The sequence below is a fragment of the Eptesicus fuscus genome, chromosome 22 (assembly GCF_027574615.1).
Source record: "Eptesicus fuscus isolate TK198812 chromosome 22, DD_ASM_mEF_20220401, whole genome shotgun sequence".
NCBI lineage: Eukaryota > Metazoa > Chordata > Mammalia > Chiroptera > Vespertilionidae > Eptesicus > Eptesicus fuscus.
Window position 1 is genome coordinate 15,672,491 of NC_072494.1, and position 543,298 is coordinate 16,215,788.

Genomic DNA, 543,298 nt, shown 5'->3' on the forward strand with positions numbered 1-543,298 from the left:
CGTCGGGGGAAGAATATCCGGAGATGGACAGCCGCCGGGACTGCGTAGGGATGCCCAGCATGCTCTCCCCAGAGGACCACGGCTTCCTTCCGCTGATTTCCAAACACAAAGCAAAACAAGGCCACGGAGTCTGATGTCCTTGGCCCTGGCCTGCCGCTCCGCCACACGCCACGTCCCTACACGGTGCATCCCACACCACGTCATGGCACAGGCCATGCCAGAGGGCACTTGGCTCAGGGACGAGTTTCACAATCCTTCCAGCAACAAGGCCAGAGTTATCCACACATCAAAGCCAGCAGCACTTCGGAAATTTCTAGGAGCTACCAAACTTGCTTGTCTGAAGACCCCTGTCTTTGTCATCATGTTTAGGACTCAGAAAGCAGGTCCCTACCCCACGGTCCCCAAGTCCGTTTCCATGGTGGTGCCGCGACTGGGGACCATCGCTCTCCAGGACCGTAAACCCGGGCAGATCCCACGTGGGCCCGGCCGGCAGAGGCCTGCGGGGTCAGCCCCGGCCCCCGCCCACCAGCCGCCGCCGCCGCCTGGGCTCGGAGTCCAGTCTCGCACACTGAGTCTGAAGCACGTTGCAATGCCACCGTGCGCCCCTGGGTGGCCCGGGCCCTCCTGGGCTCCACGAGGACACTGACTTCAGCCGTGGGGCGTCCCTGTGAGGGCTACCGTGACAGGCCGTCGAACGCTCCTACGTGCCTGGTGCTCATACAGTGGCTGCCGGTACTAATAAGTAAAAGGGGTGCGTCCCCTGACGTCACACCAGTGCCCCAGTCCTGAAGGGCTGCCGGAGTGCAGGGGGTGGAGCTGCTACTCGGTTGAGAAGGAAGTAGATGTTGGCATCGAGCTGTCAGATAAACCACAGCTCCCAGTTGAATTGGACTTTCAGATAAACTGTGACAGAAGACCGGAGAAGAACCAAGCAACGCTTAGGGAGATGGAGTTACACTTTATTATTACGGGCGGGCCGAGAGAAACTGTATTTCAAATTCCGGCCCCAGCATGGAGCAACGGTCCCTATGTATATGTTTTTACCTTCTTTGTCTCCCAAATATGGGGTGTTTCCGGGCCCCTTTGCGAGTTCTTAAAGAGCCCCTATGTGCTGGGGCTTTGAGACCTCAACCAAAGGCCTGGCCTGGCGCCAGCACCGATAACTTCGTCCGGGGAAGGTTTACTGGCCTCTCTGAAGTGGGAGTAGTCTCATTTTCCTTACTATTTAAGCAAGCAAGCATTTACAGAAGCCAAATAGCAGGGTTAACATTTCAAACAGCAGTTTTTATACAAGACGGATGCTTCACAACAACAGCTCCTTTTCTGTAGCAGTATGCCCCAGGTATTGCATAGGAGGTACTCAGACCCAAAACGTAGCCATTGTGCATCTGAAATTCAAACTCCGCGGAGCACGGCCTGTTTGCATTTGCCGAACCCAGGGAGCCTCAGCTGGAAGGAAGGGTGACACACACGGGCGGGGAGGAGAGGGTGGGGGAGCGTCCCAGGCCACGTGGGAGGACGAACACGCTTACATCTGCCAGATGCCATGGTACTTACAAGCGTACCATGGCCCCTGACACTTTACAGAGGAGGGAACTCGGCCTCGAGACCACGGCGGGCTGGTACCTAAACCCCTGGTCTGCCTCGCTCCTCAGCACCTGTGTCTTCCCCGGCACCCCACCCTGCTTGGGGCACAGGGAGGCGGAGGAAAGGGTATGAGAACCCAACTTCATGGGAGAGCCCACCCCAGGCTCGGCGCCAACACAGCCTCCCTATTTCATGCCAAGGATCTTTAATTTTGTGTGTGTGTGTAATCTTTCTTTCTTTCTTTCTTTTTTTTTTTTAAGAGAGAAAGGAAGGGAGAGGGAGAGGGAGAGAAACATTGCTTGGCTGCCTCCTGCATGCCGCCTACCGGGGGTCGAGCTCACAACCTGGGCAGGTGCCTGGACCGGGAATTGAAGCAGCCACCTTTCTTGAACAGGACGACGCCCAGCCGAGTCACACGGGCCAGGGAGTGTGTGCTTTCCTTTTGAGAGCTTGTTTATCTGAACACAACAGCTAGCCTCTCAGATCGCCACTCCCTTGAACATTTCCATTATTGCGGGCTGCATTTTGGACGCCTTTGAATTATTCATAAGAATCCAGTGTTCCTTCCATGCTCAGCTCTGAGTTCCACAACATCCACCCCAGAAACCACCACAGGGAGGAGTGCCCGGCTCCTGGAGTATCACCGCCCCCCCATCACCCAGGTGCCGGGAATTTCCATAAGAAAGACCAATTTCCCACAGACCACCTCGCCCCCTGAAAAACGCTATTCCCCAAACAAAGGACTTCCTAGCCAGATAGACATTAGGTCTATCATGTATGTATCAGAACTGCAATGAAATCGAACCACATGTTCTTCAAATTATATTTTCAACTTCGTTCATTCTAAACCCAGTGCAATTGCGTCTAGACTCTGAGGCAAAGTTCAAAAACTATAAAATAAAAAGAATATCTTGAGTGTGTGATGACTTTTACCAAACAAGGCCCCAGTGCAGGGTCTTTATTGTCTGCAAATCAATCCTCTTAAAAAAAGAAAAAAAAGAAAAAAGTTTAATTCAACAAATATTGACCGGGAACGGAGCTGCGGGGCAGACACGGACCGCCAGGACGCAGCCCTCCAAGGGCGCGTGGCAGGGAACGGACACATATTCAGCCACATTTCAGGAGAGAAGGCGCACGGTAAACACCGTTAAAGACAAAATGTCAGGAGGGCCCAGAAGAGGGGGTGAGTCATTCGCGCTGCGGGAGGTGGTACCGAGCCAGCCAGAACGGATGACGAGGATTTCGACAGCTGGTGAAGGCCTCCCGGCAGAGCGAACAGCTTACGCGAAGGGAGAGAGCCAGGATGTGCGGGAGGACTAATCACCACCGTCTCATTCAGCGGCGTGGCCAGTGCGCTATTCTCGTGACCACATGTTGTCCAAGATCCGCACACCGACTCGCTTCAAAAGTAAAAATCCCATACCTGCGTTACGGCCCCCAGAGGCCTTTAACCGGTGATTTATAAGTGCAGTGCTGGTTTTTTTTAAAAGATGCTAATATCCCAGACCACACCACCCTCCCACGTCCTGGGCCCTTTACACACATTCCAGCCCTGGAACACACGCCCTGAGCAACAACAGACTCCTTTTCTTGCCCCCGATGCTCGCCGGCTCCTCGGCATCGCGGCCTCTAAACTCCCTCATTAACGCACGCTCGAGGCCACACAGGCACACGTATTACCAGCTCCCCATTCACGGTGCCAGACAGGAAACACATTTGCAGGATTTTAAACAATTTTAAAATGTGCCTTCAAATTTCACAACTTGCTTTACTCGCCCGAGGGAGGAACCAAGCTCCTTGTATAAACACCCCCCCCAAACAGGCCTGCTTCACATCCCACCCAGCGCTGGAGCCTGGCTTTTCTGACGGAGGCCCGGGGTGAGTTTGGGGGGTTTTGTTTATTTTGATTTTTTTTTTTTTTTTCATTTCATCTGTGTCTTCTGCGGGCCCTGGGTTTTCCCGTCGTGTTTATGTTACACGCACTCCCAGTAGCCCGGGAGAGGAGGAGCGAGCGCTCCTTGCTGCTCAGAACACCAGCCTCCCGGGCAGCAAAGGACAAAACCAGGGACCGGGCTCCGGGGGCACCGACGAGGAAACATCTCCCGGAAACCGTTTCCTGGCCCCGAGTCCAACAGCTCCTAGAACCAGAGCAGCTGTGGGCAAGGGAAAGGGCTTCTCTTCGCAGCAGGGCACGGGGCCCCCCTGGGCGCTGAGGGAGAGGGACGCATCTCCCTGCCTCCGCCGTGTCCCAGCGCCTCTGTCTGGAGGGGGCCTTACGGGGGTCTCTCAGAAGGAAGTAGAGAGAGTTGTCCTGAAACGGGAGCCCGGGCCCCAGCTGGTTTGGCTCCGTGGACAGACCGTCGGCCTGCAGACTGAAGGGTCCCGGTCAAGGGCACATGCCCGGGTTGCGGGCTCAATCCACAGTAGGGGGTGTGCAGGAAGCAGCCGATCAATGATTCTCTCTCATCATTGATGTTTCTATCTCTCCCTCTCCCTTCCTCTCTGAAATAAAAAATATATATTTAAAAAAAAAAAAAAAGAAACAGGAGCCCTAACCGGTTTGGCTCAGTGGATAGAGCGTCGGCCTTCGGACTCAAGGGTCCCAGGTTCGATTCCGGTCAAGGGCATGTACCTTGGTCACGAGCACATCCCCAGTAGGGGGTGTGCAAGAGGCAGCTGATCGATGTTTATCTCTCATCGATGTTTCTAACTCTCTATCCCTCTCCCTTCCTCTCTGTAAAAAATCAATAAAATATGTATTTTTTTTTAATTAAAAAAAAAAAAAAGAAACGGGAGCCCGGGAAGAGATGGGAACAGGCGGAGAGAGGGCTTGGGTGCCTCCAGGGCAGTTATCTGGGGCAGAAGCCCGACAACTGGCTTTGATGAGGGTCCTGGGCCTCAGGGCCTGATTCTGGGCCGTGGTGGCTGAGGGCAGCCCCACCTGCTGGGGTGGGGATGGGGTGACGCTCCGAGAGTGCTGGCGTGTGGCGGCTGTGTCCCCGGCCACCCCACCGTTACCCCGGCTGCCCTCGCCTGGGGCAGGGCTGGTCTCGCTTTGCCCGAGCTTTCCGCACAGGGACTGGCTGGCTGCTGACCCAGGAAGGGCTGTGGCAGGGCATTTCCCCAGAGCCCGGTGACTTCCATGGACGCTCGGGCTGAAAATCACCAAGCGGCCAGGGAGGGACACCTCACAGACTGTCCCTGCTGGAGGGCTGAGGAACTCCCAACGGCCCCGCGGCCGAGTCCTCGCCCTCAGAGAGCACTGGAAATCCCGCCATGGCACAGAAGGTGCCCACGGGCAGATCTACGCCCCATGCAGCCCTGAGGAAGCCTGTGGCCTCGCAGAGAGAAGCAGCAGCGAATGGAAACTGAGGAGCTGAGCCCTGGCCGGTGTGGCTCAGTGGATAGAGCGCCGGCCTGCAGACTGAAGGGTCCCGGGTTCTATTCCAGTCAAGGGCACATGCCCGGGTTGTGGGCTCGATCCTCAGTGGGGGGCGTGCAGGAGGCAGCCGATCAATGCTTCTCTCTCATCATTGATGTTTCTATCTCTCCCTCTCCCTTCCTCTTTGAAATCAATAAAAATATTTTTAAAAAAAAAACAAAAAAACTGAAGAGCTGAAACACCAAACCACAACATGTGGGAACACAGGTGGCTTGACTGGGAACCCCAACAATGGAGACAGGAGGCGAGAGGGAGATTCCGCTGCCACGCCCCCGCCGGCGAACAGCTGCGCTCGGTGCCACACCCTGATGAGTCCACTGAGTCACCCCAGAGCCCAGACCATCAGCAATATTGGGGGGAATTTTGCAGGGGACTGGGGGCCCTCTGTCAGCAGGTAGGAGCAGGAGCCAGTTGAATTGGGATTCATTCCTGCCACGGTGAGCCCTCTGAGACAAAAATCATAATAATTACCATTATAACAGCTAGTCCACGGCCTCTCCGGTGCCAGACACAGCTTCTCTAAGTGACTTACACACGTTCTCTCATTTTCCCGCACCACGATCCTGTGGGTGGGTACTGTTATTGTCATCCTCCTTTCATAAACTAGAAAACCGAGCCCTGGCCAGGTAGCTCAGTTGGTTAGAGTGTCATCCCCACACACCAAGGTGGTGGGTTCGATCCCCAGTCAGGGCACATACAAGAATCAGCCAATGCCGCCGAAACCGGTTTGGCTCAGTGGAGAGAGCGTCGGCCTGCGGACTGAAAGGTCCCAGGTTCAATTCCGGTCAAGGGCATGTACCTTGGTTGCGGGCACGTCCCTAGTGGGGGGTGTGCAGGAGTCAGCTGATCGATGGTCCTCTATCATCGATGTTTCTAACTCTCTATCCCTCTCTCTTCCTCTCTGTAAAAAAATCAGTAAAATATATTTAAAAAAAAAAAAAAGAAGAAGAATCAGCCAATGCCGAAACCGGTTTGGCTCAGTGGATAGAACGTCGGCCTGCGGACTGAAGGGTCCCAGGTTCAATTCCAGTCAAGGGCATGTACCTTGGTTGCGGGCACATCCCCAGTAGGGGTGTGTGCAAGAGGCAGCTGATCGATGTTTCTCTCTCATCAATGTTTCTAACTCTCTATCCCTCTCTCTTCCTCTCTGTAAAAAATCAATAAAATATATTTAAAAAAAAAAAGAATCAGCCAATGAATGTGTAAATAAGTGGAACAACAAATCTATGTTCTCTCTCTCTCTGTCCCCTCTTCCTCTCTCTCAAATTAATTTTTTAAAATCAAAGAAATAAGCCCTGGCTGGTGTGGCTCAGCTGGTTGAGCATCGTTCCAGGCACCGAGAGATCGCTGGTTCGATTAGAGTCGGGGTACACACCCAGGTTTCGGGTTCGATCCTCGGTCGGGGTGTGTATGGGAGGCAACGGATCAAAGTTTCTCTCTCCCTCCCTCTCCCTTCCTTTCTCTCAAATTAATAAAAACTATATTTTTAATTTTAACAAAGACAATAAATGAGGAAACGGAGGCCCAGCATCACAACCTGGTCAGCGACGGGGCTGGGATTTCAGCCCTGCAGTCTGTTTGCAAGTCCAGGCCCTCGGGCGGGGCGGGCGGGGCGGGCGGGGCGGGGCCTGCAGCAGCAGGCGACCAGGAACAGGCTCCTGTGACTGCCTTTCAATGCCTCTCAGCCCTCCCACCTTCTTCCCTGAACCCCACCCCCACATCTTCCTTGGGGGGCCTAGTCCTCAGTTTCCCCATGCATCCCCAGCCTTTCTCCAGGGGAACCTCCTCTTTATCCACAGCGAGGCCCGGATTTTGCCATTCAGAGGAAGTCTCCCTCCATTCCGAAACCTTCTCAAGTGTCAGCCTCTCGTAGCGGCACCTGCTCGTTTGCTTACCCATCTTCCGTGCCCCGTTCTGGGACAAAAACCCAGTTTCCCCTGGGAAACCCTCATCCTCAGTCCCCCTCCCGGGTCCAGCAGCGAGCCAGTGTCCTGAGCCGGGCTGACGCCGGCACAGCAGCCCTGGCACAGGGATTGCTTTGGGAATGGGCATGTGGCCCTCGGCAGGACAATGAGAGCCCTCAGAATCCTGCTGAGGCAGCGGAGGGATTCTCCTTCTTCTGTGATGGCTACAGCCTGAAGCCTATGTGTGTTCCGCCTTCCTGACAAACAGCAACATGAAAAACATCCAAGCCCTGACCGGTGTGGCTCAGTGGATAGAGCGTCGGCCTGTGGACTCAAGGGTCCCGGGTTCGATTCCGGTCAAGAGCATGTACCTTGGTTGCGGGCACATCCCCAGTGGGGTGTGTGCAGGAGGCAGCTGAGTGATGTTTCTCTCTCATCGATGTTTCTAACTCTCTATCCCTCTCCCTTCCTCTCTGTAAAAAAATCAATAAAATAATATTTTTTTAAAAAACAAAAACATCCGCCAAAACCAGTTTGGCTCAATGGATAGAGCGTCGGCCTGCAGACTGAAAGGTCCCAGGTTCGATTCCGGTCAAGGGCATGTACCTTGGTTGCGGGCACGTCCCCAGTGGGGGGTGTGCAGGAGTCAGCTGATTGATGTTTCTCTCTCATCGATGTTTCTAGCTCTCTATCCCTCTACCTTCCTCTCTGTAAAAAATCAATTAAAAAATATATTAAAAAACAAAAATATCCAAACCTGTAGATAAATTGTTTTAATCCTCACTCGAAGATATGTTTATTTGTTTTTTATTGATTTTGGAGAGAGAGAGGGGGGAGAAGGGAGGAGAGAGAGAGAAACATCAATCAGTTGCCTCCTATATGCATCCAACACAGGATTGAGCCCACAACCCCAGCATGTGTCCTGACCGGGAATGGAACTGGCAACCTTGCGGTGCACGGGAAGACGCCCAACCAACTGAGCCACCCCAGCTAGGGCTATAGGTAATTTTTATAGGAGTTTATTTGAGCCAACTGATGACATGCTCAGAAGATCTCAATGCTCCGGAGAATAATAGTTCTGTAGCTCCTTTTATACCCTTGAAATTAAGGAGGTGACAAAGGAAGACTGCATGGAGGTGGGAGAAAGCAGGGTAGGGACTGGATTACAGGATAGTTTACAAGATTAAGCGCTTTCTTCGGGGTTAATACTCACTTGCAGGAGTATTAGTTCTGGTATTTCCAAGGTGTGCAAACCTGATGCACAAGAACAATGGACAGGGCTGGCTTAAAACCTTCCCCTAAAGAAGTAACAGGCCTGGGACGTGACGACCCACCATGACCTGTCCAGTTAGGAATGTATGATCAAAACACCCTGTGAGGTTACTTTCTATAGAACCCCTTCTTTTCTGTCCACACAAATATACCTGGTCCCCTCACTCCTGTGATTCCTGCCCGGCTCCGTGCAGGCTCTCTGACGGCAAACCAGCTCTCACGTCACCCCAAGGCCTCAGGTCCAGTTCTCCGTTCCATCTCTGCACCTTTCACTCAGAGCTCGGTCCCCAAGCCCAGCCCCTACAGTGCAACTTCTTGACCCATTCTCCAGGTAACCCCAAGCACTTTAACCTGCAAAAACAGAACTCCCTGTCCTCCCCCAAAAACACACACTGCAATTGATTGTAGAAAATAATACAAATGGCCCTGGCTGGTTTGGCTCAGTGGCTAGAGCATCGAGGCCTGGGGACTGAAGGGTCCCAGGTTCAATTCCGGTCAAGGCACAAGCCCGGGTTGTGGGCTCGTTCCCCAGTTGGGGGGCGTGCAGGAGGCAGACAATCAATGATTCTCTCTCATCATTGATGTTTCTTTCTCTCTCTCCCTTCCTCTCTGAAATCAATAAAAATATGTTTTAGAAAAGAATACAAATGGAGCCACTTTAACACGGCCGCCGGCTCAGAGGAACTGCCTTGTATGTCTTACTCCTCAAACCTTTGGAATGTTAAATGGGGCGAAATAATCTTCGCACTGGGCCTAAAGCAGCGCTCTATCCCAAACAACTGTTTGCAAAGATAACAAGAAAGCAGATAGAATGATTACAGGCCTGAAGATTAAACGCATTTTTTTAGAATTACAATCACCATGTTAGTTTGTATACAGGAATTAATCTCACGGGTGATCTGATCATAAATTCCTAGCTGGGCAGGTCATGGTGGGTAGTCACGTCCCAGGCCTATTACTTCTGTAGTGAAAGGTTTTAAGGCCGTCCTGATTTTTGGAGAGAGGGAGGGAGAGGGAGAGGGAGAAACATCTATGTGAGGGCAAAGCATGAGTCACCTGCCACGGCACTGCCCCCAACAGGGGCAATAGAACCTCAACCTCCTGGTGCACGGGACGATGCCCAACCTACTGAGCCACACCAGCCAGGGTGGCCTATAGCTTCCTTATTGTAAAAGGTTCTTCTTGCCTTCAGCAAGCCCTGTCCTTTGTTTCTGTGCATCTAGGTTAACACACCTTTGAAATGCCACCTTTCAGCCTGGGCGGTGTGGCTCAGTGGTTGAGTGTCGACCCAGGAACCAAGAGGTCACCAGGTCACCAGGTTGTGGGCTCTATCCCCAGTAGGGGGCATGCAGGAGTCAGCAGATCGATGATATTCCTTTCTCATCGACATTTCTCTCTATTCCTCTCCCTTCCTCTCTCTCTCTGAAAACCCATAAAAACATATTTGGGGGTGGGGGGAGAAATGCCACCTAGTACATAATCTTAACTATCCTGTAATCCATTTTCCACCTTGCTTTCTCCCACCTTCGTGTAATCTTTCCGCCTTAATCTCAAATGAATAAAAGAAACTGTAAAAGTATTATTATCTGGAGCATTTGAGACCTCCCTCCCCGGCATATATCCTCAGTTTATAAACTCTTATAAAAAACTAGTGACCCAGTGCACGGATTTGTGCACATTGAAAGGAAATTAATTAGAAGGTGGCCAGCGAGGTGGGACTGGGCTAGATGGGTCCGACACGCCTTGGAGCCAACCTCCTGCAGTCCCTCCCCAGTGTCTGTGGGGCTCCCTCCAACAGGTGGGGTCCCTCAGCCTGGCCTGCAGGAATCGGGCCAAAACCAGCTCTCTGACATCCCCCGAGGGGTCCCGGAGTGCGAGAGGGCACTCTGCAAAGTTGCTGTTGTGCAGGGTGTGGAACGCAAACGCAAGTGTGCAGTAAACCAGATTTGAGGCCAACGGCAACAACATAACCCACGGCCGAAGGTGGAATTGGACTGCCCCTTGAGGAATCGGGCTCCCTCCTCTCTGGTTTCGGGGTGCATCACCTGAGAACTGCAACTGCCAAGTCACAGCAACTCCTGCATTGAACGTCTGCCCCCTGGTGGTCAGTGCACATCATAGCGACCAGTGGGAGAGTCGGACACTTAGCATATTAGCCTTTTATATATATAGATACCTACAGGTTTGAACCTTCCTTTTTTTAAAGCAAATCTCTTTTTTATTTAGTTTTTTGTTTGTTTGTTTTTAGAGAGAGAGGAAGGGAGGAGAGACCCAACCGGCAACAGTCGATGCCCGACCTCGAGCACACCAACCTGGCTGGACGTTTCTTACATCAGCACTTCTGCTGATGTCAGTGCTCCCCTTTCCTTTCTCAGAAACACCCCTGCCTTTAACTCCCAATCAGGACTCTATTGGCTTTCTGCCCGCGTCCGTGCTTCCTGAGTAGCTACTCTCTGGGATCTCAGATAAATGCTTGTTGCCTCTCACTCTGGCCTTCATTTCTAAGCTCACATGCTCTTCCCCGTCTCCCAGGCTTTGCTCTCGGCACCATCACCGACTCGCTCTGCACCAGTTCAGGTTCCGTCCTGCCCGTGACAGACACTCACTCGAGGTCACTTAAGGCGGAGAAAGGATTTGCTGGAAGGGAGCCCAGGAGTTCACACAAGGGATGGGAAAACTGGGACCCTCCCTTGGGAGATGGGCAGGGACCCAGGTAGGGGGCAGCCAGAGCCAGGGCCACGGGAATCGTCTGCCGGGAATGGACGCTGACACCCCACAGCTGAGTCCTCCCTGTGCCTTGGAGCCCTGAGTGGAAGCATCTGACCGACTGGGCGCCAGCAGAAAGGCCTGGAGAGCAAGTTAAAAAAAGAAGGAAAAAAAGATGACCTTTTGGCTAACGCCTCAGCGGTCCCGGGTGTGTCTCTTGCTTCAACAGAGTTTGGACGGAACAGACCCAGGGACGCCCCTTCTTTTAGCCTCCGACCGCCCTCCGCCCTCTTTTCCAGTCACCACCTTCAGCACCACCTGTTTTTTCTGCCTTAACTCCTATCGCCGAACAACACACCGTAACTCTTATTGCCGAACAACACACCGTAACTCCCATTGCCAAACAACCAGGATCTCCCAAATTCGTCAGAATTACTCCACCGAGCTGGAGGCTGCGTCCACCGCCTGGCCAGCCTGCATCTGCGGGCGCCCACACCTACCTCTGGACGATGTGGCTCTGGAGGGCGGGGGCCGCTTCTTCCTCGAGTTGGCGGAGAAGCACGAGGGCGCTGAGCGTCTCTTAAAGATGCAAACCCAGCGCGGTGGCCGCCTTCTCCTCCAGGACGAGCAGAAGCCTCCCGAGATGAGTGGGCACAACTCAGGGCGCCATGCCAGCCGCCCTGGCCTGGGAGAGGAGCCTGACCCGGGCCCTTCTGGGCCCGCAGACCTTCAGCTCTGACTCCTGGAGAACCACTTCCGGGTGAGGGGTGAAACTCATCAAGAAGATGGGCCACACCTGCCTGCCCTCCGCAGGCTGCGGCCCCAGGCTGGGCGGGGCGAGTGTCTCTTCCAAAGGCTCCCCCTCAAGCACCACTAGGAGCCCCTGGAGCCCGGAGGCCTTTGAGGGGCCCCTCTGCACCCCCTGGTGTCTGGCTTTTGCCTGAGCCTCTCCCCGAAACCCCAGCCATTCTTTCAACCACCCTGAAGCCCTCTCCCATGCATTGGACCAAATGGAACAATAAAGCTTTTTGCAGAAAAAAAAAATCTTAAAAAATAAAGATTACCTTTTGTTTTTAATATGTTTTAATTTATTTCAGAGAGAGGAAGGGAGAGGGAGATAGAAACATCATTAATTGGCTGCCTCCTGCACACCCTCAACTGGGGACCCAACCGGCAACCGTGGATGCTCAACCACTGAGCACACCAACCCGGCTGGACGTTTCTTACATCAGCACTTCTGCTGATGTCATTGCTCCCCTTTCCTTTCCCAGAAACACCCCTGCCTTTAACTCCCAATCAGGACTCTATTGGCTTTGTGCCTGCGTCCGTGCTTCCTGAGTAGCTACTCTCTGGGATCTCAGATAAATGCTTGTTGCCTCTCACTCTGGCCTTCATTTCTAAGCTCACATGCTCTTCCCCGTCTCCCAGGCTTTCGCTCTCGGCACCATCACCGACTCGCTCTGCACCAGTTCAGGTTCCGTCCTGCCCGTGACAGACACTCACTTGAGGTCACTTAAGGCGGAGAAAGGATTTGCTGGAAGGGAGCCCAGGAGTTCACACAAGAGATGGGAAAACTGGGACCCTCCCTTGGAAGATGGGCAGGGACCCAGGTAGGGGGCAGCCAGAGCCAGAGCCAGGGTCACGGGAATCGTCTGCCAGGAATGGACGCTGACGCCCCACAGCTGAGTCCTCCCTGTGCCTTGGAGCCCTGAGTGGAAGCATCTGACCGACTGGGCGCCAGCAGAAAGGCCTGGAGAGCAAGTTCAAAAAGAAGGAAAAAAAGATGACCTTTTGGCTAACGCCTCAGCGGTCCCGGGTGTGTCTCTTGCTTCAACAGTGTTTGGACGGAACAGACCCAGGGACGCCCCTTCTTTCAGCCTCTGACCGCCCTCCGCCCTCTCTTCCAGTCACCACCTTCGGCACCACCTCTGTTTTTTCTGCCTTAACTCCTATCGCCGAACAACACACCGTAACTCCCATTGCCGAACAACACACCGTAACTCCTATTGCCGAACAACACACCGTAACTCCTACTGCCGAACAACACACCGTAACTCCTACTGCCGAACAACACACCGTAACTCCTACTGCCGAACAACACACCGTAACTCCTACTGCCGAACAACACACCGTAACTCCTACTGCCGAACAACACACATTAACTCCCATTGCCAAACAACCATGAGCTCCCAAATTGGTCAGAATTACTCCACCGAGGTGGAGGCTGCGTCAGCCGCCTGGCCAGCCTGCATCTGCGGGCGCCCACACCTACCTCTGGACGATGTGGCTCTGGAGGGCGGGGGCCGCTTCTTCCTCGAGTTGGCGGAGAAGCACGAGGGCGCTGAGCGTCTCTTAAAGATGCAAACCCAGCGCGGTGGCCGCCTTCTCCTCCAGGACGAGCAGAAGCCTCCCGAGATGAGTGGGCACAACTCAGGGCGCCATGCCAGCCGCCCTGGCCTGGGAGAGGAGCCTGACCCGGGCCCTTCTGGGCCTGCAGACCTTCAGCTCTGACTCCTGGAGAACCACTTCCGGGTGAGGGGTGAAACTCATCAAGAAGATGGGCCACACCTGCCTGCCCTCCGAAGGCCGTGGCCCCAGGCTGGGCGGGGCGAGTGTCTCTTCCAAAGGCTCCCCCTCAAGCACGACTAGGAGCCCCTGGAGCCCGGAGGCCTTTGAGGGGCCCCTCTGCACCCCCTGGTGTCTGGCTTTTGCCTGAGCCTCTCCCCGAAACCCCAGGCATTCTTTAACCACCCTGAAGCCCTCTGCCATGAATTGGACCAAATGGAACAATAAAGCTTTTTGCAGAAAAAAAAAATCTCTTAAAAAATGAAGATTACCTTTTGTTTTTAATATGTTTTAATTTATTTCAGAGAGAGGAAGGGAGGGGAGATAGAAACATCAATGATGAGAGAGAATCATTGATGGCTGCCTCCTGCACGCCCCCTCCTGGGGATCAAGCCCGAAACCCGGGCATGTGTCCTGACCAGGAATCGGACTGTGACCTCCCGGTACATAGGTTGACCCTCACCCACTGAGCCACCCGGCCGGGCCGGAAAGCAAGTCTTTGAAATGTAGGCTTTCATGGTCCTGCTTCCCACCTGGGCTCCTGATGCCGACACAGATAACCCCACCTGCCCCCAAACAGCGGCTGCACCTGCAGAGACTGTTTCATACTGTCTGTGTCTCTCTGCGTTCCCAGTGACCTTCACCCCAGACTAGCACTCACCCCACGCTAGGAACAGCTGCCAGAACGCTGGGTAGTATGGTGCAGTGGTTAGATCAGGACTCTCAAGCCAAATTGCCTTGTTTCAGGCCACTAGCTGTGTGACCTCCGGAAAGTTATTGACTTCTCTGTGCTTTCCGCTCGCTCATCTATAAAATAAGGACAACAACGCTGTCTACCTCTTATGCTGATTGTGACGATAAGTGCATTCTTGTCTGCAAAGTGCTTCCCACGAGCCTGCAGCGGTGACCGGGTTCTATACCGTGAGCTGTCATTATTCCCAGGGCGCCGTGCCCGTTACTACTCTTGTGTCTACAAAACTTTTCTCTCTCTGCCTCCCCTCAGCTCTCTGATGAAGTACAGCCCCTTGGCGTGCTTCTAAGCCACGCTGGGTTGGCCTGGCCTTCTCTGGCCCAGTCTGGAGCGTCCTCAGCCCATGAAAACCAGTCTCCCTGGGAGCCTCCAGGAGGTCTGTCCCCAAGGGGAGCTCTTTCTGCTGGGTCCCACCGGCCGCAGGTTCGATCCCCAGCCCCAATCTGAGCGAGTGCGGGAGGCAACCAATGGATGTGTCTCTCTCACATTGATGTGTCTCTCTCCCTCTTTCTCTCTCTTTTTTTCTCTCTCCCTCTCCCTCCCGCTCTCCCTAAAAATCAATGGAAAAATATCCTCGGGTGAGGATTAACAACAACAACAAAATTCCTCACTAAAGGCGGGTCACGGTTGGTTGTCAAGTCCTCCGCCGATCTTTAACCTTGAGTAACCTTGAGGTTGTCTATTGTCTTTGTAAGATAGCAGACCTTGCAAATGCCAGACTAGCTTTCTTTTCCAAAACCCTCAAAGGCACAGCCGCAGGCACCAGAGCGTGAGGCCACACGGTTATCTTGCTGCCACATACCATCTCCATGTGCTGTCCACATGCACTGCCCTGTGCCTACCGATGAAGAGACTGATTGCGTGTCTCTCTTTTACTCTTTTTCTGTTGTTTTTGTTTTACTCTTTATCCAGTCTCAGAGATTTCCCTGCTCTGCTTCCTCCCACCTGCCTAGCCTACCCCATGGTGGGTTTTATCTAACCCCCCTTTCAGCTCCTCCTTTGATTCTAGTGTATAAAGTAATCTGCAAAACCGCCATCCTCCGGAGCAGGTTCTCAATCCGTTCAGGTTTTGCTTCCTGGCAATTGTCCTCAGTTTGGCTCACATGAGCTCTAGAGTGGACGTTCTTTTGACAGCCGCCACGAGAAAGAGCGGGAGCTGATAGGGTGAGGGAGGGGCTACATGGACCTGGGGGAGGGGCGGGTAAGGAACTTGGAGGAAGGACATGTGAGGGGCAGATTTTCTCCCCACCTCCCTCATTCACCCCTGCAGGCCGGGGGGTGTGGCCCACACCATCCCTCCGGGCGTAAAGCGCCCTCGCTGGCCATTCCCACCTGGAAGAGCCTCCAGAGCAGGCGTCCTCAAACTACGGCCCACGGGCCACATGCGGGTGTTTTTGCCGTTTTGTTTTTTTTACTTCAAAATAAGATATGTGCAGTGTGCATAGGAATTTGTTCATAGTTTTTTTTTAAACTATAGTCCGGCCCTCCAACGGTCTGAGGGACAGTGAACTGGCCCCCTGTTTAAAAAGTTTGAGAAAAAAAAAAAAAAAGTTTGAGGACCCCTGCCCCAGAGTGTTTCCTCCGCCAGCTCTGACCCCGTGGAACCTCAGCGCCCTTGACCGCCATGCCCCGGGCAGTTATCAAGGGCTCCTCAGCAGAAGACATATTTGTGTTCCCGGGCTCCTCCTCCCTGCCCCCCACTATGTCCTGGTCTTCCCCTATCACCCCAGGATCAGCACAGTGACCCCGGCCAGCCCAGGAGGGCCAGGCCACATGGAGAGAAAGGCACACCAGCGCTCAATGGCAGCCAACTCCCCGCCTCCCCAGGCCTCCAGCTGTGGGTTCCCTGGGTCCCTAGGATAAAGCCCTGGAGTCAGCGTGCCTCCGTCTCACAGGCGGGGATGAAAAGGAGGGAGGAGGCTCAGAGAGGTTACAGAACTTGCTCAGGTCCCACAGCGGGGACTCGAACCCAGCTCTCTCCCGGTTCTCTCCAGAGGCCCGCTCCGGCACGCCCCGCAGTGCCCAGTGCTTAACACGCAGGCTGACCTCAGCGAGCATCTGGGGAAGCGGGAAGTAAGCCATTTTCTGGATCTCCTGCCCACAGGGACAGGCCAGAGCAGGCTCCTGCCCGCCAGGGAGGACTGTCCCACCAAGGCCCTTGGGTCCCTCCTAGGGCCCACACCTCCCTGTCCCCTCGCCTTCCCCCACTCACGGGCCCTGGTGCTGGAAGGAGCGCCCGCCCACCCCCCACATGCCTTCCTGGCCCTTCTCTGGACGCCCTCCCTCTGCTCGCCTTCCTTTCTTCCCAGGGCAGCTGGGCCCCAACCCCGATCACACCACCCCCTTTCTGAGCCTCGGTCTCCCCATCTAGTGGGGGGAGCGGAGGGAGGAGTCATTCCTGCCTTTGCCCACATCGCCGGGTACAGGAGTCTGTAAAGATGAAATAGTCCATGATAAAACACACAGCTGGAAAAGCGGGAAGATCATAAAATGTTACACCACGGCTCGGGATTCCGGGCTGGCCGTAACCGGGCATTAAACTGGCCTCCCAGAGACACGCCCCATAAAAAGGCACAGGGCCCGGGCGGGGTGTGAGAAGCGTGCTTGCTCCGGGGGTGACTTTTTTTCTTCATTTGTGCGTCTTCTAGTTTTCTGATCATTGATTTCTTCTGTAATCAGGGAAAAGGTTATATAGATGGAATGCTTCTGCAACAGAAGCATCTAAACTCCTGCTCTGGCCCTGACCGGTTTGGCTCAGTGGGTAGAGCGTCGGCCTGAGGACTGAAAGGTCCCAGGTTCGATTCCAGTTAAGGGCATGTACCTTGGTTGCGGGCACATCTCCAGTGGGGGGTGTGCAGGAGGCAGCTGATCAATGTTTCTCTCTCATTGATGTTTCTAGCTCTCTATCCCTCTCCCTTCTTCTCTGTAAAAAAATCAATAAAATACATTTATAAAAAAATAAAATAAATAAAAATAAAACATTTAAACTCCTGCTCTGATGCTATGTCACGGGAAGTCTAGCCGGTGATGGAAGAGGTCTACCAGCTGCCCTGAAGGTGGAGGTGCCGGCCCACCTCACGCACCCTGCCCCCTGCCCCCTGCCCCCCAGTGCAGCTGGGAAGCCGGAGGAGGGGTTTCTCCCCAGTAAAAACCACAGGGAAGGGGTTCCTGGCCCTGTACCCACCACACGCTTCTTCCCTGCCTGGCGCGCAGCCTGGGGCCCTGAGCTTCACCATGAGGTCCCAAAGGGACACGTGTCCCGAGCTTCCCACCCTCCTGACCTCCAGACCCCCATCTCCAGCTGCCCTGGGACACCCCCTCCCGGAGCTCTGCTGGCCCCTCAACGCAGCATGTCTGCGGCCGGCACTATCAGGGCTCACCCCGCTTCCAGGCTAGCAGACACCCGTTCTCAGGGGAGCAGCACAGGTTGTGTTGGGGGATGATGGGCCTCAGCCCCACTCAGAACCAGTCCCTCCTCCTTCACAGACGTGGGTACAGCAATGGACACCGAGCCGGTTCGGTCCCCTGAGGATAAGTCGGCTGGGGAGCTGCTAGGAAAGGTTTTCCTGCCCTGGCCGGTTTGGCTCAGTGGATAGAGCGTCGGCCTGCGGACTGAAAGGTCCCAGGCTCGATTCCGGTCAAGGGCATGTACCTTGGTTGCGGGCACATCCCCAGTAAGGGGTGTGCAGGAGGCAGCTGATCGATGTTTCTCTCTCATCGATGTTTCTAACTGTCTATCCCTCTCCCTTTCTCTCTGTAAAAAATTAATAAAATATATTTTTTTTAAAAAGAAAAGATTTTCCTTACCAGATTAAAAAAAAAGTCTTGCCTGGCGGGTGTGGCTCAGTGGTTGAGTGTCAACCTATGAACCAGGAGGTCACTGTTCCATTCCCAGTCAGGGCACATGCCCGGGTTGCAGGCTCCATCCCCCGTGGGGGGCGTGCAGGAGGCAGCTGATCAGTGATTCTCTCTCATCATTGATGTTTCTCTCTCTCTCTCTCTCTCTCCCTCTCTCCCCCCCCCTCCCTTCCTCTCTGAAATCAGCGTTTTTAAAAACACACTTAACGGAGCCTTATGAGGAGACCTTGTGCCTCCACCCCTTCTCTCTGTGACTCCATTAGCCGAGAGGCTGACAGAGGCACTGGGTCTTTGACAACAGGTGGAGCCGCTGTCCCGCTTCCGGAATGCTTTGCTGGGGGGTAGGTGGAGGGGGGGGAATAGAACCTTGTTTAAACTGCTGGCCGTTGGGTATTCTGCTACTTGCAGCCAAAATCATTTCAATTTGACACAGTGACCAACATGACACTCTTCATTTCTCCTTCCCAGGCCTGCTCCTCCATTTCCTGCCTGTAAGGGCCACTCTGCCCACCAAGCCTCCCACGCCCTCCCCTCCTCCTGGCCCCGGCTCAGGTCCCAGGCAGCTCCGGTTCACATCTCCTCTGCTCTCCCTGCCTCTGCCACTCCTCAGCTGCAGGCCCTCCTCCCTCCTCCCTCCTCCCTCCCACCAGAGCTCCTGCAGCTCAGGCCCCAAGTCCCTCTACCTCTGAGCTCCCTCCTCTACCCACACGCTGTTACCCACAGTGACTTTTCTAAAATACAAATCTGATCATGTTTCTCATTTAAGCATCTATGGCAGGGGTCCTCAAACTTTTTAAACAGGGGGCCAGTTCACTGTCCCTCAGACGATTGGAGGGCCGGACTATAGTTTAAAAAAAAAACTATGAACAAATTCCTATGCACACTGCACATATCTTATTTTGAAATAAAAAAACAAAACAGCAAAAACACCCGCATGTGGCCCGCGGGCCGTAGTTTGAGGACGCCTGCTCTATGGGCTACAGCCTAATATTCAAAATCCTGCGCGTGGCATTCAAGCCCCTTGGCAGCATGGCCCCAAACCACCTTCTGCTCTCCTCGGCGGCCACTCCTACCCGGACCTATTCTGTAAGTTTAGCTGCTTCAGAGTGTTCACTGCACAGACTCTCACCCCTGTAGCTTTGTTCTCTGCTCCCTCATCCTTGGATGTGAATGCCTCCTTATCCCCGAATGTTTCCTCTTCTGCGAAGCCCTCCTCACCACAAATAAACATCCCTTCCTCCCTGAGCCCACAGCCTGTTGTTCCACTTACACCACTATTACAATTCTTATCTGATACCCTAATGATATATTTGCCAGTAAACTAGATTCCTTCAGGGCAAGGATCTATTTCAGAGTCCCCAGTGCCTCCCAGTACAGTGTTTAACCTGAGCAATTAATTTTATTTATTTATTTTTTATTTTAGAGAGAGAGAGGAAGGGAGAAGGATAGAAGAGAGAGAAACACTGATGAGAGAGAAACATCATCGATCGGCTGCCTCCTGCAAGTCTCCTTCTGGGGATTGAGCCCAAAACCCAGGCATGTGCCCTGACTGGGAATTGAACTTCGATCTCTGGGTTCCTGGGTTGATGCTCAACCACTGGGCCACACCAACCGAGCAATGAGTCCATTTTTGGTGGAAGAGGCAGCAGTACAAACCGCCCCCCCCCCCCCCCCGGAACACAGCCTCATCCTCCTTCCCACGGCCTCTCCCTTCTCCTCCCACTTCCCAGCCCGTCCAAACTCCTCTTCCCTGCGTGGACTCCCAGGGGAGGAATCCCACCCTCTTCCATGGAATCATGAGTTGCATGTGTGTGAGCGGGAACAGATCCATGAGGTTCTGGTCACTTCGGGCCTCCGTAAAAGAGCTGGACGAGTTAGTAGCCAACAGAATCTGGCTTTAGCTTGGCAACATCCAAAGCACTTTCCCACATTGTGAAATTCTCCAGAATCTAGACAAGCCCGTGCCCGGATTTCATCTAAAACGTAAGCTCCATGACAGCTGGGACCTCTCCTAGTGTCCTCCTCGAAGCCCCAGCCCCAGTTCGGAGTCCAGTCCAGACTGCGTGCTCCATGAATACTTGTTGAATGAAAGTCAACCTCAGGTTTATTTCTAGGTTCTAAGTCAACTCAAGTGTTCAGCAACTGAAGATAGCCTGAGGGTGTGTGTGGCTGCGTGTATTTATATCTACCCTGCCGCATTACAATGGCAAAGTCCGCAACACTCAATGGAACGTTATGCTGCCATTGAAGATATTGTTTAGCCCGGCCTGCATGGCTCAGTGGTCGAGCACTGAACTATGAACCGGGTGGTCACTGGTTCAATTCCCGGTTAGGGCACATGCCAGGTTACTGGCTCCATCCCCAGTGGAGGGCATGCAGAAGACAGCCAATCCATAATGATGCTGTCTCATCATTGATGTTTCTATCTCCCTCTCTCTTCCTCTCTGAAATCAATAAAAATATTTTTAAATATTGTTTGTAAATATATATAAATTTTTTAATAATATATTTTTATTGATTTCAGAGAGGAAGGGAGAAGGAAAGAGAGATAGAAACATCAATGATGAGAGAGAATCATTGATCAGCTGCCTCCTGCACACTCCCCACTGGGGATCGATCCCGAAACCCAGGCATGTGCCCCTGACCAGAATGGAACCTGGGACCTTTCAGTCCACAGGCCAACGCTCTATGCACTGAACCAAGCTGGCTAGGGCTATAAATATATGTAAATTATTTAAGGTTTTGGACTGGGCACCTATGGAAGGTAACTGATCAATGTTTCTCTCTCACATCAATGTTTCTCTCTCCCTTCCTCTCTCTCTAAAAATCAATAAAAACGTATCCTCAGGCGAGGATTTAAAATAAAATTACTAAAAACAATGTTGTTTACAAAGAGTTTGCAACATGAAAAATGTCTTCTGTCATAAAGTTAAAAGAGAAAAAAAAAACTACACGATAGAAATGTGTGATATTTATCACACTGTGTAAAAACAAGCAACCCCCCACCCCACCCCCAAATCTCACAAGCAAAAAGCTGGCTGGAAAGGGATGATGATGTTAACAGTGGCTGATGGCTCCTCCTCCCCTTTATTCTCCTGTTCTCTTTTTTCCTTTTTTTTGTTTTGTTTTGTTTTGTTTTGTTAATCCTCATCCAAAGATATTTTTCCCATTGATTTTTAGACATAGTGGAAGGGAGGGGGAACATAGAGAGAAACAGCAATGTGAGAGAGACACATCGATAGATTACCTCCCCAACTCGCCCCGCCTGCCGTGCCTTTGACCAGAATGGAACCTGGGACCCTTCAGTCCAAGGGCCAGAGCTCCAACCACTGGGCCAAACCAGCTAGCCAGCTAGGGCTCCTGTTCTCTCTCTCTCTTTTTAATTTTATTTATTTATTTTTTAGAGAAAGGAGAGAGAGAGAGAGAGAGAGAGAGAGAGAGAGAGAGAGACTGATTTGTTGTTCTGGTCATTCATGCATTTGTTGATTGCCTCTTGTATGTGCCTGACTGGGGACCAAACCCACAACCTTGGCATATCAGGATGATACTCTAACCAACTGAGCCAGGGCTCCTGCTCTCTCTTGTCCGACTTTACACACATCCTATGTAATAAAAAGGCTAATATGCAAATTGTCCCCTTCACCGGAAGTTCGACCAGGGGGCAGGCGGGCCAGCCAACCTCCCACCCCCACCCTGCCCTATAGGCCTGATGGGGCGGCCGGCCGGACCCCACCTGTGCCCGAATTCCTGCACCAGGCCTCTAGTTATTAATACAGTGGGAAATATACACACTTAACCAACAAAGTGGGAGACATACACTTTATTTTTCAAAATGACATTGAGGGAATGGCACAGAGGCTCAGGCCTCCCACCCCTACGCCACTGTCTAAAGATACCCTCAGGGGCTGGGCCAGGTTAGCAGGCGCCCCAGGAAGCTGTGGCTCTGCCACCCCAACCACAGGGCGCTCAGGAAAGGAGCAGCAATCAAGTAGCTCTGCCAGGTCCAGACTGGACAGGGCACCTCCAGGCGGGCAGTGCCCCCAGAGGTGGACAGTGTGTCCCTCCAGAGGTCGGGCCTCCGGAGGTCAGGCCTCCTGCCAGACACTCAGAGGGTTAATCCTGTCTCAGAAATTCACAGAGAGGCCCAGGAGGGGAATTTCCCAGACAGGCAGACAGACAGACACCTCAGACCGCTCCCGCCACTAAGCACAGATGTTTGCCTGGGGGTGGTGAGAGCCTTCACAAGCGCACCAGTTTGCGGTGAGAGGGAGCCCAAAGCCAGAGAGGAGACCCGCCTGGGCAGGCCGGGGGCTGCGGTGGGGGAGGGAACGGGATGGGTTGGTCTTCAGGTCGAGTCTCTGGGCATCTCTCCTGTGGTCTGTCTGGGTCACGCAGTGCCTGCAACTCTCCTCTGCGTCCAGCAGGCGTCGCAGCGGCTCTGGAGTGTGGCTCTGCAGTCGGTGCTGTGACACTTCGGGCAAGTTTGTTGTATAAATAGTGGTTTGTCTGTTTCCCCTACCGGTCCCGAGGCTCCCCAAGGGCAGGGATTTCATCTTAGTCGCCGCCTCACCTTCGCTGCTAATGACAACACCCGGCCCCTCATGGGTGCCCCATTAGGTCTGAAAAACGACCCCCCAACACAAAAATATATGCATAGAAGAGTAATGAGATCAAAGCCCGAAGTGAGAATGTTGGGGAAAGCGCCAAGCCGGGGAAGGAGGCTCCGTGTTCCGTTCGTGCTTCCAGTTCCCCCACACACACCTTTTTTCCACCGGCTTGCCCCAGCCCTAGACGCAGGCAGGGCGGGGAACGGACGTGGCCCCGGCGGCTGGGGCGGAGCGAGCCCGAACCTGCCCGACCTAGCAGCGCAGCCCAGGGACCCGACGCGTTCCCGCCCTGCAGTCCCAGCAATCAGAGAAAAGGGGGGATGTGCCCCAAACCATCTCCTCCAGGGGGCACCCTGGGCTACCCTCTCCTTAGGGCTACCACCACTCCTCTCCCCTCCTGAACCCCCCTCCCGAGTCTTTTCAGAGCACCGAGTGGGTAGAAGTGCCTTAACCAAACAGTGATGTCACCCACTCAACAGCCATTTATTGACCAGCTACTATGTGCTAAGTGCTGGGCCCGGCGTTGGCCACGCAGCAGAGAACCCAATCACCCTGCCCTCGTGGAGCCTGGATTCCGTGCGACACAGACGAAGGGCCGGGACAGTCTCTCGTTGGGCACGTGGGAGGCCGACACCCAGGTGACCTCCCAGGTGAGTAAAAAGCGCGTGAGGCGCCGCCCTGGAGATGGTCCGCCGGTAGACTTCGGCCCCGGCCGGAGGGGCGGGCTTCGGGTCGGGTAGAACGTCGGGCTGGGCACGTCTCCTGGGGCCGGAGCCAGCCCGGGGGTGGAGGCGGGGGGAGGGGGAGAAGGCGCGCGAAGCTCGGTCTAGACCTTAGTAGGCAATGGGTAAATATTTACGGTCCGCACGGCACGTCGTACCGCACGCAACTTGCGCCCCGAGGGTGGGGGCGGGGAGCCAGCCTGGGCCCTCCTCCGCCCCAGGCCCCGCCCCACGGGGTCAGTGCCGGACCAGCCTTGGCGTCCCGGCCCCGAGTAATTACAGGGGCTGTCGCCAGGCCTGGCCGTAAAAGAGAAGGATGAGACGGCTTGGGAACCGGGGAAGAGGGGCCCGCGCCGGCCTGGGGGGGGGGGGGGGGGGAGGGAGGGCCGGAGCCTGCGGCTTCCCGCGCTGCGCAGCTGCGTGGAGGGCTGGCCCGGGGTGCGCACACGCTCCCACACCTACCGGGGGCGCGCGCACAAGCCGCCTGGCACACCGCACCCGACCCTTCCACGCCAGACACTCCAGCCCAAACACCTGCCCGTCCGTTCCTCCCCGCGGGCTGGGAGGCACTCCCCCCACCCGCCAGGAGCTCCCCTCCGTACCACAGTAGACCCTTGCGAGGAGCGCCCCCACCCCCACCCCCAGCGAATTCCAGTGCGTTTGTTTACAGGGCGCGGGGAAGGGGGGGGCCGAGCTGGGTTCTGGAGCCTGATGATTAGGGGACCCAACTGCCCAGCCCGGGGACGCCACGTAAACACTCCTGCCCGCGACCCTGCCCCACATACCCTGCTGGCCTGTGCACTTTCCCTTCCTCTTCATACAACATTAGCAAACACACATCCAAGTTTCACACGCTTCCCCACCCCAGACGCAGCTGGGACAGATTCAAATGCTTTCACACTTGCACAACATCACAGGGAGCTGACATGCCAGATGCACATGTGTGGTTAGTCACTCTTCATGCTCAGATTCTCACAGTCCATGTTCAAAGCCCATTCGCGCGGTGCACACGTATGTGCACACACACACACACACACACGCTGTTAGCGTCCTTGGGCGCACTAGGAACACAAGCAAACCCTGTCGCGGGCCCAGGCTGCGTCTGTCCCTCTCACAGGCACCGAGGTGCGCCCTAAACCCCGGCCACACACGTTACACACTTGGTCACTCAGGGTCACACTTTATTCCCGGCATCTAGGCGATGACACAATCTCCCGAACAAAGACAACATTGACAAACCCAACAAAAACAAACAGCCGCGTATTTGAGGAGGGGCAGCTGAGCGCAGGCTGGGACTGGGGGGGGGGGGGGGGGGCGGGGAGAGTGTGGGAACGCAGGGAGCCTGGGAGTGGGCGCTCGGGAATGGTGCGGGACCTATCAACAACCTTGCCCCCGGCAAAAAACCGGGTCTCGCCCCCGCGTGTTTGCAGAGCTGCTGGTCCCCCTCTCCCGCACGCGGCTCTGCCGGGGGACACAGACCCACCACCCCGAGCAGGCCCACAAAGCGGCCCACAGACCCACAAGTGAGCGAACACGCAGCTCGTGGCGGATCTGCCCAGGCGGAGTCGCGCGCTCCGCTCCCCTCGCCGGCGCTCCCCTCCTCCACCTCCCCAGTCCCCGAGCCCCAGGGCAGCAGCGCGCCGGGCGGGGCGGGGGGCGGGGCGGGGTGTCGGGCGGCGCTGGCCCAAAAGGCGGAGTCCGGAGGCGCTGGAGCCAAATCTGGGAGCCCTGTGCCGACTGCGAAATCTGTGGAGTGCTGTGCCGACTGCGCCGGGGAGAAAGCCAGCGGGAACCCGGAGCCTGACGAGCCCCTCGCCCCCGCCCGGCCTGGACAGGCCCCGCGATATGGAGTTCCTCTGGGCCCCTCTCTTGGGTCTCTGCTACAGTCTGGCCGCTGCCGACCGCCACACCGTCTTCTGGAACAGTTCAAACCCCAAGTAAGCCCCGAGTCCCCGGCCCACAAGGGCGTCCGGTTGGCACTGCCCCTGCACCCCGGTCTAACTGTTCCAGCCAGCCCCCGACTGGAGTCTTGGGGTGGCGACCGAGGCGGGTGGGATTCCTTTAATGTTATTCCCCTCACTTCTCCCCCAGAACTGGAAGGAGGCCACCCCAGGGTAGGAACCTGCCTGTGTCTGCTTTCTATTTCTATGTCTGCCCCTCCTGTCCTTCCCTGTGGCACCCCTACTTCTCCGAAGGGAGGCACCCATGCTGAGCAGACCCTGCCTCCCTCCCGCACGGACCACCCTCCCTGGCCACCGGGGCCCTTGTGGTCGGTCCCTCCACCACCCAAGCCTGGATCCCTCTCCTGGTCTGTGCTTGGGCATCTGCCCACACTGACAGGCACCTGGTATGACATCAGGAGGAAGCAGAATGCTCGCTGTAACCCTAGAAGGACCTCTCAGGAGGGGCCTGGGCTGCGGCCATGGACGGTCATTCTGTGTCTCAGGTGATGGTGGGAGTTCCCCACCGAGGGATCTTTAGGGATGACAGGAGCGGGGCACGCGCTGTGGGTGAGCAGGCTAAGGTAGTCATCTGTTTATGAGGCTCCAGTAGTAAAACGAGAGAGATGGGGGAGGGAGGTCATGGGAAAGGGTCAGAAGGGGTGGAAGGGGTTAAGAGGTTGCCGAGGGCTCTGGGCAGAAAGGAGTTAATTCCTCCGGGGCAGTTTTAGGGCTGCGAGGCAAATGGTACTGGACTGAAGACGCTGCCTGGGACCCTTTGTTCTTGCCCTTGAGTTTTCTGAAGTTCTGGGAACAATATCTGTGGAGGAACAGGAGAGGCGGGGTAGGGAGGAGAATGGAGAGGAGGGCTGAGCAGCTCGGGGTCAGGAAAAGCACTACACTCAGCTGGGCCCCCCTAGCCCTAGTGCGCCTGCCCCCCAGCCCCTCATAAAGATACTGTGCCAGCTTCCTCTGGCCCCGCAGCGGCATTGCTTGGTGAGAGGGTCTGTGTCTGTGGCCTGTTGGGTGAGAGCAGCTAGCTGCCAACCCCAGAGGGCAGTACCCTCTTGCCCCTGGTTTAAAAGGGGCAGCCCCGTCAGCCCTCCCCCACCCCGCTCCTTGCTGTCTGCGCTTTGCTGTCTGCTCTTTGCTTCCTTGACCAAATCTTGTCCTAGTGGGAGAGAGCAAAGTCCCTGTTTATGCCCATGCCAGGTGTTGGCTGGAGGAGGAGGAGGGGACAGGAAGCTGTGAGTAGGGAGGGGGTGACCCTGGCCTTTTCCGTTCCCAAGCTCCCAGGTTTCCTCTCTTTCAGGAAGGAGCCTCTTCCTTGCCCCTTTCCCCGCCTTCCCTGACGCCACTGCCCCCCTTTCCCAGATGGGAGAGCAAGAGTCAAAAGGGTCCTAAGTGGTGCAGACTGTACCCCAGGAAGGGGGTGGTGGGTGCCCCCACTAAGCAGAGTTCTGCCCTGTCCCATCTGGCCACATGCACACCTACCATACCCGGGACTAAAGAGAAGCCAGCCCAGATGGGAGTGCACAGGCAGCCAAGCGAGGCCCAGCTGAGGCCAAAGATGAGGTGGCAGGGAGCTAGGCGGGTGCGAGCCTGGCACAGTGACTCAGGGGAGTGAGCATCCATCGGCCCTGGGACCTTGGAGGGGGCAGCGTGGGATGAAGGGTGGTGCTCCTGCGAGCTGGGCACTGGCCTCCTTGGTACCGGAGGGGCAGGTACCCGGCCCATTCAGACCCGCCGGCTCCCTTTGCCCGGGGGAGGGTGCCGTCCTGGGGTCCACATGGGACAGGGTAAATTTTCACAGACTCTCGTGAATGCTGGGGAGGGTGGCAGAGGTGGATGAGGAATGAGTCAGTGCCCTTCACTGGAATGGGGGAAGGATGCCAGGCCCAGAGCTGAAATACCTGTTCTGAAATGGCTTCTATGTTTATCTCTCCAGAGAGGAATTTTAAAAGCCTCTCTCTCTCTCTCTCCCTGCCTCCCTCCCAGCCTCTCTCACTCTCCTCCTCTCCAGGGTGGGGGAGGGGCCCTGCTAAGCCTAGCTTGAGAACTGACACAGCCACCCGCAAGGCCAGGCCTCTTCGGGGTCATGCTGACTGGGCAGTGGGTGCCCACCTCCAAGGCCTTGGCCTAATTCCCGACACTCCTCCCACCACCCATACCCAGGGCTTTGGTTTGTAGCAAGTTGGCAGCCAGCTCTGCTGAGTGTCTCGCTGACAGTGCTTAGGGGAATTCAGAGAAGCTGACCAGCTTGGAGAGGGAGGTGAGAGGCACTTTCCCCCCTTACAGGACCCCACCCAGGCTGGAGCCAGGTGTCTGGAGCTGGGGGGAGGGACTGGTGGGCAGTCAGGCTGGAGCCTGTGGAGCCTGGAGGGAGTGGGCTGGGGGAGGGGAGCTGGCTCCACCTTGGGAGGAGAGGCAACCTCAGATCTGAGAACTCCGGCATTTCTGGAGCTCACCTCGCAGCTGATTGTGTGGCTTTTGCAGATAAAGGGACAATGGTGGTGTGGGTGCTTTGAGAAAAGTGGACAAGGAGACCTGAGCATCATTTTAAGTAGCTAGAAGGAGGGATTCGAGGGGAATGAATGAATTGATGAAAGTGACTGAACTTAAAGGATTCGGGCATTATCTGTGGGCCTGGTGTACTGGAGGTTTGGGGGAAATGAAGGTGAGAAATAGGAGATATATGCAGTGGGTCCGGGCGGGAAATGAAAGGAGTAAGAGAAATGAAGACATACATGTGTTGGGCTGGTGCTAGCCTAAAGAGGAAGGGTTACTTGGATCCTGAGGATAGAATGGGCCGGTGGGGTCTCAGACTGGGTCCAATAGCATTTAAAGGAACACACACCTGGTATAAATTTGGGGAAATATTTATGGGTAGAAGAGAATGATGGGTGAGCTAAGGAAATATTTAGCAGCCCATCCTTGGGTATAGGTCAGGGGGTAATGGGAAGTGCTTTGTTGCCTAAAAGACACTAAGTGGATGCTATTGGTTGGGTTATAGGACACAAGGATGGTGGAGGGATGTTTGGAAATGGTGGAAAGATATTTAAGAGACCAAGATCAGTAAATATTGGGAGTTGAGATTGTCAAAACATCTGTGTGGGGGGTCCAGTGTGAAATGTGAGGGGTTCGTGTAAACATTCGGAGACTCAAGGCTCCGGTCTGGCTTCTGAGTGACTGCTTGCTTCCTTCCCCCTCCGCGCATGCCCAGGTTCCGGAATGAGGACTACACTGTACATGTGCAGCTGAATGACTACCTGGACATCATCTGTCCGCATTATGAGGATGACTCTGTGGCAGCCACTGCCATGGAGCAGTATACACTCTACCTGGTGGAGCTCGAGCAGTACCAGCTGTGCCAACCCCAATCCAAGGAGCAGGTCCGCTGGCAGTGCAACCACCCCAGTGCCAGGCATGGCCCAGAGAAACTGTCCGAGAAGTTCCTGCGCTTCACCCCCTTTACCCTGGGCAAGGAGTTCAAAGAGGGACACAGCTACTACTACATCTGTGAGTGCCTGGGCGGCGTGTGAAGGTGCACATACCGGGCACGCAGCTGGCGCGGTGCAGGTGCCCAAGTGCCCGCTTAGTGGGGAGTCAAGCCGCAGAGGGCCTCTCCAGTCCTGGATTCTGTTGTCATTCATTCACATTACAATGTGGAGTGAGCTTCTCCTGAGCTCGGCACCATGGTCACAAAGATAAACACTACAGGGTCCCTGTCCTCCAGGACGCTGGGAAGAGACACACACAGGGTAACAGGCCATTAGAACAGCATGCCATGGTAGACATGAACACAGGGGCCCTGGAGGAATGAGCTGGGTTACCAGGTTAGCGGGGCTCAGAGAAGGGTTCCTGGTTTCCCAGAGCTTGGGACAAGCAGAGGAGCTGGCCATGCATGAGGGGACACGTGCAAAGGGAACATGACATCTTCAGGGAACTCCGTATGGCTGGAGTAGGAGGGACACTTTCAAGTGGGGAAATGCGAGCTTGGAGAGATGGACGGGCCGATCACAGGGACCTAAAAGGCTAAGGCGTTTATCCTGAGGGCACTGGGAGATTTTAAGAGTGATGAGGTCAGCTTTGTGTAGAATGCGAGCAGGCCTCACCCTTTCAGTGGGGCCTAGGCCGGGGGAGTACAGAATATCCGTGTTAAGGGGGACTAGACGGCGCAGGCCTCGCCCAACTTCCAGCTGGGAGGAGGGGAGGATGGACTGTGGGGAGGGGACAGTGGCATGTTCTTTTCACCACCATCTCCAAAGCCAAGGGTTAGTCCAAAGAAAGGAGGTTGGGCTGAACATGGGGCAGGAAGTGGGCAAAACCTAAGGAAGGTAAGAATCAAAGCTGAGAGGGAGGAAAGGGACTCAGATGAGCAGGGACGGAGAAAGGAGGGCCAGAGAGGCACTTGCACTTCTGTTCCCTTCCCCTTCCTTAATCCTGTGTGGGTTTATCTTGCAGCCAAACCCATCCACCACGCAGAAGACCGGTGCTTGAGGTTGAAGGTGACTGTCAATGGCAAAACCAGTGAGTGTCAGGGGCCTGTGAACCTCCTTCCTCCCTCCCTAATTCTGGGCCTGGCCTAACGACCTGGGATGGTGGGGCGTTCCACTGCCCGGCCCACCCAGCACCCCCACTCCTATCTCCCTGGTACGGTACCTGATCTGTGGCCACCTCTGTGTTTTAGCTCACAGTCCTCAGGCCCATGACAATCCACAGGAAAAGAGGCTTGCAGCTGGTAGGTCGCTGGGGCCAACAAGGGGGTCTGCTTGAGGAGGTTGGGGACAGGAGGTAGCTCCTTTGCTAGGCAGGGACTGGGGGGACCTTGCTGGGCAGAGGGCTAGTGGCAGAAGGTGGGACTGCTCACCTGAGAGCCTTTGCCCTCCCACCTTGCAGATGACCCAGAGGTGCAGGTTCTCCATAGCATCGGTCACAGCGCTGCCCCCCGCCTCTTCCCGTTGGCCTGGGCTGTGCTGCTCGTGCCGCTCCTGCTGCTGCAAACCCTGTGACGTTGGATGCCACATCCAGCCTAAGGACTGGAACAGGGCTGGGAAGGCAGAGGCGGGCACCCCTCACCTATCCTGAGGCACAGCCCCAGTGCTGGGAACCACTCCCACCAAATGCACAAGCTGCCACCCAGCAGCCTCAAAACGGGTCAGTATTAAGGGTTTCAACCCACGGGAGGTCGGCAAGCCTGGTGGTGCCATCCCTGCCTCCACCTCAGAAGGACGGACAAAGCGGGACAGTTCTCACCCTGCCATTCCAGCCCTTAAACCGGAACAAAAACGAAGCTGTGCAGCTATGGACTCTTAAGAAGCGCGCGGTGGGAGCTGAGCTGGAAGGGATCCGGGGTCGTGTGGGAGGACACTGAACTTGGCAAAGATGCCCCTTCCACAGAGAGCCAGGATGCCAGGATGGACTGAAGGAAGAGCAGGAGCGTGCTGCCTGCGGGCCGGGACAGGAGAGGCAGAATGCTTGGGCGGCCCCAGCCGCTGCCACGGAGAGATTTGTAGCCAGCCCTGCACCCTCTATCCGGGGGCAGCACCCCAAAGCTGTGCCAGCAGGGGGCTGTGCCCACCTTTTCCTGGAGTGTAGCTGAGAGGGCAGGGCCCACTTGTACATATGCTGTGTCTGATTTGTAAAACTGGAATTTTTTTATACATTCTTTGTCTAAAAATAAAATGTGTGTGTTTTTGGACTTGCTTCTCTGCCCCTCCATACCAGCTTATAACCATGGGGTCCCTGCCATGGAGGATACCAGTAGCAACCGGGCTTGAATGTATTTCCCCCTCTAGAAGAGTGCATACCCCTCACCAAAGTGGGGTATTTCCTCCTCAGGGTTGTTGGGGACGGGAGTGTTCCCCACACAGCCTCCCGGGTTCTAGGCTGCCCGCACTCTGGAAGTTCTTCCTGTCAAACCTCTGCCCACCCCCGCCTGGCAGTGCGGGCTGTGGGCTGTGGCATGCCGGGCAGGTACTCATGCAGCGGAGTGAGTCAGGGCAGCCTCCCTCCGGGAACCCAGCGGAGGCCGGCGCCCCGCCCGCAGCCCCACCGACCGAGATTTGTGGGAACCTGGGAGGGAGCGTTCCCAGCAGCAAGTCAGGGTTGGACTAGGGGGGTCAACATATGGGTCCTAGGGGACCGGCCAGGTCGGTGGTGTGGCCGACGGGAGAGGGCACCCGACAGGACCCGTGATTCCTGGCAACCCCTGATGTTTAGGGCAGAGACGGGGAAGGCTCCAGCCAACGGGAAGCCGCCCGAACCCTGGGCCGCGGAGGTTCCGATCCGGAGCTCTGGGTGGGAAGCGCGCTGAAGTCCGGTTGGGTCCAGCCAGCTTTGGTTGTGCGGTTACCACGCGGGCCCGGGTGACCGAGGGGTGCGCGGAGGGTGGGCAGCGCCGGGGGCCGGGGACGCGGGCCGACCGAGACCGGGAGGGCGGACGTCAGGACCGGGAACCTCGCGAGCGGGCGACCGGCCAGGGGGCGGGGCCTGAGTTCCCGCCCTCCGTCCGAGGCCGGGTTCCGGTTCAGTTTCCGGGGGACGGGGAGGGGCGGAGCCCCGCGTCCACGCCCGGCGCCCGGTGCCCAGAGGCCTGCCCTCCGCGCGCGCCGCAGCCGACTCCGGGAGGGATGGAGGCGGGCGCCGCGGACACGCTCCTCTCCGGGGTCTGCGTGGTCTTCACCCTCGGCATGTTCTCCACCGGCCTGTGAGCGCGGCGGGGCGGGCGAGGGCAGGACCAGGAAGCCAGGAAAGGAGCGAGAGGGGACGGAGACGTGGCTGCAGCCCCGCGCTGCGTCCGGAACCTGGGGTCAAAGTGGAAACGGGTCGAGGGGACCGGGGTACCAGGGCGAGGCAGGTCGTTTGACTCGAAGGCCAGGGAGCTGAGGGCGGAAGCGGGGGTCTGCCGCTGTCCGGGGAGGATGGCAGGCTTTGGGGATCTCCCTCCCCCTCTCACCCCTGCCTTCGGGGCGCTATTACAGCTCGGACCTCAGGCACATGTGGATGACCCGGAGAGTGGACAATGTCCAGTTCCTGCCCTTTCTCACCACGGATGTCAAGTGAGAGGGGTGACGGCTGCGGCGGGAAAGACTGGGGGGGGGGGGGACCCTTAAGAGGCCCACATTCAACCCCTCGGCGAATGTCCCTCCCCTCCATCCTGCAGCAACCTGAGCTGGCTGAGCTATGGCACCTTGAAGGGAGATGGGACCCTAATCGTCGTCAACGCGGTGGGCGCTGTGCTGCAGACCCTGTACATCCTGGTGTACCTGCACTACTGCCCTCGGAAGGTAGAGGCCTCCCTGCACCCACCTCCCTGCTGCCCGCCTCGCTGGCAGGACAGACGGTGCTTCCTGGAAGACTGGACAAGCTGGCAGTGCCACCTTTTCCTAGAAGGCCCCTCCAGCTTGCAGCCCTCCTTCCTCCACGGAGCCAGCCTCCCGAGCCTCACACATCGCCCCTCATGCTGGAAGGCTGGTAGCTCTGCCCGCCCCGATGGTGCCTTGCGGCTCCACAAACTGAGGGAAAGGGCTTTTGTCTCCCATAGTTCCTTCAGAACCAGGGCCAGTGGCTGAGAATGAGATGATTAGCTGTTGCCCCATTCAGTCACACAAGCATTTATTCAGCTCCTCTTGTGCATACCAAACTCACACAAAAAGATCTTTCCCTCCCCTAGCAATCGGCAATGTTGTGGGTGGCTCAGGTCACTGGTGGGAAAAAGGCTGTGACCAGTGCAATCCCGGAGGCCCAGACAAAGGCTGGCTCCCCCGCGGGAGCATGGGAAAGGCAGGAGGGATTAATTCTGGTGGGGGGAGTCAGCGAGGCCCCTGGCACATCCAGGAGCCAGGCTGTTCTCTCCCCTGCAGGGGGCCGAGCTCCTGCAGACTGCAGCCCTGCTGGGGGTCCTTCTCTTGGGTTTTGGCTACTTTTGGCTCCTGGTGCCCAACATGGAGGCCAGGCTTCAGCAGCTGGGCCTCTTCTGCAGTGTCTTCACCATCAGTATGTACCTCTCACCACTGACTGACTTGGTGAGTGGGAGTGGGAGTGTCCCGGGAGGTGGGGGGAGATAAGAAGGGTCAGGCTCCCATAGCCAGAGACTGTAGCTTACCCTCCAGAGGAAAGGAAGATTCCAGGCCTGGAAGGAGACAGGGCCATAGAGGTGGGTGAGGGGGAGGCAGGAGGGGAAGGTTGGGCAGCGGGAGGCCGGGGAGGATATTTGCCCTATTCTCTGAGGAAATTATTAGGCAAGGTGGGAGCCTTCCTGTGTATCTGGACAAGGAGCGTCTTTCCTCCTTTCCCACAGGCCAGAGTGATTCAGACCAAATCAACCCAACGTCTCTCCTTCTCACTGACCATTGCCACCCTCCTCACCTCCGCCTCCTGGACTCTCTATGGGTTCCGACTCAGAGACCCCTACATCATGGTAAGCAGCAGCGCAGGGAGTGGGTGCTGGGTGTGCACGGCGGAAAACCACCTCCTCTCCTCACCGCGGCCCTGGTGATTTCAGGTGCCCAACATTCCGGGAATCCTCACTAGCTTCATTCGCCTCTGGCTTTTCTGGAAGTACCCTCAGGAGCAAGACAGGAACTACCAACTCCTACAAACCTGAGGCAGTTCACCTGACCACCTTCATGCCAACCTGTGACCAAAGAGGTTCAGACCAACCTGTTTCAACTGTTCCTGCTGTAACTGCACGGGTGCCAGGGGTTATGGGAAAAAGAGACAACTTTGAGAATCTGGGGACCAAAGAAAGAGCTTTACTTAGAAGAGTGGGGTGGGACCTGGGAGATGAAGCACTTATTTTTTAGAGATTATATTTTTTAATTTGGGGGTTGTGGTGAAATCTTTAGAGTGTGCCTTAAAATAAACTGTTCCCTATCCCTGCCCATCAAGGCTCATTCTCTATGCAGTGATTCTCAGCCTGCCGGGTTTGGTGAAGGGTAGAGGTGTACTGTCTGAGTGATGCTTGGGCTGGTAGGCTTAGCTCAGAAAAGGTATCTAAAAGAACCAGAGCATGTGTGAGGGAAAATAATAATAAATAAAAGAACCAGAGCAACCTAGAAAAGACCTAGGAAGGCCTTAAAAAGGACAGAGCTTGGATGTTATGAAGAAGAATGTAAGGTAGACTTCAAGAAGTACTTCCTGACAGAGTTAAAAAGACCAGAAAAGTAAAACATTTCCATCCTGAGAGATCTTGAGAAGGGGTCTTTGCTTCCTGTGGAGCAAAAGGGAGGAACACCAGCAGATGCAAAGGTAAAAGCTTGGATGACCTCACTTATGGTGGCTTGTCTGCCTCTCACTTGGTACACAATTCCCATTCTCCATGCTACACAGAAAGTAAACGTGCTCTTTAATGGGGGATGGGAGGGAGGGGCTGCCGGGTTGTAAAAGGGGTTCGAGGAGTGTCAGAAGCGCATCCCCCTGCGGGACAGGTCGGCTCTGGCCTCCTGGATCTGGCTCTGCAGCTCGCGGGCGGCGTCCTCGCAGTCGTGAAAAGTGGCCACGCGATAACCCACAGTGGCCAGGGCAAAGCAGCCGGCGGACACCAGCAAGTAGGCGGGCAGTGGCCACAGAACCTCCCGGCAGGAAGAAGGCAGATCCAGGGCCCCCAGGGTCAGGGCCGCCCAGGCGGAGCCCAGGAGCGCCAGTGCCCAGAGCCACTGTGCTAACTTCGTCATGGTCGCTGCAGGAAGAGCAAGCAGAGCTCGACAGCTTTCCACCTCGCGACCCCCGCTCCATCTGAGTCCCATCTGTCCTTCTCCCTCAGCAGGCCCCTCCATCTCACCTCCCTCTCACCCTCCTCGCCCTTTCCATTCAGCCCGCACCCCACACGTACCTCTCGGCCGGCTCTTCCCAGTTCCATGCGGGTCTGACGTCAGCGTACGGAACCCACCCCGCGCTCGCGCTCCGCCTTTTGCGCTGCCTTCTGGGAGTTGTAGTCCTCGTGGCGGCGCCTGGAAGGCTTATGGCCAATGTCTTTCCCTCCTCTGAGTTAAAGCTGGCTGCTCCCGAAACTGTGACTTGGGTCCCCAGGGCTTCGATGCTGCTTCTCTCCCTCAGGGCCCCGCTCCAAGCTGGCGTGGGCCTTGCAGAAAGCCTGAGGCCATTGTACGCCTGAAATCTGTATAATTTTATTAACCAGTGTCACCCCAATAAATTCAATAAAAAGGAAAAAAGAAAGAAAAAAACGCCTGAGGCCACCCTTAAACCTTGCAATATCATTCTTAAACTTCACCTATACATACAAATTCCATTCTTTCATTCATTTATCCATTCATTCGAACGTTTCTTGAGCGCCATGATAAACTTTGGAGAAATAGAGAAATCAGGACATACGGCCCCTCCTGGGGTGGAAGGGGCGGGCAAGGAGAGTCAGGCAAAATGGATGCATTGACAAGTAATCATGATGCTTTGAGATAGGTGTTAGAACAAAGGTTGTCTTTTTTTTTTTTTTTTTTGAGAGAGATATTTTTTTCATTCCACTTATTTATGCATTCACTGGTTGCTTCCTGTATGTGCCCTGACCAGAGATGAACCCACAACCTTGGCATATGGGGATCATGCTCTAACCAACTGAGATACCAGGCCAGGGCAGGGTTGTCATATTTTAAAAAAGAAACGCAGGGGAGAAACCAGTATAGCTCGGAGCCAGGGAAGAAGTGTCCGGGAAGGTGTCTTTAAGGGAAAAAAGAGAGGGACAGAGGAATTATGAGAGAAGGTGTATACATCTTTCAGAGAGTATGGGGGATGAATTCCTAATAGGTATATTGAAACCCAAGTAAAAGAAAAGGTCAGGCAGTTATCAACTTTAGGGAAAATAAAGAGCTATAAAAGGAAGGAAAGAGAATTGATACAAGGCCTGCTTGATAAAAAGCAGTAGGAACAGAACTGTGTGTTGGACAGAGTTAGGTTTATTGCTGCTGCAAGAAAGAACACACATCAGAAGAACTATGTGGACCGATTCATCAAAGGAAAAAACAGGGTCATTACACAGGACATGGCAAAGGTGGAGCTTAAGTAATATTTAAGTAAGGCAGTGTTTTGATAGGTTCAAGGTAAGCACAGATATAACTGAGGGAATCAACAGCAAGCCTGGGCTGAGGGTCCACTTGGAAACTACAAAATTAAGACAGTTAATATTAGACCATTATGTAATAGATAACTGCATAATTAAGATACATCTACTGTTGTGTCTAAAACCCCATTACCTGAAGCTTTGCATCTAGGTTGGAATTCAAGGCTGCTTCTTTTTTTTCTTCTTTTTTATTGTCTAAAGTTTTACGTAAGTCTCCTTTTTCCCAATTGACCCCCCACCCAGCCATTCCCACCCCGGGCAAGCCCCCACCGCCCCAGTGTCTGTGTCCATTGGTTATGCCAGTGGTCGGCAAACTCATTAGTCAACAGAGCTAAATATCAACAGTACAATGATTGAAATTTCTTTTGAGAGCCAATTTTTTAAAATATATTTTATTGATTTTTTACAGAGAGGAAGAGAGAGGGATAGAGAGTTAGAAACATCAATGAGAGAGAAACATCGATCAGCTGCCTCTTGCACACCCCCTACTGGGGATGTGCCCACAACCAAGGTACATGCCCTTGACCGGAATCGAACCTGGGACCCTTGAGTCCACAGGCCGACGCTCTATCCACTGAGCCAAACCGGTTTCGGCAAGAGAGCAAAATTTTTTAAACTTAAACTTCTTCTAACGCCACTTCTTCAAAATAGACTCACCCAGGCCGTGGTATTTTGTGGAAGAGCCACACTCAAGGGGCCAGAGAGCCGCATGTGGCTCTCGAGCCGCAGTTTGCCGACCAATGGCTAATATGCATGCATACAAGTCCTTTAGTTGCTCTCTAAACCCCCCTCTCTCCTGCCATTTGTCTCTGGATCTATTCCTGTTCATCAAATTATGTTGATCATTATATCCCACATATGAGTGAGATCATGTGATATTTATCTTTCTCTGACTGGTTTATTTCACTTAGTATAATGCTCTCCAGTTCCATCCATGCTGTTGCAAATGGTAAAAGTTCCTTCTTTTTTATAGTGGCGTAGTATATATCAACGTATTCCACATGGCTCAGACCTCCAGGCAAAAGTGGGATGCTCCATTCTCACTGATTGAAGTGGCAAAGCTTGTGACTATGATTTTAGAGAAGGAAGTTTCTCAGCCCCTTGTCCTTCATATCAATGAATAAAAGCAGGTTTAGTACAAACACTACATTTGTGCAGAATATCTTCACAGCACAATACTGTAAACACTGAATGAGGACTGATTTAACTAAATGTTGGAATATATTTTAATTGAGAGGGTGGGAATAGGGAACATATTAGGAGAGTCAGGAATAGAGAGAACTGTATGCTCATCTTTCAGCACAGACAGTATATTGATTATATCTAAAATATAAAAAAGAGCTGAAACCGGTTTGGCTCAGTGGATAGAGCATCGGCCTGCGGACTGAAAGGGTCCCAGGTTCGATTCCGGTCAAGGGCATGTACCTTGGTTGCGGGCACATCCCCAGTGGGGAGTGTGCAGGAGGCAGCTGATCGATGTTTCTCTCTCATTGATGTTTCTAACTCTCTATCCCTCTCCCTTCCTCTCTGTAAAAAACCAATAAAATATAACAAAAAATAAAAATAATAAAATATAAAAAGGAAATAATAATATGAGCATGTTATTTAGAAATATAGAGGCAAGTGCCACGTGAAGCAGCCAGTGGACTTGAGAGTGGTTATGGAGGAGTGTGGACAGGGGTGGGAGAGTGGAGCAGGGAAGTTATTTTTCATTCAATGCCTTGTAGAACTTGGTGGCTTCTTAAACTCTGCACATTTTCTTTGTTCAGGAAGCATTAAGACAGAATAAGAACATGTTTTGTTTTTTTTTTTTTTGTTTGTTTGTTTTAATATATTTTATTGATTTTTTTTTTTTTTTTTAAATATTTTTATTGATTTTTTACAGAGAGGAAGGGAGAGGGATAGAGAGCTAGAAACATCGATGAGAGAGAATCATCGACCAGCTGCCTCCTGCACACCCCCTACCAGGGATGTGCCCGCAGCCAATGTACATGCCCTTGACCGGAATCGAACCTGGGACCCTTCAGTCCGCAGACCGACGCTCTATCCATTGAGCCAAACCGGTTTTGGCACGGTGTGGAGTATTGATTTTTTACAGAGAGGAAGAGAGAGGGATAGAGAGTTAGAAACATCGATGAGAGAGAAACATCGATCAGCTGCCTCTTGCACACCCCATACTGGGGATGTGCCCGCAACCAAGGTACATGCCCTTGACCGGAATCGAACCTAGGACCCTTGAGTCCGCAGGCCGACGCTCTATCCACTGAGCCAAACCGGTTTTGGCAAGAACATGTTTTTAAACCTGCTGTATGAATTTCAAAGTCCCACCCCACCCCCAGCCCCTTCCCCATCCCTGCCTCCCCACCCCAAATCCTACTCCTTCCTCACTCAAGACCTCCCTGATCACAATGACCTTCAGCGCAGGTCAAGGGCTAGGCATCAACGTTGCAGATGCAGAAATTCTATTCTGTTCACCCACAGTAGACCTGGCGGAGCATGTTTGCCACTCCCCATAAAGTTTTGGGGGGAAACACAATGAGAAGGGGCTACAACACCTAAAGACAGATAATAAACTACAACGTTGCAATAATAATCAGCAGAAGGAAAAGCATTCATTGAGGGGTCATGCTTAATGTTCACAACATGCTGCCGTAGATGCTTTCACATCCCCATTCGGAGTGAGGAAGCAGAACAGGGAGACAGTACAGGGTAAGTACCTGCCTGCGGTTATGCACACCGTCAGCAGCAGGGCGTTCCATCAGCTCAAAGCTCTGCGCTTAGTAATTTCACCTCCGGGGTTAGCCCGGGAACAGGCAGATAGGGATCACAGCAGCGGCTGATGTGCACTGATGGCCGCTCCGGGCCAGGCACTGTAATGAGCACTTTGTGTGCATTATCTCCTCCCACCTCCACAGCCACGGCATGAAGTAGGTGTTCGTATCACCTACATCCACAAGTGAGGGAACTGAGGCACTCCCCAAACAATCCGACTTCAGAGCCTGCAAAGTTTGCCGCCACAATATAGTCCCTCCCTCCCAAGACCAATGGAACAGAATAAAAAGTGAAAAAATAGATCAAACATACGCCAGTTTATCAGATGATAGATATGGCATCGCATGTAAGTGAGGAAAGAGGAATTGCTTAAAAACCATTTGCAACTAGCTTACCATTTGAAAAAGCAAATTAAGTTAGAACTCAACCTCACACCTTATACCAAAATTAATTCCCAGTGCGTTAAAAAAAATTAATGTGAAAATTGAAACCCTGTATCTGCCACAAGAAAATGTGGAGACACATTTCTCTAATGTTTAGCTCCAGCATCTGTCTTGTGGGGTGGTCACCATCTTTCTCCTCTGAGCACCCATTACCTCTCTTATAGATGTTGAGCTATAGGGTGTGTGTGTGTGTGTGTGTGTGTGTGTGTGTGTGTGTTGAAGTATATATTTTTATTGATTTCAGAGAGGAAAGGAGAGGGATAGAGAGACAGAGAGAGAATCATGGATCAGCTGCCTTTTGCACACCCCACACTGGGGATCAAGCCCACAACCCGGGCATGTGCCCTGACTGGGAATCAAACTGTGACCTCCTGGTTCATATGTCGACGCTCAACCACTGAGCCAGGTCAGCCGGGCAAGTTGTAGGTTTTTTGTTTCCCTGCTCGGTCTACCCAAGACCATTTATCTCCAGGAACAAGCACAGTGCGGGGAACCCAGCAAGCCTGCTGTAAATGTACGACGAGGGACAGAGGGAAGGACAGGTCAGCATTTGATGGTCTCCAGGGAAACTGACCCAGCTTTCCTGGTCCCAGGAAATGTATCTACTCCAGAAACTACCATCTGCCAGACACTTGGATAGCACTGCACAAAAGCCAGCAGATCCTGATGGCCTAACTCCCTGTCGGTCTTTTTGCAGACTATCACCCTTCTGCTGCCACAGCGGACACAATACGTGTGGTAGTTATAGCAGGAGAGGTGGTACAGCTTGGGGGTTAAAATTGGGGGCTTTTAGAGCCCAGCTGTCCAGAGCTTGGGTCCGGGCTCTTTCCTTTACTTAGCTATGTGATCTTGGGCAAGTCACTTAACTTCTCTAAGCCTCAGTTTTCTCAGCTGTACAATGGAATAATTAATTGATCCTCCCTCATGGGGTTGCTCTAAGATGAAAGGAGATCATGGAGGGCGGGTACCGACACCAACTTGTGGCATTTGGAAAGCACATAGTGGGTGTTAGTTACTTCTTGTGGTTGTGGATAGCTGTCAGTAGTTACAGGTCAGGGCTGAGGACCCACCTTAGCCCCCGGCCTCCCTCCCATCATTCCCAAACCATCTTCTGAGCTAAGTTACTTCTGCAGACGGATAAGCTATTTGTTGGGCTTTTCTGTTCTTGCAAGCTTTGGTTTCAGAGGGAGGCAACTTCCATTCTAAAGTGCATGGAAGATGGGGAACGTGCAAAATGACACACGAAACAGAGGACAGGGCTGCCTGGAGGGAAGGCTTCACAGGGGCCCTGACACCGGAGTTGTACGGGAAGATGAGTAAGAGTTGTTCAGGTGGGGGCATGAGGCATGTGACGCCAAGAGGAAGTCTGAACAAAGGTACAGAGGCTGGGAATCCATGGCGAATAATCCTCTGTGGCTGTTTCTGGGACGAAGGCAACTTCCTGGGGGAGTGGCAGGAGGAGAGGCTGGAAAAGCTGGCCAGGCTATGAAAGACCCCTTAAAAGTATTTGTGTGGGCCCAACCAGTGTGGCTCAGTGGTTGAGCATCGACCTCTGAACCCAGAGGTCACGGTTCAATTCCCGGTCAGAAAACATGGCTGGGTTATGGGCTCAATCCCCAGTGCGGGGCATGCAGGAGGCAGCCTACCAGTGATTCTCTCTCGTCGTGGATGTTTCTCTCTCTCTCCCTGTCCATTCCTTTCTAAAATCAATAAAACTATTTTTTAATTTTTTTTAAAAAGCATTGTGTTGGGGGGTAGGTTGGTCCCTCGGGTCAGCGGCTCACACCTTAGAGGAGTGGGTGACCCACATGTGCCTGTGTGTACCAATGTCAGGCAGTAGAGCTTTCTGTGTGCCCACAGGTGCCAAGGTGATTACGGGTTCTTGGCCAAGCTTCCCAGGGATCAGATTGTGTTGACTCCATCCCTGGCCTTAGGGCACCCACAGTTCCACTGGGGAGACAAGAAGAACACACACATGATCAACAAGAACACGTACAAAATTACACAGGCTTTCGGAGGAAGCAGGAGGTCAGAGGTCCTGCTGCTGATTGGAGAAGCTGCTGGGTGAGTCAGGGTTCCTAGGCAAGGTGAGCTAGAGGCCTCTGGGACAAGAAGATGGCCTGAGGCCGTGGTCGGCAAACTCATTAGTCAACAGAGCCAAATATCAACAGGACAACGATTGAAATTTCTTTTGAGAGCCAAATTTTTTAAACTTAAACTTCTTCTAACGCCACTTCTTCAAAACAGACTCGCCCAGGCCGTGGTATTTTGTGGAAGAGCCACACTCGAGGGGCCAAAGAGCCGCATGAAGCTCGTGAGCCAGTTTGCCGACCACAGGCCTAAGGGAAGAAGAATGAGGAACAGCCAGCAGCTGAGAGGAACATTTGGATGATTCTGGCGAGTGAGCAATTTGGAACTGAGGCAGGAGGGAAGTAGGCAGGAGGGAACTGAGGCAGGAGGGAAGTAGGCAGGAGGGAAGTGGTTTCAGCAAAGAGCCCAGAGTGTGACACTGGTGTGTGGCTAATGGGGTTCCTGTTGCTTCTTTTACCAAATACGTACTGAGCACCCACCAGACATCCAGCAGCGTTCTAGTGAACAACGCGGACCAATCCCTGCTTTCAGTGAAGCGGTGGGAGACAGGCAAGAAACGATCCAACAGCCCAGCCCGCAGGCCAGCGAGACTCAGTTGTTGGGCTTCGACCTATGAACCAGGAGGTCATGGTTTGATTTCCGGTCAGAGCACAGGCCTGGAGTGCGTGCTTGATCCCCAGGAGGCAGCCGATCCATGATTCTCTCTCATCATTGATGTTTCTTTTTTTTTTTTTTAAAATATATTTTATTGATTTTTTTACAGAGAGGAAGAGAGAGGGATAGAGTTAGAAACATCGATCAGCTGCCTCCTGCACATCCCCCACTGGGGATGTGCCCGCAACCAAGGTACATGCCCTTGACCGGAATCGAACCTGGGACCCTTGAGTCCGCAGGCTGACGCTCTATCCACTGAGCCAAACCGGTTTCGGCTCATCATTGATGTTTCTATCTCTCTCTCCCTCTCTCTTCCTCTGTGAAATCAATAAATTATATATTTTTAAAAGAAAAAGAAACAATCAAGTAAATAGTTAATATAAAAAGAAATGAGAAGTATTATGAAGAAAAATATAGCCAGGCAAAAGATTTAATAGGATGACATAGTACGCTATATAACATACTCTACAGGGAGTATATAACATAGCACAGAGTATATAACATAGCACAGAGTATATAACATAGCACAGTCCCGAAGGCCCCACTGAGAAGGAGACATTTGCAGGAAAATCTGAATGAAGTGAAGGGGGGAGAAGTGGTGCAGTTCAAGTCCAAAGGCTTCCTGCTGCTGAATTTCCTCTTGCTCTGGGGTCAGTCTTTTGTTCAATGTAGGCCTTCAATGGATTCAATAAGGCCCAGTCGCGTGGTGGAGGGCAATTTGTTTTGCTCACTAAAAACGTCCTCACAGAAACAGCCAGAATAATATTTGACCAAATATCTGGGCACCATGGCCCAGCCAGGTTGAGACATAAAATTAACCATCACATGGAGTATGAAGAGCAATAAGATCGATGTGAGTGTTGGAACTGAGAATATCGGTGAAGCACTAAGTGCACTGACTGACAAGTGGTAAATGCTCAGTTAAAGGTGTCGTTGTTGTCATCACACAGGGACACATAACGTTTGTCGCCCTGGCTGGTGTGGCTCAGTTGGTTGAGCACTGTCCCATGCACCAAGAGGCTGCAGGTTCAGTCCCCCGTCAGGTCACATACAAGAAACAACCAATGAATGCATAAATAAGGGGAACAGCGAATTGATGTTTCTCTCTCTCGCTCAAAAAATCAATCAATAAAAAATATAAAAATAAAATAACGTGTATCTGGAGCCTCAGTAGTTGAGGGGAGCTGGACCTCTCTGGGTCTTTGGGGGCCTGTATCAGGGAGCAGTTGCTGAGAACTGTGGGCCCAGGTAGGAGAGTTAGAAGGAAGGGTGCCAGCCTCCCCCTTCGCCCACATCCCAGGCAGGGACTCTCCCCCCACCCCGCACAGGGGAAGCTCTCCATTGGGCCACAGGGCAGGCCTGCAGCAGGGGATGGGGTGCCTAATTCCAGGGCCAACGAGGGGCTCTCTCCCTGCCTCTGCAGGAACTCAGCCGAACAGCATTGCAGGGCAGCCTCTGTTTGGCCACTTGCTGTCTGCTGTCAGCTGTCCGGTGGTATTTGGGACCTTGGCGCTGCCCCCTGAGGAACTTCCAGGCTGCCGGGAGGGGGGCAAAGAAATGTATCTGAAGTGGAGCAATTAAAGTGCCACCAACCTCCTGCATAATGGTTTGTTTGTTTAGGAGGCAGCTCTGTGGGTGACCCTAAGTCAAGACGGATTGTGCACAGGGCGGGCCAGCCTGGAGTTCCCCGGGGGCAGGGCCTCCCGGTTCCCACAGTGCCCAGGGCCTGCTGGGCTCACAATGAACCTCAGTGCTCCTTTTGACGGAACCTTCCCCCTTTGTATCTGTCTCTGCGTCTCTCAGCATCTCTGTCTCTAATAGTCTCTGGCTCGCTTGTTTCCCGACATCCTTCCCAATCTCCCGGGAGCAGAGCTGGGGGGACGGGAGGAGGGCAGTGGGAACGAGACTGCGTCCTGTTCTCACCAAGGACAATAAGGGCCGGAAAGGGCTGGCCTGAGTCTTAGCGCCACTGCTCTGCCCTGACCCTCTGGCGTGCCCTCCATGCCAGGGGTTCCCTCGTGCCAGTGCCAGTCCAAGGGGAGCCAGCCCCTGTGGGGTGGGAGCCTTCTTGCCCTGTCTCGCATCCACACTGCCTTCTTCGTGGTGGTATCGCCTCCGGTCGCAAGGAGCGCCCTATTGGGCCGGTCTCCCCTTCACACCCCTCCCCCTGTATATTTACTCCTGTTTCCGGGACCAGGCGCGGGTGTCGGGGCCACATGTGAGGGAGCAGGAGGCAGGAGGAAACATCTGGCTTCCCTCTGCCCTCCAGGGGCGGGACCACCGCCCCTCTCCCTCCCAGGCCTGCAGCCTCAGCGGGGAGCAGAGGCCCGGGAGTCCAGGGGCCAGAGGTTAGCACCTTTGCCCTTCTCACCTGCAGGTCTCCTGAAGCCGGAGGCCTCCCGCCCCCTTACTTAATGATGGTGATGGGTGGCTAGCATACCCTTGCCAGGGTTAATTGGCAGGTCAGGTACAGGCAGCCTGCAACTAGGACACCCGGAGATAGCTGGGTGGAGGGCTGAGGTTGGCGCCAACCTGCCTTGTAAATGCATTCCCCGAGGAAGGGGTTATTATTTCTGGGCCACCTGCTGTCCCTGGGGCCTACGCAGTGGGTGCCCTGGCACCTGCTCTCCAGCCCCTCCCCTCCTCCCCTAGCCTGGCCCCTCCCAAGCTCTCATCTTGGGAGGCAAGGTGCCCTCAGGCGGCCGGATACTCCCAGCTGTGTCTACGCTCACCTGGCCTGGGACCTGGCCCTCTGCCCACTGCCCCCACCCCAGGGCAGGACAAAATCAGTGTTTGACAGAGTGAGACCCAGATGCAACCCAGCCACCTCGTAGGTGCAGGGACCACACTGCAACCCCCAACCATCTCCAGGTAAGCTGCAGCCTAGAGACGCCATTCCCTCAGGGAGGCTCTCGGAGGTTCTCATCTCCATTGAAGTCTCCGCCTTGGCTTCCAGCCTTGGGAGCAAGGACTCCATCCAGGCTCCAGCCCTCCTAAGTGAGCTAGCCTTCTGGGTCCTCCACGGGAGGCCCAGCAGCAACCCTCCCAGCCCTCAGGGTGGGCTCGCAAGGGGGTTGTTGCTAGTCTCCTGGAGACGTGAGCTCATGGCGCCCTCTGCAGGCATTCTGGGTGAACTGCATAGCACTCCCTCAGCCGAGGGACTGGAGAAAGGGTTGGGGATTCCAGCCACAAATGGGAGTAGGTGGGTTGGGTGGGCCTCTAATTGGAGGAGGAGGGAGGGTGGGGGGGTGGCTCTAATCCCTGACCAGTTCTGACTCACTTCTTCATCTTCACTGGGTCTTCCTCCCTCATGCACATCCCGTGTACAGGGTTTTATGTTCTAGAAGGGCAGGTTCTGTCACCAACCCGCTAGGTTTTATTGCCCATTATCAGGCACCGCGGAGAACACAATACTGGCCAAGGCACTGTGTGCACCTAAAGCCCACAGCACCCGGAGGGAGCGCGCCTCCCGCCCCACGGACAGGCACTCTGGACAAGGCGTAGAACCCGAGAAGCCACACCTTTCATTTCTATCCCCGGGGCTCCGAGGTGGACGGCCTTGCCCCTATCGTTCTGCACACTCCGCTAAAAATTAGGAAGTTCCTAATCTCTTGGCTACTAAACAGAGAAGAACGAAGGCACCAGAACCACGGTTTTTTTGTTAATCCTCACCCGAGGATATTTTTCCATTGATTTTTAGAGAGTGGAAGGAAGAGGGAGAGAAAGATCCATGTGAGAGACACATCGATGGGTTGCCTCCTGCACACACCCCGCCCAGGGCCGGGGAACCTGCAACCAAGGTACGTGCCCTTGACCAGAATCGAACCCGCGACCCTGCAGTCGGCGGGCCCGTGCTCTATCCACTGAGCCAAACCGGCCAGGGCTATTCCAGTTCTGACAGGCCTCCCTGCACTGCAGCCTTTACCCCTTCTCTCAGAGGTCGAGCCTGCAGATCACTGGTGCACTTTTCCTCCACGACGAGACACAAGCATATGCCACTCCAGTGCCTGGCAAAGTACCTGGCCACTGACGGCACTCTATAAAATCTGATAAAAATGCACCTTCGTGGAAGAAAAACCTCACCATCCTTCAGGTCTGAGACAGCAGGTACCCATGTGTCCTCACGTCCTGTACGCCCACGCAGGCATTGGCAAGAGAGGGCCGCAGCTTACCACAACTCACAGAGCTACAAACAATCAACTTTATTGGGATTCAGGGTCAGTTTCTCTTTTTGCTCTTGCCAGTGACCTTGGCTGGTGTGAGGACTGGAGTTGTTGCCTGATACAGAGTGGAGGAGATCTTGTTGATGTAGTACAGACCAACCATGGAGAAGATGAAGCTACAGGGCGAAGACACAGAGGTCCCCGCATCAATGGGCCTGCTGCCAGCCTGTGCCTCCCAGGACAGAACCAGCATCAGGAAAATAACCCAGGCTCAGGTTTAAGAAAACGGGGAAGGGGAAAAAGGGAGAAGAGAGGGGGAGGGGGGAGGCGGAAGGATGGAACCATCAAAGGAGGGTCCAGGCCCAAAGGACAGGATACTGTACCCCTTACCCAGCGGTCAGGCACTTACCAGGTGGTGACACAGACTCGATGGATGAGGCCAGATGCAAAAAGAGCCAACAGGAGGCAGAAGAGAACTGGGAGGCAAGAGAGCACACGGGGGTAGAGGTCAGAACGGAAATACCAGCATTCGTATGTCTAGGGGAAGTCTGGGGACTTCCGAATCTGGGGGACCTGCGTAGAGGGATATGGCACGACCATAGCAGGAAAATCCTGAAGCCCAGGACACGGAGGCAGATGCACGCTCAGCACCTGCTCTGCCCCAGCTATCACCTAACGTCCCGACTATCCTGGCTCCCTTCCAGGGAAAAGGAACAGTGATAACAGAGTCTGAAGGTCAAGGCCTTTCAACAGAAGCCAGCCAATGGGGATCAACTCACTAAACTAGCCAGTGGTGGCCGCTGAGGGCCTCACTCCCTGGACATGGGATGGAGGGCAGTGTTTGGACACACACCCATGAGGGCAGGGAGGGTCTGAGGCTATCTAGAGAAGGACTGGAGAGAGTGTGGGGGGTGGGGCAGAAAGCAAGGGCAAACCCCACCTGCCTGGTGGGAAGGGCAGGGCAGGCAAAGAGGGGCAAGAACCCTGCCCCACAACAAGGTTTCTCTCAAGTAAATGAAGGCAATTCACATGGAAACAAAATCTAACAGGGAGAAGTCCTGGGGCTGCTGGCCGGAAGGAGCTCTCGCTTGCAACCGGGCTCGGTGGACGCAAGACCTGGAGGAGGCTTCACACAGGATAGCATTTGCTGTCAACCTTTCAAAAACACTTATAAGATGTATTACTTTTCTGACCACATTACAGTGGCTTTTAAATCTCCTGAAATAAATCTGCTTATCCCTGGCGGGGTAGCTGTTGATAAGAGCATCCTCCAGATTTGCCAAGGTTTCAGGTTTGGGCATGGTCAGGGCACATACCAGAATCAACCAGTGAATGCATAAGTAAGTGGAGCAACAAATCAATAGTTTCTCTCTCTCCTTCCCTCTCTAAAACCAATAAATAAATTTAAATTTTAAGTAAAATGAATCTGCCTTCCCATCTATGGTCTTGTTCCAACTTTGAAGGTTGTCTTGATTTCTTGGAAACCCATCAATCAAGGATTTATTCTTCTGAGCACTGGCAGGCATTGTCTGATCCATTTCCCTCGTTAAAACACTGATGGTTAGCCCGGCCAGGTGTGGCTCAGTGCTTGAGCATCCATCCGTGAACCAGGAGGTCACGGTTCCAGCACAGTGGGGGGCACGCAGCGGGCAGCCCATGGATAATTCTCTCTCATCGTTATTTCTCTCTCTCCCTTCCTCTCTCTGAAATCAATAAAAACATTTTTTTTAAGTTGAAGTTCCTTTTTTATTTTTTTAAATTAATTTCAGAGAGGAAGGGAGAGGGAGAGATAGAGACATCACTGATGAGAATCATTGATCAGCTGCTTCCTGCACGACCTGTATTGGGGATCAAGCTGGCAACCTGGGCATGTGCCCTGATGGGGTATCGAACCTCAATGCTGAGCCACACTGGCCAGGCAACTTGGAGTTCTTTTACAAAGAACTGGCACAATCTTTTCATCTTTAATGTACTTTTCGAAGAGTTCACCAAACTATGAACCTGGGGTTTTCCTTTCATCAAGTTCTCCTGCAGAAAGGTGTGAGTAGCCATATTTCTCCACCACTAGGACCGCCGGGACCACTGAGGACCAACACAACCCGTGGACAAGCAGCCGGCAGCCGGCCCCAGCGAAGGCATCAGGGAGGGGTGGTGAGAGGGGAACCCCCCTTCTCACCCCTACCCCTGCCCCACTGCCTTGGCTGCCCCAGGAAGGAGCAAGGCCCCTGTGGGCAATTTCTGAGCGTGCGGCATTCTTGGTGTGATCTGGCCTTGACACCTCATTTGCTTTATGAACTTAATTCTCCATAAAAAACTAAATCACATCAAATCTCCACTTCATGAGCAGTAACAAGGATCATTTCAAACAGGGAACCATCTGAAAGTTATTCCAATTTGGTCAGGATTCCTGCTCACATAGAAACTTGGTGTGTGTAATACTTAGGCTCTTCACAATCATCTCAAATGGAATTCACGAACATTGGGTCCATTTCACATCAGAGCCTCTCAATGAACTCGGTCTTTCCCGCTGCTGCTTGTGGTGGGAACAAGGAACGCCCCCTCCCTCCCCGCCGTGGATGGATGCAAAACGGGCGCAAACTTGCCTGTTCCCCTCAAACATTCCCTGGGAACTGGCCAGAAGGCAACTGAGTTTCTCGCTTTCAGAGGCCTTCTATTCCAGCTCCAATCCCAGGAGCTCAAGTGCTGGATCCAAAGGTGTGATCTGTCTCCACACAGCCTTATTCACCTACTTCCTTCTCCTAAACAACCATTACCTTCTAAGCACCTGGAAATTCGGGGGTGGGGGTTGAAGAGAGGGTTCCAGTTCTCAAGCCCCAATTTTTACTTACTCTCAGGGAAGATCTTTGCCTGGAATCCTTTGCCAAAGACAAGATTCTCCAGATTATTAAAGGCCTGGGTTGAGGGAATTAAGGAGCAGGGCAGAGCCGTGTGAGAAATGGGGGTGGCACAAGCCTGCGTGGCCCGCCCCCCTTCCTCCCCTCACACCCCGCGCCCCCCGCTCCACCGCGGGAGGATACAGTGAGAGAGAAGACGAAAAGGCCGGAGCCAAGCAGGCCCCCCTGGATGGTGAGCCACTCGGTGGAGGCCAGCTGGCGGCTGTACATCTGCATCCCAGCGAAGAGCAGCAGGGACAGGAGGGAGGACAGCGCCAGCGACGTGCCGGTCCCCACCACTGCGGGGCGGGAGAGAAGAGACGCGGAGTCCGGCCCGGCCCTCCCTCCAGGAGCCGCAGGCCCACGTGGCAGGTCCCGGAGTTCGGGGGCCCGACCACTTGCACGCCCTCCCCGGCTTGCAGCCATGCTCCCCAACGCCCCCTCACTGCACCACGACCCCCAGGAATATCTCAGCCCCGGGCGCCCGGCACCCTCCGGTCCCGTGCAAACTGGCCCGCCCCCTGGAACACGGGACACGTCAGCTCTGCGGGGAGAGGGCCAGGAGAGCTGGTCCACCCCAACTCCGACCCCAACTAGCTTGTCCGGGGTACCCCGCCGCCCCAATTACCCATCACGCCCTCCGGTGGGTCCAATAGATGCCTCTGGCCAAAAAAGACGGGAGAGGAACGGGCGCTGCTGCCTGTGCGCATGCGTCAGCCCCCAGCGCGAACTAGCTTTCCCCAAGTCTTCCTCTTGGTCGCTCTCGGCGCCGTACGTGGCGCCCTCTCGCGGCAGGGAGGACATATTGCGTCAAAGAGCATCTGGCCACCGCCCTAGTCCCCCGCCCTCGCCCGCAACCCGGGCAACTGCTGCCTCGAACGCCAGCTGCACTGAACTCTCTAAGTCACCGTGACTACGGCCCAGACCCTGCCCACCTCTGTCTTCTTTGCCGTGTATGTCACCTCTAATGCCTGTCCCTCCAACCCCCCTCCTCCATGATCATTGGCCTCGACATCTCGGTAGACTCTTCTTAAAAAATTTATTGGGGTCACATGGGTTAATATGACCATACGGGTTTCAAGTGTACATTTCTTTTTCTTTTCTCATTTTAAAAAAAACAACACATGTTTTCATTGATTTCTTAAAAGGAAGATAGAGGAAGGGAGAGGGAGCTACACGGAGAAGCATCGATTGGTTGCCTGCCGCACGCACTGCCGACTGAGAATCGAATCTTCAACCTGGGTGTGTGCACTGACCGGGAATGGAACCAGGGGCCCTTGGGTGCGTGGGAGGACGCTCAGCCAACTGTGCCACCCCGGCCAGGGCGAGAGTGTACGTTTCTAGGATACAAAATCTGCGTATTGCACTGTGTGCCCACCACCCAGTCAAGCCATCTCCCGCCACCTCCCCTAGACTCTTGGCCAAACCAAAACCTAGTCCTGCCGTCCTGGAGCCCAGCTTTCCCCACACCGATCCTTCTTCCCTTTATGTGAGTGTGATTAGGAGCCAGTGGAGAATGCGAACCTGAGAAATGGTTCTCTCTTCAAATACCACTCCGTGCTACCCCGCCGCCTCCTGAGAACCACGTGGGGGAAACCACTTCCCACCTCCCACCCCGACTGGCGCTGGCTGAGGCTTGTCCCCGGAGCATGCGCAGTGATCTTTTACCCCCTCCCCTCCCCACACCCCCACCGGGCTCCTGCATTAAGCCCGGGGTTCTCAGCCGCTGCCGGCCGGGATCGGGCACCCGGGGGCGGGCGGGCAAGGTAGGACCATGGCCGAGGCTGAGGATATGCAGACCTTCACCTCCATCATGGATGCGCTGGTCCGCATCAGTGTGAGTTAAGGTGGGGTCGAGGGGGACGGGAGGGGGAGTCCAGGGGTTCGGGACAGGCCGGGACCTCGAACAGGTGGGGATCCGGCAAGACGCTGGGATGCAGGGGGCGCGGGGGCGGAGAGGGCTGGTGATGGCAGGAAGGACTGGCAGGGTGGGCATGCAGGTGTGAGGTGGCGATCCGGGGCAGCCCGGAGGTGGGTGCCGTGAAGGTGTCCATCTGCGGGGCGTGAGGAGCCAGGAGCTGCGGGGGGCCGCGGGGGGGCTGGGGTAGCGGCCCGCTGTGCACCGGGGCTGGGCTGCCGGGCCGTGGGGCTGCACCGTTGAGGACGGGGCGAGGGTGAGCTTGGAAAATGTCCAAGAAAACTGAGGGCAGGCAGGGGCGATGAAGGAGCCACCCCAGGGTGCGGTTCCCAATTTGGACAGCTCCACGAGACCCCACCCCACCGCACCCCCACTCCCGGCTGCCTCCCAGCCTCCTGCGGTTGTCATGGCAACTCATGCCCGGCTCTCCCAGGGGCGGTGCCAACCTTGCTCCCCCCACCATCACTTCCTTCCCCCTCCCTCCCTGTCCCTCCCTCCTTTGTGTCAGCTGCGCCCCTGACCGGGATGGCTGCGAAGAGGGGGACCAAGGTGAGGTGAGGGGGTGGGGCATAGCGAGGACCCCCGCCACTAAGAAAGGGAGGGGTACTTCCGGTGGGGAGGGGGCGAGCAGGGAGGCTGTTTCTCCCTTGCTGGGGCGGGGGTTTGCGGGTAGCCCAGTAGCGCTGGGGGAAGGAGCGGGAGGTCCGGATGGTGGGGGGCAGAGGAGACTGGTTAGTATCGGGGGACCGGAGGAGATGACTGGGGAAGCGAGGATGGTGGATGCAGGCTGGGGAGGCCGCAGGCCAGAGCCGCAGCAGGAATACGGCCGCGGTGAGCAGGAGGATGGAGAGAGCTGCGCCTGCCGACAGGGAGGAGTCACGCGTGGGAGGGGGCGTGGGGTGTGCCAGAGAGGGGGGCAGGGGTCCGCACCTGGGTGTGGTGTCCTTGAGAGACGTGCCGGGGGCAGGAGCAGAGATGGGGGCGGGGAGCCGGGGGCCATGGCCAGGTGCAGCGGCTGCAGATCTGGCTGGGCAGGGGGAGTGGAGGGGGAGGAGCTGAGGCTGGCGGAGGTCGGATCTCCAAGCACCCCTCCTCCTGCGTAGGCCTTTAGCTCTGCCTCAGAGAAACAGAGGCGAGAGACAGAGCCGGGCAGGTCTGTGGGCCAGGCCTGGGCCGGGACTGGGGGAAAGCCATACGTCGCTTGTCTTGCCCCTGCCTGAGACCCCTTGGGTCTGAGGGCGGCTGAGGGGCCTGTCAGGATCGCCCGTGTCCAAGCTCTGCCCTAACCTCCTGGTCCCTCCACAGACGAGCATGAAGAACATGGAGAAGGAGCTGCTGTGTCCAGTGTGCCAGGAGATGTACAAGCAGCCCCTGGTGCTGCCCTGCACCCACAACGTGTGCCAGGCCTGTGCCCGCGAGGTGCTGGGCCAGCAGGGCTATGTAGGCCATGGTGGGGACCCCAGCTCTGAGCCCACGTCTCCTGCCTCCACCCCCTCCACCCGCAGTCCCCGCCTGTCCCGCAGGACTCTCCCTAAGCCTGAACGCTTGGACCGGCTGCTTAAGTCAGGTGGGCTGGAGCCTGTGGGGTGGGGGTGAGGATGCCGGGATGTCCGTCAGGAAGAGGGAAGGGGCCATCCTTGGTCAGGGGCATCTGTCTGTCTTCCAGGGGGTGGGGAGGTTCCTCAGTGAGGCTCAGCTGAGCTGAGACACAATAAAACATTAATTCTTTAGCCGAACAGACTTCCCCCACCTCCAGCCAGCTGTAACTGTGACCTCCTACTTCCCCGGCCCCTCCACAGGCTTTGGGACGTACCCCGGGCGGAAGCGAGGTGCCCTGCACCCCCAGGTGATCATGTTCCCGTGCCCAGCCTGCCAGGGCGATGTGGAGCTGGGGGAGCGGGGCCTGGCGGGCCTGTTCCGGAACCTGACCCTGGAGCGCGTGGTGGAGCGGTACCGGCAGAGCGTGAGTGTGGGTGGCTCCATCCTGTGCCAGCTGTGCAAGCCCCCACCGCTAGAGGCCACCAAGGGCTGCACCGAGTGCCGTGCCACCTTTTGCAACGAGTGCTTCAAGCTCTTCCACCCCTGGGGCACCCAGAAGGCCCAGCACGAGCCCACCCTGCCCACCCTCTCCTTCCGCCCCAAGGTGAGCAGCCCCTGCAGAGCCTGGGAGGGGAGGGGCATGGTAGAACTGGATGGGTGGGGGTGCCCGGCATTGTGAGCCTCCAAACGGAGGTGGGCAAGGGGTTTGCCATCGCCAAGCTCCTTTTTCTGTAACAACGACAACAAAGGCACTGGACAAATCTTTGGACATCTTGGAGCCTTCATCTTACCTCCTGGAGGAGGCTGATATGTGTCCTGCAATACCCACACCCGCAGGGCTGTTCAGAGGATCACATGAGATAATGTTTGTGAAAGTTATCTGTTCACTAGAGGTCTGTATGCATTTGTTCATTGGACAAATATGTATCAAGCATCTATGTGCCTAGCCCTATGCTAGGCATTGGGATATGACAGAGAACAAGATGGACAAGGTTAATTAGTAACCACAAGGCTAAGATTGCCATCGTTATATTGTTATTACCACACCTCTCCTGAGGTAGATGAAGGGAGGAGGATGCTGATGCCTGGAGGGGGCAGGAAAGCCTCTTTCTGATGCTAGTAGGTACCACCAGGTGGCGCTGTGGAGTACCGCCAGCTGAGCTCCTCTTCACCCCCATCTAGCCAATGGAGGGAGGGCACACCCTTACGCAGACCATTGGCGACTATGCCATTGCCCTTTCTGTCCCTAGGGCCTAATGTGCCCAGACCACAAGGAAGAGGTGACCCACTACTGCAAGACATGCCAACGCCTGGTATGCCAACTCTGCCGAGTGAGGCGCACGCACAGCGGGCACAAGATCACGCCGGTGCTCAGCGCCTACCAGGCCCTCAAGGTGAGCTAACCCGCTCACATCCTCTCACACCTCCTCTTACTGCTAGCTTCTGCCGAGCCGGGTGTGATCCCCACCTCTTTCTTCCCTCTTAGGACAAACTGACAAAGAGCCTGACATACATCCTGGGAAACCAGGACACAGTCCAGACCCAGATCTGTGAGCTGGAGGAGACCTTGAGGCACACTGAGGTGAGGGCGGGCAGAGAGGTGGCCCTGGGCCCTCCCCGGGCCCGGACACAGCAGGAGGGTTGGAGAGGCAGGGCCCAATCACCTGGTGGCAAGCTCAGGAAGTGTGGGGTCCATGCATGCCCAGGTTCTGATGAAACCAGGCCAAGCGGGAGCATCAGTGCCCTCGGCCAGGCTATCGCTGGAACCACAGTGGGGACAGGACAGGGAGAGCTTGAAAAGTCCCAGGAAAGCAGTTCAGATGCCCTCGGGCTCAGAAACCTGCTGAGGATGGCACGTGTCCCTGGAGCTAGGCTAAGGCGATGGCTCTGACGCCTTCGCCCAGATGGCACACATCAGCTGGCGGGGGGTGGGCCACAGGACGGCACAGACGCCACTGGGTGTTAGCACAGCCCAGGCAGGGATGGCTTTTGTTTGGGGGAGTCCTTAGGGACTGTGGTGTGGGCACCAGGAAGGTTAGCACGAATGGTCAGGAGCGGAGGCCAGGTGGGTGTGAGGTGCCTTGGGAGCCATACGCCTGGCCCCGTTGAAGTGGGTGGCATTTCCCCCAGATTCTTTGGGATCCTAGCCTTGGTGCGGGGCCCAGGAGGCTGGCACAGGCACCACCTTCAGGGAGATAGTAAGTGTTGCTCTCTGGGCAGGTGAGTGGTCAGCAGGCCAAGGAGGAGGTGTCCCAGCTGGTGCGGGGGCTGGGGGCCGTGCTGGAGGAGAAGAGGGCGTCGCTGCTCCAGGCCATAGAGGAATGCCAGCAGGAGCGGCTGGCCCGCCTCAGCGCCCAGCTCCAGGAGCACCGGAGCCTCCTCGATGGCTCGGGTCTGGTGGGCTACGCCCAGGAGGTCCTTAAGGAGACAGACCAGCCTTGCTTTGTGCAAGCAGCCAAGCAGTTACATAACAGGTACCTCAGGGCACAGCTCAGGGACATGGGCTCCCGGGGAGGGAGGGGGCGGGGGGGGGATCACGGGTGTAGTCGGTGTCCAAGACAGAGTCTCAAGTGCCGTCCGATGGAGAGCTGGGCCCTGAGGGTTTTCACCACGAGGCCAAACCAATACCCAGCGTGCGTGAGGGGACGAGGAAGAGACCCAAAGCAGACGCCAGGGCTCAGGGGCAGGCAGGCAGAATCCAGGAGAAGGGTGGCTGCCCAGATGGCAGTGCCTGACCCTTGGGTGCCCCCATCCCAGGATCGCTCGAGCTACAGAGGCCCTCCAGATGTTCCGGCCAGCTGCCAACTCCTCCTTCCGCCATTGCCAGCTGGACGTGGGGCGAGAGATGAAGCTGCTGACGGAGCTTAACTTCCTTCGAGGTAAGGAGACGGCCAGGCCCCATTCCAATTAGAGCCTTCCTCCCTTCTCCCCCAGCAGCGGGCCCGGGGGGCAGTGCCCACCGGGGACCTCCCAGCCTACTGCCCGGCCTGGCCAGCCACCCCGCCCACCCAGCCCACCGGCCACGCCGGCCCACCGCGCTCAGCGCTGCTTCTCCCTCTCTTTGTTTGTAGGCTGTGGCCACCGCGGACTCTGCTCCGGAGCACCCCAGGCAAGTCAGCGGCCCGGGCCCCTGCTCCACCCCGCAGCCCCCATGAGGCTTGGCCACCACTCTTTGCTTCCTTCTCTGTCCTGCCTTCACCAGATCCCGTCCTCCCCAGCCCCCCCAGCCCAGTGGCCTCTCTCCTGCCTTCCTTAGGTGCTTGTCCAAACCTTGCCCTTTGTCCTTGTGACCCTTGCCCTCTGGACTTTTCTTCTCTTTTCCTTGACCTTTGTCTCCTGCCATCGAGCTTTTGCTTGCCCTCCGTGGTCCCCCACGTTCTGTCTTGCTGACTCTTCCCTCCCTCCCTCCCCCTCTGTCCCCTCCTTCCTGTTCAGTGCCCTCTTGCCCGGGCCCAGTGGCCTTGCCCTGGGGCTCCTCTTTATTCCTAGAATGAAAGGGTCAGAGAAAGAAGGGTCTCCATCGGGTCTGATGCCCTCGTTAGACAGGGAGGAAACGGAGGCCCGAAAGGGGAGGTAGCTGACCTAAGGCCGGTGCGCAGACCAGACTAGCACCCAGGCCTCCTGCCTGCCCGGCGGGCACCTGCCTCTCTCCTTCCCCCTGGGGCTCTGCCTGCCCACCCCGGCCCAGTGCCCAGACGGGTGTCCCCCAGGTCCCCCTCACCCACACTCACCCCCCGGCTCCCGCTGCTGTCCCTCTTCCTGCCTCCCTCCATGCCCTCCACGCCCGGCCGGCGGCCAGCCCGACTGACCCAGCCGTCTCTCCCGACAGTGCCCGAGGCTCCGGTCATCGACACCCAGCGCACCTTTGCCTACGACCAGATCTTCCTGTGCTGGCGGCTGCCCCCGCACTCGCCGCCTGCCTGGCACTACACCATAGAGTTCCGGCGCACCGACGTGCCTGCCCAGCCGGGCCCCGCCCACTGGCAGCGGCGGGAGGAGGTGAGGGGCACCAGTGCCCTGCTGGAGAACCCCGACACGGGCTCTGTGTACGTGCTGCGTGTCCGGGGCTGCAACAAGGCTGGCTACGGCGAGTACAGTGAGGATGTGCACCTGCACACCCCCCCGGCGCCCGGTGAGTGGGCAGAGGGGTGGGCACTGGCCGGGGGGGGGCAGGGTGAGCACCGAGAGACGGTGTGATGCCGTGGGTCACACTCACTAACTCTGGAGCCAGATTTGCTGGGTTCAAATCCCAGCTCTGCCTCTTGCCAACTGTGTGGCTTTGGGCAAGTTGCTCACCCTCTCTGAACTTCAAGTTCCTCCTCTGCCGGGGTGTTCACAGTACTTACCTCAGAGCGTTGTTGTGAGAATTAATTGCATTGATACATGTAAAGCCTTAGCGTTTCCACCTCAAGTCAGGGCTAATAAATGACAGTAAAATGACTGTCCAGGAAACAGTGTGGGCCTGGGACAGAGGTATCACGGAGGAGCATCACCCCCCGGGCGCAGACGAGGGCGGGGCTGGCTGTCAGGACCAGAGTGAGCACCAGAGTGTGGGCCGGAAGGTGCAGGCAGATGGGGGAGTGTCCCCACATGGAACGAGCAGCCGGGGACGGGCCGAGAGGCAGCACTGGCCGTCAGCTGGGCCTGGGGACTGGTTTCTGCGCCCACTAGTCGTCACTCGACCCTCCGGGGCTCCCGTGCCCACTTGGCATCTCCCCTTCTCTCTTTCCTGTGCCCCTCGTGCCAGTGCTCCAGGCCCTGCTCCCAAAGCCCTTGGCAGCGCGTCCCACGTTCCGAAACCTCCCAGTGTGTGTGCTAACGCCTCCCAGTCCGTTTGTCCCTGAAGTCCTTCCTTTTGCCTCGCCCGCCCCCCCCTCCAGTCCTTCACTTCTTCCTCGACGGCCGCTGGGGCGCCAGCCGCGAGAGGCTGGCCATCAGCAAGGACCAGCGCGCGGTGCGGAGCGTGCCGGGGCTGCCCCTGCTCCTGGCTGCCGAGCGGCTGCTCACCGGCTGCCACCTGAGCGTGGACGTGGTCCTGGGCGACGTGGCCGTGACCCAGGGCCGCAGCTACTGGGCCTGCGCCGTCGACCCCGCCTCCTACCTGGTCAAGGTGGGCGTCGGGCTGGAGAGCAAGCTCCAGGAGAGCTTCCAGGGTGCCGCCGACGTGATCAGCCCCAGGTCAGGCCGCTCTGGCAGGGATGGGGTGGGGGACCCGGGTGGGGGAGCGGGGGACAGGATGGGGGGGCAAGAGGAGCACAGACTTGCTGGGGTGGAGCTGGAGGAGACTTAGGAGGACGCGGTGAAGTAACGGCAGCCAGGCCGGGGGGCCCTGTGGCCGGGGGACGTGTGGGAGGGGTCAGGGGAGGGCTCTGAGGACTGGGTTTTGGAGTGTGTGGCTGGGGAAGGAGAGGAAAGAAGAGGGAACCACCTCCACTTCCTTCCATCTGTCCCTCAAGACTAAGAGACCGTCTCTCCACGCCTCCACGCCATTCTCCCCGATATCCCATTTCCAACACCCTTTCCCCACACACGCCTTGCTCTTGCATACCTTTTTCAACCATATCTTGTAACACCCTGAAATCCTCTCCTTCAACTTTCCATCTCCTAACCCTCTCATCCCTAACACCCTACTTCACACCCTCCCACGCGTGCCTTCCTCCCTGACCCCTTCCTCCCGGCGCTCTCCCCCAGGCCCCGGTGTCTTCAGAATGCTCTCTGCCCACTCGCAGCTCGGTCCCCAATCCCACATCCTTCTGACATCTCCCATCGGGGACACCGGTCTACCCTCATCACTCTGCCAACATCCTTTCTCTGCGCTTCCTCTCACCCAGGACTTGCTCACAAACTCCTCATTCCTCCAGCTTCCCTAACCCTCAGAGCCCTCTCCCAGCGGGATGTCCCCAAACCCTTATTTCTCCCCGCCTTCCTCCCTGAATCGGCTGCGCTCGTCAGCGTGCTTTACCAACGCCTGTCTTTCTCTTGCCCAGTGCCTCTCTCGCCAGTGTGGTTTCCTTTCCGTGCCCCTTTCCTGCCAAACCACACCCCAACCCTACATTCCAACCCCTGTCTCTGCAACATGGTTTCTCCTCAATGTTCCAAACCCATCCTTTCAACCAACGTTCCACACTTCCAACGTCTCAGCCCTCTGGTACCCACCCCCCACTCCCTGTCCCACCCCAACATCCTCCTACCCAGTGCCCTCTCCTGCAGGTACGACCCAGACAGTGGGCACGACAGCGGGGCCGAGGATGCCGCGGTGGAGGCGTTGCCACCCTTTGCTTTCCTCACCATCGGCATGGGCAAGATCCTGCTGGGGTCCGGGGCCAGCTCCGGTGCAGGGCTGACTGGGAGGGACGGCCCGGCCGCCGGCTGCACCGTGCCCCTGCCACCCCGCCTGGGCATCTGCCTGGACTACGAGCAGGGCCGGGTTTCCTTCCTGGACGCCGTGTCCTTCCGTGGGCTCCTGGAGTGCCCCCTGGACTGCTCGGGGCCCGTGTGCCCTGCCTTCTGCTTCATTGGGGGGGGTGCTGTACAGCTCCAGGAGCCCGTGGGCACCAGGCCTGAGAGGAAGGTCACCATTGGGGGCTTCGCCAAGCTGGACTGACGGTCTCAGGCCTCCGCAGGCCCTGGCCCTCTAAGCTCCCTGGAGCCGGGTTATTCCTCCGGCAGCTTTCCCCTCAACTCTTCCTCCCACGTGGTCCCGTCCTTCACCCCGTGTCTGCGTCTCCCCAGGGCCTTCTCTTGACCAAGGGACACTCCCCTGCTCACCTCTCTAGCTGACCGCCATTTCTCCATTGCCTGTTAATCCAGACCCCATCCCACCCAGTTCCTGCTCCATCCTCTGCCCGTGGCATCCAACCAAGTCATGGAGAGAGCCCTCCCCCCACCCCTGCCCTTTCTCCCCAGCACTCAGGCCAAGTGGCAGGGCGGCTCCTGGAACACAGGGCATGAGCCCCAGCTCTGCCCTCTGCCCTGCCCAGCTGCCTGCCCCGCCGATGCTGACCTACGGCTTTAGAGCGGGCAGGCTCTTTGGCTGACACTGCCTAGCATTCCCTGGGAGGGAAGAGGACCCTGTCCTGTGTTTATGTGGGTCCCCGTGCCCTGCAGCCGCATGCCTCGTACGCCCCTCTCCCTCCTGCATGCTCTCCTTGTCCCGCACCCATGCCGATGTGCCGAGGCTCCCTGTGGGGCCACGCGGAGGTTGGATGTCCCCATTGGGTTGGACCGGGCAAGACCTGGGGCCCACTGCTGCCCCCTGCGGTAGGGACTGCTAGGCCTGTGCCGAGCAACAGCTGTCATTTCCATGGTTTCTAAACAATAAACTGTGAGGCCAGGCACCTCTCTGCCTTTCCTGAGCCCTGCCATCCCTCTTAGCTTCTGTGCGGGTGTGGCTGCCGGAGGGATCCGGGCGCTCAGCTACTGCTCAGCAGGGCTGCCGGAGGGATATGGCCCTAAGGGAAGGAGGTCCCCAAGCCAGGCGCTCCCAAGACTCCTGCCCACACAGGTGCCCGGCCCAGGCCTGAGCCCACCATGGCCGCCAGGGGGCGCCTGGCTCTGGTGACCTCCTGTGTCCCCTGATGAGGCATGGGACACCAGCTCCCAGACCCTGAGGGAATGTGGTTGAGCTCAAAGGGGCAGGGAACCAGAACCACTTCCCCATTCCCAGGGCGCGGGGAGCAGACCCCAGAGCCAGTGGGCGGATGGGGGGGCCCATGGCCAGGGAGGGGACTGGGCTTGGCGCCAGCCCCGGATCTAACACTTATCATGGCCATGTTGACTTTGTAGCTGTGACCCCGTGTTGACTTTGTGGCTGTTATCGCTGCCTGAGGATTTACTTCACACCCGAGCAGCTCAGAATAGAACCGCCTGAGGGCATCGTGCCAAGGGGAGAAGAGGGTGCAGGCCTGCCAGCCCCCAGCCAGGCTGAAACCAGGGGCGAGCCATGGGTGCGCAGGCCAGAGCCCAGCCACTTAGGTTTCGTTTCCTCCTTCCTCTTGTGCCGCCAGCAATGGGGGAGAGGTGACTCAAATTCTTCCACCGGCCACTCCCGACCCAATGTCATCTCTCCACACCCCCTGCTGCCCAAACGAACCCTGCTCCTTGCCTTCCTTCCTCCCTGCCTCCTCCCCCAAAGTCCCCTCCAGACCCCCGCACACATACATCCTGATCTCCCCTCCTGTCTGCGGGTCACAGGTGACAGATCAGAAGTTAGAGCCAGCGCGGAGGAGGCCCACGTTTTATTCAGCCGCGTACAGGTTCCCACTCCCCCTTGGGGGCTTGGGGCCAGTCCTGGAGCCACTGCCCCAGGCACATCCCCAGGAGCCAGGATGGGCTTCCCCAGGGCTGAGACGGGTTAGGGACGCAGGAGGCTGCGAGCAGCCCACTGGAACTCCCAGCTCCCCAGTCCAGGAAAAGGGGGCGGGGGCGCTGGTGGCGAAGACCAAGACCATGACAGAGGCCGCCGGCTGGATGCTCAGCGGACAACGCGCCCCTACAAGTTGGCAGAAGTGGCTGCTGGGTTCGTGTAAGAGAGGCTGCTGCCACCATTGCCTGCAGAAACCTGGGTGAGGGGGGAAGGGGTCCAGGCTGAGGGGCAGAGGCTTCCCTGGGAGAAGCTGCCACCCCAGGGCCCCCGGATGGCCCCCAGGCTGGGGCAGTGGTCTGGGAGCCTGCCTAGCTCCCGAAGGGTTAATTTGGAGAGAGCACCTGCCGGGCACCACCGGCAGCCAGGTGACTGTAAACAGGGCCTTCCTCCTCCCGCTGCTCCCTGCACTCCCTCCCCGTGGTTCTAGTCAGCCCCCTCGCAGTCCCCTCGTGCCCCGCCACACATCTCCCTCCATTCTCTGCTCTTCCAGCCCAAGAAGGTGTGTGTGCTCATCTGTGTAAAACTGGGAGAAGGAAGTCCCCGGAGTGGGAAAATGGGGTCAAGAAAAGAAAAGTCCCCCTCCCCCACCTGGAGTTCCAGCCCCAGGTGACCAAGTAATTATTTACTAGGTGCTGCGGAGCAGGGCCAGGAGAGGGGAGGGGGGGGGGGCGGGGGGGTGCTGGTCCTTGCTTCCCTGAGACTCCCAAGAACCCCACCCAGGCTCACCTGGCTTGGTGAGACTTCAGCCTTGGAATCGGAGACTGCCCCCCCCCCCAACATTCCTCAACCCCTACCCTCCATTCTTAGGAGAAGAGTGGGGGACAGGTGCTCACTCCTTGTAAGTCCTGTGTGAAGGGTGCCCACCCATTTCACCTCTGGGCATCCCAGCCACAGCCGAGCCCACAGTCCGGCTGACCAGCGAACGCTCTCCTGGAGATGCTGGTTGTGGGGACACCCCCTCCTGAGGTCCCCTTCCCTCCATGGTCCCCCCAGGCCTTTCCCCTCGAACTCTCCTGACCTCCACCCACCTCCTCGCCAGGCCCTCCACTGCTCACTTCATGTCACTCCTCACCTTTTCTAAGGTCGTTGGATTTTCCAAGTGACCCCTGCGGGCCCCCTTCCCAGCCAAAGCCTCTTCTCCCTCCACCGTGGGGCCGCCCCGGCTCACCTCCTCGTAAGGGCTCCGTTTGGAACTGCCAGGGGGCACGTAGCGCCCGTGGGTGTGGTAGGTGGGGTACTCGCTCATGGGATGGTAGGCATCGCGGGTTGGGAAGATGTCCAGCTGCCCACAGTTCTTCCGGCGGCACTGACACACCGCCTGGGGGAGACAGCAGGTCAGGGGGCGCCGCGGAGTTCCTTCTAGCGGGGGCACTCTGGTTAGGGCTGAAGACTGAGCACTTACCAGGGCAACGAGATAGATGATGGCCAGCGCCACCAGAACACAGACCAGCACCAGCAGGGCAATGCCCCAGCCGGGCACCCCGGCCCCAGGCCGGGAGGAGGAAGGGAATGACACATCGTCCACTGAAAGGAAAAGCAGTCATCAGGGCAGTTTCCCCAAGGAGGCGACCCTCCCCCGCTACACCCCGGGGAGAAGCGGGAACCCGGGTGCTGGAGAGTGAGCGGCCCCGGACGCATAGTGCTGGCCTGAGGCAAGGACAGTGGCCTCACCACTAACTCTTGAGATGACCCAGTTGTGTGTGTCTGCTGCTGGTTCACGTTGAACAAACTGTGCCTTGACGTTGTTGGCATTGGTGGCGCCCTCTCGGAAAGCCAGGATTGATTCCACCATCACAGATCCTGGCCTGCTCACAGGGAAATGAGCAATTCAGGTGCAGGTCCCAGCTTCTGGTACTTCCCCCAACCATGAGAGTACCAGTCCTTCCCCAGTCACGACAACATGTACCCACCCCACACAGAGTCCACACCCAGGACTGTACCTGAACTTGACGTCAGAGGAGCCCAGAAAACTCTCCTGTTTGTAAATCTGCAAAAGCTGGGGGGGGGGGGGAGAGTAGGTACTAAGTTTGGTGCGTGGGTTCGAGCAGTTCTGAAGCTGCTGCGAAGGAGCGCGTGGAGGAAGGGCAGTTACTCACCAATTCAGTAACGTTTCTCTGCAGCACCTGGTAATAGTGAGTGCTGGGATCGTCCAGGGAGGAGTTAAACGGGAGGTTCAAAATATGAAAGAGCAGGAAGAAGAAGGACAGCCTCTGGTTGGGAGAGGTGAAGGGCACTATGCTACCATCAGTGCTCCTGGCTGGAGTCCTGGTTCTGTGGCTGGCAGGGGTGGTCGGAGTATCAGAGTGGTGGCTGGGGACTGAGGATGGAGTGCCCTTGCCAACTGGGGAGGTGGTAGCCTTGGCAGAAGTGCCCTTGTGTGCGAGAGTGGTGGCTGAGCTTGAGGCAGGGCTGGTGGTTGGGGAAGAAGTGGCACCGTGGACTGGAACTGTGGCTGAGCTTGAGGAGCTGGTGGTCGGGGAAGAGGTGGCACCGTGGACTGGAGTGGTGGCCGAGCTTGAGGCAGGGCTGGTGGTCGGGGAAGAGGTGGCACCGTGGACTGGAGTGGTGGCCGAGCTTGAGGCAGGGCTGGTGGTCGGGGAAGAGGTGGCACCGTGGACTGGAGTGGTGGCTGAGCTTGAGGCAGGGCTGGTGGTCGGGGAAGAGGTGGCACCGTGGACTGGAGTGGTGGCCGAGCTTGAGGCAGGGCTGGTGGCTGGGGAAGAGGTGGCACCGTGGACTGGAGTGGTGGCTGAGCTTGAGGCAGGGCTGGTGGTCGGGGAAGAGGTGGCACCGTGGACTGGAGTGGTGGCCGAGCTTGAGGGTCTGGTGGTCAGGGAAGAGGTGGCACCATGGACTGGACTTGTGGCTGAGCTTGAGGAGCTGGTGGTCGGGGAAGAGGTGGCACTGTGGACTGGACTTGTGGCTGAGCTTGAGGCAGGGCTGGTGGTCAGGGAAGAGGTGGCACCGTGGACTGGAGTGGTGGCTGAGCTTGAGGCAGGGATGGTGGTCGGGGAAGAGGTGGCACCGTGGACTGGAGTGGTGGCCGAGCTTGAGGGGCTGGTGGTCGGGGAAGAGGTGGCACCGTGGACTGGAGTGGTGGCCGAGCTTGAGGCAGGGATGGTGGTCGGGGAAGAGGTGGCACCGTGGACTGGAGTGGTGGCCGAGCTTGAGGGGCTGGTGGTCGGGGAAGAGGTGGCACCGTGGACTGGAGTGGTGGCCGAGCTTGAGGCAGGGATGGTGGTCGGGGAAGAGGTGGCATCATGGACTGGAGTGGTGGCTGAGCTTGAGGCAGGGCTGGTGGTCAGGGAAGAGATGGCACCGTGGACTGGACTTGTGGCTGAGCTTGAGGCAGGGCTGGTGGTCGGGGAAGAGATGGCATCGTGGACTGGAGTGGTGGCCGAGCTTGAGGCAGGGCTGGTGGTCGGGGAAGAGATGGCACCGTGGACTGGAGTGGTGGCCGAGCTTGAGGCAGGGCTGGTGGTCGGGGAAGAGATGGCACCGTAGCCTGGAGTGGTGGCCGAGCTTGAGGCAGGGCTGTGAGTGGGGAGTGAGCTGCTGGTTGTGCTCACAGAACTTCTGTCAGTGAACCTGGTCATTGGGCTGCTTTGGGCAGTCACAGTCTGTGTACTTCCCGTGTGGCTTGTGTGGCCAGAGGTTGTAGAAACTGTATGGGGGGGAGTGAGGGGAGGAGCTGTAAGAAATTGAGAATGAGGTTCAGGGGTAAATCAGAACAAGGAGAAAATATGTCCTCTAGCATTTGGAGAAATAATGCTAGGAGGATTTGGGGAGCAGGCCGGAGTCAGCCCTCCTCCTCCTTCCCAGCTGCAGCCCCCTCTCTTCCCACACCCCTCTGCTCCCGGTTTAGCCATTCTCCACGCCTAAGATTTACCTCTCCTGCCGCTCCCACTCCCACCCCCACCCTGGACTTCTCTTCAGGAAATTCACCTGCCCTGGCACCCATTCTCCTGGGGGGTCGTCTCTGAGCCTGTCTCCTTTATTCTGGCACAGACTAGGCCACCTGTCTGCAATTCCTGCCTGGTGGGGTGCCACCTGCCAGGAGACAAAACCCACAGGAAGGCTGTGCGGGCAGCCCCTCCCCACCTGGCGCCCCTCACCTGTAAGCACTGGGACTAGCAGCAGCAGGAAGCAGAAAGGGGCCTGGATGCCTGGTGTCATGGTGGTGGTGGCCCGGGTGGGGAGGGGGCAGAACAGATCCGGGCAGGCACTGCGTGTGAGGTGGAGCAGCACAGGTGCCGGCTGCTTTATACTGGGCCTCCCCCCACCCGCCAGAGCAGGTGACAGGTGACAAAACCCCGCCCCTCCTCCGTTCCCTACCTCCTATCTCTTCCTCCTCCTCCCCAACCATTCCTGTCCCCTCAGGTAGGGCACATGGGCTCCAATCATTCAACTCTCTGACAACCTGTTTGTTCTCGAGTTGGCCTCCCCTTTTCACCAACCACTCCCTGGCTCCAGAAGGCGGGTGTGTGTGTGTGTGTGTGTGTGTGTGTGTGTGTGTGTGTGTGTGAAAGTGGGGGAGCCTGGGACCTGGGTCCCCAAGGCCTTAGTTTTAGCTCCAGAGCAACAGCCAAGGTTAGAAAGGCAATAGGGAAAGTGGGCCAGGTTAAGGCTGGGAAGTTCACCCTCAGTCCCCCACTCCACTTCTCCCCGGGGCCCTTGAAGCCCCACTCTGGGGGCTGAGAAGAAAAGGGGGGGGGGGTGGTAAGGAGTGGACTAGGTGTTGGCTTTGGACCCCCTCCCCCCACCACTTCCCGGAACAGCCCCACCTTGCGAACCGCTCCCTGTCCCGTTCTGCAGTTCTACCCCGAAACACACAGCCCCGCCCCTGCCGGACTTTCCAGCCGACTGAGTCCCTTCCTTGGCTTTCTCCCGAGAAGGAAGCGGGGGAAGAAATTTCCACTTAAAGAAGGACGAAACCGCCGAACTCGAGGGTCTTTCCTTCCCAGCCCTCCCCCCGGTAGCGGCAGGCCGCCCTCTAGTGGCCACGCGGAGCCCCTCGACGCCTGCCCGGGCGGGTTGGGAGGCTGCCCGGGCGGGGGGAGGTCGGACGCCGGCGCTGCCTAACTGGGGGCCGAGAGGCTAGGGAGGGCGGCGCCCCAGGGAGAAGTGTCGGCGGCTGGGACCGAGAAGGGGAGGAATGCAATGTGCCATCGACGGAGGCTGGGACCTTTAGGAGGGGGCTCGGGCGCGGGGGGCGTTCTGAAGGAAATGGCGCTAAGTGGGTGTGATCCTGAGGTACATGGAAAAGTGGGCGAGGTGTGTAAGAAAGTACATCGGAAAAGTGGGGGGCGGTGGGACGGGTTACGTATTTAGGAGTCAGCTAATAGGTAGGACACAGAATGGTATTGGGGGGCCGTGAACTATCTTTTGGGGAGCAGAGTGGTATTTGGAGCAGGTAAGCACATGGTAAAAGTGTCTGAGGTTGCATAACTTTGGAGAACCGAGATAGATTAAAGGACAGAAATATCTGGGGCCAGAGAGGAATTCACAGCGGTACATGGGATTTAGGGTCTCTGGCCTCGGCCGGAGGTGCTGGGTTGCGGTCTCGGCCAACGGAAGCAGCTACATCCGCGTTAGGAAAACAATTCCTAGCCCCAACGAGTACAGATTGAAAAGTTAACTTTAAACAGACCGGTGCGGCGGGAAACGTGGGACAACAGCTCTCCACCTGGTTGGCGCGGCTTTGTGCGGCGCCCGGCGGGACGTCAGCGCCCGGCGCGGGTGGGAGGGGCGGGGAAGCCCCGCACCCGCCTTCTAGAGAACGCGCGAGTATCTAGGTGGGCGGCCTCAAAACTTCAACCCTGGAGTTGCTAGGCAACAGCCTTTAGTTCAGTTGCTGGGATACGCGTTACCATGGTGACAGCTCCGCGCCGTGCAGTCGGAGTATTTAAAGAGCAAGCGCGCACAACGCCGGCGTCAGAAAGCGGCCTTCCGGGATACCAAAGTCGTCCCTTCGGCCTTCTCCCTCTCCCCCCACCTCCCCTTACCGTCCCCTTCACCCTCTTCCGGGCGCCAAGTCTCTCTGGCCTCCCAGGTGAACTCAACTTCCCAGAGCGCTCCGGGTCCTTGGGCTGGTCCCGCTTTAAGCGGTGGGGAGCGGGATCCCGGGCGGGCGGGAGGGACGGGACGCGGTGCAGTGTTGTTCTTTCCCCCGCCAATATTGCACTCGTCCCGGCCTCCGGCCCCTCCGGCCCCCCGGCCCCCCGCTTACCCCGAGCGGGGCAGCCCCAGCCCTCCTGGCTCTCGATCCTGACCCATCTATTGACTGGAGTGTCGCTGCTGCCATCGTAAGTAAGTGGGGCTGGGAGGACTTTAACCACCCTCTGACCAGCACCTCATCCTTCACCTACCCCAGCCCCATCCTTCACCTAACCCTCATCCAGCACCTGCCTCACCGTGCCCCAAACTCAGCCAAACTTCCTCTAACTTCCATCCTACCAGCCCTCTCCCTTACCCTTCTCAGGATCCTTTTTCATTGGTCACTACCCCGGAAAATCCCTAAAATAAGCAACTGCACTGGCTTAGAAAACAACTGGAACTTTATGGTAATATGCTATTATCTTTCCTGGGGTTAGCGCCTGAGAAATGCCCCTTGAAAACTTCCCATCTCCTCAACAGTCACCACTCCTCTGGGGCTGAACTCCTGATTGGTGCCAGAGGAGGGTGTGCATTCGGCTGAGGGGCTGTAGATTAGACCTGGGGGCCTTGGGGATGGATCCCAAGGCCAAAGGGTCTAAAATCAGGATTTTGACTCTGGTAGCCACCTCTTCACACTCTTCCAAGGAGCAGCTGCCTCCGGAATGGCTCAAAGTCCTCGGGAACTGTGTCTGAGGAAGGAGAAACGATTAAAGTCAAGGATGTGACTCTCCCATGAGGGCAAGAGAGGTCAGGCTGATATGGGTATAGAGCCTCACCATTGCATCGATACTGGAGATTGGACCAAATGATGTTTTCTTGGGAGAAGCAGAATACACCAAGACGCCCCCCTCGCATGGATGTGTCAATGATCACCCCAGAATCCGCCACTAGCTGGGGACCCTCATAGAGCTTCACTCTGTCCAGGATAGGGGTTTCCGTTGGTGCCAGGGTACCAGTGGGCACTGTGCCACTATGCTGGGGCCCTGCTCATCCCCAACCCCCCTTAGCTCACCAGGCCTGAGAGAAGGAAGGAAAGGGGAGGGAAGGGGGTGCTTTTCTCAGGCCTGGGGCCCCTGGCTCTTTGTCCAGCCCCCTTTGCATCTCAAAGCACCAGCCGCATTCCAAGCGAGGATTGGGTTGCCATGACGATGAACACAATGGGCTGGGGGGTGAAGTCACCCGCTTCCCAGGCTCTGGTCTACCCCTCCCTTATCCCTTGCCCTGGCGCCCCACAGCCCCAGGAACCTTAAAGGGAAACCAACCCAAGTGTCTGGACTCTGGGCTCTTGGCCATTTCCTCTCCCTTCCCTGTCATCCCCACCAACTAGGAAATGCAGTGGGACAAAGTGCTGAACTGAGAGGCCCCAGCTCTGCTTTGAAGAGCTGTGAAGTCTGGGGCTTGGTTTGCACGTCTGTAACTGAGGTCAGACGCCCTGAGGAGGCAGGTTCCGGGCTGTCCCAGTGAAAGGGCTGGATGTGATGTGCCTCTCCACAGGCTGGCCTGGGCTTTGGAGGCTCCCAGAGATGCCCTTGTTTTACTGAGGGCAAATGGAGCACAGAACAGGAAGGACTCGCCCAACATTGCCAATAGTCAGCGGCACTAGAGCCCAGGCTGCCTGATGCTAGGAAGCAAGCAGGGCTGAGGCAGCGTGTCTGTGGTGAGAGAGGAGATGGAGAGAAGTGGTCCCAATCTGGGCCCATGGCACCAAGGCACTGAGTAGAGGGGTCACTGGTGAGTCCCAGCTAAAAGGGAAGGAAAGGCTGAGCCTGGGGTCCCTCAGGAGGGCTCAGCCTGTCCCCTCACCGAATGTAGCCAACTTGAGGCCGGTGCAGCAGCTGCCAGCGGTAGGAGGTCTTGTCACGCCAGCCCACATTTCGTGGGTCAGTCCACAGCAGTCGTACCTGATCAGGGGTGTGGCCAGTATGCCACAAGGCATTCCGGAGGTGCTCACCTGGGCCAGACACTGATGTCACTGCCTGAAGGGCATTGGCAAAGACAGGGGGTCAACCACAGGAACCAAATGAGGGCAGAGACAACAGGTTGGTAAGTACAGGTGGGAAAGGAAGTCCGGGTGGTCAGGAGAATGTTCTGAAGCCCCGGGGAGCCCACCTCCAGACCCAGTGTCTGAGTAAGAGGGTTCCCACTCAGGTAGGGGGAGAGGTTTGGGGAAAGGGTCCTGGATTGGGGAGTCTGGGCAGCTGTGGGACCTTGAGCTGCAGCCCAGGCTGGGCAACAGCCCGGAAAGGTGTGGCCTGCCAGTAGGTCTGCTCCGTCTGCTTCCACATGACCACGTAGAAGCGGCCACTGTCCTGGTAGCTGAAGAGGAAGCCTGCGTAGTCGTCATCGGTCACTGTGTTCACATGGAAGGTGCCTTCAAAGTCCACACCGTTGAAGGCTGTATATCCTAGGGGTGGGTGGGGGGTGGGATCAAGATCAGGGCAGCAAAGCTACTAGTGGCCCATTGTGCACTGGGGGTGGGAAGGGATGCCTGCTGTATGTGGCCAGCTTGTCCCCACCCTCTGCCCCTGTCAGATTCCTCTATTTGGAGGGCATTGAACTGGGTATCCCTCACATACCAACTGCCAGGCCAGGGTCACTGTTCATGGTCTGAACGATTTCCATGCCCTGGTGATGGGCAATAAAGAAGAAAGACCTGATCCAGGTGCGCTACCCACCTGGGCCCTGCCTGGGAGTTTGGTCTGACAGCACCCACCCAGCCCACTGCCCTAGTACCTGGTTGAGCACGACCCAGTTTGGGTCAATCTGAGCATCCCCTTCAGGGTCCAAGACGACGGTCTGATAGGCCCGAAAATCTGTGAGTGTTACCTCTGCACTTTCAGGGCACACATCCAGGGGGTCGACCACCGCATCATTGTCAAAGTCATCCTCACACACATCGCCAATGCCATTGCCTGGGAAGAGTGGAGCTAGGCACTCAGGAATGCCGTGGCCACTGCCACCAGCTAACACTACCACCTGAAACTTCAGTGATGAGAGAATCACTGATCGGCTGCCTCCTTCATGCCCTGCACTGGGGATCAAGCCCGCAGCCTAGGCATGTGCCCTTGACTGGGATTGAACCTGGGACCCTTCAGTTCTCAGGCCGACGCTCTATCCACTGAGCCAAACCAGCTAGGGTAGGTCTTGCATTCTTGACCTCTCTCCCCACCCTGCCCTTTCTAACTCCCCAGCAAGTCTACCACCTCTCCATGGGCAAAGCCCACACCAGTCCAATCCTCTGGGACCCTAGCCTTACCATCCGAGTCCTTCTGATTGGGATTGGGTACCAGGCGACAGTTATCAGGACCAGGAGGCACATAATCTGGGACACCATCATTGTCATCGTCCCCATCACACTCATCTCCAAGCCCGTCATTGTCTGAGTCCAGCTGGGAACTATTGGGTAGCTGTGGGCAGTTGTCTTTGGTGTCCTGATGTCCATCTCCATCACTGCCAGGAGAAGAGGCAACAAATACAAGCTTTAAAGGTACCACAACCTTCCCTTGTCTCCTGCTTAGGAGTCTCTGAGGTAGGAGGTGTACCCTCTGTTCAGCCAGACCCCTTACAGTCAGCCAGGTGAGGTGAAGGTCCAGAAGTAGAAATGGAGGACAGACCACAGGAATAACTTCCTGTTCAACAGCAGTGGAGAATTAGGGCTAAACCACAGAATTCAGAATACGCTGGAGAAAAGTTAAGTATCCCCTGTAAGATTTTTCATCTCTTGGCCAAAACCCTACCTGTCTTCATTGGTGTCACAGACATCCCCCACCAGGTCACTGTCTGCATCTGTCTGAGAGAGAGGGAACTGCTCTCACCATCTCCTCTTGATACCTGAAGAGGGTGACCTGACCACTTTCCATTACCCACTGGTCCCCCCACCCCTTCCCTGCCCTCTCCATTCCCCTGTACCTGGGTAGGATTGCTCATTTCAGGGCAGCTGTCACAAGCATCTCCCACGCCATCCTCATCCCTATCTGTCTGTAGGGGGTTGGGGACTTTGGGGCAATTGTCCAGTCCATTGGGGATGCCTAGAAGACATGGGGATAGCAAAGGGTGTCACACTCTCCTAGGCTGGTGAAAGCCCTGAGCTTTGTCTCCCATCCAGAGGATAGCTATTCAGGAAATCTGCCTGTATCTTGTCTGACCCTCTTGCCTGCTCTCTCCCTGCCTGACCCTACACCCTGCCTTACATTCCCATTGACATCTGCCGTAGGAAGTCACCAGGCTGACTTTCATAAGAACACCCTCCCCCAATTCTCAGACTTCCTAGTCTCTCTGTTTATTCCCACTGTATCCAAATTCTTACAGGCCTCCCACCCCCTCAGCCCAGGCCTGCACCATCCCCATCCACGTCGTTGTCACAGGCATCCCCTTCCCCATTGCCATCTGTGTCCTTCTGGTCATTGTTGGGGACGTTGGGGCAGTTGTCACAGGCGTCACCAAAGGAATCTGTATCTGAGTTTTGCTGGTCCTTGTTGGGGAACAGCCGGCAATTGTCCTGGGGTGGGAAGGAAAGAGTCAGGCCTCCCTCAAACCACTGGCCACCGAGCACCCACCATGTCCCTGTACCCTTGTCTACGATCACCAATCCTGTGATGGTCCACCTGCTTGGTGCAGTCCCACCCACCCAACCTCTAGGTAGTCCACCTTGTCCTGGGCACCAGGCTATGCCTCCCTAATTGGGAGTACTAGAGCCCTTCCTGCAGAGCTGCCAGGGGCCAGAGGTAGGGGGAGCAGGGTTATGGGACCAGGCAACAGAGACAGGGAGGAAAGTATAGGACTCGGAGGAACAGAATGTCTGGGCGCCACCTCAACGTTCTTGATCCCGTCCCCATCAGCATCATCATCACACTGGTCCCCCACGCCATCATTATCAGCATCTTCCTGCCCAGAGTTAGGTGTCAAAAGGCAGTTGTCCTAAAGGCCAGGGAGGAGATGGATGGACGAGTGCTGGCCTGCCCAGCCTGGGGCGCCCACCCTGCTCACGCGCCCGCCGGCAGCTGCCGCTGCACCTGTTTGCAGTGCTTGTTGTTGTCCATGCAGGGCAGCGCCTGATCTGGGTAGCCATCGATGTCAGTGTCAGGCCCACACACGTTCCCGTTCCCGGCCCAGCCCACGTTACACTGGGGCAACACAAAGGGTGGGAGTTAGCAGTCGGCTGGCTCCCCCAAGCCCACCCTTTCCCCTGCTTCAAGCTCTATCCTCATCACCCAGTTCCTGGGCCCAGGCCCACTTCCCTTTCCCATGAACGTCCTCATCCCAACCCCTAAACACGTTCACTAGCCCTATCCCATCCCCAGACTCCGCCTTTTCCTTCTAAGCCTCAGGCCCAGCTCACCGAGCAGGACACTGCACCATTGCGTTCAAAGAGGCAGTGCGCATGGACATGGCAGGGGCTGTGGGCCGGGCTGTGGCAGGTCCGAGCTGGAAAGCAGCCCTGGCTTTGGTTGCCCAGGAAGCCCAGGCGACAGGGACCACACTTGAAAGAGCCCTAAGAGGAGGGAAACAGTCTCAGGAAAGAGGGCAGCCTACCAGGCACCCAGCACCAGCACTATGCCACCTGAGGGCTGTAGGATGGGCACGCAGCTACATGTCAGGTCTATCGATGATCTCAGGTTCTCCTGACAACCTTCCTAAGTAGATAATAGCCCCACTTTTCAAGCAAGGAACGTGAGGCTCAGAAAAGGTAAATAACTTGCTAAAGGTCACAGCTAGGAAGGGGCAAAACCAGGTCCATGAAGAACACCAACGATGTGTGGTGCCCCGGGGAAAGAGGAGGGGAAGCAGGAAGTCTGAAGAGGGGGTTGCACACTCCCACCACCCCAGACACACTCGGGGTGATCAGCTCACCACTGTATTGGTGCAGATGGAGTTTGGGTCGCAGCCACCGTTGTTCCCGTCGTTGCATTCATCAACGTCGTTGCAGACCTGAAGGGGCAGACTTTGGGTAGAACCAGACCTGTGGTAGGTCTCCTCAGACACGGGAGAGGGCACTGGTGTGGCCTTAACTGTGAGCACTGACCTGAAGCCCAGACCCAAAACCGATGCAAAGCCGGCAGATGAGTCAGTAGCCTCGCCCATTTATCACAAGAGCCCCAAGGCCAACCCAGAAACCCCTGGCCCCTGCAAGGCCGAGCTCTCTTGTTCACACACTCTACCCAACCTGACCTGTTTGCTGGCTCGGGCATAGTCGATGCCCACACCAGACACCCGTGTGCCTTTGTAGCCTTGAGGACAGGCCTCGCAGTGGAAACCAGGCATAGTGTTGATGCAGCTTGAGCCCGGGAAACAAGGGTCAGCATGAGCACACTGGGGACAGATGAGAAGGAAGAAGAAGTCAGGCCCCTCCTATGATCCTGGGACCACTGCTCCTGGTGTCCCATCTGCAGCCCTTCCCACCCAACATCACTGTGCTCTGAGCCCCACGTCCAGCCTCCCTCTGGGTTCCCTGCCAACTACCCATCTCACACTCCCACTCCCCCAACACCTTCCCTGTGTGGTCCTTCAGTCTTTGCCTCAGGCCTTCTACCTTCCTTCTCACACTTCTTTTCTGGTCTCCAGCCTCTCCTAAACCCCAGGTAACTCTGCTTCCGACCAACATTTCCCTCCTAACGTCCTCCCCCCGGCTGTCTGTGCCCTTCCAGATTCCGCCCTTCCCCACCTCATTGATGTCAGTGCAGTGGGTGCCATTGCCCTGCAGGCCAGGGGGGCAGGGCCCACAGCGGTAGCCAGGGTACTCGTACACTTCCATGCAGTCCACGCCGCGGAAGCAGGGGTTGGGGCTGCAGTGGGAACGCTGCTCGTGGAAGCCTGCAGGGAGGGCACAGTCAGAGCCGCCAAGAGGTCACCATTCAAATCACCGCAACTGGCGGCCCACGCCATGGGGTGGGATGCACAGTGATTCCACCCGGAGCCCTCCCCTGCTCTCCCACTCACCGCACACCTGACACTCCATGATGGTGTTTCGGATCAGGGACATTTCCTTTACCTGGCAGACACAAGGATGGGAAGTCAGCTCTCAGCCTTTGCCACCCACCTCAGAGTCTGCCCCCCTTCGCTGACCCGCTCCAACCTGGTCTCGGATATCATCCCGCAGCTCCACCAGGATCTGGTTGAAGAGGGTGAGTTGGGTGACCAGTGCCTTGGTTTGCTCCCCTGTCAGGGCCCAGGATGCAGAGAGGCTCAGAACTGGGACACCAGCCCTGGTCCCTCTTTGGGTAATAAGCCAGCTCCTGCTACTGCTACCCCCACCACCTTTAAATTCCACCCTATTCCTGACTGAAGAGGACTTAGTCTCAGGCAGCTGCCAAAGCCTAGGACCTCCTCCGGACGCTCATGCCCTGCCACCTCCTCATGGCCTACTCACCGAGGATGGAGTGCAGAGCGTTGGCCACTAGAGAGAAGAAAACACGATCAGAGGGTAGAGTTGTAAAGAGGGGCCTGGCTGGTGAAGAGGAAGAAGGAAAAGGACGGAAACAAAGGTCTGGAGCCTTGGAATAAGGATATGGGGTGTTAGATGGTGGAGGTCAGAGGTGACAGGCAAGCAACACCAGCTTTTTACACAGGTGAGGGACCCTCTAAGGGAGTTGCCTCAGACAGTCAAAACCCAAATCTGGTTCCCAGGCATGGTAGTGGCAGAAGGGATCCGAGTGAGGTAACCCAAAGCAGGGCCAGGGCCACAATATATTCCATTTCCTCCCTCCCAAGCTTCTACCTCAAGAGCACTGTCTTTGAAATATGTGGGAGATGTGGGTGTTTTCTCTAGGTAAGAGCCCCTGAACATCCCTGTCAGGGAGACCAGGCAGATGAGCCATGCTCAGAGAAACTGCTGGTCGGTGACAGCACCAATGGGAGCTAAAAAGAGACCCAAGACCCTTATCTCAGTCAAAACCAAGACCAAGCAATTAGCATCCTCTGAGTTCTATTCTTCTATTGGATCGTTTTATTTTTCTGACCTGAATAGGGCGATTTCTTTTCTGGTCTTTTTATCAGAACAGGGAGATTTTTTAACCCACACCTTTTGGTATGGCTTTATTGTTTGGAGATCAGTCAGAGGTGAAGGAGATTTGGGGTAACAGTGCCAGAGCCCCATAAATAGGTGAACCAAAGGAATGAATGTTAAGGGGGAGGTGAGTCACCAAAGACGACAGAATGTGATCTGGGGTCCAGGATGTCAGCTGATGGAAGTCACTGTGTTACCTGCACTGTGGATGGACTCGTCCCCCTGGAACGGACACTCACTCAAGGCTCCGACCCGGGCCATGGACCCGCCCAGAATCATCTTCATAGATTCCACGAAGCCCTGGGGGGATAGGAGAACAGGGTGGGAGGACCTACCACCTCCTCGCGACTGCTACAAACTGTTTCCACAGAAACTCCAGGGTCCTCCCTTCCCCCTTACCTGCATCCTCAAATAAGCCTTCTGTCCAGTCCTAATCTCCAGCCCATTGACCTCCGCTGGAGGAATGGGGGCCAATGCCGGAAGACCAGCATGCTGATCGCCTAGTCTGCAGTCCACATAGAGCTGCAGAGCAGGGCTGGGGCGGGATGGGCCTCGGAGTCGCAGGAGAGCTGTGTGTGTGCGCCCGTCGGCCAGGCCTGCTTGCTGTAGGTTCACTGCGTGGACTTTGCCATCCTCCCGCTGGTACCGCACCAGCACTGCCCAGGACGGGAGGTCAGTATGGGCACTGTCCCCCATCCCCTGTCTCCCAGTTGAGCCTTGGATCAACTCTTCTGGATGCCACATCTCTAGTCTCTGTTATCCCTTCCTCAGCTATGAAGTTGGTTCAAAGACTAGGAGTTGCTTAGTCTTCAGTGGCATCAGATCACTCTATCCCCTGCAAGGTGACAGCTGGTTCTGTACCCACTAAACTATCCCAAGAATGTGAGGAACCGCTCCATGCCCCTGCCTAGGGGACCCCTCCCCGCAAGCATCCCAAGTACAACATTCCATCCCGACAAAGACCAGCCCTTACCCTATTGTTTGGGTACCTGGCATTCTGGGGTATCTCCTAAGTACCCCATACCAGGTGGCCCTGGTGCCTGGGCACGGCCGGATAGTCCAAGGTCCCCAGTGGAACCAAATTAAAAAGAAGAGGGATATGGGATATGGGAGTGGGGATAAGGGAGAGTGCTCAGGGGGTCATTGCTGCAGGAAAGGAGATGCCCACCAGTCACCTTTGTTGATCTTGCCCACAACAGAGGCCTCCAGCCATCGTGTGTTGTCTTGGCGAGAATAGAGGCCAAAGAGGACACCACCCTGTTTAGGAGGCAGGCGGAAGGTGGATAGGAGGTAGATGTCCCCAGCAGTGAGCAGGGCTGTCCGGATCTTCTCTGCCACAGCTACCATCTGCCGGGACTCGCCCACAGTCAGCAGGTCAATCACTGGCCAGGCAGGGATTATCAAGGTCAGAGAATGGGGTTAGATGCTAAATCCTGCCCAAGTCCCTGAGCCCTCAGGGGTGGGGCATCCTTCATCCCTCCGCCTACCCCCGCCCCCTGACAGTGTTAGTCACCTCAAAATGCAACCCTTGCTGTTATCAGAGGACAAGATATTATTCCTTCCTTCCCTTCAACACTGCCTACTGCCACGCTCTGGGAATCCACAGGCCTGAGGCTCATTTGGAAACAAGAAACAGTGTCCCACAAATCTGAGACCTCTCCACCAGGTGGCGCAAGGGAGTCACTGCTGATTCCAGGCAGGAGTAGCACCTGGTGCCCATAGCACAAAAATTGGAAGGCAGTTTCTCTTACACAGCAGGCTTTGGCTCCTTCTACACCCCAATGCCCCTCCTCCCACCCTGGGGGCTCAGCACACTCGCTCTGGATGAGAACAGCTGCCCACTGAGGGATCTGACCCTCCCACTGTCTGGCTCTCTCCCTGGAGAATGTAGGACCCAGCTCCTTTGCCTCCTGTGTTCCGGCCAATCTGTGGTTTCCCTTCCAGCCAGTGAAGAATCTGTGCCTGTGTCATCTGCCTCAGCTACCTCTCCCACACCCACAGGCCCATCCCACCCCAGACCTCCGCGAGAGCCCAGACCACTTGGTCCCAACCCCCACCCGGTCCTTGGGCAGCCAGCAGCCTAGGGGACGAAGAAGCCTAGGGGACCACAGTGCACCCACTTTCACACTGCTCTCCTAGATCCTGGGGTGCCTGGGGATGCTCAGACACCAATCCAGCCAGGCAGCCCTCGCATCCTGCTCCTGAGTCCTCTGCCCTGGCTTCATGCTGACTCTGGCCAGTTCCCACTCCCTCACCTACCACCCTCTGGTGTTCACTCCTTCCCACGGGGCCAAAATGCACCATTTCTTCCCTCTGGCTCCATTTCAGGACTCTCCCCTTCTCCCCTTGCCCACATGTCCCCTGCTACTAGACTGAGGGCAAATGGGGAGGAGGCAGAAGATGGACGAGGATGGAGACAGGCTTACCCTGCAGGTCCTGACTGGCAGATGCGAAAGTGCAAAGGAGAAGAAGAGCCAGGGCCCCCCGAAGTTCCTGTGTCTCCATGCCGCTCAGCCGGCTCACTATCCCTGGCGGGCCGGCGGCTGGGAGGGGAAAAGGCTAGGCGGAGAGCGCAGGAGGGGGGGTGGGGGGCGGAGGGACTGGAAGGGGGAGTTGCAGGGGGGGCAGCAGGCGGGTGAGGGGGGGGGCTGAAACAAAGAGCTGCCAATCACCCTGGAGACATCCCCAGCTCCAGGAACCAGGGCCCTGGAGGCCTCCCCATCTACTGCCACTCCTTCCCGGTCCTCTCATCTCGCTCGCTGCCTCCCTCTCTCCTGGCACCGCCTTGTTGGGGGCCACTACCAAATGCTACTGTTTTCTGGAAATCACAGTTAGGGAAGGCAGAAACCCCTGGCAGGGCAGTGCCCGACGGTGGGCATTCCTCCACAGCTGGCATGCAAGGAAGCCAAGGGAGCGGTGGAAACTAGCTCTGGCGCCCAGGGAATGCCCACAGGGCATGAAGGGTGCTGCTTCGACACGGCAAGTGCCCTTTACTGGAGTGACGGTCCCCTGACACGTGCCTGTTCCTCCCTGTTCCCTCATTCCTGGGAAAACCTGGGAGCTTCCAGCAGGAACTGGAGGGGAAATCTAAAAACAGCGGTCAGTGAGGTCGGAGTGAGGAAATCAGGAAAGAGGGAAGGGAGCTCAGAGACAGCGTAGACCAGGGAAAGAGGGGCCAGACTGGGAACACCGAGGGTCCTGGCTGACAGGCCATGACCCGGATGAAGCGAAGGGGCGCCACAGTTCTGTCACCAAGGCAACAGCCCGCGAGCCCCACCTCCCCTCCCCCACCCAGGCCCTAGCTCGGCCTCGTTCCGGCGGCCGCCACCGCCCCTGTTTTGTTTCCATGGCGACAGGCGGCGCGGGGCCGGCTCCAAGCATAACGCGCAGTGGAAAACATGCGCCTCGGGGGATCCCCCCCGCAGCCCCGGCTCAGGGCCGAGGCCTGAGGGGCCCTAGAGCCGTCCAGGTCACGTGGAGATCTGCGAGATTCCCCCCCCCAGGGCCGGCCCAGGCGCTCGAGACCCCTTTCTCCCGGGCCTGCCACTCCTTCGGGGGCTCGGGGATCCCCTCCGCCGAGGCTTCCCGACTCTCCGAGGGGCGCCAGGTCGGGAGCCCTTCCCCCAACTTTGGGAGCCGCCTTCCCCAGAGGCCCTCAGCTCCGCCCCCGCCGCCCGGGCCACGGGAAGCCGCACCTCCCGCGGAGCCTCCCTCAGCCCTCGGCCTCCAGCGACCCGAGCGGCGGCGGCGGCGGCGGCGGGGGGCGGGCCGAAGCGCGGGGGGAGGTGCTTCCGGGACAGAGGGCGGGCAAGATGGCGGCGCCCATGGAGCTGTTCTGCTGGTCGGGGGGCTGGGGGCTGCCTTCAGTGGACCTGGACAGCCTGGCGGTACTGGTGAGGGGTGGTGCTGGCGCCCTGGAGGACTAGGGAGGGGGCCCTAACTAGCCGATCACCCGAATTTTGCCAGGGCTCCTCATCACGAGCGAAGTGGGAGAAACTGAGGCAATCGAAGGGCGTGCCGGTCCGGTATGGGCTCAGTGCCCTGTGCCTGAGCAGCCTGGGTTTTGTGTAGCCATAAAGAGAGGCCTGGCCGAGGGCTCAGGAAATGGGTTTTAGTCCTCGCTCATCCACCTGCCGGCTGTGTGACCTTGGGGCGATCACTTCCCTCTGGGCGGTTTCTTCATAGCCATCCTGACTGAAGCTGAGCAGTCTCCGGGTTCTCAGGCTCGGCATTCCTACCTTCTCAGCCTCTCCTCTTCCTCCCTTTCCTCCTCCTCCTCCTCCCCCTCCTCACCAAACAGCACTGATTGCGCTTATTGTTTATTGAACGAAAAGGCCCACAGCCAGGCTCTGTAGAAAGAGCTTTGGAGTCAGACTAGTTCATTTCACTCATTCACTCCTTCATTTAATAAGCATGTATGAGGCCTCTTCCGAGTACCAAACATTGGCATGCAAAATAAATAAGACTTGGTCCCCCGCCTTGGGGTTGTTTGTAGAAAGGCAGACATGTCAGCAAATAAGTGTAATAAAATGTTCAGGTGCTAAGGTATAAGTAAGAACAGGCCACAGAGGTTGCCTAAAAGGGGCATGGTCGGCCCTAGCCGGTTTGGCTCAGTAGTTAGAGCGTGGACCTGCGGACTGAAGGGTCTCGGGTTCAGTTGGGGAGGCAACCAGTCGATGTCTCGCTCCCATCGATGTTTCTCTCTCTCTCCCCCTCCCTTCCACTCTCTCTAAAAATTAATGGGGGGAAATATCCTTGGATGAGAATTAACAACAAAAAAGTGCATGGTCAGTTTTTCCAAGAAAAGGGATATACTAGTTAGAACACACTTCTGAGGATACATGTTCCCCGGGTAGATTGTAGGAGAGGAGATGAAAGGATTTTCCTAGCTGACTGGTAATCATGGATATGATATATCCATCATCTCTGAGCCCCGTTGCCCATTGTGAAGTAATGTCCTCCTGTGTGTGTGTGTGTGTGTGTGTGTGTGTGTGTGCATGTGTGTGTGAAGTACTAAACATAGATCATAGCATAAAAGGTATTCAATACATGTTTTCTCTTCTTGATTCCCCTGTGGGGGCCATGTCCCTGGCCTCTCTGCCTTCTGCTTCCTTCCCTGCAGACCTATGCCAGATTTACTGGTGCCCCACTCAAGGTGCACAAGATCACCAACCCCTGGCGGAGCCCTTCAGGTACCCAGTGTCCCTGGGCGGAGAGGGGGGGGGGGGGGGAGGGTTGGTGAGGAAGGGTGTGTCCAAGGGGAGAAGCAGGAGACAGACAGGAATGTGGTCCAAATACGGATGGATGGGCAGCTAAAGGTCTGGTGGGCGTACTTCTTTCTCACTGTCAGGAACTCTGCCTGCCCTTCGGACCAGTCACGGAGAGGTCATCTCAGCACCACACAAGATCATCACCCACCTTCGAAAAGAGGTAGGCGGCTGGGCGAGGGGAACTGCTAGTGAGAAACGTTCAGTCAATTCAGTGCAACACGCATTTATTGAGCCCCAGGTATATGCCAGGCTAGATGCAGGGGACCCAGAGCTTCAAGGAACAGTGTGATTGGGGGTCGGGGCGGGGAGGGGGGGACACAGTGTTGGTATGAGGCAGTAAGTAGGCCAGAGATTACGCTGGGGCACTTTGGGGGCATCTGGAGGCACAGTGCCCTCTGCCTGCTGGGCGGAGAGAGAGATGAACAGGCTGATGACACAAGGACGGGAAAGGAGACTGGAAGAGAGCAGCTGGCTCAGGTGAGACCCTCGAAAGTGAGACCAGAGAGGGACTTCCAAGGGCCATCGCCGTTTTTCAGGGAGTAGGTCAGGCGGGATATGGGACTCAGGATGGACAAGGGTTAGAGCCAGGGCGGGAAGCTGGAAGAGTATTACAAGAATGGGGAGGCCCAAGCTATGTTCCTCACGCTCTCCTGGACCAAGGGACCTGTGGCAAGTCGCTTAATGTGTCAGGGCCCTAAGCTCCTTATTTGTTTTTTTATCTTTATTGTTGAAAGGATTACATATGTCCCCTTTTTCTCCCATTGACCCCCTATAGCCTGCCCTGCCCCAGGCCTCCACCACCCTATTGTCTGTGTCCATGGGTTATGCACATATACATACATGTTCTTTGGTTAATCTCTTCCCACCCACCTCCGCCTTCCCTCTGAGACTCGACAGTCTGTTCCATGCTAAGCTCCTTATTTGTAAAACCAGGGGGCAAAGCCAGGATGCTTTCCAAGGGTTCTTTTAGTTGTCATGGTCTGATTAAAAAAGGGAGCACACGCCCTAGCCCGTTTGGCTCAGTGGATAGAGCGTCGGCCTATGGACTGAAAGGTCCCAGGTTCAATTCCAGTCAAGGGCACATGCCCGGGTTGTGGGCTCTTTCCCGGGTTGTGGGCTCATTCCCCAGTGGTGGGCATGCAGGAGGCAGCCGATCAGTGATTCTCTCATCATTGATGTTTCTCTCTCTCCCCCTCTCCCTTCCTCTCTGAAATCAATAAAAATATATTTAAAAAAGGCGGTGGGGGGAGGAATACAGAAGTGGGACCCTCTTCTCCATTTCTACTTTCCCAAATACTAAGGAGCTGGGGAATTAGTGGAGGCTTGAGAAGCATGTAGAGAGGAGATCCAGATAAAAGCCAAAGTTCCTGGCAGGGACTGGGCCACAGCCATGTTGCCTTATGTGTGAGCACACCTTTTCCAGCTCTCAGAGTTTTCTCATAATAGCCACATTGAGAGAAAGAGATCAGTACCCCCATTCCACAGGGAAGAAAGTGAGGCTCAGAGAGATTGAAGGATCATGCTCAAAAGGTTATTCGGGGACAGAGTTTACTCAAAATGTGGAGGGGGTTGCTAAGCAACAGACACTGGAGCCTAGGAAGATGAGGCAGCCTGAGACCTGGGGGTACGGTTGGAATGTGTGTGTGGTGGTGGCGGCGCCTGGGCCATGGAATGAAATAGAGGAAATAGCCAAGAGCTGGGCATTGAGAGAAGCAGCCAGGGGGCCCTGGGCCCATGGGCCCAGGAGCATGAGGATGGCGTTCCCTAGTTCCTGAGGCATGGATGGAGGCCCAGCCTGCCTCTGAGCTCACTCTGTTAGCTTTGCGGTGCCTGGACTGGAGAAGTTACTGTTAGAGAGTTGCTGTCAGCAGGCATGTTGCCACCTTTCCGTGGAAACGCTGGGAGCTGCTCCTGGTTTGCGGCTGGGCCTTCTTTCCTTCCCCAATGGGCACGAGATCTTGACGGCCAGCGGGCTCCAAGGCCCAGGCTGTCCGCCAACAGTAACAGGCTCCTGGCTGGGCCCAGGCCACGGGGCCTCAGCAGGAAAAACTCCTTGCTCTCCCTCGGCTACCCTCAGAGGCCAGTGAGGGTGGTACCAGACAGGATGCTCCTGAGAAGCGCCCTGCAGTCCCCCAGCACCAACTCATGGTAGGCCTTTCCTCCACAGAAGTACAACGCTGATTATGATCTGTCTGCCCGGCAAGGGGCAGACACCTTAGCCTTCATGTCTCTGCTGGAGGAGAAGCTGCTCCCCGTGCTGGTGAGTGTGCCCAGACCTCCCAGGGTGTATGGCCAGCGGGGGAGGGGCCAGGGACACACACCCAAACCCCTCAACCCCACCCCTCCAGCCTTGGAGCAGCATGGGGATCGGAGCCCACCCTGAGTCAGGCAGGTGCACTGGCTCAGACCCACCTCGTCCTTCCTATGTACCCATCCAGATCCATACTTTTTGGATAGACGCCAAGAACTATGTGGAGGTGACTCGGAAGTGGTATGCGGAGGCTATGCCCTTTCCCCTCAACTTCTTCCTGCCTGGCCGCATGCAGCGGCAGCACATAGAGCGGCTCCAGCTGCTGTGTGGGGAGCATAGGCCTGAGAACGAGGAAGAACTGGAGAAGGAGGTACCTCTGGGAGAGGGTGCTGTTGTGTGAGAGAAGCCCCCAGGGTAATGGCCAGGCGTGGGACTGCCTAGGAGGGGAGGTGGAGCAGTGCCCGCAGCCTCAAGCCTCCCTGTGTCCTCCCTGCAGCTGTACCAAGAGGCTCGGGAATGCCTGACCCTCCTCTCTCAGCGCCTGGGCTCTCAGAAATTCTTCTTTGGAGATGCGTGAGTCTGACTCCGGGGGAGTAAGAGGTGGCTTGGAAGAAGATGCGGGTTTTGATGTCGCTGCAGGGGCTTGGGTGGGCTCAGCTTTGGACGAAAGGTCCTCGGGACAGACACTGGGTCTGGTGACAGTGGGGCTTGGAGTTGCCTCAGTGGTACAGGAGGGTGGGAGGGCCGCCAGGCACAGGCGGAGCCTGCAGGGCTGTGGGGCACTCAATGTGCCCTTTATGCAGCCCTGGGCTAGAGTCCCATTCGGGGCCAGGCTGGCGCCACCTAGGGGCCGTCGCCACACGAGACCCAGAAAGGTGCGTCCTCTCCTGCCCTAGTGGTCCCTGCTGTCCAGAGCCACCTCCCAGGGCAAACTCTTCCTCTGACTCCATCTCTACCCCCTCTGCCAAAGCCGTCCTCCTCCCTCACACCCCCCTCTCTCTGCTCCAGCCCTGCCTCCCTGGACGCCTTTGTCTTTAGCTACCTGGCCCTGCTGCTGCAGGTAAAGCTGCCCAGTGGGAAACTGCAGGCCCACCTTCGGGGCCTGCATAACCTCTGTGCCTACTGCACCCACATCCTCAGCCTCTACTTCCCCTGGGATGGAGGTAAGGGGCAGATGGATGCGGGGTGGTTGCTGGCCCTGGGGAGAGTGGGCAGGGATCCAGGAACGAGCCTCCCTGCCCACCTTCCTTCCTTATCCCTCAGCTGAGGTGCCACCTCCGCGCCAGACACCAGTGGGCCCAGAGACGGAGGAGGAGCCGTACCGGCGCCGGACCCAGATCCTGTCCGTGTTGGCGGGGCTGGCAGCCATGGTGGGCTATGCCTTGCTCAGTGGCATTGTCTCTATCCAGCGGGCAACACCTGCCCGGACCCCGGGCACTGGGGCCCTGGGCATGGCTGAGGAAGATGAGGAGGAGTGATTTGTTCTCATGCTCCCAGGACTGATTTTTCTACTCTCATGCATTCCAGAGGTCCCTGTGTCTCCCCGTTGTCGGTACAGCCAGAAATGGGGTGTCCCCTGAAAATAAACCTGCTCACACTTACTGGGATCGGACATTCTGTCCTGTAAGGGCCGTCTGGGTCCTTGCCTTCACTGGTGCTTGGCCCTGATGCTGACATTGCTCCCGCAAGGACCCAGTTCTGCAGCTCCAGGAAAGACAGACAGTCCTCAGTTCTGGGCCCAGCCTTCCTAGTCGCTTCCTTTTCTTGCCCTCCCTCCCCCCATCTTGTGTTTGTACAGACAGTGAGCTCACCCTGGGCCTGGGCCCAGTTTCCACCGGCAACCAGCACAGAGAACACACTCACACGAGCTTGTGGGGGGAGCACTGGGGCTTCCCAATCCTTTCCTGAGGAGCCTCCAGCCCCTGGCACCAGCTCGAGGGGAGAGTGAGTTACCCAAACCACTGCTCCTGGGCTTACGTCACTTACACTCACCCAGGCCCTTGCTGTACCCTGTTAGCCACAGACAGCATGTGAGCTGACTCGGTCCCTTTAATGCCCATGTGGAGCCCAAGCCTCTGCTTGGGTATCTGCTCATCACTGGCGACGCCACAAGTAGGTGTGAATGGAGTAGGCCGGTGAGACGGTCTCCAGGAAGCCCAGAGCAGGGTCCTTGATGGTGAGAGGCACATCCTTAGAGGAGCTGCGGAGGGAGGAGGAGAGCTGAGGTCTGATCCTGCCAAACCCCCGTCTGCCCTCAGCCCCGTGCCGGGCCCCGCTGCCGCTCTCACCGGTTTAGCACCACCACCACTGCAGAGCCGTCGGGACGCGTCAGTGCCACTGTTTCCAAGTCGGTCTTCTCACTAGCCACCAGCCCCACTCTCTGCGAGCCCTCAGGAATGAACTTGCTGAAGTGGGAACAGGCAGCGTCAGGGACCCCCGCCCAGCCCCTCTGGCCCTGAGGGTAGCTCCCAGCAACTCGTAACCCAAGGATTCACCCCCCACATCCCTTGCTAAGGCTCTGCCCCAATTCTCCGGGTCTTGAGCCATGCTGCTGGCATGCCCTCCTTCCTGCCTCCCAGCTCCAGCATCGGCAGCTGGGGTGCCTGTGTCTGATGCTGGCAAGTCACTTCCTGCCCAGATGGTGCAAGAGGGACAGGTGTGCCTCTCCCCAGGTTCCCACCCTAAACACCTTCCTGCTCCTCATGTGGGGTGATGTAAGCCAGGACAGGAAATACGAGGCCTGGTGTGGAGTGGGGGTGCCTGCCCGCCACTCACCTGAAGTGGCCAAGGTGGTAGAACATGGGCTGTTTGTAAAACGTGTCCTTGGCGATGTCCACGATGATGGGACTGTCCACAAAGTTGCGCACCCAATTGGGTCCCCCTTCAGGGTTCAGGGCGAGGTTCCAGTCAGTCCAGCCAACCACATGGTAGAGGAGGTTCTAGGGCAGGAACAGGGCGGAGACAAAGGCTCGACACGGTCCCCAGATGATGTAGTTAGTGCGGTAGGTGGGCTCTGTGCCTCAGCCCTGTGGGAGGTGAGCTCTATGGCCTTGACATCTAAGGAGAGAGCCTGAGGATGACTTCACAAGAGAAGCTCTAACTGCTCAAGGCCCAAGCATTTGGAAGAAGGGTGATGGGATGTACAGATCTGAAGGGGATCATGATATCCCAAAATGTGCCCCCAAGAGCAAGCCAGCTGGGGAAAAGCTGGAGCGGAGGGCCGATCATCAGCCTCGGTGAGAGGAGGAAGGGGCCGGGGGGCTGCTGTGTGAAAAGGGAGTCGGCGGCTCACCGTGATGATGCTGTGGCTGTACTGCATCCCGCGATCCCAGGAGCCCAGCCGCACACTCTGCTCCCAGAACTTGGAGCCCACACAGGCCTCCGAGGCAAAGAGCATGGTGTCAGGGAACAGGCGGTGTGTCTCCCCCAGGGTGGCTTTTGCTGGAGCCAGAAAGTCCAGGTACCAATGAACAGCGATGCCGTGAACATACTTAGCTGCCTCTGGGTCTGCCAGCACCTGGACAGGGAAGGGGAGGAATGCTGGGGAAAGGGAGCCATGAACCTGGCCCTGCCTGTTCGGAGGGTTCTGGGAGACACTAGGGACCAGAGAAATGGGCCGTGGGATGAACACACTAGAGGGGGTTGCAGTAACAACCATGGGGTCCTGGGGACCCAAAGGGGGGCACTACCACCCCAGCACTCCAGGGGTATACCACCTGGGCACCTGGCTCCAGCCCAGGGTGCTCTAAGAATCAAAAGTTGGGACAGGCCCGGCTAGCATGGCTCAGTGGTTAAGCGTCAACCTATGAACCAGGAGGTCACGGTTCTATTCCCGGTCAGGGCACATGCCCGGGTTGCGGACTCAATCCCCAGTGTGGGGCGTGCAGGAGGCAGCCAAGCAGTGATTCTCTCTCACCATTGATGTTTCTATCTGTCTCTTCCTCTCTGGAATCAGTAAAAATATCTTTAAAAAAAAAGAGTTGGGCTGAAACCGGTTTGGCTCAGTGGATAGAGCGTCGGCCTGTGGACTGAAGGGTCCCGGGTTCGATTCCGGTCAGGGTCAAGTACCTTGGTTGCGGGCACATCCCCGGTGTGGGGTGTGCAGGAGGCGGCTGGTCGATGTTTCTCTCTCATCGATGTTTCTGGCTTTCTATCCCTCTCTCTTCCTCTCCGTAAGAAATCAATAAAATATATTTAAAAAAAAAAAAGAGTTGGGGCAGGGAAGGCACTCTATTTGAGAGCTAGTCACTTAGATCCTGGATTTGAGGGTCCCTGGGGTACCCAATGGAGGTCCTGAGCCTTACCACCTGGGCCCAGTGGGGCAACAGCAAGCGCTGGTCATCCAGCATGAGCAGGCGGACACCTCGGTGAGTACTGTTGGCCAGGGTGGGGCCCAGGTCACGGGCAATGAAGTCTCGCTGGTGTTCAGGGGTGAAGCCCAGGCACTGGAAGGGGTACCCGCTGAAGAGCCCTGCAGAAGGCTCGTTTTCCGCTGTCACTGCCCAGAACTGTAACTTGTGCTCCGCATAGGCATCCAGGAACCTGGCAGAGGAAGGGTATGTGTGACTGTGACCAAGAGCCTGAGGACCAGGAGGCTGATGAGGTGGGGAAAACGGGGGGCCCAAGTCAGAAAGGCCCAGAAGACAGGAAGGTGAGGTGAAGAGAGTCATATGTAGGTGAAACCAGGCTGGGACATAGCCCAGGCTGCTCCCTTACTTGACAAAGTATCTGGCCCAAGTCTGGTGGTAGAGGTCCCCCGGCTGACCCTTGAGTGACCCCCTCCCATTCACTGCCCCGTTGGTCTTGAGCCAAGTGGGTGATGTCCAAGGACTGGCGAAGAGCGAGACAGGGCGCTGGGACATCTCTAGGGCTTGGTGGATCAGGGGTATCTAGGAACAAAGGTAGTGAGGAGAGAGACAACCAGCGTTAGAACAGACTGGCCCAACCAGTGCATCAGGCCTGGCCATTAGCCCCCGCCCTCCCACCCCCAGGACCAAACAGAGAGAATAGGGGCCAGGTTTTCTGTCTCTATACTTCTTAGCCTGAAGCTTTTCAGATCCCGGGCATCAGTGCTACCAGGGCCTGAGGAAGCCAGAGTGCCCACCTTGAGCTTGACATCTTCCTCTGGGAGGCTGAAGTTGTGCAACTGGAAGTCATCAGGGGTGTCGGCATAGGTATAGATGCGGATGGAGAAGTCACAACTGGCCATGGGTACCCGAATGATGTTGTATTCGATTCCTGCAGTAAAAGACCAAGATCTGGGGGTCTGAGTCAACAGGAGAATGCAGGGCCTGGCCCATCACTTGCCAGTCCTAAAGCAGGTCTGGGCTCCTGGGGGAGGGCCTGTGGAGCCTGAGAATCCCCAAGCTCGCGGGGGAAGACGGGTAGGACAACCTTGTTTATTGGGGCATTAAGAGAAGGCCCAAATATGGATGGAAGTCAGGGTCAAAGGAAATGTCAAGGTCAGTTGCACTGTCATCTTGCCCCCCTCCTCCTCACCTTCTTCAGAGAAGTATGATTTGAGTAGCAAATTCCGGGCAGGGGGTGACAGGGCAAGGATATTGAGAGCAGCAGCATCCGTCATGGCCCCTCCAAATCCCTTTATTTTCTGGAACTTCTGCTCCGGCTGCAGGGTCAGTAACAGCCCTGAGAACACATGCAGGGAATCAAGGGTGTCAGTGCACAGGGAGAAACCCCAGGAGGACCCCCAGCCTGGCGTAGGGGTTACCTGTGCCTGTCTGGTTGGCCTGGATGGTCCCCAGACTCAGCTCCATTCGGCGCCCGCTGCGTGTGCTCTCACAGCGGGTGAAGGTGCCAGGGGCAGGCAGGGTCAGGGGATCCAGAGAGTCACAGTACGTGGCATTGCAGACACAGACCACCGAGCTGTAGCCAAAGTTTTTGGGGTTGCAGGGGCGGGCACCTGGGAGGGAGAGAGAGGCAAGGGCTGAAGGATGAAGCTGGGAGAAGCCACACTGTTCCGGAGAGACTGAACACGGGTTCCTAAAATCCTCTCGCACCCTGGCCGGCATGGCTCAACAGTTAGAGCATCGGCCCCTGCATGGAAGGGTCTCAGGTTCTACTCCTGGTCAAGGGCACACACCTGGGTTACGGGTTCGATCCCTGACCAAGTTGGGATGCGAGAGGAAGGCAACCCATCGATGTGTTTCACACGGATGTTTCTCTTCCTCCCTCCCTCTCTCTCCCTTCCACTCTCTTAAAAAAATTTAAATTAAATTAAAAAAATAAAAATCAATGGAAAAAATAATCCTTGGGTGAGGATTAAAATCCCCTTGCTGTACCTCCACCCAAAAGTATTTGTTGAGCATCTACTGAAGTCCACCACCAGTTTGCCAGAAAATTACCAAAGAAGAGAGTGTCGGGGCTACCTCCCTCCTCCTTGATTTACTCACCTGATGCCCAAGAAACTGCCTGAAGTAGAAGCAATCCCGTGAGTCCGGCAGCCATGATGCCTACCCTGCCCAGGGCCTTGGGACATTCCTGAGAACAGAATGAGGAGTGGCTGGAAGGCAAGCCCCTCTTCACCCCTCAACTACTCTCCTGGGCAGTGCTCAGCTCCCCATGGGCACCCTCAGACTAGTCTCCCACCTCTGAGAGGGATGGAATGGGCCCTCTGCTGGTGCCAGCCCTCCCTCCAAGCCCTCTGCTAGTGAGTCTCTGCCCGCCCCGACCAGGACCCTCCTCCTCCCCTCTTTCCACCCATCTCTCCCTCGTCCTGTCCCTCCATGGAGATGCCATGATGGCCTGAGTTCGAGGAGAGTCTGTCATTCATTGAATTCCTGAACCTGACAGCCAGGATTCCAGAAGCAGACAAGATCAATTGGGAGCCCTGGCCCACTCACCTCTCGGGAAGGACTGGCACGCTCCATCGCCGGGTGAGAAGACTGCGGGCTTCACGGCCTCGGAGGGGACAGGAAGTCCACTAGATAAAAGTGGAGCTGCAGGTACTTGGTTACAGACCCGGGCTTAGCCTTGGGGATTAATTCCGGCATCATGGAGTGGATGGGTCATGTGATGACTACGGGGAGAGTCACATGACACCGGAAGTGAGGCAACTTCAACCATACTTGTGAAGGGCGGCCGGTTTCCTCCAGGTTGTTGGTGATGACACACCCCTTGACGTTCTAGAAGGCATGTGTGGATGACAGCTTAGGGAAGAATCTAAACCAAAGGTCTGCGAGGATTGGGCAGAGGCTCCAGAATCCCAGAGGATGGGAACCATAGTAGTCACATTGCTTTTCTTGAGAAAAAATGTTAAAGGGATACCAATAAAGTTGATACTAAGGAAAGAGGTCCACTGTGCAAGACGGTGTGGCCAAGATACGGAGAGACGGTGAAGGCAGCCTTTGTCCCGTAGAGGCTGGGAAGCAGGGAGCCAGACACTCACACAGACAGTTACACTGAAGACAAACCAGGAACAAGGGACACTCCATGGTGAGGAGTTATCCTGGAAGGCTTCCCGGAGGAGGAAGGGCAGGGATCATTAACCAGAGAGGAGCAGGGAGGGTGGGCTCTGGGCAGAGGAACGGCATGACTGAAGGGAGGGAGTCCTCCACACGGCGCCTGGTTGCATCAGCAGGTACGGGTTGTATGATCGGCTTTTCCTTTCTCACAGGACAGGGAGGTTGTGTAACGTAGTCCAGAAACTGGAAAGTGCTGTACAAGCTATATCCTTAGTGGACATGAGAAGGGGGTTGTCTGTGATGCTGCAACCGCATCGCACCTGGACCTCAGTGATTTAGGTCAGGTCATACGCACACAATCATGACCTGCCAGACGCCAGCCTCCGAGCCTCTTTCCTAACTGAAGTGGAGGCCACCGCACCGTCTCTCAGGGCCATCACTGGAATCAGTGGAATAAGCCTGTGCCTCGCGCACAGGAGATGCTCGCTAAGCGCTTGTTTGCTGTGTCTTTTTAAAATGATCTCAGGGAAGTCTTTCCAGACACACCAGGCAAAACGGGTCTTTTCTTGTCCTGGGTCCTATAGCACTTCAGTCTAGTTTCAGTGAGACCAGCTGGGTGTGAAACTTGGCTCCACCGTTTACTGGCTGTTTGATCTTCAATACATGACATGAGCCTCTGTTTCTCATCCATAAAAGGGGAGTGACAGCTCCTACCTCATAAAAGTGTTGTGAGGTTTCAGTACCTAATGCATGTGTACAGTACGCTGCTGGGCACCAAGTATTGTAATAAGTTAAGTCCTTGGAGGGGTCAGTAAGGGAATGTCTTACTCCTTCCTTTACTGACTCAGAATGGGTACCTGCCAAATGGCTGAACCAAAATGAACCATCATCATGATGTCAATAGTTGCCCCATCCAGACTTCCTGTTTTTCCAGGAAATGTGTGTAGGGCTCATTCTTGGGAAGAAGACAGGTGATACCTGCACCTTTCTTCCCTCTAGTTCATTCATTCCACAAATATTGGTCACACATACTATATTTGCCCCTGTCTGCTCCCGTTTCACTCTGTAGTAACAGTGTTTATGAGGCTTTTATTTCTTCTTTTTAGCCTTCAGTTTTAAAATCTTCCAGAATTGATACCACCTTATTTTTTTTCTTAATTTTATTCATTGATTTTGTGTGTGTGTGTGTGTGTGTGTGAGAGAGAGAGAGAGAGAGAGAGAGAGAGAGAGAGAAATCGATGTGGGAGCAACAAGAGACACAAGACATGACACACTGGTTGGTTGGTTGCCTCCCAAACGTGCCCCAGTCGGGGCCAGGATTTGAACCTGCAACCTAGGTCCCTGCCCTTGACTGGAAATCAAACCTGAGACCCTTCGGGTGCAAAGGCTGATGCACTAAGCCTTGAGCCACACTGGCCAGGGCTTCCCTTGGACTTTTATATTTTATTTTCTAAATAAAATTGGTTACAATAAGGGCTAATGTTTACTGAGTACTTATTCTTTGGTACGTTGTGTGCATTAGACCTTTACCTCACTCACTTCATTCTTGCAAGACAGATATTATTATTTTTCCCATTTTAAAGGTAAGAAACCTAAAACTCTAAAAGGTCATTAAATTGCCCAAAATCCCTTAGTTACCCAGTGACAGAAACTGGATTCATATCCAGAGTCCTATGGCACACATCACACATTTCAAGAGTGCCTCTGGTATGCCAAATGCTATGCTAGGTGCTGGTCATTTTCGAAAGCTGTTGGTCTGCAGTGTTTGCTTTGTATTGTTTTAAAATCGTCCTTGCCCTAACCGGTTTAGCTCAGTGGATAGAGCATCGGCCTGCGAACTGAAGGGTCCCAGGTTCGATTCTGGTAAAGGGCACATACCTTGGTTGTGGGCACATCCCCAGTAGGGGGTGTGCAGGAGACAGCTGATCGATGTTTCTCTCTCATCGATGTTTCCAACTCTCTATCCCTCTCCCTTCCTCTCTGTAAAAAATCAATAAAATATATTTAAAAAATAAAAATAAATAAAATCATCCTTTATTTTTTAAAATACATTTTTATTGATTTCAGAGAGAAAGGAGAGGGAGAGATAGAAACACCAATGATGAGAGAGAATCATTGATTGGCCGCCTCCTGCACACCCCCCCACTGGGGATCGAACCCGCAACCCGGGCATGTGCCCTTGACCAGAATCGAACCCAGGACCCTTCAGGTTGCAGGCCAACGCTCCATCCACTGAGCCAAACCAGCTAGGGCTGTCCCTTATTTTTACAGAGGATTCTACCTGTCCAAGATGAAGACCAAATTGGCTTCTGACTGGCTCCGTGTTCTCCAAAGGCATCAGTCAAGGGATACCACTTCAATAACGAAACAAAATCCAGAACTCCCAAGTTGGTCAGGAATGATTGATTTCAGCTGGGCAGGGGCAACTCTGCCTCTGTCTCAGCTCCACTCTCCCCTTCCTGGAGATCTCAGCCCAACAGCCCAAGCACCCCCTTTTCATAAGTATTTTCTAATATACTCTTTTCTATCTTGAAATAAACATATCAAGCCCTAACCGGTTTGGCTCAGTGGCTAGAACGTCGGCCTGTGGACTGAAAGGTCCCAGGTTCGATTCCGGTCAAGGGCATGTACCTTGGTTGCGGGCACATCCCCGGTAGGGGGTGTGCAGGAGGCAGCTGAATCGGTGTCTCTCTCATCGATGTTTCTAACTCTATCCCTCTCCCTTGCTCTCTGTAAAAAAATCAATAAAAAAAACAACCGCCGGAGCCGGTTTGGCTCAGTGGATAGAGGTCGGTCTGCGGACTGGATGGTCCCAGGTTCGATTCTCAAGGGCATGTACATTGGTTGCGGGTACATCCCCCGGTGTGGGGTGTGCAGGAGGCAGCTGGTCGATGTCTCTCTCTCATCGATGTTTCTAACTAAATCCCTCTCCCTTCCTCTCTGTAAAAAAATCAATAAAAAAAACACCTAAAAAAACCAACATATCAATAATATGACTTAACCTACCCTACACACATAATTTAAAAGAATCAATATAATTGCCTTAATTGGAATATAAAGGAAAAATATTGGGACTTTTAAAAATATGTTTTTCTTTATTTCAGAGAGAGGAAGGGAGAGGGAGAAAGAGATAGAAACATCTGAGAGATAAGCTGCCTCCTGCACACCCCTTACTGGGGATCGAGCCCGAAACCTGGGCATGTACCCTAATGAGGAACTGAACTGTTGAACTCCTGGTGCATGGGATGATGCTCAACCAACTGAGCATCCAGCCAGATGGGACTATTTTTTATAATATGTTTCAATAAGTAAATGCTTTCACTTTTACCTTGGAGACATACTATAGTCAGATCTTGCACTAATCTAAATAAAATAGAACTTAATAGAAGCAAAACTAGTCCGTGAATTAATAATTTTGATATGTAATTTTTGCTGTAAGTCATTTTCATGATATGAAATTATCAGTGTGCTGCAAAAACATAAAATATATGACAAATACCGTGGCCAGTACTTCAGTTGGTTTAGAGCCGTGGTCGGCAAACTGCGGCTTGCGAGCCACATGCGGCTCGCGAGCCACATGCGGCTCTTTGGCCCCTTGAGTGTGGCTCTTCCACAAAATACCATGGCCTGGGCGAGTCTATTTTGAAGAAGTGGCGTTAGAAGAAGTTTAAGTTTAAAAAATTTGGTTCTCAAAAGAAATTTCAATCGTTGTACTGTTGATATTTGGCTCTGTTGACTAATGAGTTTGCCGACCACTGGTTTAGAGCATCGTCCCAATACACTAAGGTTGAGGGTATTATCCCTGGTCAGGGCACATACAGGAAGCAACCAATGAATGCATGAATAAATGGAACAACAAATCGATGTTTCTCTCTCTCTCTCTCCCTTTTTCTCTCTCTGCCTAAAATCAATAAATAGAAATTGAATAAAAAATATATGACAAATAGAAATGCTTAAAAGTCAGTCTTTGTGAATAAGATTTAGTGCATTCCACATTTCCACAAACTTAATACTTGATTCTAAGCCTTGGCAAATTTAATAAGGAAAAGAATAGTGTTTTTAACAGATGATGCTGAGACAACTGGATATCCACATGCAAAAAGATAAACTTAGAATCTTACCTTACTCCATGATAAAAAATTAAAGCAAAATAGATCATACACCTACGTGTGAGAGCTAAAACTATAAACTCCTGGAAGAAAGCATAGAAATAAATTTTTGTGGCTTTGGATAGGCACTAGTTTCTTTTTTCATTTTTTAAAGCAATCATAAACATTTATTATCTCACACAGTTTTTGTAGGTCAGGAATTCAGGAGTGGCAATTCAGATGTAGCTGGACAGTGCAGATTTGAGATTTCTCGTGAGAATTTAGCCAAGATGTTGGCCAGGGCTGAAGTCATCACCAGGAACATGGACTGGGGCTCTGCTCCCAAGTGGAGCCACTAACTAACACAGGTGGAGAACTGGGGCTGGCTGTGGCAGGAGGCCTCAGCTCCTCCCCATGTGGACTTACCCATAAGGCTGCTTGAGTGTCCTCGCAACATGACAACTGGACTCCTCCAGAGTAACTGATCTAAGAGAGAGAGAGAGAGGCAGAAACCACAATGTCCTCGCCTCAGGAGCCACATCATCATTTCTATTGATTATGCAGGTCTGCCCCATACATGTGGTGGGGGGACTAAACAAACGTGGGAACACTTAGGAGGTGGGGATCACTTCGGGCCAGCTAGAAGGCAATCTACCACAGTCACCCTCTGGCCCTCAATAAGTCATGTCCCTCCCACATGTAAATAATCTTACTGTCTCCCAACATTCCACAAAAGTCTCATCTTATTGTAGAGAAAGTCCAGAATCGCATAGGCCATACTGCTTTCTTTTTAAAATTTTTTTTATTTATTGATTTGAGAGAGAGAGAGAGAGGAAGAGAGTGAGAGAAACATTGATTGTCACTCCACTTATTTATGCACTCATTGGTTGATTCTTGTGTGTGCTCTGACAGTGGATCGAACCCATAACTCTGGGGTATCGGAATGACACTCTAACCATCTGAGCTACCCAGCCAGGGCCAGCAATGGTTTCTTACATATGATTCCAAAACACAAGTGACATAAGAAAAGAAGATAAGTTGGACTTCATCAAAACAAAAAGTGTTTGTGCTTCAAAGGATGCCATCAAAAAAAGTGAAAAGACAACCCCCAGAATGGGAGAAAATATTTGCAAATCATACCTCTGATAAGGGCCTGGTATCCAAAATATATAAAGAACTCTTATAACCCCATATAAAAAGATAACCCAATTAAAAATGGGCAGGTGATTTGATAGACATTTTTTCAAAGACAATACACAAATGTCAACAAGCACATGAAAAGACGCTCCACAACATTAGTCATTAAGGAAATGCAAACCAAAACCACTAAGAGATGCCACTTCATATGCACTAGGATGGCGATAATTAAAAAATGGACACTAACAAGTGTGAACAGGGATGTGGAGAAATGGGAACACTCAGATGTTGCTGGTGGAAATGTAAAATGGTGCAGCCACTATGAAAAACAGCTGGGGAGTTCCTCAAAATGTTAAACAGAGGTACCATATGACACAGCAATTCCACTTCTAGGTATCTACATAAAAGAAATGAAAAGATGTCCACACAACGACTTGCTTGTGGATGTAACAGCATTATTCCTGGAAACAACCTAAATGTTCATCAGCTGGTGAATAAACACAGTGTGGTATGTCCATACAATGGAATACTATTCAGCAACAAACAGGGATAACATACTGATACATGCTAGGACTTGAGTAAACCTCAAAAATATTATGCTAAATGAAAGAAGCCAGACACAGAAGATCACATATTGTATGATTCTATTAATATGAAATTTTAGAATAGGTGAAGCTATAGAGACAGAAAATAGATTAGTAGTTGCCTGGAGCTGTGGTGGGAATAGAGATTAGCTGTTGCACAACTCAGTAAATTTACTAAAAATGATTGAACTGTACACTTAAAAGGAGAGACTTTTATAGTATATAAATTATACCTCAATTAAGCTATCAAAATTTTATTATATATTTGCAGTTAGTTCATTGCTTCTTCAGGAACTGTACTACTGCACAGAAATTCTTTTCAACTAAAAACATTACATAGTTGAAATTATTTTATTTAAGCTTCCTTCTCTACAATTTTCTACGTTATTATATAAGAAAGTCCTGCTGATTTGTTTTTTATTTTATATTTGCATATGTTGTTGAGTGGAAATTTCCAAAGTCAAGTAGAATGAGAGAACTCTTCTTTGTGAATGTAGTGTGTCTACCTTTCCGGTCCTCCATCCATGTAATCCTCCAAGTGCCTCCAGGGTCTCCACTAAAGACACAAGTTTCCAAAATGTCCCCTAGGGGGCGACTGAGAACCACTCCCCTAGGGAGTCACCTCCAACACCTAGGCCTCGCGGCAGTGGCCACTAGGGGTGTGTTAGGTGGCACATATGTATTCCTAGGTCCCGTTGCACACTTTGAAAAGACGTAGCTAAACACCAAGGGAGGACAACTGGGAAAGAGAAGCAAAAGCAGAAGTACAAAAATAGTTCGGCTGACTCAGCAGCAGAGTTCTGGTCCCACTTCTGCTAGCCCTCTGCAGGGCTGTCGGCTCGGCTCAGAGAGCAAACTCCTGCCCTGGAGACTGGCAAGTATTACGTCACAGGCTCCTTGCTCTTTAGGCCTCAGTCCAAGTCCCCAGGGAGGTCGCCCCCTCCCAGTCCCACTGTTACATCCACGGTCAAGTCAAAGAGAGACACTTTCTCATTCCACACACAGCAGAGAGTAGGTGCTCAAGGAATACCAGATGAAAGAATGAATACACCTTATCAATCAACCTAGAACCTGTCCTTTCAGCTCTGGTTTCTGACCTGAAGATATGACACTCCTCCTTATTACTGACACCAAAAAGGACTTCTTTCTCCAGCGAGAATAGACCCCTTCTGTCCCTTACGAGAGTGTGGCTTCATCCTTGAATTCATCTGATTCAACAACTCTTTTAACTTTATTGAGATATAATTGAAATGTAATATTGTGTAAGTTTATTTGTGATAATACTGTGATAATTTGATACATGTATATACTACTAAATAATGACCACTATAAAGTTAGTTTGATTAACCAACTCTTACTAGCCACAGCATTCACTGAAAAGCCCAGTGCAAATGGAAAGTACTTGTACCTCATGGGCCATTCTATATTTTTACTCAAGATAACAGACAATCTTTCATTAGTGCTTATTACATGCATTAGCCTGACAACTCCCTGTTACAGATGAGAAGACTGAGACTTAGAGAAACTGAGTAAGTGGCAGAGCCAAGCCTAAGTTCAGATCTGTCCTACTCTGAAGCCCTAGCAGCTTAGTCATCACGTCCTACAGCCTCCCAGATATTTCAGTAAGCGTGTTTTTAGTCTTCCTTACGGTTATAAACCTGCAGAGCACATTGCATGGTTTCTATTTCTTTTTTTAAAAATTTTTTTTTTCCAAATATATTTTTATCGATTTCAGAGAGAAAGGGAGAGGGAGAGAGAGAAACATCAATGATGAGAGAGAATCAATGATCAGCAGCCTCCTGCACACCCGCTACTGGGAATCAAGCCAGAAACCAGGACATGGGCCCTGACCAAGAATTGAACTGTGACCTCCTGAGCCACACCAGCCGGGCTCATGGTTTCTATTCTCTGAAACCTCAGAACTCTTCACTCAGAGGTAAGCACAGACTCAGGGCTCACTGTGACTGAATGAAGGAATAGGTTAAGTTACCACCCACACCCTGCTAATTCAAGGCCCTGCTTGCTTGTCAAGTGTTTCAGAGTGTGGTTTGAACTTCAGGAAGAATGAGGCTAACTCTGAACATAATTATTAGAGTTAAAGTAAGACCAAATCAGGGGGACTTGGTTGAGGCTATAGAAGTATGGATTTCAATACTGAACACCTGGAACCTGCTGGCACAATCCTTACTTTTCTGACCCTCCCACGTAGGACTATAATGAGGCCTGCAGACAAGAATAATATCCGTGGCCCGGCCGGCGTGGCTCAGCGGTTGAGCATCAACCTATGAACCGGGAGGTCAAAGGTTTGATTCCCGGTCAGGGCACATGCCTGGGCTGCAACTTGGCAGCCAATCAATGATTCTCTCTCAACTTTTATGTTTCTATCTCTCTCTCCCTTTCCCTTCCTCTCTGAAATCAATTTTTTAAAAATATATATTTTATTGATTTTTTTTTTTACAGAGAGGAAGGGAGAGGGATAGAGCGTTAGAAACATCGATGAGATAGAAACATCCATCAGCTGCCTCCTGCACACTCCCTACTGGGGATGTGCCTGCAACCAAGGTACATGCCCTTGACCGGAATCGAACCTGGGACCCTTCAGTCCGCAGGCCAATGCTCTAGCCACTGAGCCAAACCGGTCAGGGCTGAAATCAATTTTTTTTAAAAAAAGAATAATGTCTGTGAAGGTACATCTTGTGAACTGTTATAGATATAGATGCCAGGAAGTATTATTGCTATTGTTATTCAGCCTTTATTTCTTCCCTCCAGGTAGTTGACTGAGTTATCTGTCTAAGACCTCCACCTCCTACCTTGCTTCCTCTAACTGCCACCGTTTCTCTCGTCCCCTTAAGGCCGGGGTGGGGAACATCAGGCCTACAGGCTGTATAAGGCCCGTGAAATCATTTGATCCCTGCCAAGGCATGAGGGGTGAGTTAATGAAATGTTTGGCCAAATACAGCAGGCTACCTTTTAATTTAATCATTTTGTATGGCCCTCGAATGATGTTATAAACATCCAGATGGCTCTTGGCAGAAAAAAGGTTCCCACCCCTGCCTTAAGGAGAGGCCACCTGAGCAGGTGCTTTAGCATGGACACGAGTGACGACACAGGATTTAAATCCTTGCTCGTTACTCACCGGATCTGCGGTTTTGGGAGGTTACTTGACTCTTTCCAGCTGAAGTTTCCTCATCTCCAAAGCTCCTGCCTTGACCCCTCCCTTCTGGAAGTAATCTCCTTTGTTCCCGTGACTCCACATCTTGCTGGTTGGAAGTCCTCCCACTTTTCTGACGGCTGCTCCTCCTCGGCGGGTTTCACCTTTCTGTCTGCGGGTGTTCCTCAGGCTTTTGTCCTAGGCCTTTCCTTACACGTCATCTTTCCAAAGAGTCACCCATGGCTTTGAGTACCTTCTAGTTGCCTTTGGTGTCAAAAAACCCACCTCCAATCCCAACCTTCCTCCTGGGGTTGACTCTGTGACCTGACTCTGACCTCAGCTCTTTCCTCTGGGTGCCTCACAGACACCTCACAGGCCCATCATGAGGTCACCTCCCCCGGCCAAACCTGTTCTTCCCGTGCTCTTTCCCCAGACAGGGAACCCCTTCCCCCAGGACCTGGGGCTCTTTTTTTTTTTTTACTTGACAAACTTATTTTATTTTAACCTTACATCCTCTCCTTGTACCTTTCTCCACATTATTTCTCTCCTAGACTACAGAAACATCTCTCTCTTCGTCTTGTAACCACCACTTTTCTCCTCCAACCCATTCTCTAAGAACTGGATGGCCTAACTAAAATATAAGTTCCGAAGTTACCGCTCTCCCTCCTCAAATCCTTTAATGGCACCACACTACCTTTAAGAGGGCTTACAGGATCTTTGTCCCACCCTCTTTTCTCACCTCTCCAACCCCATTTCCCCTGATAGGCTGCGTTCCATATTGCCTCTATTGTCCTCCCTGCCGTAGTACTTTCTTCTCTTCTCTTGAAGAAAATGAATAATTCTTTTTCTTTTTTAATCATTAAGGCCTCAGCCTTCATATCCCTGCCATCAGTACCATTTTCCTGATACCCCCTGACTGGGTTAGGCACCCTTGCTAAGTGCTCCCCAATTCACACATCCAACAAGAAATAATTGGGCATCTACTATATGCCAGGCACTGTTCTAAATCCTGGGGATACAATAAATAAGATGATAAAGTTCCTGTCTTAGTGGCTGATAGGTAAAAAAAAAAAAAGAGAGAGAGAGAGATAATTTCACATGGTCATGAGAACTATGAAGGAAAATAAAGGGGTAGGGAGTGCTGGATAGAGCCAGTGATGGGGATAATTATAAGAAGTGAGTTTAGAAAGGAAAGTTTGGAGCCAAACTCTGTAGGCCTTGGTGGCCATAATAAGGAGTCTGAATTTTGTTCTAAGATGGAAATTCACTGGAGAGTTTAGTGCAGGGAAGTGATAGGATCAGATTTATATTTTCATTTTGGCTGCTGTGTAGAAATTCGATGGTAGCGGGGGAGGATGCCAAGACAGGGAGACTAGCTGCCAATTACAGCCTGCCATGGACTTGTCCCTCGTTCTACATCCATTGTACCTCAGAGTCCTTGAAAAGGCTCTTCTTCAGTATATATCACCCTTCACCTCCATGCAGCCTAGTGAATGCCTATTCATCTTTCAGAACTCACCTGAGATGTCGTTTTCTCCAAAAATTCTCTCCCTCCACACACAGCCCTCGTGGAACACAAGTTGATAGCCCTTACATCTCCTTTGTAGCCCTTACCCCAATTAACTGTACAGTGGCTTAATGTCAGTTAGAGTGTCCAGTGGCTGCTAACTCCTTGGCCGGCTGATCCGTCAGTGGGTAAGCCCAGTAGGACATGGATGGGTCTGTCCACGCCCCCTTCCTAGGCCCATGGCCATACCCTAATGTGTAGCATAGCGCCGGGCACTAGTCCGGTGCTCAGTAAATGTTTGTGGAACGACTGAAGAACAGATTAACAGATAAATTACACAGACCTTATACCCACTCCACCCCTCAAAAAACAAGGTGGGCCCTAGCTGGTTTGGCTCAGTAGATAGAGCGTCAGCCTGAAGGGTCCCAGGTTGGAGTCTGGTCAAGGGCACATGCCTAGGTGGCGGGCTTGATCCCCAGTAGGGGACGTGCAGGAGGCAGCCAATCAGTGATTCTCTCTCAACACTGATGTTTCTCTCTCTCTTTCCCTCTCCCTTCCTCTCTGAAATCAATAAAGATATATATTTTTTAAATGTTTAAAAAAACACAGGGTGGAGAGAGGAGAATCTGAAGATTTATCCTCTCTTCTTCATTAGGAAAGTACGACCAACCCTACAAATAGCAATGATTAAAAAGTGAAGTGCAAGAGCCGGGAGGGAGAGTTAAGATCCAAATGGTGCCACACCCATGACGCCTACCGTGGGCGAAGTAAAGGAGCAGCCCCAACCGCGGGGGGTGAAGGAAAACCCCACCGCAGCCAGCACAGCGGGGCGGGCGGGGCTGGAGGAGCGGGCTCCGCAGCGTCCGCGTCCCAGCGAGGATGCGCGCCACCAAGCGCCGCCGCCGCCGGACGCTCGGGGTCCGTGGGGCGGGGCCCTGGGGAGGCGGGGCTTAGCTCAGGAAGGTGTACCTCTAATGGCCAGAAGGCGGGACGCAGGCCCTTTCCGCACGCCTATTGGTCCTCCGAGGGACAAGCGGCTCTCCCTGACCAGTGGCAACCCAGATGGGGCGCAAGCGTATTTGGGGGTCTACGGGAAAGGGAGCGGGATTCACGAAGCGCGCATGCGCCTCGGCCTACACGAGCCGGCCCCCCACTGTAAAGTAAGGGGGTGTGGTGGGGAAAGGACATTGAATTCCCTCAGTGACTCCAGGCCAAACAAGATTCTTGAGCTTCCTCCTCCAGGAGCCTCAGGATAGCAACCATCCGGTGCCCAGAAACTGCCCCGTTGGGAATCCCAATCTCCCTTCTTTTGTTGTCCTGGCCGCACCCCAGCCCTCCCCGAGGCGGGGTTGTTATGATGGTGAATTATTCAAGAAGTCTTGCAGCCTGACGCCATCTGTGGACAGTCCCCCTTCCTCCTCCCTTCCTTCCCAGGAGGGCAGGCACCGCGGCTATCCCCAAAATCATAGGCTCCCAAAGCTGCTTTAAAGGCCCCACTCTGCCACTCAAGTAACGAGCTTGTTGAGGACCTACTAAGTGTGAGGCCCAGTGCAATGCGCAAGTCCCTGCTCTCCAGAGCTTACACTTTATGGGACAACAGACAAAAACAAGACCATTTTAGACAGTGATAAGCGCTCAAAACAACATGACAGTGTGATCAAATGCCTGGATGTTGCTCAGTGAGAAGGTGAATTAGGCTTAAGTGAAGGCAACAGCCACAGGGCCCAGCGTTTAATGCTTGGGAAAAAGCAGGTGAAGAGGCCCTGTGCAAAGCAGACCAGGTTTTACCTGTCTATAGCCTGGGAAGAAGTTTGGAGATTATTCTAAATACAATGGGAAGACATCAGATTTGGGTGGAATCTTGATGTGACAGGATTTCTTATTTTGCTGAGTGGAGGATGGAGTGTTAGGAAGAAAGGAGATGATAAATCAATTCCGATGCTGGCAGAAACTGGGGACTTGAGCTGGGTAGCTGCTGAGACATGGATGAGTTCAGAATAGGACTGGGTGTGATGGATGAGGGAAAAGAAGAAATCAGGTTGAGTCCCAAGCTTCTGGAATATGCAACGGGGTGGTGGTGCCACTTGTTGAGATGGAACAGTGCAGGCGGGCAGGTGCTAGAGGTGGGAATCGGGCGTTCGGTTGTGGCCATGCTGAGGCTGGGACACCCACTGACATCCAAGCAGAGATGTCCGGTTGGAGGTTTGAGCCCATGGAGAGGGCGAGGTGGGAGTTATCCATGAACATACAGATGGTGTTTAAGCTATAGGTCTTGGAAGAGCCCTCTACCAACAGTTAAAGTAGAAAAGGGCTGAGGGGAGAGCCCTGGGGCCTTCCTGTTAATCAGCCCAGCAGAGGTGTAAACGCTTCAAAGGATACCAGAGGGTCAAGTAGGAGGAAAAAATAGGAAAACATGGTATCTTCAAAGACAAGAAAGGGAAAAAGCCAAGAAGAAAGATGCTGATTTTCTGGGTAAACGCCTGTTAGAGTTTGAGCTGCAGGCGGAGAAATGGCCACTTTTTTGGTTGCTGAAAACTTGATCAAGAGCCCGGCCTGGGAATAGGCAGTGGAGTGCAGGGAAGGAAGAGAAAACATTCTGCTATGAAAAGGAGCAGAGATACCGTGTGCAGCTGAAAGCAATGTAAATCTTGAGAGAGTTTTATCTGTAAGAGACACTAGAACAGATTTCATTGATGATAAAAAATAATCCAGACGAGAAGGGGGGGAATTGAAATTTATTGAAGGCTTACATAGTGTGTTAAGAGTTTTACAAACATTTGTCCTCGCCATGTTTTACAGGTCAGGAAATTGAGGTTAAATAACTCGCCCAAGATCATGCAGCTAGAGGTGGCAGAGCTGAGAGGCCACCCAGGTTGTTATGACTCTCCATGCTTCACCACCCAGCTGTCTAGGCACACAGCCCCTCATGCTGAAACACCCTGGCCAAGCCTTGCCCTGGCCATAGTGCCCCTGACACATCAGAGAGAGTTACTCTCATGCTGGGGGGTTGGGGGTGGGGCAGGACTCGATTATTTTCTTCCTCCAGTGCTGTAAGCAGGGCATCTTCCCGCCTGAATACCCATGCGGACAGGACAGAAGCTCTCCCAGGCCAGAGGAGCAGAGGCAAGCAGCAGGAGCCCCAGAGGTAGGAGAGAAAGGAATAACAGAGGGGTATACAGCGAGTTTCTTTTAGTGTCAGCCAGTGCAAGGGAATGCTGGAGGCTGCTGGTCCCAACCAGCTGGGGTCTGTGGCCCCAGCATTCACCTGGATCTGTTCAATGTAGCAAGAAGCCCACATCAGAGCCCTGTCTCCCGGGTGCCCCCATTGAGGCTGAGGCTGTGGGGGCGGGTGCCGCGCTCAAGCCTGCGGCCAGAGAGGAGGCGCCGCAGGGAGGAGCCAGAGCTCAGATCCCCGCAGCTTCTAAGATGGAGACTCTCTCGGCCTGGCCGTCCCCACCGGCTCCGGGGCACCTGAAGGGGGACACAGGAGAGGACATCCATGTGGCCCAACCTGAAGCTCCAGGCTTTCCTGGGCATCTTCCCAGGCTCCCCTCATGCCTACCTGCTTATGCCCGTGGGCTCCGTTCCCACTGGGGTCCGGGGTCTTCCTGGACATGTGGAGGAAACGCGTGACCAAGGCCCGGCCTGGCCAGCTGCCCTTCAGGTCCCCCAGGGAGTGGGCAGGTGTAGGGCCCGAGGGCAAGGGAACCTTCTGGTAGGTGGGAACAGGGCGCCGTTTCTCGGCTGAATGAGCACGCAGCAACTTGGGGGAAGGGCAGCGGGCTAGATGGAAGAGGCAAGCTTCAGAGCAGAGCCCTGCAGAGAGAGAGAGAGAGAGAGAGAGAGAGAGAGAGAGAGAGAGAGAGAGAGGATGGGTGGAATGGGAGGAGCAGAGAGGGCCAGGCAGCACCCCCCCAGCCCCCAACCCCTGGGCACTAACCACACGCCTGACCTGTATCTGCAGAGGAAATAGAAGCAGCTTCTTCCTCAAACACTTTGGTATAAAGGTCCCTGAAGTCAGCTGGGGGCGGGGGGGGGGAGGGGGGAAGGGGAGAGAGAGGCAAACAGGGCCTTGCTCAGTGGACACACCTGCCCAGCCTACCACCCTCCTGTGAGAATTCAAGCCCAGAGGAGCTCCCGCACCCCATCCCAACCAAGGGGACCTCATCTCTGCCCACAGGTGGCACAATTCAAGGCAGGGACCAAGGCGGTGTGGTTCACAGCCACATCCTCCCCGTGCCCGGGGCATGACGGTGATCGTGAGCCCTGAGCGTGCTAAGCATTTCACTTGCATCGCCTCCCTCCTCCGTAACTCTGAAGCTCCCATGCTGGAGGCGCTATTGCTCCGCCTGGTTTATAGCTAAGAAACAGGCTTGGTGACTGGTCCAAGCTGGGAGCTGTGGATGTGGGTTTCAAAAACAAATCCCCTTTTCGCCACCAAGCTACGGATGCGGTGTTCCTAGGAGGCGAGCACGCGGGAGCTGTCTCCCTCGCTCTTCCATCCCCTGCAGGGACCTCACCAGTTCCCGATCCTGGTGGCCATCGCTGGTCCTTCAACTCCCAGCGCCTACCTTTTCCTGAACCTTAGGGTGGGGGGGCGGGGGGGGTACTCACCGGTGTTGCTGGAGGAGGCGATGCCTGGGTCACTGTGTGACCGTGGCAGCAGCAGCGGTGGCGCGGGCGCCGGGTGATGAGGAGGCCGGTGCCCGGGCGGGGTGAGGGAACCTGAGCTGTCGCTGAAGCGGCGAGGGGGGGCTCTTGTGGGAGGGGCTGCAGCTGGGCGGCCGCCTCCCCGGGGGACCCGCCGCCTGAGCTCGGGGAAGCAGGGTGCCACCCAGGGCGGCCAGCCCTCCAGCCGGTGGCAGCTGCGGGCGGCGGTGGGGGCCCCCAGCGGAGGCGGGGCCTCCGGGGCGGAGCAGGAATAGGAGCGCGCGGCCCGCGGGGGCCGCCGGGGCAGCGGGCTGTCCTCGAAGGGGCCGCGCAGGCCGCAGTCCAGGCTGAGGCAGTAGCCGGCGCGGCTGCGCTGAATGGAGCGGAAGAGCACGTAGTCCACGGAGCGGACGGAGCCCTGCAGCTCCAGCAGGCAGGAGTCCTCCGACGGGCTGGAGCCCCCCGGCAGGTCGCCGATGGCCGACAACACCAGGGACCCGCTGTCCATGGACACTGTGGGCGGCAGGGGGCGCTGGGTAGCACCGGCCCGGCCCGGCCCAGGCCGTTTCTCTCGGCTCAGGCCCGGCCTCTGGGGGGCCGCTCCGCCTCGCTTTATCGCCAAGGGGACCGTGAAGTCCAGGATTCCAGGAAGCCACCGCCCTCGCTGGTCCACACACCACCAGCTCGGCCTTGTCTCCCCCTTTTCCGCTCCCACCCAGCTCTGCTATCCCAGGCAGCCGGCCCTGGTCCATCCTCCCCACGTTCTGCTCACCATCCACAATGGAGGCCACTCGCTCGCAGATGCAGGAGCCATCATGAAGCTGAGGGTCAAACAGAGTGGCCTGAAGAAGACACAAGGGTCAGAGGTCTAGGTCTGCACCCCGACAGGGCCACCCCCACGTGCGGGACAGAACTGGGGACGTTCCGGATTCCAGTCCCGCCGCCGTGCCACTTTGTACAAGTCGCTTAGGGGGGCCTCTGTTTTACGGAAACAATGGCTCCTACCCCACCCACCTCACCGGGCTCTAGGGAAGAGCAAAGAGGGCGGTGGATGTGTTCGTGCTATCAGGTCCTGGGAACCATTGTGATCTGCATCCAATGACTGCAGCGCACTCGGCTCTCATGCTCTAGCCCTGGCTCCCTGGCCCACACCAAGCCTTGCTCTCACCTGGCTGTCTCCTCGGAGCCCCATAACGGCCTCATAAGAAGGGGGGCAATCAGTAGGGTACAAGGGCACGGGGCTGTCCATGGAGCCATTATAGGTGATGCTGGTGGGAAGAGGGAGAGGGGTCAAAGCCTGGGGAACTATTCCACCAAGATCCTCCCCACCAATCCAGGCTGCAGCCAAAGCCCCCCCTCCCCCTGCCTTAGCTTCCCCAGCAGGAGCCCGCCAGGCCTCACCTCTGGGCATCTGTTTCCGAGCTGCAGGTGTACTCTGGGGGATAGTAGGGAGGTGGGGGCACAGGTGGTACAAATTCCTCCAAGTCCAACATGGTGTGCAGGAGAGCGGCCGGGGGCGAGGAGGTACAAGCCAGAGGCCCCAGGGGACCTGAGACCGAGCGCTCAGGGGCCAGCTGCTGGGGAGCAAGCAAGAACCCTGGTTTCTGGTTATCGGGCTCCCAAACTCCTGGCCTCATCTACATTTTCTGGCCCCGCCCCTCGAAGCGGCTCCGCTTGGCCCCTCCCTCAGCCAGAAACAGCCCCTCCTCTAACCCTGCCTCCACCCAGGACCTCCAGCTCTGGCCCTGCCCATCTAAAATAATGCCTCCTCTTTATGACCCCAACTACATCCAGAATCACCACCTGCTGTGTCCTCACCAGCACATCAACCCTTCATCCCCACCCCCACCCAGGATCTTCTCGACTCCGCCCCCTCTCCTGGCCCCAGGCTGGCATCACATACTTTCTTACTCCCTGTCATTCCTTCTCCTCACCACCCTCCCCCCCCTCAGGCCCCCTTAACATCCCTACAATAATAGACGTTCCTGATGGGTGATCTACAGCCCCTGGTGCTTAGAAGAATCACTGTAGTCACCACCCCCTCAACCCCAGTCCCAGCACATACACCCCTGCCACCCCTCCATTACATCTGCTTGGCCTTGACCCCGCTCCCCCCTCACCGTGTGCATGAGGTCAAGGGAGAATATTTGGATGCAGCAGATAATTGCTGAGAGGGTACAGATTATGGTGGCACAAACGGTAAGTCCGCAGACGCTGAAGAGCAGGTTCTGGGAAAAGAAAGAGAGAGAAAGAGGGATGTATGAGGGGAATGGGTAAATCCCACATATCCTGGGCCCGTGAGGACCCCAGGAGGGGAGGCGTGGTGGGGGAGAAAGGAATGGGAGAGCTGGGGGGTGCATGCTCACCTTGAGGGCCCCTCGGGCTTCATCACAGGTGGAGTTAGGGGCAACTTTGAGTTCCTGCCCTGACTCTGGACAGGGCCGGAGGAGGGGAACAGAGGGGCAGCACACACAGACCTTTCCTTCCTGAGTGGAGTGGGGAGGGCGAGACAGACTGAGTCAGGTGTCCCTCACATCTCCCCCAACCAGTTCTCTCCGGCTCGCCCTCCTCAAATCTCACCATGGAGCAGTGTCGGAAGTCTCGGGCCAGCTGAGCATTCTTACAGGAGAGAACAGAGCCAGCCATACTGAGCATGACACACAGCACCGAGAGCAAGGAGAAGAAGGAGATCTGGGGGACACAGGGTGCAGATCAGGGCTGGGATGCTCAGGAGTGGGGGCTACCAAGGAGGGAGCCACCCTCCTTCACACTCATTCGTGCCTGGGTGACAGGAACGGGAGAGCCAGTTCCCTTCTTGAGGGCATAAATGGGCATCCCCTCGGGTGCTGGGCACCTGCCTCCCAGTGGACACCAGACCCTGGCACCTACCACTAAAGTGAATGGCCGCTTCCAGGACACAATGCCAACTACCCCGGAGAACGCCAGCTGGGGACAGAGTGGGCACAGGCTCAGCCTGGCAGGGGAGGCACCTGAGTGAGCCCCTCACCACAGGGTGCACCCAGCCCTTTCAGGAGGGAGAGGGCCAGGAGAGGGAGGAGAGGCCAGGCTTTGAACTGGCAGCTGGTGTGGAGGGGTGGGGCCCAAGGAGCCGCCCCCACCCAACAACTGTGCACCCAACTCACCGAGAATCCAGCCCAAGACGGGCAGGACCTCTTGATGCTCTCGGTGGTGGTGACAGAGGAGGCCACCATGCTGAAGGTGACCACCAGGATGCCCAGGAGCACCTGGGCCAGCCCCAGCGTGAGCAGGGCCTGCAGCCAGGGTCGGTGGAGGCGGAGGTGGGTAAGGCCCCGGGTACTAGGACGACTGGTAAGCGAGCGGCTGGAGTCACTAGGCGAGGGCATCATGCCTGCCGCCCGGTTGCCTGCGCCTCGCTCGGCCCCCCCTGGCACTTGGGAGCATCTCAGAGGAGCCCAGGGCCCCGTCCTTCCTCCTCTCCACCCCACTCGCTCTAGAGCCCACCCCCTGGCTGGGTCCCCTGGGGCATGGCTCAGGGACTCCAGCTGGAGGGGGGGTCAAGGCAGGGAAGGCACAGAGGGGCCGCGGAGTGCTCCCTCCCCACCACGGGCACTGGATGGGCACCGTGCCCAGGATGGCGATGAGGGCGCTGGGACACAGGCTCATCGCATCTCCCTAGGGAAGAGGGGCGCCGAGAAGGGCAGGTCCGGGAGTGAGGAGAGGGAGTGAGGAGAGGACGGAGGTCGGGAGCCCAGGAAAGGATGGGGAAGGTGAAGTCCAGAGGATGGGAAAGAAGTCTGGGGAGGAGGGGAGGGGTCGGCGTAGGTGACTCTAGCGGGGCGGCGGACGTGCCTCCGGAGTGTCCGGTGGGATCCAAGGCTGGTTGGTGGGATAGGCCAAGGTACCGCTGCCTCCAGTCGCCAGCCCTGCTCCCCTCCCCGCCACGCTCCGCTCCCCCACCTCCGGCTGCAGTGGGTTTGGAGGCAGGGGGTGGGGATGGGATGGTGCGAGAGGAGGAGCGTGGCTGCGCGGTGCACCCCGGGAGTTGTAGTCAGCATGGAAGACCCCGGAGCGGGGGATGGCAGGAGCTGGCCACAGAGCAGGCAGGCAGGTCTGCGGGTAAGGTAAGTGCTCTCCAGTCCCTGCCTCTACCGGGACCCAGGCCCCAGCCAACAACCCTTTGGGCGCTCGCTTGAGCCCCACCCAGCCTCTCAGTCCTCCCACCCCCCACCCCCCGCCCCACGGCGTTCTCAGTAGAGGCAGCGGCTCTTTCCGGGTCATTAATGGAAGGGTGGGGAGCAGGGCTCCCTGGTGAATCTGTGATTCCACGCCCAACCGTGGACTTCCCTCCTTCTGTCTGCACCAGCCAGCCTGCCACCCAGCTCTGCTGCCCCACCCTGACAGCTGGCAGTTCACACTACAGCCAGGCCTGACCTTCCCTCTGGAATTCACACTCTGCCTTCACTCGTTCCCTCCTTTTTTTTTTTTTTTTTTTTTTTAATCCTCACCAGGATATTTCTCCATTGATTTCTTAGAGAGAGTGGACCATGTGAGAGAAACACATTGACTGGTTGCCTCCTGCATTCGCCCTGACCGAAGCTGTATCCACTGAGCCAAACCTACTAGGGCACTCTTTCTGTCCTCGTTCCCAAAAACCCCAGAAACAGGAATTTGAGTTCCAGTTCCACTTTCTTTTTATTTAAATAATCGAAGCAACAGCCTTGGCACAGCAGAGGGAAGCTGGGTTGGGGTGTGTAAGGGGTGGCAGCGGTGTGGCCTGATTGGGCAGTGGGGTGTAGGCAGAGCAGTGACTGGGTCACCGTGGGTTCCCCGACCCCTAAATCAGGTTCAGCAGTCACAGCTGCGGGGTTGGGGGCATTATACAGGAGACATCAAATAGTTATGTCTCACAAGTCCCAGAGACCTCAGGGAGAGGGGCCAAGTCAGCCCCCTCAAGTGGCAGGGCCAGGGCATCCGTCAGGGGTCACGGGGCCCGGAAGGCATTTTCAGCAGCCCCAGCGGCTGCATTGGCAGCTGCGGTTCGCACCGCAGGATTGGAGAAAACACCAGCCGCAAATTCTTGCTGGGCCTTCTGGAAGCTGGCACCTGTGCGGCGGTACAAGGAGTGGATCTGCAAGTAGAGGACAGAGATATCATAGCACATTCCAGCCACTGCTACTCTACTCCGGCCTAACACCACCGCCACCACTCCCCAGCCTGCTGCTCTCGATTTCCCTTCTTGGATCCCCTCCAACACACACACACACACACACACCATAAGCACTCCCCCTACCTCAGAGGTCCATTAGCTCAGAACCCGCCCATCAGCCTGGCCCTCCCCGGTTCCTCCTGAATGTTCCACCCAGGCCCCTAGGGACACATGATCTCACTCTCCTGGCCCCACCTTCCACACAGCCCCTCACCCGCTTTAGCATCACAATTCCCAGCACGGCGATGCCAGTGAAGAACAGGGCGACCAGGAGCATGAGCACAGCGACAGCCGTGTTGGTCTTCAGCACCACCAGGGCGGAGATCCAGCCACTGGAAGGAGGGACAGGGATGTGGCAGTGAAGAGGGCCTGCTCATAGCTGGGTTTCTGTCTTCCCCACTTCTCCACTGGTTATGTCCCAAACAAGCCCTATTTCCACCCTTCCTATCGACAGTCACGCCTATTTGTCTGGTAGCTTTCTATGCACCACATTCCCAAACTACATCCACTCTCTTCATAGTTTAGACCCACTTTCTGAACTACTTCCCAGCTCTCCAAGCTCTTCCAGACATCCTCACTCTAAACAGACTCTTCTGGCCCTGGCTGGTTAGAGCATCAAGGCTGTGAGTTCGATCCCCAGTGAGGACACATACAAGAACCAACCAATGAATGCATAAATATGTAGAACAACAAATCTCTCTCTCTAAAAGTAAATAAATTAAAATACAATAAAATAAATAGACCCTTCTGTTGAAGATTCTCCCTCTGCTCTTCAACTGTGATTACATACACCTCCTCCAGGAAGTCTTCTCAGATTGACCTTCTTCCCCTCAACCTGTGTCTGTCTAGAGTTCTGTCTGGGCTCTCTCTATCCTGGAAGTATGTCCTGTCTCTCTCCGTAAACCAGCACCTCCCAAGGACAAAAACCACATTTCCTTTTGCTGAACAACTCCCACCCAGTACCCTGACTTGGTCTAGAGGACTCAGGGGAAGGGTTGAGGGTAGACAGCAGCCTCACAGACCTGAACCCCCAACCTGGGATGCCAATGGCCTGGAGGACAAAAAGCACATCCTGGGCGAAGAAAATGAAGAAGAAAATGAAGAAATTGAATGAACTATCGCTCCTGCAAGGAGAAAAAATGGGGAGAGTGGGAGAATTAGTGCTGGAGGAGCAGATAGTAGGGGGTCCATTCCAACTTCCCCATCACCCCAGCCCCCAACTTACCGGAAAGCCTTATACATGGGGCGGTACCAGCAGACGAAGGAGCAGGGAGTAAAAAGGATGATCCAGAGGATGGAGAGCCCAAAGCCGGCGCCATTGTTGGTCTCCACACAGAAGCTGGCCAGGCAGGCGAGGAAATTCAGGAGAAGAGCCAGCGTGCTGCCTAACAGATGGAGGGACAGGACGACGGCTCTTTCCGACCGCAATGAAAGCTCCTTCCCGTGTGAGCCCACCCGATGGCCCTCACCAAATGTGGCAGAGAAGGAAACGCAGACCACATCTGCCTTTACACAATCCTCCACAGGGGACACAGAACGAGCAAATCTCAATCATGTGTAATCAACCCCCTTTGAGAAGACAGTTAAAGGATTCAGAATACATTTATGCACGAGGACAAGGGAAGGTAATCGGGCAAAAACACACATTTGCTAGAAGGCTGGAGAATAAGTTCTAACTTGTATAAAAGGACTAACCCAGGAAGATCCTAGAGAAATTAGTCTTAAATATTAAAGAGAGGTAAAGTGTGTAGTTCTAGTTGAGTGGGCTCCGGGGCAAGAAAGATGTACAAGTTACTACTTATACTCTTTCTCCAAATGGGCTTCTTACTACTCACACATCCAGAGATAGTACATGGTGGATACTGTCTTCTGAAATTCTTGTGGGATCTCCATGGAGATGTCCTGGAAAAAGCAGGGCTGAACTGGGCAAAAAGAAGGCAGAGGGGGCCAATTGTTCTGTCGAGCTGCAAGGCACAAAGAGAGCAGAAGTGAGGCCGAGACCAGTGAAGGAATCACTCCCGCTTCCACGCTAGGTCCTCTATTCTATCTCTAATCTGGGGTCCAAGGAGATGGAGAGAAATAAAAACAATGAGGATTACTATTTACAACTTTTAAGCACTGTGCCAAGCACTTTGTATAGATGATCTTGTTTAACTCCCACAACAATCCTGTCAAACAGGTACAAAAACTATTTTCATTTTACAAGTATGGAAACTGAGGCACTCAACATTAAGTAACTTGCCTAGGAGCTCACTATTGTTAATAAGCGATAGCGCCCAAATTCAGACTCACAATTTGGCTCTGGTGCCCAAGCTCGTAGGTGTTTTGCTCCTTAGAAACTGTCAGACCCTATCAAGGACCCACTTACTAGCTTTGCCCCCCAGGGCAGCATGCTGCAGCTCTCGCTCTCTCCGGTCCAGCTCCTCTGCCTTCCTGTTGAGCTCCTCTTGCTTCTTGAGCAGCTCTGCTGTGGCTGCTGCAGCTGAAGCCTGCCCAGGACGAGCAGAGAGAGTTGAGTCCTGGGCCCCAGGGCTGGCCCGGCTTCCCAACCACCATCCACACACCTCCTTTACCTGGGTGCTGTAGGAACCATAGTTCTTGGGTTCTGAGGGGCTGAGCTTTCTCGAGGACTGCGAGGGAGCTGAGGGTGGAGGCAATGGAGCTGGAGCAGGGGCAGGAGGCTCATAGGTTGATGGTGGCTGTTGGGTTTAAAAAGACCTTACAGATCATCTGGTCCCTCACAACAGAGGAATCTAGGGTCAGCCCGAATACCTTTTGACCCAGAACTCATTCCCTAAGTAGCAGCCCCTCCCACAGTTGTTAGAAAGCTAGTTTTTATGTTTGTCAGAGAACTCCTTTACAATCAGCAGCAGCCCTCATCACCCCTCACATCAAATTCCTTAGCCAGAACTCAAAGCACTCATCTACATCTACTTCCGTAACTTTTAAAAACTCTATTTCCTGTTCCAGTGAGACACTTATGTCTAGTTCTTGCCTTCTAATTGCACACCTAAGCAGAGTGTTTTCTCACCTCTAACCAGCTGCATACTTTATTTTTTCAAAGAAGCCTCCCCAGACAGAGCCTTGGTTATGGCCCCGCCAGGCTCCAATTGGACGGGTCGTTAGCCCTGGTGTCTCCAGAAGAATTTAGCATCCCATGGCCGCTCTGTCAGGGAGCTAAGGTCATGGTGCTTGCTTCTTCCTTTGCTTGCAGAAAAGGCCCCTGTACCCCGACAGAGTGGGCTTATTGGCACACCCTCCCCTTCCTTGCAGTCCTGTGCTCTTCAGAATCTCACCTCTCGGGTCTCAAAAGGGTTGTAGACGTCAAGCGTGGCATACTGCGGGCTCGGTCGGTGCTGGATCACAGCTGGGTCCTGCGGGCAGAGACCAGAGGCTCAGCTGGCACCTGATACCTCACAGGGGCCTCTTCAAATTGCCTGTGGCTCCAAGGACTGCACCTAGGAGGCCACGCTGTTGTCCCAACATTTTCTCCAAATCCTTCACCCCTCACTGCCAGTACCAGTTTCTCACAGGGACGGGGCCCGCCCCCCAGGGTGCTCAGTGGTCTGGAGTCACCGTCACCCTCACGTGGCGGCCCTTCCAAAGATCAAATGTCAAGAATGGGAATACAAGTTAGCCCCATCCTCCGGAACCGGGAAGTCAATCCTGTTGCCCAAAGGAGGCCGGCGCAAGTCACCTGAAAAGGGTTGTCAAGTTCGCCGGGCTCGGCGAAGGGGTTTCCACCGTCTGTGTTTTGAGCCATAGTTGCAACCACGGACTAGGCCGCCCCCTGCCCTCCACGCCCCTGGGGCGGCACTGGGGGCAGCAGCGACTCTCAGCGTTCCCTCCGCTCACTCCGTCCGCCCCGCTTCGCTGTGCACGGATTGGCTGTACCGACCGGAAGTCTCAAGGATCCCGCAGCAGTAGCGGGTTACGCCTGCGTCCTGGCTAAAGGAAAGGCCGGAAGTACCCCACGTGACAGCGCTAATCCAGTGTCTCTAACCAGTGCCACCCCTTACCCCACGTGACGCAGCCCCACCAACGAACTACACCCCCCAAGAGGCTTTGCGTGACAATCCTGCTCAGTCCGTCTCTCGAGATGTATGATGGGAGCCTTTCCCCGGTGGTGGGAGCCTCTCACAAGCCCAGTTGTGCAAGTTTTTATCCTGGTTTCTGGCTGGACGGTAGGGGTCCAGTCTAATGGCCCTAGTAGTTGGACCCCCTTCGCAACCCTCATTATTCCTGATCAAAGAAGTGCCACCTTATGATCCCTCTCCATTCTAACGTGCAGGAAATGTTATCACTCATCATTACCCTTCTCTGAAACAAACCAGATAAACTGGTCGCCTGATTAGTTAATTTTAGAGGGTAAGATGAGACTCCCTGCTTACCCAAACTCAGAAAGGTTGCCAATCTTCTCATCCCTCCACCCCAGCATCGCCAAACCTCAAACTCCGGGGATGGAGGTCAGATGAAGCACTTCATTTTATTTCACAAAGACTATACAAAATTCTTTATAAAATATGGGCTGGATGCCACCTGGTTACCTCATTCTGCCCCCATCCAACTCAACTGTCAAGGGGCAAGTGAGGGTGGGAAGAGTGTAGAATGGAATAGCATTATGTACAAGGCAGGGTACAAGCTCTTTCATATTTACACTATTTCACATATTCACAGGTATATAGGGAGCCAGGAGGAAGGAGTGGGCTCCGGTTCTGTTCTCTTGTATAAAAAAGCACCAGTGTCCTGGACTGGACACCCACTGCTGCTAGAGATGCAGGGGGGCCCAGGGTCTGATCGTCACCGACTGATATCCCGACTGGAGTCCCACAACTTGGCACTGAGTGGTTCAGCCCGGAGGCGGGTGAAGAAAGGATGCTGAAGAGCTTCACCCAAGGTCAGACGCTTAGCAGGTTCATACTCTAGCATGCTTTCAATCAGATCGAAGAGCTGGTGGTGTTCCTCGGCCTCTGAGGTCAGATACCGCTGGTGGTGGAGGGCAGGAAAAAGGTGAGGACGATGCCTTACAAACCCTGCCTTCTACAAGGCCCTAGCTTCAGTCTTGGAAGACCAAGGCTCTGCTTACGACCATTATGAATACTACCTTCACACGACCACATTGGGACCGACTCTGATATTACAGCTTAACCTACCTTCGAACTAGGTACTGCTTCATACTCTGAAAGTTCTACTTGTATATTCTTGTCAACTTCGTAAATCTTCTTTAGCTCCACATTAAAATTTAAGCTCTTCAAAGGTAACTTATTCTTTTTTTTTTTTTTTTGACCCAAGGAATCCAGGACATTGCTTTGATCTCTAATTGGCTCAAGAAAGACATGGCTGTCTAACCTCCTTCCCTCCAAAAAACCACTCCCTCTTATCTCTCTTCAATTAACCAAAAATGTCCTCAGTATTCCTCCCCTTCTGTCCCAACTCTGTGCTTGTGAAATGCTTTCCAGAGGCAAAACACCCTAAGAAAGAAGGGACCTCTGGGTGGTGGGCACTGCTGATCCCCAGCCTGGCTCACCCGCAGTGGTTTGCAGTTTTCTCGAACGTAGCGCCCAGCTGATGTGTTCTCATCCCAATCCAGGCGACCCCGATAAAAATATTTCTGCTTCCTAGAGGGGAAGGGGAGGTTGAGGAATCAGGAGGTTCCTCTTACTGTGGGATAATTCCCTTATTCCCCCATCTGAGCAGCTGGGGGAGGGAAGGTGTCAAAGAAAAAAGAAAATGTGATATTGACCATTTGTTGAGAGAAAAGGAAAAGGGTTAAGTCCCTCCCACTCAAAGTTCACCTTGTTTTTCGGGTCATCCGGGAAGGGATTGGACCCAAAATCCTTTCCATCATGGCTAGATGCTCTCTGTTGTCATGGGTCTAGGAAAGGAAGCCAGAACTGAGCATGGGACTGGGAAGGGGATGCTGAGGACCAGCTGCCAGGAAAATAAGCAATGTGGACGAGTAAGCAGGCAGGTCCTCGGCAGACAGGGCAATCGGGGGTGAGAGTCCCAGGTGGTCACGTAGTTACTTACTTGGAAGAGGGTGAAGCCAACATAGTACTCAAAGATGATGCAGCCGATGCTCCACACATCACAGGGCTGAGACCAGCCCAACTCTGGGTAGGAATATTGGAGGGAAAAGGTGTCATGAGGCTTAGGGGGTGCCACCCTCACCACCACACCTGCTCACACACTTGGACATCCTTGTCCTTCCCCCTTACCAAGGATGACCTCTGGTGCTCGGTAGTGGCGAGTGGAGACAATAGTACTATGGTGTTCATGGTCAAAGGTGGCACTGCCAAAGTCTACCACCCGCACAGCTGTGCTCTTCACGCTTCGCTCATCTCGCTTCTAGGAACCAAGCAGGAAAAGAATGAAGCTCCGCACTACAGCCTGAGATGCCATTACTATCCTCTGAAGTGGTTCTGAGCGTTAAAAAAGTAACTCTGACCTGCTTCTCTGCCCCCCACCACACGCCAATCTCTTGCCTTACAGTCTCCCCATATCTAGCAGAGTACTTTAGGAGTTGAGGAGGAAGAGGATTACGGAATAATTATGGGATAGCATGCAAGTCTCTATGCATCAGAAGGCTATACCCAAGTGACTGGTGTTTTTCTGAAAATATATAACATGTTGCAAAGAGAGGGAGAGTTTCCTTTGGAGATCTCCATGAACTCTAGAGTTACGCAGGGAACTGAGCTTTCTTTACAAAGAAGAGAAAGAAGTCCAGAGCAAGAACCTTAAAAGCATTTCCACTAGATTGGAAAGTTATCTGAGGTTCTTTTTCCAAATTCTCTTCCAATTGAAGTCTTCTTAAATCTCTCCCTTTCAATCTCTTCTGGTACTCTGGTTTTACTCAGTCAAGAGCCAGACCAAGAGAAAATGTGGGAGCAAGAAGTAAAAGGAGGCCACACAGGGTTAAGAGAAAGGCAAACTGACACAGCTGCCTGCCCTCACTGGCCAAGGGGAAACCCTATCCATCTTACCTTCTCAAGATTGTAAGTGAGCTCGTAGTCTGAATTCACAAACAAAATATTTTCAGGCTTGAGGTCCGTATGTGTCAGCTTGTTATCGTGGAGGACTGCAGGGGAAAAGGCCAGGTCACGGTTGGTCCTGGCAGCCAGGGCTAACTGGCACCAGCTAACCCTAGGCTTGGTCACCTAGCTCCAAGCTGGTGAGGAGGCAGGTTCAGAGTTCCTAGGTTGCTTTCTGTTTTACATCCAAATGAAATGCCTGGTCTAAGATGCTCTATGCTTATTAACGTAAGATATGTAAATAATTCTCAATTGAAGCGTAAGGATAGTTTTCTATAGCTTGTATTTTTGTACTGGTTCTGACATAGGTATATCAACTCTGCAAAACTGTGTTGTTATGAACACTCAAGAGGAACTATGTACTAGTCTGGATTCCCTACGTGGCTCCTTGGCTGTGCTACTCTCTGCTTCCACCTGCTTGGCTGGGAATGAAGAGCATCTCAGATTATACACATGTAAACCTCTAGCTTGAGTCGACCTTTTGTCTTTGTGCTTGCTGCCTGACTTACACTTCCCAAGGAAAAGAGGTATTTAAGTGCTTTGATTTCAAAGGCTTTGTCTTCCAGCTCCTGCTTGGTTAGATGTGGAGTAAGCCAATCAGTGATGGTGAGGACATCAGTCAAGGAGTTAAGTCAGAAGAGGAGATGTCAACATGACAGTGAATAATAGAAGTGCAGATAATCAAGTTGACTGCTTAGGGGCTTCACCAGTGCACAACTGAGATAGAAGAGGTCCAATGGAGGCAGGGGCTGTCCCAGAGTCCACCTCGGCCCACCCCACTCACACTTGACAGCCTGGCACAGCTGGAAGGCCATGTGGCGCACTTGGTGGATGGGGTAGGGCAGGTAGTTGTTGTCTTTGAGGAAATCGAAGGTGCTAAGGCCCAGAAGCTCAAAGGAGATACACATGTGGCCATGGTAGTCAAACCAGTCAAACATCTGGACACAGAGGCTGGGAAGAGAGATGGGGAAGGGGAATGTCTGATGAGCTCCCATCTGCTCACCACCCCTCCAACAAGGTGGGATGCATAGCTGTTGATTCCACACACTTGTATTACCAACAAAATTCAGTTCCTTTAGGAAATGGTCTTTCTGGTGGACTCAAGAAGAGAGGTACTACCTGGCAAGATTCAAATCATTTTCAAAAATTTTACATAGTTAAAAAAACTCTAGTTGCTGAAGTGTTGTTGAGTGCCAGGCTCTCGTGTTGACCTTGAATTGTCAAACTGTCATTCCTAAATCCAGACCCCACCTCCCATTCCTGAAATATCACTATTAGCCACCACTGGGCCATGTTTATACCTATTATATTTTTATGTGTTCACTTAACACCCTTATTACATATTTGGCTTACAGAACGTGTGTGGACAGAAATACTACATATAAATGTCGGTGGCCTCATCAGCATAGTTCTAAGTATTAAAAGCTCAATTAGCTTTTTTGACAAAATGTTAATTCTCAGTCTCAGGGTCATTTCCAGGGCAGATCCCTACAGAGGCCACCCTGGGGTGGAGACAAACTGCAGAGCAATTTAACTGCCCTGAAAACAAGGGAAATGAATTGGAGACTATTGCAGACCCTCCCTTCCTACTCTAACGTTCTACTCTAAGATGATGAACAAAAGATGAATGGATGAGAAGGTCTGACTCCCCCGCCTGCCTAACCTAGGTTGGGGAGGTTTTCCTGTATGGGGTGGAGCCTCAGACTCCCCACACACTCCTTTGCTTGCTTACTTCTTGTTGTCAGGGTCCTTCTCATTGATTTTCTCCAGGACATTGATTTCAAGTCGAGCAGCTTCCTTGTACTTTTCCACATTCTTTATGATCTTCAAGGCAACTCGAGCCCCGCCCCTGTAGGTTGGCAGAAGAGGCTTTTGCTGGGTTCTTGAGAACATCTCAAATTGAATGGGGCTGTCGGGGCATAAAGAACTCCTACCTTTTGCTCATCAGTACATAGGCCCCAGATAACCCTCGCTACCTCTTTATGCCTAGCAGGTATGGGGGTAGGGTGGCTGACAGTTACCTGCGATGGTCGACACATTGTACAACTCTGCCAAAGGTCCCCTCTCCCAACGTGCTTACAATTTCATCTGAAATGAAAAAGAGCAGGGTCGGGGAGAGGGAGGGAGAGAAGGTGGGGAATGAGCTGAGTTGGAAGGAAAAAGGGACAGCAATCTGGGGTGAAATGAAGGATGGGGGAACAGATACAGATGGTCACAGGGGAAGAAAACCCCTGTGTGATTCCCACCACCTTTAACCCAGGGGCCATGAGAGCTGGGAGTGGACAGCAGAGGTCAATTCTCAACAGCAACTCAAACCACCCAGATAAACAACACCACTGAGAAAAGGCAAAAGAGACTGTGACTTGGGTTGGCTTGGGACGTTAGAATGGCTATGGGACCATTACAGGCTATAGGATTGTTACGATTTGGCTTGTACATCGCTCTTGTAGCCAGTCCCCGACGTGGTAGATGAGGTGGCCCTCAGCGTCGTCCTCTACACTCTTGGCTCTCCGGCTGCTGTGCTGCTGTCGGGGGGCGGGGGGGATCGGAGCAAGCCAGGTGTCGGAGCGGGGGCCGGAGGGAGGCGGGGTGGGTGGTGGAGGGGCCACCGGTCACAGGCGCCCAGCCAGGGGGGACAGACGATGATGGGGGACAGTGGAAGGGAACACGTCAGATGCAGTAAGGCGGATCGGGGTGAGAAGAGAGAGCGGCGCATAACCCCAAGTCCCAAACCCAAAACGGGAACAAGGAGAGGCACGGGCAGAGCAGAGAAGTGGTGTCGTTGTGCCAATGTCACCCACAACCCCATGCTCTACACAATGCCCTTCCAGGCAGGCACCAATCTCCCCTTTCCCCCACCCAAGCCCACCTCCTGAGGGGGCCATGGAGCCCAGGGCTTGGGGGAGAAAGGCAGTCCACAAGCAAGGTCCCCATTACAGAGTGCAGGCCTCCGGGGCAGAGAAGCGGCTCCCTGCACAGCAAGGCCAGCATGCCAGAGAGGCACTGGGGCTCACAGATGCTCTGTGCCCAGGCACCTCTAAAGCAGATGCTGGGGCCCTCCGAGAGTCGAAGAGCTTCCAAGAGAGACGGACTCAGTGCCCACCTCAGAGTTCATGCCCCACGAACCAGCTGAGCACAGGATACTTCTCACTTACCAGGGTCCCAGAGGGCTGAAGGGGAGGGGGAGGGCCTGGGCTGCACTCACCGAAGATGAGCGGCTGAAGGTCCGACTGCGCCGCCTCCGCCGTCTGTGCTTCCTGCGGCTGCTGCGCTGGCTGCGGTAACTGCTGTTCTCCCGATGATACTCGTAGGAATGCCGGTAGTCCGTGTCATAGTAGGCATCTCCCCGATCCCTGCTGTAGTCATTGCGCCTGTAGCTGCCACAGTATCGCCGGTCATACGCTCTCCGGTCAGAGGAACGGTCATCATAGCTGCTGTTGGACAATAAACACCCATTAGGTGCATCTGTTCAGGCCACATTCCTTGCCACACCCGTGACAAGGTCCTCCCTCCGTGAGGAAAGAGTACTGCTGGAAAAATGGCTCCCAGACACCCATCAAGTCTCTGAGAGTACTGAGGGCCAGAGAACTGAAGTAACTAAGTGCAGAGGAGGAATCACCACCTGCATGTCCCCAAGACATCTCAAAAGACATCTGCAGAACCACATCCTCTGGGGGCCATCTCCTTCCCTCCAGTGATTTAATGGAACAAAGCCATAAGCCTTCCCTACATCCAGCTTTGCTCCAAACTATCCCTAACCCATCCCTCCACCGAATACGCCGCTAAGTTATTAAAACCAGGCAAACCTAACTCTGTCTTGTCTATTAGCTCACTAGCAGCTACTTCCAGCCGCTAGTCTTCCGCATTTGCTTTCCCTTCATCTGGGACACGTCATCCTTATATTTCAGATGAGTTTAGATGTCACACACTCTGGGAAATTTTCCTTGAACTACACATCCTGTCCTAGTCCAACCAAACCTGCTCGGTGCTTCCTCAGCCCTTTCCCATACTGCCTCTATGATAACACTCTTGACATCACAGTGCAAATGCCTTACTTTGTCATTCATCTTGAGCATCACCTTCACCCAGGTGCTCAGCACGTAACCAATAAATCTTTCTTAAATGAATGAATGAGGGAGTGATATTGAGTACAAGGTCTCACCTCCGGGAACGAACGTGGTAGCTGTCTTCCCGTCGATGCCTTCGTGTCCGGTCACTGCTACTTGACCAGGATCGGCTTCTTCGTCTCTTATGCTTCCGGCTTCGATAGTGTTCATGGTAACTCCCCCGGCTGCCTCGTTCTGAGGAGTGGTACCTTCGGGGATGAGGCATCTGGAAGAGAAGGCAAAGCAGAAATAGTGGGGAAGTCCCCTTCAACGACTGGAGGTTGCAGAGGTGCCTAGCTGCTTTCTTCTCTTTGATTTCTCTCTTTTGACCACCCACTGTGCTTGAAACTCCTCCTCCATGAAGTGTAACAGCAGTCACTTACTAACTCTGGTTGAAAACTCTAGGAAGCCTTCCCGAACTCTCCCAGTCCCTGAAACACGCCCCCCTCGGCACACTGCTCTCCTCTGATTTTCCACAAACATGGCTCCATGGAGACCTTCAGGTCTGGGCCACAGCTCACTACAGGTGAGATGGTGTCACTGACGGGAGGCTGCCAGAGCGGCTCCTGGGCTGAGGGCTAAGACAGATCTGTGTCATGCTGAGTCCCTCACAGCGCAGCAGAGGAAAGCTTTAGTACACTCTATCATGGCAAACGCTGACAGTTATGCCGAGTGTCCACCATCTGTGTTGAGGGCAGGAGGCCCACTGGCCGGGTCTCTACACACAGCAATGCATACGAAATATAAACAAGTTCTAGGGACCTGGTCTAGCTCCTTGACCTGCCTTAACTCTTGCACCTCTGGCCCAACACCCCATGAGAGGTTTTAATACAGGAGGCCCCAAGCTGCAGTCAGCGTCCCATCTGGCTTCTCCCCTTTTGGCTTAGGAAGTACGGAATAACTGTTTTTTAATTAACATCAGCACTGCTTGTCTAAGAGCCAGTTCCCTTCCAGTTATTGGAACTGGAATGGCATGGTGCACAAATCCTTTTCCCCTTCAGGGAAAGAATCAGAAATCACGGTCACAATCCAGGAAGAGGAGGCTAGGAGGGCATAATGAAATGAAATAGGCCTAAGGGCAGAAGTCTTGGTGGGGGTAAGGATTAGGTGTGCAAAGGCCAATGACTCCAAAATCTGGCTCCCACTGGAGGCTCTCTCTGCCCCATGTCTTCAGATTCAGAAGGGGGGGAGTTCATTCGTTCCAGGCTTAACAGGGCTCATAGAGCGCCAAGAAGATACAAGCGCAGTATACTTGCAGGTGACCCAACATTGCTCAGACACGCAAATGTCACCCCACCGCCCGGAGACCGCCACCGAAGTCCCCAACAGGCCTCTCCAACAAAGCATCTCCGGCCTACAGCCTTCATCAACTTGTACAGCTTTATTTCCCCTTTCTCACTCGGATGATCCAGAACGAACTTCTGGAGTCAAAGGCTTTCCGTAGCCTCCCAGTGACACGGCGGTGCCTTTCCTCTCTCCAGCCTTGGTGCAACTCTGACATCTCGCCTCGGGAACCACTCCCATCCCTGCTCCATCACCTTCCACTTGGGTCGTTCCCAAGTTTCCTACAGGTCTCCCCAGACGCACCCCAGGCAGGCTCCCTTCCACCTCCACTCTGCACGCCTCCCCTCCGCCACTTCGCAGGTCGTGACCCTCTTCCTCCCCGCACCTCGCCCCGGGTCCCTCGCCCCCGATACACCCCTACCCCGCCCGCCCCGCGGTCGCCATCTTCCCGCGCGGCCCCGCGGCCCGCCAGCCCGCGCGCTCACCGTTCTGGCGGCGAGGCCCGTGCGCTTGTCCCACAGGAAGTCCGTGATGGCGGCAGCACTGCGGCCGGGAGTCCCGGCACCCCCGCGGCGACGAAGTGCGGCTCCACCCCCCCACCCCGAGACCCTGGGACCTCCCGCCTGGTTCCCGGGCTCTGCTCCAGTCCCGCCCGCCCCGGCTCCGTCCCCGCCCCGAGGATCCGCTGGGGGGCCGCTCGCACCGCCCCCGCCCGGGGCCCGGTCCCAGCTGGGTCTCCGGCTCTGGCCTCTCCGATCCGCCGCTGCCACCGGGAGCGAGCACGTACGCACGCACGTTCGGCGTCGCTTCCCAGTTACCCCCGGGCTCCGCCCCCAGGGCCGCGCACGCCGCCGCGTCCTCGTCCCGCTCGCGGGCGTCCGCCAGTCCGAGTGCAGGATGCGCCGGGCCGGCTCCTCTGCGCCTCGCGTCCTTCCCCATCCCTCCTCCATCTTTTGCCCCTTTTAGGAGACCTCGCTGACTTAGGTTTGGAGGTTTAAAAGAAAGGGCTGTTATTGAGGGAGTGTCGCCGCTCCGCAAACCTTTTTAGGCTTGGTGGTGAGGTCTGCTTCTCCAACATAGCCTGAAAATAGCCAGTTCTTAAAGCAGCTCGGCTACCTAACCCCAGCAAAGAGAGACCCCCAACACACCTTTTGTCCTAAACACAAACTATGCACGTGTGGATTCAGCCATTCGGGAGCATGGCTGTGAGGGTAAGGTTTGAGCAATGCGGGGATGGAGAATCGGGTGCCGAAAAAAGGCGCAATCACTCTGGACCTGTATATTATGTACCTACACATAATATGAGGAGTGTACGTTTACTGAATTGAAAAGAGGAAAGCGAAGGGGACCTTGAGACAAACTGGGCAGTTACAGACGCTATAGAAGGAATTGAGGAATAGAAAGGGAAGTGAGAAAGAAGCTGAGGATAACCACATTAAAGTCGGAATATCAGAGGGGAGCTGGGATGGAGGACTGTCAGATGGAGATTAGATCAGTTAGCCAGAAATGGTTTAGGAAAAGTTCCCTAAAATAGAAGAGGAAGGGTCATGAGGGGCTAAGAAGGCAGAATGGCAAGTTCACTTCCTCCTCCAAGAACATTTTCCCAGATCATCGTTCACTCAACAAGCATTTACTGCGTGTCCGCTATGTGTCCAGCACTGTGCCAGATTCTTCAGAGCCTCACAGTCTAATGGGAGAAAAAGACCTGTAAAGAGATAATGAGCGGAAACCGGTTTGGCTCAGTGTATAGAGCGTCGGTCTGCGGACTGAAAGGTCCCAGGTTCGATTCCGGTCAAGGGCATGTACATTGGAGGTGTGCAAGAGGCAGCTGGTTTCTCACTGATGTTTCTAGCTCTCTATCCCTCTCTCTTCCTCTCTGTAAAAAATCAATAAAAAAAATTTTTTTAAAAAAAGAGATAATGGCAGCCTTGTGACGAGAATGGTTATGAACAGTGGTGGCCTGGACACTGTCGGAAAGTTCTAGACTAGACCCGACCTGGGGAAAGGAGATTTGGAAATGTGTCTCTAGGTTTCCTAGAGGAGATGGGATCTGAACCAACTCCTGCATCCTCAGCATCCATTCAGGGATGGGCAGAGTCGCATGTGGTGAAGGTTGGCAGAAAAAAATCAGAAAGTTAAATACCAGGGTGAGCAGTGGGGAGAACAGAAGAAAGGAATATGCCTAGAGAGTGCTGAGAGAAAGGAAGTGGAATACAGGAAGTTCATGAGCAAGAGTGGGGAAGACGAATATCAAAAGCCTTTCCCCACCTCTTCCATTGGTCCCCAATTCCTCGCCCTCCTCGGTCACATCAGCTACAACTCCCGTCCGGTTTTCCCGCCACTGGCAGGCGGCTCCACCTCCCTGGCGCTCCGTGAATAAAAGCCCAACTGGAGGCCACGCCCGCTCCGTGGCTCCGGCTGCGTTTTCCGTTTTCCCTTCTCCTCCTCCACTTGAAGGACCGCCCCTATTCGCCAAGCCACGCCCATCTCGGAGTCCCTCCGGGATACCGGCACTGTTGGCTCCGCCCCCTCCGGGGATGGCGCTCGGACGGCCCCGCCCACGCCTGCCCTGCCCAGCTTTCTCGCGGACCTCGCCAGGGGGCGCAGCGCACCCGGCCCGCCGCTGGCGGGAGAGTGTCCCCCACACCCCTTCTGCCCCGGGCGCCGGCAATTCCCAGCCCACTACGCCTCTGCTCGGAGCCTGCGGGGCTGCGCCGGCCCGACTCCGGGAGGGGCCGGGGGGTCCCCAATGGCCGCGGCAGGGTCTCGGAGACCAAGTGTGTAAGCCGTGGGGCGCCATGGAGGCGGAGCCGCGGCCGACGACGGGGCCCGGCGACCGGGCGACCCCCGGGCTGGAGGCGACGCCTCCAGCTGCCCCGGCGCCTGCGACCGCCACCTCGGGTCAGATCCCCGGGTCCACGTTCGGACCCGAGCCCAAGAGGAGGCAGTTCGGGACGCTGCTCCAGCCCACGGTCAACAAGTTCTCCCTTCGCGTGTTCGGCAGCCACAAAGCTGTGGAAATCGAGCAGGAGCGGGTCAAGTCCGCGGGGGCCTGGATCATCCACCCCTACAGCGACTTCCGGTACTGGGGGCCCGGCAGGAGGGCGGGGGACCCACATCCCATTTCCACTGCGGAGATGAGGGGATTGGACCCGCCCCACTCTCCACGGTCATTTCATTTCCAGCCCAGGGATCCCCGGGTGGGGCGAGAGAGTCACTTCCACCAGCCTAGCCTGGAATTCTCAGTGACTTCTCAGGTTGGGGCCGCCGGAAGAGAAGCAGACACGAGAGACGTGGATTTCCCGTTTCAGGACCCCAGCACCCCACCTGGACCACATGGACTCCTGGAGTTAGGGATCCTTGCCTCCGCCAGTACTGCTTGCTGGTGATCTGGGAAATTATGTCATATTCCAAGACTCAGGGTCAGCCTGAGAGAAAAACCAGGCTCCGCTATCTTTCCCCCGCCCCCCACTCCCACCCCCAGCACCTGCTTAGTTCGGCAGGGCAGGCTACCAGGGAAAATGGGGATTCTGGGGGGTTGGTGGCGGGGCTGGGGGGGTTGGGGGGGGGCGGTCTGACAGCAGCCGGGTAGCTGTCCCTGGTGCTGAAGGCGGGATGCGGCGGAGCAGGGCTGGGACTCACGGCGTCTGAGGCTGCAACACAAGGGCAAGGCTACCACCAGAGAGAAAGGACGAAGGGTGGGGCGGAGCCATTTCGTAGTCCCCATCTGGCTGTACCTTTACATCAAGGGCGCTAGGGGAGGACAGCTGCCCTGTCCTTGAGGGAAATGAAGGACAGCGGTTGGATGAGGTGAGGATGTATGCAAAACATACCGAACCTAGGGAGTGAAATGAGTTGAAGGGATGAGGTGTGCATCAGGAGTCTGGAAACACAATTGGAGTTTTGGACATCATCTTGAGTGCACATTCATATACACTCCCTAAATGTTCCTTTCTCCCATTGTTCCTGCTACTCCCATCTTCTTTACTACCTCATTCCCACCCACCATGCACCTTTCCTAGTCTCCTAGTTTGCTAGATCTGTGGATCTCCCTCACTTCCCCCATTTCACCCTCAACTGTATCCCCAGAAGCCTTGTCTCCCCCTTATTATTGTGCTTCTCTGTCCTCTCTACTGTATCACCCGTCAGGCTTGTGACTGCCTGTGAGTCGGGCAGTGAGGTTGCTCTATGGCTAGGAAAACCCTCTTTCTCTCTCCTCTCCCACTTCACGGTATAGGATTTCTCTTGTGGCCCAGGAGGGAGAGGAAGAGGATTTGTTGTTGATGGACCGAAGGTTCGCAGGTTCAGTTGGATTCCCATCAAAGGCACATACCTCAGTTGCAGGCTCCCTACCCCCGCATGTGCGGGAGGCAACCAATTGATGTGTCTCTCTGTCTCTCCCTGTCCATTCTCTCTAAAAACTCAATGGAAAAAATATCCTTGGGTGAGGATTAAATAAATAAATAAATACATAATTTTTTGGGGGTGTGAGAGTCATTCATATTGCAGAAAGTGGCTGCAGTTGGATGAGTCCACAGTTGAATAGCATTACAGGGCATAACTATATTCTATTTTTCTACTGATGGACATCCAGGTTGTTTCCAAACTTAAAGCTGATATATATATATATATATATATATATAGTCTTAAGTGTCTTTATGGTATTGCTGGGAATGCAAATATTTGACTTTACTAGGTAATGGCAAATTATTTTCCTAAATGGTGATCCCAATTTACACTCCCATGAGCTGTAAATAGTTATCCCTTTTTCCGTATCCTTGTCCACCCTTGGCCGGGTCAGATTACCTGCTGTTAATCTAGATGGCTGATGAAATATCATTGTGGCCCTACACCCTATCCCACCCCACCCCCCTTAGGTTTTACTGGGACCTGGTCATGCTCCTGCTGATGGTGGGGAACCTCATTGTGCTGCCCGTGGGCATCACCTTCTTCAAGGAGGAGAACTCCCCGCCTTGGATCGTCTTCAATGTCCTCTCTGACACTTTTTTCCTGCTGGATCTGGCGCTCAACTTCCGCACGGGCATCGTGGTAGAGGAAGGCGCCGAGATCCTGCTGGCTCCGCAGGCCATCCGCTCACGCTACCTGCGCACCTGGTTCCTGGTTGACCTCATCTCCTCTATCCCTGTGGATTACATCTTCCTGGTGGTGGAGTTGGAGCCACGACTGGACGCTGAGGTCTACAAAACAGCGCGGGCCCTACGCATCGTGCGCTTCACCAAGATCCTCAGCCTCCTGCGGCTGCTCCGCCTCTCCCGCCTCATCCGCTACATACACCAGTGGGAGGAGGTGGGGCGGGGAGGTGGGCAGGGGGGTCACAGACTTCTCCGAGACAGTGCTGTGGAGGGGGGGACTCCTGGTGACTTTATGGGGTGGGCAGATGTGTGGAGCTTCCGAGGTTGGCTATCTCCAAACTTGGTGAGGGAAAAGCAAGTTTGGGGATTGAGGGTTCAGGGGATGAGGACCCGAGATGAGGATGGTGGTACAGCTGCCGGACAAATACCTGAGGGCTATTTGGACTCTGGGAGGAAGATGTGCGAGGAGAGCTAGTAATGACAGGGTGGGAAGAGGCTGGAGTGTCAGCTTCAGGGCAGCAGAATTTAGTGGTTCTTTCCGAGTGTGGACTGTGCAATCTCATGGCCTGAGGTCAGATACCAGTTTTACTATTGACTATAGATGAGGCTTGGTTTTCTCTCCTATAAAATGAGAATGTTAAATATACTTACGTGTGATAAGGTTATAGGATTAAAGAGTTAACACCTGTAAAGCACTTAGAATGGTGCTGGCACGTAGTACGTTCTTAGCAAATTACCTATTATTATTGGAGAGGGAGAGGGCTGCTGGAATTCATTCTTATACACATGCCCTGGTGGCATTACACTATGAAATGCCCTCTCTCCTCTTTCCCAGGCTACACCGAGGTAGCTTGTGCGGCACACCTCTGCTGTGACACTGTGTGATTCTGGGCACATGATTGGCAGCAGTTTTCCCATCTATAAGATGAGAGTAGTAACACAGCCTACTTTGCATTCGCTAGGTCTGTGTGCTGTAAAGCTCTGTACAAATAATGACCACATTTTTTAAATTCACGGGGCTGGGGCTAGAGAGAGAAGTTCAAAGAGAGAATTTGCAAGGCTGGGGATGGAGGAGACGGTCAGGAAGGGTTCCAGTCCACAGTGGCCCCTCCTCGGAATCCTCAGATCTTTCACATGACCTATGACCTGGCCAGTGCTGTGGTTCGCATCTTCAACCTCATCGGGATGATGCTGCTGCTCTGTCACTGGGACGGCTGTCTGCAGTTCCTGGTCCCCATGCTGCAGGACTTTCCTCCCGACTGCTGGGTCTTCATCAACCACATGGTGGTGAGATCTCCCCACAGCTCTCCTCTCCTGGGCATCTAAGGGCTCTCGTGTCTGAGTAGTGGGTGACCACAGGGGACAAGAGATGATGGAGAGGTGACCAAGAGAGAAGCCAGGAGTGAGGAGGTGGGGGAGTGAGATGAGGCGGGCAGAGACCCAGAGGAAGTGTTTGTGTGTTGGAGGGAGAAGACAGGGAAGGAAACATAGGCAGAAACTGAAGTCCCTAAACTGCAAAAGAGGCCCCTTCTACCTCGGGGCTCCCCAGGACCAAACTTAAGTGCCTCCTAGGAGACAGATATGAAATGAATGGGGTAGGCCAAAGGACTAAAAGAGAGAGGAAAGGGGTCAGGAGGAGAATGAGGCTCGGAGGGCCCTCTGCCCATCTGTGCAATACTTTGTTCTCCAGAACCACTCGTGGGGCCGCCAGTATTCCCACGCCCTGTTCAAGGCCATGAGCCACATGCTGTGCATTGGCTATGGGCAGCAGGCACCAGTAGGCATGCCTGATGTCTGGCTCACCATGCTCAGCATGATTGTGGGCGCCACCTGCTATGCTATGTTCATCGGCCACGCCACCGCCCTCATCCAGTCCCTGGATTCCTCCCGGCGTCAGTACCAGGAGAAGGTCAGCAGGGACAGGAGAAGGAAGGGGTGGGCATGAAGGGGTGCTGGAGGCTGGGTAGCTGAACTGGGGGCCCGTTTTGACACATACTCCTGTGGTTCTCTGTGTCCATGTCCATGTGTCTCACGCCCCTGTGTGTACCTTTTCCTTGTGTGCTCCTATACCCCTGACCTTGGACGCCTCCCCTGCCTGTGTCTGATTCTCTGACTGTGCTTTGTGTCCTCCCTGTATCCACCATTATCCATACGTCCCGCTGTGGCCTTGTGGGTCCCCTTCTACCTCCTTGCTTCACTTCCCTGGATTTGGTCCATGTTTGTGACCTTCCTCCCCACACACCTGCCTCCACTGTTCTGGCCCCACGTCGGTCTCTGTCCTCTTTCCTGTGGCCATTGGCTGGCCCCCCAGTACAAGCAGGTGGAGCAGTACATGTCCTTCCACAAGCTGCCAGCTGACACGCGGCAGCGCATCCATGAGTACTACGAGCACCGCTACCAGGGCAAGATGTTTGATGAGGAGAACATCCTCGGCGAGCTGAGCGAGCCACTTCGGGAGGTAGGCCTGGGCACGGCCCTGGGAGGGGCTCGTCAAGGACCTGGGCTTCGAGCCTGGCATCTGGGGTAAGGGCTGTTGTTTAGCAGAGGGCCCCATGGGGAGCCAGGCCTTTGGGGGGGGTGCTTTCAGGGGCTAAGGTCTTTCTTGAAGCTCATATGGGGGTGAAGTGTACATGGGGAGGGAGGGCAGGGATCTCTGTTTGGGAGGATGGTCCTTTGAGGGCTCATGGGAGAGCTCTGAGGGCAGGAGCTTAGGGATGGCCCCAGGCCCACGGAAGCATCCTCATTCTTGCAGATCATGACCCAGGGGTGGGGCCTCTGGAGACAGATGAGCTGGATGGGGGCACCTTGGGACAGGGGGCACAGAGTGCCTGACAGCCCCCTCCCCTTCCCAGGAGATCATTAACTTCACCTGCAGGGGCCTGGTGGCCCACATGCCGCTGTTCACCCATGCGGACCCCAGCTTCGTCACAGCGGTGCTCACCAAGCTGCGCTTCGAGGTCTTCCAGCCGGGGGACCTCGTGGTGCGTGAGGGCTCCGTGGGCAGGAAGATGTACTTCATCCAGCACGGGCTGCTCAGTGTGCTGGCACGTGGCGCCCAGGACACCCGCCTCACTGATGGATCCTACTTTGGGGGTCAGCAGGCCTCAGGGAGGGTGGGGGGAGTAGAGCAGAGAATGGAGGGCACCTGCTCCCCTGGATCCAAATCCCTGCTGGCCATGCTGCAGAATCACGGCGTCCAGCCCCTCCCCAGCCGGCCTACTTAGAGTCAAAATCTCTGGGCCTGGAACTCTGTATTTTTAAGAAGCTTTTGGAGAGATTCTGATGCAATGCCAGGTCGAACATTTCGAGGCCTTTTAGAACCCATAAGTGGTGAGATCCGAGGATCCTCTGAGATGAGGGACAGCGAGGAAAAAGCAGTGCTGTCCGCGGGGCTTCTCTGGTGGCTCCCTGCCGGTGTGCCCCGGGGGCCCAGCCTGTGGCAATGCAGGTAGTCCTGCCAGCTGGTGCCCACAGTGACTTAAAGCTCATATAACCTCTCAGTCTGCAAACCACCCGCCAGCATTTCTAGCGTGTTGCCCTTTGCCCTTTGGCACTGTTCCTCTCCGCCTGGGCTCTCCTGGGTGTTCATATAAAGCAGTGGAGGGGGTAAGAATTTAAGGGGAGTGGAATAACTACAGGTGGGGGCCAGCAAGACCTGCCTGAGTGTCAGCTTTAGTTTGGAGAGAGTGAGGACGATAATTGTGTAGGTGTGAAGAGTGACAGTGCTTGAGCATGTAGGGACCCGGGGGTGGGTGAGCAAGCATTAGTTTCTCCCAACTGGGAGGAGCCTGAGGCAGCGGGGTCAGCTGCTGCAGGCCCGTGAGAATGAGCTCTGGGGACTGGTTCTGAAGGCCTCCTCCCAAATTCGCAGAGATCTGTCTGCTGACCCGGGGCCGGCGCACAGCCAGCGTGCGGGCCGACACCTACTGCCGCCTCTACTCCCTCAGCGTGGACCATTTCAATGCTGTGCTCGAGGAGTTCCCCATGATGCGCCGGGCCTTTGAGACCGTGGCCATGGACCGGCTGTGCCGCATTGGTGAGGCCTGTCCACCGAGTCTTCTCTCGGTCCAGCCTGGGCCCTTACCCATCTGCATAGTAAGAAGTCCCCTTGTCCCAGGGCCCAGCCTTTAGTGCTCCAGTGTCACACCCCAAACTCCTGCCCTCCCCCCCCCCCCCCAATCCCAGAAAATGCCCCCATAGGCCTTTCAACACCGTGGCTCACTGTCCTGGTCACTCAGCCTCTCCTGCCCTTGGAGATACTGCCCTAAGTTCCCATCCCGGGGCCTCCTTCCTGAGTCCCTGACCCTCACCGTCTCTGATTCATACTCTCACCGCTTGACCCTTCTCTCCACTCTGACATTCAGCCTTTATCTTGGATTCCCGCCCTCCCCTCACTCCTCTCTCTGGGACAACCTCTAGGTAAGAATTCCGTACTGCGGCGGAAGCGCTCCGAGCCAAGTCCGGGCAGCAGTGGGGGCATCATGGAGCAGCACTTGGTGCAACATGACAGGGACATGGCGCGGGGTGTTCAAGGCCTGGCCCCGGGCACAGGAGCTCAGCTCAGCGGAAAACCAGTGCTGTGGGAGCCATTGGTGCATGCGCCTCTGCAGGCCGCCGCCGTGACCTCCACTGTGGCCATTGCCCTGACTCACCAGCGGCAACCCCTGCTCCTCTCCCCCGACTCTCCAGCCACCCTCCTCGCTCGCTCATCGGGCTCCCCAGCCTCCCCGCTGGTGCCTGTGCGAGCTGGCCCTCTGCTGGCCCGGGGGCCATGGGCATCCACCTCCCGCCTGCCTGCCCCACCTGCCCGAACCCTCCAAACCAGCCTATCCCAGGCTGGGCGCTCCCAGGTGTCCCTGCTGGGCCCTCCCCCAGGAGGAGGTGGACGGCGACTAGGACCTTGGGGCCGCCCGCTCTCAGCATCCCAACCCTCCCTGCCTCAGCGGGCAGCAGGTGATGGCTCTCCTGGGCGGAAGGGCTCAGGAAGTGAACGCCTGGCCCCCTCAGGGCTCCTGGCCAAGCCTCCAGGGATAGTCCAGCTCCCCAGGCCCCCAGCGCCTGAGCCAGCCACCCCTAGGGGCCCCCAGCTCTCTGCCAACATGTGAAACCCCTAGGTAAGCTCTCAGGAGCAGTAGTGAGTACCTGAAGGCAGACACCTCTTGGGGAAGGCCAAGAGGACCTGAAACACTGCCCTATGGGAATATCTCCCCTTACTGCCAAAAAGATAGTTTCTGTCCTCAGCTCAGGCACCCTGCAGCCTCATAATCCATTCGCCCATTCAGCAAACGTACTGAGCGCCGACCATGTTCACGGCACTGTGTCTCCACTGCCAAGTAGAAGTGACTCCAAGCCCTCGGCGAAGGTATCCCCACCCCCCCACCCCGCCATGGTCCTGCCAGGTGCAGGCCAGGCCCATGATCCCACCTTATTAAGCACAAGTACTTGCCATGGCCATCACTGCCAAGTAACCAGATGTCTGTCTCTCTGTCCGTGACCCTGCAGGGCCTGCCTGGAGGGGTTATCTTCCTGTCCTCCTAGCATAGCTGGCCTCATGCTGCCAACAAACGTTTAGGGTCACCAGTGTGGCCATCCACCTTCACTGCCATGTGCAGGACCCCCTCCCCCCCCATCTATACCCCTGGGTGGGAGCCACCCCCTCCCTGTGTCCCTGCCCCACTGGTGTCCCCCTTGAAGCTAAGGGAAGTTCGGCACCTCCTTATTTAGTGTACCAGCCTAGATCCCCAGGTGAGGGGGAAGTGGCTGAATCCTTAGGTGGCACTTTTTCTTTCCTTCTTCCCTTATTTATTCAATTATTTAATAATTATATTTATTCATTTGCTAATTTTATTTATTATCAATTCCTTTTATTCACCCATTTCTTTGTCCATCCCTCCCCCTCCTCCTGGGAGGAAACAGGAAGGGACAACCCCCACCCCCCCAGGTCCTGTGGTCCTTGTCCAGCTCCCTCGGCAGCAATACCGAACACCCTCCCTATCTAGGTAGGGGCACAAGGGCCATCTGAAGTGGAGGGAGGGGGCTGTTCTTTTTAGTTTTAGGTTTTTTGTTTTTGTTTTTTATCCCTACTGAGTTTGCTGTTGGGACAAGAGTAAGGGGAGGACCCGAGGGATCTGAGCCTGGGGAAGGGCAGCCTAGCCAGCACCTCTGCCTTCTCAGGGACAAGAGAAATCCCTTACCCCACCCGTGTCTCCATCCTACTCTACAGCATCGAAGAATGTGGGACCAGGGCCCCAATTGTCTCTCCTGCGTAGGGAGTTCTGGGCTTCTGGGTATGTGGGAGTTTTATAATTGCTTCAAAACAGCTGGGTTTAAAAAAGAAAATAGAGACACTCGCTTTGGCTCCTAGTTTGTGTGTGGAAACAAAGTGGGCATGAAGGAATTTCTGGGTGCAGAAGGGAACTCACCCAGCAAGGCGTGAGATGGCCCTGAGAGCAGCCAGGGAGTGGTCTGCAATCCCAGAGAGGTGCTGAAGACGGTGGTGGATGTGCTCCCCAGCATCCATCTATCCAGGCTTCCCCCAAGAGTGGGGCTTTGATATTACTGTTAGTTACAATGAAGGAAGAGGTGGCACTCTCCTCAGGAGATAATCAGATGACCATAAAGGCCACATATGAGAATATCAGTCTGCATGGATATGAAATATTTCTAAAATGGACGTGATTGCTCTGTTCCCCTCTCCTCTACCTCCAGGTGTGAGAAGCCTGGGGAAATACAATTAACCGGTTAAGCTGGGATTAAAGTCTCCGAGCATCTTAGGGTCCAGCTCAGAGCACTGGGTGCAGGCATTGTGTGATTGGTGCTACCGGATGGCCAGTGATTAATTGGACAGATTTTTAGGGCCTTCGTGAAATGGGGAGGAGGGAAGGGCATCCTGGAATGGGGCAGATGGCAGATGTGGCCTTAGGTAGGGAGGACGGGAGTAGAGAAGACAGACGAAGAGTGTGGGGGGCATGGAGTGGGGGAAACTGGGAGGAGGGATAGGGTCCAGAGCTGGCTGGGTCAGAAGGGGAGGGGCATCTCAGGATACGTTTAGCACTCGCATGATGTTGGTATAGCCAGACCCAGGTCGCCAGCCTGTCACCACAATCACCAGGTCCCCAACATGGAGGAAGCCACGGAGCTTTCCTGGGGGAAGGGAAGATGACAATCAGCCACTGAGGGACCCAGGTCAGCCCTGTCATGAGAACCAGACACCACCTTCTCCCTCAAGGCCAGCCGGTAGGAATGAGAGGCCTGAGGCTAAACTACAATGCGCGCCTCAGGTAGCACCACAGAGATGAGACCACTGCGGTGTATCAGAATTGCAGGTGTGTCTGTGGGTGGTATGGGGTGTGTTGCTAAGCAGCAAGTCTATCCACCCGTGTTGCTATGCCAATGGGAAGAGGTGGGGAGTGATCATAGCCAGTTTAAAATTAGATTTCCAGTTGCGGGGGACTGGGTCCCCTTTCTCCTGTCACATCCTGCTTCTTATATCACACCAGGCTCTACCACCTGATGCAGGCAACAGCGGGGTTGACTTGTTGGGTAAGGCCCTGATCTCTCTCCTTCTGCCTCCTCCCCCAGCATGTCCATGGAGGCCAAAACATCTCTGAGTCTTAGTGAACCCCGCAGAGTAAATATAGGCCCTTTGGGTGGGTGTGGGAAGTGGGGTTGGGGGGGGCTCACGATACAAATCCAGGGGTGGGTGGGGAGGAAGTCTAGATGACTCACCGCTTTCAATGCCAAATTGAACCCGGCGATCCACATCCTCTGCCCAGACGGCCTCTGGTGGTTCATGGTACAGCAAGGGGAAGACTCCTCGGCATAGGTGGGCCTGGCGGGCAGCCTGGGCAGAGCGGGTGACAGCAATGACCGCTGCCCGAGGTCGGTACCGAGACAGAAGCTGGGCTGAGCTGAAGGAGGCAGAGAGGGTAGGTCAGCCCAGAACAGTGAGAGTGCTAAGTCAGAAACTAGAGTTTGGGTTCTGTTCCAGGTGTCACCAACAAGCTGGGTGACTCAAGCTGGGTAAGTCCTATTTCTCTGGGTCTTGGTTTTTCCCATCTGTAAAGTGTATCAGAATGCCTGCCCTTCTTACCACACAAAGAAGATATGAAATAATAAAGGCTACCTCAAATGAAATAGTTCAGGAAAAACCTCTTTGAGAAACAAAACCCTTCTGAGAAGATACCTTTATAATATACTAGTAGTACTTAACTTACAAATGTCTCTAAAGAAACAGAGGCTTATATGGTAGAGCCTGGGTGACTTACCCAAGGTGGCATGTCAGAGCAAAGACTTGAACTCAGACCTGGGCCCAGCAGTGTAAGACTGTGGGCTAAACGCGAAACACTTGTTCCCAGCAAGTGTGGCTCAGCGGTTGAGCATCAACCCATGAACCAGGAGGTCACGGTTTGATTCTAGGTCAGGGCATATGCCCGGATTGTAGGCTCGATCCCCAGTAGGGGGCATGCAGGAGGCAACCAATCAATGATTCTCTCTCATCATTGATGTTCCTATCTCTTCCTTTCCCTCCCTCTCTGAATCAATAAAAATATATTTTAAAAATTATTTAAATGCAAAGGACTCGCTTCTGAGCCCGAGGAGCCCGAAGGGTCTGGAAACCAGTGCTCCAGTGATGCCACCACCCCTCAGTCCCCTGGGGGAGCTCACTGGCACCTATCCTGGTGAGCTCCAAGATCCTCTCCTGGCCGCCAGATCTCACAGCTACCCCTCCTCTTGCCCCAGCATGATACTCCTCACCTCTGATGACAAGACAAAACCCACGCCTGTGGCCCCTGGCCCAAAGGCTTGTGTTGGTATTGCCGTGTCCCCCTCACCGGCCGGTTTTGGTCAGCACGATGATGGCAGCAGCACAGCACTTGAAGGAAGCCTCCACAGCACCAACGGCAGTGACTTCAGTGGGGTCACGGGTCAGTGGTGCGGCCCGGCGCAGCTCCTCGAACAGCTGCCGGTGGTACACTGCCGCTTCTGCCTCCCTGGCAATCTGCAGGCACCAGGAGGTCAGGCTGGACAGGGGCACTGGGCCTGGCAGGCATTTGGCTGTCCGGCCCACCCCCTGGCATCACCAGCTCCTACCGCGTGCTGCATCTTCACGGCCTCCACCGGAAAGCTGCCCTTGGCCGTCTCCCCCGACAGCATGATGCAGTCTGCGCCGTCCAGCACGGCATTGGCCACGTCGCTCGTCTCTGCCCGAGTTGGCCGGGGCTTACTAATCATGCTCTCCAGCATCTGGGGGACATCTGGATGTCAGAGCTGTAGGAGTCACACTCTGATCAGGGAAGCTACTTCTCTGACATCCACATTCTCAGCGTGCCCTGAAGGCCAGGGTCACCGTCACAGACAGTGGCATCCTGGCAGTTCAGTTTCCTTATCTGAGAAGGGAGGTCACGGTATCTCTTCCTGACTTCATTGTCTGAGGATCAAACACTGGACAGCAAACCGCACTATAGACCTAAGGTGCAGGCACTCACCCTCAGGCGTCCCCAAACCCAGCGTGCCCAGCCCTCTCCCGGCCCACCCCAGACCTGTGTGGCACAGACAACTGGTTTGCCCGCCAAGTTGCAACGTCCAATCATCATCTTCTGAGCCAGGAAAACCTTCTCAGCTGGGATCTCGATGCCCAGGTCACCCCGCGCCACCATGATGCCATCGCTCACTTCCAGGATTTCATCGAACCTGGGCGGTTGGGGGAGTCAGGGCTGGGGAAGAGCCAGGAGATGCCAGGGAGAGGAGGTGGGAGAGGAGGAGCTACGGGCTGGTGAAGGGCCAGTTAGGGGCAAAGGCCAAGCCTCACTTCTTCACGCCTTCGTGGTTCTCGATTTTGCTAATGATCTTGATGGCCTGTCCTTCAGGCCCCAGAGCAGCGCGCACCGCAGCCACATCGCTGGCTTTCCGCACAAAGGAGGCAAAGACGATGTCTACGCCATGCTCCACCCCGAAGCGCAGGTCCCGGAAGTCTTGCTCGGACAGCCCGGGCAGGTCCACCTGGGTGCCCGGCAGGTTCACGCCCTTGCGGCTGCCCAGGACGCCCCCGTTCTCCACCTCGGTCTCCAGCCCCGCCGGGCCTGTGGGCAGGGAAAGGGCCAGCCTCGGTCAGGGCGAGGCCGGGGCAGCGTCACGGACTAGGGAACAGGGGGCTGGCCCCCCAGGAGATTAGGATCCACGTCCTGTTCTGTCTGTCTGTCCGCCCTCGGCCTGGGCTCCGCACAGAGCAGGCCTCGGGTGGAGAAACGACTGCCCGCCAGTCCAGCCCCAAGCGGGGAGCCGGGAGTCTGGGTGCGGGGGCTCCTGGGACAGGGGGTCAGGACGCCGGCCTGGGGAGGTGGTGGGCGTGCGGGGCGGGGGCGGGGGCGGGAGCCGGAGGGGAGGTGCGCCCAGCTCCGCGCGGCCCGGGCGGGAGGCGCGTCCGCACCGATGTTCTTGACCGTCAGGGAGATGAGCCCGTCGTCGATGTAGATGCGGCCCCCCACCGGCAGGACCCTGACGATGTTGGGGTAGTCCACCCACACGGTGTGCGCGTCCCCCCGCGTCCGGAACGCCGGGTCCACGGTCACCAGCACCTGCGAGCCCTTCACCAGCTCCACCTCCGCCTCGGGGCCCTGGGGGCGGAGCCAGCGTCTGAGTGCGGCCCCGCCCCGCGCCCGCCCCGGCTCTGCCCGTGCGCCCCTCCGCCCGGCCCCGCCCGCCCGCCTCTCACCCCCTGCAGGATCCCGGTGCGGATCTCTGGGCCTTTGGTGTCCAGAGCGATGGCCACCGGTCGGTAGCTGAGCGGGGAGGCTGCAAAGCTCTCCACCGCCTCCCGGACGTTGGCGATGGACTCAGCGTGGTACTGGGGACAGAACCGAACCGAGTGGGGATTTCAGGGGAAGGTGGCCGCGACCCGGAGGCATCCTCTAGCCCCGCCGCCTCCCTCCTCATTTACCCCATCCCGGACCTCGTGGGAGCCGTGGGAGAAGTTGAGTCGCGCAATGTTCATGCCGGCCTTGATCATCTCCTTGAGGCGCTCTACGGAGCGCGATGCCGGCCCTGGAACCAGAGACCCCGCTCAGGCCACTTTCTCCCCAAACCCGAGAGACGAGTCAGCCCCAGGCCGCCACCCTCAGAGATGCCGCGTCTTGTTACCGGACCTTTAGTCCCTGACCAACCCTGCTCATAAGTCAGAAACCCTTTCCCTCTCCAGCCAACAACACGGGGAGGCATCCCTGCGGGGGCGTGCAGGGGAGGGTCCCAGGTCTGAGGCAACCGTGTCTGCAGTGATGTAAGTGCTGCAGTGTGGGTGTCACCCCAGCGGATGAGGGGGACAGTCCGCAAGGGATGGGTGCCAGGTGAGGGCATTTGGGGCTGTAGAGCTGATAGGCCTCATTTTGATTGAGGAGAGTTGAATTCTATCCCATTTCTGCTCTCTGACAGGGCAGCTAGCTGTGTAACTGAGAGCCAGTTGGCCAAGCTCTCTGGCCCTACCTACTTGTGCATTAGGTCTCCTGATCACCTGTTCAAAGACTTAGCCATCCTACAATCCTCTCTGTCATCAGTGTTTTCCTTTTAATTGTCTCATTCTCATCAGCATGTAAACCTGCTGTTATTTCTTTCATCATAAAAATTTATCTCCCCCCCACTCATGTAGCTCAGTGGTTGAGTGTGAACCAGGAGGTCAGGGTTCAATTGCAGGTTAGGCCACATGGGTGGGGGGCTGGCCCCCAATAGGGGGCGTGCAGGAGGCAGCGGATCAGTGGTTCTTTTCATTCTCTCTCATAATTGTGGGGCATGCAGGAGGTTGGAGCCGGAAACCCACGCATGTGCCCTGACTGGGAATTGAACCGTGACCTCCTGATTCATAAGTTGATGCTCATCCACTGAGCCATGTCGCTGGGCTTCTCTCATTATTGATGTTTCTATCTCTCCCTCTCATTTCCTCCCTGAAATCAATAAAAATATACTTTAAAAATATATATTCCCAGTTCTCCCTCCAGCTACAGTCTTATTTATTTTCTATATATTTTTATTGAATCAGAGAGGAAAGGAAAGGGAGGGAGAGATAGAAACATCAATGATGACAGAATCATTGATTGGCTGCTGCCTGCACACCCCACACTGGGGATGGGGCCTGCAACCCAGGCATGTGCCCTGACTGGGAATCAAACCATGACCTCCTGGTTCAAAGGTTGACGCTCAACCGCTGGGCTACGTGGGCCAGGCTACAGTCCTGTTTCTTTGCTCTCCTCTGCAGCAGAACTCGTTGTAAGAGTTATCTGTACTTGCTGCCTCCAGTTCCCACCCCCTATACTTTGTACCCACACCAGTCAGTTGTTCGCCTCCATCTCTCCACTGCATCTGTTCTTGTGAAGGTCACCAAGAAGCTCCGTGTTTTTGCTAAATCTAATAGTCAGTTCTCATCCTAGCTGGCCCATCGGCAGCATTGGCTACATTCCTTGATGTACCTTCTTCACTAGGCCTCTGGGACACCACGCTCTCTTGATTCACTCCCACCTCACTGGCTCTCCTCAGCCTCACTTGCTGCTGCTTCCCCTTAACATTAGATGTCCCATTCTCTTCTTTGCCATTTCACCTTCACTCCCTTGGTGGTCTCAACTAGTTTTGCGGCTTTAAATACCATCTATATGCTGACAATTTATATCTCCAATTCAGACCTCTCTCCTGAACCCAGAGTTGCGTGTATCTGATTGCCTACTCTGGATCACACTTGAATGTCTAATATGCATCTCAAACTCAACTTTCCCCCGACCGAACACCTGATCTCCTCCCCCACACCTCTCCACCAGTCTTTCAGTTGATAATGGATGCATCCTTCTAGTTCCCACACCCAAACAGTTGGAGATATCTTTGACTACTTTTTCATCCTCATCACACCCCACATCCAATCCATTGAGAAATCCTTCAAAATGCATTCAGAATCTGATCACTTTGTTGTTGTTTTTTAATTTAAATCTTTTTCTCTCTTCTCTCTCTCTTTCTTTCTCTCTCTCTCTCTCTCTCTCTCTCTCTCTCTCTCTCTCTGTTAATCCTCACCTGAGGATATTTTTCCATGGACCCTTTTAGAGAGAGTGTGAAGGCAGGGAGGTGGGGAAAACAGAGAGAAACACCCTCAGGAGAGACACATGGATTGGTCTCCTGGAGGAAGGCGCCCTTGACTGGGAATCGAACCCTGGCCCCTTGGGTCCCTGGGCTGACTCTCTAACCACTGAGAAATCTGGCCAGGGCTTATTTTTCAATCACAGTTTACATTCAGTAGACTCTGATCACTTCTCACCACCTCCATTATCACCACCTGGTTTGAGCCAGAAATGCTGCAGGAGCAGCCCCCACCCGCCTCCCATCTACTTCCAGTCCAGCAGCCAGGGTGGTTCTATTAAAACATAAGTGAGAGCATATCATTTTCCCGCTCAAAATTAGGCAGTAGCTTCCCATTTTACTTGAAGGAAACAACTCAAATTCTAAAAATTCTATTAAGCTCTACATGATCTTCCCTCCACAAAAAATCCCTTTATTTCGATACTCTTCCCCCTTAATAGTTTCTACCCATCCCAGCCTCCTTGACTTGGGATTTGTGCTGACCATTCCCTCTGCCTGGAACTCTTCTTCCTATTCACCTACATTCTCTCATCTCCTTCAAGTGTTTGCTCAGTGTCTAATTTTCAGAGTAATGTCTCCTCAGACTCTCTCTTCAGGACTGCAGCCTTCTCCCGCCCTGGCATCCCTGGCGCCCCTCACCATGCTCTCCTGTTCTTTTTTCCATAGTATTGATAACTTTCTAACATCCTAAGTAATTGGTTGTATTTATCACTTACTGTCTCACCCAGCTAGATTGTCAGCCCCCCAAGGGTAGTGATCTTTGTTTATTTCACTGGTCAACTCCCAAGGCCCCAAACCTTATCTACCAAGGGCTCAACAAGTATTTGCTGAATGAAGGACTCTGTCAAACATGGAGAAGTCTCAAAGGAGACAAAAGATGGAGAAGCACCTTAAGAAACACCCAAGAAGCCCTGTGACACCGCGGGGGCTGGAGGGTGCTTACCAATGGTGGCAATGATGCTGGTACTGCGAGCAGCCACGGGCTCCGAGTCGATGTCCAGCAGGCAGAGGTGTTCCAGGAAGGTGTCTGCCATCGCAGCGGACAGCTGCTGCCTCTGGAAGAAGGCGGTGCCCAGCTCCTGGGTCAGCTGGGCCACACTGGCCCGCCGTAGGTACCCTGCTGGCCCTGCGGAGAAGGAGGCTGCCTGGGCACCTGCCTCTCCTCCCCTTCAGCGCAGCACACCCTCCACTCCTTCCCTCGGCTCTCAGTCCCTCTTGTGAGCTGGGCAATACACACGCATTATCTTACACAGTCACAAGGGTCCTACCAAGCAGGTGGGATTACTTGCTCTACAATGATCCCCATTTTACTGATAAGGAAACAGAGGCCGAGAAAGATTAAATAAATTGCCCAGTATCATATAGCTTCTAAGGAACAGAGTTGGGATTCACATCCAGGTCTGACGAACTCCAGGCCCAAGTCCAGCTCTCTGACACTCACAACTCAGGACTTCTTGGACTTCTTACCCTTCAGCCGCTGACTTCCTTCAGTGCCTCCCTGCCCCCCCCTGCCTGCCCCCCGCTATCTAATCCACAGTAACCCCTCATTATCCAGGCCCAGTATCACCCAGTTCCCTTTTCTAAGGTCCCTGCTGTCTTCCTTCCAACTGCTGGCTTCTCCATCCCCTCCTCTGAGTTTCCTCAGCCCCTCCCGCTAATCCAGGTCTTGAGGTCCCTGTAGCTTGACTCAGGCCAGCGGTACCCTCCATGCCGCTGCACGCCTGCCAGTCTCTGGTGGTCGGCTCCACACCGTCAGGCTGTCAGAGGCACAAGGCCCGGCTGGGCTGGGGATCACTTCTGGCTACTGGTTAAAGTGTCACCAATGCCTCCCCTGTCACTGGAGGCCCCGTGCACCAGGGGTCAGAGTCCAAGAACCCCGTGGCTCCCATGCTGCAGGCTCCGCTCTGCCTTCCTTCTGGGAGCTGGAGAAGAGGCCCAGACCAGGGTCCATAGCGTAATGCAGGGGACACCCTGATAGACACTGACCCTCCCCAAACCCCTACTAGAGAGCAGCAGATGTGCATCTTTTGTGCCCTCCACCCCTATTCCTGATTTCTACCCTCATCTTCCCCCTCTTTTCACAGGCTTCTGTTGATCCTCTTACCTCCTGGAGCCCCAATCAGGATGGACTTGGCGAAGTCCCTTTGGGACTTAGAGATACATGACCAAAACTGCCGGGGTCCCGTGTTCTCGTTCTCTTGTACTGACATGCTTCCAAAGTGTGGGCTGGGGCTGCGGGACTGTGCAGAGCGAGGGGGAGAGGATAACAAAACTGCTGGTCTTATCGAAGGGAGCCAGAGAGAAGAAAAGGGACACACCCAGTAGGCTGCCCCTGTCCCCACACAGAGCCCCTCCCCCAGACCTACTGGCTCTCTTCCCTTGTCTTCTGGCATTCCCCCTCTCTCATCCATATTTCCTGATATTTCCTGATAAATTGCAATCCATTCACTTGCCATCAACATGAATAGAGATTTTTTTTTTTTTTTGCCAGCGATATGGCCCCTGGGAAACAGGGGGTTTAGAGTAAGGGCTGGAGCCTGAGGAAAGGGGATGGGAAGCATGTGGTAGTGTGGTGGGACTCTCTGGAAGGGCTCTGATAGCATGCTGACCCTGGCTACCATGTGCTCATTGACCACTCTCCAATGTTTACTGAGCACCTACTCTGTGCCAGGGACTGAGGATGCAGTGGTGAGCAAAACAGACAGGGCCTTTGTCTTTCTATGGAATCTACAATATGATGGGAAGACAGACTATAAACAAACATCAAACAAATAAAGCTATAACCACACACTGTGTAAGTGCTATATGGAATCGATCAGCGTGCTGGGACAAAGACAGTGGGAGCAGGGAGGGGAATGAGCTTGGGATCTGAGGCTTTGCCTACAGAAAACAGAACACATAAAGATGGACACAAGTTGTAGCTAAGGGACCATGATAGCCTTCAGGGACTGGGACTCAGGTCTTGTGCTTGGAGGTCGGGAGGGACAAGGGATGTTTAAGGTTGGCCTGGCAATTTTGTACTGATTCTAGGACAGTTGGGAGGACAAGAATCCCTGAGATTCAAGTCCTAAGTTGCCAACAGGAAATAGGGGTTGGTGCCCCAAAGCATCCCTTATCCTATCCAGCCGAGGGACAGAAGCTTTGACTGAAATCGAGTCAAACAGGAGAAGCAGTCTGGCTGACCCTGGGTCCACAAGTGACCACGTGAGATAATCTGCACTTTGTCACAGGGTCAGGCAGCCCTGCACAGGAGGCGTGTGGGTGAGAAAACAGGGAGAAAGACAACAGGCTCCAAACAGAACCAGTGAATTCAGCTTTTCGGATAAGATCTCCACCCCCCCCCCCCATATGTACATCCTGACACGTACACATGTGACTGCCCACATGACATCAAACACACATCGACATAGACACAAGCATGGAACAAGCCCCCACCACATGCCCTGCACCATAGCAGACTCTGAGGATATGAGGTCACCAAGGCCAGGCCCCTGCCCAGACGGGAGAGACAGGAATGCCAGCAGTTACAGTATTACAGATGTCTCCCCTTCCCCCGCTTTCCCCTTTCCCCAGCTCCTAACCGCCCCTCCCCCCCCCCGCCCCAGGCCTTCACCATCCTATTGTCCATGTCCATGTCCATATAAGTATATAAGTTCTTTGGTTTCTCTCTCCTCGTCCCCCACCCCCACATCAAGGTATGTCAGTCTGTTCCATGCCTCCCTGCTTCGGGCCTTATTTGGTTGGTCAATTCATTTTGTCCATTAGGTTCCACAGTAGTTAGGGTTCATGAAGTATGTCCCATGGGTGATGGAGCTGTGTTCAGGACACAAAGGAGCACTAGGAAAAACTGTGCCTTGTGGGCGAAGGGGAGATCAGGGTGGCTTCACAGAGGAGGTGACACCAGAGCCCAGCAAAGTCAAGGAAAGACATGCCCAGTGCTGGGACACCTGCACATGCATATATGCGCATGCGCGTGCGCACACACACACACACACACACACACACACACACACACACGCACACACGTGCGCACACTGAAAACCCCATTCCATTCATGCACACACTCCATCTAACAGTAACACACACACAGTCTACACACCACAAGCACACGCTCATACAACACACTCACACAATTACACATGACCCTCCTACACTTTTTCTCACAGAGACATACACATGCATGCACACGCATGCTCCTGCTCTCACACAGACACACAAAGTCCAGACTAAGGCAACTTTATTCTACAAACCATCCAATACCGGCCCAGCCTCCCTCGGGGAAAGGCCCGCCGGCCGGCCCGCCCGCAAGGGGCGCCCGAGAGCCACGGCTGGCAGGAGGGCGAGGCCGGGGCTCCTGGGCAGGAGAGGCGACGAGGCAGAGGCCGAGGCCGAGGCCCGAGGCCTGTGGGACGCGGGTCTGGGTGGAGAGACTGAGCGTCACGTCGTCATCTGCAAACGGAGATAAGACACCTTTGGGACGTGCAGAGGTTGTTCCCTGTGCACATGTGGTGACGCTTCTCCCACCTCAGTAATCAGAACATGGCCTGTGGGGCCCTGCATCTGTATTTCCAAAAGTTCCATAGAATTTGTTCAATGTGGTTACACTTATTCGAATAGACTTTTGTACAATATACACAGTTCAGACGTAGGGGTACAGGCCAAGCGTTTCTCCCTTCCCAACTTCATCCCCCTTCCCAGGAGCCACTCAGTCCCCCTCAGCAAGTTATCAGATTTCTGCAGGAAAGTATTCTCCCAGAAATAGACAATGCAGGAATAAACAATATACATCTTCCCCTTTTTAATGCAAATGGCAGCAAGGAACTATACACTCCAGTCTATGCCTTTTCCCTCACTTAGATCCCAGACTCCTTGCTTGTGAAGAGAGGACCTAATTTTGCTCACAGTTTTTATTATTATTTTTAAAAATATATTTTATTGATTTTTCTTTCCTTTTTTTTTTATTTTTTTTTTTTTACAGAGAGGAAGAGACAGGGATAGAGAGTTAGAAACATTGATCAGCTGCCTCCTGCACACCTCCTAATGGGGATGTGCCCGTAACCAAGGTACATGCCCTTGATCGGAATCAAACCTGGGACCTTTCAGTTCGCAGGCCGACGCTCTATCCACTGAGCCAAACCGGTTAGGGCTTGCTCACAGCTTTTATAATGTACTCCCTGAACTCCATCTGTGGAATCCTAACTTGCATGGGGAAACTAGCCGGAGAGGAGCTAGAGGCAGAGGCCAGCCTGGGTCCTGGTCTCTTTTATTTTTTGTTTAAAAAAAATTGTGGTCACCCTGGCTGGTTTTGCTCAGTGGATAGAGCGTTGGCCTGCGGACTGAAGGGTCCCAGGTTCGATTCCGGTCCAGGGCACATGCCTGGGTTGTGGGCTTCATCCCCATAGGGGTGAGGGTGTGTGTGCAGGAGGCAACAGATCGATGATTCTCTCTTATCATTGATGTTTCTATCTCTCTCTCCCTCTCCCTTTCTCTCTGAAATCATCATAAAAATATAAAAAACAAATTGTGGTCAAATAGCTGTGGCTGGTGTGGCTCAGTGGTTGAGTGTCAACACAGGAACCAAGAGGTACTTGGTTTATTCCCAGTCAGGGCACATGCTGGGGTTGCAAGCTCAATCCCCGGTGGGGGGCATGCAGAAGGCAGCTGATCGATGTGTTCCTCTCTCATTGATGTTTCTATCTCACTATCTTCTTCCTTCCTCTCTCTCTCTAAAAATCAATAAAAGCACATTAAAAAAAAAGAATTCCTAAAAAAACTTGTGGTAAAATATAAACAAGATAACATTTACCATTTTAACCATTTTTAGGTGTACAGTTCAGTGGCACCAAGTACATTCACACTGCTGCACAACCATCACCACTATCAATTTCTAAAACGTTTTCATCAACCCCCATTCTCTACTCTCCACCCTCAGCCCCTGGTAACCTCCATCTTACTTCTTGTCTCTATGAATTTGTCTGCTCTAGGTACCTCATATAAGTGGAATCATACAGCATTGTCTCTTTGTGACTGGCTTATTTCACTTAGCACAATGTTTTCAAGGTTCTGTTGTAGCATGTATCGGAATTTCTGTGGAGAGTGCTACAGCGTTCGGATAGGTTCAAGCCTCGGAATGACTTGTGGCAAAGCCACATACAAGTCCCAGCTTGGAGGGCAAAGCCCTCCCAGCACAATTATAGCCAAAAGGCTATGGTTGTAAGCTTGACTTTATAGTCTGACCCTGCAGTCCTAGGTAGCTAAGGGATGTGGGCTGCAGGGGGGCAGGGTGCAGCAAGTGCTGCCTAAACAAAGCTTGATAGAGATCGGAGAATGGCAACAACAGTAAAGAAGCAGATTTGAAATTCGCAAGAACATTGTAAACATCTTGCCCTTGTTTTGCTTTGTGTGATCTGACTATAAAATAAAGCTTCGGCTTACAGGCTGTGTCACTGTTTCTGCATCCAGGCACAGTGATCCACCTGGCCCCAACCATATTCTCTTGTCTGTCTTCTTTAATCCTTCACTGCCCCTCCTCAAGTTCACCCCTGGCTGTGCTGGAAGCAGTTCAATTTCCTTCCTGAATAATATACCATTGTATGTATATATCACACTCTGTTGATGGACACTTGGGCTGTCTCTGCCTTTTGGCCATTGTGGATGATGCTACTGTGAAGGTTGATCTATGATTCCAGGTCTCTGGCTCCTCCTGGAGCGTTTTGTGAAGGCGTATTACATTTTGCCCATCTTTTAAATTGCTTGTGGGGCAAGGCAGAGGGCTCAACTTTGATGAGAGGAGGGGCAAGTAGAGAGCCAAACATTGTGAGGGGTTGGGAGAGGAGGTGGAGGGTGAGAATGTGGAGAACACAGCACTCCATTTATACCCACTAATGTTCCCCATCACACTAGGAGTAAGAGCCAAAGTCCTTACAAGGCCCTGACACTTTTCAAGCCTCCTCTTCTTGTCTCTTTAAAGCCGCTTGTCCAGTCATACTGACCTCTTCACGGTTTCTCAGACAAGGAGAGGGCAGCTGCATTCCTTGTTCCCTCCCTCTGTGTATGTGGAATGCCTTCCCCTAGATGGCCATATACTTTATTACTTCCTTCTAATTTCTTTTCAGGTATTACCTTGTCAGTGAGGCCTTCTCTGACCACTCCATCCAACACTGCAGTCTTCCCACCATGCTTTGCTTTGCTTTCCTTACTTGCTCAACTTTCATACATTTGACTTGTTAAACGTGTTCTTACTACACCTAGAAAGTCAGTTGTAGGAGGACAAGGATTTTGTCCATTTTGTCCACTGCTATATTCCTAGTACCTAGTAAGTGCTCAATAAATAACTGAATGATGAATGAATGGTTAGGGGCCCAGCTCTCAATGTGATTCAACAAGATCCAGCCCACTCCAGCCTCTCTCCTGGGCTGCAGACCCTCATATCCAATGGCCCACCTCGCACCCCTGTGGTGGGGTCATGCTCCACTGTTCAGCACCTCCCCGTCTTGTACACCTTCTACTAAGCCAAGTCACCTTTTTTTCATTTCCTTACCCTCACCCCATCCCTGTTTGCCTCCTCAACTCTCTCTGCATCTTAGTGAAACTATGAACCTTTCACCACCCACATCTAACATCACTCAACAAAACATGTAGGTTCCCAACATTTTCCAAACCCACCTCCTCTCCATCCTCACTGACACAGACTGTGCCTTGCCTCTTCTTATCAGTTTCTCAGACTTTTCCTGTCCGGGGTCTCCACTGTGGAGGTTCCCCACCTGCAGGGGATCCTCCCACTGCAGCCCAAGATGTCTATAAATCATGTCTGATCAGCCCGCTCTGATTGAAGACATTGCTGACTCATCAGGGCATGCTGAGACCTTTACTATCTGAATCCAGATCACTTCTGCAGCCACATCTCCTCTTTCTCCATGCTTCAGCCCACGCCAAAACCCTGACACTTCCAAAACATGACTTGATCTCTCTCAGTGTGGGACTTTGCACACATTGTTTCCTGCAGCTGTGTGTTCTTCCCTTTCTTCTCCGCTAAACAAAATTCCTATTTAACCATTTCAATTTCACCCCCTCTCTGGCATAATTTCCTTTTTTTATTTAAAAATATTTTTAAATGTTTTTATTTATTTTAAAATATATTTTTATTGATTTCAGAGAGGAAGAGAAAGGAGAGAGAGAGAGAAGAAACATCAATGATGAGAGAATCATTGATCTGCTGCCTCCTGCACGCCCCCTACTGGGGACTGACTCCACAACCTGGGCGTATGCCCTTGACTGGAATAGAACCCGGGACCCTTCAGGCCACAGGCCAATGCTCTACACACTGAGCCAAACCAGTTAAGGCTGGCATCTTAATGTGGGAGTTTTCCATTTGTTTAGGTCTTTAATTTTTTTCAGCAATGTTTTCTAGTTTTCAGTGTACAAGTCTTTCACCTCCTGGTTAAATTTTATTTTTAGGTATTTTATTATTTTAGTTGCTATTGTAAATAGTATTGCTTCCTTCATTTCCTTTTTGAGATTGTAGGAACACAACTGATTTTTTCATGTTTTTTTTTTTTTTTTGTACCCTGCAACTTTGCTGAACTTGTTTACTAGCTTTAGTAGCTTTCTTGAGAAATTTCTATATTCAGAATCATATTGTCTGTGCAATACATATATCTTTACTTATTTTTTCAATTTTACTGTGTTTTATTTCTTTTTCTTGTCTAGTAGCCCTGATTAGAATTCCCAGTACAGTGTTGAAATAGCAGTGGTGAAATCGGGTATCCTTGCACAATAAAATTTTTCTTGCACAATTACTTTTGTTCCATAATGACAAAATCCATTTACATCCTAGGTGGTTTGGCATTTCAGACTTTTTTTAAAATTGATTTTTAGAAGAGGAAAGGGGAGGGAGAGAAACATCCATGTGCGAATGAAGCAATCCATCAGCCACCTCCTGCACATCCCCTACCTACTGGGGATCAGCCCACAACCCCGACAAGTGCTCAGACCAGGAAACAACTGGCAACCTTATCGTGCAAGGGAGGATGCCCAACCAACTGAGCCATACAGGCCAGGGCTTAGGCATCATGACCTGATGGGTCAAGTTATTGAGTTTTGGAAGAAAGACAACAGGATCCAGCCATAGTGTGGGTAGAGAGGAAGAGAGAGAGGGATAGAGAGTTAGAAACATCGATGAGAGAGAAACATCGATCAGCTGCCTCCTGCACACCCCCTACTGGGGATGTGCCCGCAACCAAGGTACATGCCCTTGACCGGAATCGAACCTGGGACCCTTGAGTCTGCAGGCCGACGCTCTATCCACTGAGCCAAACCGGCTTCGGCTTAAAGCACTTTATACATTACCTCCTGGTAAGTATATAGCCAAGGAAGTTAACTGTGGATCAGAGAGTTAAATGACTTGCCTACATTAGAGAATCAGTAAGTGACAAAGCTGGTCGGCTGGGTTGTACTAACATGCCACTTAGCTGCATAGAAAGATAATAAAAATTTGTGTGTAGTAAAGGTGAGGGCATTCCCAGCCGCCTCCCATCCCATCCCAGCACATCGCATCCCATCCCACTCCCTCAGTCCCGCTCCTTTAAGGCTTTGCCCTGGGCGCAGCCCTTCCATTGGCTCTCATTTCAGGGCCCCATGCTCATACGAGGGGAAGCGGCCAATCAGCGCGACTCGTTCCCGCCCAGCCAGCCAGCGCTAGATCGCGTGGTGTCTGTCCCTCCCGCAGCATGCCGGGAATTGTAGTCTAACCAGGCATTTCTGTCCATAGTGAAAGAGGATCGAGAACTACTAACCCCAGAGAGCTGAGCGCGGAGGGGGGTTAGTTTTAATACCCCGCCAACAATCTGGGCCCGAAACCGGCATCCTGGAACAGGTGAGAGTGGTAGCGGACTGGGACCGAGGGCAGGGGTTAGAGACTCGGCCTTACCTTTGGGACGATGCTTTGAGGCACAGGCGGCCCAGTCAGTTGCGTCTGATTCCCCGATGTTGGGGGGGGGGGGGGTACGGGGGGAGGAGAAGGAGGGTCGGTGGACCTGACTGGCTTACCCATTTGGAGGTGCGGAAACTCCCGAGCTCTTATGTGGCTTTCCTGGCATCTCCCTAATATACCCGAACCAGGTTTGCTCCTCTGCGAACCCTCCTCACTCCCAGTGTTGCTCCGAGGCTGTCTCCGCAGCCCCAGCGCTCCCTGTGGGGATCGGGACTCTTAGTTTCAGAGCTCCAGACCACTTGGCCACAATACCAGGGATTCCGGCTCCTCTTCTTGGAGCATCTCAGGAAATCCACACCCTCCTCCCCGCCTACCAGGGGAGATCTAGGTTCTAGATTTGGCGCTGCCACTGCCTAAGTATCTTCCTACCTTCTAGAACCTCACTTTTGATCTCTGTGAAATAGGGTGATTTAGGGATCCGACAGTCCGTAGTCGTGAGGAACTTTACTCTGGACCCTTCTAACTGTACTCAGGATTTCGGGGAAGCCAAGAGCGTAGCAATTCCAGAGGTTTCCTGGAGGAGGATAAAGTTAGGTGACATTAAGTACTTGCCATCTTATTTTAAGTATGATCACTTGAGTCTCAGCAACCAGCCATACTTTTTATCACCTGCATTCCCTTTTTTCTCTAAATGCCCAAGTTCTGTCCAGAAGAGGGTGGGCCCAGAGCCTTTAGGTAAAAGGTTGGAGGTGGTAGGGGTGACCTGGGGACCTGCCACCATGCATCTGCCTTTGGTGCTTGTCCCTGCAGGGAGTGCTCGGTGCCTCCTCCCTATGCCAGCCCCTGTCCCCTTGATGCCTCTGTCCCGCTGGCTGAGATCTGTGGGGGTCTTCTTGCTGCCAGCCCCCTGCTGGGTGCCACAGGAAAGGTGGCTGGGTTCCCTACAGCGGCCCTCCCTGGTGCACCGGGGCTCAGTCCTGGGGGCATGGCACAGTGTCCGCTGCTGGTGCCAAGTGTGGACAGAGGAGCCTCGGTGAGTGTTGGGGGGCGAAGGTCTTTGGGGAGGGGAGCAGCTGATCAGGTTTCTGACTTGTCCTCTCTTTCCTCAGAGTACTTTATTCCTCCCTCAGAATGAATGGAGACCAGAAATTGGATGTTTATGACCAAAACAAGCAGGATTTCATCCAGCACTTCTCCCAGATTGTCAAGGTGCTGACTGAGGATGACCTGGGGCACCCAGAAACAGGAGATGCTATTGCCCGGCTTAAGGAGGTGAGGGATTTGCGACTTGAGGGAGTGAATTTTTGGTCACTCTGTGTGTGTGGGATCCAGCTATGGTTTTGGGGGACTTTTGACAGGTGTGGGGACAGGCTTTCATCTGAGGGATGCCAGGTCAGCTCTGGAGGGGCCTGTGCCTGACAGGTGTACTTCCTCAGCACATCAATTCCACCCTGTAGATCTGGTAGGCCATCCAAACTGCTTTGCGTGGGTGTAGGCCCTTGATGTGAGAACAGGAGGGATGGGCCTGGAACATTTGCTAAGAATTTGTGAAGGTCTTGAACCTGGTAAGTCTTAGATTTTGTTGAGGAAGGAGATTAGGGGTCCAGAAATCATAAGGTGCTACCTTGGCAGGGATCCCCGAGGAAGGCAGTCTGAGGTGGGCCTGAGTGAAGCTAGCCTATCATCAGAAACCTCTGCTTGGGACAGGAACTATTGCTGAGATACTTAAGTTACCTAATTCTTTTATTCTTTTGGAGTTTCTAGTAATTCTTTTATAAATGCTGTCTCATTGGTCTGAGGGGAACCAAGGAAAAGGAGGAGGTTTGTCTACACTGGGATGGACATTAAAAGGGAAGTCTTTCCATTGAATTAGATCTGGTTGCCAGCAGGATACAGAAGGCAAAATGAGCAGGAAGAGACACCATTGCAAGAGTGGGGGATGGCTCCCCAACCTGGGTCCTCTCCAACTCTCCTCTGACCAACTTTGAGGGGTGGGAGCTTGTCTTCGGTACAGCGAGAGGCTCTTCATTTGCGGATAGGTTGAGTTGTGGGTAGGAGAAAGTGGCTGGGAAAGGAGGGATGGGTTGTGAGGGGCAGTTAGGAGAGGTGGGGATGGAACTTGGGAAGTTGAGACCCGGGCATGCCAGCCAGGGTTAAGGAGGATTTTAAAGTTAGGTCATGGTTGGAAGTAGGAGAGGGCGAGAAGAAATCTCAGAGTAGCTGCTCCGCGGATCCTGATACCTGGTCCCTCTGTTGCCCCCCAGGTCCTGGAGTACAATGTCGTTGGAGGGAAGTACCAACGGGGTATGACGGTGCTGGTAACTTTCCAGGATCTGGTGGAACCAAGCAAGCAGGATGCTGAGAGTCTCCAGCGGGCCATGACTGTGGGCTGGTGTGTGGAACTGGTGAGAAGGGTGGGGGAAGGGTAGGAGAAGAGGTTTACTAGATGTGGGGGTGCCTTGGGTGAGAACAGGAGGGATGGGCCTGGAACTCGTTTCTTGGCTCTTTGTGTTTCTGTGCCTCTAGTGTGCCACAGCCAAATTCAGACAGTGAATTAGACAGTGAATCACCCCACAGATGAACAAATGTGGGAACTTCTTTTGTCAGTAGGTACATATTTCACTTGAAGACCACCTGTGGGCCAGGGCCTTCGAACTGGGCATAGGGGTATCAGTGCTCTGAGTAAAGTGCCCTGGTTCTTCCAGAAGGTTATTCTAAAGCAGAGATTGAAAACTGGCAGCCCACTGATAGTTTTTGAAGATGCTTTAGAAATAAGTGCCCTAAATTTAACAAAGAAGAAGATTCACGTAAGAACCCAAATTTCTAGTCCTAGTCCATTCCCTTAATGGTGAGAGCATTGGCCCATGGACTGAAGGGTCTCGGGTTCGATTCTGGTCAAGGGCATATACCTGGGTTGCCAGCTTGATCCCTGGCCCCGGTTTGGGGGTGTGGGGGGTGTGGGGGGTGTGGGAGGAAGTTGTTTGGTAGAGTGGCTCACAATCTAGTCTGGATTTGTCTGATTATTTCATCATGATTACAATCAGGCTAAACATTTGCTAAGAATGCTACATAGGTAATGTGGTATATTTCCCATTACTTCCCACTATAAGCACATACCTGGGAAGACTATTTAAAAATAAATAAACCCAATGCTGAGGTACTATTCCTATAGATTTCTTATTTAATTGATCTGGGGTAGGGCTCTGGCATTGCTGTTGTTTTTTTTAAAGTAATTTTTAAAATTGATTTTTAGAGAGAGAGGAAGAGAGAAACATCATGTGAAATCGAAACATCGATTGGCTGCCTCCTGCATGCCCCCTACTGGGGATCTAGGCCAACACCCTATCAGGGCGTGTGCCCTGACTGGGACTCCAACCAGCAACCTTTTGGTTCATGGGATAAAGCCCAACTAACTGAGCCACACCAGCTAGCGCTGGCACTGGTATTTTTGTTGTTAATCCTCACCTGAGGATATTTTTCCATTGGTTTTTAGAGACAGTGGAAGGGAGGGAGGGAGAGAGAAAAAAAGAGAGATGTGAGAGAGACATATCGATTGGTTGCCTCCTGAACTTGCCCCAACCAGACCGGGGATCGAACCTGCAACCTAGGTACATGACTTGATCACCCTTCAGTATGCGGACTGACACTCTAACCACGAGCCACACTGGTTAGGGCTGGCGCTGGTATTTTTTAAAGTTCCCCTGATAAAGAGGAAGTGCAGTTAGTTCAGAATCATTGCTGCGGGGCAGAGGTGATTGAGGGAGGCCACACTGTAAATGGCCTTTGTAGACAACCCTGGTTGAATGCTACTGGTTGAAACCAGATGGCCCTGCAATCGTGCTTGGGAGAGGCAGTAGACTGGTGGCCTCAGGGGAACCATGCCACTCTAAATACACACAATGTAAATAATAAAATGTGTGCCTCCGATGTGGGAAGCCCAGACCCACCCCTGGGTGAGGTCAGAGGTGAAGGTGCAGATTGATGCCTCTTTCCCCAAGGACTTGGCCTGGAACAAGAGCAGCGATCGCCATGGCCTTTTTGCACTGCCTACACCTAAGCCGGTGGACAGTGATATCCACTAGAGCACACACACAGATGAGTATGACGTGAAGATTTAAAAGCCATGCCTTGGAAAGCTGTTTTAAGGAACTAGAATGTGTAGCCTGACCCCATAGAACAGAACATGTCCTGGGCCTCCCCATCCTGACTTTCCTTCTCAGCTCATAGTGACTCGCAATGGCAGCTCTGTTGCTGGTGGAAGGGACAGTAATAAGGAGCCCTGGGGGTCTTATTCCACTCTTCCCTCTTCTCCTAGCTCCAAGCTTTCTTCCTGGTGTCAGACGACATTATGGATGCATCCCTCACCCGACGGGGGCAGCCCTGCTGGTATCAGAAGGTGAAGTAAACCTTGGAAACCCAGTGGGCATGGAAACAGGCCACAGGGAGGAGGTTACATAGAGCCTATTGAGGTGTTCAGAGTGACAGGTTCTCGGTATGAGTCTAGGCCAGAGACTGATTGCTTGTTTTTCTGTTCCCCGACAGCCAGGCATTGGTTTGGATGCCGTGAATGATTCTCTTCTCCTGGAAGCGTGTATCTACCGACTGCTGAAGCTCTACTGCCGGGAGCAGCCCTATTACCTGAACCTGATGGAACTCTTCCTGCAGGTGTGCTGCAGACCAGGTCCACTGCCCAGAGGCTGCTGCAGTGGCTTGGCCTCCACAGGACATTTTCATCTGGCTGGTTTCAGGGCATAGGAAAGACTAGGTTTCATGGAAGAGGAAGAAAGTGAGGGAGTTGGGAAGGATGGTATTATGGCAAGGAGGATTCTCTGTCCCTGTGTGATGGGAAGGAGGGATCAAGGACAGTGTGTGTGGTGTGTGTGAGAATAGGGTCTTGAGATCTGGTACCCTCCCTCCCTCTTGCTGCCTTTCTGACTCTGCCTAGGTGGTAGCTGGTATGGGATGTGGGGCCCAGGATTTCTGGGTTCCCCAGTCCTGGAGAAAGCCCAGCTCATGGGCCATCTTCTGCCTTAGACTTCCTATCAGACTGAGATTGGACAGACCCTGGACCTCATCACAGCCCCGCAGGGCAACGTGGATCTTGGCAGATTCACTGAAAAGAGGTGAGGGACAGTGGGAACCAGACCTGAACAGTGAGGGAGGGCTCCAGGTGGGCATTCTTTTTTTTTTTTTTTTTTTTTTGGCATTCCCTTTTTGAGGAATTGATCTTCTCTCCCTACTTAGGTACAAATCTATTGTCAAGTATAAGACAGCTTTCTACTCCTTCTACCTTCCTGTAGCTGCTGCTATGTATATGGTGAGTGAGCCTCCGCACACACCCCTGCTACCCACTAATGTTAGCTTTTATACAATCTGGTGCCCCCACTTGAGCAAGTTACATATTCTCTCTGATTCTGTTTCTTCAGCTGTAAGATAAAGGATAAAATCCCCTCCTCACAGGATTGCTGTAGAAATTAGGTGAGGCAAGTGAAAGTGGTTAGTCCGTCATAGAGGAATGAGAAATCCTCCATCTGAGTATGGATAGGAGTGGGGAGGAGATGATCAGGCTGAAAAGACTGGATTTACAGGCAGTGAGTGGGATTGACTGGCTACCCCGAACTTGCTTCTCCAAGTTTCCTTTTCATCCTGAATGAAGTTGGAAATGACAAAAGGATTATGAAGAAGAGCCCTAGCTGGTTTGGCTCAGTGGATAGAGCATCGGCCTGCGGACTACAGGGTCCTGGGTTCGATTCCGGTCAAGGGCACATGCTCAGGTTGCGGGCTTGATCCCCAGTAGGGGGTGTGCAAGAGGCAGCCGATCAATGATTCTCTCTCATTATTGATGTTTCTCTCTCCCTCTTCCTTCCTCTCTGAAATAAAATATATATATTTATATATATATATATACATAATATTTTTATATATATATAAAAAGATTATGAAGAAGAATCAGTGACTCCTGGACTGAGCCTCATGAAAAACGAGATGGTCTGAGGGCCTCCAGAATGGATTAATTTTTGCCTGCAGGAAGGCCTAGCTAAAATTAAGTGGGATAGAGGTTGGACCACCAGCCAGGACTTCCTAGACCAGGGAAGCCAGGGATGTCTGAAAGGAGAGCAGAGAAGATTTAGGGGCTAACCTTGGGCAAGAACCTATGGGAGGAAGCAGTCAGGAAGATGAAGGCGCCCCTGATGTCTCGCCTATCAATCCCCTTTTCACTATAGGCAGGCATTGACGGGGAGAAGGAACACGCCAATGCCAAGAAGATCCTGCTGGAGTTGGGAGAGCTCTTTCAGATCCAGGTAGGAAGGCAGGAGGCCCTGGCAGAGAACAGGCTCCAACTGCCCTCCTTCCCCGCCTTGGAGCATCTTCATTCTCCTTTTCTGCTCCCCTGCCCAGGATGATTACCTTGATCTCTTTGGGGACTCCAGTGTGACGGGCAAGATTGGCACCGACATCCAGGACAACAAATGCAGCTGGCTGGTGGTACAGTGTCTACAACGGGCCTCTCCAGAACAGCGCCAGATCCTGCAGGTGCCCAGGAGAGGGTTGTGGATCCCTGAGCTGATAAGAAAGGGGATAAAGCAGTGGTTCTTAAGTGGGGGCAGTTTTGTACCCCAGGGGATATTTGGCAATAGCAGCAGACATTTTTTGTTGTCATGACTTGGTGTGTGTGCATGTGCTAAGGTCTCTCTAATGGGTAGAGGCCAGGAATGCTTCCATACATCTTACAATGCACGCAACAGTTTCCATAACAAAGTTATGTGGCCCCAAATTTCAACAGTGCTAAAGCTGAGAAACCCTGTGGCAGAGGAAGCTGCGGGCTGAGTTGATATCTGAGCATTTGGAGTGGGGAGGGGAAAATTGAACATGTTAGACCCGTGGTCGGCAAACTGCGGCTCGCGAGCCACATGCGGCTCTTTGGCCCCTTGAGTGTGGCTCTTCCACAAAATACCACGGCCTGGGCGAGTCTATTTTGAAGAAGTGGCATTAGAAGAAGATTAAATTTAAAAAATTTGGCTCTCAAAAGAAATTTCCATCGTTGTACTGTTGATATTTGGCTCTGTTGACTAATGAGTTTGCCGACCACTGTATTAGACAATCTTAGACACTCAAAGACACTTGAATTGGAGGCAGGAATCAAGTTAATGGCATTGGAGATGTTCTGAATATATGGATGAGGGGTGTGGAGGGGGCATGAAAGCACTAGGGGAAGAGTAAGCCTGTTTTCCTGCCTCCACCCCCTTCTAGGAGAATTATGGGCACAAAGAGGCTGAGAAGGTGGCCCGGGTGAAGGCACTCTACGAGGAGCTGAATCTGCAGGCCGTGTTTACGCAATATGAGGAAGACCGTTACAGCCACCTTCTGGGTCTCATCGAGCAGTACTCTTCGCCCCTGCCCCCCGCCATCTTCCTGAGGCTAGCACAGAAGATCTACAGGCGGAAAAAGTGACCTAGAGACTGCCAGGGCGGGGAGGGGAGGCTTTCAATAAATTATCCTCATTTTATGTCAGCCATGGATTCTTGGATACTGTGATAAAATTTTGCCATATGTTAATTGATATAGACAAGAGTTATATTTTGTGTTATTTCTGGTCACAAAAATATCACCAGTCTGGGTGGGTGTGGCTTGGTCGGTTGGAGCATTATCCTGTGCACTGGAAGGTTGCAGGTTAGATTCCCGGTCAGGGCACATATCTAGGTTGCTGGTTTGACCCCAGTTGGGGCATGTATGGGAAGCAACCAATTGATGTGTCTCACACTGATGTTTCCCTTTATCCCTCTCTAAAAAAAAAACCCAAGTAAAAAATACCCATCAAATACTTCTAATATTAAACACTGAAATGAGCTATACACACATTTAAGGAATGAATAAAAGCAGTTAAGGGCTGTGTGTGATAGGAGCCTATCTGGGCAGCTCAAAGCGGAAGCCAACGCTGGACAGGAGGCCCTTCCATTGCAGGGCCCACTAATCCCACAATCACTCAGGCAATTAGACACCAATTCCCCTCACCTGCATGTCGGCTGTGGGAGGAGAACCAGGAGAAAACCCAAAGGGAAGAACTTGCAAGCTCCACACAGTGGACCTGCCCGGATCAGTGTTCTCAACCCTATAAAACACGGAGGAGTGAGACGATTACACCAGAACCTGCCGTACTGTTTAACCTTGTGGTTCTGTTCTTGCGCGGACCAGCCAGGGGTGCAGCTCTGTCCAGAATACGTAGGTGCTTCCATAGAAACCAGGACTGTGGGTCATGACTTCCGGACCTCTAACAAACTTAGAACATATCAAAGAGACAGGCCGCCCTGACCGGTTTGGCTCAGTGGATAGAGTGTCCGCCTGCAGATTGAAGGGTCTCAGGTTTAATTCCGGTCAAGGACATGTACCTTGGTTGCGGACACATCCCCAGTAGGGGGTGTGCAGGAGGCAGCTGATTGATGTTTCACTCATCATGTTTCTAACTCCCTCTCGGTAAAAAAATCAATAAAATATATTTTAAAAAAACCACACAAAACAGACAGGCCTAGGTGGGTGACACAGGCGAGACGTCAAGCGCAGGGGGCTGGGTCTGAGCCACGCCACGCCCATGCGTGAAGGGGCGCGGCTGCGCAGCGTGGGCGGGTTGTCCTACAGCCGCACCCCTTCCCTCCAGTCAGTGCGGGGACTGGGTGAGCCGCAGAGGAGCTCAACGCCTGGAGCAGTTGCAGAACCGTGGTGAGGAGGGCTCGGTCTGGGGGTGTGGATGAATGGCTCTGCATGAGGGGTGGGGCAGGAGAGGGAGCAGTAAAAATGAATAGGGGTGGGGTGGTGGCTGATAGACAAGTACGGAGAATGGACAGAAACCCCGGGTTTCTAGCCCGGTTTCTGTCGGGGCTGCACACTGAAGCCCTGTGCGGACCGTGCGGGCCGGCTTGACATGCAGACTCCTGCTCCATCCCCATCCCCCATGCCCGCCCCTTTCCTGCATTAACCAGCCAGACGCGCTCCCCTCCTCCCCCATTTCAGAGCATTTGGGCAGGGCCGCTCTTGGCCCCTGACTCTGGGAGTGACTGCAGCCAAGAGGACCGAGGGTCCATTCTGGACCGCATCCTTTTTCAAGGCCCCTCCACCCCCCACCTCCATGGGGATCCAAAGCGCAGCCGCATTCTCTGATGCCACTCGCCTAGCCCACCCCCCGCCCCAGCCCCCGCCGCCCCACTCCCGGGGGGTTACATTCGATTCCACCTGCAAACACTGCAGAGGAAACAAGGCTAGTGGATGGCCATTTGCATCTCATTTGAATATGGTCTAAAGCAGCCGGCGCCTTCCCAGGCCTGCTCCCGCTGTCAGTCACCTCTGTGTCCTAGCGGTCCGCGCCCTCACTGGCTGGGTTTCACCATCCCTGTCTTCTAGGTCAGAACCTGCGGTTGCCAGGTAGGCGGATGTGAGAGGCCCGGTCTTCCTGGTTCTCCAGAGGCCCTCCCGTCGCCGCTGGCACGATGCTGTCCCCTCAGAGGGCTTTACTCTGCAACCTCAACCACATCCACCTCCAGCATGTCTCTCTGGGCCTGCATTTGTCTCGCCGCCCTGAGCTAAGGGAGGGGCCCCTGAGCACATCCTTTCCCCCAGGGGACGCAGGGGGCAAGGAGAGCCAGGGCTCCTGCAGCGGGACGCTGGTGGATGCCAATTCCAACAGCCCAGCGGTGCCCTGCCGCTGCTGCCAGGAGCACGGGCCAGGCCTAGAAACCCGGCAGGACCCAGCACAGGAGGAAGAGGGGGCTGCCTCTCCCTCGGACCCGGGTTGCTCCTCCTCTCTCAGCTCCTGCTCAGATCTTAGCCCTGATGAGTCCCCCATTTCAGTCTACTCGCGGGACCTCCCTGGTGACCAAAACGTCCACCCTCAGCCTAGCATCATCCCCCTGGAGCAGGGCTCCCCTCTGGTCTCCACCGGCCCTGGCGCCTGCTCTCCCGACAGCTTCTGCTGTTCTCCTGACTCCTGCTCCGGAGCTTCCTCCCCACCCGGCCCTGGCCTGGACTCCAACTGCAATGCCCTGACCACCTGCCAGGACCTCTCTTACCCAGGGCTGGAGGAGGAGGAGGAGGGTGGGGAGCAGGACCTCCTTACCTCCGAGCTCTCGGAGGCCGAGGACGGGAAGAGCCACACTGGGAAAACGGAACCCAGTTGGAAAATCAACCCCATTTGGAAAATTGACACAGAGAAGACTGAAGCCGGCTGGAAAATCACCGAGAACAATAACTCTGGTTGGAAAATCAATGGGAATACTAACTCTAGTTGGAAAGCTGAACCTGGAAAATCTGACACCGGTTGGAAAACCAATACAGGAATAACCGATCCTGGCTTGAAAACAGACGCCGAGAAGAGTGATGGAGGACGGAGAAGTGACGTCAGCGAGGAGCCGGTGCCCCACCGGACAATCACGTCCTTCCATGAGCTGGCCCAGAAGCGCAAGCGGGGCCCGGGGCTGACCCTCGTGACGCAGGCCAAGAAAGACCGCAGTGACTGGCTCATAGTCTTCTCGCCCGACAGCGAGCAGCCCCCCACCGGGTCGCTGGGCGGCTCCCCGGCGGCTCCCCGGGAAGTCACCACCTTCAAGGAACTCAGGTCCCGGAGCCGGGCCCCGCCCCCGCCAGTCCCGCCCCGAGACCCCCCAGCTGGCTGGGCCTTGGTCCCGCCCCGGCCCCCACCCCCACCTGTTCCTCCCCGGAGGAAGAAGAACCGACCGGGGCTGCAGCCTATAGCCGAGGGGCAGCCCGGGGAGGGCAGGGAGGTCAGGCCTGGCGAGAAGGCCCCAGCCCCGGAGGAGCCGGAGGAGCCCGGTGCGCAGGCGGGCCTTGAGGGTAAGAGGCCGCGGGAGGAGGGCGGGGCTCCGGCCTTGCCCAAGCCTCCGAAGCTTACAGCCCGTCTCCCTGTGTCCCCCACCCCCTTTCTGTCACCCATCCTCCCGGTCCCCTTCTACCAGGGAGCGCTCCGGGAAAGGGAAGCTGGGTGGGTCGTTGGGTTACGGGACTAACTCTTTGCTCCCTCTTTCTCCCGCCCTTCCTCGCCTGGCTGCCCATCCGCTGCCCTCCTTTCCCTTCGCACCTGCCCCGCCAATCCCGCCTGCAGCCCGTCCCCTCCTGGTCCCTCGGCCCCTGGTTTTCCGGTTCTCGGCCGACGGGCGCCCCCTGTTGGAGGGTGGGGGCGCGGGCACAGCTGGGTCTCTGCTCCTGGCGCCTCTGGCGGGTTGGCCCGGCGCGGGGCTGCGGCTGCTGGGGGCGCCCAGCCCCCCAGAGGAGCAGCTGCTGCCTGTCCGCCTGTCCCCTGTGGGAGCCTACTCGCCCCCGGCGCGGGGGGCCCTGTCCTGCCTGGCCAGCCCCGAGCTGGCCCTGCTGCTGTCCCCGCTCTTTCCCAGAAGCAGCACCTTCCCTGCCGCGGCTCCCCCACCCCGCCAGGTACCCGCCCCCCCGCTGCCACCGCCACCTCGTCCGCCGAAGGCCCCTCGCTGGACCAGGAGCCCACCGACTCCTCTCAGGCTACGTAAGACGGCCCCGGGCGGCCCCGTAGGCCACGCCCCCGGCGGGCCGCCCCGCCCCGCCCCGCCCCCTCCTCAGCCCGGCTCCCTCCTCGGCTGTGGTTCCATCCGGGTTACCGGCTCCGCCCCGCCCCGCCCTTCGGCCGGGCCGGTTCCTAGCGAGTTCATTGGCTCTGGGCGTCTGGCTCCGCTCCTGAGCCGGCGGGCGCAGTGGACGCGGGCCTGTTCGGCTTCAAACTCAGTTTAAGGGCCTCCACAAGCCCACGGATAGGGACCTGGGGGTGCCCCGCGGTGGAATTCCCTGGCCAGTGCCGTCGGGCCTGACCGCCACCTTGCTAGGGGGAAGCGCCCCAACTCTCTCGGCTGAAGAGGTCCTGGCCACGCCTTCCGACCAGACCAGCCTCCCGCGGGCTGCGGGGGCGCCCTCCGCAGCTATGCCGGAGTAGGCCCTGGGTTTCCCCTCTCTGGTGCCTCCTAGCCTCCCAGCCCTTGGATCTCCGCTCCCTCCCTCTCCTTTCCATTCTCGTTTGTCTGTCTTTTCATTGGTCCGGGCTCCCCACGTGCTCTTCCGTTCTCGGGGGCCGGACGCAGGCCCGGGGCGGGCCAAGGCGCCCCTCCCTTCCCTCGCCCTGTCATCTCCCGCCCTATCGGCCCCCGCGGGCGGGCGGGCGGGCGGGAGGTGAGCGCGGCTGTCCCTGCGCCTGGACTTCCGGGATCGCGGAGGTGGGAGCTGGGCCCTGAAGAAGGTCATGGAAACGGGGGGTTGGGGTGGACAGGGGCGGCGAGTGCTGAGATCCGAGCAGAATTTCACTCCGGGGTCCCGGGTCGCGTTGCCCCGTGCAGGACCCAGCATTGTGTCCCCTCTCCCAAGCCTTCAGGGGCTGGGTGTGGTGGACCCGCAGGAGGTGACCTGAGCTGGAGCTTGGGGGCCTGGAATAACCTGGGTAAGGGTCACGCGTTCTGCTTTCCTCCCCGCAGTCCGCAGTTCCTGGTCCTTCGCCGGTGTCCCCGGGGCCCAGCGACTGTGGATGGCAGAAGCCCAGAGTGGGACCGGCCAGCTGCAGGAGCAGAAGAAAGGTAGGACACCCCAACCCTGGCTTCAGAGTCAACTGCCCCTCACGGTGGCCCTCCCCTCACAGGGTCAGACTGCGTAAACCGGTGTCTCCTAGTCCCTTGGGTATTCCTGGGAGACAGGGGCTTTGATGCTTCTCTCCCCTCCCCCTTCCCAGGTCTCTTGATAGCCGTCAGCGCCTCAGTGGATAAAATCATCTCGCACTTTGGGGCGGCCCGAAACTTGGTTCAGAAGGTGAAGTTGTCTGTGGGAGGGTATTGGGGTTGAGGAGATGAATGTAGCTCTGGGGGCGCAGAACTTCGGACAGGAAGCGCGCTGTTGGTATCTCTGGACCCATGCCCACTGCGCTGCCTCCAGGCCCAGTTGGGGGACAGCCGGCTGAGCCCAGATGTGGGGCACCTGGTGCTGACCACCCTCTGTCCGGCTCTCCATGCCCTGGTGGCTGACGGGCTGAAGCCTTTCCGAAAGGACCTCATCACTGGGCAGCGCAGGAGCAACCCCTGGAGCGTGGTGGAGGCATCGGTGAAGCCAGGTGAAGTGTGGGACTCGGCCCAGGGCTGGGACCGGATGGAGGCAGGGCTGGGGCTGGGGCTGGGCTCACAGCTCGGGTTGTCCTCAGGCTCCAGCACCCGGTCCTTTGGAACCCTGTATAGCCAGGTCAGCCGGCTAGCCCCACTGAGCAGCAGCAGAAGCCGCTTCCACGCCTTCATCCTGGGCCTCCTCAAGTGAGTGGCATTCTTGCCCGTGCCCCTCCCATGGCCCCGGGACTGCAGGGGTATCTCAGGTGGGATTCTACACGTTCCTAGAGCAAACCTCTCCTGTTCCCAATCTCATCTCCCACCCCCTACCTAGAGGGCGCTGGCGTCCTCCACCTCCCTGAGCTTCTGTTCCCTTTCCTCCCCCAGCACTAAGCAGTTGGAGCTGTGGTTTTCCAGTCTTCAGGAAGATGCAGGTCAGAGGTTCAAATGGGAGAGGATGGGGTTGCTAGGCTGTGAGGGAAGGAGGAAAAGGGATCTGTTCTGCTGGTTCCCACGAATGCCAGAATGATCTTAACCTGCTCTGCGATCTTATTACTCTGGTGCTTAAAACTTTTTCAAGGAGTCCCTTAGTCCACAGGGGGAAAGACCCAAATCTTCACTATCACCTCCAGTCTTGATTATTGGCCTCTGCCTTCTTCTCTTGCCTCTAAGCCTGGGGTTTTCCCTGGCTCTTTGACAGCCTTCCTTTCTGATTCTTTCCTCCACCTGGAATAGGACTTCCGGCCCCTCCTCATTAACGTTCATTCATCCTTTAGATTCTATATAGTGAGGCTTCACTTTGCCCTCAGACTAGGCAAACCCTCACCCCCTCTTTTGCTCCCACGGCCCGGTTCTCCTTTCTGTTAGTCAGTTTCTTATCACCACTTGTTCTATATGTGCTTCCCGCTCTAGGCAGTGGTTTTACACGGGCAGGGATGTATCAGCCCTGTTCCCCACCATGTTCTTCTCTGTCCCAGTGCCCGGCATAGAATGAGGCATGAGGGCATGTTTGTTGATGGGTGGGCTGATGCAGGGAGCCCTCTGGGACTATGCTGAGGGCAGGGACTGATGTTAGCCTGCTTTTTCCCCAGGCCTGCTGTCCCTCCTGTACCTGCCCACTGGATTCTTCTCTTTGGCCCGGGGTGGCTGCCCCTCCCTGTCCACAGAGCTGCTGCTCCTGCTGCAGCCGTTGTCGGTGCTCACCTTCCACTTGGACCTGCTCTTTGAGCATCACCACCACCTGCCCCTGGGCCCGCCTCAGACTCCTGCCCCGCCGGGCTCACCGCCAGCCTTGCAGCAGACTGTGCAAGCCATGCTGCACTGGGGGGGTCGGCTGGCCCAGAGCCTTCGTGGGGCTTCTGAGGAGACCCCTCCAGGCCCTTCAGCCCCCTCAAGCCCTCCCAAACCAGGCAGCTGGTGGGAGCAGCTGACCCAGGCCTCCCGGGTCTATGCCTCTGGGGGCACGGAGGGCTTCTCCCTTCGTCGGTGGGGATCCAGGTGTCACGGGGCTGCGGCTGAGGAAGCACAGGAGAGAGCGCTGCCCACAGAGGACGCGGCACCAGGCAGAGGCGTGTGGCTGGGGAGACTGTTTGGCGTGCCTGGGGGCCTCACAGAAACTGAAAGCGGAACTCTGAAGTCCAGGTACTGGGGCACCTGGTCCCCTCCATGACCTCTGACTCCATCCCACATCACCCAGTTACCCAAGTATGAAACTAGAGTGATCTCTAGGTCGGAAGTTGGCAGTCTGTTTTCTCGTGATGTTACATTTTAATGGTGACATAAGCACCGATATGATGTTCTCCATTTTGCCTCTTGGCCCTCAAAGCCAAAAATAGTTATTATTTAGCTCTTTAGAAAAAAGAAGACATTTGCTGAGCTCTGGCTTCAGGTCCTCTCTAGTGATCCTCGGTCTCTCTGAGTGTACTGGTTCCGAGGTCCTTCAGTGACTTTTGTGTTGTAGAGCTGTTTTCACCCCCCTAATCACCCTAACAAACTGTCTCTCTGCCCCCAGCAGTGGCCAACTCCTGATCTCTTTTGAAACACAGGCTGCTCAGCCTTTTTCTCCCTCCAGAGCCCTGGGTTTGTTGATGTTTTCTGGAGGTGGGGTCAACTCGGTGGGTGACCCTGTATCCGCTCCTCCAGGAGACCATCCAGCTGGCTGCCTCCTACAGTGAACGTGTTGGCTCTGGTGAAGAGGGTGGCACCTTCTGAGCCTCCCAGTTCACCCGAGGAGCTTGAGGCCTCAGCACCCAGCATGGTGCAGACCCAACGGTAAGGAGGATTGGGAAGAATGCATTGGTGTGCACATGTGTGTTGCGTGCGTGTGCGTGCGTGTGCATTTCTGTCTTCAGAGTGGAGGGGAGGTAGTTTAAAAGGCTGTGGGGCTGTAAAGTCAGACAGTGCTTAGTTTGCATTACATTTCTGCTATTATTGGTGTGAACTCATTTCTCTGAGCCTTGGTTTTTCTCCTTAAAGAGAGGATAATTTATACCTTGATTGTGGTTGTTATAGAGACTAAACATAATTTTATAAGAGCATCTGGCCCAGAGGAGGTGCCCAGTTAACAATAACTATGTATTTGGATGCGCCCAGGTGCATACCCTGAGGGATTGTGCTTCCCTTCAGTGGGGTCTTCTAATTTGGCACCAGAGATTGCTTCTGCTTTAGGGTCTGGCTTCCTTTGGTTTCTTAATCCATTGAATTAGGTTTCCTCGTTTTTCATTCATTAATACTTCTCAAGTACTTACTATGTGCCAAGCATTATGCTAGGGGAGGGAATACAAAGATAACCATATTGGAGTCCCTGCCTACAAGGAGCTTATAGTCCAGTGGAGATACCAATGAATAAACATGCGGTTAAAATTCTGTATGGAGCCCGGCTGGTGTGGGCCGGTTGGTTGAGTGTTGTTCTATGCACCAAGAGGTCACTGGTTTGATTCCTGGTCATGGCACATGCCTGGGTTGCAGGTTCGATCCCTAATAGGGACCGTGCAGGAGGCAGCCAATTGGTGTTTCTCTCTCATTGAGGTTTGTCTCTCTCTCTCTCTCTGTGTGTCTCCATTCCTTTCCCTCTAAAACAAGAAAATAAATAAAAACATATTTTAAAAATTCTGTATGGAAAAGATTGTAGGAAAGGGGCTACATAGAAGGGCTTTTCCCAAGATTGCAGACTCAGGGAAGGCCCAGTGATGGTGTAGGGTGTGTCAGAAGGATAGGATGCAAAGGTGGAGGCCCAAGTGCAGTGAGGAGCCATGGGCACATGACTGGTTGTGCCCAGAGCGGAGGCTGTGGGCGCAGTGACGGGAAGCTATAGGCTTCAGTAGGCCTAGACTCATTGTGAGGTAGGGGGAGCTATTGAAGGGTCATCAGCTGGGGATGATGTGCTTGCTTGTTTTTGAAGCATCTCTGTCTGCTGTGTGGAAAATGGAGCTGGGGAGGAGGTCATGAGAGGTGAAGGGATACCAGTTAGATTATATGTAGTGGTTGAGAAGATAGAGAGCTAAACTAGAATGAAGGCAGTGGAGTTGATGAGAAAGACAGGTGGAGTAGTGGGAGATACAAACACCAAGCTAGTTTTGGTAATTGATTGGATATGAGGAATGAGAGACGCTGGTTTTTTCTGGGAGCAACTGGGTAGAAGGTGGTGCTATTTACCCGTATAGGGGACACAAGAGGAGGGACTGGTGTGTAGGGTTATTTAATTTGCAGATGTTGAATTTGAAGTACGAGAGAAGTGCAAATCATGTCAAATAAGTAGCTGAAGAGTGGGTTTGGAGCTCAGGAGAGGGCTGGGGCCCCACAGGAATCCACATGTTGCTAGACACGATCCCAGTGTTCCCTGAGCTGAACTAAAGTGACGTTCCACACAGTAGGAAGATGAGACCTGGGACAGCTGGGGACCCCCACCTCACTTCATCCCAGCATCTGGCTCCCCACAGGGCAGTCCGTGCTCTCTGTGACCACACCGCTGCAGGACCTGACCAGCTGAGCTTCCAGCGTGGGGAAGTGCTGCGTGTCATCGCCACGGTGGATGAGGATTGGCTCCGCTGTGGGCGGGATGGAATGGAGGGGCTGGTACCTGTGGGGTACACCTCTCTTGTTCTCTAGGCCCAGGACCTTTTTCCTTCCCTGCATATGTCTCTCCCTCCTGTCACTTGGGAATGGAATGGCCTGTGAACACGAACCCTTGTAAACTGATTTTCCCAGAAGCATTTTCCCTGTCTGTAAAATGATACTTTCCTCCCACATCCCTCTCTGCTAACATGTGAAATAAAATTTCCTACTTCTCTCCCATACCCACCTGTAAGTTGAAATCTGCTCTTCTTCCAAATATATACAAAGCACTTTTCCTCCCTGCAGTTTCTTTCCCACGTCCCCACCTGCATAAGGGAACATCTCCCTTTCTACCTGCAAAATAGAAATCTAGTCCCCATCTACCTTCCTGTGTAAGTACTCTGCTAGTGCAGTATATGCCTCAGTTCCCAAGACTTGAGGGTCTCTAGTCTCCTTCACGTGTATGAATCTTCTCCCACTTTCCCCACCCCATGTTGCCAATATTTATTATGTACTCATGTTGTCCTAGGTGTTCAAGTCTGGATACCCCTGGTGGGTGGGCCTATGGTGTTGGATATGTCTCCTTCCTCCTTTGTCCCAATAAAGTGTGGGAGTTGGATGTGTGTGTGTGTGTCACTGTGGGTTTGAGGACCTAGGCTGTGGGAGGCCCTCTTATAGGAAGCTCAAGGGAGATGCTTCCTTCCAAGCCCAGGTTTAGTTCTTACTGTTCCCTGAGGAATGAAAAGTGCCCCTCAATTGTGCCTGAATCTCAGAAGTGCCTCTCTAGTCCGAGACTTCATTGCTTTGTTTTGTGAGACTGATAGGTAGGAGCCTGAGTAAATAATGGGAGAATGGGGAAGACATAGCCCTTGAAACTATACTCGTTAGGTTTGTATCTGAGGTGATGAAGGATTAAAGGGTTGCAAAAAGTAACAGATTTTTTTCTATTTAACATTACCATTCTGTGGTAATACAATTTCAGAAAGCACAATAACTTGACATTTATAACTTTGTTAGGAGTTAATGAGTTTCGGTCTTCTGAAATGAGAATAGTTAAGGTGCTCTGGAGCTTTGAGGATGGGGTAGGCAATCATTATAAATTGCCTAGAGGAAAATCACTAAAAGGTTAGAAGAATAGAAAGCTATAATTATAACCAGGCAACAGAAAAGTTAGGGGGAAGGTGAAAACTATGAAGTGAAATACAGGGGAAAGATATCTGGAAGTTTTTCTTCGTCTAGGAGAACTTGGTTGGAGAGGACAATGGGCAGGTAATAATAGGAGAGGGGAAATAAAAACAGATCAAAACTTTGTAAATACTCGGGAGCAGGCTTTGAATAGCCTCAAGTGTCTCATACTTTTGTCATTTTTGAAGACTTATTCTTAAACTCCATTCCTGGCCAATTCATATTCATCTGCTCCTTGCTTTAAATTTGCATTTGTGTTTAGCTGCCCTCTCAATTTTGACCTCAGTTTGCATTTCAGATGTTTTCTAGGGTGATGTTTCACCAACTAGATTCTGAGAGCCTCTGGGGATTCCTAGTTATATTAGTAGTACTCAAGTTACCACTGCAAAAGAAGTTTTATTTTTATAATGTTTGAAGTTATAAAACAGTAGATATGGAAGACTACTTTGATTTTTTTTTTTTTTGGGGGGGGGGCATGATTTCTAAAGTTCCAGAGAGAGAGAGAGAGAGAGAGAGAGAGAGAGAGAGAGAGAGACATAGATCAGCTGCCTCCTGTACACGCCCTGACCAGGGATTGAACTCGAAACCTTAGATATGTGTCCTTACCGGGAATTGAACCCTCAACCTTTTTGGTGTACAGGACAATGCTCCAACCAACTGAGCAACCCAGTTAGTCAGGGCCTGATGATATGGTTTTAAAAAGATCTCTTTGGAAACAGGATGGAGAAGATCCTGGAAGATAAATGGAGGATAGGAAAGAGGAAAAAACAGCAAGCTCACCACTCTGTAGTTAGGAAAAGTTTTTTCCATTTAATACTAGACTTTTAAGGATTTGAGATGCAAGCTTTTTATGCAATTACATCCAATGTTAAAATTGGTAATACATAATTTACAAAGATTAACATCAAAACAATCATCTATTTAGATATGCTTTTGTAAAAAGGAAATATATTAGCAGCATTTATATTTTCCGCAATCACACAGCCTACAGACATGCAGACTAACTGTATCTATTTGCAGTGATGTAGTGCTTTGCCCCGCATTTCAAACACCAAAACCCGCCTGGCAGCTAGGGGGATCTTTTTATTTCGTTATTATAAAATAACTGAAAAATAAAAAAAGGCATTAATCTCTACACAAGTAAGAAAAAACAAGTTTTTGCACTTACCTAACATTTGATTGTCTAAAAAACATTTCAGTTTTTAGTCTTTCAACAAAAGAAAGATAAAATGACAGAGCGTAGTGTCTTTTGCTTCTGTTCACACATATTACAAAGGTTTTTCTTTTTTTGTCTTTTTTAAAATTTTAGTGTTTAACACTATTAAAGGAAATATTGAATTTTAAACTCTTTCTTGTAACTTTCCTGCTTTTGACTAAAAGGAGACTCCCAAAGTGCCCCTATCCCCACCTCCCCCCCACCCCCTCCCCGGCTCCCTGAAATGAAAACCAAAAAAGAAACCACTCAAATGGGCTTGGACATGCGATTTTTCCAGCTCCACACATGAGTATCTTATACCCAGGTCTCTCAGTAATGTACAGTGCTTCTCTACAGTAAGAAAATACTCCAAATTATTTTCTTAATTCTCTTTTTTCTTTAATAAAATATTTATTCTGCTTTTTCTCTGCTCAAGGGGATCTTTGGCATCCCCGGTCTCTTTTGTTTATTCCTCAAGATTGACACAGAAAGAAGAAAAAGGAAAAAAGATTCAATGGAATGGAAGGTGGTCAATGTTTCTACCTAAACAAGTCAGAGTGTCGTCATCATAAGGGAAAATGTACAATTAGGACAGCATTGGTCCAATATTAGAAAAAAGTAATGGGGACTGGTTTACTATTGTATTGCTTGCTAATCACGCAGCATATATATATATACACACACACACATATATACACACACACACACACATATGTATATATATACACACACACACATATATATGTACACATACAACTTGGCACATTTAAAAAACATCTTTTCTCTTATAAGAACATCTAAAACTTATATGCATATGTATGTCTGAGAAGACAACAAAGCAAAGCTTTTTAAATTTTAAAGAGACATTATTGTCTGGTAGCTTCTGGCCCAGAGAATGGGAAGGAAGGAAACACCCTGGATATCCCTCCTGATGATCAGGAGGGTGGAGGAAAGATGGAACTAGGGGTAGGGAGAACACATTGTCTCTTTAAGAGATAAAAATTGAAAACTGTACAATTAAGAAAACAAGAGTAGTGTTTTGAATTGATAATCTACACTCACAAATACTCTGATAGGTGAATACTGTTCAACAGTTTATGTAGTGATTTTTGTTTGGTGGGGGTTAGAGTTCATTTTTATATAGGTTTTAAAATGATTTTATTTTGAAATGAATCTTCATTCGCACAGCACAGCAGACACACACAAACCACAGTGCATAAACTGTACATGTGCTGGGGGGAGGCCTGGCCTCGTTAGAAAAAAATATGTTCGGCAGGTTAAAACCAAGGTAATTTTAAGTACTGTGCCCTCTGACCCCATGGGGGCCTTCCCTATTCCATGATTCTATTTTGGGTAGTAGAGGTAGGGAGAGGAGCAGCAGTTACAAGTGCTTTGAGTTATCAGCTCATGTTTCACTTTGACATCGTTGGGCAAGAAAGGAGAAACTTTCCTAATCGGGGATCTGGAAAGAGGCCCCCGCTGCTGTTTCTGTCTCAGGTCTCTGGGATAGCTCTTGGAGCCTACAGAAAGCAGATGGGGTAGGTGGTGGGGTTCCTGGCCCTACCCCTTTGGATTCTGAGTTATACCTGGGTATAGGAAGCAGCTTCTTAGCAGTGCTTGTGGGATCAGAGGATGACAGAAAAACCCAAGCTGGGAGAGGGGCAAGTGTTACAAAGTACCAAAAAGTTTTGGTCATCCTCAATGTGCTCTGCCTTCCCCCCTACATTATTATTAACCTTCTGCATGAAGCAACGGAGAGGAAAACAGGTTAAATTGAACTGGTTAGACAGATCCCCTTCCTCTTCCTCTCTACTAGCTCCAAGGTTTATTAAGTACCTAATGTTAACGTCATGGCCCCATTCCCCTTGCTGGATGGACCCTTCCCACTCCTGTCTACACTCAGAGAACAGGAGGCAGGACTGTTAGCTCCACTGGATCTCAGATGCTTGAGGTTCTCATTCTTTTGAGGTTCACTTTCGAAAGCTGCTTTCTGGGATAAACAGAGTACGCCTTCGCAGTTTCCTGCCTGATCCTTCCTCCAGCAAGTATGTCACATCGATGGCTGAAAACAGAACCAAGGAGGCTGATCAAATACCACTGGCCTACTCCTTACTCCAGATCTGAGTTCTCAGATCAGAGGACTTCAATGATTGCTTTTCTGACCTATAAGCAATTTAGGCTTTCCTCCAGCTAGGTATAAAAGCTGGTCTCTAGGAAGGAGAGCTTCTCACCTCCCAGTTTCATTCCCAATATATAACTAAAAGCAGGCCCATTAAAGAACTATACCATTTTCTTAGAATACATTCTATTCCGGACCAGTAATTAGAAGTTGTTCTTTTTCATTCCATCTCCCTAATTTTCTATTTACCTTAAATCCTAGATATTAGCCTGATTCTTCTTACCATTTTTTCCAGGGATTTTGTCAAGGAGATTGAGCAAGATCTGGTTGAGTCGTTCCCGCTGGTTATGCCGTCGTTCCTCAGGGGTACAGGCTGACTGAGCTTCTTGAGTACTTTCTTCTGTTTTTTCCCCGCCCTCACTGACTTCAGCAGTGGCCCCTTCCTGTTCTGGCTCCTCCAGGCTGGGCATCTCGTTGGCTGCTTGCTCCTGACTGGCCAGAACCTCTTCAATCAAGGGCAGAGCATCGTCCTCCTGGCCCAAGTCTTTTAGGGGTGGCTTTGAGCGCTCAGACTTCCAGGATGATCTGCCAGAAGGATGTGTGAACTTAGAGTAAGGCTGAGAAGGGCACTTGGGGTTGGATGGGGCATGAAGGGAAGAGACCTCAGGGTGGCTTGAGACCCTGAAGCCTAGCTGTTAACAGCCTTGGCTCAATAGGTAAGGAACTTGGCTCTGGTCTTCACTATTATTATTTGAACAAACCATTACTTTTCTCTGAAACTTAATTTCGATTTGTGAAGTTCAATTTTTCTTCTTTCTTTCAGAAATCCAACAAATTCATAAAATATACCAGAGTTGGTTAAATTGCTTAGCTAGTTCTGAATGCTTCATGAGTACAGAGAAGTATGGTACAACTTTGTAGTCCAACTACAGTAAGTATTTAAATGAAGTTTTTACTTTTCCTAAATCTCTTTTCATATCTATTATTCAATATTTTTTCCCTTATGGTAAGCGAGTGAAGTAGGTAAAGCAGTTGTTATGCCACCATTCAACAGAAAAAGAAGACAAAACTTTTGTGCTCTTTTTCCAAGAATACCCATTATATACAAAGCAAACATAAATAAAAATTACAAACTCAAACTGCTCAGCTAAAACTGTGCCTTGACAAAGGTCTTAACAGTTGATCAACTTTGGAGTAATGGGCAAAGCTTGTAGAAATCTAAAAAAGAGACTTTTCTTAATCTGTATGGAGTTCTGTTCCAAATTCTCTTCTACTCTATCTGTAACCCTTGCAAAATCTCCCTCTCTGCCCTGCTATTGGCACAACATTGGGCTACTCTGTCAGAGAATCCCCAGTCTTAGGGGTTGTTGGTAAACCCCTTAGGCTCTTCACACCCCCATGGGACTCACCGCCCTCCGTTCCTCTTGTAGTTGTCTGGTACATAATGAGGCTGCAGAGAAGAAAAGGAAGCAGTGAGTGTACAGTAGAAGCTGACAAAGCTGGATCATATGATCTGGGGCTAACTCATGGTAGAGGGCTGGGGAGGTAAAGAAAGAAGAAAATAGGGCTGAAGCCCTTACAAGCTGAGTGACTGTGTTTTAAAGTCAGAAGTTCAGTACGTCTATTAATCTGTAGGCCAATAGGCTCACAGTTCTTTTTGCCCCATCCCAACTTTTAAGTAGTTAAGGTTGGGGTTTCAAAGCTAATCAGTGAGCTGTTGACTGAGCAAGTAGGACCAGAGAAATCTAGATGAGAGGCAGGGCTTGGTTGTGGGTAGAAAGAATATAAAATAAATACTGTTTAGAGAAATCTGAAAATAATAATGGGAAAAACAGGGACATAAAGGTTTGCTTTCTGGTTAGATAATTTCTAAGCATTCCAGGATTACAGCTATGAATTTTGACAGGCTCACTTACAAGAAGACAGGATGAGAAGAGCTAATCCAGGGTTTCATTATAGCAAATAGATGAATGGGTGACCAAAATCTTTACGGGATGATGAATGGCATAAAATAATCAGAGGAGTATGTTCACAACAATTTATAAAATATTAAAAAATGGTACACCTGTACAGTGTACTTACAATGAATAGAGGCTGCAGGACTGGCAGTTGCTCTGGGTGAGTTAGTAACTAGTGGGGAGTGAATGTGAAGGCCTAGAGCAGTGATGGGCAACCTTTTGAGCTTGGTGTGTCAAACTTCACCAAAAAACTGAGCATAACTCGGGTAGTGTGTCACTTTGAGGAAAAAACATTATGTCGCAAATGTTTCATCCTCGGCATGTGGCCGCCTCAGCGGCCGCGTGTCATCAGAAATGGCTACGCGTGTCAGTGCTGACGCGCGTGTCATAGGTTCACCATCACTGGCTAGAACATTATTGTAAACTATTGTTTTATAAACACTGCACTTTACACTTTACACTTAGGCTATACCAAGCTTATAAAACAACACAAAGTTTAAATCAAGCATGAGAAAATGATGCAATAAAAAAAATGTAAACATGAGATGTGTGAGGCTGCTGCTGGTGTAACATGGGATACTGTTTACAGCAATTTTTTAAAAAAATAAGCAGAAATAGTACACTTTAAAATAACCATAAAAGTGTAGTAAACACATAAACCAGTAACAGTCATCTATCATTATCAAGTAGTATTATGTACTGTATACAATTGTATGTGCTATACTTTTACATGCATGGCAGCACAGTAGGTTTGTTTACACCAGCATCACCACAAACATCTGAGCAATGCATTGAGCTATGATGCTCCAGTGTCATTAGGTGACAGAAACTTTTCGCTCCATTATAATCTTATGGGACCACCACTGTTATATAGTGCATGGCTATATTTTTAAAATGTATTGATTGACTTTAGAGACAGAAAGGTGGGGAGAGAAGGAGAGGTAGAAGAGAAGAAAGAGAGGGAGACGGAGAGAGAAAGGGAGGGAGAGAGATTTGTTGTTCCACTTATCTACGGATTCATCGGTTGCTTCTTCTTTTTTTTTTGTTACTCCTCACCCCAGGATATTTTGCCATTGATTTTTACGGAGAGTGGAAGAGAAAGGGAAAGACAGACAACACATTGATTGGTTGCCTTCTGCACGAGCCCTGACCAAGGCCCAGGCTGGGGAGGAGCCTGCATCATTGGTTGTTTCTTGTGTGTGCCCTGACCGGAGATTGAACTGGCAAACTCAGGGTATTGGGATGACCCTGTAACCAACTGAGCTACTGGCCAGGGCTTATACTTTTTCTTCTGAATACTTTGTACTTTAAAATTTTTATATAATGATGCCTTACATTTTAAATACAGAGACAAAAAGAAAAAACACTGAATAATTTTCACAAAAGGTTTCTCAGGGTTCTTGATTCTACCTGCTTCTTAAAAAATTATGGGTGTGAAAATAAAACAAAAAACTACAATACGGGGCTCAAGGGCAAAGATTAAAGAGGTAAGAGAGATAAAAAGAGAAAAAACCAACTAAAGTTTAGTCAGGAAATAAAAAATTTCCTGAGACACAGCTCATGCCAGGAAATGCAGAATAAATGCATTTATGCGGCTCAAACATCCCAAACAGAAATAAAGATTTCCAGAGTTTGGGATGGAAACAGGATGCCACTTGAGAATTCTTACTCTGAATTCCATGTATGAACTACATTGTCCTGACATGTACAATTAGGAGAGAAAGGAGACTTACAGAGAAATCTCTTTTGGGAGTGAGCTTCTTGGGGAAGTGATCAAAGGCATAGGGTTTGGTGCAGACAGGATAGCGGTTCCGGTGGATCTTGTAAAACAGGTGTGCCGACTTGTCAAGCCGATAATCACAGATGTACACATCTTGCTCCTTCACTCCTTTGGGTCTTCCTATGGGTCCAAACACTGTTAAATGAGCCTATTTTCCCTTCTCTCCCCGAGCTGCCCAGAGACTACCCCACACCACTGGGAGTGCAGTTAGATTCTTTAAGAGGGAAACATTGCAGCTATTACTAAGCACTTGGTGACTGCAGGAGAAAGGAGAATTCTCAGACACTAGCAACCAAAAAGGAAAAAGGGTATAGCAAGTTGGGGATAATATAGGACGGAAAGAAACCATAAATGTAGATAAAGTGCTGCAGGGATTTTTGAAGAAAGATTTAGAGGAAAAACAGAGCAGAATATGGGGAAGTTATGGGAAAAGAAAGGCAGATAAATAAGGAAGGCACATTTGGAAATGAACACTTAATCCCACAAATACTAACAGAGTGCTAACTATACAGTATTACAGATAAAAAATATAAAAAAGAGAGAATTAACATTATTCAGTAGCAAGCACTAGGTAAAAGAAAGAAAATAATATAGCATAGCTCTCTGACTAGCCTTGGACAATCTTTTATGAAACAGAGACAATAAAAATGCAGCAGGCAATTTTAGCTCAATGACTAGGGGATAGGAGGTCATTTCTTAAGTTGCCCAGATCACTTACCTTTACAATATGTATAAAGGTCCAGCACACAGCAGGTCCCCACTACAGCCTCCAAGGGAATGATCTCATAGAGCGGCACTCGGAATAGTTCATTGTGATAGAACCGACGGGACGGAGAATGGTGGGTTTCATGGGGGCGGAAGTAATGGTGGCCAAAGGCAAACCGTTCCTCTCTGAAAAAAGATAAAGGGAAGGGAGAGGTTTAGCTGGTTAGCAAGATCCTAGTGCTTATTCAGCTCTGTGCAGACAGGGCAGAGCTGGAAGATAAGAGATAAGTCCTCCACACATACTTTTCATTCTTCCAAAGCTTCTCAATTCGGAAGATGTCAAGTTTATCTCTGTTAATGTGGGATAACAGTCTATAGGACTGACGGACTGGGTGGCCATCAGGCGTGCGCCGACTATCCCTCATCAGATATACACAGTCACCTAGGAAGGCAGAGAACACAGGAGAAGGTTAAAATCATTCCTGCATCAATTCTGTTAGGCATCCATTGGTCTGGCCCCAGGTCTACATAAAAAGAAGTTAAAATCTAAAACAATAAATTCAACCAGCAATCTAATGGTGATAATCAACTCTAGACTATGAGAATGACCTGAGGGAGGTCTTCCATCTTTTAGAATCCTACATGTCCTTCCTAGACTTATAATTAGCTTTATAAGACCCTGTTCTCGCCACATTAGTTTTATTTGGTGGAGGGGAAGTGCATGTAAGCCTAAGGACTGAAAGATATAAAAACCTTTATTCTATTGCTACTAATGGTCATATGCAGACAATGACTATTATGCAGACAGCTGACACCTCCTACTAATCAGAAAGGTCTGTTTTGACAAGTAGGGTCAGCTCCTGTGTACGCACCTTGACGAAGAAGCAAGTCATCTCGGAGCAAACAGATGAAGTAGACACATCCAGGTTGGGCATAGTGGGGCCGAGGGATCATGGGTACCTCCTGATAAGAGCACAAAGCCAATGGATAAGGGCTGGGACTACTACATCCAGCCTGCTGATCTCTATTCAAGAGGAAGATACTAAAACCAAGAATTCCCAACCAAGTAAAACTTACTGTTTAGTCATTTCAATACATCACAGATATATAATAAAAGATGAAAGCAACTGGGAAAATGAAGGTAGAAGATAAAGCGGACAGGCTAAGTATCCTAAACTATATGCTATGAAGCACTAATTGTGTGGTTGCTCTGTGCCACCTAGAGAGCATCTGAAAATGTGTGAAGGGAAACTCGGTCACAACAACTGGGGGAGTTTACTACAGTATTTAGTGCCCAAGGGCCATGGAAGCCAAATATTCTTTTAAAAAAAATATATATTTTATTGATTTTTCACAGAGAGAAAGGGAGAGGGATAGAGAGCCAGAAACATCGAAGAGAGAGATACATCGACCAGCTGCCTGCCTCCTGCACCCCCCCCACCGGGGATGTGCCCGCAACCAATGTACATGCCCTTGACCGGAATCGAACCTGGGACCTTTCAGTCTGCAGACCGACGCTCTATCCACTGAGCCAAACCGGTTTCGGCAGGAAGCCAAATATTCTGCAATGCATCCCTCACAACAAAGAACTGTCTACTCAAAATAACACCAGCACCAGTTAAAAAAAAAAAAATTCACAGACATAAATATGGCAGAGCTAAGATCAAAAGCCCATATAATAACTTGGGCAAATTATCTAATCTATAGTTTCTCCTGGAGTGTATGGCTAAGGCTAACCTTTGCTGACTCTGAGTCCAGTGCTTTTTTCATTTAAACACTGCTTAACGTAAGTGGTATTTAGAGTACTCAAGTTCTGGGCTTTACAAGCTACTTCTTTTATAAATAGCTGAGTGTTGATAAAAACCATAGTTTTGCCTGGCCGGTGTGACTCAGTGGTTGAGCATCAACCCATGCACTAAGAGATCCCAGGTTCGATTCTGGATCAGGGCACATGCCCCGGTTGCAGGCTCGAACCCCAGTAGGGGGCGTGCAAAAGGCAGCCTATCGATGTTTCTCTCTCATTGATGTTTCTACCTCTCTCTAAAAATCAATAAAAACAAACAAATGCACACACACAAAACCCACCATAGTTTCATAGAGTACCATTCCTTCCATATATTTCTAGGTATTTTATTTTCCCTTTGACCCCACTCCTAAGAAAGGAAGGGCAGAATTATTACTCTCAATGTAAAGTATAAGAAACTGAGGCCCAGAGAGGTTGAGTGATTTTCAAAGGAAATTCAGTATATCAGGAGCAGGGTTGATAAAATATCAGATACTACATCTCCTACTTTTAGATCAGAGTATTATCAGAGGGCAGCTTACTCTGTCCACAGGCCTTGGGTCACACTGCTCACAGAGGTAGTGCTCCACATCTGAGTTCAATCCCATGCAATCACAGTGTTGCCACACCTGTAGGAAAAAAAGTGCGTGGGGGGGACAGGGGTGTCTTAAGACTTACTGAGAGAAGTCCTGGGTGCTAAGAATAAAAATATGTAACAAATAGGAGAGGGTAAAGTAAAACAGGAATGAACTAAGGGATAAGTGGGTATGTAAAACATTAGAGATAAATGATAAAATAGGGGAAAAAGAGTAAGGACTTGTCTGAACACAAGTATACAGATTGGTTCACAATATATAGATCTGGGCAAATAAAAAGGGAAGATGGATAGAGAATGGGGGAATGAACACAGTACCCAACTATTACTTACTAAATAACATATATCAATGACATAATTACTGTGAAAGGCTTTACAGTTACAAAATATTTTTACTTATCTTTATCTAATTATATTCTCCCAACAATCCTATGTGTTACTCATAGCTCCATTTTCCATGTAAGATAACAAGTTCAGTAAATTGGGATACTAAGGTTCAAATCCAGGCCTTCACTTTTCATCAGGAGCTCTATAAACTACATTCCATCTGTGTTAATGTTATACAGAGTGTACCTCTAACGTTTTGCAGGGTAAAGCACTATCCTAAATACCATAATTCTTCTTGATCCATATTATGTAAGACATGTATAGTGGGAGGTGGGCAGAAAAAATGGGAGGTAGGAAAAGAAGGGAAGGATAAAATGAAAGAGACAGATATAAAAAAGGAGAAAGACAATATGGTGAACAGTGGGGGATAACAGAAACCAAGACAAAGTTAAAGTTCATAAAAAGCCGTCAAACCAAGCCAAAAGAGGCATGAGCTGCTTCTCTGAGGACGGTCACTATGTCCATCGGGACTAGGTTCTGCTTCACCCCCTGACCCTCACCATGCACTTGTCACACTGGATCATGAGGCCTTCGTCCTTGAAGAGGCCACAGACACAGCGGATAACATCATCATCCTTCTCGTGCCCGTTCTCCTTTTCAGAGACTGAGGTCTCACTGCTGTCGGCCTCACTTGCTGTTTCTCCCACAATCTCATCAATTTGGGCTGATGCCTCATGCCGAGCGTTATAATAGGCCTTTCGTAGGCGGCACACATCTCTTCCAATTGGGGATTTACGCCCGTAGTACTTCTGAAGAAAGCAGAAGAAAGAAATCATGTTTGATCTTCTCAATATGGCTTAAAACTATACTTGAAGAGGTAGCAGGATTTTCTTTATCCTCCCATTTTGGTTAACAGACTTTCAATACCATCAAATATAGTGCCAGGCATTTGAAAACAACTTAAACTGAACTAAAATGAATTAACATTAGAATCTGCATGGTAATTTTTCCATTTTTTCTATTGCTCTGTCATTCAACTCCTTTCACAGGTCTTACTGTTCACTTGATAAACTACACAGTGACCATGAAATATGAATTAATGTCACAAGAATAATGTTGTGGAGAAGCTCTTCATTTACCTTTGTCTTGCAGATATTAGGGACACAGCTACAAGCTTTAAATATATATGAAAGCTGGGTTTCAGTAAAAAGCATGTTATAATTCAGGATTGCCCTAATTCTTCTCCCACTTGTCTGTTTTTCTCTCTCAATTCTTCCTTCATCTAGTAGCCTTTTTAAAAAAGTTTCATTAAGTGTAAATGTATTATTTTTTAAAATTTTATTTTATTGTTTAAAGTATTACAAATAGCAGTACATCATCTAGTAGCCTTTTATCCTTCAAATACCTCTCCAAGGTATTTCAAAATCACAGAATAATTTCCTCTTCTATGTACCATACAGTATTCCATCCTCTCCTTTAAATCAGTTCAAAATCGCATTTTCTCTAATAAGCTTCACCTAGTCTTTTTTTCTTAATTGTTTTTTTTTAATTGTTGACAGTATTACAGATGTCCTCCATTTTCCTTTACCTCCTCACCCAGCCCCAAAGCTTCACCTATTCTAAAACGTATTCACATAGTACCCCTCAATTCCATTCTTAAGATACAGTTACAACCATTTACCTATAATACTTCTGTGTATTTCACATATACTTATTGTTTAGAGGAAAGAAACTGCGGATATGATTTAAATGTAGTAAAATGTCTATATTATGTAAATATAAAGGTTTAATACTTAAATTAGGTTTTTATAAAAACTGTTTTTTGCAAGTATGACTTAACTTCTATTTTAGTCATATCAATGTCTTTATAATACAAGATTCTATAATATTTAGTACAATGTAATCTTTACCCTAAGGGTACTCAAAAATATTACTGCCTTTCTTAACAAGAAATATGAAGGTTCTAGAAGAGGGTAAAAATCTTAAAATTCCCCGAATAGTTCTTCAGAACAAAATTCTTAAATCTGTGAGAAATACCTCAGCATTCCGAAAGACCTTGAGCATGTCAGCATCAAAAGCCTCCACTGTTTTATAATAACCAATGAGGATCTGCTTCTCTATGGTAGAAAGATCGAGGGGATCAGAGATCTTCTCATAATAATCAGCATTCCTGGAACATAGAGCCAGGTGTCAGTCTGGTACACTCGGTACTTTAAAGGGAAATTCAGAGGATGCCCACATACGTGAACTTACTTCTTCTTCGGGGGGAGGTTCAACAGTGGTGCTGCCAATGCTGGTCGGGAAGAATCTGCAGAAGATACAGGGTTAGTAGAAGGGCTAAATGACACAAGGGAACGAGTATTAACTCGTAAAGGAACAAGTAGAAACCTCAAAATAACAGTTAGAAAAAAATACCCAAGTTCTTTTTAAGGGCTATGACAAAATGCAAATATTTTTTAGAAATGGGGGTAAAGGCAGGGATCAGAAGATACTTTCAGAATTACTTGGAATATAAAAGATATAGCATTTATGCTTGAAATGTAACACAATGTTAGATGGGTATTGAGAAAAATTTTCAATGAAGAATGAGAGATGGGAACTTATTTAGGTAGGCTGCTTAGTGTAAATTTCAGCTCAATAAATTATATTACAGCAAAGATCATCTCATTCAAAAATGTCTTCTAGTTCTCACTAATATTACTCTGTTGGTTTGAATTCAATTAAATTCTAGATAATGGATAATTTAGTACTGTAAATATTTTCTGGAATCCTTTTGTTCATAATAGTTACTTTGTATTATAAAAACAGAAGTCATGCGGTAGGGCTACTTCTCATTGCTACCTTATTTCCTTTCTAGCAACTTACTATATACGGTATAGAAAAAAGCCTATTGTTTCATACTCAGAATGTAGTGGACATTAGATGTACTACAGTTTCACATTAGACCACATGGGGCTGGTTGAAAATGCAGACTGTGACCTTTTGGGAACGGAAAGGGTGTAGGTGCCACAAAACTTGACATTTTAGGACAGATTGGTCCCCCTTCCTTCTCTATTATCTTAGGTTAACAAAACTGTAAAAAGCTACTCAAATACGAAGAAAAGTACAGAAAGAAAAGAGAAAAAAAATTCTCCAGAATTTATTTGTTTATCCTCAATTGAGAATATTTTTCGATTCATTTTTAGAAAGAGTGGAAGGAAGGGGAAGAGACACAGAGAGAGAAACATCGATGTGAGAGACACACACTGATTGGTTGCTAGGACCAGGAATCGAGCCTGCAACCAAGCAAGGTATGTGCCCTTGACCGGAATCGAACCCGCAGGCCGATGCTCTATCCACTGAGCAAAACAGGCCAGGAGCAGAATTTAGGGAAGAGAAGACCAGCCAAAATTGATAGTAAAAGCTGCAATTATTTGTTAAAATCCTTTATTTTAAATATCTCCAAATTTTCTGGTTATAAAAAGTCATGTACATTACCAAACTACCTACCCAAAATTAAAACCTCTCTCCTTCCCCACCCTTACCCCCAACACATATCCAAAAGATGTGTCTTGAAAGAGAAATGTGGTAGGGTAAAACTATTTGCATGAAAACACTTTAAAAAAATATTTTTGTTGATTTCAGAGAGGAATGGAGAGGGAGAGATAGAAATATCTATTATGAGAAAGAATCATTGATTGGCTACCTCCTGCATGCCCCACATTGAAGATTGAGCCCACAACCTGGGCATGTGCCATGACCAGGATTTGAACCGTGACCTCCTGGTTCATAGGTTGATGCTCAACCACTGAGCCACGCCGGCCTGGCTGAAAACTCTTGAAGTAATTTTTTTGCAACTTTAGGTCTTTTTTTTTAAATGCAGGGCCTGCAATCCCTCCAAAATATATACAAAATTATGTACATGCATTTTTTTCTAGGGAAAGAGTGCATAGCTTTTCTGAGATTCTCAAAAATATCTGTCAAAACAAAAAAGGTTAAGAACCACTGATGCCATATGTTCATAATACTTTTTTCTTATATTAATACTAGAGGCCAGGTGCACAAAATTCATGCTCAGGGGTTGGGGGCGGAGGGGGGGAAGGCCCGGCCTGCACCCTCTCACAATCTGGGATCCCTCGGGGGATGTCCAACTTCTGGTTTAGGCCCAATCCTGAAGGGATCCCTGCGGGATCGGGCCTAAACCGGAAGTTGGACATCCCTCTTGCAATCCGGGACTGCTGGCTCCTAACCACTCGCCTGACTGCCTGCCCGATTGCCCCTAACCACTCTGCCTGCCTGCCTGATCACCCCAACCACCTCTGCCTCAGCCCCCGCCACAGCTTCATCCTGAAGGTCGTTCGGCTGCCTGGTCTAATTAGCATATTATGCTTTTATTATTATAGATTATTATAGATTTCACTGCTTCATTCAGGAAAATTTTATCCAAAACAGAGACCTGCTTCTATGCCATCGCTAAAAAAAAAAATGTGATTTCTAAATATAGTACTTATGGTAAATCTAATAAATACAAAAAAATTGACTTATAAGATGTAGGGATTTAAAAACAATTCCCAAAGACTATAATCAGTCCTGTAATTCTATACTCTGACAAAAGGAAGAGCTAAATATACCTCCTAATTTCCTAATCCTAAATTGTCACTTGTTCTTGGTCTTGGATGTTTCAAGTGAGGATAAGTGGTATGACTTTTAGAAAAAGCTAAGAATGAATTTGGGGTGGATATGGTCACCTTTATAAGAGATGATACCATCACAGATCTCTTTGAAGATCTGGGCGAGGCGGGCTGCTCGAGCCACTTCAATGTTTTCCTCTGCAGCTGCCAGCCGTCTTGTTCGAACAGATCGGGCTGTCTGCAGGGCAGAGAACTGGGTCATGAAGACGTCTGGAAGAATAAAGTGAAAATTAGCTTCAGGAAGAGGAGATGTAAGTGGCTTTCTCTTCCCCAATAACTTTCTGCCCTTTGCTCAATTTTTGTTGAAGTGATTAATTGAAGTCATAGAGTTCTTTCTCTCCTCCAATACAGGAAAATCAGAAAACAATGGAGTTTACCAGAGAGACAGATGCTGCAAGTTAGAGGGAGCTTATTTTAGTAGCCAAATGCTACATAGTGGAGTAGTTGAAAGTCGGAGCTTCAAAATGAGTCTGTGTTTTTACTGTGGCTTCCCTACTTATTAGATTTTGATCTTGGGCAAGTTACTTAAACGCTCTGTATCTCAGTTTCTTAACTGTAAAATGGGAATAGTGGTAGTATTTTCCTCATGAGGTAATTATGCAGGTGAAATAAACACCTTTTTAATGTGTCTAGCTCAGTGCCTGACCTATGAAAGACTCAGGAAATTATTATTACCAGAAGATTTGAACTAACTGAATTGTAAACTTAGAGAATTTATGCCAATCAAATCACTGAGAGGATAGAAGATTTTGGGCAAATTTCTATCTAGTCCCTAGCTCAGCAATATCCCTCATGCACAATGCAGAATGCCGGTACTTTCTGAGGGAAATAAAATAATAAGAGCATGAACTTTTGAACACTATTTTCAGTTAGAAAGAGTATTTAGACATGCTAATTTCTCTTCTTTGAATCTGCTCTGGATAATAAATCTGCATCAGGAGTGCTATTACATTATTCACTCAGAAAGTTAGACAAAGGAAATCTGATGGTTTGTGTATATAATGGATCTAAATGGGGGGAGGGGCGCAAAAAGTCTTCCGATGAACACTGGTGTCATTTTCCTCTGCATCTGTCATCACCATTGACCCTGTCTGCAGGGTATTTCCCAGGTAGGAAAGAAGACCAAGGGCCCACTACCTCTCCCATGTTTAGTGACGTTCAGGCTGTGGGTGATGTCGGGGAGGTGGTGGAAGGGGGTTTCCTCCTATCTCCCATAGTAGAAACAGGAAGGTGGAGAGCTGGAGGGACAGGTTATTGTTGACTGGTGTTAATATGCTTGGATCTTAACTTTTTTGGAACAGACTAAAAGGAATGTTTGAATAGACTGTTTGTTTGAAAGTAACAAGTATAATCACTTTGAGATAACCTTTTGGAATTAGCAGAAACTTTTCCAGTCCTTACCAGACTTGATGTTCCCATCGTCTCGGCAGATGCCATTCCAGCGGGTATATAATGATGCTGAGTGAATATTATCACTGGTGTGCTTTACTTCCTCCTGTTTCTGCCGAATCTTCTCCCAGTTTCGGACCAAGAACACATGATGCTTTAATACAAAGTTCCTGCGAGGAAAGAAAAAAGTAGTCCTTTTATTCATTAATTCAATAAGCATTTATTACATGTCTGTTCTATGTAAGCCACTGTTAAGATGTTATAAATGAATACTTATCAGTGAATTCAGCCGTTATAAAGAGAATTATATATGGGAAAACATTATTCAGTTTTGCATCCTAAATTTTTTTCACATAACATTTTTCTATATTATTTATTGATAATCCTGAGGACTTAAAGTCTACAAAAGTTTTGGCAATGGAAACAACCTGATTTGAAGGCAGAACTTTATGGAGTATTTGTACAAATTCTAAAGAAAGTTGTCCAGATAAAGTACAGGCTTAGGATTAGCTATGAGAAGAACTGGCAGATATAGGCAAAAATATTTAGGATGGATATGCACTGGGCAAATGATGCTAGAAGCAATGCCTCCAAGTGGATCTCTAAATGTAAATGAGTTACATGTATCTTGATTGACCCTACACATGATTTTGATGATTCCATTATTTGATTTTTACCCTAGTATACATATAATACAATGTTACCTTGAATAAATCTCAAATATGGGTCTCTGTAATGGAGATTAGGCCAATTTTATAGTTCCTGACTTTGGCTGCACATTGAAATCACTTGGGAGCTTTATAAATTACTCATGTCTGGATTTCATGTCTGAAAATTCTGGTTTAAATGGTCCTGGGGGTGGCCTGGGCACCAAAAGCGTTTTTTGTTTTTTTTTAATAGATTTTAGAAAGGGAGGGAGGAAGGGAAAAAGAGAGAGGGGGAGAGAGAGACACACACAATAATTAGCTGCCTCCAGAAAGAGCCCCCCAAACAGGGATAGAACCTGCAACCCAGGTATGTGCCCTTGACCTTCCAGTGCAGGAGATGATGCTCCTACCAACTGAGTTACACTGACTAGGGCCATCAGAAGTTTTTAAAGCCCCTAGGCTAACATGCAGCTCAAGTAGAGAACCACTGGATTAGATCATCTGTTTCAATGAAGTTTAAAATTTCTATGACAAAGTGAAATAGAATAAAAGAGGCTAAAATTATAGTAAAATTGTAAGTAAGGATAAACTTTCTAAAATATTAAAGTGTGTAGTGAGGGGAAGAATATCTTGAGAAATACTACATATTTACATTGTTCATCTCTGACATGAACAAATGCTTGAATACAAGGAAGAGTAAAAATGACCACTAAATATCCTTTTAACTGCTGTTAATATATCAACTAAGTATGGATTCCTCTGGCAGACTGATGAAGCCCATATAACCCTTCTCTGAACAATGTTTTAAAAGCATTTTAAAAATTAATTAAAAAATTTAAGTAATTTTAATACATAGGATTAAAAGGAAACTAAATATACTGCAATACAGTTTTCAGAATATTTTAAACATTAATTTTTAACACATGACAAGATCTAGTTGTAGGTTTAACAACTACAGTAATTTTAAGGCAGAGATAAACCTAAGTGATATTTTGAGATATTTGTAACACCTATAACATAATTTGAAAATGAATATTGGTGGCAAAACTCATGGAAACTGCAAATACTACACAAACACACACACACATTTTTTGTTGTTGTTGCCTAAAGTCATATTTAAAGGTCATGCTAAATTTCAGTTAGAAAGTAGGGAAAATAAAGACACAATCCCCCCCCCCCCACACACACACCCAAGTTCACAGACCCCTTGAATACTTATTCAAATATACAGCTGCTCAATAATCGAACAAGCAAATCACATAATTTAGAGAGCTCAGGTAAGAAAATCTACTTTTTACCTCTCTCGATTGGACATTGGCTTCATTTGTAATTGGGGGGCCAATCTTGTTGGAGTGTTCATGTTTTCACTGGGTTCCTCTGAGAGGTGGCCTCTCTGAAAAAGAGATGGATCAGAATGCAGAGGGGAAAAAAGGTCAATCAGAAATCACCTCAAAGAATATTAAAACCACTCTGAAGATGCCACCCTTTGGTATTTCCCTTGTTTCAATAATTGGCTCTGAGGAAAGCCATGAGATCATTATTTACCCTTTTTTTCAGCTTGTGCTTAGATTTCCTCTTTTCTTTTGACCGTCCAGACTTTTTATGTGTGGCTATAGGCTGGCTGCTTTTGCTGCTGGTGAGTCCATTCATACGTTGACTCTTGCCACCGATGATTCCTCGACATTTCTCAAAGCCACACTTACACAGTTGCTTTGAAAGGAAAGAGAATAATGCTTTTAGGCTATAGTATAAGTTCAAATAGGATGCCAGAGCATCTGGACACCCAACAATAAGTTTGAATGAAGAAATTTTCACACAGAGGAAAACAACTAATTGAGAATGAAGTGGACTTGCACAATATTTGAAAGAAAAGATTAAATATTGGAAAAAACTTCACCAGAATAGTTAAGAACTGACTGGAGACAAAAAATGATTGGGCAATCTCTTCCTAAGGAGTTCTGAAAGAATAACATAGACCTGTGTATCCTAGATAAGTGGAGTTAAGAGGGAAAAACTGCTTTCTCCACTGTACTTCTCAATGGCTACAACTCAGTAATGTTTACTGAAGGCCTATGTTATACGGAGCACTGTGACAAAGTTCAACCTCCCTCTTGGATTTACTATTCTTACCTGTTTTTTAAAAAAATATTTGTATTGATTTCAGAGAGGAAGGGAGAGGGATAGATAGAAACATCAATGATGAGAGAGAATCACTGATCAGTTGCCTCCTGCACAGCCCCCACTGGGGATCGAGCCCACAACCTCAGCATGTGCCCTGACTGGGAATCGAACCGTGACCTCCTGGTTCGTAGTTCGATGCTCAACCACTGAACCACACTGGCTGGGCATATTCTTACCTGTTTTTCAACATTAAAGGAATGAAAGTTGTAATCATAAGTGAGTTCTGTACCAGCTGGCATATCTTTAAGAGCATATAGTCCAATCCGGTATACTCCATTAACAGACCTATAGAGAAAGGACAAAAGTTAAAGGTAGAGATTCACTTGTTTTTATATCTCATGGTGACAAATTCAGTGGGCATATGCTGAATGAGCTGTTATGAGACATACCATGTAACAGTACGTAGGACAAAGCAAGCAGTAAATAAATACTAGATGTTTTATATTTATGACATTTTCTACCAACTGGGGCCGGGTATCGAACCTGCAACTCATACATGCCCTTCACTGGGAATCAAACCCGAGGCTCCTCGGAGCATAGGCCGACTGAATAGTTAGGATGAAGTGAAGAAATAGCAGAGGTGTACTCTTTGCCTGAAGGCTCTGGTAAAATAGGGAAATCTGCTTTGTGTAAGCTGACTGACATTGTGGAAAGATCAATCTCTGGATATCCTCAATGCCTTCTGTTCTGTGGGATTCTTGGTTTCACCATCCCCTGCTTCCTTACCATTTCTGCATTTCACAGTTTGGGTCACAGCTGTGGTTGATGAATCGAGCCTCATTTCCCATGCGATAACTGTCAATCACCATTCCACTATCCAGGTTCAGACAATAGTGGTCACTATGATTATGATACTGCTCAATCATCCTGTTTCTGAAAAGGAGAAAGATTATTGAAAGCCACTTAATGATTAAATTGAAAGTAAATTTCAAATCTTCCATTTTCCATTCTAATCAGATACCTTTACCATTTTACTGACTATATCCATTACCTGAATTCCTGTTCACTGACAACTTCTCCTAGGTATTCAATGATGAACTGCCCAGCTTTCAGGGGTTCTTTGGTTCTGATTCCCCAACCTTTTTCCTCAGCTCGAAATCGTTCTAGACATTGCACCCACTCATGCCTCTGTATCCTCTGGTTACAGCACTGCTCACCACAGGGGCAAGTGTTGGGGGAACACTCAGCAAAGATCATTCTAGAAAGAAAAGTAATAATTATATTCAATTAACATTACATGCCTATATAAACCCATTTTATGTTTTATAGGAATTCTTAAAATGAATATACCAAATTATTTTAACAAGGTTAGATAGGCTAACAAGGTTAACAAGTAATAATCTAGAACTTAAAAAGTAATAACACTTTATTTTATTATTATTTTTTTTAAGTAATAACACTTTAAATTTTCAAATCAAGTTGTAAACCCCAAATGCTCCTTGTAAATTATTAAGCTAATTGTCCACTTAGCATCCTGGGTAAAAGTTCCTATTTAGCTCTGTGCTAAGAGTAAATGAACTGCAACCCACAGAGAAATTAATAGTTTCATGATTATACTGCAATCTTGTTTTCAAGTAGCTCATGGCCATTTATAGATTTTTTAAAAACTGTAGTAAAATACACACAAAATTTACCATCATAACCACTTTTAAGTGTACTAGTAAACGTCAGTATATTCACATTGTTTTTTAAAAAATAAGAATCCACATTTCATTACTGTAAATGACATTTCCATATTGGAAATAACATTAGCAGTCCATATAACTAGCTAAACCTATAATTTGGAGTGAATAAACAAGTAAAAAATTTTGAACACAGTAGGTGAACATGGTTAGGCAAACGTCCTCTCAGTGTTTTCCTTTTTAAATTTCTAGGATCTTTAATAGAAGCCTTTTAGCTGTTTTATTGTTTGGAATCCCAGAATGGCTATTTAGCATGAACAAGGGAGGACCAAGAATATATTGGTAAATCAAAATATATTATGTTTATAATCATAACTTATAAATCTTGCACAGAAAGTATTTAATACTTTACAATTTAAAGTATTTTCAGCTCTCCGGGTAAAGATGGCGTAGCGTGTTTACAGCTTTTCGTTGACTACTTTCAGCCCACCTGGTAAGCTTGTTCAGATTGAATATGCTTTGGCTGCAGTAACAGGAGGAGCCCCTTCAGTGGGAATTAAAGCTTCCAATGGTGTGGTATTAGCAACAGAGAAGAAACAGAAATCCATTCTGTATGATGAGTGAAGTGAACACAAAGTGGAGCCAATTACCAAACACATAGGCTTGGTATATAGTGGCATGGGCCCAGATTACAGAGTGCTTGTGCACAGAGCTCGAAAACTAGCTCAGCAATATTATCTTGTTTACTAAGAACACATTCCCACAGCTCAGCTGGTACAGAGAGTAGCTTCTGTAATGCAAGAATATACCCAATCAGGTGGTGTTTGTCCATTTGGAGTTTCTTTACTAATTTGTGGTTGGAATGAGGGGCGACCATATTTATTTCAGTCAGATCCATCAGGAGCTTACTTTGCCTGGAAAGCCACAGCGATGGGAAAGAACTATGTGAATGGAAAAACTTTTCTTGAGAAAAGATATAATGAAGATCTAGAACTTGAAGATGCCATTCATACAGCCATATTAACCCTAAAGGAAAGCTTTGAAGGGCAGATGACAGAAGATAACATAGAAGTTGGAATCTGCAATGAAGCTGGATTTAGGAGGCTTACTCCAACTGAAGTTAAGGATTACTTGGCTGCCATAGCATAATGAAGTGACTGAAAATCTGGAATTGCAGATAATCTATACTTAAACATGTTTAAAGTATGTTTTGTTTTGCAAACTTTTTGCATACTTATTTCTACATGATTTAATGGATCAGTGTTTTTAAAATGATACTTATAACTCATAATAAACTGTTAAATCCAACTTTCAGATTTTTAGGAGTTAGTAAAATTTTAAAATAGTTAAAAAAAAGTATTTTCAGAGTAATTTCATTTATTCTTCCAAAAAATATTATCCTTAATCTAAAGGGCAATTAGTACAGTGTCAAATCACATAAATGAGCAGTAAGCAGAGACAGTATCCATTGGACTATTCTTCAACTTAAGACAATCAACTTAACTTGTGAAAAAGACACTGCCTTACGGTCAAATTCATCACCTTTATTCTTTCTTTTGCTGACTTCTTCGCTGTAAGAATATTGTTGAACACCTCTCCTGAAAATGCCCTCTTTTTGTGGGCTGTTGATAATTTATGATAATGGATTTCCCACCTCTCTTATTTTTTGTTCATCTTTTCTTTAGAAGGCTCGTTTATTTCTGTGGTTTCAATTATAACCCCCTGTTCGTAATATCCTACACCTATATTTTCATATTTCATAACACACAAAACAATACAGTTTAGGTGGACAAAATAACTAAAATATAAATATAACATAGTGTTGAGAGGAAAGAGACTTCAATTTAAAAAATTTCTGCCAAAGAACAATCATTCAGAGGTTGCTAAAAATCTGTGTTTTCTAGAGTTGAAGGCACTGAAATATATTGTTTGTTTTTATAAATAACCAAGATAAGCCCTTTAATTATATAAAAAGTAAAACATGTTTCTATACATTGTGACTGAAAACAAAACTGTAAATTTACCAAAATCTGAAAGTAGATGCTGTATATTAAGATGTGAAGATTTTGAAATTTACAGTGATGTATGTGAGGTACAATTTCACAACTGGTATGTTGACGCAGGAGGTAGGTAGGTAATAAAACACTGATTCCCCCAGCCGTGAGAACAATTGACTAGAGACCAGTTCCTGGGCAGTTGCCTTTGCCCAGGAAAATGATATAGAACAGAAAATATTGGTCTGAATTTCAATGGTTCTTTGTTTTGCTATAAATTTGCTTATGTTACCAAAACCAACAAATCTATTTTCACCCTTTTGCCTCTATTAGACATTTCCATTTTGAAATCTCATTGTCATTTTAAAATCAATGGTCTAAAATGAAAATAATAATTTGTATCTCCAAACAAGTCAAATTCCATACTTTCTATCTCTGACAATAGTGTTACTATTTCTTGTTGCTATCATTGACTCAATTCTCATGTGTATCTGCTATATACTAATGGTTTATTAACTCATGGTTTATTAACCCACTCTCCCCACCAAATATATCATGCCTTTCTTATTTCTCACTGCCACCATACTACTTTAATCCCTCATTATGGCTACCATATATAGAGATCTACGAAGGTTTCCAGAACTATGCTTAAAACTTTATAAACATTGATTCATACATTCCTCACAAACTCCTCATAAAAGGTATTATTGATATTAGAGGGGTTAAATAATGTTCTTCGGGTCTAATAAATAACAAGAAGATTTAAACCTGGGTATGTAAGACTCTAAATATCATTTTTTTTCTGTTACTGTATTCATCTCACATTTGAGCTGAATGTTTATGTGCCCCCCAAAATTCATAGTTGAAGACCTAGCCCCAATGTGATGGTATTTAGAAGTAGTGCCTTTGAGAGGAAAACAGGTTTATATTAGGTAATGAGGGTGGGAACTTCATGATGGGATTAGTGCCCCTGTTAAAAAGGCACTGTCTATGAGCATGCACTGAGGAAAGGCCATGTAAGTATGCAAGGAGAAGGCAGCTGTCTATAAGCCAGGAAGTGGATTCTCACCAGACATCGAATCTACTGGCATCTTGACAGTGTACTTCACAGCCTCCTAAACTGTGGGGAATAAATTTCTGTTGTTTAAGCTACCCAATCTATGGTATTTTGGTATAATAGCCCCAGCTGACTAAAACATCCCTTTAATTATATTTTATATACCAATGTGCAATTTCTTTAGGCAAAATCAAGAGCATATTTAACTTTCCCTCCAACTGAAGTATCTTATAGATCTTAAAGCCTATGTTTTTAAAGGAATCTGTTTAGTATAGTACCTATTGAGGCAGTCATCCACACAGCCCTTCCTGGTGTCATCATCTGGCTTCTTACAGTTACAGGTGGTAGCCTCATAACCAGAAAGGGGTTTGACATCAACGTAGACATCTTGAAAGAAGAAAGTAAAGAACAGTTTGTGCACATACAGGATAATTTAAAGTGTCAGACCAAGAGGAACACTGATGATATGGAGAGAGAAAAAGTAATTCCCAAATTACTCACTTGAACGAATTTTTTTATATAATGGGACATCTGGCTTTTTGTATAGCTAGAAGAAAAAAGAAAAATCTTAATATAGCATTTAACTTCAAATGCCAGACAGTAGCATTAATCACTAAAAATACAGGAAGTTATCCATGTGCTCTGCCTATACGGAAATAGTTACAAGACTTTCTGGGCTGGATACATATAAGGGAAACTCTTGATGTGATCACTTTTTACCCCAAATTAAAAGGTGACGTACTAGATCATTGTGAGAGAACTAGGTTCAATAGAAGAAATATAAATATAAAATGGATTAAAAAAACTGCATTTTGAACAATGTTTTTTTTTTTCTTTGTTAATTCTCACTCAAGGATATTTTTTCCACTGATTTTTTTTAGAGAGAGTAGAAGGGAGGGAGGAAGAGGGGGAGAGAGAGAAACATCAATGTGAGACAGATGGAGCCCGGCCAGTGTGGCTCAGTGGTTGAGCATCGACCTATGAGTTAGGAGGGCACATACCCGGGTTGTGGGCATGATTCCCAGTGGGAGCATGCAGGAGGCAGCTGATCAATGATTCTCTCTCATCGTTGATGTTTCTGTCTCTCTCTCCCTCTTCCTTCCTCTCTGAAATCAATAAAAAAAGAGACATAGCGATTGGTTGCCTCCACCATGTGCCCCAACCAGGGATGGGGAACAAACCAGAAACCCAGGTATATGCCCTTCACTGGGAATCAAACCTGAGACCCTTCAGTGCATGGGCCAACACACTAATCACTGAGCTACACTGCCCAGGGCTGACCTATATATTTCTTCTTCTTTTTCTAAATATTTTTATTGATTTCAGAGAGGAAGGGAGAGGGAGACATAGAAACATCAATGATGAGAGAATCACTGATTGGCTGCCTCCTGCACGCCCCCCACTGGAGATCGAGCCTGCAACCTGGGCATGTGCCCTGGACTGTAACTGAACCTGGGACCCCGCAGTCCGCAGGCGGATGCTCTATCCACTGAGTCAAACCGCCTAGAGCACTAATATGTTTCTTTAGCATGTTGTTGGATTAACTTAAATGAAAATCACACATTGTAAATCAAAGCTATTCATTTGGATAAATTAAGATTCTATTTGCCCCTATGAAAAAAGAGGAAAACTTGCCTAGGGATTGCTTATATGAACTGGATATGTATATGAAATTTTAAGAAATGAGTACCCTGGCTTTTTCAGGGTGGGTATTGTTGCAAAACACATTTCACATTTTAATTAAGGCAATTAATTTAGTGAATAAAGAGGATAGGGCAAGCAGGAAAATGGAGCTCTCACACTGTAATTAAGAATGCATCAGCCCAGCTGGTGTAGCTCTAGTTGAACATCAACCCATGAACCAAGAGGGATAAATTCCCAGTCAGGGCACATGCCTGGGTTGCAGGCTTGATCCCCAGTAGGGGTCATGCAGTAGATAGCCAATCAATGATGTTTCTCATTGATATTTCTATATCTTTCCCTCTCACTTCCTCTGCTTAAAAACCAATAAAAACATATATTAAAAAAAAAAGTCTGGCCACTGTGGCTCAGTAGTTGAGCATCAACCCATGCATGAACCAACAGGTCACTGGTTCAACTCCTGGTCAGGGCACATGCCCAGGTTGGGGGCTCAATCCCCAGTAGAGGACGTGCAGGAGGCAGTCGATTGATGATTCTCTCTAATCATTGATGTTTCTTTCTCTTCCTCTCTAAAAATCAATAAAAACATATTTAAAAAAAAAGAACGCATCAGAAAAAGAAACAACAGCAATGCATTAGAATAGAGGCAGTCAGCTGGTTATTGTTTTACCATAGAGGACAATACAAAAGAACAGCAACGTGGTCTAAGATAGAGTGTATAATTACCATCATTTTTCAGTGGGTATAGTCAAAGCACTGTTATCTCCTTCAATGTTATAAACTCTCTGAGACAAATACCTAACATATTGATTCTCTCAGAATTCAAGAAAGGCCACCAGAGAAGAGAATGCGGAGAAAACATCCATTGCCTTTTGGCTTTCCAAAATTAAACTTTGGTGGAATTTTGGCAAAACTCAAGAGCTTATTCACCTCGCTTGCATGACTATTTTTATTTCAAACTAGAGGCGCACGAAATATGTGCATGGGTATGGTCAGTAGGCCTGGCCTGTGATCAGGGCCATCTTCCCCAGCTGCCCGCAGCCGGCTCTACCTCCCCCCCCCACCTACCCCTGGTTTCCCATTTGTCATCGGGTGATCGATGCCTGACGGCTGGGGGAAGGGACTGAGAGGTCGGCTGTTCCTGCCTGCTCGCTGGCCCTGCCCCCACCATGGGTGGCCATCAGGTGATGGAGCCTGCCAGCCAGGAAAAGGGACCGAGAGGTGGTCAGTGTGCCTCATAGTGACTGGTCCAGCGGTCGTTCTGGTTGTTCTGCCGTTAGGGTCAATTTGCACATTACTCTTTTATTATAGGATAGAGGCCTGGTGCATGGGTGGGGACCGGCTGGCTTGCCCTGATGGGGTGGGCGGGTCCCTGCTGGGGGACAGGGACGACCTGGGCGAGGGGCCGCCGGGGGTTTGCAGGCCAACCACACCCCCGATCGGGGTGGGGGGTCCCTGTAGGGGAGCAGGGCCGGCCTGGGCAAGAGGCTGCAGGGGTTTGCAGGATGGCCACACTCCCGATCAGGCTGGGTTCGCTGGCCGCAGTGGGCATCATAGCGACCAGTCATTCTGGTCGCTGGCTTTTTATATATATAGATGGTTGTTCTCAGTATGGGGTTTGGGGCCTATAGCTTAATACAAAAATTATTGGGGACTGCCCTGGCCAGGTGACTTATTTGGTAAGAGCATCATCCTGATACACCAAGGCTGTGGATTCAATCCCTGGTCAGGGCACATACAAGTATCAACCAATGAATGCATAAATAAGTGGGACAACAAATCGATGTTTCTTTCTCTCTCTCAAATCAATAAAAAAAATATTCAAAAATTTATTGGGGTTAATATTTCAATTAGGGAAGCAAGAGAGAAAAATAGTATCTTCCTATTTTTAGTTCCCAATATATTTAAAGATCTTTTAAAAGCATAAGAGTGTTAAACATTTCCCCTGTTTTCTTTGTATGTGAAAAATTCCAAACTGATGGGAAGGAGCCAAAAAAATAAAGCCTGAAATTTCTTCATGCTGCTCGCAGTACATCTAAATTCTCTGGAGACCTGCATCAAACAGGATTCTTACAGAACAGAATCTATGCTACCAAAATAAAAGTCCAGAATAATAACAGAAGATTGCCCAGGAAAGTAGAAACTCACTGCTATTTTGAATTACGAGTAAAGGCAAATAGGTCACATTAAATATGAATGCAAATTCTTTTTTTTTTTTTTTAGTCTCTAACCTTCACAGGGACACTTTCTATTTCCTAAAATGAGAGCATAACAAGGAGGCGGAGAAGATCTGTATTCCCTTCCTGCCATGCCTTAAGAATGAAACCTGGTAAGGTAGGTTCATTGTACCTGATGATGTTTCCACTGCCAAAGGATGTCATAAGGAAGCTGGAAGTCAATTCTTTTTTGCCTTAGATACTTTCCTGAAACAAAAACAACAATAACAAAAAACTATCAATTTAAACATCTATTCATACACAAGATCTAATATGCACTGACTAGAAAAATAAAAATCTAATTTTTAGCTTTATGGATTTTCCCATCACTAATCTTTAATTTTTACCTATTTTTTTCATGCTAAAGACATATTTTAATCATCTATATAAAACAACTAGCATAGCAAAGTTACTACCAAAAATACAGGACATTATAAAGCAAACAAAACACTAAGAATTTTTGATTATTATTATTTTTTAAACTTTTTATTGATTTTTAGAGAGAGGAAGGGAATAGATAGATAGAAACACTGATGAGAATGAAACATCATCAGCTGCCTCCTGCACGCCCCTCCCAAACCCAAGGATCAAGCCCCCAATCACAGCATATTCCCTAACCAGAGATTGAACCAGTGATCTCCTGGTTCATGGGTCAACACTCAACCACTGAGCCATACCGGCTGGGCAAGAATTGTTTATGAAAATTACTACCTAGAGCATCTAGCACCTATTCTCCTTCATTATTATGCATAATATAAAGCTGATTATAAAAAGGAGAAGAATAGCCCTAGCTGATTTGGTTCTGTGGATAGAGCGTCAGCCTGCGGACTGAAGGGTCCCAGGCTCGATTCCAGTCAAGGGCACATGCCCAGGTTTCTGGCTCAATCCCCAGTAGGGGGAGTGCAGGAGGCAGCAGATCAATGATTCTCTCTCATCTCTGATGTTTCTATTTCTCTCTCTCCCTCTTTCTGAAATCAATAAAAATGTATTTTAGCCGAAACCGGTTTGGCTCAGTGGATAGAGCGTCGGCCTGCGGACTGAAAGGTCCCAGGTTCGATTCCAGTTAAGGGCATGTACCTTGGTTGCGGGCACATCCCCAGTAGGGGGTGTGCAGGAGGCAGCTGATCGATGTTTCTCTCTCATCGATGTTTCTAACTCTCTATCCCTCTCCCTTCCTCTCTGTAAAAAATCAATAAAATATATATTTTTTTTTTTTTTTTTTTTTTTTTTTTTTTTTTAAAATATGTTTTATTGATTTTTTTACAGAGAGGAAGGAAGAGGGATAGAGAGCTAGAAACATCGATGAGAGAGAAACATCAATCAGCTGCCTCCTGCACACCCCCTACCGGGAACATGCCCGCAACCAAGGTACATGCCCTTGACCGGAATCGAACCTGGGACCTTTCAGTCCGCAGGCTGACGCTCCATCCACTGAGCCAAACCGGTTTCGGCAATAAAATATATTTTAAAAAAATGTATTTTAAATAAAGGGGGGAAGTATAAGTTTTTAATAATAGGATTCCCTGAAACTCAATAGTGTTTAAATGGATATTCATAATTAACTTCTTAAATATTAAAATACTACTATTTAAAGCCAATTTCAAAGCCCCCTTTCTACCTTAAAGAGGCTTCTTCAATTTCCTTACTCTATATCACCCTTCTGCATTTTTTTAAGGAATATTGTTCAATTTTTATTGCTCAATTGAGAATAGATGTTAAAGATTTATATAATACATGTTTATGATTTGAAAACAATTACTCAAAAATATAACAAACCTATATATAGAGAAAATTTAAAAATCATATCTATCATTCACTTGTATAAAATCAATTTCCTATACTGAGTAGAGAAAAAACAATGAAAGAGTAACAACTATTTAAAGTTAAAAATATATATAATGTTTAAGTTAATAGTTAAAATACGTTTAAATATTTTTAAAAGTGTGACAAGAGTACATTGCTGTTTTTCAATAAAGATGTTTGCAAGATCTTTCTATGTTAATAAAGTAGTTGATAGTTTCACTAAAATGTTCTCTCTTTCTCTCCCCTATTCTTCCCCTCTCTCTAAAAATCAATGGAAAAATATACTCAGGTAAGGATTAACAACAAAAAAATTGAAAGCAGAGTCCTCAACAGAGAACAGTAAACTAATGTTCATAGCAGCATTATTCAGAATTGTAAAAAGGTGGAAACAACAGAAATGTCCACTGACGAATGAATGAATAAACGAAATGCAGGGTCCTGGCCAGTTTGGCTCAGTGGTTGGAGCTTTGGCCCATGGACTGAAGGGTTGTGGGTTTGATTCCAGTCAAGGGCTTGTACCTGTGTACAAATCAAATAAAAACAGAAAAGTGGCTCTATTTCTGGGCTATGTATGCTGTTCCATATATGAATGTCAATACCATAGTTTTGATTAAAGTGCTTTATAGTAACTCTTGAAGTCTGATATCTTTCAATATTTTTATTTAAACATCATGTTGAAGATTCTAGGTCTTTTGCATTTCCATCTAAATTTTAGAACCAGTTTATCAGTTTTTACAGAAAAGCCTACTGGTAATATAATTTAGATCGTACCAAATATTTCCAATCTCTGAATGTGGCATATTTCTCCATTTATCTAGGTCTTTCTCAGATAATTGTTTTCATTTTTAGGGTAAAGACCTTGCCAATTTTTAGATATATTTATTTAAAAAAATTTTTATTCATTGACTTTAGAGAGAGAGAAAGGAAGAGAGAAACTGTGTATGGGGGGAAATGAAGCAGGAATTCAATTTATTTAAATAATATAGGCTATTCAGATTTTCTATTTCATCTTGCATCAGTTTTAAGTTGTATTTTTAAAGGAATTTATCCATTTCATATACATTGTTCAATGTCCTGACCTAAGGTTATTAAGAATAATCCCTTATTAGCTTCTTAATGACAGTAGGACCTATTGCATGGATACCAGTAATTTGTGTTATCTCTTACTTTTTTCTTGATCAGTGCAGCTAGAGGTTGTAAATTTTGTTGCTCTTTTCAAACCTCTAATATTTTATTGATTTCTACTCTTTATTATTTCCTTATTTCTACTTATACCCCAGTTTTATAGAAATGATTGGGATGGCTTTGCTCTTCTCACTGACATTGAGTATTTGGTTATAGTAAGTCAAGGGGAAGGGGTAGTCACTCTGTGTTAAGTACAAAATAAGCTCACAAAATCCTCACTATTCAGGATGAAAGCAGTTTCAATATGTAGATGAAAATGCTAAGATGTAGAGTAGATAAGTAAATTGTTCAAGGTCAAACAGCTACAAGAGTATGGAATGGGAAGAGGAGTTCATATGTGCTTGATTCTAAGGTGTGTCAAGGATCCCCAAGATCACCCTTAGGTTTGGTGATTCACAGGACTCAGCACATAGTTATACTTATGGTCATTATAGCAAAAGGACACAAAGCAAAATCAGTAAAGATAAAAAGGCAACTGGGCAAAATCTGGAGGAAACCAGGCACAAATTTAAAAAGTTCTCTCCCAGTGGAGTCACATAAGATGAAATCTTTAGCAAGGCTTTGTGACAATATTTGTGAAACATTGTCTATCAAGGAAGATCATCAAAAATTCATTACTCAAGGTTTTAATTGGTGGGGCTGGTCATATAGGTACCCTCTGCCTAGAATGTACCAAAATTCCAGACTTGTAGAATGAAAGCAGGTGTTCAGTGGAAACCATAGAATTTATACACAGTGAACACAGTAAAACACTGTTATTACCATCTAGGGAGTTTTATCTCAATAGAGGAAACTGTGTATGGTTTTCAAGTTCCCTGATGCCAGGTCCCCTGAGTATCCACCCTCTCTATCCTATATAATCCTATATAATAAAGAGGGTAATGGCCAACCTAGCAAGAAGGCGGTTGTAAGAATAAAAGTATTAAGTCTGCTAGTTAATTCTTTACTGCACATAGGCCTATGTTCTTTCCACTATATTAGGTAAAGCAGTCAAGGTTTGGCATAAGTCTGAATGACTTACAGTGAATGGCAACCTAGGTTGAGGGTTTGATCTCTGGTTGGGGTGCATATAGGAGATAACCAATTGATGTTTCTTAGCTCAATGTTTCTCTCTCTTAAAAATAAATAAAAGCATATCCTTGGGTGAGGATTAAAATTTATTTCTCTAAGATAAATAAACTTGATTTTATTAAACGTTTAAAAATGAGTATTACTTTACATTTATTGAATGTGACTCCAATGGTAAGATGCATTTAATTTTGTTTATATATCTATTTTATTCATATAACTAATATGGCAAAGACAGAGATAAACCCAGGTCTGGCTGACTCTGTCATGCCCTTTGTTTACATGATATTGGAAGTGACCAGTTTAAAACAGCTGAGTATCCACCCTCTCTATCCTATATAATCCTATATAATAAAGAGGTAATATGCAAATTGACCCTCAGGCTGTCACACAAGATGGCCGCCCCCATGTGGTCAAAGATGGCCGCCACAAGATGGCCAGCAGGGGAAGGTAGTTGTGGGTTATCAGACCTGCAGGGGAGGGAGTTGAAGGAGACCAGGCCTGCAGGGGAGGGCAGTTGGAGGGGACCAGGCCTGCAGGGGAGGGCAGTTAGGGGCAACCAGGCCTGCAGGGGAGGGCAGTTGGGGGGGACCAGGCCAGAAGGGGAGGGCAGTTGGGGGTGACTGGGCTGGCAGGGGAGGGCAGTTAGGGGCAACCAGGCCTGCAGGGGAGGGCAGTTGGGGGTGATTGGGTCAGCATGGGAGCAGTTAGGCGTCGATCAGGCTGGCAGGGGAGTGGTTAGGGGGTGATCAGGCTGGTAGGCAGGCGAGCGGTTGGGAGCCAGCAGTCCTAGATTGTGAGAGGGATATCTGGCTGCCGGGCCTAAACCAGCAGTTGGACAGCACCCAAGATTGGAGAGGGTGCAGGCTGGGTTGAGGGACAACTCCCCCCACCCCTGTGCACGAATTTTGTGCACCGGGCCTCTAGTCCTATCATAAATGATTATTTGAAAAACAAAATAGCACGTCCAGAAAAAAAATATATTGTGCAACACTCTGATTTAAAGTCCTGTTTCAGCCTTGGCCAGGCGGCTCAGTTGGTTGGAGTGTAGTCCATACACCAAAAGGTAGCATGTTTGATTCCCGGCAGGGGTGCATACAGAAAGAAGGCTCTCACATCGATGGTCCTCTCTCTCTCAAATCAATAAAAACATATCCTTGGAGGAGGATTTAAAGAAAAGATAAAGTCCTGATTCACCAGAGAAAAGAGCCACTACTTAGATAAGTTTTTCTATTTTTTATTTACTGAGTACAAATTAGTCTTAGTAGAACTAAAGTGGGGATGCAGAGATAAAATCTTTATTTAAATAAAGGAATTTCCATTCTAGACTTGTTAAGCACTAATTCATGCCAGAGACATGACAGAAAATATTAGTATACTCATTATTCCCCCTTTTTTCCTTGGAATTAACTGATTCCTTCATTCCCTTGCATAGTTAAGAGCTTCATCCAAGATCTAAGTTAATTTCCCAAACAGGACAAAACCAGTGAGACCAAAATGGCTGTGTTTTCCTTTAAACAGGACTTGTAAATTACTTCTTATTTTCAAAGCTATTTATCACTAGCAGGTTCTAGGAAATAGCACGATCTGCTAAGAAGCTGCTTCCACTGCTACGGCATCACTAATAAAAACAAAAGGTTCTTTTAAGAGAACTTTGGCATTATGCCTAGAGAATATGGAGCTGAACTCTTACCTTCATTAAGTAAGTACTAGCATAGTTACCACGCTGAGAATTAAGCCTTGCAATTCTATGTTGTAGTTACACCATTCTCCAGCCACTCAATACACAATAACTCATCTTTATTACAAAACTTGTCTAAACCTGCTACTTTAAATACCTTATGGTGTTGGGCCCTCTAGGGAGAAAAAGAAGATTCGATACTCATAAACCAGAGAAAAGCCCCTAGTCAAAAGGGTCAAGAGAGTCATAGTTTAAGAGAACATTATAGTGCATAGGATCAACATCTACACAATAAGTTGTTCCTGAGAAAAAATTATCATCTACATTCAGCAATTTATCCTAATTTCTCTTTCTTTACTTTCATTTATACAACAAAAAATTAGGCACTGGGAAATCAAAGGAGAATAAGAAAGACAAATGATCCTTTACTCCTGGACTTAATAACATAACTAGAATTTCATGCACTGGTAGGGTCCCTAGCGGCTCCCTTCCCCCGGCCGGCCCCGCCCCCTAGTCATACTCCCCATCTAGGGGACAATTTGCATATTATGCTTTTATTATATAGGATAGGGGAGTCATATAAAAATTAATAAACAAGTACAGTAATTATCCTATAGTATAAAAGCCTAGTATGCTAAATATCCAGTCATCTGGTCAGCTGTTCAATCAAAGCGTAATATGTTAATGATATGCTAAGGCTGCTCAACCGCTTGCTATGACATACACTGACCACCAGGGGATAGATAGTCAACTGGTCGACCAGTAGCTATGACGTGCACTGACCACCAGAGGACAGATGCTCTGATCGGTAGGTTAGCTTGCTGCTGGGGTACGGCCCATCAGGACTGAGCGAGACAGGCCTGACAATCTCCCGCGTCTCTCCCCAGCCCCAATCGTGCTCCGGTGGGTTCTCTCGGCCTGGCCTGCGCCCTCTCACAATCTGGGACCCCTCGGGGGATATTGGAGAACTGGTTTTAGCCTGATCCCACAGGCCAGGCCGAGGGATCCCACTGGTGCACGAATTCATGCACCAGGCCTCTAGTAGATTATAAAAAGAAAAACTGGGTTCTGTGATGTAGAATAAAGGAAGAACCCTCCATGGTGGGACAATCATGAGAACAATTTTATTGTATTTATTTATTTATTATTATTTTAAAGATTTTTAAAAATTGATTTTTGGACAGAGAAGAAGGGAGAAAGAGAGAAAGAACATTGATGTGAGATCAAGAGCTTGTATGCATATATATGCAAAAGAGGTCAGGTGCACGAAATTCATGCATGGGTAGGGTCCCTAGGCCTGGCTGGCGATCAGGGTCAATCTATGGGGCGACTGGAGGGGCGATTGGGGGACCTCCGCTGGCAACCGCCTTGGTTGGCCTGGTGCCCCCCGCCTCCCGTTGGGACCTGCAGGCAGCTCCTGCGTTCAGCGTCTGCCTCCTGGTGGTCAGTGCGTGTCATAGTGACTGGTCGTTCCACTGTTCAGTCGATTTGCATATTAGGCTTTCATTATATAGGATAACCCATGGACAAAGACAATAGTGTGGTGAAGGTCTGGGGCGGAGGTTGGGAAAGAGCGGGGGCGGACGAGAAGGGGTCAATGGGGAAAAAAAGAGGACATATGTAATATTTTCAATAAAGATTAAAAATAAAGACATTGATGGGCTGCCTCCTCCAAGCCCCTACCAGAGATAGAGCCTGAAACATGGACATGGGCCCCGATAGGGAATTGAACTCGAAACCTTTTAATGTATGGGATGACGCCCAACTGAGCCACACTGACCAGGGCCATGAATGCAATTTTAAAGAAAATGATATATAAGCTGATACTGTCAGCTGATCCTTAAAGATGAGAGGAAACCAGTCATGAGGAGTTTGAAGGGATTTTCAGGCAATGGGAATAATAAGTATAGCAATCCTCTTGTGGGAAAGAGCTTGGTATATTCTAGGATTTGAAAGAAGACCAGCATGGCCTAATCCAGTGAATAAGGGAAAGATAGGAATAGATATATGGGAATAATGGGGTAGTCAGGGGCCATATCATTCTTAAAAGTCAGAATAAGAGGTGCGTCAATTTCTCCAATGGTAAGCCACTGAAAGGTTTTAAGTACGATCTGTTCAAGTTAAGAAATCATTTCTCTTTTTATTGTGTGGAGAGTGGATTGGAAGATTGGAAGGGAACAATGGAAGCGGACAGATCTATTAGAAGCTATGGCATAGTGGCATGGGCTTGAATGATGGCAATGGAACTTGGAGGGTAGGATATATTTTAAGAATGGAAATAAAAAAACTTGGAGATGGACTGGATAAGGTGTTGAAAAAATGGGAAGAATTTAGGATGACTTCTAGGTACTTTTTATTTATTTGGTAGGCTTCATAGTAGGACCCTAGGAGGTACTATTACCGAAATGCTAAACAAAGCCTTGACATTTTCTCTAAAATCAATCAATCAATCAATCTTGCTCAATTTTCAAGCAGATAAAGATCAGGAAAAGCATGGGGCCTATTTCCTTTATTACATATCCATAAATAATCACACTCCTTTTGAAATATGAAAGTGGATTGATGAATAGTTGGGTTTTTCTAGATGACATACTTAGGGAATCAAATGCTACAGGTATAGTGTTGTTTACTGAAACTCCAGTGAGTAAGATTTATGTCATTTTGACTCCTAGACAGTAAAGAGTTTGCAGAATTCTTTAGACTTAAGTATAAATTAAATAGTAAAAAAAAAAAAAAGAGCTTCACCCCACTGGATATAAATAAATAACAAGAATGCAGAAACATTTCACCCAAACTCAAGAAATAACCCATTTTTTCTGACAATATATTGTGTATACTCACCAACATGAATGGGTGCTGGAAATAATCCATATTCATGCTCTCCTGGAGAGTATTCCAGCTTTTCTTTCTTTAATTGAATCAATCGGCTCTTTGGACTATGATTAAAAAAAAAAAAAAGAGGCAATAACATTTTCTCATTCTATCAAGACTATTTTCTTTAATAGTACCTTAAATATTTATTTATTTTTTTAAAATATATTTTATTGATTTTTTTACAGAGAGGAAGAGAGAGGGATAGAGAGTTAGAAACATCGATGAGAGAGAAACATCGATCAGCTGCCTCTTGCACACCCACTACTGGGGATGTGCCCGCAACCAAGGTACATGCCCTTGACCGGAATCGAACCTGGGACCTTTCAGTCCGCAGGCTGACGCTCTATCCACTGAGCCAAACCGGTTTCGGCGTACCTTAAATATTTTTGTTTGATTTTAGAGAGAGAGAGGAAGGTGGGGGTGGGGGGGTAGAGAGACAAGAAAACATTGAAAAAAGAAAAAAAAAAGAGAGAAAAAAAGAAAACATCGATTTGTTGTTCTACTTATTTATACATTCATTGGTTGACCCTTGTATGTGCCATTACTTTGGACTGAACCTGCAATCTTGGTGTATCGGGTCAATGACTTACCTGGCCCTGGATTTAGTCTTAGAGGGACAGATACCAAGTACCTTCATATATTTTTAAAATACACATTTTTGGAATAGCCTTTTAGGAATTACACATAAGGAAAAGCATCATTAGCATTCTCCAATAGTTTTGCAGAAGAAACCTCAATTTCAGATCTGATCCTAATGATTACCATACATTTCACTAACGATTTATCCTATCTAATAAAGAGGGAATATGCTAATTGACCCTCACACCATTGCAAAGACGGCAGCACCCACAGCCAATAAGGAGGGAATACGCTAATTGACTGTCACGCCCTCAAAGATGGTGGCGCCCACAGCCACAAGATGGCAGTGCCCAGTCCCCTCAGCCCCCAGCTGCCCAGGGCTGGCCCGAGGCGCAGGCAAGCCTCAGATGGCGGTTGCCCAGCCGCCCAGGGCCGCCCGAGGCTTGCGCTGCCGGCAGTGGCAGCAGCAGAGGTGTGATGGGGCGTCGCCTTCCCCTGAATGCTGGGTCGCTTCCCACCCCTGAGGGATCCTAAACTGTGAGAGGGGAGAGCATAGAGAGAGAAATATCAATATGAGAGAGACACATTGATTGATTGCCACCTGCATGCGTCCCAACTTGGGGCCAGGGATTGAGCCTGCAACTGAGGTATGTGCTCTTGACCAGAATTGAACCCGGGACCCTTCAAGTTCACGGGCTGACACTCTATCCACTGAGCCAAATCAGGTAGGGCTTAACTTTATTTTTATTGATGACATTATTACAAATGTCCCCATATTCCCCCCGCCCTGCCAGCCCACCTCCACCCAGCCCCTGGCCTCCAGTGCTCTCTGGCCATCACCTCATTGACACCTGTTGTCTATGGGTTATACAGATATGTTCTTTGGCTAATCTCTTAGAAGGTGAAGAGATTAGCCAAATATTGTGATTTGAATCTCTTAACCCTTTACACTCGCTTGCTTTTTTCTCGATTTCTTTATTCTACTCGGGATTTAATTTTTTAAATACCCCAGATTTTACAAAGCGCGGCAGTAGAATAAAAAACTGGAATTTCTTTTCATACAAACTTATTTATTTGGATTTTTTAATATTTCAAATTATTGATACATTCAAAGAGTATAAAAAGAGCTGCTACCGATGCTAACCATGTCGAGTCACACTCAACATCCGAGTGCAAAAGGTTAAGAGTTTAGGACTGTAACATTGATGCTCTTAAATATAACATAACTGACAAATGAGAATGTATGTAAAAGCTGTTTGTAAATGTCAAGGGAGCATATAAACAAATTGCAGTGTAATAATAGTTGATCACAGAAACAGGTTTATATACACACAAATACACACTACAAAATTTTCAATTCAAAATATGTCATTTACTACATTTTGCAATGTCTTTCTTTGGTGACTGGTTACCAAGAGGATAGGTAGATGCTACTCCTTAGTGTGTGAGTATGTGTATGTATGTGTGTGTGGGTGTATAAAATCTCCTCTAATAAAGAGGAAATATGCTAATTGACCCTCACACCGTTGCAAAGATGGAGGTGCCCAGACAATAAGGGAATATGCTAATTGACTGCCACGCCCTCAAACATGGCAGCGCACACAGCAACAAGATGGTGGCGCCCAGTCCCCTAAGCCCCGCTGCAGCGGCAGGCTCGCGGCAAGGCTGGGCCCATCCCCAGGCAGGCCCAGCCGCTCCGCGTGCCTGCTTCCGGAGTCCCCCAGTCTCCTCAGCCTCCCAGCCACCCAGGGCTGGCCCTAGGCACCCTTGGATGGCGGCTGCCCAGACGCCAAGGGCCACCCGAGACTCAGGTAACCAGGGTTGGCTGAGGCTTGCACTCCAGCAGTGGGAGCAGCAGAGGTGTGATGGGGACGTCGCCTTCCCCTGATTACCAGGTCGCCTCCCGCCTGAGAGCTCCCAGACTGTGAAAGGGGTCAGGCCAGGCTGAGGGATCCCCCTCCAGTACATGAATTTTCATGCACTGGGTCTCTTGTGTGTGTGTGTGTGTGTGTGTGTGTGTGTGTGTGTGTGTGTACTGTACACATGTATAGGTATATGTATATATACATACACACATATATACTGGTATATATATATATATATTTTTTTCCCCTGTTAATTTTTTAATTTTATTTTTTCTTTATTGATTAAGGCATTATCCCCCCCCATTGCCCTCCCTCACCCCCCAATCGTGCCCTCACCCCCGCTAGTGTCTGTGTCCATTGGTTATGCTTATATGCATGCATACAAGTCCTTTGGTTGATCTCTCCCCCTTCCCCCACCCTCCCCTGCCTTCCTTCTGAGGTTTGACGGTCTGATCGATGCTTCTCTGTCTCTGGATCTGTTTTTGTTCATCAGTTTATGTTGATCATTATATTCCACAAATGAGTGAGATCATGTGATATTTATATTTCTCTAACTTATTTTGCTTAGCTTAATGCTCTCCATGTCCATCCATGCTATTGCAAATGGTAGTTCCTTCCTTTTTACAGCAGCATAGTATTCCATTGTGTAGATGTATTACAGTTTTTTAATCCACTCATTTGCTGATGGGCACTCAGGCTGTTTCCAAATCTTAGCTATTGTAAATTGTGCTGCTATGAACATAGGGGTGCATATATCCTTTCTGTTTGGTGTTTCTGGTTCCTTGGGATATTAGGGAGGCTGAGCCACTGGGCCCTATATGACACCTGGCACACAAAGCCACTCCATCAACACAGAGAAGTAGCCAAAATGCGGAGACAAAGAAACAGGTCACAAATGAAAGAAATGAAGGGAAAGCAAACTACTGGATATAGAGTTCAAAACCACGGTTATAAGGTTACTCAAGAATCTTCTAGAAACCTCTGAGAAATTTAGTGAGACCCTCAAGGATATGAAAAAGGACCAACTAGAAATTAAGCACACAATGACTGAAATAAAGAATAATATACAGAGATCCAATAGCAGAGTAGAGGATCCCAAGAATCAAGTCAAAGATTTGAAATACAAAGAAGCAAAAAACACCCAACCGGAAAAGGAAAAGCAAAAAGAATCCAAAAATATGAAGATAGTGTAAGAAGCCTCTTCAAGCATACCAACATCCGAATTATGGGAGTGCCAGAAGGAGAGAGAAAGCAAGATACTGAAAACCTATTTGAAGAAATAATGACAGAAAACTTCCCCTACCTGGTGAAAGAAATAGACTTACAAGTCCAGGAAGTGAAGAGAACCAAAAAAAAAAAGGGATCCAAAGAGGACCACACCAAGACACATCATAATTAAAATGCCAAGGGCAAAAGACAAAGAGAGAATATTAAAAGCAGCAAGAGAAAAACAGTGAGTTACCTACCAGGGAGTACCCATATGATTGTCAGCTGATTTCTCAACAGAAACTATTCAGGCCAGAAGGGAGTGGCAAGAAATATTCAAAGTGATGAATAGCAAGAACCTACAACCAAGATTACTCTACCCAGCAAAGCTATCATTTAGAATTGAAGGTCAGATAAAGAGCTTCACAGATAAGAAAAAGCTAAAGGAGTCCATCACCGCCAAACCAGTATTATATGAAATGCTGAAGGGTATTCTTTAAGAAGAGGAAGAAGAAGAAAAAGGTAAAGATAAAAATTATGAACAACAAAGTGACAACAAATAGATATCTATCAACAAGTGAATCTAAAAATCAAGTGAATAAAAAATCTGATGAACAGAATAAACTGGTAAATATAATAGAATCAGGGCCATAGAAAGGGAGTGGACTGACAATGCTTGGGGGGGAGGGGGTGTGGGGAGTGCGGGAAGAGACTGGGCAAAAATCGTACACCTATGGATGAGGACAGTGAGGGGGGGGGGAGTAAAGGCAGAGGATAATAATCTGAACAATAAAGATTTATTAAAAAAAAAAGAAAAGAAACAAGTCCCAATTGAAAGAACTGTCCAGAAAAATAACTAAAAAAAAACACAACAAAGTACTAAATACAGAGTTCAAAACAATGGTTGTAAGGATGCTTAAAGAACTAGTGAGAACTTCAACAACATAAAAAAGGACATAGAAACCATACAAAAAAACAAGTTAGAAATAAAGAATACCGTAATTGAAATGAATAAAATAGAAGGAATCAGCAGATCAGATAGGCAGAGAATCAAATCAGTGATTTCCAAGACAAGGTAGCAGAAAACATTCAATAAGGACAGCAAAATGAAAAGAGAGAGAGAGAGAGAGAGAGAGAGAGAGAGAGAGAGAGAGGATAGTTTCAGGGACCTCTGGGTAAACATCAAGCATAACATCATCTGCATCATAGGGGTATCAGAAGGAGGAGAGAGAAAACAAAGGATTAAGAGCCTATTTGAGAAAATAGACATATAAGTAAAGGAAGCCCAGAGTCCCAAACAAGATGAACCCAAAGAGGCCCAGACCAAGAAATATCTATATAATATAAAAAGCCAGTGTCCATGAAAACCGTGACAACCAAACAACCGATCACCATGAGGTTCCTTGAGCACCTCTCGGTCCCTGCCCTCTCTCCCCCACGGCCTGCGAGGAGGGCGGGGCAGGGCGTGACTGGGGACTGGCAAGTGGGCTGAACGGCTGACTTCTTGGTCCCTGCCCCTAGGCTCCGATGGATCAGCTATGGTGAAAGGGGGAATCGGGGTGGGTGGTGGGAGGACAGGGCTGGCTGTCAGGCCATTGGGATCATTAGCTCATCCCTGGCTGCTCAGGGGCTCAGGCCTGCAGGAAAGCAGGCACTGGTGACTTCACCTCTATGCATGTGCGCCGGGCTGGCCGCTGCTGGAACATGCTGCCCGCTCGGGGCCGCTGCTGCAGCCGCCACTGTTTCTGCTGCTGGGGTTTGAGGCACTGATGGAAGCTACAGGGTGTGCCTACCCGCCCTGGTGTGAGTGGCCCTGAGTGGACAGTATGTTCCATCAGCGGCTGGCCAGGCACACGCGCATGGAGGTGAAGTCACCAGTGCCTGCTTTCCCGCAGGCCTGTGCCTCTGAGCAGCCAGGGATGAGCTGGTGATCCCAATGGCCTGACAACCCGGCGGTAGAGGTGGCGTTTGGCCTGGGGATTGGCAAACAGGCAGAAGATGGCCCTGATCGCAGGAGGCTAGGCCCTAGGGATCCTACCCACACGATTTTGTGCGCTGGGCTTCTAGTCTCTCTCTATATATATAAAAGGCTAATATGCAAAGTGTCTGACCCTCCGACCGGTTGCTATGATGGGCACTGACCACCAGGGGGGAGATGCTCAATGCAGGAGCTGCCGAGACTCACGCTGGCCATTGGTACAGAGAAAAGGCACCGCGGACCTGGCGCCCACAAATCAAAACTTGGCTTCTTCCCAGTGGGACACAGGCCCCACCACCACCCAAGAGCGACACCCCACCAAATCACAGCCGACGCTGCCAAGACCCCATGAGCAAAATGTGGCCCACAGCCCAGCCCAGCCAGGAAACGGTTGCTGTGGGCACCGGATAATGATGTCACGTAGCAATGCCTGGCTTCCTCTCCCTAGCAACTCGCCTACTTGGAGTTTCTTCAACCCAGGAACATGACTTACTTTATAGCCAGGTGGAAACATTTTACACTTTAACCAAATGTCTGTGAAGCATTTTCCCGTGCCTTATCTCATTTGATCCTCACAGAAGTCCTGGAGTAGGTAGATAGGAGACTTGGTGGAATCCTATTTTCTTTTCATTAGCCAGATAATGGAGATTTAGAAAGCTTACCTTGTCTTGGAAATCACTGATTTGATTCTCTGCCTATCTAATCTGACTGAAAAGAAGAAATGGTGGACCTTGAAAATGACTTCAGGTTTTCTCACTGTGCAGAATATAGTCAAACACTGCTGCAGTTAAATATTTTACCCTTTGTTCTCCCTGTGTGATCTACAATAATAATCTGCTTTGTGTTGATCTTTACTGCTGTGTTGCTGACAATTACCTGAAAGAGAAGTTGGGGTGCTTCACTGGGCTAGAAAAAGTTTATCTAAATCATAAAGCAGGTAAAATTAAGCAAGTTTATTCTTTATATATAAAAGGCTAAGTTGACTCGTGCATGCATGATACATATAAAGCTCTTGCTGGCGCCAATCGCACGTGTGTGTTTCGATCTGTCATTGTTGATGGTGAATTTGGTTGACACTTTTATTAAAAAGGGCGAATAGCAATATTAAAATATTTCTTCTAATTAATTTTCTTTCAATGTGCATGAATCTGTGCACACTGGGCCTCTAGTCATAAATAAAATGCCAAAGGTTAAAAACAAAGAGAGAATCTTAAAAGCAGCAAGAGAAAAGCAGTTAGTTACAAGGGAGCTCCCTAAAACTGTCAGCTGATTTCTCAACAGAAACTTTGCAAGCCAGAATGACTGGCATGAAATATTCAAAGTGATGAAAAACAAGAACCTACAGGACAACCAAGATTACTCTACCCAGCAAAGCTATCATTCAGAATCAAAGGACAGATAAAGAGCTTCCTAGATATGAAGAAACTAAAGGAGTTAACACCACATCAGTATTACAAGAAATGTTAAAAGGTCTTTTTTAAGAAGAAGAAAAAAGATAAAAAATATGAATAATAAAATGGCAACAGCTATATACCTATTAACAATTAATACTTTAAATGCAAATGGATAAAATGCCCAAAAGACATATGGTGGCTGAATGGATAACAAAACAAGACCCTTACATATGCTATTTATAAGAGACTCACTTCAGATCAAAAGACACACACACAGACTTAAAGTAAAGAAATGAAAAAAAATATTTCATGAAACTAGAAATGAAAAGGAAAAAGAAAAAAGAAAAGATGGGTTAGCAATACTTATACCAGACAAAAATAGACTCTAAAGCTAAGGCTAAAATAAGACACACAGAAAGAATCAGCAATTCCACTTTTGTTTATCTGAAGAAACCCAAAACACTAAGTGCAAAAGACATATATATCCATATGTTCATTGCAGTATTATTTACAATAGCAAAGATATAGAAATAATAGCAAAGATATAGAAATAACCTAAGTGCCCATCAATAGGTGAATGGATAAAGAAGTGGTAGTGCATATATATGGTGGAATATGACTCAACCATAAAAAGGAATAAAATCTTGCCATTTGCAACATGAATGGACCTAGAGGGTATTATTGTGCTGAATTAAATGAGTCAGAGAAGGACAAATGCCATATAATTTCACTTGCATGTGGAATCTAAAACAAAATAAACAAACAAGAAGAATACAAACAGCCCTAGTCAGTTTTGCTCGGTGGTTAGAGCATCTGCCCTCAGACTGAAGGTTCTTGGGTTTGATTTCAGTCAAGGGCACGTACTTTGGTTGCAGGCTCAATTCCCAGCCTGGTTGGGCCGCATGTGGGAGACAACCAATCGATGTTTCTCTCTCTTTTCTCACCTCCCTTCTACTCTCTCTAAAAAAAAAAAAAATCAATGGAAAATATATCCTTGGATAAGGATTAACAACAACAACAAAAGAATATAAACAGAGACACAAAGAACATTTTGATGGTTGCCAGATGGGTGGGGGGTTGGGAGAATGGGTGACAAATGTGAAGGGATTAAGAAGTACCAATTAGCCGAAACAGGTTTGGCTCAGTGGGTGGAGCTTCAGCCTGCGGACTCGATTCCGGTCAGGGGCATGTACCTTGGTTGCAGGCACATCCCCAGTGGGGGGTGTGCAGGAGGCAGCTGATAGATGTTTCTCTCTCATCGATGTTTCTAGCTATCTCTCTCCCTTCCTCTCTGTAAAAAATCAATAAAAATAAAAATAAAAAAAGAAAAGTACAAAATGATAGTTACAGAATAGTCATGGGCATATAAAGTATATATAACATAAGAAATATAGTCAGTAATACTGTGCTATGTAGTATGGTGTCAGATAAGTACAAGATTTATTGTGATCATAAGTTATCTAAATGTCTAATTAATATAGGGTTATACACCTGAAACTAATATAATATTGTCAATTGTAATTGAAAAATAAAAACATTCAAAACATTTTACTATCACTAGAGGGGGCTAGAGCAACACAGCTGCTCCCTATTCAATGCTAGCTACTACACATTTTCCTTAGACATAAAACTAGAGAGAGCCAAGCCTCTATAAAAAATAGAACAGAATAAATGTGATCATGGACTCCCACTCAACCCTTTTCCATCCCTATATGGCAGACTGAGCTCCCATAACTAATTATTTATAACTAGAGGCCTGGTGCACAAATTTGTGCACGAGTGGGGTCCCTCAGCCTGGCTGAGGATCGGGGCCAATCAGGGCCGGCCAGCTGGGGGTCAGTGCACGTCATAGCGACCAGTCTACAGGTCATTTGGTCACTTAGGCTTTTATTATATAGATTCCTGAGAACATAAACAGTGATGTTGTAGTATGTTCTATGCCACATTAGAAGTCAAATCACATTTTCAGATCTTGACTACTGTAAAGGCTACTAGTGCATATATTCTTTCTGATTGGTGTTTTGGGATTCTTACGATATATTCCTAGAAGTGGTATCTCTGGGTCAAAAGGCAAGTTCCATTTTTAATCATTTTAGTAAATTCCATACTGTTTTCCATGGTGGCTGCACCAATCTGCAATCCCACCAGAACTGTACTAGCATTCCTTTTTCTCCAAATCCTTGCCACACTTATTGCTTATTGATTTATTGATGGTAGCCATTCTGGCAGATATGAGGTGATATCTTATTGTGGCTTTAATTTGCATTTCTGTGATAATTAGTGATGTTGAGCATTTTTTTTCATATGTCTATTGGCTATCTGTATGAGCTCTTTGGAGAAGTGTCTATTCAGGTCCTTTGCCCATTTTTAATTGGGTTGTCTTTCAGTCCCATCATCCTTGATTAATTTCTTCCAAATGTCCTTGATGAACATAGATGTGCAAATCCTTAACAAAATATTAGCAAACCAGATTCAGCAATACAATAAAAAGATCATATACCATGACAAAGAAGAACCTATTAATCTATTGATGATACTTGGGTTAATATATGTTTTTCCTTCTTAATTCCCTTTTAACATTATTTTTTTTGTTTTCATTCACTTCTAGGTATTTTCCAATATGCCTTATGACTTCTTTTTTAAAAATATATTTTTATTGATTTCAGAGAGAAAAGGAGAGGTAGATAGAAACATCAATGATGACAGAGAATCATTGATCAGCTGCCTCCTGCATGCCCCCTACTGGGGATCGAGCCCACGATCCAAGCATGTGCCCTTGACCGGAACTGAACCTGGGACCCTTCAGTACACAGGCTGACGCTCTATCCACTGAGCCAAACCAACTAGGGGATGATTTCTTATTTAATCTATCATTTAAGAGTATGTTGTTTTCCACACATTTGTCAATTTTCTAGTTTTCCTTGTGATTCTGTATGATTTCAGTCTTTTTAAATTAAGACATTTGGCCTAACACATGGTCTGTCCTGGAGAATTTTCCATGTGCACTTGACTAAACTATGTAATCTGTTTTGGGGTATTCTTTATATTTCGTTATTGAAATTGTTATATTGAAGTCTTCAACTATTACTGTACTACTGTCTAATTCTCCCTTCAATTCTGTCATTGTTTCCTTCACATATTTTAGGGGTCCTATTTGGTGAATATGTTTATTATTGTTATAGTTTCTTGTTGAATGGATTCTTGTCAATATTTAATGTTCTTTGTCTCTTGTGACATTTTATAATTTAAAGTCTCTTTGTCTGTTATTAGTATAACCTCCTGACCTTTTTTTTGGTTACTATTTCCATGGAATAATAACCAAAGATAACCTGTTTGTGTCTTTGGATCTATAGTAAGTCTCTTGTAAATAGCATAGCTGAATCATGTTTTTATCCATTTTTCTCCTCTTTGCCTTTTGTTTGGAGAATTTGATCCATTTACATTTAAAGTAATTATCAATAAAGAAGGACTTATACTTGCTACTTTGTTATTTGTTTTCCATTTCTTAGAGGTTTTTGTTCCTCATTTCCCCCATTACTGCCATCTTCTGTGCTTAGTTTTCATAGTGACATTTTGATTCCCTTTTCATTTTTTGTATATATTATGTACTTATTTTCTCTGTGGTTACCATGGAGATTATATAACTTCCTAAAGATACAACTATGTAATTTGAATTGATACCAACTTCAATCACATACAAAAACTACTTCTATAAAGCTATATATCTCTTTTATGTTATAGATGTTATAAACTACATCTTTATTTGAATACATATCTATACTAATAAAAGAGAAACATGGAAATTGACCATCCCTCTGCTACTCCCACCATCCAATGAGGAGTGAGTATGCAAATTAACCCAACAAAGATGGCGGCAGCCACAGAGCTGGAGCGAGCAGGAGGCTTGGGTTGCCCCTGGTGACGGAGGAAGCCAAGCTTCCAGTTGGCCCTGGCCTCCGCTCAAGGAGGGGCTGGAGAAAAAAAAAAAGGAGGGGCTGGGAGCCTGGGTCGCTGGGGTCGTGGCCAGCCTGAAAAGGGCCCTCAGCCCCTTACCCAGGCTGGCCACGCCCTCATGGAGTAAGAGTCCCTGCTGGGGGGCCTGGCCAGCCTGCAAACGGCCATCAGCCCCTCACCCAGGCTGGCCAGGCACCCCAGCAGGAACCCCCATTCTGAAGGGGGTGTGGCCAGCTTGAAAACAGCCCTCAGCCCCTCACCCAGGCTGGCCATGCCCCCCCAGCTGGGACCCTTACCCCATGGGTGCGTGGCTGGCCTGCAAACCACCACAGGCCTCTTGCCCAGGCCGCCCCACGTCCCAAGAGAACCCCCACCCTGATCCGGGACACACTTCAGGGCAAACCAGCCGCCCCCACCCGTGCACCAGGCCTCTATCTATACTAATAAAAGGGTAATATGCTAATTAGACTGGGAGACCTTCCAGACATTCTTCCTGACAAAGCCATGGTGGTGGGGCCGAGGCAGAGGTGGTTAGAGGCCAAGAGGGGAGGGCAGTTGTGGGTGATCAGGCCAGGATGGGACGGCAGTTGTGGGTGATCAGGCTGGTGGGGGGAGGGTACAGGCTGGCGGGGGTGGGGGCAGTTGGGGGCGAGCAGACCAGCAGGGGGGCCAGTTGGGGGCGAGCAGGCCATCCGTGGGGGTCAGTTGGGGGTGATCAGGACAGCGGGGGGGGGAGGGGCAATTTGGAGTGAGCAGGCCAGCAGGGGGGGCAGTTGGGGCAAGGAGGCCAGCAGGGGGTGCAATTGAGGGTGATCACACTGGCACAGGGTAAGTTGCGGGTGATCAGGCTGGCGGGGGGGACATTTGGGGCCGAGCAGGCCGGCAGCGGGGGGCAGCTGGAGGCGAGTAGGCCGGCAGGCAGAGTGGTTAGGGGCAATCAGGCAGGCAGGTAAGTGGTTAGGAACCAGCAGTCCCGGATTGCGAGAGGGATGTCCGACTGCCGGTTTAGGCCCATTCCCTGTAAACCGGCAGTAGGACATCCTTCGAGGGGTCCCAGATTGGAGAGGGTGCAGGCCAGGCTGAGGGACACCCCGCCCCCATGCACGAATTTCGTGCACTGGGCCACTAGTATATATATAATTGCCTTTTAAATCCTGTTTTCTCTTCTCTGCCCTCACCATCACTCTTAAAATATTAAGAGCCTCTTTTCTCGTCTTTTTTCCTGGGGGAAAAAATCATTTTTGACAATTATAAATAATATATGTAGATTTTTTTTTTTAATATATTTCTTTATTGATTTCAGAGAGGAAGGGAGAGGGAGAGAGAGATAGAAACATCCATGATGAGAGAGAATCACTGATCGCTCCTGCACGCCCCCTACTGGGGATGGAGCCCGCAACCCGGGCATGTGCCCTTGGCCGGAATCGAACCTGGGACCTTTTAGTCCGCAGGCCGATGTTCTATCCACTGAGCCAAGCCGGCCAGGGCAATATATGTAGATTTTAATCCTACTGTAACCATTAGATTATCTGTAAGAAAGAAATTTTAATCCACTCCCCTCTGAACCTCAATCTTTGAAAGCAGCACAAGCCAGTGGTAAAACAATAAGTGGTAGGACCTCTAAGTGCTCAAGATTCTAGTACAATTTTAATGAAAAATTCTGTAAACTTAGGTAAATTGCTTAATCTTTTTGTGTCAGTTTCTTTCTCCTTTCTTTGATTAATCCTCACCCAAGGGTATTTTTCCACTGATTTTTAGGGATAGTACAAGAGAGAGGGAAATCAGAGAAACATCAATGTGAGAGAAACAAATCGATTAGTTGCCTCCTGCACAAGTTCTGACCAGGGCCTAGGCCAGGGAGAAGCCTGCAACCAAGGTATGTGACCTTGACCAGAATTGAACCTGGGACTCTTTGGTATGCAGGCCGACGCTCTATCCACTGAATCAAACCGGCTAGCGCTGTGTCAGTTTCTTAAGAAGCAGACAGTAACTATGTGCATTACCATTTCCTACAGATTTATTCTGAAATTTTAAATATCTCAAATGTAAGATGGTACCACGTTTTTATTTACAGCAATATGCATCATTTTGAGGAAATGATAGCTAAGTGCAAAAATTATTTAATGCATATAAATAATATATTATAAAGAACATGTATATTATATATATGATTCCCGTAAAAATATTCTGTAAGCATTAAAATTAATGTTATCCCTTTTTCTATAATAGCTTTAATACTAAAAAACCTAGCCTATAAATCAAATAAAATGTATGAGGAGAGTTTATTATTTTATAAAACTTAAAAGTCACAGTATTTGAGAGGTAGGATCATCTTAAGATATGAACTCTAGTTCAACAGATTCATTTTATACATTAAGTTCATTTTTATGACTCCCAGAGAAGCTAAGTAATTTGCCCAAAATATTGACAGTGGCATAACTAAAAGTAGAACCACAGGCTCCTGTCAAAGTAGTGTTAATTTTTCTATACTATGCTGTTTCACCATAATATATATCCTACGTCTAAAGCTCATTCTCTAATTCATTTGATATATGTCTGATATTTCATATTCTCTTAAACTCCATTTAAGTAATTAAATTTAAATTCTAAAATATAGCATTTTTATAACTTCAAGCAATAAACACAAATATAAAATAAGAAGTCAAAACCCTACTTCCCCATTCCAAATCCTTATAACCTAGAAGGGTATAGTAGGCACAATAATATCCACTCTCCTCTCCCATCTCATCGTAATCCCGACAACCTAGGAATATGGAGGTGAAATTAAATTTTTGAATCTGTTGATTTTCAGATAGAGAGATTATTCTGGATTATTTGGTTGGCCCAATGTAATAAGTAGAACAGGTATGTGAAAGAGGCAGTGAAATAAAAAGTAAAAATAGAACTGAGGTTGAAGTGATACAATGTGAAGACTCAACCTGTCATTGCTGGTTTTCAAGACAGGAGAGCCCTAAGCCAAGGAATGTGGGTAGCCTCTTCAGACTGGAAAGGCAAGTAAAAGGTGTACCCTCGAGCCTCCAGAAGGAACGCAGACTTGCCAGCACCTTGATCTTAGCCTGGAGACTCATCTTGAACTCCTGACCCCAGGAACTGTAAGGTAAGTTTGTGTTGCTTTAAGAAATTTAAGTAATTTATTTCAGTAGACATAAAAAACTAATCACAGGCTTTTTTTGTCGCCTCCTCCGGCTGAGGAAGCTCCCCGAGTCGGGGGAGTGGGGAGGAGGGGAGTCGGCCCCCACAGCCATGGAAGCCAACTGGACCACATTCCTGTTCCAGACTAATGAAGGCTCTCATCACCAACAGCAGACAGCACAAAACAGCTTGCTGCCCCTGTGAGCTCTGCTGTGGAGCCCCCTGATCAGAAACCATTACTTCCAATACCAATAACTCAGAAACCTCAGGCTGCACCGGAAACATTAAAGAATGCCATTGGAATTAAAAAAGAAAACCCCAAAACTTCATTTGTGTGCACTTACTGCAGTAAGGCTTTCAGGGACAGCTATCACCTGAGGCGCCACGAGTCCTGCCATACAGGAATCAAGTTGGTGTCCCGGCAAAGAAAACCCCCACTACAGTGGTTAAATAAAACCCCCACTACAGTGGTTAAAAAACTAATCACAGGTTAACTTCTTTATTCTGGTGCCTACATAAGTGCACATTAATAGAGGTTTTCTTAAACTGGCTGCACCACTTTTATCTGTAGCTTAGCTAATGAAACTTTTATCTGTAGCTTAGCTAATGACATCATTATTAAAACAAAAAACAAATTTTAACACTGGAATCGTCATTGATTCTAGCCCTGTCCTTTATTCCCTACTATCCAATAAGTCTTTTAATTCCTTTCAATTTTATTGTCAAAAAATTTTAAGAGTCCATGCTTTCCAACATCCAGTCACTACTATCACTTTAGTTCATGACATTACTTATATCCTGGAAAACCTCAAAGGTGTCCTGCTTTCTAACTTCTGATATTTCCTCATCTAATTCACCTTCCATACCAATAATGTTGTTTCATCTTGATCCAATTCTGATTGAATCAGTCTCCTCTCATAGCTGTTTTTCGCCCTATGTGTCAGGACATGAACCAGGCACAGGCGTAGACCAAAAGCCAAGCTAGGATAAACAGGAGTTCTTTTGTCCCTGCCTGATATGAGACAAGCACCACCAAACCAGGTGCAACTCTGCCCAGTCAGAGACATCCCTCCTAGTTTTTTAAGACCTTTTATGATTTATATACAAAACAGTAACCTTGCTAATATGTGCAATCTAAAGAACAAAATAAACAAACAAAATAGAAAGAGACGCATAGATACTGAAGCAAACATCGTGCCAGAGGGGAGGGGATTTGGAGGGCTGGGTAAAAAAGGTGAAGGGATTAAGAAATACAAACTGGTAATCACAAAATAGTCTCGGGCATATAAAGTACAGCATAAGGAATATAGTCAATAATATTGTAATAACTATACATGGGGTCAGGTGAGTACTTGAAATATCGGGGGACCATGTAAAGTACAAGACTGTCTAACCACTGGACTGTATCTCTGAAACTAATACAGAATAATGAAAGTAAACTGTAATTGAAAAAAAAAGTAATCTTGCAATTTACTTGTAACATTTTGTGGACCAAAAAACAAACTGGCAGAGCACAGGATTTTTAGGACAGTAAAACTATTCTGCATGATACTCCAGTGGTGAATTCATGTCATACATTTATCAAAACCTATAGAATGTACAACACCAAGAGTGAATCCTAATTTCAACTACATGATTATATAAATGTCTAACCACTGGGTTGTATACCTGAAACTAATATAATACTACAGAAAGAGAGATTTGTTGTTACACTTATTTATGTATTCCCTGGTTGATTCGTATCAACTGAAAAATAAAATATTTAATTTTTTTAAAAAGGCAAAAAAATATACTAATGTAGTTGATGATATTGACCTTTGGATGGACAGTCTGATTTTATTATTCTTCTCTCATTTTTAGGGTTTAATTCAGAAAAAGCACATAAGAAAAAACAGAAAACTTGAATCATATTTTTTTTAGCAAAAACTTGATAAATATATTTTTGCTTTCTCCATTCAGAAAAAATATTGCTTTAAAATGATAACTGTATTAGATCTTCCCAAAATGCATTACTATTTTCTCATCTGTAGTGACAGAATGCTAATTTTTTTTCACATATTACTATCTATATATATATATATAAAAAAGCCTAAGTGACCATCCAACTGGTAGCTAAGATGCACACTGACCACCAGGGGGCAGACGCCCAACACAGGAGCTGCTGAGCTGTGGTGACTTGGCAGTTGCAGTTCTTGGGTGATGCACCCAAAACCAGAGAGGAGGGAGCCCTATTTCGGGGTGCGTCACCCGAGAACCGCCCTCTCAGTGGTTAAAAAATCCGGGACCCCTTGGGGGATGTCGGAGAGTCGGTTATAGCCCGATCCCCGCAGGCCAGGCCGAGGGACTCCACTGGTGTATGAATCCATGCACCGGGCCTCTAGTATAGAATAATGACCATTATTTCCCAGCCTTCCTTGAGGCTGAAGTGTGGTTACATGACTATGTTCTGGCCAGTGGCTACAAATTAGGTTTTGAATTTTCCTTTCTTAGTCATTTTGGGCTATAACAAATCACCACAGATTAGGTGGCTTAAACAACGAACATTTATTTCTCACTTTTCTGGAGGCTGGCAAGTCCAAGATCAGGGTTGGGTTTTGGTGAGAGCCCTCTTCCTAGTTTGCAGATACTGCCTTCTTGTTGTATTCTCACATAGCAGAGAAAAATTCTCTCTCTCATTGCTCTTCTTTTTTTAAAAAAAAATATTTTATTTACTTTTTACAGAGAGGAAGGGAGAGGGATAGAGAGCTAGAAACATCAATGAGAGAGAAACATCGACCAGCTGCCTCCTGCACACCCCCTACCGCGGATGTGCCCGCAACCAAGGTACGTGCCCTTGACCGGAATTGAACCTGGGACCCTTCAGTCCGCAGGCTGACGCTCTATCCACTGAGCCAAACCGGTTTCGGCTCATTGTCTCTTCTTATAACAATAATAATCTTATTCAGGAGAACGCCACCTGCATGACCTAATTACTTCCCAAAGGCCTTAACTGTCAAATACCAACACAATGGGGATTAGGGATTCAGTATAAGAATTTTGAGAGGGGGCATATTCAGCATATTTGAGGGGGAGTTTCCTTACAAAAAACGTACATGATTTTTACTCCCTTTTCTCTTTTTCTGCTCTCTTATGAAGACCTTATGACTGGACTCTAACAGCTATATTGAAATAAGAGGACAAGAAGTAACCATAGGAATGCAAGCCTGGTGCTAAAATGGAAGAAAGAAAAATAGGAGTGTAGTTTCCTAAAGACACCATGAAGATACCATATTAACCTTGACCTGTGTACTTCACAACTTCTTTTAAATGAGAGGAAAATAAATGTCTATCATTTAAGTCTTGGTTATTTGAAGATTTCCTATTATTGGAAGCTGAAACTAAGCTTAATAAAACATTTTTATGACCAAGAAGGAATAGAGTTCATGTGCTATCTACTTCAGTGGTGAGTTAATGAAAAATCTTTTCAATGCAAAATAAAGTGCTGTAATTTACATACTGATCACTCAAACCACAAGTTAAATGTATTTCTAAAATCTAAACTCTCATCTTTCAATTTCACACTTTCTTGCCTAAATTCAGACCCTCATGACCTTTTGATGGATAGTAGTTTCTGCCATTATTAACTCTCATTCAATTCACTTTCTACTCTGTTGCCAGAATTATCTTAAAATACAAACTTGCATTTTCACTTCCTTTCCTAAAAATATCATTTTAAAATTTCCTGTAGCTTAATGGGATAAATAAATATCAGTCAGTAAAGTCTATGGTTTTGTGGTTTCTCAGTATTCAATTCATTTTGGTAGGCAGTTACTTGTAGATCAGCTTGGATTCTGGGAAGCAATGCTCATTTTCCACAACACCCACTGCATTTTAAAAACATAACTTCTGAGTTGTAATACATGAAAAATCTTTACAACCTAATGTTGTCTTTGCACATTTTATTCTCTCTAAATGAAATACCCTTCTCCACCTTGGAAACTACTATTGAATCTCTAACCCAACTATATTCTATTTTTTAAAAATTTTATTGACTTTAGAGCAAGAGGAAAGGAGAGAAAGGGAGGGGGGGGAGAAAGAAAGAGAGAGAGAGAGAGAGAGAGAGAGAGAGAGAGAGAGAGAGAGAGAGAGAGAGACATTTGTTGTTCCACTTATTTATGTATTCATTGGTTGATTCTTGTATGTGCCCTGAATGGAGATCAGACCCGCAAACTGCGTATCGGGACGACACTCGAACCAATAGAGCTATCTGGCCAGTGCTATAAAAACACTTCTTATTCAATGATACAGTTAGTTGATATCCCTTTAGGGGCTTTAAAACTTCTCAATTAGACTGCTTATCATGCTATATTTTCCCAAGGAAATATGAAGTTTTTTTAAGTAAGGTATATTTTACAGAGTACTTAGAACATAGAAAACATTCAACCAATGAGGAATGAATGTAGAATAATCATCAAGATTATTTTAGGTACATGCACAATGCCATTATTTTTAATTAACCAAAAAACCCAAACACCATTAGAATCCAAACTATAGAAATGTCATCTGGAAAGACAGAGAGCAGGGAAAGATCAGAGAAGATATATTAGCCCCGAACAACATAGTGTGGTGGTATTACAGTGAATATTTAGGTGTTTGTGATGAGATTCACATTTGTGTATTTTACATTTGTATTGTCCTTTATGACTGTCAAAGTGTTTTTTAAACATGGAAGAATAAAAGATCTTTAAAGGATGTCAGCTGATAGATACTATTACTTACTCTGTAGTTTTGTAAACATCAGAATACAGCCCTGCTTTCTGATACTTCTTCTTTGGGGGACGTGGGACCTTCTTTTCTCTTGGGATGAGAGAAAGCACGGGTTGCAAGGTGCTTTCAGGTTCAAGAGGTTTGGCTGGGGTTTCAGGAGGACTGGGAATCTCAACTGCTGCTTCAGTAAAGCTATAAAAAGAAGTTTAAAGATAATTTTATGGTGAAAAAATATTTTCCTACAAATGATTTTTTATTTAAAAAAAAAACATAACAGCAATTTAAAAAAGGAGATATGGAGTCTTTCTCATCTGGCCATGCTGGAATAATAGATATCACACTTGTTCTCCTGACAGAAACTAATAGAAATAAAGTAAAGTACTATAAACCTGGATAATGTTTATGAAACAACCATTAGACATCAGAAAACAGTTAGTGCAGCACTGTGATCCCTGAGAAAAATTGGAAACACTCACATATAATAAACAAAATAAAAAATGAGAGGGAGAGAGGGAGGAAGAGAGAAAGACAGGGAGGGGAGAGAGAGAAAGAGAGAGAGAGAGAGAGAGAGAGAGAGAGAGAGAGAGAGAGAGAGAGAGAGAGGTCCTATAACCACTTTCCCTTTATGAGAACTTTGGTAGAGGAAGTAGAACCAGTTGAAAAGAGAGCGGTCAGAGTATTGAGAGGCTGAGGTAGCTGGAAATCATGGGGCAGAATATTAAAGTGAAAAAAGTTACAGAGAAAAATAACTCTATAAATCTGTGTATGGATCTCCTTTAGTATACTGCTGAATACTAAGTTGTGCATGTGCAGGGTGAAATTCTATAAGGCTAGTCAAAGAACTACCAGAGTACTATAACCTGGATAATTCCCAGAGCTCACACATGATGGTAGATACTCAGATTTCACTAGGCAGAGTAGAAAGACATTGCCCAATACCAGGGACATTCAATAGTGATCCCAGAGGGTAATATTACCCATTTTTGTAGGGCTTAACTATCTCTGGACTAAAGCCAGGCCCCAATAGAGCTTAAAAACAATCTTCAAAAGAATCCAAGTTGATCTACAAGTCACTTAATTGCCTATCAAAATAAATTAAATACTATGAAAAGAACAAAAACCAGACACAATAATGTGATATTCACAAAGTAAAAAATTTCATAATGAAAAAAAAATTTTTTTTAAAGTACTGGTCAAAATTTTTTCCAATTTGATAAAAATTATAAACTCAAAGTTCCAAGACACTAAACCATAAGAAATATAAACTCAAATAAAACAAGTAAAGCATAATAAACTTGCTGAAAATTATTGAAGAAAATAAAAAGGGGCCAGAGGAAAAAAATACATGATATATACATGAGTACAAAAATAAGAATGAGTGCAGCTTTCATGTATGAAACAATGCAAATCAGAAGGCAATGAAATAACATCTATAGGGCTAAAAAGGAGGGGGGGGGGGAAATGCCTCTGAATTCATTAAAAATTCTAAAGAAATAGAAAAAAACTTTAAAAATTAAGGTGATTCCAGTTCCAGGCAAAGATGGAACAGACACTTCTAACAATCCTTCCTCTAAGTACAATTAAAAATCCTGGAAATTTCATATCAAATAAACATAAGCAAACAGATTGCCTAGAGACTGTGGGACCTAAAGCAATAACATGGCAGGGAATTTCCTAGATTTCTTTTTTGCTTTGTATTTAATAGTGAAAGACAATACAATTTACCTAATATCAAGGACAAGGCAAATGCCTAGTTTCACCACTTATATTCAACATCATAATAAAGGTCACAGCCTGTGCAAAAATGGGAGAAAACGAAAAAAAAACTCTTGAAGTGGGAGTCCTCCAAATTTATTCTTTTTCAATATTGTTTTGGCTATTTGGGATCCCTTGAAATTCCTTATGAATTTTAGAATGGATTTTTCTATTCCTGCAAAATACATCATTGGAATTTTGATAGGGATTGCACTGAATCTGCAGATGGTCCTGATATTTTAAAAACATTAAATTTTCTAACCCATGAACACAGGCTATCTTTCCATTTATTTCTTTCTTTAACTTTGTTCAACAGTGTTTTGTAAATTTTCAGTTAAAGTCTTTTGCCTTCCTGGGTAAGTTCATTCTTAACTATTATACTCTTCTTTTATGTTACTGTAAATGGAACTGTTTTTTCCCCCCTTTAAAATAAAAAATACAGAACACTTCACAAATTTGCATGTCATCTTTGCACAGGGGCCATGCTAATCTTCTTTGTATTGTTCCAATTTTAGTATACATGCTGCCGAAGCGAGCACTTGAACTGTTTTAATTTCCTCTTTGGAAAGGAGTCTATAAAAATGCAATAGATTTTTGTATGGTGATTTTGCATTCTGAACTTTACTTAGTTTAGTAAGCTTGAACACATGTTGTGTGTATGTTTATGTGTGTGAGTGTGTGTGTGTGTGTGTGATCCTTAGGATTTTCCAAATATAAGACATGGCATCTGGGACCTAGGTGGGTGACTCGGTTGGAACGTAGCAAGGTTCCAGGTTAGATTTCCAGTCAGGGCACATATGGTAGGCAACCAATCGATGTTTCTCTCTCTTTCTCTTTCCTAAAAATAAGTAAATAAATCTATACATATAAAAGGCTAAGTGACTGACCGTACGTCCCGCCAGCACATAAGACAGTCACTGGCAATTTAAAAATAAACTTTGACTCGTGCATGCGTGATACATATAAAGCTCTCACTGGTGCCAATCGCACCCGTATGTTTCTTGAAGCTGAAGTATTAACAGGATCTGTGGAAGGAGAAGTTGTTCTGATTCCAAGAATTGATTTGTCCCCGTCTGACACTGGCCTCCCATTTAAATTAATTCGAAGATAGTTTCCCGTGATGCCAGCATTTGCGATGACTAATAATTAATCACAAGGACAAACTCTAGACAGAGTAGAAATATTCCTACATGAACCCGTTTTCAGACATGGTCAGTTATATGTTGCTTTCTCTCGAGTATATAATACTTCATCATAAGAGAAATTAGTTAAGCACTCTGAAAGTGTTTTTATTCTTAATGTGGTATACAGGGAGATATTAGAATAAGTTTAATCAATCAGTCATTCTTTTTATCAATGTTTTTATATCATGTTTTTTGTTATTTTTATATCATGTCTTTGTTGTTTTATCATATTGTTATTGTTTATTAATAAATTTCTATATTATTTTCATCTACATTTTACTAATTTTCTTTCATCTCTGACACTTCTATTATAGAGAAAGGGCGAATAGCGATATTAAAATAGTTCTTCTAATTAATTTCCTTTCAATGTGCATGAATCTGTCACTGGGCCACTAGAAAATAAAATAAAAAAATGAAATGAAATGAAATAAAATAAAACATATCCTTGGGTGAAGGATAAAGTTAAAGTTGCAAATACTTCATCATAATTTGTTAGCCTATTGATGTACTGGATTGCATGAATTGATTTTTATTTGTTAGCCTACTGATGTACTGGATTGCATGAATTACAAAAATAAAAAAAAAGACATGGCTTCTGGGAACAGACCTAATTTTACCTTTTCCTTCAAAATTTAAATGCCTTTTACTTCTTTTTCTTGCCTAATTGCTCTGGTTAGGAATTTCAATACTATGTTGAACTGAAGTGGCAAAAGTGGGCAACCTTGCTTCATCCCTGATGTTAGGGAGAAGCTTTCAGTCTTTTACCATTGAGGTTAGCCATGAGGTTTTATATATGGTCTTTATTAAGTTGAGGTAGTTTCTTTCTATTCCTAGATTGCTCAGAGTTTTTATCATGACTTTGTGAAATTCATTTTCTACATTTATTGACAGTATCATAAGATTTTTATTTGTTAGCCTATTGATGTACTGGATTGCATGAATTGATTTCTACATATTGAACAAGTCTTACATAACTTACTTGATCACATAATCTATTTACTATTTATTTACTTAATAATTTTATTTTCTGTTCTGACCCAATTCACTTCTACTTCTGTGCCTTATTTATGTTTCTTTCTCCTGCAATAAAAATTTTTTTTTCTACTTTTCTGCTTATCTCCTACAGATATAAATTCACCAATGGCCATGTTTTTTCCAAGTACCACCTGTAGATCATATACATCAGAATCACCTTGGCGGCTTATAAGAAAAACAAATGCCCACTCACAGAATTTTAAAAATTTATATTGAGGTCTGGGATAAACACCTTTCTAACCTTGCTGGTCCCTGACTCTCCAAAGTAGGCACTCTCAATAAGATCATCCATTTAAAAACAGACAAATAACAGCACCCTTTTCATCCTACTCAGGCGCTGACTTTCTAGGGCCTGGACCAATACTCTTTCCCCCTCAGGCCCTCACCCACCCAACTCCCTCACTCTTTTAAGGCTCCAAAACTCAGCTCAGGGTCACCTTGCCATACCCCAGAAGGCCATCTACCTAATGGCTTAAAGACTAAATTTTTCAGGAAAGAAAAGAGAGAGGAAGAGGTATGGCATTTTAATAGATGGTTTATGATGTAATTACCTACACCAATATAATACCTTTATTTTGTTTTTAAAAATAAAAATAGTATTAACTACTATATCTTTTTTAGGGATTTGTTTCTTTCATTTAATATTATGTTTCCAAGACCCATCTGTAATTATTGCAGCTGTAATTCATGAATTTTTACTATCATATCACATTCCAACTGTGTAAAAATTAATATACTATTTCCTTTTCTGTTAATTTGGGATATTTCTATTTTATTATACATTATAACCAATCTTGCTACTACGTTTTCAAAGTGTTTTCTAGTGCCTATTGTGCAAGAGTTTGTTTTTTCCCCCAATTATCTAAAAGGGAATTGCTAGATTATATAGGTTGATTTGTAACTATTATTTTTTGTTATATATTCTGGATACAAAAGAGGTATACATTACATGTGTTATAAATTTCCTCTCCCAGTTTGCAGCAAGTCTTTATATGTTTGTCATGCTATTTGATGAAAAGAAATTCTTAGTTATAATATAATCCAGTTTATCAATTTTTACCTGTATGTTACTGTTATTGCTTTTGATATCCTGTTTATGAAATCCTTTCTGAGGTCATGAAGTTTTTCTCTTTCCATATTAGCCTTTAAAAGTTTAAAGTTTTGCTTTTAGATTTATGTATTTAGTCAACTGGTAATTAATTTTTCTAATTTCATTTAAGACAAAAATCTAATTTCATTTCCATTCTTACACAATACCAGCTTTTGGGACACAATGTATTGAATATTTTTTTTTTCCCCACTGTGTCAACTCTGTCATATAGCAAGCTTGCATACATGAATGGATTTGTTTCTCTTACCCACTCAGTTCCATCCTATCTTAATATACCATATCTTGAAATCAAGTCTTGGGACACATCCATCACTTTATTCAGTTAATTCCATCCCTAAGTATATACCTTGGAGAAATTAGTGCCCAAATCCGAAAGTGGACATTAGAGTAATATTAAGAGCAGCAGTTTTAGATAATAGCCTCAAACTGGAAATAACCCAACAGTAAAGTGGAAAACTATCCTCTTATATATAATAAAAGTCTAATATGCAAATAGAAAGAACGGCAGAACAACTGGAACAACCGAACAACCAATCGCTATGAAGTGCACTGACCACCAGGGGGCATATGCGAAACATGGCGGGCATTGGCTGTGGCGGGATGGTGGAGGTGAGCAGGGGCGCCATACCAAGGCAGGTCACTGGTCGCTGTCATTGGGGTGAGCCTCTGGTGGTTACTGAAAATTCTTTGCTTTGTGCGCACTGCGATCCTGCCTGGTGCTTGCACCTGCTGCTGGCGCCCGCCCTGCTCGCACCCGCAGCCAGTGCCGGAGCTGCCACTCACACCTGCTGCTGGTGCTTGGTGCCAGCCCTGATCGCTCCTGAGGGCTTCTCCACCACCCCTGCTCCTGAGGGGCGATCGGGGCAGCAGCCGCGGCTCACACCCACTGATGGAGCGGGCCCCAATCGCTCTGTGCCGTCAGCAGGTGTGAGGAGCGGGAGTGGGGCTGCCGGCAGACAGGGGACCGGGGAGCAGCAGCAGGAGGGGCAGGGCGGGGGTGTGGCCGAGACCCGTCCCTGTGCCTACTGCAGACTCGCGGCCCACAGTTCAAGGTGCACGAATTTGTGCACTGGACCTAGTCTATAATAATAAAAGCGCAATATGCTAATTAGACTGGATAGCCGAATGACCTTCCAGACGGAAACCAGGGCTGTGCGGCTGCGAGGGCCAAGCCCCTTGAACGAATTTTGTGCATCGGGCCTCTAGTATTACATACAATGATTGCTACACAGTAACAAAACAAAGGTAACTACAGCAACATGCAGCAATAAAGATGGTTTAACATGTATATGTAGAGCAAAATAAGGTGAGACACAAAAGCATATGCCTTGTAAATTCCATTTCAATGACATTCAGGAAGGAGAAACTAAACTATACTATCTATGGTTACATACCTCAATGTTATAAAATAAGATAAAGATGTGGTTACCTTAAAAGTTAGGAGACTGATTATAGTTACTGGTAAGGAAGCAGTTTATGATTGCGAAGGAACATAGAGTGGTAGCAATGATCTATATAGACATCCATCTTATATCTACTCTAGAGGCCCGGTGCATGAAAATTCATGCACTGGACGGGGCGTCCCTCAGCCCAGCCTGACCCTTCTCACAGTACAGGAGCCCTCAGGGGCGGGAGGCGACCCGGGAATCAGACGAAGGCGATGCCCCATCACACCTCTGCTGCTGCCAGTGCCGGCAGCGCAAGCCTCGGCTGGCCCTGGTTACCTGCTTGCCTGTGCCTCGGGCCGGCTCTGGACGGCTGGGGGGCTGAGGGGACTGGGTGCCGATATCTTGTGGCTGTGGGTGCCGCCATCTTTGAGGATGTGGCAGTCAATTAGCATATTCCTTTTTTAAAATATATTTGATTGATTTTTTTACAGAGAGGAAGGAAAAGGGATAGAGAGTTAGAAACATCGATGAGAGAGAAACATCTATCAGCTACCTCCTGCACATTCTCTACTGGGGATGTGCCCACAACCAAGGTACATGCCCTTGACCAGAATCAAACTTGGGTTCTTGAGTCGCAGGCCGCCGCTCTATCCACTGAGCCAAATCTGTCAGGGCAGCATATTTCCTCCTTATTGGCTGTGGGCACTGCCATCTTTGAAGTCATGGCAATTAGCATATTCTCTCCTTATTAGCTGTGGGCACTGCCATCTTTGAGGGCAGGGCAGTCAATTAGCATATTGCCTCCTTATTGGCCGCATTCACTCCTTATTGGCTGTAGGCACCGCCATCATTGCGATAGCGTGAAGGTCAATTAGCATATTCCCTCTTTATTAGATAGGCTGGGTGTTAACTTTCTAAAAATTTTTTAGAACTGATGACTTGCCCTGGCTGAGTAGCTCAGGTGGTTAGAGTTTCGAGCGGATATATCAAGGTTGTGGGTTTGATTTCTGGCCAGTGCACGTATAAGACCAGTGGGTGCAAAAATAAGTGGAACAACAAGTCAAAATTTTTCTCTCTCTCCCACTAAAATCAATCAATGAATAAAAGAACCACAAAGCTGATTACTTTACATTTATATACTTTCTGTATATTTTTTCACTCCCCTAATATTGTCTAAAGTATATTAATCAGACTTGAATATTTTTCTTTTGAGTGTGGTAGAACTCTTACCTGGCCGGTGTGGCTTAGTGGTTGAGCATCAACCCATGAACCAAAAGGACACAGTTCGATTCCCAGTCAGGGCACATGTCTGGGTTTAGGGCTCGATCCCCAATGGGGTGTGTGTGTGTGTGTGTGTGTGTGTGTGTGTGTGTGCAGAGGCAGCTGATCAATGATTCTCCCTCATCATTGATGTTTCTTTTTTTTTAAATATATTTTATTGATTTTTTACAGAGAGGAAGGGAGAAGGATAGAATTAGAAACATCGATCAGCTGCCTCTTGCATACCCCCTACTGGGGATGTGCCTGCAACCAAGGTACATGCCTTTGACTGGAATTGAACCTGGAACCCTTTGGTCCGCAGGCCAACGCTCTATCCACTGAGCCAAACCGGTCAGGGCAGATGTTTCTATCTCTCCCTCTCTCTTCCTCTCTGAAATCAAAATATATTAAAAATTTGAAAACATCAAATGTTTTTTAAAATTAAATCCTTCTTTTGCCTTTCCAAAAAAACAAAACAATAAACACTTTATTAAAATCCACTGGGGGCCTAGCTGGTTTGACTCAGGGGATAAGAGTGTTGGCCTGAGGACTGAAGGGTCCTGGGTTTGAATCCAGTCAAGGGCACACGCCTGGGTTGCAGGCTCAATCCCCAGTGGAAGACATGCAGGAGGCAGCCAATCAATGATTCTCTCCCATCACTGATGTTTCTATCTCTCTCTCCTTCTTCCTTCCTCTCTGAATCAATAAAGATATATATATATATTTTAAATCCACTGAGAATCCTATCTAATAAAGAGGGAATATGCTAACTGACCACCACGCCCTCACAAAGATGGCGGTGCCCACAGCCAATAAGGAGGGAATATGCTAAATGACTGCCATGCCCTCAAGATGGTGGTGCCCACAGTCACAAAATGGCGGTGCCCAGTCCCCTCAGTCCTGCCAGGGCAGCAGGCGCGTGGCACGGCCAGGCCCACCCCCAGTCCCCTCAGTCCCCAGCCGCCCAGGGCCACCCGAGGCTCAGGTAACCAGGGCTGGCCGAGGCTTGCGCTGCCAGCAGTGGCAGCAGCAGAGGTGTGATGAGGCGTCCTCTTCCCCTGATCGCCGGGTTGCCTCCCGCCACTGAGGGCTCCTGGACTGTGAGAGAGGGCAGGCCGGGCTAAGGGACTCCCCTCCAGTGCATGAATTTTCATGCACTGGGCCTCTAGTATAAATATAATTACCTACAACATAAAAATCCACTGGGAATATAAGTATAATTACCTACAACACTTACAAATCTGCAACCTTGATAAAGAGTGGCCATCAGAATGGCTATCACTAACAAATCAACGAACGACAAGTTCTGGCGAGGATGTGGAGAAAAAGGAACCCTCATGCACTGCTGGTGGGAATGCAGACTGGTGCAGCCACTGTGGAAAACAGTATGGAGTTTCCTCAAAAAATTAAAAATGGAACTCCCATTTGACTCAATAATCTTACTTCCAGGAATATATTCCAAGGAACCAGAAACACCAATCAGAAAGGATATATGCACCCCTATGTTCATAGAAGCACAATTTGCAATAGCTAAGATTTGGAAACAGCCTAAATGCCCATCAGCAGATGAGTGGATCAAAAACTGTGGTACATCTACACAATGGAATACTACGCTGCTGTAAAAAAGAAAGAATGCTTACCATTCGCAAGAGCATGGATGGATATAGAGAGCATTATGCTAAGCAAAATAAGCCAGTCAGAGAAAGATAAATATCACATGATCTCACTCATTTGTGGAATATTATAAACAACATAAACTGATGAACAAAAATAGATCCAGAGACAGAGAAGCATTGAACAGACCGTCAAACTTCAGAGGGGAGGCAGGGGAGAGGGGGCTAAGAGATCAACCAAAGGACTTGTATGCATGCATATAAGCATAACCAATGGACACAGACACTAGAGGGGTGAGGGCATGTGTGGCGGTGTGTGTGTGTAGGGGAGGCTAGGGAGAGGTCAATGGGGGGAAAAGAAGACATATGTAATACTTTAAACAATCCTATATAATAAAGAATATGCAAATTAACCCTCATGCCCTCACAAGATGGCTGCCTATGAGTAGGCCAACAAGGGGGTTAGTGAGGGACAACCAAACGACTGAACAGCAGGCTGCGTGGGACGACCAGGCCTGTGGGGGGGACGTTAGGGGCAACCAGGTCGGCAGGGGGGTAGTTGGGGGTGACCAGGCTGGCAGGAGGGGCAGTATGAGGTGACCAGGCCGCCGGGGGGGGGAGGACGTTAGGGGCGACCAGGCCGGCAGTTGGGTGCAATTGGGGGCGACCAGGCCGGCAGGGGAGGCAGTTGGGGGCAATTAGGTCGGGAGGGGTGCAGTTGGGTGCAACCAGGCCGGCGGGGGGGAGGGGCAGTAAGGGGTCATCAGGTCAGCAGGTGGGGGCAGTTCGAGGCGACCAGGGAGGCAGGCAGATGAGTGATTAGGAGCCAGTGGTCCAGGATTTGAGAGGGATGTGCGTCTGCCGGTTTAGGCCCGATCCCCGGAATTGGGCCTAAACTGGCAGTTGGACATCCCCTGAGGGGTCCCGGATTGGAGAGGGTGCAGGCTGGGCTGAGGGGACCACCACCCTTGTGCACAAATTTCGTGCACTGGGCCTCTAGTAAAGAATGAAAAACAAAATAAAACAAAAGACTGGCCACAAATATAACATTAATTCATACCTTATATGAAAGTAAGTTTCAACTGATTTAAGGTACTACATGTAAAAAAGTAATACATAATCTATTGAAGGAAAATAATTAAATAAATTATATTTTTCTTAGCATGGAATAGGGTAATTCGTATGGACTAGTGACAAGATCTCCAAGATACATAAAGAAAAAAAGTTTTTAAAAAATTTAGTATAGTATGCTACCAATTACATAAAACATAATCTCTCTGAGCCCTGATTTCCTCATCTGTGAAGTGAGGGGTTTGAACAGCTTTTCACATGCACATATTTATAAATGGATAAAAAAGGTATTAAAGGATACACAATATACTGTTTAACACTTTTACCCATGTGAAGAACAGGCTTGAGAGGAATGAGATCATGTAAAAAAGGGATTTTAACTTTTGAATTACTAAATTTCTAGTTTCACCAATTTATTTACAAGCATGTATTACTCATGAAAAACATTTAAATCCCACACATTCTCTAGAAAAAACAAAAATATTATTTTATAGAGGTATGCATAGAGATATGAAAAACCTCTCAACAAATAGGATTCACCAAGACAGATGATAGAGAAAAAGGCTGAAAAACTTTAACTGTTCATTGATGTATGGCAAGAAAAAAATAAAGAAAACCGAATGTCAAAGAACAAGCATGAAGAGTTAATATTCTACTGTATGAGCACTTAAAAATAGAAAAAATAGGTAAGAAACATAAATAAATAACAAGTAGGAAGTGTATTTCACCTATATCAGATTGATAAAGATTTTTAAAAATTGGTAATTTTCAGGGTAGATAAGGGTAAACAGTATACAACTATTACTATGTAATGTTAGTCAAAGTATAAACAGGTGTGGCTTTCAAGAATGTAATTTGACAATATGTGTTAAAAGACTTATGAAGTTTATCATTTTTAAAAAAATGTATTTTATTGATTTTTTACAGAGAGGAAGGGAGAGGGATAGAGAGTTAGAAACATTGATGAGAGAGAAACAGCAATCAGCTGCCTCCTGCACACCCCCCACTGGGGATGTGCCCACAACTGAGGTACATGCCCTTGACCGGAATTGAGCCTGGGACCCTTCAGTCCACAGGCTGATGCTCTATCCACTGAGCCAAACTGGTTAGGGCAAGTCTAGCATTTTTATTTATTTAATTTTTTTCCCTTTATTTTGTGTCTAGCATTTTTAATTTTTATTTCTGTAACTGTGAACAGGGTTGTAATGTGAGACTGAGCATGACGTATTTTATTTAATTATTTTTTAAATATTTAAAAATATGTATGTATATTTTATTGATTTCAGAGAGGAAAGCAGAGAGAGAGATAAAAACATCAATGATGAGGCTGAAGCATTGATTGGCTGGCTCCTGCACACCCCCTACTGGAAATTGAGTCCACAACCCGGGCATGTGCTCTTGACTGGAATCCAATCTGGGACCCTTCAGTCCATAGGCCTACACTCTATCCACTGAGCCAAATCAGCTAGGGCTTGAGCATGACGTATTTAGTAAAGTTAAAGCCATTTGCAAATGGTGAATATTGTACTGATTAATTTAAAAATATTGAATAAACCACCCTCCCAGTGTGGCTCAAAGTTTGAGTGTCAGCCTATGAACCTATAGTTCACGGTTCAATTCCCGGTCAGGGCACATGCCTGGGTTGCAGGCTCAATACCTGGTGTGGGGTATGCAGGAGATACCTGATCAATGAGTCTCTCTCAATAAAAATATATTTTTAAAAAAATCAACCTTCAGGGAAATAAATGGTTGGATATAACAAAAGGATTTAATGGTTTGGGGGTTTTTTGGTAATTTTTAATTTTCTACTCTATACCTTTAAAGAAAAAGTAAAAATATAAACAGGAAACTATGAAGAAAATAAATCTAACATGCAGGAAAATGTATCTGATAGGATGGAAAATTTAGACTACAGTAAAGGTAAAATAGTGTGATAGTAAAAATGATTCCACTTACATAGCTATATACTGGATAAAATATATAATCTCTCTAGGCCTTGATTTCCTCATCTATAAAGTGAGGGGCTTGAATTAGATTATTACATCCCCTTTGCTTTTTAATCATTTATAATTTTGGATAGCCATAAACAAGAACACTTTAAAATAGAACAGAGAAGAACAGGTCTTCCTATATAATAAAAGCGTACTGTGCAAATTGTCCCCTGGACAAGGAGTTGTCTGGGAGTTCGACCAGGGGGCTGGGCCGGCCCGGGGAAGGGAGGGAGGCCCTGGCCAACAGCCGCTAGGGACCCTACCAGTGCAAGAATTTTGTGCACTGGGCCTCTAGTATATAATAAAAGGTTTTATGATTAACTGATTTATGCATCTGCATAGGTATGTTACATATGTATAAAAGCTAGTTTCCTCTACTCAAATAAAAATGTTAATAAGCAAGGAATTACCATTTAGTATTCTCTTGTTCTTCTTGTTCTAGGAATGGCCTCTGCTTTTTCTTGGCCTGTTCTTCCAAAAGCCAACTTTTCCTCTTCAATCCCTTCTTATGTTCTGAATTCAGGTTTATACTCTGAACAACAGCTTCAATGACATCTGTAACCGTATCAGGACCAAGGTGTAGTGCTGTTCCTTCCTCATCTTCATTCAATTCTGGGCTGACAAACTGGGTAGCCTGGAATGCTTGCATTGATACCACAGCCTGGAGGGGACATTTCCGAGGTCGACCTGGTCTGCGTTTCACAAAGTTATTTCCTGTCCTGGCTTGTCTTTGAAGTTTTTTGGCTTTTAAAATTTTATTGACATGGTCCAGGTTTTTCTTGGTGGCCAAGATTTTATCATAATTGCACATTTTCCGAGCTTGGCGCTGCATAGCTTCCACTATACTTCTCTTAATATGATGAGGGGAACAGCTGCTTGGCAACTTTTCAGAAAGGAGTGAGATGCTATTACTGCAAGAGTCACTGGGGACTGCAGGCACTAGAAGGCCGTCTGGTTTTCCCATGGTTCGCTCCTTGCTGTGGCTATGGCCTGGACTACAGGAAGGTGGCACAGAGGCAGATGCAACCTCAGCATCAATATGTTTCTCCAGGGGCTCTTGGTCCTCATGTTGTACCATCCGCTGCAAAAGACTATCCACAGAGTCATCCCCAGAAGAAACCAATCTTGGACTTCGAGAGGGAATTCCGTTCACTAAATAAGATGACAAATCACACAGATAAAAACTGAACGCAGCTAGTTATTTAAATAACTTTTTACATAGGACAAAAGGTAAGAAATACTGCTCTATTTTTCACAGCAAGATTAAACATCATAATAACATACGCATTTGTCTTTCATAGCCAGTTGACAGCATACTTTCATGAATAGGGTACATTTCAGTAACCATAATAAATTCAAAATTGACCCATATTTCCTTAATAATATGTGGATTAAAAAAAACAACAATTCTCATTCTCTGAGATGAAGAGCAGAAAGAAATAAGAGTTAATTTCTTCAAAAATGAAGGTCTAATTAAAGGACTTGTCAGTTAAAGCAATCTTGGATCTTGGATAAAGACCTAAACTTTAAATATAGATAATATTGCTAGTTTAATGCCTTTTCTGACAATGTCTTAAGTGCAAAGGAATAGAAGTAAAACTCTCTTCTTAAGTAAAGCTTTAAAATTATAATTTAAAAAATCTGTACAGGTCTGGCTGGGTAGCTCAGCTGGTGAGTATCATTCTGATACACCAAGCTGTGATTCAGATTCCAGGGCAGGGCACATACAAGAATCAACCAATGGCCCTGGCTGGTTTGGCTCAGTGAATAGAGCGTCGGCCTGGGTACTGAGGGGTCCCGGGTTCGATTCCGGTCGGGGGCACATGCCCAGTTGTGGGCTTGATCTCGGAGGGAGGGGCGAGTGGGGATGCAGGAGGCGGACGATGGGTAATTCTCTCTCATCATTTATGTTTCTTTTTTTTTTCCCTCCCCCCCTCATCATTTATGTTTCTATCTCTCTCTCCCTCTTCCTTCCTCTCTGAAATCAATAAAAAAATATATATAAAAAAATCAACCAATGAATGCATAATTAGTGGAACAACAAATTCATGTTTTTCTCTCTCCCTCTTACCACTCCCTCCCTCTCTCCTAATCTCTCAAAACAAACAAAACAAAAGAAAAAAAATCCTTGCCCAGCTGGTGTGGCTCCATGACTGAGCATCGACCCACGATCCTGGGTTCAATTCCCAGTCAGGGCACAGCCTGGTTTGCAGCTCAATCCCCAGTAGGGGGAGTGCAGGAGACAGCCAATCAATGATTCTCTATCATCATTGATGTTACTATCTCTCTCTCCCTCTCACTTCCTCTCTCTGAAATTAAAATAAAGAGGAAGAAAAGAAACAATCCCATTTGCAATTGCATTTAAAAAAAACCAAACTTGTATATAAATTTAACAGAGGAGGTAAAAGTCCTATACATTGAAGAAAGAAACTGAAGAAGATACAAATACATGGAAAATATAAGTACAAATTCATGGATAGGGAAGAATTAACATCATTAAAATTTCCATACTACCCAAAGATTCTAGATTCAATGCAATCCCTACTAAAATACCAAAGGCATTCACAGAACTACAATAAATACTTAAAAAACTTATATGGAACCATAAAAGTCCAGACTAGCCAAAGCAATCTTGAGAAAGAAAAAAAGTTCTTTCTATAATTATAAGGCTATATTAATTAAAACAGCATGGACTGGCATAACTACAGACAAATAGGCCGATGGAACAGAATAGAGAGCCCAGACTATAAACCCACACCTTTATAGTGAATTAATCTCTGACAAAAGAGGCAAGACTATATAATGGGTAAAGATAGTTTCCTCAATAAATGGTGTTGGAAAACTGGACAGATACATGTAAAAAAAATAAAGAAACTAGACCAGTTTCATACACCATACATAAGAATAAACTTAAAAGAGATTAAACACATAAATATAAGACCTAAACCCATAAAACTCCTAAAAGAATTTTCTCTCATCATTGATGTTTTTATCTCTCTCTCCCTTCCTCTTTGAAATCAATAAAATATATATATAAAAAATACATAAATATTGCTAATTATAAATACATAAACATTATTAATTTTGAGGTTAGAAATAAATATTAATATTCTTCTTACAAACTCATAAATTGTTTAAATTCAGAGATTCGTGAATGTTATATTTTAAAATATGTTTTTCTTGATATCAGATAGAGGAAGGGAAAGGAAGAGGGAGATGGAAACATCAATGATGAGATGCCTGGCTGGTGTGGCTCAGTGGTTGAGCGTCAACCTATAAATCAGGAGGTCACGGTTCAATTCCCAGTGAGGGCACATGCCCAGGTTGTGGACTCTATCCCCTGTGCTGATCAATGATTCTCTCTCATCATTGATATTTCTCTCTCTCCCCCTCTCCCTTCCTCCCTGAAATGAATAAAAAATATATATGTTAAAAAAAGGAAGCATCAATCTGAAAACACAGGACACTGCTGTATCAGTGTAGTAGTGCTTGTGTTCAATTAGCCTTATTGTTTTACTTAATAACAGCCCCAAATCACAAGAGTAGTGATGCTGGCAGCTGGGCTATGTCAAAAAGAAGCCATAAAGTGCTTCCTTTAAATGAAAGGGTGAAAGTTAAGTTCATAATAGGGAAAGAAAAAAAAATCATATGCTGAGGTTGTAAAAATTTACAGTAAAAATTAATTTTCTATCTAAGAAATTGTAAAGAAGGAAAAAGAAATTTATGTCAGTTTTGCTGTCACATCTCAAATTGTGAAAGTTATGGCCATGGGGATGATAATTACTTAGTTAAAATGGAAAAGGGATTAAATTTGTGGGTGGAAGACATGAACAAAACATGATTCAGTATTATCTGTGATTTTAGGCATCCACTGGAGTTCTTGGAACAGATTCTCTATGGATAAGGGAGGACTACTGTATGTCTAGCTGGATACAAAGGAGTAAAAGGGGAAGACTATTATACTGTTTCAATGTACATTGTTACTGACTCCAGAGCAACTTTTTAAAATACAACATTATATTATATGTCAACTAGAGGCCCGATGCACAAAGATTTGTGCAAGAATGGGCCTTCCTTACCCTGGCTGCCGGCACCACCTTCGCTCCGACCCGGAGCCGCCCTTCCGCCTTCCCATGCTGCCCAGAGGCCCGGAGTGGCTGCAGTGGTGCAGAACGCCTGCGTCATCGCCATGGCAACGATGCGAGCGTCCTGCCCCGCCACCGGCCACTAGGCGCCTGCATATGCAAATTAACCCATCTTTATTGAGTTAATTTGCATACTCACTCCTGATTGGCTGGTGGGCCTCACAAAGGTATGGTCAATTTGCATCTTATTCTTTCATTAGTGTAGATATAAATTATAGTTTTTATTATAAATATACAATATTATATTTTAAGTCTATTCACAAGTAACAGATCAGAAATTATCTTTAAAGTCTGGTTAAAGAAACAGCACTTGCCTGTTGAAGAAGTACTTTCAGATGAAGACCTCTTCCGTGTAGGGCTACAGTTCATACTCTCTGATGGTCGTTGGGAAGACTTATCTGAGGTTGTTTGGGAACCTGGAGAGACAGGAAAAGATAGAAATCATAGGAAAATTCAAGTATAAAAATAACATTAAACCATACTGTGTTAGCACTGTAACATTTTAGTTGTTGCCACTGTCATTCCCTGTAATATGATTTTTGAGCTGACAGTAACAGGACAATAAGCAGAGGACAAACCACACTAGATGCTGCCAAAAGAATTTCACAGGTTTCATATACACAATTTCTTGTTAGATTAACAGATGGAAAACTAGTTTTAGTGGAAGAATGAACAGAATAATTCAGTTTTTATGTATTACTACTTTGAAACATATAATTGAGATGTTTATTGATAAAAACCACTAACAATATCCTAATAAAATCTGTTCCTGATTATTAACCATATAAACTGACAAACAAAACTTACAATGCAGTCTGATTGTTTCATTTACTAGAATCAGAGATGAAAATTAAAGAATTAGACCTAAAATCCACATATTCATCTAGAGGTAATTTTCATATTCTATGTTTTCCCGCTGCAGCATATTCTAGAAGTAACTAATTTATCCATGAAATAGAATAAACCCCCTTTAAAGCTGTACATAAAAGCTCACGAAGATAAACTCAATTTCCCTTCAAAACGTCTCATAGTTTTACCAAAACACCAGGTCAATGCAGCATAATTTAACACATCTCTTATTTAAGAGATAAGTCATTCAGGAAAGATTATTTTCCTGAATAAAATATACTTGTTTCTCATTGGATTCCTTATAACCTAAAAAGCTAGCTGTTGAGAATACATAAGGAATGTCAATTTCATGTTTGTCAAAAAACTAGTAGCACTCTGAAATGTTCACTTTTAACTTGAAAAAGTTACAAATAAAAAGCCTTACATATAACTGAAGGCACAAAAGGTACAAGAAATCAAATAATTGAAGATGAGATTTTTAAGATCTGACTCTAAATAAGAATTAACTCCTTAATGAAGAAGGACAAACTCCTTAATGAAGAAGAAGGACAAATTGAAGAACTGAATGCAGCTGTTTCTAGTATCTCCATTTCTCTAAGAGAAAAAGTAAACCACGAGCTTTGTTTATATTACATATCTTCGATCTCATTACTGTAAATACTCTTTTAGCAGACTCTTTTAGCATTGCTCAGGTAAGACATAAGACTATGCATTGCCATTCAAGATTAACAAGTTAGATTTCTGGAAAATTGATGTTGTGATAGCATAGCCTACTTCTGAAACACAGTGATGACCAAGGTAAGATCTAATCAAGAAGCAAGACTTTTTATTATTGAATCTTAAAAATAGATACAAAAGGATTTTAAAAAACCCTAGACTATGGTTCAGATAAGATTTCCATCAAATAGCTAAATACAATAAAATACCTAAGAAGTAAAAGCCCAGGCATCAGTGAAGATATAACTTTAAGTATTCATACTTAATACTGGACAAATATTTCCTACTCAGAGAGACAGCCAGACAGAAGACAACAGTGGCCAAGAAGTTTGAGACATCATTGAACTCTCTCTATCTCTATTTTCTTAGATTAAGTGCTAAGGAAAGATGGGTTGGAGAGCACTTTCTATCAAGTCTTTCCTCTCAGTCACAAACTAACATTTATTGAATATAGTTTACATGCTTGGTACTATGCCAGACATTGTAGAGGTTGTGGAATAGATATAAAAACAGCATTACAGTCTGTCCTCAAGGAGCTTATTTTGGGTCATATATGTCAGCATATAATACATTTCAGGTGGCATTTGTGCCATCCATTCTTGAGCTCCATCTTCAGTTTTTAGGCTATTTGGTAATGTTTCCCAAATTCCTTGGTCATCTTCAAGAAATTCTTGATGAAGGCTTCAACTATACCTTTGATCATCAGGATATCCTGAGAATCACCCTGCCTGGCCTCACCCACCTCAGGGTAAAAGAGGGTACAGGCACTTTCTTCAAAGCTCCTTCTTTTGGTGGCATCTGGAGCTGCAGAGGAGGCAGTGGGAGGTGGAATGGGGGTCAGATCCCCGGAGATCGTTATTGGCAGCATTGTACAGCAATTCCTGAGAAACTGAAACAATTGAGAAAGAGATGGCTTAGCTTACTTAGCTTCTGAGCCATTTTTCATTTCCTGAAAGTAATGGAGGCCAGCAGCCTATTCTTAGGATTTAATAGGAGATTAGAATAAAATTTCATTCAGGAAGGTTCTCAATTTTCATTTTTAAAAGTCTGTCTGAATTCCCTGTTCAACAGAGCAGAACTGTTCTTGACAATATTCCATATTTGAGGGGAATAAAGTTGTATCCCTGAGACACCAATCTCTAGGGCTTGGTAATCATCAGATCTAGACTCTTATTTCATTTAAAAACATTGCTTAGCAGTAAGAGAATGAGGATTCCTGAAAACAATATTAACTAATGATGCAACCAAGTTTAAGACTGGAAAACGATGATATAAACTTATGTGCAAGAGGTAGCAACCTAAAAAAGACGTTCAAAAGCATGTTAAAACTGGCCTAATCATATGAAATCTGCAAACATTATCTCCAAAACTGCCAGAAGTATACTATTTTATAAGTGCCACTATGCAGTTGGGTGGCTGGCGAACAGCAAGATAATATCCAAAGAGAACAAGCATGTCTACTTCAAAAGAGACCTATATATCTTTTTCAAAACCTAAAACAGAATACAATGCAGAGTTGAGTGTAGTATAGTGTTAAGTACATGGACTATGGAGTAAGGCATGGTGAGCTTGATTTTTGGCTCTGCTACAAATTAAACTATAAAATGCAGGCAAATAAATATACTTGAACGTTGGATTACTAAAGCTCTCTCACATTATGCCCAATTAGAAACTGGAACTAATTTAAAATATTAAGCACTTCTCTTAAATATAAGGAAGTACTGGTAAAACAAGTACCTCCAATTAAGAAGTACTAATAACATAGGTACCTCCAAGGCTGGTAGGTAACAGCAAGGTTGGAAAAAGCTCCTATGAAGTGAATCTTCTAATTCACTGATTCTTCACCATAGCTTCTCCAGGGTTGGGATTATGCCCTAGATTACATCAGTAAAACCAGAGGTGAGAAACAATGAGTCACAACCTGAAGGTGTCTGGCTCTATTCGCTCTGTACCCGGGGAGAAGGTAGTTTTCTGTTTTTCTTATTTGGCTCTTCTAAATCATAGTTCATTTTTCAGGGGAGTTCCTGCTTTGTTGCTATCTCCATCACGTGACAAATGTTTGTTCATGTCTCATACGTGGTCATTTTAGATCTGCCTGGAGGGATATGTGAAGACTCTCCACTACTCACAGGACAAGAAGTTTAAGTTTCCAGTTCAAGAAAATCATACCCTTCCTCAGATAATACACACAAAGAACACATATGATTTTAATTTTAGATACCAGAGAGTTCCATCATTTCTCATTTCAATATAGTGTAAAGCCAAATAATTAAGTACTTTATAAGTAAACAAAGAATATAAATGGGAACTCCTCAATTCACAAAACTATTAGGTAGAAACACTACTGTCTCATAACTCAGACAACAGCTTCAGAAATAGGTTTAGAAATCTATACCCATAAATGAAGGAAGCAGAAAATATAGATTATGCACTAAATAAAATTGAACTTCAACATAAATGTAAGCTGATTACTACAATAAAGTAATTTTTTCAGTTAGAAAAATAGAGACCTCATGTAAAAAAAAAAAAGCAGACTACTAGTAAGGAGGGAAATTGAACAAAGAGAATATTAACAATTGGGATAATAAAAAGGGAATTAAGAATTAAAAACAAATTTGGAAATGTGAGTGAGCCCTGGAAGTTGTTTTGATAGGATTTTTGGATTTTATTTGGCCACTATTCGATGAGCTTTTAAAGATTAAGATAGGTTCTATGTCAAATTAGACAAAAAGGGGAAAGATGGTACTTTTATAGCAAAACCATAAGATGAAATCATGGATAAGAATGCCAGAAAGTTGAAAAAAACAAAAAAGAACATAACTGGATTTTAAAGGGATAAGCATCTGGAAATCTTCACATTATACACAACAATGAGAGGAAACCAAGAAGATGTTCTGAAGTTTATCTGCCACAAGACATTTTGATTGATGTTTACATAGGAGGCACTGAAATGTAAGATAAAAAAGGAATACTACTACATTTATAGATGCCTGGGTGTAAAGATAGAGTCAAATGGGCAAAGATATCCGCATAAATAGAGAAAATTTCCACTGATAATAGTATCTGTGGGGATGGGGGGGAAGGCATTACAAAGAAAACACTGGAATAAAAAGATTCAAACTAATTCATTGAAGAATCCTAGACAACAAAAGGAAGAATTTGCAAATGTAAATTAGCAAAAAAACAACAGCAAGTGAATGAAACCAACAACAGTTGGATAAAACATGTATTTCCTTTAGTCTAAATCCATTATTAAATCTTTCATAACTTAATATAGCGTAAATTTTGGTCATGCACTGTTGGGAGTTCAACACTAAAGACCCAAGTTAACTATGCAATGCTTTGAATGAGCAACAGGTTCTTTGATGTTTCTAATGCTAGGAAGAAGTATCTTTGGGTAAAACAGAGTAAGTACGCTAGATTTGGAAGGATACTATGCAATAATCAGTTCAAAGAAAAATTGATTGTAAAATAACATTTAAAACAAATTTCTAACATTTAAATCATTATTTTTCACCAAAACAAAAATAGTTGCAAAATTTTAAGAAAGAAATTCCTTTTCCTTTATCATTTATAAGGCAAGGCTATTAGCAATGTTTGTTAGACACTGACTGAATCAAAACTGGTTATAATAAAAATGGTTACCATAGTAAAAGAATATGAACACAAAATACCAAACTATTTGAAAATGTCTGATTAAGGTTTTTTGTTTCAAGTTCCAAATCCTTTGCTTTGTTTCATAGTTCATAGTAGCCCTGGAAGCTTCTTTTGAATAAGGTGACTGCTGAGAGAGATATAAGAACTGGTTCCACAATAAAAACAGCTGATTCCAATTTCGGGAAATACATTTACTGAAAGCAAAAATTTTACCTGACTCACCAATTAAACGTAATAGAAGAGAAAATGATTCAGCTGGTGATTTTTAAGCTCAAAAGTCTGTTTGCTCCTATTTTATTTATTTTTCTTTTCTGTGTTTTTGCTTTTGTTTTTCTGGGCTTTCCTCATAAGGCCCAAATCAGTTCACTGAAATGAAATTCTTCTGGAAATTCCCCAAACTGCACTAACCACTACAATCAATTTTCTGATTTCATCTCCACATGTTTATACTTCACTTATGGGTGTATCTTATACACCATGCTAGAGAAATTGTTATCAACCAGAAAATTCTGATCAATGCTTACATTCTTTAGTTAAAAAGAAAACAAAAATTGGTATACTTTGCTTCAACCATTATGCTTTTACAGTATTTATACTTTTTCTGAACAAAAAAATTTACCACTAATTTATTCTTGGAGGACAAAATAGTTATCAACACCTACAATAATTTCCCTATGTTTTTTTTTTTTTTTTAAAATATATTTTATTGACTTTTTACAGATAGGAAGAGAGAGGGATAGAGAGTTAGAAACATCAATCAGCTGCCTCCTGCACACCCCCTACTGGGGATGTGCCCGCAACCAAGGTACATGCCCTTGACCGGAATCGAACCCGGGACCTTTCAGTCCGCAGGCCGACGCTCTATCCACTGAGCCAAACCGGTTTCGGCTGTTTTTTCCTATAATTTGTAATCTGTCAAAGCAAAAAATACTACATGATAGTGCTCACCCCATTTTTGAAATCAGGTTACAGGTTCTGACATATGCAGCCAGCCATGAGTTGAAAATGTTAAAAATCAGGAATGGAATCTGCCACTACAGGTCACAAATTCTTTCTCACTTATTTCATGTCTACCTAACACAGATACTTAATGAAATAGAATTAATTATCAGGATTGGGTGAAACCAGAAACCTGGGCCCACTTAAAGTGTATAATTTCATTTGCAACAAGCTGATTTTAGACTGTTAGTAGATAACAGCTAGTATAAAAGACTATGTAACTTAAGAAAAACGTTAACCACCACACACATATCATTTATAATGACTAGACACCTGCTATTCTTTTTAAGGTTTTATGAGATTTAATTTGTTTAGTTCCAAACTGCTTGAGTGATTAAATCAGTCTGAGCCCCTATCTATTAAAAAAAAAGGGGTTAAATGCTCTGCTCCAGACTACATAATAACTATCATTTCTATGTCACTAATCTGATTTCATTTACTTTTCCTCAAATTTACATCACCATAACTTTATCAATTGTCTGTTTTATTGAAACTAACAGTTATAAAGTGATCCCCCCAATAAATAGTACCCAACTGACACCACACAAGGTTATTGACTCTATTGTCTGTGCTGCACTTTATATCCCCGTTACCATTTTGTAACTACCAATTTGTACTTCTTACTTCCTTCACCCTTTCACCCCAGCTCCCCTGACTTACCAAATGACAACCATCAGTTTGTTCTCTGTATATGTATTGTTCGTTTTGATTTCACATATAAATCATATGGTATTTGCCTTTCTGTCTGACTTATTTCACTTACCATAATACCCCATAAGTCCATCCATGTTGTTGTAAATAGTAAGATTTCATTCTTTTTTATGGCCAATTAATATTCCATTGCATATAGGTATGTACCACATCTTTATTCAATCATCTATGAATAGATGGTTAGGTTACTTACATATCTTGGCTATTACATGTGCAAATGTCCTTCTTTGTCTCTTATTATAGCCTTTGTTTTAAAGTCTATTTTGGGGCTCTAGCTGGTTTGGCTCAGTGGATAGAACATCGGCCTGTGGATTGAAAGGTCCCAGGTTCGATTGTGGTCAAGAGCACATGCCTGGGTTGCAGGCTCAATCCCCAGTGGGGGAGGCAGATGATTGATGATTCTCTCTCATCACTGCCATTTCTCTCTCTCTCCCTACCTCTCTGAAATCAATAAAAATATCTACACTAATAAAAGAGAAATATGCAAATTGACCGTACTTTTGCAATGTCCACCAGCCAATCAAGAGTATGCAAATTAACCCAACAAACATGGTGGGTTAATTTGCATACACAGGCATGGAGTGAAGACTGAAAACTGAAGATGACTGAAGACTGAAGAGGCTTGGCTTATCTGCTGCAGCCGGAGTGGAGAAGCCTCGAGGCTTGGCTTCTCCGCCACGGCTGGCACGGAGAAGCCAAGCCTCACTGCAGCCGAAGCGGAGAAGCCTAGCCTCGAGGTTTGGCTTCTCCACTGCAGCTGGAGCGAAGGCCTGGATCCCGGGTGCCGGAGGAAAACCGGTGCCGGCAGCCAGGAGAAGGAAGGCCTATTGCATGAATCTTCATGCAATGGGCCTCTAGTATCAAAAATAAAAAGTCTATTTTGGGCACTCCCGCTCAGCAATGCCTTTCCCTTCTCCTCTGATGAGTTACCTTTGCTTTGCTTTTCCTTTCCCTTTCCTAAGCTCCAAGAACCCTTCTTCTGCCTCTGTAATTTGTTTTTTGAGCCCATACAGCTCCACTATTTCACTTCTACTGCTCTTAATTTTCAATAAACTTTCTCTTATAATTTGGCGGGGGGGGGGGGGAGAGAAGAGTCTATTTTGTCTGTAAGAAGTATTGCTACCCCATTTTTGTTCATTTTCATGAAATGTCTTGTTCCATCCCTTTACTTTTAGTGTGTGTATGCATGTCCTTTGATCTTAAGTATCTTGTACACAGCAAGTGTATAAGTCTGTTTGCTTTTCCATTCAGCCACTCTATATATCTATCTATCCTTTTTTATTTTTCAATCCTCACCTGAGGACATGCTTAGAGGAAGAGGGGGGAAACATTGATGTGAGAGAGAAACATTGATCGGTTGCCTTCTGTACATGCTGCACCCAGGGATCAAACCTGCAACCCTGCTATGTGCCCTGACCCAGAATCAAACCAGTAACCTTCGGTGCACAAGACCATCAATCCTCAATCAACTCAGTCACTCTGGCTGGGCACCCTATGTCTTTTGATTGGCGTATTTAATCCATTTACTATTTAACATAATTATAATGATATTTAATGTAATTATTGCTATTATTTATACTTTTTCTTTCCTTTTTCTTCATCTTCTTTAAGAAGTCCCTTTAATTTTTCTTATAATACTAGTTCGGTGATGAACTCCTTTAGCTTTTTCTTGTCTGAGAAGCTCTTCATCTACCCTTGGATTCTAAATAATAGCCTTTCAGGGTAATCTTTGTTATAGATCCTTGCTTTCCATCACTTTGAATATTTCAAATACCTTCTGGTCTGCAAAGTTTCTGTTGAGTAATCAGATGACAGTCTTATTGGAGCTCCCTTGTATATAACTCACTACTTTTCTCATGCTTCTTTTAAGATTCTCCTGTTGGCATATTAATTATGATGCATGTTGGTTTGGGCCTCTTTGGGATATTATCCTGTTTGGGTCTCTTTGTACTTCCTGGACTTGTATGTCTATTTCTCTCACTAGGTTAGTAAAGTTTTCAGTCATTATTGCTTCAAATATGTTCGCCATCGCTTGTCCACTCATTCTCCTTCTGGTACCTCTGTGATGTGAATATCATCCAGAGTTCACTTATACTATCCTCATTAAAAACTTTTTATCCTTTTTGCTGTTCTGATTGGGTATTTTTTGCTACCTTGTACTCCAAATTGCTGATTTCTCTGCTTATTGTAATCTGCTATTGATTCCATCTAATGTATTCTTAACCCTTTGCACTCGCTTGCTTTTTTCTTGATTCCTTTATTCTAATGCTAACCATGTCGTGTTACACTAGACATCCGAGTGCAAAAGGTTAATTTCAGTTACTGTATTCATTTCTGACTAGTTCTTTTTTTATAGTTTCTATCACTGTGTAAATTCTGAGTAAGTTCTCATTGAGTTCATCTTTTCTTCCCCTAAACTCATTGAGCATCTTTATAAAGTGTTTTTGAACTCTGTATCTGGTATATTACTTGCCTCCATTTTTATTTAGTTCTTTTTTTGGAGTTTTGTCATATTCTTTCATTTGTCTCCTCATGTTGGCTGCTTCCCTGCATTTGTTTCTATGTACAAGGTAGATCTGCTATGTCACTCAGCCTTTGCAGGGTGGCCTTATGTAGTAGGTGTCCTATGGGGCCCAGTGCGGATATTCCCAGGTCACCTTAGCTGAGTGGTCTAATTGTGTCCCTGGTGTGGGTTTTGTGTGCCCTCCTGCTGTAGTTGAGCCTTAACTGCTGCTGGCACGTCAGTTGGTAGGACTGACCCTCAGGCTGACTGGATGAGGACTATATATGACTACAACGAATGGGCTGTTTTTCAGGGGCTGACCCCAGAGTAGAATCTGCTTTAGTGGGGCTCTGGTGCCTGCAGAGTTCACCCTTTGTGTGTGTCATTTGTGGATCTATTTGGATGGTGCTCTGGTGTTGTCTGAAGCTGGCCACCAGGTGTGTTGATCCTGGACCTCTTGGGAGGAGTTCTGGTACAGCTCCAGGCCTGTGTCTGACCTAGGGTCACCTGGTAGGAGCTACAAAGTGATCTGTGTTTGGTAGTTGACTCTGCTAGGCATGGAGGCATCTTGAAGAGACTGGGTGCCACTACTGCCAGAGGTCACTTAGCAAGAGGTACAGTATAGGGCACCAGCTGCAGTTTGTTTGGGGTTTGCAAATCTTTGAGAGATTTTTAAGAAAGTCCATAGTGTGAGCAATGGCTGGGTACTTGTGAGAAATAGTTGCTGAAAGCCCTAGCCAGTGGATAGAGCGTTGGCCTATGGACGGAAGGGTCCCAGGTTTGATTCTGGTCAAGGGCACAAACCTCGTTTGCAGGCTCCTCCCCTGCCCGGGCCAATCGATGTGTTTCTCTCACATTAATATTCTGTCTTTCCCTCTCTCCTTCCACTCTCTCTAAAAATCAATGGAAAAATATCCTTGGGTGAGGATTAAAAAAAAAAGAAATAGTTGCTGAAAAAGGTTCAGGTTGGGGCAAGACTCAGGGAATCACCAGGGTGGGAGGAGTGGTGTTGACCAAGTGGATGAACTCGGATATTGCACCCGCCTGCACCTGCTGGCTGTGTGGGAGAGCTCAACAAAGAAACAATGGTGCCTGCCAGGACTTCTTTCTGGGAGAGAGCTGCCCCTCCAGCCCTTAACCTGAAGCCAGACAATTCAGTTCCTCCCCGCACGCCTCTGGAGCTTTTCAAGCCAGCAGGTGCAGGTGGGTGCCATATCTGAATCACCTAGTCCTCAGATGGTTCTATAATTTAGTTGCAAATTTGATGTAGCCATGGAATGAGGCAAGCATAGTGTTTACTTCTCCATCTTGACTGAAAGTCCCTGATAGTCCACTCATTAAAAAAAACTAAATTTGTTTTTAAATAATTTTAAATTTACAGAAAAGTTGCAAAGACAGTACAAGGTAAGAATTATCTTCCTTTACCCAGTTCCCTCTAATTTTAAAATCTTATATAATTTTAGCACATTTGTCAAAACTATGAAATTAACATTGAGATAATTTTTTGACTTGTTTCTTTATTCCTGTTATAGGGCCCAATTTAGAATACCACACTGTATTTAGTTGTCATGTCTCCTTAATCTCCTCTAATCTGTGACAATTCCTCAATCTTTCCTTTTTTTTTTTTTTTAACAGGTCCTTGATACTTTTAAGGTGTACTGGTCAGGTATCTATAATAATAAAAGGGTAATATGCTAATTAGACCAGGAGACCTTCCGGACAAAGCTATGGTGGCAGGACTGAGGCAGAGGTGGTTAGGGGTGATCAGAATAGGAGGGGAGGCAGTTGGGGGTGAGCAGGCCTGCAGGATAGGGGCAGTTGGAGCGATCAGGCCAGAAAGGGGTGGTAGTTGGGGGCAAGCAGGCTGGCAGGCAGAGTGTTAGGGGCAATCAAGCAGGCAGGCAGGTGAGTGGTTAGGAGCCAGTGGTCCCGGATTGCGAGAGGGATGTCCCACAGGGATCGGGCCTAAACCGGCAGTCGGACATCCCCTGAGGGGTCCCAGATTGGAGAGGGCACAGGCTGGGCTGAGGGACACCGCCCCGTGTACGAATTTTGTGCACCAGGCCACTAATTTTGTATAATGTCCTTTTTAAAAAAATGTTTTATTAGACTGGTGTTATGGGTTTTTGGAAAGAATTTCCAATCATATTATATCAAAGGATACATACTGCCATGATGATTTATTATTGATGAAGTTAACCTTGTATTTGGCTAAGGTGCTGTGTGCTAGGCTTCTTTACTATAAAGTTACTATTTTTTTTCCTTTCCATACTGTTCTTTGGAACTAGGTCACTAAATTCAGTCCATAATCAACAAGAAGGAAATTAAGTTCTACCTCCTTGAAGGGAATAGTTAAATATATTATAAGAAAGATTTGTCAAGTTCCTCCATTTATTTATTTAATCAATCATTTATTGATATTGGCATGAACTCATGGATATTTACATTATTCTTTAGGTTATAATCCAATACTCTTATTTATTTTCTTGCTTAAATTGTTTCAGCTTTGGCTCTTGAGATCTGTTCTAGAATAACAATGTCACAAAGATAATTGACAATTTTGGAATACATGATATAGTAAGTAGCCTTTTGGACATTTTAACAGGATACGAAGTAATGTTTAATGAATATATCAAGTCATGTATGGAAAAAATATCAACTGAAGACCAAGGTTAATTAAAATTAGCACGATGTTTAGTTATGCTTTTTATTTAAGAAAAATGTTGTGACACTGAAATAATCACAGAATGAGAAAATGCAATTATTTCCCTGACACTACAAGAAAAGAGTAAATAATAAACTGGACAAAATTGCTACAAAATTTAAAGCTGTAAGAATTTTAATTGTCTGCATTTCCTCATTTCCCTTTCATTCCTTAACCCGCAGAAATCTAACATTTGACACTATGGAAATGGCTGTTACAATCACAAAAGGTAATCTGCCAAAGCAAACTATCTACTTTTAAGTCCTTATCTAACAGATGTCTGTAGCACCTGGTACTCTTGACTACAAGCTCCCTTAGAAAACCCAGTGTGTCCCCCTAAATATCATTGTTCCTTATGGCTTCAACAATCACATCTAAAACTTGTAGTTTCAGGTTTCTCTTTTGAGCAACAGATCCTTTTATCTCACTAAATAGCATAAACCCACATCCGTTTTCTATCTATCTCCAACCTTCTCCTTTTGCATACCTCCTACCTCTTTTTCACTTCACCACATCACCAACCAACTGCCCAAGAAGGATATCTTGAAGACATTCTAAAATCTTTCCCCCTTTCCTTCCTTTTGTAAATTTACTTCTGAATATGTCTTCACTATCTCTAAGTTAAAGCCCCTGTACTATTTGGGTGGGAAATTTTCCAAACTGGTCCACCTGATCTTTCTCTAATTAATCTATCATACCATGATCAATATAAGCTCAGACAAATCATTTTTCTACTTTAAAACTATAAATTCCCATTGACTATAGGGTAAATGCCAAACTACTTGGTATCTTATATAAACAAGAGGCTTTACCTGTCTTTCCAGCCTCATCTCCTGGGTCCCAGATCAGACTACAGTTATCTAAACACAGTATCAGACCCAGAGAAGCTTATTTATAAGATACAGTCTTCACCCTCCACCCTTTGCACACTGAACCAAAACATTTTCCTAGTTCCTTTTAAGTAAGTCTCTATCTTCTGTGTTCCCCAAAACATGTTGTGAATATCTCAACTTTAGCAGTTATCAATAATTATTTGTGTACATGTCTGTTTTCTGCTAAACTATAAATTCCTTGAGAGTGGAAATTATATCTCTTTCATGTTTGTATTCCTTCACCTGGCAAACAACAGACACAGAATATCTGCTGAAGGGACAGCTACTATCAAAATAGTTAAGATTAAAAGAAAAATCAAATACATGAAGCTTTGCCTAAACAAAGTAAATTCTTACTTTCAAAGTGACTTGATTAAAAGTTACCTCATGACTTATTTAGAACTTTTATTTTCCTTAACTAAAAATATTTTTTCTCAACTGGTTTTAAGTGGATAGGTAAGCCAATTTTCATGTGTACCTAAAATAAAATTCCTATTAAAAAACAAGCTCCATTTCTATCCACTTATCAACAGTAATTGTGAAGAGGAGAGATTCCAAGATACAATCCAATTAACAGAAGAATGTAAATTTGTGATATAATAATACAGGAGTGGGCTACTGTAGGTTTACAGTTGTATGGAAAATAATATAATAATTAGTTGTACAAAAATAAACTGTTTCAGTTACTCCCAAGTGTAAACCTACTTTCTATCCACCCTTGTATATCTGTTCTTTGTCTCCGATTCCTGGCGTAGTTTCAAAAACCCTTGGAATTCTCTGAGTATAGAAGTGTGCATTATGCCAAAGCGGTAACTTAAGATGGACCCAGAGAGAAACTCAGGATGGGGCTTGGCTATTAGAAAGACCAACCATGATTAGAGGGTTGAAACTTTGGGCCAGCCCAATCTAAAGTGGATGAAAGGGAGCTAGAGATTGAGTTCAAGTACATGGCCAATGATTTACTCATTCATGCCTATATAACGAAGCCCCAATCAAAACTCTAGACACAGAAGTCTAGTGGAGCTTCTTGAATGGTGAATACAATGATGTGTGGGAAGGGCAATACACCCACAAAGAGAGGGAATGGAAGCTCTGTATCCCCCGTTCTGCCCAGACAATGCCCCATGCATCTCTTCAATTCTTAATCTGTATCTTTTAAAATAAAACTGTAATCATAAATAAGTGATTTCAGTAAGTTCTGTGAGTAGTTCTACCAAATTATCAAACCTGAAGGATTGTGGGAAGCCCCAAATTTGTAGTAGGCTAGGCAGAAGTGTGGGAGAATTGGGGACAATGAAATTTTCAGCTAGCATCTTAAATGGAGGCAGTCATCCTTAGAACTTTGCTCTTAACTTGTGGGGTCTTCCCTAACTGCAGGTATCAGAAATGAAATGTCCCAGCCAGTGTGGCTCAGTGGTTGAGGATTGACCCATGAAACAGGTCACTGGTTTGATTCCCAGTTAGGGCACATGCCCGGGTTGTGGGCTTGATCCCCAGTACGGGGTGTGCAGGAAGCAGCTAATCAATGTTTCTCTCTCATCATTGATGTTTCAAATCTCTTTCTCCCTCTCTCTGAAATCAATAAAAACATAACTAGAATTTTTTTTTTAAAGAAAACAAAATGAAATAAATTGTGTAGGAAAACCAGTTGGTGACAGAAAACTGGTGTTGGAGCAACGACTTCAGAGAGGTCTCAATATTTTTGTATGTTATTTTTTTAAAGGAGAGTGTAAAAAAGGACAAGTTCTTGTTCTTAAAGTAGATATTTTGCATCAGATAAATTACCCTGCTATTTCATTCCCTGAGGACCCCGAAATCAAGCTCACATTCACCCTCACCCTAAGTCCTTTATGTGGCCTCTTGGATGCCTTTAATGTCCATGTAGATGATACAGTCAACAACCTAACCTGACATCTCACTTCACCTTCACCTAAATTTCTCCAACTCTTCTAAACTCCTTCTCACAACTTTTAAAAAACATATATATTTTTAATGTATCTTTTTATATATGTACTAGAGGCCCAATGCACGAAATTCGTTCACTGGGGGGAGGTGATCCCCTCTCAGCCCGGCCTGCGTCCTCTGTGTCCTCTCGCAGTCCAGGAGCCCTCAGGGGATGTCCAACTTCCACTGAGTCAGGAGAGGCTCCCGCCACCGCCGCTATGCTCCCCAGCCATGAGCCTGGCTGGCTCAAGGTTTCTGGCTGAGCAGCACTCCCACTGTGGGAACGCGCTGACCACCAGGGAGCAGCTCCTGCGTTGAGCATCTGCCCCCTGGTGGTCAGTGTGTGTCATAGCAACCGGTCATTCTAGTCCCTTAGGCTTTTATATATAGAGATACTTTACTAAAAGGTCTCAGATTGCCTATCTCTCTATCATTAAACAAATATTAAAAATGCACAAAACTGCCGAGGCTGGTTTGGCTCAGTGGATAGAGCATCGGCCTGCGGACTCAAGGGTCCCGGGTTCGATTCCGGTCAGGGGAATGTACCTTGGTTGCGGGCACATCCCCAGTAGGGGGTGTGCAAGAGGCAGCTGATCAATGTTTCTCTCTCATCGATGTTTCTAACTCTCTGACCCTCTCTCTTCCTCTCTGTAGAAAATCAATAAAATATATTTTTTAAAAAATGCACAAAACTAAAGAATGTTCAGCTTTTTCCACCAAGGTAGCTTTTATTTTTCAAAAGTTCATAAATAATGAAAATCAGGAATACAAACTTGTTTTTGAGGGTTTTATCATTTCCTGAAATGCACAAGTTTTTAAACTTCTGGGTGAATAATACCATGTAACATATGTGTGCTTACTATGTGCAAATCACTTTGAAAAACACTTCTTATAACCATACTAATCCCATTTTATCAGAAGTGATTTTGAGTCTTAAAAAAAGTTTACTTGGAGAATCTGATGAAACATATGCACTTTCTCCTAAAACATACATACAATTTTACTTACTACGTCAGAGGTTTTATGAATGTCCCAAAGTTATTTACAAAGCCTCAGAATTGAGATCTTTGATAAAAACAACAACTCCTGACTTAGAGATATCTTCTATATCAATGATTTTCAACTTGTGTGCTCAAGAGGCACACTGATGTGCCACATGGATTTTTAAAACATGCAATACTTGATTATTTAGTCAGGGCACTGACCTCTTTTACCCAACACAATAGCTGTCCAATTGTGAATGAATCAAAATTATGCCTATTTTTTTTGGTCAGGTTGGCAAAAATATTTGTTATGTATGCCATGAGAAGTTGAAAATTACTGTCCTATTTGAATGGGTAATGCTTCCTCTTTCTTAATTTATATATTTTCATTTCTTAAAAGACACTTTCTAGACATTACAAATGCATTATTTAATTTGTTTCATGTTATTTTATATCCAATTGAAGCAACTTTTTTTTTTATATATATATTTTATTGATTTTTTATAGAGAGGAAGGGAGAGAGAGAGAGAGAGAGAGAGTTAGAAACATCGATCAGCTGCCTCCTGCACACCTCCTACTGGGGATGTGCCTGCAACCAAGGTACATGCCCTTGACCGGAATCGAACCTGGGACCTTTCAGTCTGCAGGCTGACGCTCTATCCACTGAGCCAAACCAGTTTCGGCTGAAGCAACTTTTAAAGATACTTAAAGGCACTCTACAAATGAAGTCCCTCTGAATATTCAGTTAAATTTTATAGGTTGATAATTTGAACGCTTAGATTTTTATTATGAGACATACAGAATTAATAAAATACTCTCCCTAGAACAAGGAGTATTTGTAACTATTGAATTAGTGTATACAAAAAAAAAATCCTGAATAGTGACCAACAGATAGCTATGAGCCATTTCTCACTAAAGAAACTGTAATACGTAAGGTAAGTAATTTTTCTTGGTTTTCAAAAGATAACTGTTATTTCTTGTTTTCATAATGGTATCTCTTCTAAAAATTCAAAATTCATGCAAAGACCAGCCTTATCTTACTTCTCACATCTATTGAAAATGAGAACTTAACCCTGGCGAGTACAGCTAAATTGGTTGAACGTCATCCCATGTACTGAAGGTTTACCAGTTCAATTCCCAGTCAGGCCACATGTCCAGGTTGTGGGTTCGATTCCTGGTTGGGGTGCATATAACTGACTTATGTTTCTCTCTGTCTTTCTCTCTAAATCAATAAAAATAAATTTTAAAAAATAAAAACAAAATGGGGGGATGAGGACAAATATGTGATATCTTAATCAATAAAGAAATAAAAAAAGAAAAAGAAAAAGAAACTTTTAAATAAAAACCAATAGATCTATTAAAAGTTCATGTACATGGCCCTGGCTGATATTCCTCAGTTGGTGGGGCATCGTACTGTGCACCAAAAGGTTGCCAGTTCAATTCCCAATCAGGGTACATGCCTGAGTTGCAGGCTCAATTCCTGGTAGAAGGCATGCAGGAGGCAGCCAATCTATGTTCCTCTCTCTCCCCTTTTCTCCCTCTAAAAATCAACAAGTAATCTATTTCGCTAACACAAGATAACAGGCAACAAAATGACCCTCTTACCTGTCAAGTTCTGTACTGCCCTTTCACTGGAAGGCAGTGGCTCCTTTCTGTGAGGCCGATTTAGTGAAGTGTCCTGTGCAGAAAACAGTCCAGGGTTATCAGTTAATTTCTTCCGGCCACTGGAGTTAGGGTTTGAAACTCTGCAGCTGCCTATTGCACTTGTGAAAAGGTTTGTATGTTCATCACTGCTGGCTGGATCAGAGTTGGGAGTGAATCCTCCAAGGGATAAAGTTGGAGAACTTTCCGAACAGTCAATCTGTAAAGGTGTCTGCAATCCCAAGGCCAATGGACTAGATTCTGAAGGCTCTCGATGGATCCACTGTTCTTCTCTATTTATTAAACTTTTTGAAGGAGAAAGATGAGGGCAGGATATATGACACCGGTGCTTTTCCTTATGTTTATATCGTTCTCCAACAGTATCCTTTCCAAATCGATAGCGTTTCAACGTCTCCAGGACAGATCTGGAAGAGCCACTGTCCATGGAAACTTGGGGTTGCTCAGAAGAACGGTGTTCTCTATGTTTATGGCGGTGCCTGTGTTTGTGCTCGACCATCCAACCATAGGCCATCTCAGGAGGGACACTAGGGTAGGTACTCATGGAAAGGAGGGGAGTCCTGCTGGTTGTAAGAAAAGCCTCCTGTCGAAGTAGCTTATGCTTTTTCTTATGGTATTTGGTGGGATTGAGAAGTAAATGACCAGTATGCATATAGGAAGGAGGTGGAAGTGGAGTAGTGAAAGAAGGAGATGGAGGAGGTGGATAAAGAGTGGGGGGATACCTTCCATAGTAACCTAATCCTATGGGAGCAGCTGTAAGGGGTGAGGGAGAGTAAGGCATGCCATAAGAGGGATAGAATCCAGTACTAGAAAGAGGAAAACTAAGGCTATGCATAAAAGGCATTTCAGCCATTGCCTCTCTCATCTTAGGGGGTCTCCCTCTCTTCTTTTTTAAGTCAGGTTTTCGAATGTAGTGCAAAGGATCTAAGGGGAAAGAAGGGTGTGTATAGAAACTATTAAAATTGATTCGAAAAATAGTTGGCAGGAGGTCTCGGGGGATAAAATGATGACTTCGATGGGTGATTCGAATTTCACTTAGACGACTTATTAATTCCTCCAGCTCTGCAATAAAGTCTGGATCCTGTCTATTTCGGAGTTGGGGATATTTCTTTTTCCGTTTTCGTTTCTGCCTTTTCATCTTGTCATAGCTGAGGTAATCATGATTCCTGCGCTTACATTTATGTTTATGTTTTTCTTTAAGACTGCTGAGAACTGTAGAGGTTTCAGGGGGAATCAGAGAAACATGCTCAAAGGAATGCCTTCTCTTTTTTTGCCCACAAAATTTTTCTGCCCTGTCTGATGTGCTGTTATTATCTGTTCCAATTCCACTATCACTGGGAATGGTCTCATCACTATGAGACTCACTAATGGGAGAAGGAGTAGCTTCTTTCAGAGATGTGAGTTCACTCAAATGTGAAGGAGAATTGGGCAACAAAGTAGGAGGAGATAATCGCCTCCTCCCTTTTGAGGCCTTCTTCATTGCAAGAGTCTGAATCATACTGCCCTGTCTGGAGTGTAAATGCAAATATGGCACTGAACTGGGTTCAACAAAGCCTGCATCACTACTTACAGGGCTCTGACCGCCACTAGTCCCAGAAGACTGAGAACAAATAGGTGATGGAAGAATCTCAGAACTACTAGCAGATGAAGGCAGTAAAGGGGGAAGGATCTGTCCTAATGCTGATCCAGCTGCCTGCTGAGCTGTTTGCTCAAGAACAGCAAGGCTAGTAGGGCTACCAGAAAGAATGCCATTTAAGACAGTTTTTGGTTTCCGACCCCTCCTCTTTCCTATGTAAATGGTTCCTTTCTTGCTGACATTTATCTGTTGGCCCAATTTAGAGCCAAATGTAGCAGCAAGACTTGACACTGTATTATGGAGTTTGGATTGCACTTTCCCTTTATTACTTGATTCTACAGAGCTTGAAAGAATCTGATTCAACAGTTTCTTTCTCTTTAAAGTCTTCATTTTATTTATTTTGCGGATAATTGTTTTCATCAATTGTCCATTGTTTCTCTTGATTTTTTTATCTGGTTCCATCTCAAGGTCATTCATACTACAGACAGTTGGCCTATGACTGTCATCTAGGTCATCTGGATCTGGAAGTTGATCCTCACTCTCAAAGAAATCACTACTACTTCTATGGTTGTCACTTTCAGATTCTAGCTTGCTTGGACTTTCGGTGGCAACAAATGGAGCCACTGATAGTACAGGTGGCTTCATCTTGACTGGTGACCTCATTTGCCTCTTAGGTCTGCCTCTCTTTTTCGGGAAAGGAGACACAGACAGACTTTGTTTGAAGGAAGGAATTTCAATTTCTGGTTGCAAAATTGGAGGTTCTTGTTCTTCCTTAGACTGCAAAGAAAAAACTTTAGAGGCAGGGATTTTTAAAGTCCTCTTAGGTGGACCTTCCAGTTGAGGCATCTCTTTAGATTTAGGTCTTCCTCTTTTGGGCTTATAAATATCAGACAAAAGGTCACTAGACACACACATACTGGAGGATAGTTTGTGAGTAGCAAAAGACTTATGAGATGGTTTTTCACCGTCAGTTAAGAGAGCAAGAGATGGAGTTGTAGATTTGCTCAACTTTGGCAATCGGCGTTTAAGGAAATCATGATCTACAAATGAAGATGGTCCGATGTTTTTCATAAACTTGGCCGGCTCAGAATTACTATTCGATAGTGAGCTACATGAAACATTTTTAAAAAGCTCTGATCTTTCTAATTCTAGCCCTTTTGGAGACCGGCATGTGCTTCTTGCCACCACTTTAGTCCACCGAGCTTTTCTTCCTTTCCTTTTTTTTAATGGTTTGGACTGCAAACTAGTGCTTAGGCTCTCAGCAACTTGGCAGTGTTTGTCAGAGGCAGTTACTGCACCAAGTTTTAGAAAAGGGTTGTTACTAAATAAACTAGTGAAGTTAACAACTGAAGGGGTAATTGTATGAATACTGGATTCAGAAGTCAAACTTGGCTTTTTTCCTAGAGAAGAGCTTATTCTTGGAATATCTAGATGTGTAGTTTTTGAATCATTTAGCTCTTTATCAATCCCTTTACATTCAATATTCATGCTATGACCCACAGACCTGTGACCAATGTTCAAGTGGGCACTTTCGGAAGTAAACTGGTTCTTTCCACCAGATTCAGAAATTTCTTCCATTAGTTCTGTGGTAGGACTTAAAAGTAATGAATTAGGAGCCAAGTGTAGTGAAGTTTCAGGGGGACTTCTGGTTAAAGGATTAACAGATACAGTAGGTGATGGGGAAGGGAGAGTGCTTTCTCCTACTGCACTAAAAGGGGATTTAGCTGTAGATGCATCAGAAGCACCTCCCATTTGAAAGTCTGGAGAAGTGCAATATACGGGAGGTTGCTTTTCATGCTTTGAGGTTTCATATGACCCCCTTTCACTGGATGAGAAACTATCTTGCTGAATGCATGTTCCTTCATTAAACATTTCTTTCTCCAAATTAATGATTTCTTTTCGAACTGAGAACTTTTCCAATATGCTTTCTTTACTCTGTCGTATAACATTCTTCTCAAAAGTTTTGCTGTTGGCATTGTCTTTCAGGGATTCAGAAAGTTCCTGACTTTCATGGCTCTTGATGTTTGTACAGGAAGCCTTAAATGACTCCTGAGTGGAGAGCAGTGCTTCAGCTTTAAGGTTTAGGGCATCTTTACTGACCAGTCCTACTACAGGACAACTCACTAGTTTCTTTCCAATGTCCTTATTAACTAATCCCATTGTTGAATTTGCTACGATCTTCTTTGCACAGTCCTTGGCCACTAGGCTAACAGAACCCAATTTCTTTCCCAGGTCTTTATTAACCAGTCCAACTACAGTGCCAAATCCCAACTTCTTTCCAGATTCCTTATTCACTAAACCTGGAACAATACCAATTCCTAGCTTCTTTCCTGAATCCTTGCTCAGCAGTCCTACTGTAGTGATAGTCCCTGGCTTTTTGCCTAAGTCTTTATTAATGAATACCGCTGTAGTGCCAGTTCCTAGTTTTTTCACAGAGTCCTTATTGACCAATCCTACTGTTGCATTAAACACTGGCTTTTTCCCAGGATCTTTAGTTACCAATCCAACTGCTGTGCTGATTGCTGGTTTTTTTATTAAGTCCTTATGTATTATTCCAGCTACAGAACCAACACCTGCTTTCCTGATCAAATCCTTGCTAACCAATCCTGAAATAGTAGTACCAGTTCCTAACTTCTTCGGTTTTGTCTTGGAAGACTTGGAGGGGGGACAAGTTGCAATAAGGTGTGCCAACTTTTCTGTTACACTTGTTCCTCCATTAAGTAATGTTTTGTTCTTTAAATCAGGATCCCGGCTACTAACAACAGTAGATGATGTTGCATTAATGTAATCTGTCATTTCTGAGTGTATTGGAGAAAGCTTCTTGGATAAAGAATTGTTTTCTCCCTGTGAATGAAGATGGATACTTTCTTCAGAATGGCATTGAATGGCTGAAACATCACCTGATTTCTTGTACAACTTTGAAAGGTCCTAAAATATGAACAAGAAAAAGGTTTTAGAGAGGATAAACTTTATACCACTTCAATTCAGTATTCAGTCCAACAAACTTATTGATCACATGTCAGATATAAGATAGGCAATAGTCCTTTTAAAAAAACATCTAACGGAACTAGAACAAATAATCCTAAAGTTTATAAGAAATCATAACAGACAGTGAGTGGCCAAAGCACTCTTGAGAAAAAGAACAAAGTTGAAGATACCATGCTCCCTGATTTCAAACTAATATTACAAAGCTACAATAATAAAGAAAAGTATGGTACTTGCACAAAAACAGACACATAGATCAATGAAACAGAATAGAGCCCAGAAACAAATGCACAGGTGTATGGTCAATCTACATCAAAGGAGGCAAGGATATACAATGGAGAAATGACAGTCTTCTCAGATGCATGTACAGGTACATGGGAAAAAAATGAACAGGTGATACCTTAACCTTATAATATGTTTCATACTTGAAAAGACTAATTTTTCCTTTCTGTATTACATAGAAATTCCTTGGTTATTTTATTTATACCATTATTGAGATACAATTCACATACCATAAAATTCACCCATTTATAGCACAGATTCAATAGTTTTTAATATCTTCACAGAGCTGTGCAACTGTTATTGGTGGAAGTGGAGTTCATTTTGTGAATTAATTTTTAAAAATATTTTCTAGCTCAATAAACTGATGGTATTCAAGAATACTATAAATTTTATTTTATGTTAATTACTTTTAATCCTTACCTGGGAATATGTTATATTGATTTTTAGAGAGAGAGTCAAGGACAGAGAGGAAGAAACATCAATGTAAGAGAGAAACATCCATCAGTTGCTTCCTGTACTTGCCCAAACCAGGGATTGAACCAGCCACCTAGGTATGTGCCCTGACCAGGAATCAAACCCACAACTTTTCTGGTGTATGGGATGATGTTCCATTCAACTGAGCCACTCGGCCAGGGCCTGATTTTATTTCCTTTATAATCTTAAATTCATGCTCTGTAAGGAATTCATTTTTTCAGCAAATAGGTATCAAGTACCTACAATTTAAATGCTAAGAATAACAGCAGTAAAAAAAAAAAAATCCCTTTCACCATGGAGGTTTCATTCTAATGCACGAGAGGGGTAGAGGCAATAAAAGATAAGATGTACTATGAAGAAAATCAGAGCATGAAAACAGAAGAGGAAAAGATTAGGGTTGGCCCTAGCCGGTTTGGCTCAGTGGATAGAGCGTCGGCCCGCGAACTGAAAGGTCCCAGGTTCAATTCTGGTCAAGGGCACATGCCCGGGTTGTGGGCTCGATCCCTAGTGGGGGACTTGCAGGAGGCAGAAGATCCATGATTCTCTCTCATCATGGATATTTCTACCATTCTCTCTCCCTCTCCCTTCCTCTCTGAAATTAATAAAAACATATTTTAAAAAAAGAAAAAAAAAAAAGACTAGGGTTGGTAGAAAACTAATCAGATAGTTTTGGCTCTGTCTGATCGAATAAAAGGAAAAAGTCTTAAATATAATTTATAGTATTTCCCAAGTGGCTAGGTTGGGGATCTTTCTGACCATGTTGCACATGGTACCCAGAACACTTTGTGATATTTATTTGAGGTCAATAAATATATAATAAATAAAAAAAAGACTAGGGTTAGAAAGGATTTGCAATTTTAGAACAGGTTGCCAAAAGATTACATTTACAGAGAAACACAAAGGAAGTGAAAGAGGGATCTTCACAGCTACTAAGAAAAGAACAATACAAAAAATAAAGGAAACGGAAAGAGCAAAGGCTCTCTGGCAGGAGCTTGTCTGGTATATTCAAGGAATCCAGGTTTGCTGGAGTAATCAAGGGAAAGAGGTAGGGGGACAGACATTTTTTAGTCTAAGAGAGGGAAAGTTGTTGGAATGTTTTATGCAGAAAAGGTGTGTGGGCCTAATGCTTAATTCAACAAGTATTGGGTGATTACTCGTTGGCAACACAGCAAAGAAAAATGAAGACAAAAAATGCCTGCTCTCATAAAGCTTACATTTTAGGAACACAATAAAGAAAAACAGTAACTTTTAAAAAAATATGTTTTTACTGATTTTTAGAGGGAGAGAAAGGGAGAGGGATAGAGAGATAGAAATATCATCAATTAGCTGCTTCCTGCACACCCCCCACAGGAGATCGAGCCCGAAACCTGGACATATGCCCTAAATGGGAATTGAACAGGCGGCCTCTTGATTCCTAGGTCAATGCTCAATCGTGGAACTACACCGGCAAGGTGAAAACCAGTAACTTTTAAAAATATTTTTTGTTAGAAGGTAATAACTGCTATGAGAAAACCAGAAGGCAACAGAGAGTGTTAGAAGAGAAAATGCAAAACTGAGTTCAGTGACTGGGCTAGCAAAGGCAAGTAAGGAAGTTAACAAGAACATCAAGAATGCTAGTGTAGCCGAAAACGGTTTGGCTCAGTGGATAGAGCGTCGGTCTGCGGACTGGAAGGTCCCAGGTTCGATTCCGGTCAAGGGCATGTACATTGGTTGCGGGCACATCTCCCGGTGGGGGATGTGCAGGAGGCAGCTGGTTGATGTCTCTCTCTCATTGATGTTTCTGGCTCTCTATCCCTCTCCCTTCCTCTCTGTGAAAAATCAATAATAATAATAAAAAATATATATATATATATATAGAATGCTAGTGTAGCAGAACTTAAGCAAGTGACTGGAGAGAATAATACATTATGTAATCAAAGAGGGCTAGTTATATACTGGAGGGTCTTTAGGCCATGATAATGGCTTGTGCTTTTACTTTGTTCCTCCCTGACCGGACAACTAAGATGGCGATGCAGGTAAACACAGTACTCCCTGTTTCCCACAACCACATCAAAATTACAACTAAAATACAGAATAACCATTATTCAGAACCACCTGAAAACTGGCTGAATGGAAGTCCTACAACTAGAAAAGTAAAGAAGACAGCATATTAAGACTGGTAGGAGGGGTGGAGGCACAGAATTGGTTGGTCCAACACCCAGCCCCACACCAGACCCTTCAGTGCCAGGAAGAGAAGTCCCCATAACTTCTGGCTGTAAAAAGCAGAAAATATTGTGGATGAATGACACAGAGGCTGCTGGAGTCCCAGCAGTTCCTTTCAAAGGGCCAGCACATGGACTTACTCCCTCTAAGCTCCAGCAGTGGGACAGCAGCCTGGTGGGGGGATCTCTAGGGACATAAGGGGAGGAACTGGATTGTCTAGCATCAGGTCAAGAACTTGGGGGTGGCTTTCTCTTAGTTAGGGGTGCTCAAAGTGTTCATTGTTCCTATGCTGAGAACTCACCTGTGGAAGAGCTAACTGGGAGGTGCCATATCTGAGTCTCCTTCAAACTGGCTCACACTGTTCACTCCGCTCTGCTGATTCCCTGAGACCCCACCCCATCCAACTTGCAGCCCCACCTAAGCTGTTTGAAGTGGCTTTTCCATATGAATGGCCTGTTCTGGCTCAGGCTTCAGACTTTCCTAAAATCTCTGAAATAAGCAGCAGCTGGCATCAACATGCCTAATACCTATCAATAAGAGGGAGGTCCAAGGCCCGGCACAAACAACCTGCCTTGCTTCACAGCTTGGCCTTTCCTGGACACTTCCAAGCACAACACAAGTAGCAGCCACCTGCAGATCTCTTTGCAGCAAGGCCAGGTGGTCCCAGGCAGTGGCCAAATCTACACCTCCTGGGAGGCCCCAGAGCCAGTGCACCCAGTATGCAGCTTCAGACTATACCAGATTATAATGCTACACAAGCAACACACTCAAGAGGCAGACTCAGCCTTAGCTGGTTTAGCTCAGTGGATGGGGTATTGGCCTGTGGACTGAAAGGTCCCAGGTTCAATTCCAGTCAAGGGCACATGCCTATGTTGCAGGCTCGATCCCCAGTAGAGGGCATGCAGAAGGCAGCCAATCTATGATTCTCTATCATCACTGATGTTTCTATCTTTCTCTCCCTCTCCCTTCCTCTCTGAAATCAATAAAATATAGCCCTAACTGGTTTGGCTCAGTGGATAGAGCGTCGGCCTGCAGGCTGCAAGGTCCCAGGTTCGATTCCAGTCAAGGGCATGTACCTTGGTTGCAGGCACATCCCCAGTGGGAGGTGTGCAAGAAGCAGCTGATCGATGTGTCTCTCCCATCGATGTTTCTAACTCTGTAAACCTCTCCCTTTCTCTCTAGAAAAAAAAAAAAAGAAAAAAATAAAAAATAAAATAAAAAATATATACATTTAAAAAAAAAAAAGCCCTGCCTGGTTTGGCTCAGTAGATAGAGCATCAGCCTATGAACTGAAGGGTCCCAGGTTCGATTCTGGTCAAGGGCACATGCCCGATTGATCCCCAGCGTGGGGCGTGCAGGAGGCAGCCAATCAATGATTCTCGCTCATTGATGTTTCCATCTCTCTCTCCCTCTCCCTTCCTCTCTGAAATCAATAAAAATTTATAAATAAATAAATAAAAATTTAAAAAGAGGCATACTCAGTGAGCACCAAAGTCCCACTGAAGCAAGTCCTGTCTCCTACACAGCAGCTCTTCCACTGTAGTCACAGCTGGTCCTCACAGCCAATTGGCCTGGAAGTCAATTCCTCCAAGTGACACCAACAGCAATAAAGGCTCAACTACAACAAGACCATGCGTACAGCCCACACAGGGTGCACCTAGAGCTCCAGCTCAGATGACTAGGGAGGCTGAGCTACTGTGCTCTACAGGGCACCTACTATACAAGGCCACTCTACCAACTCCAGGAGACATAGCAGCTCTACCTAGTACACAGAAGCAAACACAGGGAAGCAGCCAAAATGCAGAAACAAAGAAACAGGTCACAAATGAAAGAAATGTAATCAAGCAAACAACTTGATAGAGAGTTCAAAACCACAGTTATAAGATTACTCAAGGATCTTCATGAGACTTTCAAGGATCTTAGTGAGAATGTCAAAGACATGAAAAAAGACCAGTCAGAAATTAAGCATACACTAACCAAAATAAAGAATAATTTATAGTGATTCAACAGTAGAGTAGAGGATTCTGAGAATCAAAAGCAATGATTTGGAATATAAGGAAGCAAAATACATCCAGCCAGAAGAGCAAAAAGAAAAAAAGAATCCAAAAATATGAAGATAGTGTAAGGAGCCTCTGGGACAACTTAAAGTGTACCAACATTCACATTATGGGGGTGCCAGAAGGAGAAGAGAGCAAACAAGATATTGAAAACCTACTTGTGGTGAAGGCCTGGGCTGGGGGATGGAGGCAGGCTGGAGGGGGTCAATGGGAAAAACATGAGGGACATATGTAATACTCAACAGTAAAGAATTATTTTTTAAAAAAATTAAAATCAATGAAAAAATATCCTCAGGTGAGGATTAACAAATAAAAAGAATAAAGAAAAAGAAAAGAAAACCTACTTGAAGAAATGACAGAAAACTTCCCCTACCTGGTGAAAGAAATAGACTTATAAGTCCAGGAAGCCCAGAGAGCCCCAAACAAGAGGAACCATAAGAGGCCCACACCAAAACACATCATAATTAAAATGCCAAAGGTTAAAGACAAAGAGAGAATCTTAAAAGCAGCAAGAGAAAAGCAGTTAGTTACAAGGGAGCACCCATACGACAGTTACCTGATTTTTCAACAGAAACTTTGAAAGGAGTGGCAAGAAAAAGTCAAAGTGATAAAAAGCAAGGACTTACAACCAAGATTACTCTACCTAACAAAGCTATCATTTAGAATTGAATATCAGATAAAAAAAGCTTCACAGACAAGAAAATGCTAAAGGAATTATTCACCACCAAAGCAGTATTACATAAAACATTGAAGGCTATTCTTTAAGAAGAGGAAGAAGAAGAGGGGAAAAAATATTAAAAATATTAGCAATAAAATAGCAATAAATGCATATCCATCAATAATTCAATCTAAAAATCAAAATAAACAAACAAGGAATCTAATGAACAAAATAAACTGATGAATAAAATAGAACCAGAGGCATGGAAACATGGAATACACTAATCTCAGAGGGAAGGGGGAAGAGATTAACCAAAGAACTTATATGCATACTAGAGGCCCGATGCATGAATATTCGTGCAAGAATGGGCCTTCCTTCCCCTGGCTGCCAGCATCGCCTTCGCTCTGGCTGGAGCTGCTTTTCTGCCTTCCCACGCTGCCCAGAGGCCCGGAGTGGCTGGGGCATTGTGGAACGCCTGTGTCGTCGCCATGGCAATGACACAAGTGTCCCGCCCCGGCCGCTTGGCACCTGAGTATGCAAACTAACCCATCATCTTTGTTGGTTAATTTGCATACTCACTCCTGATTGGCTGGTGGGCGTTGCAAAGGTACGGTCAATTTGCATCTTACTCTTTTATTAGTGTAGATATGCATTACCTATGGACACAGACAATAGAGTGGTGAAGGCCTGGGGCGGGGCGGGAACTGGATGAATGGGGGTAATGGGGAGAGGGGAGATATCTGTGATACTCTCAACAATAAAGATTTTTTTAAAAATGTAAACTATGTACCCAGTGAATTTGACTCACTCAGTGATGTTAGACAGGAAACAACTTCTCTTTCATCATGTATCTAACCATGTCTCCCTATTAATGAAGTTTCATAAAAGCTCAAGGTTTGATATCTCATCATATAGGGCCTTTAATTCTGATGTCTCCCCAAAAGTCTTCATTCATTTCTATGTAGCTATATCTCAGAATTAAAATTAATCATCAATATGCATTTATGGAGCAGTCTGTATGTGAGCATCTCTGGAGTGATTTACAGTCATTAAAATAAAATAAAAGATATGAACAGTAAACCAGAAAAAGCAGCATGTGAATTAGCAAGTAAGTGTGACAATATTTAGGTTTAATTTTCTGGGACTAAAGCAGCTTTGCCTGCTATCAATTTGGTTCAATAATGATTTTTTCCATTAGCAAGTTCAACAACGAAATGAGAAATATTCACGTTCACCATACCTCATTATATATACCATTAAACCAAACCATAATACTGACTTAAAACAATTATCCTTAACATTCTACACTTTAAGAGAAAGTAAACTGCTCAATCAGCCAACTGCAGTGCTGATTAGAGAAGTTTCTAATACAAACTGAAAGCAAGAATTGAGGATGAACCTGATGAAACTAATTATGGCAGTTTTAACCTTCCTGGTATATATTTTTAGCAGAGGCTGTACAGTGCAATGGAAGGGATCTGCTTTCCCCTCCATTTATAGGAGCATATGCTTCCATAATGAACGTTATTTTGGAAAAAGAGTGGCATAGCACCTTGTTTTGTCTTCAAGGCTTAGGACAGATCATGGATGCCCCCTTGGCTGTCTGTTTTGTGTATGTGAAGGGAGAAAAAAAGGCTTTACTGAAATGTGAAGATCCAGAATTTACGTAATAGCTGCTGCCATGGAGAACCTGGGCTCTGTGTCAACTGTTCTCTAACTCTCTACTACAAAAAAACTTTAACTCAAGCAGCTTCCAAAGTAAATAACCAATATGAAGGTAAGGCAACAGAACTCCTTTCAAAGCAGGTTCTGGAGATACCTATATACCATCCGATTGCCCTTTTTTTTTTAAACAACTTTTGTCAACAAGAACATGAGAGTGGAAAGATAGCAGTGGAAAAATGTGGACTTGTCTTCTGGATCTTTTTATAATTTGGTATAAAAAAGACTACATTCATAGATGGCAAACCCACAAGGTATTATAGGTAAGATGAGAAAATGTGACCATCTCCCATATTTAGCAAACCTCAAATTCTCTGGGTAGACCTAAAGAGACTAAACATGAAAAATTCATTAAAAAAAAAAAAGGCATCAGGATAAACATAATACCAATAGAAGTTAACAACAAAAAATTTTCACTTGGGCTCATGTGGTACCTTCTAGTGAATGAGTCACTAAGATGTGTTAAATGCTTTCAAAAGTGTCTGACATCTAAAACTTAGTTTTTTAAAACTAAGAATCTAATGTGGGGTTGTTTTTAAATGGAGGTACTATAGATATCTTAGTTTACCACTGTGTTGGGACAAAATACTTACAGGGAAGTTTTTGTTTCATTTAAAAGTTTTTCTTTTCCAGAGCTGCAACCTTCGCCATGAATGGGTTTTCTAATGATATTTACTAAATTTGTCCTTTATCAGGAAATTAATGCAAAAGCCACAGGTAATAGCATTACTACCAATAACACTAATTTTTCTTTTTTTTTAAATGACTATAAATGATGACTTTGCAGGGACATCAGGCATGAGAGTGGATTAATCTAAAAAAATACTGCTATTCTAGAAGGCAGAAAGAGAAAAAATTGGAGAAAAAAGAAGAGAGATATAACATTAAGCTTCTATGTTTCATTAGTGCTCTCATTGACAGTGTCACAAAAAGCCTGACAAGCAAAGAGAATTGTCCCATTAGGGAGTGAGAAAGGTACTTAAAATAAGAAAGAAAGATTTAAAAATATAGACTTCTGCAGAATTTAAACCAATACTCACAGAAACAATAAGAGGTATTTTCTCAATATGTTTTTTAAAATAGGCATTTGTCAGTCAGGAAATGCAAAAACTAAGATCACCCTGACACTCAAGAAACATACATTAGTAAAAGAATAACAAATCTATAATAAAAAAAGCACAATATGCTAATTAGATCGGACGTCCTTCTGCATGACCTTCCGGACAAAGCCACAAAGCCGGGCTGCAAGGGAAGCCCAGGTCCCGGGCAGGCACCCGGAGGGAAGCCCGGGTCCCCGGTGCCAGAGGGAAGCCGGTGCCGGCAGCCAGGGGAAGGAAGGCCTACTCTTGCACTCTTTCGTGCAGCGGGCCTCTAGTAAATTAATAGTTGCAATGCAATGTGATATATGTTAAAACAGATAAATACATGCAATGAAAGCACAAAAGTTAGAGTAACTCTGGGAGTGTTCAGGGAACATTTCACATAAGTGGGTGATATCTAATGTGAGTCTTTCTACTCCCTGATCCTTCTTCCTTTCCCTATTATGTACTGAAGCATTTTCTTTCCATTTTTTAAAGGAATTCAGTAACTGTAACTTTATTGTTGTAATTTTTTTCATTTTTATCTTAGATAATTTCCTTCTTTAAGTTGAAACAAAGAAACACTCACCTAGTATGTTTAGGAGAATTTTCACTTGTTTGATAATTCCTAATAGTCATAAACAAGAAACAGATTTTTTTTTAAAAGTTACCAAGTTCCTCTGCCTTTGGCTGGCAATTTTCAGTATCTCCCTGTCATTTCTTCAAGTCTTCTGTATGCCTTTACCTATGCAATCAAGGACTAGACAGGGAGCTACAGGATAATCAATCACACTCAGCAAATTTGCTTTTACTAAGAAAGTCACTGAATTCTGCAATTGTTAGGATCATCTTTCTGCCTTCACATATATTCTCAGATGTTAGAATTATATGTAGCTTAGCTAAAAATAGGTAAAATATTCTAGTGAATAATATATCCACCATCTGTGCATTTGTGTCAAATATTTCCTAAACTCTGACTTCTTAATATAGCAGCTTTTAAAAATTACATGAACAGTTAATGATCATTGGGTATTAACATGATAGTAATTTTTTTTTCAGAGGGTCTTGTTTTTTCCCTCTGAAAACTGTTGAAAGAAAAATTATATTACAAGATAAAACATAATCTGTATTTCTATGTTTTTACTATAAATTTTGCTGTAAAAGCAGCACTGACAAAAACTGCACTACTTTTGTGAATCAGGGGCTGGGGGTAGGGTTGGTTGTGTTTGGTAATGCCTTGTTTTAAAATAAATAAAACCCCCAAGCTTTCTTAGACTACCAACATGCTTCACAAGAGTAAATCTTAGCCAGTGATACTTAATCTTTTTGGAGTCATGAATCCTTTGGAGAAGCTGGTGGGAGCTATACAAAAATACATCCAAACAAAAACACAAAATTCTGCACACACTATCATATTCCAAGGGCAACCACACACACCCAAACCCCTTCAGAGTCCCAGGTTGTGAAGTCCTACCTTAGGCTATAAAAAGGAAAAGAGAGCATTCACAAGAGCCAGATACTAGATATAAATTTAATTATTTATATAACCATTTAAGATAGACATTAAGAGTCCCACATTATAAATACAACTGGCACAATAAACCAAATTGCTGTGTACAGTTAAGCCAGTAGTTGAATTTTGTTCTGATTCTATCACCCAAGCTCTTTCCATTATTTCTGAAGAACTAATTCAGATGGTAGTAATACATTCAAATCCTATGCTAAAGTAATTATTAGACAAATAAATACCTACCCATCACCAGCAGTTTTGCAAGTATACAAATACCTTCCTTCAGAAACCACAGACTCAGTGATTGAGTGTCAACCTATGAACCAGGAGATCAGGCCCAGGTTGTGAGCTAGATCCCATGTGGGGTGTGCAGGAGACAGCCGATCAATCACTGATGCTTTTATCTATCTCTTATCTCTCCCTCTTCATTCCTCTCTGAAATGAAAATATATATTTTTTAAAATATCTGTACTAGACAGAGTAAAAAGAGTTAAGAAAAATTAATTATATTAGGATAGCTGGTGAGAAAGAGGGGACAACTTTTTTTTTAAAGATTTTTTTCATTGATTCTTAGGCAGAGAGGAAGGGAGAAACATTGATATGAGAGGGAAACATCAATCAACCGCCTCTTGCATGCCTTCTACCAGGAATAGAGCCCATAACCTGGGCATGTGCCTTGACCGGAAATCAAACCAGTAACCTTTCAGTGCATAGGACAAGACAATACCCAACCAACTGAACCACACCAGCCAGTGCAAGGGGACAATTTTTAATATACTAACTTGTCTTATGAGGAACAACAAGGGTTAATCCTATCTAATAAAGAGGGAATATGTTAATTGACTGTCCCGCCCTCAAAGATGGTGGTGCCCACAGCCACAAGATGGCAGTGCCCAGTCCCCTCAGCCCCGCTGGGGCGGCAGGCACGTGGCCGCTCTGCGCGCCTGCCTCCTGAGTCCCCCAGTCCCCTCAGCCTCCCAGCCCCCCAGGGCCGGCTCGAGGCGCAGGCAAGCCTCGGATGGCAGCTGCCCAGCCGCCCAGGGCCGCCAGAGGCTCAGGTAACCAGGGCTGGCCAAGGCTTGCACTGCCGGCAATGGCAGCAGCAGAGGTGTGATGGGACGTCGTCTTCCCCTGATCGCCGGGTCGCCTCTCACCCCTGAGGGCTCCCGGACTGTGAGAGGGGGCAGGCCGGGCTGAGGGACCCCCCTCCAGTGCATGAAATTTTTACACACTGGGCCTCTAGTACTTGTATAAAACAATTCATTTAACAAAAGCTCTCAACAAATACGGTATTAGTGAACTGGATTCTTACAATCATCCTAAAAGATAGGTAGTATTATAATCATTTAAGATCTTTGAGGCACAGTTTCTTCTCTGTTGATTTGTCTATACTCACACTGTTGGTAAACAGGAACCTAAGATTAAAATCTAGGCTTCCTAAACAAGTCCAGTATTCTTTCCACTATGCCACTAGAAGCAGGAATCTGGGTATACTCCATTTAAAATATTTGCCATGATTTTACAAATACAAATACATACATGGTAATGCTATCACTCACATTTTCTGACAAGTGACAAAGCCTATTTCATTTTAGTCTTACAAAACAGACTATTTTGAAATAATTTACAAAGATTAAAGTGAAACTTCATAGAAAGTATATGCAGCTTAGATAAAAATTAATCGAGAAATCCAAATATTGTCACCACATATTGTTGGGAATTCTACTTACTCGTTTTGAAGGACAGTGTTCATTCTTTTCATCTGTCATCTTCCCACTTTTAAGTGCTTTCCTTGGGTGCTTGATAGTTGTTTTTATGGCAGGTCGACATACATAGTTCTCCAAGTTCTTTGGAGGTTTTTTAGTTCTCTTAGCCTGAAGGCCAATTTTCAATTTTAAATTTCCCTCTGAAAAGTTTGTTTCTTTCACTGAAAACTGTTGCTGTGCATCAGTCAAATCATCATCTTTCCCTGATTCAATGTTTCTTTCCCGATTCCATTTGCGAAGGCCCTCTTCCTCCTTTGCGTTGTTTTCTAGCTCTACTTCTCTATTGCTGACCAGTGTTCCAGTATTGATGGCAGAGGGACTCTTCCTTGAAAATCCTTCGGAATCAGAACCCAATCCTAACATAGCAGTATTTCTAAGGTCCATCACCAAGTGTATGTTATTGCCAAGGAATCCTATGAATATTTTACAGAATTGTATTCCATAAAAAACAGGAATCTCCAAAACTTGCAACCAGCATCTCTTTCTCTGCAGGACAGACCATAACAAAAATTTATCAGAGTAGAAGTAACGTGAGAAATGAATATTGGGGGGACGAGGGGAACAAGTTAGTCAGAAGAACACAGAATCACAGCTGAAACAAATAAAAATGTAGTTCAAAATGAATTTAAATTCATTTAGTTATGATTAGATTTAAAATTTCAGAATAAGTTTATTATTCTATAGATATCATAAACAAGCTGAGTGGCATAGTGCAAATCAATGTTTAAGAACCACTGTTATAACTCAACCAAAAAGCTTCTATAAAAACAAGCCTAAGTTAAAAATAATTTCATGTATTTTATCACTCCTCAGTTTCAAGGAATATATTTCTACATTTTAGTTGAATAAAATCAATTTCACTAAGGGTAAAAGAATCATTTTTGGCTGGTTCCAGTGCTCCAACCTTTTTTTATAAGCAGTTATCAGGCTTTTTACATTAGAACTCTTAGGCTAAAATTATCTCTGTTGTACAATTCAACTCTGGATTCATTCAAAAATATTTCTGAGCATCTATCATGTACAATACCCTGGAAGTACAGTATTCAACAAAACAGATCCAGTTCCTAAACTTACAAGCCTTATACTTTAATAAGAAAGACAAAAGTTAAACAACTGATCACACAAATAATTTATAACAATTGTTATAAAAACTTTGAAAACCAGAAATTTATTTTTACAGGTTTTCCTAATAGCAAATAGTAGTCAGTTGGCATGCTTTAATTCCCCAAATTCATAAAGTATTTTTAAACCAGCATGCCAATTTATTTTACAGTAGGTGAGTGGTACACCCTAGTTGAAAATTTGAATAATCTACACAGGGCAAGCCCCTTCTCAAAAGTACAGATCCTCAAGAAACTAATTACCATATTATAATCAGGAGACTGACTAGTAAATATAAAACCGAAACAATCCACTTCACTACTCTTAAGGATTGATAGGCTAGTCTTCATTTCAAGCATATATCCAAAACAAGATCCAGCACTACTATCTGGAAAAAGAAAGATATCCTATCCCTCAGAAAATTCCATTTACAGAGTAGAATATTTTATAGTTTAAACTATGTGCCTTAAGACATTTTTTCCCCAACAAGATTATAAGATTCTTAAGGCCAAAGACCATATGATAGAATTGTTTTGTAACTCCTGTAAGGAATTTAGGTAAAGTGTGTAGCCCAAATGACTGGCACATAAAAGGTATCAACAACTTATTCTTATTACAGTACTATCAATACAGTAGTAGCAGCAGCTTTTTAAGTAGTTACTCAACAAATATTGGCCAACTGACTAAAACTTTTACTTTGTTCCCACTCTATTCATTTACACAAACAGCTGAAAGAGTAATCTTCCAATCAATTCATTCTGACAATTCTTTGCTGTCTTCAACGGCACTCAAGGCTTTACATAATTTGGCTCTAACTATTCAAACTTGTTTATCCTTACTTCCCAACACACAATCTCTATGTTTTAGTCAATTCAGTTTGCTTTACTGTCCCTAACAAATCATGTTCATTTCTGTTTCTGTGCCATGTGTTTTCTTTCCCTTTAAATGTACAAAGTCCTATCTTCTTCATGATGGGTGCACAATCCTGAAATGCAAAAGTCTAAAAATTGAAAGTATTTGCATAATTCACTAATAACAAAACCTGCTATGACCTGATCTACATCCATTTTTGTATTAATTACCACAATTTCTGTGATTAGTCATATATTTCATAGTGAAATATTAAGGTGTTGATTAAGGAATGATACTCTAAACACCACAGTGGAAATGAAATAACCTAACCTGTATTATATTATCTTTCTAAAAGCATCAAAAAAACTTTTGGATAATGAATTACTGACCTATGTTCTCAGACCTATATGGAAGCCTTGCACTGACCTGATTCTTCCCTTAATACCTATTATCCATATTGGATCACAATCTGGGTAATTTTTTTATTCTTGTTCCACATTTATCAGCTGCTTTCCCAAATAGACTATAATTAAAATGTAAGCCCGGCTGGGCCAGCATAGCTCAGTGGTTGAGCATCGACCTATTAATCAGGAGGTCACAGTTTGATTCCCGGTCAGGGCACATGCCCTGGTTGCGGGCTCGATCCCCCAGTGTGGGACATGCAGGAGGCAATCGATCAATGATTCTCTCTCATCACGGATGTTTCTATCTCTCTCTCCCTCTCCCTTCCTCTCTGAATCAATATAAAAATATTTTTTTTAAATGTAAGCTTGATGTGGGTAGGAAACTCTTCTGTCTTGTTCACTACATCCCCAGCACCTGGAACAATAAATATCATATATGTTAATACCCAATAAGTAGTAGAAGGAAGGAAGGAAGGAATTTTAAGGCTCCTATAGCTTCTAATATGTTTGGTATGGAGCAAATGTTTCTCCTTTTTGTTTGTTTTTACCATGATTTCATCTTGTGAGAAATCTATGTTTTTAACTGTATTTTAACTATATTTCATACAAATGGTTTTCTGTAAACTTACTAAAATATCTTATACTGCACTAGTAATAGCTTTCAAATCATATTTTAATACCTCTTCTAGTTCTGTACCACCAAAATGAGTCTAAGAAAAACAATGTTCACTAATCTCACTTTATATTCCTGACCACTAATCTCAAGTGGCCCTTAGAGTTGTAACACATTCCCATAATCTATTCACTCCACCACCACTCTCCTAGAAGCTATCTCATATCATCTCCTCTCACTGATTTTGCTTCCAATCTGATGATAGCAATAGAAACAATCAAAAGAAAACGGCCACAAGCTCCCACTGTATTGTACACACCTGCCTGTACCTGTTTTCATTCCTATCATTATATATAAACTAGTGACCCGGTGCACAAAATTCATGCACATTAAAAGGGGATTAGAGGAAATAATTTCATATTGCTATTTGCCCTTTCTCTATAATAGAAGTGTCAGAGATGAAAGAAAATTAGTAAAATGTATATGAAAACCTTCCTCCTGTCAGAGTCTGGGGCACACCACGGGACCCAGAGTCAAGTCCCCGCCCACCCACATGCACCTCAAAATCGTGTGAGACCCAGACCCAGCTGCCCCCCCCCCCCATTGGGCTAGATCCAGACCCAGCCAGCCCCACCCTTGTCAAGCCCTGCCAGGCAGGGGGCGTAGCCTCAGGTCCTCTGACCCTGGCGCGAGGGTGTGGCCTGAGGTCCTCCATCAAGCCCCGCCAGGTGGGGGACACGGCCTGAGACCCCCTGTCAAGCCTTGCTGGGTGGAGGGCAAGGCCTGAGGTCCCCCGTCAAGCCCCGCCAGGCAGGGGGTGGGGGTGCAGCCTCAGATCCCCCGGCCCAGCACCAGGAGGGGGGCGCAGCCTCAGGTCCCCCGTCAAGCCCCGCTGGGTGGGGGGCACGGCCTGAGGTCCCCTGTCAAGCCCAGCCAGGCAGGGGTACACAGCCTCAGGTCCCCTGGCCGGGTGCTGGGTTAGGGGGTAAGGCCTGAGGTCCCCTGTCAAGCCCCACCTGGTGGGGGGCACGGCCTGAGGTCTCCCGGCCTGGCACCGGGGCCGGGGGAGCAGCCTGAGGTCCCCTAGCCCAGCACCAGGATGGGAAGCGCACCTTGAGGTCCCCCGTCAAGCCCCACTGGGTGGGGGGCACAGCCTGAGGTCCCCTGTGGGCTATTTCCAAATCTTAGCTATTGTAAAGAATGCTACTATGAACATAGGTGTATTCTGGGATTCTTAGTATATATTCCTAGAAGTGGGATCACTGGGTCAAATGGCAGTTCCATTTCTAATCTTTTTTAGGAAACTCCATACTGCTTTCCATAGTGGTTGCAATAGTCTGCATTCCCACCAGCAGCGCACTAGTGTTCCCTTTTCTCCACATCCTTGCCAGCACTTGTTGTTTGCTGATTTATTGATAGCCATTCTGGCAGGTGTGAGATGATACCTCATTGTAGTTTTAATTTGCATCTCTGTGATGGTTAGTGACATTGAGTATTTTTTCATATGTCTATTGGCCATCTGGTCCTCTCTGGAGAAGTATCTATTTAGGTCTTTCGTCCATTTTTTAATTGAATAATTCATCTTTCAGTCCCATCATTCTTGACTAAATTCTTCCAAGTGTCAACAATATCTCACAATTCAGTCCAATAACTTCACCTCCCCAGGTTATATCATCAAGTTCTATGGTTCTCAATACCAACTCTACAATGATGAACTCCCAAATTTATACATCCAACTACCTATTCAATGTCGCAACCTGAAACACTTAATAGAAAACTCAAGTCAGTATAGCCAAATCAGATTAGTTGTTTCACACCTGCAACTTGCTTCTCCCAGTGTTCCTAATTTCAGTCAATGGCATCCAACTTTTGAGGCTCTCATTGATGTTATTGATTTTTTATAGGTTTAGATATATTCTTATTGATTTCAGAGAGGGAGAAATAGAAACATCAATGATGAGAATCATTGATCGGCTGCCTCCTGCACACCCCCTACTGGGGATCAAGACCACAACCCATGTCCTAGCCAGTTTGGTTTGGCTCAGTGGATAGAACGTTGGCCTGTGGACTGAAGAGTCCCGGGTTTGATTCAGGTCAAGGGCGAATTAATGTTTCTGTTTCTCTCTCTCTCTCTCTCTCTCTCTCTCTCTCTCTCTCTCCCTTCCTCACTGAAATCAATATATATATTGAGAAAAAAAACACACAAAAAAAACAACTACAACCCAGGAGCTCCAACCGGGAATTGAACCATTGAACCGTGATCTCCTGGTTCACAAATCAACACTCAACCCCTGAGCCACACTGGCTGGGTGGACTCATTTAATTTTTATTTTAATCCTCACCAAAGAAGTGAGGATCCTTTTTTCCATTGATTTGTTGTTTTCAATCCTTACCCGAGGGTATTTTTCCCATTGATTTAGAGTGGGAGAGAAGGAGAGGAAAAAAAAAATCAATGTGTGAGAGACACATCGATTGGTTGCCTCCCACACTGACCCCGAATGGGGTGGGGAACAAACCTGCAACCAAGGTAAGTGCCCTTGACTGGGAATCGAACCCGACACCCTGCAGTGCCCAGGCTGACGCTCTAACCACTGTACCATGCTGGTCAGGGCTGGGGTCATTTGTGACTACTCTTTTACTCAGATCCCACATCCAATACAAGTTATCATCCCACTATATTAAAATATATATATCCCAAATCCATCTCCCTGATAATACCCTAGGTTCAACTCACAATCACCTATTTCCTCAGGTATCACAATGGTCTTCTAACTGTCCACTCTAGTTACATCACTTGCCTTTCAATGTGTGTATATATATATTAGATCAAGTTACTTCCCTGTTCAAAATCTTCCAATAGCTAGCTTCCTATCAAATCTAGACTAAAACATATACACTTAGTCAAGTCTTATAAGGCCCTATATTATCTAATATCTGGCTACCTCTCCTACCTATTTCCTATCATTTTTCCTCACCTAGTTTACTATTTCAGTTCTTTCCTATTTCTTAAACACTAGATGCCCAGTGCATGAAATTCGTGCACTGGGGTGGGGTTGGGGGGTGTCTTTCAGCCCAGCCTGCACCCTCTCGCATTCCAGGAGCCCTAGGGGGATGTCCAACTGATGGCGGGGAACAGGCCTAAGGTGTCAGTTGGACATCCTTAGCACTGCCACGGAGACAGGAGAGGCTCCGGCCACTGCCGCTGAGCTTGCCAGCCATGAGCCTGCTTCTGGCTGAGCAGCGCTCTCCCTGTGGGAGTGCACTGACCACCAGGGGGGCAGCTCCTGTGTTGAGCACCTGCCTCCTGGTGGTCAGTGTGCGTCATAGTGAGTTTGTTCCGCCATCAGGTCTTATGCTCATGCTCCAGATAGCTGTATGAGGTCCTTCATATCATTCAGGTCTCTGCTCAAATATTATTGCTTCAAAGGACTTCCCTAAGCACCTAAAATTACTTACCTTGACTACATTTCATTTGCAACACTATCACCAAAATACTATGACATCATATTCATTTATTTAATATTTATCTTATTAGAAAGTGAGTGTTATGAGGACAGTGATTTTTGACTGTTTTATTTACTACTGTATCCCCTGGGTTTAGAACGGCATAAAGCATACAATTAAAACTTGTTGAATGAAATAATAAATATTCCTTCTGTTAAAAGGCATAGGCCAGACCAGTGTGGCTCAGTGTTTGAGTGTCAACCTATGAATCAGGAGGTCACTGTTCAATTCCTGGTCAGGGTACATCCCTGGGTTGCAGGCTCGATGTCTAGTAGGGGGCATATAGGAGGCAGCCAATCAGTGATTCTCTCTCATCACTGATGTTTCTCTTTGTCTCTCTCCCTCTCCTTTCCTCTCTGAAATCAATAAAAACATATTTTTAAAAACCTGAATGGGAAGTATCAAGTGTAGAAAAGATATAACTGCAAAACAAAAAGATTAAATCAAAGATTCATGATTTACCTAACGTGGAATTATCTACACTAATAAAATAGAAATATGTAAATTACCGCACCTCACGATGCCCAACAGCCAATCAGGAGGGAATATGCAAATAAGCAGGACAAAGATGGTGGTGGCCCCGCCCCCCAGCCACTCCAGGTGTGGGAGTGGCCAGGCAGGGCAGGATGCCTGCTATGAGGGGAAGGGGGGGGGGGGCGCGGAGCTACAGTAGCGGTGCTCCTGCCAGAGTGAAGCAAAGCCTGTAGACTCCAGCACGGAGTCAGCGAAGACTCCAGCTGGAGCGAAGGCAGAAGGCAGCGGCCAGAGCAAAGGCCTGGGTCCCGGGTGCTGGAGGAAAACCAGTGCCGGCAGCCAGGTGAAGGAAGGCCTATTGCACGAATCTTTATGCAATGGGCCTCTAGTAACATAATATGTAACAAAAGATAAGTTAACCAAAATGTCACTAATGATGAAATTCACATTCATCTGAATTAGAACTCTCATTTGTGGATGAAAAGGATATATATACACACATATATAAATTCTATTTTACTAGCAACCACTTCAATTCTCTATACTCTGATTCATTTTAGTAACTCAATAGGAATATTTATTTTTTTACAATGTTTCTACTCATCATCATAACCATATTCTGTATTTAGCAACTTAAGAAATGGTTTAGATTTTCAAATGTCCATAATCAGAATTTCAAAATTCAAAATAATGTGTATTTTATTCTCTTTAAATATCAAGTTGATTTTAGAGCAATTTCAGCTCCTGTTCAACATCACCAGTATCATCTGATTTCTTTGTGGTAATTGTATCCAGTCAGAAAATCAAGAGAAACTAAGAGGAATTAGAAAATATTTTTGTTTTTAGTATCTTGTCATCATGACTAAAAACAAAACAGAACTTAAAAAACCTGTAAAACATTATAAGCTTTTTGGGAAAACATAGAAACTAAGTTGCATTTTTCAGTGCAAACATCTAAAAGCAGTGAAGTGAAATTCTATTCAGTTCATTTCTTCTTATTCTGCATAGGAAATCTCTATTGACAGGTAATATAAATTAGAAATATTTGTTATTAAGAAGTTTAGTTCCAATTATCATTATATACTTTATTTTAAAAGTTATGTAACACTATGAAGAAATACTTTCCCATTTAAAAGTAAAATGAATGTACACTGAAATATTTACTGATGAATTATGTCTGGAAGATTTGCTTAAAATAATCAAAGGGGTGAAAAGGGAGACAGTGTGATAACTGGGTATTCAAAAATATTCAAGCTGGATGTTGAATACATGAAAGCTCATTATACCATTCTCTTTATCTCCATATATGCTTGAAATGTTCCACATTTAAAAAATCAACACAATTAAATGGGGGGAAAAGTATACAATCCTGTCATCAACTTGCATATGTCTGAGAGCAAATGACTAAAAACTATAAAAAGCAAAAATATTTAATGCTAAAAATAAAATTTTATATTATTCAAATGGATGTTCAACTCTGAAATAGCAATAAGGTTATTAGATAAATTTCTGTCATTACTTGAAGCCATAATTTATGATGTGTCAACATCACACTGCCCATTAACACCCCCAATGAGGCAGTTACTAAAAAAGTGATTTCTAAAACATGAAATGTAAAAATGAAAGTTGTAATTAACTAAGATGACAAATCATAAGTATGAAAATCTAATCTCTACATACAAAAGAATATAAACAAAAAAACACACTCCAAGTAATTTAAAGGGAAAAAAAAACCCTACAATATAGCTCAAAATAAAACAAAAACTGTTTTAACTTCCCTCTCTTATGGTAGCCAGGCTTAAGATAGCTCACACTCTGAAAAGACAGACACAAAATAGACCTCACAGTGGATTTCAGTAACCTTAAAAGGTTCATAACAACAACAACACACATAACTTAAATAGCAAAATGAAATTGTTAACTGGAGACATACCACCTACACATATGGTAAAACTTCTCTACTGTTTGTAGGCAGATCATTTGGGGCAGGATTGAATGTGTCCAATTCTTTATTGATACAGTATAGAAAAAGACTTAGAATAAAGCCTCAAGTAGTACTGGTAATTCTATAAAGACACAGTTCCTAGCAAAATATCTAATATGGATGGACGGAGACTTGACTTGGGGTGGTGAACACACAATTATCATGTACAGATGTTTTGTAGAGCTGTGCACCTGAAACCTGTATAATTTTGTTAGCCGGTGTCACCCCAATAAATTCATTTTTTTAAAAAGATATAGGGAAGGTATAGTCTGTACTTTAAAATACAACTCAAGGACAGAAAATTTGAATTCCATTCTTTTTTATTTTCTTTAAAAAAATTTTTTTAATTGATTTCAGAAAGAGGGTGATAGAAACATCAATGACAGAAAATCATTGACTAGCTGCCTCCTACATATCCCCACACTGGGGATCAAGCCCGCAACCTGGGCATGTGCCCTGACTGGGAATTGAACCGTGACTTCCTAGTTCATAGTTCATAGTTTGATGCTCAACAACTGAGCCACGCTGGCTGAGCAATTGTTTTCCGTTCTTGATCCTTAAAGATCCTGAATAATTTTTTGTTATTATTACAAGCATTATTTTTGTGAAGTATCTCATACTAGAAGAGACTATATACATATGTATCTAAATGCACAGATATATAGGTTGTCCCAAAAAATGTATACACACTTTAACAGCTGATAACTCACTTAATTTTCACTCCTTTTCAGGTTTAACTGATTTGAAATAATGGGTGAAGCCAGACTAAGTTTTGAACAAAGAAAACTCATCCTAAAGTGCCACTAGACTTTTTCAAAAGGGGATACATAAAAAATAAAGTTTACAGTATAAAACCAATAGTTGACGAATTGAAGGCACACAAATTCTGAACAAAATGATTCTTGATGTTTGCGATTCCACTGCTTTGTGTTATCAGTAGTGCATGGACAAGAACGGTCATCAGTTTGAAAACAGGCATTGACAAAAAATTACTCACTTCTGTACATTCTTTTAAATTTTAAAAATGAAATGTATGTTAATGAACACTGACTTTAAACTTTTCACAAACTTACATAACATTCTTACAGAGGCTGTAACAATAAAGATGAGACAATCAGAACATTTTTCTTAAGATCTCTCTCCATTATCTTGCAGAATCCTATAATCTGTCTATTGAAACACCTTTCTAAATTTGTTTTCTTTTAAAAATTCAGTAATTATTTTTAAATTCTAGTACTAGATTCATGGGTAGTCTGTGAAATAACTATTGGATTTTACCCCCAGAAGTGTTTTCTAGATGCATGTATATCCAAATATGACATTAAGACATTTTTCAGCCCAACTCAGTGGTTGATCACAGACCTATGAGGTCACAGTTCAATTCTCAGTCAGGGCACAAGCACAGGTTGTGGGCTAGAGCATGCAGGAGGCAGCCAATCAATGATTCTCTCTCATCACTGATGTTTCTATCTCTCTCTCCCTCTCGCTTCCTCTCTGAAATCAATAAAAATATTTTTTTAATCTTTTTTACATAAACTTACTATGGAAATATATCCAAAACAAGATAAGGAATGCAACCAATGTCTGCCTACTTTTCAAACTAGAGTTCCTCAATCCCAAAATATCAAATTATCAATCATTTAATATCAAAGCACCTTTTTTACCTACAAAGTTACATAAAAAGTATGAAGACTTTATAGCTTCCTAAGAATAAGTAATGGCAAAAACTCTGCAATTAAGTCATGAAACCTTAACTCCTAGGAATATGCTTCCATCCTCCTTGCCCTTTTGAAAGTCCCTACCATCATACAATTCATAGCTTCAACTGGATTAGAATCCCTTCCAGGGTAGAGGCCATATATTATTCATCTTTGTTACAACTCAATAATTAACTCAATAATATTTGTTATAACTAAGATAAACTTCAGGAAATGAGCCTCAAAACATCTCATTTCCAATACAAAACTGGAAAGATAGAAGTTTGAAAATAAAAAGGTAACTAAAAATAATAAATTTATAAACAATTGTGCTATATTATATTCTCTTAACACCTAATTCAGAATCACATACTAACACTGCAGAAATAAGTATGCAAGGAAATAAAATAATTAAAAAACATAGATCTTCAAGTTCTCCTTACTGTCATCATGCTCAAATAAAGTCACAGAATCTTTCATCTTTTCAACTCATACCAGCATACTCACTCCCAAACAAAACTAGAAAAAAAAAGGCTTTCAAATGAGACCTGAATATAAATGGGTTCTATTTCATTACAAGGTAAGTTCCCGAAATTGTATGTATAACTTGTGTGATTGTTCTTATGCTCATTTTCTACAGTGAGCAAGGGTCTTACACCAGATTCTCAGAAGGGTAAGTGTCCCAAAAAAACTTTAAGAACCACTGATCTAGCACATCCAAAAAATTCAAATTTCCAGAGAAATAAAATTAAGTTGGCTTTATTCAAGTCATATTCATAAAGGAGATCCTTACTATAAAATTAGCCTTTCTAAGAATTCCTTCAGCCTAGCCAAAGTTTCAATATCCATAGGCACATATAAAAACAATTCCAAGATCCCCCAAATAGTTTATTCATAAATGCCAAAAAAAAAAAAAAAGCAAAAGATGACACACTCTATCACAACCTGGCTACCTACCCTGTTAAGAGTCTTAATTAAATACACTTCTATCCTTCCATATTAAAATGCCTGGAAGATCTAAATACCCTCCAAACCGTAGATTTTTTTAGGAAGGTTTTCTAGTTTCAATTCCACACTGACTTGTTTGCTTCGCTCAAGTTAATATGTATCTCTGTCAAGACAAGTCCCCCTTCATATGTACTCAGGTTGTTTCAACAGGGTCACCTTGATTATTCTCAGCCTAAGACAGGACAATTTATTAAGAAGATATTAGATAAATATTTGTTGACTGAATGAAAGATCCTTCCTCCCAAAGATTTAAAGTTAAGCTGTCAAAATAAAATAAAATAAAAATTAAGCTGTCAGACCCCATGCAGCTGCTCTGGTACAAGTTAAGCTATGAAAGGTCCCTCTCTCACACACACAAGCCTAACTGTCAGAAATGCTCTGCTTCCTCCATAAACAGAAAATAATACAGTCATGGATACACATTTTCAAACAGACCAACCTGAACAAGGACAACATACATTCCATATACATGTCTGACACAATTGATCTGTACCAAATATATTATCCAACCAGTCACATATGCATGCCCCTATCTTTCCAAAAAACTCAGGATTTGCCTGTCAAAGACCTTCAGAGGCTCCATTCATTGTATGATGAAAATACTACTTGAGTAGTGGTCAAAACATTTGAGTTATAGTCCCAACTCTGTCTCCAACTTAACTTGTGTCCTTGGAAAAATTCTCTCATTATGCCTCAATTTCCTATTCTGTAAAATAGGAGAAACCATCTATCCTATCATTTTCACAGGGATTTAGGATCACACACACACACACACACACACACACACACAAAACAAACTGAAAGTGCATTCTGAAAAACACAAATGCTTTACTCTATTATAAAAGTGTTGATATAAACTCAGGTCCACAAAAAGGCCAAGCATTCTTTATACCCTCACAATAATTGTTCTGTTAAAGATGGTCTGGGCCGTCGCATTTACACAATTCACTCTATCAGAGAAACAAACTCTTCTTAAGACCACAACTGGCTATGACAAGTTTCTCCCATTCCTGACCCCACACATAACATACTACATAGTATGTCTAAAATACTACTGCCATGACTGCTCTTTCCCAACAGGTAATAACGTACTCACTACTCCCAAACCCTCAAACACACATCCATCAGCAGGGAACATCCCAAGTTTTATTTTAAAAATAAGCTAACTTATAAGGGGAACTCCATTACCCTTATACAAATACAAATACAAGCAAACTCTTCCGGAACACTTTCCTTCCTTACATGCACACACAAACAGCCGCTATATACCAACAAGGCCAAAGACATGTCTTTCCATGTACAAACTAACCAATAACATGCATTAAACTTAGAACGCAGATCCTTCTGTCGTTCGCTGCATACAGTTCAGCGTGTCAGGAACACAACAGACCTGATCACTCAGGTAAACTACCCTCAGAAGATCACTTCTCCTGCCACTCTGATCCCCGTCACAGACGGAATCTGGACCTGGGGGGGATGCTCCAATCGTGCCTACACAACACACAAAATAAACCTGTCAGGGACACCGACGGCTCCGCCTCCTCTTGCTGACTTTCCCGCCCCCCTTCCCCAAGCCAGGAGCCCGCCAGTGAGGGACACCCCTTCGGCCCCGCCAGGAGGGACTTCCCGATCAGCTCAGGATCCCCTCCCCTCCCCTCCCCTCCCCTCCCCCATTCTTAACACCGCTCTCCCGGAGGTTCAGGTCCGGGAGATGACAGGAGCGCCCAGGAAGCCAAGGATTGAGTAGCTGAGGACTTACTTAGGCCCAAAGGTCTCCCCAGGCGCTTCTACTCACCGTGTCAGAGGCCGAGGCCCAGAGATGAGAGTGCAGGGAAGTGGGGAAGAGGGGACGGCCGCCACCAGGCTCCTCCGCTTCCCTTGGTCCACAGCGGATCCCTCTCGCTTGTCAAGAGGCGGCCAGCGGGTGAGCGGACTGGCGGAAATGTGAGAGAGGAGAAGAGAAAGGCGTGGGGCTGAGCTGGAGAAACTGAGGGGAGGTGGGTCCCGCAACCGAGACGGGGATCGTCTCCCCCTCCGCAAAGCGAACCCAAAATGGCGGCGGAGTGGCGGCGGCAGAGCGGCGGCGGCAGCTCCTCGGGAGGGAGGGAGCGAAGGGCGCCTCGTACCCCCCCCACCTCCCACTCCTCCCTCTTCGCTTTCTCCACCCCCCCGCCCCCCCGCACCCGACTCCGGCGGCGGAGCGCGCACGCCCGCCCACACGCGCCGGAGTGTAGCTGGGCTCGTCGCTCGCGGCTCCCACCAACCACCGCCTTGGGTCGCCTAGCGCGCCCGCCAGCCCGTACGCGCTCGCTCAAGGGCGCCTCCTCGCACCTTCCCCTGCTTCCCCTCGGCCCCCGTCGAGCCGGCTCCGGCGCGGCCCTCACGCGTACCTCCAGCGGCGCGAGCCCCAGCCTCCTCTTCCAGCGCCTCTCCTTTCCTCCCCCCTTCCCCCGCCCCCACTGCCACCAACAGCCGCCGCGGCCGCCGCCGCCTCCTCCTCCTCGCCCCCCCTCCCCCCCACATTCCCTCCACCCCTCGCGCGTGCGTCTCCCACAATCCCCCCCGCGGGCCTGTTCCATTCCGTGAGCTGCGGGAGCGGGTAGACGAGGGCGGCCGGAGCGGGCGGAGCGGGCCGTTGGAACTGGAACGACCCGCGTGGCGGACAGAGACCGGGGACTACTTACCGCACCTCCCTGGCCCCGGCCCCGCGGCGGCCGGCGTCGCTTCTCCCCTCCGCCTCCAGCCCCGGCCGGTGGGTCCGGGGCAGCTCGGCGCCCCTCCGCTGGGCGGTGGTTGGAGGCCGCGGCGGCTGCGCGTTGGGTAGTTTCCTGCTGTAGGGGCCGAGCCTGCGTCTCCGCCGCGGGACCGGGTCGGTGGAGCCGGCCCAGCTTCGCTGCTCGCTCCGTCGGGAGGACTGGTCCGCGGCTCTCGGAGAGGGAGTGAACCTGCGCGGGCGTTTACCCACGAGGGAAGGGAGCGGGACTGCGAACCTGCAGGAGGTAGGAAGTGGGGCTGAGGCGGGCCGACGACCCTCCTTGGGGACTTCTCTCTGGGCTCCTTGTTGTGGACTTGGGACCCGAAGAAACACCCGCGCCGTGGTCGCCTTTCTCTCCTTCTAAATCCCGCTTAGATTTCTCGAATTTCACACCACTGTCTTTCTGTGCACTGCTCCTTATGAATGGATGACACATTTTCAACTTCATGTTAGAGGATAAAGAAACCATGTGTTTCTAGTTCAGTTCTGGACTCGATCTTCCGTGTCTTGTACGTCCTTCAGAAAGTTCTTTTCCTTAGCTCCTTCTTAGGTAATAGAATTAGCTCCTAGGCACAGGGAAAGTGCAGAGTACTGTGTTATCGTTCAGAGGACTGTTGATGTTGATAAGGCTTGTGGGTGTAATTGGTAGTTGTGTGTGATTCTTCCAAGTCATTGATAAAACTATGCAAAAATTAGGCCTATCAGATTGCTGTGGCTCCTAATAACTTGCTTCTCAAAACTCTGTACCAACATTTACTCTGAATGATTGAATGCAGAACTGTGGACTATTAAAGTACACTGATAATCCCAAAGTCTCTCATTTCACTCAAAGGGTAAAGCAGAATAAATTAGGAAAGGGATCTACGTAGGTTTCCCTTTTCTTCAACATTTGTGGGCTTCTGGGGGGGGGGGGGAGATAGTTTGAAAATCCCTAGGGGGATATCCTCTAGGGGGATAGTTTGAAAATCTCAAAGGTCTAGTCAAGTTCAAGTAGACACTCCTAAATTTCACCCTTAATCATTTTTCAATGTATGGATCAGGTTTTGATGGCTTGCTTTTTTTTTTTTTAAAGAAAAAAAAAACAGTTTTAATTACCTAACTATTTGCTTTTCCTCACTATGTCTCAAGTTCCAACTCTTTCATGGAGTCCATTTAGGTTTACCTTGATCTTTCTTTTTTTAATATTTTTTTTTATTGATTTCAGAGAGGGAGAAAGAGAAAGCTAGAAACATCAATAATGAGAGGGAATCATCCATCGGCTGCCTCCTGCACGCATGCCCCAAACCCTGGCATGTGCCCTTGACTTGGAATTGAACCTGGGACCCTTCAGTCCACAGGCAGACGCTCTATCTACTGAGCCAAACCAGCTAGGGCACATTGATCTTTCTTTGCGTTTTATAAGCAAGTGTGTTATCCTACCGACACGTTTTTAATTTGAGGGCAGGGACTACGGCTAGCATGTGAGTCATGGAAATGTTGAAGTGAATGTTAGGTACTTTAAACATGAGAAGGGAAAGAGAATTAGCATTATCTTGTATGTCCTTCAGAAAGGAGAACATGTGTTCCTGTTTAATCCTTATAGTTAACAATATGTTGAGGTAGATCACCTTATCCCCATTAAAAGCCTGAGGCTCAGAGAAGTCCAGTAAGTTTATCTTTAGGCTTTAGTTTGTCTGTCTCTTAAAAACTTAAATTATTGCTCAAACCGATTTGGCTCAGTGGATAGAGCGTCAGCCTGCGGACTGAAAGGTCCCAGGTTCGATTCCAGTCAAGGGCATGTACCTTGGTTTCGGGCACATCCCCAGTAGGGGGCGTGCAGGAGGCAGCTGATCGATGTTTCTAACTCTCCCTTCCTCTCTGTAAAAAAATCAATAAAATAAAATAATAAAAAAACTTAAATTATTTCACTATACCACATTGCCTTCCTGGTAAATTCCAACAGTTTATAAAGAAAGTTACTTATGGTCTCTGCCTTCATTTAGCTTTCAATAACTGCACTAAGTTATGAATTGTCAGCTAAGCATAGGCAGATTCTGTAGAGAAGAGAATCTTTTGTGTATGACCCAGGTGCTACCAGAGACCAAAATATAAAATAAAATGGCCTTATTGAATGAGTGAATGCTGAATTATTTAAACCAAGGAAGGTATGGGAGACAAAATAATGGTTCCTCCAAAGATGTTCATGTCCTAATCCCTAGGACCTGTGAATAGATCACATGACAAGAGGAAATTAAGTATGCTGGTGGAATTGAGGTTGCTAATGAGCTAACCTTAAAATAGGGAAAATATCCTGGATTACTTGATAGACTTACTGTAAGAGGGAGATGGAAGTGTCGAAGTGATGCAATATGACAAAAACTTGACCAGCTATTGCAGGTTTTGAAGATGAAAGCAGGCTTTAAAAATTGAAAAAGTTTTTTAAAAAAACACACACACACACACACACACATACCCCTCAACAGATTCTCTACTAGAGCCTGCAGAAAGAATACAAGCCTGCAGACACTTTGATTTTGGATGTCTAAACCACAGAACTCTAAGTGGCCAATTTGTGTTGTTTTATGCCACTAAGTTTGTAGTAATTTGTTACAGCAGTAATAAGAAACTAATATAGGAAGGGGAGCCAATCAGAACTAACCTCCAAAGTACTATGATTTGGATTGTGATTTGTGCTTTAAGTGCAGTTGTGGTTTAACTGAAAGTTTTCTTTAAGCAAAGTTATAGGCACTCGAAGCTGCCTAGATTTCCAGTAGAGGCATACCGCATTTTATTACACTTCACTTTATTGTGCTTTATAGGTGTTGTGTTTTTCTACAAATGGAAGGCAACAGTGTCCACCAGCAAAAAGATTACAACTCACTTAACTGCAATACTCACTTTATTACAGTGATCTGGAACCAAATCCACAGTATCTCCAAGGTCTATCTGTATTTCCCTATTGCTCTGCTTCTCCTGGCATCAGTCCTCAAGCTGTATGCTATACTAGAGGCCAGATGCACGAAATTCGTCCATGGGTAGGATTTCTCAGCCTGGCCGGCGATCAGGGCCAATCTGTGGGACGATCGGCGGGTCAGGAGGGCCCCCCGCTGGTACCCACCTTGGCTGGCCTGGGGCCTGCAGGCTGGGGGGGGGGGGGGGGGGGGGGGGGGGGGGAAGCTCCTGCATTGAGTGTCTGCCCCCTGGTGATCAGTGCACATCAGAGCAACTGGTTATTCCACCCTTCAGTTGATTTGCATCTTAGGCTTTTATTATATAGGATGGGCTATATGATATTACTGTCTAGCAGCAGATATTAGCTAAACTGCTCTCAGATTCCCCCCCTGCAATAGAAGCAAATAAACATTTATTTCATGGTGCTTCCTTGCTGGGATGATGTCTAAATGCAATACAGATAAATAGGAAAAGCTCTGTAATATAAACTTTTAAAAAAAGGCTTCAGATGTTAAAATAAATTTTTAAAGCCTTGGCTGCGTAGGTCATTTGGTCATCTCAGTATGCTAAGGTTGCCCTAACTGGTTTGGCTCAGTGGATAGAGCGTCGGCCTGCAGACTGAAGGGTCCCACGTTCGATTCCGGTCAAGGGCATGTACCTTGGTTGCGGGCACATCCCCAGTGAGTGTGCAAGAGGCAGCTGATCAATGTTTCTCTCTCATCAATGTTTCTAACTAACCCTCTCCCTTCCTCTCTGTAAAAAATCAATAAAATATATATTTTTTAAATATGCCAAGGTTTTCACTTCAATCCCTCCTCAGAACACATATAAGAAGCAACCAATGAATGCATAAATAAGTGGAAAAACAAAGTGATGTCTCTGTCTCTGCCTCTCTTTCTCTCTCTAAAATCAATAAATAAATTTTGTTTTTGTTTTCTTTGTTAATCCTCACCACAAGATACTTTTTCTATTGATTTTCAGAGAGAGTGGAAGGGAAGAAAGTGTGTGTGTGGGGGGGGAGGGGGATAGACACGATTGGTTGCCTCCCACACTCTCCCTTACTGGGGCTGGGACTGAACCTGGGATGCAGGTATGTGCCCTTGACCTGGAATCGAACCTGAGACCCTTTGGTGCATGGGCTGATACTCTAACCACTGAGAATACAGGCCCAGGCAATCAATAAATAAATTTTTTAAAAAATTTTTTGCCCTAACTGGTTTGGCTCAGTGGATAGAGCGTCGGCCTGTGGACTGGAAGGGTCCCAGGTTCGATTCTGGTCAAGGGCATGTACCTTGGTTGCGGGCACATCCCCAGTAGGAGGTATGCAGGAGGCAGCTGATCAATGTTTCTCTCTCATCAATGTTTCTAACTCTCTATCCCTCTCCCTTCCTCTCTGTAAAAAAATCAATAAAATATATTTTAAAAAAAATTTTTTAAGATAAAACCTACTGGTTAACTTTATAACTAAATGTTTAAAATAGTGAATTTATTTAAAAAATTTATTAATAGAAGATAAACTGAAATTAGATTCAAATTAATAAAATGAATTTTAATAACTCACTTATTCTTAGCTAAGATCAAAATCAACAAATAGCTGCACAAATAAGGGATTGAGGCCACCTAGGAAGAAATATGGTATAATGATGAAGAATGTCTCTCAAGTCCAATAACCATGTTTACATTCAAGCCTCTCCATTTTTTAACAGTACAGTGGTTTCCATGCCGGAAAAACTGATTTTGCAGCTCTTCCCATTAAGAGGTAAAATCTACTTCCCATCCTTTGAATCTGGGTTGTTCAACTTAAGCTGCAATAGAATGTGACAGAAGACCATGCTGATTCTGAGCCAGGTTTGAAGGTATTAAGTTATTTCAGGTCCCTTGGACCTCTGCCACTGCTGTGACAAGTCCAGGATACACTGCTAGAGGATGAGGGACAGTATAGAGGAGAATCAGTCATCCCAGCTGAGGCCAACCTTGACCAGCCAGCCAACCTCTTTGGTAGTGAGACAGACATCGGTGTGCAGCCAAGAGCGAGAACCATAGCACAGATGTCAATGATTAAGAAAATTTCAACCCATTTAACTAACATGTTGTCTTTTGGGTACCGTTATACCAATTAAATATTCAGTACATATTTCTCCAAAACAAATATTCATGTACCCATTAGCATTAGAAAGAGATCATTACCAATTTCTTTGTCTAAGCCTTGCCCCAGTCTTATCCCTTTACTTTCTCTTTAAGAGTAAGCATTATTGCCAAAACCGGTTTGGCTCAGTGGATAGAGCGTCGGTCTGCGGACTGAAAGGTCCCGGGTTCGATTCCGGTCAAGGGCATGTACATTGGTTGCGGGGATGGGCACATCCCCGGTACCGGGTGTGCAGGAGGCAGCTGGTCGAGGTTTCTAGCTTTCTATCCCTCTCCTTTCTCTCTGTAAAAAAAATCAATAAAATATATTAAAAAAAAAAAGAGTAAGCATTATTGCAAATGATGTGCTTATTCTCTTGCCTTTTTCTTTCAGTTTTACTAAATATGTATATACTAGTAGCCCTGCGCACGAATCCGTGTGCCAGTAGCTCTCTGCTGCCCTCCTATAGCTCTCCTGTAGCTTCTCCCCCGCTCGCCCCCCCCACCCCTCCCCGCCATAGTTTGCTGCCCTGCCCCCTCCTGTAGCTTTTCACCACCCACTTGTGTAGTTCGCTGCCCCACCCTCCTGCAGATCCGGTCGTTTAAGGGGAATCAATCAATGGAAAAAGTATATAACGACCAGATTGAATAATTAGCATATTCCTCTCTTATTATATAGGATTCCCCAAGTAATGAATTAAGCTTTATATGTTTAATTTTTTTAATCCTCACCCAAGGATATTTTTTCCATTGATTTTAAAAGACAGTGGAAGGGAGGATAGAGGGAGAGAGAAACATGGATGTGAGAGACACATCGACTGGTTGCCTCCTACACGCCCCCAGACTGGGGCCAAGGATTGACCCTGCAACCCAGGCATGTGCTCTTGACCAGGAATTAAACCCAAACACGAGACCCTCAGTCCGAGGGCCAACTCTCTAACACTGAGCAACTGGTCAGGGCAAGCTTTATGTTTGGAATTTTGTATGTTACATCATGATGTATATAATAGTTTTCACTCAATATTATTTTTTTGTTTTGTTTTTTAATCCTCACCTGAGGATATGTTTTTTATTGACTTTTTTAGAAAGAGAAGAAGGGAGAGAGAGAGGAGTATTAATCCGTTGCCTCCCGCTTGCACCCCAACTGGGAATTGAGCCCACAACCTTTTTGGTATACAGGACAATGCTCCAACCTGGACTAATATTGTCCAGGGCTCAATATTAGTTTTTGAGATTCATACATGTATTGCATGAAACTGCAATTTATTCTTTTTATTTCTGTATGGAATTCCATTGTATGACCATATCTCTGTTTACTCAGTCTTCTACCAATGGACAATTTGGGCTTTTTACAGTTTTTGATAATTCTTCATATTCTCTTACTATGAACATTGTTACACATATTTTCCGGTGTACCTGTATAAGTGTTTTTGTAGAATAAATATTAAGGAATAGAATACCTGGATATTAGACTTGTACATTTTCAACTTTAAAAGATGATGCCAGATGTTTTTTTAGATACAGGCAGTCTTCGGGTTATGTCGGACTCGACATACGTCGTTTCGTGGTTATGTCGCCATCTCCCATTTATTTGTAAAAAAAAAAAAAAAAAGTTTCGTCATTTTGACGTATGTACATATGTGCTTTGTGTTTTTTATTATTTACCACAAGTATAGGTCAGGAATTGTTATCTTTCTTTTAAATTTTTTTTACTGTTTCATTTCATTACTGCTGTGTATGTGCTCCATGTGAGTGACATAGGTGCTTAGGTAGGTGGGTTCCGACTTACGGCGAAAATCTGACTTTGCACTGTAGGAACGGATCTCCGACGTAACCCGAGGACCTACTGTATTTGTCCTTACTCTCTCATTGACAGTGTATGAAAGTTCCTAGTGCTTCCTTCACAGCCTCCTTAACATTTCCTATTGTCTGACCTTTTCATTTTTCCCAATATGGTGGTTGTGAATGATCTCATTGTGGTTTTAATTTATATTTCTCTGATTTGTAATGAGAATTTTCATGGGTTTACTATCCATCTGTATAAACTTTTCTGTGAAATGTCTGTGTCTTCTCATTTTTTTTATCTATTTGTAGGCATTCTTTATATATTCAGGATACTAATCCATTGTGCAAATATATTTTCCCAGTTCTGGCTGACCTTTTCACTTTTTGAAGAGTGTGGGGACAATGCTGAAAGGAGTGACAAGACTTGTCTCCAGGGTCCATAAGGTGAGTCCTAACTGACTTAAATGCTTTATACCAACTGTCTATAGGTGGATTTCTGTTTTTATATGGATTTACTGTATCCAGAATTAAATGCGCTGGAGAACTTCAGCTAACTTTAATTTACAAGTTCACACTCAAAAGAACAGTTACAGCCCTAACCGGTTTGGCTCAGTGGATAGAGCGTCGGCCTGCAGACTGAAGGGTCCCAGGTTCGATTCCGGTACCTTGGTTGCGGGCACATCCCCCGTAGGAGGTGTGCAGGAGGCAGCTGATCGATGTTTCTCTCTCATCGATGTTTCTAACTCTCTATCCCTCTCCCTTCTTCTCTGTAAAAAAATCAATAAAATATTTAAAATAAAAAATCAATAAAATATTAAAATATATATATATATATATATATATATATATATATATATAATTGTTTTTTTACAGAGAGGAAGGGAGAGGGATAGAGAGTTAAAAACATCGATGAGAGAGAAACATCGATCAGCTGCCTCCTGCACACCTCCTACGGGGGATGTGCCCGCAACCAAGGTACATGCCCTTGACCAGAATCGAACCTGGGACCTTTCAGTCCACAGGGCGACGCTCTATCCACTGAGGCAAACCAGTTACAGCAAAATATATATATATATTTTAAAAAGAACAGTTCCAGTTCCATTTCTCTTCCCATTCACTTCACTCCCAGCTGCCCTAAAAATCTTCAAGTAACAAGGTCTCCATAGAATAGTTCTGCTTGAGAATTTACCATGTCATAGGAGAATTAACATTTTTTAAAAGATAGAATGCAGTTATCTTTTTTTTTATTGCAGTTATTTTTACTATTATTCTCTAGTTGGATTATCATTTCTTAATAAAGTACTTAAAAATATGTTGCCAGTTTAGACCCTAAGTATCTGATAGTTGAATAAAATCATATATGAAAGAGATTTTGCTGCTCTACTTCATTCTTTCATTTATTTAGCAAATAGTTTTCAGTACTTTCCATATTGCAAGTACTGAGGATTTTCAGATTACTCATTTCACTAACGGTTACTATTTGTTGGGCATTCATTATGCGCCAGGCACTGGGCTAAGTGCTTTACTTCTTTAGTTGTCACAATAACTCAGGAACTAGATGATAGCTTTGTTTCACAGGCGCAGAAATTGAGGATTAGAAAGGCAAAGTAAGAGGCTGTGAAATTGCAGAGCCCAGACTAGGTACCAGGTCAGTCTGACTTCAAAGCCTGTGGCCTTAACCACCGTGCTATACTGCATGTTAGAGTCCATGCAGTATAGGATCTCACGGTCAGTGGTGGAATCATGAACAAATGGTTGTTCAGTATGGTGCTGGTAGTAAACACCCAGTAGCAGCACTTAACCTGGGCTAGTAGGGTCCAGGGGAAATCCTCCCAGAGCTGTATCCTGAAAAATGAGAACTGAGCCAGAAGGGCTTAGTCACTTCCATCTCATTGTTTAATTACTACAGATTAGATTTCCTAGAAAAGCAGCCCTTCCTCCTATAGAATTCATTTCTTTTTTTTTTTTTTTTTTTTTTTTTTTTTTTTTTTTTTTTTTTTTTTTTTTTTTTTTTAATTTCTTTATTGATTAAGGTGTCACATATTTGTCCTCATCCCCCCATTCCCATCCCACCCCTCTCCCCACGCATGCCCCAATCCCCTGTTGAACTTAACCGTTGGATAGGCTTTTATACATGCATACAGGTCCTTTGGTTGAACTCTCCCCCTCCCCCCACCCTCCCCCTACCCTCCCCTATCCTCCCTCTGAGGCCCGATAGTCCGATCGATGCCTCCTTGCTTCTGGTTCTGTTCTTGTTCCTCAGTCTATGTTGTTCATCATTTCCCCTAGATGAGCGAGATCATATGTCACTAGATATATACTAATAAGAACTGAATGTGAGACGAGCAATAATAGTTATGCTGACAGGCAAATGAATCAATCTGTAGCGAGCTTCCCCCTGGACCAACAGTTCTTTTGAGACCCAATTTCAATGTCCAGTAGTTCCTTATGTGTACATGTCAGCACTGACCCCTCAGCTCTGGATGGTGGACAAATGGTGGTAATGGAGGTCCGACTCCCTCTGGTTTGATCTCGGCTGAACCCAGGGGCACGGCGTCACCCGGACTAAGGGGCACGTGGCCTCACCCATACCCAAGGGGCGCGTGGTCTCACCCGGGCCTGGGACCCAGTATCACCCGGATGGATCCAGGGGCGCACGGCCTCACCCGGACCCAGGATCTGGCTTCACCCGTACCCAGGGACGCTTGGCCTCTCCCAGACCCAGGGGCACATGGCCTCACCCGGGCTTAGTTGCACAAGGCCTCACCTGGTTCCAGGGACACATGGTCTCTCCCGGACCCAGGGACGCTTGGCCTCTCCCAGACCCAGGGCCACTTGGGCTCACCCGGGCCTAGGTGCACGAGGCCTCATCCGGATCCAGGGACGCATGGTCTCACCCGGACCCAGGGACGCTTAGCCTCTCCCAGACCCAGGGGCACGTGGCCTCACCCGGGACTAGGTGCACGAGGCCTCATCCGGATCCAGGGACATATGGTCGCACCCGGACCCAGGGACGCTTGGCCTCTCCCAGACCCAGGGCCACTTGGGCTCACCCGGGCCTAGGTGTACGAGGCCTCACCCGGATCCAGGGACACATGGTCTCACCCGGACCCAGGGATGCTTGGCCTCTCCCAGACCCAGGGCCACTTGGGCTCACCCGGGCCTAGGTGCACGAGGCCTCACCCGGATCCAGGGACGCATGGTCTCACCCGGACCCAGGGACGCTTGGCCTCTCCCAAACCCAGGGCCACTTGGGCTCACCCGGGCCTAGGTGTACGAGGCCTCACCCGGATCCAGGGACGCATGGTCTCACCCGGACCCAGGGACGCTTGGCCTCTCCCAGACCCAGGGCCACTTGGGCTCACCCGGGCCTAGGTGCACGAGGCCTCACCCGGATCCAGGGACACATGGTCTCACCCGGACCCAGGGACGCTTGGCCTCTCCCAGACCCAGGGCCTCTTGGGCTCACCCGGGCCTAGGTGCACGAGGCCTCACCCGGATCCAGGGACACATGGTCTCACCCGGACCCAGGGACGCTTGGCCTCTCCCAGACCCAGGGCCACTTGGGCTCACCCGGGCCTAGGTGCACGAGGCCTCACCCGGATCCTGGGACACATGGTCTCACCCGGACCCAGGGACGCTTGGCCTCTCCCAGACCCAGGGCCACTTGGGCTCACCCATGCCTAGGTGCACGAGGTCTCACCCGGATCCAGGGACACATGGTCTCACCCGGACCCAGGGACGCTTGGCCTCTCCCAGACCCAGGGCCACTTGGGCTCACCCGGGCCTAGGTGCACGAGGCCTCACCCGGATCCTGGGACACATGGTCTCACCCGGACCCAGGGACGCTTGGCCTCTCCCAGACCCAGGGCCACTTGGGCTCACCCGGGCCTAGGTGCACGAGGCCTCACCCGGATCCAGGGACACATGGCCTCACCCGGATCCAGGGACGCTTGGCCTCTCCCAGACCCAGGGCCACTTGGGCTCACCCGGGCCTAGGTGCACGAGGCCTCACCCGGATCCTGGGACACATGGTCTCACCCAGACCCAGGGACGCTTGGCCTCTCCCAGACTCAGGGCCACTTGGGCTCACCCGGGCCTAGGTGCACGAGGCCTCACCCGGATCCAGGGACACATGGTCTCACCCGGACCCAGGGACGCTTGGCCTCTCCCAGACCCAGGGCCACTTGGGCTCACCCGGGCCTAGGTGCACGAGGCCTCACCCGGATCCTGGGACACATGGTCTCACCCGGACCCAGGGACGCTTGGCCTCTCCCAGACCCAGGGCCACTTGGGCTCACCCGGGCCTAGGTGCACGAGGCCTCACCCGGATCCAGGGACACATGGTCTCACCCGGATCCAGGGTCGCTTGGCCTCTCCCAGACCCAGGGCCACTTGGGCTCACCCGGGCCTAGGTGCACGAGGCCTCACCCGGATCCTGGGATACACGGTCTCACCCGGACCCAGGGACGCCTGGCCTCCCCCAGACCCAGGGGCACGCGGCCCCACCCTGGCCTATGTGCACGAGGCCCCACCCGGATCCAGGGACACATGGTCTCGCCCGGACCTAGGGGTGCGTGGCCTCTCTCAGACCCAGGGGCACGTGGCCTCACCTGGACCTAGGTGCACGAAGCCACCCGGACCCAGGGGCGCGTTACCTCTCTCAGACCCCTGGTCGCGTGGTCTCACCCGGATCCAGGGGCTCACGGCCTCACCCGTACTCGGGACCCAGCCTTACCCGGATCCAGGGGCCCACGGCCTCACCCGGACCCAGGGTTCAGATTCGCCCGGACCCAGGGGCACATGGCCTCACCCGAACCCGGAATCCAGCTTCACCTGGACCCAGGGGCGCGTGGCCTCACCCAAACCCAGGGGCGTGAGGCCTCACCTAGACCCAGAGGCGTGTGACCACATCTGAGCCCAGAGGCTCGCAGGCTCGCCTGGACTCGGGTCTCAGCGGGGTTTCGTCTTCTTGATCCCAATTCCTGTTGGTCAATTCCCTCTCAGCAATTCCTTCGGTCATTTTCTCAGAGCTCCAGGGCGGCTGCCGCAGAACTCGTTGGGCGGTGGGCTCGGCAAGGCTCTGGTGTGCCCGGTGCCCAGCGGTGGGCTGGTCTGGTGTCGCTGCGTCGGCCCTTGGGTCTGCAACGGTGGCCAGTCGCTGAGCGTGCACACCTGGCCACTTCGGGGCATTGAGATTCTTGAAGGACTCGGAGGTCAGCAAGCACGGAGTCTCCCTCCCCATGTCTCCCAGGGGCTCGTCTGTCCGTGCTCGGCAGCGAGTGGAGCCGTCGCCTCAGCCGGAGACCGCCGGGGGAACTGCGCCGAGCACGTTCCAGGCCACCATTGTGTCGCCTGAGCCATAGTTCTTAAAGTGTGGACTTTGGGTCACTGGCATCAGCATCATCCTGCGTACCCCTCTCTTTTATTCTAGTTGTAGAGCATCTGCTCAGCCAGCCCCCCGGTCTTTCTGGCTGGTGTCTGCTCTGCTCTCCCGTCGTAGTCTCAATATTGTTGTGGTAGGCAACGATCAGGCTGCCGCCCTATGTCTCCATCTTGGTCCTGCTTTGTAAAGTTAAGTCTTGATTGTTGTTGGTGTCACTGGGAGGAATTGTCCTCCAGGCCATTTGGCCGTGAGGACCCTCTTTGTCTATATAGGAAGAGTTGCTGTGCAGGAGACATGTTTGTGGGCCGGGTCTTGATGCAGCAATGCCTTGGCGCTCACTGAGTCTGCCTCTAGAATGCCTCCCTTATGCAAGTGATTGAAATCTGGTGTCATCTCCCACCAACCACTAGATGCCCTCGTTTCTGGGTCTCCAATGTAGTGTGGGTCAGCCACTACCTGAGGCACTCAGCAGGAAAAAGCTTCTGCTCAGCTTGGCTGGGGCGGAGCTACAGGGTGGAGCCTACAACCTTGGCTTCCTGTCAGCCCCGCCCTATGAGGCTCCTGTGTCTGTGTCCCTCTGTATTCCTTGCAAACACCTCTGAGAGAAACGCGCCCTGGAGTTTCGCCCACTGCCAAACAGTCCAGTCCCTCCCCTAATGAATCTGGACTCCCAGATTCTCGCCTGGAACTGGGTTTCAGTGTAGTTGGAACTGGGTCTCAGCGCAGTCTGGCGTCCCTGTCTCCTTCCCAGCAGGGCCACCCAGTGGCGCAGGCAAAAGTCCGTCCTCTGCGCACCTTCCAGTGCGCGCGTCTGGAGCCGCCGCTTCGCTGTGCCTCCGCCACCACAGCCCAAATTCATTCCCCCAGCGTGCGCCTGGCTTCCCAGGGTTTCGCCCGGAACTGGAGTTCAGTGCAGTCGGAACTGGGGTTCAGCACGGTCCTGAGCTTATGTCTCCTTCCCGCTAGGGCAGTTCAGTGGCGCAGGCAACAGTCCGTCCTTTGCGCCCCTTCCCGTGCGCGCCTCTGGAGCTCTGCCTTCCCCCGCTCCTCTGTGCCTGCGCCCCACAGCCCAGATTCATTCCCCCAGCCTGCGCCTGGCTTCCCAGGGTTTCTCCCGGAACTGGCGCTCAGTGCAGTCGGAGCCGGCGCTTAGCGCACTCCGGAGCCTTTATCTCCTTCCTGCCAGTGAACGCCGGCCAGGCCGTCAGCCGCCCCTTCCTCTCCGGCTCCATCCTCCCCGCAGGCGCGCGTGCTCGTGTCTCCGCCAGTTTCTCCATACCTCAGGCTTTTACGGCTCCCCCGATTGTCCCCGTGGCCTTCTCCTTCCCCCCAGCTGTGGGCATTTCAGTCCGCCAGCTCTCCTGTGGTTCTGGACGATGTCCGTTCTGACCTCTAGTTGTGCCTTTGAAATTGTTGTGCCCGGCTGCAGGTTAGGTGTTTCACCTATGCCGCCATCTTGGTTTCTCCCTAGAATTCATTTCTTTCCCAGTGGTTTACCATGAACCTATGTACATAAAATGAAAATAAAAGTAAGGATCAACAGAGGAAGGATTCTGGTCTCAACATTTCAAAAGCAATTTCTTCTTTAATAGCAGACAAGGAAGACTTGAGTCCAAAATGCAGAGATGTCTGAAGAAATTTCGTGCTTCACATAGATTGGTTTAGAGCAGTGGTCGGCAAACTCGTTAGTCAACAGAGCCAAATATCAACAGTACGATTGAAATTCCTTTTGAGAGCCAAATTTTTTAAACTTAAACTTCTTCTAACGCCACTTCTTCAAAATAGACTCGCCCAGGCCATGGTATTTCGTGGAAGAGCCACACTCAAGGGGCCAAAGAGCCGCATGTGGCTCGCGAGCCGAAGTTTGCCGATCACGGGTTTAGAGTAACTGTCTTGATTGGTTCATGAATGCTATTCTTAACTGCATGGTGTTCATTCTGGAACTGTGTAGAAGCTATTGTACTTAGAGTTGTTTTCCCTGGAAGCAAGAGACTAGCTGGGTGATGCCATGTATAATGCTGTGATAAGTAAGGAATCCATTTTGCTAGCTCTTAATTTGCTTCAAAAAGCAGTTAACGAAAGTAATAGAATTCTTGTAGAAATAGCACCACCTTGTGGTCCTTGAATATCTTAAATTTTCCATTTCACTACTTTTAGAGACATGGTGCTCTCTCTCCAGTAGAATTGAGTAACTGTCCTATCAATAGTAGGGTGTACTATTCAGATTGCTGTACTGAGGTAACAGACGCTGAATTCTCATTGGCTTAACACAGCAAATGATATTGTTTATGAAGATGTGTGCATGTGTTTTGTTTTTCCTGTTGCTGTTTCCAGAGTGGTTTACAGGCACATGTGGGAGGGGCTTGACATGGGAATGAAGGTTCATCTTGGGATGCCACCGCAGCCTATAGGTTGCCATGACAGGGGAAGAAAAGAGGGTTTATAGTCACTCTAAGCTGACCAACTAGAAAAGACACAAATTATATTCACGTAGAGCTCATTTATGAGAATTAATCAAATAACCCAAATTTGTCTGTACAGGAGGCTGGAAAATATAGAGAATTTGGATATTTGATAAACATTGGTGTCTGCCATCCTCAGACAAAGTTGGAGCAACTCTGTTACTTTATATTAAATCTATAAGTTCTGGTTCAAGAGGTTTCTGTGTGCAGTTCATTGAGTTGAATTAGTGCAATTTATTTTCACTTAGCTAGATGCTTTACATACTCCCTGCTATATGTCTCCAAGGAAAGAGTCTTTATTCCAGGGCACAGTATGAAGTATTTGTGGTGTTTCTTAGAGAAGGAAATACAAAGGTGAATAAAATCTGATCCATTCTCTTCCAAGTGTGTGTCCAAAATGGGAGACAGACTTGTGTATACGATAGTATATAATAAATAGATTTTGGAGTCAGACAAACCTGAATTTGAATTCTGGCTTCACCACCTGCCAACTCTGTGGCCTTAGGCAAGATTACTTAATTTCCCTCATCATAAAACAGATATGATAATATTCTACCTGTCTTCTAGGATTCTTGGCTCAGAAATGTGTTTAAAACTCTGTATTGCCTCACATCTAACAAGTATTCAGTTAACAAAAGCCACGAATGCAGTTCAAGGCAGAGTAAAAATGCCATGCAAGCGCTGGCCGGTATGACTCGGTTGGTTGGGTGTTGTCCCTTATTACTGGTCTGTTTGCTAGTTCGATTCCCAGTCAGGGCAGTGGGGGGCATGCTGGGGGCAGCCAATTGATGTTCCACTCTCACATCTATGTTTCTCCTTCTCCCTCTTTCTAAAAATCAATAAAAATATTTTTTTAAAAAACCTGGCCATTTTGCTAAGTGGTTAGAGCGTCGGCTTGCAGACCAAAGGGTCACGAGTTTGATTCCAGGTCAAAGGCACATACCTCAGTTGAAGTTTCAATCCCCAGGTGGGGGGTTGTGCAGGAGGCAACCAGTCCATGTGTATCTCTCACATCGATGTCGCCTTCTCTCTTTCTTCCCCCCTCCCTTTCACTCTCTTTAAAAATTAATGGGAAAATATCCTTGGGTGAAAATTTGAACTATATATATATTTTTTTGTTTGTTTGTTTTGTTTTTAAATGCCATGCAAGACAAAGTGCTATCAGCAGAGAGGAAAAATAATTACTTTTGACTGGAGGTATCTGGAAAAGCTTCACAGAGGATGTGACATTTGAGATGCGCCTTAATGAGGAGTAAGATTTAATAGGGAGAGAAGAGGGAAGTTGAAGTGGAATGAGCAGTATAGAAGTATCAAAGTGAATAACGTGTTTTAGCACGGTCATAGGCTGGAATATGTAGTTCATTCAGGAATGAGACTAGAGAGGTCAATCGAAGTCATGGCCTTGGTTACCATGCTAAGGACTTTGAGGCTTCTTTTGTCATCAGTAGGAAATGAAACTTTTTTTAAAATATATTTTTATTGATTTCAGAGAGGAAGGAAGAGGAGAGTTCAATGGTAGGGATGAGAGAGAACCATTGATTAGCTGCCTCCTGCACGTCTCCCACTGGGGATTGAGGCCACAACCTAGGCGTATGTCCTTGACTGGAATCGAACCTGGGACCCTTCAGTCTGCAGGTCGACGCTCTATCCACTGAGCCAAACTGGCTAGGGCAAAACCAACCTTTTTTATTAGAAGAAGGTTAAACTTACTATTTGGGAGGACAAGTTTTTTACACTATGAAAGATGAAGAGTCAGAGATTTAGAGGTAAAGATAACCAATTAGAAAGTTGTTATTGAGTTTAAGGTCTTTAATTTTAAGTGGGTGTAAGTGTTATGAGGGCTGGTACAAAAATAATACACGTTTTCTGCACTCTGAGGCTGCTTGGTAAGACTAAATGTAAATACAGGCAGCTTCCATGTTACCTGTTGATTTATCAGGTATCTCCCTTATTGCAGCTGTCTTTCATATCTGCTTCTGCTGATTTCATATCCTAATCTTTCCCTTGTAACTGGCATCTTTTCACTTCTACATAAACCTATTATCCTCAAACTCAGTTTGGGGGTTCTCCAGTTAGCATTTTGCCAGATTTGTCTCCTAAATCATCCCCCCAATCCCTTCCTAGTTCAGAGGTTTCCATTTGCAGTTCACTGAATGTAGCATTATCTTTTCACTTACCTAGATGCTGTACATACTCCCTCATTCATTTATCAATAAAGGTTCTTTATTCCAGGACACAGCTGGCAAGAAAATTGTGGAGGGTGTAATTATACCTATCAAAAGGAACATTGCACTAATCCCCTAATAACTGAAGTGACTACGATTACTGGACAGCTGAGAATTGAACAGTACTGGCCACCATTCATCATTGTGGGCAAGAGCATTAAAAGAAGTTTTTTGCCTTGGCCGGTTTGGCTCAGTGGACAGAGCATTGGTCTGAGGACTGAAGGGTCCTGGGTTCGATTCCGGTCAGGGGCACATGCCCAGGTTGTGGGCTCAATCCCCAGTGGGGGGGCGCACAGGAGGCAGCCAATCAATGATTCTCTCTCATCATTGATGTTCCTATCTCTCTCTCTCCCACTCCCTTCCTCTCTGAAATCAATAAACATCCCTTCCTCTCTGAAATCAATAAACATTTTTTTTTAAATAAGTTTCCTGCTTCAGGTTAATGGCTGTACTATGTTCCTGAACAATCTCTAATGGAATTATTTGTTTCTATTTGGGACAGAGCCCTGATATCCTATATAATAAAAGCCTAATATGCAAAGTGTCCAGTCGTCCGTTCAACCAATCAAAGTGTAATATGCTAATGATATGCTAAGGCCGCTTACTATGACATGCACTGACCACCAGGGGGGCAGATGCTCCAACCAGTAGGTTAGCTTGCTGCTGGAGTCCAGCCGATTGGGACTGAGCGAGACGCGAGATGGGCCAGACACGTCCTGGGGCCCTTCTGCGGTCCTTCCCCAGCTGGCCAACCTCCCAAATCGCTCCCCAGCTCTGATCGTGCACCAGTGGGGTCCCTCGGCCTGTCCTGCACATTCTCGCAATCTGGGAACCCTCAGGGGCACATTGACTGTCAGGTAGTTCCATCTATATAATAAAAGCCTAAGCGACCATTATGGCGGAACAACCAGAATGACTGGTCACTATGATGCGCACTGACCACCAGGGGCAGATGCTCAATGCAAGAGCTGCCGCCCTGTGGGCAGTGCACTCCCACAGGGGGAGCACCGCTCAGCCAGAAGGCAGGCTCACGGCTGGCGAGTGCAGCGGCAGTGGCAGGAGCCTCTTCTGCCTCCGTGGCAGCGGTAAGGAGCAGGCAGGCGGTAAGGAGCGAGGAGTTCCAAACTGCAAGAGGGATATCCGACTGCTGGCTATCCCCCAAGGGGTCCTGGACTGCAAGAGGGTACAGGCTAGGCTGAGGGACCACCCCCCACCATCTCATCCCCCTCCCCCAGTGCATGAATTTCGTGCACCAGGCCTGTAGTAGCAACATAAGCTGGAACAGATTCAGAGCATGAATAATGTGATTATACTTAGAGAATTATAAATAATAACAAGGATCCTCATTTTACATAAAACTAAAATGTATGTTAGTGGCATTTTTCCCTATTTCAGACATTGCTTAAAAACTAAGTATTGCCAAAACCGGTTTGGCTCAGTGGATAGAGCATCGGCCTGCGGACTGAAAGGTCCCAGGTTCGATTCCGGTCAAGGGCATGTACCTTGGTTGCGGGCACATCCCCAGTAGGGGGTGTGCAGGAGGCAGCTGATCGATGATTCTCTCTCATCGATGTTTCTAACTCTCTATCCCTCTCTCTTCCTCTCTGTAAAAATCAATAAAATATATTAAAAAAAAAAAAAACAACTAAGTATTGTAGCAAGCATAAACTTTATAATTACAAAACTCAACATGGTTTCTTTTCTAGTTGGACCCTGGACATGTTTTGCGCCTGGGGACCCAGGCACCCCAAAGCCTTGCTGCTCACCTGGATAACCAGGTTTCATCTGAGAGTCCTAGAGCTATTTCCTGCACCAGTGAGAATGACCCGGTGAGTTGCTAATATGTATATGAATTTTTTTTAGGGCTTATAATCTCTGCTGCTGTCATTATACATATCAAGAAAATGTACATGTAGTCAGACAATGCACGCAAGACAGCATTCTGGAACCCAGATCGTCCCCATCCCTGTCTGATACTGTAACATAAAACACTCAGGCAGGTCAGTCGACATTTGTTCTCATTTAATCCCTACCATTGAACTCATCTTATGCCAAGGATTTTGCTGGGGATAGAGCAGGCACATAGTAAATACTTAAGTCAATTCCTCAGAAGTTAAATTTAGCAGATATTATTGATCTTACTGTATGGTGGGTTGACACACATTTCCTTAAAGGACCAGATAGTAACATTTTAAGCTTATGAGCCAAAGTGGTCTCTGTCACAACTGTTTAGCTCTGTTATAAACAAATGGGAATGGATGTGTTCCAATAAAACTTTATTTATAAAAACGGTAGTCAACCATAGTTTATAGACTGTGGTATGCAAAATTCTAAAGAAATCAACTTTATTTGCCCAAGATCACAGCAGAGCAGTTATAGAACCTAGTTTTCCTGATAACCAATCTGGGACTATTTTCTATCTATTTTTTTAAGTGGATTTCCTAGTTCTAGAGAAGGAAGTAACTTGACTTGTTGAGAAGAGCTGCATTTAAAATGAAGTTTGTCAGCAGAAGCTAGGATTACAGTGGTATCCAGTGTTGTATTTTTTGCTGCAGATCCCATTAGACTAGATGTTGATTTTTTTCCTCCTTCCCCAGCATTACTGCTGCCTCTCAAATGAAGTCAGTTGTAAGGCCTGTGATTAAATGTGAAGAAAACCAATAGCTTTTGTTTATTTGTTTGTTTTCCTACTCTCTGGGCTTCCCCGTCTTAACGTATGCTGCTGTGCATGTGGGAGGAGAAAAATAATTCATTACCCAAAACACTATCTCAGCAGGGTGTGTTTTATTTATATCTCCAGTGTTCACCTACTTTCAAAAGCACAAAATGAAATAGAGTAAGTGAATGAAATCATCAAAGTGTCTTTCAGCTTTCCCTGTGAATATAGTCTCTTTATCTGCCAATTCCTCTAGAGTTTCTATGGAAACAGCAGCATGCAGATGATCTTGTCACATGACTGGATCATCTCTATACACAGCACAGAAGAATCCAGATGGCAAGAATTGTCACTGCTACCTCCACATCTAGGGTTTACGTTGCTGGGCAACTGGTTTCATCATTCAGGCCAACACCAGCTTTATATACACACTGTGGATTTGGGGACAAGAACTAGCATATCTTTATTTAAGATAAGAAATGAAAGATCTGCTTTTCAATTCTGAGAGATGAATGTTTCCTCAGTATGGTCTATCAGGCCCTTTCCACTTTTCGAAGTCTTTGTCATTTTGTCTACAGCCCCATTATATCTGTTTGCATTTTTATTTCATAGGCCAAGCATGAGGAGAAGCATGAGGGTCAGCACTACAACTTACCCCTCCAGGATATGAAGACTATATTCCCCCATGGCCTGCCTTCTCGATATGCAATGCAGGTGCTCAAAACGGGAGGGAATTGGAGGGAGCCCAGAACACACGCTGTTCATAGCAAAGTGATGTGATTAAATGAGTAGAAAACTATACAAAAATGAAACTTGAATCTTAAAAAAAAACAGATGAATTCATCTTTTGTTAATAGTGCTATTACTATAATTACTTTAAGCAATGTTTATCTGTGTTTAACCAATTAAAATCCTTTCTGGAGCCAGGCAAATATTCTTTTTTTTTTTTTTTTTTTTTTTAATCCTCACCCAAGGATATTTTTCCATTGATTTTTAGAGAAAGTGGAAGAGAGAGGGAAAGACAGAGAGAAATATCAATGTTAGACATCGATTGGTTGCCTCCTGCATGAGTCCCAACCAGAGCCCAAGCCAGGGAGGAGCCTGCAACCGAGATACATGCCCTTGACCGGAACCAAACCCGGGACCCTTCAGTCTACAGGACAATGCTCTATCCACTGAGCCAAACTGACTAGGGCCAAAATAGTCTTTTTTTTTCTTTTTAATTAATTTCTTTATTGATTAAGGTATCACATATTTGTCCTCATCCCCCCCCACATTCCCATCCCACACCCCTCCCCACGCATGCCCCCACCCCCGTTGTCCTTAACCACTGGTTAGGCTCATGTGCATGCACACAAGTCCTTTGGTTGATCTCTCCCCTTTACCTCCACCCTCCCCTACCCTCCCTCTGAGGCCCGACAGTCTGATCCATGCCTCCTTGTTTTTGGGTCTGTTCTTGTTCATCAGTCTATGTTGTTCATTATTTCCCCTAGATGAGGGCCAAAATATTCTTAAATAAATAAACAATATACTGCTATTTTCTTTACCTAACAGGTTTTTGGAAACTTGAATATTTAAATAGTTATTAAAAAATGAATTTAATATTTTCCTTAGAAATACCACATGATCTCACTCATCTATGGATAATAAAGAAAATTATAAGCTGTTGAACAAAAAGATAGATACAGAGACAGTAAAGCATCAAACAGAAGGTCAAATGACAGTGGGAAGGTTAGGGAGAGGTGGGGGAGATAAGAGATCAACCAAAGGACTTGTATGCAAGCATATAAGCATAACCAATGGACACAAAACTCTGTTAGGGCATGTATGGGAGTGGGAGGGGGGGGGGGCAATGGTAAGATATGTACACATATAATACCTTAATAAAAAAATGAAAAAAAATATTTTCCTTAGAAAAGTATCATGAAAATAGTTAATATGCTGTAGAAAAACAAAATTATAATGTATTCCTAAGCCATATAGAAATGATGCCTGGATTAGAGGCATCATTGTTCTTCAGATTCACAGATTTTCAGAAAATTCTAGTTTTGTGGTCATAACTTCAACCCAAAGAGTTGCTTGGGTTGTTTTATAGTCAATAAAGAATTCATGATCACACTGGCTGGTGTGATTTAGTGGTTGGAGTGTCAGCCCTCACACCCAGGGGTCTTTCTTGGGTTTGATTCCCGGTCAAGGGCATATACCTGGGTTGCAGGTTCCATCCCCGGCCCTGGTCAGGTTGTGTTCGGGAGGCAACCAATCGATGTTTGTCTCACGTCGATGTTTCTCTTTCCCTCTCCCTCTCTCTCCATTCCTCCCTTTCACTTCTTAAAAAAAAAATTTAATGAAAAATATATCCTGGGGTGAGGATTAACAAAAAAAAAAAAAATCATGAATAACTGCAAGCATATTTTGTTGACATGATTGGTTCTTTTGGCTAACTCCTGCTGAATTATTTTCAGCCTTAGAAATTATTCCTTGTTGTTGTTGTTGTTGTTGTTGTTGTTGTTAATACTGACAGGATATTTTTTTCCATTGACTTTTTCAAAACATTTTTATTGATTTCAGAGAAGAAGGGATAGGGGGAGAGAGATAGAAACCTCAGTGATGAATCATTGATCAGCTGCCTCTTGCACGCCCCCTACTGGGAAATCGAGCCTGCAACCTGGGCATATGCCCTGACTGGGAATCACATGGTGAGCTCCTGGTTCATAGCTCAACACTTAACCACTGAGCCATGCCGGAGGTAGCATTAAGTATCATTTTATATGCTTTTAGTATTTACATCAACCGTAAGTGGAATACATACTAGTAGTTATGTTGAGAGATGTCTTTATTATTTGTAGATTTCAATTAACTGATGCAATATCTGTACTTCATAACAGATATAATCAAAAGCTGACTCTTATGTTACTTGGTGTGAGATCATGTGTTTCAGTTTTTAGCTTAATTATATGGATATATTTTCACATTCAGAACCAATCCCACCCGTCCTAACTGCATAAATTAAAAATATACAGTTTGTTGCTATATTAGACTCAGTGTGCACACCAAGAACTGGTTAGAAGTTCCACACCCACTCTCTTTCTCCTTCCCTGTTTTGTTAGATGAAGACGTTCAATGAAGCTTGCCTGATGGTAAGGAAACCAGCCCTAGAGCTTCTGCGTTACCTGAAAAACACCAATTTTGCTCATCCAGCTGTACGATACGTTCTCTGTATCCTTTCCTGCCTTCGTGGGCTGTCTTAAGCCAGTGCTTTCCTCCCTCAAATGTGAGAAAAGAAGAAATGCAAGTGTACTCTTTGTTAGCAGAAGTGTTCCTTCTGGTAATGTTTTCTTTAACAGCAAGTGCTTTAGATGGGGAGAAGGGAACAGGAAAAACACTCAGTCTTTGCCATATTATTCATTTCTGTGCAAAACAGGACTGGCTGATACTGCATATTCCAGATGGTAAGAACTGTCTTCACTCTGCAGGGGTTTGTTCCTGTCCTGTGGTAGCACTGTGGCTTTAATGCTCTGATGGCTACAGGGGAGGCCTCTGCTCCAGACAGTGATCTAAACTAGTTCATAATTTCTTCTTCTTATTGACAAGCAAGTTGCAAGGTGAAGTAAATGCAACAAGAAGAAAATCAGCTGCCCAGCCAGTGTGGGTCACTGGTTGACTCATGCACCAGGAGGTCACATGCCCTGGCTGCACACTCAATACCCAGCAGGGGTCCTGCAGGAGGCAGCCCATCCATGTTGCTGTTTCTCTCTCATCCATGTTCCTGTCTCCCTCTCCCTTCCTCTCTCTCAAATGAATAAAAACCTATTTTTTAAAAAGAAGAAGAAATTCAGCTAAAAGCTCCCTGGAACCTTTTGATAATAAGAATGAGCTATTTTGGCCTAGCAGTCCTCCCTTTGATATGTGATGCCCAAGAGCATAAACTCCCACCTTAGAGGTCATCACAGGTGTTATGGCCGTCAGTCAACAGTTTTGAGTATCCAGAGAAACTGACATGGTACTGGTAATCAGCATTCTAGAGTTTAAAAACTTAAACGCTCATTCTTTGTGCATATCCTCCCTTGTGTATGTGCATCCACATACTATGACTATCTTTAGAAACTACGAGGATGCTGAGGTGACCATTAATTCACTTGGATGCCTTGTGTGTTGAGTGCAATGATCATGTTTAATCTAAAATAAACCCTGGAAACAAGGCTGTAAGAAGTACATAGGACACTAAAGCCATTCCCCGTGACTTAAAGAATTAATAGAGTACTTTGTGTTGTATACAGTTAGTTCCTGCCTACTTTGTTCTCTTTGCCCCCGCCCCCTTTTTTTTAGCTCATCTTTGGGTGAAGAACTGCCGGGATCTTCTGCAGTCCACCTACAACAAACAGCGCTTTGATCAACCTTTAGAGGCTTCGATCTGGCTGAAGAATTTCAAAACTACAAATGAGCGTTTCTTGAGTCAGGTGACTAGACTCCCAGAAGTTTGGTGCTGGACATTCTTTAAATAGATTTTATCTTCTTTGTGCCCCACGTACCAGTAGACTGGAGAACTAGTATCGTGGTTGAGATAACTATACCATTTTCTGTTTTTTGCATATACAGTATTTTACTCACAGTGAGCTCACAATCTGAAACTCATTTATCCATAGAGGCATCAGTAGGCTGTTCCCATATTGTGGGTATCAAATTGAAGTTCAGATTAATTCATTGACTTTCCAAGGTCATAGGCTCAGATTCTCTAAAGCATCTTCTAACTCAGTGGTCGGCAAACCGCGGCTCACGAGCCACATGCGGCTCTTTGGCCCCTTGAGTGTGGCTCTTCCACAAAATACCACGTGCGGGTGCGCACGTACAGTGCGATTGAAACTTCGTGGCCCATGCGCAGAAGTGGGTTTTCAGCTCTCAAAAGAAATTTCAATCGTTGTACTGTTGATATTTGGCTCTGTTGACTAATGCGTTTGCCGACCACTGTTCTAACTACATAATTTTCTCCAGATAAAATCTTTTTTGGAACCAGAAATGTATTGGTAAAATTACTCTTTACTCTAGTAACTCTTGAATATGATCTCTAAGCCAGAGGTTTTCAAATCTAGAAATTTAGAGTCATCTAGGAACCTATTAAAAATGTAGGTGTCAAGGTCTTAACCTGGACCTTTATAGTCAGAATCGTGTGTGTGTGTGTGTGTGTGTGTGTGTGTGTGTGTGTGTGTGTGTGTGTTTAAGCTCCAGGCAGAAATGGGCTAGATAGCATTCACTCATATTGAGATAGACCTCTTATAGGGCTTGAAAAATAGATTTAAACTGATTCTAATAACACAACCTTTTGTTTGGTTTTAGATAAAAATTCAAGAGAAGTATGTCTGGAATAAGCGAGAAAGCATTGAGAAAGGCAGTTCTCTGGGAGAAGTAGTTGAACAGGTATAAAAAAAGATACTGTGTACTGTGCCATAACCAGAGAAGGCCTCTTATAGATAGGACTGGACTGTAAGCCACTATCTCCCTTTTGCTACAGGGTATAACACGGGTGAGGAACGCCACAGATGCCGTTGGGATTGTGCTTAAAGAGCTAAAGAGGCAAAGTTCTTTGGGTATTTTTCACCTCCTGGTGGCAGTGGATGGAGTCAATGCTCTCTGGGGAAGGACCATGCTGAAAAGAGAAGATAAAAGCCCAGTAGGAAAACTGAGTTTCTCTGTTCTGGGTTCTCTGATTTCTGGTGCCATATTATATACTAGAGGCCCGGAGCATGAAAATTCATGCACTGGAGCGGGTGTCCCTCAGCCAGGCCTGCCCCCTCTCACAGTCGGGGAGCCCTCATGGGCGGGAGGCAACCCAGTGATCAGGGGAAGGCGATGCCCCCATCACACCTCTGCTGCTGCCACTGCTGGCCGCACAAGCCTTGGCCGGCCCTGGTTACCTGAGCCTCAGGCCGGCTCTGGGAGGCTTGCCTGCTCCTCGGGCTGGCCCTGGGCGGCTGGGAGGCTGAGGGGACTGGGGGACTCCTGAGGCAGGTGTGCAGAGCGGTGGGACCTGCCTTGGGGCGGGCCGGCCATGCCGTGCGCCTGCCACCCCGGCCGGGCTGAGGGGACTGGGCGCCACCATTTTGTGGCTGTGGGCGCTGCCATCTTTGAGGGTGTGGCAGTCAGTTAGCATATTCCCTCTTTATTAGATAGGATAGGCTGGGCATAGTAGACATACAGTATATTTTCTTGGGTAGGAGTATTTGAATTAGATGTATAGTGAAAGTAGCATCAAAAGGAGCTGATACAGCCCTGGCTGGTTTGGCTCAGTTGATTGGAGCATTGTCCTGTACACCAAAAGGTGGATTTGATTCCCAGACTGGGCACATACCCAGGTTGTGAGTTTGAGCTCCAGTCTGAGCAAGTACAGGAGACAACAAATTGATATTCCTCCCTCTCCCTCTCTCTCCCTCTCCCGCCTTTTCTCTCTAAAGCCAATTTTTTTAAAGAAGATTATACCAAGTTCCACTATCCATTGAAAACTAAGGGAGAGTATTTTGGGTTTTTTAAAATATATTTTATTGATATATAGAGAGGAAGGGAGAGGGATAGAGAGTTAGAAACACTGATGAGAGAGAAACATCTATCAGCTGCCTCCTGCACACCTCCTACTGGGGATGTGCCTGCAACCAAGGTGCATGCCCTTGACTGGAATTGAATCTGGGACCCTTCAGTCCACAGGCCGACGCTCTATCCACTGAGCCAAACCAGTTAGGGCTAGGAGAGTATTTTGAAAAGAGCATGACAAGAGAAGCTACTAGTACATTTTTTTCCTTTCTATTCTCTTTTCAAAATGAGGCTGTGTGGTGTAGAAAGAGGAGATCAGAAGTATCTTCGGGGTATTTGGAGACGGTGGGTGTTTTCTCCTTTGGGGATTGTTTTTACCTCCAGAAGCACAGTAGTTTTAGGGCCAACAGCTATGCAGCTTATCTCAGAGGCTATACCTTCGGCCTCTGCTACGGTTAGGTAGTAGTTGAGGGTTTTTTAGTTGCTATTAATTACTGGTAATTTGTCTCAGGGGAGCATCCAGGCAAAAGCAAATAATGGCCTCTTTCTGCTCCCACCCCTTCCTCCCCTCACACACTGACCAATGTGCAGATCGCCGCAGAGGAACTAGCACTTATTCACAACCTGAGGAAGATGGTGAAAAACGATTGGGTGAGTGCATATGGTGCCAATCACATTTCAGAGAGAGATGTATTTTCATTTCAAAGATCTTCCACTATTTCATTCCTAGTACTTTCCAGTCTCTAATTTTATGGACAGAAAGTTCCTTTATCTCATTTAATTCCCATAAACTATCAATTTTAAAATCTATATATTTGGTTTCTAATCTTTCCACTTAACTGGAGTAAGCTTATTCAAAACCATTTTATTTAAATATTGGTGTAATTACTTTGCTTGCAATTGTTCAAGTGTTTTTATATCTTCTTTTTTAGCTTTTTCTAATTGGCTTCTTCTCCTTTCAGAATGGAGGTGCCATTGTGTTGACTTTGAGCCAGACTGGGTCTCTTTACAAGCCCCGGAACGCCTACATGCCCCAGGAGCTGCTGGGAAAGGTCAAGTCATTGGAAAATGTTTCCCTTAGATAGTCCTTCTGTCTAAAGACATCTTTTTTTTTTTTTTTAACATAATTTCAGACTTGGAGAAAAATTATATTCCTGTATGACTTCAACCAAATTCCTAAAATGTTAACTTTAATCATATTTGCTTTACTCTTCTTCCTCTTCATTCTTTTTTTCTGAATATGTGGCAGTAACCTGAGGATGCATGCCTCTTTATCTCAAAATCATGTGTACTTCCTAAAACCAAAGATATCTTAATATATAACCAAAGCACAGCTGTCAAAGTCAGAAAGTTGACATCGATATAGTACTGTTAACCTCGTCTATGGAACTTCCTCTGGTTTTGCCAGAATATCCCAGCATTCTTTACAGAAAAAAGAGGGTCCTGGACTACGTGTTGCACTCCGTGGTCATGTGTCTTTCGTCTCCTTTAACCTGGGACAGTTCCTCAGTCTTTGTCTTCTATAATCTTAATATTTTTATTTTTATTTCTGAAGACTTATGCCAGTTATCTTAGGGGTTATTTTATGAAGTTTCTGATGTTTTTCTCCTGATTATATGTGATATTAGAAGTGATGTGTGTTCTTAGTGCATAATATCAGAAGGCACATGAGACCTATTTCTCCTACTACCAGCAATGCTAACCTTGAACATAGTTAAGGTGGCATCCATTTCTGTCCTCAGTGAAGTTGTTATTTTACTTTTATAGTGAACAAATAATCTTGTGGATGTATACTTTGAGACTAGGTAAATATCCTGTTCCTCCTCAAATTTCTCCTTACTAGTTTTAGTACTCATTGGTGATTCTTCCTAAATCAGTTATCATGATAATTGCAAAATAGATATATTCTAGTTCCATCATTTCCTCTAAATGTATCAGCTGGCTTTCTATTATATGTAAGAATTTTCCTTTCTACCTTATGTATTTATTTGTTTCAGTACAGACATGTGGATTCTTAATTTTTACTACCATTATTTATTTTGATGCTTAAATTATCCCAGATTTGGCCAGTAGGTGCCCCTTTAAGCTTACCCTGGATGCATATGGGCTACTGATAACACCCAGTTAAAGGCACCTTCTGGACCATGGTTGGGCAGTTTTTTTGTTTTGTTTTGTTTTGTTTTTGGGGGGGGGGGGCAGTGTTAATACCCACCATTTCCAAGCCACGGAAAACTGATAGAGAAGAATTTATTTTCAAGATGAATTCCTGCCCTGGCTGGTTTGCTAAGTGGATAGAGCATGCAGACCAGAAGGTCCAGGGTTCGATTCCAGTCAAGGGCACGTGCATGGGTTGCGGAGGCAACAGATCTATGATTCTCTCTCATCATTGATGTTTCTATCTAACTCTCCCTCTTCCTTCCTCTCTAAAGTCAGTAAAAATATTATTTAATTGAATTCCTAATGAGGTCAACATAGAACACAGTTGCCTGAACAGCCACACACACAGGCAACAAGTAGTAGACGAACCAGAGAGAGAAGGGAGGTTACCTTTAAGAGTGTGTGTGGCCAGAGCACTGCCTGGTGCGCACGGGCCTGTGTGTCACTTAACAATTACTGTGTCTTTATCCCTTTTCTTCTCCAGGAAGGATTTGATGCCTTGGATCCCTTTATTCCTATCCTGGTTGGCAACTATAACCCAAAAGAATTTGAAAGTTGTATTCAGTATTATTTGGAAAACAGTTGGCTTCAACATGAGAAAGGTCAGTTGTTAATTTTTCTGTAAGGACTTCATGCTGTCAGGAAGATCCCCACTGTCAAAGCCTTGATCTCTTCTTCCCTCAAGAGTAGTGTGTCATTTGTATTTCATCTTTTTTCCCTTTATCTTGACTTCTTCCTGGCTGACCCAATGGTACAGAAGGGGTGGGGGGTAAGGGTTAATTTACAAAAGACATTATATCTCTCCCTAAATTCTCAGAGTAGTATAAAATAAAATGCTCATGCTAGGAGAGGAGGCCGGACCAAGCCCAGTCACTTGGTTCAGGTTGCTGCCACACTCTCATTGTTGCATTTTTCTTTATGTGTGTTTTTTATAAGTTTTGTTCATTGTTGCATTTATTCATCATTCAACAAACTTCAATTGACTCATATGCTAGGACACCCACAGAATAGTTGACAGTGTGTAAGAGACTACCCTCCCCCCAACAAAGCAAATCTTTGCTATACCTGTCCTAGTCTTGTACATGAAAGCAATCGAGCTGTTCTTTTCATCCTTGCCCTTGGCTGGGGGAGGGGGAGGAGGAGGAGGGTGTAGAGGAAAAGTCAAGGCTGTTCTATCAATAGGTCATAGAGAATCAGCTGTCATTGGAACATGTTACTAAAGGAAAGAGTGTATATAAAGCAGCTGCAACATGATGGGTTGGGAAGCACAGTGTAGAGGTTTGGTGGATGGGAGATCTGACCTTGTCCTAAAGTCCAGAGGTCATCTTGGAATAGTGGAAAAGATAAATGCTGGACTGGAGAATAGAGACAGAAAGGGAAATGTGCATAGAAAATATAATCGTTTATTAGGATAAAGGCTCTAGAAGTGAGGTCTCTTGGGAGTGCTGATGACATCAAAATGTAATCTAGATAATGTAGCCTCTACAGAATGCTCTGTGTGTAACATGACGCTCAGGAGAAAATTGCCAATTATCTGTGCTCGATTCCTTTTCAGCTCATACGGAAGAAGGTAAAAAGGAGCTGCTGTTCCTCAGTAATGGGAATCCTGGGCAGCTGGAGCGGCTCTGTGCCTACCTCTAGGCCATGGTCACAACATCCATGGAAGGCAATGGACATTAAGGCCCATCAGATGGGGACGTCCCGCAGTACACAGAGCTGTGGGACTGGACAGTACTGCACGTCAGCTCCCAACTTCGCTGAAATGGGTTCCTTGTAAAGTGATTATAATGGCAATAAGACATCCTCTTGTTCCTGAAACTAATATCAGTTTATTATATGTGGTTTTTACATTTTAATCAATCATGCATCTTTTCCTTAAAAATTAAATTATCTTTCTTTAAGTGTTGTGTTAGATCTATGCGATGGGAAGAGTCTTCAGATTGGCCAACTTTTACACTTTTATCCGTGGTCCTTGACAACCTTACTGACACTCCACCTGAATCAAGTAGTAAACCCTGACAGAATACATTGTATGTAATGATTAAATTGTCCTTAATGCATACTAGCTGTGTACCATCTTTGGGAGATTTGAGAATAATTACTCAAATCAGTTTCAATAGAGTTAAATTGTCTGACCATACCCAAGTTCTTGGTATAGAGTCAGAAGTTTGAGTCCCAAATCTACCACTTAATCGCTGTCTTAGGGTCTCTTACCCTATTTCCTTATTTGATTTCACCTTATCTCCATTTGACTACATAAGGCCACTCTACCAAGTACAGGAGACAGCATCTCCACCTAATACACAGAAACAAACACAGGGAAGCAGCCAAACTGACAAGACAAAGAAATAGTTCCCAAATTTAAAAACAGGAGAAAACTTGAGAAAAAGAATTAAATGAAATGGAAGCAAGCAAATTATCAGATATAGAGTTCAAAATATAGGTATAAGGATACTCTAGGAATTCAGTGAGCACTTCAGTAGCATAAAAAAAGGCATGGAACACCTACCTGGCAGGGGAGATACCATGATCACAAAGGTGATTTTCCCAAGGTGAGGATACACTGCACTCCGGATGTGCTGGCCCCTGGGATTTCCCCAAATGTGGGCAACTCAGCTGCATAATTTGTGGTAGTGGGAACTGCATTTGCATTCTCCCCTGAAACAAAATCAGACTTGGAGCCCTATCCAGTGTGCTCAATGGTTAGAGTGTTAGCCCATGCACCAAATGGTCAAGGGTTCGATTCCCAGTAAAGGGCACGTACCTGGGTTGCAGGTTTGATCCCTCTGGGAGGCAACCAATTAATGTGTCTCTCTCATCAATGTTTTTCTCCCTCCCCACCTCTCTTCCTCCCTCCGTCCCACTCTCTAAAAATCAATGGAAAAAATACCCTCAGATGAGGAGTAACAAAAAAGTAAATTTTTAAAAAGGATATAGAAACCACAAAAAAAGAATCAGATGAAGGATACACTAATGAAAATGAATAAATGATCACTAGGCCATGTGTAGGTGGGCATGGAGTGCACACCAAGTGTCTGCCCCCTTTGCCTAAGGCAGGGGTCCTCAAACTTTTTAAACGGGGGCCAGTTCACTGTCCCTCCGACTGTTGGAGGGCCGGACTATAGTTTTAAAAAAACTATGAACAAATTCCTATGCACACTGCACATATCTTATTTTTGAAGTAAAAAAACAAAACAGCAAAAACACCCACATGTGGCCCGCGGGCCATAGTTTGAGGACGCCTGGCCTAAGGGGTCAACTCCCAGGCTCCTCCCACACCTTTTGAGGACCTGGGGCTGCAGGCAGGACCTGGGGAACTAGTGATCAGCTGGGGCCCAGGCTCAGCAGGTCCCTGGAGCTGCAGGGGAGCACTGAGGGTGCTGCGTGCTGAATGGGGGCCCAAGGGATGAGAGATGCTGCCTCGGAGGTGGAGTGGCATCCGGGACTTGGACAGGAGGCGCCGGGGCTGGGGCCTCTTCCTAGCCGGAGCAACGGAGGTCAAGAAGGCAGAGGGTCCAGGGAGTGGGTTCTGGGACCCCAACCTCACCCAGCAGATTCCCTGGACCCGGGCTCCATCGCCCTCCCACAGTTCCCAGGCCAGGCGGGCTCTTTCCTGCCTCCCTGCCTTCGTGCATGCAGTTCCCTCCACCTGGAATGCCCTTCCTCAGCCTTCAGGTCCCAGCCGGCTCTAACTCCACTGGAGAATCTTCCCCGAGTCCCTTGGGGCTGCCCCTGCATCCTGCACCCACCTTGGTCACATTTTCTTGATGATGCTCTCACGGGTGGTGAGGTCTTGGGGATGCTACCTTTGCCTTGTACCCCCGCGCCTGGCACAGACAGGTGCTCAGTAAAGCCGGAAGGAAGGGAAGGAGCTAGGGAGGAAGGAAGGGAAAGGAGCAGAGAAACACCTCCTAGGATTGGAGAGGACCTGGGCCGTGAGCACCTGGCACAGGGCTGGGCACGGAGCAAAGCCCACTCCCTTCCTGCCGCCTCCACTTGAGCCTGGGCTCCAGCACCTTCTGCCTCATCCCATTTGGAGCCGGCTCAGGGCTCCTCTCTATACACACAGGCCTGTGTCTGTTGTCCCTTTGGAGGCAAAGTCATCACACCAGGATGCAGACGTGCACTTGACTTCATCAGGAGCTGAGTGTTTGGGAGAATTGGGAGAAAGGCCTCCATTCTCCCAAATCCAGGACCATGCAAGCTTGCAAGGCCCGAGGGCTGACCTTGAGCAGGGGACTTCAGAGGGTTTTCACACTGAGTACTTTCTGCAAACAATGCCTTACCTGATGGCCATGACATACAACAGATGGAAACTAAGCTGCTTAGGGTGAAGTTGTGCGGTGTTGAGGGCTCCTGGGAGAGGGGACCAGAGTCCCCTTTCCCCTGTAGCTCTGGGTCCCAGGAAGATGGGGAGCAAAGCCCACTCCCTTCCTGCCGCCTCCACTTGAGCCTGGGCTCCAGCACCTTCTGCCTCATCCCACTGGGAGCCGGCTCAGAGGCAGCCTCCACACCCGCAGGCCTGAGTCTGTTGCCCATTTGGAGGCAAGGGACCCCCTTATTTCTGAACGGAGCGCCTGGCGGGATGTCCCTGCAGCGTGTGGAGGAAGGAGCAGAGGGCTCCGATCCTAGAGGCTGCGTACAGGTCCTGGCCGCCTCGTCCCAGCTTGGGCCCTGAAGGGCTCTCTGGTAATCCAGCCACAGTTACAAATGCACAGAGGGCCCCGGAGCCTCCTGGGTTCGTGAAAATGGGGACCACACACGTCAGCTGCAGAGACCGACCTGGTTCCCAATCCAGCTCTGCCCCATCCCAGCTGAGGGAAGCGCGGAGGCCTGGTTCTGACCTGTGGAACGGGAATGATGTGCTGGGCCGGCTCCCAGCGGGCACGGGCTGGGTGGCAGGGTGACTCTTACTTTCTGCAGTAACAGGAACTGGCCAGCAGAGGGAGACATCCTCTGCCGCCTCCCAAGACAGGCAGCTGGGCTGGGCGGAAACCACACCTGGTTCCCCTTCAGAAGGGGTAAGGGGGAGGCAGAAGGGTGGCTTTGGGGCCAGGTGGGCACCCAGCTGCCCTGGGAGGCCTGTTCTGCCTACCACCCTACAGACGGGTCCCCTCTGGTGGCCGCACTGCGCAGGCTGAGCCCTCCAGGAGCTGGATGTCAGCACAGACTGGGTGCTCTCGGCATTTCCTCCGGGGAGAGGGGAGGCGGGTGTGGGGGCGGAGTGCCCACCTGGTGTCTGCACCCCCGTGCCTAAGGGGTCAACGTCCCCCCCCCGCCCCTCCCAGACTGGTTTGAGGACCTGGGGCTGCAGGCAGGACCTGGGGAACTGGTGACTGGCTGTGGCCCGGGCTCAGCAGGTCCCGGGAGCTGCAGGGGAGCACTGAGGGTGCCTATTGCTGAATGGGGGCCCAGGGGATGAGAGATGCTGCCTCGGAGGTGGGGTGGCATCGGGGACTTGGACCAGGAGGCGCCGGGGCAGAGCCACGTCTCACAGAGCGAATGCAGGAAGTCTGCTGGTTTGCAGACCCCGAATCAATTTCATTTCGAGGTAAAACAAAATCTGCCAGGAGAGGCAGGCGGCGTAAGCCAGACGGGAAAAATCATGGCACTTTGTAATCAAAGCCACAGACGGTGACGCAAGGCCCTCGCCCCAGGGCAGCGGGAGGGACCGAGGGACAAAGAGAGCAGCCGCCCGGAGGCACTGGTGCCATGGCCGGACCCCGTCTGCTGGGGGTGGAGGAGGGGGTGAGGGGAAGGGTGAAGCCCATCAGAGCAAATGGCCACAGGGTGAAGGGCCGCTTACCCAGAGGTCACAGGTCACGGAGACAGAGGCTCTGGGCGGCCGAGGGTTCTATTCTCAGTTCTGTCCTTTCACTGCTGTGTGCCCTGGAAGGAAGAAGCCACTTGCCCTCTCGGTGCCTCGGTAGCTTCACCTGTACGATGGGCACGTGTACAGGGGGCGTGGCCACGTGGACGGCCAGAAGTGTGCACGTGAACAGGGACGGGGGTCACGTGATGGACCGGAAATGCCCACGTGAACATGGGGCGGGGCCATGTGGACAGCCGGAAATTAGCACATGGGCAGGGGGCGGGGCATGTGATCAGCCGGGTGTGCACAGGTGAACACAGTGTGAGGTTATGTGAGGCCGGAGGAGAGGCCATGTGAAGACGAGGGGAGAGTGAAGGGATGGGGCCAGGAGCAAAGGAGCCCCAGGAGCCCCCAGAAGCTGAGGAGGCAGGAAGGACCCTGCCCCGGAGCCCTCCGAGGGAGCACAGCCTAGAGCCCTGATTTCAGATTCTGGCCCCCAGATGGGAGAGCACTTGTTCCTGTTGGTTTAGGCCGGTCTGTAGTCATCGGAGCAGCAGCCTCAGGAAATAGACCGTCCTTTTGGGGCTTTGACCGGGTTCTGGGAACAGCTGAGCCCTATGTTCCCGTCTGGGGAGACCCCCGCCCCCTAGACCTCTCACTGCAGGGCTCACAGGGCGATCCATCCCTGTGTCTGTGCCTGGGCCCTGTCTCCTGCTCCCTGGGGCTCCTCCGAGTGACAGTGCAGTGGGCACACCAGGCAGGCTGCTTGGGGGGAAGCGCAGGCCACGAGGCTCAGGGACTCCCTGCTGCCTTGCCCAGTCCCCCAGCTGCAGGATGAGGCAGGGCACTCCCCAGCCCCGCCCTTAGGAATCCAGCCTGGGCCTGGGCTTCCTGGAGCACCTGGGTTGACAGGAGCCCACAACTGGGTTACCGTGCCCATATTCTAGATGCCAAGACTGAGGCTCAGAGAGGGGGAGCAGAGGTACCTACCTCCAACCCACCTCCCCCTCAACTCAGCCCAGCTCACAGGTGGCTTCCCCAGCTGCCTCCCGGTTGCCATGGTATCAGAGGAGGGTGAGAAATTAACAAAACAACTATAGGTTTTTAAATTTTGTTGTGGAACTTGACAAACTGATTCTAAAATATATGTGGACATACAAATATATGTGGCCCAGAATATTCAAGACTCATTCTTTTTATTTTATTTTATTGATTTCAGAGATGAAGGAAGGAGAGATAGAAACATCAATGATGAGAGAGAATTATTGACTGGCTGCCTCCTGCATGCCCTACACAACCCAAGCACGTGCCCTTACTGGGAATCGAACTTTGACCTTCTGGTTCATAGGCTGATGCTCAACCACTGAGCCACGCCAGCCGGGCAAGACTTATTCTAACCTCTATTTCAGACCTACAGGAATGTTGAGAGAGTAGTACAAAAGAACACTGTATAACCTTCACTTAGATTCAATTGTTAACATTTTGTCACACTTGCTTTATCTTTCTATTTGAGACACCATTTGAAAATAAATGGGGAAAAAACACACACAAGGAAATTGCAGACAAGTATTTCATCATATATCTCCTAAGAATAGGATACTCTCCTACATAATCAGAATATTGTTAATACCAAAGAAACTCATCATCAATATAGTATTATTTAATATATAGTCTATTTTAAAATTTCTCGGTATCCCAACAATGTGTTTATGGTTCCCCCATCTTCTAGCCAATTCAGGTTCTAATCAAGGATCACAAATTTAAGCTGAAATATCTCTTTAGTGTCCTTTTATTTTTAAAAGACTATATGCATTTTTTTCAATTTTACTAAATAGATGTATATTCCCCAAATAATGAATGAGGCTTTGTTTTGAATTTATATGTTATATCATGCTGTATATAATAGTTTTTACTCAGTTTGTTTTAAATATATTTTATTGATTTTTTTACAGAGAGGAAGGGAGAGGGATAGAGAGTTAGAAACATCGATGAGAGAGAAACATCGATCAGCTGCCTCCTGCACACCCCCCACTGGGGATGTGCCCGCAACCAAGGTACATGCACCTTGACCGGAATCGAACCTGGGACCCTTCAGTCCGCAGGCCAACGCTCTATCCACTGAGCCAAACCGGTTTCAGCTCATTATTAGTTTTTTGTGTTTTTTTTATCCTCACCTGAGGATAAATGTCTTGTTTTTTTTTTTACTTTTAGAGACAGAGGAAAGGAGAAACATGGATGGGTTGATGGGTTGCCTCCCCCAATGTAATTAACAAGTTATATATGGAAGGTTACTTTGAAATCCTGCAACCATCCTGTTTTCCAACAAATTATCACCCAATGGTGTTAACATCCATTGATGATCATCATTTGAATAAATTCTTAAATTGATAGCTGCAATTTAAATTTAAATTTGATCATTCTGTCTACATGTTTTCAACACATATAACTTGTATCCAGAATAAAGTACCCACTCCTACAAATCAGTAAGAGACAACCCAAAGAAACGCGGGCAATGTCCACCCCGTGTGACTCAACCAGAGGTCAGGGTTCCATTCCAGGTCAGGACACATGCCTGCGTTTCGGGCTCCATCCTAGTGGTGGTTGGGGAGGGGAGGGGGACATGCAGAAGGCAGCCCCTCAACCATTCTCTCTCATCACTGATGTTTCTCTCTTCTCCCTCTCTCTTCCTCTCTGATATCAATAAAAATATATTTAACAAAAAAAGAAACATGGACAAGAGACTGGAACATGCACTTCACCAACAGGGATATCCAAATGGTTGATAAACTTATCAGAAGGCGCTTTCAACCTCTTTGGTAATCAGAAAAATTAAAACCAGTGATAAGGACTAAAATTTTAAAATGTTGGAAAGATTATGAAACATCAACTGAAAATTCCCCTACACTGGTGGTGGAATTGTAAATTGGTAAAGAAATTTATAAAACAGGTTGGTGTTATTTACCAAGTTCGAACATATCCAATATTATGACCCAACAATTACACTCCTAGATATATACCCAACTGAAATGTATGCACAGACACCTACACAAGAATGTTAATTGTATCACCTAATAGCCCAAACTGGAAGCAATCCCAAAGTCTGTTATCATTAGAATAGATCATATTCATACAATCGACTATTCTGAAGCGAAGAAAATGAACTGTAAGTACATAGAACAAAATGAGATTCACAAAATATACCGAGCAAAAGGCAGACGCAAAAGAATATGGGCTCCAGAAGAATAAAAAAGAATATGTGCTCCGATTTATTTACATAATATGCTGGATAGAAAGACAGATAAAGATAGTTCACAGGGTTAGAAATCAGGAAGGCTGTGACTTTTTGAGCGGAAGAAAGGGATGCGTGGGAAGCTTTAGGGGAGCAACTTTTCCAACAAGCTTTTAATTTTGCCTGAAGCAGAAATATCCCGAGAGAGGAGACAAACGCTGCAAGAGCAGCAAGAAGTAGGGCGAACACCGGCAGTCCCCACCTGAGCAGCAAGGACAACAGCACCAAGAACGCGCCAGCAAGGGCGTCGGCTCAGGCGCCTGCAACTTCCGGCGTGGGCCCCACCCCTTGGCAACCACAAGGAAGTAGGACTCGTCCACGATAGGAAGAGGCGGGAATGATGAGCGGTGTCTCTAAAGCCCAATGAATCGTTTATCCTCGGGAAAGACGTATTTGTGGACCAATAGGGCTCAGAGGATGAGGCCCCGCCCACAAGCCTGCCGAGCCAATCGGCTGAGAGCAGCGAGGGGGCAAGCGCCGGTTTTGCGACTTAGCGGAGTCGCGCGGCATGGCGGGCGGCGCCCGGGAGGTGCTCACGTTGCAGTTGGGACATTTTGCGGGTTTCGTGGGAGCGCACTGGTGGAACCAGCAGGTGAGGTCTCTTGGCAGTTGCCCCAAGCGGAGCCTTTCGGGATCTCCAGCCCTTACCTCCGGCTTGCCCATCTTGCCACCCCTTGGTCCGGCCCCTTTTCTGCCTCCTCAGGATGCTGCGCTTCACGAACGGACTGATACCAAGGAGCCGCCAGGGGAGCTGTGCCCCGACGTCCTGTACCGGACCGGCCGAACGCTGCACGGCCAGGAGACGTACACGCCAAGACTCATCCTCATGGATCTAAAGGGTGAGGCGGTGGCCCGGGCCGGCCAATGCCCATTTTCTCCTTCGCATCGGAGTCTCGAGCATCCGTTCGTTTCAGGGCCCTCTGACCACACTAAGCCGAAGGGCAGATGAGTTGCCTAGGGAGAGCTAACCACAATAGACAAACACCCGAGGGACGCCAGAAGGCAAAACTTGATTCCGTTCAAGAGCCATCTCTGGAATGGGCTGCTTGTCTCTGGAGACAGTGACATGGGGCCGTCCTCTAAGACCGCTGGGTAGTCTTTGCCTCAGGCCTCACAGCGAAGGAAAGGATGAAATCTAGATTCTCCTAGGCAATGTTTTTTTCCAACTTACGTATATTCCAGAAAGCTTGGAAGTGCCAAGTGCGGGAGGGATGGTGACAGCAGGTTTCCAGGTGATCAGAGGAAGATGACCTGAAGCCTGGGAGGGACTAGGCTTTGATTTCACATTTCCTGTTATTTTTGTGCAGGTAGTCTGAGCTCCCTAAAACAAGAAAGTGGACTCTACAGGGACAAACAGCTAGACACTGCAATAGCATGGTATTTGTCGTTTGGAGAAGAGTGGGAGATGTGCACAAAATGCTGGGAAACAAAGGCAAACTGGCTATGATCAGTCTCCAATTTCTTTAAGGCAGGGGAAGCTCACCACGCACAAAGAGGAACTCCATCCCAAGAATCCTTATCTCCAGGATCTCCTGAGTGTAGAGGTGAGGGTCTCAGCCCTGAACTTCTTTTTCAAATTGTGAGAAAGTTTATTAGAAGGTTACAGAGGTAGTAAAAGTGAGCCATATAAGGAACAAGTGGCTAAGGAAACAAGTTACAGAGACAAAAGAAATGTTTAGGAAAGGACCATGGGAAAAAAGATTTGAGAGGGTGTGCTCCGGGGAGGGAGGGACAGACAGACTGCTCTGAACTTGCACTCCCGAGTGCTACAACCACAATGTCTCCACTGGGTCAGAGAAAGAGGATTTTAATAATCTAAATGCCTTAAATAGTATTTTTGGAAGAAGCACTTGTCTTCCTAAAGGACTGTGACTAGAGCCCAGACAGTGTGGCTCAATGGTTGAGCATCAACCTATGAAACAGAAGGTCACTGTTCGGTTCCCGGTCAGGGCACATGCCCAGGTTGCAGGCATGATCCCCAGTGCCGGGGAGGAGAGGGGAAGTGCAGGAGGCAACCTATCGATGATTCTCTCTCATCAGTGATGTTCCTGCCTCTCTCCCTCTCCCTTCTTCTCTGAAATCAATACAAATATATTTTTTAAATAAATAAATAAAAAGGACTGTGATCACATAAACAGAAAGGAGGCTGTAGGGTGTGGCCAGCAAAATCAGGGAGGATAAACTTTTTGTCTTTAGACTGCCTGGAACTAAATATTGATTTTTCTCATCCCTCCCAGGGAGTGCTGAGTAGTGATGGTATCTGGAGAGTCAAGTCCATTTCCAGTGGCAAAGGTGAGAGTTGTCCAAGTACTGCAGGATGGGAAGTGGGCAGAGCAGAACATGGAGATGAAGTTCCTCTAATTTTCCTTTAGGTCCCACACCACTCACCACTGCTGCAACTCCAGAGCCACTTATCCCCACAGAGGGCAGCATCCGAGTCTGGTCAGACTTCCTCAGAGTGCATCTCCATCCCCGGAGCATCTGTATGATTCAGAAGTACAACCATGATGGGTATGGGGTGCCCCAGAGGCTGTGAGGCAAGAAACTGGGTTCCTGTACCAATGTTGGATGGGAGCTCTTGGAGGGGGGTGGGGGGGCCGGAGGGCGGGGAGCAGGACCCTGTAAGTCCTGGATTGTGTTTATGCACGACAGTGAAGCAGGCCGCCTGGAGGCTTTTGGCCAAGGGGAGAGTGTCCTGAAGGAACCCAGGTACCTAGAAGAGCTGGAGGACAGGCTGCACTTCTACGTGGAGGAATGTGATTACCTACAGGTAGCTGTGGGCACAGTGGACACTGGGGTAAACTCTGCTCATCCTACTTAAAGATTTTTGAGTTTTGGAGAGACGAAGGGGAGAGGGGGGAGAGAGAGAAACATTAATGTGAGTGACACATCAATTGGGTGCCTCCTGCACAATCTCTACCAAGAACCAGCAACCTTTTGGTGCCTGGGACTGTGCTCAACCGAGCCACACCCACCAAGGCTCCTTCTACTCTCTCATCATTCACCTCTCTCTAGGGCTTCCAGATCCTGTGTGACCTGCATGATGGCTTCTCTGGTGTAGGTGCTAAGGCCGCAGAGTTGCTACATGATGAGTATTCAGGGCGAGGAATAATAACCTGGGGCCTGCTCCCTGGTCCCTACACTCTTGGGGTGAGTCGAACTTGGAAGAAAAAACTCAGGGTATGGAGGGAGGAATGAGGGAATGATAGCCCAGTGAGAAAGCTGCTTAGAACAAACTACTCTTTCTTTCAGCAGGAGCCCCAGAAAAACATCTATCGTCTGTTAAACACAGCTTTTGGTCTGGTGCACCTGTCTGCTCACAGCTCTCTAGTCTGCCCCTTATCCTTGGGTGGGAGCCTGGGGCTGAGACCTGAGCCACCCGTCAACTTCCCTCACCTGCGTTATGATGTAAGGCTCGATGCTCTTGTTCTGCTAGTAACAGGGACTCTGTCCCACTCACCAGCCAGCCTGTTCTTGAAGCCTCAGCTTGAACTCAGCTATGATGTGGCCTCTTAGATCATAGTCCTGTTTATCCAGCCTTAGGCCGATCACACCGATTTGTCTCAAAGCCCCCAGATCTCCCTGCCCATGCTGTCCTGCCTCCTCACGCTCTTTCCAGAGCTGAAAGACTTAAGTGCTCTCTTTGGTATCCTCTTTATAGGCAACTCTGCCCTTCCACTGCAGTGCCATCCTGGCTACAGCCCTGGACACAATCACTGTTCCTTACCGCCTGTATTCCTCACCAGTTTCCATGGTTCATCTAGCTGATATGTTGAATTTTTCTGGGAAAAAGGTATGAAGCTTTGTGAGGGGTTAGGTCAGAACTGAGAAAAAGCCCTGTAACTTGATTTTGTCCTTCCCTTTAAGGTGGTGACAGCAGGAGCATCCATCCCCTTCCCTTTGGGTCCAAGCCAGTCCCTTCCCGATACCCTGATGCAGCTCGGAGGGGCCACCCCTTGGACTCCACTGTCTGCATGTGGGGACCCTTCTGGAACCCACTGCTTTGCCCAGTCAGTGGTGCTGAGGGGTCTAGACAAAGCATGCCACACCAGGTGAGGACTGGTGGTCCTTAGAGCCCCTGTCAGACTTCTGTTTCGTGTTCTTTTCTAATACTTCTGGACATTCTCATGGTATTGACCTTCGTCCCTCTGTCCCACTTTAAAAAAGAAAAACACTGAGCACCCCCATATTAAAGGTGATTTGTCTCTGTTCTGGCAGTAAGCTCACCCCAGGTACACCTCTGCCTTCCCTACTCCATGCTTGCACCACTGGGGAAGAAGTCTTGGCCCAGTATTTACAGCAGCAGCAGCCTAGAGCCAGGAGGTTAGTAAAATGCTTGCTCCTGCTCTCCCCTTAGATCTGACCTCCCTTGACCCTTTCTCACTCAGCTGCTATTTTCTTGTCCCCAGTTCTTCTCATCTGCTGCTGACTCCCTACAAGGTGGTTCCTCCTTATCCCTGCCTCTTCTCAAGCCTCAGCCAGCAGGGCTTGGTTCTGGATAACCCCCCAACAGGGGCAGGTATGTAGGAGATGAAGAAAACCAAGATTTCAAACATGGGAGTGGTTTACTCTATCACTTTCTGGATAAAGATACTTTAAAGTCACAGTCAAACATTTCTTTATTCATTCAATGGTTCCTGAAGACTTTTCTTCCTCTGGATTACTGGTATACTAAGGGGACAGTACACAAAATGTATTGAGTTTACTTTATAATCAAGTCAACTAAAGACCCAGACTTGCCCATCTATACGACAGAGTCTCGGGGTGGAAGAACAATCCGTCTACAGGTCTCTCTCTCTCCCTCTGGCAGGGGAGAGCATCCCAGTGCTGGGGGCCCTCTGCTCCTCTTCATCCCTGAACCGGACCCTGGGAGACTTGGCCAAGGAACTCACCAAACTCAACCTGCGGCGCTGGGCCAGCTTCATGGATGCTGGAGTGGAACAGGATGACCTAGGGGAGCTGCTGCAGGAGCTACGCAGTCTGGCCCAGTGCTACCAGCACGGTGACAGCCTTATGGACTAAAGTTCCAAGAAAAGGAAAGAACTAGTTTACAATAAAAAGTGCTGGATGCAGGAGCTATGTCTTGGGACTGGCTACACCAACATATGCACTTATTACATTTAGAATCACTGTGCCTTACATCACAATAAATGTGTACCATCAGGACAAATATCAAAAAGGGTAGTAAAGGAGCTGAGCCCCACTCTCCCTCAACACTATTTACAAAGTAATTCTAAAGACTTCGTAACAGACACTGAGTGAGGCAGATAATGGCAGAGCCATGAAAACCCTCAGCCTAGCTTTGTCCTTGTCCTTGGCCCCTGCTCCTTCAGCTCTATACTGGGTTCAAAGGGCATTCAAGCAAGGTACAACCACCCTTTCCCTCGTCAGGGTGCCTGTGGTTTTGATCCTATGCACGTGACTCCCACATGCTTCCTGAGTCTCACTCATCCAGCTCCTCCTCAGACAGAAGATCCCCGTGGTCAGAGAGCTGGTCTGCATTGCTAGTGCTGGTTGCATCGTCTTCATCCTCCGAGCTGGCCTCGCAGGCGGTGTGGAAGAGCTGCATGAGTTCTCGAAAACGGTGGGAAACCTAGGAGGAGAGGTGAAGGTTGGTGTTCCATGTCCTAAGTAACAAAGCATTATATACCAAATTAAACAATCTTATTTGTCCCACACAGTAAGGTTGTGAGGGCTATGTCCTCCTTAAAGATAAGGAAATTCAAGTTAAGTGGCTAAATATTTTGCCCAAAGTCACACTCCTAAAACCAAAATTACAATAGAATCTCTGGGGCTTCCACCTCAAAATCCAATGCCCTTTCTCTTCTAGAACCACTACCGATTACCCTGAGAAGCCAGGCCCTTCCTCAGCAGACCTTTACAATCTTCTCTTAGTTGGCCAACCTGTCCTCTTCCTGCCTCTCCTGGATTTGAAACTGTAGAGGGCTCCTCCCCCGGCCCCGGCCCCCCCCCCCCCCCTTACCTCAGTAGGAGTCTTATTTCCTAGCTGCTGGGAGATGATTCGAAAAGTCTGGGGCTGTGCTCCTTGTTCCTGGCACATGGTGAGAATCACACGGTCAGCTTCCCTGTAACCCATATGTTGTGATTAGTCCTCAATTAGTGCCATGGATGTGGTCCTTGTGCTTTATAAATACACATCCATCCCTACCTACCTTGTCCACAGGACCACCTTTTCCCCGGTGGAGCTGACCTTGCTATTGTTCGCACATACGGTGACTTCTGTGGCCTTTGGCTGCTGCTCCGCTTCTGGACCCTTGACCTGTATTCCACTGTCTTTACCCAAACCTCCTTTAGGGGTTTTGGGAGAAGTCTCTGAGGTGTCAATTCCTGATGAAGATTCATGGACTGAGGACTTCTTGTCTGATGTCTTCACACCAGTTCTGCTTGAGGGTAGCCAGCTCTCTTGAGTATCTGGTTCCCCAGACACCTGTCTTCTCCCTAAGTCTCTGGTCCTTGAGGAAACAGGACTCAGGAAAGAAGCAGGGGGTTCAAGAGTTCCAGAACATTGAGTTTCTGAAGCATCGCAGACCGGCGTGTAAGACTCTGAGTCACCCGCTGCCTGATGGCCCTCCCCCTCATTCTGAAGCCTGGGGAATGCCTCTGTGCAGCAGGAAACCTCCGGTTTGACCTGGTTGGTCCTAGTGTTGTCTAGAACAACTCCAGTTTTGGAGGGAAGCTGAGGAGTCTCTGGTGAGCTGGGCGGTGGGCCATCCAGGAGGAGCTGCTGTTCTGTAAGAATCACTTCTTGAGGGGACAGCAAAGTGCTCCCCACTGCCAATCCTGCTTAGGAGGAAAACAAAGATCTAACAGTGTGGACAGGGTTGAGATGCAACTAAGGGCTGGCTTCAAATTACCACAGGGTCACTTTGGTAGGCAACTGTGACAAAATTCTAATCCATAAGAGTGAGGTAGGGGTCAGGGCTAAAGTCACATTTAAAGAAATAAGCCTGGTGTGGTTCAGTTGGTTGAGTGTCACCCCATGGATGGAGAGGTCACGGTTCAATTCCCAGTCGGGGCACATGCCCAGGATGAGGGCTTGATCCCCAGTAGGAGGCATGCTGATTGATTGCTCTCGCTCCCTGATCAGTAACAAAAACATTTTTAAAAAAAATTTGCCCTCCTAGCCTAATAGCTCAGTTGGTTAGAGCATCGTCCCAATACACCAAGGCTGTGGGTTTAAGCCCCATCAGGGCACATACAAGAAGCAACCAATGAATGCATAAATAAGTGGAACAATAAAACAATGTCACTCTCTCTAGACATCAATAAATAAATAAAAAAATATATCTGCCTGCCAAAGCTGATAATGCTGGAGTTTTTAGAATGCGGAAATATAAAGAGAAGGGATTCAGAAATGGGAATTCAAGAAAAGGCTGAATCGTGTTGATTTTGTAGCAATCTTAGTTCTGCAAAGAGTATTAAGGCCACAGGAGAGAAAACTAAGGCTGAACAGGAAAAGGGATTTCTACTGGTTTATTAGTAACAGTCCCTGAAAAGACTGTTATTTACCCAGGTTCAAATACATTTTTACTTGAAGTGTGTGAGAATCAGACAAATAAATGGAGAAAGGCTGGACTGGCAGCCAGATCACTCACCTGAAATAGGCATCTCTCCCTTTCGGGTACTCCTGCCAGTCCTGCTCTGGGTTGCCTCAATGGTTTCTCGTTCCTCTGGGGCTTCCTCCTCCATCACATCCTTGCCCTGCCCAGCTTCCTTAGCACCAGGCATAGGACTGGCCTCTCGGTGGGGGCTGCCACCCACCAACTCATGGGGCTCCTTGCTCTTGTAGGATTTGCTGTCATAGACCTGCAGGGATGGCCTTGTGGGTCAGGTGTCTCCTGACCTCCTTTGTCTTAGGGGGCCAACCAAAGGAAGAAGCCCTGTTGTGATGCTCAGCAAGTCAATCAAGATGCATGCCTGCGTCAAGGATTTTAAATGCCCAGAATACAGTACTGGATTCAACAACTCCTCTACCTAAGGACTGTTTGCTGCCAACCAACCCTACTCTACCTAGAGAACCAGCATTACCTTTAGGTCTGTTTTCCTGACACAGACTTAGTTCATTTAAAAAAAATCTAAGAAGGAACTATTTGAACTAATTGATTTTTTTTCCAATTCCAAAAACTTTATCCACAGGATTCTCTTTAAAAAGTAAAATCTGCCAGACCGGTGTGACTCAGTGGTTGAGCTTCGACCTAGGAACCAAGAGGTCATAGTTCGGTTCTTGGTCAGGGCACATGCCCAGGTTTCAGGCTCAATCCCCAGTAGGGAGTGTGCAGGAGGCAGCTGATCACTGATTCTCTCTCATCATTGATGTTTCTCTCTCTTCCTCTCCCTTCCTCTCTGAAATTAATAAAAAAATATTTTTTTACAAAGCAAAACCCACAATGTATTTTTAAAAGATTCTATTTGTAATCTATGTGTGCATAAAAGGTTCACATTTGTGGTAGCAAACAATACCCCAACAGTAAGGCAACCTGGAGGTTGACTTAGGTAGGCAGCTCGGAAACCTCTCGGGACAGCCCCTGCCCTCACCTTGCTGCTGCAGTGGCTGCAATTTCTCCTTTTGCTCTTCTTCAGTTTGGAATCAGGACCTCCTTCATGGCATGCACAGGCACAGTCCTTGGCACCATCTGGCCACTCAGTCTCCTAGGAAATATCTGGGCTTGGTTAGCTGCCAAGTATTTTGGTAGCAAGAGAGAAATATCAGCTTGCTCTGGCCCTACCAATTCCATCCTTTCTTTTATTATATACCATATCTTTATAATGCCTGAGGAAATCAATGTCTAAACTCGATTAAAGCTTATTATGAATCCCTAAACAATTCTTAAATGACCCCAAAACTAACATATCCCAGTTGCCTAGATGTTTCAAGAAATATTTAAGTCAAATATAATCTGAGGCAAAGACACTGGAGAGCTCCAACATAAGGTATGATCTCCTCACTCATCTGTCTTTGTTTCTGTCTCCCAGTGCTTTGAGCTCTCCCCTCCCAATCACCTTGAGAGAGGCTTTGTATATAATATGGAAGGCTCACTCAATGATACTCTCCATTTACCCAATAAAGAAACCCAAGACCATATTTATTTCCATTGATGATGAAAAAACTGAGATATTAAATAAATTGCCCCACGTCATTCAGCTACTAAGAAGTTCTTCCCTAAGAAAAAGTAAAAGACATGGAGTAAAGGGACATGGATTAAAAAGACTACTTCTTGACCTAGTCAGTTAGGCTTAATGGATAGAGCTTCGGCCTGCAGACTGAAGGGTCCTGGGTTCGATCCCAGTGAAGGGAACATACTTCAGTTGCAGGCTTGATCCCTGACCCTGGTCAGGCACATGCAGGAGGCAACCAATCGATGTGTCTATCTCACATCAATGTTTCTCTCTCTCTCTCTGTCTCTCCCCCTCCCTTCCATTCTCTCTAAAAATCAATGGAAAAATACCCTGGGGTGAGGATTTAAAAAAAAAAAAAAAAAAAGACTTCTTGCCCAGCTGGTGTTGCTCATTGGTTCACCTTCAACCCATGAACCAAGAGGTCACCAGTTCAATTCCTGGTCAGGGTACATGCCAGGTTGTGGGCTCAATCCCCAGTAGGGGGTGTGCAGGCGGCAGCCAATCAATGTTTCTAACTCTTTGTCCTTCTCCCTTCCTCTTTCTCTAAAAAAAAAAAAAAAAAATCAATAAAAACGTATTTTTAAAATAATAAAATAAAAAGACTACTTCTTGAAGAGCATTAGAGAGCAGTATGAGCAGATGCTGGAGCTGGATTACCTGGGTTCATATCCTAGCATTGCCACTTATTAAATATGAGACCCTGGCAATGGCCTCTCTCTGCACTTCAGTTTCCTTTTCTGAAAAATGCAAATAAGAGCAATCTCTTCATAGGATTATTGTGAGAATTAAATGAGTGAATAATCCACTGAAAATATTTCCAAGAGATACATATTTTGTAACACCCCTAAGGACTAGCCATTATCATTATGGGCAATCTTAGTTCTTTTTTTTCACATAAGCAGAAAAGAAAAAGTTTAAGACCCAAGGGCAAGAGAAATAGCTCTGAACTAGAAAGAAAATGGCAAACAAATCCTTCTAATGAAGCACTCCAGAGTGGGGCCTCTTCAGCAATTGCACTGTTCTTCCCATGGGCTCTGCATGTCCATGGCAGCCTCAGATCCCGGAGGCTTTGCCAGAGAAACACTTAGGCAGAAACTCAAGTCTTGATTAATGAAAAATGGACAATCTCCAACAACTTGGTGTACCTTATCATGATTTTGTACCCCAATCTCCTTTCTTCTTTTGTTCTTTGGGGCTGTGGGTATCTTGGGAGGTTCCTCTTCCTCTTCCACATCAGGCAGTGCTACTTCTTCAAAGCCATCAAACTGGGGAGAAGTTGGTGCCACTCAACATAGACTACGGGCAGATTATCCCTCCCTTCACAACCCTAGTGCAGCCTCAGGGCTTTTACCTCATATTCCTTCTCTTCAGTCCAATTGATCTCTTCAAAGTCACCCATCCGGCTAGCTGCTGGGCGCAGATGGTCAAAGAAGATGGAGAATTCATCTTGCAGGTGGTCGTGGCCCTTGAGGAGATGCCACATCTGTGTCTTGAGCTAGGGAGAGTTGTAAAGGGAAAGATGAAATCCCCAGATCCTCTCTAGGCCATATTCCAAACCAGTCCCATATACTTCCAAGTTCTATTTTTCTAATCAACTGGGAGACACACAGAAGCCTCTCTTAAATAAAAGTTTTTAAATTTCCTCTCCCTCCTTGCTTGCCTACACAGGAGGAGTATTTACAATAGGTTTGATTTCTAATAACAACACCCTCTATCCTGCCCTACTGATCTCCAGGTCAGGCATTAACCCAAGTAGAGCAATAAGCCTCTTCTGGGCCCCAACATCACCTCCTTCCTTGAACGTCAGTCAGGATCTGGTTTCGGGTGGCAATCAACCCCTATTCCAATGTATTATGCTATAGACAAGTCTTAAAAGGTCCTTGCCTTCTTCATCTCCTCTAGAAGTGCATGGTACCCCAGAAGCAAGAGGATATAGGCTAAGTTAGGGAAAGGGAGAAGGGAAGGGCCTAAGGCCTAGATGAAAATGGAAAGGAAGGACAGGAAAAAATACCTCCGTAATCTCCTGGGGCAGGCAGTCTGCACAGCTTTGGAGGACCTTGATAATCTTCTGGTGATGTGAGGGGTTCTCCGAAAAGCAAATTTCAAGCTGCCGGAGAAACTTGCGACTCTTCTCAAAAGCCTGCTGCTCCTCAAACTACCAGAGTGAAAAGAGAGCAAAAGAGGAGTCACCTATACAGCTAGAGCAGGATGTGGGGGTTCTAAGCGTAAGAACCAAGAAAAAATGGGTTGGGGGAATAGGGGATGAAAGGCTCCAGTTTACAACTGTGTGATCTTTTTAACGACCTCTAGCATCTATCCACCTTGGGCTACTGGGGTCTACTGATCCAAGATAACTATGATGTGAATGAAAGATTCAAGAGATGTACATATCTCAAGTTGTTTACTGTTTCATGCATTGTGAAATCAGACACTCAAACTGATGTAGCATTCACAGTTTACAAAGAATTTTCACATATGCACTCATTTGATTCTCATAATAATACAGAAAGAGAAGATTGGCATGATATGTATAATCATTCCATTACCACTTAACTGCCTTAAGACTATCAGAAAATTCTCATTATATCCTTTATTCCTGTCTACCAGTCATGACAAAAAAAAATGAGAACTACCAGGATATCCCTCATGTTTAGACACTTATTCTCCAACATTTCAAATGTCACCTTACCACAGTGACCCTCCCAACCCTCCATGTATAAAATTGCAGCACCCTAGCCCTCACCCATTTTACCTACTACTCTCTATTCCCCTTTTCTACTTTATTTTTCCATAGAGCATTATTACTATAAATCATTGTATACTATATGCCATTTATATATATTTTATAATTTTTATAATATACAAGGCAGGACAAAAGTAGGTTTATATTTGTTCATATGGAAAATAATACAATAACAAACAAATAATACAATAAACTGTATTTCACATACTCACAACTATAAATCTATATTTGCCATACTCTGTATATATATTTACAATAACGAATTTTGCTGTTTGTATGGTAAATGGGAACATGGGCCCTTTCCCATGCTCCAACTCCCCTTTCCACCCTGTGGGAATATACAGAAGGCCATCTGTAGGTGGACTGTGAGACCTTCGGAGCCTGGCCAGCAATTCAGACTAAGAAAGGCCAAAGAGAAACTGCTTCTAGATGTGAGCCCGGATTGCAAACAGCTAGAGTTTTGATCTCACATAACTTGCTCTCGGGCATGACCCCCTTCCCCTGCATGCCCCATTTTGCTTTATTTTCTGTACTCTATTATAAAACCGTGTGCTGAGAAAGTCTGGGTGGTGGTTAGACCATAGCACCAGCTGGCTGCCCCCAGTGTGGCCTATCAGCAAGCCAGATGGGACGAGATGGAGACCATCACAGGTGGAAGCCAGTGCACATGTCAAGTCCTAATAAACTCATGTCTTTCACAGCTAGTCCTCAGGGTTATTTCTTTGGAGTCCACAAATACCCTAAGATTTTCTCAGATCTCAGCACTTTACATAACATTGTTTATCATGACTTTCCCATGAGAATGTAAACTCCATAGGGCAAGGATTTTTTTTATAATTACTGTAGTCATAGTACCTAGGACTTTGCCTGACACATTAAATATTTGTTCAATGAATGCCTGTTTTACAACAATGAGAAGCAATAGGCATATATGATTTGAGCTAAGGTCTTCACTGGCAACTGAAGGTAAAATCCTCCTATTCCTCATGTAACGTAATTGGGAGAATGGAAGTGGGAAGATCATCCTTTGAAAAGGAGGCTCTTACCACCTTGTGCTAAGAGAAGGCTATCTGACTGAAAGTAGTTGGGAGACTGGAACAGTGTGAATCAACTCTCTATTCAAATCCAATCTCGCTCTGACCCAGGAATCCCATTGTGCGGTCTTTGCCCATCTACTCACTAATCCACAGGCCAAAGCTTGCTCGGGCAACAGGAAAGCAGCAAAGTCCTTCAACAGCTGAGGCCAGTCTTGGAGAAGAATTTTCAGGCTTTTGTAGAGATCCACAGCTGTCTGCCTCTGAGTACTTGACTCAAATTCATAGATAACCTGAAGGAAGTCCTCATACCTGCCAGGGATATGTTGCAGGGCTTCTCGTACCTGTACAGGAAGACTATCAATCATCAGTACCCTTTCTTTGCGTTGCAACAAAAATGGCAATACCAAGAAAGGATGAGGAGTTATTGCTAGAGAGCTCTAAGAATTGTCCTTCCTCTAACAGGTCCTAAGATCCGACCATTAATGGAAGACAATGAGCAAGGTACATAATACAGCTCCTCTTCTGCTAGTGGGCAACTGAAAAGCCATTTTCCCCATAAAACGAGGTAACTTTTTTTTTCTAGCTCACAGCCCTAGCCTCTCCTTCCTGATTTCAGCTCCATATTGAAATAGACAAGTATTCCATCCATATATTTCAGCATGGTATCATCTGAGGGTAACTAATACAAAATTAGGATTGTTAGTAAATATTAGGAGACAAGAAAAAGTCATGACTATCACTGCTAGTACTCCACTTTGCTTGGGGGCGATAAAGGAACCAGGTGGTTAGCAAAAGAATGATACAGCTAGCCAGGACAACTTCAAGGAGCAGGTTGGTTCATCTCTCTGAAGATCGGGTGCCGGAGATCCACTCTCTGGCAGTGTACCAAAGGTCTGTCTTCACAAGCCAAGGGCTCAGTAAGGGTCCTATTTTAGCCTACGCAGTGAAGTCACAACCTCTTACTGATGATGGTGGTGTCCATCTTTCCCCAATTTCTAGGTAAGAGAGGGACGATGCTAAGGTACTTTCAATCAACCTGCTTAAAACTGAATTCTATCTCCTTATGGTTCTCCCACAGATCTTTAGGTAATTCCAGAAGAGCAGAGGCAGAGGCATAGAAGGCTGTTGTGGAGCCTGAAAAGCAAACTTCATTTTAAAAACACCTTCCTTAAAGGAGTAGCCTCATTCAGAGGGAATGGCAGTACAGGAAGTAGCATTTGCCTACCCTAGTCAGATAAGCCTGAGCAAAGGCCAAATCCTTCTGCTCTCTGAGTGGATCCCGTTCGAGAATGTTCTCATCATACAGCAACAGCAGTTTGGAGGTGTCCTTGCTGGCTCGGGCCCGACTGCCCCTCTTATTCCGAGCTCGATGACTGCTCCGGCCCTTTCCAGAAGCTTTGATGCTCTCTCCTTAGAGTACATGAGAAAAAGAACGTTTCTTCATCCCTGCAACCCCTACTCTTCCCATCCCACCACATGCGCCCACCCCATGCAAACCCTTTTAATGGTATGGAACAAATCAGGAGAAAAGCTGCTGGGGAAAATGGAATGAGGCATATCTGTCTCTGTCAGGTCAGCTCTATGCAGAATCAGCAGTCTTGAGTGAGTATGGCCTATGTCGAGCTCTCAACGGACTATGTCTTGGTGAGGAATAAGCAGTGCTTTCTGAAATAAACATAGCTTTTAGCCTCATACATGATAGATGAATGAAGAACCAGTATAGCCTGGCTGGTGTGACTCAATAGATTGAGCATCCTCCCATGAACCAAGAGATCCTGGGTTCAATTCCCAGTCAGGGCACATACTTGATCCCCAGTAGGGCGCGGGCAGGAGGCAGCCCATCGATGTCTCTCTCATCGATGTTTCTCTCTCTCTCTCTCTCTTCTCTCTCCCCCTCTCCTTTCCTCTCTAAAAATCAATAAAAACATATTTAAAAAAACAGTATAAAATTTAGATAAATCTGATACAAATCTAACAGCTGATGAGAATAAAATTTTAAATTTCTGAGCATCTCGTCCGTAAAGGCACCAAGTTAAACCTCTGTTTGGGGGAAGGGAAGTGGGAGGAGTGATCCAGAGGAGTTTTTCTGAAAACTTGCCACCTGGTTTACAAGCTAGCCACTCTGCACACCTCTTTACACAAAGAGGCCAACTGAGACCTGCCCCTCATACAGGCTTGCCAAACTCACCTGGTGGGGTCCTGCTGGTCTCTTCTGGAGCAGTTTGGGGTGAGGCAAAGGTAGTAGGAGGTTTCTCAGCAGGGTCTCCTATGGCTTCATCTGTCATTCCATCCTCTTTCTGCAGGCTTTCCATTCCTTCTGCTTCTGCTTCTTCTTCCTCCTCTTCTTCAGGCTCAGAGTTCTCTTCCTGAGAGTTCTCTTCCTCAGACTCACCTTCCTGACTCATGCGCCTTTCAGATGCGAGCCAAGTCAGTTTCTCCATTGTTTCCTGCAACCCTCACCCCCCAAAGAGTGTTCATAAGGGCTGGTAATGGCTCACCAAGTGCTGACTACAGTTTTTCAAGAGGAACTGAGGTTAATCAATTAGTGTGTGTGTGTGTGTGTGTGTGTGTGTGTGTGTGCGCGCGCGCGCGCGCGCGCGCGCCTCATGCACATATGGCGGGGGGACCTGTGGGGGTTACCACAGGAGTTACCACAATTATCAGAGCCTGGTTCTCTGAGTTATGGAGTCATAGGTGTGGCTGGGATTGCTGCCTGACAGGAGTGGGGAGGGGGTCTGTTGGAAAGGTCCCCTCTACCCTGAAGATAGTTTTCCTTTGCCACAGTCCACACTTATGATCCATTTTTTAGGCATTTAAATTGTGCTTAAGTGATTCAATGAAACATTTAAATGTGTTTAAGTCAAATATAATGAGTTAAATTTCACCCTTTCCCTCTCCTCTCACTGCAACCCAAAAATTTTATTTCAAAAATCAAATAAAAATGATTTTAGGAATATCTATAGTGCAGCAACCAAGGTGACCTATTGATATTACTGAGTCCACAAAATATTTGAGAATATTTCCCAACTCTCACCTGGAGTTCTGGGACAGAGAGCACAGATTCCTCAGAAGCTGAGGACATCTCATCTTCCTCATCTTGGGTAAGGTCATCAAAGTCCTCTTCTTCCTCTTCCTCTGGCCCATCCTTCTCTCCTCCCGTTTCGGGCCTCGCTGGGGTCCCTGCTAACTGACCATCAATGCTGAGTAAGTCTTCAGGTTTCCCGGGGAGGGTGCTAACCACCATTTCAGAGTCAATGGAGGATGAAGCATTCTTTGGCGATTCTTTGCTCACATTTCCTGAGTTTCCTCCATCAGGAGGCTCTTGAGAAGCTGACGGGGTTTTAGCTAGTTGATTCCTCTCCTCCTCCTTTTGTAAGACTGTCTGTTTCTTTGCTTCTCTTGCACCACTTGTCTCCTCACTTGGGAAGCCAGTGTCCAATTCCACAGAGTATTCTTCTTTGACTTCATCATAAATGGTGTGCTTTGGGGATGCCCGGGGGACTTCCTCCCCAGGATCTTTAGGTTCCATCTTGACAATTTTCTCTACATTTTCAGGAGGAGAGCTTAGAGATTCTTGGAAGCCCTGAGGCAGTGGTTCCACAACTTGCCTCCCCTCCTCTGTTTTCACAACAGTCCAGATATAGGCACTGTTCTCCGACAATTCTTCCTGGCACACTCCATCTGATGGTAGAGGTCCTGGGCTGTGCTCCTTTTTGGGGAAGACAGAGGCACAGAGAGGAGATAGGTCCTGGGGTTCTAATTTGGGTACCAGGCCTGGAAAGGCATTTTTCCCTTCATCCAAAGGACAACCAACATCCATATTCACTTGGGCCTTCTCTTCAGAGGTGGACTGTACAGGAAGATTCATAGAGTTGCCAGAAACAATTAAGGGTGGGATGGAGGAGGCTACAAGGGGCTGGTTCAATGGACATGGGAAGGAAGTAGGGTTAACTAAGAGTGTGGTGATGGGAAGGGTCTGAGAACTCTGGGCCACAGTTGCATTGACAGGCTGAATCATGTTGCAGCCACTGCCAAGGCTCACAACCTTCACAGTGGTGGCGGGAACAGTGAAGATAACAGGTGCAGAGTTGATGAGGGGGACAGACTTCAGACAGAGCGAGGCCTTGGTCCCCTTTTTCTTTGGGCCTCTCCGTTTCACATATGGCTTTCGGAACTTAGAAGGGGCAAGTGAGGGCAGCATTATCTTGGGCACAGGAGCAGGGGAGAACAGGGTCTGGGGCTCGGACAGAGGGAAGCTGGTCCTGGCCTCAGGGGGTATAGTAGGCAATACTGTTGAGGACTCAAAACTATCACCCCCAGTGACCCTCAGTTGAGGGACGGCTGGCACTGTCTGTAACACAGTGGCTGGCTGGATCGTGTGAGGAATCCGGACCACCATTTTGCTTGGAGGGGCTTCTGACTGAGTTGACCTAGGTGGCATTTTCCCAGAATTGGAGGTAGGCTGGAGAGAGGGGCTGGGTCTAATAAGGAGGGGCTTCAGGGTTGATGACCGCTTCTGTCTCCAGCCCTTCCTGGAAAAACAGTTGGCAACTGGCTTCAGTTTCAGGACTACACCCTTAGGCAACAGCAGTGGGTACCGAGTCTCACTTCCCAACTCCAAGCTGGTTTTTCCTACATCTGGGTCCGGCTTGACCTCAGTGGTGCCCGTCACATTTCCTGCCTCTCTGGCACCATCAGCTACGTGCTGCATTTCCTCCTGGATGGATGGCAGACTGGCCTGTTGGGAACAAAAACACTCTGATCTAGCATACGTCAGAATTTGGTAAAAAATAAAATAGGGTTTTCTAGATTTTAGGAACTTTGTCAGGACAGTCTCAAGGTAATCTTTTCAAGAAGGATTTTTCTGCACAATATCAAATTTCTACAAAGACTACATTCCTACTGCATACTCCAGAAACGCTTCTCTGAATTTCCTATAGGAAACTATCATTTTACCCACTTGGGGGGAGGGGAGAAGAAGGAGAGAAGGATGATTTCTTAAATCCTAGTTCTACAACTAAAGCATCAGAGGTGTAGAGTGGAACTGATGTTTCTGCCAGGTTTTTGGTGACCTTCTGCCTCTGGTCTTTGAAGAGGAGGGCTTACCTTTAACCAGAATGGAAGCCGGTGTTCTTCCCTCTCTACAGGTGGCTTCCACTGATGTGGCTGGATCTCTTCACAGCACTTCCCGAAGATGGGCAGCTGTTTGGTCTTCTTATAAAACTGAGCATGAAGAAATGAAGCATGAGTTACATTTCTTTCAGAAACATTGCTCTCTGTCCGGGTAAGGAGTGGGGTGGGCAGTGGTTTGACACAAACACACATACACACCCATATATACATGTATATAAACAGCATGTGCTGAATGCTTCTGCATTTAAAATTATACTAATCTCTAATCAGTAAAGATTTTATAGTTATTCAATGCCTTTTAACTGATAATCTCTATTCAGGTCACCAGGAAGGGAAAAGTTTAGGTCACTGAGAAAAGGAAGCAGAGAAATCTTATTTAAAATCTGCTCCTGCACAACAGCTGCCTTAACCCTCATCCTGGACACATGGAAGCTTCTTTTTGAAAAGCAAATAATGGTGAAAGAACATTAGAAGGGAAGGGAAAGAACAGAGAGACTGAGACAGTTAGGTTTTAAGCATAAATGAAGATGGAAATTGAACTTACAATGACAATAAGCACCCATTCATTCACATTTGTAGAATGCCTTCTATGTGCCGGCACTGTGCTATAAACTGAGCATACAAAATAAGAGAAGCAATTCCTGCTCTCAAGGAGCTTACAGATTAGTGGGAGAAACAGTCAAGTAGACCAATAATGACATTCTGTGTAAAAAAGTACAAAGATGTATACAAAAAATGACACATAACTTCACACTTGAACAATATTTTTCTGGAGCAGGTGCAACTGGTATAGATGAATCTTAATGGAACAGAGTTTGCTACATGAGGCAGGGGAGGGCAGAGTATACTTCATGTTCAAATCATGAACATGTTTAAGGAACCACAAAGAGAAAACTACTGCATTAATCTAAGTGTAACAAAGTCCTGAACAAAGGCAGTGGGCAACCAAGTAGGAAATAAAGTAAGAAAACTGAGGATGTGATGACTGGTAGACATGGTAGTGATCAAGCAGGAAGAATTGAGAACACTTCCCAGGTTTATGGACTGAGACATTAATGTCATACACAAAGACACAGACCACAGAAGGGGTAAGTTGGGGAGGAGTTTGCTGTTATTGGTGGTGACAGTGGCACAACTGGAGGGTACAGAGGGAGAGACATAAGTTCTATTTGGGGAGTCAGTGAGGAGTGAGAGAACCAAGTTAAGAATTCCTTTAAACAGTTGGCTACACTAAGTCAGAGCTCAGGAGAGAACTAGACCAAAGACACAAATTTGAAAATCATGGAGAGAGATAGATAATACCCAAAATCATGAGACCATTAATCCAATTTACTGTGGAACACTAACATTTAAGGGCAGAGCAGGAGAAGAAGAGTTCATGAAGGAGCAGCCTGAGGTAAGAGTCCTGGTATCACAGAACATTAGAAAATAGGGAGTTTAAAGAAGGAATGAGTGAACAACACTCTGAAGTTTAAGAGGAGAAGAAGAGAAAAGTAGCTACTGGATAGCTAACTGGGAGATAATTCACGATCTTTGCGGGATAATATCCACACATTCATAGGTTAAAGAGTTAAGGAGAAACCTACAGTTAAAACAGTTTAAACCATCCATTTGTCTTTGTTCCCTTTTGAAACCCCATGAAAATAACAGAAAGGAATTTCTTACAAGGAGAGAGAGAATGAGAGAAAATGATAACAACAGCAAAATTTTCAAGGCTAAAAAGCAGATGGAGCCCTGGCCAGTTTGGCTCAGTGGATAGAGTGTCAGCCCCCAGACTGAAGGGTCTGGGGTTTGATTCCGGTCAAGGGCACATACCTCGGTTGCAGGCTCGATTCCTGGCCCGGGGACTATATGGGAAGCAACCAACCAAAGTGTTTTGTTCACATTCATGTTTCTCTCTTTCTGTCTCTCTCCTTCCCTTCCACTATCAAATAAAAATCAATGGGAAAAATATCCTTAGGTGAGGATTAAAAACAACAAAAAAAGAAGATGGATGAATACTGAAACACATGAGCTTCCAAACTAAGACACAGGAAAATGAAGAAAACCAAATCCCATGTGGAAGAAAGTTCACAGCCAACAAAATTGATGTCAGAGTCTAGCAAACAGCTAAGACACCACCTACTTCTTGAATTGGAGGAAAAGCTACAACTAAAATTAGGTAAAGATGAAGAGGACAGATTAAACCTGTTGAGGAGGCAGTCAAACCCCCACCCCCTCTCCCACTGTGTGGGGTCAGGTGAAAGCCTCCCCTGCCCTGGCAGGAGGATTTCTGGAAACGATGATCTCTGGACAAGGCACTGGGCATAACTGAGGGCTGGGTACTATGCTTAACAAATACAGAAATTCCAGCCTTCTTCCTCTCCTGCTTGCCCACTGTCCCTCTGCCATTCACTATTTTAAAGTATTTAATGAACCAAAAAGGCTATTGGAAATTTAAAATGTTAGACGAAATAAAGAACTCAACTTGGCCTAAGGGTTAGAAGAAAAAGTGAGTATCCCAGAAAGTACAACATAAAGACAAAGTAATGTGGAAAAAGATAAAAGACAAAATGCGAGGACCAGCCTGAGAGGCCTACCATCTGACTTACTGGGCACTGTGGAGAACAGATCCAATGAGGGGAGGACACCATCCATACATAATTCATGGAAACTTCCCAATACTGAAACACACGAGTTTCCAAACTACGTTTTACCAAGCACCTCACGTGATTAATGAAACTAGACCCAAACTAAGAAATATTATTATGAAATTTCAAAACAGTAAAGAGGAGGAAATATTTTACATGCTGCCAGAGAGAGAGGTAAAACTGGTATCACACCAAGATTTAAGAGTCAAAACAGCATCAAATTTCTAAATTGTCAGCACTAGAAACCAGAAGAAAATGGAGTAAAGCCCTTAACAAATTCTGGTAAAAATAATTTCCAATTTAGAATTCTGGTCCACTGAAGGAGAGTAGAATAGAAACATATTTTTAAAGGTTTTATTTTGAATAATTATAGATTCACAAGAAATTACACAAATAGTTCAGAAAGGTCTTATATGTACCTTTTACCTTATTTCACTCAATGGTAAAATATTTTACATTGTAACATGTACAAACCAGGTATCTAGTACTTTGACTAGGAAATTGACATTGATACAATCCACAGACCTCAATACATATAGTTTAAACTTAAAAATCTGATTCTCAAAAACTCTTCCTCAGAATACTACTAGGATGTGCTCCACTAAAACACGAAAGTAAAGCAAAAAAGATGTGGTATTCAGGAAATAAGAGAATGCAACGTAAGTAAGAGGCAATCAATCACGAGCAAAATGGTAAAGAAAGAGCCTAAGTTGATGCTACAGCAAGTTGAGAGAGCAACCCATGTAGAGTGGAAAAGCATCAAAGCGTAGGCAATTAATCTAGTACACAAGTGTAAGGAATTTGCTATAGATAACAGATCCCTCTCTTCATCAAAACTACGAAGGAAAAAAGAATGGTTGCTCATAAGAGGTCCCGTAAGGATAGAAAAAGGCCTCTCTTTTTCTTTGCTTTGGCGTTCCACAATTTATGAGAAGCACCTTGTAATTAAACCCCAAGACAGCCCTAGCTGATTTGGCTCAGTGGCTAGAGCATCAGCCTTCGGACTGAAGGGTCCCGGGTTTGATACCGGTCAAGGGCACATGCCTGGGTTGTGGGCTCGCTCGAACCCCAGTAGAGAGCGTGCAGGAGGCAGCTGATCAATGATTCTCTTTCATCACTGATGTTTCTCTCTCCCCCTCTCCCTTCCTCTCTGAAATAAAAATATATATATTAAAAAACAAAACAACAAAAAACAACCCAAGATTGTTGGCTCCTCTGTTCAAACTGCAAGACAAGCTAAGCTACTCTCAAGGCTACATTCTTGCATCCCCTCCTCCATGTTGTTTTCACAACTCAGGGATAATTTGCACCAAGGAGTCTCTCTAGTTAGTAAAAAGTTCCCTTCCTCCTTCCCCATCAAACAAGCCTCTTTTGAACTCTTCATAACTTTTGTTCTGAGGCTTGGGAAAAATACGGATAAGACACCTCCTTAGGACATCTGTTGGACTGTCTTTTGGAAGGCAAACAAACTGTAACTTTTTAAGACAACCCCTCTGGTATCTGCTCAACTTCAACACAATCCCCCTCCCTTCTCTGTCACCTAGCAACAGCAACCAATCACTCTTTATTTTTAATTTTATTATTTTTTAAATATATATTTTTATTGATTTCAGAGAAGGGAGAGGGAGAGAAAGAGAGAGAGAGAGAAAACATCAATGATGACAGAGAATCATTGATCGGCTGCCTCTTGCACGCTCCACACTGGGGATTGAACCCACAACCAGGCAATGTGCCCTTGACTGGAATCAAACCCGGGACCCTTCAGTCTGCGGGCCAATGCTCTATCCATTGAGCCAAACCAGCTAGGGCCGATCACTCTTTAAAAGTGAAAGCCACTTTTTGTCACTTGTCCTATACTGACTAGCAATACCTGGCACTTTCCTCCCTTGTAAGATAAAATAAATTTCTTCTCTGCATCTATCTCTTCTTTTAGTTGTGAATTCTTTCACAGCCTGAGTCACCAGCCAAAGCCCTAACAAGTCCTCAGGTAGAACTTGCAGGAAACACTTACTTTGAAGATGTTGTCAGGAGCTCTGTTCATGCTGCGGTTCTTGATTCTCACTGTCAGTTGGTGGGCAGTCTTGCAAGTTAGAAGGTACTTGCTGATTAGAGGCTTAGGAAACTCGGTCCCTTCAAAGTGCTTTAGTCCTAAAACTAACAAACTGAGAAAGAACAATGACTCGAAATCCCACTTCACAATCCATTCTTCTAAAAAGGCTTCCCAGACTAACTCCACATTTTACAATCCACTTTTTCTACATCTAATTCTTGTATAAGTAAGTGGCTACTCAACAAAAAATTTCAGATATTTACTGAGTGCTAATAAGTACAATGAACAATACTCAATGAGAAGTTCACAACTGGGTGAGAAGAGGAAAACCTAAGCGTAAATCACTAATGAATGTCAGAACATGTGCGTTTTCATACTTTGTATTCAAAGGAAGGAGGATGGCTGTAATAAAACAAATATAAAAAACAATGGGCACCATGTTAAGCATATGAAATCAACACCAACACTACCTCCCATCATAACATAATCTATTATGGTTACCTATGTACATATTTACTGATGGCAATGGGGCAATACACATCAAGAGCCATAAAAATATTCCTAGCCTTTATCGCATAATCTCACTCTTGGGAATTTACCGGAAGGGATGAACAGCAAAGATTTTCAAAAGCTCTATGTACAGCCCAGCCAAGTGGCTCGGTTGGCTAAGTGTTGTCCTGTGCACCGAAAGGTTGCCAGTTCAGTCCAGGTCAGGGCACATACCTGGGTTGAGTTTGATCCCTGGTTGGGGCAGGTACAGAAGGCAACTGGCAACCGATTGATGTTTCTCTCTCACATAGATTTGTGTGTGTATGTGTGTTTTTTCTCTCTCTCCATTCCTCTCTCTAAGCATGTCCTCAGGTGAGCTTTAAAAAAAAAAAAAAAAGCTCTATGTGTACAAAGATCTTTGGTGAAGCCTCACTCACAACTGCGAAACAGCAGAAGGGAGAAAAGTAGCAAATGAAAGAAATATCACAGGGCCATTAAATATTGCTTTAAAGGACAATATACAGAAATAATAAAAAAGAACAATGTTACAGCAAATAGAAAAACAATTTAAAAAAGATGTTAGGTTAGCCTTGGCAGTGTTCTCAGTGGTTAGAGTGTTGGCCTACACACCTAAGGGTAGTGGGTTCAATTTCTGGTCAAGGGCATGTACCTGGGTTGCAGATTTGATCCCTGGCCCTGGTTGGGGCTCATATGGGAGGCAACCAATCAATGTGTCTCCCTCACATCAATGTTTCTCTTTCTCTCCCTCCCTGCCTCCCTTCCAATCTCTAGAAATCAATGGAAAAAATATCCTTGGATGAGAATTAACAAAACAACAACAACAAAAAGACATTAAGTTTAAAAAAGGCAAAAAAAATATGTATTTAAATGGCCAATAATTATACAAGAAATGCAAGAGAAAAATCATTATCTTGGGGTGGTTAGAATAGTGGATAAAAAATTTTTTCCTTCGGAAATTTCCTCTAATAGTACATACTACAAGATTGTTTTTTACAATCAATAAAAGACAAAACATAACTTAAAATGTTTGGAAAATGTGCATATCATTCCCCAAAAGAATAGTATTTGGCAATGCTGAAACAAGCACATATTATATAACGTTTTAACAACCAACACTGCTTTTCTTTGTCTTTTGTGTCCATATCTTATACATGCCTCATTTCCCTAAGCTCCTTAAGAAATAAGAACTAGACCTTCTCTTCAGGATATTCTGTGCTAACCCCTCCACAATAAACCCTTACTTGTCCTCAGCCTTGGTGAATGAATTCTTATCCTGGGGATTCTTGGCCTTCAGGGAACACACTGGAAGTAGCTCTGGATACATGAAAACCTTGCTTGTGGCCAGGATCCAAGCCACTTGCTTTGGTAAACAGGGAAATTTACAGGCTGTAAGAAAAAAAAATCCCAATAAATTAAATTCTAGAACAAAGAGGACTTCACACAAGTTTCTGATTGCATTTTTGCATTTAGATAGAGCTGTCCCCACCTAACTTAATCCCCTCCAAATCCACACAACTCTCCCCACAAAAGTTTCCACAACTTTCTGAGCCTAACATACACCTCATGAGAATCCCATTCAATGTTACTAAAATTTGATTTTCTTATTCTTTTCTATGTGGAATACTTAACACACTAAGTAACATAAATACTTAGAAAGTATCTACTAATACCTGGCACACAGTGTATGCTAAAAATATTTTTACCTCCTTCCCCCTTTAAATCCTTGAAAGATAAATGACCTTCAACAATGCTTTCTTTCTTCCAGGATAAGATTTCAACTTCTTAAATGTCCCTCACAAATCTGGTATTCCAAATTTTATTTTATTTCATTCTTACTTAACTTTCTCCCAGATTCCTCCTGAGGCTGGGAATTAAAATAAAAAACATAAGGAGAATGAGACGACACAGTCCCATTCATTCCTGTCTTCCTGTCTAAGTCTCTCAATTGCAGGCATTTTTCTGCCTTTCCAGAGATAAGAACTACTATAGCCATACTCCTCCTTCCATGGGTGTTTTTTTATCACCAGAAAAAAAGTACAGGACACTGTATATGTTAGTCATTACTGAAGTTTGGTGTTAAATTAAGTTTTCAGTACCAACATATAGCTCTAAAGTAGTTTGAGATCAGTGTCCATGACCTAATGAACTTAAATTCAAATATATTCAATTTAACTATCAGAGTCAGGGACTTAAAATCAAATCCAAAGACAAACCTAAATCCAGACCAAACCACAACTAATTTGCTAAACCAGGAAACAAATCAAAAGCAAGTATTTATCAAGTATATGGGTGGTGCTTCTTTTCTGATGATACCAAATGGAGGATGACACTGCTGCTACGGGAGGGCCCAGGGGCCCTGTAATGGGAGGCCACAGCCGCTTCCGAGGAGGATTTGGCAGCGGCATCTGGGGCCAAGGTCAAGGCTGAGGTCGTGGCCAGGGCCAGGGCCGCGGCCATGGAGCTCTCAGAGGCAAGGCCGAGGACAAGGAGTGCTCCCAGTCACCAAGCTGGGCTGCCTGGTTAAGGACATGAAGACCAAGTCCCTGGATGAGATCTAGCTCTTCTCCCTCCCCATCAAGGAATCTGAGATTATTGACTTTTTCCTGGGGGAATTTCCACAAAGATGAGGTTTCGGAGATTATGCCTGTGCGAAGGCAGACACGTGCTGGCCAGAGGACCTGGTTCAAGGCATTTGTTGCCACTGGGGACTACAATGGACACACTGGTCTGGGTGTTAAGTACTCGAAGGAAATAGCCACTGTCTCCTACCCGTCTTGACAGTTTTACGAGGACTCCAATCAATGCTGACATGTGTGTTGAAATCTTCAATGAGCTTCATGGCTCCCATCAGGTTACAGGGTTGGAACAAGGTCTGAAACTTGGGGTTGAACTGATGGTGAAGGGCAATGGAGCTTTGAGCAAAGGTTCCCAGCTCTTCCTGGGAAAACAGGGCACAAAGGAGATTTAAGTTCCAGGCCACTAGTATCAATAGCCCTTATCCTCTGTGTGAAAAACTGTCCTTCCTATTACAGGATAAAAACAGGTAAAAAAATCATCCTAAACTCTTTCACAATTAACATTACCTCTTTAAGACTGCAAGTCAGAGCAATACTCTCAAGGAAACTGAATACACTCTCTGCCCTTTCATGAAAATCAGTGATTTATGTTCTTTCAGCAAACACAGGAAGACATAGGAATAGCTACCAAAACATGCAGGAGAGAAGAAGAAATATAGATTATGGTGGGTGAATATCTGTGAGAAATGACTTGCCAAGCTAACTGTATACTCAATCTTTAGAGTTAGGGATATCTGGAACCTTACAAGAAATATCCTGGTAGTACTGGCCTCCGAGCTGAGACTGGGGTTGGCGGTGGAGAGAAGGTGAATTTGCGTCAAGAGCTGAACATGCTGGGGAAGGAAAGAAAACAATACAGTGACATGTTATGATGCCATTTCAGGAACCCAGAAGATCTTGTCAAGATATTTGCAACTTTATTAGACATCTTTTGCTTTCTCAATAGTCTATGAGTGCAACATAGTATGAATTTTACAGATATGTTCCCCTGGAGCAAAATAATAGAATCAGAAGAAGTTTAACCTCAAACCAGAGAAACTGAGATTAGAAAGAAGAAAAAACTATTCTGGCCACAAGGCTGTTAAATTCAGAATGGATTACTAGGATTCTTTGAAATCTATAATTCTGAATATTATCAACATGCATTCTTGCCTGAGCCATGATGACTCATTAACGTAAGTTCTCAGGGCCTACCTGATGTGAAGATCCTGGGGTCCTATGGTTTCAAAGAGTGTCAAGACACCTATTTCTGACTTTTACAAGATGCTAACTTTGGCTTCAGGTCAAGCCATGGGATGATCCAATAGTAACATTACCAAGAAGAGTCTCACCTGCTGCATCTGCTGCTGGAGCCTCTTCCTCTGAGCTGGGTCTAGAATCAGAGTCTGAGGAACATTCTCGCTCTGGGGCTTAACCCTGTCTACTTCCTGCTGCTGTTTGGCTGAAGATTTTCTCAACTTCAGCTGCTCAAGGAGCTCCTTCATTGTACGATGTTGCTCATTTAGCAAGTTGGCCAGTGGTTCTTCAAACCTATCCCCAACAGGGAGATGACTGAATGTGAACATTTCCGTAGGTCCACAACACATCCAATTCCTTCTAATAGTGGTCTAACAGAGTCTGCATAATTTCTATCTACTGATAATTCCTAAATTCCACTTTAGCCAATAAGCAAAACTCCTAGTCTATCCAAATCTTTTCCCAAAGTTGTTAACATAGATTCAAATAAGATGATTCTGAACTGTACCTCATCCCCATTTTTCTACAATCAGTCCTCTAAGTAATCCTATATAATAAAAGCCTAATATGCTGTGTCCAACCATTCGACCAGTCGCTATGACACGCACTGACCACCAGGGGGCAGATGCTCCGACCAGTAGGTTAGCTTGCTGCTGGAGTCTGGCCGATCCGGACTGGGCAAAAAGGGTCAGACACACCCTGGACAAATCCGTGTACACGCCTTGGACAAATCCGTGTACTGGGCCGGTTTCGGCCCGATCCCTGCAGGCCAGGCCAAGGGACCCCACCGGTGCACAAATCCATGCACTGGGCCTCTAGTATACAAATAAAAGGAAAGGAGCAGAGAAACACCAGGATAACAAAACAGTCAAAGAGCAAATGGAAACTTACCATTCAACTATCATACTGATATGCACATTAATCTGGAACTTGTTCTTAACAATTATATAAAACTAGAGGCCCGGTGCACGAAATTCGTGCACGGAGGGGGGGTGTCCCTCAGCCCAGCCTGTACCCTCTCCAATCTGGGACCCCTCGAGGGATGTCCGACTGCCCATTTAGGCCCGATCCAGTGGGATCGGGCCTAAATGGGCAGTTGGTTATTCCTCTCACAATCCAGGACTGCTGGCTCCCAACTGCTTGCCTGCCTGCCAGCCTGATCACCCCCTAATCACTCCCCTGCCAGCCTGATTGATGCCTAATTGCTCCCCTGCCAGCCTGTTTGCCCTCAACTTCCCTCCTCTGCCAGCCCAGTCACCCCTAACTGCCCTCCCCTGCAGGGTTGATCGCCTCCAACTTCCCTCCCTTGCAGGCCGGGTGCCTCCCAACTGCCCTCCCCTGCAGGCCGGGTGCCTCCCAACTGCCCTCTCCTGCTGGCCATCTTGTAGTGGCCATCTTGTGTCCACATGGGGGCAGGATCTTTGACCACATGGGGGCAGACATATTGTGTGTTGGAGTGGTGGTCAATCTGCATATTACTCTTTTATTATATAAAATATCCTCAAAGTATAGCATTTGTTCTCTGATATACCCATTACTTCAATCCCTGATCTAGCTTCTCCCATTCCACTCTTGTTCTGCACTGCTTTTGTTTCTTAAAAATTCAAAGACCTGCAGGCATGAAGCAACAAGGGATATACTAAAATATATGGCAGTTTAACTGACCTGGTGAATATGGCTCGCCACACCGTGGTAACTCCCTGAAACCCCATCCGGTGAGACAAAGGGCTGCTAGAAAACCAGGTGTCCTCAAAAATGGCCTGCTTACAGACTCACTCGCTTACAAACATTCACTTTAAGCTGAAGCCTAGAGACAGCAGCTCGAAAGGTGCCAGAGACAAACCAGGGACAAACTGAATTGTATGGCTTCATGGCAAGCGCCACCGTTGTCCCTGTGTTGAGGCCTCCCTACAAACAGCTGGCAGATGCAGGAGGTGCCAAATCTGCATCTGCATTAACCTGATAAACACCATTAGCCCCAGCAGGTGACACCGAGACCTCGCTCCACCCAACTGGCACATTGTCAATAACACCTCAATAAAGCTAAAAGGGGGAATTCTGAAATACTTGTTACAGTTTCATTACGGTATTTATTGTAATGGAGTATGACTAATATTTCTAGCTTTTACACATTGGTTAATATACTTTGTTGTCTTCACTAAACTGCAAGTTCCCTTAAAGACTAGCTTTCAAATGGATCCCAGGCTCTCTAGTTAGGTAATGCTGTTCGGTTAAAACACAGGACTCATTAGAAGCTGTGGATCTCTAAGTTTTGCTTTGTTCCACCCAGGGAATAAACCCCATCCTGATTTCTGTTTCTACTCAGAATGAATAACAATAATGTACAGATAGATTATGCAAACCCATCACAAAAATAGGGAAAAAAATTAAAGCCTCTACTATCTGGGTGGAGCAACAGAAGTGCTAACTTTATGTGAAGAGGGCAGTACATACATTTCAGACCCTAAGGCATTATTACAGGTGCTTCATGGTTTGCTCAATTAATGCCTAGGTAATTAACAAACATTCATTAACATTTACCAGATGTTAACAGCAAATGAGGTGAACAAAGGGACATGATGGATATGACCATTTGAGGTAGTTTTTGTGGCTGGCCACGTACAGTCCTACATACCTCTCCAGCACCACTCACCTGGAGAAGTTGCCACTAATGCCAGCTGCTGTTTTTTCTCCCTTCCCAAACAGATACAGCTTGGTCTGTAGCTGCACTGCCCCATCATAAGGAGACTTATTCACCTGACAGCTAATACTCCCCTAGGGCTGGGGAATTAACTGAAATTTCTGAAAACCTTTTCACAAGACATTTTTTCTCTATTCTAAGTTTCAAGGTCTTTGACAGGCTTACCGTAGGGCTTGAGGAGTATTAAAGTTAGGTCGAGGCTCAGCCACACGTTCCTCCTCCTCTGGGCCATCATCTTCCATGCTGGGGAATCCCATCTCATCTTGGAACTGAGGAAAAGGAAAAGGAGCGTTTTCCTGGGGAACGGGCATGTGAAGTCACTGCAGCAGTGAGAAGGGAAATTAATCACTAAGTTTACAGGATAATGCTGGCACTCAGAAAGAGCTTGCATCAGAGTATTTTTCTCACTTGAGGACTTCCACAGTCCTGCACATGGGATGACTACACTATTACCCCAGGGGGAAAAAAATCTCTCAACTGGTCAATCTGTATAGCTAAGGACAGAGCATGGATGACTCACAGTGATCATAACATCTTTCAAGAGATAAATTTATGAGAAAGGTAACTATGTGAGTTTAGAATAATCTAAAACTAGTATGCAATCTTTAAGGATGCACCAAATGATAGCTGGGAAGGCCATCCAAAGTTTGCAAGTAAAGTTTACTAAGAATTATCTATATATGGATAATCAAAGTTTGTTAGTTACCAACATTCTCCTGCCATTATATTCTCTCCTGGGTGGACTAAAGGGGGGAACTGGCTTTGTATGAACACCATTCTGGAGGCAGGGGCCCTGGGACCCAAAAACAGAGCTTGCTGAAGAATCTACTTTTACCATCCATTCTTACCCAAAGATCCTTACTCACAGTTTCAAACAGCTCTTCCATCAGTCCATTCACTTCCTTTTCTGCAAGAAAACCCAAACAGTATGTTGTGGGCACATTCCCATAAGAGGGAATTCCAAGAAAACAATGTATGTTATTTTCAGCAAGGCATTTGACAAAATCCGCATACATATCTAACATTCACTATTCAAAAACATTTACTGAATACCAACTATGCCTCAATCCTGTTCTAGATACTTGGAATACATGAGAGAACTAAACAGTCTTATTCTTGTGAAGCCAGAGTAGCTAAGTGGTTGAGCATTGACCTATGAACCCACAGGTCACAGTTCGATTCCTGGTCAGGACACATGCCAGGGTTGCCAGCTCGATTCCCAGTAGGGGGCATGCAGGAGGCAGCCAATCAATGATTCTCTCTCATCACTGATGTTTCTATCTCTCCCTCTTCCTTCCTCTCTGAAATAAATATTTTAAAAAATATTTCTATAAAAAAATAATAAAAATAACGCTTTCTTCATAACCTGGTCAAAAGCTAACAATGTAATGCATGCAATAAAAATCAATAATTTCTGAAATATGTTTTCTATCACTGGCAATAAAGTAATTTTTCAAACAAATGACTCAAGTCAAGTGATTTGCTTTGCATGCCTCCAATCTTGCTCTCTTTATATTAAACTGGTATTTAATCAAAATGGTATTTCTAAAATCCAAATAAGTTCCTACTTAAAACTCTTTGAGCGCTCCTTTTTGATAAATCAAAACTCAAACTCAAGGTTCTCAAATTCAAGGTCTGAACACTGATTACCCTTTTCTACCACCACTCACTCACACAACTATACCAACTACTTATTATTTTCCCAACACACTTATTGTTGTTTCACAATTCTGCTGTTTATAGATGCTCTTACATTTGTAGTATCCTTCTCTGCCCCCATTTACCAAAAATCTCCTATTCCTCCTTCAAAACTAGGATTAAAAAAAATCTCATTTTGTGAATCGTTCCCTAAGCCCTCCCACCCTAATTTCGTATCATACACTAGATTATACTCTTTTAGGCCTTTATACACAACTTATTATAGCACCTATCACTTTGTATTATAATGTTTTCTTCTTTTAAAATATATTTTTATTGATTTCAGAGAGGAAGAGAGAGGGAGAGAGAGATAGAAACATCAATGATGAGAGAGAATCACTGACTGGCTCTCTTGCACATCCCCTACTGGAGATCAAGTCTGCAACCCAGGCACCTGCCCTGACCGGAATTGAACCTGGGACCCTTCAGTCCACAGTCTGATGCTCTATCCACTGAGCAAAACTGACTAGGGCTATTACAATGTTTTCTGTTTGTATCCCCTACTAAACTGTCACCCTATAAGACATAGGCCATGTTTTATTCATTATGGTATCCTAAGTATAATCCCTGCCAAATACTGGACTCAATACATAACTATGGGATATGTAAATAAACGACTGATAGGCTTTCTGAAAATATACCTACATTTAAAGATTTATAGAAATAGGATAGAGGAAGCTTAAACATCTCAGATTAAATGGACTGCAAACTTTACCCTCAAAAATATACAAAGTGAACAAATGTAGATGGGACAGAGTCAAGAGCAGGACCCATAGTAAACACAGACTCACTGGTGATTCTCACTGCCCGATCGGTGCGGAAATCCTCTGTATCTGGTTCGTCACGGTCTTCCAGGAAATTGTATTCTGGATCGTCATCATCATCCGCCTCATCTAGAAAACACAAAGTTTCAGACACTCATTCCCAACTCTGAACTCTTATCTTTAGTGACAATGTAAGATAGTCAGCACTATAAGACTCTGTTCCAATAAAGAACATTTATCCTTAAGTTTTAAAATAATTTATTTTTTCCCTCCGTGCCTTTGCACAGATCACTTCCTACAGCTGACTCATCTCACTCACCTATTCTCTCCAATAAGCCAAATTCCTTCCTTCCTCCAAAAAAGACTTAAATCTGTCAAAATGCAGCAAAAGCCAGAAAAATGAACATATAATTTATCTCAGGAATCCCACTTTGATTAGTGCATCTTATGAAAATAATATTTTGTTAACCTTCATGAAGGCATTGACAGTGGAAAAAAATCTAATTCCCCAAAATTAGGAAATGACTATAATACGAAATGCAAAGAAGCAATATTCTATAAAAATTCCATACATACATGACAAAAAACACAATGTAATAACATATAATAATCATTAAGTTTCAGAAATTATATCCCTATATTAGGACTCAAAAATAACTAAAAATACACAAAAATAATAAGCATTTGTTATGTTAGGACATAGAAATGTGGTTGTGTTTCTCCCTAATAATTTTCTCTATATCTTCCCCATTTCTCAAGAAAAATTGTTTGCCCAGCCGAAGTGGCTCAGTGGTTGAGCATTAACCTATGAACCAGGAGGTCATGAAGAAGTCACTGAATTATTTTTTTTTTAATATATTTTATTGATTTTTTACAGAGAGGAAGAGAGAGGGATAGAGAGTTAGAAACATCGATGAGAGAGAAACATCGATCAGCTGCCTCTTGCACACCCCCTACTAGGGATGTGCCCGCAACCAAGGTACGTGCCCTTGACCGGAATCGAACCTGGGACCCTTGAGTCCGCAGGCCGACGCTCTATCCACTGAGCCAAACCGGTTTCAGCTGAATTATTGTTATATTAAGGTAATATTTTTCTGAGACTTTATTATTTTTTAATTATTTATTTTAAAATATTTTCATTGATTTCAGAGAGGAAGGGAAAGGGAGAGATAGAAACATAAATGATGACAGAGAATCACTGATCAGCTGCCCCCTGCATGCCCCCTACTGGGGATCAAGCCTGACTCAGGCATGTGCCCTGATTGGGAATCAAACTGTGACCTCCTGGTTCATAGGTTGTCACTTAATCACTGACCCACACTGCCGGACCTTGTGACAACTTTAGATTAGTGATGTCCAAGAGAACTTTCTACAATGATGAAAACGTTATACATATGCATTGTACAATAATAGTAGCCACTGGCCATGTGCAGAAGTTGAGAACTTAAAATGTGGCTAGTGCAACTGAGAGACTGAATTTTTTTTTTTTAAATATATCTTTACTGATTTCAGAGAAGAAGGGAGAGGAAAAGAGAGATAGAAACATCAATGATAAGACAGAATCATTGATTGCCTCCTGCACATCCCCTAATGGGGATCAAGCCCTCAACGCAGGCATGTGCCCTTGACTGGAATCGAACCTGGGACCCTTCAGTCTGCAGGCTGACACTCTATGCACTGAGCCAAACCAGCTAGGGCAGGAACTGAATTTTTTTTTAAAAATTTACCACACGAGAAAACTAAATTCCTTACTACTACATAGCCATTAAGCAAGAGAGGAAGATGTCTATGCATTACAATGGAAATAGATCTAACTTATATTAAGTGAAAGAAACAAAGCTTCAGATGCAGAACAATATGTGCAGTATGATTCCTTCTGTGGAAAAAAAATATTTGAGATAAATATGTGCTTGATTAAATACACAGAAAATATCTAGAAAGTATTAACAAAGATTGAAGAATAGAACTCTTTGTACCCTTTCACGATTTAGTTTTTCATAATAAATATCTTTCATTAAAAATAAAAATATATACACATTTTTGGTCCACAATCATTGAAAAATCTGTACCGATTAAATCTCATCTAACCTATATTCTTTACTCAATATTAATAATAGTTTACAAAATATTAAGTTGCATTGTTTATACATAGCTATTTGAATGTCAAATCTTTTTCATGCATTTGTGGGTTTATCTCCCCAATAAAACTTCTTTAATCCTTGGAATGGAATTCTGTCTTCCTAATCTCTACAGTCCTTTCTTATTAAGTCTCTTCACAGTAGATCCTTTTCAAACACTGCTGAATAATGAAAGCCCTGAAAGAGCCTATAACATATGGATATTATATTAATGTTTGGACACCCATCTGTTTGGGTGCAAGAACTGCAACAGACAACTTCTGCCTATAACACACAAATGGGTCAGCCAATGTTCTCAGAATACCTATTTGGCAAACATGTTGAAAAATCAATGAAAAACATATCCTTGGGTGAGGATTAAAAAAAGAGAATATGACAACATCTGGAATCACTACAAATGAAATTAACCTCATATCATCTAAATCTACAGAAATATATTGTACAAAATGATTAAATTATACCTGATTTCCACTACAGTACACTTTTTAAAACTCACCAGACAATTTTAATAATGTAATTTCACAGTATTAAAGTAAGAACTTTTACTTATGTTCTAAATCCCTACCATAAGTAGGGATTCTTACACGACGTATGACTGTAGTCAACATTATTTTTTGTCTGATTAATACTCCTTCCTCACTTCTGGAAACACCATCACTTCTTTTGACCAACTACATACTCCAACCACATTGTTCTATGGTATGCTGCCAATCACAGAACTCCATGATGAACAGCCTTCCTATCAATCCCATGCAACACCAAGAAAGTGAGCATGTGACCAAACCAAGCCAATCTGAGTTGTTCCCCTGGATTTTCCAACTGGACCCTATAGGAGAGAGTCCTTCTGATCTGAGGACAATGCAAGAAGTAAACGGTGTGCTTATGACTATGGTACAAGCCTTATAGAATAAAACAGGGTTAATGATGGAGTTGATTGACAAAAAGAAGTAGAGATGAAGGCTATAGAGAAGGAAGGAGGGCCCTAACAGGGTGTCAACTCTACTGCAGGTTTTTCTGCCCTTTAGCAAAGTCTGGTTTCATTTGACCTTCTTGCAAGTGGGAGTTTGGATTCTTTCACTTACATCATAAAGAACCTTAACACAATAGTCAAGTGAATCAATGCACTCCATTGAGAGGGTATATAAAATTATGTGTGCATTTAAATTTCAGGGGAGGGCCGAAACCGGTTTGGCTCAGTGGGTAGAGCGTCGGTCTGCGGACTGAAAGGTCCCAGGTTCGATTCCGGTCAAGGGCATGTACATTGGTTGCGGGCACAAGTGCAGGATGTGCAGGAGGCAGGATGTGCAGGAGGCAGCTGGTCGATGTATCTCTCTCATCGATGTTTCTAACTCTCTATCCCTCTCCCTTTCTCTCTGTAAAAAATCAATAAAAAAATATTTTTTAAAAAATAAATAAATAAATTTCAAGGGAGGATTCTTAACATTCAAGATTCCCAAAGATTCTAAACCAAAAAAGGCGGAAGAGGGGAATTTAATTACTAATCTATCTATATAAAACTGTAATATGCAAATCGACCCAACAGCGGAACGAGGGGTCACTATGACGTGCACTGACCACCAGAGGCAGGTGCTCAATGCAGGAGCTGCTCCCAGCCTGCAGGCCCCAATTGGTGTTGGGGAAGATGGGGTTGGCTAGCAGACAGCACCAGGCCAGCCAAGGCAGGTGCAAGTGGGGGCTCCCCGATCACCATGCCAGTTGCCCCACATATCGGCTCTGATCGCTGGCCAGGCCTAGGGACCCTAACCGTGCACAAATTTCATGCACCGGGCCTCTAGTCCTATATAATAAAAGGCTAATATACAAATCAACCAAATGGTGGGACGACCGGTCGCTATGATGCACACTGACCACCAGGGGGGAGACGCTCAACACAGGAACTGCCCCCTGGTGGTCAGTGCATTCTCATAGGGGAAGCACTGCTTAGCCAGAAGCCGGGCTCATGGCACAGGATGGGCTGAGGGACAACCCCCTGAGTGCACAAATTTTGTGCACCGGGCCTCTAGTTTAAAATAAATTGCTGGGTAAATACCAAATTCAATTAACCAAAAATACCTTCTTTAAGTTTCTAACTAATGAAAATTTCATCAAAGAGAAAGCAGACAGAGTAGATAGTAAATGCAAGTAAAACTACTTACCTTCATTCCCCACATCATCATTCATGAGTCCCCCAAGCCACAACTTCCATTCCTCATCATCTGCTGTATTGGGGTCATACATGTCTGGGGTGATGTCTGGAGCTTGAAGCTCTGCCTCTAGTTGTCCCAGAGGAACATCTTTCAGAGGCATCTTAGAGCGGGTTCGGAATGCAATGAGACTGTCATCCATCGGCTAGCCAATAGAGAAGGAAATAAAAACATGTCACTGAATGCCTAATGCTTCCAAATTCTCCAAATCTCATCATATCCTATGTGTTTCTCTTCTTAGCTAGAACGACAAAGTCTCTTCTCTAAACAATTTGAGTTTATTATTCTTTGAGAAACTTTAAGGACAATGACATCAGTCTTAAAACCAAATTTCAAGAACATTTAAAACAGCTTACTAAGCTATAATTTATATGTCATAAAATTCACCATTAAAGACCAGCCAGAGTGGCTCAGTGGTTGAGCATTGACCTATAAACCAGGAGGTCACGGTTTGATTCCCAGTGAGGGCACATGCCTGGGTTGCAGGCTCAATCTCCAGTAGGGGGTGTGCAGGAGGCAGCCAATCAATGATTATTGTTTCTATCTCTCTCTGAAATCAATAAAAATGTATTAAAAAAAAAAAGAGAAAATGGCCGAAACTGGTTTGGCTCAGTGGATAGAGCGTCGGTCTGCGGACTGAAGGGTCCCAGGTTCGATTCCGGTCAAGGGCATGTACATTGGTTGTGGGCACATCCCCAGTAGGGGGTGTGCAGGAGGCAGCTGGTCGATGTTTCACTCTCATCGATGTTTCTAGCTCTCTATCCCTCTCCCTTCCTCTCTGTAAAAAATCAATAAAATATATATTTAAAAAAAAAAAAAAAGAGAAATGATTGTGGATTTTACTGTATTCACAGAGTTGTGTAATCATCAACACTACCTAATTCCTGAACATTTTCATCACCCCCCTCAAAAAATCCAATTCCCACTAGCAGTTACTCCCCACCCCATTTCTCACCTGCATCCAGTCTGTTAATAACCTTTTGCACTCGGATGTCGAGTGTGACTCGACACGGTTAGCATTAGAATAAAGGAATCGAGAAAAAAGCAAGCGAGTGCAAAGGGTTAACCACTTATCTACTTTCTGTCTCTAAAGACTTGCTTATGCTGGATATTTCATATAAATGGAATCATACAATACGTAGCCTTCTGTCTCTGGCTTCTTTTACTTAGCATAAGTTCATTCATTTTGTAGAATGTATCAAACCTTTGTTCCTTTTTAGTGTACAATAATATTCCATTATATGGATATACAATTTCTGGTTTATTCATTTATCACTTGAGGAAAATTTCAATTGTTTCTAATTTGGAGCTATTATGAATAATGCTGCTGTGAACATTTGTGTATACATTTTTACATGGATATGTTTTCAATTCTCTGGAAAAGGAACTGCTGGGTCATATGGTAATTATTGAGAAACCACCACACCGTTTTCCAAAGTGGCTGCACCAGTTTATGTTCCCAGCAGCAACATATGAGGGTTCCACAATCTTCCACATCCTTGTCAACACTTGTTACTGAACATCTTTTTTATTATAGCCATCCTAGTGGTAATGAAGATATCTCATTGTAGTTCTGACTTGCACTTTCCTAATGACTGAAAATGTGGAGAATCTTTTCACTGCTTATTGGCCATTTACATATTTCCTTTGGAGAAATGTCTATTCATATGCTTTGCCCATTAAAATTTTTTTTTAATTTTTCAATTATAGTTGACATACAATATTATATTCGTTTTAAGTATATAACATAGTGATTAGGCATTTACATAACTTACAAAGTGATTAACACCTAAGTCTAATACCCATCTGACACCATACTGTTGACTATATTCCCCTTGACTGATTTTATACTAGCAATATGTACATCTTAATCCCTTCCCTTTCGTCCTTCATCCCCCTCTATTTCCCAAATTTCCATTTTTGAATTGGGTTGCCATTTAAAAGAACATTTTATTTTTAATTTACTCATTTTAGAGAGAAAGGAAAGAGGAGGAAGAGGGAGAGAGAGGGAGGAGGGGGGAGAGAGAGAGAGAGAGAGAGAGAGAGAGAGAGAGAGAGAGAGAGAGATTGAGATTTGTTGTACCATTTATTTATGCATTCATTGGTTGAATCTTGAATCTTGTATATGCCCTGACAGGGGATTGAACCTATAACCTTGGTGTATCAGGATGACGCTCTAAACAACTGAGCTACCCAGCCTGAGCAAAATCTAAATTCTTTATCATGGTTTTTTAAAACCTTCATGATCCCACGCTCTAGCTTAGCTCTGACCCCACTCCTACTACTACTTCCCGTGATCCTTATGAATCAGGAACTTTAAATGTGCTATTTCCTCTGAATGAACCATTTTTCTCCCAGATCTTTTATACATGCCTGGCTCTTTCTCATTCAGATCTCAGCTCAAATGTCACCTTCTCAAGAGGCTTTGTTGTTGTTAATCCTCACCTGAGAACATCTTTCCACTGATTTTTTGAAAGAGAGTGGAAGAGAGAGGGAGAGACAGAGAGAGAGAAACACTGATGTGAGAGAGACACATCATTTGGTTGCCTCCCACATGCACCCAGACCAGGGCCAAGGATCAAGCTGTAACCAAAGTATGTGCCCTTAACTGGAATTGAACGTAGGACCCTTCAGTCCATGGGCCAACGCTCTATCCACTGAGCCAAACTGGTTAGGGCTATGTTTCACATTTAAAAATGCTTTCTTTCACATACCTTATTCCTTCCTTAGGAGCTGCTATGCTCACAATAAAATAGTACAAATAAAATAGAATATCAAAAACCTACAATTTCATAACTTTTACTTATCATATCAGAATTTAATATCATCCCTTCTCTCTTCCCAACATAAGCAACAAATAAATTACTCCATTTGACTTTCTCAGTGATTTATTATTTTTTTAAAAAATTCGTTGTTGTTAATCCTCACCCGAGGATATTTTTTCCACTGATTTTTAGAGAGAGTGGAAGGGAAGGACGGAGGGAAGGAGAGAAGGAGGGAGGGAGAGAGAGGGAGAAATATCCATCAATGTGAGAAAGACACATCAATATGGTGCCTCCTGCACATGCCCAGACCAGGGCTGGGGATCAAACCTACAACCCCGGTATGTGCCCTGAACCGGGAATAGAACCTTTGACCTTTTGGTGCATGGAGAGACACTCTAACCAATAAGTCACACCAGCCAGGGCTCTGAGCGATTAGCATTATATTTACCTGGAAAGAATCCATGCAGACTGGACTAGATGCCAGTTCCTCATCCACAGCATGCAACTTCTCCATGAAAGTACTATCTCTGGTCTGTTTGGGCTTTGGGGGGGGTGGAGGCCCCATGGGTACTACCTCAGCACTGATGTGCCTGATGGCAGGTGTGGCAATTTTCTCAGCCTGATTAAAAGATGCAAGCACATTAAAAAATAAATGGAAGGGATGGAAGGAGAGAGGGGGGAAAAGAAGCTGAGAGAGGGAGGTATATCTTTCATATACTAATGATCTTTCTGGACCCATCTAGATAGACATGATAGAGGTACATAAAAACAAAGACTCTGTCAAGTATATTAATTTAATTAGGTTTCATGCTATTTCCAATAAAACCAACAGGATGCTACTTAGGTTATCAAAAGTGGGAAATGTTATAAAAATGGCTTTAGGACAATATTAGAAAACTGGTATAAAAAGAGAAGGGTAGGAAAGAAGAAACTCTGTTAGTCACTCTTATTTGGCCCCTTAATGAGACATCACAAAAGCTCTTTCACTATCACTGGGTTCAGTTTTCTGTTAAAATGTTCATTGAGTTAAGAGACTTTGGAATTGAAACAGTTATAATAACCAGTTAAAAATTCCAGGAAGATCCTGGCATGATTATTGATCTTGATTCATGTTTGGCAAAGGGTAATAGTTCAGAATTCACACAAGAAGTCACACGATAATTTTTTTCTATATTATCGCTTTTGTAGATGCAGATTTACCTCTGATAATATGCCATTCTCTTCATCTGTTTCATTCATCTCAGAAGACTGCCTCAGTCTGGATTTCTTTGCCCCACGTGGAGACGAAGCAGTGCTTTCAACATCACTTTCCAACAAACTCTACAAAACATATCCGGTTCACTTTTACATTTATGCCTCTACCTTATTCCACTGAGTATGAAGTATCACAAGAGAATGAAATCACAAATTATCATTGCATTAGAGTAAGAGAAAATACTTTAAAGTAGAAGCTTAATATTGTGAAGGTAGGAACAGAGATCATCAGATCAATATGCTCATCAGCAATGCAAACTTTGTAAAATTGTAAGGCATTCATCAAAGATCCTTTTATAAACAAGTCAAACAACACATTTAGAAATAGAATATTACCAAAACAGAAATAGAGTATTACTATAGCTAAAAGAAACAAGATAGATGAATCTCAAAGGATTAATGTTAAAAAAGTCAAACACAAAAGAATACAGACCCTCTCCCTTCAGGGAGTATGACCATGCCATTCCCTCCACCCTCTCCTTCCCCAACAGGTATGTATCTCCCAAACCCCAAGGGGCCCCAGGAGACTTGTGACCAGGGGAGAAATGGGCAGAGCACCTCTTCCAGGGCTAACTCCCTGAACCTGTCTCCAAGGCCCCTTTTCTCTGACTTCCTAGTGAGCCAAAGCAGCCCAGCCTGGGCTCTCCTGTTGCTGCTTCACTGTCCTAAGTGTGTTTTTGCTGCAGTCAATAAATTCTTGCTTGCTTTTCTACCAAAAAAAAAAAAAAAAGAATACATGCACTACGGGTCCATTTATAAAGTTTAAAAACAGTAATTGAACTATAATGTGTAGAGCTGCAATTTTAGGTGACATAACTATAAGGAAAAACAAGAAGCCCTAGCCAGTTTGGCTCAATGGATAGAGCCTCAGCCTGCAGACTGAAGGGTCCCGGGTTCAATTCTGGCCAGGGGCATATGCCCGAGTTGCGGGTTCAATCCCGTGTGGGGTGTGCAGGAGGCAGCCAATCAATGATTCTCTCTCAGCATTGATGTTTCTATCTCTCTCTCCCTCTCTGAAATTAATAAAAATATTAAATCAAAACAACAAGGAAGTAATCCAAAAAGTCAGGATAATGGTTATCTTTAGGGGAAGAGAAATGATTATGATCATGAAGGGCAAATAAGAGGTATCTTGGCAATATTATATTTAATGACTTTGGAGAAGTTTCATGAGAATTAGCTTTATAATTAGGCTGTATATTTTTACTGTATGTACAGCTCTGTGTTATATATATTTCATAATACAAGATGTGACAAAATTAAGAGTGTGACAATACCTCTCAGACTTGGATTTATGCAAAGTGAGTAGAAAAAACAACGGTGTCTCAATCCTCTCTATAGAACAGGTGACATTACAAAGCAAGAAAATACACTCTGCCTTATTGAGCTAAATTTTTTTCTATATTATCAACACTCACAGGGTCACCACTGACCTCTTCAGCAGTCTCATCTTCTTCTTCATCATCTGGCTGGTACTCTTCATCTGAGGAATCATCTTCTTCAAGGTTGATATCCACAAACTGAGGAGGCTTCATAAATACAATTACAGAAAGAAATGAAGTAAATAGGAAATATAAACCATATGTATTTGGAAAATAAGGGGGAAAAGACAAAGCAGGAGGGGAAAAAATCCTAAGAGCACAATGAGCTAAAAGCAAGTAACAAGAAGCAGGCGTTAAAGAGACTACTAGCAATACTAGCAAGAGAATCAAACCCAGCAATTAATAGAAGAAAAATTAAAGCTGGAATTTTAAACGTTTAAGTTAAAAGCCCCAAAAATGTTAACAAATAAAAAGTACTTAGGTTTCAAAACTGATGAAGTCTTTCTGAAAAAGAGTAAGAATTACCTCTTCCAAGTTTACCTTAATTTCATTGGCCTTCTTAATTGGTGAAATATTCCATGTTGGAATTACCTACCAACAAAGAATATAAGTAATTAAGTTCTCTTGACTGGAAAAGACTGTTTTTCATTTTTACTTTCTCTTTACGATTACAAAGAGCCATTTACCTACCATGGAGCTGCCCTGAGCTAAGGGTACTGATTATCCCTGAGAGTATACTCTCAAATATTTGTCACAGCTTGACAGCAGAAAAGGTAAGAAAACTATTTCCATCATCAGCATTTCTGCCTTAAACCAGGTAAGACTCTGTATCTGTCTTGTCTACTTTATATCACAGCTTAGGTTCACATGAAATAATGAATGTGAAAACTACTTGTAAACTACAATATTATAAGTGACAGTAGCCTTTTGATATCAGTATTTTTTTTAGTCACATTACATAAATCTACCATTAGAATGCCTCCAAAAAGCCAGCCACGAAAAGATCTTTTTTTTTAAGATACATTTTTATTGATTTCAGAGAGGAAGGGAGAGGGAGACCGAAACATCAATGATGAGAGAGAATCATTGATCAGCTGCCTCCTACACGCCCCCTACTGGGGATCAAGCCCGCAACCCAGGCATGTGCCCCCGACCTGAATCAAACCCGGGACCCTTCAGTCCGCAGGCTGATGCTCTATCCACTGAGCCAAACTGGACAGGGCAACGAAAGGTCTTATGAAAGGATTTGGAGTGAAGTGTCAAATTGTCCACAACTTATTTTCAAATAGTATAGGAACAAACAATAGATAGAGTTATAAAGCAAATATGGCAAAATTTTACAATTGTTAAATCTAGATGGAATATGGATTCACTAAAACTCTTGCAACTTTTTTCATGTTTTAAAACAGTAGAGTTGGAGGAAAAAGATTTTAAAATAATTTTTTTAAAGCTCCTACATAGTGCTGACAAAATGCCATTGGAGTAGGTAATTTCTTGACTATTTACTTGTGACCCAATCAAAATCATTTTATGAACAAAATCCAACAGGCCACTAGGTTCTATCTCTAAGGAGCCTCAGGTTTTCCACATTTCAGCCCTGCCTTGTCCTAGCCACTTATCGAGCTCTGTGTAGGTAGGCCCGCACAAAATGTAAAGGGGATGATGTGATTCAGGGCCACACCCTTTCTCATGTTTGTTTCTGAACCAATCAGTTCCCCTATTCCCAAATACATCATGAAGGCAAAGCAGCATCTGGAAGTGTATCGGAGTTAGTCTACTAAGCATTAAGAAGCAGAGGAACTCTAATCCTGCTCTTCCACATAAACTATAGTCTTGGGTTGTTCAACTTCTCTACACCTATATTCGTGGCTGGTAAGCATAATCCAGAAGCTGATTTGGATCTCCTTGGCCTTTTATTCCAAATCAAACATGGAAAGAATATCAATTACACCCCATATGTCAGGTAGACTTCATGTAACTTCTGTCTCTCTGATGGCTGCTTTCATTATAGCTACATGTTCATTTGTGTACTTCCTGAAGATGATAGTTCACTTAATGCAACAGGGTTAGTTGATTAAATTAAAAAATATGATGTGGCTGTCAAAAAGCAAACCTCAGACTGCATCAAAAGAAATATGGTATCTGCCGAAACCGGTTTGGCTCAGTGGATAGAGCGTCAGCCTGCGGACTCAAGGGTCCCAGGTTCGATTCCGGTCAAGGGCATGTACCTTGGTTGCGGGCACATCCCCAGTAGGGGGTGTGCAAGAGGCAGCTGATCGATGTTTCTCTCTCATCAATGTTTCTAACTCTCTATCCCTCTCTGTGAAAAATCAATAAAATATATTTTAAAAAAAAGAAATATGGTATCTGGAACATTGAGGGGATAGCCTAACTTTAACCTGTACTAGTTAAAACACATCTGGACCAGTAGATTCCACTTCGGGCATACTTTTAAAAGGATACAGACAAACTAGGTACATTCAGAAGAAAAGGGTGATTGATAAAAATACTCAAAGCCATGTCACATAAAGACCAATAAAATATTGGGGACGTTTAGCAAGAAAAGAATGTTACAACAAGAGATGCTAGTTTTCTTCAACTAGAGGAAAGGTCTTATGGAAGAGGAACAGACATTTCTTCTACAGGGTTGCAAGGAACAGAGCTGGAAAAAGATAAAAACTGCAATATGTATTTCGGGTCCATCTTCCTCACTATCAGAGATAGAACGGACTCCCTCAGACTATCACTTGCCTTGTCACAGAAGGTAACCACAAACTGGACAAGTGTTTGTTAAGCAGGATGTAATGTGGTTCCAAGCATCAAAGACCTTGCTATACCAAAACACTTCAGAAGTCTTCAAGTGGTTCTCAAACTTCAGTGTGCAAAAGAACAAACTAGTGTGTTTTCAAGGATACATAATCCCAGGCCCTACTCATGGGTCCTGATATGTAGGTCTGAGGTGAACCCAAGAACGTGAATTTTTAATAAGACTCCTGAGAGAACCCACACCAGGGTGATATTGACACAAGTGGTCCCCAGGACACACTATGAGAAATACTAAACCCTGCCACATATAACATGAATAGAACTGACCTCTTGTTGCTTTCAGCAACTCTAAATGGTTATCTACTACCTACTAAGTCCAAAACTGCACTATTTCCACATCAACTAAAATAAAAATAAACTATGCTGATGATTTCATATATTCTACCTTTACTTGTCTTTTACAAATCTTTCATTAAGAAGGCAAACTCAGACCACAATAATCTCTGTATTTTTTTTCTCTACAAATAACCTGAAATTAGATATTATTTACCAACCTAAGTAAACAATAAAGAAAAAACAGAACACCCACCACTCCTTTCTCCACCACTTCCTTAAGTTTAGAGCGTGTCATTTTGGGTTCCTAAAGAGGGGAAAATGAGAAGAGTCAATAAAAATCATCGTATAATTCTTAAATTTTAGGATGCTAACTTTGCCCCCAAATGCCAAACTATTTACAGATTCCAAAGTGGCCTCCTACACTTAGCCAGTTTACAGGTAGCTCTGTTCCATGACATTAAAAAAATGACAATCAAATACTCACAAACATGGGCATATCTTCAGTCTCACTGATGGCTGCTTTCATCATCGCTACCACATGTTCATTTGTGATTACTTCCTGCAGAAAGATGAAATTTCACATTATGCAACAAAGATGTGTCACTCGATAACACTCATCTCTCTGTAATTCTGCTAAGCATATGTAGAGACAAATGAGAGCTATATACTCAAACAGCTTCAGATTAGGGTAATGCAAGGCAACTAAAAGCAAAGAAGCAAGTTTTGCATAAAAACACACAGCTTCAAGCAATTTAACAGCTTATTAGCTGCTACAGGGAATAAGAATGGCTTACATAAAAAGAAATTCTGCCCTAGCTGGTTTTGCTCAGTGGACAGAGCATCAGCCTGCAGACTGAAGGGTCCCAGGTTGGATTCCAGCCAAGGGCACATGCCCGGGTTGCGGGCTCAATCCCCCCCAATAGGGGGCATACAGGAGGCAGCCAACCAATGATTCTCTCTCATTGATGTTTCTATCTCTCTATCCCTCTCTCTTCCTCTCTGAAATCAATAAAAATATTTTTTTTAAAAAAAGGAAATTCTGAGGTAACTATATGCTTAGGAGAAACTAATAAACAAAAGTTTTATAAATAGCTGTGTTGCTACATATTGAAGAACAGTATTTGCATATGTGCAAAGTACTATAAACATGTTAACTGGGCATCTTTTCAGGCATATTAACCTACAAAAGAGTAAATCCAGTAAAAACATTATCATCATCAAATCTAATAAATAATACAGTAAACAATCGAATCAGTGAAGGCAGCAGAGGAACAGTTTATCTTCCCAGTTAAGTTCTTCTTTAACATTTGTTCAGATTTCAGATGTGTGCTGAGTGCAAAGAGAAATCTATCTTGAAATGTAAAATGTTTCGCCACAGGTAACTCACAAAATTAGTAATTCACATACCAAGAGTCAAGAATTTCCTGAGTACTTTTATTTGCTTCCCATAAAAAATTTCCATTCCAATTACACAGCTGTCCCAGTCTTACTCACGTGAAGGATGTTTCGCACATTGACTGCTGTCAGATTGTGCTGTTTGGCGCCATCCTCTAAGGTACGGTCAAGCATATCATCCAGTTTTGGGTCATAAGCCAAAGTCCCTTCTTCTTGACCCCTTCCATCTCGTTTCCTCTTGGTACCCTTTTTCTTTTTCTGCCTTTTCTCACTTTCTTCACTGTCTTGCTCTTCTGCAAATAAACCAAGAACATCACCAGAATCTCCAAAGTAACTCTCCCCAAACTTAACCCCAAAAGGCAGCGTTGTAAAGAGAAACAAGCGGCCAGCTGTCCGGCCCGGGAAACCAAAGATTATGATGTGGCGGAGGTGGTAATGGCGGAGGTGGCAATGGCGGAGGTGGCAATGGCGGAGGTGGTAATGGTGGAGGTGGTGGAACTGCCATAGTAATAATACCTGACTTTCACGGAATATTTACTTTATGTCAGAGAGTCTTCTACACACTTTATATGTATTAATTCACGTACTCCTCATAACTAATACTCCTTGTGAAATAGAGACTATTCTTTTTCCACTGTACAGGTGGAGAAACAGAGGCTAAGAGATGAGAAACTTTCCGAAGAGCCAGTAATGACAGAGCCATGTTTTGAAGCCAAGCAGTCCAGCTCTAGAATCAGCAGTCTCAATTATTACTCCATATTGCCCAGATAATGCACCGGAAACCCTCGGTTTGTGGCCCAGTCCTATAACTTAACAGGGTAACCTTGGCAACAGTCTCGTTTTTTTCTTTTATAAAATATAGATATCTGCCCATCAGGGATGCCACGTGGATTAAGTTAAATAATATATATCAAAGTGCTGTATAATCAATGAAACATTATATAAATGTAATTTATCATAATTACTATTCAGTCTAGAAAAGAGAAAAACAAAGAGCAAACCTATAAAAACTCCACTCTGAATTATACAAATAAAAAAGGTACACACACAAAAATAAGATACCAAGTATCTCTATTCTACAAGAAAGGAGCACAAATATAACCAGAAAAAGAAAAAACTTCCTGCCCTGGCCAGCGTCACTCAATGGTTAGAACGTTGGCCTGTGCACCAGAGGGTCTCAGGTTTAATTCCCAGTCAAGGGCACATATCGGGGTTGTAGGTTTGACCCCTGGCCCCAGTTGGGGTGCGCTCAGGAGGCAACCAATTGATGTATCTCTCTCACATCGATGTCTCTCTCTCTCTCTCTCTCTCTCTCTTCCCCCATCTCTCCCTCCCTCTCCACACACCCTCCTCCGTTCCATCATCTCTAAAAATTAATGGAAAAAATATCTTTGTGTGAGGATTAACAAACAGAAAATACAAATCAACCAATGAATACATAAGTAAAACAACAAATCGATGTTTCTGTCTCTCCCCCTTACTCTCTCTCTAAAATTAAAAATGTTTTAAAAATTAAAGAAATAAAAAGCCTACAACTATTGTCATACATGATGGAGAAACACTGAACACCTTCCCCAAGTTCAGAAATGAGACATGGATGTTCACTATCACCACTTCTAACCTACAAAGTAATCTGCAATCTATCTATACTAATAAAAGGGTAATATGCTAATTAGACCAGACGTTTTCCCGACGACCATCCGCACATCCTTCCTGACAAAGCCAGGCCCGGGCGAAGCCACCTGCCGGTGGTCCCAGGCACCAGCGCCTGCAGCTGGCTGCAGCCTGGGAGACGGAGAAGCTGCCCACCCCGCAGTCCCAGGCACCAGCACCTGCGGCTGGCTGTGGCCTGGGAGACAGAGAAGCTGCCCGCCCTGTGATCCCGTGCGCCAGCATCTGCGGCTGCAGCCCGGGCAAAGCCACCTGCCCACCGTCCCCTGCGGGCACATCCCCAGTAGAGGATGTGCAGGAGGCAGCTGATCGATGTTTCTCTCTCATCGGTGTTTCTAACTCTCTATCCCTCTCCCTTCCTCTCTGTAAAAAAAAAAAAAAAAATCAATAAAGAGAATTTTTTTTTTTGCTTTTATTTTAGAGAGAGAGAGAGAGAGAGAGAGAGAGAGAGAGAGAGAGACATCAGTGTGAGAGAGAAACATCGATTGGTTGTCTTCTGTATGTACCAGACCAGGACTCCAACCAACGGAGCCACACTGACCAGGGCAAGAGTTGAATGGATAAAGAAAATGTAGAATGTTCAACAACAGAATACTATATAGCAAAGAAAATGAACAATCTACAAATACATAAAACAATGTGGACCAATTTCATAAATATATAGTTAAGTGAAAAAAGGCAGTCACAAAACGTACTTAATATTCCATTCATACAAAGTACAAAACAGATGAACCAATCTATGCTGCTGGAAGTCAGGATAATGGTTACCCAGAGGTAAGGTGTTGGTAATAACTTAAAGGGAGTACTTTTGGGTACAGGTAATATCCTGTTTCCTTTTTTTAAATGGGAATGTTCCAAGGAAATGTTCATCTATTTTTAGAGAGAGAAAGGGAGAGAGAGAGAAAAAAAAAAACATCAATGTGAGAGAGAAATATCAATCAGCTGCCTCCCATACACGCTCCAATTGGGGACCAAACCTACAACTCAGGCATGGGCCCTGATAGGGAATGGAACTGGAAACATTTGGTGTATGGGCTGACACTCCAACCAACTGAGCCACTGAGCCAGGGCAGTAATATTCTTTTCTTGATCTGGTTGCTGGTTATATAGGTGTATTCAAACTCTGAAAATTCAATAATCTTTTATATCTTAGGATACGTGCAGTTTTCTGCATATTACACTTCAATAAAGAGGACTAACTTAAAAAAAAAAAAAAGAGAGAGCCTACCCATTGGAATAAAGAGTCCATCATCCTCTATCTCTTCCTCAGCCTGGTGATCTGAAGTCCTGAATGGCTTTCCTTGAGGAGAGGCACAGACATCTGGCTGAGATGATTTCCTAGGCTGGGCTCCTAGTTTTACAGAGTGGCTGCCTGATGGCAATAAAGGCATCTCTTCTCCAGAATGCATCAGAGGTTTTCCTGGAAGAATTACAAACACTGCTTCACACTTTCACCATTCTTAGTCATACTCTATTGTAGAAATCAGGATCTTGTTATAAAGTCCTTTTTAGGTAGATAACTTTGTTAATGATGCATATACTATACAGGCATTCCTCTCTCTTAAAGACAGTGTCCTAAGAAAAATATTGAAATGATATTGAAATATGCTCACATCCAATTCACTCATCTATAATGTCAGGGAATTGAAGTAGATAATTGCTAAGGTCTTTCTAGCTCTATTATACTGAGAGCTATGCATTTATTTCCTACTAGAGGCCTGATGCACAAAATTCATGCAAGATAGGCCTTCCTTCCCCTGGCTGCCAGCACTGGCTTCCCTCTGGCACCCGGGACCTGGGCTTCCCTTGCAGTCCTGGCTTCATCCAGAAGGTCGTCTGGTCTAATTAGCATATTATGCTTTTATTATTATAGACTCAGAGGCCTGGTGCATGAAATTCATGCACTTGGGGGGGGGGGTCCCCTCAGTCCAGCCTGTGCCCTCTCGCAGTCCAGGAGCCCTCAGGGGATGTCCAACTGACAGCTTAGGTCCTAAGCCCGCAGTAGCTAAGGAGGCGGGAGAGGCTCCCACCACCGCACTGCACTCACCAGCCATGAGCCTGGCTCAGGGCTTCTGGCTGAGCAGCGCTCCCCTGTGGGCACACTGACCACCAGGGGGCAGCTCCTGCGTTGAGCGTCTGCCCTCTGGTGGTCAGTGCGCATCATTCCGTCATTCGGTTGATTTGCATATTAGCCTTTTATTATATAGGATTAGCTGTCACCTACAGGAAAAGTTCAAACACCTGAGCATAGAAAATAAAACCCTTCACAACCTAAGCACAATCTACCACTCTGAAGTCATCTCTCACCACTTCTTCCAAGCAATATCACCATCCTCTTCTGCCTCTGACCTCTGAGCGGACTCCTGTTGGCCTATGAAACCCCATGCCATCATTCTGTCAAACTGCAACTCATCCTTCAAGTCCTAAGGGTTAGGTAAAGCCTTTCCCAATGTCCCAGGCAGGAGTCTCTAAGCCACTGACCCTCCTCCACAAGCCCCACTTCATAGATATGCACCAAATCACCAAAAGCTATACACAGTTCATACCTCCAGACAAGAAAGGATAGAGAAAGGAAAGAAAAGGACACAGAAGATTTAAGGAATGGGAGGGGATAAGAAAACCTCCACCCATTCATAAAGCTCACTGCTGACCTTCGGAACTCTGCGATTCCAATTCCATGCCAAATCAAGATCCCCTTTCAGAAAAACTACATTTTGTAAAGGCACTGACAGGAGTGCAGTAGCAAAGGCAAAGACAATGCCAAACCGCTGACAAGGAAAATATTAAGCCTAAAGACCATGCATATCTTACCTCCCTCTTCCTTGACTTCTTCACTAGGCTCTCCTGGAAAAGGCTCCTGGGTGATAAGATGATCACCTCTGTCTTCTTGGGTAACTGGCTTGGGCCTGAGTGTCGTTTTCTTCCCTCTCTTTAAGCCAGTGGCATGGAGTTTTTCTTTATCAATGTGTGTGTTAAGGGGCTGGGAAGACTCCAAGGAAGGTAGGGTGATTCCCTTTGAGATGGCCACGTTAACCGCTTCTACAACTGTTGCATTTGTGTCCTGGGTGAGTACCCTGGAATTCAAAGATGGATCTTCCACACCAAGCTGATTTCCTGCATCCTGCACAGATTCAACTTCGAGACCAGCTGCACTACCATGACTTCGACCCCAGGACAGTGACGCTGACCCCAAGTCTTTAACCTGGTCAGATTCTGGTTTAACAGCTGACTCGAGGTCTAAGTCATCTTCCTCCATGTTGCCCTGATGCTGTGGGAACTCAGTCACTGCAGTTCTTCTCTTCTTACTGGGCAACATTTTAAAAGTCCTACTTTTGTTCCATCCTGAAAGGATAAAAGCAAGTTTTTATCACCTTCATATTAACTATGATAATAATTCCTCAAATATATTTTCCCTTACTTATAGTCAACCATGAACACAGTACTTTATATCAAATGCACCTTATTCCCATTAGGTGGAAGTGGACAGACAGTGGTTAGAGTGCCTGAGTTAAAATCCCAATTCTACCACTGATTAGTAAGTTATCTTGCTTAGTGACTTAACCTCTCTAAACTTCAGTTTCCTCAACTGTAAGAAAGAACTGTTTTTACCTCATAAGAGTTGTTATAAGAATTACATAGTAGCCCTGACCGGTTTGGCTCAGTGGATAGAGCGTCAGCCTACGGACTGAAGGTCCCAGGTTCGGTTCCAGTCAAGAGCATGTACCTTGGTTGTGGGCACATCCCAAGTAGGGGGTGTGCAGGAGACAGCTGATCGATGTTTCTAACTCTCTATCCCTCTCCCTTCCTCTCTGTAAAAAATCAATAAAATATATTTAAAAAAAAAAAAGAATTACATAGTAAATGATGAGCATCAGTGATTATTATTACCATCAGGAGGGCAGAATAGCACGATGCTGAGACCAAACAGAGTCAAACTGTCTGGATTTGCTTCCCACGGCTGATTCTCTCCAGCTTTGTGACCTTCTATAAATTACTTAACCTGAATCTGCTTCTTCAGTCATAAACTAAATTAAAAATAGCAGTGACATCACTAGATAGTAATTTATTAGATCAATAAATGTTTTCTATTTTTGTTTGCATAAACAGGTTATTTCCATTAACAGAAACAATCCAAAAGCAAAATGTGTTTGTTTAAAGAGGTTAGGCCTTGCCCTGGCAGTGTTTCTCAGAGGTTAGAGCATGCACAGGCCCACACACCGAAGGCTACAAGTTCGATTCCCACCAAGGGTATGTACCTGGGTTGCAGGTTTGATTCCCGGCCCAGACCGGGTGCAGGCAGGAGACAACCAATCCATGTTTCTCTCTCCCTCTCCCTCCCTCCCTTCCACTCTTTCTAAAAATCAATGGAAAAAATATATATATTCTCGGGTGAGGATTAACAAACAAATAAAGAGGATAGGCGATATTAACAGAAATTTTGTGTTGTAAACAAGAGATTCCTACTGTTCTCTGTACTACGTTACTTCTGACTCTTGCTTTCAATTCCAGTTATCACATTTTAAGAGCAACACTAACCTAAATTGGATGGTATCTTCTTTTATGTTCTAGCACCTGTTTGCAAACCTCTTTTATAGAAATTATAACTTTTGTAATTGCCTCTTCTCTGTCTCCTTCCCATCTGACTCCACAAAAACTATGTGGTTTTTCAGGAAAAGGACTTTTTCAACTAGTACCCCTAGTACCAGGCAGTATCTGCCCTATTGTAAAGACTGAATGAATGTTCCCTAACTAAATGAATGAATGGAAAAGAGTGTGGCTCCAGCTGGTGTGGTTCAGTTGGTTGAGCATCCTCCCATGCACCGAGAGATCACCAGTTCGATTCCCTGTCAGGGCACATGCCCAGGTTTCAGGTTCGATCCCCAGCAGCGGTGGAGGCAGCAGATTGATGTTTCACTCTCTCTCTCTCATCAATGTTTCACTCTCTCTCTCCTTCTCTCTTCTTCTGTGCTTATTTTATGCATTTAGACCAGAGTTAAGCATTATATGGAAACTTTCTACCCAAAAAACTTTACCCAATAAAATAGGTACAAGAACAGAATAAATTATCTTGTGTTACAGTGAGTTCTTCATCACTGATAATGTTAAAAGTCTGATCTAACCGGTTTGGCTCAGTGGATAAAGCGTCAGACTGCAGACTCAAGGGTCCCAGGTTCGATTCCGGTCAACAGCATGTACCTTGGTTGTGGGCACATCCCCAGTGGGGGGTGTGCAGGAAGCAGCTGATTGATGTTTCTCTCTCATCGATGTTTCTAACTCTCTCTCCCTCTCCCTTCCTCTCTGTAAGAAATCAATAAAATATATATTTTTTAAAAAATGTTCAAAGTCTGAATGCCCATCTACCAGGGCACTAGATGAAAGTTTGGAGTACAGGACTGCAAAATAAAGTTCTTTTTTTTTTCCTTCTCCTTTTTAAATAATTTCTCGTATTTAATGAGTTGAGAGAAAGAGAGAAACATTGATTTCTTGTTCCACTTATTTATGAATTCATTTGTTGATTCTTGTATGTGCCCTGACCGAGGATGGAACCCGAAACCTGGGTGCATCCTGACGGCACTCTAATCAACTGAGCAGACCGGCCCGGGCAAAGTTCTAACTCTTAAAGAGACTGAACTATAAAGTTAGTTTTAAACCTCCCTAATTCAGTTTCCACAGATCACTAGGAGAGATCTCCCCCCACCCTCCTGTCTACCAACGCCCTTATCTTGGTAATTAAAGCTCAAGGGAGGGTGATGAGTGGGTAAGGGGGCGGTGGGAGTAGCTTAGGCGAGTCCAATATTTTGCAGATGAATTACTGAGGTCCAGAAAAGGGGGGAAAATTTAAGAAGGAAAGAAAAGAAAGACAGCTACCACTTAAAGTCAGCAGCGTACAGGGACCGACCCCCGGCACTTACCATACAGCAATTCTAAAGAGGCTCACCTTTTAGGAACTGGAGTGAGACCAACAGGGTGAAAGAACGCACCTCCGAAGGCAGCCCCAGCGCGAGCCCCTCCTGGGAGAAAATTGTCCAAAAGGGGGACCTAACTGCGCTTTTTCCCTAGGCGCCGAGCCCTGGCCCAAGCCCCCGCGCCCGGCTCGACCCCCTCAGACCTCTGCCTCCGGTCCCACACCCCGCGCCGGCCCTCAACCCCGACCCCCTCAGCCTGGGCATCCTTCGCCCTGACGTCCAGCTCCCACTCGCCACTTCCCGCCTCGCGGCACGGGACGCACTCCCCTCACCGGCGACGGATCCCGCGGAAACTCGGAGTCGGTGCCACCGGAAGTCAGCCGGCGGCCGCCCCTTACGTGCGCGCCCCCGAGTCGCAGTGCGCGGCGTCAGGACGTCGAAGAGCGCGCTCCCACCCCGGGGCGCCGTCCCCCTTTAGGGCGGGAGGAAGCCACAGGGCTGGCCCGTCAGTTGTGGGCAGGAAGTTTTAAGGAAAAACCTCTCTTACTCGGTCCGAGGCGCTACTCGCAGCAAAACTCGGGATTGTGACTCGTTAGTTGAACTTGACAGCTAACCCTTCTTGCCGCGTCACACCTGGAAATACGGGACCCAGGAAATGGAGAATTCAGAAATTTCCCGAAAGGAATCCCTGGGTTACAAACAGTGCAGTTATTTGTACTAGTGAGTCATGGAGTCACTCCATAGTAATGACTATGAAGCTGTGTAACACTCCGCCGTTTTACAAAATGCTTTCATTTACGTTATCACAGGTGACTTGGTCTTCACGATAAACCTTAGGGAGCAGTGGATATTATCCTTTCAAATTTACACGGAACAAACTTCTGGCTCCGCTGGATAGGCGATTTCACAAAGATACACAGCTATCAAGAGGAATCGGGTATCTTAACTCGATTCTAATGCGTGGACCCCATGTCCAGGAAGCATCGCTGATGTTCAATAATCCAATACTTGTGTTTTGAACAAATGAGTCCTAGAGCCATGTTCTTTCCACTTTTCTGGAAGAGAATGTCAAAACTGGAAAAATACACGCAGCTCTCTCATTTTACAGGTGAACCATCAACAAATATTTTATGGATTTGAATAATCTATTTAACCTGATCCTGTCTGTAAACAGAATCGACAGGATGAAAGGATCCACAGCCAAAGTGAAGAGCGATATTAATATACTCATGGGCACAACTGCAATCTGACTCTAGCCTCAATCACCCTAACTCTCCCAAATGCCAAGGAAGTCTCTAGAAGCTTGGAGTTTCATTTGTGGCCTGCTTTTGAACTTGCAGCATATGAGTATCTTCCCTGGAAAAGTTTTGTGGCTCACAGGGTTTCAAATATCAGAGCCTCTGGTCATTTGTTGGTTTGCACATGCTCTCTCTCCTAAGCAGCCCTAAGCACTTGACACTTTAAAACAGAAATATGCAGCGCTGATTAACTTTGGCGTTCTTCATTAGTCTTTTTATTTACTTACTATTAATTTATTTTATTATTTATGTTTGTTTTTCAACATCTTTTATTTTATTCTCACCCTAGGGTATTTTCCATTGATTTTTTTAAAGAGGGAAAGACAGAGAGAAATATCGATGTGAGAGAAACATCGATTGGTTGCAATTGGTTGCCTCCTGCACTCGCCCTGGAGCCTGCACCCGAGGTACGTGCCCCTGACCAGAATCGAACCCAGAACCCTTCAGTCCGCAGGCTGATGCTCTATCCACTGAGCCAAAGCGGCTAGGGCTTCATTAGTCTTTTTATAAAAACAGCTTTAATTTACACACCACAAAATACATCCGTTCTACTTGTATAAATAAATTATTATAAGAAAATGTTCAGAGTTGTGCATCCATCACGAGGTTTGATCTTTAATCAGAGTTTTAGAGGTTCTGAAGTTTAAGAAAGTTTCCATAATAACCTTTAGTGGGCTCGGAAATGCATAAAAATAATGGCAATTGATACTGAAATGCAGACATATAGAATTTTGTTTTTCCAAAATCCTGGGCTCCCTTCTCAGCCAGAACATTCCGCTGCTATATTAAGCCCAGCGGATCGGAATCACAGGATCTAAATTTTCTCTATAATAAAATACCTACACTTCTTACTCTATCCTTGGGTTTTGCTCCTTTAGATCAACAGCCTGTCAGTGGGCGGGTCTTATTCTCAGGAAATCCCGGTGATGCGGTCCCCTCCCAGAGATCTTCCGGAAAGGGGCGGGGACTGCCTTCCGGAACGTTTCGGACAGAGGCGGAGTCTTCTGCCGAGGACCGCTCGGAAGAAGGCGGGGCCTCCCTCGCATCAGGACCAGTCTGGCTGCACCTGCATCCTTAGCTCAGAGCATCCCTGGAGCATCTTCAGAGGCGACCGCAGCTGGCAACCAGGGACCAGACCGTCACAGGAGGCATCCGCCAGATACCTCCCCCCTCCCCTGACCTAGCGCTGTACAGCGGCGGCCTCGGTTCTGATCCAGGGTTCCCGGAGTTGTCTGACCATTGCAACCGCCTTTACAGCTATAGCCTCTGATTACGACATGGCCGAAATCACCAATATCCGACCTAGCTTCGGTAAGTACCGTCGGTCCAACTAAGCCTGCGGTAATCGAAAGAGTTGCAAAGCTAGGGGAACCCAGGGGGCGGCACAAGGAATGAAGCCCAGACCAGGGTCTTCAAGCGCCAGCCCCGCTAGAATCGGGCCTGTGGAGGTGGGTCGTGGGCAGTGGACAGAGCCTGAACTTAAACTGTGGGCTGCAGAGGCTGGGGAGGCTAGAGACATGGAGGCTCTGGGGTCCAGGATGCCAACACCTTGTATGGTGCACCGTCAGCACTGCCGGAGGTGAGAAACAGAGAGTTTGCAGAGGACGTGAACCCCTCCTTCTGGGGGAGGAGAGGTGGAGTAGGCCGAGCCCTCCCCCTTGGGGCACGCAGGGCGGTGCCCCTTCCTCCCCATCCTCGTCCTCAGGGCTGCGGGGGAGGGAGATGGCAAGGGGGATGGGGCATCAAGATGGCAGTTTGGAGACTGTGGGCTGTGTGTGTGGATGGCAGCCAGCGGAGGCAGCGGCCTCTAGGGAGAGAGGTGCGGGGGTGGGGGAGCTAAAAGGAAGCCACTCCTTAAGCCGGTCAGCTGGGTGCTGAGGCTGAGGGGAACCGTGAGCCCTGCAAGTTCTATTCTGCATCGTAATGGTGGGGTCCTTCTGATGCTACCAAATGGCGCTTGGCGCTGCTGGGCGAGGGGATGACGTGATGTCTATTTCTGGGCCTCCTGGCAGTGCCTAGGCGCTTCCTCCCAGGCCTTTTGTTCCCCATTCTCTGGGCTGGCTTTTCAAACAGGGGGACTCACCCGCGCTAGTGCTGGAGCTGGTGGGGGCCCGACCCAGGCCGGAGGGGGAGGGGCGAGAGAGGCCCAGCCCGGGGGAGGCCGCTTTGTGTACCAGAGAAAGCATTACGTCATCTCGGCGCCGCTCCAAGATCTGTTACATTTCTTGGAGCAGGGAGTGGGGTGGAAAATAGGAAAGGTGGGAAAGAAAAGCTCGAGAAACAAGTTTTTTTCCTCTTCGGGGATTCCTCCAAAATATGCGAGGGTAACAAACTACCTGTGCTATGTTTTCCTGGTCCAGAAATAAAAAAAAAGAATTTCCCTACTTCTCCCTCAATTCTACTTACCTCAGTTTGGATGGCAGAAGCCAGTGAGAGTGCTGTCAGCCAAGGGTCCCTTCATATTCCTTAAGAGATCCTAACCCTCAGACAATCTAGAAGTTTTGAGCATCCAGTGTTTGGGTGGGTCCACAATCCAACATGGAAGTGGCTTTTCTCACTCTCCAGTGAGAGGTTTATGGAAATGAGCAAAACTCAATGTGCTCCATTCTCTCAATATTCAGAAGACATCAGATTAGGGCAAGTATCTAGACAACAGATCACACCCATTAACTTCTTGTTCCCTTTGATTCTCAAGGTTAAATCTTGATATTTTTTTCTTCACCTTCTGCATTGCTGTTCTTTGAGTCCTAAATTTCTAAAATAGATGTCTCGTTGGTGATTGCATGAGCACCCTATGATTTTCTTTCTGCTCTTTTTCTTCTTATGCCTTCTTTTCAACATGTTTTATTTTTTTCTAATTGCATTTCCCAATTCCTTGGAAAGTGAGATGGTGTGATTTCCTTTAGAAGGAATATTAGTGGAAAAGAGAAAATAAATTTTATCAGCCTTTTACATACGACATTTTATTTAATCCTTACAAATATCCTCTGATGTATGAATTATTATATATACTTTTTCCAGTTGAGGAAACTGAGGCTCAGGGAGATAAAATAGATAAAAGTTACACAAAATAGTGAGGGTAGTGCCAATGTCCAGTTGATGCCGAAGTTTATTCTCCTATCTGTATCACGCTGGTCTACGTGACAGGGAAAAGCTGGTTTAGTAAAGGAAGTCAATAAGAAGTCTGGTCAGGGACTCACAGAGTTGGGCATAGCCCAGATGTCTCACAGGCCTTCCAACCCTTACAGAGGGTTTCCTGCGAAGGAACTGTTACTTCTGACTTTTTCATGTCTCGTAGAGTACTTCACTTCAGATGCCTTAGCCCTTGGGAGATACACCAAGCCAACGCTCAATTAGCCATGACCTTAGAGTACAAAAGGAGCAAGAAGCATCGGTCACTGCAATTTACAACTACTTTAGGCACTCACTTCAGATATTAGCGCCAGCTTCCTTTTCCCACCAACCTTTTGATTAAAGCAAGACAGAGGGTTCTGAGTTTCAACATCCCTGGTTTTTCTAATTAACTGCCTTGAGTGTGGGAAGGAGAGGCAGAGGTTAACAAATAATTGAGAAAAAAGTAGGGCAAAGGTGGGCAATAAGGTGGAGAAAAGCACATAGGTGATTTACAAATGGATTGGTCTGTTTTCTTTTCCTTCTCTGTCCTTCTGAAAGATAAGAATCCTTCATCTTCTTTCTTACCCACACCACCTGCATTTTCTAGCAGTAAAAGCGAAGGCATGGGAAGCAACAGTGGGTTCCCTTAGGGATCACAGAGTAAATTTAGGGTAGATCACAAAGGATCACTCAAATGTCTCCCAACATGGCCTTTAGATCTTTCTTTCAAATCATTCTCAAAGATACACCTGTCTCGGTAGTTCCCTGCTTTCCTCTTCTCACAGAGACAATCAATGTTCAATTTCACTAATCATTAGCAAGCAATTTTCAGGAAAGTCCCTTATTGGTGAATAGAGAGCCATTTTTTTCAGCTTGTGCCATTTTGATTGACAATTGAAACCAATCAATTGTTCAAATAAATATTTACTGACCTTGTGTTAGATGCAAGAGACTCAGGGATTCAGAAATGAGCAGGATGTTATTTCCGCTTGCTCTCAATGAGCTGAACACCTAGGCTGTCCCATTTTGTGAAAATTCTCTCCCTAATAACTCTTATTTCACTTAATGCTCTGTGAATAAACACTAGTATTACTTAGTATGGACATGGTCACCTTGATTGATTTTGTTAATGGCTTTATTCCTTAACTATATTGTTTTAGAATGTAACTCCTCCTTTTCTTTTCTTTTTTTTTAATTTTTATTGATTTTAGAGAGAGGAACATTGATTTATTGTTTCACTTATTTATGCATTCATTGATTGCTTCTTGTCTGTGCCCTGACTAGGGATCAAACCCAAAACCTTGGTGTATCAGGACGAACTCTAACCAACTGAGCTACTCGGCCAGGACTAACCCCTTCTTTTCTTACCTGGTCCCAACTTTCATGAAACCATGGAATGTTTGAAGTAGAAAAAACTTTGGAGATATTTAGTACAATCTCCATGGAAGAAATCCCTTTTAGAATATCCCTGACCAATGGTGATGATTCAACCTCTGAAAGTTTTCAATTATAGATTCACTGCTTTATGAAGCAATCTGGGCTATTGTGAGGCAGTTGAAATAATAATTTGACTCTTTTCATTGAGTCAGATCTGTCTTCCTGTAGCTCGTACGCACTGGTGCTGAGCCTAATCTCCAACGTAAAATCAAATCATACCTTCTTCCATCACAGCATCTTAAATAATTGAAGAAAGTTATTATTCCTAGACCTCTCAGCTCCTTCAGTTCCTTCCATTTTTCTTCATTGGATGTGGTTCCCAGATCTTTTACTCTCCTGATTATCTATAATGTAGAGACACTTTGGTGTCAGGCAAACCAGTATTTAAATCCCATCACTGCCGGCTGCCATTACTTGGCCTAGGGCAGATTGAGTCCCCAGGTTTCTCCATTGTAAAGTGAGTATATTAATAGTACCTATTTAATGAGTTCTTTGATTCAAAGAGAGGAAGCTCTAACTCAATGCCTGGCAGGGACATAATAAATGTACAAAAAAAAAAAAAAAGAGCAGTGTTTATTCCTGTCAGTGCTAGACCGAACACTCCATATGTGTTGTGACCAGTGCAGATGAAATTATACTACCCTCCTGTGATCCAGACATTGTATTCAAAGTATAAGTTGGGCCCTAACCAGCTTGGCTCAGTGGATAAAGCGTTGGCCTGTGGAGTGAAGGGTCCCAGGTTCGATTCCGGTCAAGGGTATGTACCTTGGTTACGGGCACATCCCCAGTAGAGGGTGTGCAGGAGGCAGCTAATGGATGTTTCTAACTCTCTATCCTTCTCCCTTCTTCTCTGTAAAAAATCAATAAAATATATATATTTTAAAAAGTATAAGTTGACTCTAGCCTAATTATACTCACGCTTGTGGTCACCCAAACTGCTAAGTGATTTTTGCTCATCCTTGTCAAGTAAGGTCTCCTGTTGCTAATTGATAGGTTTTAAAAACCAAATAGAATTTTAAATTTTCCTTGATATATGTAATCATATTGACCTCACCCTCTTGATCCAATCTGTGGAGGCTGTTTTGAATTTACTAACTCATTTGTTCACTGAACACTTGCCAGGTGCCACATGGTTCTAGGACCTGGGGATATAGCAGTGAACAGAAATTCAGTATTCTTATTAAGTTTATCTAGTGAGGAAAAATAGAAATTGTTGGGCGTATTAACTACTATGAAGAAAAAAATAAAGCATGTAATAGGGATATTATCTCACTTGGGGCAGTCAGGAAATGCTTCTCTGATAAAGTGAAGTTTGAACAGAGGTCTGCAGTGAGAGGCAGAGAGCCAGGCAGACCTGGTGAAAGGATGTTCCAGGAAGAATCTGGAATATTCTGGAGTCACACTTATTTTCTTATTTCTCCCTGCCCAAGTCTTTCCTTAAAAAAGTAATGTGGGGTTTGTTATGTTTCTGCTTCTATTGAAACAAAATTATATAATAACATTTCAAATTCAAGGGACCGTATTATGGCACAATGGGTTTCAATATTTGTGATTGCCACAGAGGATTGTAATTTGTGTGTGTGTGTGTGTGTGTGTGTATACACATATACATTACATGTTATTAATATGCAATATAATACATAAGTATATATATGCAAAACATAAAAAAATTATGTGGGGGTAGTTACAAAATAGTAATGAGGATGTAAAGTACAGCATAGGAAATATAGTCAATAATTTTGTAATATCTATTTATGGTACTATTTGGGTACTGGAAATATCAGGGGAAATACTTTGTATGATTGTCTGACCAATATGCTGTACACCTGAAATTAATACAAAATAATATTGAATGTAAAATATAATTGAAAAAAAAAAAAACTTAAGCAAGTCAAGTAATGTAGAAAACTAGAGGCTGTATCTAGACCAATTGGCTTCAGTGAACATAAAGGGGAATTAACCCCGAACCTAATTATCTAAGTCAGGGGCCAACTTGTGTGGGGAAAAGACAGGTAAGACTAGAGGAAGGGAAGGAAAAAATCTGTTTCCCTTTAGTTACTTGTTTATTCAACAGATACTGTATATATTAAGTGTCTTTAGTGCTGCAGATATAGAAATAAACAAAACAAACAAAATCCCTGTCCTCATGAAACTTATATTCTAGTGAAAATAGATAATAAACAGTAAATTTATATGTGTGTCTATATATATTCTTGTGTATGTGGGTGTGTATGAGAGAGAGAGAAAGAGAAAGAAAGAGCAGACACATGGAGAAAATTAAGCAGGGCTAAGAAGTGTGGGTCTTTGGAATGGAGAAGGTTGCACTTTTAAATGGGGTGATCAGGGAAGATCTTACTAAGAAGGTGACGTTTGAGCAAAGATCTGACTTTTCCACAGTCTCTATATTTCTCTTTCTAAAATTCTTCCATTTTTAAATACCTAGGAGCTGAAATTTAGAACAAATTTAAAAGTACTTAGACCCTCCCTGGCTGGTGAGCTAAGTGGTTAGAGCACCAGCCCATGTACCAAAGGGTCTCAGGTTCGATTCCCTATCAAGGGTATGTACCTGGGTTGCAGGTTCAATCCTGCCCCAGTCAGGACACCTGCAGGATGGAATCAATCAATGTGTCTCTCTCACATCGATGTTTCTCTCTCTCTCTTGCCCTCCCTCACTCCCTTCCACTCTCTCTAAAAATTAATGGGAAAATATCCTCGGGTGAAGATTTAAAAAAATACTTAGACCCACTGTTCTTATTACCATCCACCCACTTTTGCTACCCTTGAGCAACCTACTAAAATGAACTGAAGTCAATCCCACATCCTTTCACCCTACATACCAGTAAGTCAGCACAGCCCCACTGTTCACAAACCCTGCACGAGATGCTGTGGAATACCCTCCTGAACCCAGACACACCTCGTGCCCTGGGGTAACAGTTGAGGTGAATGGGTTCCCATGTAAAAAGGTGACCTTCCAACACTTACAGGGCAGTTTACGTGAAACAAATCATTATTAGAAAAACCAAGTTCCTAAGTGCGAAGGGAAGGCCAAGAAAATAACAGGGAGCTGGGTGGGCACCTCAGGGAAGTCTTTCTGGAGAAGGTAAATATTGCCCTGACCGGTTTGGCTCAGTGGATGGAGCGTCGGCCTGCGGACTCAAGGGTCCCAGGTTCGATTCCGGTCAGGGGCATGTACCTTGGTTGCGGGCACATCCCCAGTGGGGAGTGTGCAGGAGGCAGCTGATCGATGTTTCTCTCTCATCAAGGTTTCTGACTCTCTGTCCCTCTCCCTTCCTCTCTGTAGAAAATCAATAGAATATTAAAAAACAAAACAAAACGAGAAGGTAAATATTTCATCCAGGTTTGGTGGAAAGGAAGAGCCATGGGTTGGTTGAGAGGATGGAGGAGGGCATTTCTAAGAGAGCGGATAAGTTCATAAGCCCAGATGAGCAAACTTTGTTTTGGAGGCTAGGTTGGGAGTATCTTGGCTCCAGCAGAGGCCTCAAGTAGGAGAGCTCTGGAAGGGGGTTGAGGTCCACCTGCCTTAACGCATCTCTGGTCTCCACCTTCAGATATGTCACCGGTGGTGGCAGGCCTCATCGGGGCCTCCGTACTGGTGGTGTGTGTCTCGGTGACCGTCTTTGTCTGGACATGCTGCCACCAGCAGACAGAGAAGAAGCACAAGAACCCACCGTACAAGTTTATTCATATGCTCAAAGGCATCAGCATATACCCAGAGACCCTCAGCAACAAAAAGAAAATCATCAAAGTGCGAAGAGACAAAGATGGCCCCGGGAGGGAAGGTGGACACGGGAACCTGTTGGTGGATGCGGCAGAGGCCGGCCTGCTGGGCCGAGACAAGGGTCCCAGGCCACCCAGTTCTGGATCTTGTATAGACCAGTTACCCATCAAAGTGGACTTTGGGGAAGAACTGAGGAGCCCCATTGCAAGCCTAACCCCTGGGGAGAGCAAAACGAGTTCTCCGTCATCTCCAGAGGAGGACGTCATGCTGGGATCCCTCACCTTCTCAGTGGACTATAACTTCCCCAAAAAAGCCCTGGTGGTGACAATCCAGGAGGCCCACGGGCTGCCCGTGATGGATGACCAGACCCAGGGCTCTGACCCCTACATCAAAATGACCATCCTTCCCGACAAGCGGCATCGGGTGAAGACCAGGGTGCTGCGGAAGACCCTGGACCCTGTGTTTGATGAGACCTTCACCTTCTACGGCATCCCGTACAGCCAGCTGCAGGACCTGGTGCTGCACTTCCTTGTCCTCAGCTTTGACCGCTTCTCTCGGGACGACGTCATTGGGGAGGTCATGGTGCCACTGGCTGGGGTGGACCCCAGCACAGGCAAGGTACAGCTGACTAGGGACATCATCAAAAGGAACATCCAGGTGAGGAGGAAGTGCGTGTTGGGGAGGGATGGTAGGTTGGGGGAGACAAGATCTTAGGGGACAAATGGAAGGAAGGGGGAGGGGATGGAATGGGTGGCAGAGAGGGACTGTGGGGCGGAAGCTCTCACTTACCAAGAATAAGCCGCGGTCAGAGTAAGACAGAGGGCCTGGCGGGTTAGGTCTCCTCTAAGGTCAGGTAGCTTCTGAAATTTCACTTAGTAGCTGGGATCCTGACCCTGCACCAAGCCTGCTTAGATGTAGGGGCTCATTTTTTTTCTCCAAAATAATGCGTGATCTTCCTCCAGTGAATTTCTCACAGCTGAGCAACTTTGAAGGTAGTTCAATAATTTTCCCCTCTCCTTTCCTTCCCCAGCAGCAGAAATTCAGTATTCTTATTATGTTTATCTAGTGAGGAAAAAACTTTGCAGATATTTAACACAATCCTAGGGGTATAAATAGTATCATGTCTGTATGTCTTTTAGTAACCATTTTATAAATGCAATTTAATGAATTGCCTCACCTCCGAGCCCCTGAGCCAGGTCCAAACCTCCTTTGCTACAGATATTTCTCTCTCTATTCCTCCTCTCTGCATGAGAAGCCGGGGTGAGAGCCTTCTCTCCCACTGGGCTAGCATTGGCTCTTGAGTTGTCATTTCAGGGGTACAAGAAATGTGTACCTGTCCTCCACAATTGGGGAGGCAATGTAGTTCTGTGGTTAAGCCCTCGGGCTCTGGAGTTGGACTGCCTGACTTCATGTTCCAGCTCACCCTTTTCCAGCTGTGTGACATGGGAGAATAACCCTTCTAAGCTTCCCCCATCTCCCCCGAAATGTAAAACGGAGCTAATCCTACCTTCCTTACAGCAGTCCGTGGCTCAAATAAGATAATATCCCCGGTATATCAGTGCCCTAGGGGAGCTTTCACTGGAGTGGAGGAAAGACAAACCATTTTGGCAATGACCATACTGGCAGGTGCTTTGAAAGACGTTGTTGACATTTTAACGCAGAGTTTCATTTATTTTTTTCAGGATTAAATATAAGTGGTTAATAGCAAGGGCTTTGAAGTCAGACCTGAATTTTAATCCAGGACATTGGGCAGGGGGCACTTACTGAACGTCCAGGGGGGCTCTTGGCATGAGCCAGATTTCTTTCTATTTTATTCACGCCCCTCGGGGAGGGATAAGCCAGGGCTGCAGTCCTTAGTAACACATTCCCTGGGAGAGGCCCCACGCAGGACACCCAGAGCCTGTGCAGCCCAGAGCCTTCCAGCCCCCCGGCTTCCTACCAGCGTTTTCCCCACCAGTAACCACGGGCAGGGCTGTGTTCCAGCCTGAGCCACGACTGTCACCTCCCTGACCACTCATCCTGGCGATTCCCTAGCACTACAGCCTCCCCGTGCCACCCGAAATCCTCCCTGCTGTAGCCAAGAGTCTGCCCTCTCTGGATCTCCCCTGAGCTCATCGGTTAGAGCTGCTCGGGACCACTCCACGCTGTCCGGAAAGAGCTTTTTACCCGGGGGGGGGGGGGGGGGGTCTGTGTAAAGCATTCCTTTATAATATGGGGCCCAATTATCTCCCTCCAAAGATTCCCGCGTGGTGGTGAGGATTGCATTTCTCCATATAGCTCCCCACTACTAACTGTATTTCCTGGCCTTCAGCGGAAAGTCCATGTCTTGGTCTTTCCATTGTACAGTGCAGTCCCGTTGAAGAAGCCCGGACTGGTCATCATTTCTGACTCTATCCATTTCACTACCTTAGTCTTGGCAAGTAGTTAACATCTCCGGGCCTCAGGCTCCCTCTAGGCTGGATCATGAAGGCTCCTGGGATCACGTTATGTGAGCACTCTTGGTTCTTATGAACATACAAAAAGATATAAGAAGCATGAAAAATTAACTCTAGACAATTAGTAAAAGGAGATCACAGTATAAACTCTGTAATACCTAAAATCTCTGAATTGGACTTTGGGACTTGAATTTTTTTTATTTATTTATATTTTTTTAGTGGCAAGCAGCTTTTTTCCTAGTATTTTATCTAGATAGAAATAAGCGTGAATTTATATTCCCATAATAAATTCCCCACAAAGAGAAGGGAGACAATGCAGAGAGGGCTGGGGAATAAAGAAGAGACGTTGGGAAAAGAGAAATACAGAGTGGATAATGGAGAGTTGTTAGACTCCTCCTAATTTCTTCAGGTCATTGTTTTCCTGTCTTTCCACTGTCCAATCTAGTGTTGCTGACCTGGGACAATGGCCACTTAACGAAAGGATTTTTAAAACCTCAGATTTACAAGGGACCTTAGAGGTCACCCATTCTGGCCAAAGGGACTGAAAAGAGAGAGAGAAAAAGGAATGTCACTTTCCCAGGAACAATAAAGAAGGTTGCTCTGTATGTGCACTGGGGAGGTTCAGAGGGTGGAACATTAAGGTTTTTGTTTCTTTTCTTTTCCCATGATTGTGATTGATGTGGAGGTGGCCCTTCGTGCTCCTAACCCCAGTGAAGGTTTATCGTGGATGTGTGGCTCCACCTGATGCAATGACTCTGTGGCTAGAAAATCTTTCTGGAAGGGGCTCTGCTAGTTAGAGGAAACAGATTTCTCCCTCACCTAAGTGTTTCTGTGTCTGTCTGTGTGCTTTAGGGCCCATGCTCCTGTTCCCCTTTTCCACTGGGGGAGGGCAGAGCCTCCCAACTCGGTCAGGCATGGACAAAACCCTTTCTCCCCCTTGTCCTTCTGCTTGTCTGCCCCACAACAGGGTCTTTGCCTCATTAAGCTAAGGGACTGGGAAACAGAGCTCGCTCCCAGCCCTTGACAAAGAGCCTTTGAAAAAGAGCCATTGGCAAAGCTACTTGGAATGGGATTGGGTGGGAAAAGAAGGGGAGGAGAATGAGGGGACATGAAACTGTTCTTCGATGCAGAATGGAATGGCATTCAGGTAGTGCTGTGGCTGCAGACTTGGGTATCACAAAGGGGCAGCTGAATGGGGACTGGCATTCTGCCCATGTAAAATGACAAAGGGGGGGGGGCAGAAGGAAAACGGTTGCCTGAGGAGTGATTTTAGGGGAGAAAAATATTAAAAGGGTAACCAGAAGTTGTCCGCTTTCTCAAAGACCTAGGGAAGGGACATGGAAGTTTAGATTAGGGAGATTTTGCTATAATGAATGATTTAGGAAACAGTTTTAAACAAATATTGAGGAAATGTAAACTATAATACTATAGTGAGTGGTGGGTTTTTTTAAAATATATTTTATTGATTTTCCACAGAGAGGAAGGGAGAGGGAGAGAAGAGTCAGAAACATCGATGAGAGAGAAACATCAATCAGCTGGCTCCTGCAGTTAGTGGTGGTTTTTTTAATTGAATGAATTTGAGAGCGAGGTGGGGAGTGGGAGGGGAAGAAACATTGATATGAGAGAGAAATGCTGGTCAGTTGCCTCCCACAAGTGCCCTGACCAGGGATTGAACCTGCAACCTGAGTATGTGCCCTGACCTGACCGGGAATTGAACCTGCCACCTTTTGGTATATGGGACAACGCTTCAACCAACTGCGCTACACCAGCCAGGGCTAAAACTCTGTGTTGTTGTTTTTTTTAATCAAATATCCCTTTAACCCCACGTATCCTTCTTCTGTATATAAAGTTAGAATTATATTTAAAGATCGCATATTTAATATTTAGATACCAGTATTCAAGGATGGTCTCAGAAATAGATATCAAATCTACTTAACATTTTCATTATTCGTGGAAATGGAGGAGAGCAATGGCCCAAATAATCCAAAGGCTCTTGCTTTCTCGATCAGCTCTGTCCGCTGGGACTTTCTGTGATGGTGGAACTGTACTCTATCTGCACTGTCCAATATGGTAGCCACACATGGATGCTGAGCATTTGAAATATGGCTTCTGTGACTGAGGAACTAAAGTGTTAATGAGTTATCATTTAAATAGACACATGCAGCTAGAGGCTACTGTATTGGATAGCTCAGTTCTGAAATGTCTTGGAAGGCATTTGATTTTCTTTCTCCCGGGGGATTACTTCCCTAATGCCATTTGGCTGTGGGTAAGAGTCGTAAAGACGAGTTTACGTTCTCTGGTTGTATTCTGATTTGTGTCCAAGGAAGCAGCCCAGGAGTATACTGGTTGGCAAGGGCAACCAGCCTGTGATTTTAAACTGGCTGAGGGTACTTCCTGTGGATATAATAAAAAACTGACAATATATATGGGATGGGTAAGGGAAAAAATGTGAGACTTCCATCTAGTAAAGAAAAGCTATAAAATCTTTTTTAAAAAAAATATATTTTATTGATTTTAGAGAGGAAGGGAGAGGGAGGGAGAGATAGAAACATCAATGATGAGAGAGAATCATTGATTGGCTGCCTCCTGGCACGCCCCCTACTGGGGATGGAGCCCGGAACCCAGGCATGTGCCCTTGGCTGGAATTGAACCTGGGACCCTTCAGTCCGCAGGCCGACGCTCTATCCATTGAGCCAAACCAGCTAGGGCTCAAATCTTTTTTAAAGTCTGTTGTTCTCTTTTGTACTTCAGTTTCAAAATTAAATTGTAGTCAGTCCTATTCTCTGCTCTAGGAGAGACATTTTCATAGGCTCCTGGTATGAAAGATAGTCTTGAGAAAATTTTTAAACCACATGAAATAATCGAATTCCTTATTATCACAATTTTCTTCCCTGAGATGATGTGAGGCTTATAATCAAAACACAAACTATTAGGTTTTCCCCTTGTTTTTCATTGACGCGCTAATCAGATTACTGCTGCTGTCCTTTCCTGTGGCAGACATGCCTGAGCAGGTAGACACTGGCCTGCAGCTTCTCGAGGGAAGGACTCTTCATTGTCTATTTTTTCAGCCCTAGCTGCTGGCAGAGTGCCTGGCACTTAGTAATCATTTTGATGGACATGTAAGGCTGGTAGTGAGAATAGTCTATTTTGCTCAATCTAAGAAAAATTCCTGAAATAGGTGACATTTCTTTGGGAATAGGAATAAGATGTGATAGTAGGCCCTGGCTGGGTGGCTCAGTTGGAGTATCATCCCAAATACCAAAAGGTTTCGGGTTTGTTTCCCAGTCAGGGCACACATACCCAGGCTGCAGGTTCAACCCCCGATCAGGGCACGTATGGGAGGCAACCTATTGGTGTTTCTCTCTCTTTCCCTTCCTCACTCTCTGAAATCGATTAAAAAACAAACAAACATAACCTCGGGTAAGGATAAAATAATAATAATAAGCTATACATGTTATTATATATATATATATGTGTATATATATATATATTTACATATATATATATGTATATATATATATATATGGAGGAATGATTTTGTCCCAAATTTAACTTGTGTCTTAAATTCCTCAAATTCTACCTCCTTTTGTTTTCTTTATCTCAGCCTCAGCCCCACTTTCTAAGCTAGAAACTTAATAATCCTCCAACAAGACAAAACCAACAAACAAACATTCCTCCATCTCTCCCCTCTCCCCTACATTTACATCCAATTAGCCACCCACACCTAGAACATCCTGACCATTCTCGGTGAGACATAGCTTACCCCCATCCCTCCCGTCTGCTATAGCCCTGGCTCCAGGCCTCATCATTTCTTCCTTAGCCTATTGCAGCAGCCCTTAGCTGAGCTTTCTGACTTTGGTCTTTCTCCATTTTTCAGCTCTCAGTAGAATAATAATATTATTAGTGAAATATTTAAAACAACCATCATAACGTTGTCACTCCTACACTTACAGACCTCACCTTGCCTGGGGGTGACTCTGCTGTTTGGCTAGAGTGCCCCACTGCTCTTTACCTTCACCTCACCCACGTCTCCAGGTTCCTGACTCATCCCTCCTGCCAGGCCCCCCAACATCAGGAACATGCGCCTCTCACCATCCTCTGAACACAGTGTACCCTTTCAGGGCCCAATGCCTTTGTACCAGCCACTCCTGCCACTCTGCCTGATGGGAGCTTCTCTCTGCCCATTGTCTCATGGCCTCTTACTCACCCTTCGTAACTCAGCCCGGATGTCAACGGGCAGCGCCTTCCTGAATCTCCCGGCAGCACCTGGACAGGCTTCTGACTGCTCTGCTTATTCCATCTTTGTCTCTTCTATGCACAGTAAGCTCCTTGGGAGCCCCTGAGCCCTGTCCGCTGTGGATGCCCAGCACCTGGCAGGTAGTGAGCCAGGTGTGTAAAATGTTCTTGGAGGACTGGAGGTTTTTTTTCAAGTTCAAAATGAGGCCTAGAATAAACTTTAAAGATGGGGAGGCAAAGATGGAGGCACAGGGAAGAAAGCGACTTGCCTGGAGAGGACACTCTGAAGTGCATGACTGAGGCAGGCGGAGCAGGTGTGGATCTTCACCCTGTGACGTGGAGGAGCGCAGGCGCAGAAAGGGCAGGGACTTGCTCACGGTGGGTGCTGAGGCAGTGGCAACGTTAAGGCTCAGACCCAAATGTCCTACCTCCCTCTATGCATTTTTATCACAAGAACCGAATGAGGAAATAGGAGAGAATACACTTCTGTCTCGAACACTATACTCCAGGCACCGTGGTGTTACAACATTTAACTTATTTAATCCTTTTAATAATCCTCTGAATGAGGTAGTTTTTTTTTTAAATTTTTATTTACTAATGAGAGAGAGACATCAGTTTTGTTGTTCCACTTAGTTGTGAATTCATTGGTTGCTTCTTGTACGTGCCCTGACTGGGGATCAAACCCGCAACCTTGGTGTATCAGGACGACACTCTAACCAACTGAGCTACCCGGCCAGCCATTAGGTACTTTTTTTTTTTTTTTCATTAGGTACTTTTTATCTCCATTTTATAGGGGAGGAAACTGAAGTACTACAGCGATTGTCAAGTAATTGGCCCCAAGTCATACAGACGAGAAGTAGCCCATTTGAATCCAGGCCAGGTTGGCTTCAGAGTTTGGGCCCTTAAGAAGGAGCCTGTAGCCCTAACCGGTTTGGCTCAGTGGATAGAGCGTCGACCTGCGGACTGAAAAGTCCCAGGTTCGATTCCGGTCAAGGGCATGTACCTTGGTTGCGGGCACATCCCCAGTAGGGGGTGTGCAGAAGGCAGCTGATTGATGTTTCTCTCTCATCGATGTTTCTAGCTCTCTATCCCTCTCCCTTTCTCTCTGTAAAAAATCAATAAAATACATTAAAAAAAATAAAAAGAACAAGGCTGTGCTACCTCTCCATGCAAGTGATCTTATTTAGCATCCGGATGATAATTAGAACTTCTCCTTTTATCCCTTCCCTGTTCAGTGATGGTAACATCTTGCTGGGGGCTGGGTACCTGCCATACAGCCTTCTCCTCCCTGTGCTTCCTCTCCAGCCTCTCTTCCCTCTCCTCTTCACTCTTCCGGTGCCATGCCCTGCTCCCCCTGCCAGGATTCTCATGTGCTGTTTTTCTTCACAGAAGTGCATTAGCAGAGGGGAACTCCAGGTATCTCTGTCATATCAGCCCGTGGCACAGAGAATGACGGTGGTGGTCCTCAAAGCCAGACACTTACCGAAGATGGATATCACCGGTCTCTCAGGTAGCAGCTATTTACTTCAACCTATTTCTAAGTGTCTGAATGACACCCCCTCCTCTTGCCTGAGGCCCAGATACCCCCCTACACACACACACACACACACACACACACACACACACACACACACACACGTCAGGACCCCTTATACCTGTCACTTCGCATGCGTTCCTCTGTGTGTCTACTTTCTCTTCCTGGTGAATATCTAGGTTATAGATTTTCCTAGGCAGGGAAGTGCTTTGGGTGAGCAAATGGGGTCTTGACCTTTGGGGAGATGCCCTGATAGGAGCCCGTGCCAGGTGCTGAGTCCTCGCTCCAGGCATTTGTTGTGCTGTCACTAAAGACCATGTAGGGGTGGCCACCAAAGACATGGACAACAGAACCCCCTCCTTCCCAGCATGAAACCCACCATTACATAGGAGAGGACTGTGTCATAGGCCTGTCTTCTTTTTTTTTTTTATCTCTTTGGGGGCCCCAGATCCTTATGTCAAGGTGAACGTCTACTATGGCAGAAAGCGCATTGCCAAGAAGAAAACCCACGTGAAGAAGTGCACTTTGAACCCCGTCTTCAACGAGTCCTTCATCTATGACATCCCCACTGACCTCCTGCCCGACATCAGCATTGAGTTCCTCGTCATCGACTTTGATCGCACCACCAAGAACGAGGTGGTGGGGAGGCTGATCCTGGGGGCGCACAGTGTCACAGCCAGTGGTGCCGAGCACTGGCGAGAGGTCTGCGAGAGCCCCCGCAAGCCTGTGGCCAAGTGGCACAGTCTGAGCGAGTACTAATCCCATGCTCCTTGCCTCCAACCCCAGGGCCAGGCTGGGCAGGGACAAGGTGGGGAACGAGGTGACAGAGAGAAGCGGACTCAAAACCTCACTTTAGTTGTAGAAGAAAATTTCTTACAAAAGAAACCCTACAAAGAACACCCCACATGACCACAGCTGCAGATCAGTTCTTAGAGATGACGATTTCTCTCCTTTGCAAGGCACTAGAAATTCTTTTTTTTTTTTTTAAATGGGGAAAAAGAGAGAGGGAAAGACCTCTACAAGTTTATATATAACAATGTAACCTATACTTGCATGTCTAATACAAACTGAAGAAATTAGCCTAGCTGCCAATATCAAGTTACAGGTTTTAACCCATGAAAATTGTGTTTTGTGCCGAACTGTATTTGCTGATTACCTGAAATTGGCCTCTTTTTATTGGGCTTCTCTGAACAGTTACTCTCCCCGCCTCTAAGGATAGTTTGCTCTTGTAAAACCTCATAGTTTCATTGTCCCCATCTTTTCTTCCTGTTCCCTCTGACACCTCTGCTCTTTTATTGAGCTCCAGGTCAGAGGTCTGTAGTAAGCCAAGAAACAAAGGTGGACTGGATTAGGCCAGGTTTCCAGGAGAAAGACTATTTGAGAGAGGGGGCGTCTTTGCTGTCAGCTCTCCTGCTATGAAGGGGTAGACGGCAGCCTATGATTAAATTGTGATGAAGCACATGGACACATGAGACTCATGAGGTAGAATTGGGTTTACAAACAAGATGATGTCTCTAATCAGAGCTTTGGGAATTCCAACTTCAGCTATAGGATAGTACCAATGAAGGCATCCTGCTGATCCCAAACACTTATTTGCAGGTATGAGGACACAGAGCGGAGAGAAGAAATGAGATGGCTGCGACCCCTCGCCCTACCCTTTTTTTTTTTTTTTTTTTTTTTTTGCAGCTGGATATGGAAGCAACAGCTATTTCTGGTTGATGGGTTAGAAACCATCAGATGTTTGAAGAATTAAATTGGCCTTTGTTTTTCCAGAAATTCTGACCCTTGAGAAGCTTTACAGTCTTCTCAAGTAGCTTAGGTGTGGTTAGTGGTTAGTTTTGCTTTATAAGGCAAAGGGCCTCAAAAATTATTCTCCTTAAATTTTTTAGCAATGACTCTTAATAATAGCAGTGGGACTGAGTCATAAAGGTAACTTGGATTCTTTCAGGACATCTTTTCCCTCAAAACAAAGTGCTTGGTTCTTGGAACTTATGAGTCTTACAACCAGCTGGAGGAATGAGGGAAACCACAGAGTTCAACCCTCCTTCTGCCTGTGGGCACAGAGGTTGAGAGCATTCAGCATCCTGCTGGGATTAGAATTCAAGTCTCTTTTTACTCCTAGTCCAGCCATGTCTCTAACGTTGAGACTTCTCATGGTGGCAGAGACTTCACTGACAGTAAGTATGCTTGGATAGGCAGTCGGTATTTTTGCTAGTCTGAAGAGGAACTTAAGTCAGCAGCAGCTAGAAGCAAGGCCTGAGGGATTAGCTAAAATTGAAGGTCCACTTCCATGCAAGAACATCGCTTTCTAACTTCCTTCTGAGAAGGGAGTTAAAAAGCTGAGTCTCTATGGAGAGTGGTGATGTTGCCTTTGGTGTTCCCTTAGCTCTTGTGGATTTAAAACCTATCTGCTCCTCCCCAATCCTTTTGTTGTTGTTTTTTTAAACCTTGATTCTTGACAAGGCAGAGCAGTACTGAGCAGGCACAGAGCCCTCTCTGTCCTTGTCCCGGTCAGCTCCCACCCACTACCATCTGACTCACTCTCTCCCCATCAGTTGGGTTCACACCACCAGTCTCTGTCCGATACTCAGTTGGAATGTAAATACTGTATCATACGTAGAAGAAAATAATTTTTGTTTTCTAAACATGGCATTTTGAGATAGTTTAATGTAAATCTAACAAGAGCATTCTGAAACCCCATTAGGAAAAAATTTAAAGGATTCCTCTTCATCGCCTTAATGTCTAAAGATCAGAAATTGCTGAGCAATCCATTTTGTTTCCTTCCCAGAAACAATGCAAAGCAACAGGTGGAGGCAGTCTGATCTTTGCCCAGCTGTGTGTGCCTCTGTAGCTCCTCCTGATAGAAGTATGGGAAAAGCCTCACCCCACTCTTCTCTTTCCCATCTCCTCGTAGCTTTATTCCTTGAATTCGTTGGGTCTACTGAGTAGTGGGTCGTGAGGTGACAGGGGAGGAACCAGTAGTTCTGTAGCCTGCGAGCTGCCTCGGTGTTTTTCTCAGAAAAAGGCCAGAAGGAAGTACAGGTTTCCTCCCTCCTACCTCAGGCCTGATCCATCGTGCCCTCGACTTTGCTGTCCCAAAGTTTCTTAACTGACGTTGGCTTTCACGTTGGTTCCTCCCAGAGCTAACTGATAAGGGTGGAAGAGGAATGCCTCCTCCTAAGAGTCAGTTGAAAGACAAGAGAGTCACATCCTAGTTTTTGCACAAGGCACTCATGGTCAGGAAGAGGTTAGGGAATGGTCACTTCTGATTTTCCAAGAGTCAGTTCTTCTCTGCTGATATCTTGATTCCTTTGGGAAGACAAGAGTTTTTTCTTAATAACAAAAGTCCCTTTATGAGTTATTCCTTCTTTCAGTTCTCAGTGGAGCACAGCCAAGATTGTACATGCTTATAAACAGTGCTCTAGGTATGAAAACAGACAGAACTGGTTTGTGGGACAGGGGCAGCTTGCTCAGGAGAGGGAATTACGCAAGTCCTTTTTCTTGGAAGGCTTTTATTACGGCCACGATAGTGACATTTCCCTCACCGTGATCCTTCTCCAATGTGGTTGTCTTTCTTTACCCTGTGTCTTCTCTTGTAAAAACGAAACTCAAGAATAAAATAAACGTGTCAAATTAAAAAAAAAAAAATCTGAAAAAGCTAACATGAATCGTGTGAAATTGCATAATGCCGTAACGCTAACCTACAATATGTAATGCTATCTTGTATGTTGAATTTGTTAATGCACCGCACAAGTGCAAAATAAAAACTGATTCCCGTTAAATAGAAACAGTGATGTCAGCATGGTTCTCTTGGAAGCTGGATGACTATGAATGAAGTGAATACTCAGATTCTAACAGGATGTTCTCAAAGTGTGGGCCTCAGACCACCTGATTCAGAATCATGTGGGGCAACTTGTGGAAAAATGCACACTCCAGACTCCTGTCCTAGCGACTCTCGTTTGGTAGGTGACTTGGTTTGCTGTTTGTCCTATTACTTTTTCTAGTCTTTTTGCTGTCCCGTCAAAATGTAACTTCTAAGACCATAACTTCCAGGGGGAGAGATGCTGGTTATGAGTGCTGAGAATTACTCTGCCCCTGTAATTGGGAACATTTATTCCAAAAGCAATGCCTAGACTGACTGAGTTGGTTCACTCATTCATTTGTCAACAGCTATTTACTTATTGAGTGTCTACCATAGGCCACATCCTGGGGATACAGTACATGGATAAGCAAGAGTCCTACTCTTATGAAGCTTAGCAGAGGACAAGCATTAATCAAATAATCACAATAACAAATGTATAAATGCAAACTGATAAATGCTCTGAAAGAAAAAAACATAGGTACTTTCAACAATAAAGATTTAGAAAAAGAAAAAACATAGGTTGCCCTAACCGGTTTGGCTCAGTGGATAGAGCGTTGGCCTGCAGACTCAAGGGTCCCAGGTTCGATTCCGGTCAAAGGCATGTACCTTGGTTGCAGGCACATACTCAGTAGGGAGTGTGCAGGAGGCAGCTGATGGATGTTTCTCTTTCATCGATGTATCTAACTCTCTATCCCTCTCCATTCCTCTCTGTAAAAAAATCAATAAAATATATTTAAAAAAAAGAAAAAACATAGGTTAATGCAACACTCTGGAGTCATATACTGGGGTGATATGACCACTGCAAGTGCTCTTTGTGGATTTCTGAGCCTGCCTTAAAGTCTGGAATGATTCAGTTTTCATATTTTCTCTAAATGGTCCTCCCTGTGTACATGCTTGGGGTAGAGAGAAAGGAAGCAGGAGAAAAAGTCCCTGCTCTTTGAAGTTTCAGTGAAGGAACGAAAAAAACATTTTCAAATTATAAAACTAATATAATAAACACAAGAAAATTGAAAAATAAGAGGGGAAAAATCAATCAATTCCAAAACCTAACAACCATTTTGTTTTCCAATCTTATTTTCTGTGCATTTTTCTCCTGATAACGTCACTCAGGATCATTATAGAAAACATGTAAAATAATAAGTTCATAGAAATAGGAAAAGTATCCATCTACACACAAACATTAATCATTTTGGCACATCTCCTTCCAATTTGTTTTAACTATCTTATTATTGCAATCATGGGATGTATATAACCTTTCCCCCTATGTAATCGTTTTAAAAATAGGGACATGATATAACAAAATGATTGTAAGAGTAACTTGAAACTGAGGGTGATTTTGGCTACCAGTACAGGAAACCCAATTCAAATTGGCTTAAGCATTAAGAAAATGTATTAGTTCACCTAAAGGGAAGTTCAAAGGTAGGGGGCAGCCTTTAGAGCTAACTCTGGCAAAGGGTCACTGAAACTATCAGGGACCCAGGTTCTTTCTGTGGGCCCAATATGATATTCAAAATAATGAATACTAAGATTACTCTACCCAGCAAAGCTCTCATTTAGAATTGAGGATCAGATAAAGAGCTTCACAAACAAGATAAAGTTAAAGGAGTTCATCACCAGCAAACTAGTATTACATGAAATGTTGAAAGGTATTCTTTAAGAAGAGATTAAAAAAAAAATATGAAGCCGAAACTGGTTTGGCTCAGTGGATGGAGCGCCAGCCTGCAGACTGAAGGGTCCCAGGTTCGATTCCGGTCAGGGGCACGTACCTTGGTTGCGGGCACATCCCCAGTGGGGGGCATGCAGGAGGGCAGCTGATAGATGTTTCTCTCTCATCGATGTTTCTAACTATCTCTCTTCCTTCCTCTCTGTAAAAAATCAATAAAATATATATTTAAAAAAATATGAACAATAAAATGGCAACAAACATATATCTACCAACAATTAAGATGTTTCTAACTATCTCTCTCCCTTCCTCTCTGTAAAAAATCAATAAAATATATATTTTTAAAAATATGAACAATAAAATAGCAACAAACATATATCTATCAACAATTAAATCTAAAAATCAAAATAAACAAACAAGAAGTCTAATGACACACAAAAAAGCCAAAAAGCCAATTAAAAAATGGGCAGCTTTGGCCCCTGTGGCTCAGTTAATTGAAATGTTGCTGGTTCAGTTCCTTGTCAGGGCACATGGCCAAATTTCAGCTCAATCCCCAGTAGGGGGCATGCAGGAGGCAGCCAATAGATGTTAGGCTTTCACATCCATGTTTCTCTTTCCCTCTTCCTTCCTCTCTCTCTAAACATCAATAAAAATTACTTAAAAAAAAAAGTCTAATGAACAAAATAAACTAGAATAAAATAGAATCAGAGGCATGGAAGCATGGAACACTGACGAATCTCAGAGGGAAGGCGGGAGGGGTGTGGGAAGAGATTAAACAAAGATCTTACCTATGGAGACAGACAGCAGGGCAGTGAAGGGGTGGGGTGGGGTGGGAACTGGGTAGAGGAAGCAAGGGGGGAGGGGGACATTTGTAATACTCTCAACAATAAACATTAAAAATAAATAAATAAAGACTTTCTCCTGGTTCAGAGCAAACTGTAATAAACTATCCATAACCAGCTCTGGGAACGGCAGGAAATGACACATGTCCCCACCCCAGCAGCTTTTGTTAAAAAAACTAGGTGACTTGATACGATCATGTGTACTGAAATGTACACACTGAACCAAAAGCTGCTCAATAAGGATTCTGGGGTTGTTTTGTTTTAAGCAAGGACTATTAGACAAGGCTAATAATTTTCAGTAATTTTGTGTCAAGACCAACTCCTATTTAAAAGTTGATTGGAAATTTCAGAATATCCCAAACATGAAGATCTATCGGTCCTTTGTTCGATCCAGTAGTTTCCTTCATCACAAGGTATGAGTTTACTTTTCTTTCATATATTTTTATTGATTTCAGAGAGGAAGGGAGAGGAAGAAATAGAAACATCCATGATTAGAGAGAATCATTGATCGGCTGCCTCCTGCATGTCTCCTATTGGGTATCGAGCCTGCAACCTGGGCATGTGCCCTTGACCAGAATCGAAACCAGAACCCTTCAGTCCGCAGGCCAATGCTTTATCCACTGAGCCAAATCAGCTAGGGCTGAATAATTTCTTTAGTCAGAGAACTAGTTTCCTGTATGGAAATGTTTCAGTTCCAGCTGTGCTGATAAAATGTGAGATAATTTGAAAGTAAATTTTAATTTGAAGCTGAGCAAATCCAGGACTATGCAAATCCAACATTTTCAGTATTGGACTATAAAGCACTTTAAAGCCAAGTGCTTGTCAAACTTACAAAGACTCTGTCTCACCCTTCTCAAGATTGAGTTTGGAAAAGATGCAACACTACCATTTGTCAGGAACTTACTAAACTTATACAAGAAAAAATTCTTTTGAGAAAATAAACAATAAAGACTAGGAATGAGGCCCTGGCCAGGTAGTTCAGTATCTGGTCAGGACACATACAAGAAACCAATGACTGCATGAATAAGTGGAACAACAAAATAGACATTTCTGTCTCTCTCCCTTTTTCTCAAAAACAAAAAACAAACAAACAAAAAAGCCCATCCAGTGTGGCTTAGTGGTTGAGCATGACCCATGTGGCAAGAGGTCGAGTTTGATTCTCACTCAGAGCACAAGCCTGCGTTGCGGGCTCAATCCCCGGTGGGGGCCATGCAGGAGGCAGCCAATGGATGTTTCGCTCTTCCTATCCCTCACCGTTCCTCTCTCTCTAAAACTCAATAAAAACACATTTTTTAATAAAATAAAAATAAATTTAAAATTCAATAAATTAAAATAGAATTTGTCCTAGCTAGTTTGGCTCAGTGGATAGAGCTTTGGCCTGTGGAGTAAAGGGTCCCAGGTTTGATTCTGCACAGGGGCACATGCAGAATCCCCGTCCCCCCCCCCCCCAGTAGGGGGCGTGCAGGAGGCAGCCAATCAATGATTCTCTTCATTGATGTTTCTCTCTCTCTATCTCTCCCTTCTTCTCTGAAATCAATAAAAAAATATTTAAAAAAGAAGGTATTTCTTAAAAAAAAAAAAAGAATTTAAGACTAGGAATGAGGGCACCCAGGTCAGTTTTGCTCAGTGGATAGAGCATTGGCCTGTGGACTGAAGGGTCCCAGGTTCGATTCCGGTCAAGGGCACGTACCTCTTTGCAGGCTCCTCCTTGGCCTGGACCTTGGCCAGGGCTCGTGCAGGAGGCAACCAATCAATATTTCTCTCTGTCTTTCCCTCTCTCTTCCACTCTCCCTAAAAGTCAATGGAAAAGTATCCTCGGGTGAGGATTAAAAAAAAACACAAAAACTAAAACTAAAAAAAAAAGAATGAGGGGAAACTTCAGAAGTTACAGCTTTTTGATCTTATCTTTATTATTGCATTCCAGTTAAAGTCAATCTCTTCTCAATTTGCCTCTTCAAGAGTCAGCTACTCAGATCTGCCCTAGCTATACTAATTCCTTGTCTGAATTCCTGTAACATTCTCACTTTGAAGCACATAATCTACTAAATTCTCTGAATTCCTATAATATTCCCAGTTTGGAGCACATAACATACTACTTTAAGATTGATCTCTAGTTGTTTTGTACATGCAAATTTTATCAAAGCTCAAAAGCAAGGACGTTGAATCCTCTGAATCCCTCAAGCTCCTTTTTTTTAGTACCTGACAGAGAAAAACAATCACATAAGGAAGCATTTATTTGAGGTTTAACATGAAATCTACAAATAAAACTTGTATAAACACAAATCCATATTGAACCATAACACAGAGAGCAAAAGACAAAGTAAAAACAAAGAAGACGAATTGGTGGCTATATACAGTTGGACGCAGTTGTGTCTTGTACACTAGAAAGTCTTTTGCAAAATAATCACCTTAGAGCAACAGAAGACCAATCTTCAATGTTGTCCTGCAAGATGGGTTACTTTAGCAATCTCCTTCAGTTTTCTCCAACGTCCTCCTCTAGCATGGCTGGTAATCGCGGTGGTGATTGCCACCCCCTCCAGAGGCCTTGCCCGAAGTGCTCTATTGGTTTCAGCCAAGACCCCTCGTACCACCTGGTCCACCAGCTGCAGCACCTCTTCCTCCTTTTTGTTATTATTGCTGCCTATATACGTTTTTGGGTTGGGCAACTTTGATTTCATACTCCCCAGAACCAAATTGATGATAGCTGCTTTCTAAAATTCCTTCACTGGTTCTCATCTGAATATGTGATAAAACCAAAACCTCTTCTTTCATTTGTTTTTGTATTCACGGAGAAGTTCAGTATTTTCAACCTTTCCAAAGGCTCCAAAATATTCTTTGTTCTTCAGAAGTATCTGGGCTCAATCCACCCCCAAACACCTTTTTGGGAGCTGCTTCCCTTTTAAAGCTTTGGCCCTTTGGGAGCTATCAATTTGCCATCCAGTTTGTGTTCTTTCCGTTCCAAAACCTCATCCACACTAGCAGCATCTTTGAAAAGCACAAATCCAAATCCCTTCATCTTCTGGTGACTAGATCTGTTTTAATTGTGCAGTCTCCAACTTCCCCACCTCGAGACAAATACTCAGTCAGACCCTTCTTGCTTGTATCCCAGCTCAAGTCTCCAATACACATTTTACAGTCATCCTGCTGATTCTTGCTCGTGTTGATCTCCATGGTGGCCAAGTTCCTGGCTGGGGGTGCTGGTGGGTAGTTAGGGTCGGTGCCACGAAGCGCTGTATGGAGCTGGTGGCGGGAGAAGCCTCACAGCTCTTAAAACAGTGCTTAGTGTGCACAGAGGAAGTTCGCACACACTCTGATTTTAATTCCATTGCCCTTCCCAGCAGACCTTACCATAGGAAATGGAATGCCGTGTCTTCATTACCCAGCTCAGTACATCCCTTTAAGTCCAAACTAAGTCCTCTCTACCATCACTGATGCCCATTTAGAGAAGTGAAGATAAAAGCAATGCCCTTCACATAAAAATTTATTCCTTGTTTTCTCATATTTAGTACACATACTTGAAACAACTTTACCCTTGATCAGGTGGCAAAGGAGCTATCATTTTCTATGTGTTCCCTTTCTCCTCACCCAAGAGGTAATGTGATTGAAGGAGCATTCCATGGCATGCTCCCTAGCACTTTGTCAAGGTGTTCTGTGCATAATGAGCACTAAAATTTATTGTAATCAATGTTTTCCAGAATGTAAAATCTCATGGCATTAAACTTTTCTTAAAATGACGCATTGCAATGATTCCAAACATTTCTACCCATACATGGGTAAGTAAAGTAAAAGCCCAACAAGTTGTTTACAAGTTTTGTATTGTGTCAAACAGTCTTCATATACAAGAGCGTAAGTGAAAAATATCTCTCCCTTTGCCTCCCCAAACATCACAGACCAATTCTTGCTTCTATATCATGAAGTTAAAACATGTTTCCCTTTCTGAAGTATACAGTTAATTCTAGACACTAGCTTCTAAATTTTGTAACTTACCAATCTAGTAGGGCACGAATAGTTCCAGTGCTTTTCAACTTGTCCCTGAATTTTTCTCTCTTCGAAGTTCCAGGCAGTAATTGATTTTAATGCCCTCAAATTGGATAAAGCTGACTACTCAGAGCTTATAAATTACATGCACTATATATATATATATCCCTTAAACTAGCACCATGAAGAGAATTCTCAATACTAATTGATGGGCTAATTAATCCAACAATCAAATATATAACAGTGATAGTCTTTTTTGATTTTGATTTTGAGAGGACATTTGTTAAAACTGGGAACAGTGAAACAAGGTAGGGTAGAAGCCTAGGCAAGGCTGCTGTTGGCTCGCTGGGAAGTGAAAGTCACAGTGACCGAAGTGAGCCAAAAAGGAGCTGCTGTTGACTTACCGAAAAGTCAGAGAAAAGGGGGCCTTGGAGACAGGTTTGGGGATCAGCCCGGGATGAGCTGCAGCTGCCCATTGCTCCTCTGGTTGCAAGTCTCATAGGGACCGTTAGAGTTTACAAGATGCACGCCTGCGAGGGAAGAAAGGCGTGGGCGTGCTCCTGAAGGGGAAAGCCCCGGCAATGATAGTCTTAGAAACACTGATTTGTTATTTTCCTTATATACAACTCAAATTCCCTCCTGTATTACATATCTTTCTTTCTGGCAATATTCTCTGCTATCTTGTCTATCCCAAATAATTATATAGCTAGCTGTCAACTTCTTGGTTGATGCTCATAACATTTCCCTAGTCATTAGTAATGAGAGTTAAGGCATTAAACTTAAAAGGCTCTAGGCTAGTTTAAATATGGTGAAATACTGTTAAAACAGAATTGTACTGCATTTATTTTCTACCTTCATGCCTCTCCATGAACCAGTCTATGGTTCCTGTAAGATTGTCCTGCATAATTTGAATTCTGGGTCTTTTACTTTTGAATGGCTTGAGTACCATAAAACATAACTTATTTGGTAGCAAAAACATTTCCAGGAGTTTCAAAAAGAACCACTACTCGGCTAGAAAATTTACAACTATTATTTTTCTTTAAACTTGGAACATACAGCATTGATTATAAGGAAAAATACAATCCTGTCCTTCTGCCTGTAAATAAGGACACAGTAAGTTGAGCTATGTGCTTTTAAGAGGCACTACACACCAAGTCCTGTTCTTAGAGTTTGAAGTGGACAAGAACACTGCTTCAGTGATAGGTAATGTTCAACATATGCCACATTACTCTTAGCATTTATGCACTTAATCTCCACACATAACCAGTTCAGATATCAAAACAATCCTGATTCTAAGAGAGAATTCCACCAATATTTAAAGCTGTTTCTTCCCAGGACAATAAATTATCAAAGTGTACTCTCTTAAGCTAAGCTTTGTCAAGGCTCAGAAACTGTGAGGTGAACTTTGCGAAGTCCTTGTAAAGAAATCTTCAATAAGAAACTCAACGTATGGGGATTTTAAAGCTTCAAGACTGGCTCGTTAAACATCAATACCACAGGCTTTCTCAGAGCACCAAGTCTAGTGATTGTCAGTGTTAAGGAGGCACATACACAATTTTATTCAAACTCCTGAGGTCTCTTCTCTGTATGGAAAATGCAGTCAGTCTGACAAAGGGCCTAACAACATTTTGCCAGGCCTAGCTCTTCTAAAGAGCACAGGGAATACCCAAGGTAATCTACAGATTCAATGCAATCCCTATTAAAATACCAACGGCATATTTCACAGAGCTAGAACAAGTACTCCAAAAATTTATATGGAATCAAAAAAGACCCCAAAAATACTTTAAACAATAAAAAAAGACCCCAAATAGCTGCAGCAATTTTGAGAAAGAAAAATAAAGTTGGAGGAATCACAATAGCAGATTTCAAGTTATACTACAAAGCCACTGTAATCAAAACAGCCTGGTAATGGCACAAGAACAGACATATAGATCAATGGAACAGAACAGAGACCCCAGAAATTGACCCAAGCCATTATATTCAATTAATATTTGACAAAGGAGGCAAGAGCATACAGTAGAGTCAAGACAGTCTCTTCAATAAATGTTGTTGGGAAAATTGGACAAATACATGCAAAAAAATGAAACTAGACCACCAACTTACACCACACACAAGAATAAGCTCAAAATGGGTAAAGGACTTAAACGTAAGTCGTGAAACCATAAAAATCCTAGAAGAAACCACAGGCAACAAAATCTCAGACGTCGTCTCTCATGGCAATAGGTTTATAGATACATGTCCTAAGGCAAAGGAAACTAAGGAGAAAATAAACAAATGGGACTACATAAAAATAAAAAGCTTCTGCACAGCAAGAGAAACCATCAACAAAACGAAAAGAGAGCCCACTGTATGGGAGAACATATTTGGCAATGATATATCTGATAAAGGGTTAATATCCAAAATATATAAGGAACTCATACAACTTAACAAAGGAAGACAAACAATCCATTTAAAAAATAGGCAAAGAGGACTCAAACCACCCCTCATGGCAGACTCAAGAAGGCATAAAACCTCAGGTTCCAAGAATGTCGGACCATCAAAGGGGAAGAGGAAGGAAAAACCAATCATCGAGCTTATGGAGCATGAAGAGGAGACTGAATCCAGAGCAGCAAGTCCAACCTCTTCTATAGGCTCGACTCTTGACACTGCTGATGCCAGCCAGGTTGAAGCAATAGTGAGTGTGAGACCTCCTCAATCTCTAATGGGTTGTGCTCCTGAAGAAGGCTTCGCTGCTTCAGACAGACAACTGCTTAGGAGGCTAGAAGTTGGAATCAACACACTTATCAGTGAGATGAGTGCAGTTCGAGAGGAGCTACGAGAAGCGAGAATGGACAGAAAGAATTCATCGGATCAGTTTCAGGAGCTTTGCGCAAGAGTTACACAAATGAGCTTTGCCAAATTTGTGAGAACAAAGGTTAGTGAAGAGAAGATCCATATACGCGATGCTCTTGAGCCACAAAAGAAAGACATTCCTACTCCACCAACTGAGCAATCAAAAACTGGAAGCAAACACGGCATGAATCCAAGAAATGCACTATCTTTGATGAGCTTAGCAAAAACTTCCCTTAAAGATGGAATATATGCAAACTGAATTTGAAGGACAAGAGTCTACAATTAAAGAAAAAAAAAAATTAGGCAAAGAATCTAAATAGACACTTCTCCAAAGAGGACATACAGAAGGCCAAGATACATATGAAAAAATGCTCAAAGTCACTACTCATCTGAGAGATGCAAATCAAAACGACAATGAGGTACCATTTCAACGCCTGTCAGAATGGCTATCATCAAATCAACAAATGACAAGTGCTGGCGAGGATGTGGAGAAAAGGGAACCCTCATACACTGCTGGTGGGAATGCAGACTGGTGTAACCATTATGAAAAACAGTATGGAGTTTCCTCAAAAAATTAAATATGGAACTGCCATTTAACACAGTGATCACTCTTCTAGGAATATACCCTAAGAAACCCAAAGCACCAATCAGAAAGAACGTATGCACCCCTATGTTCAATTTACAATAGCTAAGATCTGGAAACAGCCCAATTTATAAATAGCTAAGATCTGGAAACAGCCCAAGTGCCCATTAGCAGATGAGTGGATAAAAAAGCTGTGGTACATTTATACCATGGAATACTATGCAGCAATAAAAAAGAAGAATCTCTTACCCTTTGAGATAGCATGGAGGGACCTGGAGAGTATCATGTTAAGTGAAATAAGTCAGTCAGAGAAAGACAAGTATCACACGATCGCACTCATATGTGGAATCTAAGTAACAAAACAACAACAACAAAAAAGTTTGAAGACCATTGATCTTGACCACAGATCTCCTCAGTACACTTACAATCTGGTCCAGGTACTCAGGAATACTACCACTTCACACATAAAACAAGGCTGACGTTCAAAATAAAATGCCCTTGGTCACTGCTCTCTAGGCCCTGGATGTTCAGCAAACACTAACAACTGAGAACCGAGTAAACCATTTTTCCTATGCTATTATCTCTAAAGACACTGTATGTAGCCATGTCTACCACACTGTGTGTTCCAGGAAAACAGTAACACAAAATACAGCTTTTAAGATAAATAAACGTGCCACAAGAAAAAAAAAAAAAAGAGCACAGGGATGCTAGGGGAAAGCACTAGGGAACAATTACTGTAAATGTATAGTCAAGTGCAGCTCTGGGGGAAAAATAAACCTCTACAAGGCAATGGCTATCCCAACTAAGGATTTAAATTAAATGAGTTTGGAATCCAGTAATGGTTCCCTAAGTGTTTACCTTTGAAGGTAAAGGAAAGTCTGAACCCTGAAAGAAAGAGTAAAATAACCTCATAGGAGAACCCTTCATTGCATTTTATATGCTTGTTTGTTCTCAACCATCCTAGTACATTTCTTAGAAAAGCCAGGTGCATACTAGGAACACTGTTCTGACCCAACTGTTTTTCTAGCCAGTTCCTGTAAATATATGGCCTACTTCCCCAAATCTCATCACTCCACAATCTGCAACAGGAGTCAGTTCCACAGCTATTTGCTGAACTTCAGCACCTATCTCTTTAGCACTGGTTTCCCTATATGATTTTTGTTGTTTCCAGGAAGCACAGTGTGAACAGAAAAGACGGAGGTCCTTCTCTGGGACAGTCCCAGGAAACGGAAAAGGTAATGTGGAGTAGTGCATGGCAAAACATTCCTCTTATGAGCTTAGTCAAACACACTTGGTATACATATTCCCCTGGATATAAACAATTTACATTAATTAATTAATCAGCAACAGAACCCAACTATGGTAGATCAAATTCTAATGTGACAATTTAAAAGCAGAAAGTGCTCCACTGGGTTAATAAATCAGAATTAGCTAAGAGACAATATATTAAATACCACATCATTGAAAACTCCTAGTAGGCATGTCCCCTTCATCAGTTACTTTAAAAATAACGGTCATAACAGGAGAAAGAGCAAGCACCATGCTCACTAATGCAGGTTACTGGACTGCTTTGATTAAGCACTGCAGTTCACACGTAAACACTTTACAACTTCAAGTGACTGAATCTTTCTTCTTCCGGAATGGTGATTTTAGCCTCTTCCATACACTGTTTTTGGGTTTAGATTTTTTCTCCATGGCCAGTACTGCCTCCTTTTCTTTCCTACGTATCTCCCGGACAAGGGCATGGAACACATCGTCAATGTAGTAGCGGTATGCAGCAGATGTCTCAAAGAAGGGACAGCTGAATTCTCGGGCCAAAGCCAATCCTTCTTCTTTAGTGACCTTTAAAAATGTAAACAGAGAAAATTTGTAGTGGTACAAGTGGAAAACAATTACAACTACCCCAAAAGAAGGAGCTACCTGAACAGGAAGAGAGCTCCTCAACTCTGGAGGTATTCAAGCAGAGTGCAGTGATTTTTGTAATGTTGGGAGGCTAAATTACATGAGTTCTGATTCCTTCTGCCTTCAAGTTAGGTGAATTTATGTCGACTCTATTTTAAAGATAACTCTTTGCAACAGGAAACAGTTATAGATATCAAAAGTGCAATCTGCATTTTCTTCATACTTTTCATTTTAAGAAAGTAAAACACGAGGCAAACAGATGCATATTTAAACTACAATACTGAAAACTGTAAGGACCCCAAAATTGATTATTCAATTATGGATATACCATAATTTCTCCTACTTTTGGGTATTTAGGCTTTTTCTAATTTTTTGCTACCATAAAGAGCCTGGCAATAAACATTTTACATATAAATCTCTGAATAAATTTTTCAAAGTCAAACTACTTCCAACAATTTGTACCATTCATTGTTTCCAGTAGTAGCCATGAGTGTGCCCGTTTCACTACACCTTCAGAAACTCTACACTGAATAGCAACATGCTAAACATCACTGCTAACTTGAACGGTATGGCTTATTCTAAAATCCCCTGCAATTTCTCTTATTCTCTCCTTCCAGGGCTCATAATCCTCACCATCAGGAAGTATATCTTCAAGTCTAATTTCAGTTTCTCCTGATGCAACATTTCTGATGTTTTAGGAATTGAACATTCCACGATCCTTCATTTACTACATATTCTATGCCATCTGATTACTATCCTGTGGATTTTGTCCTGTAAACTGATTCCTGAAATCCAGATTTTGATCCCAAATGATAGCAAATTAGTACATACCAGGAAATTTTCAAGGTTAGGCAGAAGCTAATTTTTAATTTTTACTTTCAGACAGAGGAATCTATAAACAGAAAAACAAAAATGACTAATCCCATTAGGTTACAGATAGCATTTTCAACTCTATCCTCACCTGTCTTAGCTGCTTTAGATCAGACTTGTTTCCTACAAGAACCACAGGTGTATCATCAGTACGTCGAACTCGATAAATAAGCTGTTTAAATTCCCGCACTTCATGAAAACTTCGACGATCGGTGATAGAGTAACAGATGATAAACCCTTCTCCTGCCCTCATATACTGATCTCGCATGGCTGTAAACTCTGCCTAGAGGGAAACAAGGGTTATTAATGTAGTGATGCAACCTAGAACTACATATACATTATCTATTTATTTCAGATTAAGGAAGAGATATATCAATTACCTGCTATCCTGAGTCAGAGTGCATGAAAAATTAAAAGACATGAACTGGTGATATTCTCTGCATAAGCCTCCCCCCTCCTTTACTAGAGTGAAAATGTCTTATTCATAGCATTCTGGGATTAGATACCTGTCCAGCCGTATCCAAAATATCCAGGTTGGCAGGCTCATCATCAATCCGGATCCGGATTTTATAAGCATCTTCTACAGAAAGGAAGAAAGGTGTACTGTGACCCCATAGACACAGGAATATGCAACCCTACTTTAAAATCCATCTTATGGAAAAGCAGATAACATAAGTTCTTTAAGTGTCCACATTTTCTCTGGCAGTATGCTTAAATCTACTGAGATTCGTACAGTGGGTCTTCAACTAAATTTATTTTTTCACTTAAGCAGTGATGTAAATTTATTCATAGCTTAGATTTATAAGATCTCACCTATAATTCTAAGTTAAAAAGGATTGAGATCATTTTTTAAAAAAATATTAGGCCAAAAAAGTAACTTTACCACTTACTAAATGCAGGCATTACATTAAGTAATTTATATACATTAACTCATCTTACCTTATAATAGACAAATATGCAAATTGACCGCACCTTCGCTACGCCCAAGCCACGCCCACCAACCAAGCCATGCCCACCAACCACGCCCACCAGGAAACCTTTGCAGGGACGCTGGGTGTGGCGGAGCCCAAGGCTGGGAAAGCCGCCTGAGGCTTTCCCGGCCTTGGGCGCCAGCGGGGAGCCTGCGCCGCTCGCAGCAGAACACTGGGGGTCGGCTCCTGCGATCGGTCGCAGGGACACTGGGTGCAGCCGAGCCCAAGGCCACCGCCCAGGGCCAAGCCCGGACCCTGAAAGAAGGCAGAAGGCGGTGGCCACAGCCAAGGCCTGAGTCCCCGGTGCCAGCAGAAAACTGGTGCAGGCAGCCAGGTGAATGAAGGTCTATTGCACGAATCTTCGTGCAAATGGGCTACTAGTTCTATAATAATCCAATGAGGTATTATCTCCATTTTACAGATTTAAAAAGTTAAACTCTAAAAATTAAATCTCCCTACATTAAACATTAATTAATGACATAGCCAGAATTAAAAACCCAGGGCTGGCTTGACTCAAAAGCCAGTTCCTCCTCATTTTAATACTATAGAAAAGAGAAAAAAGTCTAAATAATCCAGTGTCATTAATTTCTCCTTTATGGAAGCAAATTTCTTTTTTTAAATTTAATTAATTTAATTAATTAATTTATGTTTAAATATATTTTATTGATTTTTTACAGAGAGTAAAGGAGAGGGATAGAGAGTCAGAAACATCGGTGAGAGAGAAGCATCCATCAGCTGCCTCCTGCACACTCCCTACTGGGGAGGTACCCACAACCAAGGTACATGACCTTGACCAGAATCGAACCTGGGACCCTTGAGTCCGCAGGCCAACGCTTTATCCACTGAGCCAAACTGGTTAGGGCTCTTTTTTTTTTAAAAATAATTAAAAAAAAATATTTTATTGATTTTTTTCAGAGAGGAAGGGAGAGGGATAGAGAGTTAGAAACATTGATGAGAGAGAAACATCGATCAGCTGCCTCCTGCACACCCCCTAGTGGGGATGTGCCCACAACCAAGGTACATGCCCTTGACTGGAATTGAACCTGGGACTCTTACGTCCGCAGGCCAATGCTCTATCCACCGAGTCAACCCGGCTAGGGCGAAGCAAATTTCTTTATGCATATTATTACAGTAACCTTGGAAAATACAGGAAATTTAAAAAGAGAGGAAAAAAAATACTTAATATGTTCACCATTCAAACAACTGCTGCTTACATCCCGATGTATTTTCTTATCAAAATTTTTTCTTGAACCCTTGCTTCTGATTCTTCCTCAAAAGTGAAGAGCTGACTAAATCAATGTTTCTCAAACTACAGGACATGATCCATTAGGATTAGTGAATTGTGAATGAATTTAATGAAGTGGGGACCAGCATTAAAATAAACAAGCAGAAACCTTAAATAAAAGAGAAAAATACCAGACTGTACCACATATAGTGAGGTCAATACAGTTTCGTGAATTTTAATTACACGTGCATATGGGTCCACACACACATATTTAATATGTGCACTAGTTACTAGCAGCCACAGTTTAAAACAAAATGTACTAAATTATAAACTCACTGGGAACTGACATCATATCTTTTTGCTCACCTCTCTATTCCCGGGGCCTACCACCCTGCTGGGACATAATAGGAACTCAAGTGACATGGTATTTACTGGTGAATCAGTTAATATGGTCAAGAAAGTCTCTGATTGAAAAAAAGAACAATCAATGGGGGGAAATTTTTTTTGGAATTCTAATTATCCTAAACCCTAACTCGGTTTTATTCCTAGAATTCCCCCCCCCCCCCCGAGTTTGAATCTCTGAACAATGTTCTAACTTTAATACAGTACATGAAAATAGCAAGCACTGCTTCCATTCCCCTCATCCACAACAGTTCTCTACTCTATGAAATGACCACATCCAAAGCTGGGTTAGCTCAGACACTCGTTGGCTTTGTGGAAAACAGAGCAGCAGAGGCCTGGCTCAGTCGCAATCCTTCCTAGAAACCCCGGCCCATGACTAAGTGTCACATCCTGAAAATACTAGCAGTACAGCAGACCTGTGCTCTCCCCTACCCTTACCCCTTTTATCCTGAGATACAACCCTTAGATCAAATCTGCTTCCTTAGGGTTCATGAATAACAGTAAGATTTCTTAGCCTTTGTAGAGAAAGGCAATTTTTTTTAAAAGGTAAAATAAAGTTACTTTTTATTCTAACAGCATTTTGCCAACAAGAGAGCACTAAGGATTACAAAAGACATGGAGGCAGACCTTACTGTGTAGTGAACTTGAGCTACAAGGAAGTAAGTGACGAGCCTGTGAGTGGACGTCCAGGCCCTGGAGAGCTGGACTGTAAGAGTTCAGCAGGCTGGCTCTACTTGTTTTTCTGCTTCCTTTTGTGGAAGTTCAAACCAGCTGACTCATAGCTCGAGAAGTCAGTCTCAAGTCAGACCCTTAGAGGACTGACAGCAAAAGGTTTCTGTTAAGTGGCCTTTACACTTTTCCTTTAATCTAGCAATACAGTATAACCATAAAAATGTGACAAAGAAAGTGTCCCATTCATGTCCAATACAGGACAGAGCCTAACAATGGCTTACATCCAAACAGAGTTAAGTGAGGACAAGGAAAATTCATTTGCTTACCCACTGCTCTGATGCTCTTACTAAATAAATATGAATTAGACGCCAAAGGAGGCTCAAAATGGAGTTAAAAACCGTTTTTAAAAACTGACACCAAGGCCTTCTGACGGGTCACTGAGACACCGCCGTGACCACCTGGCTTACCGATGGTGGGGTCGTGGTCTTCTGGGAATCGGTGGCTGATGAACTGCATGGTCATGGCTTCAAAACAAGAAACGAAAGTCAAAGCTCGCACCAAGGTGACGGGCCGCGGAAAGAACCCCCAGTACCGACGGCAGGGCAGCCAGGCTCCCGTGGGTCTGAGGAGGCCATTTGTTTTCGGAAACGTTCGTCCCCAGTGCCTCCAAGATGGAAGGGGCCGGTCACCTACCGCTCTTGCCCACGCCGCCGGCCCCCAGCATCACGAGCTTGTACTCCCGGGAGAGCCCGGCGGGGCTGCCCGCGGGGCGCGATCCAGGGTCCATTGTCCTCTCGGCGGCTCCCGGGCTGCCCCCCGGAGAAGGCACCTACAGACAAAGACGCAGGGAAATGCCGTGTCCTCGGCCCAGGACGGCTTTCCCACTGGTTTTCAGAGCGTGGGAGCGAGGGGAGGGGCGGGAGCTTCGCTACGAGAGACTCGTCCGCCGGTGGCCCCTGACGGGAATCGAACGGGGACCCTTCGGTCCGCGGCCGCCGCTCTGACACGGCGCCCGGCGGCCGGGCTGAGAGAGGACAGCCCTTCGCCCAGGACGGCGACCTCGGGTCACGGCTCGCGGCCGGTGCCCGGCTTCCTTCCACACGCCCTCCGGCCTCACCCTCTCCCTGCTGGGTTCGGGGCCTAGGAACCCCCACCCTCACCTTCCACCGGGACAGGCAGTCCCAGGACGCCGACCAGGTTTTCCAAAAGAGAGACAAAGGAGTTGACACTTGTTCTTCAGACTGGAGATCCGCACAGCAGGGAGGAGAGCGGAGCGCTAACGTCGGGGTTTGGGGACCCGAGGCACAGAGCCGCACCGGCCACCGGGGTCCCCGCGCCGCCGCCTCCCCGTCCTGTCCCCTCCCCCAGGGCACCCCGCCGCCGTCAGGTCCCCCCACCGGGAACCCAGCCGCTCGTACCTTTCGGTAGGCGAGGACCACGATAGGCGAGCTCACCCCTCGGTCCTGCACTCGCAGCGACGCTCCGGCACTGACCCGTGACCCCTCCCGCAGCCGGGAAGATGGCGCCACCGGCGAGAGGGACGGCGCCGTGACGTAGGGCAGGCCCGCCCCTCGGCCGCCGGGTCCTCTAAACCCAGTTCCTGCGACCGGCCACCGCAGGGCCGGGGTAGAGTACCATACATACTCCAAGTGTGCACATACAGCGTGTTAAAATCATTATTCACACAAGGAAAAAAGGAGGGCGGAGGGTTGCGGGCTCGATCCCCAGGAGAGGGCATGCAGGAGGCAGCCCATCGATGTCTCTCATAGATGTTTCTAAAATCAACCAAAACGTATTTCAGAAAGAAGAAAAAAGAAGATAGAGGATATGATAAGAAAAGTAACTACTCAGGGCTGTCCGCTGCTTGTGACAAACTAATTCGGCCAAATGTAAGAGTTAACAGGAAACGGGTACCCACCAAATCCTCCCCCAAAGCAGGACTTGAGAGAGTTTACTGCTCAAGAACAGAAAAAGCCAATTCCCCCCAAGAACAGCTGATGTGGGCTTTTGAAAACAGTGGGTCAAGTCTCAAAGACCAGATGTTCTACTTAAGCAATTTTCAACCTTTTTCAGCTCATGGTACACATAAACTAATTACTAATACCCTGTGGCACACCAAAAACTTTCTGCCAATCTGACAAAATAGGTACTAATTTTTCATTCACACCAGATGGCTGTTGTGTTGGCTCTTGTCAGTTTGACAATCTAAGGCAAGAGATCAGTACCCCTGACAAGTCAGGTATTGCACATTTTAAAAATTCTTGCAGCACACCAGTTGAAAATCACTGTTCTAGTTAACTGGAGTTCCGTATTTTATTTTTACAGAGAGGAAGGGACATAGAGAAACACGGATTTACTATTTCACTTATCTAATCTATGCATTCATTGGCTGATTCTTGTATGTGCCCTGACTAGAGATTGAACCCACAACCTTGGCGTATCTGGACAATATGCTATATGTTTTCCAGAACATTCTATATGTTCTGTATTTTAAACATATATAAATGAAACCTATTATGATAATTTGTTTTGTTGTAAACAAACTATCCTCCAATAGGAAATAAAATTAGAATTTTCATGTGGCCTTGAATTAAATATGGAAATAAATGAAGACATTATCATTATATTTCTCTGTTTAGGTACAGGTACTTGAAGGAACTTGACACTGGGAAACCTGTTGAAACTTCTGCCCATCCCACTTCCTTTTTGAGAGTGTTTTTCCAATAATTTGCATTTCCGTTAAAAGTGTTTCACTCATCCAGCCCCTTTTAACCATGAGAGCTAAAACATTGACACTTTTCATCTGAACTTCTAATGGTTTACTTTGCAAAGTCAAAACTCTGAACTGTATGCAAACTTTGGGATCCATGTATGTATTTTTCTGGAGAGGTTAGAAAGTCATTGTGCTATGAGTAAACAAGTTTATGAATTTTAATAAGAACAGAGATACCACAAGCAGAATATTTATACATTTATTTATAATGACATTATGGTCTAAGTATTTACAACATATAGGAAACCAGAGGATACGTTTATACAAAGCTAGCCTGCAAAGTATTCAAATGTGCAAAAATGACAGTTCAGTATCTCAAACTACTGATTCAGCAGACTAGCTCCTTCACTTTCACACATCAATATTTGATACAAAAAAGTTCTTTTGGTAAAACCTGTAATGCCAAGAAAAAGGACAAGTTGCAATTTCAGTCACTAAGTCCACCATCCTATTGGGAGCAGTCAAGTCTCTCTATTTTAGCTGCAACAGTTCTGAGAGAGACAGACCACTGTTTCATTTCTGTGATAAATTCTGGTCAGCTTTTGATCAAGTAGTTTTCTGACCCAGTTGAAGACAAGAGCTTAGAAGAGCAATAAAAACAGCAATGGCTATCTGAGACAAGTGTGCCTGAAGGTGCCAGCTTTGGATCATTCCCCAAAAAAGACACAATAAAAAAAAAACTTCATTTTCTTCCCCAGGATCCAGTTATACCTGACAATTTTAAACTCGTGAATCCGCACTTGCCAAAACAGAAAGAACCCAAAAATGGAATAGGAGTGGGGAATTTGTAGATTTAGTACTGAAAGGAAAAGATGGTCTTAAAATCATTTCCCTACTAATAAATAGTAAGGCTTGGTTTGTAACAAGTTATTATCAAAATTGACCAAACAGTTGTAAAATACAAATAAAACTGTCTACATCGGAATAGGGGTTACTCATTTGGAAAGGCCAGACCAGGTCAAATGTATACAGGAATGACCCCAATGGGATGCTGTGTAGAACAGCACATTTCACTGAGTGTTAAATAAAAAAGCTTCTGAGACAAATTTGTGATCCCATGTAAATTTTAACAGATGCTATGCCACTGAAGAAAAGAAGACATTTTAAAAAGAATGAAACCCTTTTAAGGAAGGAGACACTGCACCTCTAACTTCTGCAAAGGTCCACGATGGTTCCCAGTACAGGCCAAAGTCTTGTTAAATCAAATGCATGCATTATTGCTAAAGAAGAGTCACCGAGGGTCAAAAAGTCTGTTCCGCTGTGTCCTACGGGGCCATCCAGAATGGCATCTGTTGTTTAGCTCGTGGTTGTGATGAAGGGTACTGATATCCCAAACTCCAGCCCTGTGGAAAACTACTTGCATTTTTATGACCTCCATGTTCCTCCTCTTCGTCAGATGAATCTGCAGCATAAGCCACCAAGCCAAATCCCTTCTCTGTAGTTTTCATCTTCTTAACTGGATAATCTAGAATAGAGAAAAACAACCCAAACCCCATTCCCCGCGAAGAAAAAAGATAATACCATAAATTCGTTAATTTAAAAAAAAAAAGATGTTAATTTTAAGTGGTTAGTTGGACGCCATTTTGAGGTCACAGGGTCAGTGGTCACCCAAATGCGTTGAAGGTCACACGAAAAACAGCACCAGCATCAGCAAATGTGAATCCACCAGAACCATGTAAGAAAACAGAGAAAGAAAAAAGAAACACACACACACAAAAAAAAAAAAAGAAAAAAAAAAAGAAAAAAGGAATGTTAGCAAGTACATCTTTTGAGGCTGATACTTCACCTTTTAGAGTTTAAAGAAAAGAAAAAAATTAATTTTCTTCTGTTCATTTTTATTATGATTACAGGGAAGGAACAAAAATGTTCCCCTGTACCTATACAGGATTTAAGAGTTCTGGAATACTAAGAAGCAACATTTTTTATAATCGCCATAGGCTGACCATTCCCAACCAACAGAGCTACGAGAGGAGACGTGGCTCAGTTCCCAATACAAAAATATGGATCTTTAATTCTGTTTCAGATTACCTCTAAGTACTTAGATAACAAGGCAACAAAATTTTGAAATGACCTACCAATCATTAGTATTTCCTAGGGTTTTAATGTCACTGATGTTATGTATAAAATATAAGTCGACTGACTCTTTTCTAGACACACGTCGGTTGAAAATAAAATGCTGTGTAACTATATGCTGTCCGTATGAATAAAAAGAAAAGTTTTTTCATTAGATTATAGAGGTTGGATTAAACGCCTAAATGTATCGCACCTGAATGAACATCAGGTTAGAAAATTAATAGCTTAGCACCAGTCTTAGCCACTCCCTTAGGCCCCCCGTTATACCTTACTCACCATGGCTCCCTGTTAAGGTCCCAGACCCATTCCTTTCATCAGACTCTGTTTTTATTCCAGTCACTGGAAAGGCTGGTGGAGGCATCAACTGCCTGTTAAAAAAGAAACTCTTTCAGACAAATTCAATCAATTTTAAATTCTCCTGTAGATAAGAAGGGGAATTAACAGTACAGTCTGAAGATAACCTTTCAAGTTCATATTTACCATTAATTTCAAGCTATTTTCAAGTTGTAAAATTATGAGGCTTTGTCTACATAGCCAGGCCATGCCAAAAACAGAAGGAACTGTTATGGGAAGTGAGCTCCCTCTTATGAAGGCTAATAATGATATAGGTAGAATCCAAGCACTAGATGGCAGGCTTGACTCCCATTCAAGTACCTCCATCCATGATACTCTATGATTCTAAATAGCAAAATGGCTTGATTGTGTAACTACTGCCTACCCTTTAAAAAAAATGGCCAAGATACAATGAAGGTAAAGGAAGACAACTGAATAAGCAAGCATGGAATTATTCAAAGCTAAGTATAGCTGCCTCTAAAACTGGGGAAGTTATATCATTGTATTTTCCATTATTGCATCAACTACAACAGGAACTTGTTTGCCCAAGTGATTTCATTTCAGTATTAGAACATGGAAACTTGTAGCAATGGTCATTATTTACACTAATGGTACAAACAAATGACATATGAATGTATTCATACTAGTAGCCCTGCGCACGAATCCGTGTGCCAGTAGCTCTCTGTGGGGCCTGGCCGCTCCGTGCCCACTGCCCAGAGGCTCTCTGTGGCCCAGAGGCCCATCCGTGCCCCAGCCTGGCCAGAGGCCCATCCGTGGCTGGGCGCAACGCTTGCCTTGTCACCGCAGCGATGAAGCAAGCATTCCTCCAGGCATCTCATGCTGCCCGCTCCCAGCGGCCACCGCCCCCCCCCCCCCAGACTAGGGACTCCAGTGGGGCTGAGAGGACTGGGCACTGCCATCTTGTGGCTATGGGCACCGCCATATTTGTGACAGAGTGATGGTTAATTTGCATATTACCCTTTTATTAGATAGGATAGTTACATTCCAACTAACTTACCTGTCCCTCTCTCGCTCTTTGCCTGAGGAACTTGCCGCCTTCGATCCTGCACCTTCAATCTCATTCTGACTGGAGAAGCCTGTACCTAAATTAGTCATATGAATGGGTCCATGCTATGAGCAGAAAAATACAGTAGCATTAGCAAATCTACAACTGCTGTATTGACTTTAGCTCCTTAATGTAACTGTCAAGTGCCTCATCTTTCTGGTAAATTGCAGTAAACTGCACTACATAGCTCCTTGGGATTTGGAGCATAACCATAGTCAAAGTAGAGATTATTTTTCTGTTGGGATGGTCAGGGATGTGGTGATTCATTATGTTATGTCTATCTGTTTTCAACTACCCATAACTTAAATGGTTTGTGCAAACCTAGTTATAAGCTATAAAAATACTTCAAATGTTTGTTTCAAAAGAATGCTTCAAGGATTCCGGCAAAAAGTAAAGGTGCTTTTCCTGATAAAACAAAATTGCACCAAACTACATATTTTGATATTTAATAATCTTTTAAAAAAACAACTCCTTAGTGAATGATTGTGTTTATGTGTATGCAGATTCACTGCATTTCTGACACTTTTGGGGAGGCATTGGAGAAAAAAAAATCACCACTTTTTTTTAGGGAGAGAAAGGGTATCAAAAACTGAAAGCCAAGGTTTTAAATATAAACCACATACTGGTAGAATGAGCTTTCAGTGAGATGTGTAGGGAAGTAAGAAGTATTAGAGGCTTGAAAGTATATGAATAAGAGAAGTCCAGAATTATACAGAATTCCTTCTAGATGCTAGTCAGAGACTTCTCTAGGTGGAAGGCTTTGTATGCCCAAGGACAAAACTCACTCAGAAGGAATCAACTCTTGCTTTAAATTAATCCCCCAAGGATAAAAATCTAATCTAAGTAGATTCCAGAAAATGGAAATCCTAGTATTGGGAGGACAGTTGATACAGATGTGAATTTATCTTTATTTAAAGGGAGAATACAGAATAAGATTAGGAAAGTAAGACAGGATATTTTATTTAACCTGGTATCCAAGAAGTCCAGATTCTCGTTCATCTGGTAGCTCCTCCGTGAATCTCCTCTTCTGTGCCTGGGTTTGAGTTGAGAGTGGGGCCTGGGGCTGGGGCTGGGGCTGGGGCTGGGGTGGGGGCTGGGGGCCGGCAGGCAAGGCAGGTTTGACAGGAGTAGCAGGAATAAAAGGCCCACTCATCGGACTCTGGGACAAAAGCAAACCAAGGGGGGGAAAAAAGTGTGAGAATCCCCAACTAATGAAGAAGTAAACGATGATTATAATATACTTTAATGATCAGTAGGTAGCACATAAATCTTTCACCTTCTGGTACTTAAGTTTCCTTCGTGTATAATTTTTAAAAATATGTTTTTATTGATTTTAGAGAGAGAGGAAGGGAAAGGGATAGAAACACCAATCGGCTGCCTCCTACATGCCCCATCCTGGGGATCATGCCCATAACCTGGGCATGTGCCCTGACTGGAAATAGATCTGGTGGGGGCATGTGGGAGGCAGCCGATTGGTGTAGACCCCTCTTAGTTCATGGGTCTACACTCAACCACTGAGCCACACCGGCCGAGCCCTTCATGTATAATTTGCTAACAGTATTACCTAGCCTTCCCATCTTCATGGGAGAGAAACATGAAATTGATAATCTCTACAGATTGGAACTCTCAGGAAAAACCTGTTGTGCATTCAAGCTATTAGGAGCAAACATGACCTTTAACAAACAAAAACTCCAGCCACTTACTTAGTTCAGAAGTTATCAAGCAACAACACTGTTACTGCCCTAGCTGGTTTTGCTCAGTGGATAGAGTGTCGTCGGCCTGTGGACTGAAGGGTCTCGGGTTCCATTCCAGTCAAGGGCACATGCTCAGGTTGCGGCAGGCGTGGCTCAGTGGTTTGAGTGTCAACCAATTAACCAGGAGGTCATGGTTCGATTCCCAGTCAGGGCACATGCTGGGGTTGCAGGCTTGATCCCCAGCAGATCAATGATCCTCTCTCATCATTGATGTGTCTCTTTTTCCCTCTTTCCCTCCCTCCCTCCCTCCCTCCCTCCCTCCCTCCCTCCCTCCCTTCCCTCTCTGAAATCAATAAAATTATATTTAAAAAAAAGGAAACATTCAATGATGAGAGAGAATCATTGATTGGCTGCCTCCTGCATGCCCCCTACTGGGGATTGAGCCCACACCGGGGCATGTGCCCTTGACCGGAATTGATCCCGGGCCCCTTCAGGCTGCAGGCTGACGCTCTATCCACGGAGTTAAACCAAGTAGGGCAGCTTTATTTATTTATTTATTTTTCTTTCTTTCTTTCTTTCTTTTTTTTTAAGTGAGAGAGGATGGGAAAGGAAGAGAAACATTGATGTGAGAGAGAAACATAGACAGACTGCCTCTGGTACCCACCCTGGCCTGGAATCAAACTGGAGACCTTTTGGTACACAGGACACGCTCCAACCAATTAAGCCACACTGGCCAGGGCTACTCCCATTCTATACAGAAAGAAAACCAAAGCCTGGATAGGTTATATTATATCCTAACATCACACAACTCAAACATGGGAAAGCATATCTATCTCTAAACCCCAACTGTCAATCACTCTGCTATACTGCTTTCTCATTACAACAGAATGTGGCTCAAAGTTGGAGAACTATATAGCTCTCTCTGCCTAAATGTAAAAGGTAAAATAATTATGACAGGGACCACAACAGAAGCCCTTTGTTGTCTCATACTGTACAACCCTCTTCAGTGCTAACAGCCCACAGGTAAGGAGGCTGGGCAATGGTTCGAGGCAGCAATTTACTCTGGCATGGGTACACTATGAGAAGCCCACAGAGAAGGGCCCACCATAAACCCATCACCATGCTCTCTCATTAGTCTCTCCCTGCCTCTAAGAATGACTGTATATAATGTATCTAGATGAGCTGCCTATGTCTTTCCTAAAATTCTAGTTTCTTACAGTTCGAGAAACAAATACCAGCACTTATAATCCTTATGTTCACAAGTTTCCCTTAATCTTGGCCTAGGAACACCTGTATATGATATAGTTCTAAGATTAGTAATTCCATTCCAATCATCTAGAGATGTAGTATAGGCCAGCCCCTTTCTCCTTGAGCACTTTTAAACTATATAAAGCGAGGTGCAGGCACATGATGGCCCACAGTATGGCACCCTATGATTCTGGCCTGCTACCTATTTTTGTCAATCAAGTGTGGCTGGCATACGGATACACGTGTTTGTTTGGTATTGTCTGCAGCTGCTTTTGCGCAACAACAGCAGGGCTGCAGTAGTTGTGACATAGACCATGCGGCTTACAAAGCCTTAAATATTTAGCATCAGTTCACTGACACCTGCTCTAAACAACTATAAGGTGGCAAGGCTCATGCAACTGACTTCAAGATGAACAGACACATGTACACATTATTCCAAAGTACTCAGGTAGTGTGTTGGTGGTAAGAGAAGAAGATACTAGAGCCCTGGCTGGGTAGCTTAGTTGGTTAGAGTGTCATCCCGATATACCAAGGTTGCAGTTTCGATGCCCAGTTGGGGCACATACAAGAATCAATCAATAGCCTTGGCCAGTGTGGCTCAGGTTAGAGCATCGGCCCTCACACCAAAGGGTCTTGGGTTCGATTCCCAATCAAGGGCACATACCTGGGTTGCAGGTTTGATTCCCAGTCCCGGTAGGAGTGAATGCAGGAGGCAACCAGGCACACGGTTCAAGAGGCAACCCATCAATGTGTCTCTTCCACTCCAATGTTTCTCTTTCTCTCGTCCTTTCTCCCTTCCTCCCTTTCTCTTTCCCTCTCTCTCCCCCTCCCTCCCTCCCTCCCTTCCAGTCTCTCTAAAAATCAATAGAAAATACATCCTCAGGTAAAGATTAACAATAGCTACCAAAAAAAGCCTTTTAATTTAAAAAATTTTTAAATTAAAAAAAAAAAATCAGCCAATGAGTGCATTAATAAGTGGAACAACAAAATTGATGTTTCTCTCTCTAAATTAATCTTTAAAATTTTTAAAAATAGGAAAACAGTATCTCATATTACATACAATTTCTGAATAAAATCACCACCTTTCCACCCCAATTTTTCCAAATTCAATGGTATCATGTTTCATATTCTGGCATCTTACCTGTCCAGTGCTAGCTGGAGGCTGCACTTGTGTTATCGGGTATTGTGTAGGCACAGGTGGGACTCCAGTAGGTAATGCTGGCAAGACTCCAGGTGCCAATGAAACAGCTGGTGGCACTATGCTTGGAACTCCATAGGGAGGCTGAATTGGCTGCTGAGGAGGGGGAACAACAGGGTAACCAGACTGATAGCCATTGGATGGATAATATGGTGGTTGAGGAGGGACACTACTTATAGCAGAGGGTTGTGTATAGCCTGAAGGGGAAGAAAAAAAGTGTTTAATCAGCTGCAGCAGAATGAGACATTTTAGCTGAATATTAAACTTAATCTTCAGGGAAGAAAAATACTGAGGCTCAACTGGCTTTCCAAATTACCCTAAGTTGAAGGGAACACTATTAGTGCCCTGGCACAATTAGTCTAGCCTCAAGTATCACTATTTTATTCATAAATATCACTAGCAAAATATTTTATCGTTAAATACTTTAAGACATACACACCTGGTAAAGGTACAGCAGTATTAATCTGATTCACAAATCTAGAGTATTCGGCATGAACCTGCAAGAGAAGGGAAAACAAATATGTACTATAGATTCAAAATTCCATACTGAAATAGCTCCTGAAGGAGAAATGCATGCCATCTGTGCCCCTGGCTAGGGAAATATGACTTCCTTAAAAAGAATGTTAGTTGCTGGAATGGTGTAATGGTTTGAATAGTGTCATGTGTGTCCTCCCCACCCCCACCCCCGCATATTCATGTCTGCCTGTAACTCAGAATATGACCTTATTTGGAAACAAGGTATTTGCTTGGAGGTTGTTAAGAAGTCAAACTGGATTAGAGCAAGCCCTAAATCCAAAGACTGCTACCCTTAGAAGAAGAGATAAGATTGGAATTATGCTGTCATAAGGCAAAGAATGCCAAGGACTAGACGATCACAAGATAGGAGAGAGGTGTGGGATGGATTCTCCCACAGAGCTTTCAGGAGGAACCATCCTACCCCACACCTCAATTCTGGACTTCTGGCTCCCTGAACTATGAGAGAATACAATTCTATTGTTTGAATTTTGTTGTGGTAATTTTGTGTGGCAGCCTAGGAAACTAATACAGGTGGGAAAAATAGCTAAGACACAGTCTAAAATGGCAGTAGCTGTTCTGAATAAGTATGAGACAGACAAATATAACTCACTGTTTGCAAGAGATTCTCACAGAGCTTCTTGGCAGCAGCGAGGCCTTCTGGTTTGGGATGACTGCAAAAAATTAAGAACCAAGAATTCAAAAGGAAGAAAAATAAAGATACAGGATTCTGTTTTCACTTTGTATGCTGCTTTATAAACTTAATATATTCAATGCAGCACAAATCTAAGCTTCTGAAAACCACAAAACAGGGACACAAAATAATGTTATAAGCCCTTTAAGGTATAACTAGTATCATTACCACGTTATTTTATTGGTCTTTCTCTGAGTAATAGTACTTCGTGATATAAAGAAAAGACATTTGAAAATATTGTGATAGGTTTAAGTCAAAGTTATTGTAGGCTCATAACAGCTCATTTTAGGATCATAGACTTGTATAAAATCCAAGGAGTTGAATACTAAAAAAGATAACCTTTCTTCTAATCCAACAATTTTTATTAGCTAACTAGAGGCCCGGTGCATGAAATTCATGCATGGGTAGGGCCCCAGTCCTGGCCAGTGATCAGGGCCAATCTGTGGGGCGACCGGCAGGGTGATGCGGGGGGGGGGGGGGGGGGGCCCACTGGCACCCGCCTTGGCTGGCCTGGGGCCTGCAGGCTGGGGGCAGCTCCTGTGTTAAGCATATTCCCCCTGGTGGTCAGTGCACGTCATAATGACCAGTCATTCCACAGGTTGTTCCACTGTTCGGTCGATTTGCATATTAGGGTTTTATTATATAGGATTATAAAGTGATTATTCCTGGTATTTACCTAAGTTCCTTCACGTTACTACTTATTAAGCCCATTTTTCTCTTACTCCTTCTGAATCACTGCTGTCTGTACTGCTAAGTTAACAAGGATTTAAATGTTCTCAGCTCCATCCATACCTGATGTAAATATACATAGGTTCAAAAGCTTCTCGGCCAGATGCTGGCTCAATGCACCCTGAACCCTTGCCTCGTAGAAAGACTTTGGCACCCGTTTCGATCTGAATGTGCTGCAAATAGGAGCAGCCTGGACCTTCCACTTTCTCTTTGACATTAAAAGTGGGCACAGCATGTTCCAGACCCACGAATAATTTATCTTGAACATAATGCATCTGTAGAGGAACAGAAAGATCAGGTTAAACAAAGAATACAAAATTAAATCCTAACCATGGAAATCATTATACAAAATATTTTTATTCTCCAGATACGTTTAATCACTTTCAGAATAAGGATCCCCTATAATTTCTATCACAATGGCATTAAAATAAACCTTATCAGGTAGCTTAATTTAAATGAGAATTACAGTCCACATACCTACCTCTCTGCTCAGCAAAACCTATCTAAGAGGTGAAAACTCCAATTCAATACTGAATAAGCATTCCCAGTTCTTCTCAACTGATATATGTTAAGAAATTATAGCAAAGACAATTTCCTGTAAAACTGGAGTAGAATGTTGGGTAGTACAGTCAGCCCTATGATATTCTCCAATAAAGGCTGCTCTCTCCAACCCTTTTTTTTAGGAGGATTGTATCAGCAGAGTCTTGCTTCATCAGACTCAGCCTTCTTAGTCCTCCAGTTGCCATCAGGTTTACAAATATAAATTCAAACCACTAACTTTAAATGTACAATGTGCATAATCTTTGATCTATCAAAACCTCCTTTCTGGAATATGTCAGAAGAGCTGTGTGCTCAAATGTTCACTACTATATCTTGGACACCTAAATGGTCCATTAATCTGATATCAATAATGGTAACTTTCAGGATTTTACTTCTTTCTTCATACTTTCTGTGTTATTTGGCATATATCATTTTTATAGAAACGATAAAGCTGTTAATGACCTCTCCACAAAACATACCCCTGACTGGAAGGGAGGCTTCTGGCTAACAGCTGGAGACAGCTGCGTAATGGGCGCTGGTTGGTGATAGACAGTGACCGTCGCACCATTAAAAGTTGGACTTGTCCCCGTGGCAGCTTTCACCACCCCATTGGTAATAATTTCTTTGATTCGGTTTACAGCTCCTAGGGAAAAGCACAGAGTAAAATACTATACCAAAGAATTGAATGAACTGACTAGCACCCAATGATAAACACAGGCCAATACTTAATTATCTGAGTATTAATCTATTTTATAGGTGACCCAAATGTCTGGCTCCCAACCTTTCTAAACCCCTATGTATATTCATGAGTAGTACATAAATAATATTACACACATCCCTGTACTTTGCTTTTCACAAAAAGTGATATGTGAGCCAAAAACATTACTTACTGTCCACTAATTCCCGTGTTTGGCCCTGAACATGAAGATATAATGGACGATCCCTATAAAGAGAAATATAAAATGATGATCCTAAACTGGTAATAACCAAAGGAGGAGCTAAATGAGTCACCAAAACTAATCTGTAACATTTAAAGCTTCCAAATAAGTGAAAGGAACTATACCGCACATAGAAATGGCTATTGCTAATTTCTAAGAGCATGGTTTAACAGTGGAGGGATGATTAAGCCAATGCTAAAGATGTTGTTTTGCCCTGGCCAGGTGGCTCACTTGGTTGGAGTATTGTTCCTACATCAAAAGGTTGCAAGTTCGATTCCCAGCTGGCACATGTACAGGAGGTAACCAATCAATGTTTCTCTCTCACATGAATGGCTCTGTCTCTTTTTCCCTCTCTAAAAATCAATGAAAACCAATCCTCAGGTGAGGATTTAAAAAATAAAATTGAATACTGAAAGAGATGAAACTAAACTGACATGAAATCTTTACAGATAACCTACAACTTATAATCATCAGAGCCATTAAGGAGTCTTGATTAAAAAAATTGTTTAGCCCTGGCTGGGTTTCTCAGTGGTTAGAACAGGGGTTGGGGAACCTTTTTTCTGCCAAGGACCATTTGGATATTTATAACATCATTCATAGGTCATACAAAACGATCAACTTAAAAATTAGCCTGCTATATTTGGTTAAACATTTAATTAACTCACCCCTAATGCCTCAGCAGGGCCAGACCAAATGATCTCACAAGCCTCAGACCAACATTCCCCACCCGTGTTAGAACAGCCACCAGTGGACCAAAGGGTATTGGGTTGGATTCCCGGTCAAGGGCACGTACTTCAGTTTCATGTTTGAGTGTTTGAGAGAGACAGAGAGAGAGAGAGAGAGAGAGAGAGAGAGAGAGAGAGAGAGCGCGCGCACGCCTCTCTCATTCCCTCCCTTCCACTCTCTAAAAATCAATGGAAAAAAATATCCTCAGGTGAGGACTAAAAAAATTTTTATATTTTTAACTTTAAAAAAGATTACAACAGCCGAAACCGGTTTGGCTCAGTGGATAGAGCATCGGCCTGCGGACTGAAGGGTCCCAGGTTCGATTCCAGTCAAGGGCATGTACCTTGGTTGCGGGCACATCCCCAGTGGGGGGTGTGCAAGAGGCAGCTGATCGATGTTTCTCTCTCATCGATGTTTCTGGCTCTCTATCCCTCTCTCTTCCTCTCTGTAAAAAGTCAATAAAATATATTAAAAAAAAAAAGATAAATAAATAAATAAAATTATTTTAAAAAAAGATTACAACAGCCCTAGCTGGTTTGGCTCGATGGATAGAGTATCAGCCTGCGGACTGAAGGGTCCCAGGTTCAAATCCGGTCAAGGGCACATGCCAGGGTTGCAGGCTCAATCCCCAGTAGGGGACATGTAGGAGGCAGCTGATCGGTGGTTCTCTCTCATCATTGATGTTTCTTTCTCTCTCCTTCTCCCTTGCTCTCTAAAATCAATAAAAATATATTTAAAAAAATAAAGATTACAACAAAGTATAAACTCATTTGTTAGGGGAAATATTTCCATAAAAAAGTTTAAAAGTATCACATTAAGCGTTAACAATTATTATCTTCTTTTACACTTTTAAAAATATATATATTTTATTGATTTTTTTACAGAGAGGAAGAGAGAGGGATAGAGAGAAGCATCAATGAGAGAGAAACATCTATCAGCTGCTTCCTGCACACCTCCTACTGGGGATGTGCCTGCAACCAAGGTACATGCCCTTGACTGGAATCAAACCCGGGACCTTTCAGTCCACAGGCTGATGCTCCCTCTACTGAGCCAAACCGGTTAGGGCTTCTTTTACACTTTTGCATAATTTGTTGTCTTCAATAAAGACACCGTGAAATATATATTAAAAACAAGAAATAGCACAATAGGAAAAAGAATAACTGCAACACTTCTTCTATCTATTGAAGATGTCCTGAATTCTGCAATAAAGCATATATACATATACATAGGTGTATATCTATTAACCAAAGTAGCTACTGCATAAGCTATTAACCAAGCACTTACATATACTCCCTAAGAGTAATGAGTCATATACCCTACCCTTCCCCAAAGTAGAGGATATGCATACACACCCTGGTCCTACTTTGGCCTTCTCCTCAGTGGTCATGAACCTCCCTCGAGTTGACACTGCAGCCCCACTAAGTCGGCTGATCTAAAAAGGAAATTTTCTATTAAAAAGATGATGCGGCAATTGATTGGCTTCAATGACAGGTAGCAAGATAGATTTTCCCCATCCATCCATTCCATCAATAAGAAGGAAATGAGTTCTCTCTGCTATCTGAAAATTTAGTTCCATTGTTTCTTACTCAGACCACCCCAGGGAATTCACACAGAGCTGTTTTGTTGTGTTTTTTTTTTTTTTTTTAGTTTTTGGGGTTTTTTTACCATCACTAAGAAGTTCCTCTGCAGTTACTAAATCAAACCCAACCCTAACTTTGGAGAGTATAACCCAAATACACTAATAAATATCTGATTCATATCTGTCCTTATTTAGCAGTCTTTATTTTTCTGAAACCACATCCACCCACATTCCCCAAAGCCCAACATCTCCACACCTCGTCTTGAGTTTGTCCTCGAGTCAGCAAGTTCCTACATGTGAGAGGCACATCATTGATCTCTACTTCAGCTACCACCAGGTCATCCTTGCTTTTACTGCTCGTTAAGCCTTTTCCAGGGGCCTGAAGCTACAAAAAGAGAAATCAGATTAAAAAGTTTACATAATGAAATAGCTCTTCAATGCCCAATTTAAAAATATACCTTCCCAAATCTCCCTTTACCTGCCTACAAACATACTTGGAAACACTCCTTGGTCATTCTTCATGAGTGAAATAACATGCAAATAAAACCTCACTATTGAGTGTGATCTATGAACCAAGAGGTCATGGTTTGATTCCTGGTCAGGGCACATGCCCAGGTTTCAGGATCAACTCCCAACAGGGGCATGCAGGAGGCAGCCGATCAATGATTCTCATCACTGATGTTTCTCTCTTCCTCTCCCTTCCTCTCTGAAATCAACAAAAATATATTTAAAAAATAAAAATTTTTAAACCTCACTAAAATGATAACAAGTACAATCAATTTACCTGAAGGCTGCCATCAGATTTCTCTACAATCTTGGCCATGTGTGCATTTTTATGACCACGTAATTACAGAAACTCTGAATTAGAACAGGCGTCCTCAAACTACGGCCCGTGGGCCACATGCGGGTGTTTTTGCCGTTTTGTTTTTTTACTTCAAAATAAGATATGTGCAGTGTGCATAGGAATTTTTTCATACTTTTTTTTAAACTATAGTCTGGCCCTCCAACGGTCTGAGGGACAGTGAACTGGCCCCCTGTTTAAAAAGTTTGAGGACCCCTATATTAGGACCAAGTCATGATGCTTTCCAGCTCAATTAGGTAACCGTGTATGTAAATACAGGGTAGAGTTCAACACACAATTCACAATAAGTAACTCAGATACACACCTGTATAATGGGATGTAACCTTACACATTAAGTGTTAACACTATGGTCACAACGTATCAAAATCAACCAACTGAATCTTTCAATATCAAAACCCTTAAATTGGCCCTGGCCGGTGTGGCTCAGTTGGTTGGAGCATCATCCCGTACACCAAAAGGTGGTGGATTTGATTCCCAGTCAGGGCACACAGCCAGACTGTAGGTTCCATCCCTGCTGTGGGCAAGTGTGGGAGGCAACCAATCAATGTTTCACTCTCTCTCTCTCTTCTTCTAAAATCAATTTAAAAAACAATAACCCTTAAATTGAATCTAATTAACATTCTACCCCATTACTCTCTCTTAAGGAAGAGTGGGTAAAAAGCCAAATAAGATCCTAAAATCTGGAGACACTAAATAGACACAATATGCATCTCCTTACCTTTGTTTAGCCCTCTTCAGCATGCATTATACATCTTATCTCACTGAATCCTAATGGCAGGATGTGTCCTCTAGCTCAGCGGTCGCCAACCGGTGGTCCGTGGACCACTGGTGGTCTGTGAGGTCCGAAAGATTGGCGACCCCTGCTCTAGCTGGCAGTGCAAAATGGGTGCCACTAGCCACATGTCTACTGAGCACCTGAAATGTGACTCATGTGACCAAGAAACTGACTTTTATATTTTATTTTTAATTAAAATCTTTATAGTCACATGAGGCTAGTGATTATGGGACCAGACTGCACAGGTATATATATATTACCAACCCCATTATAGATGAGGAGACTGAGGCTCATCTGTCAAAGCCACCCAACCAGTAACTGGGGATTCTGGGATTTAAACCTAGGTATTCCGATTCAAAATTCAGTATTTATGCACCATGCTGCCTCTTACTGAATTCATTTATCATTTTAAAAATTACTTGTTAGATCCCTGGCTGGTTTGGCTCAGTGCAGAGAGCGTCAGCCTGCGGACTGAAGGGTCCTGGGTTCGATTCCAGTCAAGGGCATATACCCGAATTGCGGGCTCAACCCCCAGTAGGGGGCATGCAGGAGGCAGATGATCAGTGATTCTCTCTCATCATTGATGTTTCTCTCTCTCTCTCTCACCCCCCCTTCCTCTCTGAAATCAATAAAAATATATTTTTTAAAAATTACTTGTTAGATGCCGAAACCGGTTTGGCTCAGTGGATAGAGCGTCGGCCTGCGGACTCAAGGGTCCCAGGTTCGATTCCGGTCAAGGGCATGTACCTTGGTTGCGGGCACATCCCCAGTAGGGGGTGTGCAAGAGGCAGCTGATCGATGTTTCTCTCTCATCGATGTTTCTAACTCTCTATCCCTCTCTCTTCCTCTCTGTAAAAAATCAATAAAATAAAAAAAAATAAAAAAAAAATTACTTGTTAGAGAAAAAATGAATCTAAGTGATTAACATCAGTATCAAGAATTTTAATATTCATGGAGCATTCCTTCTTCATCAGCGTTCTTTTAATATTTCCTTGTAGACCTTAGAAATGGACAGTTGACTCATACAATCTTTGCAAACCATAAATACACAATGAGTAATAAACTTTCAAGTCATTAAAATTTCTCACCAATTCTTTTTTTTTTTATTTCTTTTTTTTATTGATTTTTTACAGAGAGGAAGAGAGAGGGATAGAGAGTGAGAAACATCGATGAGAGAGAAACATCGATCAGCTGCCTCTTGCACACCCCCTACTGGGGATATGCCCGCAACCAAGGTACATGCCCTTGACCGGAATCGAACCTGGGACCCTTGAGTCCGCAGGCCGACGCTCTATCCACTGAGCCAAACCGGTTTCGGCTTTCTCACCAATTCTGCAGAACTTGAATATTTAAGTATCCAGACAGGTTATGGCCTACTAATAAACATTCTGTTAATGTTATCTACTGATAAATTAGAAGGCTAACAAAGAACATAATTTTCTTTTTTTCCATCTTTATTGAGGTATAATTAAAAAATAAAAATTGTATATATTTAAGATGTACAACTTGATGTTTTACTATATGTATACATTGTGAAATAGTCATCACAAACATGCTAATTAACAAATCCATAACCTCACATTCACTGCATTTTCAAACACAGAACTCCTCTCTTCACAAGGATGGCAAAATTAAGCCAAAAGAACTTTTAAAATTATAATTCCAATGAAATGGGCTGCCTTGGAATACACTGAACTCTACAACTCTAGAGGCTTTCAAGCAAAAGCCAAACATCCAACTGTCCGAGGCGACTCTGAAGTAGAAGTCTGTGCCTACCATTACAGATTTTGGACAAGTTACTTGACATTCATGAGCCTAATTTTCCTCACCAATAAACTAGTGACAATAATTCATTTCACAGAATTGTTGTAAGGATTTCTTTTAAGTGCAAAGCATGCATTCTGGCAATACAAACAGTCGCTATATACTCATTATCCTATAAGAAGATTCTTGGATTCTATGGCAAGTAAGATCAAGTTTTCCAAGTTCAGATCCATTCTAGCTGTAAGGGAGTTTATAAAATGTTCAAATAATTTCCTCAATTTGTGTGAAGACAACAAAACCACCTATATGTAAATTATTCTTGTATTTCTTGTATAATTGCACTTTGGTTAGGCAGTCATTAAAAAGTTTAATCTAACCCGATACACCTGGCCAGGGCGAACATACAAGAATCAACCAGTGAATGCATAAATAAGTTTAACAACAAATAGAGGTTTCTTTCTCTTCCCCTTCCTCTAAAAACAAGAAATGAAAAAAAGAATTTTAAAAAGTTGAATCTACAGATTATTAGAGACATTTGTAAGTCCACTTGATTTATTTGAACTCCTTAGACTTAAGGGAAAATGCACATGTATCAAAAAACTTATTACATCACTGCTTTACATGACTAGATTTCTCCCCAAATTGAGCTATATTCTTATGGAATCCCAGCCTCTAGTGGGGAAGAGCTTTTAAGTAAACACAGACAAAACAAGCTACTACTTGGTCCATAAAGGTAATCAACCCAACCAAAACTGCCTCGTCAAAACAAATGACAGAATTTCTGATACATTCCAAAACTAAGTGGTCTTTAAATTACTGTACCTGTTTTCTCCTTCATTAATACAAATGATTGGGAGATTACAGGATTACAAAATAACCCTCTTAAAATTGCAATTAGCAGAGTCCCGTCAACCTCAAATACCTTCTCAGCAGCATTCTGAGTTGGTTTCAGCTTCCCTTTGGCCATGAGCATGGCATTGATCTTGGCAGCCACAGCGGCAGCAGCATCTAAGGCTCCAGAGGGAGCAGCGGTGGTGCCCCCAGGACTCCCCCCACTGCTGGTCACCTCCCCACCTGGGACCGCCGGTGGGAGGAAGAGAAGGGGGGCTGGAGCTGGTTGGTCCCATTTGCTGCGGCGCCTACAATAAATAAAAGAAAAATAATAGGCCCCCCCAAAAAGCTTTCACTTTTCCTATTTTCCCCTTACTATGCCTTGGCACCCCATTTCCCCCTCTATCACGTTCCCTTTACACCTTCGAATCTCCGATCAGGGCTTTAAATTACCTTCTTACAATTTACTGCATTATTTTCCCCAAATCCTCACTTCTTTCAACCCTTTTCCGGAATCTACTTCCTTTCTCTTCCGTCATCCGTATCAAAAGACTTCCCTCCGTCCACAAGCCCTCGTTTTCGCCTTCCCCGTGGCCCGCACTTCCCAAGTCCCGGCTTTCCTCTCCCCTCTGATCCTCGCCGGCCTTTTTCAGGGGCCCCAGGCCTGCTCACCACCCAGCCCAACAACCCGGCCCCCCATCGTACCCTCCCACTTAAGCGCCCCTCTGCCCACACGCAGCTCCCCCGGGGCCCCCCGCGCCCCCCGCTCGCCGCGATCCCCTCGCCCGCGGAGCTTTACCCGCCGGCTCCAGGATGTGTCGCGCTCCCCGCGGACATGGCGACCGGCTCTGCTCAACCACCCGCCAACTATCCCACAACCACCTTCCCGTCACTTCCGCCCCCAACGCCCTTACGCACAGTCTCTTCCGGTCGTGAGGCAAAGAAGTTCCGGTTAAGACGTCTATTCCGATTGGACTCTCGTTGATTTCCAGGCGTCTGGCATTAGCTGGGACGGGTAGGGTGTGACCTCCTGGTCCGGCCTTGCCCCAGAGAAAGATGGTTACTAACCCTCGTATATATATATTTTTTAATATATATTTTTTTATTGATTTCAGAGAGGAAGGGATAGGGAGAGAGGGATAGAAACATCAATGATGAGAGAATCATTGATCGGCTGCCTTCTGCACGCCTCCCACTGGGGATGGAGCCCACAACCAGGCCGATGCTCTATCCACTGAGCCAAACCAGCTAGGGCACTAACCCTCGTATTAAAGCGAGATTGGGGCGGGGAGGAATCGATCTTCGTGGTGGGCAGATTGGTAACCTACACGATAATATGCACGAGTCTGGGAATTACGCCGGTTTCTCCCCAAAGTGAGCTATATTCCTATGGAATCCCAGCCTCGAGTGGGGAAGAGCTTTCTCGAGACTTTTGCCCACTTCACGCTTCAGTTACCGTATTTAGGAAAAGGAAAATAACTCGTCCTAAAGGTCATTTGAAGAATGTATGGTTTTGTGTGTGTGTGTTTTTTTTTTGTTTCTTTTCTGTTTTAAGAGGAGGACATCTATAAACACGGAAAGCTACGGGCCCTGCCTTTCCAGGACAATGCGGCAGGGCAGGCACGCAGACAAATGCATAGTGTGAGGCTGTATCATAAACAGCGGTGAAGAAGATGAAGGGCTCAACTTGGAGGCGCTTACACTCAAGTATTTGAAAGAAATGGAAGCTGAACATCTGAGTCAGGGCGGAGAAGTGATACAGGACAGTAAACTGTTCTGCAATCCCAGTTCTTAGAGTTGAACTGGCTTGAGTGTGGGGGCCAGATCATGAAAGGCCTTAAATGCCACCTGAGAAGTCAGAGTTGATTTTGGAAGCCAGAGATTTCCAACATTTGGGTACCTTGGAGCTGCAAGGAGTCTCTAGCTCAAATAAATATAATGCAGCACTATTTTTCAAATAAGTTTGCATTCCGATAGGATTAATAGAACACAAATTCATTTAAAAAGTCAAATGTATAGTGTCTCCCTTTAAGCATTTAATAAATTTATCCTTCATACACATGCCACCTATATTGTATGTGAAATATGTTTCTGCATTTTTTTCTGTTGCATTGATCTCTTTGCTTTGCTATAGTGTCTTTATTACAGTAAATCTATGTGCATGTATATTTTTAAATGTTTTTATTTATTTTAGAGAGGGAGAGAGAGATAGAAACATCATCTATAAGAAACATGAGTGGGCTTTCTCCTGCACACCCCCTACTTGGGATCTAGCCCTCAACCCAGGCATGTGCCCTGAGCAGGAATCCAGCCAGCCAATTCCTGGTGCATGGGATGATGCTCAACCCACGGCGCCACACCAGCTGGGCCCCTGTATATTTTAATAGCTGTTCGGGCGAGCCGATTCTCATTCTACATTTTCTGCATACAGGTGTATTTTTTCCAAGTGAATTTTATTTATTTTTAAAATAACTATATAAATTTCAAATATACAACATAATTCAATATCTGTGTACTGTACTGCATGCTCACCACCAAAAGTCTGGTTTCCTTCCTTTGCCATATATTTGACCCCTTTACTCAATTTGTCCTGCCCCTATCCCCCCAAATGAATTTTAGATTAAACAACATTGTTTTCCCTTTGCCTTGTCTCCCCAAAACACATTGCTATTGGAATTCTGATTGTAATTCATGAACCATAAAATCTTTCCTTTTTAAAAGGGTACTTTAAGTGTACAATTTAGTGACTTTTTGTGTATTCACAAAGTTGTGCAGCCATGACCAGATCATTTTCATCACCCCTAAAGCAATCCTGCACCCATTAACAATTACTTTCCATTTTCCTCTCCTGTCAGCCACCATCAACCACTAATCTACTTTGTGTCTCCATGGATTTGCTGATACTGGGCCAACTTTTTTAAATATACATATTTTTTTATTGATTTCAGAGAGGAAGGGAGAGGGAGAGAGATAGAAACATCAATGATGAGAGAATCATTGATCGCTGCCTCCTGCACGCCCCACACTGGGGATTGAGCCTACAACCTGAGCATGTGCCCTGACTAGGAATCGAACCCTGACCTCCTGGTTCATAGGTTGACGCTCAACCACTAAGTCACGCCAGCTGGGCTGAAGTAGATTATCTTAAAGATCCTACCATCCATCTCAAAAGTTTAGCCCTAGCCGGTTTGGCTCAGTGGATAGAGTGTCAGCCTGCGGACTGAGGGGTCCCAGGTTCCGGTCAGGGGCACATGCCTGGGTTGTGGGCTTGATCCCCAGTGGGGAGCATGCAGGAGGCAGCCGATTGATGATTCTCTCTCATCATTCATGTTTCTGTCTCTCTCCCTCTATCTTCCTCTCTGAAATCAATAAAAATGTTTTTTAAAAAGTTTATTATATTTTACTAGAGGCCTGGTGCATGAAAATGCATGCACTTGGGGGGAGTCCCTCAGCCCGGCCTGCCCCCTCTCACAGTCCGGGAGCCCTCAGGGGTGGGAGGTGACCCTGCAATCAGGGGAAGGCAATGCCCCCATCACACCTCTGCTGCTGCCACTGCTGACAGCTCAAGCCTCGGCCAGCCCTGGTTACCTGAGCCCCGGGCGGGCTGAGGGGACTGGGTGCCGCCATCTTGTGGCTGTGGTGCCACCATCTTTGAGAGCGTGACAGTCAATTAGCATATTCCCTCCTTATTGGCTGTGGGCGCTGCCATCTTTTAGGGCGTGGTATTTGATTAGCATATTCCCTCCTTATTGGCTGTGGGTGCAGCCATCTTTGAGGGCGGGGCAGTCAATTAGCATATTCCCTCTTTATTAGATAGGATGAGGTGAAGGACCTTATTTTATTAATTTTTATCTTCCCACCATCTAGCACAGTGCCTAGCACATAGTAACAGTTTGGGAAATGCTGTGATTAGCATAGGAATGAGTTAATAATGCAAAGGAGGGAAGGGAGGGAGGGAGGGAGGAAGGAAAGATCAATGAATCAACCAACAAAATTCTAGAAAAGTGAAAGGGCCCAAAGTGAAGTTCTTAGAATCGGCCAGTTGGTGGCATCACTTCTCTACATAATCACAAGGGGGTGTTGCTAGAGCAAGGGAAAGGATTTAGATTAGATATGAATAAAGGTAAAAAAAAAAAAAGAAAGAAAGAAAGGATCACAGGACCACAGGACCAGATATTGCAAATGGATAGCAGAATTCTGACCCAGCTTCTTTTCTTCAAGCTAAGAGAAAATAAGTCTAATGCATTAAGCAGACACCTTCCCTGCTAGATCGGCAAGATGGTGCTTGGATGGGTGGAAGAGTAAACGTGGTCAGTTCACGAGGCCAAGAGGTAACTCCTGGAACTCATCTGAGCTTGGGCTGGCCCCTCCCCTTCTACCACCCACCCCCTTCTACCACCCCTTCACATGCATTCCTTGCTGAAAAACCCAAACATCCTGGCACCATCTGGATCTTTTTACCTTCGGGTCTCTTCTGTAAGGTTCATTAAACCCACTGCTGCCTGGCCAGCATGACTCAGTGGTTGTCATGGTTTGATTCCCAGTCAGGACACATGCCCGGGTTTCGGGCTTGATCACCAGTGTGTGTGTGTGTGTGTGTGTGTGTGTGTGTGCAGGAGGCAGCCAATCAATGATTCTCTCTCATCATTGATGTTTCTATCTCTTTCTCCTGCTCCCTTCCTCTCTGAAGTCAATAAAATAAAAAATTTTTAAACCCCACTGCTGATTTATTGTCCTGAAGGGCCCTTCTCCTCCCCAGCACTCCAAGGAAACGGAACATCAAACACTGTAATTAGTTGGCTGAGGGCAGTAAGGTGTTGAATATTTTGGAATCCTTGAAAAAGCCTCGCTCTTCTATCTACCCACCTCCCACCTCTGTTTTCCCATCACAGCAAGTTGTGCAAAGGATAGGGATCTGGGCACAAAATGGGAGGACCCAATGAAGCATTTTTTTCCGGTTAGGACTGAGATCATGGGGAGACAGGATGAGGTGCGGTGAGGATGTATCTCAGGACCCATCTCTGAAATAGCATTTGGAGAAGAGTGGGGGATGCTGTTGACTTCCGGCTCCACAGACGAGAGCAGGAAAGGTGCAAAGGCAGTGGAGTGAGGGAGGTTAGCAGGACTACTTAATCCTCAGAAGCAGGAGCAGAGTGAGGGCATGCCCAGGTCCACTCAGGTCCGCTCAGGCTGTGTTCCCAGTAGGGAGGAAACAGGAAGCTGTGACTTCTCCTCTTTCCCTCCCTGCCCTGAGCCTCAAGGTCACTTGCTGCCGCAGTGAATTAACCCTGTGTTTTAGTTGGCACGGTTCCCTGGGCTTGGTGGTAATTGCTCAGTACCCTGCTCCCTTGTGCCACAAACACCCCAAACTTTTCCTTTAAAGTAATAATCATTAATGCAAATAGCAACGTACAACGTGCTTTGTTGTTACATGTATTATCTAATTTCATCACAACAATCTTTTGAAGCAGAGACTTTTACCTGAAAATTTTAAGCAAGGAAACTGAGGCTCAGGGGAATAAAGTAACTTACCCAAAGTCACGCAGCGAGTGAGTAGCAGATCTGGGACTCCAGAACCTTTCTCTCTCTCTCTCTCTCTCTCTCTCTCTCTCTCTCTCTCTCTCTCGGACCTGAGTGGACACCCATTCTGATTTCCTGCCATATGCCCCCTCCAGGTCCCTTCCCCCAGGCTCTACGGAAGCGCTTTCTGCAGAGAAGGGGGCCCCTGCACACTGGTAGGAAGAGAGTCTGCAGTTCGGTTCCTGCCATCCCTGAGATGGGATATCTCTGGTTCTCTCCCTGGGGTGGAGGCTCGGGTCGGATTTTCATGGTGGGGTAATTCCCCTTTCTCTCCTCTCTACAGCATAGAGCCCTTCCTACACAGATACACACCACACACACATGCACACACATGCACACACACAGTCCAGCCCTCTCTCATCCTGCCCCACCCACCACCAGTCAGGACCAACAGGGACGGGTGGGTTGTCCCATCCACACCCGCCCTCTGAGGCCTGGAGCCTCCTGCTGAGAGGCCCTGCCAGCCTGGCGCTAAGCCGGCTGCCTCCGCTGCTCAGCACTGTGGCCTCCGATGCCCTGAGATGCCCACACCCAATATCTCTGCCCCTCTGCCCGTTTTCTGGCTCAGTCCCTCTGCCGGCGGTGTGCTGAGTGTGGACGACACTGCGATGCCTGTCGAATTCCCAGCCCTGGGGTTGTGGTTGCCCTGGCCTATGGGCTTGTAGGGCCCATTGGTTTTATGGGAAACTTGGCCGTGCTGTGGGTGCCGGGTAACTGTGCTCGGCGAGCCCCTTGCCCACCGTCTGACACTTTGGTCTTCAACCTGGCTCTGGCAGACCTGGGGCTGGCACTCACTCCCCCCTTCTGGGCAGCTGCGTGGGCACCCGGACCTCCACTGGCCCTTTGGAGGTGGCCGCTGCAAGGTGGTCCTGACGGCCACTGTCTTCAACGTCTACGCCAGCGTCCTCCTCGTCACGGCGCCGAGTGCTCCCCGATACTGGGTGGTGGCCGTGGCTGCAGGACCCGGCACCCCCTTCCCCTCTTCTGGGCCCGCATGGCCACGCTGGCAGTGTGGGTGACAGCTGCCCTGCTGACAGTGCCCACGGCAGTCTTTGGGGCAGAGGGGGAGGTGTGGGGCGTGCGTCTATGCCTGTTGCGTTTCCCCAGCAGGTACTGGCTGGGGAGCTACCAGCTGCAGAGGGTGGTGCTGGCCTTCCTGGTGCCCCTGGGCATCACCACCACCCGCTCCTGCTGCTGCTGGCCTTCCAGCGGCGGCGGCAGGATTGCAGGGTCGTAGCCCGCTCCGGCTGCATCCTGGTGGCCTCCTTCTTCCTCTGCTGGTTCCCCAACCACATGATCACTCTCTGGAGTGTCCTCTGTCCTCGTGAAGTTTGACCTGGTACCTGGGACAGCACTCTCCACACCCTCCATCCCTACGTCTCCCCTGTCACCATCTGCTTGGCACACGGCAACAGCTGCCTCAAGCCGGTGCTGTACTGTCTCCTGCGGCGGGGGTCCCGCAGGCCTGGCAGGCCCCTTCAGGGATCTCCGAGCACGGCTGTGGCCCCAGAACCGGGGTGAAGCAGGTGGCCGTAAAGGAGGTAGGCAGGCGGTGCGTGGAGAGCACCCCCAGGAGAGTGGCCCTTCTACCAAGCTCACCGACTTGGACAAAGGAACACCTGGGTGAAGGTACAAACTTCGCACCCTCTTTCTGGGCTCTGCCAGGGGCAGGATCCGTGCATCCTAGGGAGGGCTGGCCTGTCTGCCAGGCCGAGATGCCCTCGGGGAAAGTCTTACCTTCGATCCATTCTGGGTGTGGTGGCATGCAGGAGGCCCAGGCCCAGGTCAGGGCTGGTATGACAAAGCTTATGTCTCCACTTGGAGGTGGGGAAGAAGAGGATCTAAAAAGAAACTCTGGACCATCCAGAAATGATCTTGACTCTTTATCCCAAGCCCACCTTCAGTTCCGTGTGGACAAAAGCATTATTTGTGCCACTCCTGCCTTCTGTGAGAATTCCCAGGAAAGTTCCCTAAGGGTTCTAGACTCATGGAGCCAAGTGCCTAGCCTCTCCCCGCCTGTCCTTCCCGCTCTCCATCTCAAACGGGATGTACCCTTGTTCTTCTCTGGTGCCAGGACCAAAAATGCCCTCCTCCCCTGGCCTTCCCCATCTTCTTACCCCCAGCGGTACCCACAGAAACTCGATGTCCGCAAAAACCTCAGCTGCAAAAGCTGTAGTTCCCATGTGGGGAGGTGCCACCTGTGGAATCTCGCTGGGTCCCTGGCACCAGCCAAGCCCTGCGTGTAAAACTCTGGTGTTGGCTGGGAGTCCGTGTGTGCCTCTCCTTAAATCAGGACTTAGAGGGAGAAGTGAAGATAATGACAAGTCAAGGATGTGGGTGAGGCGTCGTGAGGTGAGAGACGCAGGATGGGGGTGGGGGGAGAGGCTGAGGGTGGGGCTGGAGGAGTGGAAAGCATGGGTTGTGGGTGCTATTCCTCCTCCCTACCACAGAGGCTTCACTCAAAAGCACCTGGATTCACATCCTAGCTCCGAGGGAACTCGGTAAGCTCCTTTCTCCCTCTGGACCCGTTTTCTCACCTGTAGAATGGGTTGCTACCTGATTGTTAGCTATGCTTCTGACACTCCGTGTAAAATGGAGTCAGAGAAGGAAAAGGAAACAGTGAGGAGGTAGCTGGGAGGTGGGGCTGGAGGGCCATAGAGGGCTTACCTGGAATGGTGTTTACATGCTCTGGAGGAAAATGAAAGTGTATGTAAGAGCTAAGTGAGCCCTAGCCGGTTTGGCTCAGTGGATGGAGCCTGCGGACTGAAGGGTCCCGGGTTCGATTCCAGTCAAGGGCATGTACTTTGGTTGCAGGCACATCCCCAGTAGGGGGTGTGCAGGAGGCAGCTGATCGATGTTTCTCTCTCATCGATGTTTCTAACTCTATAAACCTCTCCCTTCCTCTCTGTAAAAAACCAATAAAATATATTTAAAAAAAAAAAAAAAGAGCTAAGTGAGGGGTTGGCTCCTCAAGCCCCTTTGGAAGGTGTGTTCTTTGGGGCAGGGGGGTTCCCCTTTGGCTTCCAGATCCACAGAGACCCAAGACCCAGCAATGGTAAAGGTTGGCCATCACAAGGGACTTTCTGGGGGGAAGCCCCTGAAAAGGGAGGTGGCAGCAAGAAGATGGGGTGGAGCCGAAACCGGTTTGGCTCAGTGGATAGAGCGTCGGCCTGCGGACTCAAGGGTCCCAGGTTCGATTCCGGTCAAGGGCATGTGCCTTGGTTGCGGGCACGTCCCCAGTAGGGGGTGTGCAAGAGGCAGCTGATCGATGTTTCTCTCTCACTGATGTTTCTAACTCTCTATCCTCTCTCTTCCTCTCTGTAAAAATCAATAAAATATATTTAAAAAAATAAACACACCTAAGAGGAGAAATGTTAAAAAAAAAAAAAAAGAAGATGGGGTGGAGCTCCCATTTCCATTTCCCCCGCCCCAAGCTCTGGCATGTCTTGCAACCCTAACAACTCCAGCCACTCAAGGTCCCACAACAGCCAGGAGCAGCACCTGTGTGTGGAGCCCCCCTGGCGAGGGCACCCCAGGGCCTGCAGGCACCCCTGCACCAGCTCCATCCGGTTGCTGAGGAGGCTGTAAACAACCACCCAATTCACCACATGTTAAGCAATATGGCATAGGTTTAATTCGCCTCCTGATGTTTAATTTCCTCCTTCTGATAATGTTTAAACTGGTTCTAAAACTCCAGGTCTGTTCCAGCCAATTCAGGATGGGAACTCCTTACCTACCTAAGTACCCTTCTGCCACCCCACCCCTCAGCTCCTCCAATGACCCTCCCTCTGCTGGGCTCCGGGTATTGGCTCCTGTAGGGGCCTCTGCTTTATGGGGCCCAGGGGTAAATATTGACAAAGTTTAAACAGGTCCAATCCAGAGATGAATGCACGTAGGCTTCCCCTTAGGAGGGGTGGGGAGGCAGGAGAGGGCACAGCAACGGAGGCTGGCTGGGCAGCGCCTCTGGAATGGAAAGGCGTCGTTTTGGCAAATAGCTGGGCCCTGGCTCCTTGTAGCACAGAGAGCTTTGGAACCGCAGGGGAGACAGTTAAAACTTGAGTTTCCAAAAATGGGGCAACAGGACCTCTTGTTTCTAAGAATGAGGGGGTTTTGGTCAGGCGGTCACAGGAGGGGCAGCGCTGCCAGGAACAGAGCTTTGGGCTTCACACGCTCTGGGCCTGCCCAGCATCCTCCGCTGGGTCGCTGTGAACACGTGGGAGGAGCCTGTGTTGCCTTCCGTGGTCTTTGAAGACAACCTAACACCCTCCTCCTGCCCAGCACTCGTCTTCCTCCCTCCTCTCCACCTTTTTACAGCCTCGGTCCCAGCTGACACAGCGGAGGGCTGCTGAGCCATGCGTCAGTGTCTGAAACCCTGGAGCTCCGATATATTTAGGCAGAGTTGTGGAGGGGGAAGTGAAGGCCTGCAGCCTTTCTGCACCTAGATTCCCACGTCCCTAAGAGGACAGCCATTCCTGCTGCAGACTCCGGAATGTTTGAGCAAGTACCTTGTAGGTGAGAATCACAGGAGCGGAGGGTGCTGGATGCTCCTCCGAACCCGCCCCCCACCGTGGGATTCCAATTCCTCTTTTTAGCGGAGGTCTTGAGGCCCACTCTTCTCACCTCACCCCATCGGCTCCTCCGGACATATGTGCACCTATTGCAGCATTTCTACAACTCTAGACTCGCCTCCCCCCACAGCCCCAGAGCAGGGTATTATCCGGCAACAGGAAGTAAAATTAATCAAAGCGAGAACTGAAATTAACATAATCTCCCACTGCCTCTCAGAGAGCAAAGGAGCTCCTCGGAGGAGGACCATCTGGAAGAGGGTGCCAGGGCTCTGACACCGTGAAGAACCGGGACAGAGTGGTGGCTGAACCTGAAAACAAGTGACACTGAAGAGAGGCTCAGGGGAACTGTGCCCAAAGGGAGGGGAGGGGGCCCGAGGCCGATGCAGTTTCTGAGCACAGCATGCAAACGAGTCTTCTAATATTGGAATCCCCAGTCCTTGTTTGTGAATATCAATAAGATAACAGAAAAAGGAGGTAGCCGTTCCTTTTGTGAGGGTCACCTGTCTCCAGTGAGGCCACCTTGCCCTTCTGGGGAAGGGAAGGCCCCTTCCCGAGGGCCACTCCCTGGCTCTCCCCTCAGCAGTACCAGTGGCACCTCAGACATTCAGAGACAGCACTGCATGGGGTTCCAGGTCTTTAATTTTCCTTTCTTTACCTTTCATCTTTTTTTTTTCTTTCTTTTTTTTTTTTTTTTTTTACACAATCAAATTGGTAGAAAAATGGCTGGCGCTGGTGGGCATTTGGGGGTCCCTTGAAAATCCCCCCAATCCAGGCGGAGGTTTCAGGTCATGGTTGGTGAGCTGGGGGATAAGGTCAGGGTTCATAGAGATTTCCCAACTCACCCTAGAACTTTGTTTCCCAATGGCTGCGGAAGAGGTCAGACTAGTTCCCCCGTTACTATGGATGAGGGGTGAAGTCATGGGTTCCCCCACCCCCTCAAGTTCTTCAGAGATGTGGAGATAGAAGGCTGAAATTTCTAATTGCCTACAATCTTCTCTTAAAAATATAAAACACGTGCAGTTGGCTTTGGTACAAAAAAAAAAAAATAAAGCAAACAACAACAAAAAGACATTCTGGTCCCTGTGGGTTTTCCCCTCACCCCCAACAGACCATTATGGCCACCTCAACCTCTACTCCATCCACTCTAGGAAGCCAGGTTGACTCCCTGGGGTCCCACTGAGGACGGAGAGAAGAGAGAACAGCAGTAAGAGGTTGAGGGGACAGGGATATGGCCCTGCCCATAGCCCTTCTTGAAGGGGCAGTCGGGTCCTACAGCTGCAGCCTCTCCTCAAAGATGATGTTGCTGGGAGGGTGGCAGGGCTGGAATCCGGCAGCTGCATGGTTATGTCTGAATAAACCCCAGTAGTGTTAAAGGACAAGGCCCCTCGTTCCCTATGGCTTGGCTCCCATGTCCCTGGTCCTCTAAATCCCCTTTCTCCCTCCATAACTAATAAACAATAAATAAATAAACTTTCCTAAAGTAGAGGGAAGAAGGCATGAAAAGTTGGCATCTGTGGTGTACTTCTGGATGCCACCAGGGGGCACTGTGGCCTAATTCCCCCCAGCTTCCTAGATGGCCCCAGGTATCCAAGGATCCCAAGAGCTGGCAAGGACAATCAGCAGTTCAAGTGTTCCCTGGTCATTGGCAGGTTGGAGTCCCCAAGGTTTGCCTCCCTCAGTAATATTCTTCGGGGGGCACAGGAAGGAGGGAGGGGCCCCTTAGCTCTCCGGAGCTACAGGCTCCCCATCGCGGCTCTCGGTCTCCTCGGGTATGTCCTGCATTCTGGTGAAATCTGCAGGGGACAGGGCAAAGTTAGTGAGTGGACAGAGGCTCCATGAGCACCCCTACACTAATGCCCCCCGATCTGTGGGCTGTGAGGGACGACCAACGCCTGTGAATCATTGGTGCGGGAAAAACCTCTGTCAACAAAATAAGTAATGTGCTCACACCTTGGCAGGTACTTTATATACTGGTAAGTACCGTACTTTCCGGCGTATAAGACGACTGGGCGTATAAGATTTTCCTGGTTAAAAAGTGGTTTTAGCCGAAACCGGTTTGGCTCAGTGGATAGAGCATCGGTCTGCGGACTGAAAGGTCCCAGGTTCGATTCCGGTCAAGGGCATGTACATTGGTTGCGGGCACATCCCCGGTAGGGGGTGTGCAGGAGGCAGCTGGTCAATGTTTCTCTCTCATCGATGTTTTTAGCTCTCTGTCCCTCTCCTTTCCTCTCTGTAAAAAGTCAATAAAATATATTTTTTTTAAAAAGTGGTTTTATATGCAGGAAAATACGGTAAATTGGACTATATTGATGAGATTAGATATAATGGATTAGATATATTGGACTACTGTATTTTCCGGCGTATAAAACGACTTTTTAACCCAGGAAAATCTTATACGCCCAGTCGTCTTATACGCCGGAAAATACGGTATATGAAGATACAATTTGATTAATAAAATAACAAAATAGTTTTAAGAATGCTATTACGAAGTTATAGTAGCTTTTGGTTATTTTGTATTTCCTGAGCCGACTATAAGAACTTGGAAGTCTGTGACTTTTTTTTTTTTTAACTTAAAAAAAATCTCTTTCTAAAAACAAATAAATAAATAAATCGATCTCTAACCCTGGCCCGGTAGCTCAGTTGGTTAGAGCATCGTCCCAACCAGTCCCTGGTCACGGCACATCCAAGAATCAACCAATGAATGCATAAATAAGTGGATGTTTCCCCCTCTCTCTCCCTTCCTTCCTCTAATATATATGTATTTCTACTTGGAAAAGTTGGGAATCAAATGACTTACTACAGAAGGAGTGGCCCCTACATTCTTTGCTTCCTAGAGTTTCCCCACTCCTTCACCATCAGACAAAACAGGAAACCCTTGTGTCCTTCCCAAGGGTTACTGCAGACCTCAGTGGTTAGTGAGGGACCTTCCTAAATGTTCCTGTGCTCCAGGACACAGACTCCACTTGCAAAGCACAGCCAAGGGTCTGAACCCAGGTCGCACCCCACTCCCATTCCCCGTCTCTGCCAGGATCTCACCTCGAGGACTATGGGGCGGAGACAGGCGGCTGCTACCTTCCTCCTCGCTGCCCGTGTCAGGGTCACTGCTATCTTGTAGCCGCTCCTCGGGGCTGCCCAGCTCCTGCCTCTCTTGATCCTCAAAGGGTCGATGGACAGAGCGAACAGTCACAGGCAAATCCAGGCGGTCATGGCCTCGACTGGGCTGTGGGCCGCGCGCAAGGGAAGCAGCAGGTCAGGGACGGAGGAGTGTGAAGACTGCAGGCCCTGCTCAGCGGGGGCAGTGGGCCCTCTGAGCCCCGAGACTCAGTTCTCCCCAGTAGATCCACCACTGACTGATGTCTTTCTGCACCCACCTCGAAGGTTCAGTTCTCTAACTAGTCCTTCGAGTCTGTTGCCCAGTTTCATTTGGGCTCAAATCCCCAATTCCCTTCAGGTTCTCCCATGGACCCTGATGTCCACCTCCGGTCAGTTCACTACGCCAAGCTCCCTTACCTGCGGGGGGCTGAAACTCAAGTACAGGGCATCGCCTGCGGGGAGGCTCCGGCGCCGAGGATCCAGAGGCCTGCGGGCCCAGGGGGCCTCCTGGGGAATGGAGTCGGCCTGGCCCAAGGCAGCCAGCTGCCTGCGCGCCTCCTCAGCCTCCCGCTCCAGCAGCGCCCGGGCCTGCTCGCTCTCCCGGAGCCGGGCTTCCAGGCTGCCGGCCTCGGTCGCCCGCTCTTCGCCGAGGCGCCGGCAGCGCCGCAGCTCTTCCTGCAGCAGCGTGTGTTGCCGCTGCAGTAACGCCAGTTCCGTGGCCTGCTTCTCAGGAGCCCCAGGGGTGGCCCCAGCTCTGCCAGCCTCCCCATCCCGGGAGTTGGCTCGGGTCAGCTTCTCCCGTCGCTCCGGGCCCTCGGGGACGCGGGCTTCCATCAACGTATCCTGCTGGGCCACGGCCGCCTGGGTGGAATGGGGACGATGAGCATATCAGAAACCCCCGCCATTTCTACCCCTCACCCTCATCCCTAGGAACCAGGTCAGGATTCCTGGAGTGCTCCTACTGGGAGAAGGCTCAGAAAGGCCTATTAGGCCCTGGCCAATGTGGCTCAGTTGGATGAGCATTGTTCCATGCACCGAAGGGTCACCGGTTCGATTCCCAGCCAGGGCACATACTCAGTTTGCAGGTTTGATCCCCCAGTCAGGGTGCATGCAGGAGGCAACCAATCGATGTTTCTCTCTCCCTCTCCCTTCCTCTGTCTCTAAAATCAGTAAAAACATATTTAATTAAAAAAAAAAAAAAAAAAAAAGGCCTATCAGAATGACTCTGTCCCACCTGAATGGGCAGCTCTGTGCTGGCTCCTCCCCTTCCCCATTCCTGCCCCTGCCCCACTGACCTGTAGGCCATGGAGAAGTCCATAAAGATTGACCAATCGCTGCAACGCTTCCTGAGGATAGAGGAGAGAGTGGGAACAGGGCTCAAGCTTCAGGATGGGAGAACTGCCCGGAAGTTAAGTGTGGGTGTGGGGACAATAAAACTTATGATAACTTTGAGGTATAGACTCTCCCCCACACCCCTCCAAACTGGGCTTCAATTTCTCAAGACTAAGAATATCCTCCCTTCAATCTCCTAGAGCAGTGGTCGGCAAACTCATTACTCAACAGAGCCAAGTATCAACAGTACAACGATTGAAATTTCTTTTGAGAGCCAATTTTTTTAAACTTAAACTTCTTCTAACGCCACTTCTTCAAAATAGACTTGCCCAGGCCGTGGTATTTTGTGGAAGAGCCACACTCAAGGGGCCAAAGAGCTGCCTGTGGCTCGCGAGCCGCAGTTTGCCAACCACGGTCCTATAGCATCAAATTCCCATCTCACCTCCTGGGGAGATCTCAGCTGATTTCCATTTCGATCCTGCAGAAATGGGCAAGGATAGGGAGTCAGCAGGCACGCAAGTCCCTGGTGCCTTTCCCTGACAGCTCCGTGTTAAGAATCTATAGGCCAGCTGTCCCTTTCCCATCCTCTAGCCAAGTCCTGACGTCTCCTGAGGACCCACCTTCTGGCTGGAGTCTGAGTCGGCTCTGCAGAGCTCGATCGAGCCATTGAAGGTTCTGGCCTCACCATCTGTTGAGGAAAAAAGGATGGGCTGAGCTCCCTTCCCCAGGACCCTGATAGCACTCGGCCCCTGGTACCACCCCATTCTCTTTAACTCCCCCCCCCCGCCCCGCCCGACCACCACCACCTTGGTCCCCTGCCCTGGCACTCACTGGCGGTGATTCCAGGACTCATGTTACCACCACTTTCTGCTTCCGTGGGCAGGCCTGGTTCCCGGGTCGAGAGCAGCTCCACTCCAGGCCCCACGAGCAGGTCTTTCAGGCCCTCCACTGAAGGGAAGGAAGGAGAGGTGAGGACAGAGGTCACACAGAACCCTGTGAGGAATGGGAGGCGATGCCATTTGCCCAATAGACACCTTGGGCAGTGGCCGGCAAACTCATTAGTCAACAGAGCCAAATATCAACAGGACAACGATTGAAATTTGAGAGCCAAATTTTTTAAACTTAAACTTCTTCTAACGTCACTTCTTCAAAATAGACTCGCCCAGGCCATGGTATTTTGTGGAAGAGCCACACTCAAGGGGCCAAAGAGCCGCCTGTGGCTCGCGAGCCGCAGTTTGCCGACCACTGACCTCGGGGAATACCCTGCACATGTGGGCTCCCCCTCACACCACCGTGTATAAGGCAAAGTTCACGGAAGGAGCCAAGGGCGGCACAGGTGCATGGAGGATGACAGTTGTCCATCTCTTCCCCAGCCTTTCCCACACTGGCTCACAGCAGGCACTCAAGGGAATTATTGGACTGTGGGGCTGACATCCCTTTTGTCTGCATGCGCCCAGGTCTCGCTGTGTGTCCACAGCCTGTGACAGTGAGTGGACGAGCCTGGACTCTTCCCTGGGCGTTCCCTCACCCTCACGGATGGCGTCCTGCAGCAGCCGCTCGCCACGAGGGGACTCGAGGGACTCAGAACGGAAAAGGCCCCTGGGCAGGGTGGGCAGGGGCATCCCACAGCTGCCATTCTCTTCCACCTGGAAATGGGTCATCTCGGCAAACAGCCCGACCTTCTCCTGCAGCAGCTCCACCAGCGCCCGGTCTTTCTGTTGCAGCTCCACTGTGGACAAGGGACAGGTGAGCACACTAGCGGGCCGAGAGGGGACCCGGAGAGCCCGCCGTGGAGCGCAGCCACCCCAGAGGCAGCCTTAGGGATGACGGGCCAGCGCTGGGCAGAGCAGCAGGACTGAATTTTGATTTTGGGCATGTATGAAAAAGAAAGAAAAAGCACAAACATTTTGAGGGGGAAAGTAACATATGCACTTCTGTTTTAAAAACAAAAGTGATAGCCCTGTCTGGGTAGCTCAGTTGGTTAGAGTGTAGTCCCGATACACCAAGGTTGTGGGTTTGATCCCTGGTCAGAGCACATAAAAGAATCAATCGATGAATGCGTAAACAAGTTGAACAACAAATTGATGTTTCTCTCTCTCAAATCAATCAATAAATAAAATAAAATAAAAATGGTGGTAGGGATTGAAGGTTGTCCACCAGTTTTCACTCTCCCCATCTTCCTTTAGTTAGAGAATGTGTACAAGTTTCATCTGGGCGCATGCTACCCAGTTAGACTACATTTCCCAGCTTGATTTGCAGCTAGACATTGCCATATGACTAAATTCTGGCCAATGGGTGCGTCTTCCAGATCTGTCCTCAAAAGAAATGGGACAAACTGCCGACCAGTGTGGCATGGACCCATGAACCAGGAGGTCATGGTTTGATCCCTGGTCAGGGCACATGCCCAGCTTGCAGGCTTGATCCCCATTAGGGGGCATGCAGGAGGCAGCCAGTCGATGATTCTCATCATTGATGTTTCTATCTCTCTCTCCCTCTCTCTGAAATCAATAAAAACATTTTTTTTTTTAAAGAAATAGATATATGCCCTGGCTAGTGTGGCTCAGTTGATTAAACATCATTCCATGCACCAAAATGTTGCCGGTGTGATTCCCAGTCAGGGCACATGCCCAGGTTGCAGGTATGATCCCCAGTTGGGGTGTAAGCAGGAGGCAACCAATTAAAGTTTCTCTCTCACATCGATGTTTCTCTCTCACTCAAATCAATAAATATATTTTTTAAAAATGGTTATAAACTCTCCTTGTTCCTTTACTCCTCCCTGCTGGCTGGGATACAGATCATGCCCTAACTAACAGAAGACCCTATAGTAAAAAGTAAGTCACTGTCTCAACCCTGGTCTTCCTAGTTCCCCTTCCCAGAAGCAGCCATAATAATAACTGACCTTTTTTGAGATATTACACACACACACAATATATGACATATTTATCCCCATTATTTTTGCACTAATGGTAGCACACACTTTACACTGTTTTAAACCTTGCTATTTTCATTTAACAATAGGTTCTAGTTATGGATCTACAGCAGCCCTCAGCCAGCCATCTCATGGTGTGACTGTGTCATAAATTATTTAACGCATTTTGTGGGTGGGACTTACTCTTGATTCGCCGCAGGTAAGCCTCATCCTCTGTCTCAATCAGGGGGAAGTCCTCTCTGGATGGGCATCTGGGAAGATAACAGGGCGGGTGGGGGTAAGGGAGGAAGCTAGGCTACAGACCAGGAATCACTCTCCCTCCTTGGCAAACACGTTCTATGCTTCCCTGGTATGATCCATCAGCCGCATGCCCTGGCCTCCTTCACTCTTGACCCTCCCCCTTCTTAGCACTGACCATCTGCATTTAGTGGGATGTGTTTCCCGCCCCTAAGGTCACCCGGAGGGGCGGCATAGTGCGGAGGGACAACTACAAGCTTTGGCATCAAGCAAATCGGGCTCAAGTCCTGGCTCCACTATTTGCCAGGTGATCAACTTTCTATTTCCTCTTTTGGAAAAAATGGGAACACTATCTTCCTTATAGGTTTTTGTTAGAATTAAATGCAATAATATAACAGTGCTTTAATAATAGCAGAGGCTCAATGAACTACAATGAATAATATTAATTATAATGTTCACAATTACAACTATTAATACTATTAATAAAGAGGCCACTGTAGATCTACGGTCAATAGCACAGGTATTTTGCACTGTTTTGCTAAAATAGGCAATTTCATAGTTTGGTATGCATTTATGAAATATTAGTTCAAAAGTCTAGATTGCAGAAATTTAAAACATAGGTTTATAGGAGGACAGGACCTGGCTGGAGGGGGAACCAGAGGAGGGAATGGGGGATGTCTATAATAGTGCCAACAATGAAAAAAAATAGGTTTCTATATTATAAAGTGGAGAAGAATCCATTCTCTGAAAGCTGAAGAAAATTACAAATATCCTAACTGAGTGTAATCTTCAAGAATCCACTTTCAACATTTTACATGCACTTTACTTGACTGACTGCCTCAAATCTAATGTGTGTCCAACAGAAGCTAAAGATTTGCTGCTTTAGCTCACTTGGCATGGCTCAGGGGTTGAGCATCGACCTATGAATCAGGAGGTCATGGTTTGATCCCCAGTGTGGGGTGTGCAGGAAGTGGCCGATCAATATTTCTCTCTCATCAATGTGTCTATCTCCCTCTCCCTTCCTCCCTCTCTTTCTCTCTAAAAAAACACAACGACAACAAAACCCCGTATTTTTTAGAAAAAGATTTGCTGCTGTAGCACACCAAACAATTTCCTTCTTGTCTCTCTTGGTTGGAGTTTGTTTATGAGACTGCTCCTCTTATCTCCAGTATCAATGCTTTTATTATCTTCTTTTTCATTCCTTTTTAGAAAACAGAGGTAAAATCCAATCCAATCCAAATAACAGCCCACTGCCTCCAGACCAAATGGTAAGGCAGCTGAAATTGGACTGTCGGCCTGGCAGGTATTCCACCACATTACAGCTCAAAACATTCCTTTGCTTGTCAGCTCAAGTTGCATTTGACAGGTGATTGGGGTTGTCATCATATATGAGAACATAAGATGACCTTCCCTGCCTTGTCTCCCCCCAGCCTCTGCCTCCACCTCTGAACCCTGGGTTCTGATCCCAGGGAGCACTGTGGCCTGGGCCCCAAAGCTGCAGGTGCCCTGAGGCCACACACACACACACACTCACACACACGCACACTCACATGCGCACACTCTGCTGAATGACTCGGATCCAGGTGTTCCGATCATCCCGGGATGCCGTGTGGACCTCATACATCTCAGGGGGGGTCGCGCTGATCAGAAACATCCCTTTCTCCTGGTTGGCAATGTCCCGAACGATGAGATTCTGCAGTGAGATCACTGAGGGCTTGTCCTGTCGGTCAGGGAAAGGAAGGATTAAGCCTGGCAATCCTGACCCTTGGGTATCTGGATGCTCTACGGCTCTTCGGGAATAAACAAAGTGTGGAGGAGTCCACCGACAGGACAAGTTCAGAGCCCTGGCTTTGGTGCCGGCCAGAGAGGGCCTAGAAGCACATGTGACCCTGGACAATTTAATTAACTTTAAGCTTTACTTCCCTCATCTACAAAAAGGGAGTATTAATAAACCAAAGACCTTGTATGCATATACGTGGACACAGACAATCGGGTGGTGAAGGCCTGGGGCAGGCTGGAGGTGGTCAATGGGGGGAAAAGGGGATATGTAATACCTTCAACCATAAAGATTTATATAAAAAAAGGGGGGGGTATTAATTGGCCTTCCTCCCAGGTGTAAAAGTGCCTGCACACAGTAACAACACCTGTTAGTTATTCCTACTCCTTCTTATTTTATTATAGTCATGGTTACAACCATGGCTATTTCAGGGTTCTTTCGGACTCAGGTAGGAAAGCAAAAAGGACCTGAAACACTGGTCTGTGCTGGTTGAGAAAGGAGGTGGACGGGCTCACCAGGGTAGGAAAGATGTACTTCTGGTCCTTCTCTTGGAGAAACACTAACACGTCTGTCATCAGCAGCATCAGCACATCTGGCGCGGGGACCAAGGCGGGAGAGCAGTCAGCAGCGGTTTCCTCTTTCCCAAGGATCAGGCTGGCCCCATCGGGTTAGAACTCCTGATCCCCCGCTTCCTGCCTCTCTTCCCTCTGGCCGCTCCCTCCACCCGTGCAGACCTCGCGCCTCCCCATTCTTACAGCTCAGACTGCGAGGCGGGGAAATGTATGTGCTATCTATCGGGCAAAACAGCTTCTTAGGCTAGAAGAGACCATCAGGGATTACCCAGCGTTTTTAAAGAAAAACCTCTGTACCCACCTGATACAGGTTTTATTTTGTTTTGTTTTGAAAATATATTTTTATTGATTTCAGAGTGGAAGGAAGGGAGAGAGAGAGAGAGAGAGAGAGAGAGATATAGAAACATCAATGATGAAAATCATTGATCGGCTGCTTCCTGCACAACTCACACTGGGGGATCGAGCCCGCAACCCAACCCAGGCATGTGCCCTGGACCAGGAATCGAACCATGACCTCCTGGTTCATAGGTTGATGCTCAACCACTGAGCCACACTGGCCGGGCTATGAAGGTTTCTTAACCTGGAGTCCCCAGACCCCTACAATGTCCCCTGCTGGGCTCCAGAGGCTCTGCAAACCGTATGAAGTTGCACAAGCAACTCTGCATACTAATATAACATGTGTTTTTCAGGGTGAAAGGGTCCAGAGAATAAAAAGGGTCCCCAGAGCAGGAGGGGGCCACCCTGTTTCAACCTTTCAGCTCCACGTCTAACACTTAATAACATGTGACCTTTTGGAATGTTGGACCTCCATTCCCCGTGCCCAGCATATCCCCACTTCTCGTTTTGTGCTGGGTACGCAGGGGGAGAGCTGGGTTCCTTATCCATCTCTCTCACAGCTGAACAACGCCATCTCCTTCCACTCCAGCAGCGCCACCCCCCTTCACGCTCCTCCTCTGCCCCACCGTCTAGGCCCTCAGATCCTATGAAGTCCTGCACTTTAAGACAGCAGCGGGAACAAAGGGCGAGTCCATAAAACGCAGATGTCATGGTCACGAAAGCACACACTTGCCCGGCCAGCGTGGCTCAGTGGTTGAGCGTCAACCTATGAATCAGGAGGTCACGGTTCAATTCCTGGTCAGGGCACAGGCCTGGGTTTCAGGCTCAATCCCCAGAAGGGGGCATGCAGGAGGAAGCCGATCAACGATTCTCTCTCATCATTGATATTTCCATCTCTCTCTCCTTCTCCCTTCCTCTCACTAAAATCAATAAAAAAAAATATTTTTAAAATATAGCACACACTCACCCTCTTCCCTTGGAGATCTTATTGAAGTGTGGGCACAGAGAGGGGCAGGCACTGACTAAATGCTTCACGAATAAAGATCTCCAGTCTTTCTGGTTCTACCCCCCTCGCCCCAGCATCGCCTCTACCTATTCTTAGCTGCTGCAGGGGAGGGATGGGAAGGAGAGAAAGGATGAAGGAAAGTGGTTGGTGAAGACTGCAATCCCCAAGCACAGGGGAGTCCTGACGTGGGACAGAGGTTCAGCCAGGCTTGGCCTCAGGCAGCACAAGCCAAGGCCCATTACTCTCTTCCCCTGATTAGGAAAGACTTGGTCAGTACAGCCTGGGAAAGTGTGCCCCACCCCCAATGCACCCCTCAGCTCTTTTCTGCCTTCTCCAGTCTGCCCACCCTTTGCTGGGCTCAGTCCCCAGCTGTGTTCCCAAAGCTCCTGCCCATTCCCAGTCCTGGTAACTGGGAATCCAGTGGGTAGAACCAACTGCCCCAAGCTTATCCTATGGTCCTGGGGTTTCTCTGTCTTCCTCATCAAAATTGATAGCCCTCCAGTACGCGCTCGCGAGGACCAGAGAAATGAATAAATACTGCCCTGGTTGGTTTGGCTCAGTGGATAGAGCATCAGCCTGCAGACTAAGGGGTCCCAGGTTCGATTCTGGCCAAGGGCACATGCCCGGGTTGCGGGCTCAATCCCCAGTGGGGGGTGTGCAGGAGGCAGCCGATCAACGATTCTCTCTCATCACTGATGTTTCTCTCTCTCTCTCTATCTCCTTTCCTCTCTGAAATCAATAAAAATACATTAAAAAAGAATAAATAAATTTTTAAAAAAGAAAAGAAAAACGAATAAATACTGATAAAGTCCCTGATTGGCCCATAAAGTTAACTCCAGAATGCAGACTTTCGCTGCCACAGAGACCATGCTTACTCCTCCCACGAGGTCTCACCCTGGGTGTAACGCTGCAGAGAGATGTAAGGGCTGAACGCTCCTCCCTCTCCATCTCGGACTGCCAACGCTCGCCGGGCCTGCCGAGGTGGCCACTGACCTTTGAAGCGGCCGGTCCCAGTCTTCCAGAGCAGGCAGCCGTCGTGGATAAGCTTGCGCCGCAGCAGCTCCTCTCGGCCGAAGGGGCCCTTGCCGGGCACTGGTGTCTGGGCCCGGGGGTCCATGCGGCTGTAGATCTCCTGCAGGCGGGCCCCCTTCTCCAGCTCGTGCACATCCTGGTCCACATTGGACAGCAGCTCCTTCACCATCCCCAGAGCCGTAGTCAGGTCCTTGCGCTCCTCCTCCATCCCTGGCACCGGGGCAGCACGAGGGATGGCTCAGCGAGCTTCGCCCCAGCCTCAATGCCCTTCGAGTCGTGACCCCCCCCCCGCTTCGGAGGCTGCCTAGGGTTCCACATCTGACTCTATCCCTTCCCTTGGTCATCCCGAGCCGTTGGTTACCCCAAATAGCCCGCCCCCCTCCTCCTCTCCCTGCAGCCTGCCTCTCACCGTGGGAATGCTGCAGGATCCGGTTAATGAGCACCGGGTACTTGGTGATGCGCTGCGTCACCAGCAGGATGCACTCCTGGACCCCATGCCGCTTCAGCACAGCCAAGCGGGTCACTTTCTACAAGGACAGAGGCAGGACTCAGGGCGGGAGCGGGGGCGGGGGGGAGGGCAACACGGAGAATGCTGGGCTCGGAGCCTGCGCTCGGTGCTGGCACCAGCCTGGCCTTTGACCTCCTGCTGGCTTAGGTGAGAGCATCTGGAAAAGGAGATTCACTGTGAGGAGTGGGAAGCTCCTGCTGTGCTGCCACCAGGGGCTGGCCCACAGGACGGTGAACACCTGATCTCCACGCAGGTGCAGTACACCTGCACCCAGGAGTGGGGGAGGCCGGGTTTGGGCCACCAGAGGAGGCTGCGTGTGGGTCCCGGAGAGGTTTGCTCACCCGGATGAACTGCTGGAAGCGCTTGTCTCGAGCATACAGCTCCTTATAGAGCTTTAAGGCCTTGGTGTGGCGGCTACAGAACTCCGAGTAGGTCTTCCGCATCTGCTCAGCGCTGGGACCTGAGAACTAGAAGTTGGGGGAGCAGGGCTGGATTAGTATATCCCCCAAAGCCACACCTTACCCCCTGTGTAAGAGAGGCTGTCTTCCTGCCTCTCCAGTTCTCCCTGGCTCTACCCCCCAGAGCAGTGGTCAGCAAACTCATCAGTCAACAGAGCCAAATATCAACAGTACGACGATTGAAATTTCTTTGGAGAGCCAAATTTTTTAAACTTAAACTTCTTCTAACGCCACTTCTTCAAAATAGACTCGCCCAGGCCGTGGTATTTTGTGGAAGAGCCACACTCAAGGGGCCAAAGAGCCGCCTGTGGCTCGCGAGCCGCAGTTTGCCGACCACAGCCCTAGAGTTTGGAGGCAAGAAATGCCCTCTCTAGCCCTGGCCAGTATGGCTCAGTTGGTTGAACATCATCCTGTGTACCAAAAGGTCACCGGTTCGATTCCCGGTCAGGGCACATGCCCAGGTTGTGGGTTGAATCCCCGACTGGGGTGAGTATAGGAGGAAACCAATCAATGTTTCTCTCTCACATAGATGTTTCTCTCCTTCTCCCTTCCCCTCTCTCTAAAATCAACAAAAACACATATATTTTTTCAAAGAAATGCCCACTCCAGTCACAGCGCCTTTTCTCACCTGGCTGATGAGCAGGTCACCCAAGCGAGGGATGATGAAGTTCCGGGTGCTGCCGGGGCACAGGGCCTGCCGGCGGCGTTCTAACAGCTGGCTGAGGAAGCGTGTGTGGATGTCACTGAGCTCGTCCACACAGGGGAACAGGCCCTGGACCACGCCCGGCTCCAGCTGGAGCTCTTCCAGCATCCCCGTGCGAAAGAGGCGGGTCATGATCTTCAGCGTCCGCACATGGTGCAGCTCCGTCTGGATGAGCTCTGTGCGGACAACAGGACATCTGGCCTCTACCCTGGCTTGGCCGCAATTGGTGGGGCCTGGGTTGGGGACCTCAGAGCGCTACGTGAGGTTTGCAAGGTCCCTTCCAGGTCAACATTCTGCATTCTTATGATCTTAAGGTCATTTTCTAACCATTTTTTATCTTTATGATTGTCATCTCAAGTCGTAAGCTGCTTTAGGGCAAGGACCATGTATTTGTCTACAGGTCTAGGTTTCCCACAGTCCCTAGCATGGAACAGGCCCAGAGTAAAGACTAAGAATTGACTAGCGTAAAGGGATAAAGACAGAGCCCTGGAGACCAACAGTCCCTAGTGGCAATCTGCGGGATGCAGGCAGGGTCTTGGAGACCAATGGGGTAAGTGGGAAGGATCTTGAGAGGTGGGGACTGGCAGAAGGACACCAATAGCCAGGACCTAGTGAAGGCAGAGAGGCCTCGGGGTGGTCTGGGCTCACCATAGATGACATCCTGTTGCTTCATCACCTCCTTTTTATGCTGCTGCAGGAAGCTGCTGTCCACCGCAAGGCTCCAGGAATCGGCTGCAAAGTCCTTCTCATCCATCTCAAAGTCACTCATCAGCTCATTGTAGATGACCTCTGCACCTGGACATCAGAGGGGGCAGCAACTCGGCACCACTTCCCCAAGTCCTGGGTCCTTCTCTAGACCCTTCCGGCTCTGCCATTCTGGGCCTGCCCACCAGCCCCTCATCCCCAGGTGTCCCCAGGCCCCGCATGGTCACCTTCGTCGATGAGGGACTCCACCGATAGGGTTCGGTTCCGCATGTTGAGGGAGTCTGTGGACTGGGAGAGGATCCGGCGCAGGCCCAGTGGAGACTCCTCATTGAAGTGCCTGAGGGAAGTGCGGGTCGGCTGCATCACTCCATCTCCGGCCAGAGGGCCCTTCCCAGGTGCGGAACCAAAGCCGGGACCCGAGAGGCCGTCACCCCACGTTCGCCTTACCTGTCTGACTAATTCTGAACCCAGGGATGGCAAGGGCCCTCTCAGCCCGCTGGTCTCCACTGCCACATTCTCTGCCTACCTGGCTCTCCCTTCCCCAGGCAGAGGCTCACCCGGCAATGTTGGTGGTGGAAACACTCTTGGCTAAAGACAAGGAGGAGCGGCCTCGGCGGGAGCCCAGCAGGGACTGCCGGAAGCTGTCGGAGGGGTAGATGGCGGAGCTCGGCCGCTCCCGCGTGGTGGCTGTGGAGGGGATACCGAGCAGGCGAGCGTCAAACGTGGCGCCTTCCCGGGAATCAGGCCTCCCAGGCTCCTCAACCAACAGGCAGGCCTCCTCTCCCACCCGCCCTCCGCCCACTCTGATCGAAGCAAGATGCTGACAGCGATGCTGCCTTCCATGGGTGCAATCCTTTGAACAGACAAAGAGCTTTTCTTGTCTTCACCCTTCCCCTCAACATGCCTATGAGCAAACTGGAGCTCAGAAAGGTTCTAGGTCTTGTCCGGGGTGACTCAGCCGGTGGATGAGCAGGGACTCACACCTGACTAAGCACCGTGCTCTTCCTGTTCCACCAGAGCTGTCTGAACGGACACTTGTCAGCTGCCACCAACACCCAAGCGCAGCGTAAATAACAACCATAATGATACAGGGTGTGAGCGGGTTCAGAGGGCCGGCCATCCCCAGTCCTCAACCCCCGGGATTCTTCTGTCCGGCCCCTCAGCCCGAGAGTCCGGACATCTCACCATCTGCTTCCAATTAAGGGGAGAAAGGTGCTGCGCCAGGGAACACATTCGAGGGGAGCAGCAGAGCCCGTGGACCGAAAGGCCTGGGGCCCAGGGGCCCGAGGGGGCTCCTGAACCCCCTCACTACTCACTCTTACTGCGGAGTGACACAGACTGCAAGGCAGTGTTGTTCTTCAGCAGTGCAGCTTTCTGTTGCTGTGAGACAGAGAGCAAGGGAGAGACACCAAGGACAGCTGTCACCCAAGCGGCACCCCCACAGCACAGGGCAGGAGCCGGGCAGCTGGCCCCCTCGGGAGGAAGCTGGCAGGATGGCTGAAGTCATCAGGGTGGCTGCGCCCAGTGCTGGGGAGCTAGGTCTATAGCAGCAGGCTGGCCCGCTCAGGCCTGAGGTCTGGGGTGGAGGGTCTGGGCTGCCCCACGGTGAGGAGAGGGGTTGAATGGGTAGGGGATGAATGCAAAAGGCATGAGGGCACCGCACACTCACTACCCTCTCCCCCAGCCCTCTGCCCTCCCTGCCGTCTCACCTTCTGCTTGACCTTGGTACAGTTGGCGAGGGTGTCTTTACAGCGGTTGTGGATAGTCACATTGCAGGCTGGGAGGGCGGGGTAAAGAGGGTGAAGGGAGGGCCGGGTGGTACAGGAGGGGGCACACCCATATGCAGACACCCATCTCCCCTGGGCCACACAGTCTCAGAGACTGTCCTCCCTTCCCAGACTTCTCAGCCATCACCACACCCCAGCCCCGCTCCTCCCGCCTCCTCCTTCCTTCAAGCAGGAAATTAATTTAGGGGTACAGGTGTTAACCACAGCTAAGTAATCAGGGCGGCAGGCCATCCTGACTCAAAGGTGACCTGAGGGGTGGACTAGAGGGAAGAAGGGGTGACTGGCGGCCACGGAGGAGTTCAGGAAGCACAAAGGTGGTTGAGAATGACAGATGGAAGGGAGGACGCCCACGGAAGCGAAGATGGCACAGGAGCAGCTGGGATGGGGACTAGGGGCCGAGGGGAGAAATGAACATTCCCTGAGCATCTAGTCCACGTCCCAGCTTTATGTGGTCCCCGCGACCCTTTGCGGTAGACTCCGTGGTCCTTGTTTTCCAGATGAGGAACCTGGCCTAACGAGGTCAGGTCATCTGCCAGAGGTCATCGAGCTAGAGGGAGAGCTGGGATTTCAGCTCAGGTGTGCCTGAGCTCAAGCGCTGTGCTCTTTCCATGGCACCACACGCCTGCCCATGAACTCTGGCCAGGCCCACGCAGGGTGAGGGCCGACGGACCCAGGGGTAGAGTGGGGCTGGGCCCAGCCCTGCCCTCCCCTCCACTGCTTGCCTCTGCACTGCTCAGCTCTGCATGCTCTGCCTCCAGTCAATCTGCCTTCTTCCAGGCTCAGGAGCCCTGTCCTCTAACCAAGGCGAACCTGCAGCGCTCACACTCCACCTGCTTCTCCCCGTCACCCACCCCGCACACCTTGCCCGGGGGGTAGAAGAGGAAGGAAAGGAAGAACGGCCAAGCCTAGCACTGGAACCACTGGCTGTCCCTTTCCCCTGCCGTGCCCTCAGCCCCTGTTCCTCGCCAGCTTCCCCTCCTCCATCCAACAACACCGGAAACTCTGCTAACTCCTTCAGACAATACCCAGCACCATGCTCACTTCCACAAATACAAGGCAAGCAGGGTGGGGCAGGGGGGCAGACCGAAGTGGGGGCAGGGGCTGCCCCCACCCTCCAGGAGCTCCCGTCTCCTATATCCCTAGCACCCAGTGTCTCTGGAGCGAACCTCCGCTTTCCACCTGCTCTCAAAATAGCACTTGCAGGCTGCCCGCCTCACCAGTTCCCCTGGCAACAAGCTCTGGATTGGGAATTTTGTCAGGTCTCTAGAGGGATTTAGATTGGGGTTCCCTCCTCATCCTCATAACTCAAAATAGAGCATCGAGGAAATAGTGGTCCTTTCTGGGGTTCCTTCCCCAGTTCCTTAGGGATTTAGGGCTACAGCCGTTGTCCCACTAACCAGCAGCAGGTTCCAATACCTCAGGCCTGCTCTGATCACAAGCAGCTTTTTGCCACAAATTGGGGGGTGGGGGGTGGGGGGAGACGGATAAGGCAGGATCCCTCTGCACAGGCATTTTGGAGAAGGAAGAATTATACTTCCTAAATACAGGGCTACCTTCAGATGTAGGTGGAAGCCAGGACTTCTCACCCTCACCCTCCAAAACACATACATCCTTGCTGTGTGCCCTCTTGCCACCGTGCAGTCAGTCAGACCAGAATGTGAGACAGAGGGTCCTGAGCGTCCGGTTCTGCCCAGAAGACGGGCAGAGCCAGCTGCAAGTCCAGTAGCTTGCCACCGAGCTCCCCTCGCCTGCCCCCACCTGCCCTCGCATGCATTCCTGCTCCCTCTCCAATCAGTTCCCCAGCTGTTCAGGGAGCCGGGGACACCCAGAGGGTGACAGCTGCACTGGGAGCCATCCTCGTCTCCCCTCCCCCACATTCCCAGAGAGTCCTGCTTGTGCCATCGTCCGACTGCCACCACCCCTCGGTGGGAGGCAAGGGAGCAAGGGATCAAGCATGTGGCCCTGGCATGTGGACCCAGCTGGGGCTCTGCGTGGGGAGTGACCCCGATGGATCCAGAGCAGAAAGGACAGGTGGAAAGATGGGAGTCAGAGTGACATTCAGGGTCCAACTTACTTGGGCAGATGAGGGCCTCCTTGGCTGTGATGCTCTTGTTACAGGCATAGCACATGGTCATGCCCGAGACGGAGATGGTGGTGAAGAGGTGCCCGTTGGTATAGCGGGCATCCTTGGCTTCCTTCATCTTCTCCTTTTCCCGGGCCTGTGGAAGGGGACAGAGAAACACTAAGGGAGGCTGGGAAACGCCAGAGTGCCGGCCGAGTCCGGAGAGACAGGCCAGGGAGGAGTCCTGCCTAGGGATGCCGGAAGGACACCACCGCCCAGCGCAGAGCCTCTGCAGCTCTCCAGGACCGGCCAGCCCAGCCCCGGGGACCTCGCTGGCCCTGACCGACCTGGCCTCTGCGGCTCGGCTGCCTCCGGTTGCCACTCATCTCCCTGGTCTAGACCTCGGCGTCCTCACTCCACCTTCCAGCCCTAGCTCTGCTCGCCCCCAAGCTGCTGAGCTCTCTTCTCTGTGCCAGAGGAATATGCGCAGAGAGGAGGGGAGAGCAGGCGAAGCAGAGCATGCCAGCTCACCAGCGCTTTCAGATCTATGGGAGTTAGCTCCTCTTATAACCATGACAACCGGTGCTGGAGTCACTGTCTCTGTGGCAGTCACTGTCGGGGGGAGGGGGGAGATCCCCTTATTAGATTGGCTGAGGGGGGCAGAATGCCTCCACTGCCACCCCCAACCCAGAGTCAGGGTCCCGAACCTCGGACTTTCCACACACACTCAGCCCGTAGGCAGGAGGCAGCGTGTTCTCCGCTAACCCCGAGGTAGGAGGAGCCTGGTTTTGGCCTTGGGTCACTCCTCCCCTCGCTCTAAGGAAGGAAAGGAAGGAAACTCAGCTGGCTAGGTGTCATTCCTGGCAGGAAGTCTCGCCTGCAGTCTAACTTTTTTATCCTTCTCATACAACCCTCCAAAACCTAGGGCGGCTCCCTCTATTCCTCCTCACCCAATTAGTCTCTCCTATCCTGGGAAGTTCCTTCTGCCATCTGCCCTCCATCCTCCAGCCGGCTCTGGGCTCCCCTGAGACGGGGCACACTGCGAGGCCTCCCTCAAAACCTCAGAGGCTGGCTGTTCCCATCTCTGCTCTCCCCTCCCACTCCCCTCTGACCTCTGAACCCCTTTTCTGACCCCCTCAAGCCACTGAGCTTCCTGAAAGCCTGAGAAGGTGAGGAGATGGGACACCATCCTTCCCGCCTGCTCCAGGGCCTTCTGCAGCAGCCACTCTCCGAGGAAGGAGAGCAGGAACAGGAGCTAGGACCACCCTCTGCTTCCCAGCCCCTCAGAACCCAGTGGCTCATTTGCTGAAGCCGAGGGTATGAGGCCCAAGTTGGAGGACAGTGGGGGGGGGGGGGGGGGCGGGGGGCGGGGGGCGGGGGGGGGCTGGGACAGAGAATTAGAGCTCAGGGGAGAGCCCTCAGGCTGGACCTTAGGCCTGAGCCTGAGCCCAAACACGCCCAGCTCCTGCCACACTAGCAGTGAAGCGGTGGGGGAGGGGCAGAGACGCCCTGATCTGGTGCTTAGGGTAGAAAAGGGAAGTGTGGACGGGCTGAGTCAACACCACAGGGGCAGAGGGCACTGGGCCACAAAGCCCTAGCATGTCTCCAGACTTCCTGGTGGCCCGGATCCTTCTTTCTCCTGCCTCCCTTCAGAGCTCCAGGTTTGTCTGATGGGCAGAGACCAGAGGTCTTAAGGTCACTTCCTACCCAGATCTTCCATTTTTCTTTGCTCCTCTCCTCGCATCCTCCTCTTTTCTCTCTTCCTGTCTCCTGGTCTCCTTTCCATCCCATCTCCCTCTCCTCTCCCCGCACCCCATCTCCTCTTCCACTTCTGCCTTCTCTCTCTTATCCTGGCTTCTCCTCCACTGGCCTTGGCCACCCCCTCACCCCTCCTCCACCTCGGCGAGGGTCTCATCTCTAACTCTAGCCTCCCAATGTTCCAGGCCTCCCTTTCTTTATTCTGGTACCCACCTACCTGGACCACTAGGAAATTCTTCCTTGGGTCTAACCTCCATCTGCCTGCTCTATGGAAGACAAAATCCTGCTCCGAATAACAACCTTATAGGACCTCAAAGACCAAGTCCAAATATCTGTCTCACTGTCACACACTCCGTTCTCTCCTCCTTTCCTGCCCTCCCAGGCTTCTCTATGACACAAATAAAAAGTCTGAGCACTTTGCTATGTTTGACTTAAAAGCAAGCAAGCAATACTGAATGTCAATTGTAGTTGAAATATTTTTCACAAAAGCTAGCAAAAAGTGAATTGTTAAAAAGAGCAACATGTCTAAATCAAGTCAGTTCCAGAACAGGCAGCGACACAGATCTGCCCTAATGATGCTACCACTCTCCCTCCCCTCACCAGCGTGTCCTCCCCTCTTATGCATCCAGGAGCACTCACCTGGGAAGGAGGTGGAAGGAGGAGGGAGAGGACTGGGGCTGCCCGAGAAGGGGGTCTCTAGTGACCCACCCTCTCTGGCATCAATGCCCCATAGACAACCCAGGTACTCTGTGCCCAGGCTTCCTTCTTGACCTCCCGATACTCACCCTCTCTCCAAGTGACCCCCTCTCTAGGTGGGCCAGCAGCGGGCAGCAGCCACAGCAACAGCACATCCCAACATGGGCACTGCCCAGCAGCAAGCGGCCCTGGCACTGCCTAGCGCTATTGTCCGGGAGGCAGACTCTGCCCGCCCCAGGGCTTAGGCTGGTGAGGATAGGAGGACACAGGGCCTGCTCACCAGGGGTGTCTGCTCCAGAGAGGAGTGCATGGTTTGTTTGGTTCTTTGTCCTACTCTTTTCCAGGTATTCTTACGATGTTCACATTGGTCTCCCATGTATCCAGCCCCCAGCAGGCAGCCCTTCACCTCCACACCCCATTCTGTCCACCAGGAAAAGGGCCCATTCCTCCATAATCTACAACACCCACCACCAACACTCAGAGACCGTTCCTGCTTGATTCGGTGCCCTGCTGCCCGTATCTAGAGTCATTCTTTCTCATAAACGCACACGGGAAGTCTTGCTTGCTAGACAGCCTTCAACTACACCACGCTACATCAAGGATCAAGTGAATAAAGCTCCCATCACAATGGCTGGTATACAACAGGCACTCAATACATGTTTGGGAAGAAGGAAAGGAAGCAAGGAAAGAAGAAAGGAAGGATGGACGGACGGATGGACACCAAGACAAAGGGTGCCAGCAACACCCTCACCCCTGCTCTAGGGGCCCTCATTCCTTGCCAGAGGTTCAAAGCCTCCAGTCTCCTCTCCTCGTCTCTCCTTCTCTCTCTTCCTGGAGGGTTCCCAGCTCTTCTCTCCTCTTATTTCCTTTGAACTTAGACCTAGAGCCCAGAAGGCCAACCCAACCCTTACTTGTCACCCCAGATCTTGGTCCCTTTGCGGGGGAGAAAGGACGAGGTGAATAGCAGAGGGCATTGTGGCTGGTTGCCCAAAAACCCAAAGGCAGCAGCTGTCTTCTCACTTCGCTGACCCTGTCTCCCAGGCTGAGAGGAGAGGAAAACAGTCACGTCCATGAAGGACAAGGCAATGCCAAAGCCTGGACCTTGGCTTCCTGTGCTCCCAGCGGGCAACAGGGGCTGGCTGGAGGCTCTCCAAGGCAAAGCCTAAGCTCTCAGCTGTCCCTGCTCCTCCATCGGGCATATCCCAACCAGGAGCTCTGGGGGAGTCACGTGGCACTCAGAACCACCTCTGCTCCAGCTGCAACTGGCAGCAGCCCCTTCCCCAAGACGGTGAGGCCTCTGTCCAGGCCCGCTGTATGGCGACCCTGGAGGATTCCACTGGGACTGGAGTCATCTGTGGTTCGACCCCTAGCCAGCAAGGGTGCAGCGTCATAGGCTGTGAAGGGCAGTGAGTCATGGGAATGAGCTATAGGGTTGGGAAATGAGAAGAGAGCTTGGGATGGTCTCAGCCAGGCTCTGTCCCTTTACGACTTTCCCGGGACAAGATAAAGGAGGCCGAGGAGAAGGCAGCTAACGGAAATACTAACGCCAAAGCCGGGCACTCAGCACAAAAAGATACCACTGAGTACACAAAAGCACTTAATAAATGCTTGCTTGATGAATGAGGATGAAACACTGGACAATGGGGGTGGGCACACTGGTGAAGCGAAAGAGGGGTGTTAAGGGTCATCGGGAATAAAATCAAGCCAGAGACCCTGAGACCCAGACATCCTGGACCCCAGCCTGCCCCCCACCCGGCCACACCTGTCGGGTCAGAGAGAGAAACCAGCGGAGGGCGGGGGAGTGCTGCAGACAGACGGGCGTTTGTGAAGCGAACAATGGCTGTGCCAGGACTCCCTGCCCTCCTGGCACAGGGCAGGCTGGTGGAGCCGGGAGGGGGCAGCTGCTGCCTGCAGGACCCCTCCCCCAAGGAGATACAACAAACCCAGAGAGGTCCAGCCAGCTCCCCTCGGTCGTTTCTCTTATCGGCCCCGGGAACCCTAACCAATCGGCTCCCACAAGCTCCTGGACAGCACTTCAAACCAGAGACTGAAGCTAAGAACAGAAAAGCTTCCTCAAGTCCAGAGCACGAGCCTCCTACTTCGGTGACCACCATTCAAAGCAGTAAACCAGAGCACGTGGGGACAGACAGACAGACAGACACGTACATATACCCCAATACAGGCCACGTACACGCATGGGACTCCTACATTCTCATCTGACCCTTCCCTGATTCCAAGGTCAGGGACCCAGGAAAGCCAGAGGGACTGAGATCAGAGAGAGCCCTCTTTAAACCCCGGGGTCAGCCCCAGCAGATTCTTCTCTAGGCTCATCCAACTCCCCTGCTGTCCTATGACTTCCCTAAGCTTCCCGCTCCCTTCCCCCATCCTTCCGTCCCCCTCCCCCTCAGCTCTTTCCCTAACCTAGAATCTTTCCCTATGCCCCCAAAAGCTTCCGCCTCCTGGGGATCCCCAGCTATTCAACATTCCCCCAAACTGCCACCCCTCTCAGCCCCCTCCTGGGCTCACCCATCCTTCCTCTGCGGCTCCACTCCCGCACACAAAGCCAGCCACCTCTCCATTATTCAGGACAAAGAGACAGCCTTTCTCCTCTCTCCCCACTCCACCTGCCCGCCACACTCCAATGCTGGAGTCCTAGAGATTCCAAGGAGACCCCCTCCCGGCTCCACAGCCACCCCTGGATCTCGATCTCGGGACCCTGCTTGCTCCTAAGCAGGAAAAGACCCTTTGTTCTGTGAGAGGCGGGCAGGTATAAAGGTTAGGGTTTGGGGGAGGAGGAAAGGAAGGGGGGGCGCTAACGGGAGAAAGGAGACCTCTGGGTTTGGGGCCTGTGGAGGTAGGAAGTAGAGCAGAGAGAATTGAGGGGGTGGAGGGCTGAAGACAGCCTGAAGGAATAAAAACGGACTGGAAAGAAAAAAAGAAGCACGGGGAGGGGAAGCCACACAGAAAGACTGTGAGAATGAGAAGGAAAAAGGGCAGGTGTGACTTAAATTTCTCCCACCACGAGGTCCTGGGGAGCAAGCAAAGGAATGGGGGGGGGGGGGGGCAGTGAAGGTCAGGGCTTAGCTCTGGGCTATTCCCCAAATGGGTAGCAGGAGAGACCATCTTCCTCAAATAATTTCATTTCCACAGGCCCCTCTCTCCTTCCCACCACAGTATAAAAAGAAAAGAGACAGCTGGCGTGCTTGGGGGAGGGGGGGGAGAGGGGATCCAGGGTTTGTTGGCTAAGAACCAACTCCCCCCTTCTGTAACCACAGCTTTCCGGAGGTGGCCCTCCTCTTCCGACCAGCCCAAACCGACAAGTTCCAGTGGCCTCTTTGCCCTCAAAAATCCACCCCCTCAGCCCCCCAGACCCCACCCTCCGGCCAGATTCCCAACCCCCCCACCATGGCCACCCCAGGATAGAAAGAGCCAATCTTCTAGAGTCCCAGGTCCCCCTCCCCACCCACCCACCCACCCACAGCCCGCATGAGGGCCAGGTGTCTGCCCCCCAGCTCCTCCCAAGAATGGCAAGGGGACCCCCAGTATCTATCCGCCCAGAAGCCCTCTCTGTGCCCCCTCTCCCCCATGGCTTTCCTTTTTAGGGTGGAACCAAATTTCCGTGGTTTCAAAAAGCTCTCCACCCCCCTTGGCTCCACTCCAGGGTCTCAGCTCAAACGGCTGAAAAATAAACACAGACTTTCAGAGCAGGGGCCTGGCCTGGCACAGGCCACCCCACCGCGCACCGCCCTTCAGCCACCTCTCCCAGCCCTCCGCGGCTCTTAAGCCCTACTCCAGGTGTTTTCCCGTTCGCAGACTCTTATCCCAACCCGCCCAGGAACCGTTCCAGGGTGGAATCTTGCCCAACTTAGCCTGCAGACAGGTAGGCAGGGAGGAGCTAGGAGTGGGTGGGTTTGCACCGTCCTTGCGGGCTCTGAAGGGTACAGCTTCCTTGCCTGAAGAAAGGGGGGCGGGGGGAGTGATCAGCATAGGGTGGGAGCCAGGGGCAGGGCACTGGGGTCCTGGGGTGGGAGAGAAGCCAAAGATTAAACCAGTTATGGGCTGCATCCTGGCCTTTCTGAGAAGGGCTCCCGTGGGGGTACCCTGCGTGGCTGGGAGGTGCTGTCTGCAGGCACCCCCTTCCTCCTAGCTCTCACTATTCACCTACACGTCAGCTTCATCACTTCCTGGGGTCTGGCTGTGCAGAGGTCATGGCCTTTGGGAGTGGGCCTGGGTACAAAGACAGGGATAAAGGATACTTGGGAAGGAGCGGCCAAGACCTCATGATGGAGGTGGGGGAGAGGATAATTACACACCCAGGCTCTTTAAATGGTTGGTAAACATCCCCAGACGGAGAAATAAGGGAGCTGGGAGAGGGGGGAGAGGGACAAAGGGGGCGCAGTGCCCAGTGGGTCAGGGTAAGGGTTCGAGGTTGAGAGAACAAGGAGTTTGGAAGCTGGCGGGGCAGACAGGGATAGGGGGGGCCCTGCGGGAACAGGGGGGCTCATGGGCCCCTAAGGAGGGGGGAAAGGATCCCAGCTACACAAAGACCTCTGCTCCCTGCACCTGAGCGAGACCGCTAGGGGGAAACACGCCGCCCTGACCCCGGCCACCCTCCCGCCAGAGGGAACTGAATCACAGCTGGAAAGTCCATTTGCGCGGGGGAGCTGACTTTTGTCTGGGAGGGAGGCGTTAGAGGTGACGGAGGGAGGCGTTAGAGGTGTCGGTGGGAGGAAGCCGGGAAACTACCTCCTCCCACCCGTCCTGCCCGGATGGCGGGACAAAGGGGGAAGAACCGAGCCGGCGACTGCGGGGTGCGGGGACGCCGAGAGCACGGCGGTGGGAGCCGGGCGGAGGGGGTGCCACCGAGCTCTCGCCACCCCCACCCTGACACACACCCCTCCTCCTGCTCCGTCCCTTACCGAGTAACTTTCTTTCCCGAGGCCCCGCACACCCGGCCCGCCGGATCGGAGGCCGCCGACGCCGGGTCCGCGCTCCCGGACCCCAGCGTGGAGGTGGAGGTGGAGCTAGGTCTGTCTCCGGCCCCCCTCCCCCTCCCCCTCCCCCTCCCCAGTTACCAGTCCCCACCCACCCAGCCCGCCCCCTGCCCGGGGATGCTCCCCGATTTCGGTGTGGGGAGACGGGGGAGGGGGTGCGCCTGTGGGCGGGGGTTGGAGGGTGCCCTGGGGACGGGGTGGAGGGGAGGGGTCGCCAAGCCCACCTTGCTCGCCAGCTCTTTGCTCCGGTCGATACGCGCCCGCGTGAGGGACTCGATCCGAGACATAGTCCCCCGATGACGGGGAGCCCGAGGGACACTCGGGGGCCCAGGCGTCCAGCTATTGTGGGGGTGGAGGGGGACGGGCCGCCCCGCACGCGCAGCTCCGGGGACAGGAAGTCGGACTCCCCTCGCAGCCCCGGCGCCAGTTCCTCAAACCAGAGTCTCCACCCCCCGCCCCGGCGCAGGAAGGGGGGGGCGGGGCAGAGCAGGGCGGGTGCCCCCAGCACCAACTGCTGGGTCTCGGCTGGGGCAGCTCCGAGGAGGGAGCGGGTGTCCAGCGACACGTTGAGGGTCCCCTCCAGCGCCCGGAGCGTCCTCCGGCCCCGGAGATCCGCCTCGGAGCGCTCGTCTTCCAAAAAGCCGCCCCTGCCCACCCTGCGGCCCGGTCCCAGCCCGGGTCCTCCCTCCGCCCTCCATCCTCCCGGGCTGCAGGGCTCAGAGACCCGCAGGCCGGGGGGGTTCCAGCGCCCCCACATCCCCAGGGAACTGGCCCCCAGTTCCTCCCCGGCCCTCGGCCCTTCAGAGCAAACCGGCCGGAGAGGACAGCCTCCCTGACAATGGGGGGTCGGGGCGCAGAGAGGGCGGGGGAGCCCGAGGGGAACTGGAGGCTGGGTGTTCAGAGGGCGTGAAGGAGACGTTCACCTCCGGGGACAGAGGGGAGCGGGGAGCATTCTTCTGCAAGCTCCACCCCTCTGCGGCCTCCCTCACCGCTCGGTCCCTTCGCCTCCCCTCCTGCCCAATACTTGAGGGTGGAGAGGCATTCACTACCTGGAAGCTAAGAGGCTAAGGAAGTCCTTTCTTGTGTCTAGTTCTCACTGCTGCAAGTTAGGCCCGAACCAAAAGACCAGAAACCAGCTTGCGCCAGTCAGGGGCCGCTGGGGTATGGCCAGTCTCTCCACCAGAAGGGGGGAGGGGCGCCAGCCTGGAGGCACCCTCCACCTTGGGTGAGCTTCCTGCTCCCGGGAAAGTTCCTCCCCCACTCGCTAGCTACACCCACTCGACGTCGCAGCTCATTTCTGCCTCCTAGGGTCTCCCACCTCCCTGGAGAAACCAGACGCATGGGATGCCCTGAGAGGGAGCATCCCCTGTTTGCAGAGTCTTGACCAAGGGTCCTCAAACTTTTTAAACAGGGGGCCAGTTCACTGTCCCTCAGACCGTTGGAGGGCCGGACTATAGTTTAAAAAAAAACTATGAACAAATTCCTATGCACACTGCACATACCTTATTTTGAAGTAAAAAAACAAAAACGGCAAAAACACCCGCATGTGGCCCGCGGGGCCGTAGTGTGAGGATGCCTGGTCTTGAGTAATTCTAGTCCCAAAAGGTGTGGGGGAAGGGGGAGAAGGGAGGAAGCCCAGCCCAGACGAGCGGCTCCCTGGACCTGCGAGCTGGGCAGTAGGGCAGGCTGCAGGTTTCAAGTCCAACTCAGCACTCTTGTAGGTGCCAATTTTAGCTTCTGCCACTATTTCGGGCTCCACTGCCTCACCACTGGCTGAGCTCCTCACCCACAGCACCACCCCCACAGTGCTCCTCTGCTTCCCCTCCTGCCTAGCAACTCCTTCACCTCCTTCTTCACCCATTCCCCTGTTAGGATCCTTATATAGCAAAGACCAGAAAAAGGGAGAGGAAGGAACCATGCCTGTTCTAGACCGAATAGAAAGCAGAAAGGACTTCTCCGGGGCCATGGGAGAAGCTGATTCCTCCAGGAGTGCACCTGCAGGGGAGAGCTCCTGGAAGGCCCTAGGAACTCCCCCAAACCAGGAGTCCAGAGGCTCCCAGGCTCAGAACCCCAACTTCACCTACCCCCACCCCAGTGGGCAGCCAAGGCTGAAGAATGTACTAAGTTTAGCCCAGTCGGCATGGCTCAGTGGTTGAGCATCAGCCTATGAACCAGGAGGTCACGTTCCATTCCCGGTCAGGGCACATGCCTGGGCTGCAGGCTTGATCCTCAATGTGGAGGGTAGGAGGCAGCTGATCAATGATTTTTCTCTCATTGATGTTTCTATCTCTCTCACCCTCTCCCTTCAACTCTAAAATCAAGAAAAAATATTTTACAAATAAATAAATAAGCCCTAACTGGTTTGGCTCAGTGGATAGAGCGTTGGCCCATGGACTCAAGGGTCCCAGGTTCGATTCCGGTCAAGGGCATGTACCTTGGTTGCAGGCACATCCCCAGGAGGGGGTGTGCAGGAGGCAACTGATCAGTGTTTCTCTCTCATCGATGTTTCAAACTCTCTATCCCTCTCCCTTCCTCTCTGTGAGAAAATCAATAAAATATATAAATAAATAAAAATAAAAGTGGCCACTATGTTCTTTAGCTCATTTAACCTAACAGGTGTGTCCCCCACATTTCACGGATGGGAAGACCATCTAGGGAAGAACCTGGCTGTTCGAGTCTGAGTCATGGCCAGGAAGTGAACAGACTGAGTCACAGGGATACCTGGGCCCAAGCACTCCAGTGCCCAGGAGGAAGCTTGCTTTTCTTATTATTACTCTGGATCTTGTGCATTCTGGGAGGGATGATTAAGACATAATTGGCTCCAGTGGCCATCCATCAGAAGACGGCAGAAGAATAGAAGAGAAGGGGTAAACTGTTACGTTAGCTTTACTGACAAGCAGAGGCAATTTAGGCTCTAAGTTATCTTGCCTGAGAAATGGAGATTAAAATATTTATCTTTCCCAGGATGTTATAAGAATTAAATAAGATGACCTCTGGAAAAGCGTTTTGTCAGCCCTGCAATGCTCGTCAAGTAGGAAGGAATAAGCCACTTCCTTCTCTCGCTGCTTGACCGAGCTTCTCTCCAGCCCCACCCCTGCTGTTTACCTGCTTACAGCCCCTTATCCTGAGCTGGGAGGAAGGGGAAGAAGAGATTCGGTGCAGCAGACACACACATTCACGAGGGTGGAAGGACAATGGACCAGATGACAGAGAGGGAAACGGGACCACAGGACCAGAGGCCGCGGTGAGGAAGGGCCACATGGGACAATGTCCTCATGTACTCTGGCGCTTTCCTGCTGCCTGTCTGGACTCCAAAGTCTCTGCCCACGTTCCCCTTCACCGGGTTACTCAACCCGTCACCAAACTGTTAGGTCAAGAGTGGGCACATAACTGCAGGAAAAGAGGGCGATTCTGCCCGCAGACTCTCACACCCTGCACTGAGCCAGGGCGCCTGTGGGAAATGGGACTCAGACCCCAGGCCTCATGTTGGCTTTGTTCTTTAAAGAGCTCTGCTCCACCCCCACCCCCACCCCGTGGAGAGGACAGGCCTCACTGCCCTGCCTCCCTCCCCTACCCCCAGCTTTAGGACCCCTCCCCCCCCTTCTCAGATTACTTGGTCTCAAGCCTCAACTCCCCACTTTGGCCTGTAGCGAGAAGGTGCTAACAACCTGGCTTTGTCTCTGCCTTCCCTGTCCACCCAGAGGAAGGGGAATCTTGGCTAAAAGGCTGGCGGAGGAGAGAGCCCTGGCTCTGCGGGTGGGGCCAGAAGGAGCCTGGACAACCTTCCTAGGTGAGACTCCTCTGATTCTTCCCAGTGAATAGGTGATGACTGCTCTGGGGTGTCTCTCTCAATGCTCAGGAGCCACCTTGGGTTGGAAAGTACATATATAATTGGGGAGGCCACCAGAAGAAAAGGGGGGTGGCTCAGAAAATGAAGGAAGTGGATAGGAATTCGAGTAGCAGGCAGAGCCCCCAGTTTCACCAGAGCCCGGAGGTTGGCAATAAGAAAGAGAGCGATGTGCCTTCACCTGCCAGGGTCAGAACTGCACAAGGCCTTCCATGGACCATGTGCACCTGCTTCCATATCATCTACCGTCCTGGCCGCCTCTTTGCCTACAGTCTACTTTCAACTCCTGCTGCTGCCGTGTCCTCCTATAAAATTATGATTTTAAAACATTTCATAAATGCTAATACTCTATGAAGAAGTAACGAGTAGACCTAGCTGGTTTGGCTGGATAGAGCATCAGCCTGCAGACTGAAGGGTCCTGGGTTCGATTCTGCTCCAGTGTGTGTGTGTGTGTGTGTGTGTGTGTGTGTGTGTGTTCAGGAGGCAGCCAATCAGTGGTTCTCTCTCATCATTGATGTTTCTATCTCTCTCTCCCTCTCCCTTCCTCTCTGAAATCAATAAAAGTATATTTTAAAAGATGAAGTAGAGTATTGCTGTAACTATTATTATTATGCCCAATGGTTATGGTTTCTGCTGCCCACCCCTTAGCTATGTGAGGCCTAAAGAAAAGGAGGGCTAGTCTACCCCGCAGCTGCTCAGGCTCTTGGCTGTCTCTTCCAGCTGTCCACAGCTGGCTGCTAGGCTGCAGCCCTAGGGAAAACAGAGGAAAGGCGGTGTACTGGAATACAGGAGGAAGGCTGGGAGAGACAGCATGTGTTCCCTTAAAACTTGAACATGACCCCGAGTCTCTGTCTCCCAGGGGTGGGGAGGAAGGGAGCTGGAGGGGCAGTGGGTCCCAGGCCGCCTACTTCCCCAGCTGACTCTTACCTTGGCCTTGCCGGTCATGCCCAAGAGGAAGCTGAAGGTTCGTCGCAGGGAGGAGCCTACCCAGGCGTCGGAACCCCGTTCCAGATGGCTACAGCTGCAGAACGAGAAGGAAGAGGTGAAAAGATACTCCCAGAGAGATGGTGGAGGGGGGTGCCATGATAAGGAGAAAGGAAGTGGAGATAGGAGGGGAAAGACTCAGAAAAAGGGTGAGGAAGGACTCAGAGGAAAGACACTCCCCACCCCTACCTCCTAGGACTTCCTGGATGTGAAGGGCTAGTTTTCCAGGCCCCTCTATTTATGAGGAAACTCCAGGCTCCTCCCAGATAAATGCAGACACCCCCCCTCCTCCATCCAGGCCCAATCTTCTCCCAGGCTGCTCCCAGCGGAAGCGGTATGGGGTGGGAGCTCTCGGGGATGGCATTTTCCCCTCCTCAAACAAGAGCCCTGTGTAGGACCCCCTCTGCTGTTTGGAAAGGGCCTCTGGGCCTAAAGCCAATAAGGACTGAATTTCCTGGGATTTCATCAGCCCCATCCCATGAGCTAATCCCAAAGCCAGAGCCAGGAGGATGTGTCAGCTAGAGATTTTCGGACCGCAAATCAGCCTGACATCTTAAAGGGCCCATTACTAGCTCTCACACCCGCACTGTCTTAGCGGGCTGGCCTACTCCAATCAGGCTTCGGCCGCAGGAGCCAAATAAACAGGTGCTGATTTTGCATGCTTATTGACACAGTCGATGAAATCTCCCAGCCTTCGCCCGGATTCCTGAACTATGCCTTCAGCCTCTGCCCTCTCCCCTTGGGGTTCTCCTTGGAGCCACTGCCCATTGGGCAGTTACCTGAGCCATCAAAGCTGATTCGTGGTCCTTGGTCACTGTCTCTCCCTAAGACTGTCCAACAGCCCCTCTCTCTGCCTGCTCACCTTTCTGGCACTGACAATGAACTCTCGCTCTCTTTCATTTAACTGACACCCAGTCGTCTGGATACTCCGTTTCTCTCTTTAATTTCGTCCCCATCCCATGGGCTACCAGAACCTTCCGGAGCCTTCCCTGGGTCAATTCTATGCGGCTCAGGGAGGAAGATACTTGGAGGTCTTTGATCAGAAATGTTAAGGGGAGCAATGTTCAGGAAGCGTCACCCCTCCCCCACCCAGGCCTTTAAAGGACTCCAAATCTCCCCAAACTTACCTTTGGCTGAGGTTAGCAGCAGAGGACTGGGACAAATTTCCTGCCAACACAAAAGGAGACGAGAAGTGTCCAGCTGAAGCCAGACAAAGGCGTCCAGGGCTGCCTCCCCCACCCCCTCCACCTGGATCAGGTTCCCAAGCTGCAGGTGCATGTGACGCCATTCCTGAGGGCGAGCTCTGGGGAGCAGGGAGGGAGGGCGGGGTCTGAGCAGAGCTGGAGAAGTTGGGAGCCAGGGAAACAGGGCACCAGGGTTCTGTGGAGAAGGGGGCTGAGGACCCAGTGTCTCCGTCCTGTCTCTGGTGGATGGGGAGGACAGAGGTTCACAGTGAGCTCCCAGTGCCTCATCTTGAGGACAAGGTACATTGCAGTTAACTGTCCTCCATCTCTGGTGAGAAGGGAGGCTGGGGAGCCTCAGGTGTCCTATGTTCTCCTTCATTGGAAGGAGGGTGTTGGAACGCCAGAGTCCTGAATTCAAATCTCTCATTTAAATAAAGGCATTTTGGGGTTTCCAAATTATAGTTAGATATAGCCCAGGATATATCTGAACCCTAAATAGCTCACCCCGAGGAGTGGTGGTGAGACAGACAGGGGGAGCTACCACTGCTTTGCTCCCCACTTTGACTCACCCGCTGGATCTGAGCCACTCGAGAAGCAATTGATGCCACTCATGGATACAGACTTCGAAAGCATGCCAGTGGCTGAGCGGTCCAAAGGGCCAGCAGATGGATGACAGGAACCCTGACCCTAGAATCACATCAAGAATCCTCACACAAAGATTAGGCTTCATCCATCTCCCCTACTCCCCATGCTTTTCACTTTCCCGCACAACATGGCCCATCTTCAGGGCCTCAAACCTTTCACCCCCTCCCCCATCACAATCCATATCTGGGATATTCCATTGAAATAACTGGGAAGTTCTTCTGCTAGTTACTAGTCACCACTCTGTGCAATTCAAGCCCAGGCTTCCTTAATATAGAGAACATCTTAGAAAAGATTTACCCTGAATGGTTTCCAGAGATGACAAACTCAACCTATGGAGGCCAGACATGTAATGAGAAAAACTGAGGTCATCTGGGTTTAAGACAGTAAGGAATAAAAGTATTTATAAACCACATGCCCAACCATTAGAAAATACCTTTATCCCAAACCTACTTGGAGCATCACAAAACTGACCAAATATCAGGCCATAAGGCAAATTTTAATCATTTCAAATAATCTGTGTCATAGAAATCATAGGAAACAACCCAGAAGTCCCTTTCCAGTAGTTTGAATAAAGAATCTTTGATAGCCCGGCCAGTGTTGCTCAGTGGCTAAGCATCAACCAGGAGGTCACAGTTCAATTCCTGGTCAGGGCACATGCTCAGGTTGCAGGTTCGATCCCCAGTGTGGGGTGTGCAGGAGGCAGTCGATCAATGATTCTCTTGCATCATTGATGTGTCTATCTCTCTCTCCTTCTCCCTTCCTCTCTGAAATCAATAAAAATACTTTTTAAAAGTAAAAATGCACACTGGGAGAAAATATTCACAATACACATATCTGACAAAAGACTCAAATCCAGAATAGATGAAGGACTTTTACAAATCAGTAAGAAAAAGACAAGCTGGTGTTTGCAGCCCTTGCTCTCTAGCATCGATGCAGCATCTGACGCACAGAGCTCCAGCCCCAGGAGAAGGCGGGCAAGTAAAGAGGCTCCATCGCATGGCTCCTGCAAAGCAGACTGCCCACACACTGACCGGTAGTAAAGCAACTGGCTACCAAAGCCACTCAAAAGGGTGCGCCCTCTACCGGAGGGGTGAAGAAACCTCATCGTTACAGACTGGTTCTGAGGCACTTCCTTAAATATTAGATGTTATTGGAAGTCCACTGAAGTTACATCCCGTCCAGCCTCTGGTGCGAGAAATTGCTCAGGACTTCAAAACATCTGCGCTCCCAGAGCGCAGCGATTGGTGCTTTGCAGGAGGCAAGTGAGGCCTACCTGGTTGGCCCTTTTGAAGACACAACCTGTGTGCTATCCAGGCCCAACGTGTAGCAATTATGCCCAAGCACCCAGCTAGCACGCCGCATACGTGCAGCACGAGCTTAAGAATCCACTATGAAGGGGAACATTTCATTCTTTTATTATTATGATGATTTCATAGTAATGTGCTTCATAACGGCAAAGAATGGAAATTATCCAAACGTCCATCAACAGAATGAAATGAAAACGAATGAACTATAACTTTTTGCAACACAGGAATAAAAATTAGAAACAGAATGTTGAATGAAAATTATAGAAAAATGTGTATACTATAACATCATTGTTTTTAAATTCAGAAGCAAGAAAAATTATGTAATATTAGGGGATGCACATATTTGTGTTAAAACTATTTTAAAAATTAAATGAATGATAAAGAAAAATCAAGATAGTGATTGCCTCTATGGGAGCCAAGGGAATAAGAGAGGAAGACATAAGTAAAGATAAACATATTGGTGATGTTTTAGTCCTTGAGATGGATGGTTGATTTATTGGGCATTCATTTTTAAATATTATATTTAAAAGACAAATGACCCAGCCATTGTAGCTCAGTGGTTGAGCGTCGACCTATGAAACAGGAGGTTACGGTTCGGTTTCCCGTCAGGGCACATGCCCGGGTTACAGGCTCAATCCCCTGTGTGGGGCTTGCAGGAGGCAGCTGATCAATGATTCTCTCTCATCATTGATGTTTCTATCTCTCTCTTTCTCTCTGAAATCAATAAAAATATATTTTAAAAAATAACTTAAAATAAATTAAATGAAATATAAATGAAAAAAATGCAAGAGACAGAATTAACCACTCTGGCAAACTGGAGAGAGAGCACAGGTCCCATTTAAGGACATCTGAATTTTTAGACGTGTAAGCACCAGGCTGGCCAAACAAAATAAATGTTGGAGCTAGACCTGGCTCCTGGGCCCTCAGCCTGCAAGCCCTAGTCTAGCGTAAGGAGTCTCAGACTTTTGGTCTGTGGACTTTGGTGAAGAACGTATATCCAATGGCTATTGCAGGGAGAAACAAAAAGACCCCAAACATACAGAGAAGGAGAAATATGAGGGGATTGCTTAAAGACTGGATGGCGAGAGGAGGGGAATCAGAGCAGGAAGGCAGAGAAAAATCCTAGGAAAACATTGCCCCGCTGCCCTCTGTAGCCCATGGGGGAAGAAGAAGACATAGCGTGCCAACCAGGGGCGAAGTGGGCAGGAGGAGAGAAAGGCAGGAGAGGGGAAGCAGGCTGAAGGAATGGAGGAGAGAAGAGGAAAAAGAAACTGTTCTTTCTCACGCTCATCCTGTATGCCAGCCTCTGCCCTGGGCACTTTGACAACTTTTTGTCATCTAAGAATCACACCTTTGAAAGGCCGTTTTTGTTACCCTGATTCTCAGGAAGATGAAATAAAGTGTTCAGCTGGTAAAGGAAGGATCTAGGAGTCAGTCTGATTCGGAAACCCTGTTCTTTCTACCACGCCGCAATTGACATGGAGGCAAGGAAGACATGCAGAGGGGCTGATGGGGGAAAGTGGGCGAGGGGTGAGCTGGGGCCCGCTGCTCCCCTGATAGGCTGTATCATGTAACAGCTCCTTTCCCTCAGCCTCTCCCACACCACGGGCACCGGAAAGGAAGGCTGGGGCTGGGCCCGCTGGGCAGCTGGAGGAAGAGCTGGAAGGGAGGCAGTCTCTTAGTCACCGGGCTTGAGACATTTCTGTGAGGCACTCCTCGCTGGCTGACCAAGTGGGGTCTCTACAGCCCTGGTGTGCCCTCCGTGGTCTGTGGGCGCTGGTTTGAAAACCCCCAGTTGCGTTTCCTTAAGCCAGAAGACTGGGCAATCTCTATATTTCTCACTTATCTTGCTGGAGAACTCTTGTCTTCCAGGGTACCAGATACCTAGTCTCATCCCACAAATAATAAGTTCAGCTTCAAGTCCGAGAAGTGGTTATAACAATTAGGGGAACAGGGGCCTTTGAATGAGAGAGGAATAGAGATGTCTACATCAACGCAGAGACCCAGACCCAGAAAGGAAGGAACAGAGAACCTTAGAGAAAAGAGACAGAGGCAGGCGACCAAGCGTGGGGTGCTCAGCACACAGACGCAGGGAGCAGACAGAGGGGTACAGACCAGAGATTCAGAGTCAGTCAGACGGAGTGATGCCTGGGCACAGGGAGACCCAGCAGCTGGCAGAACAGAAGAGGCACAGAGTGATGGCTGGGAAGGCAAGGGGGCGGGAAGGGGAGGAGGTGGGGGTTCCCTGGGAATGTGTCTGTCCGTACCACACTGGAAGGTTGGCCACCTTGGTGCTGCAGCTCCAGAAATGTGCCCAGGTCCTCTCGGCTCTGCAGTAAGGCAGCCTCCTGGGCCCCAGCGCATCCCGATGCCTGCAGTTTGCTCCTGAAACACACATTGCCACCACTGCCCTCTGCACCCAATGGCCAGTGATGGGCACAAGAGAGGAAAACTGCCTCAGCCCAGCCCTGTTGCTTGCCCCCAGCCCAACCCTTCCTGTTGGCATAGGCACAGCCGTGACTCAATCTGGCCTCCCTCTCTTTGGAGCTGTGCTTTGGCAGAGCTGCAGAGCTGGCTGCAGGCAAGGGTGACCCCTGGTGGTCATAATACAGTACTGCCCTCCAGTGCCCAGGGGGGAGGCAAAGAGCAAGTTGGATCCTCACTCCCTGCCTGCTTTCTTAAAGACAACTTTTGTCCCTACTCATCTAGATGATGTATCCAGAGACCCCTTCTCTCTCTACCCAGGGGCCAGAATTAGTGCCTGATAGCGAAAGGAGACATCTGGAAGACCTGAGGTACGGTGAGCACCACATCAGGGGTACCCACGGCATCTCTGCCTTCAACCGGCTGCTCTTAGGCAAGTGCCATGAGCCCTGCAGGCAAGGCTTTTCGCTCAAGCTCTGGCCCAAGGCGCAGGGTCCTCTCCCCTCCTTTGCTCAGCCAGCCCTGCCCAAGAGCTAGAAGAGGTTGGTCTACTCACCGGAGCTAAGGGAACCTGTGCCAGGGCACCATTGCCAAGGCAGAGAGACAGGGCCCTTCCATCGCTAGCAGGCGCTCACAATGACCACTCACACTGAACTCTTCATGCTGACCCCTGGGCCTTCTCTTCTGACTTCCTCTGTTTGGGGGGAAGTGGTCAGGGATTTTCCAGGGAGGGGGGGAGATGGGTCCCTCTTTTCTGGTCTGCCAGGCAGATGCAGACCTCTGCGCAGAGGCCCTCTTCTCCCGTGGCGGGACTGCACTATGATGTCCAAGACATCCTGAGTCTGCCTCAGCCTGGAACCAGCAAGGAGGCAGCAGTTTGGGAAAGGGGCTGGGTCAATGCCCCGACCCTAGAACCACTTCTCTCAGGAAACCTCCCACAGTTCTCTGGGCCTGTTTCCTCATCTGTAAAATGAGGAAGCTGGACCATATGATCCCTGAGTCCCTTCCAGCACTGAACCGTTGTATGGTTCTTTTTTTAAAAATATATTTTATTGAATTTTTATAGAAAGGAAGGGAGAGGGATAGAGAGTTAGAAACGTCGATGAGAGAGAAACATCGATCAGCTGCCTCCTGCACACCCCCCACTGGGGATGTGCCCACAACCAAGGTATATGCCCTTGACCGGAATCGAACCCGGGACCTTTCAGTCCCCAGGCTGACGCTCTATCCACTGAGCCAAACCGGTCAGGGCTGTATGGTTCTTTTAAACCCAAAGTAGGAGATGGAAGCAACAAAACCAAGTGTCCTGATACCCCAACCCTGTACCTCCCCTTCTCTACTCCCACCCCCACCTGCCCCTCGAGACCAGGGAGAAAGAAGGAGCTAGAAACACCAGGCAAAGCCTCATCTTGAAAGGCAGGGTCCATCTTTCCCAAGGGCTCACCAAGGCCTGGGTCCTAAGCCTCCAGAGAAGGAAGGAGGGAGTCATTCCTTTTGAACCAGGCCTCGGACTTAAGAGAAGTAGAGACAGGAGGCCCCGGGGATTTACCTGCTCAGATGCTCCCTGTCTGGCCCCCAACTATGTCTTTTGAGGGGGTCATAGCTGTGGTTATGGGCACGGAAAGCCCCCGATCTTCGGAGCGGTACAGCATGGAAGCCATCTCTCTCCTTCTTTTCCCCCTCGTCCTCCTCCTCTTCCTCCAGCTGCTCTCTGGATTCAACCGCAGACAGGCAGCGGCAAGTGCGGGGTTGGGGCACCAGGTCTCCACCTGTGAGGGGCCCCTCGGGGACGTCTCTGTTCATGGAAGGCACGGGCAGGCCAGTCTGAGTCAAGAAGATGGAGAAGGGTGAGCAGAACTCTAGAACCCTGGAACCCTGGAGCTAGAAAGGTGTCACAGTCAGCCCGGCCTAGCGAATCGAGTCCCTCCTCGCCTCCCTGGGGCACATCGTTGGGGAACGGCTGGCCGAGGAGCACACCAGGAATTCACTGCAGAGCCAAGTCCGGGGCTTGGGTTTTCTTTCTTTCTTTCTTTCTTTTTTTTTTTTAATACATTTTATTGATTTTTTTACAGAGAGGAAGGGAGAGGGATAGAGAGCTAGAAACATCGATGAGAGAGAAACATCTATCAGCTGCCTCCTGCACACCTCCTACTGGGGATGTGCCCGCAACCAAGGTACATGCCCTTGACCGGAATCGAACCTGGGACCTTTCAGTCCGCAGGCCGCCGCTCTATCCACTGAGTCAAACCGGTTGGGTCAGGGGGCTTGGGTTTTCTGACTCCCAATCCAGTGTTCTCTCCAGTTCATAATGCCATCCTCGCCATTCTGCTGTTCCATTTAGTGAGCACCTCCGTGGCAGGAAGCCAAGCCAAGCAAAGAGACATAGATATTGTTCCTGTCTTCGAGGAATTCACAGTCTAGTGAGTGACACAAGTGCACGTGTGCATGTGTGTGTGTGTGCACGTGCGCACAGACAAAGGCACAGATGACTGACTGGTCAGAGCATGCCAAATGCCACGAGAGACGTTTTCACGAAAGGCTTTGTGCCATCAAAGGAATGAGTGCATATACCCAGTTGGAGGACTCAAACAAAGGGAAACAGAAGCAAGTAGATAGCCTTCGAGATGGGCTTCGAGGGGTGGAGTGGTTAGGATTTGGCCAACCTGGAGAGGGAGGCGTCTAGGCAGATAAAGCATGAGGAAGAAAAGGTTCATGAGGGAGGAAGTATTATGCCTGGTCATCAGGGGAGTGAAAACACAACGATGGCCTCTCCCACGGAGCAGAGAGAAGGGCTCCACCATCCCGGTGACGTGCAGTTCCTTCTCTCTCCCAAGTGGGCACGGTTCTCACTGCCCAGCACTTGGGGCTGCCACCAGGGCTGGCCTCCCCGTGTCTCAGAGATAAGAACCCTCAGGTGCTCTTCAAGTTGAAAGTGATAAGCCCATTCCAGGAAGAAGTACCAAATACCAGAGCTCCACGGGAGTGAGGGGGTGGTGAGGGGAGGGAGGCGGGGAGAGGGGGAGCTCCCATGGACTGCATACCTCTGAGCACCTGGCTTCCAGGCCCAGTCTCTCTGGCACTTCTGCTAGAGTGCGTCTCCCAGGCTCCCCTTCTCCTGGAACCACCCCAGCTACTGGGGTGCTGGGAGCACCCAGGAGGACCAGGAAGCAGTGAGTCCGAAAACGGCCTCCTCCAGGTTATCTGAGTACCCCCACCCCACCCAGGAGAGTCCAGGTGGTCGGAAAATTGTTCCCTCGACAATTTTCCCTTCAACCCGGTCACTGCCCCGCCCTCCCCAGGACCGCTGAGAATGTGCGCTTGCCTGTCCACCCCGGGGAAGCAAGGAGACAAGTGCTCGGGCCTGGGCAGTGCCATTCTCAGGGTAAGTCTAAGGATAAAGAGGAGAGGCCCAGGGAAGGCCTGTGCCCACCCATGATCATAGCATCTGAAAGCAATGCAGAGGGCACCCCTCAGCAGCCACCGGGAGAGATCCCCTCTCTCCTTGTTTTGTTTTTAACGTTCTAATTGGTTTTTAGAGAGATGGGAAGGGAGAGAGAGAAACAGAGATAGAAACGTCATCGATTGGCTGCCTCCTGCATGGCCCCCACTGGGGATGGAGCCCACAACCCAGGCGTGTGCCCTGACTGGGAATTGAACCGGCGACCTCTTCGTTCCTGGGTCAACACTCAATCACTGAGCCACACCAACCAGGCCTCTCTCCTTGTTGTCAGACTTGGGCCTCCTGCCATGTGAGGTGCTGCTGCAAACAGGATGGGCAGATCTGCAGGGAACAGGACAGCCCCTGAGGGCCAGGGACCAGTCCCTGCCAACCAGCGGTTTCCAAAGCTAAGCTTTGGGGGTCAAGAGGATTCACAAAAAGTATTGTGAGAAGCAGGAGTGGAGAGAAGAGTGGGAACCGGAAGTGGTCACTAGGAAGAGAGGAATGGGACTGGGAACAGGACAGACGTTGAGGGGCACGGAGTGAGCACTGTGAGAATCTTGGGTCTGGCATTCAGTGACCTCAGGAAAGAGGAAACACTGCTTGGGGTACACCCCTTGTGCCCAGCCTCTATCTGCTGTCCTGGCCCCGTTCTGCCCGCAAGGCTGCATTTGGGAAGATCAATGAGATGCAGTGAGCTGAAGCCGTTTCATTTCCCTCTTTTCCTGGAGATGCCACCCGCTAGAGATGGTACCCTACTCCCCTGGCTGACGGACGGACAGATCTGATCCTGAGATCTGTATGTCCTGAGACCCCACCCTTCCTTTCCCACCTCAGAACAACTGGATTCTGACCTCTTCTGAAGGACCTACCCTTTCCCCCAGCACCTCTGTCATTTCATTCACTGTCTCTGCCCTCTGGGAAAATGGAATCCATTGAGCTCCTTCTCCTTCATATCTTCATTCCGTTTCTCAGAGTTTTTCCTGTTTCCTAAATTCCACCTGTCCATGCTATCGTGCCAATCCTTTTATTCTGTCCTGCAAATAGAGGAGTTTTCCTCAGCCCCCTCCCAGCGATATTCCTCCTCCATTTTCTTTTTTTAATTTTATTCAATATATTTTATTGATTTTTTTACAGAGAGGAAGAGAGAGGGATAGAGAGTTAGAAACATTGATGAGAGAGAAACATCGATCAGCTGTCTCCTGCACACCTCCTATTGCCCTTGACCAGAATCGAACCTGGGACCTTTCCGTCTGCAGGCCGACGCTCTATCCACTGAGCCAAACCGGTTAGGGCCCTCCTCCATTGTCTGGATCTCAGGCTGGGGGTGCCCATGGCTGTGCTCGCTTCCCTCCTCTTCTACCGGCTCTCTCCCAGCCCCCTTGCCTCCCAGGCTCAGGAAATGGTGCAAAGGAACAGCCAGGGCTGGGCCTCACACAATGGCTTTATTTAGCTCCCGGATGTGATCACATCACATCACGTCACATTATTGCTTCTGCTGAGCAGAGAGATAGAGATGCTGAAATAGGTCTGAGAGCAGAAGCCTGACATGGGGACAGGAGAGGCAGGCAAGAAGGGCTCTGAGAAGAGAAGTCCTTTTCCTTGTCTACCTGCTCCTGGATTGGGTGGCTTTCCCACCAGTGTCTCCTCCTCTGAGTGTGTAACCTCCACTGATGACACCAGCCATCAGTGACTCTGGGTGGTGAGATGGCAGCATATCATGTTTTTAATAGAGAGAGACATGTGTTATTCCAAACTCTGAGACCATCACTTATTTACATTGTGTTAGTGGAGTTGAAGTCCAGCAGATTCACTAGTTCTGATGCCTTCAAAAGCCACATGACCTTGGGAACTTGCTTAATGTTGTTGTTTATAATTGATTTTAGAGAGAGAGAGAGAGAGAGGAAAGGAGAGGGAGAGAGATAGAAGCATTGATGAGAGGGAAACATCAACATCAATTGGCTGCCTCCTACATGCTCCCTGCTGAGGATCTAGCCCGCAACCCAGGGCATGTGTCCTGACCAGGGATGGAACCTCTGACCTCTTGGTGCATGGGTTGGCACTCAACTATTGAGCCGTACTGGCTGGCCAATGTTCTTGAGCTTCAGAATCTCTGTAAAATGGGAATGACAATACCTAAGTTGTAAGAACGTTGACGGACTTGATAATGTATGTTAATGTGACTAACATTGTGCTTGGGCCATATTTAGGTGTTTAATAAATGCTACTGCTATTGCTGTTGTTTTTATTATCTAAAGGTGGAGAGAGAATGTAGGGCATAGAGAAATGGAGAGATGGAGAGAAGAAGGGCCAACACAGAAGCAGAATAGGCATTAAATGATGGTTACCCACCATCATCCCTTTAAAGAGAGAGAGAATAGCCCTGGCCAGTCTGGGTGTGATCACATCCGGGAGCTAAATAAAGCCATTGTCCCATGCACTGAGAGGTCGCCAGTTCAATTCCTGGTCTGGGCACATGCCCAGGTTGCAGGCTCGATCCCTGGTAGGGGACATGCAGGAGGCAGCTGATCGACGGATGTTTCTCTTTCTCTCCCTTGCCCTTCCCCTCTCTCTAAAATCAATAAAAAACATTTTTTTTAAAAAAAAGAGAGAATAAATAACCCACGGGCCAACTAGTCACAATTGTGATGGGGACTCATGGTCATAAATAAGTTCTGATGGAGCAGAGTGCACACAACCAGAGCAACGAGAGAGAGCCTTTCTGTCCTTCGAGCCCCTGATGAAGCTGTCCTCTTCAAAGAGAAGGGAGGACAGAGTAACCCCTGATACTTTAAAGCTGGGCTTGACAAACTATAGCCTGTGGGCCAAATCTGTCCTGCTATCTTTTTTAAATGGTTGGCGATGGGGGGGGGGGGGGGGCGGGAATCAAAAGAAGAACATTACTTTGTGACACATTAAAATTGCATGAAATTCAAGTTTTGGTGTTCGTAACTTTTTTTGGGAACACGGCCGTGCTCACTCGTTTATATATGGTCGGTGGCCGTCTTTGCAACCGAGACCATGTGGCCCACGAAGCCTAAAGCAGTTATCATCTGTGTCTTCACAGGAGAAGTTTGCAGACTCCTGATTTAGAGCAACAGGGTCTCAAAATCTTAGGAAGGAGGAAAAAAGAGATCAAAGCAAGACAGCCAGGCTCGCTTCACGCCATTCTGCAACAAGCCGGGGGTGGGGGGGTGGGGGGGAGAGGGACCTTGAAGACCCCAAATACCCATTTCCTCAATTGCCTCTGGAGCCTACAGGGGGAGAAAGTTAAGGAACTCTCCTGCCTACATCATCTTCTTTCAGAGCAAATCCATCACACTATAGGGCCTGGGTTCTTTTCTTTCTACCTTTGAAAGAAGTCTGGCAATATTGCTGTGCTCATTCCCACCCTCCCCCGCCCCTCCCCCCCCCCCCCCCCACCCACCCCTCCCCTACCCTAGCCAAAGAAAAGAAGAAACTTCTAAAGACATTAGATGGGGGCTCCAAAGAAGTTGAATTTGTCCTTTCTACTCCATCTGTTATCTTAGAAATCTGAATGAGGCCATGGGGGCAGGCAGGGCTCTGCCTATGTTTGCTGCCAGCAAACACTGGGGATAGCAACTGCTGCTGGCAACTACACGGCCCTTCTGAAGCCAGGGAGGGGAGCCTGAGGGGCTTCCTGGGCCTGGATCTTAGGTCCTAAACTGCCTGAAGCTGGCCATATTGTGGCAGACCCAGATCCGGATAATAAAGAAAGGGAGGGAGAGGCCTGCTGGCTCTCCTCCAGGTCTCCCAGGCCTGGGGGGACAGGGTCATTGAAAACCCTTTGATGGTTCAAAATTTAACCTACCTGCTTCTTTTCCTGTAGAAAGTAAACCATTAATCCAACAGTGTCTGCGAAGAGGGCTACATCAGGGCTTCTCTTAACTTCAGATAAAGAAGGCCCCAGCACGCATAGCTCCTTCCCACCCTGCACCCGGACACCCCATTCTATGGCAGGTCATAGTACCCCAGCGTCTGCTCTCTCCCCTCCCCATCCTGATTTGGTCACATCATTACTCTATTTCTCAGTGGGAAACACAGGAGATTTTGACATGTGTGGCCGAAGGCTGCTGTCCTGCAACTCACTTTCCTTCCCTGACTTCCCTGTCCACTGCCAACATCAACGGAAAGGCAAAGGGTATGGAGGGGGAGGATTCATTCATTCCGGTGTCAGGCATGGAGAAGAGGACCCAGAAGGGTCTATGCACAAGGACAACGTGGGGCGTGTGTGCCATCTCTTAGTGGGACAGGGCTAAGGACAGGCTAGAGCCCGCATCAGCGTCCAGGTTGCCTTCTGCAAGGTCCACACCTGCTTCAGGGCCCACAGGGCAGAGCTATTGATTTTATTGTTACTACTTAATTCCTAAGTTCAAAGCTAGAGAGCTGGCAGCCCCAGCCCCCTGACCTACCCACACCTCCTTTGACTAAGTCAGCAATCAGGCATCTCAAACAACCACCCTAAATAACACCCACCTCTTTGATAAACCAGGCTCACAAATCAGTCAGGAATTTGCTGCGTTGGGCTTCCAGGTGTCCCCCCCCCACACACACCCTTTTTTTAAAAATTGGTTTGCAAACCAAACTTAGGTTAGCAAAATCCCCTTCTTTCTGTCGGCGTGGACCCAGGGTAGCCCAGGACATGTGGGGCTGCAGAAGAGAGGGAGAGACCAACCGATCTCTCCCACCTCCTCCTGCCAGTTTCTTGGCATGTGTCATGGGTCCTGTGCCAGATAGGTGGGGCAAGAGAGGGTCTGAGGTCCAGAGGGACACACCTGAGAAGACTTTGGCCACTGTGTCCCAGGGAATTAACCCATCAGATCCCAGGAGGCAGCTAAAAGTAGTGGGCAAAGTAGGGAACCCCTTCTCTGATAGATAATCTAGAATCAGGACTTCCCTGACTCCAGGTATGAGCTGGTGGCCTTCTAAATGTCACAACCCCCAGGGGGAAAGGAACAAGGTTAGGCACTAGAGGAAGGGGACCCCGGATGAATTCAGATATCAAGGTTTTAAAATCCGCAGGATTGTGACGATTGAGAATACGTACAAGGGTTTAGCATCACTTGTCACACACGTATTTGAGTGTTAGCTGTTGGCCATAATTGTGATTCCCTCTTACACACACACACACACACACACACACACACACACACACACACACACGGCCCCCTAATTAAAAGTGAGAGCTGAATGCAGGGGGCTGGTAGAGAAGCTACACACTGTCCTCCCCTCCCTGGGGCACAGGGGCTGCTTGAAGATCTCTGCTTCTGGGGGAGTGCCCGTGTACAGGGACAGGACCCCGAGAAAGGGAGAAAGGGACAGAGGGCAACTCACCAGACTTGGGAGATATCCCAGGGATGGGGGACTTGTTCCCGCCCTCAGCTGGTGACTTCAGTATAAGAAAAAGTCCTGTTTCAGGTAGGCCCGCTAAGAATCCAGTCCAGCACCTTAATGCCAGGGCCCCTCTCGTGGTCCTTTTAAAGGAGGGGCTCATGATCCAGAGGTTTGCACAGGAGAAGACAGGGGGGACTCATTCCAGTCCGGACCAGCTGCCTCTTCTATTCCTCTAGCACTTCCCTTCCCCGCCCTACTTCAAACACCCTGCGTGTGTGCAGGCCTTTAACCCCTTGTGTGCTGGCCCTGAGGATTCCCGGGACCCCCATCCTCAGCATTCCCTGGACAAAGGGCGGCCCCAGGATTTCAGGTTCCTGTGGAAACAGGTAGAGGTAACCCACCTGGGGTCACCCTGAGGGGAGAGTGTGTGGGAACCTGACATCCAAGGAACCTTCGCCCTCCCTCCAATGGGGACAGGGTGAAGGAAGGAGAGAAAGAGAGCATCGCAGGGGAAGACTCACAGCTGGAAACTTACTTAACAGGGAGGTCCTCTTGGGGTCAGGGAGGCCCTTTGTCCTCTCTCAAATTTGGCTTCAAAATGGCTTGTCGGTCCCTTTAAGAGGCAGGTTACAGCCGCGGGTAGAGGAGAAAAGATTGTGCTTTCTGTGGTGAAGGGAGGGGCCTTCACAGGGTCAGCTCCATCTGAGGAGGGCTCTCCCTTCGGCCCACAGGGACATGGTGACCAGGCAGCTCAGCACCCACTGGCTCCCGCGCCCTCCGCGTTGTGGTGGGTACCAGGCCAGGGTATCTGCCCAGCGCCCCTACCCTCCTCCCTGATAACAGCTGGGGGCCTGACTCACCCTCGCGTCTTCCATGGGGCAGAGGACAGCGGGGGCAGACACTGGACTTCCTGAGGTAACTGGACCCTCCTCCTGACAGCCCAGCTGGAGTTGGAAGACCTTAGCTGCCTCTGCCAACTCACTAGTTACGGGGCCTTGGAGCAGTGATGTGTTGGCCCTGCTCCTCATCTGTAAATGGAGGTGCTAGATGAGAAATGGGCAAATGCTGACACACCAATGCCGGGCCCATAGTAGCTATTCGGTAAATAAGCCGGCCGCCACTTGGTGTGACCTGGATAAGCCACTTCACCCTGCCTGCGCCTTCCCTGACCCAGTACATAAGAGGGCTAGAGTAGGTGGTCCATGGCCTGTGCTTGCTCTAAAACTCTCGTTCTGGATGAAACGAAGGGGGCAGTTGCGGCCAGATGTGGACACTGCATCGGTTCCCACCTGGCTGGGCCCCAAACCCCATGATGGGCGGCAGGGGTAGGTTCTCCCTTCACAAGAGCACAGGGGAAACACCTGCCTCGTTTTACTGGCGTGGGGGCCTCAGGGATCCTCTCATGAAACAATCTCGCGATTGTTCAGGCGGGGACACAGGCTCCGGGAGGGGCGTGATTTACCGGAGGTCAGACAGCCAGCGAGTGGTGGACGAGGCGGGCGGATGCCCAGCATGCTGCCCGTCTGTGGTCAGTCCTGCTCCCACCACTCGGAGCCGCTGCATTTCCCCGTTTCTTGGAGATTCTTACACCCGTTTCCCATCGGCTTCCTTCAGGAAGAGTCCCCCAGCCTAGTGTGTGGAGGTGGCCATCCAGGCACCTGGTTCCTCCTGGCACCAGGGCTGGGTGTGTGGGTGAGCAGGTGCCAGCTGAAGGCTTGGACGACGACGTGGGAGGAATAGTCAGCTGGTTTCCAGGGTGGGATCTGGAACATGCTGGCAGCTGGGTTTATCTCTGTACTGCCTTTTAGGGAGGAGCCCCTCTGTTTTGGTACCCAACCTCCAGGAAGGATGGGGGGGACCAGGGCTTACTGTCCCTCCGCCATGCAGACCTGCAGGCAATCTGGAGATCAGGGTTCCCACCTTCCTAGGGTGGTTTCCATTAGAGCAAAGGACTGCTATCTACCACTCCTCCTCCCATTCAGTTACCTCAGAAGTGAACAGGGTTCAATCATAAAGCCAACCAGTCCAGCCGAGTCTGTCTCTCGATGTTAGAGGCTCTTATATTCCCCAAGCCCACTGCTTACGGGTGGGCTCGAATCCCATCCCGACACCAGTGGAAATGGATCCCTTCAGCGAGGAAGCATCTGGTTTTGGCCCCTTTTCAAGGTGCCTGTGACACTAACTGCCTTCACAATGCTTCTCTTGTTATCTGTCCGCCCCCCCGCCCCCACCCGAGTCTCCTCCATTCTAACAAGGCCCAGGACACAGAGTGCTGAGTTCTGCAAGGAAAGGTAAAGATTGCCCGTTTCGGAAAGGAGCACCTCTGAGCTGAGACAGGAAGTTCTCTAGGACCTTCGGGTTATGAAGCTTAGCCTGTCCTCTAGAGCACAACACCGCCTCCTACAGGTGAACCCGCTGTTCTCGGGGGGAGACCGCGCAGGTGGAACAGGGTGCTTCCTCCTCCAAAGACTAATGCTTCCTAGACCTCGGGAGGAAGATGATACGCAGCAGACGAGTTCCCTTTTCCTCAACCCCCGCTTCTGACCCATTGTCTTCTCCCCTGTTCTCCCGAGCACGCCCCAGGTCTCCACCAGGAACACAGGGCAACAGCCTTGTGCTGTCCCCTCCTTGCCCTCTCACCTGGCCAGTCCTGGGCTGCCCGAGCCACAGCCCCTGAAGGAGGGATGTGAGCTGCTGGAGGGCCACTCCATTCGGAGCCTCCCGTTGCCTCCATGTCCTTTTCATCCTTCCTGGGGCCCAGAGGCTCCGCTGCTGGGCAGAGGAAAGGTTAAACCGGTTGGGCAGCACGCCCCCCCTCCCCCCCCCCATCCCCAACAGAGTCTAAACTGGGAAACTCGGTGGCAGGAACAAAGCGGGTGTTTGTTGGGCTGCTCCCCTGCCTGGGAGGCTGTTCTCGGACCACGGCATTCCTGGGTTGGACAGAGTCAGCTCGGAGTGCCTTCTCCCCACCGCCGCTGCTGCAGCAAAAGCCACTGCCTCTCCACAGCCCGAGCTTAGGCGCAACTCCGGGCATCCAGGTGCTGCTGCGGGGCCAGCGCTCAGAGCAGAGACATAATTCAAGCTCAAGAAAAGCTAGTTCTTAAACAGAGGAAGGAACAGAACCAGGTGTAAGAGATAGCTTTTCAAGAAGTCAGTAAGTAAACCTGGCCGGTTTTCTCAGTGGTTAGAGCGTCAGCCTGGGGACCAAAGGATCTTGGGTTTGAATCTCGGTCAGGGCTTGTGCAGGAGACAACCAATTGATGTGTCTCTCTCACATGGATGTTTCTCCACTTGTCCTCCCCCTCCCGACCCCGCTCTCTCTAGAAACCAATGGGAAAAAATATCCTCGGGTGAGGATTACAAAAAGAAGTCAGTATATGAGACCAGAATGTCTTCCCGGAGTGAGAACGCCTTCTCCATCCTCTCCTTGAGCTAAGAGGAGCGAACAGTCAAGAAAGGTTCTGGGGAGTATGTGGTGATTGGTGAGAGCAGAGGGAAATGAGATGAAGCAAGGTGCTCAAAAACAGATGGATATCTCCATGGGAACAGGACCCACAACCCCCACAACAATGAGGCAGGACTCAGCTCACCTGCCCAGGAGCCTCGGCTCTCAGGTCTGAGCTCCAACAACCTGCACTCACCCAGCTGATGAGAAAATGGGCAAGTCAGTTTGGCATTTGTTTTTATTAGAAAACCCATTTGGTAAGCACTTCCCTAACCCAGAGCAGGAGCTGGGTAGCCTCCAAGAGTCCCACAGCTTTCCCTTTATCTTCTATCCGCTTCTGAGAGGGGAGAGCCGGAGAGGGGGGTGGTGTCATGCAGTCTCCAAATGCCCCCTCCTGCACTGGAGAGCTCAGACCGCCAGCAATATACCCCACGGCACCGCTAGGCTCCGGCACTCTTGTCTGCATGGCTTCAAGAGGGAAGCGAGGAGGCTCTCGTAGACTCCTCGGCCCAGTCCTTCACTCCGGCGAGAGCAGGGCAGGACCCAGGAGAAGGTGGCCAAGGGCTCAAGGAGACTGCATCGGAGATACCCTCTGGAGTCTGGAAAGCACCTGATTTCTTGGGATGGGCGGGCTGTGCAACCCCCTCAGTTCTTCTTGGTTTTGGGAGTGTCGTATTTCCTCTTGCTGGAGTACCACAGCAGCAGGGGGATCCCGATGGAGGGGAGAGTCATGACCCCGAAGGCTGCCCAGTCCAGCTGTGGAAGACAACACAGGCCTTGCTTAGACTATGGAGCAGGGCACGGGAGAGGACCAGGAAGGAGGGTCCAATGAGAAAGGGAGCAGCCCAGCCCAAATTTTAAGCTGAACCGTGACAGGAAGGCTCCTCTGAGGACTCCTGATGGAGAACAGCTCTCTGAAGACTAATCTCTTTCCAGCTGTGAAGCCAAAGCCTCACCTGACCCCACCCAGACGGGAAGAAAAGCTTTTCTCTTCCAGACAATCTGTGAGGAGGGAGATGGCCAAGTATTGCCCCGACAGTCAAGCCTCCTGTGATCTAACCCCACTGTCTCCAGCCCCTCCCCCATTCCTCCGCCTCAGCCTGCCCTCCAGCCTCCTGGACTACTTGCCATACCTGGATGGCACCACGCTTCCTCACTCTGAGCCGCTCCCTCTCCCTACGATGGCCATCCTTCCTAACCTCCTCCTCCAGAAACCCGTCCTGACTGAGACCAGGCTCCATGTTCCTGCTGCCTGCTCCTCCAGCACCTGGTATATGATCTCTAGCAGAGCATTTCCCCTCAGCGACTTGTTCTGAGTCCCTAAGACCTTTATGAAAGGGGCTATGTCTTGGTCACCATTGTTTCCCAAAGCAAAGCACTGAACTGAGCACATAATTAGGAATTCATAATTATTCACTGAATGAATGGATGAGTACATGAATTTCCTCAATCAGAACTTTAGGCAAATATTCAAAAAATTCTGTCTTAGTCTAAGTTCCCACCTCACCTTCCCAACGCTCTAGGACTCTTTGAATCTAAGCAGATATTCTTTTTAAATCTCAAAATAGACTCAGGACTCCAAGATGGGGCTCTACTCAAGGATGAGGAAAGAAAAAGGGCAGTTTTTTGGTTCTCATAATTGTGATCTCATGACTAAAAATCTCTAATCATAGTTAAATTAGGATATTTGATGGCTGATCAGACACCAAAAAAAACCAGATATGGCAAAAACCAACCAATTAAACAAATCTTCTAAGGGGACTAAGAGGTCCCAGAACCCAAGGTGGTCTCGTCCCAGACAACACTGTGCCGCTTACAAAGTGAGGGGAGAATCTCCTGTCAAACTCCCGCTGAGCCAGGATTCCTCCCTGTCCAGGTGCGCTGGTAAAGCCAATCTGAAAATAAAAGCAGGACATTGAGGCAAACCCCACACTTCCTCATCTGAGAAAGGGCAGTCCCAACCAACCTGGTTCTAAGCGTTATTCCTTTTTTTTTAATTGACTGGAGAGAGAGAAACATTGGTTTGTTGTTCCATTCATTTACTAGTATGCATTCATTGGCTGATTCTTGTATGTGCTCTGACAGGGGATCGAACCCACAACCTTGGTGTATCGGGACGATGCTCTAACCGACTGAGCTACCCAGTCAGGGCCTAAGTGTTAGGTTCTTAGAGCTTCAAGAGGAAGAAAAGCTTTTGAACTAGAGAGAGTTGGATGATTCCTACTGTGTTGTAAAGGGGGGTACATTAGGAGCCAGGAGACCTGAGAAACACATGATGAGCATTTACTAAACACGGAGGCCAGGGATGCAGCTGAAATTCAAACCAAATCCTTCCACCTGAGACCCAGACTCTGGAAAGAGTGGCTCACCACCACTGGCCCCTCTGCAGGGCCAAGTGTGTAATGGAATGACTTGCACTTGCCACTCATTCCCTTATTCCTCCAGGGGAAATACTCCTCTGCACCTGAGTGCCGTGAGGCTCAAATGAAACGAGAAAGATTCTGGACAGCACAAAGCCCTACCCTAATGTACATTACTAGAGGGGGCTGAGTCTGGCCCACATTCCTTTGTCTTGGAGAGGAGGCCAAGACCTTGGAGCACACTGCAAACAACTTTGTTCTGAAGTGGCAGCCGGGCCTTCTGAGCCTTCGGTGCTTTGTCTGTTAACCCGTTAAACACCATGTAGAACCAGAGTCCTAAAAGTTGGTTCTTTATTTCTTTTGAGGAGGAGCTGTCAAATTGTGTTTCCAACGTGGCAGCAGCATTTTATGTTCTCACCAGTCGTGTTTTAGCTTTCTATTTTTTCACATCTTTGCCAACATGTTACTGTCTTTATTTTTTATTATAGCCATCATAGTGGGTGTGAAGTAGCATCTTATGATGTCTTTTTGTTGTTATTGGTGTTTTTAATACTCACCCAAGGACATGTAGAGAGAGGGAGGAAGGAAGAAAGAGACAGAGAAACGTCACTGTGAGAAGCATCAATAGGCTGCCTTCTGCACGCTCCCTGAGAGGGGATCAAGATCACAACCAGGTACGTGCCCTGACCAGGAATCGAACCGGCAACCTTTTGGTGCACAGGAAGCTCAAACAACTGAGCCACCCTGGCCAGGCTATTTTAAACTTCTTTTCAATTAGAGTTTACATTCAATATTATTTTGTATTGGTTTTAGGTGTACAGCATAGTGGTTAGACAATCTCCTACTTTACCAAGTGTTCCCCCTGGTATTTCTAGTACCACCTGGTACCATAGCTAGTTATTACAATATCACTGACTATATCCCTGTGCTGTACTTCACATCCCCATGGCTATTTCTAAAGCTGATTCTGAAGGTAGAAATGGCACAGGATGTGGCAATGTAACAGGGATTACAAAAATACGGTTCCACATGGTTTATAAAAAAAGAAAATTCAGAATGTGCATTTAACGAGAATTCTGGATGTCGTTTAGTTCTATGGTTGACTCTATTCCAAGTCTTCTCCCTACTGTGCACTTGCTAAGTAGCCAATAGCCCATCCTATGGTCCTGTCAGAGGCCTTTATGAATTCATGACCTACGGCTCTTGAGGGCTGGGACAGCATCTTAATCTTCTTAGTATTCTCTAGAGTCCAGCACATTGCAGGGGCTCAATAAATGTCTGTTGACCTTTACATCAATCAGTCAAAGATTATGTACTACTGTTTCTATTAAACATGGGAAACAGAGGGAAATCTAAGACAAAGTCCCTGGTTTCAAGGAGTTTGTATTAAATTGGGAGCGAGGGTGGGGGGAAGGCCTACACATAAGAAAGAGAACTAATAATTATTTATTGAAGACAATAAATAATTAAATGTTCAAGTGGCCTATAACGTAAGAGCTACAGATGTTTAGCTGCCCTCGATGAATGTTTATTGAAAGAAGGAGTAGGAAAGAGCAATGTGAACTGTAAAAGCAGAAGACAGAAACGAGGACTTGCAGCTCAAAGCTGGGTCTTGAGAAGGCTTGGGATAATGAAGTGGAGGAGAGAGAGTACTTCAAACAGAGAAGCAAGGCAAAGTGGGAAGAACAGCACTGGGAGAAGGGCGTGCACCAAGGAGCCTGGCTTAGCTGGGATGGAGGGTCTTTGTGCGTCGAGTGGAGAGGAAGCTGGAGGCAGAGAACAGATGGACTACTGGAGGGTATGCAATGAGAGGCAGAAAAGCTTGACCTTGATGGAATTAAGCAGAAGCATCCAGAGCAAGGGAAAGACATGGAAACAATGAAGACGGGGAATAATCTGACAGCGGCATAGATGAACTGGAAGGGCAAGGACAGCAATGAACCGGGCAATATATGACACATTCCAGATGAAAAGCCAAGCAGAAGGAATGAAGAGGAAGGGAATGCTACAGTCCTCCCCTCCCATCCATTTCAATTGCTTTATTCAGAAACTTTATAATCTGAAACGTATTTCCTAATGACAATATCCCACATTTCTGGTCTTTCTTATCTTTCTCAGATAAGAAATTTTCTGCAAGAGTTTTCAAGGGCAGATCTGAGCCCCATCCAGCTAAGGGTTTGGACAACTCACCACAACGGGCCCATCCTCCTGGGCCAGGTAAGTAACAGTTGCTGAGGTGAAGTTGAAATAACCAGCCTTGAGAGGGCGCAGGACAACAGTATGGGAGACGTTGCTAGCACTGGCCCAAGAGTTAAGGAAGGAAAAAGATGAAGCTAAAGTTATAACAACTTTTCGACTTGTGGACTAAATACACCATTTACAAAAGAAGTTGCCAATACATGTGGTGATTTCATACTTGCCAATACTCTGCAAGAATAATAAACATACACATTTTTGTAAGCCTAAAGTATATTACAATATACCATTTTTAAAAAAATCCTCACCCGAAGACATTTTTCCATTGATTTTTAGAGAGAGGGAAAGACAGAGAGAAATATCGATGTGAGAGAAACACATCGATTGGCTGCCTCCTGCACGAGGCCTGACCAGGGCCCGGGCCTGGGAGAAGCCTGCAATGGAGGTATGTTGCCTTTGACTGGAATCGAACCTGGGACCCTTCGGTTCGCAGGCCAACGCTCTATCCACTAAGCCAAACCAGGTAGGGCAATATGATGCCTTTTTAGCCAAGTTTTAAATCTATGGTGTACTCAGTGTATGTTCAAAGCAATATATGTTATGGATAAAAAATTAGTCACTTAAGCTTACAGAAAATCTTTCATTGACTATAACTGAAGGAAGTTCTTAAAAATGCAAAATAAAGACAAAAACCACAAAGAGAACACTAACTCTTATCAGAAAATCTAAACATACTTTAATTCACATGGGGACAAAAATCTAATTCAAAACACTCAGGAAACAACTGGTAGATCAGAAGAGACTCACTGACTAAGAAGAGTCTTTGAAAGGTCACTCAGGGCCTCCACGTTAGCATCCAACTGAATTTCTTTTAAAAGCGCCCCCCCCCTTTGCTGGGCCACAAACATCTAAGTGTCTACGTCTGCCCAACAGAGTATGTTTTAGGGCCTTATAACCTAAACTTCAGAACCTCAGGAGCATCCAAAGCACACGAACACAACTGTCACCAGTATCTCTTGCCCCATCTCATCCAGAGAGATGACAGAAGAATGGCCATGCACACCTGGGCTGTTTGAAGTGACCCTGCTGCTTGCTTTGGTGGCAACGTTCCCCCACCCCCACCGCCAGCCTTCATCACCCAGTGTCAAGAGGATACGGGGCAATCCGGTCCCATTTGACGTTGAGCATTCCAGAGACAATGCCAAAGTCTTCTGGAGGGAAGGAATCATCAGATAATTCCACATCTAATGCAGCACTAGAAAACAGAGGCAACAAAAGAGGTTTGGAAGTCATGGATATGGAAATTAAAGCAATCAGCAATCAAATCTGCCTGCTTGTCCTAAAAATTCAAAACTACAAAAGACACATATGACTCACATAGACAGTAATTTGGGTTTGTTGCACTGAAGAATCCAGGTCAAGGCCTGGATTCTGTGTCTCAGAAGCACCAAAATACTCAAGTACCTAGGAAGAAATGGGCCCAAACCCATTCTTGTCTCAATTTCTGTGTGTGTGTTGTTGGAAGGATGGAGGGGGAGAGGAGCAAGAGGCATATGGAAGATCAAATGAAAGGGAACAAAATTTAAAAAGGCAACAAAAATGTGTACAGGCTAATGAAACAAAGGAAGCTGAAACTGCAAACTCTGAGGTAAGACGGAATCATATATTTTATGCCTTCTCATTTTCCTCTCCCTGTTTCACAATCCCTGCTTCTTCCCCACTCTAAAACTCTTCCAACTCAAAAAAAGAGTGGAAGATGATTTCTTATAGCTTAGGTAAGAATGTCCTCCTCTTCTTAAATGAGGTCCAGCAGTGTATTCATTCACTCATCATAGCTGTTGCTGGAGGTCTCCCAGAGAAACCACTGCTGGTGGTTCCCAGCTGGGAGATCTGAGAAGCCTGAAAGGGCCTAACCTGCAGCTCCAGAGCCTCCTTACCTTGAGCCGACATTGTAGATGTTGTACTGTAAGGTCAGGTCTCTCCCCTCCACGGCATATCTGTTCAGCAGTGATTTGGAGGCCAAAAGCCTGGCTCCTTCCTCTGCTTGTGTGACAGCAAGTAGAGCCAACACTGCAAATGCCAGCAGCCTCATCTGTGGAGAGAGAAGCAAAGTGAGCAGCCAACCCAAGCATGTAAGATCACCAAAATCTTCCTGATGGTCCTTCACGAAACGCCTATGGAAGCTCGAAAGCAGCAGCCCCTTCCACAGAGCAGTCTCTAAGCCTCTGGAACTGACCTACTGGCGCCTCTCCTGCCACCTCCGCCCTGCAAGCCCTCGGGTCATCGGTCTAAGCACCAGCATAACCACCACCCTCTTTCTGCTGGGGGACCGGGGTGCTCCCCAACTGATAGGGTCTTCTGAGATGACACCAGGTGGCTACAATAGGGCTTTTCTTGGGGTGCCCGATTTCGGCCGATCTCAGACCTGCAGCACCGCCCAGCTTTCCCTTACACAGGAGTCCCCCACGGCTGCTGCCTTCCAGAACGTGGCCCTCTCCTCCATCGCCCAGCTCCACGGAGACCCCACCGCGCGCTCGCGGGGTCCTCCCACACACCCCGCATCCCACCCTCCATCCTTCCCCCTGGATCCCATTCTCCTCGCCCCCACATCCTTTTGTGGTTCCCTCCCGGGGCTCAGTCTGCTCTGCCCCCTTCCCGCCTCTCCCCAAGATTAAACGTCCTTCCGCGGCGCACCCACTGCCCTCCCCCTCCTACAGCTAACCCTCAGCCGCTAGGTGAGGTGCGGACAAGAGACTCCCCCTCCTGCTCGGGACTCACCGTGCACCCCAAAGAAGCCTTTGGGGGAGGGGAGGAACCAGTACCGGAAAAGAGCGTCAGCATCCGAAAGACCGGAAATAAGCTTTGACAGGAAACCCCGGTGCTCCGCCCCATGCCTTCTGGGAGTTGTAGTTCTTGGACAAGCCCCACCTTTCCCTTTGTAGTGCCCGGGGACCTCGGAGACACGAGGCACTTCAGAAAGCCTTGTGTTTGTGCGTTCTCCTTGCTTTATTATTCTGCCCCTTTCAATGGCTTTTCAAGCTGGTTTGCCCTTACCGTATGTGGCCAGCACCTGATGAACTGCTTTGCAGAATTGGCATACCTAGAGATTTTGATCATATATTGAGAATGGCGAGTGTACTGTCGAGCCAGGAATTAGAGAAAAGCTATTTCTCTCAGGGTTACTAGAATTCTAAGTCTAGGCAAGACACTTAGCCACCCCCTACATCCAGTAAGTAACCAAGCCCTGAGCTTTATTTAGAATTCCTTTGAGGTGCTAACTCCATTTACCAGTCTGACTCCTGTGCTGTTGTCACATATTTAAATTTTCTTTCTATATATTTTAAACTCCATGAGACATTGTCATTTTTGTTTTAGAGTCAATGTTTGTTTATTTTTGTTAGTCCTTACCCGAGGACATTTTCCCATTAGTTTTTAGAGAGTGGAAGGGAGGGGGAAGAGACAGAAACACAGATGGGAGAAGACACACCGATTGGCTGATTGGCTGCCCCCACATGCACCCACACGGGTGGGGATCCAGCCAAGGTACAGGCCCTTGACTGAAATCGAACCTGTGACCCTTCAGTCTGCAGGACGGCTCTATCCACTGAGCCAAACCGGCTAGGGCATGCTATGTCCATTTTTATAGTTTCATGTCTCTGCTGAAATTTCTAAGCGTGGCTTTTATCTTCTTGAAATACTAAGCACAGTTGTTTTCACTTGTATAATATCAATACATGGAATTGCTGTGGGTCTGTTTATTGTCTGACATTTCTGTTCGGTCTCATTTATATTACCTTATCTCTTCAACTGCTTAATTTTTATTGTGGTTGATGTTATATTTGAAAAATTATTTATTATAATAATTTTGAGGTCTAGGTTGATGTTACGTTCCTCAAGATTTCTGCTTGATCCTACCAAGCATCTGGATATGATAGCAATCTGGGATCATCTTCTTCCTAAATTTGAGGCTTAAGAATTTCTGGACCACCCAGAATGGTGGGAGGCTAGGCTGCTGAATATGAGGAAATGGCTTACTTCTGATCCACCTGTAGGGGGTCCTGGTTCAAATGCTGGATCTTTATCAGCATCCTTATCTTTAGCTGTCCCCAGATTCCAACTTTGTGTCTCCCTGTTCTTCAAGGCCCTCAAATCCTCTCAGCAACTTTTTCCCAAGTGGCAAAAACTCCCAGGACAAAGGTAGTCTTTAGGCCGTTTTTCCTCTCTGGATTCCCAGCCAATCTTGTTGGCTCTTTGATGCTTTTTAGATTTTTTAAACATATATTGCATCCAACTGTAAACATTTCTAGTGAGGCCCTGGCCAGGTAACTCCATTGGTTAGAGCATCCGCCTGATAAACTAAGATTGCAAGGTCAATCTTGCAACCAATGAATGCATAACTAGGTGGAACAACAAATTAATGTTTCTCTCTCTTGCTCTCTAAAATCAATAAAAAAAATTAAAAATTTTCTAGTGAGAATGTTGGTCTAAAATATCCAGACTACCATAATCAGAAGTGGAACCTCCCACCATGATTTATTCATATATCACAGAACTCCAGGCCATAACCTCACTATACAAGATAAAAGTTCACACCATTAGCGGTAGAGTCAGGTCTAGTCTCAGAGATCAAGACTAAGAACTACTAAACTCCACCTGCATAAGATGTGGATGCAAGGGTTTTTTTTTTGGTGTGTGTGTGTGTGTGTGTGTGTGTGTGTTTTACCTTTTTACCTGAGGTAAGGAGCGGTCTTGCCAAAAGATCAGACAGAAGTACACATTCCTTGCTCTGGCTGGTTTGGCTCAATGGATAGCGCATCAGCCTGCGGACTAAAGGGTCCCGGGTTGATTCCGGTCAATGGCACATATCCAGGTTGTGGCTCGATCCCCAGTAGGGGGCATGCAGGAGGCAGCAGATCAATGATTCTCATCATTGATGTTTCTATCTCTCTCCCTTCCTCTCTGAAACCAATAAAAATATATTTTTAAAAAAGTATACATTCCTCTCCCAGATTGACCAATGGGGGTGGGGGTGGAGGGTAGGATGAGGAATCTGGTATTTTATGGTCTGGGGATGGGGAATGGAAGAATGCAACCCTTCTCATTCCTAAACCATGGGTTATAAATATCCCATGACCAGTTATCCCTTAACTTACCATGTTTCTTAACATCTGTGGTAAGTGAACTGAACTTCAAATTCCTCTAGATCCACTTTATAAAACCCTCTAAGACAAAGAAGTTATCTTCAGCTGATCTCCCCCGCCCCCCATCCCCCCAGAAAACAAACACCAAGACACACTCACAACAAAGACCACGCCCTTTATTTACAAAGGCCAGTGTGGGAGCTGAGGGAAGGATGGAGAGGAGCCACGCAGATACCCTCTCTGGAGTGCCTGGGACCCTTTCCCACTTGGAGAAAATTCTGTTCTCATGCCTCCATATTCTCAGCCATGGGCCCTCCAAGCAGCTGGGCTAAGTAGCAGAGAGAGGAGGTGCTATGAGCCTCCTCTGTGCTCCAATATAGTATGTCCAACTCCGGATCAAAGGCAGCATTGCCAGCCTCTCCTTTCCTTCTCAAATAGAACTTTCTGGCCTGGAGGGAAACCATGAAGAACTCAAAGGGCAGGGGCCAGAGGCTCTAGATGGAAAGACCCTTCTACCATTCCCTGAAGCAATCAGGAGAGGGGTGTAAGGGTGTTGGTCACAGTCCTGGTAGAAGGAGTATCCACACTACCCTTGGGTTACCCAGCATCCAGAGGCCCAAGGGGCCTAGCTCCCTGGGCTGTACATATCCCTGCCCTAGACTAGCCCTTTTGCCTATTTCTCTGGTGGGGGGAGCTCTGAACCAGAAATCAGCAAAGAATCCACTTCTACTCAACCCATATGCATCCCACCACCACACACACCCACTGCCGAGCCAGACCCCAACCCACTTCATGTCTTTTAAGGGGCTCAAATCACTGGTACCTGGGAACACAGACAGGTCCTGGGTTCATGGAAATGTGTGTGTGTGTGTGTGTGTGTGTATACATAAGCATGTGTGTTTGAGGAAATGGAGCCAATATGGCCCCTTGTGAGCCATCTCCCTTAGCTTCATTGAGCCCCTTTCAACTCAAGCTACATTAGCATCTCTAAGTCTCCTCTGCCACGCCTGAACCAGAAATCTCAGGCCCTTCTCCTGGGCACCAGTCTCTGTGGGGCTGGTCCGGGCTGGTTAATTCCTTGTTCAGAGGACTGTGTCTTATCTCCTCCTTCAGACAGGAAGAACAGGAATCTTCCTCCCCCTGGAAGTCCCAACAGACCCCATAAAAAAGCACTTCAGGGGGCGAGGAGGAAAATCTCAGCCTGCTTCACCTGCCCCTCCTTCAGAGGATGAAGTTCTAGCACTGGTTAGGCTGGAGGTGAGAGGGGGTGGGGAAAGAAAGAAGAGAGTTACCAAAAGTAAACATGAGACGAGCAAAACCCTAGTGGTACAGGTGAAAGACCAGGTTCCAATAACCAGAGAGTCAGTTCCTCCTTCAACTCTGTGCTGCCGCTGAGAAGTGTGCAGATTGCAAAGGCGGTTGTGGGGTCAATCAACAAAACCATGAAGACCGTGAAATAGTTCTGCTCAAGCAGGAGCAGGAGAGAAGATTCTGTAAGAAGTAGAAGTAGAACCAAAATTCTCAGGCAGAGCTACAGGGTTGGGGTCCAAGCCTCTAAAGCCACCCTGTGTCTGGAGAGGACAGGAAGAAGACAGGGATGACAAGCTGCAGAGGGAAGGAGCTGACAGGAACCAGAGGCTGGCATCCAGGGAAGGGAGAAGCAGGAGGCACGGCCACAGGATTAGGAGAGCTGAGAGCCCAGGAGTCTCTCAATGGCCGCATTGATGTCCCCTCCTGTGGCAATCAGGGCCTGCAGGTTAGCCTCCCGGTTGATGAAGCCCATGGCGTTGAGCTGATCTAGCTGCTGCTGGAATCTCACTTCTGGCGTCTGCACCTACAGGGGACAGGCCTTGTGAAGTGGGCACAGGACCAACTTCAGAAGCTGGGGGCTTATAATGAAGAGAAGACACCCTGCAGGTCTTCTCCAACATCCTCAGAGCCAATCAATGGAGCACGGTGGTGAGCTGCAAACAACTGAGTAATAATGAGGTGGAGGTGTCTTTCTTAAAATTTCAAGTAACAGATTTCGAGTAACAGACAGGCTTCGGTCAGCTTATATTCCTAACTACTTTCCATCAACAGTCTGGAGATGTTAACAGGTACTCCAAACGCCAAATCTCTGTGGTGGATAAGATGTGTACTAGCCATCACCTCTAAACCCCCTCCTAGCCATCCTCACACATACAGTCATAGGAACGGCCAGAGAATGGCTCCAGGAAAGAAAGAATCTGTTTAATTCTAACCAATCCACAAACATAGCTATTTACAAAAAAGGAAGGCTTTTCATATTTGACACTCCTACAAACATCTCCCAGGAGTGTTTTCCAAGGCATGTTTATGAAGCACTGGCCTAGTTCCTGAACAGACGACTCAGAGCTGGAAGGAGCCCAGCAATCACAGGCCACCTGGCTGCTGCGCGCAGTGCTCCAGGCCACCCGCAGGATTTAAGCTGGGCTCCACCTTGGCGGTCACTCGGTTCAGCTTTTGCACAGAGCTGGGCCTACCTACATTTCTACTGACAGGCTTTCCCAGATGAGTGACAAAGGACGGAGGAAGGTTAAGAGGTTTACCCCAGGTCATCCTCACTCCCTCAAACCCCTAGCCTTCACTTTGTACCCCAGGCTTTAGTTAACTCACCTCTCATAATCCTCTTCTCAAGTCTCAGAAATAAAGGCTGATTTAATTATCAAAAGAATCCCATGGCCCTAGCCAGTTTGGCTCAGTGGATAGAGCGTCAGCCTGAGGACTGAAAGGTCCCAGTTTCGATTCCGGTCAAGGGCACATGCCTGGGTTGCGGGCTTGATACCCATGCAGGAGGCAGCCGATCAAGGATTCTCTCTCATCATTGATGTTTCTATCTCTCTCTCCCTCTCCCTTCCTCTCTGAAATCAATAAAAATATTTTAAAAAGAGAGAGAGAGGAAAAAAAAAAAGAATCCCATGGTATGAGTAGAAGTGGTAAAACACAGTCGTTACAGTGTAAATCCTGGAGCCAGCATGCCTCGGTTTGAATCTTGGCTCCATTACTTACTGGCTTTTGACTGAGCAAGCCCCTTAATCTCCCTGGGCTGCAGTTTTCTCCTTTTGTAACACAGGAACTGTAATAGCAGCTCCCTCACAAGGCCGTTGTGAGAAGTAAATTAAATGAGCACATGGTAAGTGCTATGACTATTCTTATCTCCATTTTACAGCTGTGGAAACTGCACTTAGGGAAGATCAGTAACTTGCCCAAGGCTAGGAAGTAGCAGACTGGGGTCTCAGCCAGGTCTGGCTGCCTCCAAAGCCTGCTCTGCTCTCTCCATTCCACTGCGACCCCTGACACCACCAGGATGGAGTGGTGGTTCCAGCACCAGCCCCGCTGCCCGTGTACCTGTGAGTTTCCACTTCCTGCCAAAAGCTGGATCATCTGCTGCATGAGCTGCTGCTGAGCACTGGAAGCCCCCGTGGGAGAAGTGGCTGGTGGGGCTGGTGAGGAGGTGGGGGCCTCGGGTGCAGGCCCGGCGTTGCTGCTTGCTGAGGGTGCAAGGGTCCGGGACATCCCGAAGGAGCCAAGGCTGCAGACAAAAGAGACCAAAAGGTGGGAGACGGCCTCTGAGAAAGGGATGGGAACGTGAGATCCGGAAGGAAAGCAATTGGAGGAAACAGGAAAACAGACACATGGCTGCTCGGAGTGGCAGAGGGAGGGGCTGAGGGGAGAAGTCGCCAAAACCTTGCTGCCCACCTGCCTCCTACCCTCACCTGGGTATCAGCCCGGGGGCCTCAGTCTGCAAGGTCTGCAATCCCTGCTGGATCTGCAGCAGCGCCTGCATGGCGCGGGGGTTGGTAAGGATGGAGAGTGACTCTGGGTTCTGCATCTGGTGGGAAATGAGCAGAGAAGGCAATGGGAGGTGGCAGGAGACAGGAAGCAGCCGAAACCCCGAGTCCAGGGCCAAGCTCTGCCCCGTCCCTGCAGTTGCACCCCTTGGGCTTCGGGGTCCGCCCCCCGCCCTCTAGGCTCCTCACTCACCTGCTGCAGGAAGACTGGGAGCTGCAGGCGGAGCTGCTCCTGAAGCTGGGGGTTCCCCGCGAAGAGCGGCACGTTCACCATCATCTGCCAGGGTCAAGGTAGTAGGGGGAGGCCTGGGCCTACCCACCCTAAGAATCCCCCACAGCCTCAGTCTCCCTCGGCACCCCTACCACTGCAGGAAACTGGCCAGCTTTTCCAAGGGTCTCAAAGTATCCCGAAGGCCTAAGTGGGACAGCGAGAGGAAATAGAACTATACTCCGGGCAACGACGACATCAGGAGCCAGGCTGCTCAGCCCCGGGTCTGATAATGATGAGTGCACAGTGCCTACGATGTGCCATGCCAAGGTCAAAGCACCTTAGATGCATCAACTCATTAATCCTCACAAATCTAGGAGGAACTGCTGTTACCCGTGTACAGCTGAGGAAGCTGGGAGGTTCGAATCCCTGCTTAACTTACACAGCTAGGAAGTGCTGATGCTTGAGATACAAACCCAGGCAGTCTGGCTCCCGAGTGTTTGACCACAAGTGACTGCCCCAGTGCGCTCCCCTGGAACAGTTCCTACCTGAGCGGCGAAGTCAGGGTTCTGGGCAAGCGTCTGCATCATGCTGCGCATGTAGGGGGCGGAGATCACGTTCTGCATCAGCTGGGGGTTCTCGGAGATCTGCTGGAGCAGGGCCTGCATTTCCGGGCTGTTGAACATCCCTAAGGCGAGGAGGGAAAAACAAACCAAACAGGAGAGAAGGGGTCCAGATGGAAACCAGATGTCACATCAACCTACCTTACCTCAGACACCGAGTGGTTACCAAACCCAGAAAGGCAACGGTACAATGGGCGCCCAGGTCCTGGGCGAGGTCGTCTCTCCTGACTCCCACTTTGGCCCGGCCCCTTACCCATCCACTCTGCTAAGGACAAGACAAGCCAGCTGGAAACTGGGTCTGATTCCTGCCCTGTTCCTTTCACAAGCTCAGATAATGTCCGAGTTGGAAAGGATTTGACTAAAGATCACTTAGATCCGTGGTCGGCAAACTGTGACTCTCGAGCCACATGCGGCTCTTTGGCCCCTTGAATGTGGCTCTTCCACAAAATACCACAGCCTGGGCGAGTCTATTTTGAAGAAGTGGCATTAGAAGTTTAAGTTTAAAAAAATTGGCTCTCAAAAGGAATTTCAATCGTTGTACTGTTGATATTTGGCTCTGTTGACTAATGAGTTTGCCGACCATTGACTTAGATCAATGGTTTCCAAACTTGTCTTAGCAGCAGAGACTCTTTCCTCAAACCAAATCTCATGCAGAAACCAAGCATGGTCGGGGCTAGAGCCCTTCGGTCCTTTCTCATCCTGAAGATGGCCCAGACCCTCCAGATCTCAGGAGGGTACTTTTAAAACCATGAGTCAGGTTCAAGTCCCTTATTTTATAAATAAGGGAACTGAAGCACATAGAGGGGAAGGGACTTTCCCAATAAAAATGTCCCCCAGGGAACAGGAAAATCAGGGCATCTATCAGACATCCCCTGGGTCGTAAGTAGAGCCAGAGTCCAGACAAATGGGGCTCCCCAGGGTGGTGCAGTCACAACATGCACCCCTGTGCATGGCAGTTCTGCACGTCCCCCCCCCCCCGCACCCCTCCCCCCAGCATCTGCCCTGTGTCCCCAGGTCTGCCCTGGTTCCTCTCCACACCCTCATCCCGTCTGACCCCTTTACACTGGACAGTACCACTCGTGCTGAAAGAGCTCAGAAGGTGGGGCTGGTTTATTGGTGAGCCAATTCTTAGGTCCCTCCCAATGATATCAGGGCCTGGTTGGAACCAGCCCTCACTCTCTGAGGGTGGAGCCACTGCCTCAGGCTGCCGAGCCCCCTCTGTGGCTTCCATAGTCTCACCTCTGTCTTCAAAATTCTGAAACAGTATGAACCCCACTCAGTCCTGGGCCAGAGGAACTGCCCTGGAGACCCACTATGCTCCTTCCACCCTAGGACATACCTGACCCCAGGCTAGCCGCATTGATCCCAAAGGGGTTCGAGACTGTCGGGTGCACCTGGCTGGTCCCCGATCCTCCGGTGCCCTCCCCACCGGACCCGGGGGCCTGGGAGGTGGGGGGCGAGGGGCTCCAGGGGTTAGGGAGGGGCTCTCGATTCTCAGTCCGCAGAGGCTGGGAAGATGAGCTGTCGGAGTTCCCGGCCAGGGAAGAGAAGGGATTGTTGCCAAACTGGGAGGAGGGAAAGGGTTCGGGTTAAGGACTGAAACAAAGCAGGGACAAGGGCTACACCCCTTCTTTCCTCTCACCTAGCAGCCTCCCCTTCCCAGGAAAGGGAGAGATCTGAGACCTTAGGAATCCTCAGCTCAATTTTTAGCCCCACAAAGGGCAGCTCCACCCTATCCTCCAGGCAGAGCTGGCTGATGCCGAAGACGGGATAACTGAACCCCTCAGGTAACTGGAAGCTTCCCCTCTCCCCTGGTGGCGCTAAATATTTGGTCTCTGGTCTCCGCTGTGTTCCACAGGACGTTACACACGCCGTTCCCAGTGCAGGCAGCGAGGCCGTTCTCCTCAGCTCCGCAGGCACAGGTATCGGACTCACCTTCGCACCCTGCTCCTGACACTCGCAGGCGCTCAGTAAGTGTTGGCTTTTCCTTCAATGCTGATTTGCCTCCAGTTTCCCCTTTTCCGACCACCTTGGCCCAATGCTAACTCCCCAGAGCCTCCTCCCCGACTGCCTGGGTCCCCTATGTGGGCTCCGTCCCTCCAGGCACACCACCATGGAGCACACCTCCAGGCCTCCAGTCTTCTCCCTCCACGCCCAGCCTATCTCCGCAGACCAGCTGCTTCAGCCCCCTCAGCACCAGGCTCCTGCCAAGTCACAGAGGATGATCTCAGGGTCCCGAGTTCCTAGGCAGTCCTGACCGAAGCAGGTCTCCGAGCAGCCTCAGCCCTCCCTGCCGTGCAGTCTGCAGTTTCACATCCACTCACTTTTTCTGTTTGTTCAAAGTGGGCCATGGGGACCACGGCGGGCCAAGGACTCTGCTGCTCTGAGCTGTGGTTCTCGCACCTCACCAGATGCCTGTTCAGATAACGGGGCTCGCAGGCCAGAGTTTGTGCACCATGGTCTCAGTCTGGCCCTGTTTCAGATTTCCTGTTCTGGTAACTTGACTAGCACCCAACTTTGGAGCCCGGTTTTGTTCTTCCTGGTATACCCTAAGGACTAAGTCTCTTTTTCTAAACTCCCTATAGTGATAACAGCTGCCATTTATTGTAATGTTTACAATATCCCTCCAATATGTCAGTTCTCAAAGTGTGGTCCTAGGACCCCTCAAAGGTTCAAAACTATTTTTATAATTCTAAGACGATATTTGCATTTTTCACTTTCATTCTCTCATGAGTATTGAGTGGAGTTTTCCAAGGACTGCATACATAACATGTGACACCGCAGCGGACTGAATGCAGAAGCAGATCTGAGAATCCAGCTGCTTTGTAGCCAGACATTAAAGAGATCTGTAAAAATGTAAAACAACACCCTGGCCAGATAGCACAGTTGGTTAGAGTGTCGTCCCAATATGCCAACGTTACAGGTTCGATCCCTGGTCAGGGCACATACAGGAATCAACAAAAAAACAAAAAAATGCCTCGTTGTAAAAAAACAACAACAAAAACATAATAGGGCTACTCTTTCCTCTAAAGTTCTGATTTGGAAAATAAAGTTATTTTCAAAAGAATATGCTATTTATGTTAATGTAATGAATTTATTGTTATTTTTAAATGAATTAATAAACATTTAAAAAATTTCTTAAGTTCTAATTTTACATACAGTGAATATCAGATCTAACCCATGAAAACCAACGCTTTTGGAGATCCTCAATAATTTTTAAGAGTATAAAGGGATCCTGAGACCAAAATGATTGAGAACCTCTGCTGTAATCTATTGCTTCCATTGTGGAAATGAGGAAGCTAAGGTTTAGAGGGGCCAGGAAACTCACTTAAAACCACATCACTAGAAAATGGTGAAGCAGGTATTCGAACCCAGGTTTGTGGATGCCAACTGCTGTGTTCCTTTAGCTAAACCGGTGGCTCGCACACCTCAGTGTGCATCAGAATTAACTGGAGTGCTTGTTTTCAGCTTCTCTCAACTACTTGATTTTTTTTTAAAACTAGGTGAATGCATTACTTTGATGTACATTTTAAATTAAAAACTTAAATAACATTTAAAATAAATAAATTCCTTTAAAAATTCATAGTTGATCCCTGCAAGCAGTTTCTAAAATTTGAAAGAGCAATCTCCAAAATAACCAAGATGATGTTAAGAATAAGGTGGGGGATTCGCTCCGCCAGATGTCCAGGCTTAAATAAGACAATGTGGTAGCACTGCAGGGACAGACAGACGGACCAGTGGGACTGAGCAGAGCCAGAAAGACATACACTCATTTGTGGAGACTTGGTGCAGGACAGAGGCAGCATGAACAAGGAACCTGATGGGTATCATGGGCCACTCCGGATATGGTGCTTTTTCCTTTCCACAAGGCAAAGGTAACGTGAGAGCCTCCCTCCCGCCTGAGCACTGGTTGCGGGAGGGTGTTCAGTTTGTGGAAATCCATCAAGCTGTACACTTACGTGCACCTTTCTGTCAGTGTATTATCCTTCAATAAAACTGTTTTAAAATGCTTAAAAAGCAAGTTAAAAATTATATGAACAGCATGATACCACTTCTAGAAGATTGAAAAATATGCAAAACAAAACTATAGATTACTTATGGATACATATATAAGTAATCAAAGAATCAAAATGACAAACACCAACTTCAGGGTGGCAGTTAGCTCTGGAGAAGGAAAGAAGAGCATAGAGAAGGCTGCTATTCTATCTGTAATGTCTTATTTGCAAATGTTAAATATGTACAGGAAAATATACAAAACATTAACAACAGTCATTAACTTGGGCTAAGAAAGAAGTGGTCGGAGAAGAAAGTAGGATCCCTTCTGCGTAACCTATTGAGCTTGTATTCCTTTCCGTGCTTTTTCAATGCCCTTTTGTTTACTTTGTGTACCTTTTGAATTTTGAAACATGTAAATGTATTTGATGTAAATTAAACTTAAAAAAAAAAAAAAAAAAAAAGAACCAAAAGAGGCACTGAAACTATACATGGCAACATGTTAGGGCAACATGGATCTGACAGAATGCTCTATTTTTATCTATATTTGTTGTACATTTGGAAAGAATTCATAAAGCATTTTTTAAAGTGCATATTCCCAGTCTGGCTGGTGTGGCCCAGTGGTTGAGAATCAACCCACGAACCAGGTCACAATTGGATTGGGGGGGGGGGGGGGGGCATGTGCCCGGGTTGCAGGCTGTGGGCTCAATCCCCAGCAGAGGGCATGCAGGAGGCAGCTGATCAAGAATTCTCTTCACTGATGTTTCTATCTCTCTCTCCCTCTCCCTTCCTCTCTAAAATCAATTTAAAAAAATTTTTGTTTTAAGTTTAAAAGTGCACACTCCTAGAGGCTGATTCCAGAGATTGAGTCATTTAGTAGCTCAAAGTGGGGACCCGGAATCTCATCATTAACAAGCCCCTCAGGCGATTCTACCACAGGTGATCTCTGGACCACACTTGAGACACTGTGCTGGGACCAGCTGTTTGACCCCAGGCCTGACCCACAACCTTTGAGCCCCTGGTGCCAGAAGTTTGTCAGAACAACATCAAATCCCTTGGGCTCTATGCCTCACCCACTTCCCTGGGGAACTCTGCTACATTCTGCCCTAGTGCCTCAGTCCCATGCCAAGTTGGACCTATGCATGATGGGAACCATTTCCAAGCCAAGGCCCACCCTCAGGGGTGGAGGGTGGGACGAGAAAGAGGAGCAGACAGCACCCCAGGCTCTCCTGGATCTGGAAGTAGGGGATCTCTGGCCAGACAACCCACCTAACGCCCCAGCCCCTGGCCCCACCTGTTCCCGGGCAGCACTGAACATGGGCTCCTGGATGTCAGTGTACATGCGGCGGAGGGCGTTATACCCTCCAGGGATGCTCTCCAGGTTGCTGAGGGCCCGGTCCTGGTTCCGCATCATCTCCTGCATCATGGCTGGATTTCGAGCAAGCTCCATCGTCTGGTGGGGAAGGTAGAGAGACAGAATGGGCCCTAGAACCAGAGCACCAAGCCTGCAAAGGATGGGCCTGAGGAGGAGGCCTGCATCAGGACCAGGGTCCAGGGTCCAGGGTCTGCCCTACTGTGGTAGACAATAGAGTCGACCAGACTTCCTTCCTTCCTGTCATTCTGGTCCCAACCACCTTCCCTGTGGGCATCTAGTTGGCCTTTTCCAGTGAGATACAATGATCACAGAAGGGATCACAGCAGCAGCTTCCTCCTTCAGGTTCAGGGGGTCCACAGGGGTGTCAGGGGTCAGGGAGCACAAGGATATTGAGTGAGAATGGACATGGGAAAGGGGAGGAGGCAGAAACAAAAGTTAACATCTCTCGAGCACCTACTACATACCGGCCTTGGACTAATTTACAGAATTCAAGTCATTTAATCCCAATAACAGTCCCAAGTAGGTATCTCTGTCCCTATTTTGCAGAAGGAAAAACAGGCTCAGAGACTCACTGCCTGGGGACACACAGCCAGTCAGTGGTGGAGCCAGGTGTCAAGGCCAGGTTAGTCTGTCCGGCCAACACCAGCTCTGCCTCCTGGTAGGTGATATGCTGAGGAGGGGAAGGATTCAAGCCGGGGCAATGCTACCAGCACCCTTCACCTCCCCTCCCCAGATCTTTGGCCTGACTGCATAGGAGGGTGGGGCTTTCTCTTTCGAGCCAATGGCTGACTCTCAATAAAGAACTGCCTGTGTCAATCCCAGTGGACAGCAGTACATGACAGAAAACATGAGTACGGCTGTCTTGTTCCCATCCAACGCCTTCCCTGTTCTTCTTTCCAAATTTGCTCCACACTCTTCTAAGATACCCTTATGTCTAAGTCATGACTCTGATCTCTTGTCCCATAATTCAGTTATTCAATAATTTACTGAGTGACTACAATTACCAGGCACTGTTCTAGACAGTGAGCAAAACACCTGCAAATCCTTGTCCTAATGAAGCTGATCGCCTGGTGAGTCCGGCGCTGGTGCCCACAGTTTGGCTGGGGCTGCCTCTCCGTGTCCCCTGGGGGACCGGGCCCTGAGCTGGAGCTCCCAGAGACCAACACAAAACTGCCTCACCTGGGTCTCCCTCACTCACCTGGCCCTGGCCATCCTCAGTGCTCCCCGAATACCCTCCTATCTTTTACTCCCAGGCCTTGGCATTGCTGTCCGTTGGCCCTTCTTCTGGTTCATGCTTCCTCTCTTGGACCTCAGCTTGGGTGACATTTCCTCTAGGAGGCCTCCTTGGAGCCCGCGTAGAGTCCAGACCTCCTCTCTGTGCTCCTGGGACCCTGTGACTATCCGTACGATAGTACTGATCATACTGTATTATCATTGTCTGCTTACTTGTCCCATTTTCCTTTAAGACCAGGAGCTCCTGAAAAGCTAGGCCTGTGTCTTTTTATCACTGTACCCCAAGTGTGCAAAACATGGCTGCTGAACAAATGAATGAACAATTCAAAGCAGGACAAGGTGGGGAAAGAAAGGCTGGGCAGGTGCCCCCCACCCCACCTCTCTCACACCCACCTGCCTCATGAGCTCGGGGTTGTTGAGCATGTGGCTGATCTCAGGGTTCCGCTCCATCAGCTGCTGCATCTGGGGGTTGGCCATGATCATGTGGCGCATCAGGTCAGGGTTAGACATCATGTCCTGGACCAGGGGGTTCTCCATGATCTGCGACAGCATCTCGGGATTGGACATCAGTTGCCTCTGCATCTGTTGCTGCAGCTCCATGAAGTTGGCGGAGCCCAGGCCCAGGCTGCCCAGGCCGAGGATGCCCCCGAAGCCAGCTGCGGGAGGAGGCAGAGTCTCGGTCCGCTGCAGGAGCCCTTCCCCCACCTGGTCAGAGCCACTGAGTTCAGGTCTCCAGGGTGGGCCCCCTCTGCTTCTCGCACTCCCTTTCCCAGGCATTCCCCCAGCCCCAGCCCGGAACCTGCTGGCAGAGATGTCAGCCTGCTAGACTGAGCCCTCCTTGGTGGCAGAGGCTGGGAGCCGGCATAGTCCTGAGCACAGAGAGGGCACCCCCTGACGGCCTGTTGAGTGAGTAAATCAATATTCCCCAACTGGCTACTGTTGGACCCACTTTTGTCCCTACCTACAATGTCTTCACCCCTGGCTCCCCATATCTCCAGCCCCATTTCCCCCTACTCTAACCTTTGCCCATGCTCCCCTTAACTGGAAAGTCCTATGTCCAGGGGTCCTCCATCCCCATCAGATCATGAGTGGGGACCATGTTTCTCCCTTCTCTTGGCTCTCCCCCAACCCCCAGTCCCTAAGGGCTTACAGAGTATGGATGTGGTAGCATTGGGAGGGCCCTCCCCAGCCCCTGGGGAGGGACCCCCCCCACTGCTCCTCCGGCTTCCACTGCCAGCATCCGAAGTGGCACTGCCAGAGGTGGAGGGCTGGGCAGGGGTGGCAGGTGAAGCAGGCGTGGTGGAGGGTGCTGAGGCAGGTTCTGGAGTAGAGGGGGAGGAAGCAGTGGCAGCAGCTGGATCCTGAGCCCTGAGGACAGAGGAAGAAAGTCTTAGCTTACGTGAGCACAGGAAGAGGGAAGACAACCACCTCCCTGTTTGGTGTGCAGCTACTGCCCCAACCCAGGCTGCATCCTAGCGACACTGAAGCTGGGTTGGGGTGATGCTAGGGGTAGTGAGTAAATCAGGTAGGGAAGGAGGAGCTAGGACCACCCGTCTGGAGGGCATTCTGGGAGATGTAAGTCAGGATCCGGTCCCTTGCAGGTGAGCCCATAAGCCTGCCCGGCAACCCATTCAAGAGCCACTTTCCTGGTCTTGGTCTAGGTCCTCCGGGCATAGTCCCTCCAGGCGGAGGCGGGTGAGGAAGTACCAGACAGGGAAAAGGGGTCCAGTCGGAAGCTGGGCCCGCCCTCTCCGGAACTTACTTCTGCGGGGTCTTGATGACCAGGTGGACGGTGAGCCCGTCCTTGATCCCGTGCTGGCTCAGCGTGTCCCCGTCCTTGAGGATCTTGCCGGCGAAGATCAGGACCAGCTGATCCTGCTGAGCCTTAAACCTCCGGGAGATCTCCTCTTTGAACTGTGATCGAGAGGCAGAGATCACTGCAAAGGCCGCCCGGACTCCATCCACCAGGGACTCTTCAAGAGCCTCCGCATTCGTTGGCTCCCCCTCCCGTGGCGGGAAGTCCCTTCTGCAATCTTGACTCCATCCCTCCAGCTGCAGTCAGCAGCTCCTTTCCTAACCCAGGAGCTGGCCCCGTGGGAGGCTCCTCTCTCAGCTCTCGCAGCCCAGGAAGCCCTTGCTGCTACCTGCCCCTTCCTCTCAGTCCCTCTGCCCCGTTCCCTCTGAGGGAACGCTCCGCCTCAGCTCCGTCAACAGCCTTGGACTCAGGCCCTGTTTCCCTCAGCCTGCTCTTCCCAGACCCCACGTTTCTCTCCCCTCTCTCTCCCCAGCATGCTTGTAACAACGACAACACATGGATCCCAGTTATTTATTATGGACCTAACTATTCGTGAGTTAAGAGTATGCCCTATGCCCTGGCTGGTTTGGCTCCGTGGATAGAGAGTCAGCCTGTGGACTGAGGGGTCCCCGGTTTGATTCCCGGTGGGGACACATGCCCAGGTTGCGGGCTCGATTCCAGTGGGGGGGGGGGGGGCGTACAGGAGGCAGCCGATCAGTGATACTCTCTCATCATTGATGTTTCTATCTATCTCTCTCATTCCCTTCCTCTCTGAAATCAATAAAAATATATTTAAAAAAAAAAGAGTACGTCCTATGAGATACACATTGACTATTCTTTCCACTTTAAAGATGAGAGAAAGGAGGATCAGTGTGGATAGGAAACGTGCCGGTGCAGACTGGACTCGGGTCTTCACACCAAAGCCCGGCTCTTAACCAAAACACTGCCTCTCACCGGGAGCTGATTTCAAACCCAGCTATGCAGGGGACAATGTTTAAATTCTGGAATGTAGTCATTTTATCAGGTTGGGGGCGGGGGGCAGTGATGATACTCAAGGCTGGCTTGGGAAATTAAGACTCCCAACTCTACCACCAGCACCCAAACCACACACTCGAACAAAAACAGTGCACTTGCCGAGCCAAGGCGGCGGCCAGATCCCCCGGGCATCCCGAAGGCCCACCGTCAGCCCCGCCTACGTGAAATCCTGGAGCAGCCACAGGGAGGCGGCGAACACGGCGATATTCCCTTATTCCACGCGATTTTACTGAACACCTACTGCACATTGTGCAAACCCGGAGGGGCTGAGGACCACACACAACCGCCAGGATTTGAAACAGCAAGAAGGACCTGGGCGGAGGGAAGCCCTACCCCCACCGCCCCGTGCAGAGCACGCGGAGCGGTCTCGTGGGCGCACAGTGGCGCCCCCCGCCGGCCCTCCGGGCTCAGCACTCTGCCTGGCCCCCCACTCAGCCTGGACGCCTCGACCCCCGACCAGTAACCGGGGCGCACACTCCCCTCAAACACTTGCCCCTTCCCTGCGCAAGGTGTCCCCACCCCACCCTCCACCACGCCCCCAGTCCAGGCCACAAGGCAAACCTGGGTCTCCCATCCCCAACACGCGCCACGCTCCCCCAAATCGCCCGCAGAACGCCCCCTACCCGCCGCTCCTGCTCTCCCGCTCCTCCGAGCGCCCGCCGGGCCCCCGCCCTCCTCTCCCAGGCCCTCCCGCTCGCCGGACCGTCCAGAGCCACCCCCTCTCTGCGTGGACCCGCGGACCCCACCTCCCCGCCCCACCCCCGCCTGCACTACCTCCTTGACTGAGGCGCGATCGCTGATCACAATTTCCTCCTTGTCCTTGGGGGTCTTGACGGTGACCCGAATGGGGGGCCTCGTCTCGGCCCCGCTCGGCTCCGCCATGCCGCCGCCGCCACCCGGCCGCCCGCCAGCACGCCCCGGCTCCTCCTCCTCCCCGCCCGCCCCGCTGACCTGGCTCGGCTCGGGCGCCTCCGACACCCCCCCTCTCCTCTCCCCTCTCCTCCCTCCCCTTCCTCCCCAAGGCCTCGCCACCCACTTCGGGCCAGCCGCAGCCACAGCGCCCCGGGCGGACTGGGAGGACCACTGCAGCCGAGTCCGCCCAGGGCTGAGCCCGGGGTCCCGCCGCCTGGACACGGCCTCGCGGGGCGGCTGACCCCCGGAGGCCCGGGCGGGGGCGGGGCGTGCCCCTCACGGGGGGGCGGGGCCAGCTCCCCGCGGGAGGCCGGGGCCGGTTGGAGAGGGCGCGAACCCAGCCGAGGCCCCCGCCAGCCCTCAGCTGCCCCTGCGCCTGGCAGGTCATCCCGCGGCGGGACAAAGGGTTCTCTGTGTCGCCTCTTTCTCTCCGTTCCCGGCGAAAGCTGGTCCTTCTCGGGAAATCCCAGCCCTTCCTAGGCCCGGGGCCTCTGCCGCCTGGGAGGCTGAACTCCTCCACTGCGGCGCATCCCCCTAAAATCTCCTCTCTAGGACTGACTTCCTTCCCCCGACGGTCGTGGCCTGGAGGAACTCTATGAAGTTCGGGTTCCAGAGACAGGGTTTTGCCTGCGTGACCCTCCCGAGCCTTGGTTTCCTCAACAGCACTTATCCCATCTCACAGAACTGTGCACAACGTAGAAAATTACTTTGAAAATAAACGAAGGTGTGCCTGACACATATAGGGATTTTTTTAAAAAAATTACTGACTCATGGGTTATTAAGCGAACAGGATAACTTTTCTCTCCCCGAAGGGGTTAAATGGTCTTCCAATACCGCCACTGTCCTTTTCACTCCCGCTCTCTAATTCCCCCTCTCTCCCCGCGTCCCCCATAACCGTTTGGTCTCAGTGGAAAGGCGAACTATAGTTCCCAGGGTGCCTCGCGAGGCCTCAAGGAACTACAATTCCCAGTGGCCCCCGCGGCGGGGCGGAGTTGACCCAAAAACCATAAAGTCAGGCCGGGAAACTACAATTCCCAGAGCGCTTTGGAGCAGGGCAGTACCGGAAGCGGCTGGCAGAGCCCCGCAGGAGGCAATTCGAGGGTCTAGGTGCAAAAGTCCAGGCTTAGGAATCGCAGGCATGCTGCGTCCCAAAGCTTTGACCCAGGTGCTAAGCCAAGCCAACACTGGAGGTGTCCAGAGCACCTTGTGAGTGTGGACCGAGGACCTAGTGGCGAGCACCGGAGTGGGGCAGCGCGCGGCTCTCTGAGGGAGGGATGGGGAGGGGAAGGATCTCGGGGAAGGGAAAGGGCAGCAGCTAGGGCAACTGGCATGGAGGGCCCCTCAGGAAAAAGGAAATTGACATGCTGGGTGCTCGGGTCACGTTCCCGGACACACTCAGCCCAGACCCTTGCTTTCTAGAAGCGTCAGTGGCGGGGGCTGTGAAGGGAACCCAAGCCTTTTACTCCCCATACTGAGCACGTCCCTATCCCGCCCTGTCCCTCGCCAGGCTGCTGAATAACGAGGGATCTCTGCTGGCCTACTCTGGTTACGGGGATACTGACGCACGGGTCACCGCAGCCATCGCCAGTAACATCTGGGCCGCTTACGACCGCAACGGGAATCAAGCATTTAATGAAGACAATCTCAAATTCATCCTCATGGACTGCATGGTATGGAGAGAGGAGCCACTTCCTCTGTCCCCAAAGGGGATCCCCAGGGGGTGACCTGTACCCCATCCTGGATGGTTGGGATCTATGGAAGATTGCTAAGATTTAGCGCCAGCACCATTTCTAATAGGCAGGATCTTATGCATCAAGTGGTGAGGAAGGAGCCCTGGATCCAGCATCTACCTGGAGTTGTGGTCTCAGCCAGCCACTAACCATCTGTGGAACTTTGCATAAGTTATTTAACCTCTTTGAGCCTCCCTTCCTTACCTAAACTCTAAGGTGGAAACAATAATCCCCCCACCACTCCCCTGGCCCCCCACCAACTCACAGGGTTGTTGTGAAGATCAAATAAGAGTGGAGATAGAAACTGTAGAGTGAGGTGCACACAAAGTGTTGGCATCCCAGATTCATTGAGAGTCTCCAAACCCTTGTCTAATCCCTTCATTTTACAGAGAAAGGTGATGAAGTCCAGAAAAGGGAAGTGGCCATTCACAAGTTCACAAGGGAAGTTGTGAACTTCTTGGAAACAGAAACTATGCCTTACTTTTGTTCAGTCAACAAATATTTATTTATTTATTTATTTATTTTAAATATATATATTTTAATTGATTTTTTACAGAGAGGAAGAGAGGGATAGAGTTAGAAACATCGATCAGTTGCCTCCTGCACACCCCCTACTGGGGATGTGCCCACAACCAAGGTGCATGCCCTTGACCGGAATCGAACCTGGGACCCTTCAGTCCACAGGCCGACGCTCTATCCATTGAGCCACACTGGTCAGGGCAATCAGTCAACAGATATTTAGGTCCCTGCAGTGTTCTCAGGACTGAGGGAAAAGTAGCAAACAGGACAGACAAAAACTGAAGCCCCAATGCAGCTTATAGTTTTACGTCTTAAAATAAGTAAAATGGGTATGTTTTGTAAAATAAGTTTGTCAATATGTTTTGTAAAATGTGTAAGTTTAAAAAGTATGCAGTACATTCGGTATTGAAAATGCTATGGGGAAAAATGAAGCAAGGAAGTGGGATAGAGGGGGACATGGGCCAGGGACCATCTCCCTGAAAAGGTGACATTTTATCATAGATTTGAAGGCAGTTGGCAAGCCATGTGGCTGTCTGGGGGAAACATTTCTAATAGAACAGCAGGTGCAAAAACCGTGAGGCAAAATGGGGCCAGGTGGAGGATCACAAGGCTGATGTGGGTGGAGTGGCATGAGACTGGGAGAGGTTGTTAGGAGATGAGGCCGGAGAAGCAGGGGATGCAGCACCCGACTCCCAGCACACAGTGGTTACCGAGTGAGAGTTAGCTGAACCAAACTGAAAAGGCCCCAAGAGTAAAGGATTTCCACTGTAACTCAGCTGCCTACCTTTTTCTCACCCCCTGCCCAACCACGGATGCATTTCAGTTCAACTAATGACTCCTACTGGGTACCTGTCCTAGAGCTGGTGCTATAAGGCAATCGCTTTTAAACGTTTGACCACAACCCAGCCATAAGAAACACATTTTAAGTCAGAGCCTGGTACACACATATACCCCCCAAAACAAAAGTCTCATGAAACAGTACTTCCCTTACTACATGCAATGCACTTAATTTCTCTTCTTTCCTTTTTCTTTCTTTTTTAAAAAAATATATTTTTATTTAATTCAGAGAGGAAGGAAGAGGGAGAGAGAGATAGAAATATCAATTATGAGAGAGAATCATTGACTGGATGCCTCCTGCATGCCCCCCACTGGGGGTCGAGCCTGAAACGGAGGCATATGCCCTGACCAGGAATGGAACCGTGACCTCCTGGTTCAGAGGTCAACCCTCCACCACTGAATCATGCCGGCCAGGCTTCCTTTTTCTTTTAATATTGATCAACCTTCTTAATTGATCTAACTCTGGGGTCAAACCTACAGTTTGAAAAACATTACCATGGGGAAAGAGGAAAAATATGTTGGATTACCGCTTTCAAGCCCCTTACAGTGTCTTGGGGGTGAGCCCATAATAATGACATCACCCATTTGGCTAGCCCTTTGCAGATCCCAAACTCCTTCCTGTGTACTAACACCTTCACCCACTGGTTACAGAAAGAGAATCCGAGTTTCTGAGAGATTGAGTTTCCCAGGGTAACTTGGTCAGCAGGTAGCTGTGCTAAGGCTGGCATCTGAGTGTAGGACCCCATGTCCAGGGCTGTGGCCATAGCTCCCCAGCTGTGCCCAGGGCATGGAAGGGGGATAGAGTCTCTCTCAAGAGGACTCCTTGAGGAAAGAGGGAGCTAAGGGTGCCAAGCAGAATATCACATCCAATGATGTCACCCCACCAGGAGGGCCGTGTGGCCATCACCCGCGTGGCCAACCTTCTGCTGTGTATGTATGCCAAGGAGACCGTTGGCTTCGGAATGCTCAAGGCGAAGGTGTGTATGTGCTCATCCCTCTACCACCCCAGGCCTGGCCTTTGTTCTTTATCACCACTCCCATCCCCCACGCCTTCCTCATGTCACCCAGTCCTTGTGGGGGGGCTAGGGGCTGGGTTCTCAGCATTGGAAGTCTACCTGGATTGGGGATCCCTGTCATGGCAGGCCCCGTGTGGCACTGATTTCTCCTCCCCCTCTCGCAGGCCCAGGCCTTGGTGCAGTACCTGGAGGAGCCCCTCACCCAAGTAGCAGCATCGTAATGGGCATTGATGGAAGTAGGAGCCAGACGAGAGAGATGACTGTTTGGAGGAGCAAGGCCCTGGGGGGACCCCTTCCTGGACTGGGGGGGGGGGTGGGGGGGGGGACTTGGTTTTTTTCCAAGAATAAATTTCACTCTTGTCATGTGTATTTTTTTAAAAATATTTTATTGACTTTTTTACAGAGAGGAAGAGAGAGGGATAGAGAGTTAGAAACATCAATGAGAGAGAATCATCGGTCAGTTGCCTCTTGCACACCCCTTACTGGGGATGTGCCCACAACCAAGGTACATGCCCTTGACCGGAATCGAACCTGGGACCTTTCAGTCCGCAGGCCATCGCTCTATCCACTGAGCCAAACCGGTTTTGGCTGTATTTTTTTTTAAATATGTTTTTATTGACTTTAGAGAGGAAGGGAGAGGGAGAGAGCGATAGAAACATCGATGAGAAAGAAACATTGATTGGCTGCCTCCTGCATGCCCCCTGCTGGGAATTGAGCCTCAGCCTGGGCATGTGCCTTGACCAGGAAACAAACCAACGACCTCCTGGTGCGTGGGTCTTGGCCGGATGGAGCCAGGAGATGGAAGGAGCAGGGATGGCTTACGGGATTCTTCGTGTCCCGTAAGGACAGATGTCCACCTGCTCATCCACCAGGACCTCCAGCAGCCAACGGTTGTGCCTCCGGTCCCTTGGCCTCTCCAGTGGAGGGACCTCTCTTGGCCACTCCGAGCAGCATTCTACCTACCTGACTGGCAACACCTTGGAAGTGAGCTCCAAGGAGCAGGGGCCAGTGGGGGTCATGTTGGACAAAAATAATATGGGGCCTGAGAGCTCAGTGTCCTTCAGTCCCGACGCTGGTAGGGTGCCTTTCCTACTCTTTAGGTTGGGAGGGGCCACCTCTGGGTTCTTCTTCTCTCAGACATTCACATGCTCACCCAGACCTCCAGACCCTGAAGCCCTTTGCAGACCGGGGGGCTCTGTTTTGAGGCCAAAGGTCCCGGGCAGTGATCTGAAGAAACTCAGCTCCAGATCCTGCCCCTATACTCAGACCCCTCACCCTGTCTGGCTGTTTCTGCCCCAGGTCTCCCCCTACCCAGTGTTCTTAGAGCCGGTCTGGGCAGGGAGCGACCAGCCCGTTTCCCAGTGCTCTAGGAAGGGACCCATCCTAAGAAAGTCGGTAGGTGGCAAGTTCCAGCTCCACCCAGAGTAAGAAATGCTGCCCCTCCCAGGCCCTGGGCTCTCAGGGAGGGGCAGAATTTGCTGCACCCAAGAGGCAACTCCCAGAGCTCTGCAGGGTCGTTGCCATCCTGTTAACCTTTCCTCTGGTGCCCCCAGTTACACCCCCCCACACACACACACACCACCAGAGGCTCTAAAGGAAAAGAAGGAGGCCAAGTAGGTTTCTGCTCCCCGAGGGACTGGTTCTCACTGGCAGCTGGACCGATCTTGGCCACAGGTCCCAGGAGCCGAACAACATGCACTCAGTCCTCAGCTGGCTCTCTGAAGGCCCTGTCCCAACTTCCCCTACTGTCACCCTCTGGAGCCTGCTCACCTAATTGCGGGAGCCCGGGCTCAGAGCAGACACCCAACCTGTCTAACCTGTCTGACGTCATCGTCTCCACCCACCTGGGCCCCAGGTCTCCAGCCGGCCTGCTCTTCCTGTTCCGTGCTCAGCTTCCTCACAGCACCTCCACCTGCCAGAGGTGAGCCTGCCCGGGCCTTGCCTCACCGTAAGTCGGCCCCCAATCCCCCTGCTTGCAGAAGTTTCTTTACCTCCAATGAGAGAAGGGGTAGATCCAGGTCTCTTAAGAGCTGAGGGTTGAGGGCATTGAGGCAACGCACAGACCCGTCGTCACCTCTGCCCCTGAAGACACCTGCACCCTCCATGCGGAGCCAAGATGGGGAACGGAACCGAGGAAGATTATAACTTTGTCTTTAAGGGTAAGTTGGGGTTCATAAAGAAAGAGGGAGCCTGGGAGAGACCCAGAAAGAGACCAACAGAGGCAGTCCTTCCTGGTGGTTTGTTGCTGTTATTTTTTTAATCTCTTACCAGGACCCCCTAGGGCTCATGGTTCCTTTGGATAAGAAAGACAGCTGCAAGGATGGGGGAGGGTCTGGTTCCTGTAGCAAAAGTCTTAGGGCTGCCAGAATGCTCTAGGGTTGTAAATAATGAATGGGGTTGCTCTCTCTCTCATAGTGCCTAGTTAGGCTCCTCTGCCCCATTCCTAATGGAAGGCCAAGTCCCTAGGACTAGTCATCCGCTGCAGCATGAGAGGTGGAGGTCAGACTGCTGAGAGGACTTCCCTCCTGGAGGGAGGGAGAAACAGGCAGACTGAAGAGAGAAAAGTCATCGTTCTGGGCAGATGTACAGAAAAGGAGAGAGGACAGGTTTCTCCCGTCTTAGGGCTGGGTGAAGATACAGGGGCGATGTAGTGAGCTGGGAGCAGGGTCTAAGAGGACTCCTAGGGCCGGAGCCTTCTGTCTGTCACCTGACAGGCAGACCCCCCGGGCCCAGATACCAGGCACTGGATTCAGCGTGGCTGTGCCTGGAAGTGTGCACGTATCCTTCCTGTTCTTTATTCTAAACTCCTGTGTTTGGCCCCCTTATTGTCCCCCAGCCCCCACATCCCCTTCACCTCCACACCTCCTTCAGAGCAGGGTGGACTGGCAGAGCTCTGATTCCCTGTCCAGCCACCCCACCCACTGCCTCTCCCAGCCGCAGCCCCACCCTCACTTGGGACACAGGCGAACGCGTACTCCCAACTTCTTTCCCAGGAAGGGGAGACTGAGTAAGAGCTAGGGGGTCTTGGTGAGAGATTTAAAAACAACAGGAAGGGCTGCCTCTGTTGGTCTCTTTCTGGGTCTCTCCCAGGCTTCCTTTTTCCCAGGCGTTGGGGAACCGGGACTCTCTCAGCATCTTTCCCAGGAAGAGGAGACCGGGTAAGAGCTAGCAAGAGTTTGGGGCACGAATACTACTGGTAACTACCTGCCATTTATTTAGCCCTTACTGTGTGCCAGCCACTAGCTTATTAATCACCATAACAACCCCCCAAAGTTCTTTGATTTTGAAAGCATAATGGTCAGGCGCCAGGGAGTTCAAATCTCAGCCCTGCCACTCACTCCTTACTGCAGGTTGGGTCTCCAAAAGCAGCCACTAAGAAGTTTGCCCTGAAAGATGTTCATTATGGATCAACACCATTGAAAGGAAGGGGGAGGGAAGAGGATTGGGCAGAGAGAGAGTTAAACTGCAAGGCAGGGTCCCCAAGCCCTGGCCTAAGGCGGGGAGCGCTGATACCCTCGCCTTGTTTGGGCACTGGATGCAGACCGCCCAGGAGAGGCGGCTCTCTGCACAGAGGCAGATGCTGAAGGAGCAGACAGCTGGAGGCTGTCCGCTGAGGGCACTCCCTGCCGCTGGGGTAAGTCCTTTCTGGAAGGCACATCTGGGCAGCACACCTGTGTTTGCCACGCTAGCTGTGTTGTCTTGTTCAAGTGGTTTAACCCCCCAAGTGCCTCCTTTATCTGTAAAAAATGCGACGATCGTAATAATGGTACTTGCTTCACGGCACTGTTGTGAGGGTTAAAGGAGTTAATATATGTAAAAGCTCTAGGACAGTGCCTGGCACGTAGTAGGCACTCCATAAACTTTAATGGATGAGAACCAAAGTAGCTTACAAAAAGGTCACAAAGTGCCCTGGCTGGTTTGGCTCAGTGGATAGAGTGTTGGCCTGTGGACTGTAGGGTCCTGGGTTCCATTCCGGTCAAGGGCACGTACCTTGATTGCAAGCTCGATCCCCAGTCCTGGTCGGGGCATGCGCAGGAGGCAACCAATTAATATGTCTCTCTCACATTGATGTTTCTCTCTCTGTCTCTCCCCCTCCCTTCCACTAAGAATCAATGGAAACGTATCCTTGGGTGAGGATTAACCAACAAACAAAAGGTCACAAAGTCAGCACAAACCCCAATCTGTCCGACTCCAAAGCCCTTGCCCTCAGCACCTTTGGAGCCTAAACCCGTGGTCAGCAAACCGCGGCTCGCGAGCCACATGTGGCTCTTTGGCCCCTTGAGTGTGGCTCTTCCACAAAATACCACGGCCTGGGCGAGTCTGTTTTGAAGAAGTGGCGTTAGAAGAAGTTTAAGTTTAAAGAATTTGGCTCTCAAAAGAAATGTCAGTTGTTGTACGGTTGATATTTGGCTCTGTTGACTAATGAGTTTGCCGACCACTGGCCTAAGGATAGGGCTAGGCACCCTCTCACTGGGAGGGATGAATGTAGACTGGGTCCCCAATAGGGGAGAGGCAGGAACACACACAGACACACACATCCTCTTACCATGCCTTTCTAGAACCATCCGGGGCTTCCTCTGATCCTGTATGCTTAGCGCAGTGCCTGCGCGATTTGTGAGCCTTATTCCCATCAGCCCTGCTGAGTGAGGCTGGGCCCTGGATCCTGCCCTCCGGTTCAAAGGCCCTTCCGGACCCTTCTGGTGGCTCCTTGTCCCTAAAAGTCTGAAAGTAAAAATACTGGCCCACCAACAACAGTCATGAGAGTAACAGTTTTACACACGCACTATATCTTGGGTAATACCTCATTTATTTCTTACAGTAACCCATAAGATAGGTACTATTGTTATTCCTATTTTTAAAATATATTTTATTGATTTTTTTACAGAGAGGAAGGGAGAGGGATAGCGAGTTAGAAACATCGATGAGAGAGAAACATCGATCAGCTGCCTCCTGCACACCCCCCACTGGGGATGTGACCGCAACCAAGGTACATGCCCTTGACCGGAATCGAACCTGGGACCCTTGAGTCCGCAGGCTGACGCTCTATCCACTGAGCCAAGCCGGTTAGGGCTGTTATTCCTATTTTTAGTGTGAAAAAGAAGGTCAGAGAAGTTAATAACTTGCTGAAGGACACACACAGGGGGTCTAACACCTAGCCCCATGCAAGACTGACCCTCCTTGGGGACAACTGGGTCCTAACTTTTTACACACACACACACACACACACACACACCCCTCCAGACCTCCCCCCGGGCCCAGATGTGCCATCTGCCGAGCTTTCTCCTCACCCACACTTCTCGTCCCACCTATGCTTCCCGCACAAGCACCCCCCCACCCCTCCCACTTGTCCTCCCAGCTCAGTGCTCACACTCCCTACCCAGGGATGTGCACCCTCCCCCAGACCCTCTTCCATCCCTGTCCACGTTCACACCCCTGCTACCCTCCCCCCAGCCCTGAACACCAAAACCCGCAGACGTCACCTGTCACCAGAGCCGCAGGCTGGCTCTGCAGGCTTGTCTCATCAGACCAGGCCTGGAACCATGAGAGCCCCTTAGCCGAGTCCAGTTTTGGGCCCTTCTGCCCCGATACCCAGCGTGGGAAGTTGTAGGCCCCCGTCTCTGCCAGGAGCCCCTGCTCCCTCCTCGTCTTCTGAGATCAGCTCCCCTGTGCCGATGAGCAGACCCTCCAGGCTCAGTAGGCCTGGGTGCTCTGCAGCTCACCCCTTATCTCTCCGCTCCTTCAGTGGTGCTGATCGGTGAGTCAGGAGTGGGGAAGACCAACCTGCTGTCCCGATTCACGCGCAATGAATTCAGCCACGACAGCCGCACCACCATCGGGGTTGAGTTCTCCACCCGCACGGTCATGCTGGGCACTGCTGCTGTCAAGGCTCAGATCTGGGACACGGCTGGCCTGGAGCGGTACAGAGCCATCACCTCAGCGTGAGCCCGGGCTGGGGGGCTGCCGGGGTGTGAGGGTGCGGGGAAGTCAGGGAACACCTCTGGAGGAGAGCTGGGTGGGGAGGAGGCAAGGACACTCAGCAGTGTACTTCCCAGTGGGATCACAGGACGCGTGGAGACACGAATGCTAGGAGCCGTACACAGTCGGAGACAGGAGATCGTGATACTGGCTACTAGGACTAAAAACAGGAGGCCTTGCCGCCACTTTCTAAGTAAGCCTTCGCTGTGTGCCCAGGAAGGCACAGGCACTTTACTTGGGCATTTTATTCAATCCCCCAGGTTCTCTCCTTAGCCCCTGTTCAAATACCAGCTGGAGGCTCAAGGAAGTGAAATCGAAGCAGAGCTGAGATGGGGGCAGGCTCCAGGGGGTGAGGGCTCCCTCACTTCTGCTCAGTGCTCTGCACTTGGCAGCCTTTAACACCCAACCACCAAGGGGAAGGGCTGGACCCCTCAACTGCATTTTACAGACTCGGGATGCCACACGCAGAGTATTCCCAGTCAGTGTCGGCCGGATATGAGAAAGGTGGTCTATGGAGGTGTGTGTGTGTGGGGGGGGGGGGGCAGTACCTGCCAGGGGCAGGAAGCTGGAGTCAGGGGCTTCGGTTACACACATCACTCTTGGACTGGTCACCTGACCTCTTGTAAGCCTCAGTTATGCATCACCAGGCTGCAGAAGCTCCAGGAGGGCATCTCAGTGCCTGCAAGGATGCATCCGATGCTCAACTCCGGGACTGCTGCGTGGGTGGGCATTTAGCTGGTCCTAGAAAGATGGCCGTGAGAGAGAAGAGGGTGCGGAGGGTCCAGGAGCCGTGTGAGGGAGATCTTGGGGGTGGGGCATCCAGGAGACACACTTGAAACAGGGCCCGGGTATGCGCTGGTGGATAGCAGGGGCTAAAATCAGAACCAAGGACCTGGGGAAGCAGAGGGACCACGAGGGAAGGAGGGAGCCAGCGGTTGTAGAGCAGGGAGGGAGTCTTCAGAGCCTCCACAAGCGTTATCCCTGAAGGCCGTCCATGTCAGGCAGCAGGGCCTTGGGCTGCCCTGTTGGGTTTGCGTCCCTGGACTCCCGTTTTCCTATTTCCCCGCCTCCAGGACTCAACTTGAGCTTTTTGGCTTGAGGCTAGGCCCAGCCACCTTGACCTTGCCTCTCTGTCCACCCCGTCTGCCCCACCCAGGTACTACCGTGGTGCGGTGGGGGCCCTGCTGGTGTTTGACCTAACCAAGCACCACACCTACGCCGTGGTGGAGCGCTGGCTGAAGGAGCTCTACGACCATGCCGAGGCCACTATCGTTGTCATGCTTGTGGGCAACAAGAGTGACCTCACCCAGGCCCGGGAGGTGCCAAGTGACGAGGCCCGCATGTTCGCTGGTAAGAGCCTGCCAAGACCTGGGCTCACCTCTCTACCCGCCCACACTGGTCCCCCCCCAGGGCCTCCTACCTTCATCCCCTCTTCTTCAGGACCAGCCCTTCCCCTCGGTGACCTTGTTCCTCTTGATGTCCCACCAACTTGCCCTGAGATTGTCTTTAAGGGTAGTTATTTATAGTTGGATTTTATTTATTTATTTATTTATTTATTTATTATTAAATGTATTTTTATTGATTTCAGAGAGGAAGGGAGAGAAAGAGATAGAGAGAAACATCAATGATGAGAGAGAATCATTGACCAGCTGCCTCCTGCACACCCCACACTGGGGATCGAGCCTGCAAACCGGGGCATGTGCCCTGACCAGTAATGAAACCGTGACCTCCTGGTTCATAGGCTGACGCTCAACCACTGAGCCGCTGGCCGGGCTATAGTTGATTTTAAGACAGCCCCACCTTGCAGTGCTCAAAGATCCTGAGTGTGGCAGGTGGGCTCCCCTTGATTGTCTCCAGTCACACTCTCCCCAGGTGTTCTCGGGGTTCCCAGGCAATAAGACACAGTGGTTAAGTGTGTAGGCTCAGGAGTCCCAACAGCCCAGCCTGCCATCTCTGGGCCAGTTCCTACATGGGGGACACTGAGCAAGCTCTTTCACATTCCCTCTGTGCTTCTGGGCCTCAGCTTCCTCTTCTGTAAAATGGGATGGTATTCAAGGAGGAACCAAGATGGCTGGGCGGGCAAAAACAGTACTTGCATCCTTCCACAACCACATCAAAACTACAACTAAAATACAGAACAACCATCATTCGGAACTGCCTGAAAGCTGGCTGAATGGAAGCTCTAAGACTAGAGAATTAAAGAAGAAATCACATTGAGATTGGTAGGAGGTGTGGAGGCGCTAAAAGGGCTTGTCCAACAGCCCAGGATTCCATTGTCGGGAAGAGAAGTCCCCGCAACGTTGGGCTGTAAAAACCAGCGGGGATTGTGGCTGAGTGATAGGGAGGCAGCCGGAGACCCAGGCAGTTCATAGCTAGAAAGGGGGACTGAGGTATGTAAGACATTCTGAGCTAGGGATGAGGTAATGCACGTTGAGGGCTTCAAAGGGTCATTGCAGGATAAGAAGAGCAGATGCCTAGTAAATAGTAGTTTGTTCTGCCCTAGAGATAGATCAAAAGAGGTTATCTTTTTTATATTTATTTTTAAAAATATATATTTTATTGATTTTTTTTATAGAGAGGAAGGGAGAGGGATAGAGAGTTAGAAACATCAATGAGAGAGAAACATCCATCAGCTGCCTCCTGCACACACCCCACTGGGGATGTGCCCGCAACCAAGGTACATGCCCTTGCCGGAATCGAACCCAGGACCATTCAGACTGCAGGCCAACACTCTATCCACTGAGCCAAACCGGTTAGGGCAAAAGAGGTTATCTTTGATAATCTCTTATTATGGGCAAGGCCCCTAATTCAAGTACCACAGAGGCATGTCTTGGGGTGACTCGTTCTGAATCCCCACAAGATCATGAAACCTAGATTATGGTCATTGAGATGGAGACTCTGCCACCACAGAGCCATGTCAATTTGGACATTACCTCTCTGGTTTTAGTTGTTTCTTTTATAATCCAAAGGATAAAACCAGATGACCTCTAAGGAACTTACCTTAGGATCTATGATTTCTCCTGGAATACTGAGATGGTTTATTTTCTTGAAATGTGTCCTTGCGCTGTCATTCATGGGTGACATGTTAATCCCTTACTGGAAACGGAATACATCCCACTGCTATTACAGTGGAACCTCGTTTCTTGAACGTCTCCCATCTTGAACAATTCGCTTCTCAACCTGACAACCCTTTCATGCTGATACCTGTATGATCAGTCACACATTTCTCAGGTGACAAACAGAGAGAATGCATGAATACGAGTCTGTTTACCATTGTTAAAATTTCAGGATATTGTGCTGTGAATATTTTTGTGTGTTTTTTTGCTGCTTATAATTATTGTTAAATTTTCATTTTTTACTGTACATTTCCTTTCCTTTTTGCTAAATGTTCATTTATATTTCATGTCCTTTTTGTTTTTAAAGTGTTTATTTATAGGTTAAACAGGATGATAGACATGTCCTGTATGTAAGAAAGGTTAAATAAGGGAATCATTTGGGAGTCTGGAACGGATTAATTCAATTTACATTATTTCTAGTGGGAAAGAATGATTCGGTTTTCTAACAGCCTTCCAGAATGAATTAAGTCCGAGAAACGAGGTTCTACTGTATGTTCTTTAAGGGTGGGGTTATTAAAGTTAGCCAGAATGTTAGGCCCAATCTAAGCACAGACACAGAAATTACATGCTGAGATTGGTAAACAAAAAATTCCTGCAAAGGAAACACATTTTTGTTTCTATTAATCTCCCCATCTTCCCCTCTTGCTCCATGACCTTATTTTATCACTTACTTCCTTTGCTAGAGTCTTCAAATTCTCCTTCAGATAGGATTGTGTCCTAACCCACAAATGTGAGCATTTTGTCTTCTTGTAATATTTTCTCCTGTCATCTTGGAATAGAAGTCTGAACCTCCTGCTTTCACTCCTTAGTCCAATGCAACTTTAATTTGTACCACTCAGCCCTACCTAGCTGGTTTTGCTCAGTGGATAGAGTGTCGGCCTGCAGACTGAAGGGTCTTGGGTTTGATTCCAGTCAAGGGCACATGCCCAGGTTGTGGGTGCAATCCCCAGTAGGGGGCATGCAGGAGGCAGCCGATCGGTGATTCTCTCTCATCATTGATGTTTCTTTTGATTGATTTATTTTTTTGTAATATATTTTTATTGATTTCAGAGAGGAAGGGAGAGGGAGAGAGAGATCGAAACATCAATGATAAAAGGGAATCATTGATTGGCTGCCTCACACACACACACACACACACACACACACACACACACCACCCCCCCGCACTGGGGACCAAGCCCTCAACCCAGGCATGAGCCCTTGGCCAGAATTGAACCTGGGACCCCTCAGTCCACAGGCCGATGCTCTATTCACTGAGCCAAACCAGCTAGGGCTCATCATTGATATTTCTATCTCTCTCTCCCTTTCCTTTCCTCTCTGAAATAAATAAAAATCTATTTTTAAAAAATCCTATATAATAAAAGGTGAATATGCAAATTATCCCCTTGACTGGGAGTTTGGCCAGGGGGCAGGGCCAGCCAGCCAGCCACCCTCGGCCCCTCCCCCTGGCTGGCCCAGCCCGATTGGCCCCCGACCAGGGCCAGCCAGCAGGGCCCCACCTGTGCACAAATTTGTGCACCAGACCTCTAGTAAATAAATAAAAGAATTACTGTTAGGCCTTTAAAAAAATTTTTTTTTGTGCCACTCTACTGAAATGTTTCTTATAAAAATTGTGAATGACTACTTATCTACCAAAAAAAAAAAAAAAAAAAAAGGAGGGGGGATGGTATTCAAACCTACTTCACAGGTTGTTTTAAGAATTAAATGAGCTGGCCAGTTGGTGTGGCTCAGTGGTTGAGTGTCAGTCTATGAACCAGGAGGTTATGGTTAGATTCCAGGTCAGGCACGTGCCCAGGTTGCAGACTCGATCCCTAGTAGGGGGTATGTAGGAGGCAGCCAATCAATGATTCTCTCTCATCATTGATGTTTCTGCCCCACTCTCCCTCTCCCTTCCTCTCTCTGAAATCAATAAAAACATATATATTTAAAAAAAAAAGAATTAAATGAGCTACACATGCCAAGGGTTTAGCACATAGTAATCATTAAATAGATATTGTTACTATTGCCTTTGACCCCACAATTAATGGTGTGTTTCCTTTCCTGTCAGAAAACAATGGGCTGCTATTCCTGGAGACCTCAGCCTTGGATTCCACCAATGTGGAGCTGGCCTTTGAAACTGTCCTGAAAGGTTAGAGCCCCTGCCTCCATGTGGCACCCCATTCCAACCCCGAGGCTTCCATGGGCAGTGGTAGGAATGCAGACACCCAGCCCTCTCCACCCCAGCTGGTTCCTCAGCACCTCTGTGGGTCCCCAGCCTCCTCAGAGCCTCCCACCACCCCCCTCAGACATTCCCTAGTGCTGCCCCCCACCCCCACGTGAGCCTGGAGCTTAGGGAAGGCACCAGAAGGCCACACTTCTCAGGGAGCGGAGTCTTGGTCCTTCCCCACGCAGGTAAGTAGAAGGGACAGGAACTCCAGTTCCTTTCAGCAAAACCTCCTTTAAGGGCGACAACCCCTCAGAAAGGGGCGTGTGGTGCGAGCACAGGGAGGGTGGGCTTCTGAACTGACCGCTCCCCTCTCCCCTCTCAGAGATTTTCGCAAAAGTGTCCAAGCAGAGGCAGAACAGCACCCGGACCAATGCCATCACCCTGGGCAGTGCCCAGGCCGGGCAGGAGCCTGGCCCTGGTGAGAAGAGGGCCTGTTGCATCAGCCTCTGACCTTGGCTGGCACCAGCCCTGCCCTCACTAGCTTCCTAGTGAGGGTGCTCCCCAGCCCCACGCTCCAGGATTTTTCCCTGCCCTGTGGCTCCAGATGTCAGTGGCCTGTTCCCTGTTCACAGCCCCGGCGAGCTCTAAGGTCTTCATGCCCCCCACCCCCGTATTATCCGCTAACCTCACAGACTAGAGCTCTCAAATAAAGCCGTTTTATATCCACGCCTGGCCACCCTGCTGCCTCCCGTCTGTGCTCCCCTGCAACTCGCTCCTCCTCTGAGTCCCTGTTCCCCTTCCCTTCCCCTCGCTCCATCCTCCCCGCTGCCCCCCAGGGCCAGCTGCCTCTGAAGTCCTGTGGTCTGGGGACAGTGCCAAGGGGGTGAGAGGTGCCCGCCCTTCCCTCTGCTAACCCCCAGAGTAGGAGGGGGAGGGGGGGCAGCATGGTGGAGAGGGGGTATCTGGAAGGCAAGACAAAGGAGACCATCGGCGGGTACCATCTGGTGCCCAGGGCCCTGGTGCCAAGAACTGAGGTCACTCCAATGCCAGGGGTGAACGGAGGAGGCAGGGGAGATGTTCGAGAGGAGGGGGAGTCGGGGCCAGCCTGTTCCTGTGTGCTGGGGAAAGGGCTTTAAGGCGGGGAGGTGGAAGGTCCATCTCCAGCCGGTTTTCTACCTGACCCCAAAGAAGAAGGGTTGGGGTGTAGGGACAGATTGCATCTGGTGGGGAGGGTCTGTCTCAGCTCTCCGCCCTTTCTCCCTCAGCCCAGGAAGGCGGTCTCTAGTCTTCCCGTTCTGCAGGGCAGAGTGGATGGAGGTCTGACAGCACCCCCAAGGAAAAGAAGGGGTAACATGGGTGGAAAAGGGGATTGAGCATTTGGAGACTGGAGTTGGGAGCTGTGGAGAGCAGACAGGAGCCACCCCTCTCAGAGGTGAGCAGGGAGGGGCGCCCAGAATTACGCCAGCGAGAATTCCCAGCTACAATCTCCACAGCGGCCCCTCGCACACCCCCCGCCGCCCCCAGGTGGTTCAGATCCACACGCAGAGAAAAGAAGCCAGAGCCTTAAGTAATAATACTTTTAATAAAATTAACTTCTTAATAGCACATTTAATACATTAACCCTCCCCCTTCTTGGTTTCTCTGCATTTTGTGCAACATCACTTTGACTCAATTATTCGTGGGTCCGTTTTGTTTCCCGCCTTTTATTTTGCTTTTGAACTATTTTTTTCCTTGGTGGATTTGTATGCGTCCTCACTAGATGCCTCAAATTAAGTCTGACCACAATCCTACTCTACTTTCTACAGTGGAGAGACCATCCCCCCTGCCCCAGGGCTGTCTCCACCTACCCACCCTACCCTACCCGCACCCTTGAGTGGAGAAGGGGAAGCCCTCCCCACCCCAGACACTACCTTCCCAAACTATGGGGGTTTCTAGGACAAAAAGAGCAGGGGGTAATCTGTCCCTAGGTGGGGGCGCGAAGAATAAATTGGGGAGAGGGAGATGTGTTTGGGGTCTAGGGCCGGGAGGGGGGCATGACAGAGTCATTGGTGTAATGGAGCAGGCTCTTCTTGCCAAGAGCCAGGGACCTGACCTGACTGCAAGCAGGGGTTGGTAGAAGGCAAGTGCTTAAAAAATTGATTTCTCACATGCAACAGCCAAGCTCCCCAATGTTCAGCGGGGAGGGCAACGTGCCCTGACAATGGCCAGAGCACAATGGATGATCCCTACCTGAACTCTTATAGATGGAAGCGGATGGAGCAGAGGGTTGGGGTCAGGGTCACCCAATGTCTCTGCTTCCCACCCCCTGCCTCTGTCCGCATGGGAGCCCCTTTTCCCAGTGGGTGGAAAGTCCTTGGAATGGAACTTCCAGGAGACAAGAAAGCATGTTGCAAACCTGTAAAGCACGGTGCAGCTTTAAAGGAGAACGGGTGAGACTTACTCCTCTGCTGCCAAAAGCCAAGTGGAAGATTGGGTGGGAGCAGGGATGGGGCAGGGACCCGTCTCCCGAGGCTGAGGTGGGAAGTGTGCATATGCACGTGTGTGGAATGACCTACCAGGCTCTTGAATCAATCCGTACCACTGGAGGTTACACTTCAAGGACTTGCTCAGTTAGGCCTAGGGACCTAACTCAGAGCCCCAAGAATGGACATCATCACTTTGGAGTAAGGGCTACCCAACAGACAGAGGAATGACCCGGATGGTAGGCCCCCAGTGCTGGCATGCAGAGCAAGGGTGCAGGCTCACCCGCCTCTGCTGCCCCCACCTGGCTGAAATGATCAATGACCATCCTTTTAAAGACCCTGGGAACAGAGCCCCTCCTCAGTTTGTCCTACAAGTTAAAAACCCAAGGATTCTCAGAACCAACCCCAGCCGACTAGAAGCTCCCAACCTTAACTAGCAATTTGCTTCCACCCTGATAACTGAAGATGGGGGACTCGGCCACTTCCCTCCTCTATTTTCCTTTTGTTAACGACTTTTATACATTCTACTGGACCCAGGGGCCCGCAATGCTACTAAACTTTTAAGCTATCTGAATAGTCTACTTAAGTAACTAGTAATTCTCTTTTTCTCTAGGATTATATGAAATAAATTTGAATTATTATTAATAATTATTATTTTGTAGTATTTTTCTTTTAAACCCCTCAGTTTCTTTCTCTCTCATTTTTGGTTAAAAACAAAAACTATTTCTCTTAAATCTCACACCTCTCCGAGGGTCCCGTGGGCCTGCTAGGCCTATATTCTGGACTTCCCCTCCTCACTTGCCCCGGAGGCAGGGGCAGGGGCAGGGGAGCACCCAGGATCCTCAATCCTCCAGCTTCTTCCTTTCTTGTTAATTCCTTTCTTTGTTTGGCTCTGCCAGCTCCCCCGAGGGGGAGGGGGAGAGAAGGGAGCCCGTGGAGTGAAATCCAATCCACTTGCCGGGCCCCAGAGGGACCAGGTTCCCTCAGCCACCATCCATCCCAGGATGCTTCTCCTCCCCCAAAGCAAGCGACATTCCTCCCCAAAAGAAAAGTGGGGGAAAAAGGAACGTAAACCTGAACATATATTAAAAACACTTTTTTTTTTTAAGATTTAACTCTGAATACAAATGTATTTTTTTCTTCTCTCCCTACATATATTCTAAACCTTCTAAAGTTTTTTTTATTTTTTAAGGATCACTTTATCATAAAATAAAATATCCTTTTCATATAATAAATTACCTAATAAAAAGTCTTTTTTTTTTTCATATTAGCCCAGGTTCTTTGCTACATTTATACGGTAATAAACGCCTTTATTAAAATAGAATATTAAATTATAAAGAACTGCTTTTTTTTTTTTTTTTTTGCTATTTTTGTTTTCTCTGTTGGTCGCCTATCTCGCTCCCTCTCACGCTCTCTTTCTCACCTCTATTTTGTCTCTCACTATGTGTGTTCTGCGTTTGTTTCTAGGTTTGGCTCAATTAAGTAAGGGTGGGATGGAATTTTCCGAGCCCCCTAACGTAACAGTCTTCTGCCTTTGTGGGTAAGGAGTGGAGAGGGGGAGGGGAATCCACAGACAGACATCCCTTCTCTGCCCCAGCCCCCCACCTCCCCTGGGCAACCCATTTGGTTTGGTTTCTATTGTACAGACATCTCAGGATGGCTCACATTGGCTGGAAGGAGGGAAGCTGTCACAGGCCAGTGTTCCTGGCTGTGACCTCCTTCCTCTCCCCTCCCTGGCTGGTGGTGGAGGGGAACGCTGTGGAGAGTTCATTCACAACAGGAGGAAGGAGGGGAGGAAATCCCCTCTGTACCCCCATTCCTGCACCCTCTCTCCGTCCAGGAATGGGACTCCAGAGCTTACGTGCTCAGAGATCACTTACAATAGTCCCACCTCACTATATACAAGAATTTCCTGGGACCCCCAGGGACTCCAATCCCCCATCCTCTCCTGGCCCGCCAGCGGAACTAGGAGGGTGGGGGGCTGGTGGCAGCCCCAAGTGAGCAGTAGGGAAGCAGCGAAGGGGGTGTAAGGCCTGTAACATGATTCAAAACAGCCGCACCCCAATCCTGCTTAGCCCGGGAACTGACCCCTCTCTGAAGACCTGACCTCTCTTCTCAACCACAGTGGGTAGGACACACACTTGATGATTTGCTCACTAATAAGGGTTGGTGTGAGGTCGAGAGGGGCGCAGGGAGTGGGTATTGCTCCTTGAAACAACAGACCCACTCCCTGGCTCTCCTCCTACCACTGCCATGAAATCCCGTCCAGGAACTGCCCCCCTAAATGTAATGCCCAAAGAGGGTAAAGGTCGAGGGTTGGCCCTTTATGTACCCCAGGATTAGTCCCCTCCTCAAATTTTCACTGAGAATGGGGATACATTCCATCACGAATTTGAGGTGCGTCTTTGGAGGAGTGGGGAAAGAGGGCCTCCAGATGCCAAAAGAGAAATTAGGGGGAACCATCAAAATGTCCTTCCCCCAACTTCTCCCCAAGGGGATGGTATCCCCAAAGCTGCGCTAGAAGGGGCAGAAGGGAGCGGGGGGGGGGGCGGGGAGGGAAGAAACAGAAAGACAGGGTGGGAGTAAAGAGAGGAGCCGGGGAAGGAGCACAGGAGAAGGGAGCCCAAAGGGAGGGATAATGGGAGGAGGGTGGAGGGAAAAGCTGAAGGGGCGTCGGGCGCCTCATCCAGATTCCTCTAGCCCAGCTTTGTGGAGACAGACAGGGCTGAGCCCTTCACTGATTGGCAAGCTTCCCCACCCCCTGCAATCTATGCAGGCCTCCGAAAGGGCCCCGACCCCCTCCCATCTTGGAAACCCAGGAACAGATTCCCAAACAGGATATGGCAGTGGAGGGTCCAAAGGGTCATGTCAGGAGGTCAGAGGTCAGGACCAGAGGACCCGGGGATGGGGGAGAGCACCTCTATATACAGATGGTAATTCTCCCTCTCCCTTCCCCGCCCCTCCATCGGGGAAGGGGTAGTATGACACACTCAGGGGAGGTGGACCCAGGGGGTCA

The 543,298-nt window shown here is 47.9% G+C and overlaps 29 protein-coding genes, 2 long non-coding RNA genes, 6 other non-coding genes and 2 pseudogenes across 68 annotated transcripts; 16 read left to right on the forward strand and 23 right to left on the reverse strand.

The window, feature by feature from the left end:
- Positions 1–24,808: 24,808 nt before the first annotated feature.
- Positions 24,809–31,055, forward strand: EFNA1 (ephrin A1). 2 transcript variants are annotated; one of them, XM_008155722.3, is made up of 5 exons: positions 24,814–25,351; positions 28,578–28,873; positions 29,819–29,884; positions 30,045–30,095; positions 30,254–31,055. In XM_008155722.3, the coding sequence occupies exons 1-5, from the start codon at positions 25,260–25,262 to the stop codon at positions 30,364–30,366; spliced, it is 618 nt and encodes a 205-aa protein (XP_008153944.2). In that variant the 5' UTR covers positions 24,814–25,259; the 3' UTR covers positions 30,367–31,055. The 2 variants fall into 2 exon arrangements, with proteins under 2 accessions (XP_027987256.2, XP_008153944.2); XM_028131455.2 differs by lacking the exon at positions 30,045–30,095 and having other exon boundaries at positions 24,809–25,351.
- A 516-nt stretch (positions 31,056–31,571) lies between these two features.
- SLC50A1 (solute carrier family 50 member 1) lies at positions 31,572–34,239 on the forward strand. 4 transcript variants are annotated; one of them, XM_054712008.1, is made up of 6 exons: positions 31,572–31,654; positions 32,338–32,415; positions 32,520–32,643; positions 33,220–33,381; positions 33,657–33,776; positions 33,861–34,239. In XM_054712008.1, exons 2-6 carry the CDS (start codon positions 32,354–32,356, stop codon positions 33,960–33,962), a joined length of 570 nt encoding a protein of 189 aa, XP_054567983.1. In that variant the 5' UTR covers positions 31,572–31,654; positions 32,338–32,353; the 3' UTR covers positions 33,963–34,239. The 4 variants fall into 4 exon arrangements, with proteins under 4 accessions (XP_054567983.1, XP_008153941.1, XP_027987252.1 ...); XM_008155719.3 differs by lacking the exon at positions 31,572–31,654 and adding an exon at positions 31,905–32,063; XM_028131451.2 differs by lacking the exon at positions 31,572–31,654 and adding an exon at positions 31,984–32,044.
- Positions 34,240–34,680: 441 nt separating this feature from the next.
- Positions 34,681–35,270, reverse strand: DPM3 (dolichyl-phosphate mannosyltransferase subunit 3, regulatory). The gene is made up of 2 exons (XM_008155717.3): positions 35,190–35,270; positions 34,681–35,036 (listed from the first exon to the last, which is right to left on the reverse strand). Exon 2 carries the CDS (start codon positions 35,029–35,031, stop codon positions 34,759–34,761), a length of 273 nt encoding a protein of 90 aa, XP_008153939.1. The 5' UTR covers positions 35,032–35,036; positions 35,190–35,270; the 3' UTR covers positions 34,681–34,758.
- Positions 35,271–46,575: 11,305 nt separating this feature from the next.
- KRTCAP2 (keratinocyte associated protein 2) lies at positions 46,576–50,182 on the reverse strand. The gene is made up of 5 exons (XM_008155716.3): positions 50,074–50,182; positions 49,590–49,744; positions 49,401–49,464; positions 46,961–47,027; positions 46,576–46,727 (listed from the first exon to the last, which is right to left on the reverse strand). Exons 1-5 carry the CDS (start codon positions 50,153–50,155, stop codon positions 46,607–46,609), a joined length of 489 nt encoding a protein of 162 aa, XP_008153938.2. The 5' UTR covers positions 50,156–50,182; the 3' UTR covers positions 46,576–46,606.
- Positions 50,183–51,219: 1,037 nt separating this feature from the next.
- Positions 51,220–60,231, forward strand: TRIM46 (tripartite motif containing 46). 3 transcript variants are annotated; one of them, XM_008155711.3, is made up of 10 exons: positions 51,220–51,282; positions 52,669–52,930; positions 53,163–53,506; positions 54,153–54,296; positions 54,389–54,484; positions 55,123–55,376; positions 55,660–55,781; positions 56,732–57,034; positions 57,783–58,080; positions 59,113–60,231. In XM_008155711.3, the coding sequence occupies exons 1-10, from the start codon at positions 51,220–51,222 to the stop codon at positions 59,504–59,506; spliced, it is 2,280 nt and encodes a 759-aa protein (XP_008153933.2). In that variant the 3' UTR covers positions 59,507–60,231. The 3 variants fall into 3 exon arrangements, with proteins under 3 accessions (XP_008153933.2, XP_054567748.1, XP_027987247.2); XM_028131446.2 differs by lacking the exon at positions 51,220–51,282 and adding an exon at positions 52,150–52,194; XM_054711773.1 differs by lacking the exon at positions 57,783–58,080 and having other exon boundaries at positions 59,113–59,323.
- A 1,101-nt stretch (positions 60,232–61,332) lies between these two features.
- MUC1 (mucin 1, cell surface associated) lies at positions 61,333–65,250 on the reverse strand. Its single transcript, XM_054712157.1, has 7 exons — positions 65,213–65,250; positions 63,364–64,958; positions 63,208–63,263; positions 62,939–63,072; positions 62,670–62,791; positions 62,436–62,585; positions 61,333–61,462 (listed from the first exon to the last, which is right to left on the reverse strand). The coding sequence occupies exons 1-7, from the start codon at positions 65,226–65,228 to the stop codon at positions 61,394–61,396; spliced, it is 2,142 nt and encodes a 713-aa protein (XP_054568132.1). The 5' UTR covers positions 65,229–65,250; the 3' UTR covers positions 61,333–61,393.
- Positions 65,251–67,392: 2,142 nt separating this feature from the next.
- Positions 67,393–67,475, forward strand: MIR92B (microRNA mir-92b). The gene has a single exon (NR_129241.2). It is a non-coding gene; the product is annotated as a microRNA mir-92b (primary transcript).
- A 331-nt stretch (positions 67,476–67,806) lies between these two features.
- Positions 67,807–78,026, reverse strand: THBS3 (thrombospondin 3). Of its 3 annotated transcripts, XM_008155707.3 has the most exons (23): positions 77,852–78,023; positions 76,601–76,807; positions 75,825–76,081; positions 75,623–75,725; positions 74,790–74,816; positions 74,496–74,578; positions 74,360–74,411; positions 74,085–74,233; positions 73,592–73,732; positions 73,274–73,351; positions 72,762–72,914; positions 72,436–72,546; positions 72,233–72,340; positions 71,762–71,921; positions 71,333–71,451; positions 71,161–71,213; positions 70,680–70,873; positions 70,157–70,335; positions 70,000–70,048; positions 69,631–69,827; positions 69,227–69,399; positions 68,200–68,339; positions 67,807–68,112 (listed from the first exon to the last, which is right to left on the reverse strand). In XM_008155707.3, exons 1-23 carry the CDS (start codon positions 77,928–77,930, stop codon positions 68,054–68,056), a joined length of 2,871 nt encoding a protein of 956 aa, XP_008153929.1. In that variant the 5' UTR covers positions 77,931–78,023; the 3' UTR covers positions 67,807–68,053. The 3 variants fall into 3 exon arrangements, with proteins under 3 accessions (XP_008153929.1, XP_054568259.1, XP_027987244.1); XM_054712284.1 differs by lacking the exon at positions 74,496–74,578 and having other exon boundaries at positions 74,367–74,411; XM_028131443.2 differs by lacking the exons at positions 67,807–68,112; positions 68,200–68,339; positions 69,227–69,399 and having other exon boundaries at positions 69,740–69,827; positions 70,000–70,076; positions 77,852–78,026.
- A 730-nt stretch (positions 78,027–78,756) lies between these two features.
- MTX1 (metaxin 1) lies at positions 78,757–84,547 on the forward strand. 2 transcript variants are annotated; one of them, XM_054712287.1, is made up of 8 exons: positions 78,757–79,032; positions 80,548–80,617; positions 80,776–80,855; positions 82,863–82,955; positions 83,134–83,316; positions 83,443–83,519; positions 83,955–84,109; positions 84,210–84,547. In XM_054712287.1, exons 1-8 carry the CDS (start codon positions 78,772–78,774, stop codon positions 84,422–84,424), a joined length of 1,134 nt encoding a protein of 377 aa, XP_054568262.1. In that variant the 5' UTR covers positions 78,757–78,771; the 3' UTR covers positions 84,425–84,547. The 2 variants fall into 2 exon arrangements, with proteins under 2 accessions (XP_054568262.1, XP_027987246.1); XM_028131445.2 differs by lacking the exon at positions 78,757–79,032 and adding an exon at positions 79,211–79,312.
- GBA1 (glucosylceramidase beta 1) lies at positions 84,537–101,749 on the reverse strand. 3 transcript variants are annotated; one of them, XM_054712286.1, is made up of 13 exons: positions 101,592–101,749; positions 94,882–94,941; positions 89,807–89,982; positions 89,357–89,444; positions 88,675–88,866; positions 88,446–88,592; positions 88,051–88,184; positions 87,663–87,835; positions 87,251–87,488; positions 86,239–86,463; positions 85,722–85,885; positions 85,235–85,351; positions 84,537–85,146 (listed from the first exon to the last, which is right to left on the reverse strand). In XM_054712286.1, exons 3-13 carry the CDS (start codon positions 89,831–89,833, stop codon positions 85,041–85,043), a joined length of 1,611 nt encoding a protein of 536 aa, XP_054568261.1. In that variant the 5' UTR covers positions 89,834–89,982; positions 94,882–94,941; positions 101,592–101,749; the 3' UTR covers positions 84,537–85,040. The 3 variants fall into 3 exon arrangements, with proteins under 3 accessions (XP_054568261.1, XP_054568260.1, XP_008153927.2); XM_054712285.1 differs by having other exon boundaries at positions 89,807–90,088; XM_008155705.3 differs by lacking the exon at positions 94,882–94,941 and having other exon boundaries at positions 89,807–90,088.
- Positions 101,750–103,559: 1,810 nt separating this feature from the next.
- ENTREP3 (endosomal transmembrane epsin interactor 3) lies at positions 103,560–109,419 on the reverse strand. Of its 5 annotated transcripts, none has more exons than XM_008155701.3 (12): positions 108,628–109,419; positions 108,374–108,430; positions 108,065–108,175; positions 107,851–107,970; positions 107,605–107,712; positions 106,886–107,058; positions 106,653–106,752; positions 106,257–106,326; positions 105,449–105,997; positions 104,787–104,855; positions 104,397–104,650; positions 103,560–104,305 (listed from the first exon to the last, which is right to left on the reverse strand). In XM_008155701.3, the coding sequence occupies exons 1-12, from the start codon at positions 108,850–108,852 to the stop codon at positions 104,132–104,134; spliced, it is 2,010 nt and encodes a 669-aa protein (XP_008153923.2). In that variant the 5' UTR covers positions 108,853–109,419; the 3' UTR covers positions 103,560–104,131. The 5 variants fall into 5 exon arrangements, with proteins under 5 accessions (XP_008153923.2, XP_054568109.1, XP_008153922.2 ...); XM_054712134.1 differs by having other exon boundaries at positions 104,397–104,617; positions 106,886–107,061; XM_008155700.3 differs by having other exon boundaries at positions 106,886–107,061.
- Positions 109,420–110,133: 714 nt separating this feature from the next.
- Positions 110,134–114,573, reverse strand: SCAMP3 (secretory carrier membrane protein 3). The gene is made up of 9 exons (XM_008155698.3): positions 114,370–114,573; positions 113,969–114,046; positions 113,246–113,371; positions 113,041–113,161; positions 112,508–112,636; positions 111,898–112,057; positions 111,695–111,796; positions 110,887–111,004; positions 110,134–110,594 (listed from the first exon to the last, which is right to left on the reverse strand). The coding sequence occupies exons 1-9, from the start codon at positions 114,433–114,435 to the stop codon at positions 110,448–110,450; spliced, it is 1,047 nt and encodes a 348-aa protein (XP_008153920.1). The 5' UTR covers positions 114,436–114,573; the 3' UTR covers positions 110,134–110,447.
- A 566-nt stretch (positions 114,574–115,139) lies between these two features.
- CLK2 (CDC like kinase 2) lies at positions 115,140–125,399 on the reverse strand. Of its 5 annotated transcripts, none has more exons than XM_054712061.1 (13): positions 125,362–125,399; positions 121,866–122,035; positions 120,909–121,134; positions 120,141–120,228; positions 119,725–119,791; positions 119,436–119,552; positions 118,488–118,654; positions 117,656–117,750; positions 116,891–117,020; positions 116,703–116,785; positions 116,468–116,547; positions 116,200–116,290; positions 115,140–115,658 (listed from the first exon to the last, which is right to left on the reverse strand). In XM_054712061.1, the coding sequence occupies exons 1-13, from the start codon at positions 125,368–125,370 to the stop codon at positions 115,473–115,475; spliced, it is 1,509 nt and encodes a 502-aa protein (XP_054568036.1). In that variant the 5' UTR covers positions 125,371–125,399; the 3' UTR covers positions 115,140–115,472. The 5 variants fall into 5 exon arrangements, with proteins under 5 accessions (XP_054568036.1, XP_054568035.1, XP_054568034.1 ...); XM_054712060.1 differs by having other exon boundaries at positions 120,141–120,225; positions 120,909–121,137; XM_054712059.1 differs by having other exon boundaries at positions 120,909–121,137.
- A 415-nt stretch (positions 125,400–125,814) lies between these two features.
- HCN3 (hyperpolarization activated cyclic nucleotide gated potassium channel 3) lies at positions 125,815–133,291 on the forward strand. The gene is made up of 8 exons (XM_054711393.1): positions 125,815–126,175; positions 127,971–128,400; positions 129,312–129,473; positions 129,877–130,095; positions 130,498–130,644; positions 131,039–131,279; positions 132,058–132,231; positions 132,606–133,291. Exons 1-8 carry the CDS (start codon positions 125,892–125,894, stop codon positions 133,289–133,291), a joined length of 2,343 nt encoding a protein of 780 aa, XP_054567368.1. The 5' UTR covers positions 125,815–125,891.
- A 1,931-nt stretch (positions 133,292–135,222) lies between these two features.
- PKLR (pyruvate kinase L/R) lies at positions 135,223–143,533 on the reverse strand. The gene is made up of 11 exons (XM_008155693.3): positions 143,398–143,533; positions 142,237–142,419; positions 139,138–139,229; positions 138,901–139,032; positions 138,616–138,802; positions 137,998–138,268; positions 137,729–137,879; positions 137,280–137,432; positions 137,021–137,187; positions 135,915–136,096; positions 135,223–135,329 (listed from the first exon to the last, which is right to left on the reverse strand). The coding sequence occupies exons 1-11, from the start codon at positions 143,501–143,503 to the stop codon at positions 135,223–135,225; spliced, it is 1,731 nt and encodes a 576-aa protein (XP_008153915.1). The 5' UTR covers positions 143,504–143,533.
- A 1,980-nt stretch (positions 143,534–145,513) lies between these two features.
- Positions 145,514–162,764, reverse strand: LOC114227815 (uncharacterized). The gene is made up of 6 exons (XR_003613906.2): positions 162,686–162,764; positions 159,238–159,334; positions 157,633–157,788; positions 151,654–151,798; positions 151,341–151,482; positions 145,514–145,742 (listed from the first exon to the last, which is right to left on the reverse strand). It is a non-coding gene; the product is annotated as an uncharacterized LOC114227815 (long non-coding RNA).
- FDPS (farnesyl diphosphate synthase) lies at positions 151,076–158,736 on the forward strand. Of its 2 annotated transcripts, none has more exons than XM_028131423.2 (10): positions 151,076–151,167; positions 152,334–152,496; positions 153,489–153,629; positions 155,540–155,620; positions 155,767–155,889; positions 156,259–156,347; positions 156,469–156,541; positions 157,449–157,526; positions 157,624–157,758; positions 158,476–158,736. In XM_028131423.2, exons 2-10 carry the CDS (start codon positions 152,356–152,358, stop codon positions 158,674–158,676), a joined length of 1,062 nt encoding a protein of 353 aa, XP_027987224.2. In that variant the 5' UTR covers positions 151,076–151,167; positions 152,334–152,355; the 3' UTR covers positions 158,677–158,736. The 2 variants fall into 2 exon arrangements, with proteins under 2 accessions (XP_027987224.2, XP_008153914.3); XM_008155692.3 differs by lacking the exon at positions 151,076–151,167 and adding an exon at positions 152,035–152,257.
- On the forward strand, positions 160,704–168,999 carry RUSC1 (RUN and SH3 domain containing 1). 3 transcript variants are annotated; one of them, XM_008155688.3, is made up of 10 exons: positions 160,704–162,063; positions 162,332–162,742; positions 163,716–163,814; positions 163,967–164,043; positions 164,167–164,341; positions 164,429–164,534; positions 164,715–164,761; positions 165,419–165,968; positions 166,470–166,598; positions 168,266–168,999. In XM_008155688.3, the coding sequence occupies exons 1-10, from the start codon at positions 160,704–160,706 to the stop codon at positions 168,432–168,434; spliced, it is 3,123 nt and encodes a 1,040-aa protein (XP_008153910.2). In that variant the 3' UTR covers positions 168,435–168,999. The 3 variants fall into 3 exon arrangements, with proteins under 3 accessions (XP_008153910.2, XP_054567369.1, XP_027987219.1); XM_054711394.1 differs by lacking the exons at positions 160,704–162,063; positions 162,332–162,742 and adding an exon at positions 163,093–163,179; XM_028131418.2 differs by lacking the exons at positions 160,704–162,063; positions 162,332–162,742 and adding an exon at positions 163,389–163,460.
- Positions 169,000–170,360: 1,361 nt separating this feature from the next.
- Positions 170,361–288,874, reverse strand: ASH1L (ASH1 like histone lysine methyltransferase). Its single transcript, XM_008155687.3, has 28 exons — positions 288,825–288,874; positions 275,357–275,878; positions 259,028–263,585; positions 241,798–241,899; positions 237,749–238,490; positions 224,943–225,122; positions 206,023–206,117; positions 197,578–197,651; positions 194,089–194,134; positions 193,866–193,974; positions 189,906–190,112; positions 189,641–189,787; positions 189,091–189,199; positions 188,279–188,443; positions 188,032–188,126; positions 186,099–186,256; positions 184,755–184,907; positions 182,281–182,335; positions 182,065–182,197; positions 180,588–180,836; positions 179,648–179,734; positions 178,195–178,285; positions 177,626–177,764; positions 177,336–177,508; positions 176,571–176,737; positions 174,289–174,329; positions 173,163–173,464; positions 170,361–172,822 (listed from the first exon to the last, which is right to left on the reverse strand). The coding sequence occupies exons 2-28, from the start codon at positions 275,774–275,776 to the stop codon at positions 172,731–172,733; spliced, it is 8,889 nt and encodes a 2,962-aa protein (XP_008153909.2). The 5' UTR covers positions 275,777–275,878; positions 288,825–288,874; the 3' UTR covers positions 170,361–172,730.
- Positions 190,975–191,850, forward strand: LOC103298887 (proteasome subunit alpha type-2-like; annotated as a pseudogene).
- On the reverse strand, positions 221,118–221,250 carry LOC114227844 (small nucleolar RNA SNORA48). Its single transcript, XR_003613943.2, has one exon. It is a non-coding gene; the product is annotated as a small nucleolar RNA SNORA48 (small nucleolar RNA).
- On the reverse strand, positions 227,118–227,224 carry LOC114227837 (U6 spliceosomal RNA). The gene has a single exon (XR_003613938.1). It is a non-coding gene; the product is annotated as a U6 spliceosomal RNA (small nuclear RNA).
- A 1,086-nt stretch (positions 288,875–289,960) lies between the features above and the next one.
- On the forward strand, positions 289,961–319,930 carry DAP3 (death associated protein 3). Of its 2 annotated transcripts, XM_054711732.1 has the most exons (14): positions 289,967–290,028; positions 294,422–294,474; positions 296,987–297,068; positions 308,404–308,526; positions 309,966–310,067; positions 312,461–312,569; positions 312,710–312,802; positions 313,680–313,810; positions 314,685–314,765; positions 314,860–315,018; positions 316,464–316,523; positions 316,835–316,924; positions 318,514–318,631; positions 319,585–319,930. In XM_054711732.1, the coding sequence occupies exons 3-14, from the start codon at positions 297,027–297,029 to the stop codon at positions 319,668–319,670; spliced, it is 1,194 nt and encodes a 397-aa protein (XP_054567707.1). In that variant the 5' UTR covers positions 289,967–290,028; positions 294,422–294,474; positions 296,987–297,026; the 3' UTR covers positions 319,671–319,930. The 2 variants fall into 2 exon arrangements, with proteins under 2 accessions (XP_027987225.2, XP_054567707.1); XM_028131424.2 differs by lacking the exon at positions 294,422–294,474 and having other exon boundaries at positions 289,961–290,028.
- Positions 318,617–323,929, reverse strand: LOC129147903 (uncharacterized). Its single transcript, XR_008555121.1, has 3 exons — positions 323,836–323,929; positions 320,539–320,687; positions 318,617–318,765 (listed from the first exon to the last, which is right to left on the reverse strand). It is a non-coding gene; the product is annotated as an uncharacterized LOC129147903 (long non-coding RNA).
- On the forward strand, positions 320,531–320,688 carry LOC114227845 (U1 spliceosomal RNA). The gene has a single exon (XR_003613944.2). It is a non-coding gene; the product is annotated as a U1 spliceosomal RNA (small nuclear RNA).
- A 3,673-nt stretch (positions 323,930–327,602) lies between the features above and the next one.
- MSTO1 (misato mitochondrial distribution and morphology regulator 1) lies at positions 327,603–332,205 on the forward strand. 3 transcript variants are annotated; one of them, XM_054712315.1, is made up of 14 exons: positions 327,603–327,722; positions 327,834–327,969; positions 328,438–328,507; positions 328,599–328,674; positions 329,368–329,422; positions 329,503–329,641; positions 329,783–329,900; positions 330,146–330,280; positions 330,386–330,538; positions 330,792–330,923; positions 330,998–331,182; positions 331,349–331,453; positions 331,540–331,653; positions 331,902–332,205. In XM_054712315.1, the coding sequence occupies exons 1-14, from the start codon at positions 327,639–327,641 to the stop codon at positions 332,077–332,079; spliced, it is 1,680 nt and encodes a 559-aa protein (XP_054568290.1). In that variant the 5' UTR covers positions 327,603–327,638; the 3' UTR covers positions 332,080–332,205. The 3 variants fall into 3 exon arrangements, with proteins under 3 accessions (XP_054568290.1, XP_027987220.2, XP_008153905.2); XM_028131419.2 differs by having other exon boundaries at positions 327,605–327,722; positions 330,383–330,538; positions 331,540–331,649; positions 331,941–332,205; XM_008155683.3 differs by having other exon boundaries at positions 327,605–327,722; positions 331,540–331,649; positions 331,941–332,205.
- Positions 332,206–332,287: 82 nt separating this feature from the next.
- Positions 332,288–381,300, reverse strand: GON4L (gon-4 like). Its single transcript, XM_054712314.1, has 32 exons — positions 381,136–381,300; positions 378,009–378,539; positions 376,426–376,617; positions 373,626–373,819; positions 372,616–372,690; positions 372,385–372,435; positions 369,570–369,620; positions 369,141–369,236; positions 367,654–367,773; positions 366,902–367,072; positions 363,641–363,833; positions 359,374–359,475; positions 357,751–357,791; positions 357,050–357,153; positions 354,279–354,477; positions 353,694–353,780; positions 353,141–353,309; positions 351,613–351,757; positions 349,823–349,973; positions 345,155–345,271; positions 343,083–344,786; positions 342,237–342,495; positions 341,274–341,458; positions 340,192–340,389; positions 338,280–338,423; positions 337,620–337,763; positions 337,414–337,533; positions 335,687–335,800; positions 334,747–334,957; positions 333,304–333,931; positions 333,114–333,216; positions 332,288–332,723 (listed from the first exon to the last, which is right to left on the reverse strand). Exons 2-32 carry the CDS (start codon positions 378,511–378,513, stop codon positions 332,574–332,576), a joined length of 6,723 nt encoding a protein of 2,240 aa, XP_054568289.1. The 5' UTR covers positions 378,514–378,539; positions 381,136–381,300; the 3' UTR covers positions 332,288–332,573.
- Positions 381,301–383,678: 2,378 nt separating this feature from the next.
- Positions 383,679–399,683, forward strand: SYT11 (synaptotagmin 11). The gene is made up of 4 exons (XM_008155679.3): positions 383,679–383,712; positions 390,522–391,348; positions 398,752–398,875; positions 399,345–399,683. Exons 1-4 carry the CDS (start codon positions 383,679–383,681, stop codon positions 399,653–399,655), a joined length of 1,296 nt encoding a protein of 431 aa, XP_008153901.1. The 3' UTR covers positions 399,656–399,683.
- A 7,473-nt stretch (positions 399,684–407,156) lies between these two features.
- Positions 407,157–408,656, reverse strand: LOC129147860 (heterogeneous nuclear ribonucleoprotein D-like; annotated as a pseudogene).
- Positions 408,657–408,726: 70 nt separating this feature from the next.
- On the reverse strand, positions 408,727–420,187 carry RIT1 (Ras like without CAAX 1). 3 transcript variants are annotated; one of them, XM_054711458.1, is made up of 6 exons: positions 420,117–420,187; positions 419,392–419,527; positions 419,166–419,222; positions 415,935–416,008; positions 415,520–415,711; positions 408,727–414,498 (listed from the first exon to the last, which is right to left on the reverse strand). In XM_054711458.1, exons 2-6 carry the CDS (start codon positions 419,483–419,485, stop codon positions 414,268–414,270), a joined length of 648 nt encoding a protein of 215 aa, XP_054567433.1. In that variant the 5' UTR covers positions 419,486–419,527; positions 420,117–420,187; the 3' UTR covers positions 408,727–414,267. The 3 variants fall into 3 exon arrangements, with proteins under 3 accessions (XP_054567433.1, XP_008153899.1, XP_054567432.1); XM_008155677.3 differs by lacking the exon at positions 420,117–420,187 and adding an exon at positions 419,859–420,009; XM_054711457.1 differs by lacking the exon at positions 408,727–414,498 and adding an exon at positions 415,048–415,474 and having other exon boundaries at positions 420,117–420,175.
- Positions 420,188–421,656: 1,469 nt separating this feature from the next.
- On the reverse strand, positions 421,657–439,911 carry KHDC4 (KH domain containing 4, pre-mRNA splicing factor). Of its 3 annotated transcripts, XM_008155676.3 has the most exons (14): positions 439,834–439,911; positions 439,126–439,342; positions 435,059–435,187; positions 434,576–434,655; positions 432,450–432,502; positions 432,039–432,202; positions 431,083–431,294; positions 430,210–430,270; positions 429,523–429,580; positions 429,027–429,280; positions 425,911–426,102; positions 424,896–425,008; positions 423,821–423,912; positions 421,657–422,936 (listed from the first exon to the last, which is right to left on the reverse strand). In XM_008155676.3, the coding sequence occupies exons 1-14, from the start codon at positions 439,869–439,871 to the stop codon at positions 422,737–422,739; spliced, it is 1,863 nt and encodes a 620-aa protein (XP_008153898.2). In that variant the 5' UTR covers positions 439,872–439,911; the 3' UTR covers positions 421,657–422,736. The 3 variants fall into 3 exon arrangements, with proteins under 3 accessions (XP_008153898.2, XP_054567609.1, XP_027987199.2); XM_028131398.2 differs by lacking the exon at positions 421,657–422,936 and having other exon boundaries at positions 423,827–423,912; positions 424,896–424,980; XM_054711634.1 differs by lacking the exons at positions 432,039–432,202; positions 432,450–432,502; positions 434,576–434,655.
- LOC114227841 (small nucleolar RNA SNORA42/SNORA80 family) lies at positions 427,625–427,761 on the reverse strand. Its single transcript, XR_008555231.1, has one exon. It is a non-coding gene; the product is annotated as a small nucleolar RNA SNORA42/SNORA80 family (small nucleolar RNA).
- On the reverse strand, positions 431,631–431,759 carry LOC114227843 (small Cajal body-specific RNA 4). Its single transcript, XR_003613942.1, has one exon. It is a non-coding gene; the product is annotated as a small Cajal body-specific RNA 4 (non-coding RNA).
- Positions 439,912–445,135: 5,224 nt separating the features above from the next.
- RXFP4 (relaxin family peptide/INSL5 receptor 4) lies at positions 445,136–446,241 on the forward strand. The gene is given in 6 exon segments (XM_028131401.2): positions 445,136–445,244; positions 445,247–445,437; positions 445,439–445,583; positions 445,586–445,795; positions 445,798–446,077; positions 446,079–446,241. Coding segments are annotated over 6 exon segments (1,098 nt in total).
- A 3,901-nt stretch (positions 446,242–450,142) lies between these two features.
- Positions 450,143–480,017, reverse strand: ARHGEF2 (Rho/Rac guanine nucleotide exchange factor 2). 2 transcript variants are annotated; one of them, XM_054711739.1, is made up of 22 exons: positions 479,942–480,017; positions 467,732–467,876; positions 465,580–465,647; positions 465,187–465,250; positions 464,428–464,557; positions 464,098–464,207; positions 463,814–463,960; positions 463,091–463,341; positions 462,346–462,471; positions 461,906–462,023; positions 461,458–461,706; positions 459,066–459,142; positions 458,324–458,493; positions 456,720–456,787; positions 455,136–455,336; positions 454,439–454,555; positions 454,228–454,295; positions 454,050–454,085; positions 453,571–453,621; positions 452,693–453,136; positions 452,219–452,402; positions 450,143–450,975 (listed from the first exon to the last, which is right to left on the reverse strand). In XM_054711739.1, the coding sequence occupies exons 1-22, from the start codon at positions 479,957–479,959 to the stop codon at positions 450,902–450,904; spliced, it is 2,916 nt and encodes a 971-aa protein (XP_054567714.1). In that variant the 5' UTR covers positions 479,960–480,017; the 3' UTR covers positions 450,143–450,901. The 2 variants fall into 2 exon arrangements, with proteins under 2 accessions (XP_054567714.1, XP_008153896.2); XM_008155674.3 differs by lacking the exon at positions 479,942–480,017 and adding an exon at positions 475,392–475,562.
- An 18,000-nt stretch (positions 480,018–498,017) lies between these two features.
- On the reverse strand, positions 498,018–505,193 carry SSR2 (signal sequence receptor subunit 2). Of its 2 annotated transcripts, none has more exons than XM_008155673.3 (6): positions 505,132–505,193; positions 504,291–504,445; positions 503,510–503,608; positions 502,348–502,456; positions 499,615–499,692; positions 498,018–498,553 (listed from the first exon to the last, which is right to left on the reverse strand). In XM_008155673.3, the coding sequence occupies exons 2-6, from the start codon at positions 504,443–504,445 to the stop codon at positions 498,443–498,445; spliced, it is 552 nt and encodes a 183-aa protein (XP_008153895.3). In that variant the 5' UTR covers positions 505,132–505,193; the 3' UTR covers positions 498,018–498,442. The 2 variants fall into 2 exon arrangements, with proteins under 2 accessions (XP_008153895.3, XP_054568103.1); XM_054712128.1 differs by lacking the exon at positions 505,132–505,193 and adding an exon at positions 505,076–505,110.
- Positions 505,194–507,649: 2,456 nt separating this feature from the next.
- Positions 507,650–522,478, reverse strand: UBQLN4 (ubiquilin 4). Its single transcript, XM_008155672.3, has 11 exons — positions 522,343–522,478; positions 520,501–520,652; positions 519,889–520,106; positions 519,132–519,394; positions 517,425–517,583; positions 513,477–513,702; positions 512,063–512,202; positions 511,500–511,583; positions 511,232–511,347; positions 510,864–511,047; positions 507,650–509,328 (listed from the first exon to the last, which is right to left on the reverse strand). Exons 1-11 carry the CDS (start codon positions 522,448–522,450, stop codon positions 509,176–509,178), a joined length of 1,803 nt encoding a protein of 600 aa, XP_008153894.2. The 5' UTR covers positions 522,451–522,478; the 3' UTR covers positions 507,650–509,175.
- Positions 522,479–523,524: 1,046 nt separating this feature from the next.
- On the forward strand, positions 523,525–526,884 carry LAMTOR2 (late endosomal/lysosomal adaptor, MAPK and MTOR activator 2). The gene is made up of 4 exons (XM_054711759.1): positions 523,525–523,686; positions 523,988–524,150; positions 526,454–526,543; positions 526,747–526,884. Exons 1-4 carry the CDS (start codon positions 523,619–523,621, stop codon positions 526,801–526,803), a joined length of 378 nt encoding a protein of 125 aa, XP_054567734.1. The 5' UTR covers positions 523,525–523,618; the 3' UTR covers positions 526,804–526,884.
- A 1,552-nt stretch (positions 526,885–528,436) lies between these two features.
- RAB25 (RAB25, member RAS oncogene family) lies at positions 528,437–538,546 on the forward strand. The gene is made up of 5 exons (XM_008155671.3): positions 528,437–528,741; positions 532,326–532,521; positions 533,715–533,908; positions 537,722–537,802; positions 538,203–538,546. Exons 1-5 carry the CDS (start codon positions 528,699–528,701, stop codon positions 538,328–538,330), a joined length of 642 nt encoding a protein of 213 aa, XP_008153893.1. The 5' UTR covers positions 528,437–528,698; the 3' UTR covers positions 538,331–538,546.
- Positions 538,547–543,298: the final 4,752 nt, after the last annotated feature.

Bases quoted from the DNA above. Each gene is read 5' to 3' on its own strand.
- KRTCAP2 (XM_008155716.3), bottom strand. From the start codon at position 50,155: ATGCGCACAGGCAGCAGCGCCCGTTCCTCTCCCGTCTTTTTTGGCCAG. The intron at 49,745-50,073 runs GTAATTGGGGCG...CCCGCCCCGCAG, and splicing joins CCCACCGGAGGGCGTGATGG to TGGTGGGGACCGGCACGTCG. The intron at 47,028-49,400 runs GTAAGTAAAAAT...CTTGCCTCCCAG, and splicing joins GGCAAAGATCTTCCCTGAGA to TTCTCTTCTGCCTCCTGTTG.
- ASH1L (XM_008155687.3), bottom strand. From the start codon at position 275,776: ATGGACCTTAGAAATACTGCTATGTTAGGATTGGGTTCTGATTCCGAA. The intron at 263,586-275,356 runs GTAAGTAGAATT...TTCATATTTTAG, and splicing joins AACACTGTCCTTCAAAACGA to GACCTTTCAAAGTTGTACAA. The intron at 174,330-176,570 runs GTAAGTCTCCTT...TCTTCTCTGCAG, and splicing joins CTCCCAAAAGAGATTTCTCT to CCTCATTATGTACCAGACAA.
- RUSC1 (XM_008155688.3), top strand. From the start codon at position 160,704: ATGCTGTCCCCTCAGAGGGCTTTACTCTGCAACCTCAACCACATCCAC. The intron at 164,535-164,714 runs GTGAGTGGCATT...TTCCTCCCCCAG, and splicing joins TTCATCCTGGGCCTCCTCAA to CACTAAGCAGTTGGAGCTGT. The intron at 165,969-166,469 runs GTACTGGGGCAC...CCGCTCCTCCAG, and splicing joins AGCGGAACTCTGAAGTCCAG to GAGACCATCCAGCTGGCTGC.
- SCAMP3 (XM_008155698.3), bottom strand. From the start codon at position 114,435: ATGGCTCAAAACACAGACGGTGGAAACCCCTTCGCCGAGCCCGGCGAA. The intron at 113,162-113,245 runs GTAAAGGAGGTG...CGTCCTGGGCAG, and splicing joins ATGGTTCCTACAGCACCCAG to GCTTCAGCTGCAGCAGCCAC. The intron at 110,595-110,886 runs GTGAGGGGCTGT...CTCTACTTGCAG, and splicing joins GAATTGTGATGCTAAAGCGG to ATCCACTCCTTGTACCGCCG.
- FDPS (XM_008155692.3), top strand. From the start codon at position 152,058: ATGCCAGCCCCTGTCCCCTTGATGCCTCTGTCCCGCTGGCTGAGATCT. The intron at 156,348-156,468 runs GTGAGGGACAGT...CTCCCTACTTAG, and splicing joins GGCAGATTCACTGAAAAGAG to GTACAAATCTATTGTCAAGT. The intron at 157,759-158,475 runs GTGCCCAGGAGA...ACCCCCTTCTAG, and splicing joins AACAGCGCCAGATCCTGCAG to GAGAATTATGGGCACAAAGA.
- HCN3 (XM_054711393.1), top strand. From the start codon at position 125,892: ATGGAGGCGGAGCCGCGGCCGACGACGGGGCCCGGCGACCGGGCGACC. The intron at 128,401-129,311 runs GTGGGGCGGGGA...CGGAATCCTCAG, and splicing joins ACATACACCAGTGGGAGGAG to ATCTTTCACATGACCTATGA. The intron at 130,645-131,038 runs GTAGGCCTGGGC...TCCCCTTCCCAG, and splicing joins TGAGCGAGCCACTTCGGGAG to GAGATCATTAACTTCACCTG.
- THBS3 (XM_008155707.3), bottom strand. From the start codon at position 77,930: ATGGAGACACAGGAACTTCGGGGGGCCCTGGCTCTTCTTCTCCTTTGC. The intron at 76,808-77,851 runs GTAAGCCTGTCT...CTGCCTGGCCAG, and splicing joins TGCCAGTCAGGACCTGCAGG to TGATTGACCTGCTGACTGTG. The intron at 72,915-73,273 runs GTGAGCTGATCA...CCCTCCTCTTAG, and splicing joins CCATCTGCACCAATACAGTG to GGCTCTTTCAAGTGTGGTCC.
- SYT11 (XM_008155679.3), top strand. From the start codon at position 383,679: ATGGCCGAAATCACCAATATCCGACCTAGCTTCG. The intron at 391,349-398,751 runs GTGAGGAGGAAG...TTTTCTTCACAG, and splicing joins TCATCAAAAGGAACATCCAG to AAGTGCATTAGCAGAGGGGA. The intron at 398,876-399,344 runs GCAGCTATTTAC...TGGGGGCCCCAG, and splicing joins TATCACCGGTCTCTCAGGTA to ATCCTTATGTCAAGGTGAAC.
- LAMTOR2 (XM_054711759.1), top strand. From the start codon at position 523,619: ATGCTGCGTCCCAAAGCTTTGACCCAGGTGCTAAGCCAAGCCAACACT. The intron at 523,687-523,987 runs GTGAGTGTGGAC...GTCCCTCGCCAG, and splicing joins GGAGGTGTCCAGAGCACCTT to GCTGCTGAATAACGAGGGAT. The intron at 524,151-526,453 runs GTATGGAGAGAG...TCACCCCACCAG, and splicing joins TCATCCTCATGGACTGCATG to GAGGGCCGTGTGGCCATCAC.
- RIT1 (XM_054711458.1), bottom strand. From the start codon at position 419,485: ATGGACCCTGGATCGCGCCCCGCGGGCAGCCCCGCCGGGCTCTCCCGG. The intron at 419,223-419,391 runs GTAGGTGACCGG...CTTGTTTTGAAG, and splicing joins CGGCGGCGTGGGCAAGAGCG to CCATGACCATGCAGTTCATC. The intron at 416,009-419,165 runs GTAAGCCAGGTG...TCCTTTCTGTAG, and splicing joins AGACCACGACCCCACCATCG to AAGATGCTTATAAAATCCGG.
- KHDC4 (XM_008155676.3), bottom strand. From the start codon at position 439,871: ATGTCCGCGGGGAGCGCGACACATCCTGGAGCCGGCGG. The intron at 432,203-432,449 runs GTAAGTAATGTT...GCTTTTCCCTAG, and splicing joins AACACGGGAATTAGTGGACA to GAGCTGTAAACCGAATCAAA. The intron at 422,937-423,820 runs GTGAGTAAGGTA...TCTCTATTCTAG, and splicing joins GACCTTAACAGGGAGCCATG to ATTATCCAGTTAAGAAGATG.
- RAB25 (XM_008155671.3), top strand. From the start codon at position 528,699: ATGGGGAACGGAACCGAGGAAGATTATAACTTTGTCTTTAAGG. The intron at 528,742-532,325 runs GTAAGTTGGGGT...CCGCTCCTTCAG, and splicing joins TTATAACTTTGTCTTTAAGG to TGGTGCTGATCGGTGAGTCA. The intron at 533,909-537,721 runs GTAAGAGCCTGC...CTTTCCTGTCAG, and splicing joins CGAGGCCCGCATGTTCGCTG to AAAACAATGGGCTGCTATTC.
- ENTREP3 (XM_008155700.3), bottom strand. From the start codon at position 108,852: ATGATGCCCTCGCCTAGTGACTCCAGCCGCTCGCTTACCAGTCGTCCT. The intron at 107,971-108,064 runs GTGAGATTTGAG...CACTCCACTCAG, and splicing joins ACTTCCGACACTGCTCCATG to GAAGGAAAGGTCTGTGTGTG. The intron at 104,651-104,786 runs GTCAGGCGTGTG...CTCTCTCTGCAG, and splicing joins TATTTCCTCTGCAGATACAG to GGCTCTGCTCTGAAGCTTGC.
- GON4L (XM_054712314.1), bottom strand. From the start codon at position 378,513: ATGTTGCCCAGTAAGAAGAGAAGAACTGCAGTGACTGAGTTCCCACAG. The intron at 373,820-376,425 runs GTAGGCTCTCTC...GTTTATTTGCAG, and splicing joins TGGACTCTTTATTCCAATGG to AAGAGCAAGACAGTGAAGAA. The intron at 335,801-337,413 runs GTACACCAAGTT...GATATTTCCTAG, and splicing joins GGGTACAAAATCATGATAAG to GAGACTGAGTGGCCAGATGG.
- EFNA1 (XM_008155722.3), top strand. From the start codon at position 25,260: ATGGAGTTCCTCTGGGCCCCTCTCTTGGGTCTCTGCTACAGTCTGGCC. The intron at 28,874-29,818 runs GTGAGTGCCTGG...TTTATCTTGCAG, and splicing joins ACACAGCTACTACTACATCT to CCAAACCCATCCACCACGCA. The intron at 30,096-30,253 runs GTAGGTCGCTGG...CCCACCTTGCAG, and splicing joins GGAAAAGAGGCTTGCAGCTG to ATGACCCAGAGGTGCAGGTT.
- MTX1 (XM_054712287.1), top strand. From the start codon at position 78,772: ATGGCGACAGGCGGCGCGGGGCCGGCTCCAAGCATAACGCGCAGTGGA. The intron at 80,856-82,862 runs GTAGGCGGCTGG...TTTCCTCCACAG, and splicing joins TCACCCACCTTCGAAAAGAG to AAGTACAACGCTGATTATGA. The intron at 82,956-83,133 runs GTGAGTGTGCCC...GTACCCATCCAG, and splicing joins AGAAGCTGCTCCCCGTGCTG to ATCCATACTTTTTGGATAGA.
- SLC50A1 (XM_008155719.3), top strand. From the start codon at position 31,987: ATGGAGGCGGGCGCCGCGGACACGCTCCTCTCCGGGGTCTGCGTGGTC. The intron at 32,644-33,219 runs GTAGAGGCCTCC...TCTCCCCTGCAG, and splicing joins TGCACTACTGCCCTCGGAAG to GGGGCCGAGCTCCTGCAGAC. The intron at 33,777-33,860 runs GTAAGCAGCAGC...TGGTGATTTCAG, and splicing joins TCAGAGACCCCTACATCATG to GTGCCCAACATTCCGGGAAT.
- DAP3 (XM_028131424.2), top strand. From the start codon at position 297,027: ATGCTGAAAGGAGTGACAAGACTTGTCTCCAGGGTCCATAAG. The intron at 312,570-312,709 runs GTATCCTTTCCT...CAAGTGCTTTAG, and splicing joins AGCTGTACGATACGTTCTCT to ATGGGGAGAAGGGAACAGGA. The intron at 316,925-318,513 runs GTCAAGTCATTG...TTTCTTCTCCAG, and splicing joins CCCAGGAGCTGCTGGGAAAG to GAAGGATTTGATGCCTTGGA.
- ARHGEF2 (XM_008155674.3), bottom strand. From the start codon at position 475,454: ATGTCTCGGATCGAGTCCCTCACGCGGGCGCGTATCGACCGGAGCAAA. The intron at 464,208-464,427 runs GTGAGCCTCTGC...CACTTCCCTCAG, and splicing joins TCCACCACCAACATTGCCGG to GCACTTCAATGAGGAGTCTC. The intron at 463,342-463,813 runs GTGAGCCCAGAC...TTGTCCGCACAG, and splicing joins GCAACAGGATGTCATCTATG to AGCTCATCCAGACGGAGCTG.
- PKLR (XM_008155693.3), bottom strand. From the start codon at position 143,503: ATGTCAGTACAAGAGAACGAGAACACGGGACCCCGGCAGTTTTGGTCA. The intron at 137,880-137,997 runs GTGAGGCTTGGC...CCAACCGCCCAG, and splicing joins AACCACGAAGGCGTGAAGAA to GTTCGATGAAATCCTGGAAG. The intron at 137,433-137,728 runs GTCTGGGGTGGG...GATGTCCCCCAG, and splicing joins CAGTTGTCTGTGCCACACAG to ATGCTGGAGAGCATGATTAG.
- TRIM46 (XM_008155711.3), top strand. From the start codon at position 51,220: ATGGCCGAGGCTGAGGATATGCAGACCTTCACCTCCATCATGGATGCG. The intron at 55,782-56,731 runs GTAAGGAGACGG...CTCTCCCGACAG, and splicing joins GGAGCTTAACTTCCTTCGAG to TGCCCGAGGCTCCGGTCATC. The intron at 57,035-57,782 runs GTGAGTGGGCAG...CCCCCCCTCCAG, and splicing joins GCACACCCCCCCGGCGCCCG to TCCTTCACTTCTTCCTCGAC.
- UBQLN4 (XM_008155672.3), bottom strand. From the start codon at position 522,450: ATGGCGGAGCCGAGCGGGGCCGAGACGAGGCCCCCCATTCGGGTCACC. The intron at 520,653-522,342 runs GTAGTGCAGGCG...TCTCGATCACAG, and splicing joins ATCGCGCCTCAGTCAAGGAG to TTCAAAGAGGAGATCTCCCG. The intron at 520,107-520,500 runs GTAAGTTCCGGA...CTCTGTCCTCAG, and splicing joins GTCATCAAGACCCCGCAGAA to GGCTCAGGATCCAGCTGCTG.
- MUC1 (XM_054712157.1), bottom strand. The intron at 63,073-63,207 runs GTACAGTCCTGG...CCCTGTGAGCAG, and splicing joins TCCTCTGACGTCAAGTTCAG to GCCAGGATCTGTGATGGTGG. The intron at 62,586-62,669 runs GTAAGTGCTCAG...TGTCTCCCCCAG, and splicing joins TCATCTATCTCGTTGCCCTG to GCGGTGTGTCAGTGCCGCCG.
- GBA1 (XM_008155705.3), bottom strand. From the start codon at position 89,833: ATGGAGCGTGCCAGTCCTTCCCGAGAG. The intron at 87,836-88,050 runs GTGGGCACTCTG...CTTTGTTCCTAG, and splicing joins AGGAAGATGTCAAGCTCAAG to ATACCCCTGATCCACCAAGC. The intron at 85,147-85,234 runs GTGAGAGCGGCA...CTCCCTCCGCAG, and splicing joins GTGGTGGTGGTGCTAAACCG to CTCCTCTAAGGATGTGCCTC.
- MSTO1 (XM_028131419.2), top strand. From the start codon at position 327,639: ATGGCGGGCGGCGCCCGGGAGGTGCTCACGTTGCAGTTGGGACATTTT. The intron at 327,723-327,833 runs GTGAGGTCTCTT...CTGCCTCCTCAG, and splicing joins CGCACTGGTGGAACCAGCAG to GATGCTGCGCTTCACGAACG. The intron at 329,901-330,145 runs GTAGCTGTGGGC...ACCTCTCTCTAG, and splicing joins AGGAATGTGATTACCTACAG to GGCTTCCAGATCCTGTGTGA.
- SSR2 (XM_008155673.3), bottom strand. From the start codon at position 504,445: ATGAGGCTGCTGGCATTTGCAGTGTTGGCTCTACTTGCTGTCACACAA. The intron at 503,609-504,290 runs GTAAGGAGGCTC...TCTGTTTTCTAG, and splicing joins ATCTACAATGTCGGCTCAAG to TGCTGCATTAGATGTGGAAT. The intron at 502,457-503,509 runs GTATCCTCTTGA...CTCTTGGGCCAG, and splicing joins AAATGGGACCGGATTGCCCC to TGCTAGCAACGTCTCCCATA.
- DPM3 (XM_008155717.3), bottom strand. From the start codon at position 35,031: ATGACGAAGTTAGCACAGTGGCTCTGGGCACTGGCGCTCCTGGGCTCC.
- CLK2 (XM_054712059.1), bottom strand. The intron at 120,229-120,908 runs GTGAGTGCAGCC...GCCCCCCGACAG, and splicing joins CCTTCAGCCGCTCATCTTCG to CAGCACAGCAGCCGGAGAGC. The intron at 115,659-116,199 runs GTGAGCCAGGCT...CTCCACCACCAG, and splicing joins AAAACTGCAAACCACTGCGG to CGGTATCTGACCTCAGAGGC.